Source organism: Eubalaena glacialis, chromosome 1 (assembly GCF_028564815.1).
Source record: "Eubalaena glacialis isolate mEubGla1 chromosome 1, mEubGla1.1.hap2.+ XY, whole genome shotgun sequence".
Taxonomy (NCBI): Eukaryota; Metazoa; Chordata; class Mammalia; order Artiodactyla; family Balaenidae; genus Eubalaena; species Eubalaena glacialis.
Window position 1 is genome coordinate 94,155,323 of NC_083716.1, and position 576,716 is coordinate 94,732,038.

Below are 576,716 nucleotides of genomic sequence, written 5' to 3' on the forward strand. Positions count from 1 at the left end.
GTTTTGATTTGCATTTCTCTAATGATTAATCATGTTGAGCATTCTTTCATGTGTTTGTTGGCAATCTGTATATCTTCTTTGGAGAAATGTCTATTTAGGTCTTCTGACCATTTTTGGATTGGGTTGTTTGTTTTTTGTTATTGAGCTGCATGAGCTGCTTGTAAATCTTGGAGATTAATCCTTTCTCAGTTGCTTCATTTGCAAATATTTTCTCCCATTCTGAGGGTTGTCTATTGGTCTTGTTTATGGTTTCCTTTGCTGTGCAAAAGCTTTTAAGTTTCATTAGGTCCCATTTGTTTATTTTTGTTTTTATTTCCATTTCTCTAGGAGCTGGGTCAAAAAGGATCTTGCTCTGATTTATGTCATAGGGTGTTCTGCCTATGTTTTCCTCTAAGAGTTTGATAGTGTCTGGTCTTACATTTAGGTCTTTAATCCATTTGGAGTTTATTTTTGTGTATGGTGTTAGGGAGTGTTCTAATTTCATACTTTTACATGTACCTGTCCAGTTTTCCCAGCACCACTTATTGAAGAGGCTGTCTTTTCTCCACTGTATATGCTTGCCTCCTTTATCAAAATAAGGTGACCATATGTGCGTGGGTTTATCTCTGGGCTTTCTATCCTGTTCCGTTGATCTCTATTTCTGTTTTTGTGCCAGTACCATACTGTCTTTATTACTGTAGCTTTGTAGTATATTCTGAAGTCAGGGAGCCTGATTCCTCCAGCTCCATTTTTCGTTCTCAAGATTGCTTTGGCTATTCGGGTCTTTTGTGTTTCCATACAAATTGTGAAATTTTTTTGTTCTAGTTCTGTGAAAAATGCCAGTGGTAGTTTGATAGGGATTGCATTGAATCTGTAGATTGCTTTGGGTAGTAGAGTCATTTTCACAATGTTGATTCTTCCAATCCAAGAACATGGTATATCTCTCCATCTATTTGTATCATCTTTAATTTCTTTCATCAGTTTCTTATAAATTTCTGCATACAGGTCTTTTGTCTCCTTAGGTAGGTTTATTCCTAGATATCTTATTCTTTTTGTTGCAATGGTAAATGGGAGTGTTTTCTTAATTTCACTTACAGATTTTTCATCATTAGTGTATAGGTATGCAAGAGATTTCTGTGCATTAATTTTGTATCCTGCTACTTTACCAAATTCATTGATTAGTTCTAGTAGTTTTCTGGTAGCATCTTCAGGATTCTCTATGTATAGTATCATGTCATCTGCAAACAGTGACAGATTTATTTCTTCTTTTCTGATTTGGATTCCTTTTATTTCTTTTTCTTCTCTGATTGATGTGGCTAAAACTTCCAAAACTATGTTGAATAATAATGGTGAGAGTGGGCAATCTTGTCTTGTTCCTGATCTTAGTGGAAATGGTTTCAGTTTTTCACCATTGAAGACAATGTTGGCTGTGGGTTTGTCATATATGGCCTTTATTATGCTGAGGAAACTTCCCTCAATGCCTACTTTCTGCAGGGCTTTTATCATAGGTGGGTGTTGAATTTTGTCAAAAGCTTTCTCTGCATCTATTGAGATGATCATATGGTTTTTCTTCTTCAATTTGTTAATATGATGTATCACGTTGATTGATTTGCGTATATTGAAGAATCCTCGCATTCGTGGAATAAACCCCACTTGATCATGGTGTATGATCCTTTTAATGTGCTGTTGGATTCTGTTTGCTAGTATTTTGTTGAGGATTTTTGCATCTATGTTCATCAGTGATATTGGCCTGTAGTTTTCTTTCTTTGTGACATCTTTGTCCGGTTTTGGTATCAGGGTGATGGTGACCTCGTAGAATGAGTTTGGGAGTGTTCCTCCCTCTGCAATATTTTGGAAGAGTTTGAGAAGGATAGGTGTTAGCTCTTCTCTAAATGTTTGATAGAATTCGCCCGTGAAGCCATCTGATCCTGGGCTTTTGTTTGTTGGAAGATATTTAATCACAGTTTCAATTTCAGTGCTTGTGATTGGTCTGTTCATATTTTCTATTTCTTCCTGGTTCAGTCTCGGTAGGTTGTGCATTTCTAAGAATTTGTCTGTTTCTTCCAGGTTGTCCATTTTATTGGCATAGAGTTGTTTGTAGTATTCTCTCATGATCGTTTGTATTTCTGCAGTGTCAGTTGTTACTTCTCCTTTTTCATTTCTAATTCTATTGATTTGAGTCTTCTCCTTTTTTTTCTTGATGAGTCTGGCTAATGGTTTATCAATTTTGTGTATCTTCTTAAAGAACCAGCTTTAATTTTATTGATCTTTGCTATCGTTTCCTTCATTTCTTTTTCATTTATTTCGAATATGATCTTTATGATTTCTTTCCTTCTGCTAACTGTGGGGTTTTTTTGTTCTTCTTTCTCTAATTGCTTTAGGTGCAAGGTTAGGTTGTTTATTCGAGATGTTTCCTGTTTCTTAAGGTAGGATTGTATTGCTATAAACTTCCCTCTTAGAACTGCTTTTGCTGCATCCCATAGGTTTTGGGTCGTCGTGTCTCCATTGTCATTTGTTTCCAGGTATTTTTTGATTTCCCCTTTGATTTCTTCAGTGATCACTTTGTTATTAAGTAGTGTATTGTGTAGCCTCCATGTGTTTGTATTTTTTACAGATCTTTTCCTGTAATTGATATCTAGTCTCATAGCGTTGTGGTCAGAAAAGATTCTTGATACGATTTCAATTTTCTTAAAATCAGCAAGGCTTGATTTCTGACCCAAGATATGATCTATCCTGGAGAATGTTCCATGAGCACTTGAGAAAAATGTGTATTCTGTTGTTTTTGGGTAGAATGTCCTATAAATATCAATTAAGTCCATTGTGTTTAATGTATCATTTAAAGCTTGTGTTTCCTTATTTATTTTCATTTTGGATGATCTGTCCATTGGTGAAAGTGGGGTGTTAAAGTCCCCTACTATGATTGTGTTGCTGTCGATTTCCTTTTTTATGGCTGTTAGTATTTGCCTTATGTATTGAGGTGCTCCTATGTTGGGTGCATAGATATTTACAATTGTTATATCTTCGTCTTGGATCTATCCCTTGATCATTATGTAATGTCATTCTTTGTCTCTTGTAATAGTCTTTATTTTAAAGTCTATATTGTCTGATATGAGAATTGCTACTCCAGCTTTCTTTTGATTTCCATGTGTATGGAATATCTTTTTCCATCCCCTCACTTTCAGTCTGTATATGCCCCTAGGTCTGAAGTGTGTCTCTTGTAGACAGCATATATATGGGTCTTGTTTTTGTATCCATTCAGCCAGTCTGTGTCTTTTGGTGGGAGCATGTAATCCATTTACATTTAAGGTAATTATCGATATGTATGTTCCTATTCCCATATTCTTAAATGTTTTGTGTTTGTTATTGTAGGTCTTTTCCTTCTCTTGTGTTTCCTGCCTAGAGAATTTCCTTTAACATTAGTTGTAAAGCTGGTTTGGTGGTGCTGAACTCTCTCAGATTTTGCTTGTCTCTAAAGTTTTTAATTTCTCCGTCAAATCTGAAAGAGATCCTTGCTGGGTAGAGTAGTCTTGGTTGTAAGTTTTTCTCCTTCATCACTTTAAATATGTCCTGCCACTCCCTTCTGGCTTGCAGAGTTTCTGATGAAAGATCAGCTGTTAACCTTATGGGGATTCCCTCGTGTGTTATTTGTTGTTTTTCCCTTGCTGCTTTTAATATGTTTTCTTTATATTTAATTTTTGATAGTTTGATTAATATGTGTCTAGGCGTGTTTCTCCTTGGATTTATCCTGTATGGGATCCTCTGTGCTTCCAGGGCTTGATTAACTATTTCCTTTTGTATATTAGGGAAATTTTCAACTATAATCTCTTCAAATATTTTCTCAGTCCCTTTCTTTTTCTCTTCTTCTTCTGGGACCCCTATAATTCGAATGTTGGTGTGTGTAATGTTGTCCCAGAGGTCTCTGAGACTGTCCTCAGTTCTTTTCATTCTTTTTTCTTTATTCTGCTCTGCAGTAGTTATTTCCATTATTTTATCTTCCAGGTCACTTTTCCGTTCTTCTGCCTCAGTTATTGTGCTATTGTTCCCTTCTAGAGTATTTTTATTTTTTGATTTTTAATTTTTTTTAAAGATTTTCCTTCTCTCTGTGTTAATTTTTTTTAAGTTTTATTTATTTATTTATTTATTTATTTATGGCCGTGTTGGGCTTTCGCTTCTGTGCAAGGGCTTTCTCCAGTTGCGGCAAGCGGGGGCCACTCTTCATCATGGTGCATTGCCCTCTCACTATTGCGGCTCTCCTGTTGCAGAGCACAGGCTTCAGATGCGCAGGCTCAGTAATTGTGGCTCACGGGCCCAGTTGCTCCACAGCATGTGGGATATTCCCAGACCAGGGCTCGAACCCGTGTCCCCTGCATTGGCAGGCAGACTCCCAACCACTGCACCACCAGGGAAGCACTAGAGTATTTTTAATTTCATTTATTTTGTTGTTCATCATTGCTTGGTTCTCCTTTAGTTCTTCTAGGTCCTTGTTAAATGTTTCTTGCATTTTGTCTATTCACTTCCAAGATTTTGGATCATCTTTACTATCATTATTCTGAATTCTTTTTCAGGTAGACTGCCTATTTCCTCTTCATTTGTTAGGTCTGGTGGGTTTTTACCTTGCTCCTTCATCTGCTGTGTGTTTTTCTGTCTTCTCATTTTCCTTATCTTACTGTATTTGGGGTCTCCTTTTCGCAGGCTGCAGGTTCGTAGTTCCCATTGTTTTTGGTGTCTATCCTCAGTGGTTAATGTAGGTTCAGTGGGTTGTGTAGGCTTCCTGGTGGAGGGGACTAGTGCCTGTGTTCTGGTGGATGAGGCTGGATCTTGTCTTTCTGGTGGGCTGGTGCACGTCTGGTGGTGTGTTTTGGGGTGTCTGTGGCCTTTATGATTTTAGGCAGTCTCTCTGCTAATGGATGTGGCTGTGTTCCTGTGTTGCTAGTTGTTTGGCATAGGGTGTCCAGCACTGTAGCTTGCTGGCCGTTGAGTGAAGCTGGGTCTTGGTGTTGAGATGGAGATCTCTGGGAGATTTTTGCCATTTGGTATTACGTGGAGCTGGGAGGTCTCTTGTGGACCAGTGTCCCGAAGTTGGCTCTCCCACCTCAGAGGGATAGCCCTGATGCCTGGCTGGAGCACCAGGAGCCTTTCATCCACACGACTCAGAATAAAAGGGAGAAAAAATAGAAAGAAAGAAAGAAAGAGGATAAAATAAAATTAAATAAAGTTATTAGAATAAAAAATAATTATTAAGAAAAAAAATTTTTTTAAGTAAAAAAAGAAAAAAAAAAACGGACGGACAGAACCCTAGGGCAAATGGTGAAAGCAAAGCTATACAGACAAAATCTCACACAGAAGCATACACATACACACTCACAAAATTGGAAAAGGGGAAAAAATAATATATCCTGCTCCCAAAGTCCACCTCCCCAATTTGGGATGATTCGTTGTCTATTCAGGTATTCCACAGATGCAGGGTACATCAAGTTGATTGTGGAGTTTTAATCCGCTGCTTCTGAGACTGCTGAGAGAAATTTCCCTTTCTCTTCTTTGTTCGCACAGCTCCCAGGGTTCAGCTTTGGATTTGGACCCGTCTCTGCGTGTAGGTCGCCTGAGGGCGTCTGTTCTTCGCTCACACAGGACGGGGTTAAAGGAGCAGCTGATTCAGGGACTCTGGCTCACTCAGGCCAGGGGGAGGGAGGGGTTCGGATGCGGGGTGATCCTGCAGTGGCAGAGGCCGGCATGATGTTGCAGCAGCCTGAGGCGCACCGTGCGTTCTCCCAGGGAAGTTGTCCCTGGATCATGGGACCCTGGCAGTGGCGGGCTGCACAGGCTCCCAGGAGGGGTGGTGTGGATAGTGACCTGTGCTCGCACGCAGGCTTCTTTGTGGTGGCAGCAGCAGCCTTAGCGTTTCATGCCCGTCTCTGGGGTCTGCGCTGATAGCCGCCGCTCGCGCCCGTCTCTGGAGCTCGTTTAGGCAGTGCTCTTAATCCCCTCTCCTCGAGCACCAGGAAACAAAGAGGGAAGAAAGAGGGAGCTGCCTGTTTGGCAGCTCCAGACCTTTTCCCGGACTCCCTCCAGGCTAGCTGTGGTGCACTAACCCCTTCAGGCTGTGTTCACGCCACCAACCCCAGTCCTCTCCCTGCGATCCGACCGAAGCCCGAGACTCAGCTCCCAGCCCCAGCCCGCCCCTTCGGGTGAGCAGACAAGTCTCTCGGGGTGGTGAATGCTGGTTGGCACCGATCTTCTGTGTGGGAATCTCTCCGCTTTGCCCTCCACACCCCTGTTGCTGTACTCTCCTCCATGGCTCTGAAGCTTCCCCCCTCTGCCACCCGCAGTCTCCGCCTGTGAAGGGGCTTCCTAGTGTGTGGAAACCTTTCCTCCTTCACAGCTGTCTCCCACTGGTGCAGGTCCTGTCCCTATTCTTTTTTTCTGTTTTTTCTTTTTTCTTTTGCCCTACCCAGGTAAGTGGAGAGCTTCTTGCCTTTTGGGAGGTTTGAGGTCTTCTGCCAGCATTCAGTTGGTGTTCTATAGGAGCAGTTCCATGTGTAGATGTATTTCTGATGTATCTGTGGGGAGGAAGGTGATGTCCGTGTCTTACTCTTCCACCATCTTCTCCTCCGACCAGGCAAGAACTTTTATCATGAGTGGGTGTTGAATTTTACCAAATGTTTTTTCTGCATCTATTGAGATGATCATGTGGTTTTTGTCTTTTCTTTTGTTGATGTGGTGTATCACATTGATCGATTTGTGCATATTGAACAATCCTCGTGATTGTTGGCCTGTAATTTTACAGGCCTGATCCTTGGCCTGAAATTTTCTGTTTTGGTGGTGTCTTTGTCTGGGTTTGGTATCAGGGTGATGGTGGCCCTATAGAATGACTTTGGGAGTGTTCCCTTCTCTTCGTTCTTTTGGAAGATTTGGAGAAGAATCAATATAAGTTCTTCTTTGTATGTTTGGTAGAATCCCCCAGTGGAGCCATCTGGTTCTGGACTTTTGTCTGCAGGGAGTTTCTTTTTAAGTACAGATTCTATTTCACTTCTAGTGATGGGTCTGTTCAAATTCTGTATTTCTTCTTGATTCAGTTTTGGTGGACCATATGTTTCTAGAAACTCGTTCATTTCTTCTAGGTTGTACAATTTGTTGGCATAGAATTGTTTACGGTATTCTCTCAGTTTTTTTTTTTTAATTTCTGAAGTCAATACCTCTAATTTTAATCAAAGATAAAGTTTGCATTTTTGCTCCTTGTTGCTTTGGATGATTTCTGAGAGGAGACCATTATAGAATATTAAATCTTTCCCTATTTTTTTTTCATGTTTTTAAACTTCTTTATTGGAGTATAATTGCTTTACAATGGTGTGTTAGTTTTTGCTTTATAACAAAGTGAATCAGTTATACATATACATATGTCCCCATATCTCCTCCCTCTTGTGTCTATCTCGGACTGAAATATCCCACCCCTCTAGGTGGTCACAAAGCACCGAGCTGATCTCCCTGTGCTATGCGGCTGCTTCCCAGTAGCTATCTATTTTACATTCCGTAGTATATATAAGTCCATGCCACTCTCTCACTTCATCCCAGCTTACCCTCCCCCCTCCCTCCATTCTCAACGTCTGCTTCTTTATTCCTGTCCTGCCCCTAGGTTTTCATACCTTTTTTTTTTTTAGATTCCATATATATGTGTTAGCATACAGTATTTGTTTTTCCCTTTCTGACGTACTTCACTCTCTATGACAGACTCTAGGTCCATCCACCTCACTACAAATAACTCAATTTCGTTTCTTTTTATGGCTGAGTAATATTCCATTGTATATATGTGCCACATCTTCTTTATCCATTCATATGTCAATGGACACTTAGGTTGCTTCCATGTCCTGGCTATTGTAAATAGAGCTGCAATGAACACTGTGGTACATGACTCTTTTTGAATTATGGTTTTCTCAGGGTATATGCCAAGCAGTGGGATTGCTGGGTCATATGGTAGTTCTATTTTTAGTTTTTTAAGGAACCTCCATACTGTTCTCCATAGTGGCTGTATCAATTTACATTCCCACCAACAGTGCAAGAGTGTTCTCTTTTCTCCACACCCTCTCCATATTTATTGTTTGTAGATTTTTTCATGAGGGCCATTCTGACTGGTGTGAGATGATATCTCATTGCAGTTTTGATTTGCATTTCTCTAATGATTAATCATGTTGAGCATTCTTTCATGTGTTTGTTGGTAACCTGTATATCATATTTGGAGAAATGTCTATTTAGGTCTTCTGCCCATTTTTGGATTGGGTTGTTTGTTTTTTTGATATTGAGCTGCATGAGCTGCTTGTAAATTTTGGAGATTAATCCTTCATCAGTTGCTTCATTTGAAAATATTCTCTCCCATTCTGAGGGTTCTCTTTTCATGCTGTTTATGGTTTCCCTTGCTGTGCAAAAGCATTTAAGTTTCATTAGGTCCCATTTGTTTATTTTTGTTTTTATTTCCATTTCTCTAGGAGCTGGGTCAAAAAGGATCTTGCTCTGATTTATGTCATAGTGTTCTGCCTATGTTTTCCTCTAAGAGTTTTATAGTGTCTGGCCTTACATTTAGGTCTTTAATATATTTGGAGTTTATTTTTGTGTAAGGTGTCAGGGAGTTTTCTAATTTCATTCTTTTACATGTAGCTGTCCAGTTTTCCCAGCACCACTTACTGAAGAGGCTGTCTTTTCTCCATTGTATATTCTTGCCTCCTTTATCAAAAATAAGGTGACCATATGTGCGTGGGTTTATCTCTGGGCTTTCTATCCTGTTCCAATGATCTATATTTCTGTTTTTGTGCCAGTACCGTACTGTAGCTTTGTAGTATAGTCTGAAGTCAGGGAGCCTGATTCCTCCAGCTCCATTTTTCTTTCTCAAGATTGCTCTGTTTAGTCAGGGTCTTTTTTGTTTCCATACAAATTGTGAATTTTTTTGTTCTACTTCTTTGAAAATTGCCATTGGTAGGTTGATAAGGATTGCATTGAATCTGTAGATTGCTTTGGGTAGTATAGTCATTTTCACAATGTTGATTCTTCCAATCCAAGAACATGGTATATCTCTCCATCTGTTTGTATCATCTTTAATTACTTTCATCAGTGTCTTATACTTTTCTGCATATAGGTCTTTTGTCTCCTTAGGTAGGTTTATTCCTAGGTATTTTCTTCTTTTTGTTGCAGTGGTAAATCAGAGTGTTTCCTTAATTTCTCTTTCAGATTTTTCATCATTAGTGTATAGGAATGCCAGAGATTTCCGTGCATTAATTTTGTATCCTGCTACTTGACCAAATTCATTGATTAGCTCTAGTAGTTTTCTGGTAGCATCTTTAGGATTCTCTATGTACAGTTTCATGTCATCTGCAAACAGTGACAGCTTTACTTCTTCTTTTCCGATTTGGATTCCTTTTATTAATTTTTTCTTCTCTGATTGCTGTGGCTAAAACTTCCAAAACTATGTCGAATAATAGTGGTGAGAGTGGACAGCCTTGTATTGTTCCTGATCTTAGAGGAAATGGTTTCAGTTTCTCACCGTTTAGAATGATGTTGGCTGTGCGTTTGTCATATATGGCCTTTCATATGTTAAGCTCCCTCTATGCGTACTTTCCAGAGGGTTTTTATCATAAATGGGTGTTGAATTTTGTGAACAGCATTTTCTGCATCTATTGAGATGATCCTATGTTTTTTTCCTTCATTTTGTTAATATGGTGTATCACGTTGATTGATTTCCGTATATTGAAGAATCCTTACATTCCTGGGATAAACCCCACTTGATCATGGTATATGATCCTTTTAATGTGCTGTTGGATTCTGTTTGCTAGTATTTTATTGAGGATTTTTGCATCTATGTTCATCAGTGATATTGGCCTGTAGTTTTCTTTCTTTGTGACATCTTTGTCTGGTTTTGGTATCAGGGTGATGGTGGCTTTGTAGAATTAGTTTGGGAGTGTTCCTCCCTCTGGTATATTTTGGAAGAGTTTGGGTAGTATAGGTGTTAGCTCTTCTCTAAATGTTTCATAGAATTTGCCTGTGAAGCCATCTCATCCTTTGCTTTTGTTTGTTGGAAGATTTTTAATCACAGTCTCAGTTTCAGTGCTGTGATTGGTCTGTTCATATTTTCTATTTCGTCCTGGTTCAGTCTCGGAAGGTTGTGCTTTTCTAAGAATTTGTCCATTTCTTCCAGGTTGTCCATTTTATTGCCATAGTGTTGCTTGTAGTAATTTCCCATGATCCTTTGTATTTCTGCAGTGTCAATTGTTACTTCTCCTATTTCATTTCTAATTCTATTGATTCGAGTCTTCTCCCTTTTTTTCTTGATGAGTCTGGCTAATGGTTTATCAATTTTGTTTATCTTCTCAAAGAACCAGCATTTAGTTTCATTGATCTTTGCTATTGTTTTCTTCATTTATTTTTCATTTATTTCTGATCTGATCTTTATGATTCCTTTCCTTCTGCTAACTTTGGGCTTTTTTTTGTTCTTCTTTCTCTAATTGGTTTAGGTGTAAGGTTAGGTTGTTTATTTGAGATATTTCTTTTTTCTTGTGGTAAGATTGTATTGCAATAAACTTCCCTCTTAGAACTGCTGTTGCTACATCTCATAGGTTATGGTTCGTCGTGTTTTCATGGTCATTTGTTTCCAGGTATTCTTTGATTTCCTCTTTGATTTCTTCTGGGATCTCTTGGTTATTAATAGTGTATTGTTTAGCCTCCATGTATTTGTATTTTTTACAGATTTTTTCCTCTAATTGATATCTAGTCTCATAGTGTTGTGGTCGGAAAAGATACTTGTTATGATTTCAATTTTCTTAACCTTACCAAGGCTTGATTTGTGACCCAAGATATGATCTGTCCTGGAGAATGTTCCATGAGCGCTTGAGAAGAAAGTGTATTCTGTTGCTTTTGGCTGGAATGTCCTATAAATATCAATTAAGTCCATCTTGTTTAATGTATCATTTAAAGCTTGTGTTTCCTTATTTATTTTCATTTTGGATGATCTGTCCATTGGTGAAAGTGGGGTGTTAAAGTCCCCTACTCTTATTTTGTTACTGTCACTTTCCCCTTTTATGGCTGTTAACGTTTGCCTTATGTATTGAGGTGCTCCTATGTTGGGTGCATAAATATTTACGATTGTTATATCTTCTTCTTGGATTGATCCCTTCATCATTATGTAGTGTCCTTCTGTGTTTGTTATAATAGTCTTTATTTTAAGTCTATTTTGTCTGATATGAGAATTGATACTCCAACTTTCTTTTGATTTCCATTTCCATGGAATATGTTTTTCCTTCCCTTCACTTTCAGCCTGTATGTGTCCTTAGGTCTGAAGTGGGTCTCTTGTAGACAACATATATATGGGTCTTGTTTTTGTATCCATTCAGCCAGTCTATGTCTTTTGGTTGGAGCATTTAATGCATTTACATTTAAGGTAGTTGTCGATATGTGTGTTCCTATTACCATTTTCTTAATTGTTTCAGGTTTGTTATTGTAGGTCTTTTCCTTCTCTTGTGTTTCCTGCCTAGAGAAGTTCCTTTAGCATTTGTTGTAGAGCTGGTTTGGTGGTGCTGAATTCTCTTAGCTTTTGCTTGTCTGTAAAGGTTTTACTTTCTCTGTCGAATCTGAATGAGATCTTGCTGGGTAGAGTAATCTTGGTTGTAGGTTTTTCCCTTTCATCACTTTAAATATTCCTGCCACTCCCTTCTGGCTTGCAGAATTCCTGCTGAAAGATCAGCTCTTAACCTTATGGGGATTCCCTTGTATGTTGTTTGTTTATTTCCCTTGCTGCTTTTAATAGCTTTTCTTTGTATTTAATTTTTTTAACATCTTTATTGGAGTATAATTGCTTTACAATGGTGTGTTAATTTCTGCTTTATAACAAAGTGAATCAGTTATACATATACATATGTTCCCATATCCCTTCCCTCTTGTGTCTCCCTGTATTTAATTTTTGATAATTTGATTAGTATGTGTTTTGGCATTTTTCTCCTTGGATTTGTCCTGTATGGAACTCTCTGTGCTTCCTTGACTTGATTATTTCCTCTCCCATATTAAGGAAGTTTTCAACTATAATCTCTTCAAATATTTTCTCAGTCTGTTTCTTTTTCTCTTGTTCTGCTACTCCTATAATTTGAATGTTGGTGTGTTTAATGTTGTCCCACAGGTCTCTGAGACTGTCCTCAATTCTTTTCATTCTTTTTTTCTGTATTCTGCTCTGCAGTAGTTATTTCCACTCTTTTATCTTCCAGGTCACTTATCCGTTCTTCTGCCTCAGTTATTCTGCTATTGATTCCTTCTATAGAATTTTTAATTTCATTTACTGTGTTGTTCATCATTGTTTGTTTGCTCTTTAGTTCTACGTCCTTGTTAAACGTTTCTTGTATTTTCTCTATTCTATTTCCAATATTTTGTATCATCTTTAGTATCATTACTCTGAATTCTTATTCAGGTAGATTGCCTGTTTCCTCCTCATTTGTTTGGTCTAGTGCATTTTTACCTTGCTTCTTCATCTGCTCTGTGTTTCTCTGTCTTCTCATTTTGCTTAACTTACTGTGTTTGGGGTCTCCTTTTCGCAGCCTGCAGGTTTGTAGTTCCCATTGTTTTTGGTGTCTGCCCCTAGTGGCTAAGGTTGGTTCAGTGGGTTGTGTAGGTTTCCTGGTGGAGGGGACTAGTGCCTGTGTTCTGGTGGATGAGGCTGAATCTTATCTTTCTGGTGAGCAGGACCACGTCTGATGGTTTGTTTTGGGGTGTCTGTGACCTTATTATGATTTTAGGCAGCCTCTCTGTTAATGGGTGGAGTTGTGTTCCTGTCTTGTTAGTTGTTTGGCATAGGGTGTCCAGCACTGTATCTTGCTGGTCGTTGAGTGGAGCTGGGTCTTAACATTGAGATGGAGATCTCTGGGAGAGCTTTCGCTGCTTGATATTACATGTAGCCAGGAGGTCTCTGGTGGACCAATGTCCTGAACTCTGCTCTCCCACCTCAGAGACACAGGCCTGACACCCAGCCAGAGCACCAAGACCCTGTCAGTCACATGGCTCAGAAGAAAAGGGAGAAAAAAAGGATGGAAGGAAGGGAGGGAGGGAGGAAGGAAGGAAGGAATAAAAGAAAATAAAGTTATTAAAATAAAAAATAATTTTGAAAAATTAAAAAAATTAAAAAGTAATTTAAAAAATGGACAGACAGAACCCTAGGACAAATGGTAAAAGCAAAGCTATACAGACAAATTCACACAAAGAAGCATACACATACACACTCACAAAAAGAGAAAAAGGAAAAAAAAATATATATCATTGCTCCCAAAGTCCACTGCCTCAATTTTCAGATTCGTTGTCTATTCAGGTATTCCACAGATGCAGGATACGTCAAGTTGATTGTGGAGATTTAATCCGCTGCTCCTGAGGCTGCTGAGAGAAATTTCCCTTTCTCTTCTTTGTTCGCACAGCTCCTGGGGTTCATCTTTGGATTTGGCCCTGCCTCTGTGTGTCGGTCGCCTGAGGGCGTCTGTTCTTCCCTCAGGCAAGACAGGGATAAAGGAGCAGCTGATTAGGGGGCTCTGGCTCATCAGGCCGGTGGGTGGGAGGGGTAGAGAATGGGGTGCGAGCCTGCTGCAGCAGAGGCTAATGTGACATTGCAACAGCCTGAGGCATGCTGTGTGTTCTCCTGGGGATGTTGTCCCTTTATCACAGGACCCTGGCAGTGGCAGGCTGCACAGGCTCCCGGGAGGGGAGATGTGGATAGTGACCTTTGCTTGCACAGAGGTTTTTTGTGGCTGCAGCAGCAGGCCTATCTTTTCATGCCCGTTTCTGGTGTCCGCGCTGATAGCCGTGGGTCACGCCTGTCTCTGGAGCTCATTTAACTGGTGCTCTGAATCCCCTCTCCTCACGCACCCTGAAATAATGGTCTCTTGCCTCTTAGGCAGGTCCAAAATTTTTTCCGGACTTCCTCCCATCTAGCTGTGGTGTACTAGCCCCCTTCAGGCTGTGGTCCCGCAGCCAACAGCAGTTCTCTCCCTGGGATCCGACCTCCGAAGCCCGAGCCTCAGCTCCCAGCTCCCGCCCATCCCGGCGGGTGAGCACACAAGCCTCTCAGGCTGGTGAGTGCTGGTTGGCACTGATCCTCTGTGTGGGAATCTCTCCGCTTTGCCCTCTGCACCCCTGTTGCTGAGCTCTCCTCCGTGCCTCTGAAGCTTTCCCCCCGCCGCCCCCTGTCTCTGCCACTGAAGGGGCTTCTTAGTGTGTGAAAACTTTTCCTACTTCACAGCTCCCTCCCACTGGTGCAGGTTCCATCCCTATTCTTTTGTTTCTGTGTTTTTTGTTTTTCTTTTGCCCTACCCTGGTACGTGGGGAGTTTCTTGCCTTTTGGGAAGTCTGAGGTCTTCTGCCAGCATTCAGGAGGTGTTCTGTAGGAGTTGTTCCACATGTAGATGTATTTCTGATGTATTTGTGGGGAGGAAGGTGATCTCCACGTCTTACACTTCCGCCATCTTGAAGGTCTCTTCCCTATTGATTTTGATTATATAATTGAAGGTATATTTCACAGGAAACAAAAAAACCCTTAAAGATACAGCCTTCAAAAGCCTGAGTCCACTAATTGTCTGGGAAGTGGAAATGATAATGACAAGCTGGTGTAACACCAGGAATAGTGGTATAAGAATTCCAGAGCTTGTTAATAACAATTTCTTTTCTTCCACAATCACTTATCTTTTTACCATACTTTTGTTTTTCTTACTTTTCTGGTTTTTAATTGAATTGATACAGTTTTTTCTACTCTCTACTTGCTTTTAATTATTTCTATTCTTTTAAAAAATACCCCTAAATTTTAACATATATTTAATTTCATACTTTTTTAAAATAAGTAAATCCACCCCAATCCTTTTTTTAAATATATTTATTTATTTATTTGGTGGCACCAGGTCTTGGTTGCAGCAGGCAGGCTCCTTAGTTGCAGCACATGGGCTCCTTAGTTGTGGCATGCGAACTGTTAGTTGCAGCATGCATGTGGCATGTAGTTCCCTGACCAGGGATCAAACCCGGGCCCCCTGCATTAGGAGCGCAGAATCTTAACCACTGCACCACCAGGGAAGTCCCCTTTAATTTCATATTTTTATAACAAAGCCTCAACATACTCAATTCATTGTTTTTTTTCATCACAGCACTGAAAGGTTACATAGCACATCTACATATGGTGATCAGTTTGTAGGAGGATTGTAGCATTTTATGGAGGTTTTCCTGGCATAATAGTACCAGCACCCCCTTGCACTCTCAAAAATGATTTGTCGGTCATCCTACTTAAATTATCATAGCCCCTGACATTATTTCACATAATTTTTTTGTTTGTTTGTTTACCCACTACAATGTAAGTTCCACGAAAATAGGCCATTTTTCTCTTTATGCATTATTTCCAAAGCCTACGACAGTTTCTGGCACATACTAACTACTCTATAAAGATTTTCTAAATTAAATGAATGACTAGACTAAGGCAAGACCCTTAACATGTTTGAATTACTCCCTGAATTTCTCCCACCCATCTTATTATCTAAAATTTTAGGTCCCTTTGTAAATGCAAGCATTAGTTATAGTTGTTATTGTTTATAATCTAGAGTTGATTTATTTCACCAGTTTCTATGCTGTCAGTGATCTCTTATATCCCAGTGCTTCACTTTGTCTTCATCTTGCTGAAATATGTCATTCAGCAGATCTTTCAATGAGGTTTTAGGGTAAACTCTTAGTTTTCATGTGTCTGAAAAAATGTATCTCCCCTTTCATGTGATTGAAGGGTATAATGGTTTTGAGTCATAGTTTTTCCTATACAATTTGAGGACACTGCTTACTTTTTGCTAACATGTATTTCTGCTGAAGACAAATCCACTTTCAGTGTAATTATCATCCTATTGTAGATGGTGTGTTCTTTCTGAATTTTGAAATTTTGTCTTTACTTGGTTGGAGATTCACTTTGATTTCTCTGGGTGCAAGTTTATTGATTTATCTTGCCTGGCACTTGTTACACATTTTCAAGCAGAGGGTTTGCATCTTTCTTCTATTCTAGATGTTCTCAGAAGCCATGTGATTCTCTACCATTTCCTTAGGTTTCTCCTCTGGGATGCCTCACAAATGGGAGTCTCACAGGTTGTCCTCTGTCTTTTTTAACTTCTCTTACACGTTTAAAAATATTTTCTCTCTCTGTAATATGATCTCAGTGAATTTCTTAGCACTATCTTCCAGATAACTAATGGTCTCTTAATTTGTGTCCATCTAGAATTATTCACTTATATGATTTTTTCTATTTCAGTGATTATATATTTCAAATTTTTTGTAGGTGCTAAACATAATTATTAAATCATTTATTTATTTTTTTAAACTTTATTTTATATTGGGTTATAGTTGATTAACAATGTTGTGATAGTTTCAGGTGTACAGCAAAGTGATTCAGTTATACATTTACATGTATCTATTCTTTTTTTTTTTTACATGTATCTATTCTTTTTCAAATTCTTTTCCCATTTACTTTGTTACATAATATTGAGCAGAGTTCCCTATGTTATACAGTAGGTCCTCGTTGGTTATCCATTTAAAATATAGCAGTGTGTATATGGCAATCCCAAACTCCCTAACTTTCCCTTCCCCTCACCCTTCCCCCCTGGTAACTATAAGTTAGTTCTCTAAGTCTCTCTGTTTCTGTTTTTTAAATAAGTTTACTTGTATCATTTCTTTTTAGATTCCACATATAAGCGATATCATACGATGTTTCTCTTTCTCTGTCTGACTTACTTCACTTAGTATGACAATCTCTAGGTCCATCCATGTTGCTGCAAATGGCATTATTTCATTCTTTTTAATGGCTGAGTAATATTCCATTGTATATATGTATATTCTTTTTAATGGCTGAGTAATATTACATTGTATGTATGTACATCTCCTTTATCCATACCTCTGTCGATGGACATTTAGGTTGCTTCCATGTCTTGGCTATTGTAAACAGTGCTGCTATGAACATAGGGGTGCATGTATCCTTTCAAACCATGGTTTTCTCCAGATATAAAAATGGACAGTTTTTATAAATTATTCAGTACCAGTTGGAAATACCCCAGCTTAGTGATTATCTATGCAACTTACCATATTCCATCAAATCAAAGGTGCCTGGACTGTAAGCTAACACCATTATCTTCAACACCGCTAAGAAAGGAAAAACACTGCCAGACAATGAACTTTGAGGTGCATGTATCCTTTCAGACCATGTTTTTCTCTGTATATATGCCCAGTGGTGAAGTTGCAGGATCATATGGTAGCTCTATTTTTAGTTTTTTAAGGAACCTCCATACTGTTCTCCATAGTGGCTGTACCAATTATACTCCTACTAAGAGTGTAAGAGGGTTCCCATTTCTCTGCAGGAATGGAGCCCTCTCTAGCCTTTATTGTTTGTGGGTTTTTTAATGATGGTTATTTTGACTGGTTTGAGGTCATATCTCATTGTAGTTTTGATTTACATTCTCTAATAATTAGTGATGTTGAACTTCTTTTCATGTGCCTCTTGACCATCTGTATGTCTTCTTTGTAGAAATGTCTATTTAGGTCTTCTGCCCATTTTTTGATTGGGTTGTTTGTTTTGATGATATTAAGCCGCATCAGGTGTTTGTAAATTTTGGAGACTAATCCCTTGTTGGTTGCATCATTTGCAAATATTTTCTCCCAATCTGTGGGTTGTCTTTTTGTTTTTGTTTATGGTTTCCTTTGTTGTGCAAAAGCTTTTGAGTTTAATTAGATCCCATTTGTTTGTTTTTGGTTTTATTTACATTACTCTGGGAGACAGCTCAAAAAAAATATTGCTTCAATTTATGTCAGAGTGTTCTGCCTATGTCTTCCTCTAAGAGTTTTATAGTGTCTGGTCTCACATTTAGGTCTTTAATCCATTGAGAGCTTATTTTTGTGTATGGTGTTAAAGAATGTTCTAATTTCATTTTTTTACATGTAGTTGTACAGTTTTCCCAGCACCATTTATTGAAGAGACTATCTTTCCTGCATTGTATAGTCTTGCCTCTTTTGTCATAGATTAACTGTAGGTTCGTGGGTTTATTTCTGAGCTCTCTATCCTGTTCTACTGATCTATATTTCTGTTTTTGTGCCAGTACCATACTGTTTTGATGACCATAGCTTTGTTGTATACTCTGAAGTCAGGGAGCCTGATTCCTCCAACTCCATTTTTCTTTCTCAAGATTGCTTTGGCTCTTTGGGGTCTTTTGACTCTCCATACAAATTTTAAGATTTTTTGTTCTAGTTCTGTGAAAAATGCCATTGGTAATTTGAGAGGGATTACATTGAATCTGTAGATTGCCTTTGGTACTATAGTCATTTTGACAGTATTGATTGTTCTAATCCAAGAACATGGTATATCTTTCCATCTGTTTGTGTCATCTTTGATTTCTTTCATCAGCATCGTATAGTTCTTGGTGTACAGGTCTTTTGTCTCCTTAGGTTTATCCCTAGGTATTTTATTCTTTTTGAGGCAATGGTATATGGGGTTGTTTCTTCAATTTCTCTTTCTGATCTTTCATTGTTAGTGTATAGAAATGCAACAGATTTCTGTGTATAAATTTTGTAACCTGCAACTTTACCAAATTCATTGATGAGCTCTCGTAGTTTTCTGGTAGCATCTTTAGGAGTTTTCATGTATAGTATCATGTCATCTGCAAAGAGTGACAGTTTTACTTCTTCGTTTCCAATTTGGATTCCTTTTATTTCCTTTTTTCCTCTGATTGCCGTAACTAGGACATCCTAAACTATTTTGAATAAAAGTGGTGAGAGTGGACATCCTTGTCTTGTTCCTGATCTTAGAGGAAATGCTTTCAGCTTTTCACTGTTGAGTATGATTATAGCTGGTGGTTTGTTGTATATGGCCTTTATTATGTTGATGTATTTTCCCTCTATGCCCACTTTCTGGAGTGTTTTTGTCATAAATGGGTGTTGAATTTTGTCAAAAGCTTTTTCTGCATTTATTGAGATGATCATATGGCTTTTATTTTTCAGTTTGTAGATGTGGTGTTTCACACTGAATGATTTGTTGATATTGCAAAATTCTTGCATCCCTGGGATAAATCCCACTTGGTCATGGTGTATGATCCTTTTAATGTATTGTTGGATTCGGATTACTAGTATTTTGTTGAGGATTTTTGCATCTATGTTCATCAGTGATGTTGGCCTGTAATTTTCTTTTTTTGTGGTATCTCTGTCTGGCTTTGGTATTAGGGTGATGTTGGTCTCATAGAATGAGTTTGGGAATTTTCCTTTCTCTGCAATTTTTTGGAACAGTTTCAGAAGGACAGGTTTTAGCTCTTCTCTGAATGTTTGATAGAATTCGCCTGTGAAGCCATCAGGACCTGGACATGTGTTTGTTGGGAGTTTTTTAATCACAGTTTCAATTTCAGTGTTTGTGACTGGACTATTCATTTTTTCTATTTCTTCCTGGTTCAGTCTCGGAAAGTTGTACCTTTCTAAGAATTTGTCCATTTCTTTCAGGTTGTCAATTTTTTGGCATATAGCTGTTTGTAGTAGTCTCTTATGATCCTTTGTATTTCTGTGCTGTCACTTGTAACTTTTTCTTTTTCATTACTAATTTTATTGATTTGAGTCCTCTCCCTTTTTTTTTCTTGTTGGGTCTGGCTAAAGGTTTATCAATTTTGTTTATCTTTTCAAAGAACCAGCTTTTAGTTTCATTGACCTTTGCTATTGTCTTGTCTCTATCTCATTTATTTCTACTATGGTCTTTATGATTTCTTTCCTTCTACTACCTTTAGGTTTTGTTTGTTCTTTCTCTGGTTGCTTTAAGTGTAAGGTTAGGTTGTTTATTTGAGATGTTTCTTGTTTCCTGAGTTAAGATTGTATGGCTATAAACTTTCCTCTTAGAACTGCTTTTGCTGCATCCCATAGGTTTTGGATCATTTGTCTCTAGGTATTTTTATTTCCTCTTTGATTTCTTCAGTGATCCATCGGTGGTTTAGTAACATATTGTTTAGCCTCCACGTGTTTGTTACAGTTTTTTTCTTGTAGTTTATTTCTAATCTCATAGCATTGTGGTCAGACAACATGCTTGATATGATTTCAGTTTTCTTAAATTTACCAAGGCTCACTTTGTGGTCCAGTGTGTGGTCAATCCTGAAGAATATTGTATGTGCACTTAGAAGAATGTGTATTCTGCTGCTTTTGGATGGAATGCTCTATAAATATCAAATAAGTCTATCTGGTCTAATGTGTCATTTAAGGCCTGTGTCTCCTTATTGATTTTCTGTCTGGATGATCTGTCCACTGGTGTAAGTGGGGTGTTAAAGTCCCCCACTATTATTGTGTTACTTTTGATTTCTCCTTTTATGGCTGTTAGTATTTGCCTCCTATATGGAGGTGCTCCTATGTTGGGCGCATCTATATTTACAATTGTTATATCTTCATCTTGGATTGATCCCTTGATCATTATGTGGTGTCCTTCTTTGTCTCTTATTACAGTCTTTATTTTAAAGTCTATTTTGTGTGATATGAGTATTGCTACTGCAGCTTTCTCTTGATTTCCATCTGCATGGAACACCTTCTTCCATCCCCTCACTTTCAGTCTGTATGTATTCCTAGGTCTGAAGTGGGTCTCTGTAGATAGCATATATATGGATCTTATTTTCATATCCATTCATCCAGTCTATGTCTTTTGGTTGGAGCATTTAATCCATTTACATTTAAGGTAATTATTTATATGTATGTTTCTGATGCCATTTTCTTAATTGTTTTGGGTTTGTTTTTGTAGGTGTTTTTTCTTCCCTTCCTCTTTTGTTCTCTTCTCTTGTGGTTTGATGACCATCATTAGTCTTGTGTTTGGGTGGCTTTTTCCTTTATGTGTGTCTATCTGTTGTAGTTTTCGTGTTTGCTGTTCCCATGAGGCTTTGATATAGCAGTCTTTATATGTACAAAGTTGTTTTAAGTTGCTGGTCTCTTTCTTGCTTAGAGGATTGCCTTTAGAATTTGTTGCAAAGCTGGTCTGAGAGTGCTGAATTCTCTTAGGTTTTTCTTGTCTGTAAACTTTTGGATTTCTCCATCAAATCTGAATGAGAGCCTTGCTGGGTAGAGTATTCTTGGTTGTAGGTATTTCACTTTCATCACTTAAAATATATTGTGCATGGAGGCGGAGTCAAGATGGTAGTGTGGGAAGATGCGGAGTTAGCATCTCCCCACAACTAAGCCACCTGCTGGCTGCTGGTGGAGAACTCTGACACCCAAGGAGTTGGGAGGAACCCCAGAGTGAACCAGTAAGACGTAGGGGGACTGAGGGGGGTGGAGGAGTGGGGGCCAGAAAGGATCAGTGCCCCTGAGGCCAGGGAGATCAGGATAGGAAGGTGGGAGGGACTCTCCAGGAAGAACGGGAGAGGAGCAGAGGGTGATTGCCTGGCCCACTAGGGCTGGGGAGCCAACTGAGCACCAAAGCTGGTTCCCTCCCCTCCAAAGCCCCATCCAGGCTACATGGGTCCTGGGGGCATAGGAGGGAGGCCGGAGAGACCAGGAGAGGCAGGCAGGAGGGGTCCTGCAAGAGGAGTGGAGAGTGTTTGCCCCACCCACTTGGGCACAGGGAGCCTGCTGAGCTCCCAGGCCGATCCCCTGCCCCTCAAGCCCCTCCAGGCTGCCTGAGTCCTTGGTGGCATAGGAGGGAGGCTGGGGAGATCCGAAGAGGCAGGTGGGAGGGACCCTCCCAGATCCCAGATGAGAGAAGCAGGAGAGTAGATGATGGCGTTTGCCCCGCCCACTCGAGCCCAGGAAGCCTGCTGGGCTCCCAGGTCAGGTCCCCTGCCCTCAGAGACCAGGGGTGGGTGGCACACCTGGGCCCCTTCTGTTCCTTGAGCCTAAGCCCCATCCCCCACACCCCCAGGGTCTTTTCCAGCCCTGTGGTCCTGAGCATTGGCCTCACCCACCGCCCAAACCTCACACTTGATTAGGCCACACTATCCACAGCCAAGCACTTTTCCCCCACCTTTTTTTTTTTCTTCCTTCCTTTCCCTCCTCCTCTTTTTCACTATTGTTGTACTGATGTACTTTCAGGTTGTTGATTCATCTATATTTTTATTTTTACATTCTTTCTGAAATATCTTTTACATTCCTAGTCTAATTTTATTTTTTATTTTGTTATTTCTCTCTCTCTTTTTTTTTTTGCCACCCACGCGGCTTGTGGGATCTTGGTTCAGGAGCCTGGCATCAGGTGGAAGCTCCTGTGGTGGGAGCTCTGAGTCCAAACCACTGGACTAACAGAGAACCTCAGACCCAGGGAATATTCATTGGAGTGAGGTCTCACAGAGGTCCTAATCTCAGCACAAAGACCCAGCTTTACCCAATAGCCTACAAACTACAGTGTTGGAAGCCTCAGGCCAAACAACCAGTAAAACAGAAACACAATCCCACTCATAAAAAAAAAAAATGAGACGGCAAAAACACATGTCACAGATGAAGGAGCAAGGGAAAAACCTACAGAACAAATAAACGAAGAGGAAATAGGCAATCTACCTGAAAAAGAATTCACAGTAATGATAGTAAAGATGATCCAGAATCTCGGAAATAGAATAGAAGCATGGATTGAGAAAATACAAGAAATATTTAACAAAGATCTAGAAGAACTAAAGAACAAACAGGGATGAACAACACAATAACTGAAATGAAAAATACACTGGAAGGAATCAATAACAGAATAACTGAGGCAGAAGAACGAATAAGTGAGCTGGAAGACAAAATGGTGGAAATAACTGCTGAGAAGGAGAATAAAGAAAAAAGAATGAAAAGAATTGAGGACAATCTCAGAGACCTCTGGGACAACACTAAAGTCACCAACATTCGAATTATAAGCGTCCCAGAAGAAGAAGACAAAAAGAAAGGGTCTGAGAAAATATGTGAAGAGATTATAGTGGAAAACTTTCCTAACATGGGAAAGGAAATTACCCAAGTCCAGGAAGCACAGAGTGTCCCATACAGGTTAAACCCTAGGAAAAACACAACAAGACACATATTAATCAAACTAACAAATATTAACTTCAAAGAAAAAATATTAAAAGCACCAAGGGAAAAACAAAAAAAACATACAAAGGATCCCCATAAGGTTATCAGCTGATTTTTCAGTGGAAACTCTGCAGGCTAGAAGGGAGTGGCAGGATATACTTAAAGTGATGAAAGAGAAAAACCTACAACCAAGTTTACTCTACCCAACAAGGAACTCATTCAGATTCGATAGAGCAGTCAAAAGCTTTTCAGACAAGCAAAAGCTAAGAGAATTCAGCACCACCAAACCAGCTTTACAACAAATGCTAAAGAAACTTCTCTAAGTGGGAAACACAAGAGAAGAAAAAGAGCCACAAAAACAAACCCAAACAGTTAAGAAAATGGTAATAGAAACATACATACCAATAATAACCTGAATGTAAAGGGGTTAAATGCCCCAACCAAAAGACACAGACTGACTGAATGGATACAAAAACAAGACCCATATATATGCTGTCTACAAGAGACCCACTTCAGATCTAGGGACACATATAGACTGAAAGTGAAGGGATGGAAAAAAATATTCCATGCAAATGGAAATCAAAAGAAAGCTGGAGTAGCAATACTCATATCAAATAAAATGACTTTAAAATAAAGTCTGTTACAAGAGACAAGGAGGGACACTACAGAATGATCAAAGAGTCAATCCAAGAAGATGTAACAATTATAAATGTTTATGCATTCAACATAGGAGCACCTCAATGCAGAAGGCAAATGCTAACAACCATGAAAGGAGAAATCAACAGTAACACAATAATAGTAGGGGACTTTAACACCCCACTTAAGCTGGTGGACAGATTATCCAAACAGAAAATCAATAAAGAAACACGACCTTTAAATGACACAAAGACCAGATAGAGCTAATTGATATTTATAGAACATTCAACCCAAAAGTGGCAGAATACACTTTCTTCTCAAGTGCATGCAGAACATTCTCCACGATAGATCACATTTTGGGTCACAAATCAAGTCTCAGAAAATTTAAGAGAATTGAACTTGTATCAAACATCTTTTCTGACCACAACACTATGAGATTGGAAATCAATTACAGGAAAAAAAACTGTAAAAAACACAAACACATGGAGGCTAAACAGTGTGCTACTAAATAACCAAGAGATCACTGAAGAAATCAAAGAAGAAATAAAAAAAAAAATACATAGAAACAAATGACAATGAAAACATGACGACCCAAAACCTATGGGATGCAGCAAAAGCAGTTCTAGGAGGGAAGTTTATAGCCACTCAGTCTCACCTCAGGAAACAAGAGAAACCTCAAATAAACAATCTAACCTACATTTAAAACAACTAGAGAAAGAAGAACAAAGAAAACCTAAAGTCAGTAGAAGGAAAGAAATCATAAAGATCAGAGCAGAAATAAATGAAATAGAAATGAAGAAAACAATAGCAAGGATCAATACAACTAAAAGTTGGTTCCTTGAGAAGATAAACAAAATTGATAAACCCTTAGCCAGACCCATCAAGAAAAAAAGGGAAAGGATGCAAATCAATAAAATTAGAAATGAAAAAGGAGAAATCACAACTGACACTGCAGAAATACAAAGGATTATAAGAGACTACTACAAAAAGCTATATGCCAATAAAATGGACAACTGCAAAGAAATGGAAAAATTCTTGGAAAAGTACAATTTTCCAAGATTGAACCAGGACGAATTAGAAAATATAAACAGACCTATCACAAGTAATGAAATTGAAACCATAATTTAAAATCTTCGAACGAACAAAAGTCCAGGACCAGAGGGCTTCACAGGCGAATTCTATCAAACATTTAGAGAAGAGCTAACACTGATCCTTCTCAAACTCTTCCAAAAAATTGCAGAGGGAGAAACACTCCCAAATTCATTCGATGAAGCCACCATCACCCTGATAAGTACCTTCAGCATCACCATCACCAAAACCAGAAAAAGATATCACAAGAAAAGAAAATTGTAGACCAATATCACTGATGAACACAAATGCAAAAATCCTGCACAAAATACTAGCAAACAGAATCCAACAGCACATTAAAAGGATCATACACAATGATCAAGTGGGATTTAATGCAGGGATGCAAGGATTCTTCAATATATGCAAATCAATCAATGTAATACACCACATTAACAAATTAAGGAATAAAAACCATATGATCATCTCAATAGATGCAGAAAAAGCTTTTGACAACATTCAACACGCATTCATGATAAAAACTCCAGAAAATGGGCATAGAGGAAACCTACCTCTACGTAATAAAGGCCATATATTACAAACCCACAGCAAGCATCATACTCAATGGTGAAAAACTGAAAGCATTTCCATTAAAATCAAGAATAAGACACGGATGTCCACTCTCGCCACTCTTATTCAACACAGTTTTGGAAATCCTAGCCCCGGTAATCAGAGAAGAAAAAGAAATAAAAGTAATACACATTGTAAAAGAAGTAAAACTGGCAGTTTGCCGATGACAAGATACTATACATAGAAAATCCTAAAGATGCCACCAGAAAACTATTAGATCTAATCAATGAATTTGGTAAGTTTGCAGTATACAAAATTAATGCACAGAAATTTCTGGCATTCCTATACAATGAAAAATCAGAAAGAGAAATTAAGGAAACACTCCCTTTTACCATTGCAGCAAAAAGAATAAAATACCTAGGAATAAACCTGCCTAAGGAGGCGAAAGACTCAGAAAACTATAAAACACTGATGAAAGAAATGAAAGATGGCATAAACAGATGGAGAAATATACCATGTTCTTGGATTGGAAGAATCAATATTGTGAAAATGACTATACTACCCAAAGCAATCTACAGATTCATTGCAATCCCTATCAAAGTACCAATGGCATTCTTCACAGAATTAGAACAAAAAAATCTTACAATTCGTATGGAAACACAAAAGACCCTGAATAGCCAAAGCAATCTTGAGAAAGAATAACAGAGTTGGAGGAATCAGGCTCCCAGACTTCAAACTATACCACAAAGCTACAGTAACCAAGACAGTATGGTAGTGGCACAAAAACAGAAATATAGATCAATGGTACAGGATAGAATGCCCAGAGATAAACGCACGCACATGTGGGCACCTAATTTACAACAAAGGAGGCAAGAGCATACAGTGGAGAAAAGACAGCCTCTTCAATAAATGGTGCTGGACAGCTACATGTAAAAGAATGAAATTAGAACACTACCTAACACCATACACAAAAATAAACTCCAAGTGGATTAAAGACTTCAGTGTAAGGCCAGGCACTATAAAATTTTTAGAGGAAAACATAGGAAAACCACTGTTTGACATAAACCACAGCAAGATCTTTTTTGACCCACCTCCTAGAGTAACAGAAATAAAAACAAAAATAAACAAATGGGACTTAATTAAACTTAAAAGCTTTTTGCATTGCAGAGGAAACCATAATCAAGACAAAAAGACAACCCTCAGAATGGGAGAAGACATTTGCCAATGAAACAACCGACAAAGGATTAATCTCCAAAATATACAAACAGCTTATGGAGCTCAATATCAAAAAAACAAACAATCCAGTTTAAAAATGGGTGGAAGACCTAAAAAGACATTTCACCAAGGAAGACATACAGATAGCCAAGAGGCATATGAAAAGATGCTCAACATCACTAATTAATAGAGAATTGCAAATCAAAACTACAATGAGGTATCACCTCACACCAGTCAGAATGGCCATTATCAAAAAGCTAGAAACAATAAATGCTGGAAAGGGTGTGATGAAAAGGGAACCCTCCTAAACTGTTTATGGGAATGTAAATTGATACAACTACTATGGAAAACAGTATGGAGGTTTCTTAAAAAACTAAAAATAGAACTACCATACGACCCAGCAATCCCACTACTGGGCATATACCCTGAGAAAACCATAATTCAAAAAGAGACATGCACCACAATGTTCACTGCAGCACTATTTACAATAGCCAGGGCATGGAACCAACCTAGATGTCCATCGACAGATGAATGGATAAAGAAGATGTGGCATATCTATACAATGGAATATTACTCAGTCATAAAAAGAAACGAAATTGAGTTATTTGTAGTGAGGTGGGTGGACCTAGAGTCTGTCATACAGAGTGAAGTAAGTCAGAAAGAGAAAAACAAATACCGTATGCTAATGCATATATGTGCAATCTAAAAAAAAGGAAAAAAAGGTACTGATGAACCTAGCTGCAGGACAGGGATAAAGAGGTAGACAGAGAGAATGGATTTGATGACATGGGGTGGGAGGGTGAAGCTGGGGCGAAGTGAGAGTAGCGTCAACATATATACACTACCAAATGTAAAGGAGTTAGCTGCTGGGAAGCAACAGCATTGCACAGGGAGATCAGCTCGGTGCTTTGAGATGACCTAGAGGGGTGGGATAGGAAGATGGGAGTGAGGCTCAAGAGGGAGGGGATATGGTGACATCTGTATGCATGTGGCTGATTTGCTTTGTTGTGCAACAGAAACTAACATGGTATTGTGAAGGAATTATACTCCATAAAAATCTATTTAAAAATGTATTGTGCCACTCCCTTCTATCCTGCAGAGTTTCTGCTGAGAAATCAGCTGATAACCTTATGGGAGTTCTCTTGTATGTTATTTGTCATTTTTCCCTAGTTGTTTTTAATAGTTTTTGTCTTTAATTCTTGTCAATTTGATTACTGTGTGTCTCGGCATGTTCCTCCTTGGCTTTATTCTGCCTGGGATTCTCTGCAATTCCTGGACTTGGGTGACTGTTTCTTTTCCCATGTTAGGGAAGTTCTCAGCTAGTATCTCTTCAAAAATTTTCTCAGGTTCTTTCTCTCTCTCTTCTCCTTCTGGGACCCCAATAATGCAAATGTTGGTGCATTTAATGTTGTCCCAGAGGTCTCTTAAGCTGTCTTCATTTCTATTCATTCTTTTTTCTTTATTCTGTTCCATGGCAGTGATTTCCACCATTCTGTCTTCCAGGTCACTTATCCATTCTTCTGCCTCAGTTATTCTGCTATTGATTCCTTCTAGTGTAGTTTTCATTTCAGTTATTATATTGTTCATCTCTGGTTTTTTGTTCTTTAGTTTTTCTAGGTCTTTGTTAAACATTTCTTGCATCTTCTCAATCCTTGCCTCCATTCTTTTCCGAGATCCTGGATCATCTTCACTATCATTATTTTGAATTCTTTTTCTGGAAGGTTGTCTATCTCTGCTTCACTTAGATATTTTTCTGGGGTTTTACTTGTTCCATCTTCTGGGACATAAACCTCTGCTGTTCCATTTTTTCTAAGTTTCTGTGATTGTGTTTTCCATTCTGCAGGCTGCAGGATTGCAGTTCTTCTTGCTTCTGCTGTCTGCCTTCTGGTGGATGAAGCTATCTAAGAGGTTTGTGAAAGCTTCCTGATGGGAGGGACTGGTGGTGGGTAGAGCTGGGTCTTGATCCTCTAGTGGGCAGGGCTGTGCTCAATAAAACCTTCATCCTCTTGTCTGATGATGGGTGGGGCTGTGTTCCCGCCCTATTGGTTGTTTGGCCTGAGCAACCCAGTACTGGAGCCTACAGGCTGTTTGGTGGAGCTGATGGCCTCCAGGAGGGTTCATGCCAAAGAGTACTTCCCAATTCCTGTATACTAATGATGAAAAATCTGAAAGTGAAATTAAGAAAACACTCCCGTTTACCATTGCAACAAAAAGAATAAAATACCTAGGAATAAACCTACCTAAGGAGACAAAAGACCTGTATGCAGAAAATTATAGGACACTGATGAAAGAAATTAAAGATGATACAAATAGATGGAGAGATATACCATGTTCTTGGATTGGAAGAATAAACATTGTGAAAATGACTCTGCTACCCAAAGCAATCTACAGATTCAATGCAATCCCTATCAAACTACCACTGGCATTTTTCACAGAACTAGAACAAAAAATTTCACAATTTGTATGGAAACACAAAAGACCCCGAATAGCCAAAGCAATCTTGAGAACGAAAAATGGAGCTGGAGGAATCAGGCTCCCTGACTTCAGACTATATTACAAAGCTACAGTAATCAAGACAGTTTGGTACTGGCACAAAAACAGAAATATAGATCAATGGAACAGGATAGAAAGCCCAGAGATAAGCCCACGCACCTATGGTCACCTTATCTTTGATAAAGGAGGCAAGCATATACAGTGGAGAAAAGACAGCCTCTTCAATAAGTGGTGCTGGGAAAACTGGACAGCTACATGTAAAAGTATGAAATTAGAACACTCCCTAACACCATACACAAAAATAAACTCAAAATGGATTAAAGACCTAAGTGTAAGGCCAGACACTATCAAACTCTTAGAGGAAAACATAGGCAGAACACTGTATGACATAAGTCACAGCAAGATCCTTTTTGACCCAGGTCCTAGAGAAATGGAAATAAAAACACAAATAAACAAATGGGACCTAATGAAACTTAAAAGCTTTTGCACAGCAAAGGAAACCATAAACAAGACCAAAAGACAACCCTCAGAATGGGAGAAAATATTTGCAAATGAAGCAACGGACAAAGGATTAATATCCAAGATTTACAAGCAGCTCATGCAGCTCAATAACAAAAAAACAAACAACCCAATCCAAAAATGGGCAGAAGACCTAAATAGACATTTCTCCAAAGAAGAGATACAGATTGCCAACAGACACATGAAAGAATGCTCAACATCATTAATCATTAGAGAAATGCAAATCAAAACTACAATGAGGTATCATCTCACACCGGTCAGAATGGCCATCATCAAAAAATCTAGAAACAATAAATGCTGGGGAGGGTGTGGAGAAAAGGGAACACTCTTGCACTGTTGGTGGGAATGTAAATTGATACAGCCACTATGGAGAACAGTATGGAGGTTCCTTAAAAAACTAAAAATAGAACTACCATATGACCCAGCAATCCCACTACTGGGCATATACCCTGAGAAAACCATAATTCAGAAAGAGTCATGTACCAAAATATTCATTGCAGCTCTGTTTACAATAGCCAGGACATGGAAGCAACCTAGGTGTCCATCATCGGATGAATGGATAAAGAAGATGTGGCACATATATACAATGGAATATTACTCAGCCATAAAAAGAAATGAAATGGAGGTGTTTGTAATGAGGTGGATGGAGTTAGAGTCTGTCATACAGAGTGAAGTAAGTCCGAAAGAGAAAAACAAATACAGTATGCTAACACATATATATGGAATCTAAGGGAAAAAAAAAAAAGAGGTCATGAAGAACCTAGTGGCAAGATGGGAATAAAGACACAGACCTACTAGAGAATGGACTTGAGGATATGGGGAGGGGGAGGGGTGAGATGTGACAGGGTGAGAGAGTGTCATGGACATATATACACTACCAAATGTAAAATAGATAACTAGTGGGAAGCAGCCGCATAGCACAGGGAGATCAGCTCGGTGCTTTGTGACCACCTAGAGGGGTGGGATAGGGAGGGTGGGAGGGAGGGAGATGCAAGAGGGAAGAGATATGGCAACATATGTATATGTGTAACTGATTCACTTTGTTGTAAAGCAGAAGCTAGCACACCATTGTAAAGCAATTATACTTCAATAAAGATGTTTAAAAAAAAAAAAAAAAAAAAAAAACAAAGAGTACTTCCCAGAACTGCTGCTGCCAGTGTCTTTGTCCCCACAGAGCTTCCACCCACCTTTGCAGGAGACCCTCCAGTACTAGCAGGCAGGTCTGGCCCAGTCTCTTATAGGGTCACTGCTTTTATCCCTTGGGTTCTGGTGTGCACAAGACTTTGTGTGTGCCCTCCAGGAATGGAGTTTCTGTTTCCCTCAGTCCTGTGTAAACCCTGCAGTCAAATCCCACTGGCCTTCAAAGGCAGATTCTCTGGGGACTCCTTCTCCCATTGCTGGACCCCCAGGCTGGAAGCCTGACGTGGGGCTCAGAACTTTCACTCCAGTGGGAGAACTTCTGTGGTATAGTTATTTTCCAGTTTGTGGGTTGCCCACCCGGCAGATGTGGGATTTGATTTTATCACGATTGTGCCCCTCCTACTGTCTTGTTGTGGCTCCTCCTTTGTCTTTGGATGTAGGGTATCTTTTGTGGTAGATTCTAGCATTTTTTTTTGTTGTTGATGGTTGTTTAGCAGTTAGTTGTGATTTTGATGTTCTCATAAGAAGGGGTGAGCACACATATTTCTACTCCACCATCTTGAGCTAATGGTTATTAAATCATTTAAATTTTACTGTAGTTTGCATTTTTGAAAGTGAATTCACTGCAATTTATCACGTCAATTTATTCTTTCTTATTGACAATTTTCCTCACGTGCTTTGGGAAGTGTTTGTAGACTTGTCTTGAGAGGGCGCTCACACTCCTTTTCCCCTGACCTCTCTGTATCTAGTCATTTCCACCCATTCTTAGTCCAGAACCAGCCTTTTTGGTGGCACTGGGCTCCTGTGTGGCAATGATTTGGAGAAACTGTAAGTGTGGACATGGGCCAACAAGCTTGCTGGTCCAGTTTACTCTGCTGAGCTCTCTGCTTTCTCCTGCTCTGACACACAGGCTGGCCGTATCCTGTGGCATACTCTGCAGCTATTTTAAGTTGACTCTCCCTGGTAGGTAACCCCACTCTTGTCACCCTTCTCTGGTACTGAGCATGGTTTGGTTTCCCTCCACCATTGGAGCATGGTTATTCCCCGTCACACTGTACAGATTCCTCCCTCACTCCTGCCCCCTTCACAAGCTCGGCTCTCTCCCCCTCCCACTCCCCCTCTCTCCCCTTACTGATTGGTTGTCTAGTTCTATTAGTTGGTAAGAAAAGAGTGTTAAAATCTCCAACTATGATTATGGAATTGTTTATTTCTTCCTTAAGTCTGTCGATTTTTACTTCATATATTCTAAATTTATTATTAATACATACGTATTTATACTATATCTATTTGAATTTTTCTAATTTAAGTGTTTTTTGGGAGGTGGAGTTAAGATGGCAGAGTAGGAAGACACAGAGTCTGCATCTCCTCATAACTAGGGTACCTGCTAGGCACTGGTGGGGGACCTCGGACACCTAAGGGGATGGGAAGAATCCCCACATGACTGGGTAAGACATGGGAGAAAAAGAGGGGGAAGAAAAGTGGAGGTGGGATGGGACCTGCACCCCTGTGTGGGGCTGTGGGAGGGGAGGGGTTTCCATGCTCAGAGGGGCCCACTCATGTTGAGGAGATCAGCAGGGATGGTGAGGGGGCTTTGGGGGATTGGAGAGGAACGTGGCCAGCATCTCCCCTGCCTACTCAGGCCCTGGCGAGACTGCTGGGGTCCCGGGCCTGAACCCCCACACCCAGGGGCCACCTCCATTCGCACAGGTCCCAGGTCTGAGCCCCTGCCCACCAAGGCCTCTTCTGGCTGCATGGGTCCCCGGGTCTGAGCATCCCCCACCACCAAGGCCTCTTCCAGCCATGCGAGTCCTGGACCTGAGCCTCACCTCCCACCAAAGCCTCTTCTGGTCACATGGGTCCTTGGCCCAAGCCCCCTCCCTGCCCGCCTAGGCCTCTCCCCACTGTGCTGGTCCTGTCAGACCTGAGTATGCCCCCCACAAAGCCTCCACGGGCCGCACGGGTCCCAACAGCCCGTGTGCTGCCCCAACAAAGCCTCTTCTGGCCAAGCGGGTCCTGGGCCTGAGCCCAACCTCTACCAAAGCCTCCTCTGGCCACACAGGTACTGGCAGCCCATATACAAAAACAAAACCCATATATATGTTGTCTACAAGAGACCCACTTCAGACCTAGAGACACATACAGACTGAAAGTGAGGGGATGGAAAAAGATATTCCATGCAAATGGAAATCAGAAGAAAGCTGGAGTAGCAATACTCATATCAGATAAACTAGGCTTTAAGATATAGACTGTTACAAGAGACAAGGAAGGACACTACATAATGATCAAGAGATCTACCCAAGAAGACATAACAATTATAAATGTTTACGCACCCAACATAGGAGCACCTCAATACATAAGGCAAATGCTAACAGTCATAAAAGGGGAAACTGACAGTAACACAATAATAGTGGGGGACTTTAACACCCCATTTACACCAATAAACAGATCATCCATTCAGAAAATCAATAAGGAAACATAAGCTTTAAATGACACAATAGAACAGATACACTTAATTGATATTTACAGGACATTCCATCCAAAAGCAGCAGAATACACTTTACTCAAGTACACATAGAACATTCTCCAGGATAGACCACGTATTGCATCACAAATCAAGCCTTGGTAAACTTAAGAAAATTGAAATTGTATCAAGCATCTTTTCCAGCCACAATGCTATGAGATTAGAAATCAATTACAGGAAAAAAAAATACTGTAAAAAACAAAAACACATGGAGGCTAAACAATACGTTAGTAAATAACCAAGAGATCACTGAAGAAATCAAAGAGGAAATAAAAATATATATAGAAACAAATGACAATGAAAACACAATGACCCAAAACCTATGGGATGCAGCAAAAGCATTTCTAAGAGTGAAGTTTATAGGAATACAATCCTACCTCAAGAAACAAGAAACACCTCAAATAAACAATGTAACCTTACAGCTAAAGCAACTAGAGAAAGAAGAACAAATAAAACCCAAAGTTAGTAAAAAGAAAGAAATCATAAAAATCAGAACAGAAATAAATGAAAAAGAAACAAAGAAAACAGTAGCAAAAATCAATGAAACCAAAAGCTGGTTCTTTGAGAATATATAGAAAAGTGATAAACTTTTAGCCAGACTCATCAAGAAAAAAAGAGAGGATTCAAATCAATAAAATTAGAAATGAAAAAGGAGAAATTACAACTGACACTGCAGAAATATAAAGAATCATAAGAGACTACTACAAGCAACTCTATGCCAATAAATTGGACAACCTGGAAGAAATGGACAAATTCTTAGGATGGTACAACCTTCTAAGACTGAACCAGGAAGAAATAGAAAATATAAACAGACCAATCACAAGTAATGAAATTGCAACTGCAATTAAAAATCTTCGAACAAACAAAAGCCCAGGACCAGATGGCTTCACAGGTGAATTCTATCAAACATTTAGAGAAGAGCTAACACCCATCTTTTTCAAACTCTTCCAAAAAATTGCAGATGAAGGAACACTCCCAAGCTCATTCTACAAGACCACCATCACCCTGAAACCAAAACCAGACAAAGGTATCACACACAAAAAATACCAACCAATATTACTGATGAACATATATGCAAAAATCCTCAACAAAATACTAGCAAACAGAATCCAGCAACACATTGAAAGGATCATACACCATGATCAAGTGAAATTTATCCCAGGGATGCAAGCATTCTTCAATATATGCAAATCAATCAATGTGATACACCATATTAACAGATTAAAGAATAAAAACCATATAATCATCTCAGTAGATACAGAAAAACTTTTGACAAAATTCAACACCCATTTATGATAAAAACTCTCCAGAAAGTGGGCATAGAGGGAACCTACCCCATTACAAACCCACAGCAAACATCATTCTCAATGGTGAAAAACTGAAAGCGTTTCTGCTAAGATCAGGAAGAAGACAAGAATGTCCACTCTTGCCACTATTATTCAGAGTAGTTTTGTAAATCCTAGCCACAGCAATCAGAGAAGCAAAAGAAGTAAAAGGAAGCCAAATTTAAAAAGAAGAAGTAAAACTGTCACTGTTTGCAGATGACATGATACTAAACATAGAAAATCCTAAAGATGCCACCAGAAAACTACAAGAGCTAATCAATGAATTGGGTAAAGTTGCAGGATACAAAATTAATGCACAGATATCTCTTGCATTCCTATACACTAACAACAAAAGATCAGAAAGAGAAATTCAAGAAACAATCAAATTTCACAGAATTAGAACAACCAAGGCAGGTCACTTAGACTTTTAATGAGTCTCAGCATCCTCACCTGTAACATGTGGCTTGTGATGCCTCCCTCATAGGATTACTGTAAGGACCATCCATCCTGTGTGTAACGTGTCAGGTACACAGTGTTGCTCCCAAGCAGTAAATCGGATTGTTGTCTACTTCACCACAGAGCACAGAGCCACCTTTGTGGGTGTCTTAATCCATTGAGCTGCTGTAACAGAATACCGTAGACCGGCATGTTTATGAACAACAGAAGTTTATTTCTCACAGTCCAAGAAGGTAGGCATCCAAGATCAAGCAACCAGCAGATTCAATAAATTCAATACCATTTAAATTCAAGATTCAAGAAATTCAATACCATTGCAACAAAAAGCATAAAATACCTAGGGATAAACCTACCTAAGGAGGTTACAGACCTGTACTCAGGAAACTATAAGACACTGATGAAAGAAATCAAAGATGACACACGGATGGATACATATACCATGTTTTGGATTGGAAGAATCGATATTGTGAAAATGACTATACTACCCAAAGCAACCTATAGATTCAGTGCTGTCCCTGTCAAATTACCAATACATTTTTCACAGAATTAGAGCAAAAAATTTTACAATTTGTATGGAAATACAAAAGGCCCCGAATAACCAAAGCAATCTTAAGAAAGAAAAGCAGAGCTGGAGAAATCAGGGTCCCTGACTTCAGACTATACTACAAAGCTACAGTAATCAAGAGAGTATGGTAATGGCACAAAAACAGAAGTATTGATCAATGGAACAGGATAGAAAGCCCAGAGAGAAACCCACGTACCTATGGTCAACTAATCTATGACAAAGGAGGCAAGAATATACAATGGAGAAAAGACAGTCTCTTCAATAAGTGGTGCTGGGAAAACTGGACAGCTACATGTAAAAGAATGAAATTAGAACACTCCCTAACACCATACACAAAAATAAACTCAAAATGGGTTAAAGACCTAAATGTAAGACCAGACACTATAAAACTCTTAGAGGAAAACATAGGAAGAACACTCTTTGACATAAATCACAGTAAGATCTTTTTTGATCCACCTCCTAGAGTGATGAAAATAAAAATAAACAAATGGGACCTAATGAAACTTAAAAGTTTTTGCACAGCAAAGATAACCATAAATGAGATGAAAAGACAGCCTTTAGGATGGGAGAGAATATTTTCAAATGAAGCACCTGAGAAGGCATTAATCTCCAAAATATTTAAACAGCTCACGTAGTTCAATATAAAAACAACAACAACAACAAACAACCCAGCAAAAAATGGGCATAAGACCTAAATAGACATTTCTCCAAAGAAGATACACAGATGGCCAAGAGGCGCATGAAAAGATGCTCAACATCACTAATTATTAGAGAACTGCAGATCGAAACTACAATGAGGTGTCACTTCTCACCAGTCAGAATGGCCATCATCAAAAAATCTATAAACAATAAATGCTGGAGAGGGTGTGGAGAAAGGGGAACCCTCTTGCACTGTTGGTGAGAACGTAGATTGATACAGCCACTATGGAGAACAGTATGGAGGTTCCTCAAAAAACTGAAAAAAGAAGTACCATATGACCCAGCAATCCCATTACTGGGCATATACCCTGAGAAAACCATAATTGAAAAAGACACATACACCCCAATGTTCATTGCAGCACTATTTACAGTACCCAGGACATGGAAGCAACCTAATGTCAATCAACAGATGAATGGATAAAGAAGATGTGGTATATATCTACAATGGAATATTACACAGCCATAAAAAGGAACGAAATTGGGTCTTTTGTAGAGACGTGGATGGACCTAGTGTCTGTCATACGGAGTGAAGTCAGAAAGAGAAAAACAAATATTGTATATTAATGCATATATGTGGAATCTAGAAACATGGTACAGATGAACCTATTTGCAGGGCAGGAATAGAGATGCAGATGTAGAGAACGGATGTGTGGACATGGCGCAGAGGTGGAAGTGGTGAATGCGATGAATTGGGAGATTGGGATTTACATATATACACTACCATGTGTAAAACACATAGCTAGTGGGAACCTGCTGTATAGCACAGGGAGCTCAGCTCCATGGTCTGTGGTGACCTAGATGGGTGGGATGGGGTGGGGGTGGGAGAGAGGTCCAAGATGGAGGGGATATATGTATACATATAGCTGATTCACTTCGTTGTAAAGCAACTATGCCTCAATTAAAAAACAACAACAAAAAAACACCTCTAAGGAAGATGTAGTAAAAGAAAAGAAATAAGAGGTAGAATCTGGAGACTATAACAAAAGAATAAAGAGACCTGGATAATTTTTTAAGTGTTTTTTTGTAGACAGTATAATGTTGTCTTTAAAAAAAGTACGGTTGATAACCTCTGCCTTTTATATAGTGTATCCAGTCCATTTACATGTAATTATTGATAAAATTATATTTAAGGCTGCCATCTTGCTGTTTGACCTATGCTCCTTCTAATTTTGTTGTCCCTGGGCCTTCTTTCCTGTCTTCTTTTGAATTATTCAAATATATTTTGAATCCCATTTTAATGCATCCATTGGCTTTTTAGCTATATTCCTTTCCAGTTCCTTTTATTAGCTGCACTGAGAGTAAACATGCTTAACTTTGCAGTCTATTTAGAGTTAACATTATACCGCTTCATCTAAAAATGTAGAAATCTTGTCATTTCTTCCCCCACCTTGTGCTATCCTTTATAATTGCCTTATATATTACATTTACATACTTTATAAACTCTTCAAGACATTTTATATTTTTCGTTTTAAACTGTCAGTGTTTAAAAGAAATGATCTCTTCCTATGTATTTACCATTTCCAAAGCTTGTTATTCCTTCCTGAAGATGCATGTTTTCCTTTGGTATCATTTCCCTTCAACTTGAAGAGCTTTCTTTCACGTTCTTGTAGTACAGGTCTGTTGCCGACAGACACTCACAAATGTCTTTATTTGACCTTAATTCTCTTTTTTTTTTGGCTGTGTTGCACAGCTTCCCTGACCAGGGTTTGAACCCAGACCACAGCAGTGAAAGTACCGAGTCCTAACCACTGGACCACCAGGGAATTCCCTCACTTTAATTCTTGAAGTAGATTTTCATGGGATATGGCATTCTGGCTGACAGGGTCTCCACTCCCCCAGGACTTTAAAGATGTCATCCCCCTGCCTTCTGGCTGGTTTGGGAGATGGCAGCTGTGAGTGCCACCCCACTACAGAATCCGCCCTCAGGCCCCAGGCCGCTCGAGTCTTCAACCCCATAGTCTGTCTCCCTTGTTTACTCTCCAGAGCCTCCAAGCGGTTGCTTTTACATTTTGTTCAGAGTTTACAGTTTCTGTCGGTGGGAGTGTTGGTCTCTTGGCTTACTCAGCAAGGCCAGGAATGGAACTCAAGAACTCATGTTTTAAATCTCTTTTCTGCACTGCTTCCCTAAAGCAGAGTTTAAAATGGAATATTGAATAAGTTGATTCAGTACACATACTTTATCGCATTTGGTAATTACAGTAGTGGTATATTTGAAGGGCAATAGAACGTGTCAATTTCTTTTTCAAGTGCCATTTACTTTGACTCTGCAATACTAATTCTTTGTGGTTCTCAGCTTTTAATTCCCTGATTAATCTTCCTGAGGTTCCTCTTGTGACCCCTCTATTTTTGTTTCTCTTTTAAATGCTGCTTCAACATGACCTCAGAGTTTTAAAAAAATCTATTCCTGATTCCCTAGGTAGTTTCATTAACCACCTGAATGCAAATGCTCCTCCATCAAATCCCCAGAGCTGAACCTCACGAGTTCCTGATCGGTACCCTCCATCTCCTAGAAACATCCAGCTGGTGTCCAGTGCACAGTATGGGTTTCTTATTTGCTTTTTGCTCCCAAACGTTCCCTTCTCTTTCTCTCATTTATTTACCCACTAAATCAATAACTCTTTATTGAGCGATATGTCCTGCTTTTCATGTTACAGATTTAGTGCTGAGGGAAATGTATATTTCTGGATTTGAATTTGAGCAAGTGACTGACTACATGCTAATAAGCATGTAACTGTATTACCAAGTCCAAGCTCATTCTGCTCACCACACAACAGGCCAATAAATCAGGAGATGAGTTGTTGGATCAAGGAATAATGACTTTAATCAGAAAGCTAGCTGACCGAGAAGATGGCAGACTAGCACCTCGAAAAACCATCTTCTGTCAGTCTGAATTTGGGGTCCTTTTATACAAAAGAGGGGGAGGGGCCAACTGTGGCACCAACGAATGGCTGAGTGGGGCCTCTATAGCTCGTGCCTGCCCCACCCCTGTTACAGACAGAGAGCCCAGAATTCAACCCATATGGAGGTGGTCAGTTCATTTATGAAAAGGGGCCAAGGACACACCAAGGGGAAGGACAGTCCCCACGATAAACGGGGCTGGGAAACCTGGGCACCACATACCACATGTCATCTACACCACACACAAAACTGACTAAAAACCCAGTTTTCCACATCAAGCCTTCTTGGGTCCTCTGAAGACGGAACTCCCCCTTCCCCACCCCAAGCAGTCAGTGGCACACAGAAAGCTACTCCCCACTTTTCCTCACTTCTCCTTCCTTTTTCCTCACCTTTTCCTCCTGGCGTCACCTGCATCCTCAGGAAACCAAGCTCCTGTCAGTGTGGATGCAGCCCTACTTTATCAGGAAGACTAAGCCCCGTTTGGTCTTGAAGAACCAGACTCCCATCAGTGTGGACACAGCCCAGTGTTGTCCTGAAGCCAAAACCCCAGTGAATCCTAAGGAGACTGAGCTCCTGTCTGCAGAGACACTGACCCGGTCATCCCTGCCGAAGCCCTGAAGGTGCCTGAGGAGACGGAACTCATTTCAGCTGCCTGAGGAGCCAAGTCCAAAGGTGGAACGCTCATGCGCGTTGGGTCAGAGAGGCGGGCTCGGCCCCCTGTGGGCAGTGAGGGCACTGCAGGCCCTGCCTTCCTCACAGCTCACTGGACGCTGGACTCCCTGACGGCAGAACTGCTGAATCTGTTCAACTTTGGGCAGTTGCTCTGAGATGGAGACTATATCCCGTAACTTTTCTAAAAATAGTTAAGGAACAGTTAATTGGAAACCATTCGGCGTGAAATCAATGCAGATGCAAAGTTTACAACTTGCACCAAATTCACTCAAAATTATTCATAGATACATTTTAAATACAAAATGAATCACAATTACAGGAGAAAACATAGAAGAAAATCAACACGAGCTTGTTTTTGGTCAGGTAGATCATGAGCTTTGAGCTTTAACACACCACACAGAAAAGCAATCCAGAAAGATAAACAAGGAATACGATGGACTTTATAAAGTTAAAGATTTCAACTCTGTGAAAGACCTTATTCAGAAAGTCAAAAGGCAAGTCACCAACTGGGAGAAAAACAGTTGCAAACACATATGTAGTAAAAATTTGTCTCAAAATAAAAAACAATAACACAAAAAAACCATTAAAAATAGATGTAAGTCTATTAAAAATAGATTATACATGACATGAAAATGCTATATTGAAAATGCTGAAGGTGACACCCAAAAACAAATAGAATTCACTGGGAAATTTAGTTAAGTTGCAGGATACAAAATTAACCTACAGAAGTCAGTTGAGGCCTCAGAGAGATGGAGAGGGAGGAAGGGGAAGAGGGCCAGTTATGCTTACACCTAACTCTCACCCTGACTACACTCGCCACTTCCATTCAACATGGTCTAGGAAGTCCTGACCATAATAATTAAGTGAAAAAAAAAAAGAGGAATCCGATGGCAGAGGAAAAAGTTAAACTGTCCCTCTTTGTAGATGCCCTGATACTCTGTATAGGAAATGCTGAAGGTGACACCTAAAAACAAATAGAACTCATCAGAAAACTCAGTTTAAGTTGCAGGATACAAAATTAATCTACAGAAATCGGTTGCATTTCTATACACTCACAAAAAAACTATCAGAATGAGAAATTAAGTAAGCAACCCCATTGACAATGACATTAACAAAAATGAAATACCTAGGGGTACATTTAACCCAGGAGGTAAAAGAGCCATACTCAGAAAACTGGAAGACATTGATGAAAGAACATGGAGATGACACAAACAAATGAAAGATATACTGTGCTCATGGATCGGAAGAATTTGTATTGGTAAAACGATTCCACACCCCCAAGGCAATCCAGAGATTCAATGCCATTCCTCTCAAAATATCAATGGATTTTTCGCAGAGGACTACAACAAAGAATTCCAAAATGTGTATGGAAACACAAAAGAACCTAAATAGTCAATACAATCTTGAGAAAGAAGGACAAACTTGGACATACCATGCTGCCTGATTTCAAAATATACTAGAAACCTAGACTCATCAAGACAGTATTACTTACTTTTATTCACACAAAAGTAAGTAATATAAATAGATCTATGGAACAAAACTGAGAGCCCAGAAAGAAACCCATGCTTATATGGTCAATTCATCTATGACAAAGGAAGTGAGAAGACACAATGGGGAAAAGATAGCCTCTTTAATAAATGGTGTTGGGAAAACCTGACAGCTACATGCACAAGAATCACACTGGATTCCTTTCTCATACCATCTACAAAAACAACCTTAAAATAAATCATATGCTTCAATGTAAAACCTGAAGCCATAAAACTCCTAGAAGAAAACATAGGCAGTATGCTCTTTGACATCAGTCTTAGCAATACTTTTTTATTGTTCTTCTCAAGCAAGGGAAAGAAAAGTAAAATAAACCAATGGGACTCCATCCAACTGAAAAGGTTTTCAACGGCAAAGGTAACCGTCCACAAAACAAAAAGGCAGCATACTGAATGTGAGAAAGTATTTGCAAACAATGTATCTGATAAGGGGTTCATATCCAAAATAGACCAAGAACTCATAGAACTCAACCTTCAAGAAACAAAAACCCTAACCCAAACCCTGACCCTTAACCCTAAACCAAACCCTGACTCTAACCCTAACTATATATATACATGCATACATTCATACACATACATACACACATGAGAGACAGAGAGACAGTGGAAGAGAGAGAGACAGAAACATAGAAAGGCAGCAAGAGAGCGAGAGAACACAGGAGAGAGGAAATGAGTAGAAGACACAGACTTTTCCTAAATCCATCTATAGGCTAGAACCAATCACAATGTCCATCCATTCTGGAGGGGTGGGGATTTATACAAGGTTATGTGACCAGGAGGCAAGACTGCCGGGAGCCATTGTAGGGGCAGCCTACCCCGGAATCAAAGAGGAGACACTTGAACCAGGAGGACCTGGAAGATTGTAAGCCAGAGGGGGCGATGTGTGAATTTTATTTACTTTCAATCCTCCCACAGGGGGACTGGGAAATAGGCAGGAAGGGGAATGACTTTCTCTAGATCCCAGAGCAGACCCAGGCCTGTTTCAGTTGTATTCTGTGCTACACCAGTCCTTTATGGAATCCTTCCTTTGTTCAGTCTGTGCATGAGCTCCATGTGATACCAGCCCATGGTTTTTACAGGCACTGTAAGTGTTTCTAGGTCTATACACCTCATGGCTTCCCTAGAAAGTTGCCAGAATGGCTGCCACTGTGCAGATGGGGAGACTAGGGGGGGACTGAGAGGCTCATGGCATTTGTCCAGGGCCACATCATGGGTGAAGAGGAAAAACTGGGTCTGAAACCAGCTGTGTCCACAGAGCTGGACCCTGGCCACACCCAAGCTGCCCCACGGCTGCAGGGCAGGCTAGGTTGATGTCAGTGTGTGGACATGGCATGGGGTGCAGAGGTGCCCTTAGGGAGCTTTGTATAAGGAAGAAGCCTGGGCAAGGGGACCCCAGGAAGTGACCTCACATGCCTGGCAATGGAGCCCAACAGAACGTGGAACCTGGGTAACCAGGCATCCACAACCTAGAGGAGCCCCATAACCAGCTCATGTGGTTGGAAACATGATCTGCTGTGTCCCAATATCCCAAGGCCGTGGCCTCGGAAAGGTCGCAGTGCCAGCGTCTTCCAACGCTGTCGACATTGGGTCAGGTCCCACCCCAGATGCCGTTGGCTCTTTGCCCAGAGGGACCCAAAGGTAAGCCAGGGAGGCCCCGAGCGGGCCACCCAAGCCAGGCCACAACTCTGATTCCACTCGGGAAGCCCTCTGTCCCTTCCCTGGATGTGTGGAGGTGGGGGCTTCTGTGGGGTGGGTCTGCCACAAGCAAGAACAGGCTGATGAGGGGTCAGAAGCCTGGTGGGCTGGTCATGTCCGCACCCCAGGTTCAAGCTGGCTGGACAGGATAGGAAGAGAGAGCCCAGGCAACGCCTTTCTGCCTGAGGGTTGTTCTAAGCCGTCTAGGTGGATCTCTTTCCTCCCGGGTAGATATGTGAGCAGACACAGGTCTGTGCCTGATCTGGGAGCAGAAGGTCGAGTGGGCAGAAGAAGCAGTGATAATGGTCAGGCGATGCCCTGATCCCTCCAGGCTGGGCTGGCTGCTGGTCACTGTCATTGCAAAGCCTCCCATAGGAGATCGGCAAGGAGCTCCAATTAGGACACCTGATCCATCTCCCCGAGTGAGGGGCTGAGGCGCACCACACTGTCAGTGAGGGCCCACACAGGCTCCAGGTGAGTGTGGCCGTGGAGGGTCCTCCAGAACCACGGCCCAGAGGTCAACGGAGAAGGGCTCCTGTCCAGACACCTCCCACAGTGTCCAGAAGCCCCAGGCTTCCACAGGGCTGGAGCACCGTGTCAACCTTCCCCTGAGTCAGCTGGAGGATCTGGAGCCCACCAAGGCAGAGCACAAAGGTGAGAAGGCCGGGGGTGGGTGCATGAGAATTCTGGGCCACACAGAGAGGAGTGTCCAGAGGCTGGTGTTTGGCCCAGAGCAAGGGCTGGTCTCAGACCACCCATCTGGTGGTGGACTGCAGTCAGAGAAGACCTCCTGTGTGAGTTCCTGGGCTGGGAATTCTCTGGAAATCTCTGGGAATTCTGTCCTTGGAAAGGCACATGGAAAGGCAGGCATGTGGGTAATCTTTACTTCTCTCACAGGTCCAGCTGGAGACCCAGGGCCAGATGATGATTTGCCAACTGGTCAGGGAAAACCTGTACCTGCTTTTGCAGGAGACTGAGATCCAGATGGTGGTTTACCACCTCTGTAGAGAGGAACTTCAACTGCTTTTGCAGGAGACCCAGAGCCTGGTCAAAATTCACCACCCCTGCAGAGCCTGCTCTGGTTCCTGCAGGAGACCCAGAGCTATTTCAGAAATCATCATCCCCACAAGCAAAGCCACCACCATTGCTGTCAGCTCCCAATCTACACCATCAACCTGCTCCCCCACCTGAAATTTACTTTCCTTCCCTGTATTTGTTTGTGTTTGGGTCTTTTTAAATTTTAATTTTATCTTTAGTTTTATCTATTCTTCCACATTTTTTACGGCATACTCTACTTAAGTGTAAAGTAATAAAATTTAAATATCAACATTTTCTATTTTCAGTTGCAGTTCAGGAGCATTAAGTACATTCACAATGCAGTATAACCATCGCCACTTTCTATTTGAAGACTGTTTCATTCCCCGAAGAAAAACCCTGTATCCCAAGCATGCACTCCCCATTCTTCCCTCCCGCAGCCTCTCACACCCCTAATCCTTTCTCTGCTTCTTTACTTCTTCTGGATGTTTCCTATAAATGAAACCATACAAAAGTTGGCTTTTTGTGTCTGTGCACTTATTTTAAGAGGGAACTGGTGAATATTTTTGTTTTTATTTGAAATAGCATTTTGTTTATTTGAGAGGGAAATCCAGGTGGAATAAAGAGAAGATGTACATAAATCACAGCAAGATCCTTTTTGACCCACCTCCTAGAGAAATGGAAATAAAAACACAAATAAACAAATGGGACCTAATGAAACTTAAAAGCTTTTGCACAGCAAAGGAAACCATAAACAAGACCAAAAGACAACCCTCAGAATGGGAGAAAATATTTGCAAATGAAGCAACTGACAAAGGATTAATCTCCAAGATTTACAAGCAGCTCATGCAGCTCAATAACAAAAAAACAAACAACCCAATCCAAAAATGGGCAGAAGACCTAAATAGACATTTCTCCAAAGAAGATATACAGATTGCCAACAGACACATGAAAGAATGCTCAACATCATTAATCATTAGAGAAATGCAAATCAAAACTACAATGAGGTATCACCTCACACCGGTCAGAATGGCCATCATCAAAAAATCTAGAAACAATAAATGCTGGAGAGGGTGTGGAGAAAAGGGAACACTCTTGCACTGTTGGTGGGAATGTAAATTGATACAGCCACTATGGAGAACAGTATGGAGGTTCCTTAAAAAACTAAAAATAGAACTACCATACGACCCAGCAATCCCACTACTGGGCATATACCCTGAGAAAACCATAATTCAGAAAGAGTCATGTACCAAAATATTCATTGCAGCTCTGTTTACAATAGCCAGGACATGGAAGCAACCTAGGTGTCCATCATCGGATGAATGGATAAAGAAGATGTGGCACATATATACAATGGAATATTACTCAGCCATAAAAAGAAATGAAATGGAGGTGTTTGTAATGAGGTGGATGGAGTTAGAGTCTGTCATACAGAGTGAAGTAAGTCAGAAAGAGAAAAAGAAATACAGTATGCTAACACATATATATGGAATCTAAGGAAAAAAAAAAAAAAGGTCATGAAGAACCTAGTGGCAAGACGGGAATAAAGACACAGACCTACTAGAGAATGGGACTTGAGGATATGGGGAGGGGGAGGGGTGAGATGTGACAGGGTGAGAGAGTGTCATGGACATATATACACTACCAAATGTAAAATAGATAGCTAGTGGGAAGCAGCCGCATAGCACAGGGAGATCAGCTCGGTGCTTTGTGACCACCTAGAGGGGTGGGATAGGGAGGGTGGGAGGGAGGGAGATGCAAGAGGGAAGAGATATGGGAACATATGTATATGTGTAACTGATTCACTTTGTTGTAAAGCAGAAGCTAGCACACCATTGTAAAGCAATTATACTTCAATAAAGATGTTTAAAAAAAAAAAAGAGAAGATGTACAGAACGAAGACATTTTAGTAAATATGTGCATAATCTCAGGGTAGACACTGCTAAGTGTGACACCAGAGCCAGAAGTCAGAAGGGAAATGCTTAGCTCTTCTTGTGGCAAAAACAAACCAAGAAAAACTGGAAAAGCATTCCTCATAACCCAAGGCCAGAGAAAGGCGGATAAGACTTGTACACTGAAAACAACAGTAGCTTGTTGAAAGAAATTAAGAAAGGCCTAAATTCATGGGAAATAATTCCATATTCATGGATCAGAAGGCTTAATTCCATGAGGATGGCAGTATTCCACAAATAGGTCTAAAGATGCAAAGAATCCCTACCCAAATCCCAGGTAGTGTTTTGCAGAAATTGACAACCAATCTAAACTTCATGTGGAAAATGCAAGGGGCTCGGAATGGATAGATCAAGGAATCTTGAAAAAGAAGAACAAAGTTGGAGGTATGGAGAGCCAGGCAGAACCCTAAGGTTGGTAGAAAGACAACTGAAGCTGAAGATACTTGAGATTCAACAGATGCAGAACAAAAGCCTTCTTGGAGTTCCCCTCATCTGAGTAAAAGCTGAAACTTCTGAGAAATGACCACAGCCAATATATTCCCTCTTCAGGGTGACTTCTATTCCAGGAGAAGGACCAAGAGTAACCCTACCATAAATCACTTCTGTGGGGTGTTATATGGTGCTGAAGAAGATACAAAGATCACTCATCCGTGGACAAACATTATAACAAACTTTCTTACATCTCATTGTTTTGCAAATAACCCGTTAGTCTTTCCTGAAGAAACCTATCTGTTCTTCCCATAGAAGCCAATTCTCCCCTCTCCTTTTCCCCTAGTAAGTTAGGTTGATAAGCCTTTAACTTTCACAATTTAACATGTGAGTGACTTTTTGGATTGGCTCCTGTGTACATAGAAATAAACCTTTTCTCTTGTTCATATTTTCTTTATTTATTTTGGCTGTTTTGGGGAGTGACACTGGATCATGGGGGATGCTCTTTTTTCACCTTCTTTAGTGACAACTTTTTGTCCATGGTTAAGCTATAAAAAGACTTCTTGGTTTTGAGTCATATTTGGAATAGGTATACCTTTGGAAACCCCCTGGCAGGAAGAAACATCTTCAGTACTGCCAGGAGAATTTACTGGTTGTCTTGACCAAACACCTGATAAGATGATATTTGCAAGGATTTTATTTTAAAGGCTTTCACCCTAGAACAAAGATCCTATTCAAACCTCTTTGATGATCAAACTGAAAGAAAGATGAAGGAGTATCATGGCTAGCCTAAGATCACTTCCTTAACAGAACAAGAGAATGGAAATCAGATTTAGAGCAAAAATGAAAATCCACCATCAACCCTCCCACCAATATATACACTGTGCTCATGCAGTCTTCCAGATGGCCCCCTGGAGAAAATCCTCACCAAGATCCCAAATGGACAGATCCTTGTCCAGAACCGCCTGCTAATTTTCAGAACTTGGCCCAGTTGGAGGCTGCTATTCCGGCCTGGGAGGAGTTATTTGTGAGTTCTCCTCTGCTAAGACCACCTGGCTAAAGTAGAACCACGCGCTCTGAGGGAGACAGAGCACACGGAGCCTTTGCAGAAAGATCCATGAAAACATCCAAAGGCACAGAGCTCTAAATCTGGACACAGGAATCTTCTGATTTACATCTTAGTTGGAAATCTTCCCCTTGATATAAAGAGTCAACTTCAAGATAGTGAAGTTGGATGGGCAGGTCAGCCTCTTGAATATGCAATTCCTTGAAAAATTATAAACAACCATCCCTGCTTTACTAATCTCGTCGATACAGAAACAGAAATGTGACTCTAGGGGGAATTCAAAGCCCACCCACCCTTCTCACCGATATCAAAGTCTCCACGTTCTTCTCAGGTCAAGGCATTGGGAAGAGAACTGTTCTGCACTCAAGAAAGAAGAAAAACTTAGATAGTAATTTCCCTACACCTCTGATAATAGGAAATATGCCCCAGAAGCTCTTTAAAGTGCTTACATCCTTCCTCAGGCCCTTCTGCCAGCAACAGCTGTGTCCTCCATGTCCTGAGAACCAAGTCTTTAAACGTGAACATGCAAAGAAATAATTCTAACTTGAGAGTGCCTTGCTACCTGAGACTGAAAAGAAAAATGCTGATTGTAGACAAATTGGATATTTTTATCCACTCAGATGGATTTTCAGAACTAACAAGATGGCCACAAGGTATTTCCAAAAATTCCTTTGACCAGAATTTAGTCCACAGCCTCCATAAGATTACATATCGGGGCAAATCTAAATCTGAAAAGTCTTCTCTGCAGATATTAGTAAAAATCTTTAGCTTTCACTAAGCAAGTAATCATTCTTGGTCCATCTTCCGGAAACACAATTCACAGCCTACTCTCTTATATAAACAGATGATTCTGGATTATGCAGTTTTACTGACTCATGGCTAAAATTTTGGAAAGAAGTTATATCTAGTGGCATTTGTTTGTATTATTATTCTTTATCTTTTATTACTAAGGATGGGGGTGGGGAGGCCTCAATCAAGAACCTGGGAGGGAAAGTTACTTTTCCCATATGCATACAATGGAATACTATTCAGAAATAGAAAGGAATTAACCATCAACCATGCAAAAAACATGGGTGAATCCCACATGTATATTGCTAAGTGAAAGAATTCAGTCTGAGGAGGCTTCACACTGTAGGGCTCCATTTCTATGACATTCTGGAACAGGTAAATCAGAGATGGTAAACAGGTTATGGGGTGGGGGTTGAAATATTCCATGTGATACTTAAGTGATGGATACCTGCCATGAGGCATTAGTCTAAACCCATGGATTTTTCCAACCCAACAAATCATAATATATTCAAATTTAGTTTATTGATTTTTTAGGATATGGGAGTGTCACAGGATGGAATAGAGAATGTGACAAAGAATCTAACTCATTTAGAAATGTATGAAAAAGACTCACTGTTGGGTGGTGGGGCAAAAGATATTTGACCTAATTAACTATGGAAAAGACTGGAATCTTGTAGAACAAAGGCAAATTGTGCCTTCCATAAATACTGGACTCTGTAAGTTCTTTCCCATGGTGGTAGGAGTTAACAATACTGAAACTACTATATCTGTAATCCAGAATGGAGTAAGCAGTGAATTCAATGGAGGATAAATGGTGGAAATCAGGTTTCTTACCGTTGGAGTGGGAGGTTACAGACAAGCAAAGGAAGGTTACGATACCCATGTAATAATGGATAGATTTTATTTCCTCAATTTTAAAAACTTTTGTGCATCAAAAGGTGCTATCCAGAAAGTGAAAACATAGCCTACAGAATGGAACAAAATATTTGTACATGATATATCTGACAAGAGCCTGTTCTTCAGAACACATCAAGAACTTTTACAAATTGTCAACAACAAGAAGACAACCTAATTGTTTGAATAGAAAAGGAGTTGAACATACTTTTCTCCAGAAAAGAAATGCAAATGGTCAGCAAGCACATAAAAAGATGTGCACAAGAAGAAAGGAAACCCACGAGGTGGAACTATGTCAGAGGAAAGCAAGAACCCATGGAAAGAGCTTTCAGTAGCCAAAGCAGGAGTGAACTGAACAACCAAATACTGTTCTGATGAATTGTAACCAAAAGCTTAGAATAATGATCTCGGTGGAGTGTCCACACTGTTAAAAATAAATGATTGTGTATATATATATACACTATATATATATATAGTGTATATATACATATAGTGTACATACATATAGTGTATATATACATATAGTGTATATATATATATACACTATATATATCTAGTGTATATATATATACACATATAGTGTATATATATATAGTGTATATATATACTATATATATACAGTGTATATATACATATAGTGTACATACATATAGTGTATATATACATATAGTGTATATATATATATATATATTGTGTGTGTGTGTGTGTGTGTGTGTGTGTGTGTGTGTTTTATGAGAACTGTTGAATGAACTGTGAGGAAGATCTCCAAATAGTTGATGTAGATACTCAGTCATTCATTAAGCGGGTGGGGCTATCTCCCCTGTCCTGAAGTGTGGGGGCTGCATAGTGACTTCATCTTAAAGGAGACACACAGTGCAGACTTAAGGAAAAAGTGACGTCACAGTGGGGAAAACCTTACAAACACTACCTAAGCCAGGAAGACAAAGTTAACATGAACAGTGATAAGTTGCTTTGATGTATGTTCCCGTGATATAAAGTCATGAGAAAGCACTTTGCCTCTGGGATCTGCTTCCTCAAAACCCATGACTCTATTCTAATCACAAGAAAAACAGCAAGTAGATCTCAGTGTGTGACAGTCTACAAAATACCTAACTGTCTCCTCCTGAACACTGTCTAGGTCACTGAGAGAAGGATAGTGTGAGAAAATGTCAAAGCCAAAGAGATCCGAAAGTGACATGATGACTCAATGCCATGTAATACCCTGGATGTGATCCTAGGGCAGAAAAACAGAGAATAAAATGAACCTGAATAAAATATGGGTTTTAGTTCATAGTAAGGTATCCATATTTGTTCATTGATTGTGACAGTTCTGTAGAAAACTAGAATGAGAGGTGAAATTAAAAGTTAAATAAGAACAAGCTACTGCATCAACCTGTAAATCTAGAATAAAAGGGTGATTTCCTCATAACACACAAACAAAATTAACCCTCAGATATGGAAAATACAAGCAGACCAATTAACCATCCTATGACCCTTTCTCCCCGATCATTTCCAAAGAAGATAAAATACTGAAGCATAAATTAATTAACACAATTTTTAATTTACCTACTCTTGGTCATTACTATAGAGAGTCTAATAATATTGGGGTCTGTTGAAAAACGTGTTTGCCACGTTGAAAAATTGTGCAATGAAGGATACATATGCCGGTATAATTATAAAATGGTGTATTCATAAATGTGCTAGTCTCCTTTGGAATGCTGACATATGGTGGTTCACAATCTCCTACTTCCTAAATTTCACTAGAAATTAAGGTTATAAAGGGTAAGAATTCTAATATATTTACATGAACTATTGGGAATAATAAGGGTGAAGTAAAAACTGTGTTCAAAATATGCAAAGAAAATAAATTGGTTTTTGGTAAGGAAAGGTAAACAAGGTATTATGGATGTGGTTTTGGTGAGGTGAAAGAAGGGGTTGTTTTTGCCCTAAAATAATTTAGAGGTTGTGTCATTGTTCCAGAATGCGTAAGAGGGAATTAGGGACAAAAGCCTGAATGGGAAAAGAAAGTTGTAACAGGTCTGTGGAAAAGAGAGAAACTTGTATGATCAAGCTGGCTAAGATTGAATAAACTTATTTATAAGGTTTGTTTGTTAGTTTGTTTTTAATAAGCCCAACAGTGTAGTGATGGAAAACTAGAATTTGCTTTATCTCTGTCAAAATGACAAAGTTTCTTGTATTATCAGTCTGTTTTAATGAGACTGGAAAAGATTTTTCTTTACCCTTTGAGTAATCTGCCTAGGAAACAACTATTTTGTGTCTTAACAAAGTAGTTTCCTGTACTTCCTGTTGTCTTTATCGTGTCTTTGGTTAGTCAAGAAAATCAAGACTTCTCTGTATTGAAAGAGTTATGGTTTTTGGTTTTTGTTCTTTTACAAACATATAACTTTTTCTTTGCCTTTGAAATATTTTATTGTCACTTTGGTTAAATAGATAAGAAGGATTGTTTCATAGTGATCTGTATTTCTATTTAATTAAATGTTCAAATATTTTGACATTTTGGACAACTTCCTGAATCAATTTCTAAATAAAGTTTTATTGACTTTGAACTGACTGAGATTTCCCAGAGGGCTCCTGGAAAATCTCAAAGGATTTGTTCTCACACCTTGTAAAAAGATAGATGTCAAACTAATTAGGTTTACTTGATATACTAAATTACACAGAAAGCACTGTCAAACAAGAAGTGGTGTTTATGAAGGAGGATGATGGAGGTGGAGGTGCACGTTACCTGGGAGGAAATTAAGAAGGAGCCAGAGAAGCCCATCAATAAAGAGAAGACATTCCCGCTGCTGCTGTGTGTCTTCACCACCAGTAACATCTCCCACCACGGAATGGACACGTTCTCCTGCAGAAATGTACAATCCAGTGAGCTACAGAGCTACACTTGTTTGAATCCAACCGTGAAAGAACTGACTAGTTTAGTAAAAGAAGTCTACCCAGGAGCTAGAAAGGGTACATAGATCAATTTTGTAATTGTTTTATGGAACTTAAAATATTCAGCTGTCAAATAAGGAGACTGGCAGCACCATGTCTAGGAGAAAGAAGACTGATGATTCTGTAACCCTGCAGTCTCAGCAGGTCCCTGTAGGAGATCACTTTGATATAACAATCTCCCCTCTAAATGGGGCACTTCCTCCTTCTGGCTATATGAAACCCTATTAAATTTTATTTACAATTTCTTGGGAAAAAAAGAAGCAATGTTTAATCTTCTTTAGTTTATATTTTTATGGATATATGCTATTAATATGTTTCCAAAATTGTATAAAGTTCCTAGAAATTTGTCAATGTCTTTGTTGTCCATGATATGTCCTGTTATAATGTAATTAGTCATAATTCCAGTTATTATCTTAAAATGTTATGTCACTGAAACAATCAAATTTCCTAGTCAGTTGCATTAAAGTGAACTCTCATCAGGTCTTTAATCCTGACCATCTTAAGCCTTTTGTCATTCATAGTTATCCTTTTACTCTGATGCTTTCTGAAAGCTTTTACAGTCAGTTACACACCAATGTGCTTCATCATCAACAAAAAAGGAAAGATTTCGTGGAGACGTTGATGTGTTCCTGAACTGCTGACCCCAAATCAAGCAAAGTAAGAGTGAAATTACATGTGACTGAATGAACTGATAAAGATGATTATAATTTTTCTAAACTTTTGTTTGAAACATGCTGGTTCTTTAATGACTTATCTTCCAGATTAAGAAACCATCTTGCCCTTTTTTTAACAAGCTATCTATAACTTGCAACAGTTTAATACATTAAGCCTTTGTAAATTAAAAAATATATATTTATCTTTTCTCTCTCCCTGATCCCTCTGGAATTTAACAACTCTTACTGAATACAGTTGACCCTTGAGTAACATGGGTTTGAACTGCATGGGTCCACTTATACGCAGATTTTTTTTCCCCTAGTAAATATTACAGTACCACACGACCTGGGGTTTGTTGAATCCAAAGGTTCAGAACTGCAGATATGTTTTCCTTTATTCATCCATCCATTTCCAAATATTTGTCAAGTGCTCACTAGAGATTGGCACTGAGCTTAGGCAGTGGAGATGCTGTAATGAAAAGAAGGAATGTGCTCATTGTCCTAAGGGAAAATGCATGGTGGGAAGCAGACATTAAACAAGTAATAACAGTAAGAACCATATACATCAAATGGGATAACTGCTATAATTGACTGACAGTTTCACACTAGCAAATAAAAAATAGACAAACAACAAGGACCTACTGTATAGCACAGGGAGCATAATGTATGTATAACTGAATCATTTTGCTGTACACCTGAAACACAACATTGTAAATCAACTAAACTTCAATTTTTTAAAGTGCAGGATGTTAAAAGGGCAGTCTTGAGTCACTCTTAGTGATTTAACCTCTTCGACATAACTCGTTGAATGGAAAGGAAGGAATCCAAGCCAGGTAGATCACTTAGAGTGTATGCTGGTCATTCTTCTTTTGCCTCTGCCCCATCTCTTATCTCCTTACCCTGCAATTCTGTTCCTTTTTTATCCTTCCCTGCCCTGCTCTGTGCCCAGGGGGCTGACCAGTATCAACTTACTGGGATTCCCTTGCCCTCTGGCTACCAGTGGGTCTGGAGTATGGAGCACAGAGGTCTAGATGTTACCTTGTTCTCTCTCTGCCTCATCACTGTGGATTTTACAGTGGATGGGTCTGTCTTTAACTACAGCTCTTTTGGGGAAACCTCATCCTCCAGTCTTTCCTCTTCTTGCTCCTTCTGACCTAGTGACGATAAAAACCTCCTCCTGTTGCTAGATCTTGGGTGCCTTAATCTCCATTACTGGTTCTTTAAATTTTTCCTCAATCACTCTCAAAACGTCCTTAATTAAATTCTGCTGAAAAATAACAGCCAAGTAAGCCTTCTGTTTTCTGTTGAGACTCTGATTGATACAGAGTGCTTCTCCATTAATTTGCAATTAGAAATAAGAGGATCAACTGTATTCTTCTTTTCATGGCAATGAAGTTATTTGCATAAATTCTATAACAATCTATTCTCCCTGTAACAGGACACAATTAGAAACATTGATTTATTACCAAGGCTTTGCCTGAAATGTCATATTTAGAAAGATGTAGATAGAACCAAACCATTTTCAGGAACTATGTTGATTTTGTGGGGTCAGTGCTTACAAAGTCCCTTGAAAATAACTGGTCTGGTACATGGCTTACAGGGTTCTCAGGCTTACCCTGGGAAGTGAGGAAGGAAGTTCACTTCCTGACAAACTCAGGAACCTTAGGCTATTTGGGGGACATTGAGAAGAGAGAAGTTCACCCAAATCGAGGTATTGCAGGGGAAATATGGTGGTGAGTCCATGGCTTGGCTTCCTAGCCTTGAGATGCTTTTAAAAATTGAATCTGATAAAAAGCCCAGAAATAAACCCAGGCACTGATGGTCAACTAATCTATGACAAAGGAGGCAAGAATATATAATGGAGAAAAGACAGTCTCTTCAATAAGTGGTGCTGGGAAAGCTGGACAGCTACATGGAAAAGAATGAAATCACAACATTCTCTCACACCATATACAAAAATAAACTCAAAATGGATTAAAGACCTAAATATAAGACTGGATACTATAAAACTCCTAGACAGAAACATAGGGAGAACACTTTTTGACATAAATCGCAGCAATATTTTTTTGAATCCACCTCCTAGAGTAATGGAAACAAAAGCAGAAAATAAACAAATAGGATCTAATAAAACTTAAAGGCTTTTGCACAGCAAAGGAAACCATAAACAAAACGAAAAACAAAATATGGAATAGGAAAAAATATTTGCAAATGATGCGACAAATGAGGGATTAGTTTCCAAAATATACAAACAGCTTAATATCAAAAAAACAAACAACTCAATCAGAAAATGCATGGGGGCTTCCCTGGTGGCACAGTGGTTAAGCATCCGTCTGCCAATGCAGGGGACACAGGTTCGAGCTCTGGTTCAGGAAGATCCCACATGCCGCAGAGCAACTAAGCCTGTGTGCCACAACTACTGAGCCTGCGCTCTGGAGCCCGCGAGCCACAACTACTGAAGCCCGCACGCCTAGAGCCAATGCTCCACAACAAGAGAAGCCACCGCAATGAGAAGCCCGCACACCGCAACGAAGAGTAGCCCCCACTCGCCACAATTAGAGAAAGTCCGTGCACAGCAACAAAGAACCAAAGCAGGCAAAAGTAAAATAAATAAAATAAATAAAATTTTAAAAAATGCGTGGGAGACCTAACTAGACATTTCTCCAAAGAAGACATAGAGATGGCCAACAGGCACATAAAAACATCACTAATTATTAGAGAAATGCAAATCAAAACTACAATGAGGTATCACGTCACACCAGTCAGAATGGCCATCATCAAAAAGTCTACAAATCATAAATTCTGGGGAGGGTGTGGAGAAAAGAGAACCCTCCTACAGTGTTGGTGGGATTGTAAATTGGTGCAGCCACTATGGAGAACAGTAAGGACTGGAGGTTCCTTAAAAAACTAAAAATAGAGTTATCATATGACCTGGCAATCCCACTCCTAGGCATATATCCTGAGAAAACTATAATTCAAAAAGGTACATGTACCCCAATGTTCACAGAAGAACTATTTACAATAGTCAGGATATGGAAGCAACCTAAATGTCCATCGACAGAGGAATAGATAAAAAAGATGTGGTACATATACACAATGGGATACTATTCAGCCATTAAAAAAAGAATGAAATGATGTCATTTGCAGTAACATGGATGGACCTAGAGATTATTATACTAAGTGAAGTAAGTCAGACAGAGAAGGACAAATATCATAAAATATCACTTATATGTGGAATCGAAAAAATGATACAAATGAGCTTATTTACAAAACAGAAATAGACTCACAGACATAGAAAAAAACTTATGGTTACCAAAGGGGAAAGGAGGGGGAGGGATAAATTAGGAGTTTGGGAATAAAGTATACACACTATATATAAAATAGATGTATAGCACAGGGAACTATACTCAATATCTTGTAATAACCTATAATGGAAGAAAATCCAAATATATATATTTATAAATATGTAATATTTACAAATACATAAATATTTATAACTTAATCACTTTGCTGTATACCTGAAACTAACACAACATTGTAAATCAACTATATTTCAATAAATTTTTAAAATAAATAAATAAAAATAAAAATTGAATCTGAGATTCCCTACTAACAGTTCCAGCAATAAAAACTGCTCTGCTCTGAGAAATACCACGACAGTGACACAAATGTACTTGCTGTCACTGAAGGCACTCAAGCTGCAAACACATTGATTGATTTGCAGATTTTTTTTAAAACAACAACAACCTTTTTTTTTTTTTTAGTTTTTAATTTTGGCTGTGCCAGGTCCTAGTTGTGGGATCTTCGTTGCAGCATGAGGGGTCTTTAGTTGCGGCATGCAGGCTCATAGTTGCAGCATGCGAACTCTTAGTTGTGACATGTATGCGGGATCTAGTTCCCCGACTAGGGATCAAACCCGGGCCCCCTGCATTGAGAGTGCAGAGTCTTACCCACTGGACAGCAGGGAAGTCCCGATTTGCAGATATAAATCATTCTTGCATCCCTAGAATAAATCCCACTTGATCATGGTGTATGATTCTTTTAATGTATTCTTGAATTTGGTTTGCTAATATTCTGTTGAGGATTTTTGCATCTATGTACATCAAGGTCCTTCTTGATATTCTTAAAATCCGAATTTAAAATGTTATCTCAGTGAAAAATTACAGGTAAATGCAAAAATATCAAGAAAGTGAAAGAGTCCTTAGAAATAAATGATAATAAGGCATAACAGATGCAAGGAACAAGGACTCAAAATAACTTACTTTCCATAAGAATTTTAGCTCTTCAGAGGAATTCTCAATAAAATAAATGTAAAAGGCAAGCTTTAGATTAAAATTTAAAACTTTTTTGGGCACTGTATTTCCATGGTGAAATGGAAACGTAATTTATGTGTAAGATATTAAGGAATACTGTTTTTAAAAACTTTTAATGACTTGGATAAGTACTAATATTAAGTGAAAAGGTAACTAGGAATATAGGATGATCCCATCTAATTTAGATGAAATATAGATATGCTGAGTGCTAGTTCTCAAATTTTAAAAAAGGTTTTAGTGTTAACACAATGGGAAGGATTCCATAAACATGCTTTGGTTTGATATTCTGTTTTCTTTCAACCAGACACACAGAGCTGCGATGCAGACCAGGTGTGACCAACATTTTCCCACCTCACCCCCTGTGGGTCCTGGGAGGCATTGACTTTCTGTCCTGGAGCCCAGTGCCTGACAGGGGCTCCATAAATGCTCCCTGATATACTGCACTTAGGAAGAAGCCTATTTTTCCATAGTGTGAAATAACAGGAAAATTACTTCTACTAGAAGATTCCCCCCCTAAACATTGAATCTTACAAATTTGGTTTTGATCTACCTGCAATCCTGTGAAGATATCTGAGTTTAGATGTGGCTTCTTTTGCAACAGAACCGGGGAACCCTGAGCACTCCTGTCATTTCTCATGTGACCACCGGAGGGCAGTGCGTGGCTGCTTGTGACAATCACACTGCCTCCCCCCCCCCCCCCCCCCCCCGTCAAACCTTTTACAAACAGTCTTCCTCAGAACATGTTTTATATCCTTAGAGCATTTCTCTGAGGATTATTTAATTTCCTTTTATTCTTCAAGCCTTTGGAATCTAATGAAAACTCCTTACAAATAACAACTAAAGGTAATGCACTGGATGGGAGATGCCCCTCCTTACACAGGCAGACACATGAAATTATGAGTGTCTGAATGAGATGGATCCTTGCCTAACATAAAATTTAAAAACTCATCCAAAATGGATCAAAGATCTAAATTTAGGAGCTAAATCTATAAACTTATAGAAGACAACATAGGAGCAAATCTTCATGACTTTGGATTTGGAGTCGGTTTCTTAAAGGTGACACCTTTCATAAAGGGTCACCAATATGACTGCTTTCCATTTGGCTCTTAGTGTGCCTCAGGCCCCAGGCAAGAAGTATACAGGTCATTTCTCCAGTAATTCTCCCAAAACCCATTAAGCAGTGCCAGTTATTTTCTCCATTTTAGAGATTGGGACACTGAGGCTCACAGCCTTGCTCAATCACCCAGCTAAGAAGAGGCTGAGCAGGGACCAAACTGCATTCTCTCTGCCCTTGGACCCTGTGCTCTTTCCACACTGCTCCTCCCTGGATTCCTCCAGATGTCGGATCCCCAGACCTTGAGAACTCACAGAGATCTGGGGCGGTGTCACCACTTATGCCTGGAGCTTGGTTTGTTGGCCAGGAATGGCCCACCCTGGCCACTGGGGGCCCTCCTGGTGCCAGGATCAGCTGATATCTGGGCAGAAGGAGGTCTCTCTATGGGCACCAAGAGTAAAGGTTCTTGTATTCTCAGAGCTGAGAAGTCCCCCTGCAGCATCTGGTTGCAGCCTGCTTGTCAGGTGGGCCCTGCAGGGGCCTACTGAACACTGGGTTCATATCCTGCCTTGGCCAGTCTGTGGGGCAGAAAAGGCAGAAGTTTCTTTCAGCTCCATTTCCTCATCAGTCAAACATGGACAGTGTTTCTACATTCTTCCTGGGGTTTTAAGAGTCAATGAGACGATTCATGTCTGGAAAAGAGACCCAGGTAAGGACTGGATCATCCTTAGCTGTACCTGCTGATATGACCTCCCTGCAAGCCCTCTGCTGCCCTGGGCTCCCCCCCTCTGCCCACTCTGTTCCCTCTGCTGAGGGCCCAACGCCCTCAGACTCAGATGATTCTCCAGAAAGCCCTTTTCACACTCCCATTGGGTGGGGTGTCCCTTGGCCGGCGGTGGGAAACAACACTGGGGCTCACGCCATCACCCCGGGCATCCCTGGAGCTGGACATGAGCCTGTGCCTGAGGACGATGAGGCTCTGAGTATGCAGGGCTGACCCTAGAGCGCCGTGCATAGTGCCATCTCCTCCTCGGACCACAGGCCGGGGCGCCCGGGAAAGGGGCTTCCTCCTTCCAAGCAGCCACAGTGAGCTGCGCTGAGCTCCCTGGGGCGCCTCCCAGCTCCCCTGTGCCTCGCCCCGAGACCGCATCTCAGGGTCCCGCAGCCACCGGGGGCAGGGGGCAGTGTCTTCTTGAGGGTCGATATTGAAAGTCAGTTTCTGGAGAAGAAGTTAGTCTTTAATGGAAACGACATTGGGAAGAATCCCGACCCCTTCGTACAAACCAACACCGAGCCTGCGCCCGTAACCGTGACGGCACTGCCCCTGCCGTGGGGACCCTGCCCCGTGGTCCTCACTGCTCTCCAGCCCAGTTCCATCAGGGCCGTCCCTCTCTTACCCTCAGGGGAGCCCTGAGTGTCCTCCCTATGAAGGTCTGTGTTCTGTGCGTGCGGACTCGTCTCTTGGCCGAGGAGAGAGAGGTCGCTGACCCGCAGCCGTAGATAGAGTGCCCTCTGTCCTTACCTTGAGGTAGGTGAGGGCTCCCCCCTTCTCCTCACCTGGGGTCTTGGGTGGGAAGCAGAACCCCACCCCACGCAGAAGCTGAATGTGAGGGGTGCCAGGGCTGGGGGCTGGCTCAGGACCGAGCCAGGGGTCACTGATGGGGGAGCCTGAGGGGTGCTCAGGGGCGGTGCCGCCTCCAGAGCACCCAGCCTGAAGCTCTGACCTTCCCGCAGCTCCCCAGGCGCCCACGTGCTTTGCTAAGGCCTCTCCTGCTCACACAGGCTGCAGCGGTTCTTGCTGTCGCGGCTCAGAGCTTCGTCTGGCCTGAGCACAGTCAAAGCCACGTCTGTAAGTCGCCCACCTGCTCTGAGAGGTGCTCTCTTGAGAAGAAGGAGCCCCGCCTTGGAGCGGGAGGGAGCGGCCCGGCCTGAAGCCTCCTCTGACCTGGAAGCAGGGCCTGCGTTCTCGGCTCGGAAGCGGAGTTAGGAGCCGAGGGTTGGGTGGCTCCCGGGTGGGGCTGGGCAGGGCTGGGTGTGTCACCGGACGGGCTGGGCTGAGATGAGCTCCGGGGAACGGGGCAGGGGGGTGGGGCGGGAAACCTGGGCCAGGGGACTAGGGTGGCCCCTCCCTGCTCCGCGGGTCACTCTTAGGCACCCTGAGGGCCTCCACTGCCGACTCGGCCATCTCCCTGCCTCAGGTGGAGCTCCGGCCTCTCGGGAGCCCCTGCTCTCCCAAACGAGGCGCAAACTTGATGAAGAGACGCAGATAGTGGAAACTGCAGCCAACAACTAAAAACACGTATGAATTGTGTTCCCCAAATTCCACTTATAGGGACCAGTCCTTAAAAAAAATAGAGACTGAAGGATGCAGATGTACAGTACAATTAGGAGAGCGAAAAACTGGGAATGGCCCAATTGTGCACAGCCGGGGCTGCTGAGTAACCTGTAATGTGTGGCCACCGATAAAGGACAAGGGATGCAGGACTGACCTGCATGTCCACCTGTGGGGACATCAGTTTACAGAAGAACACAGCCCTGGGGCATCACCACCCTTACCCTCTTGTGTGCACACACACACACACACACCCCACTGCACTGTCCAATGGAAAAGACTGGAAAAATGGAAACCACTTGTTAAGGACAATTATTTCTTTTTTTCAGAATTTCAGTTTATTTTCTCCCAGTTTTATTGAGATATAGAAACACAGCACTGTATAAATGTAAGGTATACAGCATACCGATTTGACTTACAATCATCATGAAGTTTAGTGACTATCCATCCTCTCATATAGACACAAAATAAAGGAAAACGAAAACATGTGTTTTCCCTTGTGAGGAGAACTCTTAGGATTTACTCTTAAGAACTTTCATATATAACACACAACAGTGGTAACTGTATTTATCATGTTGGACATCACATCCCTAGTACTCATTTATCTTTTTTTTTTTGAATTTTTGAATTTTATTTTATTTATTTTTTTATACAGCGGGTTCTTATTATTATATATTTTATACATATTAGTGAATACATGTCAATCCCAATCTCCCAATTCATCCCACCACCATCCCCTGCTGCTTTCCCCCCTTGGTGTCCATACGTTTGTTCTCTACATCTGTGTCTCTGTTTCTGCCCTGCAAACAGGTTCATCTGTACCATTTTTCTAGGTTCCACATATATGCGTTAATATATATTTGTTTTTCTCTTTCTGACTTACTTCACTCTGTATGACAGTCTCTAGATCCATGCAAGTCTCTACAAATGACCCAATTTCATTCCTTTTTATGGCTGAGTAATATTCCCTTGTATATATGTACCACATCTCCTAGTACTCATTTACCTTATAACTGGAAGTTTGTACCTTTTCAACCACCTTCATTCAGTTCCCCCTCCCATCACCCCCCACCTCTTGTAACCACAGATCTGGTCTCTTTTTCTATGAGTTTGTTTGTTTGTTTTTCAAAGTATATTTGACCTTGAACACTATGTTAGTTCCTGGCACACAGCACAGTGATATGTCTATACATTTCAAAATGATCATCGTGATTAGTCTAGTTACCATCTGTCCCCAGACAAAAATATTAAACTGTTATTGACCATATGCCCCACGAATACAGTACATTTCACTCCCGTGACTCATTTATTTGTAACTGGAAATCTGTACCTCTTCATCTCCCTCACCTATTTCTGGCATCCCCATACGACTCTTCCTTCTGACAACTACCTGTTTGTTCTCTGTATCTATGAGTCTGTTGCTATTTTGTTGTTCGTTCTTTCATTTGTTTTGATTTTTAGATTCCACACAGAAATAAAATAATATGATATTTGTCTTTCTCTGTCTGACTGATTTCACTAAGCATAAGGTCCATCCATGCTGTCACAAATGACAAGATTTCATTCTTTTTTGATAGCAGAGTAATAGTCCATTGTGCGAGTGTGTGTGTGTGTGTGTGTGTGTACCACATATTTTTTAACCTATTCATCTGTTTATGGGCACTTAGATTGCTTCCATATCTTGGTTATAGTAAATAATGCTGCTATGAACATTGGGGTGCATATATATCTCTTTGAATTAGTGTTTTTGTTTTCTTTCGATAAATACCTAAAAGTGGAATTGCTGGGTTGTATGGTAGTTCTACTTCTAGTTTATTTAGGAACCTCAATACTGTTTCCACAGTGGCTGCACCAATTTACATTCCCACAAACAGTATATAAGTGTTCCCTTTTCACCACATCCTCTCCAACATTTGTTATTTGTGTTCTTTTTGATGACAGCCATTCTGACAAGAATGAAGTGATATCTCATTGTGGTTTTGATTTGCATTTCTCTGATGATCGGTGATGTTGAGCATCTTTTCATGTGTCTGTTGGTCATCTGTATGTTCTTGGGGAAATGTCTGTTCAGGTCTTCTGCCCATTTGGGTTTTTGTTTTCTTGTTTTTTTGAGGTTGAGCTGAATGAGCTCTTTGTCTATTTTGGGTGTTAAGCCCTTATCAGAGACATTGTGTGCAAACATCTTCTCCCATTCAGTAGGCAGCCTTTTCCCTTTGTTGATAGTTTACTTCACTGTGCAAAAGATTTGAGTTTGATGGAATCCCAACTGTTTATTTTTGCTTTTGTTTTCCTGGCCTGAGGAACATATCCGAGAAAATATTGCTAAGACCACTATCAAAGTGCATACTGCCTATGTGTTCTTCTAGAAGTTTTATGGTGTCAGGTCTTACATTTAAGTCTTTAATCCATTTTGAGTTTATTTTGTATCTGGTTTGAAAAGGAAGACAATTATTTCTTGGTAGAAGGAATGTATCTTCTTTTCTTATTTTTATTTATTTATTTATTTTTAATTAATTTATTTTATATTTGGCTGCATTGGGTCTTTGTTGTTGCAATCGGGCTTTTCTCTAGTTGTGGCGAGCGGGGCCTACTCTTTGTTGCAGTGCACAGGCTTCTCTTTGTGGTGGCTTCTCTTGTTGTGGAGCACGGGCTCTAGGTTCGTGGGCTTCAGTAGTTGTAGCTCGTGGGCTCTAGAGCGCAGGCTCAGAACTTGTGGCGCAGGGGCTTAGTTGCTCCACGGCATGTAGGATCTTCCCAGACCAGGGCTCGAACCCATGTCTCCTGCATTGGCAGGTGGATTCTTAACCATTGCACCACCAGGGAAATCCTTCACAGGTCTTTTTTAATTTACAAAATTTTTAGTTTTTAAGGAAGTTTCTGGCGAAGATAAAATCAAGCAAAATCTGCTCTTCATAGCGTACCCTCCCCAAATTTGGGGCCAAAACATACATATGCAGGTATACATAGAATAAGTAAACACCTTGGAATTATTATAACTTGATAAAGAGCATAAAGAATTAAAGAACCTGCTCTAGACAGTGAACGTTTAGCATTTTCTGTTGTATTGTAAAGGGGGTGAAAACTATTAGAGGAACAATTTAAGCTCTGAAGCTCGGAGCTGCAAGTGTGGATATCCAGTGGCACTCACCCAGAGTAATTGTTGAAAAGATTCTGGGAAGGCACTGAGAACCTTACAAAATATCCATAGTAATAACACCTTCCCTTTATGTATTGAAGATAGTATTATCTGCTAGAAAATAGAAACTTCTCCTTGGAGTTAGATTACTATGATGTTCACACACAAAAACTAGATTGGAACATTCATTTTCATACAAGGAAAAATGTTTTTCAGACATTTATTAAGGTGATATTTTTATTTATTATTAAAGTGATATTTTTCCTGATCTATCACAGACCAAAAACTTCCAGTGTACAGAGCTTGCTAGCATGGATTAAATTTCTGTGATAATTATCCTGGAAATCATATTAGCAAGGACCAAAAATCTATGGGGCAACTGTGTGCAATTTTGCTCAAGACATCCCTCGTGGCGCAGTGGCAAAGAATCTGCCTGCCAATGCAGGGGACACAGATTCGAGCCCTGGTCCAGGAAGATCCCACATGCCACAGAGCAACTAAGCCCGTGAGCCACAACTACTGAGCCTGTGTGTCACAACTACTGAAGTCCGCATGCCTAGAGCCCGTGCTCTGCAACAAGAGAAGCCACCACAATGAGAAGCCTGCGTACCGCAACAAAGAGTAACCCCCGCTCACTGCAACTAGAGGAAGCCCACGCGCGGCAATGAAGACCCAACGCAGCCAAAAATAAATAAATAAAATAAATAAATTTACTAAAAAAAAAAAAAAAAAAGACAGTCAGTGTCCATTCTACTCACTCAAGTGACAAACAAACCTGGGTTTGAACACTGAAGGGCAGAAATGCCTCTTCAACGCCAGAGTTCTGGAAAATTCTCATACCTTTTTTGTAACATTCCAGGAATTGGCTAAGTGGCAATGTGAGTTATGAGACTGCAATGATACCATTGGAATTCAATGAATAACTTAAAAAAAAAAGCCTCACATACTTTCTTTTTCTTAAACAGCTTTATTGAGACATAATTTACAAATTATATAATTCACCCATTTAAAGTGTACAATTCAATGGGTTTTAGTATATATTCACAGAGTTGTGCAACTATCATCACAATCAATTTTAGAATATTTTCATCACATTCCCCCAAATCCATACCCATTAGCAGTCACTTCCCACTTCCCCCCAACCTCTCCCAGCCCCTGGCAACCACTGACCTGATTTCTGTCTCTATGGATTTGCCTGCTCTGTGCATTTTATATCAATGGGATCATATAAGATGTGGGAACTTTTTTATTTTTTTGAGGGAAGAGGTAGGGAAAGAGCAATGTTCTGCTTTTCTATTATTGTAAACTTCTTGTCATATAATATTTATAATCCTTCTGTCCCTAAATATTATCTTCCTAATTTCCATCCCAGCTGGTAATGGAAGGGAGGATGGTTCCTGGTTGGTTATGGCGTGGTGTTCTGCTGCACAAAGTGTGTGCTCCACTTGGACCCTGCGGGAAGGGGAGGGTGTGGCAGACGCCTCTGCTCTTGTCCCCAATGCTGCCCGTGGGCCCCCAGCCTCCTACATCACCTAACCAGGTAATAGGAGAAGCCAGATGTGTAAGGATAAGCTGGACGTCTGTGAGAAAGACTTGAGAGTCAAACACCAGAGATATTAGCTCAAACATCAAGTAGAAGGGACAACAGCAAGATTGGAGAGGTGATGCAGTGTGTAGTGTTTAGACAGAAATCAGATCAGATTAACAGCAGGTAAGAAACAAGCAATCAGTGTCCACAGTGTTCGCCCAGGTGCTCTGATAGACTTAGTCTAGAACACAGCTATTCCACTGGGAAACACTGAAGGGCCAATGGTCCTTTGTCACTGAGTTAAGTCTTTGTGTTCCGGGAGAATGGGTAGGCATCCTTGGTTGCCTTCAAAATAGTCATTTGCCCCATCCCCCCTCCACAACCCACATCCCCGCCTCCATTCTGCCTACGTATAGGTCTGACAATGCCAGATACTATATTCCCATTCCTCCTTCCAGGGAGAGTCAAGCATGAGATCCAAACGTGGCCAAGTGACCTGGTGGGAGACTGCTGGAAGACTTCTCAGAATAGATTTCCTCCCTAATAAAAAACAGATTCATGAAAAAAAAATACCAGTGGCAAATTTGGCAAGACATTGTCTTCATTTGATCCCTGGAAGTGTAATAACCACCTTGAGACCATGAAGGAGTAAGTCAGAGGATGGCAACTTGGGAATACAGAATCCATCAAGGCCTTGATGGCAATGCTGTACTTCTTTTTTTTTTTTTTTTTGGGTAAAAGTATAATTTTATTTATTTTTATTTTTTATTTTATTTTTAACATCTTTATTGGAGTATAATTGCTTTACAATGGTGTGTTAGCTTCTGCTTTATAACAAAGTGAATTGCTATACTCCTGATGTAGGTAATCCCACGGTGCCTTTCTCAGCTTTTTGTTATGTGAGTTTATCAACTTTTAATTGGGCTTTCTGATATTTTTTTATTTTACTTTTTTTTTAACATCTTTATTGGAGTATAATTGCTTTAAAACAAAGTTAATCAGCTATACATATACATATATCCCCATATCTCTTCCCTCTTTCATCTCCCTCCCTCCCACCCTCCCTATCCCACCCCTCTAGGTGGTCACAAAGCACAGATCTGATCTCCCTGTGCTTTGCGGATGCTTCTCACTAGCTAGCTATTTTACATTTGGTAGTGTATATATGTCCATGCCACTCTATCACTTTCTCCCAACTTACCCTTCCCCCTCCCTGTGTCCTCAAGTCCATTCTCTAGTAGGTCTGCGTCTTTATTCCCGTCTTGCCCCTAGGTTCTTCATGACCACTTTTTTTTTTTTTTTAGATTCCATATATATGTGTTAGCATACTGTATTTGTTTTTCTCTTTCTGACTTACTTCACTCTGTATGACAGACTCTAGATCCATCCACCTCACTACAAATAACTCAATTTCGTTTCTTTTTATGGCTGAGTAATATTCCATTGTATATATGTGCCACATCTTCTTTATCCATTCATCTGTCGATGGACACAGGTTGTTTCCATGTCCTGGCTTTGTAAATAGAGCTGCAATGAACATTGTGGTACATGACTCTTTTCGAATTATGGTTTTCTCAGGGTATATGCCAATAGTGGAATTGCTGGGTCGTATGTTACTTCTATTTTTAGTTTTTTAAGGAACCTCCATACTGTTCTACATAGTGGCTGTATCAATTTACATTCCGACCAAAAGTGAAAGAAGGGTCCCTTTTCTCCACACCCTCTCCAGCATTTAGTTTTTGTACATTTTTTGATAAAGGCCATTCTGACCGGTGTGAGATGATATCTCATTGTAGTTTTGATTTGCATTTCTCTAATGATTAATGATGTTGAACATTCTTTCATATGTTTGTTGCCAATCTGTATATCTTCTTTGGAGAAATGTCTATTTAGGTTTTATGCCCATTTTTGGATTGGGTTGTTTGTTTTTTGATATTGAACTGCATGAGCTGCTTGTAAATTTAGGAGACTAATCCTTTGTCAGTTGCTTCATTTGCAAATATTTTCTCCCATTCTGAGGGTTGTCTTTTCATCTTGTTTATGGTTTCCTTTGCTGTGCAAAAACTTTTAAGTTTCATTAGGTCCCATTTATTTATTTTTCTTTTTATTTCCATTTCTCTAGGAGGTGGGTCAGAAAGGATCTTGCTGTGATTTATGTCATAGAGTGTTCTGCCTATGTTTTCCTCTAAGAGTTTAATAGTGTCTGGCCTTACATTTAGGTCTTTAATCCATTTTGAGTTTATTTTTGTGTATGGTGTTAGGGAGTGCTATAATTTCATTCTTTTAGATGTAGCTGTCCAGTTTTCCCAGCACCACTTATTGAAGGGGCTGTCTTTTCTCCACTGTATATTCTTGCCTCCTTTATCAAAGATAAGGTGACCATATGTGCCTGGGTTTATCTCTGGGCTTTCTATCCTGTTCCATTGATCTATATTTCTGTTTTTGTGCCAGTATCATACTGTCTTGATTACTGTAGCTTTGTAGTATAGTCTGAAGTCAGGGAGGCTGATTCCTCCAGCTCCATTTTTCGTTCTCAAGATTGCTTTGGCTATTCGGGGTCTTCTGAGTCTCAATACATATTGTGAAATTTTTTGTTCTAGTTCTGTGAAAAATGCCAGTGGTAGTTTGATAGGGATTGCATTGAATCTGTAGATTGCTTTGGGTAGTATAGTCATTTTCACAATGTTGATTCTTCCAATCCAAGAACATGGTGTATCTCTCCATCTATTTATATCACCTTTAATTTCATTCATCAGTGTCATAGTTTTCTGCATACAGGTCTTTTGTCTCCTTAGGTAGGTTTATTCCTAGGTGTTTTATTATTTTTGTTGCAATGGTAAATGGGAGAGTTTTCTTAATTTCAATTTCAGATTTTTCATCACTAGTGTATATGAATGCAAGAGATTTCTGTGCATTAATTTTGTATCCTGCTACTTTACCAAATTCATTGATTAGCTCTAGTAGTTTTCTGGTAGCATCTTTAGGATTCTCTATGTATAGTATCATGTCATCTGCAAACAGTGACAGCTTTACTTCTTCTTTTCCAATTTGGATTCCTTTTATTTCTTTTTCTTCTCTGATTGCTGTGGCTAAAAGTTCCCAAACAGTGTTGAATAATAGTGGTGACAGTGGACAACCTTGTCTTGTTCCTGATCTTAGTGGAAATGGTTTCAGTTTTTCACCTTTGAGGACGATGTTGGCTTTGGGTTTGTCACATATGGCCTTTATTATGTCGAAGTAAGTTCCCTCTGTGCCTACTTTCTGGAGGGTTTTTAGCATAAACGGGTGTTGAATTTTGTTGAAAGCTTTCTCTGCATCTATTGAGATGATCATATGGTTTTTCTCCTTCAATTTGTTAATATGGTGTATCATGTTGATTGATTTGCGTATATTGAAGAATCTTTGCATTCCTGGAATAAACCCCACTTGATCATGGTGTATGATCCTTTTAATGTGCTGTTGGATTCTGTTTGCTAGTATTTTTTGAGGTTTTTTGCATCTATGTTCATCAGTGATATTGGCCTGTAGTATTCTTTCTTTGTGACATCTTTGTCTGGTTTGGTATCAGGGTGATGGTGCCTTCGTAGAATTAGTTTGGGAGTGTTCCTCCCTCTGCTATATCTTGGAACATTTTGAGAACGATAGGTGTTAACTCTTCTCTAAATGTTTGATAGAATTCGCCTGTGAAGCCATCTGGTCCTGGGCTTTTGTTTATTGAGACATTTTTAATCACAGTTTCAGTTTAAGTGATTGTTATTTGTCTATTCATATTTTCTATTTCTTCCTGGTTCAGTCTCGGAAGGTTGTGCATTTCTAGGAATTTGTCCGTTTCTTCCAGGTTGTCCATTTTATTGGCGTACAGTTGCTTGTAGTAATCTCTGATGATCCTTTGTATTTCTGCAGTGTCAGTTGTTACTTCTCCTTTTTCATTTCTAATTCTATTGATTTGAGTCTTCTTCCTTCTTTTCTTGATGTGTCTGGATAATGGTTTATCAGTTTTGTTTATCTTCTCAAAGAACTAGCTTTTAGTGTTATTGATCTTTGCTGTTGTTTCCATCATTTCTTTTTCATTTATTTCTGATCTGATCTTTATGATACCTTTCCTTCTGCTAACTTTGACGTTTTTCTGTTCTTTCTCTAATTGTATTAGGTGTAAGGTTAGGTTATTTGAGATGTTTCTTGTGTCTTAAGGTAGGATTGTATTGCTATAAACTCCCCTCCTAGAACTGCTTTTGCTGCATCCCATAAGTTTTGGGTCATCGTGTTTTCATTGTCATTTGTTTCTAGGTATTTTTTGATTTCCTCTTTGATTTCTTCAGTGATCTCTTGGTTATTAAGTAGTGTATTGTTTCGCATCCATGTGTTTGCAATTTTTACAGATTTTTCCTGTAACTGATATCTAGTCTCATAACGTTGTGGTCGGAAAAGATACTTGATACTATTTCAATTTTCTTAAATTTACCAAGGCTTGATTTGTGACCCAAGATATGATCTATCCTGGAGAATGTTCCATGAGCACTTGAGAAGGAAGTGTATTCTGTTGTTTTTGGATGGAATGTCCTGTAAATATCAATTAAGTCCATCTTGTTTAATGTATCTTTTAAAGCTTGTGTTTCCTTATTTATTTTCATTTTGAATGATCTGTCCATTGGTGAAAGTGGGGTGTTAAAGTCCTCTACAATGATTGTGTTACTGTCGATTTCCCTTTTTATGGCTGTTAGTATTTACCTTATGTATTGAGGTGCTCCTATGTTGGGTGCATAAATATTTACAATTGTTATATCTTCTTCTTGGGTTGATCACTTGATCATTATGTAGTGTCCTTCTTTGTCTCTTGTAATAGTCTTTACTTTAAAGTCTATTTTGTCTGACATGAGAATTGCTACTCCAGCTTTCTTTTGATTTCCATTTGCATGGAATATCTTTTTCCAACCCCTCACTTTCAGTCTGGATGTGTCCCTAGGTCTGAAGTGGGTCTCTTGTAGACAGCATATATAATGGTCTTGTTTTTGTATCCATTCAACCAATCTATGTCTTTTGGTTGGAGCATTTAATCCATTTACATTTAAGGTAATTATCAATATGTACGTTCCTATTACCATTTTCTTAATTGTTTTGGGTTTGTTATTGTAGGTCTTTTCGTTCTCTTGTGTTTCCGGCCAAGAGAAGTTCCTTTAGCATTTGTTGTAAAGCTGGTTTGGTGGTGCTGTATTCTCTTAGCTTCTGCTTGTTTGTAAATGGTTTAATTTCTCCGTCAAATCTGAATGAGATCCTTGCTGGATAGAGTAATCTTGGTTGTAGGTTTTTCCCTTTCATCACTTTAAATATGTCCTGCCACTCCCTTCGGGCTTGCAGAGTTTCTGATGAAAGATCAGCTGTTAACCTTATGGGGATTCCCTTGTATGTTATTTGTTGTTTTTCCCTTGCTGCTTTTAATATTTGTTCTTTGTCTTTAATTTTTGATAGTTTGATTAATATGTATCTTGGCGTGTTTCTCCTTGGATTTATGCTGTATGGGACTCTCTGTGCTTACTGGACTTGATTAACTATTTCCTTTCCTATATTAGGGAATTTTTCCACTATAATCTCTTCACATATTTTCTCAGTCCCTTTCTTTTTCTCTTCTTCTTCTGGGACCCCTTTAATTCGAATGTTGGTGTGTTTAATGTTGTCCCAGAGGTCTCTGAGACTGTCCTCAATTCTTTTCATTCTTTTTTCTTTATTCTGGTCTGCAGTAGTTATTTCCAGTATTTTATCTTCCAGGTCACTTATCCGTTATTCTGCCTCAGTTATTCTGCTACTGATCCCCTCTAGAGAGTTTTTAATTTCATTTATTGTGTTGTTCATCATTGCTTGTTTGCTCTTTTGTTCTTCTATGCCCTTGTTAAACGTTTCTTGTATTTTCTCCATGATATTTCCAAGATTTTGGATCATCTTTACTATCATTAATCTGAATTCTTTTTCAGGTCGACTGCCTATTTCCTCTTCATTTGTTAGGTCTGGTGGGTTTTTATCTTGCTCCTTCATCTGCTGTGTGTTTCTCTGTCTTTTTATTTTGCTTATTTTACTGTGTTTGGGGTCTCCTTTTCACAGGCTGCAGGTTCATAGTTCCCATTGTTTTTGGTGTCTGCCCCCAGTGGCTAAGTTTGGTTCAGTGGGTTGTGTAGGTTTCCTGGTGGAGGGGACTAGTGCCTGTGTTCTGATGGATGAGGATGGATCTTGTCTTTCTGGTGGGCAGGTCCACATCTGGTGGTGTGTTTGGGGGTGTCTGTGACCTTATTATGATTTTAGGCAGCCTCTCTGCTAATGGCTTGGGTGGTGTTCCTGTCTTGCTAGTTGTTTGGCATAGGGTGTCCAGCACTGTAACTTGCTGGTTGTTGAGTGGAGCTGGGTCTTCACGTTGACATGGAGATCTCTGGGAGATTTTCATCATTTGATATTACATGGAGCTGGGAGGTCTCTGGTGGACCCATGTCCTTAACTTGGCTCTCCCACCTCAGAGGCACAGCCCTGACATCTGGCTGGAGCACCAAGAGCCTGTTATCCACACGGCTCAGAATAAAAGGGAGGAGAAAAGATAGAAAGAAGGAAAAAGATAAAATAAAATAAAATGAAATAACAAAATAAAATAAAATAAAGTTATTAAAATAAAAAATAAAAATAATTTAAAACAATTTTTTAAATGTAATAAAAAGAAAGAAAGAAGAGAGCAACTAGATCAAAAAACAAGTCCACCAATGATAACAAGTGCTAAAAACTATACTAAAAAAAAGAAAAAAAAGGACCGACAGAACCCTAGGACAAATGGTAAAAGCAAAGCTATACAGACAAAATCACACACAGAGGCATACACATGCACACTCACAAAAAGAGAAAAGGGGGGAAAAAAATATATCGTCGCTCCCAAAGTCCACCTCCTCAATTTGGGATGATTCATTGTCTATTCAGGTATTCCACAGATGCAGGTTATATCAAATTGACTGTGGAGATTTAATCCGCTGCTCCTGAGGCTGCTGGGAGAGATTTCCCTTTCTCTTCTTTGTTCGCACAGCTCCCGGGGTTCAGCTTTGGATTTGGACCCGCCTCTTCATGTAGGTCCCCTGAAGGCATCTGTTCTTCGCTCAGACAGGACGGGGTTAAAGGAGCAGCTGATTCGGGGGCTCTGGCTCACTCAGCCCGGGGGAGGGAGGTGTATGGGGTGCGGGGCGAGCCTGTGGCTGCAGGGCCCGGCTTGACGTTGGCGTTGCAACAGCCTGAGGCGCGCCGTGTGTTCTCCCAGGGAAGTTGTCCCTGGATCACGGGACCCTGGCAGTGGCGGGCTGCACAGGCTCCCAGGAGGGGAGATGTGGAGAGTGATCTGTGCTTGCACACAGGCTTCTTGGTGGCTGCAGCAGCAGCCTTAGTGTCTCATGCCCATCTCTGGTGTCGGTGCTGTTAGCCGCGGCTCGCGCCCGTCTCTGGAGCTCCTTTAAGCGGTGCTCTGAATCCCCTCTCCTCGTGCACCAGGAAACAGAGGCAAGAAAAAGTCTCTTGCCTCTTCGGCAGCTCCAGACCTTTTCCCAGACTCCTTCCCAGCTAGCCGTGGCGCACTAGCCCCCTTCAGGCTGTGTTCACGCAGCCAACCCCAGTCCTCTCCCTGGGATCCGACCAAAGCCTGAGCCTCAGCTCCCAGCCCCCACCCCCACCGGAGGGTGAGCAGACAAGCCTCTCGGGCTGGTGAGTGCTGGTCAGCACTGATCCTCTGTGTGGGAATCTCTCCGCTGTGCCCTCCGCACCCCTGTGTCTGCGCTCTCCTCCGTGGCTCCAAAGCTACCCCATCTGCCACCCACTGTCTCTGCCCGTGAAGGGGCTTCCTAGTGTGTGGAAACCTTTCCTCATCCACAGCTCCCTCCCACTGGTGCAGGTCCCATCCCTATTCTTTTGCCTCTGTTTTTACTCTTTTCTTTTTCCCTACCCAGGTACGTGGGGAGTTCCTTGCCTTTTGGGAGGTCTGAGGTCTTCTGCCAGCGTTCAGTAGGTGTTCTGTAGGGGTTGTTCCACATGTAGATGTATTTTGAAGTATTTGTGGGGAGGAAGGTAATCTCCACATCTTAGTCTTCCACCATCTTGAATCCCCTCCCTCTGGGCTTTCTGATATTTTTTATAGGAATTATCCTAGAATGATATACTAGAATGAGTATGCTACTTTCTGAGGATAATTGGTTATAATCTTGTTTACAAGACAAGTATGCAGTTGTACTTCCTTTGTGATTTTTCCTTTGATTTCTCCTTGGAAAAATCCTCCCAGTGGATGCCATACTTGGTCAGTATTCCAACAACTGGAGTGTCTTTGTGGACTAGGAGATCCTAAGGACCAAGGGGAGACCTTATAGTTTTACATGGCAGTGAATGCCCCCTCAGAAACAGTGGGATCATGGAAACACCAAATTCAATGCCATAAATCAGCAGTATGTGGTGGAGTGTATCAGCCTCGTGAAGTTGGGGGTGGGTGTGAGAGCAGGTGGGGAGGCTGATTTTCTTTGTGATGTGGGTCCTAAACACCAGGTTTCCACAGGTAATGATTCAGATCAAATTATATCTGGGCCCACTGACCAGCGCCTTGTCAACAACATTTCAATTTTCCATGATACACCTCCGTAAAGATTTTTAAGGCAATTCTTGGCTGGAAACCAGAACATATCAATTTTTTTTCTTTTTTCTAAATTAATTTTTATTGGAGTATAGTTGATTTACAATGCTGTGTTAGTTTCAGGTGTACAGCAATGTGAATCAGTCATACATATACATATATCCAGTCTTTTTTAGATTCTTTTCCCATTTAGGTCATTACAGGGTATTGAGTAGAGTTCCCTGTGCTATACAGTATATATACAATGGAATATTACTCAGCCATGAAAAAGAGCGAAATAATGCTACTTGCAGAACATATCATTTTCACTAAGGTTTTAGATTTAGCAAAGGTCAAAAGCAGGGCCCAAACTCCCCAAGATCAACACACTGTGACACTGTCCAGAAGCAGTTCTGATAGTTCTTGAACCAGAAATTTATGTTCCTTTTTAAGTTGAAATGATACAGTGCTGCCTGGTGGTGCTACCCCTTCTGGAAAGTGACAGGCTCTTATGCCAAGCAACTCTGCTCTACCCCATCTTAATCCCCATCCCCACTAGGGAAAGTCAAGAACCAGAAAGTGTGTGCACACTCCCTTCAAGCAAGTACCTCCATCTTCAAGCAAGAGTGTGTTCTGCAAAAGCCTCTTTGGACCACCCCAGCTCAAGGTAGGGCTCCCCTGCCTGTGCCCAAAACAAACTTCTGTGCTGTCAGTGGTTGGATCCAGCTCTGCCTCTGCAAAACAAGTGAGACAACGGAAACACCACACTTTGAGGCTCCCACATAAATCATGGGCTCTGTGTGTTTATTTTTTAAAATGCACATACAAACAACATGAAACAAAAAACTAGGCATGGGTGGTTTGCTGGATTTCTTGTGAACTTTTGGTTGTGGAGAATAGGAATGAAATTGGGGTCTTACAGCATTTACGAACAGCAGTCACGAGGCTCAATCCAATTATCTAATAGGTCGAACAACACATTAGACTGCAGATATTAGGAATTTGTATTCTTTACTCTGTGCCATACATCCCAAGGTCAGGGACTGGTACATCACAACAGACTTATCCCTGTTGTCAAGGACACGTGGAAGGGTTCCTGAGCCAGCAAATTAGAGAGGAATGTCCGGTCCCCCTATCTTGGTAGGTCAAGCTAGCTGGACCAAAGTGCTCAGCTAACAGTGGTGCTTGCCTCAAACTTTCAGAGGAGGTGTTTCCTATCAGAGTTAATCTGGAGTGGAAGAAGCTACCTGGAAGTGGAAGAAAGCCAGATCCTGAGGTCAAAGAGGCAAATAACACAGTTCTGGGGGGTGCTATTGGGGCAGGCTGGGTAGATAAATAGCCAGATTACCACAAGGCAAGTTGCTATGTGCTGTAATAGAAGATCCAGCAGGAGAAAGTGAGGAACACTGGAGAGGATGGAAATGGGCTGATTCGAGAAGTCTTAGCTTAAGAAGTGATACTGGAATACTACTCAGCCATAAAAAATAATGAAATAACGCCATTTGCAGCAACACGGATGGACCTAGACATGATCATACTAAGTGAAGTCAGTAAGAGAAAGACAAATATATGATATCATGTGCACAAGGAATATAAAAAAAAATGATGCAAATGAAACTTATTTACGAAACAGAAATAGACTGACAGACATAGAAAACAAACTTATGCTTACCAAAGGGGAAAGGGGGGAGGGATAAATTAGGAGTTTGGGGTTAACAGATACAAACTACTATATGTAAAATCGATAGCCATCCGCACCCCCGGCCTGGGCCTCAACCTGGACATGGACGGGGCAGAGCCAGAGAAGGCCAGTCACCTCCCAGCGCTGCTTGTTCGAGGTTCTGCAGGCGCAGTGGGATGTGCCTTGGTCCAAATAACCAAACATGTATCTGGATCCTGAGACACAAAGGCCTGAAGGAGACCCACTTCACCAAGAACGTGAGGCAGTAGGACACCAAGCAAAGCAGGATTGTGCTGATCTGCGCCCAGCGGTCCCTGTGTGCAGCCTTCTCGGCCCAGACCTGTGGAGAAGGCTTGTGGGCCAGTGGCCTGAGGGTGGACAGCCAGAAGCAGAGGATCCATCTGGCGGTGTGTGTCCGTGTCTTCCGAGATCGTCTTCCTGTTGGAAGGCATTGAGTTGGGGGCGGATGGCAAGGTCGCGTCTTACGCCAAGTTCCTGTACCCTCCAACGCCCTGGTCAAGCTCAAGCCGGACCGCCCGGCCCAGCGGCCCCGCCCTCTGCTGGGGTCCAGATGTAACCCTGTCCCGCCCAGGGCGGCACCGGCGGGCTCGGGACCTTCAGGATGACTGGATTGCTGGCTAAGCAGTACTGTGGAGAAACCGTGTTTACTGTCGTGTAGGATTTGGTTCTGTGGGTCTTTCTTTGTTTCCTAAGGGAACAGAAACTGGTTAAACAGCGGCGTCTGCTGAAGTTGTGACTTGAACCACACTTGACCCTCCAGCAGGGCGGAGACTGACCACTTCATAGCCCTGCCTCCCCGCAAGGGTGAGGCAGCCTTCTTCCTCCCGGCAGGAAGTGGGAGCCGCCTGGGCTGGAGCGCCGCCACACTAAGCAGACCCCAAGGGCTGGTCGTTGTCCTTCTGGGCAGGTCTGTGCCCAGCACGCCAGCTTCCCCACGCACATGTGGCCCAGTTCCTCCGCTTGCTGCCCCACTGGAAACACTGAAGTCCGCGGGCTGGAGCTTCTTCACGGGTCAGCTGCTCTCAAAAAGGACCAGGTTGGCTGGGCCATTAAGCTGCTTCCGTACTGCTGTCCCATGAACCGTCACTAGAGGGGCTCCAGGACAGCCCCACCCTGCATCCTACCCGTGTGCACTGGTGCTTTTGCAGAAAGGAGACACCAGCCCTCATCAGCGTGCTCAACCACCAGCAACTCGGGGAGACCCCAGCAGGGAAGCAGGACTGCCGCTCCCACCCTGCTGGCTGCTGTGGCTTCTTCCTCATCACTCACTTGGGCTAAGGGGTGGGGCAACTGCAGGATGGAGCGCGAAGCCCAAGTCTGTACCCGGCCTTATTTATTGAGGAGTGCCTCTGCCCTGTCCTCCCCAAGACGACCCCCAAAGCCCACGTGCACCAAGGGGGGCTTGAAGGATGAAGCTGCTAGACCCTGGTAGCTCTTCTGGAAAGTGACCTGTCCTGCCACCACAGCGTCTCAAGGACACTCCTGTTGTAGGCACCGCAAGGGACCGACTTCCAAATGTACGTCCTGATTTACAACTAGCCTTGCGGAACACGTCTTCCTGGGAATTTCTATACAGATGTTAGAATGGCTGATACAGTAACTTAAGTTTGTGTGTTTATTAGTGAGAATTAGTCATTCACCAAACCCATCTGTAACCTTCCCTTTAGTGCACTGTGTCCTTTTTTTTTTCTTAACATCTTTATTGGAGTATAATTGCTTTACAATGGTGTGTTAGTTTCTGCTGTATAAAAAAGTGAATCAGCTATACATATACATATATCCCCATATCTCTTTATGTGTCCTTTTTAATAACATCAAGAGCTGCCACTGTGTGGTACTCAAGTGAAACCAGTATTTATGGCACTAAACTTCAGCCTGAACTGTCACCCCCTAGAACCAGCCCAGACATCTGTGTCCAAGGGCCTGGGGCCACTCCCTCATCACCTGTGAGGCCCTGTGGACTTAAACGTGAGCTATGTGGCTACCTGACCTCACTGTCTAGTTATGTGTCATAGATCTCTTTGCAAAAAGTAATGTATTTGTGGTTTAAGTAAAATTTAGTTTTGCAAAAAATAAAATAAAATCGATAAACGACAAGATCTACCATATAGCACAGAGAACTGTATTCAATATCTTGTAATAACCTATAATGGAAAAGAATATGAAAAACAATATATATGTTTGTATATGTAAATATATATATGTATATTGAATCACTTTGCTATACACCTGAAACATTGTAAATCAACTATACTTCAATTAAAAAAAAAGTATTAGAACTGATAGGAAAGTATGTAGAAAGTTGCCCTGGAGAATAGGGATATTGTAGAGAAAGCCGTTTGGGCAAGGTAAATCAGTAGCATGTGTACAATCATGAATATCAACATGTACACATTGTATTTAGGGCACAATGAGTATTTTAGATAGAGAATAATGTACTTTATATTCAGGGAAAGGGAGTAGTTGGAATGGAAAAAAGGGGAGCAGAGAAAGATAAATGGAGAAAGACGAGATGATAAGAAAGATGAAATGAAAGCACCATCCCTCGTAAAGAGTCTGGCAGCTCAGGAAAATGGCCTTGGAACTACTGAAGTTTCTAATCTGGTGACGCGACTAGAACCCCTCCACTGCAAGCTTCTCTAATTCACGTGCCTGCAGGGCCGGGCTTTTCATGTAAAGGATGAAGAAGCCATGTGAAGGTGGGGATGAACTACGCCATCTGAACGGGGCCATGCTCCCCAGCTCCAGGAGATTTTTATCATTTGAGACTATAGGCCAACGTCCTCAACTCGTTAGGAAAATGTTTATTGAAATATACTTGACATATATCATTGTGCAAATTTAAAGTGTACACATCAATTTAATACATTTCATATTGTAGTGTGACTGTCATTGTAGCGATAATTAGCACCTCTATCAGGTTACATAACTATCATTTCCTTTCAGTGGTTGGTATAATTAAGTTCTAGTCTCTTAGCAACTTTGATGACTATAATACTATTGTTGTCTATATTCACTATACTGTACATTAGATCAGTTCTTTAAAATTTTTAAAAGAAACCAGAAAGCCAGCTACAAGAAACTTCTAATTTTTCAATGTTGGCAACTAATTTAAAATCAAAGATTTCAACAGTTTGTTGGCCAAAAAAAGCATTTCTAAAGGTACATTTGTCTGGATCTGAGGGCATCTAGATTTTTACTCAGCACTAAGCAATGCTGCAAAGTACGTAAATTGCACATGTGTTATCTGTATTCATGGTTTACTCACATTGAATTTTTAAATCAGATTTGAAAACCCACAGTATCTAATGAGTCTATTAATGGCAACTCAGCTCAGGAGACAGGCTACACGTAAGGACTCTGAGATTAGAAGTCCAGCCCTAGGACTGAAACAGATTTATTCGGTGACCTGGAACAAGGTCATTAACCAGGAGTTCACATTAGCATCTGGGTCTGCTGTGAGAAGAGCTAACCGAAGGGATTTAAAATATTTAGCTCCCTCCCAATGAGTGCTTCGAGAATTCATGGTACTCTCCTTGTCTGTAAGTTTAAAGTCTGTCTCATTTGGACAGTTCCCATGAATTTTGCCAAAATTATCAGCATACTATGAAACCCCAAAATGAGAGTTATGCACTATCAGCTGAATGCAAACTTTCGCAACACTGTAAAAACAAAAACAGAAACAAAACAACCCCAGATATTCCTTTTACAAATCACACCATATATTTTCCAGGAAAGAATAGTTCTGTTTCAGTCAATTTTTTTTCAGTCCCTTAGGCTCTGCAACTAACTTCCTTATAAAGCACAGTAGAAAAATGAGAATATATTCAATATTTTAAGGCTCAGAAACAAATAAATTGGTGGAAGAAGCTAATATTTACTTCTCTGCTTATCCACTCGTATCTGTGTATGACCCTTGAGTCGAGGCTGTGAAAAGTTCTCATTTACACTGTTCCTTATTAGGAGAATGCATTCAGTCAAGTATAGTGGACTCTTTTTTACTTTGATGGTAAAGTATATTTAATATTCTTATGCTGTATTTTATAAACCTAGACGTGTACTGCACGGGTATGCACAATTATTATTTTAACAGGGTCAGTCCAATTAATAAATTTTATATACTCCAAAATTATTGTCTGGTACATGGAACCATACTTTCCCTATTCGTCAGTATGAAATTCTCTTTCACTTAGACATGGTTTGGTGTGGGTCTTTAGTAACGCCCCCAATCTCATCCAACCTATTAATGGCATTAAAAACTAATGCTCAGGGCTTCCCTGGTGGCGCAGTGGTTGAGAATCTACCTGCCAATGCAGGGGACACGGGTTCGAGCCCTGGTCTGGGAAGATCCCACATGCCGCGGAGCAACTAGGCCCGTGAGCTACAACTACTGAGCCTGCGTGTCTGGAGCCTGTGCTCCGCAACGAGAGGCCGCGATAGTGAGAGGCCCGTGCACCGCGATGAAGAGTGGCCCCCCGCTTGCTGCAACTAGAGAAAGCCCTTGCACAGAAACGAAGACCCAACACAGCCAAAAATAAATAAATAAATTAATTAATTAAAAAGAAAAATATTCCTTTAAAAAAAAAAACTAATGCTCATGTTTCTCATTTGTGAACTTTGTGGGTTTTCTTCAGCATTAAAAATGAGTTGGTCGCCCTTATGGAACCCCTATAGCTACTTTCTCTAAAGAACATACAGCACTGATCTTACGAAAACACTGCGCACGCTTCACTTTTGTGCATCGTCAGTATCGTGACGTGTTCCCTCCCTCATTCTCACTGTTCGCCTCTGCCCCTTCCTCTCCAGCCACACATCACCCGCTCCGACAGTTCTGCCCTTGTTTGCTACATTCCTATCTGCTGCCTTTTCTCAGCCTTCCCAGCTTCACGCAGACCTGACTCCTGTGGCATCTGTGTGCATTTCTGGCCCTCCAACCTCCTACACGTGGCTCATGCACTGCTCTGCCCAAGCCCATCCTCTGACTGCAGGCTTTGTCTCCCTCGCCCACTCCACAAAACCCACCCCTTGTGTTCTATTGCCCTTTATGTTCAGAACGGCCTCCCACGAACATTCATACACCTCCTTACTATGCTGCCCCAGATCATTTCTCCAGAAGGGCTTCCTAGTCTGCAAGCATCCCCGCTCCTGTGTCTGCAAGTCACACTCTCAGCTGTTCCTGCCCTATTTGTAGCTATTCCCTTTTGTCCCTGAAGGATTTTATTTGGAGCCTTAATTTTTTTCTAGATACTTTCTTTAGAGAAATAATCAGGGAAACTGTAGCAGTATATGTTAAATAAACATGTGTAATATTTACTTGTAAGTAAGTTATGCAAACACATGGGCAGGGGTACTTCTGTTACTTGATGGTCACATGGACCAGTGAGAGCAGAATCAAATTGCTTCTCACACGGGAGAAACTTACATCTTTGCTATATGGTATTTTAACAACCACTACTATCAGGAAATTTAAACTTTTCAATAAAAATGCCAGGTCAACATTTAGAATATTTGTTAAAATGTTTAATATTTGTTAAATTTTTTTTTAAACATCAACTTTTAAAAAAAAATATTTATCTCTTTATATAGTTGCACCAGGTCTATTTGCGGCTTGCCAGCTCCTTAGTTGCGGCATGCATGTGGGATCTAGTTCCCTGACAAGGGATCGAACCTGGGCCCCTTGCACTGGGTGCGTGGAGTCATCCACTGTGCCACCAGGGAAGTCCCTGTTAAAATTTAATGTTTGTTAAAAAGGCTTTTTAAAACTGCCTTTGTCATAGATGTAAGAATGCATGATTCTTAGAATCTTTGGATACTTTCACCCTGTATAGTATATAAGACTTGAATTGAATGAAAATGTGTGCCTTTAAATATCTTTGAAGGAAAACACTATCATTATGTCTTTTTCAACTACAGAAGTTTACTAAACTATCTTTTGGAGGAACCATTTGTCACCTCTTTGCTGCAATAAAACTCCATGCAGTTTCCAAAAACTGAAATTCTGTATCTGTCTATATTCCCTTGGACCAGATGTGAACTGATGCAAAACTAATAATAATCAATAGCAATTACAAGCTTTGAACTCACTGCACTAAGGTCGTATGGCAGGCTGCCCAGCCTCTCTTCATATGATAGCTCCCAGTCTCGGTAAAGATTCATGCTAAATAAATAGCTCACTGCCTTGCCCAAAGGCTCACAACTAGACAAGTCATGAAAAGAAAATGTGGAGATTCAGGGTCTTCATTTGGTCTCCTCCAAACAATCCATCATGGACGATTTCCCTTCTCTCAAAACTTCTGTTGCACTTTACACTCTGTGCACTTTAAAGTGCACTTTACACTTTACTCACTCTCACAGTAAACCATACTGTCTTCTCTTTCTCTGTGTGTTTGTTTTCCTGTCACTGTCTTCTGTGGAAATGCTAGCGGCAGAGACCATGACTCTATTCTGTGCTCCTCATTTCAGCATTGGTGCCATGCGAACGGGAGGAACATGAATTCATTCAACAAACATCTGCGGCATATCTACTATGCTCCAGCACTGTAACCAGAGATACAATGGTAAACAAGACAAGGTCCTGCCCCCAGAGAACTGAAATCTGGAGGGAGAGAGACAGGCAAGCAAACAGGCAATTACCCTCAAATGTGATGTGTGATCCTTGAAGCCAGCAGTGGGGCCATGAGAGCACATTTAGCGGGATTTGAGCTGGTTGTAAAGAGACCAGGAAGAGCTCTGGATGAAGTGACTTCTAACAAGCAATCTGGAGGTGAGTAGGACTCAGCACAGTGAACAAGGGTTGGGGGAGCAGAGGAGTTTTCCCCAGAGTTTAAATTGCATCCCAGAGGTGAGAAAGAGCAGAGCACTTTAAAGGACAAGAAATACTCCAGTAGACTTGGAGTTTACAGTGGTGGTGAGGATTGGAGACGGGGGATGAAGCTCTAAAAGTGAGCCGAGACCAAGAGACACAGGAGGATATTTGGTCTTGCATCTTCAGGGTAACGGAGGGTTGGGGAAAGTTCTGAGAAAGCGTGTGACTAATTGCGGCTGAGCTTCGGGAAGGACTTTCTGGCTGCGTTGCGGAGAGACGGCGGGAGGGGGGCTGCGGCGGGGATCCAGGTGAGGGCGGGGCTGCGCTGGACCACGGCGGGGGATGGGGAGGGGTGGTTGCACTCGCTTCCTATTTGCCGGTGGAGTAAATGGGAAAGACTAGGTGGTGATTGTTTTGGAGGCTGTGGGAGAAGGAGGAGGAGCAGGGGGATACCCGTGTTTCCAGGTCAGTCAACTGCACCTAGGCTAGTAATTCTAGAGCAGGACTGCGGTCCTCAGGGTGTGGGCCAGCAGCGTTTGCACCGCCTGGGAACTGATGAAAAATGCAAATTCCCCAGCTCCACTCCGGACCAAGTGAGTGAGAAATGTGTCCACGGAGGAGACCAGCAACCTGCGTTTTAACCACCTTCCAGGGATCCTGGTGCGTGCTTAGGCTTGAAAACCAATGTTTCAGCTCATGGTTCTTCAAACTGTTTTGCTCAGTACCCTTAAAAATGTTTGAAAAAATATGTACAATTCACACATTTTAAATTTGACATCCAAACATTTTCTTTTTAAGTGTAAACAGTTGCAAAGGATGTAATTTCTAGCATATTAAAAAATATTATGTCTTTTAAATACTGTCAATCAATTCAAAATACTCTAGCAATTTGGTATCCACCATCGCACATTGAGAAGATAAACACGCTAAAAAAAATAAACAAGCTCTTTTTAAAAACAGTTTAGCAATTTCAAAATGTACCTTCATTCCTTGAACATTCATATCCTTTTAATTTCCATAACTGAATTTTATACTATATTCTATTAACCTACCATATTTATCTGCAACAAAATATGAATGTAATAAAATATTCATCCTCAATTTAGATATAATTATTTTAGCACATAAGATAGTATAACTTTTTATAATTTTGATAATAACTATTAACATAAAAAGTAAAATATTATTGAAATATATCTCCTAATGAGATGAGTAGGGCCTTTAAAATTTAATTCATATACCTGTGGATAAATATTACATATTAATAAAATAAAACAAGCTTAGCATCAGTTCTATTCATATTTTTCTTTTTATAATGCAAATTTTAAAAAAATAACGAAACACCCTGTTTGTGTAATAAGTACATAGAAGGAGTGAAAGGAGTTTTATTATAGCAATTCTACCTAATTCTCTGAACTCCTTCTAGGATATATGCCAAAATATTACAGAATCACCTTTCATCAAATATGTCTGGTCGAGCTTCCCTAGTCGTCCAGTGGTTAAGACTCTGCGCTTCCACTGCAGGGGATGCGGGTTCAATCCCTGGTCAGGGAAGTTCCGCATGCCATGTGGTGCGGCATTTTCAAGCAAAAATGTCTGATAGACTGTAACTTCTCTGTGAAATGGGAGGCCAAGTCATCCCTTGAGAGTAAAGGTGAAATGTGGGGTGGGCACACAGAAGAGAAAGGATTTGTGGCGGGGGGGGAGGTGGGAGTGGGAGAGAGTGAGGACAAAGAACATAAGTGAATTGTTGGGCAGCCTTTAGGCCCTGAAACACTAAGGATACAAATGACTGAATCAACGAACTAATGAGAACATGTCATTGAGTTGCCGCTGTTTTGAAATAGATTTCTGATCAACTGAGCAAAGCTTAGTCACACGGAATCTGTTACAGACAAAACAATGACCCCTCAGAGATGCCATGCCCTAATCCCCCTGTGAATATGTTACTTTATACGACAAAAGGGACTTTTGTAGAAGTGATTAAAGTTTAAGAACTTGAGGTGGGAAGGGTATCCTGGGTTATCCGGTGGCCCACTGTCATCACAAAAGTCCTGTTAGTGAAAGAGGGAGGCCGGGGAGTCAGAGTCAGAGAGGAAGGTTGAAGCCAGAGGCAGTGGTCAGAGCGACGGGGGAAGGGGCCACGAGCCCAGGATGCAGGCGCCTCCAGGAGCTGGAAAGTCAAGGAGATGAACCTCCCCTGGAGCCCGAGAGGGACCCAGCCCTGCCCACACCTTGAGTTTAGGACTTCCGCCTCCAGAACTGTAAGTTCATACATTTTTCTTGTTTCAAGCAGTCGGTTTGTGATGATTCATTACAGCAGTGATAAGCAAGGAGCACACTCACCCCTTCATCCCTGTGTAGACAGTGCTTCTCAAGCTGTAACGTGCAGTCATCTGGGACCTTGTCAACACGCAGCCTCTGATTCGGTAGGGCTGGGGGGTGAGACTGCGATTCTGCACGTCCAACAAGCTCCGGGTGAGGCTGGTGCTGCTGGGCCACAGGCCACACTCTGAGTAGGAAGGACCTAGAAGGCAATGTCGAGACAGAGAGAGAAACAGTTCTTCTGAGCATATAGCATGAGTCTTGCATTTGTATAGTTGCCCTGAATTTATACATTATGATTGCAATTTTAAATAAATAAATTTCTTTATTTATTTATGGCTGCATTGGGTCTTTGTTGCTGCACGCGTGGTTTCTCTAGTTGCAGCGAGCGGGGGCTACTCTTTGTTGTGGTGCGCGGGCTTCTCATTGCGGTGGCTTCTTTTGTTGTGGAGCACGGGCTCTAGGGTGCACGAGCTTCAGTAATTGTGGCACGCGGGCTCAGTAGTTGTGGCTCACGGGCTCCAGAGCACAGGCTCAGTAGTTGTGGTGCACGGGCTTAGTTGCTCCACAGCATGTGGGATCTTCCTGGACCAGGGCTCGAACCCGTGTCCCCTGTATTGGCAGGAGGATTCTTAACCACTATGATTGCATTTTATAAACAGAGTTGCTACGAGGTAGATACTGATGTCATTTTCTTTTACTGACAAGAAAAGCGATACTCAGCAAGGGTAAGCAACTGACCCAGGCTGTATAGCTGCTCTGTTGTATTTGGCTTGTGACAGGATCAGGACTTGAGTGCAGGTTCCTTCTTTCCAAGTTCTTTTCACTACCGCAAAGTCAATGTTTTAAGTCAAGATCCAGAAACATTCAATGAATTCAGAAGCCTCAGTGTTACTCAAGGACAATATGCACAAAGTTAAAAGACCAACAACAATTCCTGTGGATTTAACTGACACAAGAATGGATGGGAAGTGAGATGAGCTATTACACAACTTTTTCCCTTTGAGATTTGATCAAAATGTTAATCATGCTTCAAGTCACCTCAGATACACTTGTACTGCTTTGGTACACGTATCTTGACAATGAATAAATGTAAATTTGAGTCATTTTGTCACACTCTGCCATCTTTTCCAGAACCTTTGTATTGTGTTCAGCATTTATTGAGCACTTACTGTGTACCAAAGCCTTATGCCAGACACTGCAGAATCAACTATAAATGAGACATTGTCCCTGTGCTCTGGAATTTCACTGCAGGATAGCAAAGAGATAAATACAGAAAACAAACAAAACAACAACAACCACAAAAAACACTCTAGGTACTTTCCTGGTGGTCCAGTGGTTGACTCCACGCTTCCAACGCAGGGGGCCCAAGTTAGATCCCTGGTTGGGGAACTAGATCCCACACACATGCTACAGCTAAGACGTAGCACAGCCAAATAAATAAATTAATTTAAAAAAAACTTTATTTTGATTGATACAATTATAGAAGTCTGAAAGATTAAAGGAAGGGTTGATTTACTCTGGATAAGTTAAATATGAGAAGTTTGTTTTGTTTTCCTCATAGGAAACTGTATCTATTTCAAAAAGTCTACTGAGATTTTTTAAATAAGTCACAGATTCAAAATCCTAGCTCTTCCCAAAGTTTTAAAGTTCGTATTACAATAATCTTATTTTTTTGAGCAATTATTAACTGTCACTTGTAGGGGAGCTGTTACTAATGCTTAGTCTGGCCTATTTACACATTTTATATTTTTAAATTGCATTTGCAAATTTAATACATCCCATTTCGTTTACAAATATTTTGACCTAATAAACAAAACCTAAGTATTATACAATTCTTATAAATGTAATAAACTGAACTTTTATAAATATAGTGAAGTTTAGTAAAGGTCACATAAATGTTCCAACTCAGGAAGATTTCAACTTAAAATTACAAGTCTAAATCAATTTCTTGATCTGACATTTTAGTTATAAAGCTAAAGTTCTAATATGAAAAATTATTTTATACATGAAAAATATGTAAGAAATTCATGCATGTTCCTTAACACAATGATATTATTGCTATGGTTTTGATTTTCCTAAACATTTAGAACCTTCCTGACACTAATAAGATGCTTACCCACTAGGAAAGACAAGCACACGTTGCAGTGCAGGGCAGGGTCCTCGACTGTAACAGAAGGACCACGGGGAGCAGGATGCCCATCGTGGGGGAAGCTGCATGTATTTGGACAAGTAGTATGTGGGAAAACTCTGTACTTTCTGCCCAATTTTGCTGTGAATCTAAATAGCTCTAAAAAATATAATCTATTAACTTATTAAAAAAATAAATAAAAAAGGGACTTCCCTGGTGGTCCAGTGGGTAAGGCTCTGTGCTCCCAGAGCAGGGGGCCCTAGTTCGATCCATGGTCGGGGAACTAGATCCCGCATGCATGCCACAACTAAGAGCCTGCATGCCGCAACTAAGACCCGGTGCAGCCAAAATAAATAAATAAATATTTTACAAAATTAAAGAAAGACAGTTACCATCTCTGTTAACGAGAGATTTTGGCTGGGATGCTACATTCTGGTCCACAGTCCTCAAGCCCGTGTCCCTGGATCCAGGTCCTACTCATCCCCTAACTCCTGAGGCTCTCCCAGAAATCTACAGCCCACGGATGTTGATCACTTGATTACATTTTGCATGGTTTTGGCTTTTAAGATATGTTAATGTTTCTTCTTTCCATGTAAAAATCTCTGAACCTTACTAAAAACCTGCATTATTTTTATTTTGTATATTTTACAGACCCACACAAAACAGGTATTAAAAGTGTATTTCTTTGAACCCTGAGTGTTTCACAAGGTTTTCACTGACTGGTGGTTGTAATTTGCAAAGTCATTTTAATAACAATGCTCCCCCAACTCTAAGAGCTTATAGAAGAGATGTAGCTAAATAACGATTCATATGATGCAATATTCAATTATAGAAGAAGCTCAGGTAAGAGAAGAGGATGAACTAACTGTTGGTGGAGAGAGGCATTATGTATGTGTTTTCAGAGCACTTGATGACTGGGGGAGCTTAGAATGTTAAATAGGCAAATGTTAGGCAACTAATGGAGAAAGAAATTCTAGTAAGGGAGGAAGTAAGTCCAAATGCATATAGAGTACTCTAGCCTAGGACATGCATAACATATTGTATAGTGCCCGATAATCACTTCTTGAGGAAATGATGAATGAATACAGCATAAAGTGCTCACAGACGACCTTAGTCCTAGAGTATAAAGTACAGGTAGGGTAATGGATTTTCACTTATAGTGAGAGAAAACCCATTCCTCCCCCTAAAAATCCCCTGTGTCCCTCCTATTTCTTCGTTCTTCTCCTCCCAGAAAGCCTGGCAACCACTGATCATTTTACTATCCATGTCGTTTTGTATTTTCCAGAATGGCCTCTTTTTGGACTAGGCAATACAGCTTTTCCACACGGGCTTCTTTCATCCTGCAATATTCACTTAAGAGTGCTCCATATCTTTTCACATGGCTTCTCTGTTACACTGAATCCATTCCATTGTCTGGATGCTTCACAGGCTGTTCATCCATACCCCTATGGAAGGACACCTTGGTTGCTTCCAGTTTAGGCAATTATAAGTTGGTATAGACAATTGTTTGCAGGATTTTGTGTGAATTTCGGTTTTCAAATAAATTGGATAAATAAGATATTGCATTAGCTTTGTAAGAGACAGCCAAGCTGTTTGCCCAAGGGCCTGTACCATTTGCATTCCCAGCCAGCATGAGGGAGACTGCCTGTCACTTTGCATGCTCACCAGCATTTGGTGTTACCAGTGTTTTGGATTTCAGCCATTCTGAGAGATGTGTATGGTATCTCACTGTTGTTTCATGAAATTCCCTATGACAAGTGACGATGAGCATCTTGACTTATTTGCTGTCTTCCTTAGTGAGGTGTCTGTTCAGATCTTTTGCCGATCTTTACTTTCTTTTATTATTTGAAATAAATGTATTTATTGTGCAATCTAAGGCATGCCTAGAATGCCTTCAGAGCAATAATAATACAGCTGATTATGGAGTACTCCCCACTGGTGGCCATTCCCCTAGCATTTTTTTTTTAACATCTTTATTGGAGTATAATTGCTTTATAATGGTGTGTTAGTTTCTGCTTTATAACAAAGTGAATCAGTTATACATATACATATATCCCCATATCTCTTCCCTCTTGCGTCTCCCTCCCACCCTCCCTATCCCATGCCTCTAGGTGGTCACAAAGTACCGAGCTGATCTCCCTGTGCTATGCGGCTGCTTCCCACTAGCTATCTATTTTACGTTTGGTAGTGTATATATGTCCGTGCCACTCTCTCACCTTGTCCCAGCTTACCCTTCCCCCTCCCCATGTCCTCAAGTCCATTCTCTAGTAGGTCTGCATCTTTATTCCCATCTTGCCCCTTGGTTCTTCATGACCATTTTTTTTTTTTTTTTTTTAGATTCCATATATGTGTGTTAGCATACGGTATATGTTTTTCTCTTTCTGACTTACTTCACTCTGTATGACAGTCTCTAGTTCCATCCACCTCACTACAAATAACTCAGTTTCGTTCCTTTTTATGGCTGAGCAATATTCCATTGTATATATGTGCCACATCTTCTTTATCCATTCATCTGTTGATGGACATTTTGGTTGCTTCCATGTCCTGACTATTGTAAATAGAGCTGCAATGAATATTTTGGTACATGACTCTTTTTGAATTATGGTTTTCTCAGGGTATATGCCAGGAAGTGGGATTGCTGGGTCGTATGGTAGCTCTAGTTTTAGTTTTTTAAAGAACCTCCATACTGTTCTCCATAGTGGCTATATCAATTTACATTCCCACTAACAGTGCAAGAGGATTCCCTTTTCTCCACACCCTCTCTAGCATTTATTGTTTCCAGATTTTTTGATGATGGCCATTCTGACCAGTGTGAGATGATATCTCATTGTAGTTTTGATTTGCATTTCTCTAATGATTAATGATGTTGAGCATTCTTTCTTGTGTCTGTTGGCAATCTGTATATCTTCTTTGGAGAAATGTCTATTTAGGTCTTCTGCCCATTTTTGGATTGGGTTGTTTGTTTTTTTGTTATTGAGCTGCATGAGCTGCTTGTAAATTTTGGAGATTAATCCTTTGTCACTTGCTTCATTTGCAAATATTTTCTCCCATTCTGAGGGTTGTCTGTTCGTCTTGTTTATGGTTTTCTTTGCTGTGCAAGAGCCTTTAAGTTTAATTAGGTCCCATTTGCTTATTTTTGTTTTTATTTCCATTTCGCTAGGAGGTGGGTCAAAAAGGATCTTGCTGTGATTTATGTCATAGAGTGTTCTGCCTATGTTTTCCTCTAAGAGTTTGATGGTGTCTGGTCTTACATTTAGGTCTTTAATCCATTTTGAGTTTATTTTTGTGTACGCTGTTAGGGAGTGTTCTAATATCATTGTTTTACAAGTAGCTGTCAAGTTTTCCCAGCACCACTTATTGAAGAGGCTTTCTTTTCTCCACTGTATATTCTTGCCTCCTTTATCAAAGATAAGGTGACCATATGTGTGTGAGTTTATCTCTGGGCTTTCTATCCTGTTCCATTGATCTATATTTCTGTTTCTGTGTCAGTACCATACTGTCTTGATTACTGTAGCTTTGTAGTATAGTCTGAAGGCAGGGAGCTTGATTCCTCCAGCTCCGTTTTTCTTTCTCAAGATTGCTTTGGCTATTCAGGGTCTTTTGTGTTTCCATACAAATTGTGAAATTTTTGTTGTAGTTCTGTGAAAAATGCCAGTGGTAGTTTGATAGGTATTGCATTGAATCTGTAGATTGCTTTGGGTAGTATAGTCATTTTCACAATGTTGATTCTTCCAATCCAAGAACATGGTATATCGCTCCATCTATTTGTATCATCTTTAACTTCTTTCCTCAGTGTCTTATAATTTTCTGCATACAGGTCTTTTGTCTCCTTAGGTAGGTTTATTCCTAGATATTTTATTCTTTTTGTTGCAATGGTAAATGGGAGTGTTTTCTTAATTTCACTTTCAGATTTTTCATCATTAGTGTATAGGAATGCAGGAGATTTCTGTGCATTAATTTTGTATCCTGCTACTTTACCAAATTCATTGATTAGCTCTAGTAGTTTTCTGGTAGCATCTTTAGGATTCTCTATGTATAGTATCATGTCTTCTGCAAACAGTGACAGCTTTACTTCTTCTTTTCCGATTTGGATTCCTTTTATTTCTTTTTCTTCTCTGATTGCTGTGGCTAACACTTCCAAAACTATGTTGAATAATAGTGGTGAGAGTGGGCAAACTTGTCTTGTTCCTGATCTTAGTGGAAGTGGTTTCAATTTTTCACCATTGAGGATGATGTTGGCTGTGAGTTTGTCATATATGGCCTTTATTATGGTGAGGAAAGTTCCCTCTATGCCTACTTTCTGGAGGGTTTTTATCATGAATTGGTGTTGAATTTTGTTGAAAGCTTTCTCTGCATCTATTGAGATGATCATATGGTTTTTCTCCTTCAATTTGTTAATATGGTGTATCACGTTGATTGATTTCTATATATTGAAGAATCCTTGCATTCCTGGGATAAACCCCACTTGACCACAGTGTATGATCCTTTTAATGTACTGTTGGATTCTGTTTGCTAGTATTTTGTTGAGGATTTTTGCATCTATGTTCATCAGTGATATTGGCCTGTAGTTTTCTTTCTTTGTGACCTCTTTGTCTGGTTTTGGTATCAGAGTGATGGTGGCCTCGTAGAATGAGTTTGGGAGTGCTCCTCCCTCTGCTATATTTTGGAATAGTTTGAGAAGGATAGGTGTTAGCTTTTCTCTAAATGTTTGATAGAATTCTCCTGTGAAGCCATCTGATCCTGGGCTTTTGTTTGTTGGAAGCTTTTTAATCACAGTTTCAATTTCAGTGCTTGTGATTGGTCTGTTCATATTTTCTATTTCTTCCTGTTTCAGTCTCGGAAGGTTGTGCATTTCTAAGAATTTGTCCATTTCTTCCAGGTTGTCCATTTTATTGGCATACAGTTGCTTGTAGTAATCTCTGATGATCCTTTGTATTTCTGCAGTGTCAGTTGTTACTTCTCCTTTTTCATTTCTAATTCTATTGATTTGAGTCTTCTCCCTTTTTTTCTTGATGAGTCTGGCTAATGGTTTATCAATTCTGTGTATCTTCTCAAAAAACCAGCTTTTAGTTTTATTGATCTTTGCAATCGTTTCCTTCATTTCTTTTTCATTTATTTCTGATCTGATCTTTATGATTTCTTTCCTTCTGCTAACTTTGGGGGTTTTTTTGTTCTTCTTTCTCTAATTGCTTTAGGTGTAAGGTTAGGTTGTTTATTTGAGATGTTTCTTGTTTCTTAAGGTAGGATTGTATTGCTATAAACTTCCCTCTTAGAACTGCTTGTGCTGTATCCCATAGGCTTTGGGTTGTTGTGTTTTCATTGTCATTTTTTCTAGGTATTTTTTGATTTCCTCTTTGATTTCTTCAGTGATCTCTTGGTTATTAAGTAGTGTGTTACTTAGCCTCCATGTGTTTGTATTTCTTACAGATATTTTCCTGTAATTGATATCTAGTCTCATAGCGTTGTGGTCGGAAAAGTTACGTGATATGATTTCAATTTTCTTAAATTTTCCAACACTTGATTTGTGACGCAAGATATGATCTATCCTGGAGAATGTTCCATGAGCACTTGAGAAGGAAGTGTATTCTGTTGTTTTTGGATGGAATGTCCTATAAATATCAATTAAGTCCATCTTGTTTAATGTATATTTAAAGCTTGTGTTTCCTTATGTATTTTCATTTTGGATGATCTGTCTATTGGTGAAAGTGGGGTGTTAAAGTCCCCTACTATGATTGTGTTACTGTCGATTTCCCCTTCTATGGCTGTTAGTATTTGCCTCATGTATTGAGGTGCTCCTATGTTGGGTGCATAAATATTTACAATTGTTATATTTTCTTCTTGGATTGATCCCTTCATCATTATGTAGTGTCCTTCTTTGTCTCTTGTAATAGTCTTTGCTTTAAAGTCTATTTTGTCTGATATGAGAATTGCTATTCCAGCTTTCTTTTGATTTCCATTTGCATGGAATATCTTTTTCCATCCCCTCACTTTCAGTCTGTATGTGTCCCTAGGTCTGAAGTGGGTCTCTTGTAGACAGCATATATACGGGTCTTGTTTTTGGATCTATTCAACCAGTCTATGTCTTTTGGTTGGAGCATTTAATCCATTTACATTTAAGGTAATTATCAATATGTATGGTCCTATTATAATTTTCTTAATTGTTTTGGGTTTATTATTGTAGGTCTTTTCTTTCTCTTGTGTTTCCTGCTTAGAGAAATTCCTTTAGCATTTGTTTTAAAGCTGGTTTGGTGGTGCTGTATTCTCTTAGCTTTTGCTTGTCTGTAAAGGTTTTAATTTCTCCATCAAATCTGAATGAGATCCTTGCTGGATAGAGTAATCTTAGTTGTAGGTTTTTATCCTTCATCACTTTAAATATGTTCTGCCACTCCCTTTGGGCTTGCAGAGTTTCTGATGAAAGATCAGCTGTTAACCTTATGGGGATTCCCTTGTATGTTATTTGTTGTTTTTCCCTTGCTGCTTTTAATATTTGTTCTTTGTATTTAATTTTTGATAGTTTGATTAATATGTCTTAGCATGTTTCTCCTTGGATTTATCCTGTATGGGACTCTCTGTGCTTCCTGGACTTGATTAACTATTTCCTTTCTTATATTAGGGAAGTTTTCAACTATATTCTCTTCAAATATTTTCTCAGTCCCTTTCTTTTTCTCTTTTTCTTCTGGGACCCATATAATTCGAATGTTGGTGTGTTTAATGTTGTCCCACAGGTCTCTGAGACTGTCCTCAATTCTTTTCATTCTTTTTTCTTTATTCTGCTCTGCAGTAGTTATTTTATCTTCCAGGTCACTTATCCATTCTTCTGCCTCAGTTATTCTGCTATTGATCCCCTCTAGAGAATTTTTAATTTCATTAGTGTGTTGTTTATCACTGTTTGGTTGCTCTTTAGTTTTTCTAGGTCCTTGTTAAACGTTTCTTGTATTTTCTCCATTCTATTTCCAAGATTTTGGATCATCTTTACTACCATTATTCTGAATTCTTTTTCAGGTAGACTGCCTATTTCCTCTTCATTTGTTAGGTCTGATGGGTTTTGCCTTGCTCCTTCATCTGCTGTGTGTTTCTTTGTCTTCTAATTTTGCTTAACTTACTGTGTTTAGGGTCTCCTTTTCACAGGCTGCAGGTTCGTACTTCCCGTTGTTTTTGGTGTCTGCCCCCAGTGGCTAAGATTGGTTCAGTGAGTTGTGTAGGCTTCCTGTTGGAAGGGACTAGTGCCTGTGTCCTGGTGGATAAGGCTGGATCTTGTCTTTCTGTTGAGCAGGTCCACATCTGGTGGTGTGTTTTGGAGTGTCTGTGGCTTTATTATGATTTTAGGCAGCCTCTGTTCTAATGGATGGGGTTTTGTTTCTGTCTTGCTAGTTGTTTGGCATAGGGTGTCTAGCACTGTAGCTTGCTGGTCGTTGAGTGGAGCTGGGTCTTGGCGTTGAGATGGAGATCTCTGGGAGATTTTTGCCATTTGATATTATGTGGAGCTGAGAGGTCTCTTGTGGACCAGTGTCCTGAACTTGGCTCTCCCACCTCAGAGGCACAGCCCTGACGCCTGGCTGGAGCACCAAGAACCTGTCCTTCACACAGCTCAGTATAAAAGGGAGGAAAAAAAGAAAGAAAGAAAGAAAGAAGAAGGTAAAATAAAATAAAGCAAAATAAAATAAAGTTATTAAAATAAAAAAATATTATTAAGAAAAAAAATATTTTAAGTAAAAAAAACAAAACAAAACATAAAAAAAAAAAACGGACAGACTGAACCCTAGGACAAATAGTAAAAGCAAAGCTCTACAGACAAAATCACACACAGAAGCATACACATACACACTCACAAAAAGAGAAAAATGGAAAAAAATATACATATCGTTGCTCCCAAAGTCCACCTCCTCAATTTGGGATGATTCTTTGCCTATTCAGGTATTCCACAGATGCAGGTATATCATGTTGATTGTGGAGATTTAATCCACTGCTCCTGAGGCTGCTGGGAGAGATTTCCCTTTGTCTTCTTTTTTCGCACAGCTCCTGGGGTTCAGCTTTGGATTTGGACACACCTCTGCGTGTAGGTCGCCTGAGGAAGTCTATTCTTCACTCAGACAGGACGGGTTAAAGTAGCAGCTGATTCGGGGGCCCTGGCTCATTCAAGCTGGGGGGAGGGAGGGGCACAGAGTGCGGGGCAGCGGCAGAGCGCGTCGTGACGTTGCAGCAGCCTGAGGCGCGCCGTGCGTTTTCCTGGGGAAGTTGTCCCTGGATCACAGGACCCTGGCAGTGGCGGGCTGCACAGGTTCCCGGGAGGGGAAGTGTGGAGAGCGACCCGTTCTTGCACACAGGCTTCTTGGTGGCCACAGCAGCAGCCTTAGCGTCTCATGCCCATCTCTGGGGTCCGCGCTGATAGCCGTGGCTCACGCCGTCTCTGGAGCTCCTTTAAGCGTCTCTCTTAATCCCCTCTCCTCGCGCACCAGGAAACAATGGTCTCTTGCATCTTAGGCAGGTCCAGACTTTTCCCCGGACTCCCTCCCGGCTAGCTGTGGCGCACTAGCCCCCTTCAGGCTGTGTTGAAGCCCGAGCCTCAGCTCCCAGCCCCCGCCCGCCCCGGCGGGTGAGCAGACAAGGCTCTCGGGCTGGTGAGTGCTGGTCGGCACCGATCCTCTGTGCGGGAATCTCTCTGCTTTGCCCTCCGCACCACTGTGGCTGCGCTCTCCTCCGTGGCTCCGAAGCTCCCCCCTCCTCCACCCGCAGTCTCCGCCCGCACAGGGCCTTCCTAGTGTGTGGAAACCTTCCCTCCTTCACAGCTCCCTCCCACTGGTGCAGGTCCCGTCCCTATTCTTTGTCTCTGTTTTTTTCTTTTGCCCTACCCAGGTACGTGGGGAGTTTCTTGCCTTTTGGGAGGTCTGAGGTCTTCTGCCAGCGTTCAGTAGGTGTTCTGTAGGAGTTGTTCCACATGTAGATGTATTTCTGATGTATTTGTGGAGAGGAAGGTGATCTTCGCATCTTACTCTTCTGCCATATTGAAGCTCTCTTCTTTTGCCCATTTTTAAGTGGGCTGTCTTTTTTCTTATCGTTGAGTTTTAAGAGTTCTTTGTATTTTTTGATGAAAGTCAAATGTAGTTTTTGCAAGCATTTTCTGGCTGTGGCATGTCTTTCAATTTCTTAACAGTCTTTCACAGACACAGAGTAGAGTTTTGAAAAATTTGAATTCAATTTGTTTGAACTAATAAAACCCCACAAAAACAGTTTACTCATTTCTCCCACCCTCCAACCCCACCTGTGGCAACCACAAATCTGTTCTCTGTATCTATGACCCTTTTTGTTTTTGTTTTTAGATTCCACATATAAGTGAGATCATATGGTATTTGTCTTTCTCTATCTGACTTATTTCGCTTAGCATAATGCCCTTGAGGTCCATCCATGTTTCATTATTTTTTATGAATGAATAATATTCCATTGTGTATATATATACACTACAGTTTCTTTATCCATTCATCCATTGATGGGTACTTAGGTTGTTTCCATATCTTGTCTATCACAAATTATGCTGTAATGAACATGGGGGTGCCTGCATCTTTTCCAGTTTTTAAAATTTCCTTCAGGTAAATACCCAGAAGTGGAATTGCTGGATCGTATGGTGCTTCCATCTTTAATTTTTTAGGAAACCTTCATACTGTTTTCCATAGTGGCTGTACCAATTTACATTCCCATCAACAGTGCAGAAGGGTTCCCTTTTTTTCACATTCTCGCCAACAGTTAGTTTCTAGTCTTTTTGATAATAACCATTCTAATAGGTGTGAGATGATATCTCATCATGGTTTTGATTTGCATTCCCCTGATGATTAATGATGTAGAGCATTTTTTCATGTACCTGTTGGCCATCTGTATGTTTTCTTTGGGAAAATGTCTATTCATATCTTCTGCTCATTTTTTAATCGAATTGTTTGGTTTTTTGCTATTGAGTTGTATGAATTCTTTATATATCTCAGATATTAGCACTGTACCAGATATTAGATTTGCAAATATTTCTCCCATTCAGTAGTTTGCTTTTTCATTTTGTTGATGGTTTCCTTCACTGTGCAGAATCTTTTTTCTTTGATGTAGTCCCACTTGTTTATTTTTGCTTTTGTTTGTTTTGCTTTTGGTGTCAGATTCAAAAAATCATTGCCAAGACCCATGTCAGGAGTTTACCACCTGTGTTTTCTTCTAGGAGTTTTATGGTTTCAGGTCTTGCGTTCAAGTCTTCAATCTATTTTGAGTTTTTTTGTTTGTTTGTTTTTTGTGTATGGTGTTAAATAGTGGTCCAGTTTCATTCTTTTGCATGTGGCTGTCCAATTTTTCCAACACCATTTATTAAACTATCCTTTCCCCATTGCATATTCTTGGTTCCTTAGTCCTAAATTAATTAAGAAGTTTTTAATTTTAATAAAATCTAATTTATCATTTTGTCTTTCATAAAATGTACTTTGGAGCTTATACCTAAAAACTAATGGCCAAATCCAAGTTCACACAAACTTCCTCCTATATTTTCTTATAGAAGTTTTATAGTATAGTGCTTCATATTTAGGTCTATAATTCTTAAATAATAGTATATATATCCCCCCAGTTTCTGGCACAGAGTTCCTGAGACCTTTGTAATCTCCTGGATGATAAGAACATCTTTTCTTCTGATGAGAGAACTCTTGGTGGGCTCCTGGGTGAGGAGGCTGATCACCAGGAAGCGTAAGTGGGATGAGAAGCTTGAACTTGCAGCCCACCCCCCTTCTCTGGAGACAGGAGAGAGGGGAGGACTGGAAATGAATGATGTATCATGCCTACATGATGAAGTCTCCAAAGAATCCCGAAAGTGTGAGGTTTGAAGATCTTCCAGGTCAGTGAACATATCCACATGCCTGGAGGGTGGTGCACCCCAATTCCAAGGGGACAAAAGCTTCTGTGTTCAGGACCCTTCGGGACCTCACCCCCATATCTCTTCCTGTGGCTATTCACCTGTGTCCTTTATTATGGAATAAACCTGTAAACATAAGTGTTTCCTCGAGTTCTCTGAGCTGTTCTAGAAAATGTTTGAACCTCAGGAGGGGGTTGTGGAAACTCTGGTTTATAGCCAGTAGGTCAGAAGCACAGGGGACATCTTGGACTTGGAGCTGGCATCTGACGCGGGGGCAGGCCACCTCATGGGGTCGGTGCTGGGTCTGGCTGGCGTCAGAATTGAATTGTAGGACATCTAGGAGGTGTCGGAGAATTGCCTGGTGTGGAAAACCCACACATGTGGTTGCAGAAGTATTCTGTGTGTGAGTAGAGGGAAACTTTTTTCTTTACAATAATCCATTTTGAGTTGATTTGTATAACTGGTGTAAGGTCTGTGTCTAGTTTTTTTTTTTTTTTTTACATATGGAATTTCAATTGTTCCAGCACCATTTGTTGAAAAGACTATTTTTTTCTCCATGGAATTTCCTTTGTTTCTTTTCTTTGTACAAGATCAGTTGCCTGTATTTAGGTGTATCTATTTCTGGACTCTGTTCGATTAATCCATGTCTTTTTTTTTTTTTTTTTTTTTTAACCAATACTACACTGTATTAATTGCCATAGTTTATAATAAGTCTTGCAATCTGGTAGTGTCAGTCTCCCAACTTTATTCTTTTTCAGCATTATGTTGGCTGTTTTGGATCTTTTGCCTTTTCACACAAACTTTGGAATTAGTTTGTTAATATCCACAAAATAGCTTGCTGGGTTTTGACTGGGATTTGTTGCATCTATAGATCAAGGTGGGAAGAATTGACATCTTAACAATATTTAGTCTTCCAATGCATGAACACAGGGTATCTAGCCATTTATATAAATCTCAATTTAAATATATTAAATAGTGAAAGGAATTTATTTACTGACATAATGGAAACATTTCAAGGTAACATAGCCCTCAGGCATAATTTCATGCAGAGGTTCATGATTTTATCCCAGGACTCATGTTTGCCCCACAGAGGCCATATTTGCTGCCTTCCTGGTGCTAAATTGACTTCTAGCATCCCCGGCCTCTGGTGCATCTAGTCTATTGTCCAGAGACTTTGTGCAAGAAATTCCAGCCATAGTCCCAGATCTACTCTCATGCAACTAGCAGAGGTCCTGTGCATATTCTAAAATAGTATTTCTGTATTAAGCCACATATTCCACTCCAGATACTAAATACCAAGCAGGGCAGGAGTCAGCTTCCCCAGAAGCCTGTGGATTTCCAGATGGAAACCGGGAGCTGCTCTAAGGTGTTGGGGTGGTGGTGGGGGAAGCAATCACATATACAACTCTAGCATGAAACTGAAGAGTTAGGGTCCAGATCATTTAGGGCCTTCAGTTAAAGCTGGTGAGTAAGGAGTGGGTTTTACTTAGAGGTGGTATATGATTAGATTTGCATGTTAGGATTTTTTTCTGTGGTCTGCTTGGAATGGATTGACCTTTACGTGCCTTCAGGTAGATGAGTGAGGAAGCAGTGAGAGTGGTCCTGGAGAGAGAGCCTGAGGGCTTAGAGCTGAACCATGGCTGGGGCAGGGGGGAGAGAAGATGTAAGGAATGTTTAGGAATTTAAAAAAATTAACCAGCATTTAGAGTGACTTTCTGGTTTCTTTAACTGACAACCTCATAAGTCAGGGACTAAAGGATGCTAGAGCGTGAGATGGGAGGTGGGGTGGGGTAGAGTTGGATTTGGAATGTCCGAGTCAACCTAGAGGAAATGTGAAGGAGGCGAGTGGATTTGGGGTGCGTTATAGTTAGGCTGAGGCCAGAGAGAGTTATCATCCTATAGGGGGAAACTGAAACCAAAGACAGCAGGATTAAAATATACTAAACTTTTAATAAAGAATGGGGAGCTAACTTTAACAAAGCCTATATATTAGTTAATCTCTAAGTTAATTTTTTAATTAATTTTTATTGCAGTATAGTTGATTTACAATGTTGTGTTAGTTTCTGCTGTACAGCAAAGTGAATCTGTTATACATACACATATAACCACTCTTTTTAGATTCTATTCCCACATAGGTCATTAGAGAGTACTGAGTAGAGTTCCCTGTGCTATACAGTAGGTTCTTATTAGTTATCTATTTTATACATAGTAGTGTGTATATGTCAATCCCAATCTCCCAATTTATCCTCCCCCCCCCACGTTTTAAGTTAATTGTTAAGTAAACTGAGGTTCTTATTCTTTAGTGTAGCTAAATCTGTCTTAATCAATCCTTATCATTTTAATGTCGCAAATTGATTTTGTATGACGTCTGAATCAGCTGTGCTCCAAATTAACAATTGCAGTCAAGATTCTGGCACCCAGCACAGGAAGACAACCGAAGCAGCACCTTTTCCTAATAGTCTTTTAATAAGGCTTCCCCCTGTATTCATAGAAATAAAATTTGCGAATGAGTAAGGCCTAAAGGCTAAATTTTAAGTCCTTCTGAGGATAATCCATGCAGTGTGGGAATTCATCTTTTAAACACTGCATCAGTTTGCTAATGCTGCTGTAACAAATTATCACAAATTTCGTGACTTAAAATAGCACCAGTGTATTGCCTTACAGTTCTAGAGATCAGAAGTCCTAAAACCAGTGTGTCAGCAGGGCCCCCCCCCGAAGGCTCTTGGAGAGAGTTCATCCCCTGGCCTCTCCCAGCTTCAGGACTTGGGAGCGTTCATCTCTGGAGCCACTGTGAGGCTCCTTTGGGCCTGAGTGGGGAGCTGAACTTGGGCACCCAGGCAGAGGCTGCAGAGCAATGGGACATAGGCCACTTCTTGTCTGGAAATTACGGCCTCCAAGCTGAGGCCCAAAGTGAGAACTACTCACTTTTCAAATTAATTTTTTATTAATGGTTTTGTGGAGGTGTCATTTACATACCATAAATTCACCTATTTTAATTCAATGATTCCTTAGTTTATTCACAGAATTGTGTAACCACCACCACAATCTCATTTTAAAACATTTACATCTGCCCCCCAAAATAAAACTCATGTCCATTTACAGTCGCTCCCCCTTCCTATCCCCAGCCCCAGGCAACCACTAATCTACTGTCTGTCTCTATAAATTTGCCTTTTCTGGACATTTCATATAAACGGGATTGTTAAAGATGTGGTCTTTTCGTCTGTCTCTTTCACTTAGTATAATATTTTTGAGGTTCATTCAAATGCTAACATGTATCAGTACTTCTTTACTTTTTACTGCCGAATTGTGTTCCATTGTATGGATAGACCACTTTTGTCTACCCGTTGATTAATGCTATTAATTTCTACTATTAGATCATGAAAATGTACTCTAGCTCAGAAAATGTATTCTGAGGAACCTCCCAGATGCAGTCAGACCTGGGGTACTGGGTAGATTCCTGTCTGGTTGGGAATTCTGTCCCTGAAGTGGACCCAAAGCTCGGCTCAGACAGCATCTTCTGGTCGGAGTCCTGGGTACCACTGACTCAGGGCTCAGGCTCTCCTAACCCAGCCTCTGAGGCTGTGGTGGATAAAATCCAGCATCTGGGGCAGGAAAACCCTGGGCCAATCAGAAAAACACTCAGCCCTTGGCACTCATCTGAGGGTGGCATAAGTGAAAGGTCTTTGTTGACAAGATGACGACAGCTCAGAACACCTAGCAACAGAACTTGAGAATGTCCAGCTTCTCATAACTGGCAGGCTTCCTCAGTCTTGGTGAATTAGCAATTCTGCCTTCTTGCGTTTCTAGGAGGCCTGGAAGAGGTCGTAAGACATCTGGACGTATTTGGACTACATAACTGACTCATTTCCTTTGTTCTACATTTATTGAGCACCGAATATATGTTAGGCCATTTGTATTCATTATCTAATTAAATCCTAGCAATGTTCTTATAAAATAGCTGCTGTTATATTAATTTTATAGATGGGGAAATATAACCTCAGAGAGATTATTTGTCCCATATTACTCAGGATAAATGGTAAAGTCAAGATTCAAACCCATTTTCTCTAAGGCCAATGCTCTCTACCGGCTGAAGCTACTTTGACCAAGTAGCTTTAAAAAAAGGAGGGGGGGTTAATTTATTATGGTAGAATAGTGAGGGTGGAAGTAGGAGATGGTTAAAATAGGTCTTTTCCAGTGGTTTTAGGGACAGAAAAAGGACAGAGGCTGGATACCTATCGGAATGGTGAGAGAGTCAGTTTGCAGGTGTCCCCAAGGTGGGTCCACTAATCTTTGCTCCCCCATTTCATATTGTCGCTTGCCTCATACCCTAGCGACATAAATAATTGCAAGTATCAGATGGTTCTTAAAAGGTATTAAATGATTTATACTCCATTCTGTTATACTGAAAACAGGTGGTATATGGAAATTAAAAATGTTCAGAGACGTCCCAGGAGCTCAGATGCCCTGAAAGTGGGGTCATAGACTCTGAGGCACGGAACCACCTCACCAGTTGCTGTTACCAGTAAACTGCGTGGCTTCCTCACCCTGATTCACACTCTTTCCTCTACCCGAATACTTTTCTCACACGTTTTGCCTGCCTGATCCTTCTCCAACTCCATCTCTCATGATGGGTCTCAGGCTCCTGGAGAGGCCTTCCCTGACCTCCCACTTTAAAGCAGGTTATTCCCATTCGCAGACAAAGCACCTGTTCCTAACCTCCAAGTCTGCAGGCATCACAATTTGTAATTAGGTAGTTTATTGGCTCGTTCGGTGTCTGTCTTGCCTCACCTGTTACACTGTAAGTTCCTCGAGCGCAGGGAGCAAGTCTGTTAAATCAGTAGTAAGACAGACAGGTCAGGCTTCAAGGAATGCCTTCGCCACCGCTCACAAGCTCCTTGAATATCGGAGGAGCTGCCGCTTTGCGGGGTTAATCCATTTTGGAGACCAGCAGGCTGGGGGTGCACGGGAGCCGAGCTGCACTCGGCCGACTTCCATCTCAGCTGAGCTTGGCTCAGGGGGACGAGCTCCATCCAACCGCCCTGAGGCCAGTAAAACTGTGGGCTATATGGGGACAAGCTCGCACACCCTGGCCTTTCTCCCCGGGCTCCTCAGATTCAACAACCCCACAGAGTCCCAAGAAGGGCCAGTGTAAATTGTGAAAGGAACCACTCAACTCTTCAAATGCTATTTGAATTTTTGTTGTCATTTTTAATCCTGTATATATGCATCCGCCTTAAACGAAGTCCCAGGAGTTTTTCTGGGGCTGAGGAAGAAATGCGTAAAAATGGTTCCCAGGCTAGGAAGTTTCTAGAAGACAAGAAGAGACACATGCATGGAAGAGCTCCGGCGGTCTTTAATATAGCATCGCGGGCAAGGAAAGGCAGACTTCCCAATCCCTTTTCTTTCCCTGCCTCTCTAATCCTTGAGGTAGGAAGGGTTTAGAGTGTTGAGATAGATACTCATAAATTAATTCCCACTAAGCTAGTAATGCAGTCACTTCGCCCTGAAACTCTGATGACAGTCATTTCTGGACTATTACAAGAAAAGCGAGGTATGTTGTCAAGGGTAAAAATTTCCCCTTCCCGTGAGAGCACCGTGAGGTCAAGTTTGTATAGCTAAGGCTCTAACACAGGTGAAAGGAATCAAATCTCACGCCAGCCTTCACCCGCTCCCCTGAGGAAAAGGAAGCTGATGCAAAGCTCCTGGAAGAAACCTCTACTTTGTGTTGAAAAAAAAAAAAGGCAAGTAGCCACATCCTAGTGAATGTAAATTACCTGACAGATGTCAGTTTCAAATGTGCTTTGGATTCATTTCTTTTCAGAACGAGTGCCCTGAGTTTCCGTGTGGAAGTGCAAAGTTTTGTAATGAGCAGGCAAGCCATTGCCCGGAAATGGAAACATTTTCTCTTTACTCTTTTTAGCTTTTTCCTATATTACGATAATTAACCAGATTGACTCAAATTCTGGGAGAAAATTCTGTCACTTAGAATTCAACGTAAAAACATCTTTAAAAGAATACATATATATATATATAAATAGTGAAGATTTTAGGGAGCGGTGTGATTTAAATCAACATTGAGCTCATCTTCTGGACTATGCACCAAGAAACTAATGTTTATTAGGGAAAAAACGTGTATGCATGCTATTTGTGGAGTCTTGAATTAATGAACATTCATGGTTTGGCCTAATTTTTGTGGGCAGCTCTTATTTTAGTAGTTAAGGCAGAGAAAAGATGATTAAAACTGGAGTGCTCTCTGGAATATTATTTCCTCTCTTGTCTGTTGACTGAAAAAAACGCACAACATGAGAACAGTGGGTTTCGGTTTTATTCGCGGGCCTTACTGAGGACTTGAGCCTGGGAGACGCCTCTCAGTAGCTCTGAGGAGCTGATCTGAAGAGGTGGGGAAGCGGCCAGTTTCGATACGAATTTTTTTGGTGAGGAAGTACATGTAGTCAAGCATTAGTAAAAGACTGGCTTGACTAATCACAAATATCTCAAGTTAATGATTTTAGTGCTTTTCTATGTATAGGAAGATGCGAGAATCTGGGACCATTGAAATTCTTCCTTGTACATGCATCTTCACTACCTAGGGGCCCATATATCCAAAAGCACAGGATGCTTCCTGTTTTTTCCATCCTGAATTCCCCTCAGGGCACACCGTCTGCCGTGCATTAGGACTTAACCCTTGTGAAAGGGGCTGATGAGCAACATTCTTTGTTCTGTTTGTTTCCATGTCCACATTTATACTGGAATCTCTTCCCACGGGCCTTCCTGTTCTATGAATGCTTTAGTGTCCTGATGGCTGTGTCCAGAGCAAGGACTTAACCGCTTTTAAATCCCTAATAAGCTGAATGGTTAAAAAAAGATGGTAAATTTTTTTCCTACAGTGTGTTAAATAAGAAATGTTATGCTTACATGTGAACACATTTAGAGCTTTAATACCTACAGGACAATTTAAGTCCATCCAAATACCTAATACTGTTCTGAACAACCAAGTAACACAGTTTGGATCAGCCTTCCCAGGTTCTCAGCGTTGCTCCAGAAGCTCTGAGAAATCAAAGGTAAGGCCTTATCCAGAAAGAGCAGCCATTCACTGCACGTGGCTGATGTACAAGTGAGTGCGTCTGGTCTGAACTGAGATGTGTCTGTTAGTGAAAAATTGATGCTGGGTCTTTTTTTTTTTTAAGTCAGCAAAAGAAAACCAAACCAAACATTATCAGGATTGGTGATTAATAGCACAGGGGTTTGAAAAAACTTGACTGCACCTGTGCTGCAGAAGCACCTCTGTTCTAAAATATGGTCTTGAACAAAAGCTATAAGGGCAGAGAATCAATGAATCTTCAAGCAGCAGCCAACACAATTTTACTAACAAGGTGTCAGTGTAAATCTCCACAAACATTTCAACTCACAAACTTGATTCTGTGGAAACTGCCAATGTCTTTTTTGCCTTCAAAGTGTCTTTCCTCACCCAGTGTCACTCAGGGAAGTACTTTCCTGCATAGGAAACAAAATGCCTCTCCCCTTGAGGGTTACAGATGCTGGCAGTCTTGGGGTCCAGGTTGGATCTTTCTTTAGATTCTAGAACTTTGAACCCTACACCAGATAAAGAATGTGGTCAAGCATTAATTTGCACCACTTGTCAGACACCGACATACTTAACAGTGAAAACTTCCAGATTATGGAATAAGTATAATACACAGAAAGGCAGTATTTTACCTCCCTTGGTTCACAGGATGAACAGGTCTTGGAAAGTTACTTTTGGAATGCCACTCCAGATTCTTATGATGAATTTACCCAATGGGCTATCCTGTTTAATTTTTGGCCCAGAAAGAAAATGCAATGTCTACTGGACACACATGGTTCATACCGGAGAGTTAGGCTGGATTTCATGAGAACAGAGATGGCAATAGAGGTAAGTGGTTATTTACTGCAATAGATCATTTGTAGTCCAGGTGGGAGCTTCCACAACGGCATCTAAGATATTAAAGGAAATGCATTCAAGGACACATGGAACATTCTCCAGGACAGAGCATATTTTGGGCCCTAAAACAAAGGATAGAAATACAAAAAGTATGTCCTCCAACCACAATGCAATTAAATTAGAAATCAATACATTTTGCAAAGCCAAATATCTGGACACACTCCCTAGAGGCCTTTCACATTAGGAATTCTCAGGCAATTTGCTCATTGCATCTTCATGGTGTTGTCGGGTTGGTACTGCCTGTAAAAGAAAAGCAGGCAGAGGGATGAGCACGTGGTCCTGGACAAAATGATACCAGAGTCAGATGTAGACCCGCCAAGTCCAGTCTCTAGGCTGTGCTTCAGGACTGGGGGTTTGCCTCAAATTGGAATTGATGCTGGGACTTAAAGACTTAGTGTGAAAAAAAGTATGTAAAATATCTCCTTAGTAATTTTTATTGATTTTTTTCCTGAACTATTTTGGATATTTTGTGTTAAATAAAATATATTATTAAAGTTAATTTCATCCATTTCTTTTTACCTTTCTTTTTTCTTTTTTTGGCCATGCCACACAGCTTGCGGGATCTTCGTTCCTGGAACATGGATTGAACCCAGGCCACACGCAGTGAAGGCGCTGAATCTTAAGCACTGGACCACCAGGGAAGTCTCTCTTTTTACCCTCTTAATGTGGCTACTAGAAAATTAAAGATTACCCATAAGGCGCGCATTATGTTTCTACTGAAGAATGCTACTCTAAGGCTAAGGATTGGCTTCCTCAACCTTAATTTCTCCTGGACTCTGTCTTTAAAATGCTTTTTGTCACTTCTTGCCCCTGAACTAGGAACACTGTGGGCTGAGACGCTCAGAGTGGGCTTTCTATAGTTCATTCTGAATGGTTGATGACAGCTTACTTAAGAGTCCCTGAATGATCCCTTTCAGGTAGAAAGGCCAATATCCTTTACAAACCTCTTTAGCTTCGTAGGAGATCCCTTATGACAGAAGAACAAAAGCAGTGTTTTCATTTCTACCAGTCCCTGGAAACATAAATTATGTGGTGTTGCTTGTTATAAAGAATTTGGGATCTAAATTTGTAGGTTCAAGTATTGCCTTTGCTTCTATGTGACCTAGGAAAAGTCTCATAGTCTGAGCTTGTTTATTAATTAAATTGGATTGAAAGTACCTACCTACCTACTGAGCACACTTGTGAGTTTCAAATAGGCCTTTGCATGTAATAGAGCTTTGTCATCTGTGACCTGCTACACAACCGTCATCTGTTGTTTCACATTCAAAGGATGTGAAAAAATCAGCAGTCTTCTCTCTCAATTTCCCTCTCTTTCTTCTTCCCTCTTTGCCTTCCTCTCTCCTTCTCTTTTTTTGTCTTCAGAACTTGTAGAACATATCTCGGAAAAAATAGTAAGGAAAGAAATAGTTCAGAATCAAAGATGTCTTGTTAAAGAAAAAGCAAAAATAAAGATCCATATACCTCAGTCCTCAGAGAAGCAGGAAATTCTTACAGCCTCAGGCAAATTGTGCCCTCTGAGAAGCCTGGATTCTGGGAGAGAGCAGTCTTGTGAAAGACCTGAAACAAAGGCTTTTCAAGTCCTCTGGAATTGCTCAGAGACTGGGACAGTACCCTGGCAAAGTTATTAGAGTTTATTTCTCAGAGTTATTTGCTCAAAAGGGTCACCTGAGGATAACTGACCACTTGTCCTGAAGTTATCATCTATTTTTAAGAGACTAATTAGAAAGAAGTTAGTAATTATTGCTGTGTGAAGCTTTTACATCTAAGAATTATAGGATCTTAAAAAAGTTTTTTTGATAAAATGGTTAAGGAGGGAGGTTTAAAATATTTGTTCACAATATGTAAAGGAACGTTTGCTTGTGGCATTTAAAATGCATCATGTAATATGTAGTACTTTTTCCTCCTTTGGGCTTACTTTAGAAATACTAACATGTTAGCTAGGTATACCTATTTTCAAAGTGATTAACAATTAGCTTCTAATTTAAATATTTGTAACATTATTGATTAATGCCATTTAACTCTTATTTTAATTTACTGCTTGGAGCTTCTTTAGATACCAATGATGTTTAAAAATCTCTTTTAAATATAGGTAACTAAATTTCCTAAGTAATTAAAATAATGATTTACAGTGAGGAAAATTTTTATATTAATATTGAAGCAGAATATTAAGAAACTCTGTAACAGTTATCAGGGAGGAAAAAGTTTTTCTCCACCCTTCTAGGTTCTTCTGGCTGTCTAAGAATTAAATTGACATGAGACAGATTAGCAGGAGAAAATCACACAAAAGTTTAGTAACATGTCTACATGGGAGAGACCCAGGAAAACAGAATCGTGGCCAAAATGGCCAAAGCCCTCACCTTAAATACTGTCTTCAGTTAAAGGCAACAGAGGATGTTGTGGGTAATGGTTTGGGACTTCAAAGGGGAGGAAGGCAATTCATATGGAGGTAGGAAAGGAACTGTTTTGTAAAGGAGCATTTGCTGGACCAGCGGAGACAAGGGACAGAGTGGATCAGATCTCTGGGCCCAGCGCTCTTTCCTGGCGGGTATCTCTGACGATAACTATTCAGCTCTAATATGTGAATTCTTTAGGCAGCTAAGTGGAAGTAAAAAGAAAGACTTCCTTAGTCTTCTGTTTCTTAAAAATAATCAGCCTAACTTAATCCTAATGCCAAAGAGACACATTTTGGGACAGCAAATTTTTCTCCCCCAGACAGTGAACTGTTGCAAACTTTTATAGTCAAGGCAAGGACAAAGTTTGTCTTGGGAGAGTGGTGGTTTTCTGCATAACATGTGATTTCTTGTGTTTGTGCCAAGGGTGTTTCTTTTTTGTCTTTTTCTTTTTTGTAGGCGGCAACAATAGGCACATGTTAAATATTGATGAGTTTGACCTCCTGGGAGTTAAAGTATATGCACCCTTTTTGAATATAAATGCTATTTGGTTTATATGGTAATAGCACAGAAATTTAGAGATTAGCATTTTAATGAAGTCTAATCTCAGTATTTTCTGATCCCCCCCCCACCTCGCCATTTTGTCAAAAAAAAAGTTTAAAAAATGAAATTTTGAGATGACCGCTGATGTTCTCTCATGGAGATGCAAGGTCTTCATGAACATAAAAGCAGCACTGTGTGTAGTAACCTTTCCTAAACCATATGTCAAGCACATTAACGGTGTTTAAGATGATCAGTTATTGAAGAAAAGACCAATCCATTCGACCAGTATTTATTAAAGAGCCATGCTTCTGCAGGCAGGTTGGAGGGGGTAGTGTATGTGGCCTTGAGATTACCGCACCTCTAAACTGGAATGTGGCTTTCCTTTTTCCCCTTTAAATTTTTTCTTTTTTTGTTCAGCGTGGATCTTCCTGCTGCCAAGCCCTTCAGCAGGGACCAGGCATTGGATTCCGGTGGCGGATACTGAGGTCCTCAGACCCAGGGGCGCTCCTGGCGCTTCAGCGGTGGGGGGCGGGGCCGAAGGGCCGGGGGCGGGAGGGGGCGGTGCTGAAAGCGGACAGGGGCGGGGCCTAGGGGCCGGTAGGGGCGGGGCCTTGTGCGTTCCGCGCGGCCATTGGCGGCGCTGCGTGAGCGCGTTCGGTCCCGCGCGGGCGGGCGCAGCCGCGGCGCGTTCTGCGAAGCGCGGCAGGTGCGCGGCCGGCCTCCCTCTTCTCAGCAGCTCGCTCGTCGCCCGAATCCTCGGGATCCCAGCGCGGCCGGGTCGAGGAGCTGGCATGGCCTGAGCGCCCGCGGCGACGGCGGCGGCGGCAGCAGCATGGGGAACCAGGACGCGAAGCCGAAGAGGAGTGCGGGCGATGCACCGCACGGAGGCGGCGGCGGCGGCAGCGGCAGCGAGGACGCCGCCGGGCCCCGCGAGGCCGAGGGCACAAAGAAGGCGGGCGGGGGCAAGAAGGCGCCGGGCCGGCACGGCAAGGGGGGCGGCGGTGGGGAGCCGGGCAGGAAGAAGAGCCGGTCGGATCCCAGGGCCTCGGTCTTTTCCAACCTGCGCATCCGGAAGACCCTGTCCAAGGGCAGAGGTGCTGGCGGCTCCCGTGAGGATGTGCTGGACCCCCAGGCCCTGCAAGCCGGCGAGCTGGACAGCGCCCACTCCCTGGTCACCAAAACCCCGGACCTCAGCCTCTCGGCCGACGAGACGGGCCTGTCCGATACGGAGTGTGCCGACCCTTCCGAGGTGACGCGGCCCCGGGGTCCTGGCTCCGCCGGGGTCGGGGGCCCGGCGGTGGCCGAGGATTCGGAGACTGCGGCGGGGGTGCAGGATGGACAAAGGACCAGCTCGGGCTCAGACACAGACCTCTACAGCTTTCACTCGGCCGCGGAGCAGGAGGACTTGCTCTCGGACATCCAGCAGGCGATCCGCCTCCAGCAGATGCAGCAGCAGCAGCAGTCCCCGAGCCCCGAGTCGCCCCCGGCGTCGCCCCCCTCCGCCGCCCCCCCGCCCGGGGCCCTGCCGGGCCTGGACCGACCCCTGCCGGGCCCAGGCGCCGAGGCGGCGCCGTCCGCGCGCCCCGACCAGCCCCCGGCTGCAGACCAGCCCGCGGCCGCCGCCTTGCCGTCTCCCGGGTCGGCTCCCGGCGAGCGAGGGGCCGCGGACACGGACGAGGAAGGCGAGGAGGACGCTTTCGAGGACGCGCCTCGAGGCTCTCCGGGGGCGGAGTGCGGCCCGGCGGCTGCAGAGGCCCCGCGCAGGCCGGGGGCGACGCGCGAGGAGGGCTCGCCGAGGCCCAGCGTCCCCGCGGCCGCCTCCCCGCCCTGCAGCCCGGCGCTCAGCCCGCGCTGCTCCCGGGCCCGCCCGCTCCTGGCGCCCTGCTACGTCAGGACCACCACCCGGCAGCTCAGCTCGCCCGGGCCCTCCCCGGCCCCGTCCCCCAGCCACAGCCCCCGGGTCCAGAGACGGCCGGAGTCCTCCCTGGACCGGGGGTCCGGAGCCGCCGCGGCCCCCGCCGCCGCCGCCGCCCCGGCCAGGAAGCCCCGCGCGGGCCGCAGCCGCTCGGCCGACTGGACCGCGGAGCTGGGCCGCGCGCCCGGGGCGGGGGTCTCGGCGCACCTGGCGCAGCGCGGGGCGGGCGGTCTTCAGGACGTGTTCGCAGGTGAGCGCCGGGCTCGGGGCCCAGGGCGCCTGCCCCTCGGAGACGTTTCCGTTTGCACACAGGGTCTTAAAGGGAGCAGCTTAGGTGCCTCTGTCCTAAGGCATCTGGAGCAAGGGCCGCTCTGTCCACTTCTCCAGAATATCCCGGGTCACGCCAGGCAGATCGGCTCCTTTTTGGCACCGTTTGCAAAGCCATCATTCTCTTTTCTTCCTCCTCCCACAGCATTAAAAATAACGAGATTGTTCACGGTCCTCTGACACATCATCTATTCTAGGACTGCTCTGATGTACATGCCCATGTGCACGCATGTGACACGTAGTTTCTCAGCGATCGGCGTGGACGCCGTAGTGAACTTAGGTGGTCACTCCTGGTTGCTGACGCAACCAAATCTGATGCATGCTTTCAGGAAATTAATGCGTAGTGATCTAGAATATTAGGCATCATTTACATGTGGTTTCATGGCCCAGCCTGGAGACAGTGATGGTCAGCAGGCCAAAAGCACCCGGGATGCTACTACTGGTACCTTTCCAGCGTCCGTATGGACTTGGCAAAGCCGGCTGAAGGGTCGGCTCACGGGGGAAAATGTGGAGCAGTGTGATGAGTTTATCCTTGCGTAGGTCCCACGCCATTCCTTAAGTGCCCGCTGGTAGAGTGTCAGCTTGTTTCATGTTTACTAACTTCTCTTAATTTTTAAATGAAATAATTGAGTGTAAGAATTTAAGGAGCAGGGGAAAATGAGAATTTATGCAAGTCCCGGTAGGTAGTGATAAGTATTTGAATGATTAAAAATTTCAAATGTAATTTGAAAAGCTTAAAATCTTAGGTTCTGTGGCTTTAATAAATAGGTTTTCTATGAAACAGTAGATGATGTTTCTCCAGAGCATGGATGCTTGTTAGTTAGCTAAATGCTGTTCATGTTTGGTACTTACTTGTATTGGCCACATTTTAAATTTCATCCATGGGCTATCTTTTATTTTACGTTTATAGATTCTTACACTTCAGAGTAGCTCTTTGATTCATTTTACATGCTTGCTGTCCCTCTTTTACTTCTCCCTTCCCGATATCGTGTAGGTTAAGTTAAAGGAATGTTTATAGTCTAATATCTGTTAGATAAATTGTAAATAAAACAAAACAAAACAAAAAAGAAACATAACGTCCAGAAGACTGATTTTGAAGGAAGAGGATCGGAAAGTTCTTTAGTTACCTTTTGTGAATTTAATGTTGTTGAGAAATTCAGTATTTCCTCCTTATCTAGGTAACACTCATTTTATATATTATTTTTCTAGAAATGAAAATATCACCAAAATTAAGATGATCATTCATTAATATTAATGGTTGTTCTTCTTTAGAATTTCAAATATATTCATTTCCTTCATTTAACAAATATATATATCTATGTATACCGGGCAGCCATGTTATGCCAGGCAGTGTGTTAGATGCTAGGTGATATAAAGATCATTAAATCATGTCTCTGCCTTTCCAAGGCTCACTGACAAGTGCACATAGAGATGTAGTACTCTGGGTGCATCAAGTGTGCAGTGACTTACCTCCTGGCAAGGGATGAGGAGAAAGGAATTCATAGGAGGATTGGTCAGAGTCCTGAAGATTGTAGGACCCTAAATAGGTTGAAGTTTTGTTTCCATTAAGGAAAAAAAAAAAAGGGTATTCTTGGAGCTAGCATTTTATTTAAATTTGCTAAGTATTTCCAAACTTGAAATTTGGGACTCTTACAGGATTCCTGTTCAAGAGGTACCTGGGTTTTTTTGTTGACTTCTCCAAGCAGGATTTTTTACTGTGCAGAGTTAGTTGCTTTAATATGGGCATCACCCACTTTATTTATTTATTTATATATATATTTTTATTGAAGTACAGTTGATTTTCAATGTTATGTTCATTTCTGCTGTACAGCAATGTGACTCAGTTATACACATATATACATTCTTTTTTTTAAATATTCTTTTCCATTATGGTTTATCACAGGATATTGAATAGAGGTCCCTGTGCTATACAGTAGGACCTTGTTATTTATCCATTTTATTTGTAATAGCTTACATCTGCTAACCCCAACCTCCAACTCCATCCCTCCCCCAACACCCTTCCCCATGGCAACCAGAGAACCATGTTCTCTATGTCTGTGAGTCTTTCTGTTTTGTAGATAAGTTCATTTGTGTCATATTTTGGATTCCACACATAAGTGATACATATGAGGCATCCCCTACTTTACATGTGATGCTTGGATATAGTTGGTCAGTGACCAGTGGATATTTGTGTAGCAGTTTCTATATATTTATCTCACTCACTCACTTTCTAAAAAAAAAAAAAAAAAAGGTAGGTTTAACTGAATCTTGTAACTGGTGGGCAAATGGAGGTAAACAAAGAGATGAAAGTTTTCCAAGGTCACACTGTGATTCATTCAGAGGCTGAGCCAAAAATAGGAGCTGAGTCTACTGATTTGAGTCTGACTGTTCTTGCTTATTCCTCATTTTTGGATGTTCAACACTGTAATACTTCATATGGAGTAAAAACTTTAAAAAATATTATAGAATTTAAGGCCTTCTTTTATGAGATTTCCCAGTTTCTGTTATTAATAAGGTGAATTCCTTTCATTGTTGAACGTGTGGCCTTCTTGGGCTGGATGCAGGGTGACTGTTGGTCAGAGTGAAGCAGGTTTTCTCCAGGCATCTCTCATGGAAGCTTTCCTGCGGTGGTCGAGTGAATCCAGGATGACGCAGGCCTCTGTTCCTCAGCTGTTGTCTGTTTTCTTGTCATTTGGCTTTACATTTGGTTCTTTACCATCCTCTCCTATTTTATGGGTGTCTTGGAAATTACTAGAGCCCTGGGGAGCCCTAGCATTGTCCTCAGGGAAGTTGTTTTCTGGCCTTAATTTGCATGTCTTTGGATCAATTAATTGCCAGCTGCCTTTGAAGCAGGTGATAGTTATATCTCTAAGCTTCCATGGACAGCTTTTATTTTTAAACCATAGAATGAGGGTTGTCAGCTCTGCAGGAAGGAACAGATGTTTTTTGCTTTTTACTGCCTTCCAAATGTAGGGAGAAAATTCGAGTGAAAAGAGATCTCCATGGCACATGTTTGTGTTTCTTTGGCAGATATAATAACATTTAGCAATAATGGGGACCAAGACTTTATCTTGTTTTAGCTGTTAAGGAGCTGACGATGTTTTAGGCCACTGCACTGAAATTTCACAGTTCATTTTCTTGAAAAATCATCTTTTTCAGTGTTTAGTGCAAAAATTGCTAAGAAATTTAAGAGATTTCTTTGCACATGCTTTCCTTACAGCAGAAGCTTGTGAATAGAATTTTGCAGTTAATTAAAGTGTAGACATGTGAAATGTTAAATTTGTGATGCTGAATCACTTTTGATAGAAATCTTTCCAAAGTCAATTATGCGCTTATCCGTCTTTTTCTTAAACACATGGCCTAAATGGTTCATCTGTTTTAACTGGCTTAATGTCATCTTTAGACCCATCATGGCTGCATCCCGTGAAAACACTGCTGTTGCCCTCAACTGCTGTTGAAGTGTAATAGGCTGGTGACTCCAGTTGGCTGTTGCTGAGGTTTTGTATCCGTGTGGTTTTCTTGACTTTTTCCTTCTCGTCAGCTATTGATTCTTAGAGCTGTCTTTGGTCTCTTCTCCACCCCCACCCCCATTACTTCTAATTTGATTTTTGTGATCAATTTGTTATTGGTTCATGAATCCTGTGATTATGATGTTAGCTATATTTATTGCACTTCTACTAAATGCCAGGCCCTGTGTTGGTGCATTACATAATTATCTCAAATCCTTACGATAGTCTTGAGGTATAACTATTTATCCTCGTTTTCCCAGGGAGCGAACCAGGGTCAGGCAGGTGAAGTAACTTGCCTCAGGGCATTAAGCAGCCAATGGCCCATCTAGGATCTGTACTTAGAAAACCAAATCTGTTGTTAATGTGAATAAAATAAAACGAAGTGTGTCAGTGAGCTTTTGGAGCACTAGCTAGTCAATAAAGGGCTTGGGCTTTAAAATTTCGATGGCGTGACTCTCATTTTGGCTTTTCTGAAGGTTATCTTGATTTTTATATCAAAATAGAAGAAGACCCACTGTAGGAGTACAGACTTTCTCATGCTGCTTGTGAAGTTGTTAGACTGTGAACTTTTTAGAGCCTGGAGCAGTCTTATATCCAGCAGTAGCATCTGACAGAGTGTAGACGTCCAGTTATTGACCAATAAATGAGTGAGGGTCAGAAATCACCCCTGTTGTGTGTAATGCATCAGTGTTACTATGACAGGAAAGGGAATTCCAAGAATGCCGTCTTTTCCCCTATATCTTGCGTTACTGGGCTTCATGTATTTGAATCAGATTTGGCAGCATAAGCTGGGACTGGGAGCACTGTTCTCAAATCATTTTAGTTTTGTCTAAAACATTCTTTCTCATGCTTCCTGTAAGGCTGTGGTTTGGATTGAAGTCATTTACCCCACTGGCCTGGCTTTTCATGCATTTAGGCATTTGGATACAAGCCATGTGTACATGAACTTGAGCAGGTGCATTTAGAGCAGTGTTTCCTTCTGATTCCATTAAAAAGGTGCTGAGCACACACCTTGGGTGATGCAACAGTGGTTCCTCTAACTACTGGTATTCCAGGTATATCTGCATCCTAGCTGGCTGTTCAGTTAGGTGACTCTTAAGTAATTTTTTCTCATATGTATGAAGGTGGAGGAATCATTTCAAATTAATAATACTATGATTAAATAGTGTATGTAAAGCCCCTACAACTCTGCCTGGTACATAGAAGGCACACAGTTGGTGCTATTTACTCATCTGTCCTGGTTTATTGCCTTAATGGACTACATCGTTCAAAGTGGTCCAAACCAAATTTGTCACATCAAAACAAAACAACTCTGAAATTGTGTATAAACACTGGGAAGGATGTAATCCGATGCTAGTTGAAAATTAATATTTCTAGTCAGTAGGGTTTTTTTGGGCAAATTGTTTATACATCAGTTTTTTTCTTTCTTGCATTTTCTATGATTGTAAGCCTTTTTGGCACTTTATCAGAAATTGTAGTTTTCTTGGGGGTTTGGATAAGGAAAGCATATGATGGAGGATGGGTGTGTGATTAGGGGGAGGTGGTGGTGTTTAAAGGCGGGGTGGGGTAGAGGAGGCACAGTATTTACCCGCCTGGCTTTGCAGCTTCACCTCCCATGGTTTCCTTCAGAAACTCTCTACTTTAGTCAAGTTAATCTGCTTACTGTTCTATGGACATGCATTTCATTCCCCTGACTTTGTGCCTTTGTCTAACGGTTTTCACTCTCCTGTAACACAATTTGTCTCTCTTGACTTAGCATCTGAAAAGGCTGATTGAATTCCCATTTCCTCTTTTGTATCTTTCCCAGCTGGACCTGACTGGTGGTCATCTCTGCATCTCTGTGCTTACTGTCTATATCATATCATGTATACTTCTTGGATTTGGGGATTCTTTAGGTCTTCCTTCTCACTTCCTTCTGCTTTTCCTTTCTCCTTGCCTGCTCACCCGATTCTGTCCATTCATCACCCACTCCTGTCTATCCTCCGCGAGTACCTACTCCGCGCCCGCTGTGGGCCAGTCAGTAAGGTGGACACTGAGCACGCTGAGGCCTTTATGAAACTTGTTCACCATTTTCTTCAAACAGGGGAGTTGATTATCTATTGTAACTAAAACTAGTTGAATTTACGTTGGAAGGTTACTAACATTTTTGGGTGGTGGAAATTAATTATTTTCATTGAGGTATGGTTGAATCAGTGGTGAAGGTAGAATGATACTTTGGTAGAATTTGTGTTGAGAGAACATCTATTCCGATTTTTGTGGATTGATTTTAACATAGCAGTGATAATGCAGTAACTCTAAGCTTCCAAATATAAATGTTGTTGGTAATGAAAGAAGAGGAAAATTTCATTATTCCCTTCATTCCTGCTTTTGCATTATAAGTAACAACCTGATGTTAATGAAATTTAGAATTAAGGGACCATTAGGAAGAAACAAATATGTACTGCCTTGTGACTTGATAGTTATTGGTTATGATTTTAGTGATTGAAAACTTTCTGAGGCTTTTTAAATATTAAATATATAAATACATGGAAAATAAAACTTCTAGTCAATTTGAGGTGGTAGTTAGTAAATCGAGGTATTGTAACATCAGAATGATAAGAACAAAAGATAACAGTTATTGGATGCTTAGAAGAGGATGCTGACCATGCCAGAGAAGTGTTGTCCTTTGATACCTGCTCCACTGTGGGAGAGAGAGAGGGAAACCTTTGTATCTTCGTCCCCTTCAAGGATGTACCTGGAGGCGTTGATTGGGTGGGAAAATTACTGCCATTCCTCTGTGCACCATATCTTGGACCCACTGGAGCCTTTATTATCTGTTATGCCAGAGCTGCAATGGGCCAAAAATAGTCCTTTTTATTTTCAGGGAGAATAGAATAATTTCTTGAGAAAATTAAGCCTTGTTGTGTTTTAAAATTATGCTTAAAAATGCTTAAACCCTACTCCTTCTTGTTTCTTTTTATTTTAAAAATTTTTATTATTAGTAGTATTTTTTTTGGCCATGCTGCACAGCTTGCGGGATGTTAGTTTCCTGACTAGGGATGGAACGTGGGCCCACAGCAGTGAAAGCCCCGTGTTGTGACCACTGGACCACCAGGAAATTCCCTGGGTCTCTTTTTATACGTCAGGCAGAAGGGTCCTTTGTGGTATTGGGTTGGCCAAAATGTTCATTCGGTTTTTTCCATAAGCTGGCTCTGGTAGCACTTAGTTGTCTCTAACTTCATTCGAAACAATTTTGTTAGATTGTATGTGACAGCTGTCGTATCAGCGTGCATTTAAAAAAAGAGTTATCAAAATTGGTGAATTTTTGTCTAGCCATCTTATTATTGAAAATGAAAGAAAAAACATTTTTGGCATATTATGCTTTGTTATTTCAAGAAAGGTAAAAATGCAATGGAGACACAAAAAAAGATTTGTGCAGTGTGTGGAGAAGGTGCTGTGACTGATGGAACGCGTTGAAAGTGGTTTGCAAAGTTTCGTGCTGGAGATTTCTCACTGGATGACGCTCCACGGTTGGGTAGACCAGTTGAAGTTGATAGTGATCAAATCGAGACATTAATTGAAAACAATCAATGTTATACCATGCGGGAGATAGCTGACATCCTCAAAATATCCAAATCGAGTGTTAAAAATCATTTGCACCAGCTTGGTTATCTTAATCACTTTGATGTTTGGGTTCCACAGAAGTTAAGTGGGAAAAATCCTTCACGACCGTATTTCCGCATGTGATTCTCTATTTAAACGTAATGAAAACGTTCTGTTTTTAAAATAAATTGTGATGGGCAATGAAAAGTGGATGCTGTACAACAATGTGGAATGGAGGAGATCGTGGGGCAAGCGAAATGAACCACCACCAACCACACCAAAGGCCAGTCTTCATCCAAAGAAGGTGATGTTGTGTATATGGTGGGATTGGAAGGGAGTCCTTTATTATGAGCTACTTCTGAACGCCGAACGATTAATTCCAACAAGTACTGCTCCCAATTAGACCAACTGAAAGCAGCGCTCGATGAAAAGCTTCTGGAATTTGAACAGAAAACGCGTAATCTTCCATCAGGATAACGCAAGACCGCATGTTTCTTTGATGACCAGGCAAACACTGTTACAGTCTGGCTGGGAAGTTCTGATTCATCTGCTGTATTCACGAGACACTGCACCTTCAGATTTCCATTTATTTCTTTAACAAGAATTTTTTACAAAATTCTCTTAATGGAAAAAAATTCAATTCCCTGGAAGACTGTAAAAGGCACCTGGAACGGTTCTTTGCTCAAAAAGATAAAATGTTTCGGGAAGGTGGAATTATGAAGTTGCCAGAAAAATGGCAGAAGGTAGTGGAACAAAAAGGTGAATACATCGTTCAATAAAGTTCTTGGTGAAAATGAAAAATGTGTCTTTTATTTTTACTTAAAAACCGAAGGCACGTTTTGGCCAGCACATGTGTGGAGAAGAATTCTGTGTCATTTAAATTGTGGCTTTATACACACAGAGCAGCACTGCAGCAGGAGTGCAGGCTGAAAAGTCTTTCCATCGGCCTCCCTTTTTAAGTATCCTACTGGTTTCCTGTAAAACGGGGCGATAATTTCTTACCTCCTCTTAGTGCCCTGGTTTCCCAGGTTGCAAAAGTGAGTGTAATCCTGGTGGGAAGCTGCTTCCTCCAAGTCTTATCCATCCCCGCAATTCTATAGGAGTGATGGTTCCAGGAGTTATCCTTTTCTCCAGATAATGATACTTTGCATATTTAGAACTTTACTGTTAGAGTGGAAAAAAATCCCTATGTAGGAGGATCCACTTTTACTGTGGAGTAAAGATGCTCTGGGCATCGGTACTAGCTGGTGGTAAGACCTTGTTGGTTTTGATCAGTTGTTAATTGATGCTAAAGGGGATTTGGGTTGGTTGGAAAGCTGTTATCTGATGTGCACTTGGGACCTTGTGTTTTTGTACACCAGGGTAGTGACTGCGGGTATGGTGGGTGGTGGACCTGTTTTATGGAATCTACAGAAGGGAAGGCTGTGTTGTTCAATGTTAACGACCCAAGGATTTAGAGTGTATGGAGTCTAAATACACTCCAAATTCTAATAGTGACACCACATCCATTGAGGAAATCCTTAGATTAATTATCTAAGGACAGTAAGAGTCTCCGATTCTTGAATGGGCTATAGGCTTTGCGTGTTTCCTTTTAGTTTAAACTTCTCAGTAAAAGTAGTAGTACTAATTCTTATAAATTATTTCAGTATACTTTAATATATTGGTTTTGTCCTCAATTTTCCATACTATTTTATACGCTTACTTAAATAACTTTTATGAGTGCATGGTATTTCATTTAGAAGTTTGCGTTGACATGAAATTTTCTGAAGAGACTAGACAGATAAAAGGTTTTGAGAGCTTTTAGGTATTTTACTTTTTTAAAAAAAAGTTTTATTGGCCTTAAAGTAGTGCAGCTTGTTCAAGCTCATTAAGAAGCAAATGGGCTAGAAAGGAACTATTTCAGGATTCCAAATAAATGCATTTGAATACTCTGTGGAAAGTTTTGGAAGCCATGAGTCTCTTCATTATTAACATACAAGTCTTATCTTTGAAAAGAGTAATAAAAACAATGGGGTCACAGTAGAGATGGTTTTTGCAAACATATACTTGTAGATAATTTCCCCCACCCAGCACGTTTCAAAGCTATAGACCAGCACTTGCTGCTTGGAGAGGTGAGGGATGTGGTTTCTCCTTGGGAGGTGTTACATTTTGCAGCTACCCAGGATGTTCAGCAATTATTTATCATTGTCCTTGCTGTGCTATTTTGGTTAAACGGCTTTGAGGGTGTAAAATGTTTGGATAGTATCCTGGCAGTTTACTTCAGGATATAGGGCTTGATGTGTCTTTATTTTGTTCTTGGAAAAATTAAAAATGTGTTAACTCCGTTGGATCCAATATATTGTTGGTGGGCGAATAAGGCTGAATAAGAACTGCAGTGATTTAGGTGGAGAGACATTTGTCTCTGGGCTGAAAATGTGATGTAAGTGAAGGGGTGATTCTGGAAGCCTTTTATCTCTGACTTGGATGATTTCTCTAAGGAGCCTCACTTGACTCTAAATTCACAGATCATTTTCACTACCATCTGCTTCGGGATAATAAAAGCTGAGCATGTAGCCTCTGGCTTCATTACCGCCTAGATCCAGTGGACGGCTGTCTGCACCTCTGGCCCCCTCCCTTCTGCATGAGGCTCGTCCTACTGAGCTGTCACAGGTCTAGGAGGGTCACTGTGTCTAATAGGTCACTGTACCTACTCTCTTCCCTCCCTCTAAATACCTGCCTCTTGGGATTCCCAACCGAGGCTTGGCTGTCCAGCCTTGCCACACTCGGTTTTTTCACCCTTCTCATACTTGAACTTGACCTCAATTAGTCCTTCCATTTTCTCTATTCTTAAATTTCTCTTTGATAAGTCTTCTAATTTCTATTTCCATTGCCTCTACATTTCCTAGAACAGATTATCCAACATTGAGATCCTAAATGTTCTCCCTGTCCTCAGTCTGGCTCTTTTCCAGTAATTCTCTACAAGGCAAGAGAGTCCACTATTTAAAATACAAATTTGAACTGGCCAGTCTCAGAGTAGAAACATTTCAGTGGTTCCCTCTTGCTCTGAGACTAAAGTTCATATACACTACACATATATATAAAAATACAACCTATGTATAAATGATTACATATTATATATATACTTAAATTTTTTTTAAAATTTTATTTATTTATTTAACCATTTTTTAATCGAACTATAGTTGATTTACAATGTTGTGTTAGTTTCAGGTGTACAGCAAAGTGATTCAGTCATATATATGTTTTCTTTTTCAGATTCTTTTCCATTATAGTTTATTATAAGATACTGAATATAGTTCCCTGTGCTATACAGTAGGTCTTTGTTTATCTATTTTATATATCATAGTATGCATCTGTTAATCTCAAACTCCTAATTTACACCTCCCCCTGCTATCGCCTTTGGTAACCATAAGTTTGTTTTCTACGTCTGTGAGTCTATTTCTGTTTTGGAAATAAGTTCATTTGTATCATTTTTTTTAGATTCCACATATAAGTGTTATTGTATGATATTTGTCTTTCTCTGTACTTTACTTAGTATAATCTCTAGATCCATTCCTGTTGCTGCAAATGGCATTATTTCATTCTTTTTAATGGTTGAGTAACACTCCATTGTGTATATGTACCACGTCTTCTTTATCCATTCATCTGTCAGTGGACACTTAGGTTGCTTCCATGTCTTGGCTGTTGTAAATAGTGCTGCTATGAACATTGGGGTGCATGTATCCTTTCGAACCACGGTTTTCTTGGGATGTATGCCCAGGAGTGGGATTGCTGGATCATATGGTAGTTGTATTTTTAGTTTTTTGAGGAACCTCCACAGTGGTTTTCCACAGTGGCTGCAAAATTTACATTCCCACTACCAGTGGAGGAGGGTTCCCTTTCCTCCACACCCTCTTAAATACACACTTTTATATATTATTATTTACTGTGCTGCAGTTTTTCTCCCCTTGCTTAGTCTCTGTCCCTCCCCTGTCTTGAATGTTCCGAGTCATTTTTCAGGTAGCCCGTGCTCTCCCTAGTAGTACTAGGTCTTACTGACACTCTCTCCCTGGTCTTGAGGATGGAAGTGCACGTTTATTGGTACCCTGAGGGCATCGTTAGTCCATGCAGAACTCTTCACTTTGTCCTTGGATTTATTTTCTGTATTTTCATTTCCTATTCTGACCTCCCTCATGGATGCAGGGAACTGCTTTTATGTGTTTGATTGATATCCTTAAAATTGTATGTATTTTTGTAAAGTGTGTAGTATTTCTGTGTGTATTTAATTTTCTGTTATACAAACAGTCTGAATTGTAGACTTCATTCTTTTGCTTTTTTTTTTTTTTAAACTCAGGAGCCTTTGGGAAAAAAATGTACAGATTTTTCCTGGTGAATGTTTATCAGGTGGGTTGTTTCTTACTGCTTTTTTCTGTTACAAAGAGTGAGAGTTCCTCTGGGTCGTCCAGCCCCAGGGGCACTGTTCATATCTGTTGTATGTGAGTCTCGACCCTGGAGGTGTGTATTGTGGCCATGGATGGTCCTTACCTTTGATTTCCGCATCCGCCAGGGTGGACGTCTAGATGCCACCACAGACAGCACTGTGATTAGTATTCCCACACGGGTCCTGTGTGAGAACTTCTCTGGAATGTCTATTCAGGAGTGAGATTGCTAGGTCAAAAAAATGAAAATTTACTTAATTTGTCTGGGTACTGCCAGTTTAGTTTTTAAAATGTTTCTCCCAGTTTATACTCGCTAGCACAGCAAATCAGCATTTATCTAATTTTTGAATTTTTACTAATCCAATGAGAAAGTGGTATGTCATTGTTTTACTTTTTACTTTGTATTTATCTGATGGCTAATGCCTTTGAGAAAAACTTTGTGTGTTTTTAGCTGTTTGGGTTTACCCTTCTGTGAATTGCCTGTTCATATCTTTGTACCTTTTCTATAGGGTTTCCTGATTTTTCTTGTTTGGTCACAGAGGTTCTCTGTGTATTCCAGATGCGACTCTATTACCAGTGTTGAGGATGTGATGGAGCATTGCTAAACCCCCTTCTGGTCTTCTTTCCTTACATTATAGGCTCTTGTAAAAGTGATGTTTCTCGGAGTCCCTTGTGGGTTGTGTTTAAGATGTGGTTTAGGTTGGATGAATTCGTGCCATGTCTGGAAGACCTCAACAAGGCCCAGGATTGACCTCTGCTGTTTGCTCTTTCAAGCCAAGCAGAGGCCTGGTGTCCGGGTACCAGTTCCCACAGGCCCTGGTGTGGCCCTGGCAGGCACAGCCCAGTTCTGGGCTGGCAGCAGGGGTGACCCAGCTGGGAGGCCTCCTGACCTGGGAGCCAAGTGTGCTCTTGGGACCCAGGCCTTAGATCAGAGAAGAGTGGCCACTGCTTTGGTGGCCTGGTTCTCAGTCATGGCTCGGTGAGTGGTCTCTACTTTTTCTTCAGCCCTTCCAAGACTCTGTAAGACAAGGAATACCCTGCCGTGAGTCTCTTGCTATTTAAACTATTTGGAGTGGACTCAGTTCTATGTAATTGTTGAAATTTTGACATATAGAATCAATTTTTAAAAAATAAATTTATTTATTTTATTTATTTATTTTTGGCTGCGTTGGGTCTTCGTTGCTATGCGCGGGGTTTTCATTGTCGTGGAGTCTCTTGTTGCGGAGCATGGGCTTTAGGTGCGTGGGCTTCCGTAGTTGTGGCACACAGGCTGTAGAGCGCAGGCTCAGTAGTTGTGGCGCACACAGGCTTAGTTGCTCCGTGGCATGTGGGATCTTCCCGGGCCAGGGATCGAACCCGTGTCTCCTGCATGGGCAGGTGGATTCTTAACCACTGCGCCACCAGGGAAGCCCTAGAATCAATTTTTGATATTATAAATATCTTCCCCTAGCATTTCATCCCTCTTTAAAATTTGTTGTGTCCTTTGTTGAACAGAAGTACTTAATCTTGACATAATCAGATCTATTTTTCATCTATGGTTTGTGCTATTTTCTTCTCATTTAAGAAATCCTTTCTTAGGCCGATGTCACCAATATTCTCTCCTCCCCAGCCTTCTATAGTGTTATCGATTCACCATCTACATTTAAACATCTTCTCTGTCCAGAGTCCTCTTGAGCATGTGGTGTGACACACATGGCAAAGCAAAGTTTTCAACATCGTCTACTAAACAGTTTTTACTCATGGATGTTTAATGCCGTCTTTATATCATTCCCATACTCTGTCTGAGGGTCTGTTCTCTTCCTTTCATGGGTGTTTTTCTGTCTTCAGTGGGTACCAAACAGCTCTCATAAATGTGCTTTGCAGTATGTCTCATTACCTGGAGAAGAAGTGTCCCCTTTTTCACAGTTTGAACATTATCAGGACTTAGCCGTTGATGGGCTTATAGTTTTCTATATAAATTTAAATTAAGTGGTTGAAGTTTTTAAAAAGTCCTGATGGTGTTCAATTTATTGAATTTGTAGATTATATTGAGGACTATTGTCATTTTAATAATGTCATCCAAGACTGTGGAAGACCTCTTCATTTATTCAGATCATCTTTTATGTCCTTTTAATAGAATTTTGGACTTTTTTAATGGGGGTTTGTGTTTTCTTTGCTGAGCTAATTTCTGGGTGCTTCATATGTTTCATTGCTAATGGGAACGGTATTTTACTTTTGAATTGTTTCTAGTTATTGTTGGGGTAAAGAAATGTTTTCATTGTCTTTCAGTTGTAAGTATTATGGGATCTCCCTTATGAATATTTTTTAAACCTAAAGGTTAGTTAGTCATATCTGTGGTTTATAGGTACGATTCTAACACTAACTCTGATGTGTGGGTTTTTTCCCCACATCACCAAGCAGTTCTCTGGGACACCAGCTGGGTGTCCTATAATTCAACTCAATTCTGACAACACTGCTTACCTGGAGATTGTGTCAGGTCCCTCAGACTAAGGGCTCAGTCCTACAAGGCTGCCCACTCTTCAGATGCCAGTCACAGGTCCAGGTTGTCACCTGGGCTTCTGACTGAGCAGCTTATAGGTTCCAGCAGCCCCCTCCTTGGGTTTAATTAATTCTCTACAGCAGCTTATAGAACTCAGAGAAGCATTTCACTCTCCAGATTACCAGTTTATTATAAAAGGATATAACTCAGGAAGAGTCAGATGGAAGAGATGCACAGGGCAAGGTATGGGGAAAGGGCACGGAGCACCTGGGTGCCACTCTCCCTGAATCTCCACCTGTTCGCTGACCCAGAAGTTCTCTGAACCCTGTCCCCTTTGGTTTTTATGGAGGCTTCTTTACACAGGCTTGATTGATTAAATTATTGGCCATTGGTGATTGAATCAGTCTCCAGCTCTGCTCCCCTTTCCTCCCTGAAGGTCAGAGGTGGGACTGAAGGTTCCAACTCTAATGACAGGGTTGGTTCCCCTGACAACCAGCCCCCATCCTTAGGTGCTTCCAGAAGTCACTGCATTAACGTAAACTCAGTGTAGTTGAAAGGGGCTTGTTATGAATATCAAGACACCTTTTTTTTTGCTCCAATCATTCAGGAAAGTCCAAGGGTTTTATTTTTTTTTGTTGTTCTATTTTTTTTTTTTTTTGAGCTAGAAGACATTTTCTATTTTTTATTAACTTTAATTTTCATGACTAAAAGCAGTTTCCTGTCTTGCCCCTTCTGATCCTTTGATTACTCCCTTTTCAACAGAGGCAACCATTCACAACTTGTGTAGCTGTTTTCTTTGGCATTTGCCTAATTATTTCTAAAATATCTCCATTTTAGATTTCCAACTCCCCATCACGATAGAAGGGGTTTTAGTTTTCTCACATCTACCTCTCATTACTTCCTGTGCCCCCAATTCCATAACAGAGATCACAGATTTTTATAAAATAAAAAGTTAATATTTAGATTCTTAGGACTATGCAAATAGTAGTCACTGCAAAGTCATATCGTGTACTATGTTCAAACGTCCTTTCTTATATCATGCTTTCTATTTCCTGGAGTTAACAATTATTATTATTTTTTTCATTTTCCTGCTTTTCTAGGAGAATTTTTCAGGTGCTTAAACATTTTTGACTTAAATCTCTCTTTAATATTCCCTATAAACTCTAAGAGATAAATTTATTTTTTCCCCTGGAGGCTGCCTTTCCAGAGGACTCAGGACCCCTGCTCCAATCTACATTGGTTGTTCTCTAATCTTGCTGATCACCTATCATTCCTGGACTTCCTTTCAGATCCTCTGTTTCCCCTGGACCCCTGTAAGTTTCTCTTTTTTGGTTTTCTCCCTGTTTGCTGAAGTATATCCTCTAGGACCTTAACTAGAGAAGGTGAATACACTGTGTTGAGCCCTTTTATATCTAAAAATGTCTTTATTTCACCTTCATAACTACTGGAAATTTGGATGTCTAATTATAGGCTAGAAATCATTCTAAGCTCAGATAGTTCTAAAGTAAATTTTATTGATGTATAGTTTATATACAACAACATGCACCATTTTCAGTGTACAGTTTAATAAATTTGGCAAATGTATAAACCCATACATAATCTTCCACCTCAATCAGAAAACAGAATATTTCTGTCACCTCCAAAAGTTCCCTCAAGCTCCTTGGCTGTCAGTCTTCCCTACTTTACCCCACCACTGGCAACCAATGATGTTGACTTTTTTCACTCATCATATTTTTGAGGAAATGCCAAGGGTTTTAGAAGCTCTGTGCCAGAAATTGGACAAAGACCAAATACATATTTCTTATTATAAATCAAAATATCGCAATAGTCTTATGGGATTTTAAAGGCAGTCCTTTTATCTTTGTTTACAGCAAAATAATTGAAACAATCATAGAACATAGTGTACATTGTGTGTATTGTTTTGAAATTACTGTGACTCTTTTTGTGCTTACATATTATCAGTCTTTGTGAATCTGTGCTCTTTTGGGGAGGGTATAATCCTAAAACCCAGAAATATCATTAATATTCTAATTTAGTAGGTTGTGTTTCACACTCAACATTAATAAAAATCTCTAATTAAAAAAAAAATGCTTCAAAAACATCATTTAAACCACTGTATATTTTATCCAAACAGAAAACCCCACATTCCTTGGTTTCCACTACCTGCTTCTCCTGGTTTGCCTCCTTCGTTTTGGGCTGGCTTTTGTTACCTTCTCCTGGTCCTCTTCTTCCACCGGACCTTGCTAAGTACATGCTGCTTCCCCTGGGCTTCATGCTTAGTCCATGTGAACATTCATCCTCGGGAACCCTTTCCCTGAATGTGGATGACTGCACGGTTCAGGTCTCTCTGTGAATTTCAGACGCAGATTTCCTGTTGCCTTGAAAAAATCTTGACATGGCTGTGGGAGGAGGTCCACGCTGAGCTTCTCTGTCCTCCAAAGCCATCCTGCTCCCTTGTTCATTGCCTGCCTGGTGGGTGGTAACAGCATCTGCGCAGCCCTCTACCCAGTCTCCTCAGCTAGAAGTCTGGGAGGTGTAAAGTTAGCAAGTTCCTCATATTTCCTCCTCAGACCCTCCAGTCACTAACCCCTGTTAAAATATACCTCCAAAATTAAAAAAAAACAACTCATCCCCTTCTTTCCAGGAGAGTTCTTAATGCTCTTCTCAGAATTATTCTATGGCTCTCCATTGATCAGGACAGATTTTAAGCCTGAGATTGATGTTGAAGAAGATCGAACGTGTCTGGGACAGAGGAGCTAGATTTGCTAACACTGTATGTGATTCACTCAGCAACAGGGAGGCGTCCCTCAAAGAGGGTCCAGCTTTGGAACCGCTGGTCTTGGGAGGGGCGATTTCACTATTTACTGGAGATGTTCAGAGGCTGGTTGAAGTTCTACTGATGTTACCACAACCCTGGAGAGGCTGAACTTGACCACTGACTTTCTTTCCAACTAGAAGAGTCAGTGATGTTTGACTTCAAAATCTCAGAGCAGCTGTGATGGTCTGTGTGTCTCGTTCCTTTTATTTGGGACTGCTTTAAATATGTAAAAAACTCTTCAGCCAGAGGTATTTTAAAGCTGCCATTTATTAGACTCACTTTTATGGATTTAACATAATAGACTGAAATTAATTTTTAAAACATTTTTCCTTTTGACATTTCTATAATTTTTTCCTTTGAAGTTTGATTTGTTTCACGATCTTTGAAGAAATTACCAGAGAAATCTGTAATCTAACATAGGTCCTGAAAAGGGGTTGGTTGTCACTGTCACATATGTCCCATGATATTACTTGGGTGATTTTATTAGATTCATTTGATTAAATTTCTCAGCTTGTTCTTGTCGTATTTCAATCCTTGATCAACTGAAGTTGCATAGTTTCTTTTTTCTCTTCCCCCCAAAAAAGCCTTGATGGATGCCAAAACTGAGCTTTAAATTTATATAAATTTGAGTAGACTGTGCAGTGACTGTCGTCAGAGCTCTCTACACCAAGCCACTTTTGAATGCTGTGTCTCTGTGTGATATTTCATTGTAGTTGATGCTGAGCATCAACTACATATTTTTTACTGCTATTCTCCATACTCTCAGTGTCAGGTAACCAAGATGCATCACACATGAGTCCCAGGTCACCACACAGAGCAGTCAACTTCTTCAAAACGGTTGTGAAGATGCATTACAGGCACTTACTGTTAAGGACTCAGATAGACCACCAGCAAATCTGTACCCAGTCTGTAGAATTTTATAAAGTTTAAAGTATCTTGTCTCCCTTCCTTCCCTGGAGTTCGGAGCCTGAGGACGGGCATCTTCCTGTGAGAGTGTCTGGACCAGCCCTGGCTGTGGGCTTGGTGGGCTCTGAGCCTGGGGTGCAGGGAGCTTGCGCCCGTGTGTGGAGCCCTTGGTGAGCTGTGGTGTCGTCTCTGGGGGTGGGCCCAGCTAGGTCCTTGCACCTCCTGTGACACATCCAGCCATTTGACCACATGCCGGCCTTCTTTCCTCGAGAAAGTTCTAGATGTTAATACTCCTGAGACCCCTTCACTCACTGTGAAACTTGTAGCCTTGTGGATCTGACACTAGACATGTTAATTTCCACTCGATTGTACTTGGCCGTGTCTCTATTTTCTTATTTATCCCGCAGAGGTCATCAGTATATGATGATCTGTACATAATATGTGATCTCTCTCTGCTCGCTCCATCATACACTTAAGCAATTATCATTAATGTCTAACTGTTGACTTGCTGGTCCACAACCTCATTTCCTCTTATTATTTCAACTGCTAGATAATATAGGATTTCAGGAGAAATTCAGTAGATATGTCTGAGCTATAAAGTCAGAAAAAAGTTTAACATAACGAGACTTCTGTTTAATTCTTATTTTGCATAAGATATGTGGCCTGTAGAAACAAAAACTTATGTTGATGACTTTCAGAATATAGCAATTACGTTGTTCATCCTTCAACCATTAAAGCCTATACAAAAGGAAAAAAAAATACCCATTATATGTTTCTAGGCTGTTAAAATATAAATTAAAAACAGATGATTATAAATTAGTGCTATTATGGGACATAGAATAACATAAAAACTCACACCTAGCCTTCCCCCGTGTATAACCTGGAATGTTACTCAAATATTTGGGCCTTGATTTCTTTTCAGGCAAAATTGGAGGATTGAGGCAAATAATCACTAAGGTTTCTTCTGGCTCCAAAATGCTGAAAATTAAGTGGTGGGTTGTCACTGAGTTATTTAATCCTAGTAATGACAAAAAATACAATAAAAACCGAAAAGTTACATGCATTATCCAGGCTAGGGGAAAAAAAGTCTCCTGCTGTCTCCACGTATTAAAAGTTTCTCTTCCTGTTTAGATACTTTATTTTCTCCAGTAGATGGAGAAGGGGCCAGAGGCTTTCTCTGCTCTGTGTTATCATGATTACTCTGTGTCTTTTCTGCAAGGGTGTCCTGCCTACATTGTCCTGTTTTATTGCTACTAAGGACAAGGAGCATGTTTTCCTCATGATGAAATTCTTGGGGGACCAGGACATTGTCTGGCAACTGATAGACTCCTAAGTGCTTGGTTGTATCTTGTCTTTGCTGCCAACAAACTCCGCCCCCTGCTGCCATTTCCACTGAGGATGTTTAGTTTAGAGAGCATGTTCTAAATAGAGTGCATGTAAAGTATTCCTTCTGGAGCTTTGGTCATTGTGACTAGCTCGTGAGCCCTTGCAGGGCACAGACCTCGTGGTCTCTGTCTTTTATATCTTAGCACAGAATGTTGGTCAGAAGCCTTTCCCAGAGTTGCTGGCCCACCCAGAAGTGGAAGACGCCTGGAATAAAAATTAGGAGGGCAGAGCATGCATCCAGTTCTGGCACTGCCACTTTCTGGTCTTAGGACATCAGGCAAATTCTAGAACCTTTTCGTTCTTCAGTTGGTTTCTTTGAAATCACGGGGATAAATCCTTGCTCTGCTTTTCAAAGCTGACAGTAGACATAGATGTGCCTTTTACATGGTATAGTTCCATCCAAGTAAAAGGTTTTCTGCTTTTTATAGTGTCACTGCTCACCCACCCGACAGAACTCCAGTGCAGAGACTGATGATTTTACTTCATTGCGCGAGAAGATTTGTTGTGATGGTAAATAGTCCTTTAGGACTGTCCCCTGGCTGTTGTTTCCACATTTATCTAGCCCTGTGATATTTGCTTAGCAATGCAAGAGGAGTATTTATAGCTACAGTCAGCTCTTTGTATCCACGCGTTCTCTGCATCCACCAATTCAACCAACTGCAGGTTGAAAATATTTTTTAAAAAAAAATTCCAGAATGTTCCAAAAAGCAAAACTTGAACTTGCTGGGCACCGGCAACTGTTTACATAGCATTTACATTGTATTTACAACTATTTACATGGCACGTGCATGGTGTTCGGTATTAATTAATATAGAGATGATTTAAAGGGAGAATGTGTGTAGGTTATATGCAAATACTAGGCCCTTTAATATAAGGGACTTGCGCATCTGCAGATTTTGGTACCGAGGGTGTCCTGGAACCAACCCCGCGGGGATACTGTAGTATGAGTGCAAAGCGGCTCCACGTGATGAAGTTTACTAAGTGTGTAAGGACATATGGGAGGAGGGAGAGGGGATTAGTTCAGAAATAATCAGAGCGTTTGTGGTTAGTAAGTTCCTTGACTGTCATTGGATGAATGTTATTTCATTCAGCAAGTCGGTTTTTGGCAAATTGATTTAGAGCTGCTTTGTATACAGTAAGAGCTCAGTAAATATCGTTGATTAAATAACAAATGAAAATACAAAGTAAAATGAAGTTTAAATAGCTGAGCCCTTAGAAAAGTTATGCTTATTCATATTCTAGGGCCAGTATTTTCATTTGTTGGTGTGGTCAACACATCCTGTCTAGAAACAGGTGCTGTGACCCAGGACAGAGTGAGGGGACCAGGAGTTGGGGGCACCCCAACTGTGTGTCACATGGGCTAGGAGGTGGGGTGGGGAGGGGGGTGCTGGAGGGACCCTGGAGCCTGTGTTTCCTGGTCACAGGAGCTGGTGTGTACAGTGAAGAAGGAAGGGTGGGTCCAGAAGCTTTAGGTCAGCCCGTTCTCCCCAGTTTAGGTACAAGGCCTCCGATGTCTGATGGGGCCAGTGTGTCCCAATTAAATCCCCAGCCATCAGTGCAAGAAGCAAAACAGAAGGTCGTGTCTCTGTCCGTTCCCCCCGCTCTGGTCAAATTACATCTGTTGGTCAGAAGGGGAGTTCAGTTCAGTCCAGCTGGTGTGCAGGTCGTAGAAAAAAACCAAAAACTTGTCATATTCCTACTGCAGCGATTTGACTCTTTAATAAATGAAGTCCTGTCTGCTATTTTTGCAGAATCAGGAGCGTACCTTGTTAAGCTGTGTAATCTTGAGTATTTCACATAATATTTTTGACATATTGTTCCATGTCATTAAACCTTTTTAATAACATGATTGAAGATATTAATTGTAAAATTTGGTCATACATAAAGCAGAGGTGTGATGAAGTCCCATGGGACCACCACCCACCTCCCATAATTATCAGCATTATTTACCCTGTAATAGCTTCATCACCTCCACCCCTCACCACCCTTTTTAAATGGACTAATTTGGACAAATTCCTGGCATCATGTCATGTGAATCTCAAATACTTAAGTCTGCATCTCAAAAATGTACTTTTTAATATGCCACAATGGCATCATTATATTGAAGGCACATAGAATTCATTGTTTAGGGCTAGTGTTAGGGTAGCCCTAACCCCAACAGACAACACTAGTCTGTTAACTAGACATTCACAGACGGTCTGAAACCCTGGGCGAGAATAAGTCCAGGCTGACATGGTGTGACCCATGCTCGGGCCTCTTTTCTCTCTTCCCGGAGGGACAGCATGGGAGCTTGTCGGGCAGTGCTGTGGACTTTACAGTCACCCCCCCACACACCCATCGAGGGGATTACCAGGTTTACCTGTCTCCTTGTGTTGACTCTGAATGACTTGTGGGTTTGTGGATGACAGCTTGATGTCTTCTTTGCAGATTTTTCAGTTGACCTTTTTATAATGGGTTTCCCATCTATTCATTAAGTGAACCATTAGGGATTGCAATTGTCTAATTTTGTCATTTCTTTGCATTTTTGGCTGGAATTTTCCTGTACTGAAAACTTTAATTACGAGGTATGATTATTAACCCAAAATCCAGTTCGTACTGGAAAGGCAGATTAAATGCTTTATTTATTTCCCATTAATTCTCTGTTATCAGTGGCGATTGGTGCACTAGCATTCTCCAGTGACATCTATTGATTTTACTTTTCTTATTCCTTTTCATATATTCAATGTGTTTAAATTAATTGAGTCATTATTCTTTCTATACTAACATGACTTCTGACAGCTGTATAGTAAGCTGTCATCTATATAAAGCTATCCTTTTTTATCTATGTCCTTACAGTTGGACATTTTAGTTTCTTTCTTTTTTTTTATTTTTACTAGTAACGATCCATTTATCATTGTAAAAGGAACTGTGCTGAGCACTTTATATGTGTTATCTCATCTAATCTTCACAATAATCCTGTGATGCATCACTCTGGATAGTGGCCTATGACATGTTTTCCAAAGTGGAGTTTTTGGGTCAAGGGGTGAATTTTTAAAGATTACTGACATGCATGGCCAAATTGCCCCCAAGAGCTTCCCCAGTCAATTCTGATACCCACTTCTGGGTTTCAGGCTTCCTTGAGTCCAGGTTGAGGGACCCTGGAGGAAAAATCCCTCAGTGCCTGGTTGGAGGTTCTTTGATTTCTCATCTTCTTCCCGAGGGGGATGCCTCTTCTCCGGTCCTCTGCTGGCTGATGCAATCACAGCGGCCTGCCTGGTTTTAAGGGGAGGAGCGTTTGCAGCTGCGGTGAGACCGTAGGAGAGAAAACAGGAAGAGTTGAGAGGAGGCCGTAGAATGAGCCTGAACACTCTGAGCAGAGCAGCCAGGAAAGGGGCCTGGAGAGAACGTGGCTGGTGAGGTGGAGAGAACAGAGGGAGCATTAGGAGGTGAGAGGAAAGTGTTCTAAGGAGTCAGAGTGAGTCGACAGTGAGAATTTCCGGAGGGATTAAGCGCAGAGAGGGCTGAGCCAGGAGGGAGGGGCCAGAGGTGGCAGGTGTAGCTAATTCTGGCTAGTAGGTTTCTTCTAATTGAAGTAGAGTCGATTTACAATGTGTTAGTTTCAGGTGTACAGCAAAGTGAGTATTTTTCAGGTTGTATTGCATTATAAGTTATAACAAGCTATTGGGTGTAATTCCTTATGCTATACAGTAAATCCTTGTTGTTTATTTTATATATAGTAGTTTGTGTCTCTTAATCCCATACTCATAATTTGTCCCTCCCCCCTCCTTGGTAACCATGAGTTTTCCTATGTCTGTGAGTTTGTTACTGTCTTGTAAATAAGTTCATTTGTATCATTTTATTTTATTTTTCTTTGAATTTTATTTTATTTATTTTTGTATACAGCAGGTTCTTATTAGTTATCCATTTTATACATATTAGGGTATATATGTCAATCCCAATCTCCCAATTCATCCCACCACCAGCCCTGTCACTTAACTCCCTTGGTTTCCATACGTTTGTTCTCTACATCTGTGTCTCAATTTCTGCCCTGAAAACCTGTTCATCTGTACCATTTTTCTAGGTTCCACATATATGCGTTAATATATGATATTTGTTTTTCTCTTTCTGACTTGCTTCACTCTGTATGACAGTCTCTAGATCCATCCACGTCTCTAAAAATGACACAATTTCGTTCCTTTTTATGGCTGAGTAATGTTCCATTGTATATATGTACCACATCTTCTTTATCCATTCATCTGTCAATGGGCATTTAGGCTGCTTCCATGTCCTGGCTATTGTAACTAGTACGGCAATGAACATTCGGGTGCATGTATCTTTTTGAATTATGGTTTTCTCTGGGTATATGCCCTGTAGTGGGATTGCTGGGTCATATGGTAATTCTATTTTTAGTTTCTCAAGGAACCTCCATACTGTTCTCCATAGTGGCTGTATCAATTTACATTCCCGCCAACAGTGCAAGAGGGTTCCCTTTTCTCCACACCTTCTCCAGCATTTGTTGTTTGTAGATTTTCTGATGATGCCCATTCTAACTGGTGTGAGGTGATACCTCATTGTGGTTTTGATTTGCATTTCTCTGATAATTAGTGATGTTGAGCAGCTGTTCATGTGCTTCTTGGCCATCTGTATGTCTTCTTTGGAGAAATGTCTATTTAGGTCTTCTGCCCATTTTTGGATTGGGTTGTTTGGTTTTTTAATATTGAGCTGCATGAGCTCTTTATATATTTTGGAGATTAATCTTTTGTCCGTTGATTCATTTGCAAATATGTTCTCCCATTCTGAGGGTCGTCTTTTCGTCTTGTTTGCACTTTCCTTTGCTGTGCAAAAGCTTTTAAGTTTCATTAGGTCCCATTTGTTTATTTTGGGTTTTATTTCCATTACTCTAGGAGGTGGATCAAAAAAGATCTTGCTGTGATTTATGTCAAAGAGTTTTCTTCTATGCTTTCCTCCAAGAGTTTTATAGTGTCCGGTCTTACATTTAGGTATCTAATTCATTTTGAGTTTATTTTTGTGTATGGTGTTAGGGAGTGTTCTAATTTCATTCTTTTACATGTAGCTGTCCAGTTTTCCCAGCACCACTTATTGAAGAGACTGTCTTTTCTCCATTGTATATCCTTGCCTCCTTTGTCATAGATTAGTTCACCATAGGTTCGTGGGTTTATCTCTGGGCTTTCTATCCTGTTCCATTCATCTGTATTTCTGTTTTTGTGCCCGTACCATATTGTCTTGATTACTGTAGATTTGTAGTATGGTCTGAAGTCAGGGAGTCTGATTCCTCCAGCTCCGTTTTCTTCCTTCAAGACTGCTTTGGCTCTTCGGGGTCTTTTGTTTCTCCATACTAATTTTAAGGTTTTTTGTCCTAGTTCTGTAAAAAAATGGCATTGGTAATTTGATAGGGATTGCACTGAATCTGTAGATTGCTTTGGGTAGTATAGTCATTTTCATAATATTGATTCTTCCAATCCAAAAACATGGTATATCTCTCCATTTGTTGGTATCATCTTTAATTTTTTCATCAGTGTCTTACAGTTTTCTGCATACAGGTCTTTTGTCTCCCTAGGTAGGTTTATTCCTAGGTATATTACTGTTTTTGTTGCAATGGTAAAGGGGAGTGTTTCCTTAATTTCTCTTTCAGATTTTTCATCATTAGTGTATAGGAATGCAAGAGATTTTTGTGCATTAATTTTGTATCCTGCAACTTTACCAAATTCATTGATTAGCTATAGGAATTTTCTGGTGCCATCTTTAGGATTCTCTATGTATAGTATCATGTCATCTGCAAACAGTGACAGTTTTACTTCTTCTTTTCCAATTTGTATTCCTTTTATTTCTTTTTCTTCTCTGATTGCCATGGCTAGGACTTCCAAAACTATGTTGAATAATAGTGGTGAGAGTGGACATCCTTGTCTTGTTCCTGATCTTAGAGGAAATGGTTTCAATTTTTCACCATTGAGGATGATGTTGGCTGTGGGTTTGTCATATATAGCCTTTATTATGTTGAGGTAGGTTCCCTCTATGCCCACTTCCTAGAGAGTTTTTATCATAAATGGGTGTTGAATTTTGTCAAAAGCTTTTTCTGCATCTATTGAGATGATCATATGGTTTTTCTTCTTCAATTTGTTAATATGGTGTATCACATTGATTGATTTGCATATATTGAAGAATCCTTGCATCCTTGCAATAAATCCCACTTGATCATGGTGTATGATCCTTTTCATGTGTTGTTGGATTCTGTTTGCTAGTATTCTGTTGAGGATTTTTGCATCTATATTCATCAGTGATATTGGTCTGTAATTTTCTTTTTTGTAGTATCTTTGTCTGGTTTTGGTATCAGGCTGATGGTGGCCTCATAGAATGAGTTTGAGAGTGTTCCTACTTCTGCTATTTTTTGGAAGAGTTTGAGAAGGATGGGTGTTAGCTCTTCTCTAAATGTTTGATAGAATTCACCTGTGAAGCCATCTGGTCCTGGACTTTTGTTTGTTGGAAGATTTTTAATCACAGTTTCAATTTCATTACCTGTGATTGGTCTGTTCATATTTTCGATTTCTTCCTGGTTCAGTCTTGCAAGGTTGTACCTTTCTAAGAGTTTGTCCATTTCTTCCAGGTTGTCCATCTTATTGGCATAGAGTTGCTTGTAGTAGTCTCTTAGGATGCTTTGTATTTCAGTGGTGTCTGTTGTAACTTCTCCTTTTTCATTTCTAATTTTATTGATTTGAGTCCTCTCCCTCTGTTTCTTGATGAATTTGGCTAATGGTTTATCAATTTTGTTTATCTTCTCAAAGAACCAGCCTTTAGTTTTATTGACCTTTGCTATTGTTTCCTTTGTTTCTATTCCATTTATTTCTGCTCTGATCTTTATGATTTCTTTCCTTCTGCTAACTTTGGGTTTTGTTTGGATCTTCTTTCTCTAGTTCCTTTAGGTGTAAGGTTAGATTATTTATTTGAGATTTTTCTTGTTTCTTTAGGTAGGCTTGTATAGCTATAAACTTCCCTCTTAGAACTGCTTTTGCTACATCCCAAACGTTTTGGATTGTCGTGTTTTCATTGTCATTTGTCTCTAGGTATTTTCTAAATTTCCTCTTTGATTTCTTCCGTGATCTCTTGGTTATTTAGTAATGTATTGTTTAGCCTCCACGTGTTTGTGTTTTTTATGTTTATTTCTTGTAATTGATTTCTAATCTCATAGTGTTGTGGTGAGAAAAGATGCTTGATATGATTTCAATTTTCTTAAATTTACTGAGGCTTGATTTGTGACCCAAGGTGTGATCTATCCTGGAGAATGTTCTGTGTGCACTTGAGAAGAAAGTGTAATTTGCTGTTTTTGGATGGAATGTTGTATAAATATCAATCAAATCTATCTGGTCTATTTTGTCATTTAAAGCTTGTGTTTCCTTATTAATTTTCTGTTTGGATGATCTGTCCGTTGGTGTAAGTAGGGTGTTAAAGTCCCGTATATTATTTTGTTACTGTCAATTTCCTCTTTATAGCTGTTAGCAGTTGCCTTATGAATTGAGGTGCTCCTATATTGGGTGCATATATATTTATAATTGTTATATCTTCTTCTTGGATTGATCCCTTGATCAATTATGTAGTGTCCTTCCTTGTCTCCTGTAATATTCTTTATTTAAAGTCTATTTTATCTGATATTTTGCTACTCCAGCTTTTACTGATTTCCATTTGCATGGAATATGTTTTTCCATCCCCTCACTTTCAGTCTGTATGTATCCCTAGGTCTGAAGTGGGTCTCATGTAACCAGCATATATATGGGTAATTTTTTTTTTTGTATCCATTCATCCAATCTATATCTTTTGGTTGGAGCATTTACTCCATTCACGTTTAAGGTAATTATCTATATGTATGTTCCTATTACCATTTTTTAAATTGTTTTGGGTTTGTTTTTGTAGGTCCTTTTGTTCTCTTGTGTTTCCCACTTAGAGAAGTTCATTTAGCATTTGTTTTAGAGCTGGTATGGTGGTACTGTATTCTCTTAGGTATTGCTTGTCTGTAAAGCTTTTGATTTCTCCCTGGAATCTGAATGAGATCCTTGCCGGTTAGAGTAATTTTGGTTGTAGGTTCCTCCCATTTATCACTTTAAATATGTCATGCCACTTCCTTCTGGCTTGTAGGGTTTCTGCTGAGAAATCAGATGTTAACCTTATGGGAGTTCCCTTGTATGTTATTTGTCATTTTTCCCTTGCTTCTTTCAATAATTTTTCTTTGTCTTTAATTTTTGCCAGTTTGATTAGTATGTGTCTCGGTGTGTTTCTCCTTGTGTTTATCCTGTATGGGACTCGCTGCACTTCCAGGACTTGGGTGACTATTTCCTTACCCACATTAGGGACATTTTCGACTATAATCTCTTCAAATATTTTCTTGGGTCCTTTCTCTCTCTTCTCCTTCTGGGACCCCTATAATGCGAACGTTGTTGCATTTAATGTTGTCCCAGAGGTCTCTTAGGCTGTCTTCATTTCTTTTCATTCTTTTTTCTTTATTCTGTTCTGCAGCAGTGAATTCCACCATTCTGTCTTCCAGGTCACTTATCTGTTCTTCTGCCTCAGTTATTCTGCTATTGATTCCTTCTAGTGTAGTTTTCATTTCAGTTATTGTATTGTTCATCTCTGTTTGTTTGTTCTTTAATTCTTCTAGTTCTTTGTTAAACATTTCTTGCATCTTCTCATTCTTTGCCTCTATTGTTTTTCCGAGGTCCTGGATCATCTTCACTATCATTATTCTGAATTTTTTTCTGGAAGGTTGCCTATCTCCACTTCATTTAGTTGTTTTTCTGGGGTTTTATCTTGTTCCTTCATCTGGTACATAGCCCTCTGCCTTTTCATCTTGTCTCCCTTTCTGTGAATGTGGTTTTTGTTCCACAGGGTGCAGGATTGTAGTTCTTCTTGCTTCTGCTCTCTGTACTCTGGTGATTGAGGCTCTCTAAGAGGCTTGGGCAGGTTTCCTGATGGGAGAGACTGGTGGTGGCTAGAGCTGTGTGTTGCTCTTTTGAGCAGAGCTCAGTAAAACTTTAATCCTCTTGACTGCTGATGGGTGGGTCTGGGTTCCCTCCCTGTCGGTTGTTTGGCCTGAGGCAACCCAACACTGGAGCCTACCTGGGCTCTTTGGTGGGGCTAATGGCAGACTCTGGGAGTGCTCACGCCAAGGAGTACTTCTCAGAACTTCTGCTTCCAGTGTCCTTGTCCCCATGGTGAGCCACAGCCACCCCCCACCTTTGCAGGAGACCCTCCAGCACTAGCAGGTATGTCTGGTTTAGTCTCCTATGGGGTCACTGCTCCTTCCTCTGGGTCCCAATGCATACACTACTTTGTGCCCTCCAACAGTGGAGTCTCTGTTTCCCCCAGTTATGTTGAAGTCCTGCAATCAAATCCCGCTAGCCTTCAAAGTCTGATTCTCTAGGAATTCCTCCTCCCATTGCCAGACCCCCAGGTTGGGAAGCCTGATGTGGGGCTTAGAATCTGCACTCCAGTGGGTGGACTTCTGTGGTATAAGTGTTCTCCAGTTTGTGAGTCACCCACCCAGCAGTTAGGTGCCCCTCCTACCATCTCATTGTGGCTTCTCCTTTGTCTTTGGATGTGGGGTATCTTTTTTGGTGAGTTCCAGTGTCTTCCTGTTGATGATTGTTCAGCAGTTAGTTGTGATTCCAGTGCTCTCACAAGAGGGAGTGAGAGCACGTCCTTCTACTCCGCCATCTTGAACCAAATCCCTTATATCGTATTTTAGATTCTACATGTAAGTGATATCATATGGTGTTTGTCTTTTTCTTTCTGACTTACTTCACTTAGTATGATAATCTGTGTCCATCCATGTAGCTTCAAATGTCATTATTTCATTCTTTATGGCAAAGTAATATTCCATTGTATATATGTACCACATCATCTTTATCTATTCATCTGTTGATGGACATTTAGGTTGCTTTCATATCTTCACTATTGTAGATAGTGCTACTATGAACATTGGGGTGCATGTATCTTTTTGAATCATTTTTTTGGATATATGCCCAGCAGTGGAATTGGTAAGTCATATGGTAGTTCTATTTTTAATTTTTTGAGAAACGTCCATAGTGTTTTTCGTTGTTACTGCACCGATTTACATTCCCACCCACAGAGTATGAAGGTTCCCTTTTCTCCACATCTTCTTCAACATTTGTTATTTGTACATTTTGTGATGATATACCTGGCAGTTTTGATGTGAAAGGAAACCAAGAAATGGGATAGTAACTGGCAGTGGGGAATGATGTGGGCTCATGGAGATTTTTTTACAGTTAAGCATGTATTTGTGATTCTGGAAACGTCCAGTCTAGAAGGGTGTGTTATGATTCAGAGAGAGAAAGAACAGTTAAAGAGTGAAGTTCCATGCATGCAACAAGGAATTAGATCCAAGATACAGAGGGAAGAACTTGCTTTTGTCTGGAGCAGGGTGTCCACCGTGAAGCGTAGACAGAGGAGGGTGCAGGTGTGGGTGTTCTGCGTATACAGTTTGTCCCAGATCCTTGCATTTTCTCAGTGAATTATTTGAGAGGGTCATCATCTCCTCATTGGAAAGAGTGGGATGAGGGGGGCGACTGGAAGCTGAGTTGAGAATGCAGAGTAGGGTTGGGCCTGATTGACGTTTATAGTCAAGATAGTAAAGTGAGGACAGGCAGCGTGTGTGTCTTTCTTCTGGGGTGTTGAGGTGCTCAGGTGCAGGCGGAGGGAAGGGTGGGCCAGGCTGGAGTGTGTGTGGGTTTCCAGGCTGACGTGACAGAGGGAGAGGGGGATGGGGGCCTGGTTGTGGTGTGGTGCTGGAGCCTGTGATTGACCAGCGAGTGTGGGAGTAACCATGTAACCGTGACTGATTCAAGGCCCATGTGGAGGCTGGAGGTTTAGCGGGGATTTTAGAGCCAGAGCCGAAAGAGTCATATCGGGGATTAGATGTCCATACACTGGTTTACTGGTGACCTGCTCTGGGCCAGGCCTTCCTTGAGGTTCTGGGTGAAAGTGGTGAACAGACACCAGCATCTGCTGAAATGGAGCTGACACTGCATGAGGAGGAGTGGTCCACGGGCTCGCAGGAGCTCAGGGCCCGGCTCTGGAGGCTGAAGGGAATAATGGGAAAGGGTGGTAGGTGCTGTTTTAGGGAGAGTGGGGGAAGTGGCAGTTGAGCAGAGATGTGGGTGAGTGAGAAAGGCTGGGTCATGCAGGCCCAGGGCAGAGTGCTGTGGTGCGGGAGCGCCGGGTGATGTCCAGGGAGCTGGAAGAGGCGGCAGGAGGTGGGTCTTGTGTCACGGCCTCAGCCCGAGGGGGACAGGGAGACCTGAGGGCTGAGTGAACTTGGACGCCTGCCTGGCACAGGCGGCCCAGCCGGGTGGTGGACGGGTCGGGTCCTGCGGGGTGAAGGCAGGACTCAAGGTCACGGGTGAGTTACCTCTGTGAGCGTCGGTGACGATGATGATGGGGTCGAGTGGAGACCAGGGTGGTGAGTGAGGAGGTGGAGGGCTTTGTGAGAGAAAGAAGGGCCAGAAGGAGTGGACGCTATAGGAAGAGGACAGGCGGGAATGTCAAGGGCGCTGAGGGTTTGGAGGAGTCACATCGTTTGAGAGTGCTTGTGGGATCAAGAAGTCACCCCCACTCCCCATCCCTAAGCGTGTGGGATTGGACGTGACATCTCTATCCAAGATTCCTGTGAGAGGAAGGCCTGGGGCACCCGGGCTGTTGTGAAGGCAGGGAGGTTAGGGCAGGGCTCCCAGCCCAGGGCAAGTTTGCCACCAGGGGGACACTCAGGGCTGTTAGAGCTGGAAGTGCTGCCCAGGGGGAGGTGCTGGGGGTGAAGGGTGTTTGCCCTCAGGGCACGAAGCTCTGGGGCTGTGCTTCCACGCCGCTCCCCATCCACTGCTCATAAGGTTTTGGCTTGATGAACACATACACATTCATTCACTCTGGGACACACACACACGAGATCCTGTCACCCTTGTTTTATGTCGTATACAAGATTGAGTTGTAGGAAAGAACTAATTAGCTGTCTGGCCATTTGCAGAGCTACTGTAAGATGGTCTGCATAAGATGGGTTTACTGTAATGACAATCACTTGAGAACTGAGGGATGTGGTTTCCTAGGTGTGTGGGTCCAGTTAGGTGCAGGCAAACTTAAGTTATGTAGGGGAAAAAGAGTTCAGTTTCCCCTCAGAAAGTGTCCTGGGAGACCTGCAAATGCTCTCTAGTGACCCACAGGAACGGAGAAAACAGAGAGCCTCTTTTGCCCTGCTTTGTCATTCTACGTATGAGAAGTAGATTTTGAATTTAGTTTTCTTTTACAAACAAACATAGGAAGAGGCATTAAAATTGCAGGGAAACCATCCTGCAGAACTGAACATGTATACATTTGAAATTTAGATGTGACTGATGTGTAGAGTGAGGCCTGGCCTTGCACAGCCCCAAGCTGAGAATGCTTTTTACATTTTTAAAGTTGTTCAAAATGAAGCCAAACCAAGCCAAACCAAGGAAGAATGTGTAGCAGAGACCTTAGTTGGCCCTTAAAACCTAAAATATTTTCTATTTGGTCCTTTGCAGCAAAAGTTTGCTGACCCCTGGTCTAGACCGATATTTCATTTCCAGTTCTGACCATGATGTGAATGAGTCTTTGTCACAGAATCATAGCACTGTATTCATTCAGAAATCCTGAAAGTATTCATTGGTTCTTCTTCTGTGTGAGTGGCCAGGTCTGCAGGATGTCTGCTGGCTGTCAGAGAGTTTATGTTATAGTGAGGGGGGTAACCATTAAACAAATAATTAACTAAAGTAATTAATGACACAGAGGAGCTCTGAAGGGAGCCGGAAGAGTGCAGAAGGGGGTCTCTGGGAGCTTTTCTGGATAAGAGACTTTAATCTAAATTTGAAGACTGAACCTGCTAGAGGGAGGGCTGGAGCAGCGGGAACTGAGTGACCCTGGAGACCTCCTGTTTCCTCCACCGTAGATGATTAGTGCGGAAGCCAGCAACACCACTCTCTGAAGGATAGGGAGTTGAGAGTCAGACAGATGAGGGGCTGGCCTGTGGCTCTCAGCTCTGGGTGACCAGTGAGAGCAGACGCCCATGTTCCCCCTTCATTGCTCTGCTCTCCCCGCGGCCGGGACGCAGAGCCAAGGGACCAGGTGGGCCCGGGCCGCAGCTAGTGCTCTCCTCTCCATGTGCCTCTCTTCTCTTGTCTCTCTTCAGGAAGTAATAGAAACCTCAAGTGTAGACCTACCCTAGAGTGATGTTTCTGCGGCTCATATGAGAAGATGTTGAGTTTCTGTCACTCTCCTCTTCATGGTGGTATTTTCTGCGGGCCAGTCCTGTCCCCTTCCAGTGGCTGGTGCCTGCCTCCCTGCCCATCCCGTTCCTGCCCCCCGACAGCCACCCCTCAGACTGTGAGGCAGCCACTGACATTTCTTAGCCCACATGGTGACTACTGGCTGCCTCCTCAGAGAGCCACCGGCCGGTTGGCAAGGAGTGGAAGGAGGATTTCCAGTGAAACCTGAAAGGCTGGGTCTTCTTCAGATGGAAGAGGATGTAGGGCCGATCACGTGTCCCATTCTCTTTGGAGGCGGGAGGTATTCTGGGGGATGGGAGAGGGACCCAGAGCTGCCCTTTCCCGTGTGGTACCCAGGTCCACCTGCAGAGTCTTCCCTGTGCACGGCAAAGCCTTGGCAACGGTGCTACCCCAGCTGTGTTTGTCGGCCTCTCCTCCGGGAGTCTGAGCCAAGGGACCCGCCAGTGCTCCCGCTTAACGACCGTGTCTCCCCTGCAGGGCGAACTCTGCTGGAGAAGCTGTTCAGCCAGCAGGAGAACGGGCCTCCAGAAGAAGCAGAGAAGTTCTGCTCGCGGATCATTGCCATGGGACTCCTTCTTCCGTTCAGTGACTGCTTCAGGGAGCCGTGTGGTCAGAATGCCCAGTCCAGCTCAGCTCCGTTTGATGTAAGTAGGAGAATTCACAGAACTCAATGGCTGTGAGGCAAATTGCAGTGGAAACAGCAGCTCTGATGTGTGTCAACCCATCGCCCTGTATTTAAAGACCCACATGGGATGCAGGCCCTCCTGCCCCTGCCACTCAACAGCTTAGCACATCCTTTTCCTTTCTGACTAGGGTATACTTAAGTATACTTGCCAAACCTCCTTTTCTTAACAGATGGCCACTCTTGGCAGTTTTCTAGCCTGCTTTAACCAGTGATGGTTTTTAAGTGGCTCTGAGTCGGTATTTCTGACTTAGCTGCTCATGTACATACCTTCAGAAGCAGCTCTGAGGGCAGGAGCTTTGTTCCCAGAAGGCAGCAGGTTTCTGCGGGCCCTGGAGCACTATTCCTGTGCGTTCATGGCTCATCCAGGTACTAACTGTTGACACGCTTCCTCCCCAGCTCCCACTCACCAAGAGGGTTAATACGTCGGAACAGTCATTCCCAAGCTGTTTGATAATTCATAACAAATGACAGCACAGCTGGGTTATCACTTCTAAACCAGAGTATTGCTCATCTTTCTCAGGTATGTGGTACATGAGCGACCCTGGGGGTTGTGATGAGCAGACTTTTTCATGAGGAAACTGGAGTCTGCTTGGCTCCCCGTGTGGAGCTCGGAGTGTATGAGGCAGGGTAAAGGTCTCATCCTTGTAGGTTGGTTACATCTGTGCCCTGCTTCTGACTGCACTCCTTCTCCTCTGTGTGTGCGCGACTGAGAGAGGGGTTTGGAGATGATGGAAATGAGCCCTGGCTGAGATCAAGAAGTGATAGTAAATAACAAAACGTCCATATGCGCCTGTTTTTCTTCTTCCTGTTCTTTAACCATCACAACTGTGGTCTCCCTTCAGTATTAGGAAAATAAACCACATAAAATATTGTGAGATCTTCTTGATACTTCTCATGTGAAAGAAGATTCCCTGGGATGTACTGTGACTTGTGAAGCTTCCTTCTTAAGATCAACTGATCTATCTATCTATCTATCTGTCTGTCTATCTATCTATCATCTATCTATCCATCCATCTATCAATCGTCTATCTGTCTGTCTGTCTGTCTGTCTATCTGTCTGTCTGTCCATCTATCCATTCATGACATTGCAGCTAACCACTGCTCGGTAGATCTTTTTCTTCTATGAGAAAAATTGGATAATTAAATTTTCCCTCCTTTTTCTTTTGTGAAAGGTGTGTTTTTACAGACACAGAACCTGGGGACTGTTGTGAGCTAAGAGCTTTATTGAGCTGTGTTCTAGGAGATACATCAGTTTGCAACTAGGAATTAGAATAATTATTGGACAGACAGAGGCAAACACTAGCTGTGCCTAACACTTGCTTTTTGATTAAAACTATTCCCAAGTTGATTGCATTTTCTTCCCTTAAAGCTCAGAAATAAAGTCTTATCAGTCAATAAATGTGGAATTGGAGTAAACTGAAAAGAATAGAATAACCCTATTCCTCCTTTTTTTTAAAGTTACTGAACTGGCTGTTTCTTACCTCCTACTTCCTCCATTCTTGTGTTAGAGAGACTAGTAGCCCCTCCCAGCCTTGTCATTTTCAGGGGCAGCCGGCTATGGCATAGAGAGTGAAAAGCAAAATAAATGCAGTCCCTTAATATGGTATGAAATGATTCTCTCAGAGTGGGGAATTTCTTTTGCAAATTTGTGTGGTTGCATTTTCTCACTTTATTCATTGGCTCTGTGCTACCTTTCTACTTCCATGCCAAACCTAACACAAAACAAGTAGGAAATATTCTTCCAGATACTTAAATGGCAGTTCAACAGCAGAAATGTGCATTTATTGTATGCATAATTGAGGATTTTCTTCAAAGCTCAGAAGAGCTAACAGTACAGGGAGTTATGCAAACTGAGACATTAGTGGGGGAAGGGGGAGGAATGCACTTTCTGTAGGGAGAGAAGTTTCTGATAATTAGCCTCTGCTGGTTTCCAGAAAGTTGCTGCTAGGAGGATTTCTCACCAACAGTTCTCTTGAGTACAGTTGCCCTATGAGACACAACAGGAATAAGCTCATGACAGGTCCTCTTCCCACCCCTAATTTTGCTCCCTTTCCTGAGAGCACTCCCCTTTATCTCCATCCACACAGAATTAGAGCACCGGAGTTTGATCTGGAGATCATTTTCATGCAGTTTATGGATTGGCCTACTTCAGTCAACCCTCTTGATTCAGTTCCATGTTATTTTATACATTTTTAGGGCCTAACATTTTGCTTTAGAGATGCTATAGAAAATGTGAAAGAATTTCACATTTTCTCTCACATTTTAACTTGGTTAAAACTTCAAGAATACTGAAAGGCAAATAGTTTTGAGTGATAATGTTCATTCATTCACAAATGTTTACTGACTGCATTCTTTATGCCAGGCAGTGTTCTAGGCTCCAGAGACGTATTAGTGAGCAAGAGAACTAAGATTTCTCTTCTCCTGATTTACATCCTCTTCACAGTGGGGTGAGACAGAGAAAACACAAACATGTAGTGTAGGTAATGGACTTACATCAGATTCTGATAAGTGCCGTGAAGGAAGTGAACCTGTGGAATATGGTCAGTGAAGGGGGGGGTGGAGAGAGTGTAGAAGGAAGCCCCGCATGTAATGTCAGGAGCCCTGAGGGGAGGTCAGAGGGAAGGTCCCCCCAGGAGCCCAGAGGCAAGTGCAAGTGCCCCGGGGGAGCGCAGACACGGCCTGAGGTCCTGTGTAGCGGCTGTTTCAGGAGGTGAGGACAGAAAGGACTACAGAGCCAGGACGTTCGGGGTCTTGAAAGCCATGGAAGGATAATGCGTTTTTTTAAGTGGGAGCTTTTAGAGGGTCTTGTGCAGGGGAAGAGCGTGTTTGTTCCGTGCCGCGCGTGGCTCATGGGCCCTGGCCTTGGGTGCTGTTCCAGGGGCTGAAGCAGGAGCTGGAACAGCAGGGGGGCTGCCACAGGAGCCTAGCAAGAGCCAGTGGAGGAGACAGAGGGGGCGGTGGGCGTGGGAGGGGTCCTGCCCTGCCGGTGGAGCTAATGGGACCTCCGGGGCTTAGACGAGGGGGCGATGGAAAAGGGAATCAAAGATACCTTCTTGGTGCTGGTTTTAAGTGGCTGGTGGGTGGTTGTGCTGTTTACCGAGGCCGAGAAGATAGGCCAGATTTAGGAGGAAAGTATTGTAAGGACAGAACCGGTGTGCCTTATGTACTTTTCTTGAATAAAATTCTGTTTATTTAGAAAACTAATAACCTAGCATATCACCTGACGAACAATAGGTTTTGCTTTCTGCTGAGTGGAACGTCTGTGACTTAATTAAGGCCGTGACACTTAACCTTTTTTCAGCCACAAAAGGGCTGACAGCCCTTTTCATAGCCACATTTTCTCAAATCAGAAAGAAAGATTGAACTCCTTTAATAGCCCAGTAGCATTGCCATTATCCTCACCTTTGCCTTTTGCTTTGTTTCTTTGTGTTTTATATTTCAAATAAAATTCTAATCTAGAGCAATTCTGAAGATAGGAAGGGAAAATATAGGAATAATCCTCCTGCCTGCAGCTTGGTAGCATGTGTTGCTGAGTTGTGGATTGTGTTCTTTGTGGTCTGAGGAAAGACTTTCTTCTTTTGGAACCTATTTCACTCATTTGTCAGGTGTGAGGGAAACTCTCTCTTGAAATATTTAACATGGTTTCTAAATCCTTAGAAATAACAAAGCATTCACTATTGTGACACACCATGTATTTGAAGTTTTGGGCCACTGCCCTGCTACCTGTGGACAAGGCATCTCAGCCTGCTGCCCACCATGGACCCTGGCTCATTGCCCGTTAGGTGTGGACGGAGGTCATTTTGCGAGAGTATGTTCAGGATATGGTCCCTTAAGACTCCTTCTCCTTAGAATGCCTTTATTCAAATTGAGACCCTTTTTCTGGGTCATACTCATCAGCAGCTGTTTTCAGCAAACCACAATTGTCTTATATAATTGTTGATTATCCATTAGCAAGCTCTTCTAGGATTTCTCCTTTCATAACTATGTCAGATATCACATAATCTCTTTACATGACAAAAAATAAAGCAAGTATACGTGGCCCAAGGGTTTTGGCAGGATTATATTGTTTTATCTACCTAATCCTTTAAAACAGATCTTAAGCATCTTTCTAGTAGAATATTTTTGGATGGGCTGATTTGGGTTTGGCAGATCTGCTGATTTTGGTAAATATGTAGTAATCCCCATGTTTTCCGCATGGGTGGAAGCCCCTTGGTGTGTGTATATGGGCATAGGTTTGGAGGAGTATATTCTTGAGGCTAGAATTACAGAGAAGGAAGACGTGAAAATCCAGGCCAGAAAGGAATAAGAGAAGCATGATCTTGAACCTGTTGAAAGACTTCATAAATCAACACCAAGAGCAGCCACTTCCAGAAACCGAATGAAATGCACTCTCCTCACTGTCATCAGTAGCCAGAATAGAGACTTCAGTGACAAATAGAAATGATCATTTGTATTTCAATTCATTTTTTTTTCAGAACAAGAAGAATACTTAGATGCTGTTTAGTCAAACCCACACGAATATTTTCCTGAGAAGCAGTAAAAGCTATGATACGTCTTTTAGCTCTGAGAGAACGTGTGTGTATATAAAGCTGTATTTTTACTTTTGAAACATTACATACAGTATTAACTCTCAGAAGTTGCTATATTTGAAATGTGGTATTAAAATTATACTTAATTTTTAGCCCAGCTTTTAAAATTATTTTAGCTGAAATATTTATTTTCCCTGCAGGCTTCTCTCTAATGTCAGCATAGAAGTCAGTAGTAAAATGGAAGATTTTATTTTCTGAAGTTCATTTAGAAGCCATGTTTTATATCTGTTCCATTACCTAGATGATCACTGCATAATCCATTATAAGCAGGGTAACAAGAGTAGATTGAAGCTGTAATGCTTTCTCGGTTTTACTCACACAGTTTTTTTTTTTCTTTTTTCTTTTTTCTTTTTGTTAATTTTAAGGACTTAGAAACGTCTAAAGCACCACCTTCCCCTGGTGAGGGGAGCAGCAGGGCTGGGAGACCAGCAGCGGCCCTGCCCCTCGCCTGCTGCCCACTTTCAGTCCCTCCCCGTGTGCTGCCCCCGCCCTTGTTTAGCTGGTGTTGATTTCTGGTGTTTTAGGCTTGCTGATGCAGTTATCCACATTACTGTCACTTTCTGGGTGTCCCCATTCCTCCCGGTGTGGTTCCCGTTGCTGTCCTAGTTCCCTGTGGTCATCGGCTTTGAACATGAAACAGTAAGCTTTCTGATGTGTCATCGTTCCACCAACTCCAGGTCCTGTCTCCGGCCACCCCGCCTGTTGTTAGCTCCTCTGCTGACCCCTCCAGCTGGTCCACGCTGGGACTGTGTCAGCTTCCAGCAGGTGCACTGTCATCCTTAGGGCATATTTTTATGGTTACTGTTTTATCTGTAAGTTTATTCTAAAAGTTGAAGAAGATAATGCATACTGTAAATATTGCCCAGCAGAGGCAGTTCTGTGCTCTGATTTCATTTCCTTCTCAATATCCCAATATCACAGTACCTAGGACACTCAAACCAGGATGTTCCTGGGGTCAAGTTCAAACGGATTCTGTTATTTCAGTAAACAGTCACTTGCTCAGAAGTATCCCATATTTAGTTTAGTTTTCATTTGTTTTATCCCTTTCTTATACAGGGAGCCCCCATCCAGTGCCACAAAGTTTTTTATTGTCTTTTTTCTTCTTCTCTGTTCTTTCTTGTTCTTTTCCTTTTGCTTTTCTTTCCTTCCCTTTCTTTTCTTTCCTATTGGGAGAAGACACATGTAACTTTCTTTGCTTTTTTCGTCTCTACTCTCAGTATCTTGGCGTTTGTACTTCATTCTTACTGTTTAATGACATTCATTTGCTACCGATCCCAAGCTCCTTCTGCTCCATGAAAGACAGACCAATAAGTCGGGAGACGAGTTGCTGGATCAAGGAATAATGACTTTAATCTCAAAGCTAGCCCAACGAGAAATTGGCAGATCAGCACCTCAGAAAGCCATCTTCCCTCCGTCCGATTGGGGCTCCTTTTATACAGAAGGGGGAGGGGCCCACTGTGGGGCAGCCAATGGCTGAGCGGGGCCGCTGTTACCCGGAGTAGGAAGGTGCGACGGCAGCCAGCGCCCGGGGCTGAAGAAGTACCGGCTGTCCCAGCAACGTCGTCCTCCAGCTCTTGGTGGAACTAGGCGCACAAGCGGGGAGACTGCAGTGGCCACGTGGAGGGGGTTGGCGCCCGTTACTGGGATCACTGTCTGAGGCGCTGGCACCTGGGTCTCAGCCCGCCACTGGCTTCACCGGTCAGTTCGTGACCGATGAGGTGACCCGGGAGCTGCTGTCCCCGGAGCGGAACTCCCTCCTGCCTGCTTGTGCAGTGGGTGGGCGCAGGCACGGGGCCAGGCTGATAGGCTAGGCCCTGCCCGAGCATGGAGAGGTGCGGTGGAGTGGCCCCTGCACCAACCACCCTGCCGGCGCCAGGGAAGGAGGAGGGAAGGGCCCATCACGCTTGGGGTTCGGGCTGGGGAGGCCGCTATGACACTTTCAGTTCTCCTTAAGACTACTGCTGTGGTCTGAATGTGTGTGTGCCCCAGATTCACATCCAGGGATCCTTAATGTGATGGTGTTAGGAGGTGGGGACTTTGAGAGGTGCTGAGGTCATTAGGTGGAGCCCCCATGATGGGTTAGCATCTTATGAAAGAGACCCCGTCACCCCTTCTACCATGTGAGGACTCAGGGAGAAGGCACCAGATGTGACGCAGGAAGATGCCATGGCCCGAACATGCTGGCACCTTGATCTTGGACTTCTAGTCTCCAGAACTGTGCAAAAGAAAGGTCTGTTGTTCTAAGGCACCCAAAGTGTGGTATTTTGTTATAGCAGCCCTGAATAATCTACGATAACTGCAGATTTCCTCTTCCTATTTATTTATTTTTTTATTGAGGTATAGTTGATGTACAGAATTATATAAATTTCAGGTGTAACAACATAGTGATTCACAATTTTTCAAGGTTATATTCCATTTATAGTTATTATAAAATATAGGCAATATTCCCTGTGTGGTACATTATATCCATGTATCTTATTTATTTTATACATAGATCCTCTTTTAATTTAGATCAGGGTCTTGATATGCAGTTATGATTTACATTTCTTTTCTTTCACCTCCTCCCCTTTCTCTTGCCCCACCTACCCCTAGTTACAAGGGACACACACATTAAAAGAAAACCTCTATTGTCAACTGACTTACATCGACTTAAATAAGACGTGAAAACAAATTATTGGAGTTTAGTGGTTGAAATGGGCTCTAGTCAGACTGTCCTGGATTTGAGCCCTGGATTTTCCACTTTACTGTGCAAACTAAGGTAAATGGCTTAATTTCTCAAAGTTTGTCACTTCTGTAAAATGAGGAGTGATATAGTCGTTTCTGCGTAAGAAGAAAGCATGAACACAAGTAAAACTTTTTGCACAGTATAAGGTGTACAGTGAGTGTTGGATGTGTGCAGTGTTATCGTATTTGGGGTCCCAGTGGAGACGTGCACAGTAGGAGGAGCAAACGAGGAGGGTTGACCGAGTCCCCTTGTAGTTCGGGAGGTAGTACTTGGGGAAGGACCTGAGGGTCCACGAGGAGTAGACTGCGGGGACCGGCTATAAAGGAGTGTGTGTGCTCGCCATGGAGATGCAAGTGACCATGGAGTGCAGGTGGTTCTGGATTGTAAACTGGGAGACTGATGGGTAGAAAGGAGGCCAGACGTGTAAACAAGGACATTTATGTCATCCTGGTGATGTTTTTAAATAATTTTGTTTAGTTAAACCATAAACAGATTGGCATTTATAAAAGAAAAATTATTCTGGTGGCAGAATGGAGAATGGATTGAAGAAATTTAAAATTTGTGTCTGGGTGGTGGGTAAAAGTGACTAAACTGAAACAGGGCAGTGGGGAAGGAAAGAGACAGATGTGGGGAATATTCAGGATTTACCGTTGTCAGGACTCGACGTTTGATTGAATGCTTTCCTTGGTTTCTGATTCAGACCTGTGGGTGGAGGGTGATTCTGAGAATGTGAAAGTGAGAACAGGTTTCAGGCAAGATGGTCATTTTCGTTTGGACATCTAGAATTCACGACTCCTTGGGACATGGTGGTGACAATTCTGGAGGACAGAGGAACTGGGGTTACTAGCATAGGCCATGAGTTATGTGCTAAAAAGGTAAGTGAATAAACCTCGTAAGTCAAGATACAGTGGAGAGAGGTACATTGGGATAAAACTCTTACGGACAGTGAGGAACAGGTGTAGAGAGACTAGAGGGAATGGATTCACGGGAGGCTTAGCTGGAGGATATCCTTTAAGACCTGAGGGGCGGAGCTTGTCTCCTGATTCCGAAGTACAGTCTGTGGAGTGATTAGACCTGAGGGCCTCAGGTGTTGGCTGAGACTTGATGCCTCCCAGGATGGTGGAGGACGTTCTGAGAATCAGGTGTGGGGTTGTGGGACAGGGAGAGGAAGGCGGGGCCATGAGAGGAAGGTGGGACCTTGGGAGGTAGGTGGGTCCGTGGGATGAAGGCGGGGCATCAAGAGGTAGGCGGGGCCTCGAGAGTTGGGCGGGGCCAAGGAGGCAGGCCAGGGTTCCCGCTGAGGGGGTCGATGATGACACTGCCAGGTGAAAGGGGCTTCAGAGGTGGAGAGGAGTTTGCACAGGGTGGGCCTGGAACATTCTCTAGATGATTCTGGAGGCCTAGGTTGTGCAGCCACGTTGTATGAGAGGAATCAGGAAAGTCACCTTTCAGCTCGGCTGTCACTTGCTTGGCTTTCTCATCCGCCTTGTCAGTTACCGTCTTGGGTCTTCAGTCCCGGCTCTTCGCTCCAGCCTGTGGTTCTCAGTTCAGGGCCACGGTCCTTCCAGCGTGGGATTGGCAATGTCTGAGGATATTTGGTCACCACAATGGGGAAGAGGTGCAGCTGGCATCTAATGGTGGAGGCCAGGGATGCTGCCCAGCACTTTACAGGACCCCTCCCCCATCAGAGAGTGTCCAGTACCAATGCCAGCAGTTGAGAAACCACGTGATGACATTTGACCGTATCATATTCCTACGTAAAGCCTTTTTAGTGGTTTTTCTGTCAGAATGAAGCCCAGATTCCTTGGACCTCCATGACCTGCCTGCTTCTCCAGCTCATGACCCACCTCCCTTTCTGTTTCTCCAAACCCTGTCCTTCACCTCCCGAGTGCTTCTCAGTTTCCCCGACTGTCTGTGGGGCTGGATGAGAGCTCCTGTTTCTGCTCCTGAGCTGTTACTTCCTAGTTCAGTTCACTCTGTGTCAGAGGATGCTCTTCAGAGTCAGATGTCACTCCTCAGACACCTTCCTTCACCACCAAAGTCTGCATTTTCTGTCTCAAAGGACCTTACCTGTGTCATAATAGGCTACACACTCTGCATGCCCCAATGCACATTAAAACTTCCATGGAGGTGCCTTCGTTATGGTGCAGTGCTGCATCCCCGTGCTTACTGTAGAAACACAGATGTACAATGAATGCAGGGATCTGGTGTTCCCAGAGTGGTCAGAGCAGACTCTAGTCCCAGACTGTGTATTCCGGTCCATCTCCTCCACTTACTGAAGAGGTTGGGACAGGTATCCAAGGTCATAGGCTAAAAATTTTCGTGTATAATAATAGTACCTACCTCTGGGGACAATCTTGAAGATTAAATGAGATTAACTGATAAAGCATTTACCGTAGCACCTGGCATGTAATAAGTGCCCAGTAAATACTAGCATTTACTATTTTTATTTTATTTCAAGTTTCTATCACAGAAGTCAGCAGAGCTGTTCAGTAAATATGCTTTGATTTCACAAGGCTGGAGGGAAAGCCACGGTGACTGAGGAAGGAAAGACCTGCAAGATCTATTAAGTGGATTGTTTTGAATGATCAGGAGTTACCTATATTTCATAATCATGTGAACTTGGACGGAAAGCAGGTGGAGGATGGATGGAGTGTGGATTTGCTCAGGAATTGCTTGGCTTGGGAACCGACTCTCTATTGGATCTCTGCTTCCAGGCTTATTGTCATTCTTCTTTCTTAATCTACTTGCTATTCTTGATTTTACTGGTGTAATTCCCACCTTCTTCCCACAGCCCTCCATCCCCACATCTTTCTGGAGAGAGTAGGAAAAGCTGTGGGTCAGACACTTGCCAGTTTGTGAAGGTGAGGCCATCATGCTCACTTAGTGGTGTGTTCATGGCCACTTCATAATGACCACATGCTTCACTGGGAAAGTGTCACATGCAAATATTGGCACATCACTTACTTACTTGTAGTGTCAACCTAAATAAAGGAGGTAAGCTGAGGCAAGCTCAAATGACCAGAAATTGAGTTTATTGGGGAAATAGCAGAGGACTTGTAATTCAGGAAGTCGGTTGAGAGTTCAGGGCAGCTCTATTTATGGGCAAGGAGTGAAAAGATGGGGTGTCCAGCCGGAGTTCAGGCAGTGAGTTCATTGGCTTGAAGATGGGGCGGGACTCTTGGCAGGTGTTCACTGGTCAGGAGACAGGTTTCCGTCTTCTGTAAACCAGGCACTAAGGGGAAATCAGTCTCTTGGTTCCTCAGTTTGTTTCCTGGGGGTGCGTGCGTCAGAGTCTCCATCCCCTCCTCCAGTTCCATTTCGGGCTGAAATCCTCTCATGGTCACTTTCACTCACTCTGTTGTGTGTGTGTCCAGCATACTTTGTAGATAATGTGTCCTGAATGAATGAGAGTACCGCTGTCTGCAAGGATGTCTGCTTTACTCAGAATTCCTGAGACAGAGGGACCCAAGGGCTAGAGGTTGGTTTATACCCAACATTGTTCTTTTCTCTCAGGGACTCTACCACGTGGAATACACTTAATTTTCTTGGCTGGATAATTCTTGTAGGATAAAATTATTGAAGGGAATAGTCAATAAATATAAACAGGAAGAAATCTGCTTACTATTCTTAGTTTTCTTCAAGGGGCATTTTTTCATCCAATTTTATTTTTAGTTAAAAAAAGATGATTTCCTAAATAATATAAGTGGATTGTGTCGAGAAGTTCCGAGTTGGTTTCTTTCTTTGCTGGCTGTACACTTGCATGGTTTTTAAATAGTTGTATTAGTAACCTTTCTTTAGCACAGGCTTGATTGTATTGTGGTCAGGTTACAACCCCTAGGATTGTAGTCATACGGTTCAGTGTGAAGGAGAAGGATTTTAATACATGGTTTGAAAATTATTTCTCTGCACTCCATCATTTTATGATTGTATGTAGTAATCAGTATCCAAGCTTTTATGCATATGAATTGAAGCACGTATATTTTGAGATTATTTTATTTTTTTGACCTGGTATGTGGTTTAGTAAATTTCTAACATGTGCTGCTTTCTGTGTATTTTATTTTAGAAGGCAAAAGAGCTGATTCCCCTACCACCTCCTCCCCCCATTATGATCAATTCCAGAGTATTGTTGCAAAAGTAGCGATGGTATGGTTATTATTACCTCACCACAGTGTTCTGAGCTTATAGGAAATGCTGCCAGGACTTTTATGGATTTCAGGATAATCCCCAGCCATGAAGGTCACTGACGTTCAGAAAAATCAACTTTCAAAATCTCATTTGTGGGACTTCCCTGGTGGCGCAGTGGTTAAGAATCGCCCACCAATGCAGGGGACACAGGTTTGAGCCCTGGTCCGGGAAGATCCCACATGCCACAGAGCAACTAAGTCCATATGCCGTCTATGCTCTAGAGCCTGCAAGCCATAACTACTGAACCGTGCGCCACAACTACTGAAGGCTGTGTGCTCTAGGGCCTGCGTGCTGCAACTACTGAAGCCCATGCTCTGCAACAGGAGAAGCCACGGCCATGAAAAGCCCACGTACCGCAACGAAGAGTAGCTCCCGCTCACTGCAACTAGAGAAAGCCCGTGCGTAGCAATGAAGATGTAACGCAGCCGAAAAATTAATAAATTTAAAAATAAATTTTAAAATGTCTTAAAAAATAATATTAAAAAGACCCCTCATTTGTGGCAGTCACACTTTTTAAGTTAACGATGCACTTTTTTCTCTGTGGTTTGTTTTTCCTCATTTAAGGGGCGTGCTATTCTGTATGCCCGTTTTGGCTTCACAAGTGGCGTTTTTATCACTCCTTTGGCAAACTGGGTGACGCAGAATTCATTTTGAGTTTATAAGATGGACTTTTATTAAAATGGGTGACTCAGCCCAACTTTTCTGTCGTGATTTTCTTGTCTTTCTCCTGGATGTGCACTGAATAGTAATCAGTTGTGTGGGTGTGACTCGCATTTTGGTGGCCTCCTTCTTCCATCTCAAGAGCCAGGAGGAGTGCAGAACCTGAAGGGCCTTTGGACCCAGAGGACACCAGCCAACCAGGAGCTTAGAGGGCTTTTCCTCCAGAGTTTTACTAGCCTTTGGAAATCTGAAAGATGATTTATTTCCTTTGTATTACTTTATTGTCTAGATGAGGGGTTGGCACAGTTTGTTTAAGTTGGCCAGAGGGAAGACATCTTAGGCTTTAGTAACTGTTTCACAGCCTCTGTCACAGTACCCAGCTCTGCTGTCATCCTGTGAGAGCCGCCATGGACAATGTGCAATGAATAAGCGTGACTGTTATTTCCTAACAAGACTTCATTTTCAAACACGGGCAGCAGCTGCAGTTTGCTGGCTCCTGGTCTATACTTAGGTAAAACGTAAAATGTAAATGTATTGTGTCAGTGTGACTTTTCTATCCGTCTCTAACCATGTGTGGTCACCAGCCAGTCACGTAATAGTTAGTGATTTTTTTTTCATGAAGAATGCAGCTCCTCTCCCTGTGCTGTCGCTCACTGTCCAAGGGGCTGCCAGGTGGGCAGGTGCAATGGCACAGTGTTTTGTGGGGACAGAAGAGTGGTCATTGTGGCTGGAGCACAGTGTCCAGTGTGAGGGGTGGGCATGGGGGGGCTCATCAGCAGAGAAGATTCTGGGTGATACCCAGAGCTCTTGATGGAGGCTTCTGGAAGACGGGTTTAGGAATTGGAACTCAATCCCGGGAACGGTGGGGAACACTGGAGGGTTTTACGAAGAGGTGTGTTTTGTTTGTTTATTTATTTATTTTTTTACCATGCAGAACACTAAACTTTATTCATTTTATATATTTAACAGTTCTAAAGTATTTACTTCTTGCTTTGACAAAAGAATGAAAAATACAGGAGCACTGAGCAACTCCTCTTTAGGAGAAAAGGGTTATATATACAGCTGCGGAGAGTTACGGTTCCTGCTTGACATATGATGAAAAACAGTAATAAAAAAGTGCTTCATTGATCAACAAAGGGCTAAGAGCTGCAAGCATTTATTCACATTCTACATCAGACCCAAGAAACCCGTATCGTAACCTCTGGCACCTGTCACGAGGACCTGCACAATCTTTAATTAGACTGACTGCTCCCTACCTGCAAGGCCAGACCACACAGAGTGCGGAGAACTTACACCCTATTTCACTAAATTCAAATTCTCTGCAACCTGCTGCCACTGGGAAGTCAGAGACACGCTCAGTTGCTCTTGGCTTTGCCTGGACTGACAGTTCCATGGAAGGCTTCTGGGCCACGTGTTAACTACACCCAGGCACACACAGGAGCCAGCTTCCTGAGCCACAACTTGCCCCTAGCCAGGGAACTGCTTCCAAAGGGTGAGGAGAGTTCCCAGGCCTCACCCCCACTGCCCACCACAATCCACCCTGTTAGCAGTTAGCAGCTGTTAGCAGAGCCAGGCATGGCCCTTCCCCCGAGAGGGAGGACAGGCACAAAACATGGATGCTGAGATCACAAAGAACAGACCTAAACTCAGCAGATGAGTGTTTTAGAGACACCTTTCTGGGTGCTTGTGGAGTCCGGATGGAGGGGTGTTCTGTGGGTCTGACTTGGAGGCTGGAAGATTCTGAGGAAGATGAAGTGGGAATCCAGGGGAACGGAGGTGCTGCCCTTAGCTATGGACATGGTGCTGGGGATGAAGAAGGGGCAGTTCTGATGATACTGGTAGATTAGTGGTTCTCCCAATGCGAGCAAGTGTTGAATCACCTGGAGGACTTGTGAGCACAATTGTTGGTCCCGCCCCAGAGATTCTGAGTCAGGAGGTCTGAGCTGGTTTCCCAGGTGATGCTGCTGCAGGTGGTCCGGGATTACACTCTGAGAAGCTCTGCCTTGGAAGGTCCAGATGACGAGCCTCAGGGATTTGACTGATGGTATAAAGGTGAGGGAGAGGGCAGGAATAAGGAGGGTATGTGCCCAGATTTCCGGCTTGGGTGACAGGGGAGAGGGTGGTGCTGTTTACTGTGTGAAGTACAGGAGGAGCGGGTTGGGAGAACAGTTAGTTCAGTTTAGGTCTTGCGGAATTTGGGGGATAATCTCCTGAAAGATACGCAAAAGTAACTGGTTATTTGTGTCTAGGTGTCAGGAGACAGAGCCTAGGGGGAGAGAGATGGAGGAATCTTCATCGCGTAGATGATCCCTGAAGCCGTTATGCATTGAAAAGTGCCTGCAGGGTGAGAATCAAGCAGGGCCTGACGTACAGATGAACATTTATGCAACGGGCAGGGGGAAAGCTGCATGGGGCAGGTAAAGAGCAGTCAGAGGTGGGGCAGAAAAAAAGATTAAAACAACAGACAGATTGGGTATTAAGTGATATAAAATGTTGCTAAGAGGTCAAGGAAGGGCAAGACTGGAAAGTAGTCATTGAATTTGCCAAAGTTATCGTCAATAACCTTGCAGATGTAGAGAGCAGTCTGGGTGGGGTGCGGGGGGCGACAGCCAGGTCTCCGCAGGCTGAGGCTGGACGGAGGGTCCGGGTGAGCTGGGGACATGGGAGAGGGTCAGCGCAGGTGTGTGATGAGAGCCAGCAGCTTTGTGTCAGGTGGGTTATGAGTGGGGAAGGGGAAGTACCTTTTTTAAAAAAAGCTTGGGAGTGTTTAGAGCCTGTGCAGATGCTGATGGGAGGGATCCGATAGAGAAGGCGAACAGATGGATAGCCTGTGGTCTTGCAAAGCAGAGGGAGGGCATGAGTAGCTCAGATTGGGGTTGGCCTGGGACACGGACAGGAACACCTGTGTGTTGAAACAGCCGTGGGAAGGGGGATGCAGTGCAGGTGGGCTTTCTAGGTGGCTCACGGGAAGGTGAGGGAGTGATGGCGGCTTCCGCATTCGCTGTGCATTAGGAGGCGTCCACATCTGCATTGGGTGAGTAGGGGTGTGCGAGGCCAGATGTTTGAAAATGGTGTGGAAACGGTTCATTTGGATGCCCCAGAACCGGGACTGAGCGCTGGCGGGAGGGATGGGGGTGCCCGTAGAGGCCGGCGGAGGTGCAGGCTGGTGGGTTAATGTCGGCTCTGCCCCAGCACTGGGTGTGGCAAAGGCAAAGCAGGGCACGGACCTCAGGCTGGCGCTGTGCCGGGTGATGCATCTGAAGGTGAGTGAGGATGGGAACTGGTAGTGGAAAGAGCTGACAGATGAGGTCACTCAAGCTCAGAAAGGGGGAGTGACTTACCTGTGACCGAAATACTTTGGGCAGAGCCAGAAATCTCAGTCTCCTGACACTCGGGCCAGTCACTTTTCCCCACACCACCCTGCCTCCGTGAGAGAAGGAAAAAGTTATTCCACTTGAAACAGGTTCTGACTTTCCCCATGTTTTTGGTGGTTAATGGTCCCAGCGCATTCATTAAGTGTGGTTGGGTAATGAGTATTTCTTTAACAAAGCAATTGTGTGACTTCCGGGACAGGTGAACATGCTGTAAGGAATCTTGGACATTTTTAGAGCTGTTTGAAAAAGATGTTGGGGTTCCATGTAAGTAAATACTGGGGATTCAAAGATGGAAGATGGACTAGGAAGAATGGAGCTAGTATTAGTAGCCTGAGAAATCTGTATGGAAAATGAGTTCCCGAAGATGTACTTTAAATACTGCCCTGAAAGGAGAACTTTAAAAACGAGAATTTTCCCATGACGTTCCATATGAAAACACTGGTGTCTCCAGTTCACTTGAAGCACCCGCCTGGGAGGAGGTCAGTTTTGTTCAGAGACTGAAGGGATGGGCCATGGGTGCAGCTCAGAACCGTGTTGGCGTGTCCTGATACCTGTGAGTCTGGAGAGACCACATGTGAGCCTGCAGGTTAGGAGTAAGGTGCCTGGGTGTTGTCCCTGTGGTTTTCTAAGGCCAAGCTTCTCGAGGTACCAGGTGGGCCATATTGAAGGTCTTACTGATCCCGTCAGGGGCATGAGAATAGGGTATCCTTGAAAACAAAGCATCTGATGCAAAGTCAAAATATAACTGAGGTTAGGGATTGGCATTAATGGAATCTGAATCTGAAAGTGGCCTCCTTTTGTAGTAAATATTGGTTGTATGTTGTCTATATATTTACTGAAGGTGGATGGGGAAGAGGACGTCTGGACACGTGGAGGTGGAGAAGGAGGACAGTTGTGTCCTGAGGAGGGTCACGGGATGCAGTGGAGAAGGCCTTTCTAGTTTTCTATTACAAATGCAACCAATGTTTACTACAATAGGAGGTGATCCTCAGATTCAAAATAGATGGCAGCAGAAGCCAAGGCAAGATCCGAGGAGAAATCCTACATTATGCACCTTAGAATGCTGATCTTGACTAATACTCTGCAACAAAGGCTCTGAGATTTGTGCAACAAGAGGATGAGGGTCTTTGAGGGGCCCCCGTTGGAGCATCCATCACTCCTCTTCCCGGGTGTCAGTTACAAAACCGAAAGACAGTGGTCTACATATGCTGACTTTCAAAGTACTTGAGAGAAGTACAATATATACTGAGTATATGGTATCTTGACAAAGCAGGAATTTCAGACTCACTGTGGACATAGGCAATGAAAACCAAAAGGTGGGCAATGCTTTCCTTAGTGTGAGGGGGAAAATGCGAGAGGGAGTGATTAGGTCCATGGCAAATGCAGGTTAAGTGAACCCAAGTGGGTCTGTTTGGTTCCCTCAGTCCAGGTGTGAGGAATGAGGAGAGTCAGAAAACTGGGACTTACATCTTGTTCTTGATGCCATGAGACACATACCGTAGATGATCTGTGGCTTTGAGGATCCTGGTAACAGAACTAAATTGTTTCTATACTTCAGCACTTCTCTGTTTTGCAAAAAAAGTAAATTCGTCAGCAGCAGTTATGGGGGAAAGTGAAAGTGGTCTTGGGGACCACATATTTGTCATCAGGGGAGCTTTTTTTCCCTTTCAAAAAAAGTATTTTCACAGTGCCTGGCCCAAAGTAGGTCTCAGTGTATGGTGTTTTTACAGCAGCATCATTTTACAACAAAACCCAGGAATAGCAGCCAGCATTTAGTCTAAGGGCTAAGCCCTGTGCTTACTGTTTACCATGGATCACTTAAATTGATTAATTTTAATTTAAACATTTATTTATTAACCCTACTTCCATCTTCTGGTGTGAAAACTGAGACTTAGAGAGTGTTACTTGCTAAGTCCCACAGTTCCGTAAGCAGCAGGGGCAGAATCCAAACCCAGGAAAGCTGACCCCATGTCTCCTGCCTTTTCTTCACCTCCTGTAGCTGATCTTTTGCCAAAGCGGTTGATTCAGAGATGCTGCTGCCCCTTGAACAGCACGGGGCTCAGGGCCTCTGAACCGCTGCAGTGGAGCATGCTCCCATAAGTGACGGGCGGCCCTCCACCTGCAGCCACGGTTCTCTCTGCAGAGCATGTGGTTCTGAAGTGTTTCCTCTTGAACAAAATCTGTGTGTAAGTGGACCCATGCCAATCAGACCCGTGTTGTTCAGGGGTCACCTGTCTAGAAACTCTGCCCTTGTTTCTCTTCTGTTGTCGTCACTCTGGTGCACATCATCCCTGTGCCTCCTACTTGTCCTCTGTGTCCCCTCCTGCCCCTCAGCTCCTTCCTCACAGACAAGCGATCCCGTCACCTGCTGGAGATGCTCACTGTCACCTGAAGCAGCCTCAGAGCCCTCACTCATGCCTGCAGGGCCCTCCCTCAGCGGGCTTCTGGCTGGGTCTGCAGCTCCTAAAATTCTAGTTTGGCCTCCACTTTTGGAAAGTCCGATTGGCTAGGCCTGAGGTTGAACTCAGGAAATGGGGTTTTGATCATCTAGGTTTGGGAAAGCCTTGCTCCAGAAAATGTGTTCTGTGAAAATTAGTTGCTGCTTTGTTGTGGAAACTGCTTTTTGCCTTTTTTCTTTAACTCCAAGGAGGCCCTACCTTTGAATTCTCAAGAGTTTGAGCACAGCTGATGAGGTCCACTGGGTGAGCACTAAGCTTATTGACCAAACATCTTCCCCGGATGGCTGTTTAAGGCTTTGGTTCACTTTCTGTGTGTAATTGAGAAGCAGCTAAGCTGAGAGAGATGGAGCTGGTCTCCAGGTGGTCGACAGACTCTTCAGTGGAGCTAAAGCCACCTCTAACTTCTTACGGGAACTTTCTCTGTTTAATTCTTTCCTGTTTTTGTCTGAAAAATGTTGAGATGTAAAATGCAGATATTCAGACGTGGAAGTGTAACTCTGAATAAATCCCTATCTTTAACAAAAAAGTTTGTTAAATTTAATCTTACTCAATATTTACTGTGGCCCCAGGCCTAATGCCAGGGATTTTTCTTCCTTTATATATTTATAAGCATGTTCTTCTGAATTTTACTTTTGAAGTATAAGGGGTTGTGGAACATTGAAGTTAGAGAATATTAAGACTGAGAATAATTATTTGTGAGTTTATCAAAGTATCCAACAATCCTAGAGAGAAAAATTTTAAAACTTTTCAATAATCTTGTCTACAGGGTATGTATTCTAGATTAAGAAGTTGTTATGGACTGCATATACAGATACAGATAAAGTTATTTTTTACAGATTAATTTTTACAGATATTTTTATCTCTACCATTATCACATATACCAAGTTATTTCTGATTTGATTTGTAAGCTATTTAATTGTTTCACATAAATGCATATGCATAAAACGAGCAAGGTACTATAAATGTTAGATTCGTCCATGTCTTTGTTCTGTTAATTGCCAAGCATTTCTACTGCATTTATTCTATTGCAGTGTTGAGTTTTACTCCCCTTTTTGTGCATAAGAGAAATTAGGTGGCCAATTCTTCTAGGCAAGTCTCTACGCTCAGCAAATATAGCAACTGAGGTGCTAAATTTCAGTCAAAAATAGAACTCGGCTTCATTTTGCAAGTTTCTTCTCATTTCATGCCCAGGGAATCCAAGTAGCACATGCTTAGCTCTGCCCTCTTCTGGTGATTTCAAATTATGGAAAGGGAATTCCCAGAACAGGATTACAGTTGACCCTTGAACAACGTGGGTTGAGGGCTACCCTCCGAGCAGTAGACAAGCTGCATGTAATTTATAGTGAGTTCTCCGTGTCTGCCGTTCAACCAGCTGGTTGGGCTTCAGTATTTACTATTGAGAAAATCCAAGTATAAGTGGACCTGTGCAGCTCAAACACTTGTTGTTCAAGGGTCAGCTGTAATTTCCAAGGTTACAGAGTTGCTGGAAGACGTTTTAAAATTTCAGCACCACAGAATATATTCACTGGAAAGTTAATTGTAGTACTTTTGATTTTTAAAATGTAAAATATTCTTTCATTTAGCAAATTTTTAAAATTGGAGAGAAATGTAAGCTGCTTTCTACATTGCTCAACAAAAGAGTCACTGTAGTTTTTTTTCTCTAAGAACAGATGAAAACAAATGTAGATATAGTTCAGGTTACAGTCATATTAGAGAAAATAATCCAATATTTTGAATGCTGATGTTGATGAAATTATTAGGATTTTTTGTACTCTTCCGACCCAGCACTTTTTGAGTTAAAGCTTGGGATAACTCCCTTCAGTTGAGTTTCTGGTTAAAACAACACACCTTCCCTTTTAGAGAAAACAATTTTCATTAAGTTGAATTTGCTAAGCCATTATCTTCTTTAGCTAAAGGATTAACTTGTATTGAAATATTCTTTCACTTTTAAAGATTTGTACAAAACTTTGTGAAGGAGCTTATATCAAGATATAAAGATCATGGGTGCTTACAGATGTGATGGGCTACAAATCAGACGTAGTGAACACAGAGTACTCATGGGAACTGGTTAACCTCTTCTGTACCCAGCAGTAAACTACCGTTGATTAAACGAGACACCAGGCCATCCCATGTTCTCCTTAGCTATGAGCAAGAAGCGGTGTCTTTGAGCATGAGCAAAGTTTCCACAAGGGAAGACCAAGCAAACACAATGAAGGCACCTCCTACTCAGGATCTTATTGGGTCATGACTTTAATTAAGATCACCCTGACATTTAATAATACTTTGAAATTAAAATCCAACTAAAGAGCACTGAGCTAAGGGATGAAAATTGATTTTGTTTCTAAGCTCTGTTACTAGTTGTGTTACCTCACTGGTAAAATGAAGGCCAGTTCCATGACCCTTCAAATAACAGTAACATTTGTGGAGCCGTTACTTTGCTAAGGATTTTACACATGTCATTTGATCTTACACACCTTATAACACCCTGGAGGTATTATTATTAGTGTCTATTTTAGAGAGAGGGAGACTGGGCATTGTACTTAGCAGGAAATGGTCCCCATCTAAGTCTGTAGAACTCTGACACGCCTCCTCTCGACGACTGTGTCTGTCATGCAGGCCGTTGAATCTCTTTTAGAATCAGTGCAGTCTATGGACACAAACATGTTAGCATCTCTTAAGTATGGTCTAAGGCAAATGCACAAGTTCTAACAGGAGGCTTCCTTTGTTAATAACCTCAGAAAATAAGTGATATGTAGTAAGATGAGGCTAATAAACTATCTTCCCTGGATAGCTTGTGGATACATGGGTCCTATCGATAAATTTGTTGATTCTAAGTCCCGATTGTGACATTACTATAAGTGCTTGGTCTTTAGAAATGGCTTGTCAAGGCCTCTGTTTTGTGTAGCTGTGTTTGCGCTCTGGAGAGTGGCTGGTCTCTGAATGAGGATGATCACAGCTGTAGCCATGATCAAATGTCTTTCCTTCTTCTCAGCAACCATCCAGCCACTGGTTCTGAGCTGGGACTCTTTCTCATTTTATTGGGAGGTTTGCAGTTTTACGTGACCTTCCTCAATTTCGTCTTATATGGACTAATTCTTCTTGCAAGACTTCTGGAAAACTTGCTTCTACTTTTCTACCACCGTTTCGTCCTTAACTATCCAATTTCCAGGCCCATCAACATATTTCAGATATTTATGAAAAGATGTCTGTTCCCTTAGTTTTGAGAATTCACTTTCCTTAACTTCTAGTAGGATTTGAGGTGGTTTTAGACAGTGTTTCTTGCAAACTCCGCTTGCTGCAAAGCACGATTTTTTCTCCTTTCTTCTTCCTGCTGCTAAAATGTAGAAAGTCAAGTCCTTGAGTTTCTCTCCCCTCCTTCCCCCTGTTCTTTGTCTTCACAAATGCATGTGCCCACGGACTGTCCTGCACGCAGACACCCAGCTCCAGTCACACCTGCAGCTCTGATTGTGGATCTGTCTGCCTGATGAAAGACTTGACCTCGGTGTTCCACTGGCATCTCAGATTCAACTTACCTGAAATCAGACTCCTTTGCAAAACATCATCAAGTGTTCCTCCTTTCTCAGGGGCATGACTGTGGCTTTCTTCCATGTGTAGAACATTGCCCTCCTCTGCACTGAGGCCCTGTGGTCCCCATCTGTGCCCCTCAGCTCCTGGGAAGTCTGTCTCTCAGCCCAGGGCCCCCACTATGTCTCTGCTCTGGGCCTCTTGCCTGGATCAGTCCCCGTACATCCCATCCCCTTCTCGTTGTGGCTTATTCTCACCAGGACCAGGTCTGCCTTATTTCCTGGTCATGTGGTGCACACCCTTGTGGTATCCATGCTCCCCCGCATTTGCCCTCCCCACTCTGACCATCCCCTGGTCCCCCGAGGACCCTGTGATTTTCTGTCCCTGATTTGCAGATTTCCCCCTTTTCCTGAATGCTCTCCAGACATAGTTTTTGGTTTCCAATAATAATTTTCATTTTTTTAATGTCAAATTTTATTTTTTTTAATACTTTTAAAAACCTTCCAGGAAGGTTTCCTGCTCACCTTAACCAGGGGGAATCTGGCTTCATTTTGAATCACCACCACACAGGTGCTGTTCCGGAGGTTCATGCCGGTCTTCTGTTTTATAGTATGTCTGCACTTTTTATATTGATAATAGCCCATGAGATTTTGACTGAAGTGTTTTGAGTTTAGACACACTGGAATTGAATCCTAGCTTGTTTACCCTGTAACTGTATGATTTGTGGCAAGTTATTTATTTGAGGCTCAGTTTTTTCATCCATAAAAGGAAAGTAAAAGGAATTTTGATGAGGATCAGATAAATTATCAGGTACTTAGGTAAGTGAAGTAATGTTCGGACCTTATGGTTAGATCACCAACTGGGCTTGGGTCTTGGCTTTACCGGCACTTACCCTGTGGCATCGGTCAGCTCCTGTGTCCTCCATGGGCCTTTGTTACTAGTTGGTTATATTGGGAGGTTGTTGACCACATGCTAGCACAGAGTGGGTGCCAGGGCTGTTTTATCTTTGTTATAGTTGATACATATATTCATGCCCGGATGTGTTCAGGCAGTGTTCATGTATCTTCTCATTTAATCTTCCTTAGTTCCCCCTCCCTCCCCCCCTCCCTCTCCATGAGCTGGTTGTGTTACTAGTTTACAGGTGAGGAAGTGCAAGGCTCCACAGCTAAGTTTCTAGAAGAAGACGGCGCTAGGACTTATGATTTAAACCCAGGAGTTGCCTGGCTTTAATTTCATATACTTTGTGTTAGATCATGATGAAGCTAACGTGCAGTAGAGGATTCAGTCAATGTTAGCATCCATACCCACCTAGGAATAGTACGTGGTTCATGTCTTAGGGGAGATCATGCTCTTGCAGGGGAGAGGGCAGCACACAGACAACACTCACACAGAGGAAATGCTGGTACAGATGCTAAACGTGCTGCGGGAACACAGACGATGATGCACTCAACTGCCTGGGGAAGGAAAGGGGGAGAAGCCCCCCATAGAGAGGGGGTATTCAAAGCGGCACTGGAAGGTTAAGTAGGAGTTTGCCAGGGGGAAAGCTGAGCTGTCTTTGAGAGGAGAACTCATTCTGCCCCAGAGCCTCTGATGGATCCTGGCATATCCAGGAAAAGGGAAGCTGTCCTGGGCAGCAGGAACAAAGGGGAACTTGAGAAGGACGAGAGGAGATGGGTGGGCAGATAGCCATCCATGAGGGCATAGTCACAGGCCAGACCAGGACCCGGAATTCCATCTCAGAATCACTGGAGATCTACGTTTTTCCTGGTGAGAGATGGGTGTGCTTGTCTTTGCTTTTGGTGAGGTCTCACCGCATGGTGGGAGGTGGATGCAGGAGACTGGCGACCAAGGAAGAGAGTATTGAAATCGTTCAAACTAGGTCCGAGAAGGAAAGTGGTTGGGGTGAATGAGAGTCTAATTCTAGAGGTCTGTCTGAGTTAGAGCTGATTGGTTTTGGCGACTGACTGGATTCAGGATGTGCAGGGTTGTCAAAAGCCAAGATTTCTAGTTTGGGAGACTGGATGGAAGATGTAATTTTTAATAATTCATACTCTCAAAAATTTTGAACAATTCACTGTTTGTTAGTTTACCAAAGGACTCCTTAGTTACATCATTTAACTGAATGCTGGCACATCAAAGCTAATTAGATGCCTTCCTTTAGTAGTGGCTAGAACTTGGGATTGTTATGAATGTGTGTCACTGAGAAGGCCCATGCAGAGGGAAGCATTCAGCTTGGTTTGAGGCAGGTCAGAAACATTTGTTTAAATTCCAACCCAGTCAGTGCTTTTGAAATTTCATTTTAGGATACTTCAGATTTGTTGATTACTTGCTCAAAAGACTTAAGTCTCTGCAGAGGAGTTTCTATTTAATTCATCTGTGTTGTGCATGCTGTGTTTTCAGAGGCATTTAGGGGAGGCCATGCTGCGTCAGGAACCTGGCTCCCTCCATGGTGATGGGGTGGGAGGTGGTGCCCGGCAGACTTGTCTCTGAAACAGGCCATGAACTTGCCTCAAAGGAGGGTTTTTTTTGTTTTGTTTTGTTTTGTTTCAAAACATTTCCAATATCTAAATTAGAGCAGGCCAGAGCTGACAGGCTGTTTGACCCTGGGATGGTAAGAGAAATCCACTTTTGTGGTGGAAAGGCCTCATGCAAAATAGAAAAGCTGTGTCGGGATCTGTCTCCCAAAAAGATAAAGCAAAATATTCTGACCACAAAGATGGAATTTGAGTATCTGCATGTTGGTAAGGGTCACCGAGGATGAACAGACACAGTTGTTAATCGTCTGAACAATAATACGTGGGAAAGACGAGAAGAAAGAAGGAAAAATAAGGTCTGAAAACAAACAAAAATTTATTTTGCTACTTGAGAAGGCTTTTGAAAGCTTTAGGAAGAGTGGAAGAACAGAATTCTCAATTTGAAGTTAATTTACTCTTAATTGTACTTCTGAAATCCAAAAAATGAAAGTTAAAGCTTTTTTTTTTTTGGTCATAGAAGGTGTGTAACTATGGACTTTATAAAACTATGGATTTACCTAACAGTTTGCTTTGTTCACTCTGACAGGTCCTTGTTCCCCCTGCAGTGCTGTGCTGTTAGCTAATACTTTATGGGGAGACCATCTTCTGAAGCTGTAGAAATGTAGATCACTTTACAGCATGTTCCAGTGTATCTGGAATAAAGTAGTTGCTCACAGTTAATTATTTCTGAGAACTGAAGTGTGTGTGTAGTGGTGGGAGATGTGTGGGCATGTGTGGCTTCACTAAAAGGGTGTTCTCTTAGTCATTGTTAGGTTAATGCTTTCCTGAGGTGTCAGTCACTGAGAGAAATAATAGCTTTGTCGTCTGGGTCATCTGAAGGTGAGAGTAGTAAATGATTACAATATTAACTATTATTAATAAATGCAGTTGGTACTATTTATCGAACATTTACCAGAGCTTGAAGCGCTGTGATTTGCAAATAATATCTCATACTATCCTCATTTTACCCAGGAAAAAGTGAGGTTCAGGGAGATTAAGTAATTTTTCAAAATTAAGACTATGAACCAAGGTTTAAATTAATGTTGTAAACTCTAAAAGTATCTTGCTAATTGCCACAGCATCCTACCTCTTCCATTAGTTTTTAAATTTCTTTCCACTGGGTAATACTAGAAGCTTTGTTACATATTTAATCCAGCCAGAATGTCAAGTTTGTATTCAGCTTGGATTTTTAAAAAAACATCATTTTTCAGGGTCTCAGAGTATAGGCTCTGTGTACTGCAGGAAAGCTTATCTGCTTAGTTGGATATAGGAAAACTTAATTTCTTTTTCTGGATTTGCAATGACCTTGGGTAAGTCCGTTGACCACCCTGGGGGTGTTCACAGCATTATTGCTGTTATATCATAAATGTATTCTTATTAGTGCCGCAAGTAAGGTCCGTGAGACACGTTTCCTCCCTAATATATGATTAGGAAAGAGACATTTAGGCTTGAGTGAATTTATTTCTTCATAATCAAACAGCAATTCAGATATTAAATTAAATAGAAATGGGCTTCTAAATATAGGTCAAATACTTCTAAAAAATTAAGGAACTCCATCTGCTTTCCCTTGCCCAAGTTTGATCCTCCTACTATAATAAAAGGATCTTCTGAGGTCCCGCCTACCTGCTTCGTCCCTCTTCTCAGTGCACTGCTGAGTAGCTCACCTGTCCAGTAACTGTGCCTGATTCATTATTAAGCAACTTTCTTCTGAACCTCAAATGCAGCCCCTCTTTTATCCAGATTCTCTTAAGGTCTCTATTTGAGAAAATGACAGGTGGAAGAATTGTAATTTAAGTGTTTAAATTCAGATGTGACATCTCTGAAGAACGGAGCATAATACCATGTTTGTATGTTCTGTAACGTATTTGTTATTCATTCTTTGGAATCTCAAGTCTTACTCTCGTCCTCATGTGAATACCCTCTACTCCCCAGCCACACACAACGTGTTACTGCTGACAACAGGGAGAACTCATGTGATGTTTTCTTTCCAACTGATTTCTTAAGTGTTTGGACTAACTGAGTCTGACCACCCACATCCTCTGTAAAATTAATCAGAAACAGGAGTTACATATTTCCAGTTCCCTGTCTTTACTTGCTGTGGGATTAGCTCAAGTGCTACAAAAGATTATACACACTATTTTATCTGGAGCCAACAAAAAAGGTTTAAGGAAAGTCATTATAAAAACTGTTGCCCCCTAACTTGACAGCTTTGTTTTGTTTCCTTTAATTCTGGGAATGTATGTAAATTATTTGCATTATGTTACTGTTGGTAGAATATTCTTGCGGCACAATAAAGTCGGAGGCTCAACAAGAAATTTTGAGAAGTTGGGCTGATTGTTCAACTTTTCATGTGGTTTTCTAAATATACCTTACGAAATTTCTCTTTACATCCATCTTCCATTCGATACACTTGAGTTGTGGTTGCTGTGAGTTGCTGTGGCCTCATTAGAAATGTATTATATTAGCATCTTCTAAATGACCTCTAGTCATTTGGAAGATACTCTCCATTTTTCCAGGCTCGACATGAATTTTCCCTGGCCCTTATTTCTAACTCCTTTGTCTTCTCTATTGGACAAACCTGAACCATCACATCTCTTTTTTTCTGGTCGTGAAGTTCAAATTGGTATTTCTCACCCTCTTAAAAGTCAGGTGTTACTCTGCCTTGACTGTGTGAGAAGTGGAAGACTAGTGAAACCAACTAATAGAATCTTCACAGTGATACATACTTTGCTGTAAACTCATAGCCAAGTAAGAAAGCCCCTCTACATCATCCCTACAGGCTCAGAACAGAGTGTGAGGAGATCCCCTTTAATTTATTGAGAGCTCTGACTGCTATTTGTTGGTTTTGTTTCTAGTTACAAATAATACATGCTCACTGAGAGAGGAAATTTATAAACGCCCAAGGTCATGGCAGTTTGGATATTTTTACTTTCTCTTGAGCTCTTACAAATTTTTCAAACCATCTCAGTGAATAAGAATTATTTGCATCCATGTATGTATACACATGCACAGCTGTTTTAGCATTGTTTTAAGTTTGCACTCCCTGTTCCTTTTTGAATTTTTTTTGTCATTAATAAAACAAGCTTGTTAGCAAAACAAAGAAAACCCTGGGTTGCCGTGGCTTCAATGGTGAATTTCCCCAAACCTTCAAAGAAGAAATAATACCAGTCCTACATAACCTCTTTCAAAAAATAGAGGAGAAGTGAATACCATTGTACTTACTTTATCAGAGTAAAATTGATACCAGTACCAAATAGAGTCACTAAGAAACTGTAGATGGTGTCCCTGATGAAAATAAACAGGAGATTCCTTAACAAAATATTTACAAATTTAATCCAGCAATATATAAAGAGGAATGCAGTGTTGGTTGAACATTTGAAAATCAGTCAAGGCATAAAGGAGAAAAGGGTATGATCATCTTAATAGATGCAGAGAAAGCCTTTGACAAAATTTAATGCCCATTTATAAACAAAACAAAACAAAACAGAAAAACACAAAAAACTTTTGGCAAACTAGAAGAGAAGGGAATAGCTTCACACTGATAGGTCATACCTAAGAAGAACCTACAGCTGACAGCAAGATTAATAGTGAAAGACTGAATGTCTTGGACCTAAGAAAGGGAACAGGCAAGGGTGCTCACTTCACTTGCTGTAGGAGTAGCTCACGTGCTACGTCACATTTATATACCTGCTCTTCTATTCAGCACTACTAGTTCAGAGGTTCTAGTCACTGAACTAAGGCAAGAGGAAGAAATACAAGGCATAAAGAATAGAGAGAGGGCTGGTGTGGTGGGCAAAACGGGTGAAGGTGGTCAAAAGGTACAAACTGAGTAATATTCCATTGTATATATGTGCCACATCTTCTTTATACATTTGTCTGTTGATGGACACTTAGGTTGCTTCCATGTCCTGGCTATTGTAAATAGAGCTGCAATGAACATTGTGATACATGACTCTTTTTGAATTATGGTTTTCTCAGGGTATATGCCCAGTAGTGGGATTGCTGGGTCGTATGGTAGTTCTATTTTTAGTTTTTTAAGGAACCTCCATACTGTTCTCCATAGCGGCTGTATCAATTTACATTCCCACCAACACCGCAGGAGGGTTCCCTTTCTCCACACTCTCTCCAGCATTTATTGTTTGTAGATTTTTTGATGATGGTCATTCTGACTGGTGTGAGGTGATGCCTCATTGTAGTTTTGATTTGCATTTCTGTAATGATTAATGATGTTGAACATCCTTTCATGTGTTTGTTGGCAATCTGTATATCTTCTTTGGAGAAATGTCTATTTAGGTCTTCTGCCCATTTTTGAATTGAGTTGTTTTTTTTTTTTTTGATATTGAGCTGCATGAGCTGCTTTTAAATTTTGGAGATTAATCCTTTGTCAGTTACTGCATTTGCAAATATTTTCTCTCATTCTGAGCGTGGCCTTTTCATCTTGTTTATGGTTTCCTTTTCTGTGCAAAAGCTTTTAAGTTTCATTAGTTCCCATTTGTTTATTTTTGTTTTTATTTCCATTTCTCTAGGAGGTGGGTCAAAAAGGATCTTTCTGTGATTTATGTCATAGAGTGTTCTGCCTATGTTTTCCTCTAAGAGTTTTATAGTGTCTGGCCTTACATTTAGCCATAAAAAGAAATGAAACTGAGTTATTTGCAGTGAGGTGGATGGACCTAGAGTCTGTCATACAGAGTGAAGTAAGTCAGAAAGAGAAAAACATATGTGTTATGCTAACACATATATATGGAATCTAAAAAACAAGTGTGCTAACACATATATATGGAATCTAAAAAAAAAAAAAAAAGGTTCTGAAGAACCTAGGGGCAGGACAAGAATAAAGACTCAGACGTAGAGAATGGACTTGAGGACACGGGGACGGGGAAGGGTAAGCTGGGACAAAGTGAGAGAGTGGCGTGGACATATATACATTACCAAATGTAAAATAAATAGTGGGAAGCAGCCACATAGCACAGGGAGATCAGCTCGGTGCTTTGTGACCACCTAGAGGGGTGGAATCAGGAGGGTGAGAGGGAGGGGATATGGGGATATATGTATACGTATAGCTGATTCACTTTGTTATAAAGCAGAAACTAACACACCATTGTAAAGCAAATATACTCCAATAAAGATGTTTAAAAAAAAAAGAACTTTTTAAAAAAAGACTAGAGAGAAGTAAAACTTTCTGTGCAGGTGACATGATTGTTTATGTAGAAAATTCCAATGACTGTATTAAATAGCCTTTAACACTAATATGTGAATTTAAACGATTCATGAGGCTAAGGTGAACTTATGAACATCAATTGTATTTCTATGTAGTAGCAACAAACAATTAGAAAATAGAAGTGAAAACAGTACTTTTAAAAATAGCATGAAAAACATGAAATATGTAGAGATAAATTTAATGGAATATATATAAGATCTGTAAAGAGCTAAGTAGATGGGGGTCCTGCCACCATACCATTAAAATGCCAGGAATTCAACACAATCCCAGTAAAAATCCCAGCAGGCATTTTGTAGACATTAACAGCTGATTCTAAAATATGTATTGAAGTGCAGAGGAACTAGAATAGATAACATAGTTCTGGACAAGACCAACAAAGCTGGTCGACTTACAAACACTACCTGATTACAAGACTGATGGTAAAGCTACGTTTATTAAGACAGTGTGGTACAGACATAAGGACAGACATGCAGATAGAGATAAGTGGAACAGAACAGGGTATCTAGAAAGAGACCCACATATATTTGGTCTTTTTAAACATACATGCCAATGTGATTCAACATTTTTTTTTTAGCCTTTATAATGGGAAATACAGTTTACATATAGAAAAGTACAGATGTATGGCTCAAGATTTAATACAGATTGATCACCTATGTAATTACTGCCCAGGTCAAGAAATAAAACATTCTACATTGGATCAATATATTATATTTAGGTGGTATCCCACTACTGGGTATATACCCTGAGAAAACCATAATTCAAAAAGAGTCATGTACCACAATGTTCATTGCAGCTCTATTTACAATAGCCAGGACATGGAAGCAACCTAAGTGTCCATCGACAGATGAATGGATAAAGAAGATGTGGCACATATATACAATGGACTATTACTCAGCCATAAAAGGGAACAAAATTGAGCTATTTGTAGTGAGGTGGATAGACCTAGAGTCTGTCATACAGAGTGAAGTAAGTCAGAAAGAGAAAAACAAATACCATATGCTAACACATATACACGGAATCTAAAAAAAAAAAAATGGTCATGAAGAACCTAGGGGCAAGACGGGAATAAAGATGCAGACCTACTAGAGAATGGACTTGAGGACATGGGGAAGAGGAAGGGTAACCTGGGACAAAGTGGGAGAGTGGTAGTGTATATATGGACATATATACACTACCAAATGTAAAATAGGTAGCTAGTGGGAAGCAGTCGCATAGCACAGGGAGATCAGCTCAGCGTTTTGTGACCAGCTAGAAGGGTGGGATAGGGAGGGTGGGAGGGAGGGAGACGCAAGAGGGAAGAGATATCGGGATATATGTATATGTATAACTGATTCACTTTGTTATAAAGCAGAAACTAACACACCATTGTAAAGCAATTATACTCCAATAAAAACGTTTAAAAAAAGGTAACTTACTTTAAATTATGAGGTTTACATCAAAACCAACATTTTGCAAATGCACTTTTAAGGCATAACAAGGGTCAGTATTGTAGGCAGTGAAAATGGTTTCTTGACACTGTAGTGCAAGTAATAGACAATCCAGAGATGTGGACTTTACTGATACAGGGGAATTACATTTCAATTTGAGGGCATTTTATATAAAGCACAACTACAGACCTAGTCATTTTGGCATATTAAGTTATCTTTAATATTTTTTCTAGAAAACAGGTGATGTTTATATCCATGATAAAAAATTTTTATACAAGATCTACTGCCTTAATCTAGCCCCACTGATGAAATTAACTTTTATTGTATTAATAACTCAAATTACTGTTAGCATCACTCCAAAAACTTGCTGATTTAACACTCCAGAAGTTTTTACTAAGGACTGTTTTTATAAAACTGTCATTGGGACTTCCCTGGTGGTCCAGTGGCTAAGACTCTGTGCTTCCAGTGCAGGGGGCCCTGGTTCGACCTCTGGTTGGGGAACTGGATCCCACATGCCGCTGCTAAACATCCCGCATGCTGCAATGAAGATCCCGCACGTGGCAACGAAGATCCCGTGTGGCACAGCCAAATAAATAAATATAAAAAAAAAGCAAAAAAAACTGTCATTGCTTCTAATTTAGAATTTTGCTTAAAAGGAAGAGAATATACAAAATTATATTGTCCCCACTGTGTCAAAAGAAAGTATTAAAAGTTAAGTGGGCATCTTTATAACTATGAGGTTCCTGAGGTCGGGATTTTCTGGTAAGTCAGTGAATCTAAGGAGGTCTGCGGCGTTAGGGGTTACTTTGTTCAACGTGTAGCCTGGGTCTATCCAGGATGGCTGTACCCAATTTTGACATAAAGTTATGGGTAGATATGCCCTGGAAAATAAACCGAAGAACCACAGTGTATCTTATACTTTTGTAAACGATGTTTTATGGATAAACTTTTCACTTTCTCAAAAGGCTGATATATTTCAATATTTTGAATACAACAGTGTAGGTAACCTAACCAACTATCATTATGTTTTCATACTAAGGGATCTAGCTTTTAATAAAGTTACTGAAATGCAAAATAAATAAGTAGATAAAACATTGACAGCATCACAGAAAACTCCTCTCATGCCCATTCCTTGCTGTCACAGGTAACTAATGTTGGCTTGTATGGGAACCACAACCAACTTTTCCTAATGATTTTACTACCCTAGTATCAGTCCTGAAACACTGTGGTTTAATTTTACCTGCTTCTGCAACTTTGATATAAATATCCTACAGTACGCATTCTTCTGTGTCTGCTGCTTCTGCTCACATTAAGTGAAGTTGTCGTTTGTTTTCATTTTTGTGTGGTTCCCCACTGTGTGAAGACTTCATCTTTTACCTAGCTGCTCTGCTGTTTATGAACATACCTGTTTTACTGTTGGAGTGATTTCAAATAATGCTGTTATGAACATTCTTGTACATTTCTGTTGGGTATATACCTAGGAGTAGGTATACATGTATCCAGCTTTATGAGATATGGCAAAATGGTTCTCATAAGTGGTTCTATCAATTTACAGTTCCATCAGCAGTATATGAGAATTCCCATTGTTCTACATTCTTGGCAACTTTGGTACTGTCACTCTTTTATTTTTTGTATGACTTTAACCATTCTGATGGAGGTGTAATGTTATGTCACTGTGGTTTTAGTTTACTTTTCTCTGATTATTAATGTGGTTGATAACTTTTTCTTATGTTTATATGTGTGTTCTCCTTTGAGGTGTCTTGCTCATTTTTCTATGGGTTGATTGTATTTTTCTTAGTGGCTGTAGTGTCTCTTAGTTATGGATTCAGACACTTGGTAAATTAAGCTTTTACTTTCTTCATGGTGTCTTCTGTTGATTACTTTTAATGTAGTCTCAATTATCCATCTTTTCCTCTATAGCTTGTGTGTTGGGTGTTCTGTTTAAAAGTCTTTGCCTACTCTGCAAGCAGCAAGATATCCTCTTCTGTTATCTTCAGAAGCTTTGTTGTTTTGTCTTTTCTACTTAGATCTGTAATCATCCTGGAAAGTATGTTTGTGAGGTAGAGTTCATATTTTATTATCTGTCTGTGTGGGTGAGAGTCTGCTATGTGGCTTTCTATTCCACTGTATATTTGTGTGTCCTTGTACAAATGTCAGAGTGCTTAATTATTGTTGCATTGTAATGTCTTCATATCTGGAATAGTAGCTCTTTCCACTTTGATTTTTTAAATATTATCTTGGCCATTTTAGATCCTTTGGAATGTATATTTTAGAATCAGTTTATCATATCCCAATAAAACGCACTTGCACACTTCAGATGTTGATTAGAATTTCATTAAATTTAACTATCAGTTTGGAGAAAAATGAAATAACAGATTTCAAATCCACAAACATGATAAATTTGTTTATATATACCTACATCATTTTTATTTTCTCTGAAGGTTTTTTAAAATTGAGTTTTAATTGACATATAATACATTATATTAGTTTTAGGTGTACAACATAATGCTTTGATATTTGTATATATTGTGAAATGATCACCACAATAAGTCTGCTTAACATCTGTCAGCATACATAGTTACAGATTTCTTTTTTTCTTGTGGTGAGAACTTTTAAGATCTGTTAACTGCAGTCACTTATTTTATAACTGGAAATTTGTACCTTTTGACCACCTTCACCCATTTTGTCCCCCCTTCACCCCCCACCTCTGGTACCTACCAATCTGTTCTCTGTATCTATGAGCTTGTTTTTTTTTTTAATTCCACATATAAGTGAGATAATATGGTATTTGTCCTTCTCTGCCTGACTTATTTCCTTAGCATAATGGTCCATCAGTGTTGTCTTAAATGGCAAGATTTTATTCTTTTTTTTTTTTTAATGGCTGAATATTCCATTGTATAAATAGATCACATCATCTTTATCCATTCATCCGTTGATGGACATTTAGGTTGTTTCCATATCTTGACTATGATTAAAAAAATGCTGCAGTGAATATGGGAGTACATATATCTTTTTGAATTAGTGTTTTCACTTTCTTCTAATAAATATCCAAAAGTGGAATTGCTGGATCATATGGTAGCTCTATTTTTAATTTTTTTGAGGAACCTCCATACTGTTCTCCATAGTGGCTGCACCAATTTACATTCCCACCAGCAGTGCAGGAGGGTTCCCTTTTCTCCACAGACTCTCCAACACTTATCTCTTCTTTAATGTTTTTTAAAGTTTTTAATTAAAAAAAATTTTTATTAGAGTATAGTTGATTTACAGTGTTGTGTTAGTATCTGCTGTACAGCGAAGTGAATCAGTTATACATACATATATCTACTCTTTTTTAGATTTTTTCCCATATAGGTCATTACAGAGTATTGACTAGGGTTCTCTGTTCTATACAGTAGGTCCTTATTAGTCATCTATTTTTATATACAGTAGTGTGTATATGTCAATACCAGTCTCCCAATGTATCCCTTCCCCCCTTTCCCCCTGGTAACCATAAGTTTGTTTTTTACATCTGTGACTCTATTTCTGTTTTGTAAATGTGTCCATTAACAGAGGAATGGATAAAGAGATGTGGTACATATATGCAATGGAATATTACTGAGCCATAAAAAAGAACGAAATAATGCCATCTGCAGCAACATGGATGGGCCTAGAGATTGTCATACTGAATGAAGTTAGTCAGACAGAGAAAGACAAATATCATATGATAACTATCACTTCTCTTTTGTTGGTCTTGGTGATCACCATTCTTACAGGTGTGAGGTGCTATCTCATTGTGGTTTTGAGTTGCATTTCCCTGATGATTAGTGATGTTGAACACCTTCTCATGTACCTTTGGCCATTTGGATGTCTTCTTTGGGAAAATGTGTGTTTAGCTCTTGTGTCCATTTTAAAAATTGGATTGTTTGGGTATTTTTTTTGTTGTTATTAAGTTGTATGAGTTCTTTATAAATTTTGGATATTAACCCCTTATCTGATACATGATTTGCAAAATTTTTCTCCCATTCTGTAGGTTGCCTTTTCATTTTGTTGATTGTATCTTTTGCTCTGCAAAAGCTTTTAAGTTTGATGTAGTCCCACTAGTTGAATTTTTTTTCATTTTTTGTTTGTGCTTTTGGTGTCATATCTATAGAAACATTGCCAAGACCGATGTTGAGGAGCTTCCTCCCTATGTTTTCTTGTAGGAGTTTTATGGTTTCAGGTCTTAATGTTTAAGTCTTTGATTCATTTTTTTTTTTAACATCTTTATTGGAGTATAATTGTTTTACAACGATGTGTTAGTTTCTGCTTTATAACAAAGTGAATCAGCTATACATATATATCTATCCCCATATCTCCTCTGATTCATTTTTGAGTTAATTTTTCTGAGTGGCATAAGATAGGGATGCAGTTTTATCTTCTGCATGTGTTTATCCAGTTTTCCCAGCACCATTTGTTGAAGAGACTATCATTTCTCCACTGCATGTTCCTAGCGTCCTAATGAAAATGTGAGTTGACTGTATATGTGGAGGTTTAATTCTGGGCTCTCTATTCGGTTCTGTTGGTCTGTGTGTCTATTTCTATGCCAGTATCATGAAAGTATCTTTAAAAGCATCTTTAACGGTTTATTTGTGTGTTTGTGGATGGAGAAAACAATTGATTTTTGTATGTTGATTTTGTATTCAGCAACCATGCAACATTAATATTTCTAATAGTTTATCTGTCCTTTTTAAAATTTTTATGTACACAATCATGTCATCATGAATAATGGCAGTTTTATTTCTTCCCCAATCTCTTATTTGTTTGTCTTGTTTGTTCAACAACTTCTAGACTGAATAGGAATAATTGTTAAATAGAAGGAGTGGTGATAGTGGCATTGTTTCCTCATTCCCCAATTTACAAGGACCAACATTTCTCCTTTTTCTCAGATTAAGCAAGTTGTCTTCTATAGTCAGCTCTCCATATCTGTGGGTTCTGCATCCACAGTTGGTTGAATCCATGGATCAAAAATATCAGTACTTGGAAAAAATTTCTGGAAAGTTACAAAAAGCAAAACTTGAATTTGCTGAATGCTAGCAAATATTTACATGGCATTTAAATTGTATTTACAGCTACTTACATAGCATTTATATTGTATCAGGTATTGTAAATAATCTAGAGATGATTTATGTATATGGGAGGATGTGCATAGGTTATATGCAAATCCTGCACTATTTTATGTAAGGGACTTGAGCATCTGCAGATTTTGGTATCTATGGGGTTCCTGGAACACAGGATGACTGTATTCCTAGTTTCCTGAGAGTTTCTGTCATAAATGAGCAATACCTTTTATCAAATGCTTTTCTTATTGTCTCTACTGAGAATACTTTTTTCTCCTTTATTTTATTAATATGGAATATTACATGGATTTAATTTTAAATGTTAAGCCTTCCTTATTTTCCTGGAATCAACCCAGATTGTGATATATCATTCTTTTAATGTTCCAAACTGAATTCTGCTTGCTATTATTATGTTTTAGATTTTTTTCATCCATGTTCAGAAAGGTGCTTGGTCTGTATTTTTCCTTTCTCATATTGTCCTTTTAGATTTTGCTAACTCTGTTTTGTTGGTCTAATAAGTTGGGGAGTGTTCTCTCTTTTTCTATTCTTTGGAAGAATTTGTGTAAGACTGATGTTATTTCTTCCTCAAGGGTATAGGCAGAATTTGTCCTTCTAGCCACCTGAATCTGGAGTGTTCCTTATGAGACAGTTTTTAAATTTTTGGTTTAATTTCAGTTATGGGATGATTCACATTATTCTATTTTGTTTCTCAATTTTGGTAAGTTGCATTTTTTAAAAGAACTTATTCATTTCATCTAATATTTTTAAATGTTTGGTATAAAGTTCTTTTAATATTTACTTAACAGTTTTTACTATCTGTAGGAATGTGGGTTTTTTTTCATTTCTAACATTGGTTAATTGTATTTTTCCTTGATAATACTTGTCAGAGGTTTTCAATTTTATTAGCTTTTTTAGAGCACTTCTTTTGGGGTTATTTTATTAGTACTTTTATCTATTTCCTTCCTTCTGTCTTTGGACTATATTGCTGAGAGTTTTTCCCTTCTAAATTCTTGAGATGGATATTTAACTTATTGATTTTTCAACCTTTTGCCTTTTTTATAAAAAATAAATTTATTTATTTATTTTTGGCTGCATTGGGTCTTCATTGCTGTGTGCAGGCTTTCTCTAGTTGTGGTGAGCGGGGGCTACTCTTCATTGCGGTGGGTGGGCTGCTCATTGTAGTGGCTTCTCTTTGTTGTGGAGCACAGGCTCTAGGTGCACGGGCTTCAGTAGTTGTGGCTCAAGGGCTCTAGAGCGCGGGCTCAGTAGTTGTGGTCCACAGGCTTAGCTGCTCTATGGCATGTGGGATCTTCCCGGACCAGGGTTCGAACCCGCGTTCCCTGCATTTTTCTTTTAATTTTCGTACTTGCTTTAAGTGGTTGATCCTCAGTTCTTACTATATATTTGCCTCTCCTAGTTGGAGTTTCCCTTTCCTGTAGATTCTTCCTTCTTTTCTACTTAGATAAGACACTATCTTTTTTTAAGAGTAGGTTTAATATTGATGAACTCTTAGTTTTTGCTTGTCTGAGTAATTCTTTCTCTCTCCTTCATGATAATCTTGCTACGTAGAGTATCCTAGGTTCCAGGTTTTTCCCTTTTAGCACTTGAAATGCATTATGCCACTCCCTTCTGGTCTGCAACATTTCTGCAGAGAAATCAGCTGATAGTCTTATGGGGTTCCCTTGTATGTGTTTCTGTTTTTCTCTTGTTGCCTTTAGAATTCTCTCTTTAATTTTTGCTGTTTTAATTATGATATGTCTTATTGTGGGTCTGTTTGGGTTCATTGTGTTTGGGACCCTCTGTGCTTCCTGTACCTGGACATCTGTTTCCTTGTTCAGATTTGGGAAGTTTTCAGCATAATTTCCTCAAATACATTTTTTAATCTCCTTTTCTCTCTTTCCTCCTTCTGGAACCTATATAATGTGAATATTGGTATTCTTATTGTTATCCCAGAAATCTCTTAAACTGTTTTCATTTTTTAAAATTTGCTTTTCTGATTGTTGTTGTGATTATGTGATTTCCATTATTTTATCTTCCGGATAACTTATGCATCCTTCTGTATCACCTAGTCTGCCTTTCATTCCTTCTAGTGTTTTTTAAAAAATTTCACCTGTTGAATTCTTTATTTCTGATTGAGTTTCTTTGATGTTTTCTAGCTCCTTGTTAAAGTTTTCACTGTGTTGATCTATTCTTTTCCCTAATTCAGTTAACATTTGTATTACCAATGCTTTGAATATTTTGTCTGGTAAATTGTTTATTTCTGTTTCATTATTTATTTTTTCAGGGGTTTTCTCTTGCTCATTCAGTTGAGAGCAGTTCCTCTGCCTTTTCATTTTGCTTAATCTCTGCCTCTATGAATTTAGATAAAACAGTTACCTGTTATCCTCTTGAAGGGATGTTCCCATGTGGGAATATCCCTGTACAGACTCCGTGTGACCCATGCCTTTGGAGGGAGAGCTGGATTTGACATGGATGCAAGCCAGGTCTTTCCTCAGGGTGTGCTGGCAGCTCTTACCTTGGTGTAGGGGGTGGGGCTGGAAATGGAGGCTCTAGAGCTGAAGCCGGGTGTATGCTGGGACTTCCTCTCTGCTCGACGGCCGTCACCACCCTATCGGGTGCAGGGTCTGATTCCAAGTTGCCAGAGCAGACCCCCTGAATGTTGGCCCCGAGCTGGCTGTTTCCTTTAAGTCTGTGTTTTTCCCTCTCCCAGCACCAGGACCCTTGCCCCGGAGCGGGGTGTGCGGAAGCAAGTGGGGCTCGTGCAGGCCCTCGGCTCCTAGCTCTTTGCAACGTGCTGCCTGTGCAGGCACCTGTATTTGTGTGCCCACTCCGCTCAGACGCTGCCTCGGGAGCAAGTCCCCTTTCCCCTCACAGCCGATCCCCGCCCCCAGCCTCTGCCGCCCCAACACTGGTGCGGAGCCACGTCGCAGGGCGGCTGGGCTAGTGTGGACTCTCAGAGTGTATTAGGGGGCGAGGTGTGATGAAGTGGCCGCCATCAGAATCTGGGCTGCTTCTGAGGCTCTGCTTGAGTAAGCTGCAACAGTGGTCACTGCTGCCCCACCCAGACTCTGTCCTGACACCGGGGTCCCTCTCTGTCCCATGTTAGCGTCCTTTCCACAGTCATGTCCACCCCGGATCCAGTCCTACAGTGTTACGTGGATTGAGCGGGGCTGGAGTGTTCCTTCAGCTGGGGCTGGGGAGCTCTGCTGGATGGTCAAGGGAAAACCAGCAGCCACTAGACAGACCTCTCTGCCTTGGGGGCGCACTTCCAGTGCTCGTGTTCCTCACAAGTGGAGTCCAGGCTTCCCTCAGCCCTCCTATTATAGTCCTGGCCGTCCTCCAACCAGCCAGGGGGGCTCACCTTCCCCGCATCAGATACCAGGACTGGGACCCCCAATCTGTGGCTTAAGCTGCTCACCCCCAGGGAAGATTTCTGCTCATATAATCTCCCTTCTCCTGAGTCCCCTCCCAGGCACGGGTCCCAACCCAATTGCTCTCCTTCCCTTCCTATACGATTGCATGTGTATCTTTTTTACAGCCTTGGTTGTACAGCGGTCCTTCTGCCAGTTTCCAGTTAGTTTTCAGTGAGATTTGTTCCACATGTAGATGTGTCTTTGATGTATTCATCAGGAGAGGTGGGTTCCACATCCTCTTTCTCCGCTACCTTGACTGATCCCCTGTTACAGCATTTTAAAAAGACCATTCTAGAATCTTATAGCTTCCAATGATACTGACTCCTTAACAAAAATAGTCCATTTACTGCTTTTTGTCATTAATCTATTTTTTTTGTGGCTGCTTTAAAAATTTTATTTTTACCGTTTTATCGAAAAGTTTTGTTATATGCACCTATGTGTGGTTGTCTTACATTTATTCTCTTAGGCTTCATAGGGTTTCTTAAATCAGTGACTTGAATGCCTTCTCTCATTTTATATTCATTTTTTAAAATATTTATTTATTTATTTAATTTTGGCTGCGTTGGGCCTTTGTTGCTGTGTGCAGGGTTTCTCTAGTTGTGGCGAGTGGGGGCTACTCTTCATTGCGGTGTGCAGGCTTCTCATTGCAATGGCTTCTCTTGTTGTGGAGCACAGGCTCTAGGCGTGCAGGCTTCAGTAGTTGCAGCACGCAGGCTCGGTAGTTTTGGCTCACAGGCTCTAGAGTGCAGGCTCCGTAGTTGAGGCACACGGGCTTAGTTGATCCACAGCATATGGGATCTTCCTGACCAGGGCTTGATCCCGTGTCCCCTGCATTGGCAGGCGGATTCTTAACCACTGAGCCACGAGGGAAGTCCTCTTCTCTCATTTTACAATGTCATCAGCCAGAACCTCTTTTCAAACGATACTTCAATGTTATTCTTTCTCTGTTTTCCATTTTTTCTGTCAGTCTATTTACACATATGTTATAGTTTTTCACTGTGTCCTTTGTCTCTTATTCTCTCTGCAGTATCAGCCATCCTCTTGACTCTGTTACATTCTAGATCGTTTCTTTTGATGTCTCTTCAAATGCACTAATTCTCTATTCAACTGTTTCTAATTTATCATCAAATACATCTGTTGTATAGTTTAATTTTGGTTATTTTATTGATCAGTTCTAGAATTTCTGTTTTTTATTGTTTACACTTTTGTATTGATATTCTGCATTTTGTCTTTTATCTTCTTGAGACTCAACATAATTATTTAACAGTATGTGTCTGATAATATCTGATGCACTTGTGTGTCTTTTTCTGTTGTCTATTTTTCTATTGATTTTCTTTTTTTTTGATTTGTGTCTCCATGTTTATAGTTATTTTTTATTTTATGCTGTGCAGATACCTAGATTGACATTATCTTTTTTGAGATAGGATTTGTGTTTGATTTTGCCAGGGACCTGGGACACTAGCACTCCAGGATCACCTGGAGTTACATTCAGGGATTTAGAAAATTGAAAGTTGAATTTCAGCCCTGAGAGGACTGTCTCCTTCTAGTTTACCTTTATTCCTAGTGTGATGGTGTTTTGGATCCTAACCTAAAGCAAGGGTGTCACTAGGAGCAAACCCTGCAGAGACACTAACTTCCAATCCTTTCCCTGATAACCTGCAGTCAAATTCTCACAGAAACCCTCAGGGAGTGTCTTCTCCCTAGGTGTTTGTCCTCCCCTGGATTCTTGCTTTTCAATTCTTCCTTAATTTAATGCCCCCTCCCCTTTATTTACATTTATATTTATTCTACTGAAAGGTATATAAATATGTGTATGGGTGTGTGTGTGCATGTGCACACACACACACAAAATGTCATTTTTTTATTCTCCAGCAGAAGGGTTGGTTCTAATGACCTCTTCTGTCATTACACTGGTTATTATTTTTATAATGCACATACAATTTATAGCCAGTTACTTTCACCTGTCAACATACGTCATGAAGGAAATGTTACAGAGCATTTGATGGGATAGGATTTTAACAACTCTTGCTTACTCTTACATACCATAATTTTCAATTCATAGTGCTACTTTTGGAAATTCTGCTTTTCTCTCTTTTTTAAACATAAATAACACTGAAATAAATATATTCTATTATATGAATATTTTTTACACATTACTGATTTATTTTCCCCTTAGGGAAAACTTCTATAAGTAGAATTGCTGGTTCCAAAGGGATGAATTTTTTTTTTTTTTTTTCCTTTGGCTGCGTTGGATCTTCATTTCTGTGCGAGAGCTTTCTCCAGTTGTGGCAAGTGGGGGTCACCCCTCATCGCGGTGTGCGGGCCTCTCACTACCGCGGCCTCTCTCGCTGCAGAGCACAGGCTCCAGACGCGCAGGCTCAGTAATTGTGGCTCACGGGCCCAGCCGCTCTGCGGCATGTGGGATCTTCCCAGACCAGGGCTCGAACCCGTGACCCCCGCATTGGCAGGCAGATTCTCAACCACCACGCCAACAGGGAAGCCCAAGGATAAATATTTTAATTTCTTAAAAATTAATGAATTTTTAATTGAAGTATAGTTGATTTAAAGTGTGTTAATTTCTAGTATACAGCAAAGTGTTTTATATATGCACATGTATATATTCTTCTTAAGATTCTTTTACATTACAGGTTATTACAGAATATTGAATTTGGGTCCCTGTGCTATACAGTATGTTCTTGTTGGTTATCTATTTTATATATAGTAGTGTGTATTACAGTAGTGTGTATCTGTTAACCCCCAAAATTTAATTTATCCCTTCCCCCGTGTAGTAACTGTAAGTCAGCCTTCTATGTCTGTGAGTCGTTTCTGTTTTGTAAATAAGTTCATTTTTATCATTTTTTTAGATTCCATATAAAAGTGACATCATATGATATTTGTCTTTCTCTTTCTGGCTTACTTCACTTAGTATGATAATCTGTAGGTTCATTGATGTTGCTGCAAACAACATTATTTCATTCCTTTTTATGGCTGAATAATATTCCATTGTGTATATTACCACATCTTCTTTATCCATTCATCTGTTGATGGACACTTAGTTTGCTTCCATTTCGTGGCTGTTGTAAATAGTGCTGCTCTGAACATAGGGGTGCATGTATCTTTTTGAAATAGAGTTTTCTCCGGACGTATGCTCAGGAGTGGGATTGCAGGATCATATGATAATTCTGTTTGTAGTTTTTTAAGGAACCTCCATACTGTTCTCCAAAGTGGCTGCACAACTTACATTCCCATCAAGAGTGCAGGAGGTTTCCCATTTCTCCACACCTTCTCCAGCATTTGTTATTTGCAGACTTTCTGATGATGGCCATTCTGATTGGTGTGAGGTGGTACCTCATTGTAGTTCTGATTTGCATTTCTCTAATAATTAGTGATGTGGAGCATCTTTTCATGTGCCCATTGGCCATCTGTATGTCTTCTTTGGAGAAATGTCTATTTAGGTCTTTGGCCCATTTTTTGATTGGGTTGTTTTTTTGTTGTTGTTGAGTTGTATGAGCTATTTGTATATTTTGGAAATTAAGCCCTTGTCAGTTGCATTGTTTGCAAATATTTTCTCCCAGTTCGTAAGTTGTCTTTTCACTTTGTTTATTGTTTCCTTTGCTGTGCAAAAGCTTTTAAGTTTAATTAGGTCTCATTTGTTTATTTTTATTTTTTTCCCGAGGTTTGAATAATAATGTATTTAAAGCACATACATTATTAGGCTAGAAATATCCTTAGCAATTCAAGCTTATAGAAAATTTAGCCATTAACCTGAGTTAGGGGGCACCTGCTCTCCCTACATGGGAGAATCTCATCAACACCGTGCACTTATCATCGGCCACTAAAGAGGCAGTGGCAGTATGGGTCTGTGCCTACCGCACAGGTTAATCAAACAGTCTCACGCATGAGCTTTTCCTATGCATCGGCTATATTTTGTATCTCAGCATTGGCACGTTTCACTCTCAGATATAAAATCAAAGCGTAAGGTTTGCCTTTGGTCCTATAAAAGATAAGCGCTTGCTCTAGGTCCGTGTCCTCCATTATCTTGGAACATGTTTGGCTTTTCACCAGTAACCCAGCTTCCTTTGGCAACAGTATTACCTGGGAGTAATCAGAGCATCTGCCCAGTTATTACCTTTAGATCATAGTGAGTGAGCAAGCCAGAACATGGCAGCTCACACAGATCAGTAGCTATACTTTCCAGGCTTGGAGATGGTATTTGAGGCATCCTCCCTATTCAGAATGGCTGTACTAGTGACTGACTTTCATATTTAGCATGCATGTCCAACAGCAGCACCTCCATATAGGATTGGGATGAGCATTATCCCATCCAGTTTCAGGATAGTTATGCTGGAAGGTTCTAGCAATGAAACCTTGGAAGAAGCTAGCCATAAAGAGACTACTGACCACCTATCCCCCCCCAAACCATATTTTGCTGCCAGCCCCACCCCAATTCAGTCACCAAGTCCTGTCTGTCCCTTCTGTCTTCTGAATCCTGTCTTCCATCCTCATGGTCCCGCCTCCAGCCTTCCACTGTAGCCTTGTGCCTAAACTACAGCTGGGCCAGAATACCTGTTCGCTCCAGGCTCATCTCCCATATAACACCTCCCAGCTTGCCTAACCTTTCCAAACTGGGTTTCCTAAATGCATGTTTGCTCTTTCCTGTGTTTAAGACCACTTTCCCATTGACTGATTCACACCAAGGTTAACTGACTTGTCTGCTCGGGTAATAATGGTTCACTTACATGCTGGTTACTAAGAGCTAAACACAAAAATTTAGTAAATGCTTTCCATTTTACTTAATCCACACAATCCTCAAGTAGGTACGTTCACCTAAATTTAAAGATGAGAAAACTGGACTAAGCCTAAGTCACACAGCTATTAGGTTTAGATATAAATTTCAAATCCGGCCTGAATCTTAAGACACTGTATTTACACATTTCTGTACCTTCAGTGTCTAGAAGGAATCAAAGCTTCCCTATTATAATAAGTCCTCCAAAAGACATTAAGGGAAAACCGATTTTTACCTTTCTCCACCAGTACCAACAGAAGATGTAAATGATCCAGTTATTCGCTTATCCAACTGAGTGCCTTCCTGACACCTTTAACTCTCCATTATACAAATCAATTACATTTCCTCCCCTGTGCTTCCTTACATTTGACCATCCCCAATATCTTCTGAAGGCTGTCATGACAAATTAGTCTCACAGAAAGTCATAGTTCCCAGTCCTTTTATGATCCTACAAAGCAATACAGAAACCACCCTCTACCAAACTAAACATGTAAGTAGAGTTTTAGTAGGCTTAAGTAAATGCCATCTTAACTATTCTTTGGTCAGGGTTCTAGCCTGCAAGTTCTATTATGGGTCAAAAAACTTTCAAAAGCTTGGAAAACTATAGAAAATTATAATTTACCAAGATCTAAGAGAGTCCTATCTACACACAAGCATTGCTCATCTTCTTGGTTTTGCAGGAGGTAACAAACCCTAGAAAACCTGATTCTGGTTTCTGGCCTTTAGCATTCCCCAAATTTCTCTATTAGATACATTTCACACTGGAAGGAAAATCATTAGCATTTCATGACGTTATTTCTTTGAACATTAAGACTCCTATGCACAGGGACACATAAATCCTGACAACTGCTTTCTAGAATCCAAACCACTCTGATGTGTAAAAGCCCTGGTGTGTTTAAAATTCAGCCTGTTGGGCCCCATTCCAACATTTTGATTATGACCAGAATGGTTTGGTCTGAGATGAGGAAGCCAGGTGGAAGAACCTTAGACTGAGGAAGTAAGTTCCAAAGAACCACTTCTATCCTACCACTGACCCATCTTTCTAACATGACTCATCAAAATCTTGTAAAGATCATGAGTTTTCCCCCCTTGAGCCCCATGGAACAATTAAGGGCACATTCTCCCACTCATTTATAAATTCAGAGCATACAATGCCAATAGGCCTTTCAATGATACGATATATACATTATCAACAGGTATCATTCTCACTTTGTAAGTGAGAAGCCTCAAATTAGGTAACCAGCCAAGGCCTTATTCTAAGCGTTGGTGCCATCTCTTCCATACTTTGAAAGGAGTTGGTAGCAGAGCCCAGGTCTTCACACCCTTACTCCTAGAACCTGTTAGGTGGGTTTCTGTACAGGTAGGGAGGTAGAAGTGCCAAAGAACCCTCACTCAGACCAGAAGAGAAAAGCACTTGTTATCATTTAATGAATCTCCCACCATGTGGCTTCAAGCTACCAGGGCACAAGCCCCACCGACACCCTTAATCTTCTCCTCAGCTCTTCTGCTGAAGAATTTGGCCTTCACGATGACAGGCTGCTTTGGGAGCTTTCTCTTCCCCTGAACTTTGTAGTAACCCGATCGCACCACATCAATGATAGGAGCAGCTCCAGTCTTGTTCTTGGCAGCATTTACCCGTGTCTGCTCACTGACCAAGGTCCACAATTTATCAAGGTTGACAGTTGGGAAGAAGCTCTGGTTCCTCTTTAAGTGGTAATGCCTCATACCAACTTTCCCAATGTATCCTGGGTGATATTTGTCGAAGTTGATCCTGTGGTGATGCACGCCACCAGCATTACCGCGGCCTCCCGGGTGCTTCCGGTGTTTGCCGATGCGGCCGTGGCCGTGGCTCACGTGGCCCCTAAGTTTCTGGGTCTTTCTTAGTCTGGATGGCTTGTCAGCGACCGAGATGAAAAAGCCCATTTGTTTATTTTTGCTTTTATTTCTATTGCCTTAGAGACTGACCTAAGAAAAAATTGGTACAATTTATGTCTGGGAATGTTTTCCCTTATGTTCTCTTGTAGGAGTTTTATGGTGTCATGTCTTATATTTAAGTCTTTAAGCCATTTTTAGTTTATTTTTGTGTATGGTGAGAAGGAGTGTTCTAACTTTATCAGTTTACATGCAGCTGTCCAGCTTTCCCAACACCACTTGCTGAAGAGCCTGTCTTTTCTCCATTGTATATTCTTTCCTCCTTTGGCGAGGATTAGTTGACCATAGGTGTGTGGGTTTATTTCTGAACTCCCTCTTCTGTTCCATTGACCTATATGCCTGTTTTTGTGCCAATGCCATGCTGTTTTGATTGCTGTAGATTATAATATTGTCTGAAGTCTCGGAGGTTTCTGCCTCTAGCTTTGTTCTTTTTCTTCAGGATTGCTTTGGCAATTTTGGGTCTTTTGTGGTTCCATATAAAGTTTAGGATTATTTGTTCTAGTTCTTTGGAAAATGTCATGAGTAATTTCACAGGGATTGCATTAAATCTGTAGATTGCTTTGGGTAGTATGGCCACTTTAACAATATTAATTTTTCCAATCCAAGAGCACAGGATAACTTTCCATTCTTTGAATCATCTTTAGTTTCCTTTATCAACATTTTACATTTCTCAGCGTATGTCTTTCACCTCCTTGGTTAAGTTTATTCCTAAGTATTTTTTTTTTTTGATGTGATTTTAAAAGGGATTTTCTTTTTACTTTCTCTTTCTGATATTTAATTGTTAGTGTAACGAAATGCTACAGCTTTCTGTAGATTGATTGTATATCCTGTCACCCTGCTGAATTCCTTTATCAGTTCTAGTATTTTTTGTATGGAGTCTTAACGGTTTTCTATACGTAGTATAATGTCATCTGCATATAATGACAGCTTTACCTCTTCCTTTCCAATTTGGATACCTTTTATTTCTTTTTCTTGCCTGACTGCTGTGGCTAGGACTTCCAATACAACGTTGAATAGAAGTAGTGAGAGTGGGCATACTTGCCTTGTTCCAGATTTTAGCAGGAAGACTTACAGCTTTTTCACTGTTGAGTATTATATTGGCTGTGGGTTTGTCATAAATGGCTTTTATTATGTTGAGATATGTTCCCTCTATACCCACTTTGGTAAAAAGTTTATCATGAATGGAAGTTGAATTGCATCAATATTTAAATTCTTTTGCTACTCAATTCCCGTTCAGAAAATTTGCACAAATTTGCAGTCTCAATGGTAGTAATCTCAGTGCTTGTTTTCAACATAGTTAAGAAAACACCCCTTTATATTATCCTGAAACATTTTCAGAGACCTCGGCTCATCTTTAAATTTAGTCTTCTTGGTGTTACTCTAATTATTCATTTTTTAAAACATCTTTATTGGAGTATAATTGCTTTACAGTGGTGTGTTAGTTTCTGCTTTACAACAAAGTGAATCAGCTATACATATACATATATCCCCATATCTCCTCCCTCTTGTGTCTCCCTCCCACACTCCCTATCCCACCCCTCTAGGTGGTCACAAAGCACTGAGCTAATCTCCCTGTGCTATGTGGCTGCTTCTCCCTAGCTATCTATTTTACATTTCGTGGTATATATAAGTGCATGCCACTCTCTTACTTTGTCCCAGTTTACCCTTCCCCTTCTCTGTGTCCTCAGTTCCATTCTCTAAGTCTGCGTCTTTATTTCTGTCCTGCCACTAGGTTCTTCAGAACTTTTTTTTTAATTTCCCTGTATATGTGTTAGCATACGGTAAGTATGTATTACTTATGTATTACTTATGCTAACACATATATATGTGTTAGCATATGGTAAGTCTTTCTGACTTACTTCACTCTGTATGGCAGTCTCTATGTCCAACCACCTCACTACAAATAACTCAATTTCATTTCTTTTTATGGCTGAGTAATATTCCATTGTATATATGTGCCACATCTTCTTTATCCATTCATCTGTCAATGGACACTTAGGTTGCTTCCATGTCCTGGCTATTGTAAATAGAGCTGCAGTGAACATTGTGGTACATGATTCTTTTTGTTTATTTATTTATTTATTTATTTATGGCTGTGTTGGGTCTTCATTTCTGTGTGAGGGCCTTCTCTAGTTGCGGCAAGTGGGGGCCACTCTTCATCGCGGTGCGTGGCCTCTTGTTGCGGAGCCAGGCCATCGCGGCCTCTTGTTGCGGAGCACAGGCTCCAGACGCGCAGGCTCAGCAATTGTGGCTCGCGGGCCTAGTCGCTCCGCGGCATGTGGGATCCTCCCAGACCAGGGCTCGAACCCATGTCCCCTGCATTGGCAGGCAGACTCTCAACCACTACACCACCAGGGAAGCCCCACTCTTTTTGAATTGTGGTTTTCTCAGGGTATACGCCCAGTAGTGGGATTGCCGGGTCGTATGGTAGTTCTATTTTTAGTTTTTTAAGGAACCTCCATACTGTTCTCCATAGTAGCAGTATCAATTTACATTGCCACCAACAGTGCAAGAGAGTTGCCTTTTCTCCACACTCTCTCCAGCATTTATTGTTTGTAGATTTTTTGATGATGGCCATTCTGACTGGTATGAGGTGATACCTCATTGTAGTTTTGATTTGCATTTCTCTAATGATTAGTGATGTTGAGCATCCTTTCATGTGTTTGTTGGCAATCTGTATGTCTTCTTTGGAGAAATGTCTATTTAGGTCTTTTTCCCATTTTTGGATTGGGTTGTTTGTTTTTTTGATATTGAGCTGCATGAGCTGCTTGTAAAGTTTAGAGATTAACCCATTGTCAGTTGCTTCATTTGCAAATATTTTCTCCCATTCTGAGGGTTGTCTTTTCATCTTGATTATGGTTTCCTTTGCTGTGCAAAAGCTTTTAAGTTTCATTAGTTCCCATTTGTTTATTTTTGTTTTTATTTCCATTTCTCTAGGAGGTGGGTCAAAAAGGATCTTGCTGTGATTTATATCATAGAGTGTTCTGCCTATGTTTTCCTCTAAGAGTTTTATAGTGTCTGACCTTACATTTAGGTCTTTAATCCATTTTGAGTTTATTTTTGTGTATGGTGTTAGGGAGTGTTCTAATTTCATTCTTTTAGAAGTAGCTGTCCAGTGTTCCCAGCACCACTTATTGAAGAGACTGTCTTTTCTCCATTGTATATTCTTGCCTCCTTTATCAAAAATAAGGTGACCATATGTGTGTGGGTTTATCTCTGGGCTTTCTATCCTGTTCCATTGATCTATACTTCTGTTTTTGTGCCAGTGCCATACTGTCTTGATTACTGTAGCTTTGTAGTATAATCTGAAGTCTGGGAGCCTGATTCCTCCAGCTCCAGATATCAAAAGAAATCTGGAGTAGCAATTCTCATATCAGACAAAATAGAATTTAAAATAAAGACTATTACAAAAGACAAAGAAGGACACTACATAATGATCAAGAGATCAATCCAAGAACATATAACAATTGTAAATATTTATGCACACCACATAGGAGCACCCCAATACATAAGGCAAATGCTTACAGCCATAAAATGGGAAATTGACAGTAACCCAGTCATAGTAAGGGACTTTAACACCTCACTTTCACCAATGGACAGATCATCCAAAATGAAAATAAAGAAGGAAACACAAGCTTTTTATGATACATTAAACAAGATGGACTTAATTGATATCTATAGGACATTCCATCCCAAAACAACCAAATACACTTTCTTCTCAAGTGCTCATGGAACATTCTCCAGGCTAGATCATATCTTGGGTCACAAATCAAGCCTTGGTAATTATTCATTTTTATGTACTCAGTTGACCCTTGAATAATGTAGGAGATAATCTCGCTGTACTTTAAAGTCGGCCCCATATCTGTGGTTCCTGTCCATCCACAGATTCAATCAGACACAGATTGTGGAGCATGGCAGTATTTATAACCCCGTGTAAGTGCCCCCTCTCAATTCAAACCCACATTGTTCAGGGGTCAGTGTCCTCTTCTAGGGTTGTAATTTCTTACTTAATTATGAACCAGGGGTGATTTGGGAAGTCACATTTACATGTTCTGTTAAGAGCTGATTAAATGGCTACAGTATAATATTAACTGTGTCATCATTGTGGCAAAAATGTAAATTATCAGTGTGAAAATGATGCAATAGTTTAAAAAAGTCTACACTATGTTATTATGGAATCATGTGCAGTATGATTACAGCTGTAGAATATATTAAAAGAAGGATTAGAAAATATTATACCCAGTGGATGCTGTTGTGTATAGTAGTGATTATTTATTGTTTTTTATCTCCCCTATTTCAAAGCGGCTCTATATAGTTGTGCTGTTGCTTTTTTAATGATTAAATATCAATGCAAATCAAAATATCGTGAGTACAATTCAGTCTACTCTCAGTGAATCTACCGTTTATCCTTCCAGTCATAAAAAGTTCAAGTGAGTTAAAGTAGATAAGTAAATGAATTTTCCATCATTTCCCTAATATTAATAATGTGTTCATCACCACCTTATTCCAAATAGTATTTACAATGATTAGTAAGAAAAGTAAGATATGGTAAAATAGTAAAATTCAGCCATGAGTGCACAAAAGAAAAAAAAGACAAAACTAAACTGCGGGGGGAACATAAATGGAGGTAGGAATGATGCTAATCAGAAGCATACATTCTGGAACTGGAAAACACGTGGCATGAGGGTCATATACCTATTTCAGATTTTCCAATAGCCAGAACAAAAAGCACATCACGTCCATGGCATTAACAAAGCACAAATAAGCTCAATACCATCCAGGTATTTAATTCTTCAAATGAAGATGTAAAGTTCCAAGATGAGACCTTTGATCCTCAGAACCCTTCTCCAGAGAGTGCTGTGGAAGGGGATGGACACACCCTCCGTGTACTCCCTGAGTGCCTGCTGTATTGTTCTTAGAGGTCACACACAGGCTCAGCTGGCTGGAGCAGATCTTGAGGCCAGTGTGACCAGGTGCAGGCTGAGAGCCGTCTGCTGGCCTGACACAGATTTTTCTCTGTACTCCAGGGATGGATAGCGTGCATGTAAAGAAATGGTCGTGTGCCGTACTTCGTGGCAATTTTTTACTTTTGTTGCCCTCAGTCAAACTTTCGATGTTTGTTAGGAGAATGCACTTGCCGGGATGTCTGGGATAAACGGACTGTATTTACCACTCAAATAGAGACCCTTTGGCCTTGAAAGACAGACAGTGGAGCCGAGGCAGTGCTGAGAGCTGAGGAGGTGAGGAGCCCAGACTAGGATTATTCCCACATGCATGGCAGCCCGTGTCCACGTGCTGACAAGTCCTAGGAGTGTCGATAGGAAGGGCGGCCACGCCTCTCAGGGAGTAATCTAGATCCTCCCCCATGCACAGACCGAAGGCACGGTTAACAGAAACGTTACCAAATATTATCGTGAGGTGACAACCAAACCCTCATCTTGACTACGGCAGTTTCAACAAAGCGCTCTTAGAATGCCTCACTTCAGTTGTTATAATTTTCTAGTGGGCCCTCTAAAATAAACTATTTGTGAATTGCAGCTCTGAGTTATTTGGGGGGTTATTATTTATAGGCCAGTTAAAAGATGGGGAAATATCTGCTAAAAGAAACTGTTTTCTTTTCTGGGATCACTAGCTTGTGGCCTGTTTATGCCACTTTCAGATTGTGATTTTAAATCTTCTGATCTGCCTAAGGTTGAAAGCATGTATTTGTTTTCTTTAATAGGAATAAATGATCCAGTTCAACAAAAATCAAAACAGACTTTAAGAATTTAAGGCGGTGGAGTAGTGTCAGGGAAAATTGTTCCTATTTTAACTCATATAAAACTATGGTGTAATTTGTTAAAAGACAATTTTATTGATCTTGACCCTTCCAATTCCTTAATACTCATTGTGTGTCTGTTATGTATACAGAATAAAACCGGCGGAAAACAAGGGGTATAGGAGGTGGTTGGTGACTGGTGGCAGGAAGCTTGCATATTCTACTTGGGAAAATAACACATACATTTCTGAAATGTTAAACAGAAATACAACAGAGAAAAAGACATGCGTGGATGGTTGAGGAAATGCCACAGGGTGGTTGTTAATTGAATTCAAAACTTAATGACAGCACAAATGCCAAGGGAACTTTGCCGACTACAGTTTGCTCACCTAGCTTCTCAAAATAAAGCAAAGATTTCGTGCTGGTTCGACAACCACATGGTGTTGTGAACATTTGATGACAATATTTAATTCCTCTAAAAAGGACTTTTTAAAATACAGGAAATGTGTGATTATTCTAATGAAACATAGATTTAAAAAAATCAAAACAAGTAGTAGTCGTGGTGCTTATACTTGAATCACACGATGTGGTTTTCATAGCTCTTTCCACATAGTGTTTGCACCCACCTCACTCCAGTCCTGCGAAAAAGACAAGAGCAGGCAGTTTTCCTGAATTACTGGTGAGAACACTGAGGCCTCATAGAGTTATGAGATTTGTCTGGGGTACAGCACTGATTATATCCTAGGAGTTTTATCTGCTCCATATGTTTCTTTATATGGTATAGTTGTGAATAGGTTTAGATATAATGGATCACTTGATACCTTTGTTTTCCATTTGATGCACACAAAGTACCCCTCTGGTACCTTGTTAATAAGCAAATGAAGAAAATGAGATCCCTAGCTCCAGCCACTGCTCATGTTGACAAACCATCTCTTTTGTATTTTCCTTTTATCTGACAAATTCATTAATTCAGTAGACATTAAGTGGCTCTTATGGAGTCGTCTTAATATTCTCAAGTGCTTGGGGAGATTTACAGGACTTGTGTACACACCTCATGTGCTGAAGGAGTTCAGGCAGTTGAGGGGTGACGAGCTACACTCAAGACTGTGTTCGGTCACCGATCTGGATCACGTGCTGGTAGCTGTCAACATAAGGGGTGGCCGGCGTCCTGTTGGCGCTGTGACTTGGGAGTGGGGAGGGGACACCCCAGCTAGACTTAATCATCGGTTAGATTCCATGGGTGGAGAGGCTAAGTGGGACCTTCTAGTGGAGTGGAGCTTGATTTAGGAAATGCGTGAAGATGAATCTGGGAGGATGAATGGGAGGAGTATAGAAAAACTTAAACGACAGGTCAAAGAGTTGACATCTGATTCTGTAGATGTTAAAGAGCCATGCAAGAGCTTTGTGTTTGCTTCTTCTCTGCTCGTGGAGGCACACGATGAAGGAGAGGTTTGGTCATCACAGATCTGTAATGTATTCCAGTCCTGGGGTGGGGCTGAAAGACTGCAGGACTGGCCGGGCTGTTCTGGCTTTTGCAGAGTGCTTGTAGCAAACTTCGTTTTTCAGTGAGTGATGAAATCCTGAGTGCAACCATTTGTGCCCCTAGCTGCTGGTGCTGCCTCTTTTATATGGAGCAGATGAAGTCCGAGGCTGAATGGGTTTACTATTAGGATGATGACGCTAAGTCAGAGTTCCCCTTTTAGGGAACATACATCTCGTTCCCCTGGCAGCGAGTGCTCGACTGCTCCTTAAGTGGAAGGTTCACGTGATGCGGACATGAGGACGTCAGGATTCTGTGCCGAGTGGTTGCCGACAGCCTGGGAGTTGCTTCCTAGACCAGCGCAGGATGCAGCACCGTCAGGGCATTGAGCCTTGACCTCGCCCCTTGCCCATGTCTTACCTTGTTCTTGTAAGAATGAGGATATTGTCTGATGTTTTTGCTGGTCCATATTCATTGAATTCCTTTATTTTACCAATGAGAGCTCATTTCTAATATGCTAATTAAACCACTCATTTTGCCAATGAAAAGCTACTTTTTTTTACTAAAGTATTGTTGATTTACAGTGTTGTGCCCATCTCTGCTGTACAGCAAAGTGAGTCAGTTATACACATATAGACATTTTTTTAAATATTATTTTCCATTATGGTTTATCACAGGATATTCAATATAGTTCCCTGTGCTATACAGTAGGACCTTGTTGTTTATCCATTCTAAATATAATAGTTTGCATCTACCAACCCCAAATTCCCCATCCATCCCTCCCCCACTCCCCTCCCCCTTGGCAACCACAAGTGTGTTCTCTTTGTCTATGAGTCTGTTTCTGTTTCATAGATAAGTTCATTTAGATTTAGATTCCACATATAAGTGATATATGATATTTGTCTTTCTCTTTCTGACTTACTTCACTTAGTATGATAATCTCTAGGTCTGTCCATGTTGCTGCAAATGGCATTATTTCGTTGCTTTTTATGGCTGAGTAATATTCCATTGTATATATGTATCACATCTTCTTTATCCATTCATCCATTGATGGACATTTAGGTTGTTTCCATGTTTTGGCTATTGTCAACAGTGCTGGAAAAGCTACTTTTAATATTCAGTAGGCCAAATAGCAAAGCCTCTGGTGTCAGTCAAGGTATGAATACTTGAAAGATGTGACTGGCTGAAATGCTGGCCAGGTCTGCATTGGGACCCTTCCGATTCAATACCACTGACCCAGGAATCTGAGTTCTCAGTTAAGGCCAGTGACTGTCCCTAAAGGTGAAGTTTAAACTAAATGATCTATACATTGTATTTTACTGTTGACACTGAAGAGTATTTTATGAAGTTCTTAAATTAACTTGTTAAACAAATTACGGAAATATCAGTGCCTCCCCATCCGTTCACTCAAGTTCACAATTTCAGCGTGGTGGTTACAGCATGTTTTTTGTTATTCTCTCTGCTTTACTTTTTATGTTGATCAAAAGGTTTAGGGAAATATACCTGTAAGGAAGGAAGACGTCCCGAAGAGAACCCAGGGCTTGTGTACATTGCGAGCCTGCGTCCTGAAGCAGCTGTCACCCTGAAATCCTAGCGGGCGGTTTCCCAAGGTGTTCACAGGCCTCGGTGTGGCCTCCTTTGTGAGGTTCCCACTTGGCTTCCTGGCACGAGGTGTAGTTACGAACCTGCTTCTCATTCTGTCTGGATTCTGTTGGTCTGCAGCTGGGAAGAGCTTTCTCTGCCAGATCACTGCCCAGTTCTTTTTTTCTTGGAAGGTTCATTTATTTATTTATTTTTCATAGTTTGTCTCCCAAACAGTCCTCAACCTGGATGCACAATAATCAGTTTCCTGGGCTTCCTGCTCTTGAAGGTGAAGAAGCTGTTATGGTCCTTCATGCCCAGCGCTGCCTGTCCTCTGACTTTGCCACAAGTGTTTAAACAGATTTCAAAGGGACATCGTATTCCAGTGCATTGAAGATGCCTCGTCAGGGGGCTCTGTGATTGAGTGGATTTTCTGACCTTGTAATTCCCTGTAGGCCCACATGGTCTCCTACCCACAAAGAAAGAGACTTAAATCTCACCATAGAATAGAAGTTGAAACACGTATGGTTATGAAAATGGAAAGACCGTGTGAAGGAATGTTTATGTGATGAATCTACATTGACTAGTATAAAATGCTGTTTAATGTTTTATGGATGTTTGCGTGTATATATATGCACACCACACGTATATTTATGATAGAAATGATGTTGCAAATATCAATCAAGAAGACTCCATGTTTTTCATGATTGAATTAAAATAGCTTAAATTTTTTTTTTTTTGAAATATAGCAAGATCAACTTTACACCTGGGCTGCAGTTAGTCAACCTACACACTCACTGGATTATATAGAAGGGCAGTTTCCCAGGAGAGTCCCAGCTGCTTGGCCACCATCTAAACCTCCTGACGAAGAACACAGGCCCAAGGATGCTGACACAGGTAGGCCCCCGGGAAGAGTGAATATTCTGAAAGTAACATCAAATAACTGTGCAGCACCTACTGGGTATTGAGTCTGGGTTTCTCTTCCAAGTATTTCTTAGATTATAATCTGCATATAACTCAAGCTCAATCACCGGGAAGCTTGTTAAATTGAAAATTCTTATGCCCCATCTTCAAGACTGCTGAGTTCTGGGGAATGGGACACTGGGTTGTCCAGTTACTACAGTGTATATAAAGTCTGAGGACCACTGCTTCGGGGTCCAGCTGTGGCCACCACCCGGGGGGAAGCGGCACACTCTGAATGGGCTGAGAGCTCGGAAAGGAACTTTCTGCTTGCTGGCTTCAAGGGCGGTGGCCACCATACCTCTTTCCCCTGTCTCTTCCCTTACTGCTTTCTTTGAACTTTTCTTCTTTGCCTTCAGAGATAACTGACAGAGGCAAAATAGAGAAACATGTTTTACTAAATCTAAATTTTAAGTAATTAAAAAAATTGTTCAGTGTTCAGATGTAATATTTTTCTAAAAAAATATTTCTTTTTGGTTGTTTTTTCTCTTTGTCCCTTGTGTCATCCTAAAGTATTTTGTGTTATCTTTGAAGTATTTTGAAGGTAACATGAGATTAATGTCAGCTTTATATGGGGCCTGAAGCTAGGAAAGCACTTTGTATTTATTGTATTGAATTAAGAATCCTATTTTTGTAACAATGTTTTTATGGAATTTGGTTGTTTATCATTATCTAACTCAGGAGTTCCCTTTAAAGCCAACAATGACCCACACTGTCAGGGACTTTATTCTAGGCTCCTGCCCAAAGGTCTGCAGAGGGGCCTAGTGCTTATAACCTCTTTTTTTCTCCCAGTCCTGGAGCAATGCATTTACCTGTTTCTTCTTTACACTGAGGCACTGAATGGGGGCCCACACCTAACGCTGCATGTCCCCCTTTTACTGTCTGATGCTTTTGAAACATTGCTTAGTGTTTACTTGGTGGACTATACTCCCTGAAATGAACCACATACGAGAGATGCAATGTAGGACACGTGTTCTGTGTAGGGCTCTGAGTTTCCTGTGGTGCAGAGAACAGTTGATCAAGGGCCAAGGTAGACCTTCAGAGATGAGGGGGTGCTGACATAATAACACCTGAAAAAAACAAGCACATAAAAGCATATTTAGTTTTAAAAGGAAAAGCATATAACTAAAAGTAATGATCCCATTAAATACACTATTTTATTTGTTTACATTAAAAATTACTTACTGGTTAGGAAATAACTAGGTGTAGATATAGTAGAATCGGTCAATTTCAACGAATTATTTTAACAGTTGTTCATATCTTGTGTTTTACATCATTGATTAGGATGATGTTTTCATTTTTTTCTTCCCTAGTGTGTCTACTTCTCTCAACTTTAACTGAAACATTTTATGTTACTGATTTTATTGTATACTGGAGGAACATTAGATGGAAAGTTAATTAGTGATCATCTGAATTTTAGTTTGGTAGGAGATGATAGTCGGAATCGATGTCAGGAAGTTTGTAACCTAGTTTTTTCTTCATTATTTGATGTAGCTTGCAAAATGCCAGAGCAGCAATTTTTAATATAACAACTTGTCTCCTTTTAAAATATGCCTTCTTGAAGAGGATGATGGAGGTAAGTAGAAAATAGTTTAATGTAGTGACTTGTTTTTCTTCAATTGATCTGTTTTAAACCCAACAGCCCAACAGCTGTTTTGTCCAAATTGTCTAATGGTCCTTCTAAACTTTTCCTGCTGTGATTCCATGGGGCATTCTCATTCTGGGGCATTCACCTTCCCTGTCATAGGCAAGCAGTCAGTTGTAAGAGTGAGAATGTAGATAATGTAGTAAAAACTGTGCATAGAGTCTACTGTTTAAAAAAAATAGGTATGAATTGTAGTCTTTGATAATGTGATTATTAACAGTGATAAGCTATTTCCAGTGCACTTGACTGTGATTGGTGCAAGGATGTCACGGCTAAAATCACTGTTTGCAGCATCTGGTCCCTTTCAGTTTTGACTTAAAGAGCTCAATGACTTTTTTTCTTTTTGAAGAAGAAAGACTTGTGGTTCCATCTTAAAAAATTGACAACTTGGTTTCTCTTTGCCTTTTTTTTTTTTTTTTTTTTCCTTTTTGGCTCTTCTCCACACTGGTTACTAATCCACATGTCCGGCTAATTCAGATTCATGGTGCTGCCTTTCTCGGGAACCTCACTTTTGTTTTTCCAAGATCTATTTTGTGAAACGGGTTTTTCTCCACCTTCATCTATTGATGTAGAAACGGACCCTCTGCTATGTGAGTGTGAGTACAGAGGCTGCAGTGAAACCTCAAGGGCTGTGGATTCCTGGGAATCTTCGGCTCCCAGCCTGTTCCCTGCAGCCTGTCTACGTTGCCTCCAGAGTGGAGCCTGACCATCTGAAGTCTGTAGAATGTCTCCTGGAAGGACAAGGCTGGAAGGGAAGTTAGGAAGCAATGTGCTTGCTCCAGAAGTTTGTGGCAGAAATAGTAATAAGAAGAAAACTTTTTAGTTACCTTGTTTTCTCTTTCTCTTTGTTCTCTTCATTTTCCTTTACTTATTTGATACAACCCACCTCCCCACCACGGTGGTTCTTTCTTCTGGAGCTCCATGGCATTTTATTCTTATCTCTATCATGTGGATTATTTAGATATGTAATTTATCTGTCTACATATCTGTCTTCTGTGTAGACTCCTGACATTTCAAGACCTTTGGACACATAGTATATACTTAAATATTTGAGTGACTAAATGAAGACCTTTTGTTGAAAATGATAAAAATAAATAAAATATCTACTCAGCATATGAATGCAAGTATCTGATGGAGTGCTGTGTGCTGAAACAGCTTGAGGACCATTTTAGGGGCTCACTACCAAGCTTCAAAAGTTATTCAATAGATTTACACAAAGAGAGAATTAACTTTAGTTTTGAATGTGTGGAGAACAGGGTCAAGATGTCTAGGTGTGAACAGAGACTTGATCATTCTTGGTGTGTCTTTGGAAAATCAAGGCCCTTGTCTTCCTTTAAAAATGTGAATGATCAAGAGAGTGAAAGGAGGACTGATTTTAGAAAGGCAGTTCTGGACACAAAAAATCCTGGAGGAAAATATGGAAGGAGAGCTGGTAGAAACATGACAAGCTTTTTGTGTAGAAATCCTAAAATATCTCTTTACATGCTGGCTGAAAGAATGGTAACCCACCTTGGCTCCAAAAAAAAGATCTGAGCAGCTTATGAATATGTGAGGTGCACAAAAGGATTACAAAGGAAAACAGATTAAACTGAAAGGAATTTAGGATGTGGCAATAAAATGAGGCTGGGGAACTAGCATGCTGAAGTGTATTTCAGAAGGACTTGCAGTTTTTAAAGGTAGTTGAAATTTATGCCTTGGGTTTAAGGTAGAAGGGAAGTGGAAACAAGTCTGTATCATGCCTTGTGTGTCTGTGAAATGAAAAGCAACAGTCCCAGAAGGACAACTTTGCTGTCCTCTAGTACCCAAAAGAAGGGTTTCTACTGGTTCTTAATAAAGGAGATTCTGTGGGATGAAATGCAAATAACAGCATCCTCACCCTATTTCCAGGTTTGTCCCAATGTTTTTAACACATGTTCACTTGAGGTAAAGCAGAGATTCTGTAAGGGGCCGGGGGATGTTTGATGGCATTCGTCTCTCAAGGAATAAAATGCTCTAGAACAGATCAACTGTGTCTCCTGGAAATGATTCTCCATGTTAAGTTTTTTTTTAATCAGCCCGCATTTCCCCCTTCTATATGCAAGCTAATGCCCATGTGTGGACAACCTTTGTTGGCAATGATGGGCAGATCCAGACTATTAAATAATCAAATATGCAGAATAGTGTTGACTCCTTTTAGGAAAATTACATGTTTAACCCCATCTTCATTTGTGGAAGGACAGGGTATACCAGAAGTAAAGACATCTACCATTTGTTAGGCCACTAATTGTAAGTCATGCTATTTAAATGAAATTTAATGAATTCTCTTTCAGTTAAATTGACTAGATTTGAATCAAATTGATGTATAGCATTAAAGAAGCGTAATTTAGTTATTTTATATAAGTGCATTTCTCACTAAAATGTAAAAGTTTTTAGAGACTTCTTAGTTCATTTTTCAGAAGGCATATTTTGTATATTTAAAGAGGTGATTTGATTTACTTTCCCTTCCTACCAGAGTGTCATGTCCCGCTTATTTTTCTTGCTGTCCCCTCTACAAATGTAAAACTCATCCACATATGTCTTGTTTTATAAGTCATAGGCTTATTTGTGATGATAGAGAGATCATTTCTAGAACATATTTGGAATTGTGGGGAGTCCAGAACTGTTTGTGAGGTAACTTTAAAAACATGGAACATTTGAAGTTTTGTCAGGGCGGTTCTTTCTCCTACTTTGCTTCACAGTAATGTTTTAAAACCAGTCTAGTTTCTTAATCCTTAGGGCGGGTGAGTGGATGAGTTGGCAGTTAAGATGTGTCCTTGAGAGCTTCCCTGGGTCACTCCGAAAGCAGCCGTCCTGTTGATGAAGGGGGCTGTCTGAACTGTCTGCGGATGCGGGGCTGAGGAGGAGGGGCTCCCGAAAGCTCCGGGCCCTGCGGGGAGGATGTTGGGGCGAGGGCCCGGGGGTTCGCACGAGGGGTCGTCGCTCTGAGGATGCTGGAACCCAGTGGGCTTCTTACCTGCCTGCCCACGGGCTCCCGACTCGGCCGGTGCTCAGAAGCAGCTCACTGGACGGAGCCCGGGCCTGTGGCTTCCTTCCCTCTACGGGCAGCGCTTTTTGCGATTTTTCATGCTTCTCTTTACTCTTTCTCTTTCCCTTCCTTCTTTTTTCTCTTTCTTACTTTTATTCTCCCCTGTTTTCTTTCTCCTTGACGTTTATTTTTCTTTCTTTCTTCTCTTGATTATTCTCATTCATTTTCCCCTTGCTTTGTAGTTATTCTATACATTTCTTTTACCTTAACATCTTGACCCTCTAGAACTCCTGTACTACAGCTTATGATTTTGAAGAGAATATTTTGACGTATAAATTTCTCCTAGATGTCATAACACACTGATTCAAGGAAGTAAGTGTAGTGAAAGAGGTGAGGGTGGGAGAATGAACTCAATTCAGGTAGCCGTTGAATTAGATAGAGAGAAACTCAAAGTTTGGGTGTAGGTGATCAAAAAATTGTAATATTGATAAGTCTTTCTAGTTCATTGTTCTGGTGGGGTGTACACATTGTTTTTACCATCAGAGCCAGAGGTTTGCTTTTTTGGGCAGGTCACAAGGTCTAGGGCTATAGAGAAAAGCTGGGAAACCCTGTATGCGTTTCTAAGGGAAAATACTGTTCGTGACCCCCCAGGAGACCCTGTGGGCTCTTCCTGCACCATCTACATAGAAAGACAGGAAGAGAAAATGTTCTAGTCTGTACAAAGCCCCAGGACCTTGTCTCAAGTCTCTTGTGTTTGGGAGGATTTGGAGGTGACTAAAACCAGCAGAAAACAAAAGCGTTCAAGAGTCTGGATTTGCTTTAATATTAACTGTCCTCACTTTGATGTTAAAGCTCTTTCTTCAAAACTGGCCAACTCTGGTGCTGTGTTCAGAGTAGAAATTTGTCAGTGTAAGAGACAAACGTTTTGATTAACTTAGTGAAATGGAGTATTTGGGAAAAGGCCTGCATTGTTAATATTCTGTTGCCACAGTGACACGTGTTGGTGAGTGATTACGTCATGCTGTTCTCAGTGATTTTGTTCTGAAAGATGTTCTCTGAGCTCAGGTTCAGGCCTAGTGATGGCCCAGCGCCCACTTTCCTGAGGCTGCTGCTTCGCTTCCATGGTTTCTTCATTCTTTGATCTCTCCTTTCATCCCCTCCCACAACTACTCAACACATATTTTAAACATCTGCGGTGCGCCGGGCACTGTTGTGGATGCTGGAGACTCATTAAGGAAGAATCTACAAAGTCTCTCTTACAGCGTCTGACTTAGTCGAGGGGAGAGCGAAGTCGGCAAACAAGTGAATTCTGCAGGCTTTCCTTAGAGAATCTGCGCTGTGGAGAGAGAGGGGGAACGGGGTGCTCCCGGGAGCGGGTGGGGGCGGGGCCACGGGGGTGCTCCCGCGAGCGGGTGGGGGCGGGGGCAGACATTCTTCCCCTGCCCCCGTGGGAGATCCTGTGGCCGGAGCAGGACTGGCGTGATACAGGGCGACAGGAAAGCCAGTGTGGCTGGAGCCCTGTGAGCGGGTGTGGAGCCAGAGAGGTAGGGGTGTGGGCAGATGGAAGGAGGTCCGTGGGTCCAGGTGGAGACTGTGCTTTAATCCAAGTGAAATGAGAACTTTCAATGTAGTTTAGCAATATGTTGTACGATTTAAACCACGACTGCCTTTTATTTTTTCTATACATTGTCACATACATGAACTAAAATGCTGCTGAATTGGGAAGGTCTGAAGTATCCCCCAGAGCGACAGCTGTGTGCTGTCAGGTGTCTGGTCTGCATGCCAGTCGGGGGCAGCGAGCAGCATGAAGGTCAGGAGACAGACTCGTCTTTGTCTCGCCACCAGCCGCTATGTCGGGGCCTCGGTTCCTCACTGCAGATGCCCAGGATGGGGAAGGGGAGTCGTTCTCAGACTCCCATCCACAGAGTGCTGGGGGTTCCTGGAGGCTCTCTTAGGTTTTTATGTAACTCCCGTGCAAGCTTCACCTAGAAGAAAGTATCCCCTAGCTTAATAAAGAAAAGAAAACATGGTCTTGGTTATCCCTTAGGTTTTCCAGCATGAAGAATTTTCAGTCCTGTAGGTTCTCAAATGACAATTACTCAGTGCCCCTTGGTGAGCACTCATTACCTCTCACTGAAAGTGGAAGGTCAGTTGTCAATAGGTAAGGCATCCAAGATCCCACCCTTCCATACTGGGGAGTTGGCTTCTGTCACTGTACAGACTTAAGTGAATAATACGAACAGTGAATGTCTTGGCAGATACTTCATGGCACAAAGTAGAAACTAGCAATTGACACAAATAATCATGGCTGATGTGTAAAGACAGGCATAGAGATAATCTAATTTAAAAAATACCTAATGACATGAGTGTGTCATTTTTTGTGTTACATGTACTCAAAAACAGTCATGCCCTCATAACACGGAGGTATAACCTGGGTATTTGGGTGCTTATTATGGCTGAAGGTATATTATAGTTAGTTTCATTTTGTGATCGGAGAAATGGGAAAATTTGCTCTTTAACATATTGCCTGTCTTCTTCCTTTTCAACCCAGAGTCTCAATCTGCTGTTTTAGAAACTCCGAAAAAAGGTTCAGATGCTGCTCAGCAGGTAAGAAGATTTAATTAGGTTGTCAGATCCCTTTCTCTCTTATTTGCCTCTGCTTTATCTTTCCATTTGCCCAGCCAGCTAGGTGGCCGTGTTTCTCAGCCTGCAGGGGACTCCAGTCAGGTGGGAGGGGGTTTTCTTCCATTCAGACTTTGTGAAGGAAATCAGCCTGGAAGTGGCACTGGGCACAAACTCCTCAGCATCCATGGTGTTCCATGTCCTGCAGGAGAGCTGGGCCCACAAGTGCTGGCTCCAGCAGGAAACAGCGGCTGCTCAGGTGTTGTATAGAGACGGGCCTGGTTGCACTAATAGTCACGTGGATATGATTTTTTATAAGATGTGCCAGGGCTTTTCTAAAACCAAGTAATATTCTTAAGTTGCTTTGGTGGATGAAACATTAGTTAGTGTCTGTTTAATTTCCACAGAAACTTTCTTATTCTGTTACTAAAGAAGACACATTTTATGCCTTTTTTTCTTGCACCAAAATGCACTCCCTGTAAAAATAGGAAACACTTATATGAAATAGTAATTGTGGTTAGCAGTTGCTCTTTTGGATATAAAACCATTTTTAAAATTTATTTATACATTCTCCCAACTCTACCTTTGAAAATAACTTAGTGTTAGAAATTACCACCAAGAAGTGTGTTTTCTGGAGTGGGGTCTGAGTAGAAAATGAGATGGCTGCTTCCTGAATTCCAGGCCCAGGTCAGTTTCTGGTCAGTTTGTGACAACATACTCAGGCTATCTGGGACATAGTGTTCTTCTCTGTAAAATCAAAGAATCTGATGATTTTTGAGAACTTTCCAAGTATAAAATGACTTCCCTTTTCATAAGAAGCAGCCCTGCATCATACATGGAAGTTTGCTCCTCCTGGAGGATAAATAAGGATATAAATTGGTTGAGAACTTTGTTTTATAAATTATCTGGTGCTTTTCAGAAATATAGCTATTCTGGTCACTTTCATAAGAGTAAAGATGCTCTTAAGGATAATGTCATAAAACAGGTTTTCCCAGCTTCTTCTTCTTTTTTTTTTTTTTTTAAGAGCAGAGACTTCCATCAGGCTGGGGCACTTGAAGGGCCCTGGTGGACTTAGCTGGTAGTTCATTAACTGTGTCATGATTAGCCAGTAGTGAATACAATGAAGAAAAATAAAAAGAGGTTAAGAGAAATAAAGTGAGAAATAATTAAGAAAAATTATTTCTCAAAATATCTTCTCATTATTTTTGCAATACTTTTTTTGGCATGACTAAGTTGTGATCTGGGATAATATGTTAGATCTTTCTAGTTCTTATTTCCAGGGCGTATATTACTGAATTCTCTGTTATATTGATAACGCCAAAGAAAACCTGGACAAAAGTATTCTATACTATCAACAGTGACCAAACACCAACAACATTGTTTTGTGTATTAAGATTCCAGTTGGAATAATTCAAGGTAGATATTCATGTGTGTAAAATTATAGTGATTTTCTATGTTTCTTGAGCTCTGAACCAATAATAAGTGGAAAACCTGATGAACTGGGTGATTTTAAAACACCTGATGTTACAGCTTGGAAACTCACGGGGGAAATAGATTGATTTAAATTTCACACCTTCTCATTTCCTTGTTGCCAGTGAAGTGTCTAGAAGCTAGAAAATATAATAAATTAATTGGGTGGTAAGATTGTTGGGAAGCAGTTGAAGCCTAGCCCTCAGTAATGACATCATGTACTCTTGGAATTGGTGACTCTTTATCATAAGTTTACTTAGGGACTCATTCGTTTCTGAGATGATGTGTGTCTCTTTCGTGAGAGCCTAAAGTAACCACCATAAAAGGGATTCAGGAAACTAGAATTAATTACCTATGTACTGTGCACCTGTTCTTTTACTGCATTATCTTATGTGATTCTTATAATAACCCTTTAAAGTAACTATTATAATTCATATTTAACTGATAAGAAAATGATGTTTATAGGAGTGAACTTGCTTCAGATCAAAAATTGATAAAGGGTGAGAGCCATGGTATGAACATAGGTCTGTTTGACTTTACACCTCCTGTTCTCTCCACTATGACAAAAATTAGACTTTTGCGCGTGTAATCAAACTGCAGCTGTTTAATACCATCTCATGCCAAAATCATCAAATGGATGAGGTGAGAAGTTTATTTTAAGTTATTCTATTGTATTTATACCATTTATAAGAGACTGATGTCAAGATATGTTTTAGAGGCATAGATTGAAGCTGATTAGATCACAGACACGTGTTTAACTTTGTGCTAAATTGTGTCAATTTTACTAACTTTAGTGCTTCACTACTCTTTTAAAAAACCCGTACAGTTCTGTTTTGTACATAGAGCGCCTTGCTTCTTAGTTACTAGAGGGCAGTCTGTCTGTCTGTGAGCTGCCCCTGCAGAAGAAGTGGGGCGCTTCCGGCGGGTTTGCTGTGTGACTGATGAAAGCGATGCGCTCAGAGAGTGGGGCCCTCCGCAGAGGTGAAGCGCATCCTGCACTCTAGGTTTTCTTTAGGTGTGCGTCCAGGCACCTGTTCTCTCCATCCAAGCGCACTGGAATTTAAGGAATTGGTTTTGTCTTTTGCTCTCTCCCTGTAATTAATAATTCTGAGAGCTCCATATCCCTAGACAAAACACATGATTCCTAAAGCCTTTTCTCAGCTGGAAGGAGTGGAAGGTGCGGGGATCCTCTGCGTCTGTGGAGGGAGACGCGCGGCCACCCCTGAGCATTGTCACCCATGGTCTCGAGGGATCAGGAAGTTGTAAAACAAAACTGCTTTCTTTAGACCTCACTTACTGATTAATTTCAAATAATATGCTCTGAAATCTGCTCTATCTCAACAGTTATTTCATAAAACGAAACAGGACTGTTCTCAATTCTGTTTTTTATTCTTTGGCATTTGAAATACTGTTTAAACTGTAAATCCTTTTGCATTCTACAATATATAAATAGCCAAATACCAATTACATCCTCTAGAAACATTTACTCCTATGTTAAAGATTAATATATGGTAGTTAAACTGGTTACCACCCAGTTTTAAACTTATTTTTAAATTATATAAATAATTTTAAATTAATAATAATTAATAATTTTGAAATTATATATAAAATGTGTGCTTCGAAGTATTTTCCTAAAACTCTCAACATCTTTCTGATGTAAATGGACTAGTTGAAAGGCAAATAGAATAGAATTTGATCTTTGAAAACGCTAGCTTTGGGTAGGAATTGGTACATCAAAGCAATTGAAAGTTGGGTCTTCCTACACATTACGGTATGGATTAATTGAGAACAGCCACATTTATTACAAAGTGTTGGATAATGAAAATAAATTAACCAAGATCAACACTCTCTTACCACATATGTTGTATGCAACTAAATTCTCAAAGGTCAGAAAAACGTGTATGATTTGAGGTGAGTGGCAAAATCCTATCTAAGTCCAGTTTTAACCTCCTTCGAAATTGGCTTAATTCTCTTCCCCCAGGATCCTGCTCTGATCAGTCCTCCCCAGTCCTCTCAGTGCCTAATTGGGTTACAAACTTAATTGAGGAATTGAGTATTCTTTTCTATTGGTCCTCCTTTTAGAGTATCTTTTCTAATGCACTTTATACAATGACCACTCACTACAATTTATTGTTAGTTTCAGAAACATATTTATTTAGGAGCAAATCAAGGAATGTGTATGAACGAGGTGGGGTGGCCTGGTTGATGGCACTTGAGGGTTACTCACCTGTGTCTTGGCAGAGGCAAGTTCAGAGAGTAAAACAGAATTGGTCAGATCAAAAGAAAGGTGTGGGGAACGTAATTCTGAAGGAATAGTGATGGAGACACAGAAACAAGCCACTTGAATTGCATGAGAATGGGTTAGACATATCAAAGGTTGGGGGACAAACGTATGTTCCTTCTGAACTCTAAGGCAAAAGTGATATGAACTCACATGTTAATTATAAACCCAGCACACAACAATTTCCAAGATGAGTGAACAACTAAAATATAGACCAGAGAGAGGCAGCTTCAAGATGGCAGAGGAGTGAGACATGGAGATTGCCTTCCTCCCCACAAATACGTCAGAAATACATCTACATGTGGAACAACTCCTACAGAACACCTACTGAATGCTAGCAGAAGACCGCAGACCTCTCAAAAGGCAAGGAACTCCCCACTTACCTGGGTAGGGCAAAAGAAAAAGGAAAAACAGAGACAAAAGAATAGGGATGGGACCTGCACCAGTGGGAGGGAGCTGTGAAGTAGGAAAAGTTTCCACACACTAGGAAGCCCCTTCACTGGCAGAGATGGGCGGGGGTCTGGAGGGGAAGCTTCGGAGCCACAGAGGAGAGCACAGCAACAGGGGTGCAGAGGGCAAAGCAGAGAGATTCCCGCACAGAGGATCGGTGCCGACCAGCACTCACCAGCCTGAGAGGCTTGTCTGCTCACCTGCCTGGCCACGTGGGGGCTGGGAGCTGAGGCTCTGGCTTCAGAGGTAAGATCCCAGGGAGAGGACTGGGGTTGGCTGTGTGAACACAGCCTGAAGGGGGCTAGTACACCACAGCTAGCTGGAAGGGAGTCCAGGAAAAAGTTGAGACTTGCCTAAGAGGCAAGAGACCATTGTTTCAGGGTGCACGAGGAGAGGGGATTCAGAGCACGGCCTAAACGAGCTCCAGAGATGGGTGTGAGCCGCGGCTATCAGTGCGGACACCAGAGATGAGCATGAGACACTAAGGCTGCTGCTGCAGCCACCAAGGAGCCTGTATGCAAGCACAGGTCACTATCCACACCTCCCCTCCCGGGAGCCTGTGCAGTCCGCCACTGCCAGGGTCCCGTGATCCAGGGACAACTTCCCCAGGAGAACACACGGCATGCCTCAGGCTGTTGCAACGTTACACTGACCTCTGCCGCCGCAGGCTCGCCCCGCACTCTGTACCTCTCCCTCTCCCCAGCCTGAGTGAGCCAGAGCTCCCTAATCAGCTGCTAGTTTAACCTCGTCCTGTCTGAGTGAAGAACAGACGCCCTCAGGCAACCTACAGGCAGAGATGGGGCCAAATCCAAAGCTGAACCCCAGGAGCTGTGCGAACAAAGAAGAGAAAGGGAAATATCTCCCAGCAGCCTCAGGAGCAGTGGATTAAATATCCACAATTAACATGATGTACCCTGCATCTGTGTAATACCTGAATAGACAACAAATTATCCCAAAATTGAGGTGGTGGACTTCAGGAGCAAGGCTATATATATATTTTTTTCCTTTTTCTCTTTTTGAGAGTGTGTATGTATATGCTTCTTTGTGTGATTTTGTATGTATAGCTTTGCTTTTACCATTTGTCCTAGGGTTCTGTGTGTCCTTTTTTTTTTTTTTAGTATAGTGTTTAGCACTTGTTATCATTGCTGGATTTGTTTTTTGGTTTAGTTGCTCTCTTCTTTCTTTCTTTTTTTCTTTTTTATTACTTTTTAATTTTTTTATAATTATTTTTTATTTTAATAACTTTGTTTATTTATTTATTTTCTTTCTTTCTTATTGTCTCCCTTTTCTTCTGTGCTGTGTGGCTGAAAGGGTCTTGGTGCTCCGGCCGGGTATCAGGCCTGTGCCTCTGAAGTGGGAGAGCCGAGTTCAGGACATTGGTCCACCAGAGTCCTCCTGGCTCCACATAATATCGAAAGACAAAAGCTCTCCCAGAGATCTCCATCTCAACGCTAAGACCCAGCTCCACTCAAGGACCAGCAAGCTACAGTGCTGGACACCCTATGCCAAACAACTAGCAAGACAGGAACACAACGCCACCCATGAGCGGAGAGGCTGCCTAAAATCATAATAAGTTCACAGACACCCCAAAACACACCACCAGACGTGGACGTGCCCACCAGAAAGACAAGATCCAACCTCATCCATCAGAACACAGGCACTAGTCCCCTCCACCAGGAAGCCTACACAACCCACTGAACCAACCTTAGTCACTGTGGGCAGACAGCAAAAAAATGGGAACTATGAATTGCAGCCTGCAAAAAGGAGACCCCAAACACAGTAAGTTAAACAAAATGAGAAGACAAAGAAACACACAGCAGATGAAGGAGCAAGGTAAAAACCCACCAGACCAAACAAATAAAGAGGAAATAGGCAGTCTACCTGAAAAAGAATTCAGAGTAATGATAGTAAAGATGATCCAAAATCTTAGAAATAGAATGGAAAAAATACAAGAAACGTTTAACAAAGACCCAGAGAACTAAAGAGCAAACAAACAATGATGAACAACACAATAAATGAAATTAAATATTCTCTAGAAGAAATCAATATCAGAATAACTGAGGCAGAAGAATGGATAAGTGACCTGGAAGATAAAATAGTGGAAATAACTACTGCAGAGCAGAGTAAAGAAAAAAGAATGAAAATAATTGATGACAGTCTCAGATACCTCTGGGACAATATTAAACGCACCAACATTCGAATTATAGTGGTCCCAGAAGAAGAAGAGAAAAAGAAAGGGACTGAGAAAATATTTGAAGAGATTATAGTGGAAAACTTCCCTAATATAGGAAAGGAAATAGTTAAGTCCAGGAAGCACAGAGAGTCCCATACAAGATAAATCCAAGGAGAAACATGCCAAGACACATATTAATTGAACTATCAAAAAATAAATACAAAGAAAAAGTATTAAAAGCAGCAAGGGAGTAACAACAAATAACATACAAGGGAATCCCCATAAGGTTAACAGCTGATCTTCCAGCAGAAACTCTGCAAGCCAGAAGGGAATGGCAGGATATATTTAAAGTGGTGAAGGGGAAAAACCTACAACCAAGATTACTCTGCCCAGCAAGGATCTCATTCAGATTCGACGGAGAAAATAAAACCTTTACAGACAAGCAAAAGCTAAGAGAATTCAGCACCACCAAACCAGCTTTGCCACAAATGCTAAAGGAACTTCTCTGGCAGGAAACACAAGAGAAGGAAAAGACCTACAGTAGCAAGCCCAAAACAATTAAGAAAATGGTAATAGGAACACACATATCGATAACTGCCTTAAATGTAAATGGATTGAATGCTCCAACCAAAAAACATAGACTGGCTGAATGGAGAGAAAAACAAGACCCCTATATTTGTTTTCTACAAGAGACCCACTTAAGACCTAGGGACACATACAGACTGAAAGTGAGGGAATGGAAAAAGATATTCCATGCAAATGAAAATCAAAAGAAAGCTGGAGTAGCAATTCTCATATCAGACAAAATAGACTTTAAAGTAAAGACTATTACAAGAGACAAAGAAGGACACTACATAATGATCAAGGGATCAACCCAAGAAGAAGATATAACAATTGTAAATATTTATGCACCTAACATACGAGCACCTCAATACATAAGGCAAATGCTAACAGCCATAAAGGGGGAAATTGGCAGTAACACAATTATAGTAGGGGACTTTAACATCCCACTTTCACCAATGGACAGATCATCCAAAATGAAAATAAATAAACACAAGCTTTAAATGATACATTAAACAAGATGGACTTAATTGATATTTATAGGACATTCAATCCAAAAACAACAGAATACACTTTCTTCTCAAGTGCTCATGGAATATTCCCCAGTGTAGATCATATCTTGGGTCACAAATCAAGCCTTGGTAAATTTTTAAAAATTGAAATCGTATCAAGTATCTTTTCCCACCACAACACTCTGAGACTAGATATCAGTTACAGGAAAAATCTGTAAAAAATATAAACTCATGGAGGCTAAACAATACACTACTTAATAACCAAGAGATTGCTGAAGAAGTCAAAGAGGAAATCAAGAAATACCTAGAAACAAATGACAGTGAAAACACGATGACCAAAACCTATGGGATGCTGCAAAAGCCGTTCTAAGAGGGAAATTTGTAACAATATAATCCTACCTCAAGAAACAAGAAACATCTCAAATAAAGAACATAACCTTATACCCAAAGCAATTAGAGAATGAAGAACAAAAAAACCCCAAAGTTAGCAGAAGGAAACAAATCATAAAGATCAGATCAGAAATAAATGAAAAAGAAAGGAAGGAAACAATAGCAAAGATCAACAAAACTAAAAGCTGGTTCTTTGAGAAGATAAACAAAATTGATAAACTATTAGCCAGACTCATGAAGAAAAAAAGGGAGAAGACTCAAATCAATAGAATTAGAAATGAAAAAGGAGAAATAACAACTGACACTGCAGAAATACAAAAGATCATGAGAGATTACTACAAGCAACTATATGCCAATAAAATGGACAACCTGGAAGAAATGGACAAATTCTTAGAAAAGCACAACCTTCCAAGATGAAACCAGGAAGAAATAGAAAATATAAACAGACCAATCAGAAGCACTGAAATTGAGACTGTGATTCAGAATCTTCCAACAAACAAAAGCCCAGGACCAGATGGCTTCACAGGCAAATTCTATCAAACATTTAGAGAAGAGCTAACACCTATCCTTCTCAAATTCTTCCAAAATATAGCAGAGGGAGGAACACTCCCCAACTCATTCTACAAGGCCACCATCACCCTGATACCAAAACCAGACAAAGATGTCACAAAGAAAGAAAACTAAAGACCAATGTCACTGATGAACATAGATGGAAATATCCTCAACAAAATACTAGCAAACAGAAAATGATCATACACCATGATGAAGTGGGGTTTATCCCAAGAATGCAAGGATTGTTCAATATACACAAATCAAACAATGTGATACACCATATTAACAAATTGAAGGATAAAAACCATATGATCATCTCAATAGATGCAGAAAAAACTTTTGACAAAATTCAACACTGATTTATGATAAAAACTCTCCAGAAAGTAGGCATAGAGGGAACTTACCTCAACATAATAAAGACCATATATGACAAACCCACAGCCAACATCATTCTCAGTGGTGAAAAACTGAAACCATTTCCTCTAAGATCAAGAACAAGACAAGGTTGTCCACTCTCACCACTATTATTCAACATAGTTTTGGAAGTTTTAGCCACAGCAATCAGAGAAGAAAAAGAAATGAAAGGAATACAAATAGGAAAAGAAGAAGTAAAGCTGTCCTGTTTGCAGATGACATGATACTATACATAGAAATGCTAAAGATGCTACCAGAAAACTACTAGAGCTAATCAATGAATCTGGTAAAGTAGCAGGATACAAAATTAATGCACACAAATCTCTTGCATTCCTATACACTAATTATGAAAAATCTGAAAGAAATTAAGGAAACACTCCCATTTACCATTGCAACAAAAAGAATAAAATACCTAGGAATAAACCCACCTAAGGAGACAAAAGACCTGTATGCAGAAAAGTATAAGACCCTGATGAAAGAAATTAAAGATGATACAAACGGATGGAGAGATATACCATGTTCTTGGATTGGAAGAATCAACATTGTGAAAATGACCCTACTACCAAAAGCAATCTACAGATTCAATGCAATCCCTATCAAACTACCAGTGCCATTTTTCACAGAACTGGAACTAAAACATTTCACTATATGTATGGAAACACAAAAGACCCCGAATAACCAAAGCAATCTTGAGAATGAAAAACGGAGCTGGAGGAATCAGACTCCCAGACTTCAGACTATACTACAAAGCTACAGTAATCAAGACAGTATGGTACTGGCACAAAAACAGAAACATAGATCAATGGAACAGGTTAGAAAGCCCAGAGATTAACCCACTCTCATATGGTCTCCTTATTTTTGATAAAAGAGGCAAGAATATACAATGGAGAAAAGACAGCCTCTTCAATAAGTGGTGCCGGGAAAACTGGACAGCTACATGTAAAAGAATGAAATTAGAACACTCCTTAACACCATACACAAAAATAAACTCAAAATGGATTAAAGAGCTAAATGTAAGGCCAGACACTATAAAACTCTTAGGGGAAAACATAGGCAGAACACTCTATGACATAAATCACAGCAAGATCCTTTTTGACCCACCTCCTAGTGAAATGAAAATAAAAACAAAAATAAACAAATGGGATCTAATGAAATTTAAAAGCTTTTGCACAGCAAAGGAAACTGTAAATAACATGAAAAGACAACCCTTAGAATGCGAGAAAATATTTGCAAACAAAGCAACTGACAAAGGGTTAATCTCCAAAATTTACAAGCATCTCATGCCGCTCAATATCAAAAAAACAAACAGCCCAATCAAAAAATTGGCAGAAGACCTAAACAGACATTTCTCCAAAGAAGATATACAGATTGCCAACAAACACATGAAAGAATGCTCAACATTATTAATCATTAGGAAATGCAAATCAAAACTACAATGAGATATCATCTCACACTGGTCAGAATGGCCATCATCAAAAAATCTACAAACAATAAATGCTGGAGAGGATGTGGAGAAAAGGGAACACTCTTTCACTGTTAGTGGGTATGTAAATTGATACATCCACTATGGAGAACAGTATGGAGGTTCCTTAAAAAACTAAAAATAGAACTACCATACAACTCAGCAATCCCACTACTGGGCATATACCCTGAGAAAACCATAATTCAAAAAGAGTCATGTACCACAATGTTCATTGCAGCTCTATTTACACTAGCCAGGACATGGAAGCAACCTAAGTGTCCATTAACTGATGAATGCATACAGAAGATGTGGCACATATATACAATGGAATATTACTCAGCCATAAAAAGAAACGAAATTGAGTTATTTGTAGTGAGGTGAATGGACCTAGAGTCTGTCATACAGAGTGAAGTAAATCAGAAAGAGAAAAACAAATACCATATGCTAACACATATATATGGAATCTAAGAAAAAAAAAAAAAGGTCATGAAGAACGTAGGGGCAGACGGGAATAAAGACACAGACCTAGTAGAGAATGGACTTGAGGACATGGGGAGGGAGAAGGGTAAGCTGTGACAAAGTGAGAGAGTGGCATGGACATGTATACACTACCAAACGTAAAATAGTTAGCTAGTGGCAAGCAGCTGCATAGCACATGGAGATCAGCTCGTTGCTTTGTGACCGCCTAGTGGGGTGGGATAGGGAGGGTGGGAGAGAGGGAGACGCAAGAGATAAGAGATATGGGAACATATGTACATGTATAACTGATTCACTTTGTTATAAAGCAGAAAGTAACACACCCTTGTAAAGCAATTATACTCCAATAAAGATGTTAAAAAAATGTAAAACAAACAAACAAAATAAAATCAAAGTCATATATTACAATGTGACCCAAGCAACAAGGAGGGGTGAGGATCTGATACCAACTAAGCACTTGACTCCCCAGGAAGAGGAGGTAAATTGTCTCTCTATGCATGAACGAATTGAAGGGAGGCACAAGGATATTAGATATTTTGCAGTATGGCCTAAAAGCTCCCATAGAAAGTGCTGCTGCAATCTGATCTCTTTTTCTTTCTTTTTTTATTAATAAAAGTGAAGTACTGGCTGGCTTCCTTGCTTAAATAAATAAATAAATAAATAAATAAATAAATAAATAAATAAATAAATAAATAAATACATGCATGCATGCTGGAGAGGGTATGGAGAAAAGGGAACCCTCTTGCACTGTTAGCCGGAATGTAAATTGATACAGGCACTATGAAGAACAGTATGGAGGTTCCTTAAAAAACTAAAAATAGAACTACCATACGACCCAGAAATTCCACTACTGGGCATATACCCTTAGAAAACCATAATTCAAAAAGAGTCATGTACCACAATGTTCATTGCAGCTCTATTTACACTAGCCAGGACATGGAAGCAACCTAAGTGTCCATTGAGAGATGAATGGATAAAGAAGATGTGGCACATATATACAATGGAATATTACTCAGCCATAAAAAGAAACGAAATTGAGTTGTTTGTTTTGAAGTGGTTGTACCTAGAGACTGTCATACAGAGTGAAGTAAGTCAGAAAGAGAAAAATAAATACTGTATGCTAACACATATATATGGAATCTAAAAAAAAAAAATGGTTCTGAAGAACCTAGGGGCAGGGCAGGCATAAAGATGCAGATGTAGAGAATGGACTTGACACGGGGTGCTGGAAGGGTAAGCTGGGACGAAATGAGAGAGTGGCATGGACTTATATATACTACCAAATGTAAAATAGATAGCTAGTGGGAAGCAGCCGCATAGCACAGGGAGATCAGTTCGGTGCTTTGTGACCACCTAGAGGGGTGGGATAGGGACGGTGAGAGGGAGACGCAAGAGGGAGGAGATATGGGGGTAAGTGTATATGTATAGCTGATTCACTTTGTTATAAAGCAGAAACCAACACACCATTGTGGAGCAATTATACTCCAACAAAGATGTTAAAAAAGAAAAAAGAAGGAAGGGACTAAATCTCTGTGTTTACTTTTTCATACCCAGTGCCTAGCTTAATATGTGTAGAAGGAATAAATAATAATGCCTGTTCACTTAAAAACTATATATATATAGACCAGAGTAAGAAAAAGGGGGATTAAAGGGGAGGGGGAAAGACGTGGTTGCGGTCCAAAATTACGGTTTAGTCTTCCTTGAAGTTTGCCTCAGACTCTGAACGTTCTTAGGTGCCATGGTAAACACTTTGGCACAGTTAAAGGGGCGTAGTCGGAAGTGGCGAGACACAGTGAAACGCCTGTGGAGGCACCGACTTGGAAAATGGTGACATTTTAGCAAGGTGTTCACCATGATGCATTACAGGGAAGACAGGGGTTTTCTGGAAAATATATATATATTTTTTAAAATTTTTATTTATTTATTTATTTATTTATTTATTTATGGCTGTGCTGGGCCTTCGTTTCTGTGCGAGGGCTTTCTCCAGTCGCGGCAAGTGGGGGCCACTCTTCATCGCGGTGCGCGGGCCTCTCACCGCCGCGGCCCCTCCCGTTGCAGAGCACAGGCTCCAGACGCGCAGGCTCAGCAATTGTGGCGCACAGGCCTAGCCGCTCCGCGGCACGTGGGATCTTCCCAGACCAGGGCTCGAACCCGTGTCCCCTGCACTGGCAGGCAGACTCTCAACTACTGTGTCACCAGGGAAGCCCCCTGGAAAATACATTTTCATTTTATGGAAACTCCACCTAGCTGGGAGGACAAAAATTAGACATTTTAATTTTAGAAATAAAGAAAAAAGAGAAATTGGTTTGTCAGTTTTTAGAGTGAAAACCAGCAGGCATCTGGAAAACAGTTACAGTTTGCGGTGAGAATGTCAGAAAAGCATTAGAGGTCACACGTTGTTTTTGCTTTTCTCTGGGGCAGTAGGACTTGCAGGTGAGATGAAGTTGTGTCTTTGTTCTACTGAGCTTTAGCGGGTGTAAAATCCCGTTGTGCTGGGCAACATGGTTGATGACCTGTGGAGAAGGGCAAACAGTTCAAGCAGCTGCTCAAAGGCAGCGTTACCCAACCTTTTTGGCACCAGGGACCGGTTTAGTGGAATACAGTTTTTCCTCGGGCGGGGTGGTGGTATTTAGGCAGTAATGTGAGTGATGGGGAGTGATGGGGAGTGGCAGATGAAGCTTCGCTCGCTCTCCCACCACTCACCTCCTGCTGTGTGACCCGGTTCCTAACAGACCGCAGACCGGTACAGGTCCACAGCCTGGGGGTTGGGGACACCTGCTCTAAAGGGATAGCTGAGCTGATAAAAGTTCATAGCTTATAAAGGTTGCTTCTTGGACGTGTACTGACATGACGTGTGCAAGGTAGTTGTAGGTTTTGAAGGAAATACAAAGAATTGTACAGTCTTGGGCCCGTCTGTGTATATGAAATGATCTGCAAGCTGTAATGTGATTCGGCCAAGGTATTTAGTGTATGTTGTATTACAGAATTTAAAAAATGGGAACATTCTTGAGAACTGTAATTAAGGACAGCTTCTTAGGAAAGGGGAAATTTAGAGCAAGTCCTCAAAGTGATCATTTTTGGACAGAGGAAGGGAGGAGAGAGAGCATTTCAGATGGAGGAGAGATTGAAGATCCAGATATAGAAATGAGCATGCATCGCGGTGGGAGGATATGGCAGGCGTGGGAGTCCTGATGACGTGAGGGGTCACACCCCGCATCCCTCCAGACTCACCGCAGCCCTGTTGGGTCCCTGCAGTGGTCTCCCAGCTGGTCTTGTCACTGCAGTCTCAGTCCCTTCTGATCTGCCCTCCACAGGCCTCCAGAGCTGTCCCTTTAGGAGCCAAAGGTACTCATGTCTGCTGTCTGCTCATGGCTTTTGAGAGAAGATTAAGACCCCCGGGTGATATGCAAGGCTTTCCCTTGCCATTCTCTGCCTTTAGCCTCATCACCCACTATTTCCTACGTGTTTGGCTTCTTACAGCCTTAAAATGACACCCTTGTTTTCTAGGCATTAGCATCCTTCATAACTGTTTTTGATATCTTTTCCTTCTCACTCCTACTGCCACCTTTTAATTCACTGAATTCCTATTTCTTAATCTAAACTCATGTCAAACTTCACTCCCTCTTAGACACGTCCCCAGAGAGGCCTCCATCTAGAGACCCCTTTTGATACCTCTGCTCTGGGACCGTATACTTACCTTGCATTTCCATAATTGTTGTGTTACACATGTCTCATAGACAGTTGACCTCCTTAAAGCTAAGACTCTCCTTATTCTACTTGTCCCTCCAATATCTAACATAGCACCTGACATTTTTGGGCAGATCAGAAAATGTTTGATGAATGAAGAAATATATCAGGGACCACACTGACTAGAGCAGAGGTGCTGATTGGGGAGTCATAGAAACTCTGCTTCTGTTCACCCCATAGTGACTGAGGATTGGGCTTTGGACCAGTTTTCCTGGGCACAAATCCCAGCTACCCCACTGTTACCTGAGGAACCTCAGCAATGGATTATATTCTCCATGCCTTAATTTCCTCTTCTATGAAATGGGGATAATGATAACTCTGGTCTCATAGGGTTTTGTGAGATTTAAATGCACTAATTTTTATAAAGTGCTTAGAAGAGCTCCTGGCACATAGTAAGGCACTGCAAATGTTAGCTGTTGCCTTGTCATTATTGTCGTTATGTCTGGGCAATACTTTGGCTTCCAAAGTCATTGTCTTGATGTAGTGTTGATCCTCATTATTTATAGATTCTGTGTTTGCAAACCTGACAACCAGCTAGAATTTATTTACAGCGCCCAGATCACTGCTTGCAGGGCTTTCCCTTCATTTGCAGACACGTGCATACACCCCTGAGCCACTCCACCAGAGTTGCTGTGAGCTCTGTTCTTTAGAAGTTTAATGACCTTAGAGGCTAGTTGCGTGTTGGCGCAGAGGGTGGTTAGAAGGTGAGACATTTATCCATGGATCATCACTGAAGGGAAACTGAGATAAGACTGTTTTCCTTCCTTGCACTAATTGGGAGAGTTGAGGAATATTTTGCTTTAGAGTTAGTGCAGGACCTTGCCGCGCCTCAGGTAACGAGAGAGAGCATTCAGAAGATGTGAGGGAACCAAAAAGGTTGTTTATTTCCATTTTTTCTGACCCCTTTCGCAGACGTGTTGTTTATTACTTCCACTCTGGTTAGTCACTAATGATGGTGACTGTACCTTCCCATCAATGAGATGATCAATCAGTGCCATAGACGTCAGAAGTTACACCGCCGATGATGATTTCTAGCTGAACTCTGCCCCCCCTGCACCCCATATTTCTCATCTATGCAATGAAGGGGTTGGAAGACACTTGTCATTTCCATTCCAGTTCAGAAATATTCCATTTTCAGTAATTCCTTATCTTTTTCATTGTAAGGATTGCAGAGATGCTATTTTAGCTCTCTGTGTGACACTCTTCTTTTCCATAATATGTTCTGCTTTAAGGAGCCCGAGGTGAGTTATTTAACAGTCACCATATGTTCTGATATTTCCTTATTTCTTGAAATTTCTTTTCAAACTTGAAATTCCGTTTCAAACTTGAAATCGATGGCACTTTACTTCTGTGCATAATATTATCGATTTAAAATCTGGGTTTCTTTTCCTATAACATTATGTACAGCATGTGTTGTCTTATTGTAAATCTGGAATCTCATTGGCTTTCTCCAAAGCCATAGAATGTTTTAGAATTTAGAGCATGAGACAGAGAATTTGTAGGCTTCTGTGAAGAGCAGAATTTAAAATTTACAGATGTCTAGAGGTATCCTAACTTGCCAATAATGTGGCCTTAGAATTTAGTAGAACTTGAAAATTTGAATATTGTAGAAAATGAATTGCATATCTCATATTAACATTTATAGAATAAACTCTCACGGTGTTAACTTACCAATAAGTGGTTTTATATTCTAGCCTCTGAAAGTATCTTGCTTACACAGTAAACATAATAAAGTTTCAAAGATGAGCAAATTAACTTTTCAGCAAAAGCTTTCCTTGGACATATCTTGGCTTTCTTTTTCACAGTTTTAGCCTTAATACAGTAATGTTTCTTTTTCTGCGAATAAGATAATCTTATATTTTGAAAAATACTTTTGTGAACATACTCTTTTTAATGACAACTTGTCTTTTGTGATATGTAAGTATTCAAACAATTTATAAGAACTAACCAACACCACCCACATATAAGATTATACAGAAATAGAAGAATTTTGGCTGACTTATAGTATATAATTGTTCGGCCAAAGAGGGTGGCAGACTCTACCACTTGTAACGATTTAGAGGTTTGAAGCAATATTTTAAAATATAAATAATCTCAAAATTGGTGGTATATAAAATATATTACTGTGTTGACTAAAATAGATTTGTTATCTTTCCTCCATTTATAAGGATTCACTCACAGATTCTGTACAGAATTGAAAACATCACTTTTTTCCTTTTCTCTTTTAATTTCTTTTTTTTTTTCTTCTTTTTGGCCATGCCATGCAGCATGTGGGATCACAGTTCCCTGACCAGGGATTGAACCCTTGCCTCCTTCAGTGGAACCGCGGAGTCCTGACCACTGGAATTCCCCCCTTCTCTCCCTTTAAAACTTTAATTTTTAGTGAGAACCTGATTTAGGATCAGTCTCTCCTCCTTTTTTTCTTCTTCCCCCTCTTCCTTTTCATGGCTTTTAAGTTTTATACATTCTTTTATTATACCTAAACCTATGATGAAAAATAGCTGGCTGAGATAATAGCATTTAAGAATTAAGTTTGGCAGACTCACAGACATAGAGAACAGACCTGGGGTTGCCAAGGCAGGGGTGGGGGAGAGATGGAGTGTGAGGTTGGGGTCAGCAGATGCAAACTATTACATGGAGAATTGATAAACAACAAGGACCAACTGTACAGCACAGGGAACTATATTCAATATCCTGTGATAAACTATAATGGAAAAGAACATAAAAAAGAATGTATATATATGTATAACTGAGTCACTTTGCTCTACAGCAGAATTAACACAACATTGTAAATCAACTATGGTTCAATTTAAAAAAAAAAAAGAAGTTTGAGAGAGAATGTATAAGATGGTAGAGTAGAAAGGGCCTAAGCTCACCTCCTCTCCCTGCAGTTCACCCTGCAGACATAGACACTGGTGGCAGCTGTTTGGGGAGCTTGTTCTACCACACGGACATGGACACTGGTGCTGGCAAGGGCCATTTTGGCTCCAGTGCTGGGACATCTCAGGCTAAGTAACTGACTGGGCATGGACAGAGCCCCATCCAACAGCAGACAGGCTGCCTTAAGAACCCTTGAGCCCATAGCTGCCTCTGGACCCAGTTCCACCCACCAGAGTGCAGACACCAGCTGTAAGAAAACCACAGCACTGCAGTCTGGACTGGCCATCCCACTAGAGAGGAGACCCTGCCCAGTAGCAGGCCAACACAAGTGTCAAGAAAACTCGGGACCCACAGAAATCTTTGTCAGGAACTGGCGCCATCCACCAGTGATCTGACACCTGCTCTAGGACCCCTGGTGCCCAGCAACCAGAACTCAGGACCTGGTTCTGCCCACCAGTAGGTTGGTACTTGCCCTAGAACTTGACTTCACCCACCAGTGGGTGGGCAACAGCCCTGGTATCACCTGGACCCTGAATCCGCCCACCAGAGAGCCAGCACTAGCCCCAGGCTTCCCTGGGGTTCTGCAGTCAGCTGCCTCGTGACCTACTTCTGCCAACCAGTGGCCAGCAGCCTCTGCACAAGCCACACCAGGTAACTAAATAGACTGGGAGCCACCAGGCCTACTGGACCACCCACATAGTCAGCCTGCCACAACAGAAAGACCCAGACAGACGTCATAGGGGGGACCCCTAGAGCATATGGCTCTGCTGACGAGAGGGTAGTGTGCTGCTGGAACTCTGTCTCTCGCAAAAAGCCCCTTCTTTAAGGTCAGGAAACATACCCACCAGACCCATAAAAATAAAAACAGCAAGTTAGGCAAAATGAGGTGACAGGGGAAAATGTTCCAGATGAAGGGACAAGATAAAACCTCAGAAGAAGAACTGAGTGAAGTGGAGATAGGAAATCTACCCAGGAAAGAGTTCTAGGTAATGACCGTAAAGATGATCAAAGAACTTGGGAGAAGAATGGATGCACAGAGTGAGAAGTTAGAAGTTTTTAACAAAGAGTCAGAAAATATAAAGAACAACTAAACAGATGCAGAATACAATAAGTGAAATGTAAAATATATTAGAAGGAATCAATAGTAAAGTAAATGATACAGAGGAATGGATCAGCAAGCTGGAAGACAGAGCAGTGGAAATTGCTGATGCTGAACAGAAAAAAGAAAAAGAATGAAAAGAAATGAGGACAGTTTAAGACACCTCTGGGACAACATCAAGCATACTAATATTTGCACTGTAGGGGTCCCAGAAGGAGAAGAGAGAAGAGAAAGGAGCTGAGAACATAACTGAAGTCATAATAGCTGAAAACTTCCCTAACCTAGGAAAAGGAACCAGTTGCCAAGTGCAGGAAGTGCAGAGTCCTATAGAGGACTAAGCCAAAGAGGAACACACCAAGGCATATTGTAATTAAATTGGCAAAAACAAAAGGCAAAGAGAGAATATTAAACTCAGCAAAGGGGAAAGTGAATCCTGTGGGAGCGGCCAAGATGGTGGAGTAAAAGAACCCTAAGCTCACCTCCTCTCATGAGGACACCAAAATCACTAAAATCTGCAGAACAACTATCATTGAAAAAGTCTGAAACCTACCAGAAAAGATCTCTACAACTAAAGACATAAAGAAGGAAGCACAACAAAACTGGTAGGAGGGTTGGAGTTGTGATATAATCAAATCTGACACTCTCTGGGTGGGTGACCCACAAACTGGGGAATAATTATATTACAGAGGTTTTCCCACAGGAGTGAGAGTTCTGAGCTCCATGTCAGGCCCCCCAGTGTGGGGGTCTGACACTGGGAAGAGAAGCCCCCAGAGCATTTGGCTTTGAAGCCCAGTGGGGCTTGGTCGCAGGAGTTCCACGGGACTGGGGAAAACAGAGACTTCACTCTTACAGGGCACCCACAAAATCTCACGCACACCAGGAACAAGGGCAAAAGCCACAATTTCATAGGAGCCTGGGACAGACCTACCTGCTGGTCTTGGAGGGTCTCCTGGGGAGGCAGGGGTGTCTCTGGCTCACTTTGGGGACAAGGACACTGGTGGTGGACATGTCAGGGAGCATTTACCTGTGCGAGCTCTCCTGGAGGCTGACATATTGTCATCAAGGCCTGGCCCCACCCAAGAGCCTGTAGGCGCCAGTGTTTGGACACCTCTGGCCGAACAAGTAACTGGGGGGAGGGACACAGCCCCACCCATAGGCAGGCAGGCTAGAGACACAGCCACCTCTAGACACATCCTAGGCATGACCCTGCCCACCAGAGGACCAAGACCCAGCTCCACCCACTGGTGGGCAGGCACCAGCCCCTCACACCACAAAGCCTGCACAAGCCTCTAGACCAGCCTCACCTACCAGGGGCAGACACCAGAAGCAAGAAAACTATGGTCCTGCAGCCTGCAGATAGAATCCACATATGCAGGCCAGACACTACCCTGGGACCAGCTGGCCCTTGGCCTTTGCGTGACGAGAGGAGAGTTGACTCCTGGGATGCATAGGGTGTCTCCTACAGAGGGTCACTTCTCCAAGGTCAAGAAATGTAAATGACCTACCACATACGTAAAAATACAAATAGCAATTTAGACACAATGAGGTGACAGAGGAATATGTTTCAGACGAAGGAACAAGATAAAACCCCAGAAGAAGAAATAAGTGACATGGAAATAGGCAATCCATCTGAGAAATTGTTCAGGGTAATGATTGTAAAGATGATCAAAGAACTCGGGAGGAGAATGGATGTACACAGTGAAAATTAGAAGTTTTTTTTTTTTAAACAAAGAATTAGAAAATATAAAAGCAGCAAGGGAAAAGGAACAAGTAACATACAAGGGAATTGCCATAACGCTATCAGTTGACTTTTCAGAAGAAACTGTGAAGGCCAGAAGTCAGGGCCATGATGTATTTAAAGTGATGAAGGGGAAGAGCCTACAACCAAGAATATTCTACCGATCAAGGTTCTCTTTCAGGTATTTGATTGAGAAATTGAAAGCATCACAGACAAGCAAGAGCTAAAAGAGTTCAGCACCACCAAAACACCTTTACAACAAATATTAAAGGAACTTCTCTAAGTGAGAAAGAAAAGACGACAACTAGAAATATGAAAATTATGAAAGGAAAAAGTTCATCAATAAAGGCAAACATATAGTAAAGATAGGAAGTCATCCACACAAACTAGTAGGAATGTTAGAAGACAAAAGTAGTAAAATCATTCATATCCACAATAAGCAGTTAAGTGATACACAAAACAATTAAATGTAAAATATATCAAAAACAGTAATCAGGAGGCTAGGAGAGTACAAATGCAGGGTTTGTATTTTTTATTTTATTTGTTTACTTACTTTTAAAAACGTATTTATTTATTTTTGGCTGTGTTGGGTCTTCGTTACTACATGCAGGCTTTCTCTAGTTGCGGTGGGTGGGGGCTACTCTTCATTGAGGTGCACAGGCTTCTCATTGTGGTGGCTTCTCTTGTTGCAGAGCATGGGCTCTAGGCCTGCAGGGTTCAGTAGTTGTGGCTCACAGGCTTAGTTGCTCTGTGGCATGTGGGATCTTCCCAGACCAGGGGTCGAACTCATGTCCCCTGCATTGGCAGATGGATTTGTAACCACTGCACCACCAGGGAAGCCCCAAATGCAGGGTTTTTAAAAGGTGCTTGAAATTAAGAGATCAGTAAACTTATAACAATCATATATATACAAATATATATATATAAATAGATATATATATAGACTTGTATATATGCCACCAATAAGAGACTCGCTTCAGATCTAAGGAGACATAGACTGAAAATGAGGGGATGGAAAAATGTATTCCATACAAATGGATTGAAAAGAAAGCCAGGGTAGCAATACTTATATCAGAAAAAAATAGACTTTACAATAAAGACTGTTAAAAGAGACAAAGAAGGATATTACATTATGATCAAGGGATCAATCCAAGAAGAAGATATAAGAATTGTAAATATATATGCACCCAACATAGGAGCACATAAATACATAATGCAAATATTAACAGACATGAAGGGAGAAATCAACAGTAACACAGTAATAAAGGCAGTTCTAAGAGAGATGTTTATAGCGATAGAAGTTTATTTCATCAAACAAGAAAAATCTTAGATAAAACACCTAACCTTATACCTTAAGGAGCTAGAAAAAGAAGAACAAACAAAACCCAAATTTAGTTGAAGGAAAGAAATCATAAAGATCAGAGCAGAAATAAATGAAAGAGAGAGTAAAAGAAGAATAGAAAAGATCAATGAAAAGAATAGCTGGTTCTTTGAAAAGATATTTTAAACATTGATAAAGCTTTGACCACACTCATCAAGAAACAAAGAGAGAGGGCCCAAATCAATAAAATCCAAAATGAAAAAGGAAAACTTACAGCTGACACCACAGAAATACAGAGGACCATAAGAGACTACTAAAAGCAACTATACACCAATAAAATGGACAACATATAAGAAATGGACAAATTCTTAGAAAGGTACAATCTGTCAAGTTGGAACTGGGAAGAAATAGAAGATATGAACAGACCAATTACCAATAATGAAATTGCATCAGTAATTAAAAAACAAAAACAAAAAAACAACTTCCAACAAACAAAAGACCAGATGGCTTTACATGTGGATTCTACCAAAGATTCACAGAAGAGTTAACACCTAACCTTTTCAAAATAGTCCAAAAAAAAATTGCAGAAGAAGCAATGCTTCTGAACTCATTCTACGAGGCCAGCATAACCCTGATACCAAAACCTGACAAAGATATCACAAAAAAAGAACATTACAGGCCAATATCACTGATGAACATGGATGCAAAAGTCCTCCTCAAAATATTAGCAAACTGAATCCAACAATACATCAAAAAGATCATACACCATGATCAAGTGGGATTTATTCCAGGGATGCAAGGATGGTTCAGTATCCTCAAATCAGTCAATGTGATATACCACACTAACAAATTGAAGAATAAAAACATATGATTGTCTAAAGAGATGTAGAAAAAGGTTTTGACAAAGTTCAACATCCATATATGACACAAACTCTCCAGAAAGTGGGTATAAAGTGAACATACCTCAATGAAATAAAAGCCTTATGTGAGAAGCCCACAGCTAACATCATACTCAGTGGTGGAAAGCTGAAAGTATTTCCTCTAAGATCAGGGACAAGACAAGGATGCCCACTCTCACCACTTTTATTCAACATACTATTGGAAGTCCTAGCCACAGCAATCAGACAAGAAAAAGAAATAAAAGGAATCCAGATTGGAAAGGAAGAAGTAAAACTCTCAGTGTTTGCAAATGATATGATACCATACATAGAAGATTCTAAAGACACTGCTGGAAAACTACTAGAGCTCATCAATAAATTTGGTAAAGTTGAAGGATATAAAATTCATATAAACAAATCTGTCACCTTTCTATACACCTCAATAAACTATCAGAAAGAGAAACTGAGGAAACATTCCCATTTACCATCAAATTAAAAATAATAAAATACCTAGGAATAAACCGACTTAAGGAGGTAAAAGGCCTGTACTTGGAAAACTATAAGACACTGGTGAACGAAATTGAAGATGACACAGACAGATGGAACGATATACTATGTTCATGAACTGGAAGGATTAACGTTTTTAAAATGACCATACTACCCAAGGCAATCCACAGATTCAATGCAATCCCTATCAAAATATCAAGGGTGTTTATCACAGAGCTAGAACAAATAATTTAAAAATTTTTATGGAAACACAAAAGACTCCAAATAGGCAAAACAATTTTGACAAAGAAGAACAGAACTAGAGGAATCAGGCTCCCTGACGTTAGACTATACTGCAAAGTTACAGTAATCAAAACAATATGGTACTCACAATGTTCATTGCAGCTCTATTTACAATAGCCAGGACATGGAAGCAACCTAAGTGTCTATCAACAGATGAATGGATAAAGAAGATGTGGCACATATGTACAATGGACTATTAGCCATAAAAAGAAACGAAATTGAGTTATTTGTAGTGAGGTGGATGGACCTAGAGTCTGTCATACAGAGTGAAGTAAGTCAGAAAGAGAAAAACAAATACCATATGCTAATACATACATATGGATCTAAAAAAAAAAAAAACGGTTCTGAAGAACCTAGGGGCAGGACAGGAATAAAGATGCAGACATAGAGAATGGACTTGAGGACACAGGGAGGGGTAAGGGTAAGCTGGGACAAAGTGAGAGAGTGGCATGGACTTATATATACTCCCAAATGTAAAATAGATAGCTAATAGGAAGAGCTGCATAGCACAGGGAGATCAGCTCAGTGCTCTGTGACCACCTAGAGGGGTGGGATAGGGAGGGTGGGAGGGAGGGAGATGCAAGAGATAAGAGATATGAGAACATATGTATATGTATAACTGATTCACTTTGTTATAAAGCAGAAACTAACACACCATTGTAAAGCAATTATACTCCAATAAAGATGTTAAAAAAACCCAAAAACAAACAAAACAAAACAATATGGTACTGACACAAAAACAGACACACAGATCCATGGAACAGAATAGAGAGTCCAGAAATAAACCTGAGCTTATACTGTCAAATTCATCTACAACAAAGGAGGCAAGAGTATACAATGGAGAAGACAGTTTCTTCAATAAGTGGTGCTGGGAAAACTGGACAACTACATGTAAAAGAATGAAATTAGAATATTCTCTAACACTGTACACAAAAATAAACTCAAAATGGATTAAAGGCCTGAATATTAATGTAAGACCAGAAACCATAAAACTCCTAGAAGAAAAGATAGGCAGAACACTCTTTGACACAAATGATAGCAATAGTTTTTTGGATCTGTCTCCTAAAGCAAAAGAAATAAAAACCAACATAAACAGATGGGACCTAATTAATCTGAAAAGCTTTTGCATGGCAAAGGAAACCATCGACAAAATGAAAAGACAACCTACTGAATGGGAGAAAATATTTGCAAATTATGTGACGGATAAGGGGCTAATATACAGAATACATAAATAGCTCATACAACTCAACATCAAAAAACAAACCCCCTGGGACTTCCCTGGTGGTCTAGTGACTAAGACTCTGTGCTCCCAGTGCAGGGGTCCTGGGATTGATCCCTGGTCAGGGAACTAGATCCCACATGCATGCTTCAACTAAAGATCCCACATGCCACAACGAAGGTCCTGCATGCTGCAACTAAGACCCACTGCAGCCTAAATAAATAAATAAACATTAAAAACAAAACAAAAACGCCAATTGAAAAATAGACAAAAGACCTGAATAGGCTTTCTTCTAAAGATGACCTACAGATGGCCAACAGGCCCATGAAAAGATACTCAACATCATTAGTCCTCAGAGAAATGAAAATCAAAACCACAATGAGACATCACCTCACACCTGTCAGAATGGCTGTCATCAAAAAGAACACAATGACAGAATATATATATGTATATATAACTGAGTCACTTTGCTGTGCAGAAGAAATTAACATGTTGTAAATAAGTATATTTCAATAAAATTTTTGAAAAAATAATAAAAAAAGAAAATGTAAAAAAGAAGGAACACAATAACAAATGTTGGTTAGAATGTGGATAAAACAGACCCCACATACACTGTTGGTGGGAATGTAAATTGGTGCAGACACTACAGAAAACAGTATGGAGGTTTCTCAAAAAAACTAAAACGTACCATGTGACCCAGCAATTTCACTCCTGGGTATTTATCTGAAGAAAAAGAAAAAAAGAAAACACTTAATTCGAAAAGATACATGCAGCCCAATGTTCGTAGCAGCATTATTTATAATTGCCAAGATATGGAAGCAACCTAGGTTTCCATCAAGAGAAGAATGGATAAAGAAGATGTGGTATATTTATACAATGCAATATTACTCAGCTATAAAAAAAAATGAAATTCCGGAAAAACCCGAATGAACTTTTTGGCCAACCCAGTAGTTTGTGTCGTCTTTGTATTAACATCTTAATTATTCCTCCACAGTAGATGAAGAGAGGGGAAGGTAGTAGGGGTCCATGCCGTGGATGGTGGCTCCTCATGTTGGCCTCTGTTGGGGTCATCTGTGAAAAGCCCTGGATGCTCTGGAGAAGCAGTTTGGAGCACAGGGACCCTGCCCCCTCCCCTCTCATTCCAGCCTTAAGGGAGCAGTTGAGCCTGTGTAAGCAGGTGTGTGATCCTGAGCTTTGGTCAGCTGGAGTCTGTACCCCCTTCTCTCCTACCTCCTGTCCCTGCTTTCCTCCTTTTTCTCTACCCATTCCTCTCTTGTCTTTTCTTCTTACTCACCTGTTATTGGTAATCAGTTTACCCAGAGGGCTTCCCCCTTTTCTATTCCCAAAACACTTTTTCCTGAAAGTGTCCCCTTGGGAGAGGAAGACACTGTGTGGGTGTGAGGGTGACCCACACAGGGGCACAGTTGCTCTCAGCCACCTTCATAAATTGTGGTGACCAAAGGCATCCCTTTCTGAAATGCCTTGGATAAAATATTTGAATTGTAGTAACGTGATGTAAGTTGTGTACATGCACTTAAGATATATGAATATGCCCATATGGATATCAGAAATATTTCCCATGATCTTACTGGGGACTCTTTTAGAGATTTTTTTAAAAAATTATTATTAACATCTTATATTAGGAAGTACCTTTGTCATTGAACCAATATCAATACATTATTATTACCTAAAGTCCATACTTGATTCAGATTCCCTTAGTTTTTTTTTTTTTGTAATAATAATAGCTAACATTTATTGGGTGTTCATAATACACTACCCACTGTGCTAAGTAACTTACAGGCTTTATCTCATTCATCACAACCATAGAGATAAGGCACCATTATTATCTCCACTTCAAGGAAGGGAGATTTGATATTGGAAGGTTATGTAATTCTTTTTTTTTCTTTTTTTTTATACAGCAGGTTCTTATTAGTCATCCATTTTATACACATCAGTGTATATATCTCAATCCCAAGCGCCCAATTCATCACACCCCCACCCCCACCCCCCTGCGGCTTTCCCCCCTTGGTGTCCATACGTTTGTTCTCTATATCTGTGTCTCAATTTCTGCCCTGAAAACTGGTTCATCTGTACCATTTTTCTAGGTTCCACATATATGCGTTAATATATGATACTTGTTTTTCTCTTTCTGACTTACTTCACTCTGTATGACAGTCTCTAGATCCATCCACGTCTCAACAAATGACCCAATTTCGTTCCTTTTTATGGCTGAGTAATATTCCATTGTATATATGTACCACATCTTCTTTATCCATTCATCTGTCGATGGGCTTTAGGTTGCTTCCATGACCTGGCTATTGTAAATACTGCTGCAACGAACATTGGGGTGCATGTGTCTTTTTGAATTGTGGTATTCTCTGGGTATATGCCCTGTAGTGGGATTGCTGGATCATATGGTAATTCTATTTTTAGTTTTGTAAGGAACCTCCATACTGTTCTCCATAGTGGCTGTATCAGTTTACATTCCCACCAACAGTGCAAGAGGGTTCCCTTTTCTCCACACCCTCTCCAACACTTGTTGTTTGTAGATTTTCTGATGAAGCCAATTCTAACTGGTGTGAGGTGATACCTCATTGTAGTTTTGATTTGCATTTCTCTAATAATTAGTGATGTTGAGCAGCTTTTCATGTACTTCTTGGCCATCTTTATGTCTTCCTTGGAGAAATGTCTATTTAGGTCTTCTGCCCATTTTTGGATTGGGTTGTTTGTTTTTTTTAAATCGAGGTGCATGAACTGTTTATATATTTTGGAGATTAATCCTTTGTCCGATGATTGGTTTGCAACTATTTTCTCCCATTCTGAGGATTTTCTTTTCGTCTTGTTTATGGTTTCCTTTGCTGTGCAAAAGCTTTTAAGTTTCATTAGGTCCCATTTGTTTATTTTGGTTTTTATTTCTATTACTCTAGGAAGTGGATCAAAAAATATCTTGCTGTGATTTATGTCAAGGAGTGTTCTTCCTATGTTTTCCTCTAAGAGTTTTACAGTGTCCGGTCTTACATTTAGGTCTCTAATCCATTTTGAGTTTATTTTTGTGTATGGTGTTAGGGAGTGTTCTAATTTCATTCTTTTACATGTAGCTGTCCAGTTTTCCCAGCACCACTTATTGAAGAGACTGTCTTTTCTCCATTGTATATCCTTGCCTCCTTTGTCATAGATTAGTTGACCATAGGTGCGTGGGTTTATCTCTGGGCTTTCTATCTTGTTCCACTGATCTATGTTTCTGTTTTTGTGCCAGTACCATATTGTCTTGATTATTGTAGCTTTGTAGTATAGTCTGAAGTCAGGGAGTCTGGTTCCTCCAGCGCCGTTTTTTTTCCTCAAGACTGCTTTGACTATTCGGGGTCTTTTGTGTCTCCATACAAATTTTAAGACTTTTTATTCTAGTTCCGTAAAAAATGTCATTGGTAATTTGATGGGGATTGCATTTAATCTGTAGATTGCTTTGGGTAGTATAGTCATTTTCACAATGTTGATTCTTCCAATCCAAGAACATGGTATATCTCTCCATCTGTTGGTATCATCTTTAATTTCTTTCATCAGTGTCTTATAGTTTTCTGCATACAGGTCTTTTGTCTCCCTAGGTAGGTTTATTCCTAGGTATTTTATTCTTTTTGTTGCAATGGTAAATGGGAGTGTTTCCTTAATTTCTCTTTCAGATATTTCATCATTAGTGTATAGGAATGCAAGAGATTTCTGTGCATTAATTTTGTATCCTGCAACTTTACCAAATTCATTGATTAGCTTTAGTAATTTTCTGGTGGCATCCTTAGGATCCTCTATATATAGTATCACATCATCTGCAAACAGTGAAAGTTTTACTTCTTCTTTTCCACTTTGTATTTCTTTTATTTCTTTTTCTTCTCTGATTGCCGTGACTAGGACTTCCAAAACTATGTTGAATAATAGTGGTGAGAGTGGACATCCTTGTCTTGTTCGTGATCCTAGAGGAAGTGCTTTCAGTTTTTCATCATTGAGAATGATGTTTGCTGTGGGTTTGTCATATATGGCCTTTATTATGTTGAGGTAGGTTCCCTCTATGCCGACTTTCTGGAGAGTTTTTATCAAAAATGGGTGTTGAATTTTGTCAAAAGCTTTTTCTGCATCTATTGAGATGATCATATGGTTTTTATTCTTCAGTTTGTCAATAGGGTGTATCACATTGATTGATTTGCATATATTGAAGAATCCTTGCATCCCTGGGATAAATCCCACTTGATCATGGTGTATGATCCTTTTAATGTGTTGTTGGATTCTGTTTGCTAGTATTTAGTTGAGGATTTTTGCATCTATATTCATCAGTGATATTTGTCTGTAATTTTCTTTTTTTGTAGTATCTTTGTCTGGTTTTGGTATCAGGCTGATGGTGGCCTCATAGAATGAGTTTGGGAGTGCTCCTTCCTCTGCAATTTTTTGGAAGAGTTTGAGAAGGATGGGTGTTAGCTCTTCTCTAAATGTTTGATAGAATTCACCTGTGAAGCCATCTGGTCCTGGACTTTTGTTTTCTGGAAGATTTTTAATCACAGTTTCAATTGCATTACTTGTGATTGGTCTGTTCATATTTTCTATTTCTTCCTGGTTCAGTCTTGGAAGGTTATCCCTTTCTAAGAATCTGTCCTTGTCTTCCAGGTTGTCCATTTTATTGGCATAGAGCTGCTTGTAGTAGTCTCTTAGGATGCTTTGTATTTCTGCGGTGTCTGTTGTAACTTCTCCTTTTTCATTTCTGATTTTATTGATTTGAGTCCTCTCCCTCTTTTTCTTGATGAGTCTGGCTACTGGTTTATCAATTTTGTTTATCTTTTCAAAGAACTAGCTTTTAGTTTTATTGATCTTTGCTATTGTTTTCTTTGTTTCTATTTCATTTATTTCTGCTCTGATCTTTATGATTTCCTTCCTTCTGCTAACTCTGGGTTTTGTTTGTTCTTCTTTCTCTAGTTCCTTTAGCTGTAAGGTTAGATGGTTTATTGGAGATTTTTCTTGTTTCTTTAGGTAGGCTTGTATAGCTATAAACTTCCCTCTCAGAACTGCTTTTGCCGCATCCCATAGGTTTTGGATCGTCGTGTTTTCATTGTCATTTGCCTCTTGGTATCTTTTGACTTCCTCTTTGATTTCTTCAGTGATCTCTTGATTAGTTAGTAACGTATTGTTCAGCTCCCATGTGTTTGTGTTTTTTACGTTTTTTTTCCCTGAAATTCATTTCTAATCTCATAGCATTGTGGTCAGAAAAGATGCTTCATATGATTTCAATTTTCTTAAATTTACTGAGGCTTCATTTGTGACCCAAGATGTGATCTATCCTGGAGAATGTTCCGTGCACACTTGAGAAGAACGTGTAATCTGCTGTTTTTGGATGGAATGTCCTGTAAATATCAATTAAATCTATCTGGTCTATTGTGTCATTTAAAGCTTCTGTTCCCTTATTTATTTTCATTTTGGATGATCTGTCGATCGGTGTAAATGAGGTGTTAAAGTCTCCCACTATTATTGGGTTACTGTCAATTTCCTCTTTTATAGCTGTTAGCAGTTACCTTATGTATTGAGGTGCTCCTATGTTGGGTGCATATATATTTATAATTGTTATATCTTCTTCTTGGATTGATCCCTTGATCATTATGTAGTGTCCTTCCTTGTCTCTTGTAACATTCTTTATTTTAAAGTCTATTTTATCTGATATGAGTATTGCTACTCCAGCTTTCTTTTCATTTCCATTTGCATGGAATATCTTTTTCCATCCCCTCACTTTCAGTCTGTATGTGTCTCTAGGTCTGAAGTGGGTCTCTTGTAGACAGCATATATATGGGTCTTGTTTTTGTATCCATTCAGCGAGCCTGTGTCTTTTGGTTGGAGCATTTAATCCATTCACGTTTAAGGTAATTATCAATATGTATGTTCCTATGACCATTTTCTTAATTGTTTTGGGTTTGTTTTTGTACGTCCTTTTCTTCTCTTGTGTTTCCCACTTAGAGAAGTTCCTTTAGCATTTGTTGTAGAGCTGGTTTGGTGGTGCTGAATTCTCTTAACTTTTGCTTGTCTGTAAAGCTTTTGATTTCTCCATCAAATCTGAATGAGATCCTTGCCGGGGAGCGTAATCTTGGTTATAGGTTCTTCCCTTTCATCACTTTAAGTATATCATGCCACTCCCTTCTGGCTTGTAGAGTTTCTGCTGAGAAATCAGCTGTTAACCTTGTGGGAGTCCCCTTGTATGTTATTTGTCATTTTTCCCTTGCTGCTTTCAATAATTTTTCTTTGTCTTTAATTTTTGCCAATTTGATTACTATGTGTCTCAGCATGTTCCTCCTTGGGTTTATCCTGTATGGGACTTGCTGCGCTTCCTGGACTTGGGTGGCTATTTCCTTTCCCATGTTAGGGAAGTTTTCGACTATACTCTCTTCAAATTTTTCTCAGGTCCTTTCTCTCTCTCTTCTCCTTCTGGGATCCCTATAATGCGAATGTTGTTGCGTTTAATGTTGTCCCAGGGGTCTCTTAGGCTGTCTTCATTTCTTTTCATTCTTTTTTCTTTATTCTGTTCTGCAGCAGTGAATTCCAGCATTCTGTCTTTCAGGTCACTTATCCATTCTTCTGCCTCAGTTATTCTGCTATTGATTCCTTCTAGTATAGTTTTCATTTCAGTTATTGTATTTTTCATCTCTGTTTGCTTGTTCTTTAATTCTTCTAGGTCTTTGTTAAACATTTCTTGCATCTTCTCTATCTTTGCCTCCATTGTTTTTCCGAGGTCCTGGATCATCTTCACTATCATTATTCTGAATTTTTTTCTGGAAGGTTTCCTATCTCCACTTCATTTAGTTGTTTTTCTGGGGTTTTATCTTGTTCCTTCATCTGGTACATAGCCCTCTGCCTTTTCATCTTGTCTATCTTTCTGTGAATGTGGTTTTTGTTCCACAGGCTGTATGATTGTAGTTCTTCTTGCTTCTGCTGTCTGTTCTCTGGTGGATGAGGCTCTCTAAGAGGCTTGTGCAGGTTTTCTGATGAGAGGGACTGGTGGTCGGTATAGCTGGGTGTTGCTCTGGTGGCAGAGCTCAGTAAAACTTTAATCCTCTTGACTGGTGATGGGTGGGTCTGGGTTCCCTCCCTGTTGGTTGTTTGGCCTAAGGCAACCCAACACTGGAGCCTACCTGAGCTTTTTGTTGGAGCTAATGGCACACTCTGGGAGGGCTCACGTCCAGGAGTACTTCCCAGAACTTCTGCTGCCAGTGTCCCCGTCCCCACGGTAAGCCACAGCCAGCCCCCGCCTCCGCAGGAGACCCTCCATCACCAGCAGGTAGGTCTGGTTCAGTCTCCTATGGGGTCACTGCTCCTTCCCCTGGGTCCCGATGCGCACACTACTTTGTGTGTGCCCTCCAAGAGTGGAGTCTCTGTTTCCCCCAGTCCTGTCAAAGTCCTGCAATCAAATCCCACTAGCCTTCAAAGTCTGATTCTCTATGAATTCCTCCTCCCATTGTCAGACCCCCATGTTGGGAAGCCTGACATGGGGCTCAGAACCTTCACTCCAGTGGGTGGACTTCTGTGTTATAAGTGTTCTCCAATCTGTGAGTCTCCCACCCAGCAGTTATGGGATTTGATTTTATTGTGATTGCACCCCTCCTACTGTCTCACTGCGGCTTCTCCTTTGTCTTTGCATGTGGGGTGTATTTTTTGGTGAGTTCCAGTGTCTTCCTGTTGATGATTGTCCAGCAGCTAGTTTTGATTCTGGTGTTCTCACAAGAGGGAGTGAAAGCACGTCCTTCTACTCTGCCATCTTGGTTCAGGCTCCCAAGTTCGCATTCCCTGCTCACATATTGTAGCTCTCTCTGGGACACTTTTCCACCCCTTAGAGATTACCTTTTAAAGGTTGTGATTAACTTTAAAACTCAGGATTTAAAATGTCTTTAGGCAACGTCCTAATAACAGATGTTACTGGACAGGAAGAGAGTAGCCTATGGTGGCATTAAGTGGGTCTGTCACTCAGCGTCTTCTTCCCTCTTCTCAGCGGTCTGCCAGTCTTCCATGATTTCATTTGAAGATTAGACAGGGGCCTTAGGACTTCATGGTCACGTGTGTAAACCAGTTTGAAATCCGAGGATGGAAAAGAAGGGACACGTGGAAGTGGTAATAGTGTCTTTCTATGGAGGGAGTGTTTAGAATTATTATAACAAGCAAATACATTTTGCTTAATTTTGTAAGACTAGTTTTTGGTATTTCGAGTATTCCTTATTTTATATTTAACTGTGATGTCTCTGTTACCCCTCAGGAAGTTTGTGACATGAAATCTGAGGGTCAGGCCACTGTCATTCAGCAGCTGGAGCAGACCATTGAGGATCTGAGGACCAAAATAGCTGAGCTAGAGAAGCAGTACCCAGCCACAGACATGGAGGCGGCCGCCTCCGGAGACGCGTGTCTGCGAGCTCTCAGGTTGGGAGAAAAGGATGTAGTGCCTCAAAGGATTTTACAGGCAAAGTCAATCCAGACGTCCCCGACAGAGGAGGGTGGGACGCTGACTCGTCCTCCCACGGGCGCCCTGCCTGAGGCCGCGAATGGAGACTCAACCGGGCCGTCCTCACCTCCCGGACCTCAGACCAAATTCTGTGCAGAGATTTCTTTGGTCGTGTCTCCAAGGCGAATATCAGTTCAGCTCGATGCACATCCATCCCTGCAGGCTCCACCACCCACGTCGCTGCCCTGGTCTGATGGTCAAGGACAGGCGAGCTCACAGCCTTCCCATCCTTCTTTTCACACGGAGTTTGAAACCAGCCACGAGCACTCTGCTTTCCCCTCCTCTGAAAACAGCCGTGACATCCCCACTGCGCTGCCTCTGTCTCCCACGTTCTCCCACCAGATGCCTGGTCTGGGTACCGTGGCTCCTCCACGGCCCCCGCCCCATGTCGCGCCTGAGCCTGCACTGCCCAGCCCACCGTGCCCCTCACCTCCTCCTCTGCCTGGTCCAGAGATGCTGCAACACCCTCCCCTACCTTTGCCTGGTGAGGGAATTCCTCCCGCCCCCCCTCTTCCCGCAGTGGGAATTCCTCCCGCCCCCCCTCTTCCTGGCGTGGGAATTCCTCCCGCCCCCCCTCTTCCCGCAGTGGGAATTCCTCCCGCCCCCCCTCTTCCCACAGTGGGAATTCCTCCCGCCCCCCCTCTTCCCACAGTGGGAATTCCTCCCGCCCCCCCTCTTCCCACAGTGGGAATTCCTCCCGCCCCCCCTCTTCCCACAGTAGGAATTCCTCCCGCCCCCCCTCTTCCTGGCGTGGGAATTCCTCCCGCCCCCCCTCTTCCCACGGTGGGAATTCCTCCCGCCCCCCCTCTTCCCGGGGTAGGAATTCCTCCCGCCCCACCTCTTCCCGGGGTGGGAATTCCTCCCACCCCCCCTCTTCCTGCAGTAGGAATTCCTCCCGCCCCTCCTCTTCCCGGCATGGGAATTCCTCCCGCCCCCGCTCTTCCCGGGGTAGGAATTCCTCCCGCCCCACCTCTTCCCGGGGTGGGAATTCCTCCCGCCCCACCTCTTCCCGGGGTGGGAATTCCTCCCGCCCCCCCTCTTCCCGGGGTGGGAATTCCTCCCGCCCCCCCTCTTCCCAGCGTGGGAATTCCTCCCGCCCCCCCTCTTCCCAGTGAAGGAATTCCTCCTGCTCCCCCTCTTCCCAGTGAAGGAATTCCTCCCGCTCCCCCTCTTCCCAGTGAAGGAATTCCTCCCGCCCCTCCTCCTCCTTTGCCAGGTGTGAGGGTTCCGCCTCCTCTAGCCCCTCCCCCTCCTCCCCCTCCTGGAACAGGTGTCCCCCCACCCCCCCCCACCCCCTCTGCTTCCTGGATCCGGCCTTCCTCTCCCACCACAAGCTGGGAGTACCACTTCACCAACACTGCAGGCATGTGGATTTCTTCCTCCACCGTTGCCAGCTGGCTTGTTTGGATTCGGGTTGAACCAGGACAGAGGCAGCAGGAAGCAGCCAATAGAGCCTTGTCGGCCGATGAAGCCTCTGTATTGGACGAGAATTCAACTGCACAGTAAAAGGTAACATGAACACGGGCTCATCTTTGCACAATATTGTCAATACGAGGGAAGCATTTTCCTTTAAAACTCAGGAGAAAAATGAGTAAAAATAAAATAAATAAAAATAAAACTTGCCTGTAGATGATTACATCAATATTTAGTGAAGCAATTTTAGACTTTTTTCCAGAAGTATCAAAGGGATAAAACAAATGACATGAATCAATGTACAGATTTCTGTCTATATAGTTTTTGATTGACTTTTATAGATAGAGGGATATATTTTTCTTAGCATACATGCTCTGTTGCCTCATTGCAGAACCTCGCTCTGATAAATAGCTTATAAAAGTAAATCAAATCGTTAGACAGACTGACTCTTGAGGATGTTTTCTGCATCCTTTTGAAGGCACGGTCTTGTTTTACTATTCAGAAATGTGCTACACAGAAATATACACATCCACACCCCATGTGTGAAATGATTTAGTTCTGAGCATTTCATGGCACTTCTGTAGATGATATGCAACACTGTGAGGTCATAAAATCACAAACTTATATGATTTTTATAAAAGATATGATATTTGTAAAAGAATGCCTCCCAGCAGGTACGCTGCTGGTGTATTACTTATCCATGGATGGTCCATAACCTGGTTCCCCAACCCCTGGGACGGTACTGGGACATGGCTGTGGAATGTGCCAGTGGGAGAAAAAACATGCCCTTTAAATTTCACTGGACTTCCTTGTCCCAAGTTCTCGTGACTCTTTGAATTTGTGTGTGTGTGTGTGTGTGTGTGTGTGTGTGTGTGTGTGTATGTGATGTGGCACAGATTTAGAAATAGGATATTTACCAGGTTCATTTTCATTTCTTATATTAATTTTCTCTTCACTGAATCATAGTGGGAGAAGAACCTATCTATTTTGACTACTTCTGACTTTGCAGCTCATGCTCTGAGTAATTTGCTGGGTTACTTCTATGTGCCAAGGCATCATTTCCAAATGTGCCCCAAACTCATTTTATCCATATGCAGTATATAAAGTTCTTTTTGTTTTGCTTTATTTGAATGGATATCCCCTTTTTAGGTGGTACTACATGACTCCACAGTCACTGAAGAGGCAGGTGACATGCAGTGATGGGCAGCGGTGGGGAGACGAAGGTGCCTCTGTGGGCATGAAGTGATTTATTTTCAACCCACAAATAACCCACAAAACTGATGGGTCAGGTTGGGTTTGTGAGATATCAGACATTTCCTGCCTTGAGAGCCATACAGAGAGGGGTTCTTCTTTTATGTTTTTATATAGCGACTTGATGACTGAGAATTTCTGGAAATGATTCTTTCCAGGCAAATGTCTCATTCTGTATTGATGCTGTTTCTCATCATGTTGATTAAGCAAATGGTGATTGTACAGAAAAGAGCATCGTCCCCCCTATCTCCCTCCATCCTCCACTGCCTGTCATCCTCTCCCTGTTCCTCTGATGCCTCTGTCCTCCTCGTCCCCATCTGTCCCTGCTCACTGTAATGTCCTGCAGTTTGGTTTGATGGCTCTCTCATGGGTCTTTTGCTTAACTTTAGAGACTCCAGTACTTCACTTATTTGGGAAAAAATTGAAGAGCCATCCATAGATTGTCATGAATTTGAGGAATTATTTTCTAAAACTACTGTAAAGGAAAGGAAGAAACCAATTTCTGACACCATCACAAAGACCAAGGCTAAACAAGTGAGTACTCATGTGTTTTCTGAAATTGGACAGTGTTTTGGGCATAAGTGTGAACTTTCATTAGAGAAAAACATTGACATTGTTTTCTGGGCTGTGTACCCTCCACAGTCTGTAAGCAGGTAGCAGAGGTTAGCATTTTAGAACATGAACTTAAGTAAGACTTTCCCAGATAGAACAACAAATAATTATCTCCACCAAGTAATCATGTTCTGACTACTTTATTTGTAGCTTCATGATACATATTTCCAAAATTTCAGCAATTGCTTGTTTACAGAATTAGTTGTCTAGAAACAAACTGTCACTTGATTGAAATCCATATTAGTGCTAGTATGGATGGAAAGAAAGGTAAGAGTGAGCAAAGGAAAGCAAGCAAGAAATCCAGTCCTTAGTAACCAATCATGTGTTTGGTATTTTGTTGCTATTGTAATACCTGAGTGGATGACCTGCAGAACCCAGCTAAATAGTCACCTTGCACTTGACACAGGGAAGAGACTCTTGCATCCAGTTCCAACATCTCCATTCTGTGTCAGCACCTTTGATCTATCCTGTGACACCTGAGTCCTAAAGAGAAGGAAGAGTGCATTTGGAGGAAAACGTCTTCGTGCAATGTTTTTCCACTGATCCACCCAGTGGCCTTGATCGTGAAATGATTTTGTAGATTTCTCAAGGTGGCCATTCAGGAAAGTGTAGTAAAGTCTTAGAACAATGAGCCCAGAAGGAAGGTATTGCTGTTGGTGCCCATCCTTCACCCTGAAGCGGGGGGAGGTTGGCCGCTCTGTCTTTTTGGGTGAAAGAAATAGAGAGAAATGAGGCCTGAAGCTGGCACAGCTTCCCCAGGCGAGTGGCAACTAAGGGGTGATGTGATTCTGTGAACTTTTGCTACTGACCTGGAAGTTGTAGCTAGAAGTCTGACCCAGAGATATTTCCATCCATATTTATTTCGAAGCAGACAGCTGCCCCCAGATGGGTGCTGAAGAATCCAGCCAGGAGGGGTGGGTTTGAATGGAACCTCTAGCTGAGCTGGGGGCAGCCTCACCACAGGCATCTCTATTAATCTGACGATGATGCAAACCCAAATGTGATGCAGTTGCATTTTTCAGAACCGTTTATGATGACACAGCTGGTTGCTGGTGACTTTATATCAGAAAAGGCACTGAATAAATATTTGTTTGACAAATAAGCCAGCTGGCTGGAGGAGGAGGGCTTTATACGTATCAGTGGCTATACCCAGTAGTGATTAAAAGCCAGAAAATAACTCATCTCATAATAAGCAATATCGCCAAGGTGACTTTGTCAATGGAATGAAGGTAAATGGAAAACCACGTTTTTCTGGCAGAGGTAAATGTTCTAAACGGCATGTTTGCATATAGTACATGTCGGCTGAGTCATCACACCTCTTCCCATGGACTGTATCAGAAATGGAAAAGCTGTCTGGTTGGGGAATATGGGTGGGGAGCGCAGAGGCCGGGTAGAGCGAGGCAGCGGGGTTGTCACATGATGAAGGGCAGGGGTGATGTGGACGTCACTAGTCTAGGGATGAAATTCTCCAAAACGCCAAGCACGCCCTCCATATCTCCTGTCACCACTTTTTTTCTGTTAAATGAACAGAGATGAGGAAACTGCCGCATGTTACCTGCAAGTATAGGATTTCATGATTTTTTTGACGTAGCGTTCAGTTTTTAAGCCTACTGAAATAAGATTTCTGTCCAAATCATGAAGACTTCAGACTCAGCTAGCTGGCATGAGATGGCCCCCTTGCACAGGACCATCGTGCAGCATCATGTCTGCACAGTGGTCTCACTCTGTCGTGAGCCCATCAGTAAACTGTGGGTATGAGCCTTTGCCAGTGCTGTCATTTGCACCCGTTGGTGGTGACACAGCTATTGACCTGCAGCTTAAAGAGGGTTTTTGGACCAGTCTCCATCCTGACTCCTGATGAGCTTGTCAGCATATCCTTGGCCAGGGTCTTGTACTCAGCTCTGCTATTCAGGTTTGTTTTGGGAGGGATAAAGTAATTTTTCCAGTATGTTGGTAAGAGAAAAATCTACTACAAAGTGTTAGATGGCTGAAGAAAGCCAGTTTTATTTAACTCTGTTGTATTTGGAAGAAAAATTTACCCATTCCAACTACTTGAGACATGTAAAATTTCGTTTAAGGAAAACGTATTTTCCATATGCATGCAAGCACACTGAGCCCTGAGCAACACGGACTTGGGGCACCAACCTCCGCGCAGTCCAAGATCTCTGTACAAATTATAATCAGCCTTTTGTATTCGGGGTCCCCCCATATCCGAGGTTCCACATCCATGGACAAAATCACCCTCAGCTCGTGTAGTGCTGCAGTATTTACTACTGAAAAGACTCTGTGTGTCAGCGGACCTGCACAGTCCAAACCATTGACCTGTGGTTGCCCTTGTTATAGGTGGACACTGATTTCCAGTGGGACTGATAGCCGTTGACCTGTGGCTGCCCTTGGTATATGTGGACCCTGATTTCCAGTGAGACTGATTGCCGTTGATGCTATAGCCTGTGTTTATGGAGGTTTTTCTAGCCACTCTTGTCACACACGGTGGAAGCCAAGAGCTCTGGTTTCTCCAAATACTTTAAAATAGCTGGATAATATTTCTGTGATCTGTCCTCTTCTTGAAAGTAAGTCTGCGGCTGGATGCACTGGCCTTTAGTAGCTCTCTCGGGAGATATGTCTTCTGTGTGACCACAGAGGTCCCCCACCTGGACAGCTTGCTCTGTGGCATAAAGAGAAGGGGCTGCTCTCTGGACTCTGGAGCGGCTGCAGTGAGGCATGTCTGGTGTCTCTCAGCCCTTTGTCCTCCGGGGAACCCAACACAGAGCTTTCCTTATTTTTTCATGGAACCTGTATTTAAGTTGTGTGCCTACATCTTAGCTCACTGGTCTTCATTGTGAGGTTATGAAAGCATAAGGAGATTCGCTGAGAAGGTATAGTTTTATCAGACTATGATTTTACGTAGTTCTCCTTTAGCAAATGAGCGTGATGCTTATAGGTCAGAATTAAATATCGAGCTGCTCACTCGGTGAAACAACAACCGTGTCGCCCAAGGAATCAAGAGGAAGATGAGGTCCCTGTTTGAAACATGACACACACACGCACCTGCCAATTTTTAAGGAACGTCCCAGAGCGAGTGCGTGGTGACCCATGTCCTGTGTCTCACAGGCGAGTTCAGTGCCTGTTAATGTTGAGAGTGACCCTAAGTCACCTCAGGATCTTCATGTCCAAGGAAAGATTAAATTAACCCAAGCTTATGAGCAGGAAGTGGGAGAATTTACACTGGAGTGATCTTGACAGTAGGAATTCCCTGACAAAGAGGTTTCTAGTTAATCCAGTGTCAGATGAGGTCCGAGCAGAGATACTTTGGGAAACAGCAGTAGCAGCAGCAGCTTCAGCAGTAGTACTAGTACCAGCGGGGATCATGGCAGCAGCCCCGGACGCCACGGAGCCTGCAGGCGCGTGGTCCTTGTCTGCGCAGCCCCAAGCTGGCTCATCCTACCCCCTAATCCCGTGAGGGAGACCCCGTACCCCTGGTGCACAGCACACAAAGCTGAGATGCAGGCACGATCTCACGCTCCCAGCGCAGTGAGGGGCAGAGCTCGGGTGCAGACCCAGCCGTTTGGCTGCAGAGCCTGTGTTCCTCCTCATTAGCCATAGGTGTGGATGTGAAATATTATAGATGAGGGCAAGTGTGGGATGGGATTTATAAGAAGACTAGAATAGATCCTTTTTGAAAAGAATCTGAATTTGTACTGATTTTCATATGTGTTCCATATTTAAATGACTAGTTACGTTTATAAAATTGTGTGTGGAGATACTTTTAAAGCCTTTTCTGTATTCTAACAGATTTTGATAAGTACATAAACTATGATACCACCAAATATGACATTTGCCCAATTAAATAAAAGTTTATCAGAGTGATGTGAGCCTTAGACACATAAGCTTTTGTAAGCAGTAAAAATGAGGGCCTTTTGCTTGTGTGGCAAATAAATAGTGGGTGGAGGTACAGCCACTGTGGTTAAACCCATCAAATGTTGAGTGGAGATAGTTTTGATTCCACAAAAAGGGACGTCTCTCTAAAATATGCCTTAAGTCAAAAATGTCTAATAATCCTTAAAAGGTGTGTAAAGGAACATGCTTCCCACAATATAAATTTGCACACAGAACTTAACAAGAGTGAATGAAAAGAATCTGTTTTGCTTTTTAAATACATAATTGCCATTTATATAACCATTTAATGCAACAAATGAATTTCTTCCTGGGTTTCTTCTGTTCTATTTATCAGATTAAAATGCTCTGCCCAAAGAATGGGGGAGAAAAAGAATTCATGACAGTTAAATATTTGTTTGGCTTCAGCTTCTGGAAATATGATTAGAAAAATAGATAGTTAAATCTGCTACTTATTATTAGGGGAGTTAATAAAAGACATTTGGTATTTTGTTCAATCTTGCCATTGTGCTTGCTGACCTAACTTCTAAAAAGCCTTTTTTGTGTATTGTAAAAGTTCATAATAACAATGGGAAAAGAAGCATTCATTACTTAAATGTTCCAATGTGGGAGTGGGTAATGTAACGCCTCCAAGTATTCTTAAGTGAAATAGTAATTGCCATTAAAAGGATTTTTCCTACTATGTTGGGGCGCTGGGAAAACGTGTGAGCTGTCCTTCAAATACTATTGTAAGATTTGTTGGTCGGAAAAGAAAAAAAGCGTATGTATTTTACCTGTGAATCTCTGCTTTACTTTTACTAAGTGCAAATATTTATCTTTAGATTAAAAAATATGTTTTATCATAATCAGTTGATATTTCAGTGTTCACAGGCTGATGGCCTGAATGATCATCTGAGAGGTGTAAGTCTAGTTGTCTGTATTGGTGTTAAGTTTTCCTGTCGTAGCTGGCAAGGGTGTGTTTTGATTGGATGGTTCTATTTGTCTCGTAGACGTAAAATAATGTTTGAAATACCAAATATCTTATAATAAGACAATTTAGATCTGTTTTGGGGAATACATCATAAACATTTTGTACTTTGTAATTTTTAACAGGATGTTTGTTTTTATCAATAATAGAATACATTTCTATTGCAAGCCTTAAAAGTGTATTTACGTAGAAAACCACATCAAAATACAAGGCTATATTTAGACGAACATACGTTTTGTGGATCCTAGATTTGTTTTAGATGTTGAAAGATTCATTATTTTTTTTGGAGATGCTTTTCCTATAATTATTTGTAGAGCATACCCAGTCAATTCAAAGAATGCAATAATAATAACCTCTTTTTTAAAAACTTTCTTTTGGTCAAAATATTATTTTTATACTTGTAAGTAAATGGCTACAAAACAAATAAGCAAAAAGCCTAATGACATAATAAAAAGGAAATATAATTAGGCTAATGATCCTTGACCTTGCTAGATGTATTAGGAAAATTATATCTGATTAATTGTACTTTGGAATTGCAACAATTTAATCATGATGCTGAAGTTTAATTCTTTTGGACTTCATATTTGCATACTATGATGATATTAAGATTTTGTTGGACTAGGTATATTAGAAAAGGGTATTAATTTTTAACGGCTGGGGTGTTCTGTTTATTATGATCCATCGACATTGAAAAAAGGGTTGTTTGGAAAATATACTTGAGATTCATTACATTTTATGATTATCTATGGAAACTAAAACTCATCCTTGCAAAAGTGAGGAAGGATTTTTGGTCAGATGAGGGGAGAGTGTTTTATCAGTACTGCTAGTGTGGAGAACCCGGAAAACTGGAGGGAAGTGGGGCACAAATTACGTTCACTGTTGCATCCCTTTCTTGATCCGATGGGAACAGGGTTTTTCCATTTCAGCCAGGAATGCAGCAAAGAAAAGCAGCAGCCATGCCAGGGAGAGCCAGCACTAACCACTCCGGTCACAGTGGGCGCTGCCCATGGTCAGGACTGAAATGGAGCGAGTTGGCTGGACTTAGGGTGAGGTTGTTGGAGGAGATGAGGCTTGAAGTGGGCCTTGAAGAATGTATTTCATTCAGACATGTACAGAGAAATAAGGGATGGATTTTGAAAATAACACCGCGAGCAGAGATTTCCCTGCATCTTGTTTAAAACCCTAGAAAATCAGCCAGTAGAGCAGCAGGCTTCTGTGTGTGGGGAGCTCCTGTCTGATGGTTTCAGGGATGTGGACGTGGGCTGTTGACAGCCATTTCCCTTCACTGAATATGTGTCCTTCTCATCCTCCAGCAAAAGTCTTTAGGTTTTTCTCATTAGACATAAGAGTGAGAATTGAATTTAGGTAAATTAGACCTGAAGTTAATTTTGATGTCTTGGTGCTACATAGTGGAATGTACTTTTCTATACCATGGACAGCGGCAGGATTCTGGACTATCCCAGAGCAAAGGAGAATTTTATTTCTCGTTTGACTTACACAGTTACCATTATGATAGCTCCTGCCTTTGCCCGTGGGAGGTGATGATGCTGACAGTAGACTGGTTGTTCCCACTGTACCTCCTGTGACCTAAGCTGAAAAATGTTCCCAGTTATTTGGGGACACGAATTTAAGACTTAGAAGAAAAATTAATGTTCTTATTTATATCTCTAGTTTTTTTATTTAAATCAAAATACAAGTAAATGTATGTTTCTTTTTCAAAACGATGTTCATAATGGAAGATTTCTAACATTTCTGCTTATTTTTTGGTTTTGTTAATAAGTGAATTTTAAAATTACTAAACTTGTAACTTGAAACTCCATCTGAAATATCACGTTAAAAATTTCTTTGGAGATGGACCTTCTAGACTGACAGACCAGCAGCTTGACAGGTCCTCTTCCCAGCAAAACAAAAATTTAACTGGTGAGAATTATAACAAAAATACTCATTTAAAGTCTCTGGTGATTCCCGCACAGAGGCTCGGCGCCGAGCAGCACTCACCAGCCCGAGAGGCTTGTCTGCTCACCCGCCGGGGCGGGCGGGGGCTGGGAGCTGAGGCGCGGGCTTCGGTCGGATCCCAGGGAGAGGACTGGGGTTGGCTGCGTGAACACAGCCTGAAGGGTCTAGCGCACCACAACTAGCCGGGAGGGTGCACGAGAAAAAGTCTGCAGCTGCCGAAGAGGCAGGAGACTTTTTCTTGCCTCTTTGTTTCGCGGCGTGCAAGGAGAGGGGATTCAGAGCGCCACTTAAACGAACTCCAGAGACGGGCGCGAGCCGCGGCTATCAGCGCGGACCCCAGAGACGGGCATGAGACGCTAAGGCTGCTGCTGCCGCCACCAAACAGCCTGTGGGCAAGCACAGGTCATTCTCCACACCGCCCCTCCCGGGAGCCTGTGCAGCCCGCCACGGCCAGGCTCCCGTAATCCGGGGACAACTTCCCCGGGAGAGCGCACGGCGCGCCTCAGGCTGCTGCAACGTCACGCCGGCTTCTGCCGCCGCAGGCTCGCCCCGCCTCCTCCGTACCGCTCCCTCCCCCCGGCCTGACTGAGCCAGAGCCCCCGAGTCAGCTGCTCCTTTAACCCCGTTCTGTCTGGGCGGGGAACAGACGCCCTCAGGGGACCTACATGCAGAGGCGGGTCCAAATCCAAAGCTGAACCCCGGGAGCTGTACGAACAAAGAAGAGAAAGGGAAATCTCTCCCAGCAGCCTCAGAAGCAGCGGATTAAAGCTCCACAAACAACTTGATGTGCCTGCATCTGTTGAATACCTGAATAGACAACGAATCATCCCAAATTTAGGAGATGGACTTTGGGAGCAGGATATATTAACTTTTCCCCTTTTCCTTTTTTTTGTGAGTGTAGATATGTATGCTTCTGGGTGAGATTTTGTCTGTATAGCTTTGCTCTCACCGTTAGTCCTAGGGTTAGGTCCGTCCGTTTTTTTTTTTTTGGCTTAAAAATTTTTTTTCTCCCTAATAAATGTTTTCTTAATAATTTTTTCCTTATTTTCTATTTTTAAAAAAATTTTTAATAAGTTTTTTCATATTTTTTATTTTAAAAAATTAAAAAAATTTTTTTCTTAATAAATTTTTTCTAAATAATTTTTTTCTTCTTTTTAGTATAAAAAATTAATAAATCTATCTTTAAAAATTAAAAAAAAATTTTTTTCTTAATAAATTTACTCTTAATAATTTTTTTTCTTATTTTTTATTATAATTGCTTTATTTTATTTTATTTTATCCTCTTTTTTTCTTTCTTTCCATTTTTTCTCCCTTTTATTCTGAGCCGTGTTGATGAAAGGCTCTTGGTGCTCCAGCCAGGCATCAGGGCTGTGCCTCTGAGGTGGGAGAGCCAACTTCAGGACACTGGTCCACAAGAGACCTCCCAGCTCCACGTAATACCAAACGGTGAAAATCTCTCACAGATCTCCATCTCAACATCAAGACCCAGCTTCACTCAACGACCAGCAAGCTACAGTGCTGGACACCCTATGCCAACCAACTAGCAAGAGAGGAACACAGCCCCATCCATTAACAGAGAGGCTGCCTAAAATCATAATAAGGCCACAGACACCCCAAAATACACCACCAGACGTGGACGAACCCACCAGAAAGACAACATCCAGCCTCATCCACCAGAACACAGGCACTAGTTCCCTCCACCAGGAAACCTACACAACCCACTGAACCAACCTTAGCCACTGGGGACAGATACCAAAAACAACGGGAACTACGAACCTGCAGCCTGTGAAAAGGAGACCCCAAACACAGTAAGATAAGCAAAATGAGAAGACAGAAAAACACACAGCAGATGAAGGAACAGGGTCAAAACACACCAGACCTAACAAATGAAGAGGAAATAGGTAGTCTACCTGAAAAAGAATTCAGAATAATGATAGTAAGGATGATCCAAAGTCTTGGAAATAGAATAGACAAAATGCAAGAAACATTTAACAAGGACGTAGAAGAACTAAAGAGGAACCAAGAAACGATGACAAGCACAATAAATGAAATTAAAAATACTCTAGATGGGATCAATAGCAGAATAACTGAGGCAGAAGAACGGATAAGTGACCTGGAAGATAAAATGGTGGAAATAACTACTGCAGACCAGAATAAAGAAAAAAGAATGAAAAGAACTGAGGACAGTCTCAGAGACCTCTGGGACAATATTAAACGCACCAACATTCGAATTATAGGGGTCCCAGAAGAAGAAGAGAAAAAGAAAGGGACTGAGAAAATATTTGAAGAGATTATAGTCGAAAACTTCCCTAATATGGGAAAGGAAATAGTTAATCAAGTCCTGGAAGCACAGAGAGTCCCATACAGGATAAATCCAAGGAGAAACACACCAAGACACATATTAATCAAACTATCAAAAATTAAATATAAAGAAAACATATTAAAAGCAGCAAGGGAAAAAAAACAGATAACACACAAGGGAATCCCCATAAGGTTAACAGCTGATCTTTCAGCAGAAACGCTGCAAGCCAGAAGGGAGTGGCAGGATATACTTAAAGTGATGAAGGAGAAAAACCTACAACCAAGATTACTCTAACCAGCAAGGATCTCATTCAGATTTGATGGAGAAATTAAAACCTTTACAGACAAGCAAAAGCTGAGAGAGTTCAGCACCACCAAACCAGCTTTACAACAAATGCTAAAGGAACTTCTCTAGGCAAGAAACACAAGAGAAGGAAAACACCTACAATAACAAACCCAAAACATTTAAGAAAATGGGAATAGGAACATACATATCGATAATTACCTTAAATGTAAATGGATTAAATGCTCCCACCAAAAGACACAGACTGGCTGAATGGATACAAAAACAAGACCCATATATATGCTGTCTACAAGAGACCCACTTCAGACCTAGAGACACATACAGACTGAAAGTGAGGGGATGGAAAAAGATATTCCATGCAAATGGAAATCAAAAGAAAGCTGGAGTAGCAATTCTCATATCAGACAAAATAGACTTTAAAATAAAGACAATTACAAGAGACAAAGACGGACACTATATAATGATCAAGGGATCGATCCAAGAGGAAGGTATAACAATTGTAAATATTTATGCACCCAACATAGGAGCACCTCAATACATAAGGCAAATACTAACAGCCATAAAAGGGGAAATCGACAGCAACACAATCATAGTAGGGGACTTTAACACCCCACTTTCACCAATGGACAGATCATCCAAAATGAAAATAAATAAGGAAACACAAGCTTTAAATGATACATTAAACAAGATGGACTTAATTGATATTTATAGGACATTCCACCCAAAAACAACAGAATACACATTTTTCTCAAGTGCTCATGGAACATTCTCCAGGATAGATCATATCTTGGGTCACAAATCAAGCCTTGGTAAATTTAAAAAAATTGAAATCGTATCAAGTATCTTTTCCGACCACAATGCTATGAGACTAGATATCAATTACAGGAAAAGATCTGTAAAAAATACAAACACATGGAGGCTACACAATACACTACTTAATAACGAAGTGATCACTGAAGAAATCAAAGGGGAAATCAAAAAATACCTAGAAACAAATGACAATGGAGACACGACGATCCAAAACCTATGGGATGCAGCAAAAGCAGTTCTAAGAGGGAAGTTTATAGCAATACAAGCCTACATCAAGAAACAGGAAACATCTCGAATAAACAACCTAACCTTGCACCTAAAGCAATTAGAGAAAGAAGAACAAAAAAACCCCAAAGCTAGCAGAAGGAAAGAAATCATAAAGATCAGATCAGAAATAAATGAAAAAGAAATGAAGGAAACAATAGCAAAAATCAATGAAACTAAAAGCTGGTTCTTTGAGAAGATAAACAAAATTGATAAACCATTAGCCAGACTCATCAAGAGAAAAAAGGAGAAGACTCAAATTAATAGAAATAGAAATGAAAAAGGAGAAGTAACCACTGACACTGCAGAAATACAAACGATCATAAGAGATTACTACAAGCAACTCTATGCTAATAAAATGGACAACCTGGAAGAAATGGACAGATTCTTAGAAATGCACAACCTGCCGAGACTGAACCAGGAAGAAATAGAAAATATGAACAGACCAATCACAAGCACTGAAATTGAAACTGTGATTAAAAATCTTCCAACACACAAAAGCCCAGGACCAGATGGCTTCACAGGCGAATTCTATCAAACATTTAGAGAAGAGCTAACACCTATCCTTCTCAAACTCTTCCAAAATATTGCAGAGGGAGGAACACTCCCCAACTCATTCTACGAGGCCACCATCACCCTGATACCAAAACCAGGCAAAGATGTCACAAAGAAAGAAAACTACAGGCCAATATCACTGATGAACATAGATGCAAAAATCCTCAACAAAATACTAGCAAACAGAATCCAACAGCACATTAAAAGGATCATACACCATGATCAAGTGGGGTTTATTCCAGGAATGCAAGGATTCTTCAATATACGCAAATCAATCAACGTGATACATCATATTAACAAATTGAAGGAGAAAAACCATATGATCATCTCAATAGATGCAGAGAAAGCTTTCGACAAAATTCAACACCCATTTATGATAAAAGTCCTGCAGAAAGTAGGCATAGAGGGAACTTTCCTCAACATAATAAAGGCCGTATATGACAAACCCACAGCCAACATTGTCCTCAATGGTGAAAAACTGAAACCATTTCCACTAAGATCAGGAACAAGACAAGGTTGCCCACTCTCACCACTATTATTCAACATAGTTTTGGAAGTGTTAGCCACAGCAATCAGAGACGAAAAAGAAATAAAAGGAATCCAAATCGGAAAAGAAGAAGTAAAGCTGTCACTGTTTGCAGATGACATGATACTATACATAGAGAATCCAAAAGATGCTACCAGAAAACTACTAGAGCTAATCAATGAATTTGGTAAAGTAGCAGGATACAAAATTAATGCACAGAAATCTCTTGCATTCCTGTATACTAATGATGAAAAATCTGAAAGTGAAATTAGGAAAACACTCCCGTTTACCATTGCAACAAAAAGAATAAAATACCTAGGAATAAACCTACCTAAGGAGACAAAAGACCTGTATGCAGAAAATTATAGGACACTGATGAAAGAAATTAAAGATGATACAAATAGATGGAGAGATATACCATGTTCTTGGATTGGAAGAATCAACATTGTGAAAATGACTCTGCTACCCAAAGCAATCTACAGATTCAATGCAATCCCTATCAAACTACCACTGGCATTTTTCACAGAACTAGAAAAAAAATTTCACAATATGTATGGAAACACAAAAGACCCCGAATAGCCAAAGCAATCTTGAGAACGAAAAATGGAGCTGGAGGAATCAGGCTCCCTGACTTCAGACTATATTACAAAGCTACAGTAATCAAGACAGTTTGGTACTGGCACAAAAACAGAAATATAGATCAATGGAACAGGATAGAAAGCCCAGAGATAAGCCCACGCACATATGGTCACCTTATCTTTGATAAAGGAGCTAAGCATATACAGTGGAGAAAAGACAGCCTCTTCAATAAGTGGTGCTGGGAAAATTGGACAGGTACATGTAAAAGTATGAAATTAGAACACTCCCTAACACCATACACAAAAATAAACTCAAAATGGATTAAAGACCTAAGTGTAAGGCCAGACACTATCAAACTCTTAGAGGAAAACATAGGCAGAACACTGTATGACATAAGTCACAGCAAGATCCTTTTTGACCCAGGTCCTAGAGAAATGGAAATAAAAACACAAATAAACAAATGGGACCTAATGAAACTTAAAAGCTTTTGCACAGCAAAGGAAACCATAAACAAGACCAAAAGACAACCCTCAGAATGGGAGAAAATATTTGCAAATGAAGCAACGGACAAAGGATTAATCTCCAAGATTTACAAGCAGCTCATGCAGCTCAATAACAAAAAAACAAACAACCCAATCCAAAAATGGGCAGAAGACCTAAATAGACATTTCTCCAAAGAAGAGATACAGATTGCCAACAGACACATGAAAGAATGCTCAACATCATTAATCATTAGAGAAATGCAAATCAAAACTACAATGAGGTATCATCTCACACCGGTCAGAATGGCCATCATCAAAAAATCTAGAAACAATAAATGCTGGAGAGGGTGTGGAGAAAAGGGAACACTCTTGCACTGTTGGTGGGAATGTAAATTGATACAGCCACTATGGAGAACAGTATGGAGGTTCCTTAAAAAACTAAAAATAGAACTACCATATGACCCAGCAATCCCACTACTGGGCATATACCCTGAGAAAACCATAATTCAGAAAGAGTCATGTACCAAAATATTCATTGCAGCTCTGTTTACAATAGCCAGGACATGGAAGCAACCTAGGTGTCCATCATCGGATGAATGGATAAAGAAGATGTGGCACATATATACAATGGAATATTACTCAGCCATAAAAAGAAATGAAATGGAGGTGTTTGTAATGAGGTGGATGGAGTTAGAGTCTGTCATACAGAGTGAAGTAAGTCAGAAAGAGAAAAACAAATACAGTATGCTAACACATATATATGGAATCTAAGGGGAAAAAAAAAAAAAAGAGGTCATGAAGAACCTAGTGGCAAGATGGGAATAAAGACACAGACCTACTAGAGAATGGACTTGAGGATATGGGGAGGGGGAGGGGTGAGATGTGACAGGGTGAGAGAGTGTCATGGACATATATACACTACCAAATGTAAAATAGATAACTAGTGGGAAGCAGCCGCATAGCACAGGGAGATCAGCTCGGTGCTTTGTGACCACCTAGAGGGGTGGGATAGGGAGGGTGGGAGGGAGGGAGATGCAAGAGGGAAGAGATATGGCAACATATGTATATGTGTAACTGATTCACTTTGTTGTAAAGCAGAAGCTAGCACACCATTGTAAAGCAATTATACTTCAATAAAGATGTTTAAAAAAAAAAAAATAAAGTCTCTGGAAATTGTCCTCAGGGCACAGAGGAAATGGAGAAACACCCACTCAAAAAGACCTCCTGAAACTCGGTTAGGACAGTGAGACCCACAGCGTCTGAGCCCTGAGATGCTCCGTTCCAGCCTCTGGTGTGTGCAGCCTGGACGGGCTCTGTCTGTGGCTGTGGCCCTACCTTGGGAGGGCAGGAAGCTGGCATCTCTACTCTAGTCAGTCCCCTGTTGCAGAAGCTCTGTTCCAGGCAACCACGGAGAACTAGGGAAACAGCTGAGAAGGGCCGTCCATGGATCACAGTCAGCCCTGGATGTCAGGAAGGCCGTGCACGTTGCCCCCACTCAGGAGCCATTAGGGCAGGACACGGGCACCAGGACAGTGTCCCTAAACCTCATCAGACTCATCAGAACTGAGTGGGATCTTCATTGTACTAGTGTCTTAAACACACCTTTGTGCAAATATTGACCTGGGGACAACTCCTAATCCAGGTTTAAAAATAAAGTCCCTCATGTCTGGCAACCTGAAGGCTGTGTGCATGCCCAAGACTGCAACTTTTCAGGAGCAATTAGAGAAAATCCAAGTTATTAGTTCCTGGCTCAGTGTGGGAAAAAAATTCTGTAAATGCCCTCTAAGGCAACAGGCCCCAACCTTTTTGGCACCAGGGACCAGTTTCGTGGAAGACAGTTTTTCCACGGACCGGGGTGGGGGGATGGTTTGGGGATGATTCAAGCGCATTACATTTATTGTGCACTTTATTTCTATTATTATTACATTGTAATATATAATGGAATAATTATACAACTCACCATAATGCAGAATAAGTGGGAGCCCTGATCTTGTTTTCCTGCAACTAGATGGTCCATCTGAGAGGGATGGGAGACAGTGACACCCGAGGTGTGTTCCTTATGCCCACTGTACTCCATAATCTCGTTTTGGTTGCTGTCACTGCAGAAAACCCTGCTTCACAAGGATAGGATGTTGGAAATGGAAGCAGGCTTTTCAGTGTTTCTGTGGCAATCTCAGGATATTCCGCCTTGACTTTAATCCAGAACGTATGGAGATGTGAAGTTGTCTTAAACATACTTTTAAGGTCACTGTCATTTGCGATCTCGAGCAGTTGATCCTCTTCTAGCACGGACAAAGTCGATTCACCTGGCTTATTCACAAATGGGTTGTGGTTCCATTCCTTCCCAGTTTGGGGGTCTTTTGTGGTTGGGAAGTAATGCTCAAACTCTTTTGAAAGCTGAGATAGGTGATCATGCACCAGCTGGGAGAAAGAAGGCCCTGGCTTAGTCTCTTTCAAAATCTCTGCTAATGTTTGAATCATGTCAAAAATCCCAATGTTCACTCGTTGGCCCCATAATTCCAGTTTGGCTTTGAATGCAGCCATTTTATCTGCCGACTTGAATACAGTTGTCGTTCTCCCCTGAAGTGACAGATTGAGTTCCTTGAGCAGGTTGAATATGTCACACAAATAAGCAAGTTTTGCCACCCATTCTGTGTCACTGAAATGTGCTGCCATTGGTGACTGTTTTTCTGAAAGAAATCTCTGGAGCAGCTCTCGTAACTCAGAAACTCTGGCCAGTGTTCTACCTTTAGAAAGCCATCTCACCTCTGTGTATAAGAGAAGACGTGTGTGCTCTGCGTCCATCTCTTCACAAAGCTGTATGAACAGACATGAGTTAAGGGCATGTTCTTTAATGTGGTTGATAATTTTAATCATATCCTGCAAAACGTTGTTAACAGGTGACATTTTTCAGCTAGCCAGCATTTCTCTATGGATGACACAGTGCGTAGGCTCACATTCAGAAGCGACCTCTTTGACCAGAGTAGTGAAACCAGAAAGCCATCCAGCCATGGCAGCCACTCCATCCATTCATATACCGACACAAAATGACCAATTCAGTTTTCCTGATAGTAATCAAAGACTGGAACTAGTTCTGCAGCTGTGGTGTTGGTTGGCAACAAAAGTGCACATAATATATCCTCAGGCACATCCTCCTGAAAAGCATGTTGCACAAAAACAAGCATTGTTGCCTTGTTGTCAACATCGGTAGACTCGTCAACCTGGATGGCATACCATGGAGACTCACTAATCCTCTCTAACAATTGTGCCTCAATATCCTCTGCTGTTTCATCAATTCATCTACTTATGGTGCTAGCCAAAAGAGGAACATGTGCCACCATTTGAACTGCAGCCTCTCCTAAAAGTTCATGCAAATGTCCTTAGCAGCAGGCAGGATCAACTCTTCTCCAGTAGTAAAGGGCTTCTTAGTTTTAGCAATGCGGTTAGCCACTAAGAATGATGCTGTCAGTGCAGATACATTTGATGAAGTGCTGGCCTTCAATAATCGCTTCTGTTCTTTGTGTTCACGTTTTTTTTTTCTTTTGAAAAAATCTGAAGCCTTGTCTTTTAATGCAGGGTGCTTGGTCTCCATGTGGCGAAGCCATTTTGAAGGTTTCATGGCTTTGATGGATAGCCAGTCACCACATATTATACAAAGCGGGCTTGGAGAATGTGAATCACCTGTTGCAATGAACCCATAATTTAAGTAGGCCTCTTGGTATTTTCTTTTAAATGCAGCTTTCTTTTTGTTGGCAGTCTTAGAGTCTTCTGTTGTCTCATCGTTGGGTCTTTCCCCCTTTTCAAAGAAGCTCTCTAGTGATGTTTATTTTTTACTCATTTCGGCTAGGGTTAGCTTGTGGGCTTATGAAAACTATGATTGAGCAAGTGCGCAGTGCAGGAAAGAGGCACGGACATAAGTGGTAAATAAAATAATGGGCGGGACACATGTGGACTAAAATAAGTGTCGGATTCTGACTTCAAGCTTTCCACCAAATGCAGCTGTACAATTGAAGTACATCAATTCACTTGCCACTATAAAGCCTACCACCAGATGCAGCTTAATTGTCACCTGCCACTCACTGATAGGGTTTTGATATGAATCTGCAAGCAATTGATTTATTATGGTCTCTGTGCAGTCAAACCTCTCTGCTAATGGTAATCTGTATTTGCAGCCACTCCCCAGTGCTAGCATCACTGCCTCAGCTCTACCTCAGATCATGCATCAGGCATTAGATTCTCATAAGGAGCACGCAACCTAGATGCCTTGCATGCATAATTCACAGTAGGGTTCGCACTCCTGTGAAAATCTAATGCCACCGCTGATCTGACAGGAGGCAGAGCTCAGGTGGTAATGCAAGCGATGGGGAGTGGCTGTAAATACAGATGAAGCCTCGCTTGCTCACCCGCCGCTCACGTCCTGCTGTGCAGCCCATTTCCAGGTGGGCCACGGACTGGTATGGGGGTTTAGGGATCCCTGCTCTAAGGCGTGCCCTGTATCTCACCCACAGAGTGGTTAAGGGTAAAGCTTTAAGTGGTTAAAGGAGCGGAAGCACACTCTTTAGCTTTCGCTTTAGATAAAAACATGGGGAAGCGTGTGTGCAGGAAGGTCAGGTAGCACACTGCAGCAGGAACAGACTTCCCTGGGCGGGTTTGACCACGTCACTGAGCAAATGAACAAGCAAACACAAACTCAATAAGCTCTGGGGCCGAGAAGGGAAAGTCCGTACCCAGAGCTGCTGTTATGTTATCTGAAATGTCCGGTTTTCAACAATAGTAAATGAGACATACAAGGAAGCAAAAAAAATGTGACCCATATACAGAGAAGCAAATGAACAGGCAACAGAAACTTTGTTCAAAGGGGCCCATGTGTTGTATTTAACAGAAATAGACTTCAAAGCACCATTCTAAATGTCTCCAAAGAACTGAAGAAAACAGTTTCTAAGAAATAAAGGAAGATATGATGATAATGTCTCATCAAATTGAGAACATCAGTAAAAAGAAATTATTTAAAAATTCTAGAGCTGAAAAATACAATAACTAAAATGAAAAAAGAAAAGCACTAAGTGGTTGAACAATGGTTTGTGACGGGTGGCAGAAAAAAACTATCAACAAACTTGAAGATAAATCAATAGAGACTATGTAGTCTGAAAAACAGAAAAAAGGAAGTTGAAACCTCAGAAAAATGTGGGATACCATTAAGTGACCGATGTACATGAAATGTGAGAATCAGAAGGAGAGGAGAGAGAAAAAGGTGCAGAAAATTATTAGAAGTTGTAATGGGTGAAAAGTTCCCAAATTTGATGAAAACACTCATATACACATCTAAGTTTTGTGAACTTCAAGTAGGCAAATACAAAGAGATCTTAGTTATATCTTAGTCAAAATGTGGAAAGCCAAAAGTAAAGGAAAAAGTCTTGAAAGCAGTGAGAGAGAAATAACTCATCACATACAAGGAAACTGCAGCAATGTTAGCAGCAGACTTAACAGAACTAGCGGAGACCAGAAAGCAGTGGGATGACATATTCAAATGCTGAAATGAAAGCGACCAACCAAGATCTTACATCTAGCAAAACAAGTGTTCATAAATGAAAGTGAAATAAAGGCATTCTCAGATAAACAAAAACTGCGAGAATTTCTTGCTACCAGACCTGCCTTCTAATACTAAAAGGGTGTTCTTCAGTCTGAAGGTAAATTACATCAGACCTGCATGCACGCGCACATACACAACCCACCGCTGGTAAACATAATTTTCATCTACACAAAATACTGTGTATTTCTTCTCCTTGATTCTTCTGACTGACTTAAAAACAACTGCAGAAAACAATTTGTATGTTTTTGAGCCTGTGACACCCAGAAATGAAATATATTTGAGAACAAAGGAAACTAGTAGAAACAAAAGCTGTGTTGTTACAGTCAGGAATTGACACCATGTGGCGTGTGAATCTACAGAAAACAGTGAAGAGAACAATAAAGGGTAAACAAGAAGGTGAATATAACAAGCTACATGAATATATCTGTCTCCTTCGCTCTCTCAACTTCTTTAAAAGACGTATAATTACATAAATTGATGATAACAGTTTGTACCATATATAAATCACAGACAGTATGTGTAACAGTAATAACATAAACAGGTGGTGAGTGAATGGACGTATAGAGGAGTGAAGTTTCTATGTTTCTGGAATTAAGTCAGTATAAATATGAAGTAGATTCTGGTAAATTAAGATAAATATTGTAAGACCTAGAGCAACCACTAAGAAGACTCAAATACTGTATAAAATGAAATCACTAAAGGAATTAAATATCCACTTAATCCATGTATCCATCCATTACAAAAGAAGGCAATAAAGGAAGAACAGAGGAACAAAAAAGACATGAGATATACAGAAAACAAAATGAAAAATAGCAGATATAAATTCAACCATATGGATAATAACTTTAACTGTGAATGTATTAAGTAATCCACTCAAAAGGCAGACATTGTCAGATTGGATAAAAAGAAATCTAAGTATATATTGTATTATAAGAGACATACTTCAGATTCAAAGATACAAATAGGTTGGAAGTAAAAAGAACAACTTTAAACAACCATAAAAGAGCTGGAGTAGCTATACTGATATCACACAACATAGACTTAAAAGAAATGTTAGCAGAGGTAAAGTGGACATTCCATAATAATGAAAGTGTCAATCTACCAGAAGATTTCTAAACAGGTAGGCATCTAACAACAGTGTCCCAAAATACATGAAGAAAAAACTGACAGAATTTAAGGGAGAAATGAATACTATGTGGACACTACAATAGCCCACTTTTAATAATGGATAGAAAGTTAAGCAGAAGATAAACAAGGAAATAGAATACTTGGACAACAGTATAAACAAACTAGATCTAAGAGACATGGAGCATTCCACTCAGCATCTGCAGAATCAGCAGAACACACATACTGCTCAAGCATTCGTAGAATGTTCTCCAGGATGGACCATATGCTAGGACACACACACAAAAAAGCCTTAAAAAATTTGAGGAGATCAAAGCCTTAATAAGTTTAAAACTATTGAAAAACAAAGTGTGGTTTCTGATCATAATGGAATTAAATTAGAAAAAAGCCTTAAAAAATTTGAGGAGATCAAAGCCTTAATAAGTTTAAAACTATTGAAAAACAAAGTGTGGTTTCTGATCATAATGGAATTAAATTAGAAAAAAAACTTAAAAAATTTGAGGAGATCAAAGCCTTAATAAGTTTAAAAGTATTGAAAAACAAAGTGTGGTTTCTGATCATAATGGAATTAAATTAGAAATCAATAAAAAATTTGGGGAATTTTCAGATCTGTAAATATTAAACCCTTGAATAACAAATGATTCAAAAAAGAAATCACAAGAAAAATTAGAAAATACTTTGAAATGAATATAGGTGAAATCACAATAAATTAAATTTTATATTGTATATAAATATATACATATTTTATATATAACATAATATATTAAATATATTTAGTACTATGCAAGTAGATCAGTGCTCAGAGAAATTTATAGTAAATATCTTATTAAAAAAGAAAAAATATCTGAAATCAATCTTACCTTCCACCTTAAAAAATAAAAAAGAAGAGCAAAGTAAGCCCTAAGCAAGTAGAAAGAAGGAAATAATAAACACTAGAGTGGAAATAAATGAAATAAATAATAGAAAAATAATAGAGAAAGTAAATGTAACTGAAAGTTGAATATCTGAGAAGATAACAAAATTGACAAACCTTTAGCTAGACCATGAAAAATAGGAAGATTCAAATTACTAAAATCAGGAATAAAAGAAAAGACATAACTACTGACCTTATACAAATAAAAAAGCATAAGGGGGTACTATGAACAATCATATGACAACACATTAGTTAACTTAGATGAAATGGACAAATTCTTAGAAAAACTGACTCAGGAAGAAATAGAAAATCTGAATAGAAAGTAGAGACTTAATCAGTAAAAGACAAACAAAACAACCCCAAGAAAACTACCCACAAGGAAAAACCCAGTCCCAGATGTCTTTACTGGTGAATTATATCAGACATTCGAAGAAGAATTACCACTGGTCATTCACAATCTCAAAAAATGAAATAGGAGGGAACACATCCCATCTCATTCTGTGAGGCCACTTTGCTATCAAAACCAGGCAAATTCACCACAAGAAAAAAAGGGTACAGGCCAATATCCTTTACAAATATAGACAGAAATTCTCGCCAAATGCTACCAAACTGAATCCAGCAAAACGTATAAAGGATTATACACCATGGCCAATGGGATTTATCCTAGGAATGCAAGGTTTCATCTATGAAAATCAATTACTGTAATACACAAAATAAAGGATCAAAGCCCTGTGAAAATCTCAATAGATGCAGAAAGAGCATTTGACAAAATCCTACAGCCTTTCATGATCGAAACATGAAGGAAACTGGGCATAGAAGGGAATTTCCTCAACCTGATAGAAAGTGTCTGTGAAAAACCCACAGTTCACAGGGAAGACTGAATGTTTTGCCCTGAGATCTGGAATGGGAGAAGGATGTACATTCTCACCAATTCTGTTTAACAATGTGCTAGAGGTTCTCATCAGGGCAGTTGGGCAAGAAAAGGAAATATGTAAATGGCATCTAGATTGGGATGTCTCTCTTTGTAGGTGACATGATCTTGTATATAAAAAACCTAAGGAATCCACTAAAAAACTATTCGAAATAATAAAGGAATTCAATGAGGTTGAACAAGATATAGAATCAGTGTACAAAAATCAATTCTATTTCTAGACACTAGCAATTAACACTGTGAAAATGTAATTAGGAAGACAATTTCCTTTATGATAGCATCAAAAAATAAAATACTTGGGTATGCATTTAACAAAAGAAGTCTAAGACTTATTATACACTGAAGACTAGAAGACCCTGAAGAAAGTTAAGGTGTATCCAGATAAACAGAATGACACACTGTATTTATAGATGGAAGGCACCACCAAATTGTTCCACAGATTCAACATGGTGTCTAGACAACATCCCAACTGCCTTTCCCCCTCAGAAATTGACAAGCCAATCTTGAAAATTCATATGAAAATGTAAGAGGTTCGGAATATTCAAAAAAATGTAGAAGGGCTTCCCTGGTGGCGCAGTGGTTGAGAATCTGCCTGCCAATGCAGGGGACTCGGGTTTGAGCCCTGGTCTGGGAAGATCCCACATGCCACAGAGCAGCTAAGCCCATGCACCACAACTACTGAGCCTGTGCTCTAGAACCCGTGAGCCACAACTACTGAGCCTGCGCGTCTGGAGCCTGTGCTCCGCAGCAAGAGAGGCCACGATAGTGAGAGGCCCGTGCACTGCGATGAAGAGTGGCCCCCGCTTGCTGCAATTAGAGAAAGCCCTCGCACAGAAACGAAGACCCAACACAGCCAAAAATAAATAAATAAATAAATAAAAATTAAAAAAAAACAATATAGAAGAATAAAGTTGGAGGAGTTATACTTCCTGATTACACAGTGATTACAGAGATACAGTAATTATGACAGTGTGGCACAGGCATATGGGTAGACGCATTGGTCAATGGGATAGAATTAAGAGCCCAGAAGTAAATAGTGTCATTTATGGTTTATTGATTTTTGACAATGGTACCAAGGCATTTCAAGGGCAAAGGATAAGTCTTTTCAACAAGTGGTGCTGAGACAACTGGACATTCACATGCAAAAAAATGAATTTGTACCTCTTAACTCCTACTGTGAACAAAAGTTAACTCAAAATGGATCATAAACATAAACATAAGAGCTAAAACTATAAAACTCAGAAGAAAACATAGGAGTAAATGTTTATGACCATGGGTTGGGCAGTGGTTTCTTGGATAGACTCCAAAAGCACATATGGCAAGAGAAAAAGATAGACCAGTTGGACAACATCAAGATGAACAATATCTGTCCTGCAAACAATATTATCAAGAAAATAAAAAAGATGACCCACAAAATGGGAGAAAGTGTTTGCAAATCGTATCTGATCAGGGGTTAATATGCTGAATATGTGTTGAACTCTTACAGCTCAATGAAATGACGACAACACAGCCTGACTGAAAGATGGGCAAAGATGTGAATAGAAATGAAACTCAAAACCACCATGTGACACACTTCACATGTACTAGGATGGCTGGAATTCAAAGGAAAGACAGTAACCAGTGTGCAGAGGGTGTGGGGAAGCTGCAGCTCTGGATTTCAGTGCGAATTCCCAGTCTTAATTTCCTATTCATGTAATTACCAGTAAAAATCTTATTTTATGAGAAAGTAAATATTTTTTCAGGTAGCTCCAGTTACCCATAGAATAATCATGCCAGACTATAATTTTCTGGGTAAATAATAACTTTTTCAAGCTTAAAAATCTTTTAAGGTAACCTCCACGAAAGTGTATTGTCAAAAGTATAAGCTTGTTTTTGACTTACAGAACAAAACAGTTTTATAGGCAAGAGTCCATTCACCTCTGAAGGAGAAATTTATGTCTTTTTTCTCTTGATGAAAATGCTAAAGCTATGGACTGATTTTTCTCTTTAGGAACATGGGCCCTGGGAACATAATGAAAACCCCTTTAGGAGACCCACTGGCCTTCCCGTGGACACTCCGGGACAGTGTTTATGAGGGTTACGTCCACTATTGGTTTAACTTTGATTATAAACTGGTTTACCACCTGTACCAGTGGAAGCTTCAGAGGAGTTTTCTTCCCTCAAGTCCTTATGTATGAAAGAGGATTGAAAGCAAAATTTAAGGCCCTCTGTGTTTTTAACTTGTGTGCTGAACAGACATGTGAGGCAGAGGAGATTTGCATTATTAAGCCTAAACCTCGGTTCATAAACTAAAATTGGCCATCCCGGCACCTTCAGCTCTACCCCCCCCCCCCCCCACGCCATGTGCAGGAATGTGATGTGTGAGGTCCCATGTGCTCTTGCCCCTGTGATCTCTTACCCTTTACACACATGAAGAGAGTGAATTCAGACCAAAAACTGTTAGTTAATGATGCCTCCAAAGAAGAAGCAGGACTTAATTTGCTGCTAATTATGGTACCATTGTAAACCATTGTTTACATATGTTTAACCTCAAAACCAAAAAAGTGACTGAAGTTTGGTGGTTGTATTGAATTGTTTTCTATGAGGTTGTATCAGGATTAGAAGTGAATGAAATGTCTATCCTTTCATAATTAACAAATTTTAACTAGGGTAGGAAAAGTGACTTCAAAAGAGCAAGTTTTACAAAATATTTTGAGAAACTAATATAAACCTTACCACCCAGAAGTTATGGGGAAATATACTGAGAGTGATGTCAGTGAACTTGAACGAGGGCAAAAGGAAGACTGAGCGTAGGCCGCAGTCAGTCACGGCTTTGCAGAGGTCAGGCACGTTTTCTTATTGCTTTTCCCTGTATAATCATAACAATCATTGTGTTTTGAGGAATGGAGGCAAAGTTTTTCTTTAATTGATCTGCATGGCCATCTTTATGGATGGTTTTGTGTTTTGTGTACTTCTCCACATGAATTCATTCTAATGTCATTAAAACTTTCCATAGAACATAAGCAGGTGATTCTTTATAACTTCTTAGCTCTAAGTATAGTACAAAGTATCTCTTTTTAGTACTTTTCTACTTAATGTTGGTGGCTTTACTTGCGGCCCCTTTTACTAAGGTTTTCTGTACTTTAATCAATTAGTGTTATAACTAAAGTTTTTCATATTAGGATGGAATGTCTCCTGCTTTGTTCTAGAAATGATCATGTATTTGAAGGAGCACTAGAAGCTGGAGTTTGAGGTGAGACACACTTGTTGAAGCCCAGATGGGCACAGGGCTTGATAGAAACTGAGCAAGTCTCCAGCCTCTAAGTGGGGAGAGAAGAAAAAGTAACATTTTGTTGCTGTTTTGAATGTTAGGTTTCAGTGTTACCCTGGCAATGCCAGACACACTTGGCTGTCTTCTGCTAAGTATGAACTTTCCTATTACAGTAATACCAGCTTGCTTTTGAATACTGCCGCATAGGAAGCAGGTAGATGGAGAGGACTCACATTCCAGAAACAAAACAGAAACTCATTAGACTGGCTTTTTGGATTCCAGATTAAGTCTTCCCCAAAATACAAAGCAGCCAAATATAAGACCAAACCAAATTTCCCCTTTTAAAAAGACAAGAAATATTTCCCCCTTTTTCTACCGAGTATGGCTAAAGCTTGTTTTAATTTCAAAGTCTGATCATTATAAAATGCACATGAAGAAAATAATCAAATGGCAACATGGTTTTAGTTTATTCTCAATGTTTTGGTGATGCAAAAAATGAAACAGGAAGGGAGGCGTTAGTGTAAAATGTACAGTTTAAAAGCAAATTATACTATTGGCGAAATTAGAATAGTGTATATAACTTGGAGGAAAAAACACAACTTCTGAATAGAGATTTGAAGGCCTGGAGATTTGAAACCCTGTGTTGTTTAACCTGGAGGAACGGCTGAGGGGCTTGGAGTGGTTCCAGGGATGACTTGAAATAATAAGTAGGTTTTCAACTGATTTGACAGTTTGTATTTTCAAATTTAAGGCATGGTTTATTGAGAGATTTTCCACCTAAACAGAGTAAAGCCCTGTGTGAGGTGATCCTCTTTGGTGTTATTTATCCAGCAGACGTCTTCAAGGGCCAGAAACAGTGGTTTGGAGTAAGTCCTCTTGTCAAATCTGCATCAGGTCTTTATCATCCTTCTGAGTTTCTCCTTGTGGGCAAAGCCCCTGTTCTCCGGAGCAGCCCCGGGCACTGCCTGATCTCACTTATGCTCACTGCGTGTTTTCTTCCTGGTAACACACTCCATACATTTTACCCACATTCTCAGGAAATGTCGTTACCCGTGTCCTGTGTTTACCACGAGTATCTGAACATCTGTGTTCCTGGGTCTCTTCCATTTGCTCATTCTTTTACCTCATTTGAAATCATAAAACACTATGGAATTAGAAGCCTACTTGCAAAATCTTTTTCATGTATTTATACACCTCTTTTTATCAGGGCCATGTGAGCTGCTGATGTGTCTAAGGCATGAGCATGGCTACCTTAACTGTACTTACAATTTCATGTTGTTGAAGAATCTGCACTCTTTCCTATATTCCATGTTGAGGTGAAATTAGCATTTCATGTATTGCAGCCAAAATACAAAATTATAGAAAAGGTATTTAACACTCAACTCATACCAAACAGTGATTTGTTGTTTGCTTCCAGTTTTCCCTCTGTTTATCTTGATTCAGCTTCATGAATCACGTTTGCCATCGTTGAGGTTACAGATTTCACCTCCCTGTTTTGAGAACCATCCCATTTCCCCTTGTTGCACAGCTACACCGGGTCACCCAGGACTATGTATATGGAATCTGTCATTGTTATCACCATCTTTCTTGCTTAACTTACTGCAGTCTTGCTGTTTTGCCCATATATTAATTTTATCTTTTCTGTGTGTTTACTTACACTGAAATTGAATTTAAAAAAATATAACCTGTTGTAAATTTTCAGAGGCTTATGTATTGCCCACACTTTTTTCATTCATTCAGCTTTTACAGGCACTTAATAAACTGAAGTTATTAGAAAACTACTGAGTATGGGTCTATCTTCTTTTTAAATTTTCTTCTCAAAGCATGTGAAACCATCTCTCTTGCTAAGATTATTGTTTTTTTTTAACTACACAGAAGTCATTTGAAAGGAATAACATATCTTTATGAAGACTCACCCCAAGTTTCACAGAAAAGTTTACATTTGAAAAGATATTACTTATTCTGAAAACTCAATAAAGTAATCTTAGAGGGAGTAAGACCCAGTCTCCCTTACTAATTAGGGGTAAAAGCAGACTTTTACATACCCCTCATTCTGTATTTTCATACAAAGAACGAGAAGGAAGGGGCAGATCTTCTCAAACATTGCACGTCCAATGATCTGGAACTTTGGAAATAGGTTCCTGACAACTATTGAGATAGCTGCTGGCCACAGTCTCTGTATTTCATAGTTTCTCTAAGGTCTGGGGTGTATGTCAGTCAGCCTTTCAAATGGATGAAAGAGATGTTGGTGGGGATGCGGTTGCTCCAGTACATGGATTCATTTCTTCCCTGGATCCTTTTCTTCGATAAGGTGGTTTTAAACTGATTGGTAGCTGTTATAATAGGTCCATTCTTTTTCATTTATCCCAGTCAGACTGTCCTTTACCCAGCGGGCCCCAACCTTTTTGGCACCAGGGGCCAGTTTCGTGGAAGACAATTTTTCCACGGACCGGGACAAGGGAGGATGGTTTCGGGATGATTCAAGCACATTACATTTATTGTGCACTTTATTTCTATTATTATTACATTGTAATGTACAATGAAATCATTATACAACTCACCATAATGCAGAATCAGTGGGAGGCCTGAGCTTGTTTTCACTTGCCGCTCACTCATAGGGTTTTGATATGAGTCTGCAAGCAATTGATTTATTATGGTCTTTGTGCAGTCAAACCTCTCCGCTAATGATGATCTGTATCTGCAGCCTCTCCCCAGTGCTAGCATCACCACCTCAGTTCCACCTCAGATCATCAGGCATTAGATTCTCATAAGGAGCGTGCCACCTAGATCCCTCGCATGTGCAGTTCACAGTAGGGTTCGCACTCCTGTGAGAATCTAATGCTGCTGCTGATCTGACAGGAGATGGAGCTCAGGTGGTAATGTGAGCGATGGGGAGCGGCTATGAATACAGATGAAGCTTTGCTCGCTCACCCACCCTTCACCTCCTGCTGTGCAGCCAGGTTCCTAACAGGTCACGGACTGGTACCAGTCTGTGGCTGGGGGGTTGGGAACCCCTGCTTTAGCCCATAGTGTCAGCTGTTTTTTCTAAGGGGACAAAGAAAAAAAAAAGGGCAGAAAAAATTCGTGCAAATTATTGAATTTTTTTGCATTAACAACCTCCTCAGGTGGCACTGAACCCCCTACCCTCGCCATGATCCTTAACCTTCTTCCCGATGACCCCTGAAAAGAGGAGGAAAAGGTGAGGAGGGCCAAAGACATTTTACACACTGGGCAGAACTTCTGTTGGAGAAGATACCAAGGGTGTAGAGAACTTCCAGAAAAGGGAAAACCCATTGTAGAAGAAAGGGAAAGAGGCCTTGGAAGGGTGAGTGCACTCGAGCATTATATGTGAAGATGCCAATTTGTGTCTCTTTGAGCTGAAATCCAGTCTGAGTTTGCATGTCTGTTTCTTTTCTACCACAAGGAGACATATGTCATGCTTATCATTATTGTGATGTTGGAGAATAATCAAGACTTCTGTTTTAGGAGGTGTGTAAAAACCTTCTCTCATTACCAAAAAGATATGTGTGTGTCAATCTCCCCATGGATGAGTTATAGTTAGAAACTCGTGTTGAATCAGACGAGGGTAACTCTTGTGTTCCCTGTGGTCCTTCTGAGAAAACAAGGAGTTACTCAGTCCTTTACTTCCTGACCTTAGTTCCCCAGTCGTGTTTTATCAAAGCAGTCATACAAACTCGAATCATTCTCTTTCCTGCCTGTACTTTAGTTACTGGTTTTTTGGCTTCCAGTTCAAAAATCGGAAAGGGAGAAGAAGAGGAAGCCTGAGATAATGCAGTGAGTCAGGAATGACGCCTTACTGTCCCGAGGTCCCTCTGCACACGAGCTGAGAACCTGAGCTCGGCTGTCATCCTGGCCTGATGAGATAGAGGAGCTTCTAGGTTGAGGCAGCAATCTGAGAAGACGTGAAAGAACATGTATTTGTAAAATGGCTCGTGTACTCATTTGCTTTTCTTTTTAAAGTGCCTTTTCATTTAGATGAGTTATTGATGTGTTAAGTACATAATCTTACATCAGTGAGCCTAAGGTTTTCCTGTCTTCAGGTGGTAGAAGTCAACTGTTCTCTCTAAGAATAAGGACCCATCTCTGCTCTCACACCCTCCCCAATGTCAGAAAGGAAAGAATGGGATGGCAGAAAGAATCATACCTGAAAGGCTGGTACCTTAATCATTACTAGCTCCTGATTATTCATATTTTCTCTTCTTAAGGTGTCTATATCTTAATTCTTCAGGTTACTCATGCTTGTTATGTCATGTGTGAGGTCCCTCCCTTTTCCCCTGGGAGGTTGTTTTTGGTGTAGAATCAGGCTGTGCTGGTAATGAGATGGGCATAAAGGATGTGGGGTCATGTCTGGAGCTCACACAGATTTAGCCCATGAGTGAGCCACTGTGGAAGTTAGGTGTGAGTTTCTGTTGAGAGTTAACGCCTTTTTTGCACGGCTTTAGTTCTTATGTCCACTTGGTTCCATTGGTAGAAGAAGAGTGATTTCCTTTCAGGTGATTACCTGAAAATGGACTTTTCTCTTCCCTCAGTGGCATCATCCATCCTCTTTAGAGAATCTTCAGAGGATCTAGCCAGGCCTTTAACTGATACTTCAGGCCCTAACGCAGTAAGACAATGGCCTGGGTCCATTACCAGCCTTAAAGTGATGTGTTTTCTAATTATTAGACTTTCTGAAAAGGCCATATGTATATTAAACTGTTTTAGAGGTTTCTTTCAGGGGTTTCATTTTCTTCTTGTTTGCTACTCTGGGCTTAGCTTTTCATGGAAGTGCCTTAGAAAGTTGAAAGTGACACTTCTTTCCATGTCTCCAGCAAATCAGTGTTGCTTCCATTAGGAGCAGCTGAGGTTGGAGAGATGTCATCTTATACACAAATGGGGCCAGTCTTAGGAGGGGCTGGGGTTTGGATCTTGGGTCTTGTCTCATAAAACAAAGAAGTGATTTGAGGGCTGGGGTAACCATTCTGTTTTCATAGGAGTTAATCCATTTGTTTGACTGCTGGTGGACTCTCTTGGTGCATGAGTCTTGCCACCAGCCTAGCAAATGTTCAGTGATGTTCATAAGAGCCACACAGGTCGTCTTGGCTCAGCTGTGCACATCGGCTGCTTGCGCCCCTGGCTCAGCCCTTTGTACAGACCATGGGCTTTCCTGCATCTGGATCTTTCCCTTTATCAGTTTCCTGCCCTGAGGTATTGTTGTTATGCTTTTGTTTACCACTCGGCATTTTCAATATCTTTCCTGTCTCTGGATTTTTTAGAAATAGACAAATGAAATACGGGCTGTAACCTATGGCTTCCCCTGAGGTGGAGTCATTGTGCAGTGATGTAGGGGATTTCATAGGAGCAGTAGGGTAACGAGACTCCACACGGCGTTAATTCACTCCATGGCTCTTTATTGAATACTGACTATCCGTGAAGCACTGAACTTTGTACTTTAGCTCCATAGGGTAGGATAAGGAGATAGGGAAATAAGCCTAGGGTTTATGAGAAGGTCGGAGTTGAGTTATACGTGTACAATTCCAAAGGCTACTTGAGTCTCTTTGCCTTCTCGCTGCCCAAAAGTCAAGAGAGTAACGCTGAGCTGGGAGAAACAAACCTTCATAATCCCAAATACCATCTGACTCTGAAATTGCTTTTATTTGGCTTCTAAATGAATTTTTTTTTAAAGATGATTATTTTGATCTGATTTAGTTTGTATTCTATGAACATATTACCCACAGATTGTAGGAGTGATGCAGAGTGAATTGGCTAGAAAAATCTAATCTAGAAGTAAACATTTGCCAATAGTACTTTCCAAGGATGCTGTATTCTTACAGATCACTCAAAATTACTTTTAATCAACATCTCTGTGCAGCTGACTGTAGTGCTGACATGATTTAGCTCTCCACTAGAAATGTATTCAGTAGTTTTATGGACACCTGAAATATGTCTGATACTGTATTTCTATATCCACTACTTCTAAATGCTCAACTAATGTTCTTGGGTAAAGAAATGAAAATTTATTTGGTGAATATCTAACTTAGTGTTGTGTGTCCTTCATGTGTGTGTTTCTGTGGACACCAGTGACATGAGTAATGCTTTCCAAAACACCTAATTGGTTTCGAGGTTCCTGGGTAATTTATTTAACCTTGTGATTTTGTTCTGAGATACTTAATTTTTTATCACATCTATGTTTGTATGAATACTATTGAAAAGTGTGAAGTTTTATTTGTTCATTTCATTAGTTAGTCTACTGAAGTTGCAAACAAGGACAACACAAATGGAAATCTATCTGGTAGTAAATCCTAAAGTTTAATATATATACAACATAACCCACTAGTGTTGCTTCTATGTGTGTTTATCCAAGAGAAATTAGTTCGCATTTCCGTGAAAAATCACTGCAGGGTATGGAGTGTCCATGCCTCTTGTGGTCTGCAGGACCTTGGGAGGCTGCTCCGATGCCCGGGAGGCTGGGGATCCTGCCCTGAGGCTTGACATTCATCAGAGAAGGAGGTGCTGTGAGTCAGAAGGGCAGCTCTCCCTGCCCGTGTGTGTGCACTAAGAACCTTGACCACCTGTTGCTCTGCTAAATCCCATATAAGCATCCTTCACTTTTGAGTGAAGATAAGTTCATTTTCTATATACTCTCGTGTATATGATGGGAGGAGAGTGCGCTTCTGATGACAGTAGGAAGAGGGTCCTAAGTCAGCCCTGAGACTGATGCCGGGACCGGTAGTAGTCAGGGTCAGTGCTGTTGACAGTGGAGAACAGAGCAGAAGGTAAGGGGCCATTCACTGTTTCTTAAGGAGGAATGACAAAAGGGCAGCATTTACAGGATGTGGGCTGGGGCCGGCCTGGTGTCCTGGAGGAGATAAGGACCTGCCCCAGAGGCTGGGCGAGAGAGGAAGGGAAGCTGAGGAAATACGGGAACCTTGATGTGTGACCGGATCTGGGACTGAGCCCGGGTCCGCACCAGTGACGGGGGTGATCTCCCCGAGCCGGCTGCTGAGGGCTGCTGAGTTTGCCCATCGTTTTGGCTGTGTGTGCAGGACGCCTTTGCTTGGTGGGCGTACGAGTTACAGTGTCGTTCTGACTGCCTCCACCATGACTTACAAGGGTGGAAAGTCAGTTTCCCTCTTTCAGGGGAAGTCTGCACAGGCGAGTGCCCGGGAGGTCGAGTGCTTCCATTCCACCGGCTTGTCCAGGGTTTCGTTTTCTAGCTCTTGCTGTCTCAACATCCCCAGGGTTTAGTACGCCGAGGGTGGCTCAGTTCCTTCATTCTGTCTTTGAGCCCAAGACAGCATTCCTTTCTGCCGCTGTGCTTCATTGCTCTCTGCACTCCGTTGCCCGTAACTTGGTGGCATGGCTACACCTCGGTGTAACGTAGGCCGTGGAAAATGCTGTGTTAGTGGCCAGACACATCCCCAGCTGAAATGCAGACGTTCTGTTGTTAAAAGCTGAAGAGGATTTTGCGGCATAAGCTCTTAAGCATGGGACCTGCCACAGAGTCCTTAGTTTTGTTGAATGAATGGGTTAGAATTGGGCCCTGTTGACTTGAAGGAGGAGGGAGGCCTCCCCCGAGGTGGGACCCCCAGGGGTTAGTGAAACACACAGAGAGGACTCAGAGCCGTGAGCTGCCCACACACTCAACATGAGGCCTTTCCAAAGGCTGTGGACGTCTGGGTAGAATGTAGAGAATAAAGCAGGAGCGAGGCTTGCAGAGACTGCTTATAGGTCAGGCCGTGGTTAGGGGGGAGAATCCTGAGAAATAATTGGAGGACTGATGTCTAAAGACCCCGAGAGATACTGTTTCCTGAGCGACAGTAGAAATGGATGAAATGATACTGGGGAAAGGATAAAGCATTAAAGAGGACAAAATAGGAGATGTAGGGTCCAAGGAGCGTGTCTGAGGGGAGAGAACTGACTGTTGCCAGTGTTAGGCTCCTTCCGAGCATCGGGTCAGATGAGGGCATATGCCCTGCTCCATAGGGGAACCCTCGGAACACGTCGTAGGGGCAGGTTCTGTGATGGGTGTGGAAGTGCATCCACTTAGCAGGAGGCGGTGCTTGTAGCTGAGACTTGATATTATAGCGAATTATCTACCTTCTACTATTTTGATGCTGAAATTGACACTTTAAAAAACATCAGGTATGATTTCTGTCAACAGTTAAAAAAAAAAGACATTATTTTAATTTCTCTAAGTAGCTTCATTTAGGTTAGGTTTTGTAATCAGCAAGTCTTGTGAACCACATCTGGTCAGTAGGAAAGTTCAAACCCAGTCTAAAAGGAAAGGATTTTGAATAGGTCGTTTTTCATTCTCTGGAGTCCTGTGTATGGTGGAAGGGACTTCCAGACTTCCCAGACTCACTCAGGGAGCTCGGATTCTGGCATCTGTGTTACATGGTCCCTCTGTGTTTACTTCTGACCTGTTACACTTACACTGTCTAATAGGGAACAAAGTGGCATGTAGTTTGGGTTTTTTTTTTTTTTTTTTTTTGAGGGAGGTTGTTTTTGTTTTTGTTTTTTACTGTCCAGGCTAAATGGGTTTAGCAGTATGTCTGGAGTTGTCAGATCTTCTTGATCAGTGTTGCCCAATAGAAATATAATGCAGTTCTAAATGTTTTAGTAGCCACATTAAAAATCCACAAATAGGTGAAATGAATGTCGATGGCAAATTTAATACAGTGCATCTAAAATACCGTCATCTGAACACGTAATAAATATAAAAATTACCAAGCTATTTTGCATTATTCTCCTTTCAAGTCTGTGCGTGTTCGAAGCACCCAGGCGGCCGCGTGTGCAGCTGTTCGGTGTTGAGCGTTCATTGTTCTGCTCATTTGAAATGTGGATGCTAGTCTGCTGCTTGCAGGTCTTCTATTAAGGACTCATTAAGAGTTTCTCCCTAATTTTAATTATGGGAGTTACACTGGCCACTAATTCTGATAGGCATGTTTAGTGAATTAGTGTTACATTGTTTTACTTTTTCACTGTTAGGCCCTAAAGCATGTGAGTGGGAACTAAGGGCCTATCTTTCCTTCCCAAAGCACTTGACTTTCAATGTGACCTGAGATTTCTCGATTATATTTAAAATTACTAGTGAGTGGGTTCATGAAGAGTGAAGTTTTTCTCACTCATTACATTTTCTTTCTCCAGTTGATGCGAGCTTCACTGTCCACTCTGTTGTGATGGCTTTGGGGCTGTCACGTGAGAAGAGGGGAGGAGTTATCATTTTCCTGCCAGGCTAGACTCAGATGCTCCTTTGAATAATTTAGACAGCCTTTATTTCACTTCATGGAGGTGCTTGGCTATCACCTTGTTGTTATTGTAATCAATTATCAAATCTAAAAAAAATTAACATATATTTCCGAAGAAGTAAGTAATAATAGTTTCTTTTAAGATTATTTTTATCCTTTAATTCTTTTTCCTATATCACTTATTCAGAGGTAAAAGGGATCACCTAAGATGATCAAATTACTGCTTTTGACTTGGTTTTCTTTAAGATAAAAAAAACTGTTAAATTATTCCTGACTGTGTTGTTCTACATGACCTCTCTTGCTTTCCTCACAATAATTTTTTTCTGACTTATTTTAGAAGAATAATCTGTGATTTAAAATGGCTTTAACATTGAACCTGAGGCTCCATGTAGGATGCTGAGGGCCCCTGGAACCCCGCGGCCTCACTGGGACCTGCTTCGGTCGTTAAGCCCTGCGGCTGTAGGGGAAGGAGTGGGGTGTTATGAGTAGACTTGGGGTCAGAGTCTTCATTATCATTCTGGTCTTGCTTCCCAAGTCCCTTAGTTTGTGCAGGCTGCTGTAACACAATACCCTAGACTTGGTGGCTTATGAACAACAGAGATTTGTTTCTCATGGTTCTAGAGGCCCGATGTCTAAGATCAAGACACCAGCAATTCAATGTCTGGTGAGGACCCTCTTCCTGGTTCATAGGCGGCTGTCCTTTTGCTGTGTCCTCACGTGGTTGAAGGGATGAGGGGTTTCTTTGGGTCTCTTTTATGGGCACTAATCCCATTCATTGGGGCTCCACCCTCATGACCTAATCCCCTCTCAAAGGTTCCAGCTCCAAGTACCATCACATTGGGCATTAGGTTTCAACATACTAATTTTGGGAGAAAAAACATTCAGTCTGTAGCATCTTGGTACTATCCTTTGTGCCTGGGGAAGTTCTTTGCCCAAGTGGCTCTCAAACTTAGTGAAGGGCCAGTCTTTCTTTAAATCCCCAACTCATTATGTCCTGACACTTTTGGAAAATACAATATGTATGAATTACTAGAAAAATGAAATTAGAAATTTTGTAGCAATTTGATAGAGGAATGTTTTACCTGTTGAAGATAGATTTCATGTCTCTCTTTGGGTTTTTGTAACACTTTCTCTCAATTTCTGTACATATTTATCCCTTAGGGGGACAGGTAACACACAGGACTGGCCGCAGCCTGTGACCACATTTTGAGCAGGTAGCACTGCTTTGTATCTTTGGTAATCCTTACATCACCCACTCTGTGATGTGTATCCTCCATTTTACAGGTCAGGACACAAGCATGTGAGTGATGTAATAAGATGCTCAAGGATATGACAGACCTGGAGCTGGAATTCTGACCCAGAATTGCTGCTAACCCACAGGGGTCTCTGGTGGAATTAGGAGCAGTGTCCCTACCCCAGGGCTGGCTGGCTTCCCACCTTCCCTCTGTGCTTGTGTTGGAGGATGGGACCCTGTTCCAATGTGCCCAGTCTCCCCTCCCCAAGATAGAAGGGGGGAAGGGGGCAGTGGGAAGACAGGGTAAGGGGCACCGAGACTTGTCTCTTTGTCATTTTATTGTGCTTTTTCACAGAATGGTGGTTGAAGTTGAAAAAGCAAAAAACGTTATTGAAAATTGCTGGCTATCAAGTTGTGTTCAACCTTAAGCTTTTGGAGTGCCTGTCAATTTAATTACTGTATATTGTCCTGGGACTCCAATTGTCCCCATATGTAGAATCTAATTTATTTATTTATTTATATATCTTTCTTGGAGTATAATTGCTTCACAATACCGTGTTAGTTTCTGTTGTACAATAAAGAGAATCAACCATATGCATACGTATATCCCCATATCCCCACCCTCTTGCGTCTCCCTGCCACCCTCCCTATCTCACCCCTCTTGGTGGTCACAAAGCACCAAGCTGATCTCCCTGTGCTATGTGGCTGCTTCCCACTAGCAATCTATTTTACATTTGGTAGTGTATATATGTCCATGCCACGCTCTCATTTCATCCCAGCTTACCCTTCCCCCTCTCCGTGTCCTCAAGTCTGTTCTCTACATCTGCATTTTTATTCTTGTCCTGTCCTGTCCCTAGGTTCTTCATAACCTTTTTATTTTTTTTAGATTCCATTTATATGTGTTAGCATATGGTATTTGTTTTTCTGACTTACTTCACTCTGTATGACAGACTCTAGGTCCATCCACCTCACTACAAATAACTCAGTTTCATTTCTTTTTATGGCTGAGTAATACTCCATTGTATATATGTGCCACATCTTCTTTATCCATTCATCTGTTGATGGACATTTAGGTTGCTTCCATGTCCTGGTTATTGGAAATAGTGTTGCAGTGAACATTCTGGTGCATGTCTCTTTTTGAATTATGGTTCCCTCAGGGTATATGCCCAGTAGTGGGATTGCTGGGTCTTAGGGTAATTCTATTTTTAGTTTCTTAAGGAACCTCCATACTGTTCTCCATAGTGGTTGTATCAATTTACATTCCCACCAACAGGGCAGGAGGGTTCCCTTTTCTCCACACTCTCTCCAGCATTTATTGTTTCCAGATTTTTTGATGATGGCCATTCTGACCAGTGTGAGGTGATATCTCATTGTAGTTTTGATTTGCATTTCTCTAATAATTAGTGACGCTGAGCATCTTTTCATGTGCCTCTTGGCCATCTGTATGTCTTCTTTGGTGAAATGTCTATTTAGGTCTTCTGCCCATGTTTTAATCAGGTTGTTTGTTTTTTGATATTGAGCTCCATGGACTGTTTGTATATTTTGGAGATTAATCCTTTGTCCATTGTTTCATTTGCAAATATTTTCTCCCATTCTGAGAGTTGTCTTTTCATCTTGTTTATGGTTTCCTTTGCCATGCAAAAGCTTTTAAGTTTAATTAGGTCCCATTTGTTTATTTTTGTTTTTATTTTCATTACTCTGGGAAGTGGGTCAAAAAAGATTTTGCTGTGGCTTACGTCAAAGAGTGTTTTTCCTATGTTTTTCTCTAAGAGTTTTATAGTGTCTGGTCTCACATTTAGGTCTTTAATCCATTTGGAGTTTATTATTGTGTATGGTGTTAGATAGTGTTCTGATTTCATTCTTTTACATGTAGCTGTCCAGTTTTCCCAGCACCACTTATTGAAGACACTGTCTTTTCTCCATTGTCTGTTCTTGCCTCCTTTGTTGTAAATTAGGTGACTATATGTGCGTGGGTTTATCTGGGCTTTCTATGCTGTACCATTGATCTATATTTCTGTTTTTGTGCTGGTACCATACTGTCTTGATTACTGTAGCTTTGTAGTATAGTCTGAAGGTGGGGGGCCTGATTCCTCCAGCTCCATTTTTCTTTCTCAAGACTGCTCTGGCTGTTCAGGGTCTTTTGTGTTTCCATACAAATTGTAAAAATTTTTTGTTCTAATTCTGTGAAGAATGCCATTGGTAGTTTAATAGGGTTTGCATTGAACCTGTAGATTGCTTTGGGTAGTATAGTCATTTTCACAATATTAATTCTACCAATCCAAGAACATGGTATATTTCTCCATCTGTTTATGTCATCTTTGATTTCTTTCATCAGTGTTTTATAGCTTTCTGATTACAAGTCTTTCACCTCCTTAGGTAGGTTTGTTCCTAGGTAATTTATTATTTTTGTTGTGATGGTAAATGGGAGTGTTTCCTTAATTTCTCTTTCTGATTTTTTGTTGTTAGTGTATAGGTATGCCAGAAATTTCTGTGCATTAATTTTGTATCCTGCAACCTTACCAAATTCATTGATTAGTTCTAGTAATTTTCTGGTGCCATCTTTAGGATTTTCTATGTATAGTATCATGCCATCTGCAAACAGTGACAGTTTTACTTCTTTTCCAATTATACAAATTGTATACAGATTATACAAATTATAAAAATTCCAATTATACAAATTCCTTTTATTTCTTTTTCTTTTCTGATTGCCGTGGCTAGGACTTCCAAAACTATGTTGAATAAGAGTGGCGAGAGTGGACATCCTTGTGTTGTTCCTCATCTTAGTGGAAATGCTTTCAGTTTTTCACCATTGACTATGATGTTTGCTGTGGTTTGTCATATGTGGCCTTTATTATGTTGAGGTAGGTTCCCTCTATGCCCATTTGCTGGAGAGTTTTTGTCATAAATGAGTGTTGAATTTTGCTTTTTCTACACCTATTGAGATGATTATATGGTTTTTATTCCTTAATTTGTTAATGTGGCGTATCACATTGATTGATATGCGTATATTGAAGAATCCTTGCATTCCTGGTATAAATTCCACTTTATCATGGTGTATGATCCTTTCAATATGCTGTTGGATTCTGTTTGCTAGTATTTTGTTGAGGATTTTTGCATCTATGTTCATCAGTGATATTGGTGTGTAATTTTCTTTTTTTGTGATATCTTTTTCTAGTTTTGATATTAGGGTGATTGTGGCTTTGTAGAATGATTTTGGGAGTGTTCCTCCCTCTACAATTTTTTGGAAGAATTTGAGCAGGATGGGTGTTAGCTCTTCTGCAAATGTTTGATAGAATTCGCCTGTGAATCCATCTGTTCCTGGACTTTTGTTTGTTGGAAGATTTTTAATTACAGTTTCAATTTCATTATTTGTGATAGATCTGTTTATATTTTCTAATTCTTCCTGGTTCAGTCTTGGAAAACTGTACCCTTCCAAGAGTTTGTCCATTTCTCCATGGTTGTCCTTTTTTTTTTTTTTAAACATCTTTATTGGAGTATAATTGCTTTACAATGGTGTGTTAGTTTCTGCTTTATAACAAAGTGCATCAGTTATACATATACATATGTTCCCATATCTTTTCCCTCTTGCATCTCCCTCCCTCCCACCCTCCCGATCTCACCCCTCTAGGTGGTCACAAAGCACCGAGCTGATCTCCCTGTGCTATGTGGCTGCTTCCCACTAGCTATCTATTTTACATTTGGTACTGTATATATGTCCATGACACTCTCTCACCCTGTCACATCTCACCCCTCCCCCTCCCCGTATCCTCAAGTCCATTCTCTAGTACGTCTGTGTCTTTATTCCCGTCTTGCCACTAGGTTCTTCATGACATTTTTTTTTTTCTTAGATTCCATATATATGTGTTAGCATACTGTATTTGTTTTTCTCTTTCTGACTTACTACACTCTGTATGACAGACTCTAACTCCATCCACCTCACTACAAATACCTCCATTTCATTTCTTTTTATGGCTGAGTAATATTCCATTGTATATATGTGCCACATCTTCTTTAACCATTCATCCGATGATGGACACTTAGGTTGCTTCCATGTCCTGGCTATTGTAAATAGAGCTGCAATGAACATTTTGGTACATGACTATTTTTGAATTATGGTTTTCTCAGGGTATATGCCCAGTAGTGGGATTGCTGGGTCATATGGTAGTTCTATTTTTAGTTTTTTAAGGAAACTCTATACTGTTCTCCATAGTAGCAGTATCAATTTATATTCCCACCAAAAGTGCAAGAGTGTTCCCTTTTCTCCACACTCTCTCCAGCATTTATTGTTTCTAGATTTTTTGATGATGGCCATTCTGACTGGTGTGAGATGATATCTCATTGTAGTTTTGATTTGCATTTCTCTAATGATTAATGATGTTGCGCATTCTTTCATGTGTCTGTTGGGAATCTGTATATCTTCTTTGGAGAAATGTCTATTTAGGTCTTCTGCCCAGTTTTGGATTGGGTTTTCTGTTTTTTTGTTACTGAGCTGCATGAGGTGCTTGTAAATTTCAGAGATTAATCCTTTGTCAATTGCTTCATTTGCAAATATTTTCTCCCAGTCTGAGGGGTGTCTTTTGGTCTTGTTTATGGTTTCCTTTGCTGTGCAAAAGCTTTTAAGTTTCATTAGGTCCCATTTGCTTATTTTTGTTTTTAATTCCATTTCTCTAGGAGCTGGGTCAAAAAGGATCTTGCTGTGATTTACGTCATAGAGTGTTCTGCCTATGTTTTCCTCTAAGAGTTTGATAGTGTCTGGCCTTACACTTAGGTCTTTCTTCCATTTTGAGTTTATTTTTGTGTATTGTGTCAGGGAGTGTTCTACTTTCATACTTTTACATGTACCTGTCCAATTTTCCCAGCACCACTTATTGAAGAGGCTGTCTTTTCTCCACTGTATATGCTTGCCTCCTTTATCAAAGATAAGGTGACCATAGGTGTGTGGGTTTATCTCTGGGCTTTCTATTGTGTTCCATTGATCTATATTGCTGTTTTTGTGCCAGTACCAAACTGTCTTGATTTCTGTAGCTTTGTAATATAGTCTGAAGTCAGGGAGCCTGATTCCTCCAGCTCCATTTTTCGTTCTCAAGATTGCTTTGGCTATTCGGGGTCTTTTGTGTTTCCATACATATTGTGAAATTTTTTTTCTAGTTCTGTGAAAAATGCCAGTGGTAGTTTGATAGGGATTGCATTGAATCTGTAGATTGCTTTGGGTAGCAGAGTCATTTTCACAATGTTGATTCTTCCAATCCAAGAACATGGTATATCTCTCCATCTATTTGTATCATCTTTAATTTCTTTCATCAGTGTCCTATAATTTTCTGCATACAGGTCTTTTGTCTCCTTAGGTAGGTTTATTCCTAGATATTTTATTCTTTTTGTTGCAATGGTAAACGGGAGTGTTTTCTTAATTTCACTTTCAGATTTTTCATCATTAGTATATAGGAATGCAAGAGATTTCTGTGCATTAATTTTGTACCCTGCTACTTTACCAAATTCATTGATTAGCTCTAGTAGTTTTCTGGTAGCATCTTTAGGATTCTCTATGTATAGTATCATGTCATCTGCAAACAGTGACAGCTTTACTTCTTCTTTTCCGATTTGGATTCCTTTTATTTCTTTTTTTTCTCTGATTGCTGTGCCTAACACTTCCAAAACTATGTTGAATAATACTGGTGAGAGTGGGCAGTCTTGTCTTGTTCCTGATCTTAGTGGAAATGGTTTCAGTTTTTCACCATTGAGGACAATGTTGGCTGTGGGTTTGTTATATATGGCCTTTATTATGTTGAGGAAACTTCCCTCTATGCCTACTTTCTGTAGGGCTTTTATCATAAATGGGTGTTGAATTTTGTTGAAAGCTTTCTCTGCATCTATTGAGATGATCATATGGTTTTTCTTCTTCAATTTGTTAATATGATGTATCACATTGATTGATTTGCGTATATTGAAGAATCCTTGCATTCCTGGAATAAACCCCACTTGATCATGGTGTATGATCCTTTTAATGTGCTGTTGGATTCTGTTTGCTAGTATTTTGTTGAGGATTTTTTCATCTGTGTTCATCAGTGATATTGGCCTGTAGTTTTCTTTCTTTGTGACATCGTTGTCTGGTTTTGGTATCAGGGTGATGGTGGCCTCGTAGAATGAGTTGGGGAGTGTTCCTCCCTCTGCAATATTTTGGAAGAGTTTGAGAAGGATAGGTGTTAGCTCTTCTCTAAATGTTTGATAGAACTCGCCTGTGAAGCCATCTGGTCCTGGGTTTTTGTTTGTTGGAAGATTTTTAATCACAGTTTCAATTTCAGTGCTTGTGATTGGTCTGTTCATATTTTCTATTTCTTCCTGGTTCAGTCTCGGCAGGTTGTGGATTTCTAAGAATCTGTCCATTTCTTCCAGGTTGTCCATTTTATTGGCATAGAGTTGCCTGTAGTAATCTCTCATGATCGTTTGTATTTCTGCAGTGTCAGTGGTTACTTCTCCTTTTTCATTTCTAATTCTATTGATTTGAGTCTTCTCCCTTTTTTTCTTGATCAGTCTGGCTAATGGTTTATCAATTTTGTTTATCTTCTCAAAGAACCAGGTTTTAGTTTTATTGATCTTTGCTATTTTTTCCTTCATTTCTTTTTCATTTATTTCTGTTCTGATCTTTGTGATTTCTTTCCTTCTGCTAGCTTTGGGGGTTTTTTGTTCTTCTTTCTCTAATTGCTTTAGGTGCAAGGTTAGGTTGTTTATTCGAGATGTTTCCTGTTTCTTGAGGTAGGCTTGTATTGCTATAAACTTCCCTCTTAGCACTGCTTTTGCTGCATCCCATAGGTTTTGGGTCATCGTGTCTCCATTGTCATTTGTTTCTAGGTATTTTTTGATTCCCCCTTTGATTTCTTCAGTGATCACTTCATTATTAAGTAGTGTATTGTGTAGCCTCCGTGTGTTTGTAATTTTTACAGATCTTTTCCTGTAATTGATATCTAGTCTCATAGCGTTGTGGTCGGAAAAGATACTTGATATGATTTCAATTTTCTTAAATTTACCAAGGCTTGATTTGTGACCCAAGATATGATCTATCCTGGAGAATGTTCCATGAGCACTTGAGAAAAATGTGTATTCTGTTGTTTTTGGGTGGAATGTCCTATAAATATCAATTAAGTCCATCTTGTTTAATGTATCATTTAAAGCTTGTGTTTCCTTATTTATTTTCATTTTGGATGATCTGTCCATTGGTGAAAGTGGGGTGTTAAAGTCCCCTACTATGATTGTGTTGCTGTCGATTTCCCCTTTTATGGCTGTTAGTATTTGCCTTATGTATTGAGGTGCTCCTATGTTGGGTGCATAAATATTTACAATTGTTATATTTTCTTGGATCAATCCCTTGATCATTATGTCGTGTCGTTCTTTGTCTCTTGTAATAGTCTTTTTTTTAAAGTCTATTTTGTCTGATATGAGAATTGCTACTCCAGCTTTCTTTTGATTTCCATTTGCATGGAATATCTTTTTCCATCCCCTCACTTTCAGTCTGTATGTGTCTCTAGGTCTGAAGTGGGTCTCTTGTAGACAGCATATATATGGGTCTTGTTTTTGTATCCATTCAGCCAGTCTGTGTCTTTTGGTGGGAGCATTTAATCCATTTACATTTAAGGTAATTATCGATATGTATGTTCCTATTCCCATTTTCTTAAATGTTTTGGGCTTGTTATTGTAGGTGTTTTCCTTCTCTTGTGTTTCTTGCCTAGAGAAGTTCCTTTAGCATTTGTTGTAAAGCTGGTTTGGTGGTGCTGAACTCTCTCAGCTTTTGCTTGTCTGTAAAGGTTTTAATTTCTCCATCCAATCTGAATGAGATCCTTGCTGGGTAGAGTAACCTTGGTTGTAGGTTTTTCTCCTTCATCACTTTAAGTATATCCTGCCACTCCCTTCTGGCTTGCAGAGTTTCTGCTGAAAGATCAGCTGTTAACCTTATGGGGATTCCCTTGTGTGTTATTTGTTGTTTTTCCCTTGCTGCTTTTAATATGTTTTCTTTATATTTAATTTTTGATAGTTTGATTAATATGTGTCTTGGCATGTTTCTCCTTGAATTTATTCTGTATGGGACTCTCTGTGCTTCCAGGACTTGATTAACTATTTCCTTTCCCATATTAGGGAAGTTTTCAACTATAATCTCTTCAAATATTTTCTCAGTCCCTTTCTTTTTCTCTTCTTCTTCTGGGACCCCTATACTTCAAATATTGGTGCATTTAATGTTGTCCCAGAGGTCTCTGAGACTGTCCTCAGTTCTTTTCATTCTTTTTTCTTTATTCTGCTCTGCAGTTGTTATTTCCACTATTTTATCTTCCAGGTCACTTATCCGTTCTTCTGCCTCAGTTATTCTGCTATTGATCCCGTCTAGAGTATTTTTAATTTCATTTATTGTGTTTTTCATCATTGCTTGGTTCCTCTTTAGTTCTTCTACGTCCTTGTTAAATGTTTCTTGCATTTTGTCTATTCTATTTCCAAGATTTTGGATCATCCTTACTATCATTATTCTGAATTCTTTTTCAGGTAGACTACCTGTTTCCTCTTCAGTTGTTAGGTCTGGTGTGTTTTGACCCTGTACCTTCACCTGCTGTGTGTTTTTTTGTCTTCTCATTTTGCTTATCTTACTGTGTTTGGGGTCTCCTTTTCACAGGCTGCAGGTTCGTAGTTCCCGTTGTTTTTGGTATCTGTCCCCAGTGGCTAAGGTTGGTTCAGTGGGTTGTGTAGGCTTCCTGTTGGAGGAGACTCATGCCTGTGTTCTGGAGGATGAGGCTGGATCTTGTGTTTCTGGTGGGCACGTCCACGTCTGGTGGTGTGTTTTGGGGTGTCTGTGGCCTTATTATGATTTTAGGCAGCCTCTCTGCTAATGGATGGGGCTGTGTTCCTGTCTTGCTAGTTGTTTGGCATAGGGTGTCCAGCACTGTAGCTTGCTGGTTGTTGAGTGAAGCTGGGTCTTGATGTTGAGATGGAGATCTCTGAGAGATTTTCGCCATTTGGTATTACGTGGAGCTGTGAGGTCTCCTGTGGACCAGTGTCCTGAAGTTGGCTCTCCCAACTCAGAGGCACAGCCCTGATACCTGGCTGGAGCACCAAGAGTCTTTCATCCACATGGCTCAGAATAAAAGGGAGAAAAAATAGAAAGAAAGAAAGAAAGAAAGAGGATAAAATAAAATAAAATAAAATAAAGCTATTATAATAAAAAATAAGAAAAATTATGAAGAATAAATTTATTAAGAAAAATTTTTTTATAATTTTTAAAAATAGATTTATTAATTTTGTATAATAAAAAATTTAAAAAAATTATTAAGAAAAAATTTATTAAGAAAAAATTTTTTAATTTTTTAAAATAAAAAATATGAAAAAACTTATTAAGAAAAAAAATTTTTTTAATTTTTAAAAATAGAAAATAAGGAAAAAGTTATTAAGAAAACAAATATTAAGAAAAAATAAATTTTTAAGTAAAAAAAAAACAACAAAAAGAAACACAACCACAAAAAACGGACGGACCGATCCCTAGGACTAATGGTGAAAGCAAAGCTATACTGACAAACTCTCACCCAGAAGCATACACATATACACTCACAAAAAAAGGAAAAGGGGAAAAATTACTATATCCTGCTCCCAAAGTCCACCTCCTGAATTTGGGATGATTCATTGTGTATTCAGGTATTCAACAGATGCAGGCACATCAAGTTGTTTGTGGAGATTTAATCCGCTGCTCCTGAGGCTCTGGGAGAGATTTCCCTTTCTCTTCTTTGTTCGTACAGCTCCCGGGGTTCAGCTTTGGATTTGGACCCGCCTCTGCGTGTAGGTCGCCTGAGGGCGTCTGTTCCCCGCCCAGACAGAATGGGGTTAAAGGAGCAGCTGCTTCTGGGGCTCTGGCTCTCTCAGGCCGGGGGGAGGGAGCGGTACGGAGGAGGCGGGGCGAGCCTGCGGTGGCAGAGGCGTCATGACGTTGCACCAGCCCGAGGCGCGCCGTGCGTTCTCCCGGGGAAGTTGTCCCCGGATCACGGGAGCCTGGCAGTGGCGGGCTGCACAGGCTCCCGGGAGGGGCGGTGTGGATAGTGACCTGTGCTCGCACACAGGCTTCTTGGTGGCGGCAGCAGCAGCCTTAGCGCGTCTCATGCCCGTCTCTGGGGTCCGCGCTGATAGCCGCGGCTCGCGCCCGTCTCTGGAGTTCGTTTAGGCGGTGCTGTGAATCCCCTCTCCTCGCGCACCAGGAAACAAAGAGGCAAGAAAAAGTCTCTTGCCTCTTTGGCAGCTGCAGACTTTTTCCTGGACTCCCTCCGGGCTAGCTGTGGCACACTAACCCCTTCAGGCTGTGTTCACGCCGCCAACCCCAGTCCTCTCCCTGCGATCCGACCGAAGCCCCAGCCTCAGCTCCCAGCCCCCGCCCGCCCCGGCGGCTGAGCAGACAAGCCTCTCGGGCTGGTGAGTGCTGCTCGGCACCGGTCCTCCGTGCGGGAATCTCTCTGCTTTGCCCTCCGCACCCCCGTGGCTGTGCTCTCCTCTGTGGCTTAGAAACCTCCCCCCTCTACCACCCGCCGTCTCCGCCCGCGAAGGGGCTTCCTAGTGTGTGGAAACCTTTCCTCCTTCACAGCTCCCTCCCACTGGTGCAGGTCCCATCCCTATTCTTTTGTCTCTGTTATTTCTTTTTTCTTTTGCCCTACCCAGGTGCGTGGGGAGTTTCTTGCCTTTTGGGAGGTCTGACGTCTTCTGCCAGTGTTCAGTGGGTGTTCTGTAGGAGCAGTTCCACGTGTAGATGTATTTCTGTGTATTTTATTGATCTTATTGATTTGTATCCTCTCCCTTTTTTTCTTGATGAGTCTGGCTAAGGGTTTATCAATTTTGCTTATCTTCTCAAAGAACCAGCTTTTAGTTATATTGATCTTTGTTATTGTTTTCTTCATTTCTATTTAATTTATCTCTGCTCTGATATTTATGATTTCTTTCCTTCTACTGACTGGGTTTTCCTGTTCTTCTTTCTCTAGTTGCTTTAGGTGTATGTAGGGTTAGATTGTTTATTTGAGATTTTTCTTATTTCGTGAAGTGAGATTAAATTGCTATGAACTTCCCTCTTGGAACTGCTTTTGCTTCATCCCATAGGTTTTGCATCATTGCGTTTTCATTGTCATTTGTTTCTATGTATTTTTAAATTTCTTGTTTGATTTCTTCAGTGATCTTTTGGTTATTTAGTAGTGCCCTGTTTAGCCTCCATGTATTTGTGTTTTTTACAGATTTTTTTCCTGTAATTGGTTTCCAATCTCATAGTGTTGTGGTCAGAAAAGACGCTTGATATGATTTCAATTTTCTTAAATTTTCCAAGGCTTGATTTGTGACCCAAGATGTGATCTACTCTGGAGAATGTTCCATGTGCACTTGAGAAGAAAGTGTATTCTGCCACTTTCAGGTGGAATGTTCTATAAATATCAATTAAGTCTATGTGATCAATTGTGTCATTTAAAGCTTGTGTTTCCTTATTTATTTTCTGTTTGGATGACCTGTCCATTGGTGTAAGTGGGGTGTTAAGGTCCCCTACTATTATTGTGTTGCTGTCGATTTCCCCTTTCATGGTTTTTAGCATTTGCCTTATGTATGGAGGTGCTCCTATGTTGGATTCATAAACATTTATAATTGTTATATTTTCTTGGATTGATCCATTGATCATTATGTCGTGTCCTTCCTTGTCTCTTGTAACAGTCTTTATTTTAAGTCTATTTTATATGATACAAGTATTGCTACTCCAGCTTTCTTTTGATTTCCATTTGTATGGAATATCTTTTTCCATCCCTTCACTTTCAGTCTGTATGTGTCCCTAGGTCTGCAGTGGGTCTCTTGTAGACAGCGTATATATGGGTCTTGTTTTTGTATCCATTCAGCCAGTCTGTGTCTTTTGGTTGGGGCATTTAATCCATTTATATTCAAGGTTATTATTGATATGTATGTTGCTATTACCGTTTTCTTAATTGTTTTGCGTTTGTTTTTGTGGGTCTTTTTCTTTTCTTTTGTTTCTCACCTAGAGAAGTTTCTTTAGCATTTGTTGTAAAGCTGGTTTGGTGGTGTTGAATTCTCTTAGCTTTTGCTTGTCTGAAAAGCTTTTGATTTCTCTGTTGAATCTGAGTGAGATCCTTGCTGGGTAGAGTAATCTTGTTGTAGGTTTTTCTCTTTCATCACTTTACGTATATCCTGCCACTCCCTGCTGGCCTGTGGAATTTCCGCTTAAAAATCAGCTGGTATCTTTATGGGGATTCCTTTGTATGTTATTTTTTGTTTTTCCCTTGCTGCTTTTAATATTTTTTCTTTGAATTTAATTTTTGTTACTTTGCTTAATATGTATCTTGGTGTGTTTCTTCTAGGGTTTATCCTGTGTGGGATACTCTGTGCTTCCTGGACTTGGGTGACTACTATTTCCTTTCCCATGTTAGGGACGTTTTCCACTATAATCTCTTCAAATATTTTCTCAGACCCTTTCTTTTTCTCTTCTTCTTCTGGGACCCCTATTTTTCGAATGTTGTTGCATTTAGTGTTGTCCCAGAGGTCTCTGAGACTGTCTTCAATTCTTTTCATTCTTTTCTCTTTGTTCTGCTCCTCAGCAGTTATTTCCACCATTTTGTCTTCCAACTCACTTATTCGTTCTTCTGCCTCAGTTATTCTGTTATTGATTCCTTCTAGTGTATTTTTCATTTCAGTTATTGTTTTGTTCATCTCTGTTTGTTTGTTCTTTAGTTCTTCTAGATCTCTGTTAAATATTTGTTGTATTTTCTCAATCCGTGCCTCCATTCTATTTCCGAGATTCTGGATCATCCTTACTATCATTACTCTGAATTCTTTTTCAGGTAGGTTGCCTATTTCCTCTTCATTTGTTTGGTCTTGTAGGTTTTTACCTTGCTCCTTCATCTGTGACATATATTTTTGCCATCTTATTATTATTATTATTTTTTAATGAGTGGGATTATGTTTCGGTTTTACTGGTTGTTTGGCCTGAGGCTTCCAACACTGGAATCTGTAGGCTGTTGGGTACAACTGGGTCTTGGTGCTGACATGAGGACCTCTATGACACCTCACTCCAATGAATATTCCCTGGGGTCTGAGGTTCTCTGTTAGTCCAGTGGTTCGGACTTGGAGCTCCCACTGCAGGAGCTTTGGCCCAACCCCCTGCTCATGAACCAAGACCCTACAAGCCGTGCAGGGTAATCAAAAATAAAGAGAACAGTAATGAAGAGTAAAAAATAAAATTAGACTAGGAAACTAACAGATATGTTAGAAAGAATATAAAAATAAAAATATAGATGAAACAACAACTGGAAGGTAAAACAGAACCAAAATAGTAAAAAAAGAGGAGAAGAAAGGAAAAAAAAAAAAGGGTGCAAAAGGCCTTGGCTGTGGAGAGCGAGCCTAAACAGGGGCAGGGTTTGGGTGGTGGGTGGGGCCTATGCTTAGGACTCACAGGGCTGGAAAAAGCCCTTGGGGATGGGTGGGGAGTGGGGCTTAGGCTCAATGGAACTGAAGAGGCCCAGGCGTGCCTCTGGTCTCAGAGGGTGAGGGATCCCACCTAGGAGCCCAGCAGTTTTTCTGTGCCAGAGTGAGTGGGCAATCACCCTCTGCTCCTCTCCTGCTCCTCGGGTCCTGGATGGCCTCTCCCACCTGCCTCTCCTGTTCTCCCCTGGCCTCCCTCCTATGCTCCCAAGTCCCACGCAGCCAGGAGGGTGCTTTTTTCTGTGGAATCTAATTTAAAAAAAAAACAACAAAAATGATACAAACGAACTTATTTACAAAACAGAAACAGACTCACAGATATCGAAAACAAATTTATAGTTACCAAAGGGGAAAGGCGGGAGGAGGGATACATTAAGAGGTTGGGAATAACATATACACACTAATATATAAAAAATAGATAACCAAAAAGTACCTACTGTATAGCACAGGAAACTCTATTCAATGTTCTGTAATAACCTAAATGGGAAAAGAATCTGAAAAAGAATAGATATGTGTATATGTTTAACTGAACAACTTTGCTAAACACCTGAAACTAACACAACATTGTAAATCAACTATACTCAATAAAATTTTTTTAAAATTAAAAAAATTTCTATGCAGGGACTTCCCTGGTGGTCCAGTGGTTAAGACTTTATGCTCCCAATGCAGGGGGCCCAGGTTCGATCCCTGGTTGAGGATCTAAGATCTCACATACTGCAACTAACTGTGCACCACAACTAGAGAAGCCTGCCCACTGCAACAAAGAGCCCATGTGTCACAACAAAGATCTAGCACAGCCAAAATAAATAAATAAAATTAAAAAAAAGTTTCCATGCACATTCAGCCAGGTAAAAAGTGTTCAAGATAACAGAGAAAATAAATTAATATTGAAAGATCTACAAAAATATTTATGAATAGATTCCCATTGTCCTAGCTGCTTCTATCACCATACTTCTACCATGAGTTCCCAGTACTGGCTCAGTTATAAATTACATGAAGAAATAAAGAAATGTATAGACAGTGGAAATAGACCAAAGATATCTCCTTGTTGCAGTAATTGTTCAGACCAAAAGTTAGTTAAAGTTAATTTTAAACACATTTCCAGTTATGCAGCCTAATTATATTAACTGTATTAGGGTCCTGAAAGTCTTGTCTGTGGTCACATATATGAACACTTTGGTTTTACTCTGTTCCAAGGCCTAAGATTGTTCCTGGTCTGGACAGATGTATCATTCATCATGTAGAATGCCAGGAAAGCAAATTTAAGTGGAGAAATCGTTTACAGTTATTGGAAAACTACTCAAAGCTAATTGGGGTCTGATTTTTTTTTTTTTTTTCTTTTTAGGAAATTACATGAGAGGAAAGAAAGATAATATTAATTATCTTGTGGAGTTAAATTCAGTAAAAAAAAAAAAGCCAAATATTTTATTTATGACAAAACATTTAAAATGCCTTCTTAAATATTTAACTTCTGTAGTTATCACTATTTGCTAGGACATTGCTAAGTTTCACAAGCATTATCATGTTGAATATCTGCTACAGCTTTTTGAAGTTGATGCTGTTGGTATTTTTTTAGATAAGGAAACTGAGATTTTAGGATGTTGGAGCAGCTTTTCCAGAAAGCATAAAAAGCAAACAGGATAGCCTTAGGCCCTTGTGATCCATGGGCCAGAAGCACTGGCATCACCTGGGAACTTGGGAGAACCTCAGCCCCACCCAGATCTAGGAACCAGTCTGCATTTTTATTTTTTAAAATTTATTTTATTGAAGTATAGTTGATTTACAATGTTGTGTTAATTTCTGCTGTATAGGAAAGTCATTCAGTTATGCATTTATATACATTCTTTTTCAGATTGTTTTCCATTATGGTTTATGGCAGGATATTGAGTATAGTTCCCTGTGCTATACAGTAGAATCTTGTTGTTTATCCATCCTATATATAATAGTTTGCATCTGCTAATACCAGCCTCCCAATCTATCCCTCCCCCAACCCTTCCCCACCGGTAACCATAAATTCGTTCTCTAAGTCTGTGAGTCTGTTTCTGTTGTGTAAATAAGTTCATTTGTACCATTTTTGTAGATTCCACATACGAGCGGTATCATATGATATTTATCTTTCTCTGTCTGACTTAATTTCACTTAGTATGATAATCTCTAGGTCTATCCATGTTGCTGCAAATGGCATTATTTCATTCCTTTTTATGGCTAAGTAATATTCTATTGTATATATGTACCACATCTTCTTTATCCATTCATCTGTTGATGGACATTTAGGTTGTTTCCATATCTTGGCTGTTATAAATAGTGCTACAATGACCTTGGGGTGCGTGTATCTTTTCGAATTATGGTTTTCCCTGGGTGTATGCCCAGGAGTGGGATTGCAGGGTCATATGGAAACTCTATTTTTAGTTTTTTAAGGAACATCCATACTGTTTTCCATAGTGGCTGCACAACTTACATTCCCAACAACAGGGTAGCAGGGTTCCCTTTTCTCCACATCCTCTCCAGCATTTGTTATTTGCAGACTTTTTAATGATGGCCATTCTGACTGGTGTGAGGTGGTACCTCATAGTTTTGATTTGCATGTCTCTAATAATTAGTGATGTTGAACATCTTTTCATGTACCTGTTGGAGAAATGTCTATTTAGGTCTTCTGCCCATTTTTTGATTGGGTTATTTATTTATTTATTTTTGTTATTGAGTTTTATGAGCTGTTTTTATATTTTGGAAATTAAACCCTTGTCAGTCACATCATTTGCAAATATTTTCTCTCAGTGTGTAGGTTGTTTTTTCATTTTGTTTATGGTTTCCTTTGCTGTGCAAAAGCTTGTAAGTTTGATTAGTTCCCATTTATTTATTTTTACTTTCATTTCTATTGCCTTGGAAGACTGACCTTAGAAAACAATTGTATGATTTATGTCAGAGAATGTTTTGCCTATGCTCTCTTCTAGCAGTTCTAAGGTATCATGTCTTATATTTAAGTCTTTAAGCCATTTTGAGTTTATTTTTGTGTATGATGTGAGGGAGTGTGCTAACTTCATTGATTTACATGCAGCTGTCCAGCTTTCCCAACTCCACTTGCTGAAGAGCAGAGTCTGCATTTTTAAAGGATCCCACATAATTTATGTGCATGTTGAAGTTTGAGAAATAATGCTTTATTTTACAGATTCCATGCTCTTAATTCCTACACAGTCTTTTGTCAAAGGGATGTCTAAGATAAAAACTTCATTAAGAATATTAACTGAATCTGATATGAATTTGGAGAGACTTAAAATAATCCCTTTTTTCTGGTTATATGTCCAAATTTTGTGGATTTCAAATAAATTTTTTCTTCCAGTTTTATTGAGCTGTAATTGACATACAGCACTTTATAAGTTTAAAGTGCACAGCATAATAATTTGACTCACGTACATCAAGGAACGATTACCACAATAAGTTTAGCAAACTTCCATCATCACTTAGAGAAAACATTAAAGGAAAAGAAAAAAATTAAAATCGACTTGGAATGGCTGAGATGATGCAGTAAGAAGACCTGACCTCACCTTCCCCCATGAGCACCTCAAAATTACAACTATTTACAGATCAACTGTCTATGAGAACAACCTGAGGACCAGCAGAAGAGATCGTCTACAACTAAAGGCATAAAGAAGGAGCCACAACAAGAGAGGTAGGAGGGGTGGATACGAGGTTTAGTCAAGACCCATGCCTGTGGGCAGGTGAACCACAAACAGGAGGATAATCACAGTTGCGGAGGTTCTCCCCAAGGAGCGAGGGCTCTGAGCCCCACTTCAGGCTCCCAGCCCTGGGGTCCTGCACTGGGAAGGTGAGCCCTGAGAATGTTTGGCTTTGAAGGCCAGCAAGCCTTGCTTTAGGGAGTCCCAGAGGGCTGTGGGAAAAGACACTTTGTCCTTAAAGGGCAGAGTCAGGAGGTTGAAAGGAGCCTGGGACAGACCCTTTTGCTGATGGTGGAGAGTCTCCAGACAGACCGAGGCAGCTGGGGCTCACCCTGGGGACAAGGACAGTGGCACAGCCTTTCGGGAGCTCTTTCTCCGCGTGGACACTGGAGCTGGTAGGCACCATTTTGGAGTCCTCCCTCTAGCCTATTAGTGCCGGTACCTGGGTCCCCCAACCAATGGTCAGCACCAGTCCTGGCATGCCCCAGCTAAGCAGCCAACTGGGCAGAGACTCAGACCCATCCACCAACGGCCACCGGCCCTCAGACCCCTCATCCCCTTGTTGCCCAGGACCTTTTTTTGACCAAAAGAGGGGGCGTGAATCAGCCCCACCCACCAGTGGGCCAGCATTAGCACTGGGACACCCAGGGCCCTGCAGCTAGATGTCAGGACCCAGACATGCCCATAAGTGGGCCGACACCAGATCCCTAAGTCTGGAATTCAAGACCCCAAGACCCAGCTCCACCCACCAGCTGGCTGACAGCAGCTACAGAACCCCCAGAATCCTGCAGAGAGAGATCCTGGGACACAGCTTTACCCACCAGTGGGCCAGCACTAGTCCTGGGACCCCCTGGGCCCTGGTGCTTCACAACAGATGGCTGACACCAGATTCAGAATCACCGGGCCCCACAGCCAGAGAGCCTGGTTCTTGGCTCTGCCCACTAGAGTGTCTGCACCAGCCCCAGGATGCCCTGGGCCTTGGTCCCACCCATCAGTGGGCTGACACCAGCTCCAAGAAACACTGGACACTTCAGCTAACTGCATCAGGAACTGCCCCCACACATCAGCGGGCCAAAACCAGACCTTGCATGCTCCCTCCACCCGACCCTCCACACGAGGTCCCAAGCTCACTCACAAGCAGGCTAACCCTAGCTCCAGGAAACCTTTAGCCCACAGCCATCCACCCCAGTACCTCCCCTGTCCACCACTGGGCCAGCACCAGGACCAGGACTCCCTGGGCCCTGCAGCAAGCTGTGCCTGGGCCCCGCCCTGATCAACAGCAGGTGCAGCCTCCACACTAGGCAGGGCCTGGCAATCAAATGGGCCAGGGTGCAACTTCACCTACCAGTGGCCCCACAGCAGTCAGTCCCCCACAACAAAAGCACCCACATGACCCACAGAGGGGGCACCCCTGGAGCATTTAGGGGAGTATGTTTCCTGCTTAAGGCCACTTCTCCAACATCGGGAAATGTATCCAACCACCAAATATATAGAAATGTAAAGAGAATTAGGAAAAATGAGGTGACAGAGGAACATGTTTCAAATGAAGGAACAAGATGTAACCCCAGAAGAAGGACTAAGTCGGGTGGAGATAAGCAACCTCCCTTCAAGATAATGAAGGTAAAGATGATCAAAGAACTCGGGAGAAGAATGAATGAAACCTGTAAAAAGTTAGAAGTTTCTAAGAAAGAGTTAGAAAGTATAACTAACCAAAGAGCTGAAGAATACAATAACTGCAATTAAAAATACAGTGGAAGGAATCCATAGTAGCTTAGATGATACAGAGGAATGGATCAGCAAACTGGGATACCAAATAGTGGAAATTGCTCAAACAGAATAGAAAAAAAAAAAATCTTTTAAAATGAGAGTTTAAGAGACTCCTGGAACAACACCAAGCATCCTGATTCTCACATTATAGGGGCCCCAGGAGGAGTAGAGAGGAATAAAGGGACAGAGAAGTTATTTGAAAACCTATTGGCTGAAAAGTTCCCTAACCTGGGAAAGAAAGGTGACATCCAGGTCCAGGAAACACAGAGAGTCCCAGATAAGATCAACCCAAAGATGTCTACACATTGTAATTAAAATGGCAAAAATTAAAATAAAGAGAGAATATTAAAAGCAGCAAGGGAAAAGCAACTAGTTCATACAAAGGGACTCCCATGAGGCTATCACCTGACTTTTTAGCTGAAACTGCAGGCCAGAGGAAGTGGCATGATATATTTAAAGCAATGTGAAGGAAAAACCTACAACCAAGCATACTGTACCAGGGAAAACTATCATTCAGATTCAAAGGAGATATAAAGAGTTTTGCAGACAAATGAAAGCTAAAACTGTTCAGCACCACCAAACCAGCTTTACAAGAAATGCTAAAGGGACTTTTCTAGAAAGGCCACAACTAGAAATACGAAAATTGCAAAAGGAAAATCTCACTGATAAAGGCAAATATACATTAAAGGTAATAGATCAAAGCTAGTAGAAAGGTTAAAAGACAGAAATAGTAAAATCATCTGCATCCACAATAAATAGTTACAGAAACATGTAAAATATGATGTCAAAAACAGTAAACTTGGTGGGGGGAGTAAAAATTCAGGATTGCTAAAAGATATTTGAATTAAGAGATCAGAAATGTAAAATAATCACTTATAACTAAAAAGCTACAGTAATCAAAACAGTATGGTATTGGCACAGAAACAGACACCTGGATAAATTGAACAGGATAGAAAGCCCAGTAATAAACCCATGCACTTCGGGTCAATTAATCTACAACAGGGCTTCCCTGGTGGTGCAGTGGTTGAGAATCTGCCTGCCAATGCAGGGGACACAGGTTCAAGCCCTGGTCTGGGAAGATCCCACATGCCGCGGAGCAGCTGGGCCCGTGAGCCACAATTACTGAGCCTGCGCGTCTGGAGCCTGTGCCCCGCAACAAGAGAGGCCACGATAGTGAGAGGCCCACGCACCGCGATGAAGAGTGGCCCACACTTGCCACAACTAGAGAAAGCCCTCGTACAGAAACGAAGACCGAACACAGCCATAAAAAAAAAAAAAAAAACTACAACAAAGGAGTTAAGAATACCTAATGGCGATAAGACAGTCTCTTCAATAAGTGGTGCTGGAAAACTGGACAACTACATGGAAAAGAATGAAATTAGAACATTCTCTAACACCATAGACAAAAATAAGCTCAAAATGGATAAAGACCTAAATGTAAGATTGGATATTCTAAAACTAGAGGAAAACATAGGCAGAACACTCTTTCACATTGGCCTTAGCAATATTGTTTTTGGATCTGTCTCCCAAAGCAAAGGAAATATAAGCAAACATAAACAGGTGGGACCTAATTAAACTTAAAACCTTTTGCACAGCAAAAGATTCCATCAACCAAACGAAAAGAGAACTTACTGAATGGGAGAAAATATTTGCAAATGATATGACCCATAAGAGATTAATATGCAATGTATATGAACAGCTCATACAGCTCAACATTAAAAAAACAAACAACCTGATTAAAGAATGGGCAGAAGACCTGAATAGATATTTTTCCAAATAAGGCCAACAGGCAGATTAAAAATGCTCAACATGGTTAATTATCAGAGAAATGCAAATCAAAACCACAGTGAGATATTACCTCACACCTGTCAGAAAGGTTATCATCAAAAGGAACACAAATAACAAATGTTGGCGAGGATGTGGAGAAAAGAGAACCCTTGTACACTGTTGGTGGGAATGTAAATTGGTGCAGCCACTGTGGAAAACAATATGGAGGCTTCTCAAAAAAACTAAAAATAGGACTACCATATGACCGAGCAGTTCCACTCCTGGGTATATATCCAAAGAAACCCAAATATGCTAATTTGAAAAGATACATGCTCTGCAGTGTTCATAGCAGCACTGTTTACAATAGCTAGGATATGGAAGCAACCTAAGTGCCCATCAACAGATGAATGGATAAAGAAGATGACATATATATATGTGTCACATTTCTAGATGTATCTCTCTCTCTCTCTCTTTCTCTCTCTCTCTCTCTCTCTCTCTCTATATATATATATATATATAAAATGGAATACTACTCAGCCATAAAAAAGAATGAAATAATGCCATTTGCAGCAACATGAATGGACTTGGAGGGCATTATGCTAGGTGAAATAAATCAGACAGAGAAAGACAAATACTGTATGATATCACTTATATGTGGAATCTAAGAAACACAAGAAACTAGTGTATATAATAAAAAAAGAAGCAGACTCACAGATATAGAGAACATACTAATGATTACCAGTGGGCAGAGGGAAGGGGAGAAGGTCAATAAAGGGGTAGGGGAGTAAGAGGTACAAACTATAGGTATAAAATAAGCTACAAGGATATATTATACAACATGGGGAATATAGCCAATATTTTATAGTGACTACAAATGGAGAATAACCTTTAAAAATTGGGAATCACTGTATTGTACACCTGTAAATTATATAATATTGAATAGCAACTATACTTCAATAAAAATAAATTTAAAAATAAAATAAACACACACATATACACATATATATGTGTATATATTTTATATATATAATCTATACAGAGAGGGAGAGAGAAATTGTTATTGTTGTATATAAACCTCATGGTTACCACAACCCAAAAATCTATAATAGATAACACACAAAAAATGAGAAAGGTATCCAAACATAAGATAGTCATCACATCACAAGGGAAGTGAACAAAAAAGAAAGGAACAAAAAAGAACTATAAAAACAATTAATAAGGGAGATTGGGATTGACATATACACTACTATGTATGAAATAGATAACTAATGAGAACCTACTGTATAGCACAGGGAACTCTACTCAATACTCTGTGGTGACCTAAATGGGAAGGAAATCCAAAAAAGAGGGGGTATATGTATACATATAGCTGATTCACTTTGCTGTATAGCAGAAACTAATACAACATTGTAAAGCAACTATAGTCCAATGAAAATTGATTAAAAAAACGATTAACAAAATGGCAGTAAGTACATATCTATCAATAATTACTTTAAATGTACCTGGACTAAGTGCTCCAATCAAAAGACATAGATTGGCTGAGTGGATACACAAACTGGACCCATATATATGTTACCTACAAGAGACTCACTTCAGATCTAAAGACACACACAGACTGAAAGTGAGGGGAGTAACAGGTATTCTGTACAAACAGAAATGAAAAGAAAGCTGGGGTACTAATACTTATATCAGACAAAATAGACTAAAATGAAGACTGTAACAATAGATAAAGAATGACATTAAATAGTGATCAAGGGATCAATCCAAGAAGATACAACAATTGTAAGTGTATATGCACCCAACGTAGGTCCATGTAAATACATGAAGAAAATATTAACAGACAAAAAGGGAGAAATTGACAGTAAATAACAGTAGCAGACTTTATAGCCATTGTGACAGGTGTGAGATGTTATCTTATTGTGGTTTTGATTTTCATTTCCCTAATGATTAGTGATGTTGAGCATTTTTCATGTGTCTGGGGGCCATCTGTATGTCTTCTTTGGAAAAATGTCTATTCTGGTCCTTTGCCCAAGTTTTAATCAGGTTGTTTGGTTGGTGTTTTTTTGTTTGTTTTGTTTTGTTTTTAAATACATTTATTTATTTATGTATTTTTGGCTGTGTTGGGTTTTCATTGCTGCGCACGGTCTTTCTCTAGTTGAGGCAGCTCTCTACTCTTCGTTGTGGTGCACGGGCTTCTCATTGCCGTGGCTTCTCCTGTTGCGGAGCATGGGCTGTAGGTGTGCAGGCTTCAGTAGCTGTGGCTCACGGGCTCAGTAGTTGTGGCTTGCGGGCTCTAAAGCTCAGGCTCAGTTGTTGTGGTGCACGGGCTTAGTGCTCTGTGGCATGTGGGATCTTCCCAGACCAGAGCTCGAACCCATGTTCCCTGCATTGGCAAGCAGATTCTTAACCACTGCGCCACCAGGGAAGTCCCTTGTTTTTTGTTTTTTATTGTTGAGTTGTATGAGTTCTTTGTATATTTTGGATATTAACTCCTTAGGCAGCCTTTTGTTGTTGTTGTTGTTCTTAGTTTCCTTCACTGTGAAAAAGGTTTTTAGTTTGATGTAGTCCCATTTGTTTAGTTTTGCTTTTGCTTTTCTTACCTGAGGTGACATATTCAAAAAAATATTGCTAAGACTGATGTCAAAGAGCATATTGCCTGTGTTTCCTTGTAGTTTTATGGTTTCCAGTCTTATATTTATGTCTTTATACATTTGAGTTCATTTTTGAATATGGTGTGAGAAAGTAGTCCACTTTGATTCTTTTACATGTAGCTGTTCAGTTTTCCCAACATCATTTATTGAAGAGACTGTCTTTTCTCCATTGTATATTTTTGCCTCCTTTGTTGTAGATGAATTTGACCATATAAGCTTGGGTTTATTTTTGGACTCTCTATTCTGTTCCATGGATCTATGTGTCTGTTTTTTTATTCCAGTACAATACTGTTTTGATTATAGTAGCTTTGTTGTGTAGTTTGAAATCAAGGAGTGTGATACCTCCAGCTTCGTTCTTTCTAAAGATGGTTTTGGCTATTTAGAATCTTTTGTGTTTCCATGCAGATTTAGGCTTATTTGTTCTATTTCTGTGAAAAATGCCTGTAGCATTTTGACACAGATTGCACTGAATCTGTAGATTGCCTTCTGGAACATTCAAATTTGCTAAATCTGTATTTTCTGCTTTTCATCTAAGCGTTTTAAGATCATTTTGTAAGAGTTAACTCCTTCATCTCCATTATATATATAGTCACTGGATTCTAAAAATGTTGTAGTTTGATAGCTTCAAGTTCTTGTTATTCAGTTTATTAAAGAGAGATTGGGAGAGAGAGAGAGAGAGAGAGAGAGAGAGAGAGAGGGAAGTGATGATGGTGGTTTCTTTATATTAGGTTGAATAACTCCAGGGAACTGTGGAATTGATCCTTTTAGACATGTGTTCTCTCCTGTAGGTATGCTTTTTGGAAGGTGATCAATAATTATTATTCCTATCTATAATCTTTGGCATTTAAATGTAACATACAGTTTATAGTCAAGTTCATTTCAATTATAAGAGGAAAAGCAAGTTTCAGGTATGAACTGTGAAACAGTCTGTGAAGAGGCTATGTGACCTATCCTTATTTATGAGCCTCTCAGGTTTAAAAGGCAAGGGAGTGACTTGCAAATAGTGGCACTTTTAGAGATGATACTGGAGAATGGACAGGAAGACATGAGAATCGTTGTTTATTCTATAATCACCTGGAAGGCTTCTTAAAATGCTGATTGAGTCTTTCTTTGCCTAGATCTTCTGACTAACAGCTTTCTGACAGAGATTTTGCATCTTTACTGAGTTCCCAGGTGATTATGGTGCCCCCTGTTGCAGGAAACACACCTTGGGAACCACTGGACTAGAACTGGGAAGTCTGGTTAGGATCCTTTGCATTGATCTCTGCAAGTTATAATACAGAAGTAAATGCTGACAGTAGAGTTAAGGAGGAAGGGGTGGATTTCAAGGATATAGCAGACTTACAACTGACAGGACTTGTCAGACCAGAACATGCAGGTGAAGGAGGGGGGTGGATCTAGAATGATTTCTGGATTTCTAACTTTGATGGTGGACTGAAAATGTTGGTGCATGATCTCAACATATGGAATAAAAGAGGAGAAGCTGAGTAGGTTTTTGGGGTGGGCTTGATGACAAGTTTGGTATTTGACATGTCAGATGGAGGTTTATGTGGGTAATTGATGTGGAGATATTTGTTAGGAAAATAGGATACTGCTGAGGTTAAGATGCTGTTAAAAGAACACAGTTATATAAGTGCAGGCATACATACTGATGGAAGAGAAAATATAGGTCATACATTGAAGAGAATATGGAGCTGAGAGCAAAACTCTGGGATATACCAATATTTAATGTGAAATCAGAATAGTTCACCTTAAAAAAGCCTGAGCCAGACTGGCAGGAACCCTGGAGTAGAGAGTGTCAACTTTAAAAATAAAATAGCCAGTTATCTCAGCAGCATGAGTTTATTTGGGAATAACCAGGGGAATCGTAGTTGTGGAAATAAATTCAAGCTTTTGGCCACAGGGAAATGCGGAGAACAAAGGACAGGAGCTTTTATAGAGAAAAGGGGCAGTGGGCGGGGCTGTCCTCTATAAAAGTTCCTTGGAGGAAAGTGGGAGTCCAGGTTTCTCATTGGCTGAGCTGTGACATTTTCCATTGGCTGAGCTTGTTGCTTGGCAGGAAGAACATCTCCCTTCCTCCTGCCGGGGAAGTAGACACCCCTTCCTGTTGGAGGTGCGAGGACCCTCTCTTCCTGTTTGGGTGATTGACCCCCAGTGGTAGGCGTGAGCGCTCCCTGTGCAGGCCTTCCAGACGCCAATTTTAATTGAGGGTTAGAAATTAATTTTCACCAGAGTTTTTGTAAGCGTGTAATAAACACGTCAGCACAGCAGGAAGGTCAGATGACATATGGATGCAGACGTGCCCATTGTAATTAGGAACCAGGGGGTGGGGAGAGATAGGAAACCTTAGGAAAAGCAGTTTTTTTCAGCGTAGCACAGATGAGACCCAGATTCTATTTATTTGAAGTTAGAAACATTTTTAGAACAGAATACATGCCTCTGCTTTTCTGAAATTAAGTTTCTATTTTTCCACATCGGAAGAGGAAATTGTTATTGATAAAAATAGTTTAGGTATGAATGGATTCAAATTCAAGTTCTAAGCTGAGTTAAATAAAATGTTTAAAGAGCAAACTGAGAATCAGTTTCTATGTCTTTCCTATTAGGAGGCACTGCTTCTTGTGGGGTGTTAATGTCCCTTTCCTCAAGAAGCTTTCAGAAATGACTGTGGGGTTTTTGCGGTTGGTTCTCCTGGAATGGATTTGTCATTTTCTCCACCCGTATCCCTGATAGGGAACCAAGAATGCTATTATTCCTGTTGAGAATATTATCTTACACTGTGATTTGTTTGACAGCTGGGCATGATTATTTTATTAGTTTCCTAATTGATCAACTTAGGGCAGCTGTCACTTCTGGAATTTGACCTTAACTTTTTTCTTTTCCTCCAGTGTTTTTCTAAGCAAATTTATAAAAAAATGCTGAGAGTAAGTAGAAATTGCTGCTCTACGTAAGATCAGTATCTGAGATAATAGTGTCATAAGGAGGATTTATCAGTGATGTGTTATTGTCTAGAAAACATAATTTAAACATGCCTACATCTGTGTTAGGAAACTTCTCATGGGTTGTGTGGACTGACTCTTCCGGACTCTCTGGAAAGATTTGAGATTGAGCTAACACAGCCCCTTGTATTTGATGATTGTATCACTACTAACTAGTTGGAACATTCCTCCCAAAATGTGGGCCAAATGCAAAACGAGAGCAAATGCCAGTAAAATAGTGAGGTTTCTAAAAATCCTTCATAAAAGCACATTTTCTATTTTGTGGTCAAACTAATCTGATCTAACAGATTCTCTGCGTACTTTTATTTTTCCCTTTACTTATTGGCCAGTGTTTCAAGGTTCTGCATTTAAAAACAAAGAACACTTTTTAAATCTCAGGCTGCAAATGATCAGGTGTGTAATTGTTATTTTACAGAGACCAAACTAACTTCCCAGATGGTTAGAAATTTCAGTGATGGCAGATCAGGCTCTTACAAGGCAGGTAAAGGGCCTGATGCTGAGGCTGCTGGTGAACAACAGGGCAAAGGTGGGGATTTTGAAGAGGGGAGATACAAAACCCAAAAGCTTGTTCACATCAGTTCTGGTACTTTAACTGTTCTAAGTTATTTGTTCTTCATTTAGGATAAAAATAACATGCTATTAAGCCTATCACTGAGTTCAAATAACATTTCTCCCTTTTCCTTTCTTTCTTGAACAGGTTGTCAAGTTACTAAGCAACAAAAGGTCACAAGCAGTTGGAATATTGATGTCTAGCCTTCACTTAGATATGAAAGATATACAACATGGTAAGTGAAAAATAAAAATTCAGCTTTTGAATACTCAAATTTGGGCCAAAGGATGTGCTGCTTAGTGGTAAAATTATTTCATACTTAGACTCTCTGTGTAGATTGAGGTGAGTATGTTTCCTGTAAGTGCTACCAAACTTTCTACCATGATTGTTTCTGGAAAGGTTGTGAGTAATTTGGCTTTTGTGTTATTTCTGTATCTTGCTAAGAGCATGACTCTCATGTGACATGTTTAGTGTGCATTAGCAAATATTTAATTTTTAACTCATGAGAAATACTAGTCCCACTGTGCTCTGTACCTGATTTGACTTCTCTGTGCCATGTCCAAAGAGGGACTGGTGAACACTGGTGAGATCCAGATGTGGGCTGTGCCTCAGCCCCTGACGATACCTGGGGAGGATGGTCCACAGGAGAGGACAATATGCTGAGAGTGAATCTCAGATGTTTGCTGAGCTAACATAAAGAAGAGGAAGTAAACCTAAGATTTTCTAATAGATCAGCTAAAACCAGAGTTACATGAAAGCTTGTTTTGATTGTTGTTGTTTTTAAAATTTCCTTATGATTAGAGACGTGGAAGAGTAGACTGGATTGCTGTGTATAGTGATTAAATGAAAACTCAAAACTGTTGAAGAGGCTGCATGACCACTTGTCTCAGATGCTTTTAAAGCATTGAGTAGGTGAAGGGACATATTCTCTTTGTCCTCCTGTTCCGAGAGGCTGTGAGATGCTGAAAGAATCACTCAAGCAGCTTTATTATGTGTAACTTTTTAGGCTGGACAACTGGTCCCTCTTTTTTCAGTTCCTTGGGCTGACTAGCCTGTAACCCCCAGGCTTCTCTCCACATACGGAGACCGAATTATTTTTCTAATAAGCATCAAAGATAGTTTCAAATTATTCTTACCCGTTTATGTTATTCTTGGTGATCCAGACCCATGGAAGCAGTAATAGCATGATATTTTGTTATTTTCTTATGGTGTTGTTTTAATTTATATCTTTAACCAGGCTTATAAAATATTTTCTATATTTGGAAATAAGGTGATTTTTACCATTTTTAAAATGGCTTTCATGTCAGTATTTTAATACTTTACTGTTGACAGGCATCCCTATGCTATATTGTCCTATCACATTTGTGCTGAAAGATATTGCCCGAAGGTGAATTGAGGAATTAAATTTATATTCAAAATGTCCCTTAAGCTGTTCAGAGCCTTAGAATAGATTTAAAGCAGATTAAATTATCCAATGGAATGCCAGTTTACCTGTTAACAAAATATGGTTTAAAAATCATGAAAACATTTACCTGGCTTTCCAGCTTACCCCTTTATGAATGTGGATTCTATTTGGTTGGCTTAAAATAATGTGTGGAATAATTCATAAATAGCACAAGCTTGTCCTGCCCTGTCAATCCATAAGTAGCACAATCACAATTTAAATTTTTATTAAGCTGTTTGGTGGTGAGGAGGCTTTCTCAAGTGGAAGCATTGGGGGTCATTGTCATAGAACAGGATGCCAAGGCCGGCAACAAGAAGTACTTGCTTTTCTAAAGCTGGCAGATGTAGCCCAGTCAAGCCATGGAATGAAATCTGAAATTAATGCTATGGTCCTTTCTTTCAATCGGATATTGCCTGGGTTGAGTTAGTAATGAGAACCTTCTGAGCAAAGGAGTCGCCTAACGTGTGTGTGTGTGTGTGTGTGTGTGTGTGTGTGTGTGAAGCCAGCCAGAGGTCATTGGAAGCCTCCCGGGTTAGCTCACAGGCCGGGTGTGGCTGGCAGCACTTGAAGGCTCCATAAGCTTCATCCTGTTAGGATGACAGGTGATTGCCTGGAGTCACTTTGAGACCCTGCCCACGGTTTTCTAAAGCAAGGCTGCCTTGCAGATCTGCAGGAGCGAGGGTGTGTCTTTCGGTGCCAGAAGCCCGGGTCTGCTGTGTGTTGTCGGGACCGCGGTGTCCGTGAGCAAATCACATGCGGCCTCCGTAGTAAAACTGACTTCTGTCAGGATGTGCCTCCGCTGAGAAGTCCACGGATGTGTAAACACCAATTGGTTTGGATGTGGAAGTGGCCACAGGATGTATCCAGACCTCCGGGGTGACCTTATACAAGAGCAAGCTAAGCTCTTTCAGTGGTTGTGTCTCTTGCTCAGTGTCACGCAGCTTGTTAATAGGATAGACTGACCTGCCCTCAGCCCTCCTCACTCACTGCTCCTCCTCTCCCATCCACACACGCTGCTCCTCGAAGATTGTGCTTTTCCTACCACCAGCACTGGCATCTCAAAGCAAAGCATGTGTAAGATGGTGAAAAACTGCAGGAATTTTCTGCTCTGTCTTCTTCCCTGTCAGAGAACTCTAGGAAAGCTTAGAGCTGAGTTTCCTTTGTAATGTTTCTATTGTAAAGTGCCGCATTGGAGTAATTAGGGTTTGGGTCATAGGTGCCAAAGGTCTGATCCTTCTCTTGTCACCGTATCCGTGTGTGTGTGCGCGTGTCTGTGTGTGTGTGTGGCACTTATAATGGAGGCCTGAGCTGCTGTGATGCAGTTGTGAACATGCCTTGTAAACTCTAAATTCTCCTGCATATTGTAACAATTTTTAGATGGGAGGAGTGAAAATGGTGTGCACCTCTGAAAACTCCCACTCCAAGGGTTTAGAATAATTTAAACTCTAGGATGAAGGTACTTTTCAGAGCAGATTTGCCCTAGTCTGTGCTGGGGGTCCGAGCAACTCTGGGTTTAGGATCTCCTTAAATCGGGGTCCAGAGGCCCCATCAGGCAGGGCTAACTGTCCATCACTGCAGGAGTCGATTTCCCTGTGTGTAGCCGTTCGAGTCCCAGTTTATTGTCAAGAGGGTCTACAACCTGTACTTTGGGTGGGCCTTGAGCTTTCGTATTTAGCCCCGGGCCCCAGAAACTGTCAGCACGAAGTTCAGATTTCTTGGGTCAGTCAGGGCAAAGGCAGGCTCTGAGCTGGCTCCTGTCTCAGGGCTCTCTCTTGCCTTTTGATTAGAATCCTAATTCCTATCTCGTCAGCTCTTCGAAGACTTTAAGATATTTTACAAATATATTTTATCCAGCATTTTTAATTGTTCTCAATGGGAGGATTCCTTTAAATAATCTAGTATTATTCCCAGAAATTGTTATTATGAGAGTATCTACAGATTTGTAGTTTAGTGAAAATAAATAGAATTTTCTGTATAACTTTTGGCCCATAAGGAGTCAGTGTGGTCTTCGCAACTCTTAGGTCCATTTTGGTAGATCATAGTAGCTGTAAAGGAATTCTGAATTTCATAAGGCTCAGCTTTCCCCCCCATCCCTAGTCTCACTACTGGGTAGAAGATCCACGTGGTTCATCATCCAGACTGGGATACTTTTGAGAGTGGAAGGGGTGCCATTAATAATACCGCCTGGACAGCAAGTGCTAAGTGGACATTTTGCAGGCACACAAGTAGTAAGGTGACCCTGCCACCAGATCAAACGAAGCAGTTTCTGATCTAATTCTCTCTCTTTTGGATATTTATTAAACCCTGGCCAGCAGGGTTACTGTAACCCTGAGGTTGTCTAGCTTTCTGTCTTTGGAGGTCCTCTCACCAATATCTTGTCTGAAAGGTTTGCTCTGCACCGATACAGACCCGTCACAGAGGGAGGGATCTTTTGCCCTCAGTCTGCTGGAGATGCTGGAAATACAGCGCAGCCAGGGCCGCAACCAGGGCTGTTCGGGACAAAGCCTTGGGTGGCCTCCTTAAGGACCCCAGCTGTAGACTCACTCCGCGGGGGTTTCTCGTGCTCAGCCTGTGGACGGAGGTGGCTGGGGCATGTCTAAGAGATTTCAGCTAATCCACAGGCCTTGTATACCCTTAGTTTCACATATTAGTGTACGAATGAGCAAGCCTCAGCTATCGGAGGGCTGAGGACCTTGCAGGAGCTGCCTCTGGAGTGTGGCCTTCTTACAGGCCACAGGGGCACCACCAGCCACCCTGAGGTGCAGGTGCCCCAAGCACTGAACCCTTAACTGGCTCACATACCCTGTTACATTCCCTTAGTACATGTATGTCAACATCGATGACAGATTCAGTAGCAAGGGACACCTAAGAAAGTGTTTGATGGCCCCGCCCATGGAAACAAGTGTCACTCTCCACCCAGGAGTAGCCACCCCAGGCTGTTAAGGCCCAGGTTCCTTCCCTCCTTTGAATGTCTGTCCTGTTTAAAGCCAGCTGGTATTGTGAGCCAAGGGCAGTGAATACTAAATTGTGTCCTTGTTGAAATTTCTATCCTGTTCAAACGTGATTTATCAAAATTATATGACTTGAAATTAAAGGCGATAATTATGTAAAACTAACTAGTATACTGTTAGAAATATAGTTGATAAGGTAAATGAAACCATGGTTGTTTTTATTTTTGGTCTCTAAGCCTAATGATTGCTTTTCAAGCACTTTTTAAAAAATTTTTAAAAAAATGTAGTTAAGGATACCTTACAAGGACAATAACATGTTTTAGATTTAAATCAGAAATTCCAGTGACGTCGGCCTGTCTCCACCCCTCGTTGGAACCACATCGTGTTGCTTATCTTTTGCTCTTCAGTCACTGGCTCAAAGGGGCTCAGAGCTGAGAAGCCTTGTCCTGATAACTGTATAGGAAGGAATTACGTAAGGCAGCAGGTGCTTAGAAAGATAATTGCTCTTGACAAGCAGGATACACATTCTGAAACCTTTCTATCAGGATCCAAAGAGACGGCACTCAGTATTGGTTTGAATTTTTCCCCCACCCCTCCCCCGATTATTACTGATAGTTGTGTAAAATGGTCCAGAGGAAGGGGGTTAATTTCCATTTTGCAGTGAAGGGAATTGAGGCTTATAGATCAAGTGTGTCCGTGACTTCCCCTTAATGAGGGCATCTGTCCCCCTGACTCCGAGTTCATGCTAGCTTGTTTCAGAGTGAGGACCTGTGTTATCTAATAATATGCAAAAACAGAACTGGCAGGAGTACATAATACTTTTTCCTACCAATATGGAGTTTTAAAACTTTGCACAATATAAATTTAGCAAATTTGGTTTCTTGCTTTAAGTGTCAGTTTATACAAATTCCCTTGTTTGCTTATTGACTCTCTTCCTTAGAGAAATGAAGTTGTGGGTTTTTTTTCACATCTGTGAATTAAGTGAGTAAAAATATTTTAAAGAAAATTATTAATTAGTGGAGTTGCTTGTTCTTGACTGAACCAAACAAAATATTTATAGAAAAAGCAATCTGGGCTAAGGTTATCAAATAACTGAAGCATACTGTGATTATTGTAAGTCTGGTGGTACATAGAGGTGGAAGTTTCTGTGCCTCTCTTTTAGGTACCAGTTGCTCAGAGAGTATGTAGGGAAATACAGGATATCCCCCTAGTGTGGTCCTTGGGGGTGCCTGCTTTCATTCAGACTCACTGTCTAAGCATATTATTTCTTCTCAGTGTCTTTGCTTCCCTGGGTTTCCCTCTACTTTCTAGTGTAGTCTAGCAACGATGAGGGCGTGAGTTCTGGGGCCAGACTCCCTGGATTCTGTTATGGACTGAATGTTCATAACACCCCACCCCACCCCCCATTCCTGCATTGAAGTCCTAACCTCAAATGTGATGGTGTTTAGTGGGGACTTTGGGACATAATCAGGTTTAGATGAGGTCAAGAGGGCAGAGCCTTCATGATGGGATTAGCATCCTAATAAGAAGAGGAGGAGAGACCAGGACTCTGTGAGCCAGGAAGAAAATCTGCCCCAGTTCCAGTCTCCAGAACTTTGAGACCCGAATTCCTGTTGTTTAAGCCACCCAGTCAAAGACAGATTTGGATCTCAGCCCTGCCACTGGTTAGGTAAGTAAACCTGGGCAAATTTCTTCATCTCTGTTCCTCACTTTCCTCACTAGTAAAAAGGGCTATTAAATGAGTTATTTCCTGTAAACACATGCATGCACGTTCACATGCAAACGTACACACACAGATACTCACACACATTCACACATGCGTGCACATGAGCACACACACACAATCAGTATTAGTTGTCCTCCCCTTCCTGGGATCCTTAGGGGATGAGGTGTGTTTTCAGGCTTTGGGAGTGCTTGAAACTCCAGATTGGCCACCCAGGGAGCTGGGAGGATATGAAGGTCTTTTTCCTCCTTCATGGCTCTGGGGGGTTCCACTACAAGCCTTGCCCAGGAGACAGCGGAGGGAGAAGAATGCAGGAGCTGTGCCCTGTGGTGGGATTCTCAAGTGAGAGGTAGGAGGGGAGAAATGGGGGCTCAGGTTCAGGGGGTAAGTAACCGTGGCAGATTCAATCGTTCTTAGCTTGGGTTTTCCATCAGTATTACTGAAATGCTGAGTTAGTACTGGGCTGTGTCCATTTCTCTTTTCTGAATGGAGACAAATATGAGAATTATGTGTAATAGCAGCTCTTAGAAGTTAAGTGTGGCTGCATCTTTGGCTGGTGCTTTATCTGCAAGGAGAGCAGTTTGTTTGGGTCTTTAAAGGCCAGGGTCTCCTGTAACCGTGTACTTTCTTATTATCTTCTCTGTGCTTTGTGTCACCCACATTCCACATGCGTTGCTGGTGGGTCCTGGTGGCAGGGAAGATGGCGGAGGGAAGGATTTAGGCTTTGGTGGTGAAATGAACCTTGGTGATGGACATGAGCAAATTCTAAGCACACAGACAGAAGCTTCTGTTTCCTGCTTTGACATACTATTTTCCTGAAAGGTGAACTAGTTTCTAGCTTTGAGTGTAAAGTATAAGAACACTTAAAAAACCTGGAAATACCCTTTCTGAACTGTTGGAACTTTGTAGAATGTTTTGTGGTAACTCTTTCCCCGAGTATTCTGGTAGCCTACTTGTGGAGCAGTTTTTTACCCCACTGCCTGCCACTGAATAATGGTTTTCTTATGAAATTTCTACCAAATAAGTTGTAGATTACAGACTCCAGGTTTCTTTTTTAATAGAATTTCTAATTTCTTTCTTGAAGATGCAAGCTTTTTCACTTGCCTATTAATTACCATAATGTCAACTGAAGAAAAATGCACAGCCTACAAGTTGCAAGTTAAGTTTCATTTGGGGACCTTACTGAGAACTAGAGCCTGGGAAACAGCCTCTCAGATGCTCTGAGGAACTGTCTGAAGAGGTAAGGCAGGAGCCAGGGCATATAGGAGATTTTGCTGGAAAAACAAAACAAAACACATGTAGTCAAACATGAAAATATTACTGCTAATCACAAAAAACAGACATCTCAAGTTAATGATTATAGTGCTTTTCTGTGTATGCGAAGATGCCAGATTCTGGGCTCATGGGAATCATTCCTTTGATGTGCTCCTCAGCTGTCTGGGCCAGTGTCCTGTTTTTCTCCACCTCGAGTACCCTGAGGTGCACCGCTGGGGGCAGCTGCAGTGGCTCATGGCCACATTCATTGTTGACTAAACTGGCTAGCAACATTTTCTGTCCACAATAAGAAAGGTTATTCATAATCCTTTGTTTATTTTTGTAATATTCTCAGAAGTTGGGTTCAGTGTGGCCAGTGTTGTTTTTTCCCAGTAGGTTTTCTAGTGCCTGGTTTCTTTATGAAACTCAAGTTTACAAGGTTCACTTGGAAATTGCTTCATGCTTCTTTTTTTTTTTTTTTAGCATTTAAGTGTTTTCTTCATATGGTGTATGGAATTTTAAGATCCATTTAGTATAGTTATCAAGACATTAAAAATGTAGTCAGTGCTGTTGGGTGGCTTAGTGAACAGTTTTCATTGAAATGAAGAGTCCCTAAGGGTCAGAAATTTGAGAAGAAAGTGGGCTCCACCCAGTGGGCTCCATGACTTTGTCATCGGTGTGACCTTGTCATTGATATTGCCTCATTGGGGAGAAAAGTGCATGTGAGATACAGACACTTTTATTGAAACCTACTTTCAGAAATTTAATGTCAGAACATGTTTTTAATTGAATTATTTTTAAAAGATTCAAATGATCTCCTTTATTTGCTTATTGGCAATAGAACTTTTTATTTTCTCTTTAGTGGTTGCTTTAGTGTTTATAGCAGTTGTCTTTTTTTCTGATAAACTTTGGTTTTCTTTAAGTTTTTATTGAAATATAGTTGATTTACAATGTTGTGTTAGTTTCAGCTGTACAGCAAAATGATTCAGTTATACATATATATACATTTTTAGGTTCTTTTCCCTTTTAGGTTATTATAAGGTACTGAGTATAGTTCCCTGTGCTATAGAGTAGGACCTTATTGTTTATCTATTTTATATACAGTGGTGTATATCTGCTAATCCCAAACTCCTAATTTATCCCTCCCCCCTTCCCCTTTGGTAACCATAAGTTTGTTTTCTATGTCTGTGAGTCTGTTTCTGTTTTGTAAGTAAGTTCATTTGTACCATTTTTTCAGATTCCACATATAAATGATATCATATGGTATTTGTCTTTCTCTGTCTGATTTACTTCACTTAGTATGATCATCTCCAGGTTCATCCATGTTGCTGAGAATATGTTTTAATTTAAAATATAAATTCATTACTTAGAGTTTCTTATAAAAAAAAGACCTCATCATTTTAAGTCACATGTAGATTATTAAATCAAGGTAAAATGAATTATAAGCCTTTCATTACAGGCCCAGCAAAAACCCTTAGGTTGCACTTAGCTTATATTTTCTGACGTTGTTCCACAACTGGTGGACTTCTGAATTATACTTTTGTAGGAAGGAGAAACACAGTACCTGGGGCTTTTCTGAAGCAATGAGCTTTGGGTGTGGGTCTTCCTTTCCTTCACTGCACGTACTGTCTGAATTACTATCAAGGCTTGTTTGTGTTTGTTTTTCCTGCCCCTCTGCCCCCAGATGTAAGCGCTGTGCGACCTGCAGTCCCCTCTGCAGCTCGCTCAGGCACCTCCCCTGTAACTCAAGTCTCTTCTTTACAATCATGGGTGCTGGTTGAAGGCACTGCTGGCCCAGGGCCGCGGGGCCCCCGCTGTGAGCACGTAATGAATCACAGCAGCTTTGTGATGGAGAGGTTCCATACGCTAGTCTTTTTGTTGTTGTTGTTGTTTTTGTGAAAATATATCTTTTGCATAATCCATGAGATGGGTGGGGATTTGGACTGTTATTTGGGGGCAAGGGAAAGCCCCTTGGATAACTGGAGTCATGTTTGTATTTTAAAACTGAATTCTATAAAGTCGTTTGTGTCTTGACTTGTGCTATTTTAGCCCAAAGAGATCGCTCTGCAGATGCTGTCTGGTCTTTATCCTTTGAGGTGAGTGAGGGTCTGAGAGTGCTGGGGTGAGCAGAGAAGGAGGATCGGCACTTCAGCCATTTATCATGACCTTGGGCTCATGGGTACCTGGGATTGCATTCCTAGAACCATCGGGTAATGGGGCATGTGGCTTCTTAAGGGAACAGTGAGGATTGTGATTGCAGCTGAGACTGAATTCTTAAGTGTTTAACAAAGTATTTTAGCCACCAGCACTCATTTCCCTATACAGACAGGTTCAGATGGACTCTGTCCCCTTGAAAGGAAGAAACAAACAGAAATGCATATAAACACTACCAAATGTAAAATAGCTAGCTAGTGGGAAGCAGAAGAATCTTTATGTGGGTTGTGAAATTCAAAGTCTGATTGCTTTTAATGGTTGAATTTTTCATGGAATTATTTATGTACAGAAGCAGGTAAGGAAAGGACTTTAGCAAATTTTTGTGATGGTTGGAAGAGGTCACTGGTCAGTGAGGCAGTAGGTGTGGATGTGGAGAAAGTTTCTAAATTTTAGTGTTATATTGAGAAGCAACTTTTTATTTATTAAAATCACATCAAAGAAATCCTAATGTTGGAAACTCCTCCCATGATTATCAGTTATTTTACTGACCCCTCATTTCTCTGAACAATGAAACACCAAACTAACCCTTACACACAAATTTATACATTGACAGAGAAAACAGAAAACCTTCATTAACTGAACAAATGACCAAATGTGATTTAACACACACATGAACCAGCCCCTCACATTTTGCACATATTAATTATGTGTTGAGTTAAGTAAACCCGAAATTATTCCAAGTGGATCATGATTAATATCATGTATGTTCCTTAGATTTTTCGTACATTTAAATATTTTAGAAAAGTAGTCCTGAGACCCAAGCTGTTAGTCAAAACCTTCTGTAATACAATGAAAGGAACGACCGTAACATGTCAAGTTCTGGTGTGTAAGCTCTAATCTTCTCAGGCATAGGTTACAAGTTCACAACTGAGTTTTTAAAATCCATTAATAGTTTATTATGTGGGATTAGGAAATAAGTTTGTATTATGACATTGCTTGGCATTTTTGTTGCGACTTAATAGTCAATATTCATAAATATTTCATGTGCCTTGAAAAGAAAGTGTATACTCTTTTATTAGAATACAAAGTTCAGTATGTAACTATACGATAAAACTCTTTTCTGTTTATATATTCTAAATCCTTAGTTGTATTTTTCTTCTTGATCCGTTTTGACCAGAGTGGTTTATTAAAGTTACCCATTGTTAGTGTGTCTGTCTGTCTGTCTCTCCTTGTCAATATTTTGTAGTTTCTTTCTTATGAAGGTTGCACCTGTGTTTTGGGGGACATAAATTCATATCTATTACAATTTCATTAGGAATTGTAGCTGTTAGCATTAAAAATATCTTTCTTCATTGTTTTGTTGTTCACATAATGTTCCTGGCCTGAGTCTTAAGTTGTCAAATATCAAGATCATAACCCTTGCATTTTTGATTTGCATGTGCTGGGAATAATTTCACTTCTCTTCATTTTTTAGCCTTTCTGAATTATTTAGTTATAAATATACATATATTTATTTTTTGATACATTTTTAATTTTCAGTGACTAAACTTCCCCTACCTTAACCTGTGTGCCAATATATAGTTGCTCATGTATAATATAGTAAGGAAGGTATTTAACTGTATGTTTAGGTGAATTATTTTTAAAAGGGAATTTTTTCTCTAAAATCATAATTATAATCACTGTGTTTGTAAATTCAATCTTTCTGTTCTGGGTTTCTTTCAAAGTCAGATGTATTTGTGTAAATTACACTGAAAAAAGTATGATTATCTGTGTGAAAGTTATTTTGGCGTAAGGAATTTTAAATTTCTGATATGTTCTCTACTTATGGAGCAATAGGTGTGCTTACATTCAAAGTAAAATTTTGCACTGTTGCTCTTTTAGAGCGTGTGTTAGAAAACAGTGGCAAATGTGATCCCAGAGTTAGGGTCCTAATCAAGGGAGACTCACTAAGCTCTATTTTATGAGTATAAATGTTTACCTAAGCTGGAAGGTGAAATCCATTTGGGGCAATAAAGGACCATGGGCAATAAAGGACGTTTTGCAGTGCTGGTTTATGGAAAACATTCAACAGACAGTGGCTGTTTTACACAAAGTGCCATGCATTGTTTGAAACTATTTGGTCATTTACACACTATGCTTAACATAAACGCTATCTGGGATGTGCCAGTCTTTTCTTCTTCCTCATTTATCCCACACCCTAGATTTTGTCACCTGCCAAAGTCAAGTAAATCTTTTTTTAAGTAAGTCTACTTTTTTCTTTTTCTTTTGGCCACACCATGTGGCATGTGGGATCTTAGTTCCCCAACCAGGGATCAAACCCACATTCTCTGCAGGAGAAGTGCAGAGTCTTAACCACTGGACCGCCAGGGAATTCCCCAAGTAAATCTTACCTAAATAGTTGAGATAAGCCCTGAGTCATACCAGCGTGGTCCAGTCAACACATCTCTCCAAAAACAGAAGTGAAATACAGTATCGCTAGATCAAAAGGTCTACAGTGGCAGTCATGTTTGCATTTAAAGATTTTATTCCAGAAGCATAGTCTTGATATTCATCTTCTTCCCCTGCCCATAAAAGCAGATGCCATACTGACTTAGGCAAAAACACTTGCTGACAGTTTAACTTATGCAGCTCTTGTCAGTGAGGCCCACTGACTTAGTCACTTAGGTTGTTAACCTTGTAGAAGCAGGTGTGTTTGAGATGCACCAGTGGTGGATTGGGTGTCAGATTAATTTTTTCCGATAGGAAAGCCTTTCTTTACGTAGCCTAAGTACAAAATCTATAGAATTCTGGCATTTTATTGTCTGCCACCTGGTTAAGCTGCCTGAAAAGAGAGGATAGTATAAATGAATACGATTCCTAAATTACAGGATGTTATAAAGCTACAATTTTCTTCCTTTCCAGGGTGTACAGCATTTTAATTGCTTGGTAATAAAGTGTAAACTCTTCAAGGACAAGAAACATGTCTGTCAGGGCTGAGAGGAGTGTCTGGTCCAGACTTAGGACTCTAAGAATATTTGTTCAATGAATGGATGAAAATGTTTTCAAGAAGATACTCTGTTTTCTTCATAGATGAATACAAATGTTTTGTATTGTTTAGGTAATCCAGAATTGCTTCAAGTATTTTTCAAGAGCTTGTGTGTTTCCCAAACCCTAACCCAATGTGTCTTCTGGCTAGTTTCCCGCTGAAGGGTGTGCCTGTGCACCTGTGACCAGGAGCTCAAGCGTGCTTGGTGCTGGGATGTGTAAGGAACGCAAATGTAGTGTTTCCTGTCATCTTATTGTTGTCGGACCCAAGTCCATGTGCCAAACAAACCAAACAAACCGAAACATTGGAGTTTGAGCAGAGAAAGTTTCGGTACAGGGTCAAGCAAGGAGAATGTGTGGCTCGTGCTCAAAAATCTCTGATGGTTTGGGGGGAAGAGTTTCTATAGGCAAAATCTGGGGGGAGGGCTGCCGGGTGTGTGATCCTCCTCTGATTGGTGGGGAGATAACCGGGTTGGGCTCCAGGAATCTCCATCATCAGCCTTGTGGTTCCAACCAGTCTGGGGTCCCTGTGCTTGTACTCAGCCTGAAGTCACCATCCTCCACCGGGTGGGCCCCCAGTCCCTGTAGAAGAGCTCAGAGATCCGTGTGTGTCAGATTGTTAAGTACATCCCTTGAGGAGGAACTGCGACCCTGCCCCGTCGCTGCACCAGCTGCACTCCTGTTTCCCGACTGCCTTTCCTTTGTTCTCTCACTTTCATTAGTAACTCAGGGAAGGTCTCGGAGGCTGAAGCCTTTCTCCTACAAACAAGAAACGGGGGACACGGAAAGGCTTTTGTACCGGGGAGGGCCCCGCAGGGTCCTGCTTGGTTTCACTTTCAAGTGTGAAATATTCAGATGAAGATGGTCCCAGGTGCCTTCCTCTGTCTGAAAAATGCTAGTTTTAATAAATTGTTGGATTTGTTCAGTTAAGCCAAGCAAAGCCAACACAATTTTAAAAGTTGCTTGACTGCATCTTTAGGAAAGTTTTGTTAAGTCATGCATTTGGACAGTTTTTAGAGTAACTCCTGGGTGAGCAGGTTTTCAGGCAGGTGTCAGCGCGTCGTGTTTCCGTATAAAGGGACGCTGCGTGTGACCCTTGGCTCCACTGCCGTCATGTGGTACAGCGGCATGCCCGCAGCCGACGTTTCTGTGCTTTACTGAGTTTCAAGTAAAAATTTAGAGATAACAGTTCTAGGCCTTTCTACCAAACTGGTGTTTTTTCTTTCTCTTTTCTTTTTATATCCCCTGGCAGGACAGTTAAAGACAGTACTAGAAACTCCTGAATGAGTAAACACTGACCATTTTCATCCCCCAAAGATTGCAGATGTGAAGCGGAAGAGGAGACCTCTCCCCCCAAGAAACAGCTTTCTCTTACCCTGTAGGACTCAGTGCCAGATTCCCTCATCATCACATGGGCCGTTACGCTTGTGGTACTGTGTAAGCAGCACTGCTACCCATGCTGGTATTTGCCTTTTGCTGTCTTGGGTGTTGCTGCCTCTGTGGATTTATGGAACCGATAATGCAAATACGTGGCTTCTAGTGACTCTTTCTTAAGCTTGGCTGTTATGTCTTCTCTCCGAAGGTTCAGTAATGACTTTTGGTTTTTGCACTGTAATCTTTTCAGTTTTCTACTATATGTGGAACACTCTGGCGTAAGCTGATAATACCTAAGACACATCCTTGCTATCACACTCTTCAAAATCTCCTTGGAGGGACAGAGCACATACTCACATACAAAAGAGGGAATATCTGAAATGTATCAGGTGACTTGTATTAAAGGGTAGACTCAAGAGGCTGGGAAGGTCAGGATGAGCTATGGAAGTTAGGGAGTGTTTCAGAGATTACTTAGGCTGGAGCTTTAAAACACTGTTTTCTTAGAGATAGCAGCTTGTCCACATTATCTACACTTTTCAGCTTCTCCTCAATTCTAGGTGATCATGGGAAACTACTCTAGCCAGAGAGACATAAGGAGACATCTGCTACGAATAGGCATTACACATGCCTTCTTGTTGCTTCCTTTCTTCCTTCTTCATTTTACCTGGAATGTGAGAGTGATCCGTGGAGCCATGGCTGCCATTTTTCCACTTGAGGAAAAGACCATTAAAAAAATGTTGGCTCTAACCTGTTTGTAGTCACTGAATCAGTACCAACCTATCTCAATTTTGTTTGTCATTATTTACTCAGACATCCTTTTTACAGCTGAAAGCAATTTTTAACCAGTACAGATATATTTAACACTTTTGCCATATGGTCAAGTGACTAGTTGTCAAAAATTGATTCATATTTTAAATATCTCATCACTACATTAAACAAATGGCTGACATCACTCTCTATATTAGCCTAAAATGAGCCAAACTTTTAAGCTGGTGGGGGGGAGGAGAAGGAGGGGAAGGACTAAGTTATAAACAAACATGAATGAATGATATTTCTCCTCATCTAGTCCCTGTGTCTTTCATTTCTCACGTGTGAAGCCAATTAAGGAAAAATTATGTGGTAAAGTAGTAGCAGTGTTGCTTTCCATTGAGATTTCCTGTGGATGGTTAAAAAATGACATTTCATGGATTAGGACTTTTTGAGGAATTGCTTAGGACCATGTGATATTTATAAAAATATTCTTTGGCACGTAACATTGCATGAGATAAAATATGAGAAACCTCAGTATATTTACAAGTAACATTTCATGTAGGGAAAACTTGGGGAAATAATACTATGTTTTAAAATAATAAAGTCAGAGGTTAATCATATCTTTTATGAGTTTTGACTTGAGCATGAATGATTTTATTGTGTTTCTTTTCCTTGTTCTGAAAATGAAACCTTGTGTTAAGTGGACGACTAGCATTTCCTCCATAGTTTCCCGTCGATCTCTCAGTGTATTTCCCAAGGAATATAGAAATACTGGATTATTAGCTAATGAATTCCAAAGTTAGAGAACTTTGGATTCACTCTAAGAGTCTCCTTAAGGGCTAGACTCTGCATGAATATAAAGATTTGTAATCTAAAAATGATAATTCCATGCGTGAAGATGCTATCTTTATTTTAGTTTTATGTATTTTGTTACATTATTTTTAGCCATATTACCTCTAGTGAAAATCATTTGTTAATCCCTTTTAATTAGCTTTTGAAATTTAGTCATAGTTGGGCTATGGTTTACTACTTTGAAACATTAAACAGTTTGTGGTATGTTTGCCTTATATGGTCTAAAGAGTAAAAAGTATTTGATTGCAAATCTTAATTCTTAGATTTAAACTTGAGACCTAATTTTTTTGGAGATTGAGATAGTGGAATATTATTAGGCTAGAAGTATTATATTCTAGTTGATATGATATTTTTTGGTGAGTCTGGACTCACTTCCCAGCTCCAGACAGAAATGCTAAATTATCTTGGTGAGATTTCTTATCCATCCTGTGTTTCAGTATCGAATTTGGCTTTCTTAATTCTTTCTTGGGATTTTGCCAGAGTCAACTAGAAAATGTGTCATGTACTTTAAGCTTTGAGGAAAAAAGCATTGTGAAATGCCACAATTATCAAAGTAAGTCTAACCACTTTTTGATTATCCACTCTGTGATTTTTCTCCCAGGAATCTTTAATCCCACAACAGCTTCAGTGACTACTTGGCACACATTTGATCAGAGCAAATTCACCTCATTTCCGGCTAATTTTTGCACAACTAATGCAAAATACTTTTGGTTAACCTACACCTAAATTAAGTAATAAAACACACCAATTCCAAAATTCAATACGTTTCCCAGGCCAAAAAATGCATTTAAGAACATATTTCCAGTTTTTGATTATCCATTCCACTTCTTCCTTGTATAAGCAGGGCAGTTTGTATATTAAAGATGGATTTTTAGGGGTGCATCTGTGCCAATCTCAATACCATAATCAAAGAATTATCCTTCGATTATAACAATTGAAAAAGTTGCAACAGGAAATGCACCTGCTGTTTCCATATTAGTCTACCAGTTTAGTGATTAGATTTAACCTTTGTCAAATGTCTTTACATAAATTGGCAGATATGTGCATTTATTGGCGTAAAACCAGGATGTGGCAGTAACATGAGTGATTTGCCTATTTTTCTGGTATTAAGCAGATTTTTCAAATTCATTCAGGTGAGTCATGAAAGAGACAGACTCACAGTTTCTCTGTGACCATTGGGCCCTCTTCCTGGGGTTTTGTATTTGTGGAGCGTGTGAAAGCTTTGACACTTGACACCTGACCCATTGAAATGCAGCTCAGCCTAGTGGGGGGCGCCCGACAGGAGGCTGCCGTGAAGGCAGAGCCCCCATCCTCTGCTTGCCGGGTATGAACTCACTTTGTGGACGGTCACTATTGTTTGAGGTGGTTGGAGCTTTTCACAGCTGGCTTATGGCAATTTATATTCTTTCTTTTGTCTTTTTTGCGCAGCTGTGGTGAACTTGGACAATTCTGTGGTTGACCTGGAGACCCTTCAAGCTCTCTATGAGAATGTGAGTAACAGGGAAATTTTATGTGTGAGGATGTAACAACATATACGTCCAGGTTCGTTGCTTCCATGTCCTCTGAGGAAATTTGTTACGGGGGCAATTAATTTACATAACTATGGGTTTGTAAAAATAATTTCTAGGAAAATATTGAATAAATGTGTGGTCTCATAGTTTTCAAAATTGTGATTCAAACCATGTTGTACATGAGGTCTTTCAGATTCCCTCTTTTGAAATATAATCAATACTTAGGCGGAGGCTAATTTGAGAGGAGTATAGTGTGACGCACTGATGCATTTAATCTTCACGTGGAAACTATCAGTAGCTGCTATTATTACCCATTTTACAGATGAGGAAACTTGGCATGGAGAGTCCACACGTCCTGCCCAAGGTCACAGAGGCCGTGTTGGTGCTGAGCCTGGGATTTAATTCATTCTGACTCTGTTTCTCTATCTGCCGGAGTTTCATTCACTGAGTGGCAGGACATCGTGTCTTTCTTCTAGTAGCACTTTCTCTTAAGAAGTTGGCAGGGAAGGGGAGTGAGGAGAATGACCAGGGCGTGGTGCTCTCAGAAGTGCAGTTTGGGCAGGGCTGCATGAAATGGCTGTAGCTGGGGCACAGCATTAAATGACATTGATTCACATAGTGAGAAAGAGATTCTCTTTTCAGTGTGCTGGATTGTATCTGGGAGAAAGTCTCCGTGTGCCCCTATTTTTTTCATTTTGTTTCTGTTCTTGCCTGTGGTCTGGCTGGTATTTAAACCTCTGTGCTCTTTGGGGCCTGGTCTTGGTTGGTCCTGGGCTTTTCTGTGCCCAGTCAAGTAATTTCTGGCTCTGGAGACACGTGTGGTGGGCAGGAGTCAGACCCCCGGCCCTGACCACCCCCTTGAGGAGAATGTGTTCCACCTGCTTGTCCATTCTTGGATTTGGTACTTTTAAAGCATGCGTCCATGCAGTGTCCCTTTGAGGCTGGGATTTCTCCTGGCGTGTCACCCAGTCTGTGGGTGATGTAGCGCTGGCGCCTGGGCCCCATCGTGGGTGCAGACACATGACTCGATCACGAGGTGGAGAGGGAGGGCATGAGTGTTTTGTTACCTGGTAGTCAGTACATGATGGAAACTGGAAAAAATGGTACCATTTGGAGGTACAGAGAGCTTTCATTTCCCTCGAGTGTTTCCTGCCAGCCCTCTCTCAACCAAGAACCAGGTGGAAGAAAGGAGGAAACACCAGGGAAAGTAATGCCTTCAACAGGTCTTAACGGTGTGACGTCGGTGTGCGTGTAAATGTGTATCTCGTGCACACATTCCATATACTATGTACATGCGTTTATGTAGATACATAATATACATGTCTGTATATTATATGAAGACACATGAACATTTTATTTTAAGCTGGTATATCCATGTGCAGAAACATATACAGAAAAAATAGAGAACATTGGGGACAGCTATATTTATGAGGGAAGTTTATTTTGCAGTGATTTAGAGTATTTTATTTGGGAGTTTTTAGCCTTTCAAAGTAAATTACTTTCACAAAATATAAATTTCTGACTCTGGACAAACCAGATAGCTACCCAGAATTTCTTACTGTCATACCCCGTGAAAGGAGAACCAGTACCGAATGGCACTGGTGACACTTGTGGTTTTCTTTATATTGTTGATGTCTTTAAATTTGATGGTTCAGACTTCCACTGTGTCAGGAAAACAATCACTTTTTGGTGGGAGTGGTTCACAGTGATACTAGTTTTGGTACGAATGGGCTGGATTGTTTTGATCACCATCTTCAGTAGAGGAACTTAAAGCACCCATTACGAATAACAGATAATTGTATATGCCTTGTATACAGACAGAACTCATGCTAATTCCTGAGTAACATCCATTAAAATACAGACCCAAAGAAGGCAGAACTATTTCTTTTGTCCACGACAACGTCCCCAGCACTTAGATTTAGGTAGTATTGGGCACTTAGGAAGTATTCAGTAAACATTAAATTATATATGAATTGATGAGTGGAATCTGCTGGTAGGCTTGGTTCTAAGACCTCTTTGGACTTTCTGTTATATGGTTTTCAAATACGTTTTGCCTCTTCAGACTGATTGATAGGATCGTGAGTAAGGTTCCATATTGAACATGTTTGTTCTATTTTTACTTCTTTGTGATAACAGGACTGCATGTGCAAAGTAATGAGTGATTCTTTTTAGGAGGGTGTGGTAGCTTACTGTAACCTGCTCTACACAAAAAGTGGTGAGAAGCGGAATGGTTGAAACTTTGAAAAGGGTAAATGAGAGTTTAAAATTTTTACGTATTTTTAGAATTCTGGGTCATTAAGGATAGACTCCCAGGGACCTATTGGCATATAAGGGTCTTCAGTTTTCTAGAGATGAAGACTGAGACATATCTGTTACTTTCTGACTGACAGACAACAGTGGTGGATGAAGGCTTCTCCAGTTAGGTGATGAATGTGCTTCTAGCAAACCAAGGAGCTCCCCCTAAATTAAGAGAAAATTGAGATACATATTCCCTAGTAGTGAAAAATGCATTTGTTCAAATCCCTTCATTCCAGTTGTTTAAGTTCCTAAAACAGCCATGATCATCTAAAAATCAGGGTATCTGATTTTTAGAATAGTAATAATTTAATGTTTATTATACAGCAAGCACTGATCTAAGTGCCTTATATTTAATCCTCCAAGTGCCTTACCCTCGACTTAGGAGGAAGAAGTATTATTGTTAGAAAAGAGGGAACTGACCCAGAGAGCTTGTCAGCTCAGCTCTGGGGGTGACCCTGGTCCCCTCCTGATGACTGTGCTCTGAGGCACAGAATTTCCTGACTCTCAGGGAGAACTGGACAGGACCTTCCAGTAGGAGCAAAGACACACTGTGTGATGGAGGGAACTCGGGTGAAAAGTCAGAGGAACATGGCCCAGGTTCCAGCACCACAAGCTCATGGACACCTCCAGTGACTTATTGATGCTTCTTCAGCTTCAGTTTCCTCATTTTTAAATAGGGTTTCTAATAATTCATAAGGAGAACATCAACTTTTTGTCACCATCAGATGGATTTAAAAAGAAGTTTCTAGGCCATTCAACACTACTATGATTTTTTTAAAATAAAAATAAATGTGGGCATAGAACTTAAAATATCTAAGATTGTCAAACAGCAAATAACTGTCTCTAAGGCTGGTAGGACTGAAGGTAAAAAAGGTTGTGCACAATGTAAATTAAATTAAAACTGGACCTTCCCCTCAAGGGTCTGAAGATTTTGCCGAACGAAGCAGAGTAAATACCCATGTGTTTATAGGCAACATGAATTAACAGGGAATACATTTTTAAAACTTCTGTCAAATTTAGATTGATACCACTTTATTTACAATCATCGTTTAAAAATTTGAATTTTTTTCTTTTAAAACAGTCTCAGAGGTACAATAAAGTTGCAGGTACACTGTGAAGAACAATTCTTCTTCTGTATCATTTGCAAATAAATTGTCAACATTATGCTTGATAGTCACTCAATACTTTAGTGTGTATTTCCTACAATGTAGCACACACTTAACCACAATGCAACCAGCACCACCATGAAATTGACATTGATATACTGCTGTCCTCTAACCCTCAGATCCCAGTGCTTTGCTGGTTGTTCCAATAATGTCCTTTGTAGGTAGGACATCTTTGGAGTCTTGTTGTGCTTTATATATTCTTTTCCTTGGGCACTTGCCTCTTTTTTTTTTTTTTTTTAAACATCTTTATTGAAGTATAATTGTCTTACAATGGTGTGTTAGCTTCTGCTTTATAACAAAGTGAATCAGTTATACATATACATATGTTCCCATATCTCCTCCCTCTTGCATCTCCCTCCCTCCCACCCTCCCTATCCCACCCCTCCAGGCGGTCACAAAGCACCGAGCTGATCTCCCTGTGCCATGCGGCTGCTTCCCACTAGCTATCCGTCTCACATTTGGTAGTGTATACATGTCCATGACCCTCCCTCACCCTGTCACATCTCACCCCTCCCCCTCCCCATATCCTCAAGTCCATTCTCTAGTAGGTCTGTGTCTTTATTCCCATCTTGCCACCAGGCTCCTCATGACATTTTTTTTTTTTCCTTAGATTCCATATATATGTGTTAGCATACTGTATTTCTTTTTCTCTTTCTGGCTTACTTCACTCTGTATGACAGACTCTAACTCCATCCACCTCATTACAAATACCTCCATTTCATTTCTTTTTATGGCTGAGTAATATTCCATTGTATATATGTGCCATATCTTCTTTATCCATTCATCCGATGATGGACACTTAGGTTGCTTCCATGTCCTGGCTATTGTAAATAGAGCTGCAATGAACATTGTGGTACATGACTCTTTTAGAACTATGGTTTTCTCAGGGTATATGCCCAGTAGTGGGATTGCTGTGTCGTATGGTAGTTCTATTTTAAGATTTTTTAAGGAACCTCCATACTGTTCTTCATAGTGGCTGTATCAATTTATATTCCCACCAACAGTGCAAGAGGGTTCCCTTTTCTCCACATCCTCTCCAGCATTTATTGTTTGTAGATTTTTTGATGATGACCATTCTGACTGGTGTGAGGTGATACCTCACTGTAGTTTTGATTTGCATTTCCCTAATGATTAGTGATGCTGAGCATCCTTTAATGTGTTTGCTGGCAATCTGTATATCTTCTTTGGAGAAATGTCTATTTAGGTCTTCTGCCCATTTTTGGATTGGGTTGTTTGTTTTTTTGATATTGAGCTGCATGAGCTGCTTGTAAATTTTAGAGGTTAATATTTTGTCAGTTGCTTCGTTTGTAAATATTTCTCCCATTCTGCGGGTTGTCTTTGCGTCTTCTTTATGGTCTCCTTTGCTGTGCAAAAGCTTTTAAGTTTCATTAGGTCCCATTTGTTTATTTTTGTTTTTATTTCCATATCTCTAGGAGGTGGGTCAAAAAGGATCGTGCTGTGATTTATGTCATGGAGTGTTCTGCCTATGTTTTCCTCTAAGAGTTTTATAGTGTCTGGCCTTACATTTAGGTCATTAATCCATTTTGAGTTTATATCTGTGTATGGTGTTAGGGAGTGTTCTAATTTCATTCTGTTACATGTAGCTGTCCAGTTTTCCCAGCACCATATATTGAAGAGGCTGTCTTTTCTCCGTTGTATATTCTTGCCTCCTTTATCAAAAATAAGGTGACCATATGTGCATGGGTTTATCTCTGGGCCTTCTATCCTGTTCTATTGATGTATATTTCTGTTTTTGTGCCAGTACCATACTGTCTTGATTACTGTAGTTTTGTAGTATAGTCTGAAGTCAGGGAGCCTGATTCCTCCAGCTTCATTTTTCTTTCTCAAGATTGCATTGGCTAATCGGGGTCTTTTGTGATTCTATACAAATTGTGAAATTTTTTGTTCTTGTTCTGTGAAAAATGCCAGTGGTAGTTTGATAGGGATTGCACTGAATCTGTAGATGATTGCTTTAGGTAGTATAGTCATTTTCACAATGTTGATTCTTCCAGTCAAAGAACATGGTATATCTCTCCATCTATTTGTATCATCTTTAATTTCTTTCATCAGTGTCTTATAGTTTTCTGCATACAGGTCTTTTGTCTCCTTAGGTAGGTATATTCCTAGGTATTTTATTCTTTTTGTTGCAGTGGTAAATGGGAGTGTTTCCTTAAATTCTCTTTCAGATTTTTCATCATTAGTGTATACAAATGGAAGAGATTTCTGTGCATTAATTTTGTATCCTGCTACTTTACCAAATTCGTTGATTAGCTCTAGTAGTTTTCTGGTAGCATCTTTAGGATTCTCTATGTATAGTATCATGTCATCTGTAAAGAGTGACAGCTTTACTTCTTCTTTTCTGATTTGGATTCCTCTTATTTCTTTTTCTTCTCTGATTGCCATGGCTAAAACTTCCAAAACTATGTTGAATAATAGTGGTGAGAGTGGGCAACCTTGTCTTGTTCCTGATCTTAGTGAAAATGGTTTCAGTTTCTCACCATTGAGAATGATGTTGGCTATGGGTTTGTCATATATGGCCTTTATTATGTTGAGGTAAGCTTCCTCTATGCCTACTTTCTGGAGGGTTTTTATCATAAATCGGTGTTGAATTTTGTCAAAAGCTTTTTCTGCATCTATTGAGATGATCATATGGTTTTTCTCCTTCAATTTGTTAATATGGTTTATCACATTGATTGATTTGTGTATATTGAAGAATCCTTGCATTCGTGGAATAAACCCCACTTGATCATGGTGTATGATCCTTTTAATGTGCTGTTGGATTCTATTTGCTAGTATTTTGTTGAGGATTTTTGCATCTATGTTCATCAGTGATATTGGCCTGTAGTTTTCTTTGATGGTGGCCTAGTAGAATGAGTTTGGGAGTGTTCCTCTCTCTGCTGTATTTTGGAAGAGTTTGGGAAGGATAGGTGTTAGCTCTTCTCTAAATGTTTGATAGAATTCACCTGTGAAGCCATCTGGTCCTGGACTTATTTTTGTTGGAAGATTTTTAATCACAGTCTCAATTTCAGTGCTTGTGCTTGGTCTGTTTATATTTTCTGTTTCTTCCTGGTTCCGTCTCAGAGGGTTGTGCTTTTCAAAGAATTTCTCCATTTCTTCCAGGTTGTCCTCTTTGTTGGCATATAGTTGCTTGTAGGAATCTCTCATGATCCTTTGTATTTCTGCAGTGTCCATTGTTACTTCTCCTTTTTCATTTCTAATTCTATTGATTTGAGTCTTCTCTCTTTTTTCTTGGTGAGTCTGGCTAATGGTTTGTCAATTTTGTTTATCTTCTCAAGGAACCAGCTTTTAGTTTTATTGATCTTTGCTATTGTTTCCTTAATTTCTTTTTCTTTTATTTCTTCTCTGATCTTTATGATTTCTTTCCTTCTGCTAACTTTGGGGATTTTTTGTTCTTCTTTCTCTAATTGCTTTAGGTGTAAGGTTAGGTTGTTTATTTGAGATGTTTCTTGTTTCTTGAGGTAGTATTGTATTGTTATAAACTTCCCTCTTATAACTGCTTTTGCTGCATCTCATAGGTTTTGGGTCGTCGTGTTTTCATTGTCATTTTTTTCTAGGTATTTTTTGATTTCCTCTTTGATTTCTTCAGTGATCTCTTGGTTATTTAGTTGTGTATTGTTTAACCTCCATGTGTTTGTATTTTTTACAGATATTTTCCTGTAATTGATATCTAGTCTAATAGCGTTGTGGTCAGAAAAGATACTTGATACGATTTCAATTTTCTTAAATTTACCAAGGCTTGATTTGTGATCCAAGATATGATCTATCCTGAAGAATGTTCCATGAGGACTTGAGAAGAAAGTGTATTCTGTTGTTTTTGGATGGAATGTCCTATAAACATCAATTAAGTCCATCTTGTTTAATGTATCATTTACAGCTTGTGTTTCCTTATTTATTTTCATTTTGGATGATCTGTCCATTGGTGAAATTGAGGTGTCAAAGTCACCTACTATGATTATGTTAGTGCTGATTTCTCCTTTTATGGCTGTTAGCATTTGCCTTATGTATTGAGGTGCTCCTATGTTGGGTGCATAAATATTTACAATTGTTATAAATTGTATATATTTATAAAATTTATAAATATTGCTCCCTTGATCATTATGTAGTGTCCTTCTTTGTCTCTTGTAATAGTCTTTATTTTAAAGTCTATTTTTTCTGATATGAGAATTGCTACTCCAGCTCTCTTTTGATTTCCATTTGCATGGAATATCTTTTTCCAGCCCCTCACTTTCAGTCTGTATGTGTCTGTAAGTCTGAAGTGGTTCTCTTTTAGACAGGATATATACTGGTCTTGTTTTTGTATCCATTCAACCAGTCTCTGTCTTTTGGTTGGAGCATTTAATCCATTTACATTTAAGGTAGTTATTGATATGTATATTCCTTTTACCATTTTCTTAATTGTTTTGGGCTTGTTATTGTAGGTCTTTTCCTTCTCTTGTGTTTCCTGCTAGAGAAGTTCCTTTAACATTGTTGTAAAGCTGGTTTGGTGGTGCTGAATTCTCTTAACTTTTGCTTGTCTGTAAAGGTTTTAATTGTTCCATCAAATCTGAATGAGATCTTTGCTGGGTAATCTTGGTTGTAGGTTTTTCCCTTTCATTTCTTTAAATATATCCTGCCACTCCCTTCTGGCTTGCAGAGTTTCTGCTGAAGATCAGCTGTTAACCTTATGGGGATTCCCTTGTATGTTATTTGTTGTTTTTCCCTTCCTGCTTTTAATATTTTTTCTTTGTATTTAATATTTGATAGTTTAGTATGTGTCTTGGCGTTTTTCTCCTTGGATTTATCCTGTATGTGACTCTCTGTGTTTTCTGGACTTGATTAACTATCTTCTTTCCCATATTAGGGAAGTTTTCAACTATAATCTCTTCAAGTATTTTCTCAGTCCCTTTCTATTTCTTTTCTTCTTCTGGGACCCCTATAATTCGAATGTTGGTGCATTTAATATTGTCCCAAAGATCTCTGAGACTGTCCTCAATTCTTTTCATTCTTTTTTCTTTATTCTGCTCTGCAGTAGTTATTTCTACTATTTTATCTTCCAGGTCACGTGTCCATTCTTCTGCCTCAGTTATTCTGCTATTGATTCCTTGTAGAGAATTTTTAATTTCATTTATTGTGTTGTTCTTCATTGTTTGTTTGGTTTTTAGTTCTTCTACGTCCTTGTTAAACGTTTCTTGAATTTTCTCCATTCTATTTCCAAGATTTTGGATCATCTTTACTCTCATTACTCTTCATTCTTTTTCAGGTAGACTGCCTATTTCATCTTCATTTGTTTGGCCTGGTGGGTTTTTACCTTGCTCCTTCATCTGGTGTGTATTTCTCTGTTTGCTTAACTTACTGTGTTTGGGATCTCCGTTTTGCAGGCTGCAGGTTCATAGTTCCCGTTGTTTTTGGTGTCTGCTCCCAGTGGCTAAGGTTGGTTCAGTCGGTTGTGTAGGCTTCCTGGTGGAGGGGACTGGTGCCTGTGTTCTGGTGGTCTGGATACAGACTGTGAGAAAGAGGAATGAAGGGGGATCCCAAGGAATTTGGCCTGGGCAATAGAGTTGCCATTCAGGGATACATCGAAGTGGTTTGGTGAAGGATGGGAAATAAAAATCATGTCTTGGTCCTGTTAGGTTTGAGTTGTCTACTCATTCATTCAAATGGATATAGAAGTTAGTTGCTTCAGGGCAGAAAGTGGGTTGTCAGGCCCTGGGGTTGGCCGTGCTACCAGTGGGGGTCCAATCAGGGGATAGAAGCCTCAGGGTAAAGTAAACAAGGAAACTTATTATAATGAATGATTAACCTGTACTTGGAGAGTAGAAGGATGTGAAGATGGCTCTAGGACCCAAGCCAGGAGAGACTTGGAGAGAGACCTTCTCCCTGGACTAGGTGTGTCTGCAGCACCCTGGTTTGCCCAGACCACACCTTGTCCCCATTCTCTGGACGAGTGGAAAACAAACTTAGGGCAGCAGGTGAGCCACAGCTTGTGGCCAGGCATGCCGGCATCAGGATGCCCCATGGGCAGAGCCCAGAGCCTGCCGTGTCCATGCTGAGAGAGCCCAGGAAACAGAGCTCAGGGCCCAGGTGAGCCGTGGCTGGTGCATGTGCGCAGTGCCTCATGTCCACATAGGGAGTGAAGAGGTCACGGGGCCTCGGCCAGGACTGCAAAGCTCCATGGGGCTCTATGTGCTCTGGTTTATGGCTGCAGTCATGGCCGGCCAGAGGACCCCCAACCCATGTCCTCATACCCCCACACAGTGGATCACCTGTGCAGCGGGCGGGGAGGAAAAGGCCAACACCACACACCAGAAGCCCCCTTTCCTCCTGCCGTGTGCCTCCAGCACCCCCTACTGATAAAGCGTAACGTTGTGTTCACCACGGTGAAGGGCACAGTGCTGAGGCCCGTCCACTATGTCAACGGGGTCAGTGGGGTAAGCTGAGGGCCCAGAGCCAATAGCTGGTGTGGACAGTAGGGAGGTTTGTTCTTATTTGGCATGTAATTCCCAGATCACGTGTCACTCCATAGGACATGAGTCTTGCTCATATGAAAGTGCCTCTGGAAGGAAAAACTGATGTGTGCACTTGGGTCTGGCTTGGGGCCTCCTTGGAAACCTTTCAAACCTTTATTGTGTTGATATAACTGTAATTACTCATTTCAGGTCTGAAATCTTGTTTGAAAGGTATCTAAATAGAGTCTTAATTTTGCCTTAATAGTTTAGTAAAGGTATTCAAAGGGATATTTAAGTTTTATCAAGAAAAAATAGACTACTGTCTATTTAATTAATAACAAAATATATTAAATATATGAGGAGTAAACTTTTTATTACCAATTACTTTACTTTTTATTTTTTTCCTTTTTGTTTTTTATTGATGTATAGTTGAGATATTTGTTTCAGGTGTACAAAGGAACACTCTTACTTGGCATTCCACTGCTTATCCTTGAGAACAGTAAACATAGGCAGCCTGAATCCTTTGCTATAAATACATGCTTGCTTTTTCCAGATGCTTCTGTGTCGTTGGACCGTGTAACCTCTGTGAAAGAGATGGACGCTCTTGTTACATGGCCTTATTTAGAATATAATCTTTGTTCTCCCTGGTGGCATATGGTTGGCAGGGAGCTTTCTCTTCCAGATGTCAATGAATTTGGGGCAGTCTCCAAATCTAACCACAACATAAATTCAAAACCCACAAACCTGGGCTTCCCTGGTGACGCAGTGGTTAAGAATCTGCCTGCCAATGCAGGGGACACGGGTTCGAGCCCTGGTACAGGACGATCCCATATGCTGTGAAACAACTAAGCCCATGCACCACAACTATGGAGCCTACGCTCTAGAGCCGGTGAGCCACAACTCCTGAGCCCATGTTCCTAGAGCCTATGCTCGGTAACAAGAGAAGCCACCGCAATGAGAAGCCTGCACACTACAACAAGGAGTAGCCCCCGCTCGCTGCATCTAGAGAAAGCCCATGTGCAGCAAAGAAGACCCAACACAGCCAAAAATAAATGTAAATAAAATAAATAAATTTATTTAAAAAAACAAAAAAAAAAAACCAAAAAAGCAATCCTGATGGCGCAATACCTGTTTCCTGAGGAATTAAAACCTAGTGAATCAAGACAGCCTCTTCAATAAGTGGTGCTGGGAAAACTGGACAGCTACATGTAAAAGAATGAAATTAGGACACTCGCTAACATCATACACATAAATAAACTCATAATGGATTAAAGACCGAAATGTTAGACCACACACTATAAAGCTCTCAGAGGAAAACATAGGCAGAACACTCTATGACATAAATTACAGCAAGATCCTTTTTAACCCACCTCCTAGAAAAATGGAAATATAAACGAAAATAAACAAATGGGACCTAATGAAACTTAAAAGCTTTTGCACAGCAAAGGAAACCAAAAACAGAACGAAAAGACAACCCTCAGAATGGGAGAAAATATTTGCAAATGAAGCAACAGACAAAGGATTAATCTCCAAAATATACAAGCAACTCATGCAGCTCAATATCAAATAAACAAACCCAATCCAAAAATGAGCAGAAGACCTAAATAGACATTTCTCCAAAGAAGATATTCAGATTGCCAACAAACACATGAAAGAAAGCTCAACATCACTAATCATTAGAGAAATGCAAATCAAAATTACAATGAGGTATCACCTGACACCAGTCAGAATGGCCATCATCAAAAAATCTACAAACAATAAATGCTGGAGAGGGTGTGGAGAAAAGGGAACCCTCTTGCACTGTTGGTGAGAATATAAATTGATACTGCTACTATGGAGAACAGTATAGAGTTTCCTTAAAAAACTAAAAATAGAACTACCATATGACCCAGCCATCCCACTACTGGGCATATACCCTGAGAAAACCGTAATTCAAAGAGAGTCATGTACCACAATATTCATTGCAGCTCTATTTACAATAGCCAGGACATGGAAGCATCCTAAGTGTCCATTGACAGATGAATGGATAAAGAAGAGGTGGCACATGTATACAATGGAATATTACTCAGCCATAAAAAGAAATGAAATTGAGTTATTTATAATGAGGTGGATGGACCTCGAGTCTGTCATACAGAGTGAAGTAAGTCAGAAAGAGAAAAACAAATACTGTATGCTAACACATATATATGGAATCTAAAAAAAAAAAAAAAAAGGTTCTGAAGAACCTAAGGGCAGGACAGGAGTAAAAATGCAGATGTAGAGAATGGACTTGAGGACACGGGGAGGAGGAAGGGTAAGCTGGGATGAAGTGAGAGAGTGGCACGGACATATATACATTACCAAATGTAAAATAGATAGCTAGTGGGAAGCAGCCGCATAGCACAGGGAGATCAGCTTGGTGCTTTGTGGCCCCCTGGAGGGGTAGAATAGGGAGGGTGGGAGGGAGACGCAAGAAGGAGGAGATATGGGGATATATGTATACGTATAGCTGATTCACTTAGTTATAAAGCAGAAACTAATACACCTTTGTAAAGCAATTATACTCCAATAAAGATGTTAAAAAAAACCCAAAACATCTAGTGAATCCACAGAGATACTAAATGCAGTATATCCCATTGAGTTTTTAAAAGCAAAAATCTTTACAGTTAACTTTGGTTTTTTTACTACCATTGAGTTCTGAGGGTAAAATATCTTCAAAAGCAGTATGTAATATTTACAGTTGGTTAAATGTATCTGTTGATTCTGATTCCTAGTGAACACTCCTCAGATGGCCCGGAGAGAAGTGATGGATGGGGATTGTGGGGATGGAGGAGAAGTTGTGGTAGATTCCTTATTTTTTCTTTAGTGAATCAAATATTTAATATCAATTCAGAAATGTGTCCATAAAAATGTCCTTGTATAACTATCAGTTGAATTGTTTTTTTAAGATTCAGTTCCCTTTATCTCATAGTCAAGAAAAAAAAAATCTTAAATAGTAAGACAAAACCAAACCTTAGAAGTGAATCTTATTAGAAGTTCAGTCCAAGAAAAAATATTAAAAAGAAGGAGAAAAAAAATCCCCATCCATTTGTAATTAAACAGCTCTAATCCAATTAGAAGGAGAAAAAAAAGCAGGCAAGATAGCAAGAATTAGAGGTTTAACTTTACACTTCTGGGGATTGGATTTCACGGGCATAGTGGTAGTGATCTTTACTTACTGTCCTGGTTGACAGACCACAAACTTCAATCTGGAAAAGTAAGCGGCACACTTTACAGGATGGAGCATCCTCAGAGGTATGCACTCTGTTATCTTAGCAAAAATGAACTGGATTAACTGCCTGTTCCTGTCACTTCCTAGAGGTCTTACTGGATTCATGTTTTTAGCAGCATTTAATCATTAGTTTCTTCAAACAAATGTGAGAGGATTACTGACTTTCCTCACGGAGCTGTTTGAAAACCATACTCTCATATTTCATTGCTTCTTGGGGTTGGTTCCTGGAATCCCTGTAGCTCATTTTCAACTATAAACGTGCTTAAGGTGAATTTCAGAATTAAAAAAGAAAAGCTTTAAGTCTTGAAACACTTACAGATTGATGCTATGGACTTCATAAAATCCAGAAATTATGTTTCTTTCCTGTTCATCTGGAATGTGACATTGCCTGCCACATCATAAAAATATCGACTGAGTTTTTGATAACTGTGCTTCTCTTAGATAAACTGTCTCCAGTGAATTCCTGGGAAATGAAAGTTAGAATGATTAACACAACTTCACTGGAAATGAACGACACGGGAATGCTCACATACATTTTCCACCTTACTTTAAGATTAGATTTTAATTTGATTGCTGAAATCCAAGGGTGGACTCATTAGAGAACAGCTCTCCCAGCTGTTTGCCCTCCAGCCACTTGGCCTCTGCTTCTCAAAACCTCCTGGTCCCACCGCTAGAACAAGCACTGACAAAGCCGCCTTCAGATGGGAAACTTCTACTCACCATCTCGTCCTAGTGAACATCACTGAACCTTTGTTCTCATCCCCTCCTTCCCCCTCTGTCATTCTTCCGGGTCACAAACCCTCCTGTTATAAACGCAGAGCGAACTCGCCTATGTAGCACTTAGCCTGGATGTTCCACACACATTCCCAGGATTTACTCTCATCCCCTCCATGGAACATCGTGGAACTTCTGTGTCTGCTTTTTTCCCTTAGTATCATATTCCCTTGGAACCCACTAAGCACTACAAAGCACTACAAAAATATTTACCAAATGAATGCATTTATTTATGGTGAACATAACACTAGCTTTGACACGTTCTCTTAAACAGAATGTTTTTAAAAACATTGAGGTCTTAATCATTACTTAAATGATGGCATATATTTTAAGGAGGAAGAGGAACTGTGATCAGATGTTCCACAAAGTTAATTTGGGGTCAGTTTTTACTTTTACATTTGAAATAAAGACTCTTGCTTTCTCGTTATCGGGACAGAAATCCAGGTCTCTGGAGCCACATCACAGAATCCGCTCCCCCACGTAAAGCACAGGAGGGGAGCTGCTTGGGTCGACCTCGCCAGCAGCGTCAAGGTCACTGGCTTCCTTGTGTATCTGTGAGGGGACTTAGAGAGATTGTGCTCATGACTCTGTGGTGCTTCTTTCTTCTCCTGACCTCCTTTTCCCCACACACCCTCTCTTGTTTCAAATTACTAGACCCACTACTGATGTCAAGAAGTAATCCCTTGACATTTACTGCGTCACTGCACGTTGCGACATTTGCTCTTCAGGCTCCGGTGTTACCTCTTTCCTTTCCTTTCCTTTTGAGTCTCTTTATTTAGGGAGCTTCCTGCAGAAGGATGAGTCATCCCGGATGGGTACCCCTTAGACCAGGCTGTTAATTCTCAATCCTATCCATTCAGTGCTTCCTTTTCCTAACAAATATTTATGTTTCTGTTGACTGAAAAATATGCACAATCTAAAGGTTGAGAATTATGTTTTATTCGGCAGACTTACTGAGGACTTAAGCCTGGGATGCAGCCTCTCAGAAAACTCTGAGGGACTATTCCAAAGAGCTAAGGGAAGAGTCAAGATATACAGGAGAAAAAAACATGTAGTCGAACTTCAAAAGATTATTGCTAATCACAAAGACAGACATCTCAAGTTAACGACCTCAGCACTATTCTGTGTATGGGCAGATGCAAGAGTCTGGGCTCATGGAAATCATTCCTTTGATGTGTACCTTAACTACCTAGGGCCAGTGTCCTGCTTTACTCCATCCTGAGTCCCCTCAGGGAGCACACGTGGGGATGGCTTGATGGCTGCAACATCCTTTGTTTACTGAAATGACAACGATGTTCTTTGTCCACATTTCCTTTACCATCCTGAGAAGAAATTCATGGATAAAAATTTTTCTACATATATAACTTTAAAGATCTAGTGTCTACACTCTAAAGTAGAAATAACAAAGTAATCTATAATATTGTATGATGCTTATAAATTATTGAACCAGAAGATATGATAGAGACCAATATTTGTCCTTTTATTTATAATCGCCTTGAATATAGCAGCTAAAATTACTTTTATCACCACTAATAGGATTTTCCAAAATGGTGAGCACTTGCTAAAGTTGAAGTAAGGTTTTTCTTAGACATGACTGGTAGCTCCATTTCTGGAAAGCTATGTATATTGTGCCTATTAAAATATAGTATTGAATATTTAATTACATGTTTAAAATAATGTATATAGAAATAATAGTGTATATTAATACCTTGAAAAATAATTTATGCTTACACATTTTCTTTTCCAATTTATGCTCTTGTCTATAGTATGCTTCTAGGAAATGTGCTAGGTACCTATTGCTGCTCAGCCTCCCGCAGCAAGGAGGATATACTTTTGCGGGGTAGGTACAATATGCATAAATTTTTAATAATCATAAAGTAATTCAAGTGTTAACATTCAACGAAATAATAGTTTAACACAATATATATCATAAGGCACTTTAAGTCCTATCTCCTAAAAAAGAGTAGACTATGAAGGCTGTTGGGTTTGGGGAGGGGAGATGTGGTATGTCTGTAGCTGGGAGCACAGGTACTGCTTGAAAGACAAGAATAGAGGGATGATTGCTGTGTTATGCCTTTGCCAGAGTTCACACTTCCTGGAGAAATTCTGGTCCAATTACAGACTATTCAGCTCTCCTGGGGAGAAGTCTCTCCTGACACACATACATTAAACCTTTCCCAGCAATTTTCCGTGATAGCAGGCAGGCATTAGAGAAATGGTGCCGTTGGCTAGCAACCACGATGAATGTTTGTGCCAACCTGGTGCCGTAAATCTTTGCTGTACTTTCTTTTATTATATATATATAATTTATTTACTTGTAAGTATATATGATTTTATTTTTTTATTTTTTTAACATCTTTATTGGAGGATAATTGCTTTACAATGGTGTGTTAGTTTCTGCTTTATAACAAAGTGAATCAGTCATACGTATACATATATCCCCATATCCCCTCCCTCTTGCATCTCCATCCCACTCTCCCTATCCCACCCCTCTAGGTGGTCACAAAGCACTGAGCTGATCTCCCTGTGCTATGCGGCTGCTTCCCACTAGCTATCTATTTTACATTTGGTAGTGTATATATGTCCATGCCACTCTCTCACTTCGTCCCAGCTTCCCCTTCCCCGTGTCCTCAAGTTCATTCTCTAGTAGGTCTGCATCTTTATTCCCGTCCTGCCCCTAGGTTATTCATGACTTTTTTTTTTTTTTTTTTTTAGATTCCATATATATGTGTTAGCATATGGTATTTGTTTTTCTCTTTCTGACTTACTTCACTCTGTATGACAGACTCTAGGTCCATCCACCTCACTACAAATAACTCAATTTCGTTTCTTTTTATGGCTGAGTAATATTCCATTGTATATACGTGCCACATCTTCTTTATCCATTCATCTGTCAGTGGACACTTAGGTTGCTTCCATGTCCTGGCTATTGTAAATAGAGCTGCAATGAACATTGTGGTACATGACTCTTTTTGAATTATGGTTTTCTCAGGGGCTATACCTTCTTTAAATCCCTTTATTCTGCTGATGGTAGAGGAGTGTACTTAGACTAGGAATGTAATAGCTTTTGTAGAAGAGTTGCAGGTTTGACCTGTGAATGGTCATATAAGGTAGAGATATTTCAGTGGTAGCAAATGTTGATTGTTGTAGGTACCTGCTAAGAGCCTTGGTTACTCCAAAGCAGAGAACTGACTTGAAATTATTCATGAACAGGAATACCATTGGATGGTTTTGACATTCTGCTTGGGTGCATCATCTTTCCCTCCTTGTTGCCCATGATTGCAATAACTAACATTTAGCTCAGCGATTAATCAGTTAAAGGAGTAGTCAAATCTTTTCATAAGGATGTAAAATTCCTATCATTTTCCTTCACTGAACTTTGGAAAAAAAAATGTCTCCTGCCATTCCAGTAAGCAAAGAATGTTGCCCATCGTCAAGCCATCAGCCACTGTGGCTGCCCCCGACATTAAGGGTGGAGAAAAATAGGACACTGGCCCCAGATGGCTGAGGTGCACATCAAAGGAATAATTTCAATGGGCCTAGATTCTGGCATCTTCCCATACACAGAAAAGCACTAACATCATTAACTTGAGATGTTTGTTTTTTCTGATTAGCAGTAATGTTTTGATGTTCAACTACATGTTTTTTTGTTTGTTTTTTCAGCAAAAAGCCCCTTACTTCTTTGCAACAGTTCCTCAGAGTATCTGAGAGGCTATATCCTGGGCTAGAGTCCTCAGTAAGGTCCCTGAATAAAACATAATCCTCAACTTTTAGGATGTGTGGGGTTTTTTTTCAGCTGACATTTAGGAAGTTGAATGATTCTAGATATATATTTGGCTCTGAAATCTTTGTTTACTTACCAATATATGGTGATTTGCCAATATATGGTTAAGTGTTATCTCAGGTCCCCTGAAGAGCCATTCAGCCCTTGACATACAATTTGAGATTGCTATGTGTCTATGACCACCATTGCTATGTGTCCTTGACCATCATTTTGCAAATTCCCCTCAGCCCTTGACATTTCACGAAATTCCAGTTGTTTGTTTTACCTGGGAGGAAAGATCTGTTGGACTGTAGTATGTTAGTCTGTGGACTATGTAAAGTATATCTCTTGAAAAGCTACTTTTCACGATTAGAGGAAATACAAGTCAACAAATAGTATAGAGACCACCCATAAAGTCTTGAATGTGTAATGTGTAAAAAGTATATTTTAAGTGGTCGTTTAATAATACAGAAGCATTTCCCCTTGAAATTGCTGAGATGTCCCCAGTCCAACACAGAAAAGGATATTTCATTTATAATGTACCTAACATGCATGTTTTTTATTCAAATAAAATAAGAGGAACTAACCATCAGATGGATGGTTGCCAAATCAGACGTTGGGGGTCAGGTACGTAACTAAATAGTTACAGGCTAAGGTGACAAGTGCTGGGATAGAGTTCTGTGGAAAGAACAGGACAGTTGCTGAAGAGGTGACAGTTACTTGATTTGGGGAACCCTGGGTAATCTTCGTAGAGAGGCAAGGTTTGGGGCTGTTTGCAGATGTTCTTATAAGCTTGAGAGTAGACATGAGGACTTTCCCAGCAGGTGGAGCAGAGTGATCTGGGGTGAGGAATTTTGTGTTGGAGGAAGGTAGCCCACAGGAGAGTTGGAATTGGAATTGGGAGGGGCTGAGACTGACAGGGATGGATGTGACGTTGAGATGGGAGAGGGGGAAGTCAGTTCCTGAGGTTTTTTCAGGGCTGATGAGCTAGGAAGTGTTGCCTAACTGGACGAGGGAGGGGAGAGACCGAAGTCGGCTTCTTTCCTGGGTGTCTGGGCCAAGATTGGATATTCAAAGGAGGAACGTATTTGGGGACATAAAAGAACAGATGAGCAGTGGGCTGTGTTGATTTTTTCTTTAATATTTTATTTTGAAATAATTGCAGATTCACAGGACACAACATACATAGTACACAGAGGTCCTGTGTATCCTTCACCCAGTTTTCCCCAGTGATAACATCTTACAAAAGTGTAGTACAGTGTTAAAATCTGGAAATTGACATTGGTATGACCCATAGACCTTTTTTCGATTTTGCTGGTTCCTCATGCACTCCTATGTGTGTGTGTGCGTGCGTGCGTGCACATGCCTCTATGTGTGTGTAGTTCTGTACAGTTTTATCACGTGTTGATTTGTGTAACCATTACTACAATCAAGATACAAAATTGTTGGGAATCCCCTGATGGCCCAGTGGTTGGGAGTCGACACTTTCACTGCCAGGGCCCAGGTTTGGTCCCTGGTTGGGGAACTAAGATCCCATAAGCCCTGCGGCACAGCCAAAAAAAGATACAGAATTGTTCCACCTCTGCAAAGACCCCTTTCCCCATTCCTAATCCCTGGCAGTCACTATTCTGTTTTCCATCTCTGTAATTTTGTCATTTTGAGTGTTATATAAATGGAATCATATAGGATGTAACCTGTAACCTTTTGATATTGGCTTATTTTCACTCAGTATAATTCCCTTGAGATCCATCCAAGTGTTGAGTGTATCAAAAGCTTATTTTTTTCCATTGCTGAATAGTATTCCATGGTGTGAACACTCCAACATTTGTTTCCTACATTGAGGGACATTTGGGTTTTCAGGTTTTGGCTATTACAAATAAAACTCCTATGAATATTCATATACATTAAGTTTTTGGTGTGCATATAAGCTTTCTCATCTTTGTGATAAATGCCCGGCATATGTTAAATGTATATTTAGAATGTATTTTTAGGAAGCTGCCAAACTATTTTCCAGAACGTCCTCAGAAGCAATATGGGAGAGATCTAATTTTGCTGCATCCTTGGTACTGTCACCATCTTTTAAATTTTAGCTGTTGTAATAGATAGGTGTATTGTAATATCTCACTGTGATTTTAATTTGCATTTTCCTAATGGCAAATGATCGTCTTTTCATGTGTTTGTCTTCTGTGTGTTCTCTTTGGTGAGGTCCACGTCTTTTGCCCATTTTCCAGTTAGATTGTAGGCTCACTGTCACCCCTCTGAGCCACTTCATTGTGCCTCGTTGCTGCCGGGGGTGGGAGAAGTACCAGCTGCCCCCCAGGCACCGGGGCGGAGGTCGGGGAAGAGGGTCACTGAGTAGCATTGCCTCCTGCCAACCAACTTTACCGCATTGCTGCCAGGTCGGGGGACGTTCGCTTCTTCACTCGGCCACACTGATTCCGCGAGGGGTCAGTTTTTCTCTTGGTTTTTGGCTCGAGTAGGACAAGTATTAAGAATGAGGGTTTTTTCTGCCAGACCTCCTTTGTCTAGAGTTGGTCCTGCATCCAGGCCTCTCCAGCACCCCACTGGGGATGAAGGAGGAAAGAAAACCCCGGGAGCTTACGGCTTTCCTCAGGTTGTGAGGTTCCCGGCCAGTCAGCCTTCCCTGCATTTTTCATAGCATTCCTATGTTTGTTTGTGGTCTTAGTTCCAGGACTTTTAGTTGCACGAAGGACTGGCAAGGAATGGGGTGTCCTCATCTTGGCCCCATGTTGGTCTTCAAGGCCCTGGGCCCCTTCAGTAGGCAGCCTGGGGCTCAGTAGCACTTCTGTAAAAAAGACATCTGTGTCAGCCCCTTGACATCAGGAGACGATAGGTGAAGGCTTGGACCTTGGCACCCGTGCTTACTAGTTGAGACCTAAGACTCAGCGTTCTCATCATACGATGGGGGTGATGCTCTTGGTGATAACAATGCCTGTCAGGGCTCTGTGAGGGCTACATGACATTGTACATGGAGAACACTTTGCAGGGTGCCTGACTGTTATTAAGGGCTCAATAAATAGGAGCTCTTGTTTTATCTACAGGTAAAAGAGACTCTTGGCTCTAAGATCATTTTTGAGCTTAGTGAGAGAACAAAAGCCAGATCGTGGGGATTCAAAAACCAAGCCCAAGATGAGAGAAGTTGGTTTGCCTCCGAGATTCTGAGCTGGAGAAGGAGAGGGAGGGCTGTGAAGGGCTCAGGGAGTGATGGGTGGGGAAGGGAGTTTGAGGCTCAAGTAGGAAAGAAAGGGCTGAGGGGAAGGGTGAGCAGAGAGAGGGAGAGATAAGCAGGTCAGTTACAGGAAGAGAAATGTTGCTGCTGAGGCTGGATCAATAGCACAGGAATAAAGAAAAGAAAACTCCTGGAAACCAGGCACAGTCTCCCCTCAACCACCATCCAGCACAGAACCAGCTGCCTGGCTGCTGTCATTGACGTCACCAGACATTGTGACCTTGACTTCTCCAAAGTCAGACACCCACTGTTTCAAGGCCTGGTAGTTACTGTTTCTATTGCAGAAAGGAGAGAAAAGATGAGATTGAATGAGGAGATAGGACGTTAGGAAGAAATGAGTGACTTTGGAGTAATTTATATATAATAAACTCCATGCGTTTGTGATTATTTCATCAGATATTTATTAAACGTCTGCTTTATTTCAGGCATGTGCTCTGGTTGCAATGATGAAAACATTGACATTATCCTTGGGCTTATGGAGCTGTCTTTGTACTCTGGGAGCCACGCCTCCCAGACTCATTTCCAGTGGTGATGCCCAATGGGACTGTGTCCCCAGGAGGACCCAGGCTGGTGAGGAGGTGAAGGGCAGCCTCCCCAGAGCAGAGAAGCAGGGGTGCTGAGGGGTGAGACGTGTGGGGAATGTTCCAGACACAAGGCGCAGCGTCGGTGTAAGAGGAGTGGGATCCACTTGAGGAACTGGAGGAAAGCCAGTGGGGACAGAAGCGCTCAGCAGGTGCGGGCATGACACAAGATGGGGGCGGGTGGTGGGCCACGGGGGATTCGCGGGCACCCGGGGTCTGTGTGCTGATCTAAGAGTGAGGGTCAGCCGAGACACAGGCTTGAGGAGTGGCGTGGAGCACAGGCTCCGGTCCACATCTTTACAGAGTGACACTGCGTGCCGTGTAGGGCGGGTGTCACAGCTGGGGACGGTGACGGGGGCCAGGCAGAACGGGCGGGAGGGTGGTGGCCCGGGCAGGACGATGGCATTTGGAGTGGCGGGGGAGAGTGGCTCTGAGGCTTGGTGACTCATCGGCGTCCGGCTGGGTGACTCGTTTCCACTTTGCTGTCATTAGGACCGCTGAGTGTTTTGGGGAAGAAAACATGAGTTTGTTTTTAGACTTTTTTGTCCAAGGTGCTTCTGAGCTATGCAGGCAAAAATGTTGGGGAAGCAGTTGCTCGTGTGGACATACGCAGGGGAAAGCGGGCTGTCTCGGAAACGCGGGCTGAAGACTTTTGTCGTGTGTGGGCTGGTGGGAGCGCGGGCCTGGCGGTGGGGACTGAGGAGGGCTGTTGGGGGTCCAGGGACAGGGGGTGTGATGCTGTGACCAGCGGGAGCCCATCCGGAGGCAGACATGAGGGCGAGGGCTTAAGCAAAGATTTAGCGATGAGACGTAGAATAAAAACACTGAGAAAATGGTAGAAACCGAACGGGGGCTGGTGAGAGTCTGGCCTGCACCTTGTTCCCACCTACATCCCTTGGAACACCGGCTCCTTGGGAGTGTTTCTATCCTGTTCCCTCTGTTTCCCTCTCACACACACACGTTTTATGATCAATTAGTTATGAGGATCGCTGTTAAAATGAAATAGTTTTTTCAACAACATAACTTCTGAGAGTATTTATTTAGCGTGTACCATACAGCAATATAATATATATATATATATATATATATATATATTTGGCTGTACTGCACAGCATGTGGGATCCCAGTTCCCCAACTAGGGGTTGAACCCCACCCACGCCCCCTGCAGTGGAAGCGCGGAGTCCTAACCACTGGACCGCCGGGGAAAGTCCTCACACAGCAATGCTTAATGAATCTCAGGACCCAAGTCAGTGTTCCCTAGAACCCTGCTTGAGAAACACTGGCTGAATGCCAGCAATAGACTCGGCATCAGGAAAGTACATCATCCCTCTCCACAGCCTCCTCTGCCCCTGCACCCCCTGCTCCCCAGCCCCGTCCTCTCTGGGAGCTACGGTTTTTCTCAGGAGTTGAAAGAACAGCCTTCAGTTGCAGGGCATGTGGGTTTAGGGCCATGGAGGTCAAAATACCTGGTGAAATCCGGGGCTGGCAGCCAGGAATCCAGGTCGGTTCTGGCCAGCGGTTGAGTGAGGAGTGTGTCTGGGTTCTGGGTACCATGAATCTTTGGTAACTGGTGAAAGCCTCCAACTTAGCAGCAATAGATCTATTTCATTTCTAGGCAAACAGGACCTCTTGAGAAAAGGAAATCCTGGTACAAACCTGCAGGTAATCAGGGTGGGAGTGGGAAGGGGGAGTGTGCAGTAAGTAAAGGAAGGTAGTAACCAAAAGACAGTCCCTGTGCTGGAGACTGAAATGATCTAGTCTTGTGAGACTGGGAGAGGGAAGGCTTGCTACTTGAATGTTTGGAACTTGGAAATTCATTTATGTTGTTCATTGGTGTGTGAGTGTGTAGTTACTTTGCCCGTGTGTCTTTGGCCATAAGGAAAAATGAACCTATTTCGATAGATAACTCTCATCACCACTGGTATGGTAGTGTGGTCACTAGCATCCCCTTCTTATAGAGGGTTATATATAGTTTTAAAAAGCAGTGGAAGGTTGCTGTAGCAGGGTTGAGCAAATAAGAGTGGTGTTATGAGCAACATGATGTGTTGTGTGGTGGGATTTTCCTTGAATCTGAAGCCCAGCATATATATTTTTATCTCCAGTGTCTGGTGTAGTGCCTGGTAAACAGTGGGTCTTTGATTGAATTGGTGGATGAATAAATCCTTAAAATTCATCCTTTTTAAAGCCCAACCCTGATGATTACTCCAAACTCATGGACCAGAGAAGAACCCTTGAGACTAACTTCATTTTGGGGGTCAAACAAAGCCAGAATTATCGAGGTGACCTCTAGGTTCTGGTACAGATTTGTAGTCACTAGTTTGACATAGTTGATGGTTGCTGATAAGAGTAAGAATTTGGGGCCTTAACAGATAGAAAATAACTGACTTTTGCTTGATCCCACATGTTTTGCAAGGAGAAAGCCAAGGTGATGGGCAAGAAGAAGCAGTTGGTCTTGGTGTACTGATGAATGGCAGAATTTGTAGATTTGATTAATATTGCTTAAAAACCTATGATGTTTTAGTCCTACTTCTTGTACCTTTACACACATAAGTATTCCTGCATAAGAGATGAATGATGGGTACCCAAAAGAGTTGTGTGGAATGGATGTACAGATGAGTGAAGTCATATGTACTTTTGCTGGGCATAGCTTTCTTATTTCTTTATCTACCTATTTGTGTCCTAGCATTTGAAATGACTAATTCTGTCTCATGCAGGCATAGGTATCTATTTTGGACTCAAATTACCTCATAAGGATTCTCATTGTACTCACAGGATGATGCTGAACAGTTGGCATTGTATCATCATGTCCTCAGTAGTTCTTATTTCAAGTGTCCTGTCATTATATTTCGTCCTTTTACCTCCCTCTTCTCCCCAGAATTGGAGGCCTTCTTTTTTCATATTCAATTACTGTTTTAATTTTTCAATGTTTTAAAAAAATTACTGACTGCTAACTGCACAGTCACCCCTCGGTATCTGCGGGGGCTTGGTACCAAAATCCGCAGACGCTCAAGTCCCTTAAATGAAGTTATGCAGTACTTACATATAACCCCACACACCCTCCTGTATGCTTTAAATCACTTGATTACTTATGATGCTGTGTAAGTGCTGTGTAAAATGTTGCTGCAGCACAGTGAATCCAAGTTTGCTGTTTGGAACTTTATGGAATTTTCCCCACATGTTTTGGATCTGCATTTGGTTGAATCCACAAATGCGGAACCCACGATACTGAGGGCTGACCATACAGTAGTGAACCATACCAGTCACTAGGACCATAGTGAGACACGGCCTTCCTCCTCCAGAAGCTTGTAGGCATGTGTGTGCATCACCAGTGAGACACTGTGGTACGTGTAGCACAACACAGAGCGAACACAAGGTTCCGTGCTGTTCTAGAGAGAGACTGGTTATAATGGGGTCGAGGTGGGCAAGGCAGGCTTTGCAGTGGATGTTGTACCTTTACTTCTCAGTATCCTTTTGTCACATTACATTCCGGAAGCAAAATTGATCAAACCTTCAGAAGATCTACCAATCTGTCATCAAATCTTTCCATGCTAAAAGAAGCTTCCTTGGAGAAACTAGTCTTTGCTAGTTAATCCCATCAATAGAAAAACCTGCATTTCAGAACAATCAGTGAATTCAAAACAGAACATGCTTTGTTTAGAGGAAATCTGTAGTCTCTAGAAATTGGTCAGGTTCTGTCATCTACAGCAGTTTATGGCTGAGCTGCTTTTCTGTGTAAACAACAAATAATGGTTGAAGGGATTTTAATATCTGAGGGCTAGACTCAAACCCAAGACAGGGTGGTCTACTCAAACTTCTTGATGCACTTAGACAATGTAGTATTTTGGCTGCTTTGAAACAGCTTTGTGAATTACAGAGACAAGACTGAAAATAAAATCATCCATATTCTCCATAAAGAGTAAGTTTGTGTTTCTTGAAGCCTATAAGATCTTCTACCTTATGTTAAAATGCACAGGATCCTCTCCTATAAAGAAACAAATTTTGAACAACAAATTTTTAGCTTGAGATTTTAATTCTATTTATTTATTTATTTATTTATGGCTGTGTTGTGTCTTAGTCTCTGTGGAGGGCTTTCTCTAGTTGCGGCAAGTGGGGGCCACTCTTCATCGCGGTGCGCGGGCCTCTCACTATCGTGGCCTCTCTTGTTGCGGAGCACAGGCTCCAGACGTGCAGGCTCAGTAGTTGTGGCTCACGGGCCTAGTTGCTCAGCGGCATGTGGGATCTTCCCAGACCAGGGCTCGAACCCGTGTCCCCTGCATTAGCAGGCAGATTCTCAACAACTGCGCCACCAGGGAAGCCCAGCTTGAGATTTTAAAAGGTGAAAGAAGACACCTAGGAAGAAAAGCCTAGACCCATTTTTGAAACAAAAAGAAAATTCAGAAGAATCAAAATCTTTTATTTTTGTTCCATGACTTAATAATTCAATTGTACTGTTCTTTCCCCAAAACAAATAGATATAAACAATGATTGCAGTAGTTAAATAGGTACTTCTCCCTTTAAAAATCTTTAACAGCTTTAGGATCAAATTGCTTCCAAATTTAACTTGATTAATTTCTGAATAAGAAATGACACTTTAAAATGAATTTCTTGCATTCTAAAGAGTATTATAAACCACTAAAAAACAAGAGAGGGAAACTGCGTTGTTTTAAAGCATGCTGGAATAAATATTTTGCATGTCACTAACAGACAATAACATTTGGAAGATTTGGAGATGATCTCTATTTCAAACAGATACTAAGAAATATGAAAATATATAGAGTTTTGCTGTATTTAAGATCATCATTATCTAAAAACCACTTGGCTTTTGTTGTTCCAGAGAGCACAGTCAGATGAACTGGAAAAAATTGAAAAACACGGCCGGTCCTCCAAAGACAAGGAAAACACCAAGTCTCTGGACAAACCTGAGCAGTAAGCAGGGCTTCGGCCCCGCGGGCGGCGTCCAGGCCACGGGGGGCTCTTTCCATTCAGAAAATGAAGTATCTTCTGTGCATCAGTATCATGAATGATGTGAGGATGAACGTGTTTATGTGCATCATCTTTTTCCTCTTAACTTGGCTTTATTTCCTTAGGTTCCTTTATGAACTGTCACTAATCCCCAACTTTTCAGAGCGAGTCTTTTGCATCCTGTTTCAGTCCACATTTTCAGAAAGCATTTGCTCAATTCGGCGCAAACTGGAGCTGCTACAGAAGTTGTGTGAGGTGGGTGTTGGTCCATCGGGGGCTGACGCTTGGGTTCTGATATTTAATTGTGTTCAGTCATGTTCGTATTTCAAACAAGTTGTCTTTTATTTACCATAAGTACTCATAAAATTTGAAGGATAGCAGTCCCACCAAAGAGAATGTATGATGACTGAGCATCAAGGTCAAAGCAAACGTGCAGGAGGGCGAGTGGACCCGGGACAGCGCTGCTGGGGCACGGTCACTGGGCGTCCACCCCCGCAGGCTTCTGTCCCCCTGCTTTCGCCAAAACACAATCTTCCCTTGTCACGGGCCTCTCCTCCATCAGACTGCCAGCCAAAAGCCACGTGAAGGCGTTTTCTTTATTTTCCTCCATTTTGGGGAGGGCCCCTCAACAAATTGTTAGTGATTCAAACCAAATGCTTCAGGAACAGCTGTATGACTCGACAGAAGATAAATATTCTTCTGAAAACAAAGAATAAATGCTTGGCAGAAATTACCAATATTAACATTTAAAACAATTTGTCAAAAAAGCACCATTCTTCCTGGCTATGGTAAATCATTTCGAAAAGTAGTAAGATGTCATGAAAGACGCATTTTCAGAGGAAGTGATGTACAAATTCAACTTAAACTGTGTGTTTTGGAAGAAGTGAGTGTGAACCTTTCAGGGATAAATCTAAATTTGGAAATTAAACTTTATAACTACGTTTTGGTAGTTACACCTTATGCCAAAAATTTGCGTTGCACAGAGGCAGATACAGTTAGGCCGATGGCAGTGATATTATTTTGTGGTGGTTCTCATATCACAGCCATATTTGTTTTCCATGCAGTTGCATCACAGAAATGACCTAGGCTGGTACATCTCAGCTACAGAAGCACAACCTGCATGCTTGTGGGTGGTGCAACTTTTTCTAAGTTATCTTTGGAGACACTGCTCTTAAATATACTAAAATGAGCACTGAAGAAGTTTGGTTATGACCCCAAATTATTAGTATAATATGAATATCTGCCACTGACTTAAGATAATTCAGACAATACTGTGAGTGAGAGATTCTTCTTTATCCTGTTTTACAGACATTAAAAAATGGCTCAGGGGTCATGCAGGTTTTGGGTTTGGTTCTTGCCTTTGGCAACTACATGAATGGTGGAAATAAGACTCGGGGACAGGCAGACGGTTTCGGGTTGGACATCCTCCCAAAGCTGAAAGACGTCAAAAGCAGTGTAAGTATTTCGGGTGAGTGAATGTGGCACACTGGGGACTGGACATCTTGTTGAGTAATAAGTTTGACTGTAAACCAGTGTGATAAATATTTACGTCCCAAGGTCAAAATTTCCTTTGTGTTCTGAGCTAGATAAAAGTAGTGGCCACCATATATTTGTGATCTAGAGAAGAAGAATGTTTCCTAAAGTGAGTAATTTTGAATCCTTTGTCTAATGAATAATTGAGAAGACAATATTTTAAAATAAAAATAATTATTTTTTACTATCTTCCCCATGTCTGCTAATATTTATCTTTTTGCATCTGAGGACTAGTTGATTTCTATAAATTAGACAGTGTATCCATCACTTTCTTCTTCTCTCCATGTTAAGCAATGGAGGCCAACAGGCCCATGTTTTAAAAACAAAACGAAGATGAGTGAAAGTAGTTCATAAATAAAATTTAAAAGATGATCCTCTTTTTCTCTATATCATCCTCTCCTTGATACTGGTATATATGGGAACATCTAAGCCCTTTTGCAAACCTAATTATTATTTTTTTATTCTACTTTTGTAGTTGTGTTTGTTTAAAATTAACATCTAAGAGATTATGAGAGTGTCAGTAGAAATATAACATCAGGGAAACCACCACAGTGGTCAGAGTTAAAGTCTGACATTGTAAACTTAGAAAATAATAGAATTCTGTTTCTCTGATAAAAGAATCTTCACAAAGAACTATATGATGAGGGAAATTATGAAGGAAATGTTTTTAAAATATTGAGTTTAAGTGAACAATTGGCCTATAAAAATGAAAGTACAGAGAATTGGCCCTCCTAGATAAGGCAATAATCTCCCTGATAGGAGGGAGATACTTTTTTTGCTTTTCTCTGCCAGTCAACAACTCACTGGTTTATTCACTCATATCCACTGATATGTTCATTGAACATTCCTTCATCTGGCTTCTATGAAATGCCAGACAGTGTGCTTTTCCATAATTGGGAAAAACATAGTCCTTGCTTGGAACACCAACAGCATATAATTTTTGTGATTTTTATGGTTATATTTCTTCAAATGCTGTTTTATTTGTATGACATACATTTTCATAGGAACCTCCAATATGTCAACATGATAAATCATTTATTCAAAAACAAAAGCTTTTTTCTAAACACATAGTAGTTTTTGAATAGTTCTTACAGCTGATTGTTGGATTGAAACAAGTAGTTTTTGCAAATAACATTGGAATACAAATAGCATCAATATAATGTTACTTATCAAAACACATTGGAATACAAATAGCATCAATATAATGTTACTTATCAAAATGAATCTGAAATAGATTCTGATGATCATAATTATATATGAATAAGGGATTTTTTGTATTGATTGATATATCTTATTCAATCCTCCTATAAGTTAAATTTCATTAATTTAAATAATTAAGGAATAATCTGGAAAAAATAATCAAGAAGCAAGTTTTTAAAAATAATTTCACTTGCATTCTCACAAGAGCTATATGCAAAGTCTATTTGGTTCTTTCTGTATAAAATAAAGATAACTATATCTATATAGTTATATAGACCTGCATGGATGGAGCTGTTTCTTGGATCAGTCAGAATTAACTTCTGCTCAGCATGGCTGTCAGCAGGCATTTAATAAGTGTTTTGTTAATTGATTCAGGTATTGCTGATCATTTCACTGATTTGCAAGTTAGGAAAGACAAAGGAAGTCAGTTGCTTAAATCATTTTACAAGCAATCCTGTTTCTAAGAAATGTATTACTTTTATTATTATAGCTATATATTTCCTTGTAATATATGTATATAGAAGTATATATGGGGAGTCGAATAGAAATATTATCATGTCATGTCAAACTTGATTATAAAGGGATGTTGCTCTTTTATTATCAATGGGGGAAAAATCATGATTAGATTGAACATTCCAGGAAACAAAGTTTGTATTATAGGGTGTGTTTTAAAAATATGTATTTGGTTTCACACATTCAGATTATCTAATACTAATTTTGAGCAATGAAAAAAATTAAAAATTAATTCCTCTAAATATGCCAGAAAGAAGGTGGAAAGCTCTTCTTTGAAGATTGTTAGATATGAAACATTTTTTTTCTTTTGAACTACATACATTACATTATTTATAGCTGCATGGATATTAATTCCTAAATCTCAGTTGCTAACATAATTTATAATATGCATTTGCATTTTTAAAGCTCCAGCTTACTTGAAATAATACTTAACTTAAATTTTCTTAATCTACATACTAACAAGCCTCAATCAAACTTCCTGTTGGAGTGGTCCTTGTTGGTCCAGCCATGCAGAAATGCTGGTGATATTTAGTCATTTCAGTTTAGATAGTAGTTATACCTTTCAATAATAAAACATAAAATTAATGAACTAATTGTCTGGTCGAGGAGGGTGAAAACAGAAAGGTGTATACATCTGAGACCCTACCCTGAAACAGCTGTGCTTCCACATGGGGCTTAGGTGGGAACAGTGGGGAAAACAAGACCGTCTGGACCGTTAAAGTAAGAAGAAACAGAGAACTTCACCTTTCATTCCAAATATTCTCATCTACATGTGTGGATTTACTGGAGTGAATTTAATTTAACATTGTATATTTAATAATTTAAAAAATATATTTCTACTCACTTTGGTCTCTCTGCCTAGGACAATAGCAGAAGCCTTTTGTCATATATCGTGTCCTATTATCTTCGCAATTTCGATGAGGTGAGACAGTTTTTACATAGAGTCACGTATTGTTATTCCTCATTGTTGAGCGATTTGGCCGTGTTTGTCTTCATTTTGTCATTGCTGCTGTTGTTCAGTCCTCATTCATTTAAGCGTTCTGTGCTTCCTGCTGATTAGGATGCTGGGAAGGAACAGTGTGTGTTTCCACTGCCGGAACCCCAGGACCTCTTTCAGGCCTCGCAGATGAAGTTTGAAGATTTTCAAAAAGACCTCAGAAAACTCAAGAAAGACCTGAGAGGTAACCTACAATGTTAAAGAAACTCATGGTTTTTATTTATGCTTTTTTAATGAGGACAGACTTTTCAGTGTTTTTAAAGAAAGTAAAATCTTTTACATCCATGTAAACATTTGTGTGTGTGTGTGTGTGGCAAAAGAAAAATTTTACCAATAATCTTATTCTTTTGTTGTTTAAAAAGTTATGTGTATTAGAAATTTAGTTATTAAATAGCATCTTGGTTATTTGAATAGCGCCTCTTTCATCAGGGGCAAATTTGACTGTCTTGCTTTTACTTTATAGCCAAGAACATTTGTACATTTGTCATGTCGTTGTTAAAAGATACATATTCCCTCCCACCCACCCTTGCTATACTTGTCCGAGATTTTGTGGCATGTAAACTTTCCTGGGAAGAAAACATCTTTTTTCACATATTTGGTCAAAAAACGTGTGCATGTGTCATGCTTTTTTGTTAGTTGAGAAGCCTTATATCAAATCATTTTGAAGAGAGTTTGAAATTCTTCAAAATGGTAAATTTAAAGAAAAGCACAAAAGCAAGTAGTTTACAGTTTTTTTTATTTTTGTAGATAAAATCACTTTCATCCCCTTCCCCTGTTTTTTTTAATGAAGTACAATTGGCTTACAATATTATATTAGTTTCAGGTGTACAACAATATATCTTCATCTATTATGTACCGAAGTTATTACAGTATTATTGACTTTATTCCCTATGCTGTACCTTACATCCTTGTGACTTATTTATAACTGCCAGTTTGTACCCCTTAATCCCCTTCACCTATTTCACTCATCCCTTTTACCGTCTTTTCACGAGGTTTCTTCTTGCTGTGAAGTTGAGAACACCTCAGCTGTCGATTTAAGCATCTTTCTAACTCTTTAAGCACAGACAGGGATGGAGTAAGTTTATGTGAGATTTTCATTTCATGTTGTATCACTATATGAGAAGAGGCTTGGTTACCCCAGAAACCAAAAAGATGATAAAACTTTTTAAGAGATTCTATCCCAGCATTGAAATGTTTATCTAAAGATACTGATCTGTAATCAAATTTATGGAGTTGTTATGTTCTGGTCACAGATGCGTTTATATGGATTTAAATCAACATAGTAACGTTATATAATTTGCCCGTAGTTCCTAAATACTTAACATTTATTATGGGCCTGATGCATGAAAGGCCTTTGCTAGGTGCTGTGGGTACCAGAGATACAATCGTCACTGTCAAGGAGGGGTGAAGTCCTGCCGTTTAGATGCTCCCCTGAGAGCATCAAATATGGGTGCTCATGGATAGAGCCCAAGAATTACTGCCTGTTTTTAAATAAATAACAATTAAAACTATGTTACAATTGTGTAATGCTACATTACTGTGTATTTAAGTATGATATCTTAAAGGAATACAAAACCCAAACCATTCATGTGTAATATTTATCATACTTCAAAATACCAGGTATACTTCAAGATACCAGGTATCTTGGTTTGCTTATGAAATTCTCCTTCTTCTTCTTCTTTTTTTCTCCTTCTCCTTCTTCTTCTTCTTGTTCTTGTTCTTGTTCTTCTTCTTTCTTCTTCTCCTTCTTCTTCTTCTTCTTCTTTTCTCTCTCTCTCTCTCTCTCTCTCTCATGTGGTGCTGGGCATTTCTGGGGTTTCTGGAAAATACTTAACATTTTGATCACTTCAGTCTTGCAAAGCAGGATTTCATAGTTTACACATGATTTTATAAACAGGTGGAATGGTGATCTCATGAACAGGGGATTTATGTTGACTTTGGTTGGTGCTTCCCTTTGGAATGTTTTCTCATTCAGTTTTCATATCTACATGCTTTCTCACTATAGTTACATGAGGTCATGAAAATGACAGATTCTCACAAGACACAGAGCTAAAAAGAGAAATTTTTTTGAGAAGTATTATTTTGGATATAATTACCTTAAAATAATGTTCACTTTGATAAATGTAGCCGAATAATGATTCCTTTCAAGTGATCAAATTAGGTAATTCATTTCAGAAGATTCAAATAGCCTGTCCACTTTTTTTTCAGAAGCAAGATTTTTTAAGAAAACTTAGAAAATGATATAATATATGTAAAGAGTTTTCACAATATTTTCCATATAATAAGTATCCAAAAATATTAGCTATTTATAATAAGGAAAAAATAGAATAAACAGTGTGACTAGTTTGATAAAGACAGATAAGCTATAACCATTCAGTCACTCATCTTCTGGCTCTGTCACTGTTTCTGCCTCTGCTTCTAGACTTAATTTTCATTTCAAAAGAAAGACCAAGAAATAATACGTTATGGCTCAGACAACTGAACCTCATTTTAGCATTTTGTAAGAGCACCCGCTGTGTTTGGTGTCTGTACTTGTTCCCAAGATTCCTGCAGCTCCTTGGAGCTCCCCTGCCTGTCCAAGCTCAGTGACAGGTAGCTTTTGTTCTCTCCTGGCCGTTAGCAGCTTCTCTCTTTTTTTTTTTTTTTTAACATTTGAGACAGTTTTTATTAAATATACAAAAGCAAAATAAAGCAAGCAAGCTCTAAGAAGGCAGGACGACATAAGGGCATTGTCTTTGGATGGTGTACAGCACGATTAAGGTTAACTTAGATTTTAACAAACCATGAGCACAGATGGCTCACTACATTTTGTTTCCCTTAGTAGTTTTAAGATCTACCTAGTCATGAATTTATTATTTAAGAAATTTTTCTTCTCCAGAATATAAGAACATGATAACCAAAGAAATTTATTTAGGAAAGCACTGTACGATAAAATTTAACTTATTCATTCTTTTCCATGTCAAGATGTTCTCCACATCTTCTACAATGTGCATAGTCTGTCGTACAGAGTGAAGTAAGTCAGAAAGAGAAAAACAAATACAGTATGCTAGCACATATATATGGAATCTAAGGAAAAAAAAAAAAGAAAGTCATGAAGAACCTAGTGGCAAGACAGGAATAAAGACACAGACCTACTAGAGAATGGACTTGAGGATATGGGGAGGGGGAAGGGTAAGATGTGACAAAGTGAGAGAGTGGCATGGACATATATACACTACCAAAAGTAAAATAGATAGCTAGTGGGAAGCAACCGCATAGCACAGGGAGATCAGCTCTGTGCTTTGTGACCACATAGGGAGGTGGGATAGGGAGGGTGGGAGGGAGGGAGATGCAAGAGGGAAGAGATATGGGAACATATGTATATGTATAACTGATTCACTTTGTTATAAAGCAGAAACTAACACACCATTGTAAAGCAATTATACTCCAATAAAGATGTTAAAAAAAATAAAAATAAAAAAAATAAAACTAATGTAGGGTAAAACCTTCACTCCAATCCCACAGATCACCTTATGTGGTTAATACTATTTTCCAAAAACAAGCAGAACAAGCAGCAGAGTTGTTTACTCCTTTTAGACATTTAGCTTTAAAACAATTAATTTTAATCAAAGTAAAATTGTTCTAAGAAAGCTATTCAACATATCCAGAAATAGAACCCCATTTTCTCTCTTAGCATCGCCCCAGAGTATTAGTTCAGAAACATCTGCTAAGCTATAATACTAGTGCCAGAGACTCATTAGCTACTGGTCTCACCACAGGTCAATTGCTGGTTTGAGCAAAAGAGCTTAAATTATTTGAGATTAACATTATTAGTAGTCTCCCAAAAGGATGACTACGAATACTTTCATTCACAATGCTAGACAAGGCATAGATATTTCTATCTTTCCCCTTTGAAAAGAGTATTGTTTTAAAATATTTTGGCTGTCAAAACTTGTAGCAGCTTCTCTGGATGCCAAGTGATGGCTTCTGTTCCATTTCCTTTCTTGGGTCGAAACAGTTCCACTCGCCACATGACACAACTCCGCATGCACTGAGCATAGAGTAATTAAGTTCCTGGAACTGGGCAAGAATGTTCTCATGCACATTCCTCCCTGTATCTTCTACCCTCCCCTACCTTCAGTATCTGACTTGAAAGTGTTTAAAATTCATTACCTATATCTTTCACAGACGTTGAAATAATGTCTCTGTCCAGACATATTTAGGAAAAATCAGTCCTTAAACTTGTTTGTATTGATTTATATTTGTTTGTAACAATTGTATTTATCATTGTAAATTTCTGATTTTATTTATTTTTGTTCAAGGAAAGAAAAAATGATGTTATAAACTCAATTCAAATGCAACCAATAGCTTTTTAAAAATAATCTTTTTATTATGATTTTAAAATGAATATCAGTTCAGCATGGAACATCAGAACACTGAAAATGCAAACAGGAAAATACATTTATGTATGTCAGTGTAAATAAGCAATAAACAATTTACAATAGGAACAGAAAACAATTTTATTTGAGCCAAACTGAGGGCTATAGCCTGGGAGACAAAAAGTCAAGAAGCACTTCAACTGTGTTTTGCTGGACTACAAAATGGGGAACTGCAAAATTATGTAATTTGTTTGTCAAGAATTAGGATTGGAGGTGCAAGAAATAAGGGTGATTGTTAAGCAAGGATCCATGGGGTCCGAAACGGTTGCTTAGTTACAAGGGGAAACCTTGAGACCATAAGGTTGGCAGCTGTCAGCAGATACTATTTTGAGAATGACTGCTGGTGTCCTTGAGTTTGATACAGTGCAGAAAATTCAAGTTCTTGGGATTTCCCTGGTGGCGCAGTGGTTAAGAATCCGCCTGCCAATGCAGGGGACATGGGTTCGAGCCCTGGTGTGGGAAGATCCCATGTGCCGCGGAGCAATTAAGCCCATGTGCTACAACTACTGAGCCTATGCTCTAGAGCCCATGAACCACAACTACTGTGCCCACGTGCCACAACTGCTGAAGCCTGTGTGCCTAGAGCCTGTGCTCTGCAACAAGAGAAGCCACCACAGTGAGAAGCCTTCACACTGCAGTGAAAGGTAGCCCCAGCTCACCACAACTAGAGAAAGCCCGCCCACAGCAACGAAGACCCAACACAGCCAAAAATAGATAAATAAGTGAATTAATTAATTAACTTAAAAAAAGAAAATTCAAGTTCTCAGTAATACAGGAACATGTCTGAAACCATACCTACAATGACACTAATGAAAGAAATTGAAGACAACACAAACAGGTGGAAAGATATACCAGATTCTTGGATTGGAAGAATTAACATTGTTAAAATGACCATACTATTCAAGTCAATCTACAGATTCAATGTAATCCCTATCAAAATACCAAGGGCATTTTTCACAGAACTAGGGCAAATAATTTTAAAATTTGTATGGAAACACAAAAGACCCCAAATAGCCAAAACAATCTTGAGAAAGAAGAACGGAGCTGGAGGAATCATGCTCCCTGACTTCAGACTATACTACAAAGCTACGGTATTCAAATCAGGATGGTACTGGCACAAAATCAGAAATATAGATCAATGGCACAGGATAGAAAGTCCAGAAATAAACCCATGCACGTATGGTCAATTAATCTACAACAAAGGAGGAAAGAATATACAATAGAGAAAAGACAGTCTCTTCAATAACTGGTGCTGGGAAAACTAGACAGCTACATATAAAAGAATGAAATTAGAGCATTCTCTAACACCATCTACAGAAATAAACTCAAAATCAGTTAAAGGCCTATATGTAAGACCAGAAACCATAACACTCCTAGAGGAAAACATAGGCAGAACACTCTGACATAAATTGTAGCAATATTTATTTTTGGATCTGTCTCCTAAAGCAAAGGAAATAAAAGCAAAAATAAACAAATGGGACCTAATTAGACTTAAAAGCTTTTGCACAACAAAGGAAACTATCAATAAAATGAAAAGACATCTTACGGTATGGGAGAAAATATTTGCAAATGATATGACCAGTAAGGGGTTAATAACCAAATTATATTAACAGGGACTTCCCTGGTTGTACAGTGGTTAAGAATCCACCTGCCAATGCAGGGGACACGGGTTCAAACCCTAGTCCAGGAAGATCCCACATGCCACAGAGCAACTAAGCCTGTGCGCCACAACTACTGAGCCTGCACTCTAGATCCCAGGAGCCACAACTACTGAGCTCGCATGCCGCAACTACTGAAACCTGTGTGCCTAGAGCCTGTGCTCTACAACAAGAGAAGCCACCGCAATGAGAAGCCCATGCACTGCAATGAAGAGTAACCCCTGCTCGCCACAACTAGAGAAAGCCTGCACACAACAACGAAGACCCAACACAGCCAAAAATAAATAAATAAATAAATAAATAAATAAATTTATTTTTTAAAAATTATATAAAAAGCTCATACAACTCAACATCAAAGAAAACAAACCACCTGATTAAAAAGTGGGCAGAAGACCTGGACAGACATTTTTCCAAAGAGGACATACAGATGGCCAACAGGCACATGAAAAGATGCTCAACATCGTTAATCATCAGGGAAATACAAATCAAAACCACAATGAGATGCCATCTCACACCTGTCAGAATGGCTGTCGTCAAAAAGAACACAAACAACAGATATTGGCAAGAATGTGGAGAAAAGGGAACTCTCATTCACTGTTGGTGGGAATGTAAATTGGTGCAGACACTGTGGAAAACAGTATAGAGGTTTCTCAAAAAACTAAAACTAGAACTACCATAGGATCCAGCAATTCCACTCCTGGGTATATATCTGAAAAAAAGAAAACAAAAACACAAATTTGAAAAGATACATGCTCACCAATATTCATAGCAACATTATCTACAATTATCAAGATATGGAAGCAACCTAAATGTCCATCAACAGATGAATGAATAAAGAAGATGAGTGGAATCCTACTCAGCCATAAGAAAGAATGAAATTTTTCCATTTGCAACAACATGGATGGAATTGGGGGGTATTATGCAGAGTGAAAAAAAGTCATACAGAAAGACAAATAGTGTATGATATCACTTATATGTGGAAACTATAAAATACTATAAACCAGTGAATATAATTTAAAAACAGGGACTTCCCTGGTGGTGCAGTGGTAAAGAATCCACCTGCCAATGCAGGGGACATGGGTTCAATCCCTGGTCCAGGAAAATCCCACATGATGCAGAGCAACTAAGCCTGTGTGCCACAACTACTGAGCCTGCACTCTAGAGCCCGCAAGCCACAACTACTGAGCCCGCATGCTGCAAGTACTGAAGCCCACATGCCTAGAGCCCGTGCTCCACAACAAGAGAAGCCAGTGCACCACAACAAAGAGTAGCCCCCACTCGCTGCAACTAGAGAAAGCCCGCGCGCAGCAACAAAGACTCAACACAGCCAAAAATAAATAAATAAATAGAAGATATTTAAAAAAAAAAAAAAGGAGACTCACAGTTATAGAAACAAACTAGTGGTTACCAGTGAGAAGAGGGAAGGGGGAGGGGCAGAATAAGGGTGGGCGAGTGGTTGGTACAAACTATTATGTATAAAATAAGCTACAAGATAGCTATAAATAGCTATAAAATAAGCTATTTTATAAATAGCTATAAATAGCTATAAAATAAGCTATTTTATAACACAGAGAATATAGCCAATATTTTATAGTAACTATAAATGGACTATAACCTTTAAAAATTGTTTATCACCATATTGTACACCTGTAACTTACATAATTTGTACATCAACTATACTTCAATAAAGAAAAGGTTATCTAACCTAACCTGTTGAATTAGGTTTTGACTCTTCAAAATCCTTTTGAAAAACATGCTTCAGGTACGCACTGTTATGTGACCAGAATTGGTATTTGAAATGAAACTTGCTGCCCTAGTGCCAGCCTCCCTCTTTTTTTGTACCAGAGAACAGTAAGGTGAGGATGTGATGTGAGAGGCAAGCAAAATTCAGTTCTAAATGAAGGACGGTGTCAAGATGAGCAGTGAGAGAGCAGAGAGTCCGACCTCAGTAATACTGGGCCCTTGGTCACTAGAAATGTCCTCATGCATCCCCAAAACCTGGGGCTGTAAATACCTGCGTGGCACTTAAATCTTCATGACTTCATGTCTTATGAATGTTACGACACTTTCAGTGTATTCAAGGTTGAAGCTAAAAGAATCCACACCAGTGTCTGCTCCTAAATCCTGCAGAGTACAAACTTGTGGAGTTTTATTACATAAAATTATGCTGTTTGCATAGATACTGTGCATGTCAAATAAGTAATTTAGAATTATTTTAGTTTTACTTTGGACTGCCCTTACTAACAGAGCAAATCCATTTAAATGATCTAAGTGAACTCTATGGTGTTGCTCATGATAATAAATAAATGTTGACTTTTCATGTTTCCTGAGGCCAAATGTGAGAAGAAGGCCCATTGCCAACAATGTATACTCCCCCTTTGTTGAGTGTTTATGCTTAGACCCACCAGTAAACAACTTGGAGGATTCCTCACATCAGATGGGGATTCCTACCTTCGCTGCCTGTGCAGTTATGGCCCCTCCTGTCTCTGAGCACATAGATGCGTTGAGGGGCAAAGGGACCAGGAGGGTTGTCTAGTCCAAGTGTGTCACCCACAGTATCCACACATATTGTGTGATACGTCAAAATTAGTGATGACCAGTAAGGAATATGTTTGAAAAAAAGATAACGTCCTAGTTTGTCCCTATAAATGTCATTCCCATTGGGCTTCCCTGGTGGTGCAGTGGTTAAGAATCCACCTGCCAGTGAAGGGGACATGGGTTTGAGCCCTGGTCCAGGAAGATCCCACATGCCGCGGGGCAACTAAGCCCGTGCGTCACAGCTACTGAGCCTGCACTGTAGAGCCCATGAGCCACAACTACCGAAGCCTGCATGCCTAGAGCCTGTGCTCCACAACAAGAAAAACCACCGCAATGAGAAGCCCACACACCACAATGAAGAGTAAACCCCACTCCCCGCAACTAGAGAAAGCCCGCGCACAGCAACGAAGATGCAACGCAGCCAAAAATAAAATAATTAATTAATTAATTAATTTTAAAAAATGTCATTCCCACAATCTGAAGCATTGCCTCAGTGCTTCCTGAGACTGAAGAGGTGGGAGTTCTGTGTTCTTGTTGTGTGTTAGTAGCTGCACCTCTGGTGGTGTCTGGTGGTGGTAATTGTGCAGTCACAGTAATTGTAGAAAACATGATAGTTCTCTTACTGTGTATCCAGCAGTCCTCTGTGTATTTTACCTACGTAAAATCCTTTGATCTTCACAGTGAAGTAGACACTGTTATTAACTCCGTGTTACAGATGAAGAGACTGAGGTACAGAGGGGGTACCTACTTCACCAAAGACACACAGCTCGTAAGTGGAAGAGACAGGATGCAAACCCAGTCTCCAAAACCCATACTCTTAGCTCTTGGGCATCCTGCTTTTTTGTCTGCTACTGTTGCTGATAAAACTAAAGATAACAATAACAACAATGATGGTGAAAACTTACACGGACCTTAGCATGTACCAGGCCCAGTTCTAAGTGCTCTATGTGTATTAACTGACTTATTCTTTGTAACAACACCAGGAGGCAGGTTCTGTTGCTATTTGTGTATTACAGGTAAAGAGCCTGAGGCACAGAAAGGCTGACTACATTTTGAAAGTTACAGGTGTTATGTTTTATCTTTTTGTAGCCTGTACATTTTATCCTTTTGTATCCTGTACACTGGATTTGTCCATGGAAGTGCATCACTTGTGTATGGAGAGTGACAAAAAAAATTGAGAATTCCTCTCATTGGAATGATTATTTAAGGAGCAAAACCATTCATTTCAGTTTAAAACAGTGTTCACTTTCAAAATTCTTGTTGAAGAGTACACATGTGAAACATCTGTTTGTTTTGGCATTTAAAGTGGTGAGCTCAGTGAACGTAACTTATTCCACTGGTCGTAATGCTAAGTCTGCCACACCCAAACTAAGGTATTGTGGGGTTTGTGTGTGTGGTATCTCTGCCGCTTTCACTACTTTTAGGTGATAAGGAACTATTTTGGCATTAATCTATGGATATTTAATTGTTAGGGATAGATTTTTCTGAAATCCATCTTTAGGATAGAATGATGCATGTGAATTATACACTTCTCTTAACATGCAGCTGGATCTGCTTGCCCACTGTTGGCAAGACTAGGATATTTGGAGCATTTTCCAGAAGCTGTAAAGGGTTTGTGTTCATTTGTCCCTCGTTCTTCCCATAGCCCACACCTTGCCTTTGCTGGACACTTGTTCTGGAACACGTGTGCTCACTGACCAAGATAGTAACAGATTCCTGGTCCACTTCCATGGTCTCTGACTTCCCATTCCGTCCTCACACTGTTACAGCTTTGTCCCTGGCACTGCTGAAACTGTTGCCACAATTTGCCAAATTGAGGGGGCGTTTTACTTCCACCTTTGTATTGTTTGCTGTCTCTGTTCCCTTCGACTCACTAACCCCACTCACTTCTGATTCTCCTTATAATATCTGACATTTCCTTCTAAGTCTTTTTTCTTCATGGCCTTCTCTTCCTCTGCTTCTTCATTAAAGTTGGCATTGCTCAGGCGTTCAACCTTGGCCCCCTCTTTTTCTCACTGGATATGCTGTTCTCAGGTGGTCTTACTCAGAGTTTTCCTGTATCACTCTGATCTGCAAACTCATAAATCCAACTGCTTGCTGAAACTACACTTGGATATTCCATTGTCATCTTAAAACCCAGCAAGTTCAAAAGCAAATTAATTTTCTTTCCTTTGAAAAATGCTCTTCCTCCTGTGTTCTTCATCCCCAAGCCACTCAAGCTATGAACCCAGTCAGCCTCCTTCCTACCCTTCCCTCCTTCACACATTAATGCACATTAGAATCACTGTTTTAATCTTTTTTGAGTCTTGTCCTTGGAGATTACTTTTCAAAATAGCTTGGATGCGAGACTTGGCAGGTAGACTCTGAAAATCCTCCCCAGTTAACAAACTGAAGAATAAAAATCATATGATCTTCTCAATAGATGTAGAAAAAGCTTTTGACAGAATTCAACATCTATTTATAAGAACTCTCCACAAAGTGGGTATGAGGGACTATACATCAACATAACAAAGTCCATGTAGGATAAGTCCACAGCAAACATCATTCTCAATGGTGAAAAGCTGAAAGCATTTCCTCTAAGGTCAGGAACAAGACAAGGATGCCCGCTCTCACCACTTTTATTCATCATAGTATTGGAAGTCCTAGCCATAGCAATCAGACAAGAAAAAGAAATAAAAGGAATCCAAATTGGAAAGGAAGAAGTAAAACTGTCACTGTTTGCAGATGACATGACACTATATATAAAAAATACTAAAGACACAACCAAAAAACTATTAGAACTAATAAATGAATTAGTAAAGTTAAAAGGTACAAAATTAATACAGTAAGTCCCCTACATATGAACCTTCAAGTTGTGAACTTTCAAAGATGTGAACATGCATTCACATGTCCAATCACATTAGTTAGTTCATGTGACTGGGGTACATTGTCACGTGTGTGCATCCTCTACAAGTGGTTGTACTTTTGTGTACTTTACAGTGCTGTATAGAGTACAGTAGTATAGTATCTTTATTTAAAGCCCAGGATGTCCAGAGCAAGTGTAAAAGCAGTGGTATATAGCTGATTGTGTTAGTTGGGTACCTAGGCTAACTTTGTTGGACTTAAGAACAAATTGGACTGAACGAACGTGCTCTCAGAACAGAACTGTTGCAATCCCAATTGCATCAAGAAAAAAATACCTAGGAATAAATTTAACCAAGGAGGTGAAAGACCTGAACTCTGAAAACTCTAAGATGTTGATGAAAGAAATTGAAGCCAAGACAAATAAATGGAAAGATATACCATGCTTATGGATTGGAAGAATCAATATTGTTAAAATGTCCATACTTCCCAAGGTAATCTACAGATTCAATGTAGTCCCTATCAAAATACCAGTGGCATTTTTCATAGGACTAGAATAATCCTAAAATTTGTATGGAACCACAAAAGACCCCAAAAGCCAAAGCAATCTTGAGAAAGAACAAAGCTGAAGATACCACACTCCCTGACTTCAGACTATAGTACAAAGCTATAGTAATCAAAACAGTAGGAGGGACTTCCCTGGTGGTGCTGTGGTTAAGAATCTGCCTGCCAATGCAGGGGACACAGGTTTGAGCCCTGGTCCGGGAAGATCCCACATGCTGTGGAGCAACTAAGCCCACGCGCCACAACTCCTGAAGCCTGTGCACCTAGAGCCTGTGCTCCACAACAAGAGAAGCCACCACAATGAGAGGCCTGCACACCACAACAAAGAGTAACCCCCACTCGCCACAACTAGAGAAAGCCCGTGTGCAGCAACAAAGACCTAACACAGCCAAAAATAAATAAATAAATATATTTTTTTTTAAAAAAAGTATTAACTTTCATGAAACTTAAAAAAAAAAAAACAACAACAGTATGGTACTGGCAGGAAAACAGACTCATATATCACTGGAACAGATTAGAGAGCCCAGAAATACATCCATACTTACATGGTCAATTAATCTACATCAAAGGAGTCAGTAATATACAATGGGGAAAAGACAGCCCCTTCAATAAATGCTTTTGGGAAAACTGGACAGCCACAAGCAAAAGAATGAAACTGGACTATTTTCCTACACTATGTATAAGAATAAAGTCAAAATGGTTAAAAACTCAAATATAAGACCTGAAAGCACAAAACACCTACAAGAAAACATAACACTATGTTCTTTGACATCAGTCCTAGGGATGATTTTTTAGATATGTCTCCTCAGGCAGGGATAAGAAAAACAAAAATAAACAAATGGGACTACATCAAACAAAAAAGCTTTTGCACAGCAAAGGAAACCATCAACAAAACGAAAGGACAGCCTACTGTATGGGAGAAGATATTTGCAAATAATACATTTTATAAAAGGCTTATATCCCAATTATATAAAGAAATCATACAACTTAATATAAAAAAAGAACAAACAATCCAATTAAAAATTGTGCAGAGGACCTGCATAGACATTTCTCCAAAGGACAAAAAGATAGCCAACAAACCCATGAAAAGATGCTCAGCACCACTAATCATCAGGAAAATGCAAATCAAACCCACAGTGAGATACCACCTCACACCTGTTAGAATAGCTATTATCAAAAAGACAAGAAATAACAAGTATTGACGAGGAGGATGTGGAGAAAAGGGAACCCTCGTGCACTGTTGCTGGGAGTGAAAATTCATGCTGCTACTGTGGGAAACAGTATGGAGATTCCTCAAAAAAATTGAAAATAGAACTACCATATGTTCCAGCAATTCCACTTCTGGGTATTTATACCAATAAAACAAAAATACTGATTGAAAATGATATATACACCCTTATGTTCATTGAAGCATTGTTTGTAATAGCCAAGATTTGGAAGCAACCTAAGTAGTATCCACCAATAGATGGATGGATAAAGAAGACATGTTTCACATACACATAATATATATGTGTGTGTATACATGTTTCATATATATACATATGTGTGTGTGTATATATATGCCCACATATTTCACCTACCCACACAGTGGAATGCTACTCAACCATGAAAAATAAAGCTTTCCATTTGCACAAAGGCAGCATGAATGGACCTCAAGGGTATGCCAAGTGGAATATGTCAGACAGAGAAAGACCAATGTTGTATTACTTCACTTACATGTGGAATCCAAAAAGCAAAACAGATGACCAAACCAAACAGAAAGATGCTTATAGATACAGAGAATAAACCCACAGTTGCTGGGGTGGGGGTGAGGGCATGGTTGAAACAGGTGAAGTGGATAAGAGGTATAATCTTACATTTAATATAAAATATTAAATGAGTAATGGGGTTTAATATACAGCATAAGGAATATAGTCAATAATATTGTAATAACTGTACAGTCACAGATGGTTAGTAGACTTATCGTGGTGATCAATTTCATAATGTATTTAAATATCGAATCACTATGTTGTACACCGGAATCTAACATAATATTGTATATCAACTATACTTTAATTTTTTTAAGTTTATTTTTACAATCCCCTAAAGTGAAACCTTTTGTCAGCATTGGATATTTCTAAATATGTGTAGATGCATATGTCAGTTATCGTGGTTAGCAGGATTTTCTAACACTAGTTAATATATATTTTTAAATGTTTTAATGCAGTGTTAGCAGTGTGACATTCTGAACAATGTCTCTTTCTAATTTCAGCCTGTGAGGTTGAAGCGGGGAAAGTGTACCAGGTGTCCTCAAAAGAGCACATCCAGCCATTCAAAGAAAACATGGAACAATTTATTATTCAAGGTAAATTCGGAAGAGATATGTTGCATTTCCCTCCCTGTTCAGCAGAAAGGTAGAAGGCATTTTGAAAAATATGCATTGGTTTAAAAGGGATTATTTTGACATCACAGAAAAATAAATGATGTTTAATCACGAATCACACAGTTGTGACAGACAAGCAATTGGCTAAACATGCTGTTTTGTGAATAATACTCATTATTGCTGTTTTTCTAATGACAGCAAATACAATAGTTATTAGTTAAAATAGCATATATATTTTTTTTTATAAAATAGCATATATTTTTAAAGGCATTAAAATTTTTATCTTTTTGTGATAGAAAGTTAGATATTCTTTTAAGTTTTATCTACACTTATGACTTCAGTTCAACCTGGTATTTATTTGCTTTGTCAAAACATTGTGCTCAAAACAAGGTATATTGATGATTTTCTGATCATCAAAACATTATATTCTATCTTTTATAGGATATATACATACCCCTGGATATTTAACACATTTTTTCTGGGGACCTTAAAAACTTTGTAAATGTTATCTTATTGATTCTTCCTATATTCCTATGAAATAAGCAGTGATGGGAAATTTCAGACACTATTAAAGAAACAAAAAAAATTTAATAAAAAATTCTATTAATCTATTGCTGTTTGAAATCCTTGAAACATATCAAAACGTTCACTGCTCCAAACATTTCTGCTTTGGAAAGTTATATACATATCTTCTGAAGATCAGATTTATATCAGGCCATGCTCTGGGAAGGTTCTTGCTCTTTTAGGAATTCTCCAGAGACTGACATGGCCTGAGACTGAGGCCAAATAGTGCTCTGAAGACTGGCTCCATCCTCTGTGGTTTTTATAGGTTGCTCAAGTGTCTTTAATGATGATATACAGTGAATGAGTTATGCTGGAATTTGATACAGCATTAAGCACAGCTCTTTTTTAGATGGGAAAATACCATTTAATCATTTAAGATAATCATGACAATAGAAACAGAAATTTGGTCCGTCACATATCAGAGTGATTGTCATTTCCATTTCCTCAGGTCCTCGTAACTTAGAGTGGAAAATCTACCCGTGGATTCTTAAATAGTACTTGACTGAAATCAGTGTCCTGTAATTACAAATTAGATGGGCCTGACAGCTCACTCAGCTCTTAATGATGAATGAAATGAGTTTTGGTTTTTCCATGCAGTGGACTTTTAGGATCAAGAAACTGTAATTTTATGGAATATTCTTTTTTGCTTATGGGTAGAAAGGAGTCCTTAATTCTATAACTCATTAAAAGAGAAGTCAAACAATTTGCTAGATTTCACATCCTAAAACGTTAATGAGTGTGTCACTCATATAGTTGTTCACATATGTGATTATATTATATAATATTTTTTATTTTTTTCACATCTTTATTGGAGTATAATTGTTTACAATGGTGTGTTAGTTTCTGCTGTATAACAAAGTAAATCAGCTATACGTATACATATATCTCCATATCTCCTCCCTCTTGCGTCTCCCTCCCACCCTCTCTATCCCACCCCTCTAGGTGGAAACAAAGCACTGAGCTGATCTCCCTGTGCGATGCACCTGCTTCCCACTAGCTATCTGTTTTACATTTGGTGGTGTATATATGCACATGCCATGCTCTCACTTCGTCCCACCTTCCCCTTCCCCTTCCCGGTGTCCTCAAGTCCATTCTCTATGTCTACATGTTAATTCCTGTCCTGCTCCTAGGTTCTTCAGAACCTTTTTTTTTTTTTTAATAGATTCCACACGTATGTGTCAGCATATGGTATTGTTTTTCTCTTTCTGACTTACATCACTCTGTATGACAGACTCTAGGTCCATCCACCTCACTACAAATAACTCAATTTCATTTCTTTTTATGGCTGAGTAATATTCCATTGTATATATGTGCCACATCTTCTTTATCCATTCATCTGTCAGTGGACACTTAGGTTGCTTCCATGTCCTGGCTATTGTAAATAGAGCTGCAATGAACATTGTGGTACATGACTCTTTTTGAATTATGGTTTTCTCAAGGTATATGCCCAGTAGTGGGATTGCTGGGTTGTATGGTAGTTCTAGTTTTAGTTTTGTGAGGAACCTCCATACTGTTCTCCATAGTGGCTGTATCAATTTACATTCCCACCAACAGGGCAGGAGGGTTCCCTTTTCTCCACACCCTCTCCAGCATTTATTGTTTGTAGATATTTTGATGATGGCCATTCTGACTGGTGTGAGGTGATACCTCATTGTAGTTTTGATTTACATTTCTCTAATGATTAGTGATGTTGAGCATCCTTTCATGTGTTTGTTGGCAATCTGTATATCTTCTTTGGAGAAATGTCTATTTAGGCCTTCTGCCCATTTTTGGATTGGGTTGTGTGTGTGTGTTTTTTTTTTAAGGTTTTGTTCTTTTTTTTAAATTTTTTTATTTATGGCTGTGTTGGGTCTTCATTTCTGTGCGATGGCTTTCTCTAGTTGGGGCGAGCGGGGGCCACTCTTCATCGCGGTGCGCGGGCCTCTCACTATCGCGGCCTCTCTTGTTGTGGAGCACAGGCTCCAGATGCGCAGGCTCAGTAGTTGTGGCTCACGGGCCCGGTTGCTCCGCGGCATGTGGGATCTTCCCAGACCAGGGCTCGAACCCGTGTCCCCTGCATTGGCAGGCAGATTCTCAACCACTGCGCCACCAGGGAAGCCCCTGGGTTGTGTTTTTGATATTGAGCTGCTTATATATTTTGGAGATTAATCCTTTGTCAGTTGCTTCATTTGCAAATACTTACTCCCATTCTGAGGGTTGTCTTTTCATCTTGTTATGATTTCCTTTGCTGTGCAAAAGCTTTTAAGTTTCATTAGGTCCCATTTGTTTATTTTTGTTTATATTTCCATTTCTCTAGGAGGTGGGTCAACAAGGATCTTGCTGTGATTTACGTCATGGAGTGTTCTGCCTATGTTTTCGTCTAAGAGTTCAATAGTGTCTGGCCTTACATTTAGGTCTTTAATCCATTTTGAGTTTATATCTGTGTATGGTGTTAGGGAGTGTTCTAATTTAATTCTTTTACATGTAGCTCTCCAGTTTTCCCAGCACCACTTATTGAAGAGGCTGTCTTTTCTCCATTGTATATTCTTGCCTCCTTTATCAAAGATAAGGTGACCATAGGTGCGTGGGGTTATCTCTGGGCTTTCTATCCTCTTCCATTGATCTATATTTCTGTTTTTGTGGCAGTACCATACTGTCTTGATTACTGTAGCTTTGTAGTATAGTCTGAAGTCAGGGAGCCTGATTCCTCCAGCTCCGTTTTTCTTTCTCAAGATTGCTTTGGCTATTCAGGGTCTTCTGTATTTCCATACAAATTGTGAAATTTTTTTGTTCTAGTTCTGTGTAAAATGCCATTGGTAGTTTGATAGGGGTTGCATTGAATCTGTAGATTGCTTTGGGTAGTATAGTCATTTTCACAATGTTGATGCTTCCAATCCAAGAACATGGTATATCTCTCCATCTGTTGTATCATCTTTAATTTCTTTCATCAGTGTCTTATAGTTTTCTGCATACAGATCTTTTGTCTCCTCATGTAGGTTTAGTCCTAGGTATTTTATTCTTTTTGTTGCAGTTGTAAATGGGAGTGTTTCTTTAATTTCTCTTTCAGATTTTTCATCATTAGTGTATAGGACGGCAAGAGATTTTTGTGCATTAATTTTGTATCCTGCTGCTTTACCAAATTCATTGATTAGCTCCAGGAGTTTTCTGGTAGCATCTTTAGCATTCTCTCTGTATAGTATCATGTCATCTGCAAACAGTGATAGTTTTACTTCTTCTTTTCCGATTTGGATTCCCATTATTTCTTTTTCTTCTCTGATTGTTCTGCCTACAACTTCCAAAACTATGTTGAATAATAGTGGTGAGAGTGGGCAACCTTGTCTTGTTCCTGATCCTTGTGGAAATGATTTCAGTTTTTCACCATTGAGAATTATGTTGGCTGTGGGTTTGTCATATATGGCCTGTATCATGTTGAGGTAAGTTCCCTCTATGCCTACTTTCTGGAGTCTTTTTGTCATAAATGGGTGTGCAAAGATCAGTAAGACTAAAAGCTGGTTCTTTTAGAAGATAAACAAAATTGATAAACCATTAGCCAGACTCATCAAGAAAAAAAGGGAGAAGACTCAAATCAATAGAATTAGAAATTAAAAAGGAGAGGTAACAACTGACACTGGAGAAATACAAAGGATCATGAGAGATTACTACAAGCAACTATATGACAATAAAATGGACAACCTGGAAGAAATGGACAAATTCTTAGAAAAGCGCAACCTTCCGAGATTGAACCAGGAATAAATAGAAAATATAAACAGATGAATCACAAGCACTGAAATTGAAACTGTGGTTAAAATCTTCCAACAAACAAAAGCCTAGGACCAGATGGCTTCACAGGTGAATTCTATCAAACATTTAGAGAATATCTAATGCCTATCCTTCTCAAACTCTTCCAAAATATAGCAGAGGGAGGAACACTCTCAAATTCATTCTATGAGATCACCATCACACTGATACCAAATCCAGACAAATATGCCACCAAAAAGGAAAACTACAAGCTAATAACACTGATGAACATAGATGCAAAACTCCTCAAGAAAATACTAGCAAACAGAATCCAACAGCACATTAAAAGGATCACACACCATGATCAAGTGGAGTTTATCCCAGGAATGCAAGGATTCTTCAATATATGCAAATCAATCAATGTGATAAACCATATTAACAAACTGAAGGAGAAAGTCCATTTGATCATCTCAGTAGATGCAGAAAAAGCTTTTGACAAAATTCACCACCCATATATAATGCTTTGAATCTGTATTTCATAGACCAGGTATTGAAATTTTCTTTTGAATCCATCTTAAGTCATTTTTTTGAATGAATAACAAAATTATGTTTTGCACCCCAGGTGGAATTACGAATTGTGCTCACAAACCACACATGATCAGCTATATCTGATATCTTTTGATATCATTATAATGATTCCCAGGGTGGGTAGAGACCTTCAGAATTTGTCTGGCATTCACTTGCATGGGAGACTGTATCCTGACACACTAAATTGATAAGTGTCTATTCATATTTCACCAGTCTTCCATGAAGACGTTTATCCCCTTTAGTATGAAATTCAGGCATTAGTAATTCTTATACTTATCTATGATAAATGAAACCATAACTCTTATAAGGATAGTAACCTGTGTGTTCTTACAGGTGTGAAATGCTTCACCTTTTTACCATTAGATTAACCATAATTATGTGAGTCTTTCTTCACGTCTCCACCTCCAGCACTTTCAGTTACCCTTTTATTTCTTCTCTGGTCCTCTTCAAATGTTGTATGGTTGAAATATTTTTTGAATGCCTCCTATCCGCCCAGACATTCTTTGGGGTACTGAGTCACAGCAGTGAAGAAGAAAATGTATGTGTCTTATAGGACCTTACATTGTACATTATCTGGAAGACAGAGAGTGACAACAGCAAATCCTTTGGAAAAACTTATGTAGATCAAATGTGTCTAAAATGTGGAAGAAAAACAGGTCCGGCTTTAACATGGTTGCTCATGAGCCTGTGTTCAGTGACATATAGTGAAAACAGTGGATTTCAAAATACACTTCTCTAAGAATATGGCCAATTTTTTGTGCCATATTTTTTCTAGTTATCAGGACAAAATTCTAAAATTAAATTTATACACTAAAAAATGCATTCCAACTTAGTACAAATAATATATATCAAATCTTTGTTTATAATTAGGCCTTCCTCAGTTATAATAGTGTTTTCTTACATTAACCTTTGTGCTCAGATTACCTTACACAGATATATTCAAGTTTTTTAATATCCCATCAAAGTCTTTTCAATGTGTTTCATTTTCTAAAGCTAAAGTCTCTCTCAGACAATCCAAGAGACTATACCCAATGCTGGCCAAACATTTTAATTGCATTAGCTCTCACAATATAATAGAGACTTCTCTTATTCTTGTGATTCAGCCATTTAGTCTCTGAATCACACTCTAAGAGCTTCTGATTTCATCTGGCCCAGTTATCCATCGATCCACCCCCTTTTGCACTCCCATCTTTCCAATTCTGCTCAAGACAAGATTTTATGGCCTCTGCTTAAACACCTCTTTGGGAATGTCCCTCACCTCTGCCCTAAAATAGGCAGATTTAGAGTTGAGTCCTACCACTGTAAGGCAGTTACTGATTGTAATGGTGCCAGCTGAGTGCCATCGTTGGGAGAATTGAGAATATAGTGTGAATAAATAATGTTCTCACCACCCCTTGCCAGTTTTATATTCTTTGTAACATTTAACATTCTCTGTGATTGCATTAGTTATTCGTCCCTAAACAATGTAAGGTCCATTAAGAGAGCAGCTTTGCTTTTCTTTTTGCTGTATCCCTACACCTGGAAAAATGCCTGCACATAGTATACACTGTCCTGCTCACCAGGCGAAAGCCCAACAACCCTCATTAAGCCCATATTTGTACCAGAGCAGCTCGACATTGTTTTCTTGGCAGGGTGGTGGTCCTTACACAACACTGACTGCTGTCACCTTAAGTCATGACGGACACCTGCTGCTGGAACTCACTTCTCCTCAGCAGTGCTGTAACATTTCCCTTGTAAATTTAGTTTTCTCAATTTCTGAGATTTGTTTCTGTCTTATTCTCTTGAACCTCCACAATCTTCCTGTTCCACTTACCTGTTGCTCTAATGATAATCTCTCCTCATACTCTGGTGAGAAATTGTACAGATGCTCCCACACCCACCCACCACTGCATCTGCAAGCCTGGCCGAGGAACTTGGGCTTTACCCTGAATCTGCGTGAGCAGAGATTTGAAGGTTTAAGAGAGGGTACACTAGCAGCCATGGAGAGGGGCTAAGTGGAGGCGGCCCAGACTTGTAGGCAGGAGGCCTCTTCCAAGATTGTTGGGTCATGCTGTTAGAGAAAGGAAGGGCCTGTTCTGGGGGAGTAGTAGCAGTGCTGGAGAGAGGATAGATCTAGGGATATTAATAACACAGCACGGAAATTATGTGGTGACCAAATGAGCATAGAGGTGATGGATGGTGTCCCGATTTCAGGTCTGAGTGCCCGGGTGAGTGGTGGTATGAATCACTGGAGTAGAGAAGATAGATCTTGGGAAAGATTGGAATGGCTAGCATGATCACCTTAGGTGGACACGCAGGTGAATATTCCAAGTGAGCATGTGTATGTATGCAGTAGACATGGGCGCGGAACCGAGATGGAGGATTGGCCATCACCAGCAAGGTGATTGTTTAGTGCATGTGATCACCTAGGAAGATAAGAAAATAGACTCCGGGATAGAATTCTAGAGGAGAATACGTTTCTGGGGTGAACAGAGGAAGAGAAGCCCCCACAGGTGTTAGTAATTAGATAAGTAGAAGCAGCACCGAGAGAGGCAGTTGTGGGGGACCCAGAGTGAGGGGTAGTTTCAGAAAGCAGGGATGATCATAGTGGTACATGTTCCTGGATGGAACATTTTTCTTGGATTGGCATGGGCAGAAACCAGTTTTCTGAGCTTTTGACATTGAAGGCAAGTGAGAAAGTAGAGTACAACTCTGCAATGATTTTAAAAGTTATTGTGGGACAAGTGTAAGTGATGTATAAGCGTTTGACTTCACTGTTTAATTGAAGTTGCTATAATTAGCTTATCTCTAATTTATGCCAATGTATGTGATGATTTTATTTTTGTGCATTGTTATGAAGAAAACTAACTGGTAATCTCCAGATGGTTATGCAGCATTTATTTATTTTAAATTTATTTATGCAGTTTTTGTTAAATTTTCTTTTGTGCCGCCTTTTTTTTTTTAAGAAGTAGGCAACAAGAGGTAAGAAAATGAGATAAGTGAGATCACTGGGGAACTTCATGCTTAGCTAGAATTTCTCCCAGAACACAGCACACTCTTTTCCTTTTAATTTTTTTTCTTTCTTTTTGAATCCAAGTTGTATTTTGGACAAAGTGTGCATATGATAACCGAATTTCTGGGCTGTAAAGGACCTTAGTTGAAGTGGATTGCCATTACATGTCTGTGCGTGTTGAGGTTGCTGGGAAAGAAATAGGAGCCTAGGTCCCTCTTGCTGGCCTTCACAGCCTTTTTACTCCTATAATTATATTTTGATAAAGGTATATTTTAAAACTTAAGCACAGCTGTTTTTTGGGTGAATGGCAAAATTTTTTAAAAGTAGTTCCCTTCCATGGTATTAAATGAAGTTAAGGCCCTTATGACTTTTATAAATCAGAAATAGCTAATGAGATTTTTCATTAGACTCACTCTCAGTACCTCCACCCCCTCTTCTCCCAAACATTTCTTCCTTACTCAAAGCATCATAAATTGTAGCTGAGCTAGAGAAATAGAACAAAGAAAAAAATGCATAAATCTGTAATCACATGTTTATAACTAAAAGGGTGTTGAAACCTCAACTTTAAATATATAATTTTTTAAAAACAAAATTCAACTGAGTAAATTTGAAGATCTAATTGACTTTATTAAACAATCCATGAATCAGGCAGCATCTCATCTGGCAAGCAAAGAGATACTCTATTACAAATGAAAGTTATACAAAATGGAAGGTTTTTATAGAAAGGAAGGTGGGACAAGGAAGTCATCAGCAAGAGAAAAGTGAAAGTTCATTTCAGGAAAGTGAGAATTCAGGGTGATGACAGCTTCTCATTGGCCTAGCTTGTTGCTGGGCAGGAAGAACATCTCCTTTCCACCTGCCCAGAAAGTAGAGGCCCCTTCCCGTTGGAGGTGTGAGGACCCTCTCTTCCTGTTTGGGTGATTGACCCCCAGTGGTAGGCATGAGAGCTCCCTGTGCACGCCTTCCAGACTCCAATTTTAGTCGAGGTTTCCTTTATTAATTTTCACATTTACCCCTTTTGAACAAGATCTTTCTTTAAAGCATTACTGATCAGGAGTCAGGGTCTCCACATCTAGTGGTTTGTCCCTCAGTCCCAGGAAGGACCTTTCCTGGGTGTGCTGTCTCACATAGAAGGGAAAGTTTGTGGACAGAAATTGCTTGAGGTCACATTTGTGTAACAAGGTAGGGTAGTAAGGAGAACTCTCGGCCATTTCTTATCCAAAGTCTAGATTTTATTAAAGTCATAAGCATTGGAAGTCATCTCGAAGTGTTGAGCTAACATCACCTTATGAGGCACATCATTTTTAGGGATGGCTGCATTTATTTGTTCAGGCCAAGGGTTAGTCAGGTTTTTTGCACATGCGGGAAGAGAATCTCCTAGCTTAAAATAAAAAGTTATCCTAAAGTTGGGGGTTGCTTTTGAGATTTCTTAGAGATTTCTTACTGAGTGAGGACAAATCTGAAGGGAGGTCATTATCTTTCGAGGCCAATGTCAGAATAAAGGAAAGAAAGAAAAGAAGAATAAAAGGTTTCATTTTTAGATAAAGTTTGAAGTCTTGATCTGGCATCTTGGGTGGAAGTAATCTGCATGATGTCAGCTACTTCTCTTCATCAATTTGTCTTGGAAGTCTCCAGTGTCTGTACCGGACCAGATGTCAGGTGGAGCCTTCTTTAGCTGTGTTCTCAAGACTCAGTGCCTTCTAGTTTTGCAGCAGTGTCAGTGGTCAGGAGCACATGGTAAGGTCCCTTCCAGCAGGGCTTAGGGCTGCCTTCCTCTGATGATGTTTCCAGAATACTCAGTCACTGGGCTCCAGACTGTGACCAACAGGATTCTTTGAACTGGGATCCAGGAAAGCTTCTTTGACCTGTTGATGACAGGCTTGAGCATGAGACATTAATGACTTACAGTAGTTGGTCATACTAGTATGAGACACCGAGGGCTCAGCAGAAGGTCATATGCCAATAGACATTGGTCAGCTGGTGACTGTCTCATGTGGATGGAGTTTATGGATCCCAAAGTGGGTACTGCAAAGAGTCAGCAAGACCAAAGGCAATACCTTAGGTGAGGGGAGTCCAGTAATTTCGGCAAGTTTATAAATTTTGAGTTTCAGGATCATATTAGCTCTCTCAACTTTATCTGATGATTGAGGATGATAGGGACAGTGATAATTCCAAGAAGTTTACAAGGTTTTCATTAAGGTTTGTATAATTTGCCCATGGAAGTGGGTGTACCAATCACTGGAGATCGTGGAAGGTGTATCCCAAGTGGGAAACATTCTCTAACAGTTTATTTGCCACTGTGAGGGAATCAACCCATCCAGAAAACATACATACAAGAACAAGAACAAGGACATGTTGATAACTCTTGTTAAATGGCAGTTGAATGACGTCTAGCTGTAGGTGTTCAAAGGGTCCAGAAGGAGAAGGTCTGAGGCCTCTGGGGACAAAATGCTTTTCCAAGGCTATGGCACTGGAAGGTCAGATAGACATTGCTGGTAGACTGTTTTTGCCATTTTGTGGAAGTCTTCCCACCAATGTCACTTCATAACTTGTATTATCTTAAATGCACTATGGTGGAGAAAGAAATGCAAAAACTGAAAAATGGGGTTTGCCAAGGAGCTGGGAAGAATCTAGTGGCCATCTTGGATTTCACATCACTCTGGCTGTTCATTCCATTGACAGCCACTGGGGAAGGAGAACACTGCTAAAAAGGAGAAAAGGAAGTGGAAAGGGCTACAGAAGATAATGACTCCATGGCTTTTCATTGGCTGAGTCTTTGCCAGGAATGAAGTGGAGTCTTTCTTCTTTCTGTTGGGCTCTGCTATCGTCACAGGGCATGAGAACTCCTCCTTCTGGTCTCCCAATTCTATTTAATTGAGGTTTCTGTTTATTACATTCCCCCCTTTTGATCAAGATCTTCCTCTGAAAACATCGCTGATCAGGAGTCAGGTTTTCCAGTTTCAGTGGCTTTTTGCTCCTCAATGTCAGTAAGGGCCTTTCCTGAGTGTAGTGTCCCATGTTGCAGGGAAAGTGCACAGACTGGAAACCAACTGAGGTCACATATAGTAACAAGAAAGGATGGAGAACTCTCAGACACTTTTTTTTTTTTTTTTTTAAACATCTTTATTGAAGTATAATTGCTTTACAATGGTGTGTTAGCTTCTGCTTTATAACAAAGTGAATCAGTTATACATATACATATGTTCCCATATCTCATCCCTCTTGCATCTCCCTCCCTCCCACCCTCCCTATCCCACCCCTCTAGGTGGTCACAAAGCACCGAGCTGATCTCCCTGTGCTATGCGGCTGCTTCCCACTAGCTATCTATTTCACATTTGGTAGTGTATATATGTCCATGACACTCTCTCACCCTGTCACATCTCACCCCTCCCCCTCCCCATATCCTCAAGTCCATTCTCTAGTAGGTCTCAGACACTTTTTATCTAAAGCTCATGTTATCGAAACCAAGGACATTGGAGATCATTTGCTGGCGTTACGTCATCATCAAAGGTTTGGAAACAAACTTCCAACAGACCTGGTCTGGATCTTGGGAAAACTGTCTCATCGGATGTCATTTGCTCCAATTCTGGGAAATCTTTACTTTCAGGTCACAGTATGATGTGCAGGTCCATTCAGGATTCGGGGTTTTCTTTAGTTGTGTCACGTGAATCCAAGAGTCTCTTCCTAGGTTTGGTTAGCAGTACTTGATAGGGGCCTTTTCATTGAAGTTGAGGAGAGTCCTTCTGGAGGAATTGTTTCCAATAGATGAAATCTCCAGCTTGAAATAGATGAAATCTCCAGGTTGCAAGGTGATGCTCAAGGTCTTTGTCTCCTGAGGACACACTGTGAAAAAGTTGCTGTACCAAAACATGGTTGTTTTTAATAGAAGCAATCAGGCCTTTGCAATATTGGACTATCTCCCCTTTTATGGGTTGTGGGTCAAAACAAGCAGGAACCAAGTGCATTTGGCATCCTCTGCCTACCTCAAAGTATGAGTTTATGAATTCCAGAGGGGGTGGATCTGAGATTTAGAGGGACTAGCAGCAGTGCTTTTGGCCAAGGTATTTGGAGGGCCTCTAGAAATTTTGTCAGTTGAGTCTTGATAATGTCTTTAGTGCATTGGACTAAACCAGAGGACTGAGGTGGTAAGTGCAGTGAAAGCTGTAAAACCGGCAAAACAGCACAGGCTTATCAAAGCACCTCATCAGTAAAATGGATTCCTCCATCACTCTGACATTTGAGGGGAGTTTCCCAGGTAGGGATAATCTTTTCCAAAAGGACTTTGGCCACAAGAAGAGGCAGTAGCCTGTCTGCTAGGGAAGACTTCAGTCCAGTGTGAAAACATACAGACCATGACTAAAATGAATTTATATCCGTGAGATAAAGGGAGTTGTATGAAATCCATTTGCCAGACTTTGAATGGTCCATTAGGCAGTTTAAAATGTCTGAGGCAAGTTGCACCCCAAAAAATCTACTAGGATTTTTACACAATTACATAGAGTCTATAGATCAGCTTAGGGAGAACTGACATCTTACAATATTGAGGCTTTCTATCTATGAATATGATAAAGACTGGTGTTTATGCCTCTTTTAAAGTCTGTATAAAAAGTTTTACAATTTTCTATAAGGTCTTCATGTAGTTTTTATAGTTATATTCCTAAAGACCTTATTTTTACTATAATACATTTTGTGAATCACATTTATTGTTACTACTACTTATATGAAGACAAAAAATCAAATAACTATTGTATAAAGTTGTTACATGCTAGAAACTTACTGAACTCTTATTAATATAGTAATTTGTGTATTAAAAATTTTTTTCTCTGTAGACATCACTGCAAATAATGACTTTTTTTTTTAAATTTTTTTTTAGCTTCTTTTTTCTAGCTGTATTGTACTGGCTGGTACCTTTAGTGGGTAGGAAGTGTGGAAATGCCCTATTGCAAAGGGGTGTGATTAGAGGAATGGAAAAAATTATTTTGGCCATCTTTGTAAACAAATTACCACAAATTGATTGAAGGTTTTCTTCTCATTCAATATTTCCTCTCTACTACTTTGCAACTTATATTCTGAACCTTTATTCTTTTAATATATACCTTTGATATTTTACCATAATTCTTTAACAAAATCTAAAGTTTAAAATAATACAAGTCCTGGGACCTCCCTGGTGGCTCAGTGGTTAAGAATCCGCCTGCCAAAGCAGGGGACACTGGTTCAATCCCTGGTCCAGAAAGATCCTGCAGAGCAACTAAGCCCGTGCACCACAACTACTGAGCCTGTGCTCTAGAGCCTGTGAGCCACAACTACTGAGTCCACATGCCACAACTACTGAGCCCGTGTGCCTAGAGCCTGTGCTCCCAACAAGAGAAGCCACCACAATGAGAAGCCCATGCACCACAACAAAGAGTAGCCCCTGCTCGCCACAACTAGAGAAAGCCCACGCACAGCAACAAAGACCCAACGCAGCCAAAAAATAAGTTTAAAAAAATACTTTATACAAAAATAATAATAATACAAGTCCTTAGAATGCTTAAACTCACCCATTTATACTTTATGCCATTCTTTTCCAGTGTTTTAGTATCATCTTATGTTTTTATAACCAATACCATCTTCTTTGCTCAGACCTTCATACTATGCCTTCCTTCTAAGGTGATATTTTTCCCTTCTTTCTGAAGTACATGCTTTAAAAGTTACTTTAATGAGACACTGGATTGTAAACGCTCTGTTTTTGTCTGTGGAAATAAATATACATCCCACTTGTTTTTGAGAGAGAGGTTTGATCATTATAGAATTCTGGGCTGAAAGTAAATGCCTTTCCAGCGTCTGGGTGCCTCTGACTCTTCCCTCCCCTCGTTGCTTTGGCAGCTCTGCTTCGGTTCAATTTTTGTGTCTTTGTTTCTAATCTAAGTTTTCTCTCAGGAGCTTTTATGTTTTTCTATTTCTCTTTGTGTCAGTTTTGGTGAATCATCAGGCGCACTACCAACCGAGGACGATTTTAACACAAATGGTTGCCCACTGGGACCGAGGCCCAGTGCAGGACGATTGCCTATCTGCGATTATGGCTTCCATGTGAGGGGTTCCCCTGACAGACCTGCGGGCCAGTCGGTCACACTCCTCCACGTCTGCTGTAGTGGGGTCATGCTCTTCCATCCCCTCTTCACTGAGGGAGGGTCTCTTTGGACACCACGGAGGATTCTAGGACTGTTCGAAATTTTCCTGGATGGCCTTTCAGACCACAGCTCTGGGTTGCTGGGTTAGTCGTATCCCCAAGATTTTGCAGTCTTGCTCCTGTTCGTTTTTTATGGCCTCAGAGAATGTTCTTTAATTCCTAGCTAACTCGGCCATGCATTAAGTTTTGTTTTAATCCAGCATCTTTGTGTGCTTTGTTATGAAACTTTTTGATATTGAATCCTTAGTATGGTTGAAAAGAGAAGCTTATTTGGGATTTTTTTTTTCAATTAAAATACCTTTGAGATAACTTTGTATCAGTACATTCTTCTTAATGACTTCATAGTATTACATTGTGAAAATGTGCCAAAACATTTTTGCTCATTTCTTTACTTATAAACCTCTTTCCACAACATTGCTTTTAAAGGAAAAAAATCACAGAGATGAATGTGTACATTTCACATAGTGCATACTTGTGCAATACATTCCTAAATGTTGACCTGCTGGGTCAAAAGCAGTATTGCCTTATTCTTGACATCTCCTTTTCCTATATACTCCTCCCTTTGTGTCTCTCATCTAATCCTTTCTAAATCCTGCAGATTTGCCAAAACATGTCAGCTTCCCTCTAATCCCATTGTATTCGCCATATCCTAGCTAAAAATCATTGCTTGCTTTTATGATGCTAATCCTCTCCTAACAGGTCTCATTTTTCCTTGTTACTATCATTCTGTTATAGTACAATCACCAGTGAACCTCATAACAACCTGAAGTCTTCTGGAAAAGCTTGAATTATGTTCATTATCATGATTATTAAAGTATATGAATGCTTATTATAATTTAGTGATATTTACATTATAGGTAATATATTTTAAAATATGTCAAATACCTGAACTATATTTTAAAAATATTTCCTACTTGCCCTCCATGTTAGATAATAAACTATTAACTGCATTTTTTTTATGATTAAGCCTCAGCTTTCCTTCCTTATATCCTAGACACTCAGTTAGGAGCCACCATGAGGATGAATCCTGACCACATTTTTATGTTCTTCTTTGTTTTTGTTTTTTAATTTTTATTTATTTATTTAGGCCACCACGTGGCTTGTGGGATCTTAGTTCCCCAACTAGGAATTGAACCCCAGGCCCTCGGCAGTGAAAGCACGAAGTCCTAACCACTGGACCACCAGGGAATTCCCTCTTATGTTCTGCTTTGTATATTTGGTAGCATTCGCCTGTGAAGCCATCTGGTCCTGGACTTTTGTTTGTAGGGAGTGTTTTTTTGTTTGTTTTTTTTTAAATTACAGATTCTATTTCACTTCTAGTGATCGGTCTGTTCAGATTATCTATTTCTTCTTGATTCAGTTTTGGTGGGCTGTATGTTTCTAGAAAGTTGTCCATTTCTTCTAGGTTGGCAAATTTGTTGGCATATAATTGTTTACGGTATTCTCTTAAGGTTTTTTGTATTTCTGCAGTATTGGTTGATATTTCTCCATTTTCATTTCTTATTTTGTTTACTTGGGTTCTCTTTTCTTTTTGGTGAGTCTGGCCAGAGGTTTGTCAATTTTGTTTACCCTTACAAAGAATCAGCTCTTGGTTTTATTCATTGTTTTCTATTGTTTTTTTTAAATCTCTATTTATTTCCTCTCTGATCTTTGTTAGTTCCTTCTGCTGACTTTAGGTTTTGTTCATTCTTTTTCTAATACTCATAGGTGGTAGGTTAGATTGTTTATTTGAGATTTTTCTTGTTTTCTGAGGAAGGCCTATATTGCTATGAACTTCCGTCTAAGAACTGTTTCTGCTGCGTCCCATAGATTTGTATGGTTGACATGGGACCTTCTTGCATCTTCAAAGTCAGCAGTGGCTGATAGAGCTTTTCTGGTGGTTACTTTGACACTGACTTGCTTGCCTCCATCTCTCACTTTTAAGGACCCTCTGACTACTTTGGGCCCTCCTAGATAATACAGGGTGACCTTCTCATCACAATATCGACTGGTTAGCAACATTAATTCCATCTGCAACCTTAATTCCCCTGTGTCATGTAACATAACATTCATAGATTCTGAGGATTAGGATGCAAGCATACTCGGAAGGCCGTTATTCTGTCTGCCACAAAGGCTTCGGTAATTTTTATTTGTGTTTCTTGTCAGAAAGTGTGTTTTCTCCTATCTCTGGCTGTTTTTTTAAATTTGTCTTTATTACTGAGTTTTAGGACTTTGATTATAATGTACATTGGTGTATGCGTATACATGTGTATTTATCTTGCTAGGAGTTAATTGACCTCTTGGATCTGGGAATGTATAGTTTTTATCAGACTTGGAGAACGTTTGGCCATTATTTCTTCAGTTATTTTTCTGCCCTAGCTCTCTCCTTTTCTTCTAGTACTCCAGTTACACATATGCTGGACTGTTTGCTGTTGCCCCGAGGTTTTTTGAGTCTCTTCTTCTATATGCTTCAGTTGGAATAGATCCTGTTGTTGTCTTCAAGTTCATTGTTCTTTGCTTCTGAAATTTCTAATCTCATGTTATTTGCATTTTTAAGTGAATTTTCATTTTTGATTTAAGAGAATTTTTCATTTCAGATACTGCATTTTTCATCTCTACAAGTTCCACTTGGTTCTTTCTTTTGTATTTCATTGTTATATACTGCAGGTTTGTGTCCCCCAAAATTCATATGTTGAAACCCTCACCCACAATGTTGGTATTAGGAGGTGGGCTTTGAGGGGTGATGAGGTCATGAGGGTGGAGCCCTCATAAATGGGATTAGTGCCCTTACAGGAAGAAACATCAGAGAGCTTGCCTCTTTCTCTGCTCTTTACCATGTGAGGACAACAACAAAAAGTTGGCAGTCTGCAAACCAGTACGAAGGCTCTCCAGAACCCTACCGTGCTGACACTTCACAGTTGTGACAAATGAATGTTTGTTGCTTAAACCATACAGTCTTCAGTATTTTGTTACAGCAGACTGAGCAGACGAAGACATCCATTTTTCTCCTGTGTTCATGTTTTTCTTCAGTATTTATTAATGTATAATTAATATTCAAGCATAGTCATAATAGCTGCTTTAGTTTTATTTACTAGTTTATCTCTTGTCATTCCTGGGTCTGTTTCTATTGACTCATTTATCTTCTGGTAATTGATTACATTTTCCTGTTGCTTGGTTGGTCTAGTAATATTTTATTAAATGCCAGGCACTCTGATTGTTACATCATTGAATGCATGGATTTTGTGTATTATTCTAAAAAATACTTGGCTTTGTTTGAGTAGAGAGTTTGCATTACTTGTGGCTCAGTTTGATCCTTTAAGACTTGTTTTTAAGCTTTGCTGGGGTGAGTCTAGAGTACCCTTCACACCAGTGCCAGTTGAGTCCTGCTCATAAAGTACCACCTCTGTACATCTCCAGTAACTACGTTGTTCCAGGTGTTCAACAACTGCTTTCCACCCTACCTCTTCGGACTTCAGGCATCTCTTGGCCCTGCATGAGCTCTGGGAATTGTTCAATTGATAGCTTCTTGGTTCCTTGCTTTGACTTAGAGTTTCATTCTGTTTCTGTGCCCTAATACTCAGCAGAAACTAAAAGAGACCTCAATGCAGATTTCTGGCCATTCCCTTCTGCAAGGCTTCTTCCTCTCTGGGATTCTGCCTTCACTTTCATCCACTTCAGACCCCAAAACTCCTCTCTGTTTCTTCAGCTCAGCAAGACTAGTTGGCTTATTGGGTTCTGCTTCCCAGGACCCACAATCTGGAACTTACCTCCACATGGAAATCCAGGAAAACTGTGGTGCTCAGCTCGTTTGTTGACCTTCTTTCAGAGGTCAGGGTCCTGTGCTGCTTGCTATCCAGTTTCATAGATTTTACCCAGTTTTCTGGTGGTTACAGCAGGATGGTAAGTTTGGTTTTTCTTAATCAGACCCAGAGAGGCCATCTCTGTCCATTGGTTTAAAATGAATGCAGTTCAGCCTCCTCTGCTTTGCTTGTTCTCACACCTGTCTCTGTCCACACTGTACACGGCTCTGTGACCAACTATTTTCCATTATATTTCCCATCTTGTCTTCATTATATTCTTCCTTCTTGGCATCCTGGACTTTTTGCATTTTGAAAGCAACATATCCCAGCCCTTTCTTAGAGTCATGGTGATGTGCAGAGGAGAGAAAAGACAAAAAAGATTATGACTATGTAGCAGGTGGTTTATACATCATTTAATCAAGCAATTCAATGAAAAAGAAATCACTACCTTGTTTTAGTGATAAAGAAAAGTTGCTATATCAAAGTGATTATCAAAGTTATTAACATCTCACACAGTTTAGTGGCTAATCTAGTAGTCATACCAAAGTCTGCCTGACTCTAAATCTCATGTTCTAACCCCAGACACTGACCCTGGTGGGATCTGAAAGTGAGAGGCAGAGTGGTAAGAGCACCTTGCCAAGGAGGTGGCTCTTTAACGCAAGGTGTGGGAGATGCGGTAGTTCCCAGAGACCTGAGGACAGGGAGCCACATGGATGCCTCTGTGGAAGGCGGGCAAGGATTCCTGAGAGCTTCTGGTGATGGGCTGACAAGTGAGGGTCACTACCAACCACGCTTGTCCCTGTTGGTCTATTTATTTTCCAGTTTTATTGAGATATAATTAACATACAGCACTGTGTAAGTTTAAGGTGTAGAGCACAGTGATTTGACTTATATACGACATGAATTTTTTTTTAGTTGTCTTTTTTTTTTAACATCTTTATTGGAGTATAATTACTTTACAGTGATGTGTTAGTTTCTGTTTTATAACAAAGTGAATCAGTTATACATATACATATATCCCCATATCTCTTCCCTCTTTCATCTCCCTCCCTCCCACCCTCCCTATCCCACCCCTCTAGGTGGTCACAAATCACCCACCTGATCTCCCTGTGCTTTGCGGCTGCTTCCCACTAGCTATCTATTTTACATTTGGTAGTGTATATATGTCCATGCCACTCTCTCACTTTGTCCCAGCTTACCCTTCCCCCTCCCTGTGTCCTCAAGACCATTCTCTAGTAGGTCTGTGTCTTTATTCCCGTCTTGCCTCTAGGTTCTTCAGGACCACATTTTTTTTCTTAGATTCTATATATATGTGTTACCATATGGTATTTGTTTTTCTCTTTCTGACTTACTTCACTCTGTATGACAGAATCTAGGTCCATCAGCCTCACTACAAATAACTCTATTTTGTTTCATTTTATGGCTGGGTAATATTCCATTGTATATATGTGCCATATCTTCTTTATCCATTCATCTGTTGATGGACACTTAGGTTGCTTCCATGTCCTGGCAATTGTAAATAGAGCTGCAGTGAAAATTCTGGTACATGACTCTTCTTGAATTATGGTTTTCTCAGTATATATTCCCAGTAGTGGGATTGCTGGGTCATATGGTAGTTCTATTTTTAGTTTTTCAAGGAACCTCCATACTGTTCTCCATAGTGGTTGTATCAATTTACATTCCCACCAACACTGCAAGAGGGTTCCTTTTTCTCCATGCCCTCTCCAGCATTTATTGTTTGTAGATTTTCTGATGATGGCTATTCTACCCAGTGTGAGATGATATCTCATTGTAGTTTTGATTTGCATTTCTCTAATGATTAATGATGTTGAGCATTCTTTCCTGTGTTTGTTGGCAATCTTTATATCTTCTTTGGAGAAATGTCTATTTAGGTCTTCTGCCCACTTTTAGATTGGGTTGTTTGTTTTTTTGATATGGAGCTGCCTGAGCTGGTTGTAAATTTTGGAGATTAAACCTTTGCCAGTTGCTTCATTTGCAAATACTTACTCCCATTCTGAGGGTTGTCTTTTCACCTTGTTTATGATTTCCTTTGCTGTGCAAGAGCTTTTAAGTTTCATTAGGTCCCATTTGTTCATTTTTGTTTTTATTTCCATTTCTCTAGCAGATGGGTCAAAAAGGTTCTTGCTGTGATTTATGTCATGGAGTGTTCTGCCTATGTTTTCCTCTAAGAGTTTAACAGTGTCTGGCCTTACATTTAGATCTTTAACCCATTTTGAGTTTATTTTTGTGTATGGTGTTAGGGAGTGTTCTAATTTAATTCTTTTACATGTAGCTGTCCAGTTTTCCCAGCACCACTTATTGAAGAGGCTGTCTTTTCTCCATTGTATATTCTTGCCTCTTTTATCAAAGATAAGGTGACCATAGGTGCGTGGGGTTATCTCTGGGCTTTCTATCCTGCTCCATTGATCTATGTTTCTGCTTTTGTGGCAGTACCATACTGTCTTGATTACTGTAGCTTTGTAGTGTAGTCTGAAGTCAGGGAGCCTGATTCTTACAGCTCCGTCTTTCTTTCTCAAGATTGCTTTGGCTATTCAGGGTCTTTTGTGTTTCCATACAAATTGTGAGATTTTCTGTTCTAGTTCTGTGAAAAATGCCAGTGGTAGTTTGATAGGGATTGCATTGAATCTGTAGATTGCTTTGGGTAATATAGTCATTTTCACAATGTTGATGCTTCCAATCCAAGAACATGGTATATCTCTCCATCTATTTGTATCACCTTTAATTTCTTTCATCAGTGTCTTATAATTTTCTGCATACAGGTCTTTTGTCTCCTTAGGTAGGTTTATTCCTAGATATTATATATTTTTTGTTGCAATGGTAAATGAGAGTATTTTCTTAATTTCACTTCCAGATTTTTCATCATTAGTGTATAGGAATGCCAGAGATTTCTGTGCATTAATTTTGTATCCTGCTACTTTACCAAATTCATTGATTAGCGCTAGTAGTTTTCTGGTAGCATCTTTAGGATTCTCTATGTATAGTATCATGTCATCTGCAAACAGTGACAGCTTTACTTCTTCTTTTCCGATTTAGATTCCTTTTATTTATTTTTCTTCTCTGATTGCCGTGGCTAAAACTTCCAAAACTATGTTGAATAATAGTGGGAGAGTGGGCAACCTTGTCTACTTCCTGATCTCAGTGGAAATGGTTTCAGTTTTTCACCATTGAGGACGATGTTGGCTGTGGGTTTGTCATATGGCCTTTCTTATGTTGAGGTAAGTTCCCTCTATGACTACTTTCTGGAGGGTTTTTATCATAAATTGGTGTTGAATTTTGTTGAAATCTTTCTCTGCATCTATTGAGATGATCATATGGTTTTTCTCCTTCAGTTTGTTCATATGGTGTATGACATTGATTGATTTGTGTATACTGAAGAATCCTTGCATTCCTGTGATAAACCCCACTGGATCATGGTGTATGATCCTCCTCATGTGCTGTTGGATTCTGTTTGCCAGTACTTTGTTGAGGATTTTTGCATCTACCTCCATTAGTGATATTGGCCTGTAGTTTTTTTTCTTTGTGACATCTTTGTCTTGTTTTGGTATCAGGGTGATGGTGGCCTCGTAGAATGAGTTTGGGAGTATTCCTCCCCCTGCTATATTTTGGAAGAGTATGAGAAGGATAAGTGTTAGCTCTTCTCTAAATGTTTGATAGAATTCGCCTGCGGAGCCATCTGGTCCCAGGCTTTGGTTTGTTGGAAGATTTTTAATCACAGATTCAGTGTCAGTGCTTGTGATTGATCTGTTAATATTTTCTATTTCTTCCTGGTGTAGTCTCAGAAGGTTGTGCTTTTCTACGAATTTGTCCCTTTCTTCCAGGTGGTCCATTTTGTTGGCATATAGTTGCTTGTAGTAATCTCTCATGATCCTTTGTATTTCTGCAGTGTCAGTTGTTACTTCTCCATTTTCATTCCTAATTCTATTGATTTGAGTCTTCTCCCTTTTTTTCTTGTTGAGTCTGGCTAATGGTTTATCAATTTTGTTTATCTTCTCAAAGAACCAGGTTTTAGTTTTATTGATCTTTGCTATACTTTCCTTCCTTTCTTTTTCATTTATTTCTGATCTGATCTTTATGATTTCTTTCTTTCTGCTAACTTTGGGGGTTTTTTGTTCTTCTTTCTCTAATTGCTTTAGGTGTAAGATTAGGTTGTTTATTTGAGATGTTTCTTGTTTCTTAAGGTATGATTGTATTGCTATAAATTTCCCTCTTAGAACTGCTTTTGCTGCATCCCTTAGGTTTTGGATTGTTGTGTTTTCATTGTCATTTGTGTCTAGGTATTTTTTGATTTCCTCTTTGATTTCTTCAGTGATCTCTTGGTTATTAAGTAGTGTATTGTTTAGCCTCTATGTGTTTGTATTTTTTACAGATTTTTTCCTGTAATTGATGTCTAGTCTCATAGCGTTGTGGTCAGAAAAGATACTTGATATGATTTCAATTTTCTTAAATTTACCAAGGCTTGATTTGTGACCCAAGATATGATCTATCCTCGAGAATGTTCCATGAGCACTTGAGAAGGAAGTGTATTCTGTTGTTTTTGGATGGAATGTCCTATAAATATCAATTAAGTCCATCTTGTTTAATGTATCATTTAAAGCTTGTGTGTCCTTATTTATTTTCATTTTGGATGATCTGTCCATTGGTGAAAGTGGGGTGTTAAAGTCCCCTACTATGATTGTGTTACTGTTGATTTCCCCTTTTATGGCTGTTAGCATTTGCCTCATGTATTGAGGTGCTCGTATGTTGGGTGCATAAATATTTACAATTCTTATATCTTCTTCTTGGGTTGATCCCTTGATTATTGTGTAGTTTCCTTCTTTGTCTCCTGTAATAGTCTTTGTTTTAAAGTCTGTTTTGTCTGATATGAGAATTGGTACTCCAGCTTTCTTTTGATTTCCATTTGCATGGAATATCTTTTTCCATCCTCTCACTTCCAGTCTGTATGTGTCCCTAGGTCTGAAGTGGGTCTCTTGTAGACCACATATATACGGGCCTTCTTTTTGTATCCATTCAGCTAGTCTATGTCTTTTGGTTGGAGCATTTAATCCATTTACATTTAAGGTAATTATCAATATGTATGTTCCTATTACCATTTTCTTAATTGTTTTGGGCTTGTTATTGTAGGTCTTTTCCTTCTCTTGTGTTTCCTGCCTAGAGAAGTTCCTTTAGCATTTGTTGTAAAGCTGGTTTGGTGGTGCTGAATTTTCTTAGCTTTTGCTTGTCTGTGAAGTTTTTAATTAGTCTGTCAAATCTGAATGAGGTCCTTGCTGGGTAGAGTAATCTTGGTTGTAGTTTTTTCCCCTTCATCACTTTAAATATGTCCTGCAACTGCCTTCTGGCTTGGAGAGTTTCTGCTGAAAGGTCAGCTGTTAACCTTATGGGGATTTCCTTGTATGTTATTTGTTGTTTTTCCCTTGCTGCTTTTAATATTTTTTCTTTGTATTTAATTTTTGATAGTTTGATTAATATGTGTCTTGGCGTGTTTCTCCTTGGATTTATCCTGTATGGGACTCTCTGTGCTTCCTGGACTGTTTAACTATTTCCTTTCCCATATTAGGGAAGTTTTCAACTATAATCTTTTCAAATATTTTCTCAGTTCCTTTCATTTTCTCTTCTTCTGGGACCCCTATAATTTGAATGTTAGTGCATTTAATGTTGTCTCATAGGTCTCTGAGGCTCTCCTCTATTCTTTTCATTTTTTTTCCCTTTATTCTGCTCTGCAGTAGTCATTTCCACTATTTTATCTTCCAGGTCACTTATCCGTTTTTCTGCCTCAGTTATTCTGCTATTGATCCCTTCTAGAGAATTTTTAATTTCATTTATTGTGTTGTTCATCACTGTTTGTTTGCTGTTTAGTTCTTGTAGGTCCTTGTTAAACATTGCTTGTAATTTCTCCTTTCTATTTCCAAGATTTTGGATCATCTTTACCATCATTATTCTGAATTCTTTTTAAGGTAGACTGCCTATTTCCTCTTCACTTGCTAGGTGTGGTGGGTTTTTACCTTGCCCTTTCATCTGCTGTGTGTTTCTCTGTCTTTTCATTTTGCTTAACTTACTCTGTTTGGGGTCTCCTTATTGCATGCTGCAAGTTTGTAGTTCCCGTTGTTTTTGGTGTCTGTCCGCAGTGGCTAAGGCTGGTTCAGTGGGTTGTGTAGGCTTCCTGGTGGAGGGGACTAGTGCCTGTGTTCTGGTGGATGAAGCTGGATCTTGACTTTCTGGTGGACAGGTCCACGTCTGGTGATGTGTTTTGGGGTGTCTGTGGCCTTATTATGATTTTAGGCAGCCTCTCTGCTAATAGGTGGGGTTGTGTTCCTGTCTTGCTAGTTGTTTGACATAGGGTGTCCAGCACTGGAGCTCGCTGGTCGTTGAGTGGAGCTGAGTCTTGGCGTTGAGATGGAGATCTCTGGGAGATTTACCCCGTTTGATATTATGTGGACCTGGGAGGTCTCTTGTGGACCAATGTCCTGAACTGGCTCTCCCACCTCTGAGGCATAGCCCTGACCCCTGGCTGGAACACCAAAAGCCTGTCGTCCACACGACTCAGAATAAAAGGGAGAAAAAAAAAAGAAAGAAAGAGAGAGAGAAAGAGAGAAAGAAAAGGAAAAAATAAAAAAAATAAAGATACTACAAAAAATAATTATTAAGAAAAATTTTTTTAAGTAAGTAAAAAAAAAAAAAAGGAATGAAAGAAAGAAGAGAGCAACCAAACCAAAAAACAAATCCACCAATGATAACAAGTGCTAAAAACTATGCTAAAAAAAAAAAGTATAGACAGAACCCTAGGACAAATGGTAAAAACAAAGCTATACAGACAAAGTCACACACAGAAGCATACACATACACGCTCACAAAAAAAGTAAAAGGGAAAAAAATATATATATCATTGCTCCTAAAGTCCACCTCCTCAATATGGGATGATTCATTGTCTATTCAGATATTCCACAGATGCAGGGTACATCAAGATGATTGTGGAGATTTAATCCGCTGCTCCTGAGGCTGCTGGGAGAGATTTCCCTTTCTCTTCTTTGTTCGCACAGTTCTCGGGGTTCAGCTTTGGATTTGGCCCCACCTCTGCATGTAGGTCGCCTGAGGGCATCTGTTCTTTGCTCAGATAGGACGGGGTTAGAGGAGCAGCTGCTTCGGGGACTCTGGCTCACTCAGGCCGGGGGGAGGGAGGGGTACGGATGCGGGGCGAGCCTGTGGTGGCAGAGGCCGGCATGACGTTGCACCAGCCTGAGGCGCGCCATGCGTTCTCCCGGGGAAGTTGTCCCTGGATCACGGGACCCTGGCAGTGGTGGGCTGCACAGGCTCTGGGGAAGGGAGGTGTGGGTAGTGACCTATGCTTGCACACAGGCTTCTTGGTGGTGGCAGCAGCAGCCTTAGTGTTTCATGCCTGTCTCTGGGGTTCACGCTGATAGCTGCCACTCGCGCCCATCTCTGGAGCTCCTTTAAGTGGCGCTCTGAATCCCCTCTCCTCGTGCAGCAGGAAACAAAGAGGCAAGAAAAAGTCTCTTGCTTCTTCGGCAGCTCCAGACTTTTTCCCGGACTCCCTCCCAGCTAGCTGTGGCACACTAGCCCCCTTCAGGCTGTGTTCACGCAGCCAACCCCAGTCTTCTCCCTGGGGTCTGACCTCTGAAGCTCAAGCCTCAGCTCCCACCGGGTGGGCAGAGAAGCCTCTCAGGCTGGTGAGTGCTGGTCGGCACTGATCCTCTGTGCAGGAATCTCTCCGCTTTGTCCTCTGCCCCCCTGTTGCTGTGCTTTCCTCTGTGGCTCTGAAGCTTTCTCCCTCCGCCTCCCACAGTCTCTGCCCGAGAAGGGGCTTCCTAGTGTGTGGAAACCTTTCCTCCTTCACAGCTCCCTCCCACTGATGCAGGTCTCATCCCTATTCTTTTGTCTCTGTTTTTCCTTTTTTCTTTTGCCCTACCCAGGTACGTGGGGAGTTTCCTGCCTTTTGGGAGGTCTGCGGTCTTCTGCCGGCGTTCAGTAGGTGTTCTGTAGGAGTTGTTCCACATGTAGATACATTTCTGATGTATTTGTGGGGAGGAAGGTGATCTCAGTGTCTTACTCTTCTGCCATCTTGAAGCTCCTCCCCTGTTGGCCTATTTTAAATGCTTTTTTAGATTTCCTACAGTTAGCAATTGTCATGAACAAACTAGAAGGCTCTTATCCCCATTTGAAATGTCAAAAAAGAAATGATCTGTGTGCTATAAAGAAAGGGAAAATCAATCTTACTTGAAGTAGTAATTTGCATATTTTGATATAATAAACTTTATCAATAGAAGATTATAAATATGTAGGAAAATGCTGCTAAAAGTAACACTGGCTTTCAAAACTAGTCACAAAGCCCTCTGTGCCATTAGAAATTAACTGAAAGTAACTTTTATGTTTCTGAAAAAATAGGTCAGAGAATGAAATAATTAGCAATTGGAAGTTTGCATGTTTTATAGGAAATAACTTTATTTATATGTCATGTTCAATATTTACTTGGAAACCTGAACATCACTTTAGGAATTTCAAGAGCTTGAGATCCAACATTTTCAAAGAACATTTATTTAGTCCCTGATAACTTTTGGGGGCACTATGCTAAATATGTTATGTATGTTAACAGATTAGTCTATTTACCTAAGATTACAAAGCTAATTTCAGTGGCAGAATCAGGAATAGAACACAGATCTCTGGAATCTCAATTTAGGGTGTTTTAAATTTCATGTCATTTATTTGATGGTTCTAAAATAGTCCAGAAATTTTCTTCCTTTCTCAGTCTTAATCTCTATATTTTACAAAAGAAAAAAAAAGACACACCGGCAGTTGGGAGAATGTCCTTCCTGAAAATGGTAATCATTGTGGTGCTTTGTTATTTTCCCCTAAACAAACTTTCTGCGGTTCTAGAATTACTTATGGAAGCAAACCATTTTCATGCTAAGCAGCCCAGAGCAGGTTTTGTAAGAAAATATATTAACGTTGGAGACTTTTCAAAGTGAAGTCATGGAACATTTATTCTGTTTCTTAATATGACTAATGATTGACCTGTAGATTTATGTAAACACTCTAAAGAACAAAAGGGGAAAGGGGGAAAAATCTCTGCTGCCAGCTCCAAGGATCCCTGTTAAATTCAGACAGTCATGGATGTAGAAAACAAACTTATGGTTACTAGGGTGTAAGGGAGGGAGGGGTAAATTGGGAGATTGGGGTTGACATATACACACTATTATATATAAAATAGGTAACTAATAAGGACCTACTGTACAGCACAGGGAACTCTACTCAGTACTCCATAATGACCTATAAGGGAAGAGAATCTAGAAAAGAGTGGATACAGGTATGTGTATAACTGACTCACTTTGCTGTATAGCAGAAACTAACACAACATTGTAAGTCAACTATACTCCAATAAAAATTAAAAAAAAAAAAAAATTGGCACAGTCCTGCAGAGAGGGGCCACACAACACTCCACAGTGGCTGTGCAGACGTTGTGCAGACCTTCAAACACACGGTAACCAGCCCAAGCTGATGACTCTTTAAGTCGTGATGGAGACACTGACAGTTCCAAGGGACCAGGGGTTTGCTTCCATTCACAGCTCCAATTTTTAGAATCAGTTTGCTCTGCTCCTCTACGTCTTCTAATTTCTCCAAATGGCCGTGAGTATGACCCAAAGGGGAATGGTTATGCGAAGACAACTTCTTTCATTAGCTCCAGAGTTTTTTCATTGATTTTTAAACTTTTTGTCCAGCAGCTCAGTGATTTTCAAACTGATCATTAGTGAAGCATGAAATCAACTTAGTGCCTACATTTTGAGATCTAATGGAATAGGCTAAAAATATTAGCATTGTGAGAAGTAGGAGTATTTTTGAAGCTTTCATGTCAAATACATGTGTATGTGTGTAAACTAATACGTAAATTCCTAGAATGTTTACTGGTCAAAAGATGTGAAGGTCACTGCCATACATATTTTATATGATGGAAGTTTCTGTGTTATTTTAAATAATTTTTAAATAGTGGTGTAATCTCTTTCCCAAATTTGATCTTTGGGTTTGTGTGCGGCTACCATTCTTTAGTTTTAGACAAATCTAATAGCAAATAAATGCATGCACTGTCATCTCATCACTTGGAATTAGTAGAAAGCGTTAGCATTTTATCTTACATCTGCATGGAAATAATCTCTGGATCTGTTCACTTGTGATCTGGTGTGGAGAGCACTGGTGGAAAAGGTCACAAACCATTTTTATTTAGGTTTTTTTACTTGGTTTTTGTACCTTTGCTTGAGAGAATTATTTTCAACCAATTATTGACATTTAAATCCTTGACAAACAAATTTGATGTGAATATCAAGTTTTCTAGTGTTTTGCTTTCTCAGGTTAATGTGACTGATCTAAAGAAATTACTTAGAAAGTAGTATTAGCTTAATGAAATTTAAATATAACCTATCCAATCATATCTCTTCATAGATTTGAAATAAACTTCTGGCTGGAGTACCTTAGCATTAATAATGTATTAAAATATATTTCATATTATTTGGATCTGTTTTGTTTGAGATGGTTATAACCATTTATCATTTATCTCATCTCGGTTTCTTTTCTTGCATTTTCAGCTAAAATTGACCAAGAAGCGGAGGAGAACTCACTGACAGAGACTCATAAATGGTGAGCAATTGTTTTCTTTCAATGTTTGTTCTCAGAGTCAACTTAGAAAGTGCTTAGTGTTCAAGTGCTTCAGTTCAAGGAGTCAATCATTAGCTCAATTTTTATTCTCAAGCATAAAAGAGAAAGAAACTAATTCAATATGCACTTTGATGATACATTGGATTTCTGGCTTTTATTTTATAACTCTGGTTGACATATAAATCTGTTAAGTATCCAATTATTGTGACTAGCTTAGCATCTTCTCTGTAGAATAGGATTTAACGCTGTAGAAATATAAGAGAAAGGAAGACAGCAGGAACCTATCTCAAGAAAAAAGGGTGAAGCGTTTGGTTATAGGACACTATTGAGTTTCCACAGCTGGGCCGGCACCCTGAGTTCCCCTTGCATAACCCTTACTTCCAGAATGGAGGTTTGCAATCATGGGTGAGCGTAGAAAAGTATCTCAGAAATCTCTCTGCTTCTCTGCATCAATCTTCTCCACTTCTTCCTCTCTGTGCTAGTCAGGCTTCTCCAGAAAACAGAGCCCATAGGTGTGTGTGTGTCTGTGTGTGTTGTGTGTGTGTGTCTGTGGTGTGTGTGGTGTGTGCGGGGTGTGTGTGTGTCTGTGTGTGTGTGGTGTGTGGCGTGTGTGTGTGTGTGGTGTGTCTGTGTGTGTGGTGTGTGTATGTCTGTGTGTGTGGGGGTGTGTCTGTGTGTGTGGGGGGTGTGTGTGTGCACACCTACAGAGAGAGAGACATTGATTTTAAGGAATTGGCTCACAGCAGGCTGGAAATTCTGCATGTTGTTGATGTTACAATCTTGAGTCGGGAAACATTCTGGAGACAGAATTCCTTCCTATTTGGGTAACCAGTCTTTTTTTCTTAATTCCCTTAACTAGATTGGATGAGGCCCATCCTCATTATGGAGGGTCATCTGCTTTTCTCAAAGTCTACTGATTTAAACGTTAATCACATCTAAAAAATAACTTCACAACAACATCTACACTGGTGTTTGACCCCAGACCAGTTACCACAGCCCAACCAAGCTGACACGTCAAATTAACCATCACAGTCGCTAAAGAAATTTGATTACTCTTGAGGGGAAAATGTTGATAAAAGAGGTTCTTTGCTATTACTTTATGAGGCAAGATCCTGTATGTCTGTGAACAGATACCACATACATAATAGTTGTATTGCAGGCAAATTGGTAATCAGAATTGACCAGTTTCTATCAAAGCTAAAACCGAGGTGAAGACCTTAAATTATAACAAGCAGGAATTTCAGTTAATTGTATGAAAGGAATTCTGGCTAAGGACAAAGTTGTTAATAAAAGAGTCATCTTTATAATTTAAATAATTAACTCTGAAATTCAAAAATAAAAGTAAGAATTATGGATCCTGTGAAACATTTCTAAAAGAACTAAGTCTCTGTACCATTTCTGTAGCAATGCTGCATGATCTGGACAGCAGTCAGTAGTAATTCTCTGCAGGAGGCGGTGTGGCCCTGGCCTGTCGTGTGTGATGGCTGTGCCTTGGGGTCCAAACCCTAACCCTGGGACAGCAGTGACTACTTGGTGAGGGAGAGGTGTCAGGGAAGAAGACGTTATCCTCTACCCTTCTAGGTTCTTCTGGCTGGTCTAAGAATTAAACTGACATGAGACACATTAACAGGAGAAAATCACAGAAAAGTGTAATAACTAGTATACGTGGGAGAGACCCAGGAAAACTTAAATACCACCTTCAGCTAAAGACAAAAGAGGATGTTGTGGTGGTACTGGTTTAGGACTTCAGAGGGGAGGAAGGCAATTCACAAGGAGACAGAAAAGCAGACGCTTGCTAAACCAGTGTTTGCTGGGCCAACAGAGATGACGGGCACAGAGTGGACTGATGTGCAGGCCCTGCCAAGAGCCCCCCCCACCTCATGTTCTTGCAGATACCTCTGCTGAAAGCTCTATTCCAGAAGCAAACCCTCTATCTATGTTCTTTAGGCAGTTAGGGGCAAGGTCAGAGTTTCTTCCTGAGTCTTTTGGTCCTTGATTGTTTTCAGCTCGAAATAATCCACAGGCCCAAGAGACATTCTGGGGTGGCCCCTGCAAAATTAAGTCAGATAGTGTTTGCCAGATACTGAGCACTTAGTAAGTGACTAATAGATGTTAATTGCTATGCTATTTTCACATTATTATCATAATCAGAGATTACAAAATGTTGGGTGGTGGAAGCAGAAAGCAGAGTCAGATTTCAGAATCAGGCGTGTGTTTATGTGTGCGTTCTGTGTTCCTCACTGTCTCTGCTGAATCTGGGATTGGGCCGCCTGGCAGCATTATTAGAGCATAGATTTTGGTGTCAGATCTGTGTATCTGCACCTGCTCCAAACTGCTGGAACTGTGGCTCCAAGGATTTACCATAACTTTTGAATCCGTGTCCTTATCTGTGAAATAAACAATACACACATGGTGAGTGTGTAGAGATCAGCTCAGGATAATTAAATTTTCCGAGTTAAATATATGTGTAGGAACCTGCCTCCTACGGGTTTTTCAAAATCCCCTTCTTTTGGATTCACCCAAACACTTAAGCTTCGGAGACTGATTTCCAGAGTGAACTCTCTTCCCAACTAACAACCATTTCACTGGAGAAAAGGATATAAAACAACCACTTAACATTTCTAAAACACGTTCTCAGGGCTTCCAGCAAATGGGAAATCATTCATTCAAGAAAATCTGCTACATTTTGGTGAGAACAGCGGGTGGTGGCATCTGAGCCACGGCCGTGGATGCGCCTCGGGCCTCCGGGCAGGCTGTCCTCCCCCGGCTGGGCCCAGCCCTCCAGCCGCTGTGTGCTGAGAAGTCCTGCTCTAGACAAGCGTGTGCAGAGGATGGGGCTCCCTTCCTCAGTTCACCCCCGGCTGACGGGGTGAGGCCCTCCCTCCTCCGGGAAGGGGGCTCCTGCTGAGCGGCATGGGGTCCCCGCTGGGGCACGTAGGCCAGCGCCCTCCTCCGGCTTCAGCTCCCGTGCGGAGCCCAGGGATCCTGTCCACAGCGTTGCAGCTCCGTCTGAGGGGACCGACTCTATTGGAACAGAGGAGAATTCCATGCAGGAGGCCTCGTGGAAAGCAGTGGAGGTCTCGGTGGAGGACAGTTAGGAGGACCCACAGCTCCGAGATGCAGAGAGTGACCACGGGGTGGCCCAGCGAGCAGGCAGCCGAGAAGGAGCCTCCGGGGGCTGGGCAGGGTGGGCGAGGCGGCCCTCACTTACGGGCCATCAGACCAGGGTGTGGAGAGGACTCGAAAACGTTCCCCAAGCTGTGTCCACATCCATCGGCAGATGCAGGAAGCCCCCTGACCGGGGTCTCCCGCACAACCTCTGACCAGCCACGGGCTGCACAGTGCGCTGCTCTGACCCAGGGCCAACTCCTAGGAAGCCAGGCTCAAAACTCAGATCAGGCGCCTGTCTGCAGTCTGTCTAGTAGCCACAGAAGAAGCACACATTGTTCGCTGAGGTCATGCTGCTCCCAGGACCATGGGGACGAGCAGTGGACGCCCTCCCTCCTGCCGCGCTGAGGTCTGTCACTCGGCCAGGCTGGGGGGCTTGTCCCAGGCTCCAGAGTCTCAGGTCTCCTTCCCAGGGGTGAGGCCCACTCCCACCCCCCACGCTGGGTCACTAAATGCTCTCTCCACCTACATAAATTTTGGAACATAAAGCCTCGGGCTTTGGACTTCCTCTTTGTGCTCTCTTTGTGCAAAAATACTTCTACCCACCACTCACCCCCAGCCCCACCTCTCAAAAAAGTTTTAAGTGAAGCACACACACTCTCACTCTTTATTTGATCTCTAGATATTTGAGCTGCCTCAGCAAGGCCCTGAGGGAGGGGAGACCAGGCTCGCATATCTTCTCAGCCTTCCATCCCTTCTTTTATTTTTACTTTATTAGAGGTTATTATGTTCAGTGTGTCATACTATTAAGTCAGCTGAAATCCATTTGGGGGTAAGATGGTATATAATCATTCTACCTGGTCTGCATATTTAAGTCACTGCTGTTAACCAAAATTTCAGAACAGAGACCTGATTGAAATAAAAAGGTGTTTATTTGGGGTTTGTTAGGACTGCATCCCGGGAGACACAGATTCAAAAATAATTTGAATTGTGTTCCACCGGACTACAAAATGAGGGAAGCTTATAAAGGCAGAAAACCTGCAAGGTTACATAAATTGTCAAGAATTAGAATTGGAGCTGGTGAGAAGTAAGGGTGCTTGTTAACTAAGGACACGTGGGATCTGAAATGGTTGCGTAGTTACAAGGGGAGAGCTTGAGACCTTAAGGGTGCAGCTGGCAAGTGCTATTCTGAATACGGCTGGTGGTGTCCTTGGACTTGGTGCAGTTCATAGAAAGTTCAGGTTCTCAGTACGGCAGAGACCTGTCTGAGACCTGGTCCTCAGTGGCCACCTGACTCCATTTCATGAACCTCAACTGTTATCCCTCCAATCGTGATTTCAGTTTGTCATCACAGCAGAGCTGGCCTTCCTCATTCTCCTGCCTCTGTTGGCCCTTCATTGGGGCAGTGATGTTATTACAACTGAAGACGATTACTTTTACTTTGCACCTCACAAGATACCAAGTGACAAATTGGTGGCAGATGTATGTGCTTTAATTTCTAGAACGGGTTGAGAGTCATTTACAGATAATTGTGATCACTGAGTTGGACTATAAATGTCCTGGGGATATTTTCGATACCAAAATAGAAGTTCCCCAATGGTTTTGAGGCCATTTGGTGTTACGTATTCCCACCAAGGTCGCTGTGAAAGAAGGTGGCCAGTGTGGTGGCTGGGCCCTGATGGTCCACCCCGAATGGCACCTGGAAAACCACGCCAAGTGTGGTTGGAAGCCTGGCTTCCTCAGCCTCCTCCCACCATCCATCAGGTTGTAGGGATGGAATACCTTGCTTTTTACAATATGCAGAGTTTCCTCAAGTGTGGATAGTAAGAGGTCTTACTAGAAAAGCATATTTGTGTGAAAATCTGCTGTAAACTGCACAAACTAGTTATCGTCATGCTTTGAAGGGAATTTTATACTCATTTGTCTTTATGTTTGCATACTTAGAAAACAAAAAGTCTTGACTTTTAGTCATTTTAAAATGGATAGTGAACTCTTATCAAGAAATTAATTAGGATTCTTTTCTGTGGTGGAATATTATGTGTTTTTCAGGTCATTTTATGATTCCCTAACTAAAGAAAAATATTCAAAAGAAACAATGGTTAGTAAACTTTTAAAGCAAATCCAATCTTTTTTATATTCCATTTGATAGCATAATAGTTTTATGTGCTAATTTGTCTGTTTATTCATGCAATTTTGCTATTAATCTGAGAAGTGGGACTTTAAGTTCCTATTTCACATGAACAAAAATATGTAGCTTTTAGATAAATAGTTTGACCAAGCTCTTCAGTTCTCCCAGAAAATAAGGTGACTGAGCAGATGAGTCTTGAACCACACACCCCAAACCCAAATCCACATCGGACAAGTGTGTTCTCATCTTCAGATGATTTCCTGGGTGAGCCAGATGGATGTCTTACAGGGTGGGCTTCACCAGAATCCTGTTCTGTCAGCTGCATCCCCACTGAATGTGTTTATTTCAGACTCTGCTTTTATTTTCTTTTTAATTAGCATCCATAGCTTTCTTCAGTTGTGGGAAAGTATCACCAGACCAAATATGATGGTTTTTATTTTCCCACAAAATTAGTCAGTGTCTGTATCGGCTCACAGGCAGAAAATATAGCAATTCCAGATTTGTCTAATAAATGGCCATTCCTTTATATCTAAATTTAAAGAATAATGAGACTGGGAGTTATAAAATTGACTTCTCACACTCAGCGGTTCTTATTTATAAATACAGCTAACTTCAAAATTTTCTTAGAATTTCTTCTTCTTTTTTTTTATTCCATAGGTACAAACCATATTTTATGGTGAAAATGATTTTGAAATAGAAAAAGAGCAGATTTTCTTTTCCTTTGTTTCTTTTTCTTTTTAAATTGAAGTATAGGATTTACAGTGTTGTGTTAGTTTCAGGTGTACAGCAAGGTGATTCAGTTATACATACCTATATATTTTTTCAGATTCTTTTACCTTATAGGTTATTACAAAATGTTGAGTATAGTTCCCTGTGCTATACAGTAGGTCCTTGTTATTTATCTATTGTATATATATTAGTGTGTATATGTTAATTCCAAACTCCTAATTTATCTCTCCCCCTCACTTTCCCCTTTGGCAACTATAAGTTTGTTTTCTATGTCTGTGTGTCTATTTCTGTTTTGAATATAAGTTCATTTGTATTGTTTTTTTTTAGATTGCACATATAAGTGATATCATATTATATTTGTCTTTCTCTGTCTGGCTTGTGTCACTTAGTATGATAATCTTTAGGTCCATCCCTGTTGCTGCAAATGGCATTATTTCATTCTTTTTTATGGCTGAGTAATAGTCCATCATATATATGTACCACATCTTCTTTATCCATTCATCCATCAATGGACATTTAGGTTGCTTCCATCTCCTGACTATTATAAACATCGCTGCCATGAATATTGAGGTGCATATATCTTTTCAAATTATGGTTTTCTCTGTATATATGCCCAGGAGTGGGATTGCACGATCATATAGTAGCTCTATTTTTAGTTTTTTAAGGAACCCTCGTACTCTTTTCCATAGTGGCTGCACCAATTTACATTCCCATCAAGAGTGTAGGAGGGTTCCCTTTTCTCCACACCCTCTCCAGCATTTATTGTTTGTAGATTTTCTGATGATGGCCATTCTGACCAGTGTGAGGTGGTGCCTCATTGTAGTTTTGATTTGCATTTCTCTAATAATTAGAGATGAGGAGTATCTTTTCATGTGCCTTTTGGCCACCTTTATGTCATCTTTAGGGAAATATCTATTTAGAACTTCTGCCCATTTTTTGATTGGGTTCTTTGTTTTTTTGATATTGAGCTGTATGAGCTGTTTGTATATTTTGAAGATTAATCCCTTGTCAGTGTATCATTTGCAAATATTTTATCCCATTCTGTAGGCTGTCTTTTTGTTTTGTTTACCATTTCCTTTGCTGTGCAAAAGCTTTTAAGTTTAATTAGATCCCACTTGTTTATTTTTGCTTTTATTTCCTTTGCTTTAGGAGACAGATCCAAAAAGATATTGCACAGTTTATGTCAAAGAGTGGTCTGCCTGTGTTTTCCTCTAGAAGTATAATGGTTTCTGGTATTACATTTAGGCCTTTAATTGATATTGAGTTTATTTTTGTGTGTGGTGTAAGAGAATGTTGTAATTTCATTCTTTTACATGTAGCTGTCCAGTTTTCTCAGCACCACTTATTGAAGAGACTGTCTTTTCTCCATAGTATATTCTTGCCTCCTTTGTCATAGATTAATTGACCATAAGCACATGGGCTTATTTCTGGGCTCTCTATTCTGTCCCATTGATGTACTTGTCTGTTTTGTGCCAGTACCATACCGTTTAGATTACTGTAGCTTTGTAGTATAGTCTGAAGTCAGGGTGTCTGATTCCTCCAGCTCCGTTTTTCTTAAGATTGCTTTGGCTTCTTGGAGTCTTTGTGTTTCCATACAAATTTAAACATTTTTTGTTCTAGTTCTGTGAAAAATGCCCTTGGTAATTTGATAGGGATTGCATTGATTGGTCTGTGTTTATGTGGCTTAGGCTGGCATACCAGGCAGGCTGCAGCCTGGTATTAAAACTGAAGTGATAGGGAATATCTTTGTAAAACCCCCAAACAATTACATCATTCTATTAACAATATTGTAAAGTAAAGCAAAGTTGGAGTTTGTATTTTCCAATTTGGATTTTTTTGTTAATTACTTGAAATCCTGCCAGGAGGGTCACCATTTGGAGGCCTGCAGGAGGAAGGCTTCCAGGGGAAATTGGAGAAAACTGTCTCACACCTTCCACTCTTAGGCCTTGGTGTGCATTTTAGGTACAGCACTTTTCTTTGTACAAAGGGGTTTTCTTCTGTAGCTACATTATTCAACTTTTTATAAAACCCACTGACTTTCAACAGTATGGGGCCCTCTGACACCCTGTGTAGATTTGCTGGCCTTTGTCAGTTATAAAAAACATTCTGAGGTGGTAGTCTCTACTGAATTTTTTTATGTTTTAGCTTTTATGCATTCTGAATAGAACGACTTCAGGACCTTCTGCTTTAGAGAATTTGGTATGTTTCCTTTCCTTTTTGGTTTGTAATTATAAAGGGGGAAATGCATCAAATAATTTCTGCCCTTTTGCAAAGTTTTGTTTTAAAAATGGAAAATTTCCTATTGTATAGGGTTGATAAAATCTTCCCCACTCCAATATTTTAAAATATATTTGGGCCTAGTCTAGGCTAAAGTGTTTCCAGAAGCTAAGTTCTCCAACTTAAAAGAGGTTAGAACTCCTAAAATTTTGTCCTCTATAAGCAAGAAGAAGAGGAGTGAAGTCGCCACATTTTTATTAAAGATTCTTATCCCTGTGTTCTTGCAGGGTGTAGGGAGGATGAAGACCCAAGACAGTACACACAGTTTTGCCCACTGTTTTGTACTTTAGAGAAGAGAAAGTAGTAGAAAAGCTAAGGGATAATAATTTAAGATAACAGATGTATTCAAACATATTGTGATTCAAATCTATTAGGGTTGTACATTTTGAGAAACTATGCTTCTAGCATAGTAGATGTTCTAGAAAAAAAAAACAGTTGAATAAAAGTAGTCACTTTCTGATTGAAGGAAAAGATTTTTCTGGGTAGAATGAAATTAAGAGAAAAATGAAACAGTTATAGGTGACTTTATCTATAGACATATTTCATAAGGCAAATTAGAAATCTTCTTTAGAAGATTGTCGTTAGAGGGGAAAATTTGGTTACAATTTACAGAGAACCACCTTAAATTAAGTAAAACCCCAAAAGGATTTCTCAGAGGCCTCCAGAATCCAAGGAAAAGGGAAATAGCCTCAGGGGGATGGGAACCAGGCAGGGGTGAGCGCAGGGCCCAGTCCCTGACCAGGTTAGAGTCGAGTGGTTAGCAAATCCTGGTTCCACTTTTTTTTAAGTTATCTGATTTGGGGAAATTTATTGAAACTCTGTACCTCCATTTCCTCATTTCTAAAATGATAAGAATAATAGAATAGTACCTGGCACAATGTAATTACCTGATATTCTTCTCACTTCATGATTTTTACCATGCGAACCTGCCACTAATGACCCAAGTCTGAATATTCTCTGTAGCTATTATTGCAGATTCTCAAAAGGGTGGATCTGATTGACTTCCAGACAGGTGGCACGGGCTCGAGAAGTCCAGCTCGGGCTATGAGTACAGCAAGTCTTCTAAAGCTAAGAAACAATGGCACGTTGACTTGGAGGTGTGGGTAGTGTACCAATAAGGGTTAAAAAGAGATAATTTTGTGACTAGTGAACGACTGTTTATAGGTTGACTTCTTTTTCTTTGTGGGAACTTTTATATCATAAAGCACATCATCTCACTTTGTGACTACAGTTGCATACATCAGATGTGAGTAAACTTATACGAAAAGCAGCATGAAGAATTGTTTTGCATGGTTTGCTCACCATTTGTCCTGAGAGGCAACATAGTTATGGACTTAGACCAGTGGAATTTATAGCTGCATTTACCGGGCAGACTTTGCGTCAGAGTTGGAGGGAAACCACTGCCTAGATTCTGGCCCCACTGAAGTTGTGCGTCTGCAGGAAGCATCCAGGAGGAAGATAACAACACTCCTAGGCCAACCGCAGGCTCATCTGTCTTTCTGATCTCGGTTTTCTTCACTTGTGTGGGAGGACAAAGCGGTCAAGTAGATACTGTATTTAACACAGTAGCTAAACATGCAGTAGATATACAACACACACAGCTTTTCCCCCAGAGAGTACGCATTTGTTTACTTTTCAAACAGTACTTTCTTTCAAAGGTCCAAGGTTTTCCCAGGTCCTCTCCTCCCCACTCCTTCCCCAAGCGATATCAGCCCGCCCAGGTAAGACCACACGCCCTGCTCCTGGCCACAGAGACTCCTAAGGAGAAACACTAGCATATTTGCAATGAAAATACATTTTAATCCCTCTGGTAATACTGTGGTGTGGAAATTTGCATCTATACTGATTTTTGAAGGAGTAAGAGTATTATTGGCACATCAGTCCCTAGATTAGCATGAATGATACAGGTTGCTTCCCGAAAGTTGCCTAACCTTAGTGTGTATTCTTTAACCCACTAAAACATTTCCCCATGTGACTGGGGGTTATTTTTAAAGTTATGAAAATATATCTTCATAAAATAATTCATAAAGTCTTTTTGGTTTTGTTTGTAGTCTTTACATTTTTAGCAATAAAATCATTAGTACTTCTGGGAAAAAAATCATGAATTGATGAAAATTCTTTGGTTTAATGATATTGAATTCAATTTTTAAAAATGAGAATATTTGACATTGGTTTTCAAAATTGGTCTAAAAAACCTGTAAGAAAGTAGGCCAGAAGATTCTTGACTTTGAGTTACTCACCATCAAGAATCCACCAGAAAGAGAGCAAGGAGAGATAAAAAGGGCAACAGGAGATTGGAAAATAATTTCCATAAATAGAAAAAAAAGGGGAAACTAGAAATAGGACGTGATAAAGACACTTCACTAAACATAAAGCACATCATCTCACTTTGTGACTACATAAAACATATTTTTTTCTTGTTTTATTCTAGGGTGTGGTGAGTCAATATCTAGTAGAGTGTCTTATCCCATGTTCTTTTTTTATGACCTGAAACTTAGACCTTACTCTTTTGAAATTGATTTCATTTCAAGCATTCGGTGACAACTGAAAGCGTGGTTGCATATTGGTAACACAGGTACTCTGTAGTCATTTATTTAGAGAACTTGAAATATAGGCCCATTAAGAAATAACCAGAAAATTATTGCTTCTGATATTTCAAACTGTGAATCAACGTGCTCCTATAACCAAAAGATCAAAGCCCCTTTGTACCTCCAAGTCTACCCTTTAAAACGGAGATTGTTTTTCTTCACTTGAAGATCCTCAGATGCTCCAATGATGTCTTAAGAGAAACAGTGCCTTACAGGTTGACATACATATTTTTAAAATCTGTGTTAAGAACCTTTTAATTCCTGTCCTTACTCATGAATATAAAAATACAAATCTCATCTTTTTCAAAACTCATGCAGCTTATCTTTCCTTTTTCCCTTTGGTTACATTCCACACGTTCCTGGTTAGATAAGGATAAATAAAGATAATACTTCAAACCTATCAACTTTATCTGAAATATGTGTTTTATCAACTCTGCTATTTAAGTGGCTGAGCCATGTTCTCAGATACAGACTATCAGAATTTGGACCTCATGTTAAACGCAGCCTCTACAGTTAGAGTATATATTTGCATAGGACATTTTACATTTTCATGCTGTTAAAAGTGCTTTCCTTACACGGTACCTGTAGAAAAATGTGAGGTTCTATTTTAATGGATTATGAGATCTAATTTCCTCATATAAATCCCTGGGGGGAGGGGAGAATCTCTTCCCTAACCTCCCCAATAAATTGCACACACACAGTTATTCAGCATTATAATATTTGTGTAAACTCTGTGAATTATCTTGTATTGTAGCATTTTAATAGAAATGACCAGATAATAAGGAAAACAATTAGCAAGAGGTTAAAATAGTCATAACTGTCCTTATTGCTTTGCCAAATCTGCAGTTGTTAAATATTACTATGTTGATTTAAGACGATAGCATTTTTTTCATAACCTATTATACATTTCAAGGTCAAAATGTACTAGGAATATAAGGGGATGCATATCTAAGTAATTTTTTATGTTAAAACATTTTTTAAAATCAGTAACCACAAATAACTACCCACTCTAGTACTATTTTGATAAAAAAAATTTAAAAGAAAACTAAATGTCAAAATCCAGAACTTGGTAGCTTATTTCAAGTATAATGTTTATCATTTGATGCAGAATAAATATAATGATGTTAATTGTAAGATTTATAGAACAATGAGTGAAGGATGGGACATCATGTCTCCCAGATAATAATTCATAAATTAGAAAAAAAGAGAAGGTTTTCTGCTAGCTGATACACAACATATAAGCATAAGTATAAAAGGATACTGGCATTTAAAAAATTGTTATTTCTTAATTCCATCCCAAAAAAGACATATTTAGGTGCCAGCTCAGAAGCAAAACACTGCCTTTAAGGTTTTCTGTTTGCAGTTTCTCACTGGCTAAATCTAGGAATCTGAAAAATTGACAGTCAGTGACAGAGCAGCAAAATGAAGGTATTTTGAAATAGTGAACAAGGTGTTAGCATTCAGAAGGGGAAAATCAAACTTAGGATAGTGAGATTCTGCCAGAAGTAGATCTAGATTTCTAGATTTCTGCCTCAGGCCATTAACCAAATAAATTGCAAAAGGATTAAGGAAATAAACATTAAAATTGAAACTTTAACCAGAAGAAAATAATGGGAAATACTTATAGGGTTTAAATTGGGGGAAGCTTTCCAAGCATGGTAGCCACAGGATATCAATGTTTATTTCTATTTTTGTTACTATTTCTAAGTTATCTATTGTTTGTTGGTGTTCTTCTAAGTAACAAATTGCAGAGGATAGGTAGTCAAGTTAGTTTAGGAAAGTTTTTTCAGCTTGTTTGTTATTCTCATATTTTCCAGGCATACATTGCTTCTCTGGTTCATTTCACTTTTGATCAATTTTCATTTCTCCAATGTAGACGGAGTTGAAAAAGTCAATTAGGACCACCAGACTTGTAACAAAAAGCAGCCACCTCCTGCCCCACCCTTCCTTACATCCATTTACCTTTCTCTTAGCTGTTTCCCCTCGTATTTTCTGCCATATTTCTCAATAATAGCCTTGTATGACTACTTCATTATTTATTTATTTAGCCATTATCTATTAATTTATCATAAAGATAGGTGAAGTTTTAACTCACTTTGTTACCATACCAAGCTTGTGTCAGCTCACCAATGCACAGTAAAGTCAATCTACTGACACCGGGTTGTGATGAAGGAAAGTAGAGCATTTATTGCAGGTGCCAAGAAAGGAGAACAGGCAGGTCATGCTCAAAGGACCTGAACTCCCTGATGGCTTTCAAGGCAGGGTTTAAAAGCCACATTAGGGGTAACAATCGCAGGGTACGTGATCATGTCGTGGACATTCTACTGACTGACTGGTGATGAGGTAACAGGATGATGTTTTGAGAATCTCCATCATCAGTCTTCTGGCGCCAGTCAGTATGGGGTCTACAGGCTTGTGGTCAGCATGTAGTTACCATCCTCCACTGGGTGGGATCTTAGTTCCTACAGAACAACTGGAGGATATACATCAAGATGTTCTGTATAGCCCCCTGAGGAGGCACTAAGGGTCCTGTGACTCTGAGTTATGGCTGAACTGCTGTTCATGCTATTACTTTTCTTGCTTGACTGCTTTTCCTTTGTTTCTGCATTTTCTCACTTCTCTAATCATTCACTACTTGAGTCTCCTCCTTGCAACTCAGTTATTGAATTCTTCATTTCGGTTTGGTTCTTTATATTTTCTAACTCTCTGTTGAAAACTAACTTCTCACTCTGTTCATCCAGTCTTCTCCCAAGTTCTTTGGTCATTACTTTCATTACGTTGAACTCTTTATCAAGTAGGTTGTCTATCTCCACTTCACTTAGTTCTTCTGGGGTTTTATTTTTTCCTTCGTTTGGAACATGCTCCTCTGTCGCCTCATTTTGCCTAATTTGCTGTTTTTACTTCTATGTATCTGGTAGGTTGGTTACATTTCCTGACTGGGAGAAATGGCCTTTTGTAGGAAATATCCTGTGGGTCCCATCAGCACACTCCCCTCTGGATACCAGAGCTATATGCTCTAGGGTGTCCCTATTGGGCTGCATTGGTCCTTCTGTTGTGGCAGGCTGACTATTGTGGGTGGTCTCATAGGCGTGGCTGGACCCTGGTCCTTTTGATTGCCAGGCCCTGCCTTCTGCTGAGGCTGCTGGCTCATTGATGGGCGGGGCTCTGGCCTAGGGACTTCTGGTGTGTGTGGGCCCCCCTCTAGTGCAGGTGGCCATGACAAAGCTGTAGATGTCTGCTCAGATCCTGTGTCCCATACCTCTTGAAATGTCTGGACATTTCCCTTTATCCCTGAACAGTAGCTGCAGAGCCCTTTGGAAAAGGACTGAGGGCATCAGTACAGTACATGCTCCCCACAGTGTTTCAGGGTCATCTCTTTTGTCAGTGGGTTCTGGATCTGAAGTCAGCACAATTCCAGGAACTGAGCAAGAGATCTTGAAAATTTATTAAAGCAACTGCCCTTATCCTCCTGTTCCTTTATTCTTGCCCTTTTCTTTGGTTGTAGATGTTAAGCAATGTCTTTTTTTTTTTTTTTTACCTCTAAGGATACCATGATCTAGTAACCATCTCCACACTCCCTATAGGGAAGACCCCCTGTCAGTCACGATGATTACTGTGGTCCCCAGGCTTCTGGCCACTGGGCTTCACCATTGGCCCCTGTACTTCCGGGCTCCATCATCCCCATGGATTTGAATGGGCTCAGCTGTGATCTCTCCTACTGGCTTCCCTGGCCCACAGCACAGAGCAACCTCAGCGCCTCTGTTGCCAGTGTGTTCTTGATAGCCTTGATGTGTGGTGGGCCCTCTGGGACCTCCCATGGAGTACTCCTTTGCTCAGTGTTCTGGACTCGTGTGATACACACAGGCATGCCCACTGCTCTCAGCCTCTTCACTCCTTGCTCTGCCATTGTCCAGGACAGCTGGACAGAGTCCAGCTGGACAGAGTCATGCCTGCTCTCCTCTGCCTTGGCCATTGCTTACTCTAGGCCTGTAAGAGCTGCCCCCAACTCCTGCCACTACACGTGGCTAAATCTTGCAGCAACTTGGGTGTATAATCTCTTTTCCTACATCAGGTCTAGCACTTCCCTAGCTGAGGTGTTCACCTTTACTAGAGAAGAGTGGGGCCCCTCTACAAACTCTTGACAGTTTTAGGGATCTGTAGGGGTGACTGTCAGTTATCTTCATCGCTTGTTTTGGGATCCCAGGTTTTCCCAGCCAGGGTCTGACTTTAGCTTAGCAGACCTGCTTGGCTGTGCATCTAAATGCCTCTGGAACTCTTCAGCCTGGCTGTTAGATCTTCTTTTTGTTGTGCAGCTGTTTCTGTTCTCTCACTACAGGTGACAACTGCCTCTTTCCAAACCACCAAGTTGCCCCTAGTCTTTAACTGTCTGTTAAGCCCAGGGCCTCTCATTATCCCTCTGCAGGGTGTCAATCCAACCTAGCCATAGTCAGCCAATTCCACTGTCTATGTGGCATTGTTCTCACCATGTCTTCAGTAGCCTGAATCATCACACCTGTGAGGACATTCCCACACAAGGATATTTTTGTAGGCACCTCGGTGATATCTTTAGCAGTTCATAGCCTCCAATGTGCCAGGGTCCACCCCACGTGCCATCCAGGACAGTGGGGTGGTGACTGAATCTGTTCCAGACCTCAACTTACTGCTTGTTTTCTCAGGCTCCATGTGGCTCCACTTATGTTATTTCAGGTTCTCCAAGAAGCAGGTGCCAAGACTGGATTTATTGGGAAAAACAGGAAGGGATCCAGAGGACGGTAGGGCAGCTGTTAGACCTGGATGCAGGTCCAGCTCCCATGGAGGAGAGGGAAGGAAGGAAGACTGGATAGCAAAAGTCTCAGACTGCAGTGCAGTGACCAGAAAGTTTTGGCAAAGCCGATTGGAAGTCCTTCAGCCAAGTTCGCCTTTGAGAGGAGCCTTGTGTCCCCTAGGGTGGCACCAGCACCAGTACCCTGCTGTGTTCACTCACTGGCTGGGGGCAACCCTGGGCCTCTGTGTAAGTGAAATGGCTGACCCCAGAGCACAGCAGCCGAAGCCCTCAGTCACTTTCCTTTTCCTCAGTTGGAACCTAGGAGATCTGAAAGATGTGTACTCCTGGCTGCCATAGACATGATACATTTTATTTCTCCTATTTTTAATACCTTTAAATTAAAAAAATATTTAATATTTTTGTCCCTTCCCAAAATAATATAACACCTTCAAATTATTTAACTTTTCTCACCACCACAAGTTGTTGATCAGTATTTTAGGTCTGTGTGTGTGTGTGTGTGTGTGTGTGTGTGTGTGTGTAAGATGTGACGTCTGTGTTTAGGTTCCTTTTGTTTGTTTTTTGCATATAAACGGCCAGCTGTTCCAGCACCATTTGTTGAAAAGACTGTCATTTCTCCATTGAGTTGCCTTTTTTCCTTTTTAAAAGATCAGTCAACTATATTTGTAAGCCTACTTCTGGACACTCTATTCTGTTTCATTGAGTACATGTCTACTCTTTCTCTAATAATACCACACTGTCCCGCTTTATAGTGAGTCTTAAAATTGGGTAATGTGAGGGCTTCAACTTCTTTTTTTCTTCTTCAGTATTGTGATGGCTATTCCAGGTCTTTTTCCTCTTCCATATCAACTTTAGAATCAGTTTGTCAATATCCACAAAATAACTTGTTAGGATTTTTATTGGAATTACATGAATCAAATTAAGTTGGGAAGAACTAGCATCTTTACAATATTGACTATTCCTACGCATGTTCATAGACTAGGTCTCCATTTATTTAGATCTTATTTGATTTTTTTTATCAGAGTTTTGTAATTTTCCTCATAGATCTTATATCTGTAGTTAGATTTATACCTTAGTATTCCATGTTTTTTGTGCTATAGTAAATTATATATTTTTTAATTTCAAAACTTAATTGTTCAGTGCTGGTGTATAAGAAAGCAATTGACTTTTGTATATTGACCTGTATCCTTCAACCTTCCTATATATGTTTATAGGTTCCAGGAATTATTTTGTAGATTCTTTGGCATTTCTATATAAACATATTCATCTGCAAATAAAGACAGTTTTATTTCTCCCCTCCCAATCTGTATACCTTTTATTTACTTTTCTTGTCTTATTGCATTAGCTAAGACTTCCAGTATAGTACAAATAGAAGTGAAAGAGAGGGCACCCTAGCCTTATTACCATTCTTAGGAGGAAAGCATTCAGTCTCTTACTATTCAGTATGGTGTTAGCTCTAGTGTTTTTTGTAGATGTTCCTCCTCAAGTCAAGGAAGTTCTCTATTCCTAGTTTGCTGAGAGTTTTTATCATGGTGTTAGATTTTGTGAAATGTTTTTCCTGCATCAGTTGATATCATTACATGATTTTTTTTCCTTTAGCTTGTTGATGTGGTAGATTACATTTTTTAATTTGAATATTGAACCCATCTTGCATAACTAGAATAAACATCACTTGTCATGGTGTAAAACTCTTTTTATTCATGTTTAATTCTATTTGCTAGTATTTTGTTGAGAATTTTTGTATCTATGCTCAAGAGACATATTGGCCTGTACTTTTTTTCTTGTAATGTCTTTATCTTGTTTTGATATTAGACAATTCCTGGCCATATAGAATGAGTTAGGAAATCTTTCTTCTGCTTCTAATTTCTGGAAGAGATTTATCTTTTCTATAAAGATTTGGTAGAAAACTCACTAGAGAAACAACCTAGGTCTTATGGTTTCTTTTTGGAAGGTTATTAATTATTGACTTAATTTCTTTAATAGATGGAAATGTCTGAAGAAAGTTTTAGTAGCTGATGTCTTTCAAAGAATTGATTCATTTTATCTAAGTTATCAAAATTGTTGGCAAAGAATTATTCATAGCATTCCTTTAAATGTCCATGGGACTAATAGTGATAACCCTTCTTTCATTATTTACATTACTAATTTGTGCTTTTTTCTCTTATTTCTTTAGTTAACCTGACTAGAGGTTAATCAATTTTATTGATCTTTTCCAAAAATCAGCTTTTTCTTTTGCTGATTTTTCTCCATTGTTTTTCTTTTTTTCAATTTCATTTATATCTTCTCTAATTTTTATTTCTTTTCTTCTGCTTCCTTTGAGCTTAAATTGTATTTTTTACTCTAGTTCTCTAAGGTGGAATCTTATTGATCTTAGAAGTTTCTTCTTTTCTAAAAACATTTTATGCTATAAATTTTCACCTGAATTCTGCTTTAACTACATCCTACAAATTTTGATACGTTGTACTTACAGTTCAAAACATTTTCTAATTTCCCTTGAGACATTTTCTTTGACCTGTGAATTGTTTAGAAATGATTTGGAGGCTTTGGAATCTGGGTAAGATGGCAGATGGCAGAGTAGGAAGACACTGAGCTTACTTCCTGCCATGGGCACACCAAAATTACAGCTATTTACAGAACATCTACTGATGCGAAAAACTGGAAGATGAGGAGCAAAGAGCTTCTACAACTAAAGATATAAAGAGGGAGCCACAACAAGGCAGGTAGGAGGGGCAGAGATGCGGTATAGTCAAGACCCATACCCCCGAGTGGGTGACCCCAAACAGGAGAATAATTACAATGGCAGAGGTTTTCCCCAAAGAGTGAGGAGACCAAGCCCCATCCTGGGTTCCCCAGCCTGGGGCTCCTGCACTGATAAGACAAGCCCCCAAAATGTTTGGCTTTGACAACCAGTGAGACTTACTTTCAGGAGACCCAGAAGGCTGTGGGAAATAGAACAGTAATTTGAAAGAAGCCAAGGTCAGACCCACCTGCTGATCTTGGAGAGCTTCCTGGAGAGGCAGGAGGCAACTGGAGCTGACCCTGGGGACATAGACAAAATGAGTCAAATGGAGAAAGAAAAATATCGTATGATTTCACTTACATGTGGAATTTTAAAAACAAAACAAATGAACAACATAACAAAGAGAAGCAGAGTCATAGATACAGAGAAAAAATGGGTGGTTGCCAGAGGGGAAAGGTTGGGGGAAGAGAGAAATAGGTGAGGGAGATTAAGAGGTACAAACTTCCAGTTGAAAAATAAATGAGTCACAGGTATGAAATGTACAGTGTGGGGAATATAGTCAATAACTATATCAATGACTCTGTAATATATTTCTATGTAACTAGACTTATGGTGGTGATCATTTTGGTATGTACAGAAATACTGAATCACTGTGTCATGTAATAAGAACTAACATAGTGTTGTCAATCGATTATACTGCAAACAAACAAACAAACAAACTCAGAAAAAGAGAACCAATTTGTGGTTACCAAAGGCAGGGGGTGGGGGGATGGGAATTGGATGAGGTTAATTAAAAGGTACAAATTCGGGCTTCCCTAGTGGCGCAGTGGTTGAGAATCTGCCTGCCAATGCAGGAGACACGGGTTCGAGCCCTGGTCTGGGAAGATCCCACATGCCATGGAGCAACTGGGCCCGTGAGCCACAATTACTGAGCCTGCGCGTCTGGAGCCTTGCTCCGCAACAGGAGAGGCCGCCACAGTGAGAGGCTCGCGCACGGCGATGAAGAGTGGCCCCCGCTCGCCGCAACTAGAGAAAGCCCTCGCACAGAAACGAAGACCCAACACAGCCAAAAATAAACATAAATAAATAAAAAAATTTTTAAAAAGGTACAAATTCTAGGGAAGTAATGTACCACATGATAAATATAATTAACACTGCTGTATTCTAAGCATTCTCATGACAAGGAAAAAATTTTATAATATTTCTTTAATTTTGTATCTACATGAGATGGTGGGTGTTCACTATACTTACTGTGGTGTCTCACTTCATGATGTTTGTAAATCAAATCACTGTGCTGTACACCTTAAACAGATACAATGCTGTGTGTCAATTATATCTCAATAAAACTAGAAGACAGGATAGAGAAATGATTTGGACAGTTAATTTTACTGTTATTGACTTCTAATTTAATTCCATGGTGGTCAGAGTGCATACTTTGTATGATTTCAGTTCCTTTCCCTCATTCCCTCACCCCACATAATTATGAGACAACACAGGACCTTTATATAACTTAAAACTGATGTCAGTATATCAGTCTCGGAGAGGGATCAAAATGACAGAGTAGGAGGACATGGAGCTCACCTCCCCACACAAACACATCCAAAATACATCTACAAGTGGAACAATTCTCATGCAAAACTAACTGGAAACTGGCAGAAGAACTCCTATACAACCAAAGCTGCAAGAAAGATCTCCACATAACTGAGTAGGATGGGAAAAAAAGGCATTGGAACAGGATCTGCACCCCTGTGAGGGATCTGTAAGGAGGAGAAGGTCCACGTGGATGGACCCTTGCCCCGGAGAGCATGCAGGTTGAGCCGCAGTCTGGACATCCTGATCCTGGTGTCATACACAGAGAAGGCAAGCCTGCTTGCCTGCTGGGAAATCTGCTGAGACAGATACAGGGCTGGAGAAGCCTAGACTCCAGTCACGAGCTGGCGTGCTAACAATCAGGGCGGAGAGAGCCCTGCACTGGTGGCTGCCACCTTGCCGCACTTCCCAGTCCAGAGGGGTGGACACCCAGGGTCCACTCAGTAGCTACACAGAGACAGACTGGGGCACCGGGGGTGTGATCTGGGCAGAACCGCAGGGGCTTTTGTCATTGCATGCATGGGGTTGGTGGGTCAAACTGGGCAGGCATTGTCAGCACGCACACAGGGCAACGCCACAGGAGTGCACAGCAGCTAGGTGCTGAATCTCTGGCAGACAGGCCATGGGAGAGGACTTGTCTAGCTATGCAGAGACAGTCTGGGGGACCTGGTCTGTGATCTGGGTGGGGCAGAGACCCCCACTGTCAGCGAGTTCAGGAATACATAGTGAGAGAGCATCCTGGCTCCATCCACTACACAGTGCAGCCTAGCACTAGATCTGGGATGAACACAACAGAGAAAGGGATGCGACCTTGGGCTGCTTCTAAGCAGAAACACAGAAGCCATCACAGACAGAACATGGGTCCTCTGTGACTGCACAGGTCTCCCATGCTTCAGGAATCAGCTCCTTTGGGGCAGGGCACACACTCAAGACAACAGAGCCTGATCTAACCCAACGCTCAGGGCTCCTACCCCAACAACTGGGGAGCAGACCCCCTGCCTCACATCCAGCACAGACTCTGAACACCACAACACCAATCCCCCCCCCAGCCCCCCACTTTCAAGGGGATAATGGTCAGCACACTCTGAGGAAAGATGTGGCTGGCATCCATGCTGAAACCAGCTGTTGCACCAAAAATATTGGACACACACAGTCTACACAGGGACATTCCCACATAAAAACACCTTTTCAAGACCACAGTAGGTAACTGTTTCTCCTTAATTCAGAGAGACAGTGAAAGTTAAGTAAAATGAAAAGGCAGAGAAACCACTCCCAATAAAAAGAACAAGAGAAATCCCTTGAAAGAACAAATAGTGAAACAGACCTCACCACTCTAACTGATCCCAAGTTCAAAAGGAGGTAATAAAAATGCTAAATAAATTAAGAAATATTAGTGCAGATCACTGTAACAGGGGTATAGAAGCTATAAAGGTGAACCAATAAAAATAATTCAATTGCCAAGATAAAAGCCAATCTAGGAGCAATGAATAACAGGCTAAGTGACACAGAAGAATGAATAAGTTATCTGGAAGATAGAATAATGGAAATCATCCAATCAGAGCAGCAGAGAGAAAGATAAATGAAAAAAATGAAAGCAACTTACAAAATCTATGGGATAATATAAAACACACAAACCTACACATAATAGAGATTCCAGAAGGAGAAGAGAGAGAGAATGAGATCAAAAATGTATTTGAGAAATTATGACTGAAAATTTCCCAAAACTAAAGAAACAAACAGATATCCAGGTACAGGAAGCACAGACGGTCCCAAACAAGATGAACCCAAACAGACCCATGCAAGACATATCATTATAAAAATAGCAACAGTTAAAGATAAAGAGAGAATTCTAAAGGCAGCAAGAGAAAAACAAAGAGTTAATTATAAGGGAACCCCCAAAAGAATGTATATATATGTAAAACTGAGTCACTTTGCTGTACAGCAGAGATTGGACAACATTGTAAATCAACTATACTTCAATTAAAAAAAAAAATAACCCCCATAAGGTTATCAGCTAATTTCTCTGCAAAAACTTTACAGGCCAGAAGAGAGTGGCATGATATATTCAAAGTCCTGAAAGGGAAAAACCTACAATCTAGGATACTCTAACCAGCAAGATTATTATTTAGAATTGAAGGAGAAATACAGGATTTCTCAGACAAGCAAAAACTAAAAAATTTAGCAATACTAAACCTATCCTAAAAAAAAAAAAAAAAAAAAAAAAAAGGGTGTTCTCTAAGTAGAAAAGAAGCAAGGATCTATAGAAAAGGGAAAATCACAATAAGAAAGTCAAATGTATAAAAGGAAAGAAGATCACTTAAATAAGCCAATACATAGATTAAAAAACAATTTAAAAAGTAAAAGTGATTATAACTACAATAAACAGTAAAATGATAAGCATGAAGATGTAACCTAAGACATCAAAATCACGAAATATGGGGGAGGGGAAGAATAAAAATGTAGATCTTTTATAATGTGTTTAAATGTGAATGACTATCAGTTTAAAGCAAGTAGATATACTTATGGGTCAGCATACTTGAACTCCATGGTAACAACAAATTAAAAACATGCAGTAGATTCACAAAAACCAAAAAGAAAGGAACTCAAGCATACTACAAAAGAAAATCATCCAGCCACAAAAGGAAAAGAAAAAGAAGAAATGAACATAGAAGAATTACAGAAACAACTGGAAATCAAGGATTAAAATGGCAATAAGTACATACTTTCAATAGTTACTTTAAATGTCAGTGGACTAAATGCTCCTATCAAAAGACACAGAGTGGCAGACTGGATTTAGAAAAACAAGAACCTACACTATCCAGCCTACAAGAGAGTCACTTTGTGGCAAAAGACACACACAGACTGAAAGTGAGGGGACAGAAAAAGATAATTCATGCAAATGGAAACGACAAGAAAGCAGGGACAGCAATATTTGTATCAGACAAAATAGACATTCAAACAAAAGCCATAAAAAAAAGAAGGGCATTAAATAATGATAACAGGATCAATACAAGAAGCTATTACTCTTTAACATATATGCACTCAACATAGAAGCACCTAAATATATAAAACAAATACTAACAGACATAAGGGAAGAAATTGACAATGATACAATAATAATAGGAGACTTTAACACCCCACTGACATCAATGAACAGATCATCCAGACAGAAAATCAATGAGGCAATAGAGGTCCTAAATGATATAATATACCAGCTGTACTTAATGTACATCTGCAGAACTCTACATCCAAAAAAACCACAAAAAAACAAAAACAGAACACACATTCTTTTCAAGCACACAGGGAACATTCTCTATAATAGACCATGTACTAGGTCACAAAACAAGCCTCAACAAACTTAAGAGGATAGAAATTATTTCAAGCATCTTTTCTGACTACGATTGTATGAAGCTAGAAATCAGCCACAGAAAGAGAAATAGCAAAGGAATGAACACATGGAGACTAAAAAGCATGCTATTAAAAAAACAATGGGTCAATGATGAAATCAAAGAAGAATTCAGAAAATACCTGGATACAAACAAAAATGAAAACACAACCTTACAAAATCTATGGGATGCAGCAAAAGCAGTTATAAGAGGCAGTTTCATAGCAATACAGGACTTCTTCAAGAAGAAAAAAACCTTAAATAAACAACCTATCCTGCCACTTAAAAGAGTTAGAAAAAAAAAGAACAAAGAAAGTCCAAAATCAGCAGAAGGAAGGAAATGATAAAGATCAGAGAGGAAATAAATAAAATAGAGATCAAAAATAGAAAAAAATCAGTATAACCAAGAGCTGGTTTTTTGAAAAGATAAACAAAATCAACAAACCTCTATCCAGGCTCACCAAGAAGAAAAGAGAGATAACCCAAATAAACATAATAAATGAAAGGGGAGAAATAGCAATACCAAAGATACAAAAATCATAAGAGAATACTATGAACAATTATGTGCCAACAAATCAGACAACATAAATGAAATGGACAGGTTTCAAGAAATATACAGTTTGCCAAGACTGAGTCAAGAAGAAAGAGAGAATTTGAACAGACCGATCACTAGAAATGAAATAGAATCTGTAATTTTAAAAAAACTCCCTGCAAACAAAAGTCCAGGACCAGACAGCTTCAATGGGGAATTCTACCAAACATATAAAAAAGAACTAATACTTATCCTCAAACTATTCCAAAAAATTGAAGAGGAGGAAACAAATTCATTCTTTGAGGCCACCATGATCCTGACACCAAAACCAGACAAAGACACTACAAAAAAAGAAAATTACAGGCCAATATCTTTGATGAATACAGATGCAAAAAGCCTCAATGAAATATTAGGAAACCAAATCCAACAATACATAAGAAGGATTATACACCATGATCAAATTGGATTCATTCCAGGGTCGCAAGGACGGTTCAGCATTCACAAATCAATTAATGTGATAACCACGTTAACGAAACGAAAGTCAAAAACCACATGATCATCTCAATAGATGCAGAAAAGACATTTGACAAAATTCGACATCCATTCTTGATAAAAACTCTCACCAAAGTGGGTATAGAAGGAACAAATCTCAACATAGTAAAAGCCATTTACAACAGACCCACAACCAACATGATACTCAATGGTGAAAAGCTGAAAGCTGTCCTGCTAAAATTCAGGAACAAGACAAGGATGCTCACTCTCACAACTTCTATTCAACATAGCGCCGGAAGACCTAGCCCCAGCAATCAGACAAGAAAAAGAAGTGAAATGTATCCAAATTGGAAGGGAAGAGGTAAAACTGTCACTATTTGCAGATGGCATGATATTCTATATAGAGAACCCAGAGAACCCTAAAGTCTCCACTCAGAAAGTATTAGAACTGATAAATGAATTCAGCAAGGTAGCAGAATATAAGATTAATATATAGAAATCTACTGTATTTCTTTACACTAATATTGAAATATCAGAAAGAGAAAGTAAAAAAAAAATCCCATTTAAAATCATGTCAAAATAAATAAAACATGTAGGAGTAAACTTAACCAAGGAAGTGAAAGACTTATACTCTAAAAACTAAAAACTATTGATAAAGGAAATTGAAGATGATTCAAAGAAATGGAAAGATACCCCATTCTCTTGAATTGGAAGAAATAATATTGTTAAAATGGCCATACTGCCCAAGGCAATCTATAGATTTAATGTGGTCTCTATCAAAACACCCATGACATTTTCACAGAACTAGAATAAATAATCCTATAAATTATATGGTAACACAAAAGGCCCCAAATTGCCAAACCAATCCTGAGGGAAAAGAACAAAGCTGAAAGCATAACCCTTCCAGAATTAGGAATCAGCATAGTATGGCACAAAAACAGACATATAGACAAAAGGAACAGAATAGAGAGCCCAGAAATAATCTCACACTCTTATGGTCAATTAATCTACAATTAGGATGCAAGAATATACAGTAGAGGGACATCCCTGGTGGTGCAGTGGATAAGACTCCATGCTCCCAATGCAGGGGGCCTAGGTTTGATCCCTGGTCTAGGAACTAGATCCCACATGCCTGCTGCAACTGAGAGTTTGCATGCCACAATTAAAGACCCCGTATGATGCAATTAAGGAGCTGGCAAACTGAAACTAAGGAGCCCTGGAGCTGCAACTAAGGAGCCTGCGAGCTGCAACTAAGGATGCCGCCTGCCGCAACTAAGACCCCACACAACCAAATAAATAAAAATAAATAAATATTTGTTTAAAAAAAAAGAATATACAGTAGAGAAAAGACAGTCTCTTCAGCTAGTGGTATTGGGAAAGCTTGAAAGCTACATGTAAATCAATGAAATTAGAACACTCCCTCACACCATATACAAAAATAAACTCAAAATTATTTAAAGACCGAAATATAAGACATGACACCATAAAACTCCTAGAAGAGAACATAGGTAAAACATTCTTAGACATAAATCATAGCAACATTTTCTTAGATCAGTCTTCCAAGGCAAAAGAAGTAAAAGCAAAAATAAACAAGTAAGACCTAATCAAACTTAAAAGCTTTTGCACAGCAAAGAAAACCATCAACAAAATGAAAAGGCAGCCTACAGAATGGGAGAAAATATCTGCAAACAGTGCAACCAACAAGGGGTTAAAATGCAAAATATACAAATAGCTTACATAACTCAGTATTGAAAAAACAAACAACTCAATCAAAAAATGGGCAGAAGACCTAAATAGACAATTCTCCAAAGAAGACATACAGATGACCAAGAGACACATGAAAAATGCTCAGTATCGCTAATTATTAGAGAAATGTAAATGAAAACTACAATGAGGAATCACCTCGCACCTGTCAGAATGGCCATCATTAAAAAGTCTACAAATCATAAATGCTAGAGAGGATGTGGAGAAAAGGGAACCCTTCTACACTGTTGGTGGGAATGTGAATTGTGCAGCTTCTATGGAAAACATTATGGTGGGTCCTTAAAAAACTAAAAATAGAGTTACTATATGATCCAGCAATCTCACTCCTGGGTATATATCTGGAAAAGAGAAAAACTCTAATTCGAAAAGATACATGCACCCCAATGTTCATAGAAGTGCTATTTACAGTAGCCAAGACAAAGAAACAACTGAAGTGTCCATCAACAGACGACTGGCTTAAGAAGATGTGATGTGTGTATATGTGTGTGTGTGTGTGTATACACACACACAGATAATGGAATATCACTCAGTCATAAAAAAAGAATGAAGTATTGCCATTTGCAGCAAAATGGGTGGACCTAGAAAATATTATACTTAGTGAAATCAGTCAGACAGAGATAGGCAAATACTATATGATATTACTTATATTACTTATATTACTTATATCACTTATATTACTTATATCTAAAAAATAATACAGATGAGCTTATTTACAAAACAGAAACAGACTCAAAGACATAGAAAAGAAACTTATGGTTACCAAAGTGGGGGATAGAGGGAGGGACAAATTAGGAGTATGGGATTAACAGATACAAACTACTATACATAAAATAGATTAGCAACAAGGACCTATAAGTTCCCAGTATAACACTGGGAACTATATTCAATATTTTATAATAATCTATAATGGAAAAGAATCTGAAAAAAATAACTGAATCACTGTGATGTAAGCCTGAAGCTAGCACAATACTACACTTCAACTATACTTCAATTAAATATATATATACACACACACACGTGTATATGTGTGTGTGTGTGTGTCTTGGGGCCAGCAGGCAGCACCACAGTGGGGTGAACACCCTTACCCGTCGTCCCTACTCATCGACACAGTTTCTCTTACTTTACTCAGAAGGCAGTTTGCAGTAGCTCCTGCCAAGAGAGTTCCTCTCACTTTCAATGTTAAGCGTACTGTGTCTGGGTAAGATGTTAATATTAGGAGAAGGTGAGTGGAGGCCATACTTGAACTCTATATTATCTTTTCAACTTTTCTGTAAATCTGAAGTTAATACAAAGTAAGGCCATGAAATAGGTGATCATTACCTCAGCTGTCTCCTATAATTTAGAGTTTCATAAAGGGAAAATGGAAATAATACATTTAATTCAGTTTGCATCAGTTTAACCTAAAGGCATAAAAGAAAAGCTCTGTTAATAATTTCTAATTTCTAATTTTTCTAATTTTCTAATTTTTCTAATAATTTCTAGTTTCTAATTTCTAATTAAGTTCAAGTAAACAGGACAGTAATGGTTCCATTATTTTAGGACATGAGAATGAAAATTGCTAAAAGTTGTAGGTTTAGATCAGAGACTCTTGCAAGAAAGTAGTGAAGGTGGCCTATGAAGCCAGATTTCAAAACAAGTGAGGACACAGGAGCATTGAATTATAAAGCAACTGTATATAAATAATGGTGTCTTTCAGTGAGTCTGCATGGATGAGAGAATATTTATAGATGCAGAAATCTTCATATGCTCTTAGGATCAGAAGGAAAACCTAGTAATAAGAGATTTTGGATGCTGGAAATAGGAGACAATGGATTTGATACTTTCCTAAAGGAGGTAGGGGTAGGTAGATGAAAGACCATGCAGGTGAGGAACTTGGCTGTGATTTAGAGATGGTAAACAAAATGTACAGTGATCATCATGCACTCATCACCCAGCAGTTCCTGACTTGGTTTCATCTACACCCCTGCCCACTTGCCCCCTCCCATATTGTTTGTGAAGCAAATCCTCAGCAGGTATAATTTCATCCATATATATTTTAGTATGTATCGCTAAAAAATCCCCTTTAAAAAATAACCAGCACCAGTTTCACCCCTAAAAATAATAATAATCCCTAATGTCACCAAATACCCAGTCTCTGTTTGAAAGTCCAATTAATTCATATATGTGAGAAATGATTTTATTTTCTTACAGTTTGTTTGAAGCAATATATAAAGAAATTCAAACCATTATAATCAGACAATATCTCTTAAGTCTTTATAATAGACCTTTTTTCCCTTGACATTTATGTATTGAAGAATCTAGATCATTTGTCCTTGACTTAGTCAGTTCTGGCTGTTATAAGAAAATACCATAGACTGGGTGGCTTAAACAGTGAACATTTACTTCTCACAGTTCTGGAGGCTGGAAGGTCCAAGTCAAGGTGCAGCATAAATCTACCACTTACTAGTTGTATGTTCTTTGTCAAATAACCCTTTGAAACCCTTCTGAGTGTCGTGTAGTTGTAATATGAAGCAGCCTCGATGGCACCTTCTGGATATGGGCACTGCTACCCACTGTCACAATGCTGGCTGCCCTGCTGGTACCCACTCATTGGTGCTGCCATGATCTCCAGTGGGAGCCTTTGTCAGCATCTCCCAGGGCTGTTGCTTTTTTTTTCCCACCAGCAATGTAGGAAGCCCATAGTATAGAAGCAGTATAATACACATATAGAGACATATTAGTTTGGGGACAAAGAGCTGATATTTCATTTGTTTAGAGTCTAGAAGGAAAGTATAGACCCACCACTTCCCTTATGTCCCAACTTGATTACAGGTTCATTTCTGAAATAGGTTGGACACATAGTGATTAATTTTCAAAATGGTTGGACCAGGGGTAGTTATCAGTATATGGAGGACTATTGTCAGCTGCTAACATCTGTGTCCAAAAACCCTACCATGAAACCTTAAGAGAACTACTGTTGGTGCCTGAGGAGTTGAGTCCTCTCGGTAATAATAACTGCATGAATGAAATCAGCATTTGGATGGGGAAAGAATATCCCATATTGGAAAGTAATCATAGCTTTTATACTTGTGTGTGTGTGTTTGTGTGTGTGTGTGTGCGTGTGTGCTTTGACAGCTTTTTGGAGACTACAGCCTATTTCTTCATGAGACCAAAAATTGGAGAGAAGGAGGTGTCCCCAAATGTTTTCTTCAGTATCTGGCATGAATTCAGCTCCGACTTTAAAGACTTTTGGAAGAAAGAAAACAAACTTATTCTACAAGAGAGGTAGGTGATTTTCATTTATACAGTGGCATTTTGAAACTGGTGTTTTCTCGGGTGTGGCCAATTAGGACTTGCCAACTTTTATAGCCTGAGTGAAAAATTAGGTCCTAAGCCTGGGTGTCCAGTCTGAGAGGGTGCTGAGATCGGACAGTATTTGCAGCCTGAGTAAGAGAAGTCAGCACAATGGCTGTGATGCTACAAAGGACAGCCAGGGTGATGGTTTGCCAGGACCACCTTCTGGTAAAACAGCTTCTGTGATGAGGAGGCCACACAGAAGCAAACAAGGTAAGAACAGGAGTGAAAGAACCCTGCCAAGATGACAAACCCACTCGCTTCAAAAGACCATAAGGTAAGATGAATCAGTTTGGTTTTATTTTTGCTCAATTCATTAGATACTGTCAAAATTTCACCACTCGTATCAAAATTTCTCCCAGGTGTCACCAAGAAACTGATGATCAATATTTTTAAAAAGATTTTTCAAGAATCTTATCAGATCACATCGCGTTTCCTTAAGTAAATTCTTTCAGGAATGAAGGGAAGTTTCTGTTCTTAAGTACATGAAATAGAGTCTCTGTCACTTGATTATGAAGGTCACAGAGGTGTCCTGTTACCAAGTCAGGAAGCAGGCTGGCCCACGCACTGCAGCATCCCCAAGTAGCTGGGTCTGGAGGGAGAAGGAAAAGGAAACCAAACCCTAATCCTGAACCATTTAGTGTGCTTTCCAACATCCTGGCCCTAACAAGGACTTTGCTTTAGAAAACTTACCTCCTAAGGGACTTTATTCATCAGAGCACAAAATTCCCCAGTTTTCTGCTTATCATCTTCATTTTGGTCTTGCTTACATACAAAACCACGCTCGCCTGCCTAGTCTTCATCTGTAAGTAGATTCTCATCCATCCTTAAATCAGGTGAAGTTAATTGCGGACACGTCCTGAGCGTGTGGACTGTGCCTGGCTTGTGCTCACTCACAGTTATCTACCTAGAACCCAGGCTCCATCAGAGAAGGGAGTCTGCTTCAGCGAACAACGGATGCAAAAAGAGAGCAGTCTGAGTAGAAGGAAAACACTGAGCTTATTCTACCTCGAGGAGTTAACATAAAAGATGAGATGTTAGTCAGAAGTCCATGCAGGTGAGACAGGAGGGAGAATCGTGTAAACACGGACACATTTGGACCACCGTTCACTTCTTTCAGACATAGCTGTATGTTTCCAGTTTTTCACCCAGCAAGGCTTGCTCAGTTTGGACAACAGTGAGGAGGAAACTGGTTTTAACGTCAGCATGTCACAGACAACCTCCCTTCCTGATGCCCGCTACTCCCCACGTGCCTCCTTCAGCTCTGATCTAAGCCTGGGCCCCTAGGAAGGGCCTGGGGCTCGTTCATACTCGGGAACAAAATGGAAAGATCACTGTTTCACTTTGCGAGGGAGCTGAAACGATCCTGATGAGAGTGGACATGGTGGGATATAGGCATGGACAGGGCAGGAGTGAGGAGACCATGGTTGGGGGGCAGCTGCCCTGAGGACACATGGTGAGCAAGTGAATTGCAGCAGAGGCCGCAGGCCCTGTGGAGGTGGCTCTGGAGGTCCTGGTGTGAGATGGCAGGGGGACTGTCATCTGAGCTCCCATTACTGCGTGGCCTGTAGGGAAGCTGCTGAGAGGCCCCCGTGGAGGTGATGTCAGGAAGGACCAGCCATTTGCAGCCTGTGCTCTCTGAGATAGAGTTGTGTTTCCAGGTAACGCTACGGTTAACAGTCCACTATTTATGATAGTTTATGCATTGGACATGCCCACTGAATATCTCATAAAATCAACCCAATCCTTTTTTTATACTTCATCCTTTGCTAAAAAAATACGATGGGCTTGTTGAGTCACCCTTGGTGACTTCACTTTCGACTTGGCAGTGCTGTGAACTGACATGTGACAGGTGCTCTCCACTGCACACTTCCCATTTTCCTAAATCATTTGCTTTTAATGAAAGGCTAAGGAAGAACATGTGGCAGGTGAGAGAGCTTCTTTGCCCTCTGACTCCCAAACTATATTACGTCTCTTGGCAAAGAGACTGGTTTGAAAAGTAAGACTGTTGGTCTGAATTGTTTGTAGCAAAGTTTTGTCCCTTTCCTTAGTGGAAAACCAGCCACACAATTTCCAGGAAACAGTGTGAAATAGAAACGGCGGGCCCCTTATTGAAAAAGTATTAACAATTTCAAGACAGCAAACGGTTAAACCAAGTGCAGAACCCTGAGAGGGGGCCCTGTGTGCTGCACAAACGCCCACCCTTGAAGGTGGCCTTGCCCTGGTGTAAGCTTGCTGGCACGTGCTCTATGGTTAGGTGAAAGGGTGTTCCAGGAATGCTCTGATGCCCCCAGACGTGTACAGGACATGGGGTGCAGCCAGTGGAGGGGTTAAACCCCTGACACACCGATGTCAGTGTGAGCAAGGCTTCAAGTGACATGTGCTTCAGGTGGGATGCTCTCCCCAACCTGAGCGTTCCCTCCTCTTCTGTGATATGTACTGGCTGCATATTTTCATAGTCCGGTGCTGCTCTTACTTTATACCATGACTTCTTCCATGTTTGCATTTGTCTTTGTTTCCCGGACATGGTGTTTTGTGTCTTCTTTTTCAGTGTCGCTCTCAGGGCTTCTAGGCCGCAGTGCCCCCTTTTGGTGTTTCCATACATATTTGCTGATTTGACTTGTTACATTGTATTTGACGCAGACACGGAAATAAGAACTTAGCCTAGTAAAGCAATGAATGTGTTTTCTTAGGTAATTTAAGTTTGCCACTGGAGGTAATAAAAACCCCACTCCAAACACTGGAAGCAAAGAGGGAGACTTTGTTTAGACGGTCAAACCACAGAAGAGCAGGATGGAAGGTGCCTGTGGATGCCTGAGTACGGAAATCCTAACCAACCACAGCTGTGCAGGGCAGGGTAGGGGGGCTGTTAGTCAGGTGTGTCTGTACCTGCCGCCCTCCACCTGTCTTTTAAATGCCCTCTCCTCCTCCTCTCTTCCCTCTCCTCCTCTCTTTCTCTCTCTCATCTTCACTCTCTCACCCTCTCTCACCTTCTAACGCCCTCCCTCCCACCTGCTCTGTGCTCCAGCCTAACTTCCAGGCCAGGCTGTTTCTTTATGGGTGGACCCCTGGCCATCAGTCCAGCCATGGCTCACGTTCTCCCAACCCAGGAGGAGAGGGCATTCTCCACCCTGTAGAAGAATCCCAGGGAGGAACTCCAGAGGAGTCGTGTTCATCTTTGGATCAGCCACAGTGACCAAAGGCATGGATACCGTGGTTGGTTCAGCAGTTCACAGACCCAGTCCAGCAGCCAGAGAGGAGTGTTGCCATGGTCGACAGTCTCCTTCTCAGCACTGTCACTGGAGTTAGGGAGAGCAGTTGCCCAAAGAAAGTAAATAATAATCTACTAGCCCTAATTTATTAAGATTTTAAAGATAACCTGTGTAATTAGCAGAATGTCTTAGCATGGTAGAAATAACCCAAAAGATGGTTTAATGGTGTGGTTGAAATTTTCTTTTCTGATCAAGTTTTCCTTGCTCATATTTGGAATGTATACATTGAATAATATGTTTAAGGTTGTAAATACTCTATAAAATGTCCTCATCCCATTCCTTCTAATTGGTGTTTGAGTACGGAGTGGTAGTAACGTATTTTCTGGCTTTTCCTAATGACTCGCATGAGTTAGTAGATGTATTTCTTGAAATGGTGAACTTATAGTCTATGATGAAAAGGTCTGCTGTCCTTCTCATTGATGTGGTGTGGAAAACATGAGCATTTGAGTTAGCTCTCCCTCTTGCCCACTTGAGTCCTAGGCAGGCATGCTTTCTATTTTTTTTAAAGATTTTTTTGATATGGACCGTTTTTAAATTCTTTATTGAATTTGTTACAATATTGCTTCTGTTTTGTGTTTTGGATTTTGGCCGCGAGGCATGTGGGAAGCTTAGTTCCCCCACCAGGGATGGAACACACAACCCCTGCATTGGAAGGTGAAGTCTTAACCACTGGACTGCCAAGGAAGTCCCAAGGCATGGTTTCAAAGTCAGCAAAATGGAGACAGTAATACCTGTTCTGCAGTGAGACTGTGTAACTAAATGAGGTTATATATTAGAGTATAGTGTAACACAGTGTCTCCAAGCTAGATGCTCAGTGGATGTTTCTCCATGATTTAATATAAATGACGTCCTGATCATGACAACCCACAAGGTCATGTGACATTCTGGTAAGGCGTGTTAAGAACACATCTGTATGAGCCCTGAACCAAGATGGTGGAGTAGAAGGACGTGCTCTCACTCCCTCTTGTGAGAACACCATAATCACAACTAGCTGCTGGACAATCACCGACAGGAAGACACTGGAACTCACGAAAAAAGATACCCCACATCCAAAGATAAAGGAGAAGCCACAATGAGACAGTAGGAGGGACACAATCACAGTAAAATCAAATCCCATAACTGCTGGGTGGGGACTCAGAGACTGGAGAACACTTATACCACAGAAGTCCACCCACTGGAGTAAAGGTTCTGAGCCCCACATCAGGCTTTGCAACCTGGGAGTCCGGCAACGGGAGGAGGAATTTCTAGAGAATCAGACTTTGAAGGCTAGTGGGATTTGATTACAGGACTTTGACAGGACTGGGGGAAAGAGAGACTCCACCCTTTGGGGGCACACACAAAGTAGTGTGCGCATCGAGACCCAGGGGAAGGAGCAGTGACCCCAGGGGACACTGAACCAGACCTACCTGCTGGTGTTGGAGGGTCTCCTGCAGAAGCGGGGGGTGGATGTGTCTCACCGTGGGGACAAAGACACTGGCAGCAGAAGTTCTGGGAAGAACTCCTTGGTGTGAGCCCTCCCAGAGTCTGCATTAGCCCCACCAAAGAGCCCAGGTAGGCTTCAGTGTTGGGTAGCCTCAGGCCAAATAACCAACAGGGAGGGAACCCAGCCCCAACCATCAGCAGTCAAGCAGATTAAAGTTTTACTGAGCTCTGCCCATCAAAGCAACAGTCAGCTCTACCCTCCAGCAGTCCCTCCCATCAGGAAACTTGCACAAGCCTCTTAGATAGCCTCATCCACCAGAGGGCAGACAGCAGAAGCAAGAAGAACTACAATCCTGCAGCCTGTGGAACAAAAACCACATTCACAGAAAGATAGACAAGATGAAAAGGCAGAGGGCTATGTACCAGATGAAGGAACAAGATAAAACCCCAGAAAAACAACTAAATGAAGTGGAGATAGGCAACCTTCCAGAAAAAGAATTCAGAATAATGATAGTGAAGATGATCCAGAATCTCAGAAAAAGAATAGAGGCAAAGATCGAGAAGATGCAAGAAATGTATAACAAAGACCTAGAAGAATTAAAGAACAAACAAACAGAGATGAACAATACAATAACTGAAATGAAAACTGCACAAGAAGGAATCAATAGCAGAATAACTGAGGCAGAAGAACGGATAAGTGACCTGGAAGAGAGAATGCTGGAATTCACTGCTGCAGAACAGAATAAAGAAAAAAGAATGAAAAGAAATGAAGACAGCCTAAGAGACCTCTGGGACAACATTAAATGCAACAACATTCACATTATAGGGGCCCTGGAAGGAGAAGAGAGAGAGAAAGGACCCAAGAAAATATTTGAAGAGATTATAGTTGAAAACTTCCCTAACATGGGAAAGGAAATAGCCACCCAAGTCCAGGAAGCGCAGCAAGTCCCATACAGGATAAACCCAAGGAGGAACATGCTGAGACACATAGTAATCAAATTGGCAAAAATTAAAGACAAAGAAAAATTATTGAAAGCAGCAAGGGAAAAATGACAAATAACATACAAGGGGACTCCCACAAGGTTAACAGCTGATTTCTCAGCAGAAACTCTACAAGCCAGAAGGGAGTGGCATGATATACTTAAAGTGATGAAAGGGAAGAACCTATAACCAAGATTACGCTCCCCGGCAAGGATCTCATTCAGATTTGATGGAGAAATCAAAAGCTTTACAGACAAGCAAAAGTTAAGAGAATTCAGCACCACCAAACCAGCTCTACAACAAATGCTAAAGGAACTTCTCTAAGTGGGAAACACAAGAGAAGAAAAGGACGTACAAAAACAAACCCAAAACAATTAAGAAAATGGTCATAGGAACATACATATTGATAATTACCTTAAACGTGAATGGATTAAATGCTCCAACCAAAAGACACAGGCTCGCTGAATGGATACAAAAACAAGACCCATATATATGCTGTCTACAAGAGACCCACTTCAGACCTAGAGACACATACAGACTGAAAGTGAGGGGATGGAAAAAGATATTCCATGCAAATGGAAATGAAAAGAAAGCTGGAGTAGCAATACTCATATCAGATAAAATAGACTTTAAAATAAAGAATGTTACAAGAGACAAGGAAGGACACTACATAATGATCAAGGGATCAATCCAAGAAGAAGATATAACAATTATAAATATATATGCACCCAACATAGGAGCACCTCAATACATAAGGTAACTGCTAACAGCTATAAAAGAGGAAATTGACAGTAACCCAATAATAGTGGGAGACTTTAACACCTCATTTACACCGATCGACAGATCATCCAAAATGAAAATAAATAAGGAAACAGAAGCTTTAAATGACACAATAGACCAGATAGATTTAATTGATATTTACAGGACATTCCATCCAAAAACAGCAGATTACACGTTCTTCTCAAGTGCGCACGGAACATTCTCCAGGATAGATCACATCTTGGGTCACAAATGAAGCCTCAGTAAATTTAAGAAAATTGAAATCATATGAAGCATCTTTTCTGACCACAATGCTATGAGATTAGAAATGAATTTCAGGGAAAAAAAACGTAAAAAACACAAACACATGGGAGCTGAACAATACGTTACTAACTAATCAAGAGATCACTGAAGAAATCAAAGAGGAAGTCAAAAGATACCAAGAGGCAAATGACAATGAAAACACGACGATCCAAAACCTATGGGATGCGGCAAAAGCAGTTCTGAGAGGGAAGTTTATAGCTATACGAGCCTACCTAAAGAAACAAGAAAAATCTCAAGTAAACAATCTAACCTTACACCTAAAGAAACTAGAGAAAGAAGAACAAACAAAACCCAGAGTTAGCAGAAGGAAGGAAATCATAAAGATCAGAGCAGAAATAAATGAAATAGAAACAAAGAAAACAATAGCAAAGATCAATAAAACTAAAAGCTAGTTCTTTGAAAAGATAAACAAAATTGATAAACCAGTAGCCAGACTCATCAAGAAAAAGAGGGAGAGGACTCAAATCAATAAAATCAGAAATGAAAAAGGAGAAGTTACAACAGACACCGCAGAAATACAAAGCATCCTAAGAGACTACTACAAGCAGCTCTATGCCAATAAAATGGACAACCTGGAAGACATGGACAGATTCTTAGAAAGGGATAACCTTCCAAGACTGAACCAGGAAGAAATAGAAAATATGAACAGACCAATCACAAGTAATGCAATTGAAACTGTGATTAAAAATCTTCCAGAAAACAAAAGTCCAGGACCAGATGGCTTCACAGGTGAATTCTATCAAACATTTAGAGAAGAGCTAACACCCATCCTTCTCAAACTCTTCCAAAAAATTGCAGAGGAAGGAGCACTCCCAAACTCATTCTATGAGGCCACCATCAGCCTGATACCAAAACCAGACAAAGATACTACAAAAAAAGAAAATTACTGACCAATTGCACTGATGAATATAGATGCAAAAATCCTCAACAAAATACTAGCAAACAGAATCCAACAACACATTAAAAGGATCATTCACCATGATCAAGTGGGATTTATTGCAGGGATGCAAGGATTCTTCAATATACGCAAATAAATCAATGTGATACACCATATTACCAAATTGAAGAAAAAAAACCATATGATCATCTCAATAGATGCAGAAAAAGCTTTTGACAACATTCAACACCCATTTATGATAAAAACTCTCCAGAAATTGGACATAGAGGGAACCTACCTCAACATAATAAAGGCCATATACGAGAAACAAACAGCAAACATCATTCTCAATGGTGAAAAACTGAAAGCATTTCCCCTAAGATCAGGAACAAGAGAAGGATGTCCACTCTCACCACTATTATTCAACATAATTTTGGAAGGCTCAGCCACAGCAGTCAGAGAAGAAAAAGAAATAAAAGGAATACAAAGTGGAAAAGAAGAAATAGAAGTGTCACTGTTTGCAGACGACATGATACTATACACAGAGAATCCTAAAAATGCCACCAGAAAACTACTAGAGCTAATCAATGAATTTGGTAAAGTTGAAGGACACAAAATTAATGCACAGAAGTCTTTGCATCCCTATACACTAATGATGCAAAATCTGAAAGAAAAATTAAGGAAACACTCCCATTTACCATTGCAACAAAAAGAATAAAATACTTAGGAATAAACCTACCTAGGGAGACAAAAGACCTGTATGCAGAAAACTATAAGACACTGATGAAAGAAATTAAAGATGATAGCAACAGATGGAGAGATATACCATGTTCTTGGATTGGAAGAATCAATATTGTGAAAATGACTATACTACCCAAAGCAATCTACAGATTCAGTGCAATCCCTATCAAATTACCAATGACATTTTTTATGGAACTAGAACAAAGAGTCTTAAAATTTGTATAGAGACACAAAAGACCCCAAATAGCCAAAGCAGTCTTGAGGGAAAAAAACGGAGCTGGAGGAATCAGACTCCCTGATTTTAGACTATACTACAAAGCTACAGTAATCAAGACAGTATGGTACTAGCACAAAAACAGAAACATAGATCAATGGAACAAGATAGAAAGCCCAGAGATAAACCCACACACCTATGGTCAACTAATCTATAACAAAGGAGGCAAGGATATACAATGGAGAAAAGACAGCCTCTTCAATAACTGGTGCTGGGAAAACTGGACAGCTACATGTAAAAGAATGAAATTGGAACACTCCCTAACACCATACACAAAAATGAACTCAAAATGTGTTAGAGACCTAAATGTAAGACTGGACACTATAAAACTCTTAGAGGAAAACATAGGAAGCACACTGTTTGACATAAATCACAGCAAGATCTTTTTTGATACACCTCCTAGAGTAATGGAAATAAAAACGAAAATAAACAACTGGGACCTAATGAAACTTAAAAGCTTTTGCACAGCAAAGGAAACCTTAAACAAGACGAAAATACAACACTCAGAATGGGAGAAAATATTTGCAAACGAATCAACAGACAAAGGATTAATCTCCAAAATATATAAACAGCTCTTGCAGCTCGATTTTAAAAAAACAAACAACCCAATCCAAAAATGGGCAGAAGACCTAAACAGACATTTCTCCAATGAAGACATACAGATGGCCAAGAAGCACATGAAGAGATGCTCAACATCACTAATTATTAGAGAAATGCAAATCAAAACTACACTGAGATATCACCTCACACCAGTCAGAATGGCCATCATCACAAAATCTACAAAAAACAAATGCTGGAGAGGGAGTGGAAGAAAGGGAACCCTCTCGCACTGTTGGTGGGAATGTAAATTGATACAGCCGCTATGGAGAACAGTATGGAGGTTCCTTAAAAAACTAAAAATAGAATTACCATATGACCCAGCAATCCCACTACTGGGCATATACCCAGAGAAAACCATAATTCAAGAAGACACATGCACCCCAATGTTCATTGCAGCACTATTTACAATAGCCAGCTCATGGAAGCAACCTAAATGACCATCGACAGACAAATGGATAAAGAAGATGTGGTAAATATATACAATGGAATCTTACTCAGCCATAAAAAGGAACGAAATTGGGTCATTTGTTGAGACGTGGATGGATCTAGAGACTGTCATACAGAGTGAAGTAAGGCCCAAAGAGAAAAACAAATATCGTATATTAACGCATTTATGTGGAACCTAGAAAAACGGTACAGATGAACCGGTTTGCAGGGCAGAAGTTAGAGACACAGAGGTAGAGAACAAACATATGGACACCAAGGGGGGAAAGCTGCAGGGGGTTGGTGGTGGTGGTGTGATGAATTGGGCCATTGGGATTGACATGTATACACTGATGTGTATAAAATAGATGACTAAAAAAATATATATATAAATAACACATCTGTAAATACAAGGCATTCTTGTGACTCAGTTGCTTTCTTCGTTGGTAAAATGTCTTGATTCTGAGTCTACGGATGAACTTTTGTTTGACAATGTTCATGTGACCTATCCCTTCTTATTTACATTATGCTCTACTCCTGTTTTGATGCTTTAGACAGCTGACCCATTGGTTTTGTCGTGAGTCAGAAAAAATATTTCTTCATATACTTGCAACTAGGCTTGTACACTTGTTAATAAGAAATTCTTCTTCAAAGAAATCTGGACTAGTTATTACTGAGCAACACAAAACATATGAAAAATAACTTTAAAAATGTCAGCTCGACTGTGTCCAGAATATGGGGACAAACTGATGTGAACGGTGCCCAGCCTCTCCCCAAGGCCTCACAGAGCGCAGTGTCCATGCGTGAGGTCCCAGGTGACCCGTGTCTTATCTACAGGAAGCCGTCAGCATCACCGAACCACTTGGGGGCCCAGGGAAGGTCAGACGACTTAGCACAGGGTACTAGGCACACTTGTGCTTTTCCACCATGATGGAGGGACTGTGGTCCTGGGGGAGACAGTTTCACTGCCCGCTTTTGCTCTGTTGTAGCCAGACTCAGATTCAGGCAGAGTCCAGCTTGTGATGTGTGGTCATCCTCTCGTTCCATGTTAAGTGTCCAGGCACAGGAGACCCTCGGTCATTTGATGAAAGCCTTGTCTCCCTGGAGCTGACAGCCTAGCCTTGGTGAGGTGTCACAGGCGGGGGAAGTAAGAGGAGGCATCAGTGCCTCCAGAATTATTCTTTTGACACAGATCTGAATCGAGTAGGCGCTTCCCAGACGGTCCTGGGAGGTGGGGACGTCCTAAACTAGGAAATTGGGCTCTGGCAGCCGGGCCTCAAGCCCCATCGTGTGCAGTGCAGCCTATCACCCTTTCACTTGTAGTCCGCTTAAGACTTTTTAAAAAATATTTATTTATTTATTTGGCTGTGCCAGGTCTTAGTTGCAGCATGTGGGATCTTGTTCCCTGACCAAGGATGGAATCCAGGCCCCCTGCATTAGCAGCACAGAGTCTTAACCACTGGACCACCAGGGGAGTCCCAGCTTAAGACATTTTGATTTCATAAATCAGTGGTGACATTAGTAAGAGTTGTGTTTAAAGTGCTGTCTAACTTAATTTGCTGGTTCACTTTATTCTGAGGCAGGTGGTCTTTGAGGAACCAGGAGAAAGGGCAGCTACTCCTCCAGCTGCACGAGCGTGTGGTAGTCAGGTCTGGTCTCTGCCCAGCTGGTCTGTGGTTAGAGGGAAAGCGTCTGAGGGTCTGGCCTTAGGAGGGTACACGTTAGACCAGAGGCACCTCATACACTGAGCTGTGTGTTGAGGTTGAAGTATGATGTCATCAGAGTAGAAGGAAGCAACCACTTTCAAAGCAACTGAAAATAAACCTGAGCTAAGGAAAGAGGCTTATTATTCTGTAGTCATGTGTTTGTTGGACACATAAGTGGAACTGCCTCTTGGACCTCTGCTCAGCGCTGTCACATTGGAGCAGTACGTGAAGTTGGCCAACCACTTACCCCTTTAATTCAGGCATCAGTTTCTACAGGAACGACCCATAAAGAAACCCTCTTCCTAGTTCTGACCCTGTAGTGGAAGCCTTGGCAGGAAATTGACAAACAAGACAGGACAGTGCAAATGGTGCCTGAGAATATGTAGGGAATGTGACCTATGCTCATTAAAGGAGTAATTAATATGCATTAAGATGTAGTAGGAAATTAAATTCATGAATTTATTAATTCAACAATTATTTATGCCTTACTCTGTGCTCGGCAAATTCCCTGGCCTTGTGGATCTTACCCTCTAGTAAGAGATGCAGACAATAAAAAAGTAAACACGCACATTTTAAAATTATAGGTTGAAATTAGCACTATGAGGACTGTAAACAGTGAACCATTTTTGCACAATAAAAAGCAGAAGAGTTTCATTTAGAAAGTTTGGTCAGAGGAGGTCTTTCTGAAGAGGCAACATTTAAGTTGACACCTAAAGAATTTGAGGCTGGTATAGGGGTACGGTGGTGAGCCTGGCAGGTAGAGGTGTGGGAAAGTCACAGCAGCCTGGCAGAAAAGACTGACTGCCCTCCAGGTCATGAGGTGAATCTGAGAAAACAGGCAGGGGCCTGACCATTCCGACCCTTGCAGTCATGGTAAGAGGCTGACTTTTATCGTGGGTGCAGTAGAAGGCCATCACAGGGTTTTTGAAAGAGGACAACCTGATATGATTCATGCAGAGAAGAGATGGTTGGCTCAATGGGTAGAAAATTGGACGGTGGTATTGAGAAGCAAGTTAGGAGTTACTGAGGTAACTCCTCAGTAACCTGAGGTGGCCCGGGCGAAAGATGTGATATTCTGGACTAGGAGAGGCAGCAGAGGAGACGGGAAGAGGGTGCTGGGACCCTACACACGCATGTTATCATGGGTTCCTGGCTGGGACAGCTCTGGAGGTCAGAAAAGTCTAGTCTCAGCTCCATGACTGATGAGCTTATGTTAACCAGACCTTAGAGATCAAGAAAGTGAGCTTCCCCCTTTCTTCTCCTAAAATGATTTACAAGGTCTGACACCCTGGGTATCAGGAAATTTACTTTCTAAAACAGTTCTCCAAAAATGATGTAAAATCCTAAGGTGAAGGTTAGATGGAAAAAATCTATGCATTTGCTTCATCTTTCCATGTTCCAAGAGATCTTTTTAAATTTTGGAAAATCCTGTCTCAAAGCCTCATGTTCAAAAATGGAAGAAAGTCACCCTTAAAGGTTGTGGTTCCAACTCCCAACAGACAGCTGGGGCCAAGAGTCAAGAAAATAGCTTGTCCACAGACTTTTTTGCTTTAAAAGGATTTAAACATTGTTGTACCTTCTGCTGAGTTTGCAGAGGCTTGTAAAGGTATCTGAGCAATTAATAATTTCCCTTCAGCATTTGCTAAAAATATTTTTTGGTGTCTTAGCAAAGTTTGTCATAAAACTGTCTTGGCTAAAAATATGCTTCATGGAGTAAAGATATTTAAGATTACCTGTTAAAAATAACATCATGCAGCTTATATGAGCTGCAACTAGCTCCTAGAACAAGCTATATCTTTACCAGCAAGCCGTTATTTGGGGGTCATTTTCAATTTCTTTAGGAGCCTCTCAAACAATTTGATGGTTATAACCTGCCAGAGGAGGGGGCCAGACCTGTTAGATTTGTCCAATGCCGAATTCTTAGGTTTGTGTGGACTTCTGCTGGAGCCTGGATTTTTTAGGTAGTGACAAATGCCCCCGCAGCCACCCCCCTGTGACGTCTTCCTGGCTGACTCGGAGCCCCCGGTAGAGGAGCCCACTGGCCAGACACCCTTCCTCCTGTCCGCCTCGGGACTCCTCCCTCAGACACGGGGGGCGCGGGTAGTGCAGAGAAATAGAAGGTGTTCCTTCTACATTTAAAAATTTGGGATTGTGGGGTCAGTAATGAGTACTCAAAGCTAGTCGTGAGAGGTGGGGATGGGCGAGATCATCCCCAAGATGTAGGTGTTGTTCTCTACAGCAGGTTTGCAGCTGATGGCAACATTAGACCCAGACATTGCAGCATCATTTTATTGGACAAAGAGCAGTCAACTCACTGGTTTTGCCTGCTAAAATCTGGTTAACATTTAAGAAGCAACTGTGATAAGGCGTGAAACTCAATTTTGAGTGTATGGGACGTTCATGTGCTGGGGGTACTGTGAGCAGTGAAGCCACTTTGGAAAACAGGCCTTTCCTCAAGGGGGGCAGACTAGGGACTTCCCTGGCAGTCCAGTGGTTAGGACTCCGCACTTCCACTGCATGGGGCACAGGTTCCATCCCTGGTCGGGGAGCTAAGATCCCACAAGCCACAGGGAAAATTAAAAAAAAAAAAAAAAAAAGGGAGCCTAGAGCTGCCATGGGGCCCACAGCTCCCGCCACGGGTCTGCGGAAGAGGCCTGTGGACACGCAGCAGTGTCACTCATGGCACCTGAACAACTCGGAGGTCTGTCTACTGACGAGTGCATAAATAAAGCACGGCATATCCTTACAGTGGAATAGCATTACGTGATAAAAAGAAATGAAGCACTGATACAGGCTGTAACATGGGTGCTAAGTGAAAGAAGATGGTCATGGAAGAAGACTATGTGGTGTGTTTTGATTTATATGAAACACCCAGAATTAGCAAGTATATAGGATCTGGAAGTAGATTAGCCCTTGTTGGGGGCTGGGGACAGAGAGGAATGGAAAGTGACTGCTGATGAGATTTCTTTGCGGGGTGGAATGTTCTAAAACTAGATGGCTGCATAGCCCTGTGGGTTAGGGTTTTGTTTTGTTTTGTTTTGTTTTTTCCATTTTTTGTTTGTTTGTTTTCTGGCTGCACCATGTGTCTTATGGGATCTTACTTCCCCGACCCCTCCCCGGCCCTCGGCAGTGAAAGTGAGGAGTCCTAACCAGGAGACCACCAGGAAATTCCCTGTTGGGCCCTGTGAATTGTCCACTTTAAATGGGTGAATTTAGTAGTATGCTAATGATATCTCAATAAAGCTTTTTTTTTTTTTTTGAAGAAAGTAAATAGAATTCTCACATTAACCACTAAGCCTAAAAGTGGACCAGGATTGAACGTCCCACCCTCAGTGGTCTGTTCAGGTTGGTCACAGTTTTGAAATCTTACATCGGTTACTTTTCTTCCTGCCTGGTCCACTCCTGGTCATTTCCCCTGTGCCCAGGGGACGTACTCAAGGAAAGCAAATCTTTTAACTACTAACATGAATAAATGAGCTAAATCAAAATTTCAGAGACAAATCTGCTGGCAAAAATTGTAAAAAATCACACAGTTAATTCCAAGATCAAAAAGATCTCCATCTATTTAAGTACTTAGTGATTTATAATAGCTTGACTCTGTAGTGATGAAATGACTAGTGCTTTCCCTGTGTAAACTTCAGACTCAGGAAACCTTAATTCATGTTAAAAATACACATACATACAGTACGTGTGTCTATTCTGAAATTACTCATCTATTCTAAATAAACTTTTTTCAAATCTAATCTCCATTGGGGGAGTCAGATTGTCCAAGTTTTCTTAAACTGTATTTCTAATGGAGAAGAGATAAATACTTAGGGGGAAAAAAGTGTATATAATAATGGTGAAAATAAATAAAAAGGGGAAGAAGTTTGTCTGCGTTTGCTATGGGGTAAAGCTCTATCTCTCACTTGTGTTTCATGAGGTCTCCACCCTCTCACCAGAATGTTTCCCTACTCCTGCCCGCCGGCCCTTACCTGGCGTCTGAGTTCTCACTCGGGGCCCTCCCCACGGGCCTCTGACCAGGTCGCTGTTTCTGCTTGTTATAAACAGTTAGGCTTAGAAACGTGAACCATGGGCAGCTGCTAGGTCAGGAGAGGAATTTTGAGTCCATGTGAAGAAAGCAGACATTTTTTGAGGCAGGGACAGACTGTTTATACGGTGCTTCCTAGCCAGTGGGCCCTCAGTGAGGACTGGCCGTGCTGGTGCTGCAGAACTGGCCATGGAAGTACAGCGTGGTCTGGACACGGGCATTTCTAGTCAATTCAGGTGTCCACCATTGAACAGCTATCATAGCAAATAAGTTTCCCCCATCCTGGGTTCCTTGGTTTACGTGGAAAACTCTTGTTTATGATTTGTTCCTCCTTAGAAGGACCTTTAGGTCATTGTCACCGTGGTCATCATCATCATTTAAGTTATTATACATGCATGATATTTCTTATATGCATATTATAATTTCATATCAAACTCAAATTCTAATGCTCTTGGAGTTTTAGGAGCTATGATTTGCAATTTTTAAGAGTGATAATATTGCAGAACCAAAAAAATGAAAATCATATCATACCTAATATGGTTCCTAAAATGATGTAAGACTTCTTTTTTCAATTTAGGCTCTCTAATGATAATATGATATTATTAGCATATGGATACACCAGAGGTTTGTCAGCTTGCTCTTTTTTCTTTAACTGAAGTATAGTTGATTTACAATGTTGTGTTAATTTCTGCTGTATAGCAAGTGATTCAGTTTTACATATATACATTTTTTTGATATTCTTTTACATTATGGTTTATCACAAAATATTGAATATAGTTCCCTGTGCTATACAGTACGCCATTGTTGATTATCCATTCTCTACATAATAGTTTTCATCTGCTAATCCCCACTTCCCAATTCTTCCCTCCCCTCCCCACCCCCTTGGCAACCAGAAGTCTGTCCTCTATGTCTGTGAGTCTGTTTCTGTTTCATAGAAAAGTTCATTTGTCATATGTTAGATTCCACATGTAAGTGATATCATATGGTATTTGTCTTTCTGACTTATTTCACTTAGTATGATAATCTCTAGGTCCATCCTTGTTGCTGCAAATGGCATTATTTCATTCTTTTTTATGGCTGAGTAATATTCCATTGTATATATATACCACATCTTTATCCATTCATCTGTTGATGGACATTTAGGTTGTTTCCATGTCTTGGCTATTGTAAATAGTGCTGCTATGAACATAAGGGTGCATGCATCTTTTTGAATTATAGTTTTGTCCAGATATATGCCCAGGAGTAGGATTGCTAGATCATATAGTAACTCTATTTTTAATTTTTTGAGGACCCTCCATACTGTTTTACATAGTGGCTGCACCAACTTATGCTTGCTCTTTTTGAATGTTGTCTTATATGAAGCCCAGGAGCATTTTATTTTACTTTATTTCATTCCATTTTGATTTATTTTGCTTTTGTTTCCTGAGTAAGATCGGTAATAAAACGCTTAAGATCCCTGATACCTTGAATGTCTTTCTAAGTTTCAAAACTTTAATCAGCTTCATCTGTCATTTTATCTTGTTGAGGGATGTTGACATTCTCTGGATAATCCTTCAGCTTTCTCCCCATCGTCCCCCACAGCCCTGGCCATGCTCCACCCCCAGCTGATTACAAAGGTCGCCCCTTCCTTTAGGAACAGCGGTTATGCTGTCACCTGCGTGTCACACTCTGTTCTAGATAAAGTGTTCCTGCTCTCACGTCCCCAATCTCATTGATCTCTCTGGAGGAAGGCTGATATGTCTCCTTATAAACCCCTCTCTTGAATGATTTAAAGCTGATGCTGAGCTGTACAGAGTCCTGTTTGGGTAGCCGTGCCTCAGAGAAGATGTGGCCACTCTGCATTTACTCAAAGGGCATGTGGTCCTCCCAGCGTGAGCTGCACCTGCCTTGTGTTGTCCAGAGTTCTCTGAAGGTGCCCTGTGCCACTGTTCAGTCAGGCGGGAGGCCCGCTCTGTCCTCTGGGGACTTTGGGCAGAGGGAAAAGAGGGCTGGAAGAGGTGCTAGTGGTGCATGTAAGCCTGCCGGGCAGTGCTCTCTGAGAAGCGACTGATAAGCCGGGACTTGAAGGAAGTGATGGAAGAAACCAGGGGATTTCGAGACGGAACATTCCAGACAGAGCGGCAAGTGCACAGCCCTGGGGGGAGGCTGCAATGGCTGGAACAGAGTGAAGCAGGAGGAGAAAGGTAGAAGACGGCTGGGCTGTAGAGAGGGGTGCTGGGGCAGATTGTGGAGCCTGGTGGACCAGGTCAGTGAGACTTCCAGAAGGAGACCATAAAGCAAAGCTGCTGGTGCTTGCGGGAGCGGGAGGAGAATAGACCTTTGGATTTGGGAACTTGGGGGAAGCGGCGACATCACAAGAGCAGGCGCCATCAGGTGGTCCGTGACAGACGCCTGGTTAGATGGGCACAGAGGACGTGGAGAAGGGGATGATGGGCAGCTCTCTGGAGGGACCAGTACCTGTAAAGGGTGGCAGAGAAGGAAGGTCTCGCTGGAGGGGGCGGGGGATGAGAGGTATTTTTTATTTGATGGGGGGATGAACAGAATATTTTTAGCTTGATAAGAATCATCCAGTAGAGGAAAAAATTACGTGTTTTTGTTCTCCCTTAATATATGTGTTTCCTTGATGCATTCCTGTGTTGTATCGCCCACATCTCTCTCTCTCGCAAGATTCTAAACCATTATGATATTAATAGCTCTGTTGTACTCTTTTTTGAGTTCTATGGGGAAGAAACGTGATAAACTCGCTATAAACTAATCCCTATGTCTAATAGCCCTTGAGTTCCTGCCCCATCAAAAAAAGGTTTTTCTAAAAGAATAGGATCCAGGTTATTCACCCACATCCTCCTTGGTATTGAATTGTCAAAACAAAAACCATAGTGTGAGTACCAACAGAACTTAAATTTGTATCTCACTAGCTATAATCAGACGCTTTTCTGAACCATATGCAAAAGAAAAAAAAAAGGAATTGCTGAAATTAAGAAAATATCTTAACACAGGTGGAAATAGTAAAAAGGATGTTTGCACAAAAAATGTCAAATGTAGTAAACAACACTGGTCTCCTGTAATAAAAGAGGTAGTTTGCTGTCAAATGTGATTTTATAATAGTTTTGGCCATCATGTATGACAGAAGTTCATTTTATTTACTATCATAAATTTGTGAGACCAGGAACTGTCATTTTAACCATTTTATTGAGGAAATGTAAAACATCCTCAATACCTACAGAAAGAACATGGTCATTGTTACGGGACTTAGATAAAGGGCACAACAGCTGAGCTACTTTTGTAAATTCCATGTAAATCTGGGTCTAATATAGAATTAAAATAGTCTCTACTACAAGAGCCATGAGAAAAAGAAACCCTTTTTTTTAATGCATATTTTCATGCACACATTCATGCAAATATTATATAGCCAATAGTCTTTTTTAAAAAATTATTAGCACCTTTAATTATATTTATTTATTTTTTTGGCTGTGTTGGGTCTTCGTTTCTGTGCGAGGGCTTCCTCTAGCTGCGGCAAGCGGGGGCCACTCTTCATTGCGGTGGGCAGGCCTCTCACTATCGCGGCCTCTCTTGTTGAGGAGCACAGGCTCCAGACGCGCAGGCTCAGTAGTTGTGGCTCATGGGCCTAGTTGCTCCGCGGCATGTGGGATCTTCCCAGACCAGGGCTCGAACCCGTGTCCCCTGCATTAGCAGACTCTCAACCACTGCGCCACCAGGGAAGCCCCAGAAACCCTTTTTTTTAAATGAGAGATTTTAAATTAACAGTGAAAACTATGTTATCAGAGCTTTAAAATCCTAACATGTTTATGAATACAAATATTACTATTTTCAGTAACTGTTAAAAGCTTATCATCTAAGCATTTTTAAACGTTCTAAATGGCACCTTCCAGATTTCTCAACTTTTTCTGATACCACGGTAAATTCCTTGTGGAAGAACAGGAGAAAATGATACTCTGGTTTGACAGAATATAATTCATGGTCTTTATTTACACAGTGGAGTGTGAACCTTACTGTTTAATCATCTAGTCCCTAAGGTAAATGCATCTCCCGTCTTCAGCAGCACAGAGTGTCAGCATTTCCGACATTTGTCAGAGACTCTAACCACCTACTGACTGCTGTTCAGTTGAGACCATTGGGATCTGAGATAGTGGGGAAATGTGCTCACTGTCGTTCTGGGTTTCTCAGAGTTGTAGCCCTCTATCAGGTTAGATCACCAAAAAGCAAGGGCACAACGCACTCCAAGTGTGTGCCGACTCCCCTGTCCTCAGAAACGCCTTCATTGAGTTAAAGCTTAAAATTTAGTTGCTGTTTATACTGAGGATTTGTGTTTAAAAAGAGAAAAGCCATTGGAAAAGTTTCTCTGTCTTCTGTATTTTTAGATTTTTACTGACTACAGTTCACATCCCTTATGTAGAGAGCCACCATCAAGAATTCCTCCTAGAAATTAGAATCAAGAAAATGTGGTGGTAGTTTTTCTCCGGATGATCTTGCATGCTTTCCTTTTTCAAAGACGAACACTACAGCTCACTGTGTTTCCATTAATACTTTTCCTTGAATAGGGTTCAGAATTTGTCCAGTTAGAGTGTGTCTCCCCAGGAGCTAGTAAAACACATGCACAGACTTTCCTAAATAGTTTCTCTTTCAAAAACCATTTTAACCTGTCACGTTTTATATGTTCAGAGTTTTAGAAAATTCAGTCTTTTAAAATTAAATGCTGCTAAATAAACAGAAATAAAAATAAATATAAATTAATATAATGTATGTAAATATATAAATACATGATAAGTGTAAATACATAAATGTAAATAACTATGTACATATAAATAACTAGAGGAAGATTTTGGTGGCCGTGTTTTTCGTCATCCCGTGCCTTTGCCTTGTGAGGAGGCCACACAGAGCGATGCCTATTACAGCTAGAGCTGAGGAGGTGTTGTCTGTGTCTGTCTGGATCTGCCACGTTGGTTTCTGACCCTGAGTGAGTAATGTGACCATTTTAAGTTTCAGTTTCTTCACCGTAAAAGTTGGGTAACAGCAGTACCCACCTCATGCAGTTATTCTGAGATGTGTGTGTGTGATTTTTTGTTTTGTTTGCCTTGAAGTGAGAACCCAGCCAGAGAACCCAGCCGTGTCCTCCGGACCCATCTTTCCTCACCTACAGCCTTTCCAAACCTAGGGGGAAACATTTCTTCCTATGGTAACTCATCCATGAGTTACAATGTCCTACATTTGTAGAACATTAGACAGTTATCAAAGAGATGCCGACTGTAAGGAATCCATTTGACTGCTTGAATGTGTTTTCTTATGAATGAATAATTCCTCTCTTTTGACCACCTCTACTCCGAGGTGTGGTCCAGCGGCGGGGGTCCCCAGGCTGGTCCCCGAGACGTGGTCTCCAGGCGGGGGTCCCACAGGCGCGGTCCCCGGGCTGGGGTCCCCAGGCCAGTCTCTGGGGCACCGTCCCCTGGCGAGGTTCCCCAGGCCGGTCCCCGGGCAGGGGTCGTGTAAAGCGTGGCCGCCTTGAGTCGCTGCAGCCGTGCGCTCGCTGGTTCTAACTGCGCCGTCAGCCCTGGAGGCGCGGAGGCGGTTTTCTCTGAAAGAGTCAGAGAGTATCAGCGATGAAATTCAGAAATTAGACTCAAATTCAGAAATACGTGCCTGACGAAACTTCAGTTCTTTTCCCTTGCAGTGATAAGGAGCGTTGTGGTTGATTGTTTCCACTATATTTTCAGGGGGTTTGGGGTGGTGGTGGTGAGCATGGCGGTCATAAAGGAGGGCAGGCCGAGACGGAGTCGAGTCCACAGGGCGTCTACACCTGCTTCCGTCTCTACTGGAGCCGCACGCCGGCTCCCACCCAGCCTCCGTCCAGAGCCCCCTCCCCTCTCTTTTGGATTAGAATGGTTTCCCTGGGCTTAGTAGGCAGCCGTGGGGACTCCGCTGAGCTGGGCGGGGGAGTGGTCTGCTCTCAGGGGGTGGGTGGAGACCCATCTCCGCGAGGGAACCCCGCGCGCCTGCCCCGGCGGGCAGTGAACCCGGCCGCCCGACACTCACTTAGACCAGATTGTTACTGCTCAGTGGCAGGATTGGCTCCCTTCTCATTCCATTGAATGAGGATAGCATATCTGTTTTCTTAATGAGGGTGAGGCTGCCGGGTGTTTGCTCTACAAAGTAGATAAAGATTACTCGGCCTGCGGGCCACAGGGACGTGTGGTTTCTCTTCTCTGTGTCTGTGTCACTGTAGCATCTCACAAACTGTCTTTACACTGAATCACATTGAACTTTTTGTATGTTTGCCTTACAATAAATGGGTATGGGGCTTGGGAAGGAAAGTGCAGAGAAATATACATTTTTATTAGGAGAGAAATCAGAAACCACTCTCTCTGTTTAGAATAACCTTTAGTATAAATGTATCCAATTGTATTAAGGACAAAATTATTATTGGAATTTAAACTAGTTTCTTTTTTTTAATTGAAGTATAGTTGACTTACATTATATTAGTTTCAGGTGTACAACATAGTGATTCAGTATTTTTATAGATTATGCTGTTTCAAGAAATTCTATGATAAAAAAATATTTTTCATTCTGTCACCTACCTTTGTCTTCTCTGTGATATAAACCTTAAAAATATTCTCAGTCTCCTGGACTCAAATTTTCTATGCTTAATAACTTCTAAGCTTAATATCTTAAAGCCAAATGAAGCTGTTACAACTGAAAATTTTTGCATGTAGGGAATAAAAATCTATATAGATGTATTGAAGTTTATTTAGCTTCTTTTTAGATTACATTTACAACTTTATTTTTTAGAAGATAAATTTAGTATAAGAGTTTTCTTGAAATTTTAAGCTTTAACACATAGAGGTGTTATGTTTTCCTCCGGTCATTTTTGCCCAGACAACAGTTTCAACGGAGGACTCATTTCCTAGTCACATTGCTCACAAAATGCTCACTCCTTATCCTGTATTCTCTGTAGCATCACAAAATCTGTCATTACCGACTAATGGTGTCACACTTCTCTACCTTGATAAGCTTGAATTTCAGGTTTCACATTCATTCCAGCCTTACTTGACATCTTCCCAAACAAGCTGCTGAATGGGCAGGTCGGGTGGTGTGGTATCTTAGGATCTTCTCACCAGAGATGCTGAGCGCTGAACGCTGTCCTGTCCTGCCTGACTGTGAGTCAGACTCCTGGCCGCCCTAACCTTCCAGACCCAGCTGTGGGAGGTGGAGGGTGGTGTGTGGGGGAGAAGCCCTGGCAGCTGACAGGACTGCCTCCAGGCCCAGGAGCTGTATCTGTGTAGCTGGGACTGAACTCAGAGCATTATTGCTCTAAGTTGTGGCTCATTTAACTGAGCTTAGTTGTCTGGTTTTCCCCTCTAGAGAAGACAGGAATTTTTTAAAGAAGAAAGAGGCTCTATGTAAGGCAGATATGCTGGCACCCCGAGGCGTGATCACAACGTGCCATGTTAGGAACAGACAGAGGATTTAAAACTGGCTGTGAGGTTAAGTCCAACAGAGCACAGTGTGGTGTCAGAGTGGGTGAGCTGCTGTCTATGCCTTCGGGGCCTTGAGGGAGGCCTGAGTCCACACATCACAACAGTGATGAAGGTGGTATCAAGTAAAGGTTAAATATTTCCATTTATTTAAGAAAGAAAAGTTTCATTTTTTCAAAAAGTCTATTCAAAATTGGTTATACAAAGACTGGTCCTTGTAGGGAGTGAGTTACCACTTACTGGGAATCACCCATTCATTTATCTAACTCCTTCTGACCCATTGCCAGGACAAAAGTTAAGAACAAAAAATATTTTCTCAAATTCGTCACCTACTCTGTTTGCCAAACCTGATTCCATCTGTTTTTTGGTTTTTTCCCATGATTAAATTCTCCCTTAAAAGATCAAGGAGTGCCTCATATTCTTTTATTACTTTTGGTCCTTCATTTGAGGGATAAGTGCATGCTTTTGAAAAGTATTCAGCACATTGTTGTGTCTGAAGTTTTATGGACAATAAAAGATATTACACCAAAATTTAACATAAACATCAAATTTCATGGCCATGATATACTGTTTGTATCCTTCTGTTCTGTCTACCTTTCCTGTTTTCTAGTCTCTGCTTTCTGTGTTGTTGTTTTTCCAAAACCACTAAAATTGATGAGAGAAGAGTTTTCCTTATCATATCATTTGTTTTTGTTCATATTTTCTTTGTTCTCTAGATTTCTGGTTAGAAGTTGCAGTTGTTAGAATTAGCCTACCAAAGATGTCATCTGAAAAAATTTTACTTCCCTTTTTAGTTTTCTAATAAGGTAAAATCTTTTTTTTTTTTAGTTTATTTTATTGAAGTATAGTTGACTTACAATGTTAATTTCTGCTGTACAGCAAAGTGATTCAGTTATACATGCATATATATTTTTATATTCTTTTCCATTATAGTTTATCATAGGATATTGAATATTGTTCCCTGTACTATACAGTGGGACCTTGTTGTTTACCCATCCTATATATAATAGTTTGCATCTGCTAATCCTAAACTCCTAAGCCATCCCTCCCTCAGCCCCCTCCCACTTGGCAACCACAAGTCTGTTCTCTATGTCTGTGAGTCTGTTTCTGTTTTGTAGATAAGTTCATTTGTGTCATATGTTAGATTCCACATATAAGTGATATCATATGGTATTTGTCTTTCTCTTTCTGACTTTGCTTAGTATGATAATCTCTAGGTCCATCCATGTTGCTGCAAATGGCATTATTTCATTCTTTTTATGGCTGAGTAATACTCCATTGCATATATATATAACATCTTCTTTATCCATTCATCTGTTGATAGACGTTTAGGTTGTTTCCATGTCTTGGCTATTGTGAATAGTGCTGCTATGAACATAGGGGTGTATGTATCTTTTTGAATTATAGTTTTGTCTGGATACATGCCCATGAGTGGGATTGCTGGATCATACAGTAACTCTATTTTTAGTTTTTTGAGGAACCTCCAGACTGTTTCCCATAGTGACTGCCCCAATTTACATTCCCACCAACAGTGAGAGGGTTCCCTTTTCTCCACACCTTCACCAGCATTTGTTATTTGTAGACTTTTTGATGATGGCCATTCTGAATGGTATGAGGTGGTACCTCATTGTAGTTTTGATTTGCATTTCTCTAATAATTAGCAATGTTGATCATCTTTTCATGTGCCTATTGGCCATCTGTATGTCTTCTTTGAAGAAATGTCTTGATCTTCTGCCCAGTTTTCAGTTGGGTTGTTTGGTTTTTTATTACTGAGTTGTGTGAGCTGTTTGTATATTGGAAATTAAGCCCTTGTCAGTTGCATCATTTGCAAATATTTTCTCCCAGCCAGTAGGTTGTCTTTTCATTTTGTTTATGGTTTCCTTTGCAGTACAAAAGTTTGTAAGTTTGATCAGGTCCCATTATTTTTGTTTTTATTTCTGTTGCCTTGGGAGACTGACTAATAGAGTAAAATCTTGATTAACGAACGCCCTTTTGTGTGAATGCAGCCACATCAAAAAGAAATCATCTTCGTGAATCATGCACAAGAGCTATGAATCCATATGCCAACCACAGACCCCTCCTAACTGGAGGTTAAACTCAAGTGCAGGCCAAGGACTGTCCCCTTCAGCCAAGCCCTGACTTCCTCCTTCCTCATGTGACTGCTTTCTCTTTATAAACGAAGTACTATCCTTCTTTTCACTCCCCTCCTCCTTTCCAAATCAGACGTGTAGGTCATTTTTGTTATTTGAAAAGTTATCACCACTGTGCCTTTTCACTTAATATCTAGTTTTGAAATGAACATCTTTTTCCTACTCAGTTTAGGAAATTTGAGCGCTCATTGAATGAGGGGCGAGGCAGGAGGGAAGAGGGTTACTCAAGAGGCCTGCACTTGGAGCGGAGAACTCCTCCTGGCCCCCAGAGGGAGGCCCAAGTAGGAGGGCACTGGGGTGCCCTCTCCCTTCCGGCTTCCCTCATTATTTTTCCTCTTTTCTCTGCCAACTCTGGCGGCAAGCTCACCTCCACGGACACGTTCTTTTTTCCTGCCCAAAGTGTGGGGAAAATGTTTTGTTGTCAGAGTTTTGTTGAAATACAATTGGCCTTTGGAAGAAGCAGCATTTGCTAGGAGACTTAGGATGGGTGGGCCCCAAGGGGACTGCAGGGAGCCCATTCCTGCGGTTTGGGGTCGTGACCCGGGGGTTCACGGCGTTGCCTCGAGGGGGCGGGAGCGCCGGGGTCCCGGGGCGCGGCGTGGGGAACCGCCGCCGCGGTTCCGGGACGCAGCTTCTCCCGGTGTCGCCCACGGGCGCCCACATCAGATCAGACTCTCCCAGTGCTGCTTCCGAGCGCGTCCTGGCGCGGGAGGGGGGCGGCTACGGTGGGGGAACAGAGACACCTGACCCAGAACAGGCACGCGGGGGCCCGGGAGCTGCGTTTCATCTGATTCTCCGTGATTCCTCTGCTCCTGACTTTGAGCGACCGCTCGGGAGCCATGTGCGCGGCCGGGGTCTGGGGACGCAGGGACCACTCGCCCCGGTTGGACAGGGAAGCAGCGGGGCGGGGGAGCGCTGGTCTCGGTGGCGGGTCCCAGGCAGCAGGGTCCCCGCGGCACCCCCAGGTTACTCTGTACAAGCCCTCTCCCCTCACCCTCAGCCCCATTTCCCCTTCCAAGAAAAGTATGGAAAATTAAGATTTCTCTTTGAAACGAAGCTCAGCTGTCGACCTGCCTCCGAAGGATTTCAGGAACCCCACCCGCCAACCCCAGAGTCCCCTCGGAGCACAGCCCCCGAACCCGGCGCTGGGCTCCGAGCTCCCCAGCCTCTGTGGGCACGGGCCTCTCCCCTGACAGACGCCGGGCTTAAGTGTCCTTAGCCCGGTGCCCAGTCACTGCGAGGGCTCCCTGACCACTCTCTCTAGCTCTCCTTGTGTCTGCTGTGGGAATGGTTGGACTTGTTTTTGTGTAAAATTTAATATGTTTGTATTAGACTCAGCTTCCTGTGGTACTTAGAAAAAACTGTTTTAAGAACAAAATAAGTAAGATAGTGAGAAAATTAAGATGCTTTGGTAAAAAAAAAAAAAAAAGATGCTTTGGTGATTATAAACTTGTGAAGTAGATTTTTTAAAATGTCACAAAACGCTTTAAAGAGCTCCAAGTAAATTTAAAAGGGGATCTACTGGATTTTTTCTAACTGCTAAAAAAAAAAAAAGTTTTCCTTAATTTCTTGTCCAAATATTTCAACTTATATTAACTGGTAGTTATTTCAGAGGAAGATGGGAACTCTGCAATCCTTAGTTTGTTATAATGTATTTGTATTCAAATGTTTGGAGAAAAGATTAAAGGCAAATTTATGGCTTGGGAAGAAAGTAGTAGAAGTGGTAACAATGGATTGTCTTCTAAACTGTCATCATTTTCTGGAATTACTGACATTAGCGACTCAGCAGGCATTTTACGTCCAAAAGGAGTTACTTTGATCTGCCACACTTTACTGTGAGCTGCAACAGTAACCTCATAGCTGCTGTACTCCATGATTTGTTTCCTTCTGTTGTTTAAAAACAGGGGTTCTTTCAACTGCATAAGAGATGAATTCTATCATTAGAACTTTTACTATCAGGCTCAAGAAATATATTTAAAACTCATTTCTTCCAGGAAACAGGTTTCAAGATCTAAGTCTTTTATTAAGATAAGTCACGGCCTTTTCAGTTTCTCCAGAAATACTCTATTTTTAATTCCCAAGGAAAACCACAGTAATAAAAACAAATTAACCTAATAGGTTATTTTCTTTCTTATGGCACCTATTTTTATGAATAGAATTCCAGTTTACAGATTTCTTACTATTTGTTTAGTTAAAGCAATCATTCGTAACATTTTAGAGTATTTTATAAAGAACTTTTTTTATATATAAATATGTCTGTTTATAAAGTCATGGACTGATTTTTTTTTTTTTTCTTAACATCCTTATAGGAGTATAATTGCGTTACTATAAAGAACTTTTAAAGTAAAACTTTTTGGACCTTTGCAGCAGCTCTGTGTGATCTTCTTAGTGATGCTGTTCTGCATTATCGAGCCCTTGTCCTTCCTGAGGGACACGGAGGGCAGAGCGAGCAGACGTTACCCAGCGTCAGACAGCAGAGCCAGACTTGCTGCACAACCTCCCTCCCCACGACGTCCTCTTTTAACTGTTCCTCTGGTAAACTCAACACTGTTTTCCCTTGGAGCGTGTGTTTAAAAAGAAATCCTAGACGCGTTCAAACATTACTGCTCACTCTCTATTTTCTGCTTTCGAATGACTCGTTCCAATGCTTGATGAAGCTCAATTTTTAAAAAACCGCCCCAAGTATTCATTGCACAGACTTCCCTGCCTGGGGAAACGCAATGTGGAAACTGAACCTGAGACCGTTTTAAATAAACATATCAGTTTTTATATGGTACTGCTTATTTAGTTATTTAATGCTTCTGATTTATGTAATAGTGCCAGCCCCATTTATGTAATGGAGCCACGCTCAGCACCCTCACCTGAAAATGAAGGATATTTCTTTTTTTTTTAATTAATTAATTAATTTATTTTTTATATTTATTTTTGGCTGTGTTGGGTCTTCGTTTCTGTGCGAGGGCTTTCTCTAGTTGCAGCAAGTGGGGGCCACTCTTCATCGCGGTGCGCGGGCCTCTCACTATCGCGGCCTCTCCTGTTGCGGAGCACAGGCTCCAGACGCGCAGGCTCAGTAGTTGTGGCTCACGGGCCTAGTTGCTCCGCGGCATGTGGGATCTTCCCAGACCAGGGCTCGAACCCGTGTCCCCTGCATTGGCAGGCAGATTCTCAACCACTGCGCCACCAGGGAAGCCCCAAGGATATTTCTTTACTTTCCTCCTGAATGTAAGACTCTGTTAGTATAGGATAAAGTGTAGCCTAAAAATATAAATGTGCTGTATTCTATTCCATTCCACATCCTTTGATTCCAAGTTAAGAACCACTAGGTGAATTCGCCTCTAGCTCTAACATTCTGTTTTTAAATCAAATAGCGGGTGACATTGTGGTATGTGGTATTATTTTTCTCTAATAAATCACCTGCTATAGGTGGATTGTAGTGAGCTTTCTAAATCTTTGTTTAAATTGTGTGTTTTCTCCCCCACCCAGAGTAAAAGAAGCTGAAGAGGTGTGTAGGCAGAAAAAGGGAAAATCACTTTATAAAATAAAACCAAGACATGACTCTGGAATTGTAAGTATTTATTCTGTTTTCTTAACTTGTGATTTTCTTTGGCTTTTAAGCACTCCTTTTTCAATATATACAAATTCATCTAATAATATTTTAATTATTTTCCTCTTAAGTTTGAACAAATAATGAGCCTCTGACTTAAAGAATCTCCTTTTCCTTCTGCCTTTAATCAGGCCCCAAAGGCTAAAAGAATCTCAGTGTTCAGCGTTCAAAGACTAACAATTAAGATAAATCCACTGAGGGGTTGCACGTATGTGTGTGGGGTTGCTGGCAGAGCTGGGGGCCATCGTTCACTTTCCTCATCACACACGGGTCACAGCACAGCTGTTGTAATTGGATGAGCACCCTTGGGATCTAACACATGAAATGCCAGGTGCAGTGTTGTCCTTTGCCGGGACCAGGGCTCAGGCTCTGCGGAGTCGGCTGCCCAGCAGCTGTCAGCCCACAGCCCGAGTGTAACAAGCCAAGGTGTTCCCTCTTTGTCCGCTCTCCTCTTCAAAATAAAATGCCAAGTTGTGCCCCCAGAGAGGAAAGGGTGGTGGAAATGACGAGTTTTCCCTTGTGATACTGTCAATGTTTTGTTGAGTGTTCGAGGGGTTGTCATTTGACCCCACAGAGTAAGTAAATGATGATGTTTTAGGCCTTAAAATAGGAGCAGTTTGAATTGAGTTAGTCTAATATAGTCTAAATGGAAGATATTCAAATAACCCAAATTGGAATATGATTAAACAGCTTTATTTAGAAAAAGTTAGAAATTATATCTTCATTTAAAAGATATTTTCCTTTCAGTTTCTCTGTATAAAAATCTTATGTAACAACAAGTATTATATTATGGTTTGGTTTATGTTCTGTCTTTTTGATGAAAGTACAATCTTGAAGTGCGTGTATAGAATGAGCAGGAAGAGTTATTTATTAACCACAATTATGGTATTATAAGGATAGAAGAGAATTAAATCACATTAACCGTGAGATGAAGCCTTGATTCAATTTTCACATTTATGTATTTGCACACATAAATATGAGAAAATGAGAAAGGTGAGCTGGTATTCTTTCATGTCAATTAGAAGCTAAATTTTCAAAACTTTTTTTTCTCAAAAACATTCAGTGATTTGTCTTAGTGAAAATTCTAAAAGATAAAATAGATTCTACTTCTATTTTTTTTTTCCTTTATGACCTTGTGGATCTTTAACCTTTTTTCAAAGAATTTGATCCAAATGAAAAGACCTTGTTTGGGCTATTCTAAATGCCATACATTTTTTAAAGTTCTTCCTTCTAACTATAACTCTTCCCTGGTGCATTTATTTTCAGAAAGCGAAAATAAGCATGAAAACCTGAACAACGAAAAGCAGAACGAAAATGAGTCCCTGCAGCCACTTCCACAGAATTCAGCCGACCTGAGGGCAGGAAGGAAACTCATCATTTTGATCACTTTTCTTCTTGGCCTCTTGCATAATCTCTGTGTTTTCCAGACAGTTCACTGATTGTTGAATTCTACTGTATATTAAAAAAAAAAAAAAAAGCAAAAGCAGTAGGCCAGTGGAGAATGTGACACCTTTTCTTTTTGTAAAAGTTTATGGTATTTTACCGATAGACCAAAACAGCATGTGTAAGAGGCAGTATCTGCATTAATTCTGAACATGCTAAACAGTAACCTCCAATTTACTGATGTGCAAATAGCCCTGTCACAGTGAAATACGTTCCTTTCTACTGATGACCAGTACTCCACGTCACTGCATTTAGAGTTATGGTTAAAATGTTATTTCTAGTGAATTGTTTGTATCAGTTTCACGTCTACATATAAATTTTCTATTTTGAAATCGAAGTACCATTTATATATGTCATAGTCAAGGCTTTCCCAGCTCTTGGGTTGGTCTCTGTAACTATATATTTGTGAAAGAAGATTATCATTTTTTTTTTTACTCATCAGATAATGAATAGAAAAGAATATAGCAAAAGGAAAACCCTTCCTATAAATCATTTAAAATAAGCAGGAATCAGAGATGAGGGTGTTTATCAACTATGTCCTTTGGGACATTACATAAAGCCAATCTGCAGCAAAGGTCAATTAAACCAAAGTTGTGCCTCTCTGTACTTTTACCATTGCCCTTCACGAAGAAAATGACACAATACTTTTAAGGAATTTAAATAAATGATGCTCATAAAATTGTCAAACATGACTAACTGTTGGCAAAAAAAGAGTAACTTTTAGATGGATTGGCATCTACCTAGAACTTGTTAATGAAACCCAGCTGCCTGAGTATTGTGACCTGATTGGGGTTGCCTTTATGTGTTATGGCAGTTGATTAAAAACTATGAAATGAGTATGCAAGGATTTATGATCTAAAGGAGCCTAGGAAAAGATTTTATTTTAGTTTGAGAGGCAAAAAGTAAATCTTCCACTCTCTCTGAAAGTATTTTAAAGTCAACTCCTGATGTGTTGTGATGGTTTTGTCTAACATTAATAGATATTTTTAAAAATTCTTTTAATGATATGTTTTGGGGTACAGCTGTGAATAAAGGGGAGAATGTGTTGCTAATGCAAACCAATTATGGAATCAACTTAAAAAGAAACTCTGAATCATAACTATGTTTGTATTTATGTAGAGTACGGTCCTTAGCTTTCAGTCTGTAGTCGACATGCACAGACACAGTAGTGGCTCTCGGGTTGCTGTTCTGCTGTTCTCCTGTCTCCTTCGGCCCCTCCATGTGTACATGACTTTCTTCAATGATATAATAGGGCATTTAACAGAGATCGCTATGTGCAATACTGTATTTAGTGTTTCTATTTTAATTTTTCTAGGATGTTAATTTATATGAAAATAAAATGAATAATAAAAGAGTTCTGTGCCTATTGTGTATGTATCACCTAAAGATACTTGCAAAATACTTACCATGGGGGCGGAATTAAGTTAGATCGTCTATGTCTGAAGATCTTTTATTATTATTATTAATTTTTAAAAAATAAATCTATTTTATTTATTTTTATTTTTGGCTGCGTTGGGTCTTCGTTGCTGCGCGCGGGCTTTCTCTAGTTGCGGCGAGCGGGGTTACTCTTCGTTGTGGTGCACAGGCTTCCCATTGTGGTGGCTTCTCTTGTTGCAGAACATGGGCTCTAGGCGCACGGGCTTCAGTAGTTGTGGCACATGGGCTCAGTAGTTGTGGCTCGCAGGCTCTAGAGCACAGACTCAGTAGTTGTGGCACACAGGCTTAGTTGCTCCATGGCATGTGGGATATTCCCAGGCCAGGGCTCATGTTTCCTGCATTGGCAGGCGGATTCTTAACCACTACGCCACCAGGGAAGCCCCCTATTATTAATTTTTATTGGAGTATGGTTGCTTTACAATGTTGTGTTAGCCTCCACTGCACAAAAACAAATGAATCAGCCATACACATAAAGATATCCCCTCCCTTTTGGACTTCCCTCCCATTTAAGTTACCACAGTGCATTAGGTAGAGTTCCCTGTGTTATACAGTATGTTCCCATCAGTTGTCTATTTTATGCGTACTATCAATAATGTGTATGTGTCAATCCCAGTCTCCCAACTCTTCCCACCCCACCCCTTTCCCCCTTGGTATCCATGCATTTGTTCTCTACATCTGTGTCTCTATTTCTGCTTTGCAAATAAAATCATCTATACCATTTTTCTAGATTCCACATATATGCATTATTATACGATATTTGCTTTTCTCTTTCTGACATACTTCACTCTGTATGACATTCTCTAGGTCCATCCACGTCTCTGCAAATGACCCAACTTCATTCCTTTTAATGGCTGAGTAATATTCCATTGTATGTATGTACTACATCTTCTTTATTCATTACTCTGTTGATGGACATTTAGGTTGCTTCCATGACCTGGCTATTGTAAATAGTGCTGCTATGAACATTGGGGTGCATGTGCTTTTTTGAATTATGGTTTTCTCTGGGTATATGCCCAACAGTGGGATTGTTGGGTCATATGGTAGTTCTATTTTTAGTTTTTTAAGCAACCTCCATACTGTTCTCCATAGTGGCTGTATCAATTTACATTTCCACCAACAGTGCAGGAGGGTTCCCTTTTCTACACACCCTCTCCAACATTTATCGTTTCTAGATTTTTTGTTGATGGCCATACTGACTGGTGTGAGATGATACCTCATTGTAGTTTTGATTTGCATTTCTCTAATAATTAGTGATGTTGAGCATCTTTTCATGTGTTTGTTGGCCATCTGTATGTCTTCTTTGGAGAAATGTCTACTTAGGTCTTGAAGATCTTTTTTGTTGTTCTTTGTTTTTTATTGTTGTTTTTTTAATATACATCTTTATTGGCATATAATTGCTTTATAATATTGTGTTAGTTTCTGCTGTATAACAAAGTGAATCAGCTATAGGTATGCATATATCCCCATATCCCCTCCCTCTTGAGCCTCCCTCCCACCCTTCCTATCCCACCCCTCTAGGTCATCACAAAGCACCGAGGTGATCTCCCTGTGTTAAGCAGCGCTTCCCACTAGCTATCTATTTTACATTTGGCAATATGTATATGTCAGTGTTACTCTCTCACTTCATCCCAGCCTCCCCTTCCCGCCCTGTGTCCTCAAGTCCATTCTCAACATCTGCATCTTCATTCTTGCCCTACCACTAGGTTCATCAGTACCAATTTTCTAGATTCCATATATATGTGTTAGCATATGGTATTTGTTTTTCTCTTTCTGACTTACTTCACTCTGTAGGACAGACTCTAGGTCCATCCACCTCACTACAAATAACTCAATTTCGTTTCTGTTTATGGCTGAGTAATATTCCATTGTATATATGTGCCACATCTTCTTTATACATTTGTCTGTTGATGGACATTTAGGTTATTTCCATGTCCTGGCTATTGTAAATAGTGCTGCAGTGAACATTGCATGTATTTTGTTGAATTATGGTTTTCTCAGGGTCTATGCCCAGTAGTGGGATAGCTGGGTCATATGGTAGTTCTATTTTTAGTTTTTTAAGGAACCTCCATACTGTTCTCCATAGTGGCTGTATCAATTTACATCCCCACCAACAGTGCAAGAGGGTTCCTTTTTCTCCACACCCTCTCCAGCATTTATTATTTGTAGATTTTTTGATGATGGCTATTCTGACAGGTGGGAGGTGATACCTCATTGTGGTTTTGATTTGCATTTCTTTAATGATTAGTGGTGCTGAGCATCTTTTCATGTGTTTGTTGGCTATCTATCTGTATGTCTTCTTTGGAGAAATGTCTATTTAGGTCTTGAAGATCTTTAACGTTTCTTATTTCAGGCTTATCAGTTGTTAGTAGTGAAGTATTTAATGAATGTTGGTTTTTAGAGATAAAATAATCATTGTGCTACAGCAAAACATTTAAAAAAAATTTCCTTATGCAATTTTAAGGAAGAAGTATTTCCCACTTATGGACACCAGTGTATTAATATCTGAGAAGTCTTTTTTTCTAAAAGTTAGAAATTATATGCAAAAATTCATGTGATACAGATTAAGTGGTGACGGGTTATTGGAAGACGATAAGGCAGAGGACATTCTGGTGCAAAGAGATGGATGTGGACAGGGAAATAGAAGGAATAGAAAGGAAGCATTATGCTAATGGAAAAGCATGAAAAGACTTTCTTTATAAATAATCTTTGCATTTAGGTCTGATCTAATTTTTCATCACCTGTACACTGGCTTGTCATCTCCTTTGTGCCAAGGCCTGGTGCTAACTAATAACCGACATTTTAAAAGGAAAATGTGGAGGGAGGGTGAAATGGGTAAAATGCCAACTGTATGATGGTGGACAGAATCTAAACTTTTGGCGTTGAGCAGGCTGTAGTGTGTACAGAAGTCGACATACAGTGTACACGTGAGAGTTATGTAATATTATAAATCAGTGTTAGCACAATAAAAAATAATTTCAAAAACTAAAAAGGAAAGGAACTAAATGTCAAGTTGGGGGATAAACGTGTAAAGCAACAATTAAAACTCATTGTAATGCCCAGTTCAAAGAGTGCAGAGTGCTAAATGCAGAGGGATGAGGAAGAGGTGAGTGCAGGGGAGAAGAGGAGGCCCTGTAGGCACCGGGAGCCTCACTTCTCTCAGGACCTGCAACCAGGCGAGACTGAGGGGAAAGGACGGCCAGAGATGTCGCCTGAGCCGCAGAAAGGGACTTTGTGGTGGGAGCTAAGGTAAGTTTATTACGGCTCGGGGGCTGGATGCCCGGGGTCCCGGGCGGGGCGGGCAGCGGCGCTGACGTCACCCGGTAGCCGTTTTCAAGGGGGGTCTTAAACGTTCCAAATGGGAGTTTGGCGGACGTGAGGAGACGTTTCTAAGGAAGGGAAGGGCTGAGGAAAAAGCGTGGAACACGGAGCCCGAAGTGCCCGCCACCGCGTGGAAGAGTCGGCCCCGCAGAGAACAGGAGGCGGCGAGAGGCCGAGGCCGAAGGCTTCCATCACGGTGGCGTCGCGCAGCGGAGCCAGGGAACCAGCCTGCCCTGGCGACCGGGCCCGGTTCCGGTGACCCGGCCCTCCCTGCGCCAGCGTGGGGGCGCGGCGGAAACCGGCGTGCAGAAAGGCGCGGGGAGGCCTGAGACGCGCCTCCGTGCGGGCCGGGAACCGGGGCGGGTCACGGGGACAGGCCGGCCTCCGGGCTGTTACTCGACAGCCTGGCTCCGAGCATCAGTGAGGCGGCACGGGAACGGCGACCCTCAGGTTCCTGCAGAACGGCCTCTGCCGCACCCCGCAAGAAAAGCAGCTGGGGGTCTTTACCCCTTGACCGGCTTCCTTTCTTCTCAGCGCCTATCACCGCCTGACTGACGTCATGCAGTTGTAGTGGGGGCGGGGCAGGCGCGAGCCGTAGCCATTGGCCGGCGCCGCGGGCCCCGTCCCTCCCCCTTCTGTATAGAAGGAGCCCCAGCTGGGACTGAGGGGAGATGGTTTTCTGAGGTGCTGATCGGCCATCTTCTCGGTGGGCTAGCTTTCCGATTAAAGTCGTTATTCCTTCTTCCAGCAACTCGTCTCGGGGCGTATTGGCCCTTCATGCGGAAGCAGAGGGAGCTTGGGCTCGGTAACGTCCTGTTCCTCTGGTCTGTGCACCTGCTTTCTTGGCCAGTTCTACACTGTTTTGGTGACCGTTGCTTGGCAATATTGTCTGAAGTAAGAGTGTGAGATGCCTCCAGCCTGTTCTCCTTTCTGAGGATCACTGTGGCTATTTGGGGTCCTTTGTGTTTCACACAAATATTAAGAGGATTTGCTCTATTTTTATGAAAAATACGGTTGGAAGTTAGGCAGAGATTGCATTCACAGTATACATTGCTTTGGGAAGAATGGACATTTTAAAAATACGAGTTCTTCCATTCCATGAGCATGGGATATCTTTCCATTTATTTGTGTCTTCTTCATTTTCTTCATCAACGTCTGGAAGTGTTCAGTGTGCAGGTCTTTCAACTCCTTGGTTAAATGTATTCCTTGGTATTTTGTTCTTTTTGATGCTGTTGTCAATTGGATTGTTTTCGTTCTCTTTCTGATGGTTTGTTTTTTGTGTTTAGAAGTGAAATTGATTTTTGTGTATTGATTTTGTAACGTTACTGAGTTCATGTACTAGACTAATGGTGTTTTGATGGAATGATGTAGAAAATTGGGACTCCTCGAAAATCCCACTGTTTCTGTCACATCCAGGTCATCCGTAACATGGAAGACATAGTGGCTCCTACTAGCATCTAGCAGAGTGCCTGTCAATTCCTTGTGGGCTTATACAGGGGCGATTAGGTTCACGGCTTTGTGTGAAGTGGATCTGGGTAACAAGGCTTGGCCTCTACAAGGAAGTGTGACATTTTCTCTGCTTTTCTAGTGTGGGATTGACACGGTGTTTTGGAAAGTGATTTACTATCCAGTAATTTCAAACATACAGAAAACTTGCAATAGCAGAACAAAGTCCTGTATATCTGCATGCTTAGATTTCCCAGCTGTCCTTGCTTTACTGCACTTGCCACTTCACACAAAATACTCCAGGGCATTTTACCCAAAACAGGGCCACTCTTCCAGGGAACCAGCATGTAACCTCCAAATGAGGAAATTATGATGGTTTCCATGTTACAGTCCAATCCACAGGCCCACTTCAAATTTCACCAGCTGCTCCAACTCTAGGGAAATATCTTTTCCCATTCTGATCCAGTTTTATTTTCCTGGAACTAGGGCTGATACTTTCCCTCATTTTCACAACCTTGATGGATTTAAAGCACACAAGATGAGTATGATCTGAGCGACCTTTTCTGTATTGTAACGTGTATCAATACTTCATTCATTGTGTGCATGTATGTGTGTGTGATTAATTGTACAGATCATTTACCATTTAAGCCATTTTAAGTACACCGTTCTATAGTATTAACCACACTCACATTGTTGTACAAATATCTTCCCCATCCATATTCAGAACTTTTCTATTTTCACCAGTGAATCTGTGTACCCATTAAGGACGAATTCCCCTCAGTCCCTGGCAAACACATTCTACTTTCTCCCTTTGAATTTGACTTCTACGGGTACTTCATATAAGTGGAATTATGTCATTTTGTTCTGTTTGTGACAGGGTTTTTCTCTTATTATAATGACTTCAAGATTCATGTATGTTGTAGCACGTGTCCGAATGTCCTTCGTTTTTCAGCCTGAATTCCATTCGTCTGTGTGTATACAACCACATTTAGTTTATCCACTCATCCATCAATGGACAGTTGGGTTGCTTGCACCTTTTGCTATTGTGATGAATGCTGATCTGAAGATGGGTATACCCATATCTGTTCCAGTCCCTGCTTTCAATCTTTTAGGTGTATACACTGATGTGGAATTGGTGGATCATAGGTTAATTCTATGTTGAAGTTTTTGAGGAACAGGAACACTGTTTTCCATAGAGGCTGCACCATTTCACTTGATTCCTTTTATGGCAGAATAATAGGGCAGTTTATGGATCAACCCTATGTTGTTTATCCATTTACCCATCGGTGGGTATTTGCACCATTTCTACCTTTTGTCTCTTGTGAACAGCACAGCTATCAATATACGTGTACACCTGTTTTCAATTCTTTGGGGTATATATCTAGGAGTGGATTTGTTGAGCTGTATTGTAATTGTATATTCACATCGTAAACATAGGTTGCATCCTTTTCAATTTCCACAAGTAGTGTTTAAAGTTTCCAACTTCTCTGCATTGTTGTCAACATTTGTTATTTTTGTACTTTTTTTTTATTAATTAATTTTATTTTTGGCTCCATTGGATCTTTGATGCTGCATGCAGGCCCTCTCCAGTTGTGGTGAGCGGGGGCCACTCTTCATTGTGGTGCGCGAGCCTCTCACTGCGGTGGTTTCTCTTGTTGCAGAGCACAGGCTCCAGGCACACGGGCTTCAGTAGTTGTGGCATGTGGGCTTCAGCAGTTGTGGCTCGCGGGCTCTAGAGCGCAGGCTCAGTAGTTGTGGTGAACGGGCTTAGTTGCTCCGCGGCATGTGGGGTCTTCCCAGACCAGGAATCGACCCCGTGTCCCCTGCATTGGCAGGCGGATGCTTAACCACGGCGCCACCAGGGAAGTCCCAACATTTGTTATTTTTAAATTTTCTTGATAATAACCATTTTAAAGTGTGTGAGGAGTTATTGCATTGTGGTTTTAATTTGCATTTCCCTCCTATCTTGTCATCTGCTTGGTGACCATTTGCATGTCTTGTGTGGAGAAGAGTTGAGTCCTTTATCCATATCTAAAATTGGGTTGTCAGTCTGTATTGATGAGTTGTAAAAGTTCTTGATATATACTAAATAAAGACTCATCAGATATATAATGTGGACATATTTTCTTCCATTCTGTGGGCTGTCTTTTCACTTTCTGTATTGCATCTTTTGATGCGCAAAGATTTTTAATTTTGAGGAAATCCAATTTTTTTTTTTTTCATTTTGTTGCTTGTGCCTTGCTGTCAGATCTAAGGAACAATTGCTAAAGCCAAGGTTAGGAAGGTTTATCCCCATGTTTTATTGGAGAGTTTATACAGTTGTGTCTCGGTGTCTGTAGGGGACTGGTTCCAGGACACCACACAGATACCAAAATTCACAGATGCTCAAGTCTCTTATAATAAATGGTATGGTATTTGCAAATAACTTAGGCACATCTTGCTGTATACTTTAAATCATCTCTAGATTACTTATAATAACTAATACAATATAAATGCTGTATAAATGTTGTAAATACAATATAAATGCTATGTAAATAGCTGCTGGTTTGTGGCAAATTCAAGTTTTTCTTTTTGAAACACTTTCAAACTTTTTTTCTTATATTTTTGATCTGGAGTTGGTTGAATCCATGGATGTGGAACCCGTGGATACAAGGGGCTGACTGAAATTTTACTTTTTACAGTTAAGCCTTTTATGTATTTTGAGATACTTTTTAGTATGTGGCATGAGGTAAGGGTCCAGTTTCATTCTGCTGCATGTGGATAGCCAATTGCCTAGCAGCACCATTTGTTGAAAACACCATTTCCCCCAATTTGGTGCTGTGGACTGTGGTGTAAAGTCAGTTCATCATAGATGGATGGTGTATTTCTGGGATCTCCATTCAATTCCATCTGTCTGTATGTTTTTATTTGTTGTTGTTGATGTATTGGCCGTGCCACGCAGCTTGTAGGATCTTAGTTCCCGGACCAGGGATTGAACCCATGCCCTTGCAGTGGAAGCGCGGAGTCTTAACCACTGGATCACCAGTGAAGTCCGCATCCGTCTATATATATATCTTAATGCCAGCGTCACAGTGTGTTCCCACACAGTGGGGAAGTGTGCACCTCCAACTTTGATTTCCTTTCCAAAAATTGTCTTGGCTCTTTGGGGTCTCTTGAAATCCCATATTTTGGGGTGTCCTATTCTGCTCCCCTTCACACGGGTGTACCCCAATTTGCTTATGCATTCATCTGAAGACATCCTGATTCCTTTAAGGTTTAGACATTATGAGTAGAGTTCCGTGCATAATAGCGTCCTTGTTTCTGTTTGGATATAGTTTAGCAGTGCCATTGTGTGAAAACTGGAGGCATGATGGGTGGATCTTAAGGTGTGAAAATTGTTTGGCTTGGAAAATACTGCCAAACTGTATCTCAAGAGGCCGTGTGTGCGTTCCATCAGCAATGGAGAGTTGCTGTTGTTCCTCACCCTCCAGTGATCTCTATCGTCATTGTGTGAGGAGCTTAGCAGTTCTAATTGGGGTGTAGAGCTGTCTTTGTTGTTTTACTTTGTGATTCCCTGATGGTATACGGTGCTGATCCTATTTTTGTCCACTTATTATCTGTATATCTTCTCTGACCAGGTGTCTGTTTCAATCTTTACCCAGTTTTTTATGCAGCTGTTTGTTTTATAGTTCTTTGTGTAATGTGAGCACAAATTCTTTATCAGATATGTGTTTTGTAAATATTTCTCTCTCAGGTTTTTTGCTTGTCTTTTGGTTTTCTGAATATTTTACTGAGTAGAAATTTTTTAAAATTTTATGAAGTACATGTTACTAATTTTTTTCCTTTTGTGTGTGGGCTGTGCGTGTTGTGTGTTAAAAGTCAAACGTCATGATCTTTGTGACCAAACCCATGGCCGTGTATGTTTTCTTCTATGTTATTTTTTTATATTGTTTGTAGTTTTCTATTTTAAATTTGTCTGTGGACAATGTTGAATGACTTTTGGTGTAAGTTGTAAAGTTTGTGTCTACATTCAGTTCATTGCATATGGTTTCTAACTGTTCTATAACTATTTTTCTAGAAGTCTGGGATCTTTGCCTGCATCTGTTTGGATTTCCAAAATGTAGTTATTTCAGCAGGATGGCCAGCAGGGATCTAGGCCTCCACTGAACTGTGGGCAGGTGCAGCCTGCATTTCACAGTTAGCAGCCAGAGGGCGACAAGCCCGACTCTCTTTCCAGGGCAGTGCCTGTCTGTTCTGCCCGCAGTCTTGGCTCTATGCACAGCTGACAGGAGCCTGGTCTCCTCAGGACCCACTGGGGTTTGGCCTTGGGACAACTTGGGGCTGCGTTCACACTGAGAGGAGCTCATTTTCCTCAGGACCAGCTGGGAGGGGCCGCCATGGGAAGAAAAGATGAGGAAAAAGTGGGGAGAAGTTTCTTGTGTGTGGCTGACTGCTGGGAGGGTGTCCGTCTTCAGAGGAAAATTGTAGGTTTTAGTGAGTTTTGTGTGCAGTGTTGATGGTGTCCAGTGTCCTTCTTTGGCTTGTGGTGTTCTGTTTTCCAGATGATTTATTGAGGGGACTGTCCTTTCCCTGGTGTATGTCCTTTGCAGCTTTGTCATCAGCTAACTCACCACATATATGTGGGCTTACTCCTGCATTCTGTCTTCTATTCCTCTGGCCCATGTGCCTCTTTTTGTGCCACTTCAACATAGTTTGCTTATGTAGCTTCGTAATATGGTTTAAGTCATGCAATGAGTTTCCTCTAGCTGCTGTTCTCCTTTCTCAGGATCCCCTTGGCTGTTTGGGGTCCTACGTGGTTCCATACAAATGTCAGGATTGTTTGTTCAGTTTCTGTGAAAAATGCCATTGGAATTTTGGTTGTAATTGCATTGAATGCATGTACTGTTTTGGGTAGAATGAACATTTCATCACTACCACTTCTTTGCATCCATGAGCACAGGATCTCTTTCCATTTATCCGAGTCTTCAATTTCCTCATCAATGTCTCAACGATTTCAGTGTGCAGATATTTCACATCTTTGGATACATTTATTCCTAGGTGTTTTGTTCTTTTGATGTTATTGTAAATGGGATTGTCTTCTTAACTTCTCTCTCTGGTGGTTCATTATTAGTGTATAGGAACACGACTGAAGTTTGTGTGTTGATTTTGTATCCTGCAGCTTTACTGAATTCATTTATTAGTTCTAAGAGCTTTTTGGTGCTTTGATGTGGAAAACAGGAACTAGAAATTCTTCTGTTTCTACCACATCCAGGTCATCCATAACACCCAAGACATGGTGGCTCCTAATAGAATCTTCCCACAGTTTCCCTTAAAAACAGGTGAAACCCTACAAGAGTGACTTGCATCATCACTTTGGGTGAGAAGGATCTGGGTAGGGCTTGGCCTCTGTAACCAAGTTTGATGTCTTCTCAACTTCTCTGTTCTTGTGCTGACATGGTTGTTTTGAGAAGTAATTTATTTTCCAGTCATTTCAAACGTACAGAAAATTTTCAATAGCAGTACTCAAAGTACTCACATTTGCCCCTTCACACAAAATACTCCAGTGTGTTTTACCCCAAACAAGGACACTCTCCCAGGGAGCCAGCACATAACCCCCAAATGAGGATCACTACAGTTTTTTATAATAAATCCAATCTACAAGTCCACTTCAACTTTCACCAGCTGCCCCAACTCTATGGAAGTGTCTTTTTCCATTCTGACTTAGTTTTCCTTCTTTCTTTCTTTTTCTTTCTTTCTTTCTTTCTTTCTTTCTCTTTCTTTCTTTCTTTCTTTCTTTCTTTCTTTCTTTCTTTCTTTCTTTCTTTCTTTCTTTCTTTCTTTCTTTCTTCCTTCCTTCCTTCCTTCCTTCCTTCCTTCCTTCCTTCCTTCCTTCCTTCCTTCCTTCCTTCCCTCCCTCCCTCCCTCCCTCCCTCCCTCCCTCCCTCCCTCCCTCTCTCTTCCTCTATCTCTCTCTCTGTGTCTCTCTTTCTTTCTCTCTCTTCCTCTCTCTCTTCTCTCTCTTCCTCTTCCTGTCTCTTCCTCTCCCTTCCTCTGTCTCTCTCTCCCTCTCTCTTTCTTTCTTTCTTTCTTTCTTTCTTTCTTTCTTTCTTTCTTTCTTTCTTTCTTTCTTTCTTTCTTTCTTTCTTTCTTTCTTTCTTTCTTTCTTTCTTTCTTTCTTTTTTTCTAGAACTCTGACTGAGACTCTCCCTTATATTCAAAAGCTTGATGGATTTAAAGCACAAGATAAGCATGTGATCTGGGTGGCATTTCCTGTGTGGTTTCTTTCACTTAGGACATTGTCAGTGTTCATCCATGTTGTAGCATGAATTAATCCTTCAGTTTTTTCATTGTGAATAAAAACACATAATGTAACACTTACCAGTCAAACCGTGGCTTTAACTACACCTGCATTGTTATCAAAATATCCTCCCTATCCCTCTCCCGGACTTTTTCATTTTCCCAAGTGAAACTGTATCCATTAACCACTGAGTCCCCACAGCTCCTCACAACCGCATTCTTCCTGTCTATGCATGTGACTCATTTGGCTACCATATGTAAGTGGAATCATTGAATTTGTTCTTCTCTGACCAACTTATTTCACTTAGCATAGTAAATTCAAGGTTCAACCACATTGTAGCATGTGTCAGAATGTCCTTAGTTACCAAGGCTAAATAATATCTTCTTGTGTATGTACCACATTCTGTTTATCCATGTATCTGTCTGTGGACACTTGGGGGATTTTCCAGCCTTTGTTATTGTTGATGATACTGGTATGAATATGAGTATACATATATCTGTTCCAGTCCCTGCTTTCAAATGTTTTGAGTAAATACCCTGAAGTGGAATTGACAGATCATATGTTAACTCTGTGTTTAACTTTTTGAGGAGCTGCCATACTGTTTTCCACAGTGGCTGCACCATTTTACTTTATTGGTGTACATGGCAGACTAATATGTCAGTTCATGGATGTGCTGCATTTTGTTTATATACACACCTGTTGATGGGCCTTTTAACTATTTTGACCTTGTGGCTATTGTGAACAGTGCTGCTGTGAATATTCGTGTACAAGTTTTTGTTTGAACACCTGTTTTCAATCCTCGAGGGTCTAACACCAGGAGTGGAATTGCTGAACCAAATTGTACTGTACATTTATATTTTTGAGGAAATGTCAAAGTATTGTACACATAGGCTACACCATTTTCCATTTCCACAAGCAATGTTTAAACATTCCATTTGCTCCACATTGTTGCCAATATTTGGTATTTTGAATTTTTCTTTTCTTTAAATGTTACTAAAGATTTTTAATAACAAAAAAACCTGGCAAACAAGTTTTCAAATCATATAGAAAGTGTTGAACAAACCAGAAGGAAGATTAATAAATAGAAACTCTATAAAAATCTAGGACAAAAATGCCATCTTCAGACAGCTTTGATACTATTACTGCTGTAACCATGGATACATGCCTACTCAGACTCTTTTAATATATTACTTAGAAAGCAATTTTATTTTATTTATTTTTTAAATCTTTATTGGAGTATAATTGCTTTACAATGGTGTGTTAGTTTCTGGTTTATAACAAAGTGAATCAGTCATACGTATACATATATCCCCATATCCCCTCCCTCTTGCGTCTCCATCCCACTCTCCCTATCCCACCCCTCTAGGTGGTCAAAAAGCACCGAGCTGATCTCCCTGAGCTATGCGGCTGCACCCCACTAGCTATCTATTTTACATTTGGTAGTATATATAAGTCCATGCCACTCTCTCACTTCGTCCCAGTTTACACTTCCCCCTCCCAGTGTCCTCATGTCCATTCTCTATGTCTGCGTCTTTATTCCTGTCCTGCCCCTAGGTTCTTCAGAACCTTTTTTATTTTTCTTTTTAGATTCCATATATATGTGTTAGCATACGGTATTTGTTTTTCTCTTTATGACTTACTTCACTCTGTATGACAGTCTCTAGTTACATCCACCTTATTACAAATAACTCAATTTCATTTCTTTTTATGGCTGAATAATATTCCATTGTATATATGTGGAATATTATCCATTCATCTGTCGATGGACACTTAGGTTGGTTCCATGTCCTGGCTACTGTAAATAGAGCTGCAATGAAAACTGTGGTACATGACTCTTTTTGAATTACGGTTTTCTCAGGGTATATGGCCAGTAGTGGGATGGCTGGGTCGTATGGTAGTTCTATTTTTAGCTTTTTAAGGAACTGCCATACTGTTCTCCATAATTGCTGTATCAATTTACATTCCCACCAACAGTGCAAGAGGGTTCCCTTTTCTCCACACCCACTCCAGCATTTATTGTTTGTAGATTTCTTAATGGTGGCCATTCTGACTGGTGTGAGGAGATACTTCATTGTAGTTTTGACTTGCATTTCTCTAATGATTAGGGATGTTGAGCATCCTTTCATGTGTTTGTTGGCAATCTGTATATCTTCTTTGGAGAAAAGTCTATTTAGGTCTTCTGCTCATTTTTGGATTGGGTAGCTTGTTTTCTGATATTGAGCTTCATGAGATGCTTGTAAATTTTGGAGATTAATCCTTTGTCAGTTGCTTCATTTGCAAATATTTTCTCCCATTCTGAGGGCTGTCTTTTCATCTTGTTTATGGTTTCCTTTGCTGTGCAAAAGATTTTACGTTTCATTAGGTATCATTTGTTTATTTTTGTTTTCATTTCCGTTTCTCTAGGAGGTGGGTCACAAAGGATCTTGCTGTGATTTATGTCAGAGTGTTCTGCGTCTGTTTTCCACTAAGAGTTTTACAGTGTCTGGCCTTACGTTTAGGTCTTTAATCCATTTTGAGTTTATTTTTGTGTATGGTGTTAGGGAGTGTTCTAGTTTCATTCTTTTACATGTAGCTGTCCAGTTTTCCCAGCACCACTTATTGAAGGGGCTGTCTTTTCTCCATTGTATAGTCTTGCCTCTTTTATCAAAAATAAGGTGACCATAGGTGCGTGGGTTTATCTCTGGGCTTTCTGTCCTATTCCGTTGATCTATATTTCTGTTTTTGTGCCAGTACCATACCATCTTGGTTACTGTAGCTTCGTAGTAGAGTCTGAAGGCCGGGAGCCTGATTCCTCCAGCTCTGGTTTTCTTTCTCAAGATTGTTTTGGCTATTCGGGGTCTTTTGTGTTTCCATACACATTGTGAAATTTTTTGTTCTAGTTCTGTGAAAAATGCCAGTGGTAGTTTGATAGGGATTGCATTTAATCTGTAGATTGCTTTGGGTAGTAGAGTCATTTTCACAATGTTGATTCTTCCAATCCAAGAACATGGTATATCTCTCCATCTATTTGTATCATCTTTAATTTCTTTCATCAGTGCCTTATAATTTTCTGCATACACGTCTTTTGTCTCCTTAGGTAGGTTTATTCCAGGTATCTTATTCTTTTTGCTTCAGTGGTAAATGGGAGTGTTTCCTTAGTTTCTCTTTCAGATTTTTCATCATTAGTGTATAGGAATGGAAGAGATTTCTGTGCACTAATTTTGTCTCCTGCTACCAGTAGTTTTCTGGTAGCATCTTTAGGATTCTCTATGTATAGTATCATGTCATTTGCAGTGACAGTTTTACTTCTTCTTTTCCGATTTGGATTCCTTTTATTGCTTTTTCTTCTCTGATTGCTGTGGCTGAAACTTCCAAAACTATTTTGAATAATAGTGGTGAGAGTGGACAACCTTGTCTTGTTCTTGATCTTAGAGGAAATGGTTTCAGTTTTTCACCATTGAGAAAGATGTTGTCTGTGGTTTGTCATATATGACCATTATTATGTTGAGGTAAGCTCCCTCTATGCCTACTTTCTGGAGGGTTTTTAGCATAAATGGGTGTTGAATTTTGTCAAAAGCTTTTTCTGCATCTATTGAGATGATCATATAGTTTTTTCTCCTTCAGTTTGTTAATATGGTTTATCACATTGATGGATTTGCGTATATTGAAAAATCCTTGCATTCCTGGGATAAACCCCACTTGATCATGTTGCATGATCCTTTTAATGTGCTGTTGGATTCTGTTTGCTAGTATTTTGTTGAGAATTTTTGCATCTATGTTCATCAGTGATATTGGCCTGTAGTTTTCTTTCTTTCTGACATCTTTTTCTGGTTTGGTATCAGGGTGATGGTGGCCCATAGAATGAGTTTGGGAGTGTTCCTCCCTCTGCTCTATTTTGGAGGAGTTTGAAAAGGATAGGTGTTAGCTCTTCTCTAAATGTTTGATAGAATTCACCTATGAAACCATCTTTTCCTGGGCTTTTGTTTGTTGGAAGAGTTTTAATCACAGTCTCAATTACAGTGCTTGTGATTGGTCGGTTTCTATTTTCTATTTCTTCCTGGTTCAGTCTTGGAAGGTTCTGCTTTTCTAAGAATCTGTCCATTTCTTCCAGGTTGTCCATTTTATTGGCATATAGTTGCTTGTAGTAATCCCTCATGATCCTTTCTATTTCTGCAGTGTCAGTTGTTACTTCTCCTTTTTCATTTCTAATTCTATTGATTTGAGTCTTCTCCCTTTTTTTCTTGATCAGTCTGGCTAATGGTTTATCAATTTTGTTTATCTTCACAAAGAACCAGCTTTTAGTTTTATTGATCTTTGCTATTGTTTCCTTCATTTCTTTTTCATTTATTTCTGATCTCATCTTTATGATTTCTTTCCTTCTGCTAACTTTGGGGGTTTTTTTGTTCATCATTTTCTAATTGCTTTCGGTGTAAGTTTAGGTTGTTTATTTGAGATTTTTCTTGTTTTTAGATGTAGGGTTGTATTGCTATAAACTTCCCTCTTAGAACTGCTTTTGCTGTATCCCATAGGTTTTGGGTCGTTGTTTTTACATTGTCACTTGTTTCTAGGTATTTTTTCATTTCCTCTTTGATATCTTCAGTGATCTCTTGGTTATTTAGTACTGTATTGTTTAGCCTCCATGTGTTTGTATTTTTTAAAAATTTTTTCCTGTAATTGATATCTAGTCTCATAGCTTTGTTGTTGGAAAAGATGCTTGATATGATTTCAATTTTCTTAAATTTACCAAGGCTTGATTTGTGACCCAGGATATGATCTATCCTGGAGAATATTCCATGAGCACTTGAGAAGAAATTATATTCTGTTGTTTTGGGATGGAATGTCCTATAAATATCAATTAATTCCATTTTGTATAATGTATCATTTAAAGCTTGTGTTTCCTTATTTTTTTAGTTTTGGATGATCTGTCCATTGGTGAAAATGGGGTGTTAATGTCTCCTACTCTGATTGTGTTACTGTCAATTTCCCCTTTTATGGCTATTAACATTTGCCTTATGTATTGAGGTGCTCCTATATTAGGTGCATAAATATTTACAATTGTTATATCTTCTTCTTGGATTGATCCCTTGATCATTATTTAGTGTCCTTCTTTGTCTCTTGTAATAGTCTTTGTTTTAAAGTCTATTTTGTCTGATATGAGAATTGCTACTCCAGCTTTCTTTTGATTTCCATTTGCTTGGAATATCTTTTCCCATCCCCTCACTTTCAGTCCTTATGTGTCCCTAGGTCTGAAGTGGATCTCTTGTAGACAGCATATATTTGGATCTTGTTTTTGTATCCATTCAGCCAGTCTATGTCTTTTGGTTGGAGCATTTAATCCATACATTTAAGGGAGTTATCGATATGTATGTTCCTATTACCATTTTCTTAATTGTTTTGGGTTTATTATTGTATATCTTTTCCTTCTCTTGTGTTTCCTGCCTAGAGAAGTTCCTTTAGCATTTGTTGTAAAGCTGGTTTGGTGGTGCTGAATTCTTTTAACTTTTGCTTGTCTGTAAAGGTTTTAATTTCTCCATCGAATCTGAATGAGATCCTTTCTGGGTAGAGTAATCTTTGCTGTAGGTTTTTCCCTTTCATCACTTTAAATATGTCCTGCCACTGCCTTCTGGTTTGTGGAGTTTCTGATGAAAGATCAGCTGTTAACCTTATTGGGATTCCCTTTTATGTTATTTGTTGTTTTTCCCTTGCTTCTTTTAATATTTTTTCTCTGTATTTAGTTTTTGATAGTTTGACTAATATGTGTCCTGGCGTGTTTTTCCTTGGATTTATCCTGTATGGGACTCTCTGCCCTTCCTGGAGTTGATTAACAATTTTATTTCCCATATTAGTGAAGTTTTCAACTGTAATCCCTTCAAATATATTCTCAATCCCTTTCTTTTTCTCTTCTTCTTCTGGGACCCCTATAATTCGAATGTTGGTGCATTTAATGCTGTCCCAGAGGTCTCTGAGACTGTCCTCAATTCCTTTCATTCTTTTTTCTTTATTCTGCTCTGTGGTAGTTATTTCCACTATTTTACCTTCCAGGTCAATTATCCGTTCCTCTGCCTCAGAATAGGCTTCCTCTGCCTATTCTGCTATTGATTCCTCTAGAAAATTTTTAATTTCATTAATTTTGTTGTTCATCATTGTTTGTTTGCTCTTTAGTTCTTCTAGGTCCTTGTTAAACGTTTCTTGTATTTTCTCCACTCTATTTCCAAGATTTTGGATCATCTTTACTATCATTACTGTGAATTCTTTTTCAGGTAGGCTGCCTATTTTCACTTCATTTGTTTAGTCTTGTGGGTTTTTATGTTGCTCGTTCATCTATTGTGTGTTTCTCTGTCTTCTCATTTTGCTTAACTTACTGTGTTTGTGCTCTCCTTTTTGCAGGCTGCAGGTTTGTAGTTCCTGTTGTTTTTGGTGTCTGCCTGCAGTGGCTAAGGTTGGTTCAGTGGGTTGTTTAGGCTTCCAGGCGGAGGGAACTGGTACCTGTGTTCTGGTGGATGAGGCTTGATCCTGTTTTCTGGTGGGCAGGATCATGTCTTGTGGTGTGTTTTGGGGTGTGTGACCTTATTATGATTTTAGGCAGCCTCTCTTCTAATGGGTGGGGTTGTGTTCCTGTCTTGCTAGTTGTTTGGCATACGGTGTCCAGCACTGTCACTTGCTTCTCATTGAGTGGAGCTGGGTCTTAGCGTTGAGATGGAGATCTCTGGGAGAGCTTTCACCATTTGATATTACATGGAGCTGGGAGGTCTCTGGTGGACCAATGTCCTGAGCTTTGCTCTCCCACCTCACAGGCTCAGGCTTGACACGCGGCCAGAGCACCCAGACCCTGTCAGCCACATGGTTCAGACTAAAAGGGAGAAAAAAAGAAAGAAAGAAAGAAAAAATAAAGTAAAATACAGTTATTAAAATAAAAGATGAAAAAATTATTAAAAATTTTAAAAATTAAGTAATAAATAGAAAAAAAAGAAAGAAAGAAGAGAGCAACCAATCCAAAAAACAAATCCACCAATGATAGCAAGCACTAAAAACTATACTAAAAAAAAGAAAAGAAAAAAGAAAAACGGGCAGACAGAACCCTAGGACAAATGGTAAAAGCAATGCTATACAAACAAAATCACACAAAGAAGCATACATATACACACTCACAAAAAGAGAAAAAGGAAGAAAATTATATATCTTTTGGGAAGTCTGAGATCTTCTGCCAGCGTCAGTAGGTGTTCTGTAGGAATTGTTCCACATGTAGATGTATTTCTGATGTATTTGTGGGGAGGAAGGTGATATCCACGTCTTACTCCCCCACCATCTTGAAGGTCTCTCCTAATTTTTCTTGACTATAAGAATTCTAGTGTGTTTGAAAGGGTAGTGCATTACGGTACTAGTTTGCATTTCCATCAGCACTACTGATGTTTTACACCTTTTCATGTCCTTGTTGACCATTTTTATGTCTTGCCTGAAGAAGAGTCTGGTCATGCCCTTTGTGCATCTAAGAAATTGAGTTCTTGGAATTCTCTGGTGGTCCAGTGGTTAGGACTCCACACTTCCATTGCAGGGGGCGCATGTTTAATCCCTGGTTGGGGAACTTGGATCCTGCATGCTGCATGGCCCAGCCAATAAAAATAAAATAAAGGAAAAAAATTGAGTTCTTTATGGTTTTGTTGATGAGTTTCCTGATATGTTCTGGATAACAGACTCTTACTAGATGTATAGTGTGAAAATACTTTCTTCCATTCTGTGGGCTGTCTTTTCACTTTCCAGATAGCATTTTTGATGTGATAAAGTTTTTAACTTTGAGGAAATACTGTGTATCAACTTTTTCTTTAATGCTTGTTCTTTGGTGTCAGATTTAAGAATCGACTGCTAAATGCAAGGTCTTGAAAACTTATTCCCTTGTTTTATTTGAGGGATTATAGAGTCTTCCCTTGGTATCCACTTTGCTCGGGTTTCAGTCTGTGGTTAGAGCCACTGTCAGGGTTTAGGGTTATAGTCAGGGTTATGGTTCAGCATTGGAGAGTCAGGGGAGAGGGTGATGGTTTAAGGGTCAGGGTCAGGGATTAGAGCTGGGGTGTCGGGATGGAAGGTCTAGATTCCCAGGTTAAGATTGTTAGGTGTAGGGTTATAAGTTAGGAAATGATGGTTATAGGTTAGGGTTAGGGTTACAGTTAGGTTTAAGTGTAACCTGCCCTCATTCTCCTTCTCCCTTCTCCATCTCCCTGAGGCCTCCAGGATGGACGGGATTCTCCCAGGGTCACACCTGAGTCAGGTAGGTGAGCTGTATCATTGTTTTCCTGCCCCGCCATCCCCTCCCTGTCCTGGGCTCTAAAAGAAGAATGAAATGTGTGTCCTTGTCTCTGACTGTTTCAAATACAACTCAACCTCAGTCGAGGGTTGTGGAGGGCATCTGAAGTCACACAGTGTTTCCCTCTGCCCTTCCTCCCACCTGAAAAGGGTGGTGCTGCCCCCACTCTGCCTGGGCAGTCCCAGGTTCCAGCACAGTTCTGACACGAGGGCACTCAGAAGACATGTGTGTATTTATACAAGACTATGTGCAGTGAACAGCTGGCCCTCAGGTGCTGCCTTCTTGAGGGCAGCTGGGCCCTCCTGGGACTTGATAGATCCTTTGTCCCATTTGAGCAGGCATCAAAAGAAAATGAAATCTCAGACAGGATAACCCTTGACCTCTGACCATCAAGCTAGGCACCCGTTGTTTCTCCAGTTCAGGCAGCCTAAGCCCTGTCAAACCCCCATGACCAATTACACACAAGCTGCATAGACAGCCCCTAGGGATGTTTCCATTACCAACATCCCTGTTGTTGAGAAAAGTGTCTCCTCCCTCAGAGCCTCTTAGCCTGCCAAGACAGGTAATGACCCTCAAAATGTTGAGTGTGGTCCTGCAACAAGAACCATGTAACAGATCATGGCCCTGCAATCCTTTGGTCTTCTAGTCGTTATAAACTTTTGACATTTATACTTATTAAGCATCAAAGATATGGGGGCAACCGGGCCTCCCAACTGGTGGTTTCCCAGGGGCTGTGTGGCATTGGAGAGCCAAGTGCACCCAGGTGGACTTTTAAAAGTCTGTCGACTATGAATTCTGTGGTATTGAATAATCCTTGAGCCTCCCAGTTCTTCGCTGAGCAAGAGTTTCCTTACCTCCCTAGCCTTTGGTCTCTGCTCTTTGTACAGGAGAGAGAAGAGACTGGAAAATGAGCAATGTTGTTCTTCGAGGATGGTGAGTAACGTGGCCAGGGAGCAGGCATGCATCCTGGGCCACCACCTCCCAGGAACAAGAATGAGGTCCGGAAAAAAAAAAAAAAAAAAAAAGAATGAGGTCCGTGTGGCTTCCTAGGGCACATGTGCTATTCTGGGCCAGTGTCTGAGATGCAAGGACCCGACAACCAAGGCAGGATCCTTGAGTTTACCACCGTCCTCAACCTTGCTTTTCAGCAAATGAAAGAACTTCTTGCTCTCGTGGGAGGACAGCAAGAGCCTCGGGTGGGTGGCTGCAGCCCTGACCCTACGTGAATGCTTTCCTTCCTTGTGCTTCAGATTCTGTGCTGTGCATCAGGCCATCACTGATATGGAATCTGCTGCTTTCACTGAGGCAGCATCTGTCCTCATGTCCAAGTGCAACACATCAGCTTTCCTGTGGGAACTACATCTCACCTGCTTCCAGTCCAAACAGTTTCAGAGGGCTGACCCCACATTCAACCCACCTGGAAGATGGGTGGATGATCGAAGTCTAGCCAATCCCATTTTCTGTCCTCTGCTTGCTGTGATGGGTTCAAGGATGAGAATGTGACCCAAGCCAGGCCAAAGGCATTCCAAATCATGGATTTTCATGGAGTCCTAGGAAAGGCAAAACCCTTCCCAGTAGAATGGACGTGGAGTGGGTGCCCGCCTGGAGTTGCTGGAGGCCCTGGATGCAGTGAGGGAGACTGTGCCTGTGCATGGATGGCTCAGGTACTCAGCAGGATGGACAGTTGGAGAGGGACCAGGTCACTAGGAGAACATGAGCCCTTGGGCCTGACACCTCCAACCCAACTTTTCAGCTTGTCTCTTGTAAGTATTAATTTATTTCTATCATTTATAATAATATTAATTTACTTGACATGAGTAAGCATTTCTAGTCCCTTGTAATCAAAAAAGTCCTGACACATCAGGACCAATTGGGCGGGCGTGTCTTGGGGAGATGAAGCCACTGGGTGGGGTCAGATCTTAGGGGAGCTGCCAAACAGCTCTGTGCCTGTTTCGTCTATGTCCCAGGAGAGGGAAACCCTAGAATAGCGAGAGAAGAACTAGCCCGGAGAAAGGGTCATAGGATGGTTCATTGGTGTGCTTGTATTTTCCGTATTTTAGGGTTCGTTTTGTGTGTTATTAGGAAATCATCTTTTTATTCTAGATTTACAGGGCGATGTAATAGCTTGCTCTTATTTGATTTTCAATTTCACCTCTCATCCTAGTTTTCTACAGAATTGTCACAGTCAATGAACAAATATAGATACCTTATTATGAACTAAAATCCATACTTTATTCTGGTTCCTTTAATTCTACTTTTTATGCCATTGGATCCCATCCAAGGTATCATATGGCATTGAGTCATCATGTCACTTTAGGATCTTTTTGGCTTTGACATTTTCTCACAGTATCCTTCTCTCAGTGACCTAGGCAGTGTTCAGGAGGACTAGTCAGGTATTTTGTAGACTGTATCACTTAGTAAATAACTTCGTGTTTCTCTTGTGTTTAGAATGGGGTTTTGCATTTTGAGGAAGTATATTGCATGACTTTTTATCATGGGAACGTACTTCAAGGCAGCTTATCACTGTTCATGTTAACTTGGCCTTCCTGGCTCAGGTAGTGTTTGTCAGATTTTCCCCACTGTGACATTACTTTTTCCCCAAGTCTGTACTGTGTGTTTTCTTTAGGATGAAGTCACTATGCAGAACCCACACGTCAGGAGATGGAAGTTAGCCCTATCTTCTTAATAAGTGACTGAGTACAAACATCAACTATTTGGAATTCTTCCACATAGGAGATTTATATTAAACATAACTCATAAACACACACACACACACACACACACACACACACACACACACACACACACACTGTTTAATCATTTATTTTTTTACAATTGTGGACACTCCACCCAGATTTTTATTTTAAGCTTTTGGTTATATATCAGCAGAACAGTATTTGGTTGTTCAATTCACTCCTGCTTTGCCTACTGAGAGTTCTTTCCATGGACTCCTGCTTTTTTCGGACACAGTTCCATCTTGTGGGTTTCCTTTCTTCTTGGTACAAATCTTTTTATGTGCTTATTGACCGTTTGCATTTCTCTTCTAGAGAAGGGTCTGTTCAAGTCCTTTTCTATTCAGACAATTGGGTTGTCTTTTTGTTTTTGATGATTTGTAAAGGCTCTGGATGTATTCTGAAGAACAGACTTCTCATTCTTTCATAGAGACATACAAGCAAGCAGGCATGATTTCTTTTTTTTTTTTTAAACATCTTTATTGGCGTATAATTGCTTTACAATGGTGTGTTAGTTTCTGCTTTATTACAAAGTGAATCAGTTATACATATATATATGTGCCCATATCTCTTCTCTCTTCCGTCTCCCTCCCTCCCACCCTCCCTATCCCACCCCTCTAGGTGGTCACAAAGCACCGAGCTGATCTCCCTGTGCTATGCGGCTGCTTCCCACTAGCTATCTATTTTACATTTGGTAGTGTATATATGTCCATGCAACTCTCTCACCGGGAGGGGGAGGGGTAAGATGTGACAGGGTCAGGCATGATTTCTAAATAGAGAGGCACTAGGCCAGGAATTTGTAGACTTAACATATTCTGCTCCCTGGTGGCCAATGTGCAGGGCATATTTTGGAGGGGTCACAGAGGTCATGGTGTGGTTGTGACAGTCATTCTTAACTTTGAGGATAAAAATCTGCAGTTCTACCTGGGGTCTTGGGATCCATCAAGGAGATTTTTCTGAATCACCCTGAACACGAAGAGAATCAAGAGCCACGAGAAAATCTGGGCCGTTGGTTGAGTTGAGGGATGTGCTCAAACATGTGTATGTGTGTGCTGTTAAAGAAAAAAACAGTCACTGATACTTATTAAACATAGTAAGCAGACTTTATTCAGGACCGTTAAGATAGGGATACAGACCACTGCCATAGGATTTTACACTGCGGGAGAGAAATTGCATTCAACTCTGAACACAGCATGGGCAAGTGGGAACTTATAGCCAAGGAGGAGGGGAGGCAGGTGTCACTGGATGGAAAGTTTCTAAGAGGCGACAGCAGGGATAATTAAGGGAGACTCTGGCTAAGCTGACCTGACAGGATTCCAACTGAAGACAAAGGTGGTCAGATATCATCTGAGGGATGGTGAGGATGAGAAGTCAAGTCAGATATGTATAATCCTTAAATAAATTCATCCATATGAGAAATGTAGAACTTTGCCCACAATATGTTAGTCTTTTTTTTTTAAACATCTTTATTGAAGTATACTTGTTTATAATGGTGTGTTAGTTTCTGCTTTATTACCAAGTGAACCAGCTATACATATACATATATCCCTATATCTCTTCCCTATTGCGTGTCCCTCTTTCCCACTCTCCCTATCCCATGCATCTAGGTGATCGCAAAGCACCGAGCTGATCTCCTTGTGCTATGGGGTAGCTGTTTCCCACTAGCTATCTATTTTACATGTGGTAGTGTATATATGTCCATACCACTCTCTCACTTTGTCCCAGCTTACCCTTCCCCCTCCCCATGTCCTCAAGTCCATTCTCTAGTAGGTCTGCATCTTTATTCCTGTCTTGCCCCTAGGTTCTTCATGAACTTTTTTTTTTTTTACATTCCATATAATGTGTTAGCATACGGTATTTGTTTTTCTCTTTCTGACTTACTTCACTCTGTATGACAGATTCTAACTCCATCCACCTCACTACAAATAACTCCATTTCATTTCTTTTTATGGCTGAGTAATATTCCATTGTATATATGTGCCATATCTTCTTTATCCATTCATCCGATGATGGACACTTAGGTTGCTTCCATGTCCTGGCTATTGTAAATAGAGCTGCAATGAATATTGTGGTACATGACTAGTTTTGAATTATGGATTGCTCAGGGTATATGCCCAGTAGTGGGATTGCTGGGTCATATGGTACTTCTATTTTTAGTTTTTTAAGGAACCTCCATACTCTTCTCCATAGTGGCTGTATCAATTTATATTCCCACCAAAAATGAAAGAGGGTTCCCTTTTCTCTACATCCTCTCCAGCATTTATTGTTTGTAGATTTTTTGATGATGGCCATTCTGACCGGTGTGAGATGATATCTCATTGTAGTTTCGATTTGCATTTCTCTAATGATTAATGATGATGAGCATTCTTTCATGTGTTTGTTGGCAATCTGTATGTCTTCTTTGGAGAAATGTCTATTTAGGTTTTCTGCCCATTGTTGGATAGGGTTTTTTATTTTTTTGACATTGAGCTACATGAGCTGCTTGTAAATTTTGGAGATTAAACCTTTGTCAGTTGCTTCATTTGTAAATATTCTCTCCCATTCTGAGGGTTGTCTTTTTGTCTTGTTTATGGTTTCCTCTGCTGTGCAAAAGCTTTTAAGTTTCATTAGATCCCATTTGTTTATTTTTGTTTTTATTTTCATTTCACTAGGAGGTGGGTCAAAAAGGATCTTGCTTGGATTTATGTCATAGAGTGTTCTGCCTATGTTTTCCTCTAAGAGTTTGATAATGTCTGGCCTTACATTTAGGTCTTTAATCCATTTTGAGTTTATTTTTGTGTATGGTGTTAGGGAGTGTTCTAATTTCATTGTTTTAAATGTAGCTGTCCAGTTTTCCCAGCACCACTTATTGAAGAGGCTGTCTTTTCTCCATTGTATATTCTTGCATCCTTTATCAAAGATAAGGTGACCATATGTGCATGGGGTTATTTCTGGGCTTTCTATCCTGCTCCATTGATATATATTTCCATTTTTGTGCCAGTACCATACGGTCTTGATTACCATAGCTTTGTAGTATAGTCTGAAGTCAGGGAGACTGATTCCTCCAGCTCCGTTTTTCTTCTTCAAGATTGCTTTGGCTATTCGGGGTCTTTTGTGTTTCCATACAAATTGCGAAAATTTTTGTTCTTGTTCTGTGAAAAATGCCAGTGGTAGTTTGATAGGAATTGCATTGAATCTGTAGATTGCATTGGGTACTATAGTCATTTTCACAATATTGATTCTTCCAATCCAGAAACATGGTATATCTCTCCACCTATTTGTATCATCTTTAATTTCTTTCATCAGTGTCTTATAGTTTTCTGCATACAGGTCTTTTTCTCCTTACGTAGGTTTATTTCTAGGTATTTTATTCTTTTTGTTGCAGTGGTAAACGGGAGTGTTTTCTTAATTTCACTTTCAGATTTTTCATCATTAGTGTATAGGAATGCAACAGATTTCTGTGCATTAATTTTTTATCCTGCTACTTTACCAAATTCATTGATTAGCTCTAGTAGTTTTCTGGAAGAGTCTTTAGGATTCTCTATGTATAGTATCATATCATCTGCAAACAGTGACAGCTTTACTTCTTCCTTTCCGATTTGGATTCCTTTTATTTCTTTTTCTTCTCTGATTGCTATGGCTAAAACTTCCAAAACAATGTTGAATAATACTGGTGAGAGTGGGCAACCTTGTCTTGTTCCTCATCTTAGTGGAAATTGTTTCAGTATTTCACCATTGAGAATGACGTTGGCTGTGGGGTTTTCATATATGGCCTTTATTATGTTGAGGTAAGTTCACTCTATGCCCACTTTCTGGAGGGTTTTTAGCATAAATGGGTGTTGAATTTTGTCAAAAGCTTTCCCTGAATCTATTGAGATGATCATATGGTTTTTATTCTTCAACTTGTTAATATAGTGTATCACATTGATTGATTTGCGTATATTGAAGAATCCTTGCATTCCTGGGATAAACCCCACTTGATCATGGTGTATGATCCTTTTAACGTGCTGTTGCATTCAGTTTGCTAGTATTTTCTTGAGGAGTTTTGCATGTATGTTCATCAGTGATATTGGCTTGTAGTTTTCTTTCTTTGTGACATCTTTGTTTGGTTTTGGTATCAGGGGGATGGTGGCCTCGTAGAATGTGTTTGGGAGTGTTCCCCCCTCTGCTATATTGTAGAAGAGTTTGAGAATGATAGGTGTTAGCTCTTCTCTAAATGTTTGATAGAATTCACCTGTGAAGCCATCTGATCCTGGGCTTTGGTTTGTTAGAAGCTTTTTAATCACAGTTTCAATTTCAGTGCTTGTGATTGGTCTGTTCATATTTTCTATTTCTTCCTGGTTAAGTGTTGGAAGGTTGTGCTTTTCTAAGAATTTGTCCATTTCTTCCAGGTTGTCCATTTTATTGGCATAGAGTTGCTTGTAGTAATCTCTCATGATCCTTCGTATTTCTGCAAGGTCAGTTGTTACTTCTCCTTTTTCATTTCTAATTCTATTGATTTGAGTCTTCTCCTTTTTTTTCTTGATGAGTCTGGCTAATGGTTTATAAATTTTGTTTATCTTCTCAAAGAACCAGGTTTCAGTTTTATTGATCTTTGCTATACTTTCCTTCCTTTCTTTTTCATTTATTTCTGATCTGATCTTTATGATTTCTTTCCTTCTGCTAACTTTGGGGTTTTTTTGTTCTTCTTTCTTTAATTGCTTTAGGTGTAGGTTAGGTTGTTTATTTGAGATGTTTCTTGTTTCTTAAGGCAGGATTGTATTGCTATAAACATCCCTCTTCGAACTGCTTTTGCTGCATCCCATAGGTTTTGGGTCATCGTGTTTTCATTGTCATTTGTGTCTAGGTATTTTTTGATTTCCTCTTTGATTTCATCAGTGATCTCTTGTTTATTACATAGTGTATTGTTTAGCCTCCATGTGTTTGCATTTTTACAGATTTTTTTCCTGTAATTGATATCTAGTCTCATAGCGTTGTGGTCAGAAAAGATACTTGATATGATTTCAATTTTCTTAAATTTACCAAGGCTTGATTTGTCACCCAAGATATGATCTATCCTGGAGAATGTTACATGAGCACTTGAGAGGAAAGTGTATTCTGTTGTTTTGGGATGGAATGTCCTATAAATATCAAGTCCATCTTGTTTAATGTATCATTTAAAGCTTGTGTTTCCTTATTTTTTTACATTTTGGATGATCTGTTCATTGGTGAAAGTGGGGTGTTAAAGTCCCCTACTATGATTGTGTTACTGTCGATTTCCCCTTTTATGGCTGTTAGTATTTGCCTTATGTATTGAGGTGCTCCTATGTTGGGTGCATAAATATTTACAATTGTTATATCTTCTTCTTTTATTGATCCCTTGATCATTATTTAGTGTCCTTCTTTGTCTCTTATAATAGTCTTTGTTTTAAAGTCTATTTTGTCTGATATGAGAATTGCTACTCCAGCTTTCTTTTGATTTCCATTTGCATGGAATATCTTTTTCCATCCCCTCACTTCCAGTCTGTATGTGTCCCTAGGTCTGAAGTGGGTCTCTTGTAGACAGCATATATATGGGTCTTGTTTTTGTATCCATTCAGCCAGTCTATGTCTTTTGGGTGCAGCATTTAATCCATTTACATTTAAGGTAATTATCAATATGTATGTTCCTATTACCATTTTCTTAATTGTTTTGGGTTTGTTATTGTAGGTCTTTTCCTTCTTTTGTGTTTCCTGTCTAGAGAAGTTCCTTTAGCATTAGTTGTAAAGCTGGTTTTGTGGTGCTGAATTCTCTTAGCTTTTGCTTGTCTGTAAAGGTTTTAATATCTCTGTCAAATCTGAATGAGATCCTTGCTGGGTAGAGTAATCTTGGTTGTAGATTTTTCTCCTTCATCACTTTAAATACGTCCTGCAACTCCCTTCTGACTTGCATAGCTTCTGCTGAAAGATCAGCCCCTTGTGCTGGGGCTGTGGCCTTAGAAAAGGTCAAAGTCAAGGTTTCCTCCTGTTCTGTCGACATTGGGTGAGGTCTCACCCGAGAGACTTGGGCCATTTACCCAGAGGACTGCACAGGTAAGCCAGGGAGCCCCAGGCCAGGCCACCACCCTGATGCCAACCTTGTAGCCCTCTGTACCTTGCCTGGATGTGTGGAGTGCGTTTGGGGGCTGGATGTTCCTGTCTTGGGGGGTAGGTCTGCCTCCGTCATGGGCAGGCTGATGAGGGGTGAGAAGCCCGGTGGGCTGGACACGCCCACAGCCCTGTCCCAAGCTGGCCAGTCAGTATGGAGTGAGTCCAGGCAGTGATCTTCAGCCCGAAGTTTATGCCAAAGACTCGACGTCTAGGTCGGATCTCAGGTCCCAGATGGATATGTGATCCAACCTAGGTTTGTGCCTGATCTGGGAACAGAAGATCGAGTGGGCAGAAAAAGCAGTGATAATGGCTGGGCAGGGCCCTGATCCCTTCGGGCTGGGCCTGCCCATCTGCTGGTCACTGTCATGGCAGAGGCACAGGTTGGAGATCGGCAAGAATCTCATTGATGGGGACAACCAATGCATCTCCACGAGTGTATGGACACGTTGCCCCAGCCCGCACCCTGCCCCAACTGCCCATGAGGGCCAGTACTGGCTATGGGTAGTTTGGCCATGAGGGTTATCTGGATCCTGGGCACAGGGGACTATGGTTCCCAATTCTGGGCTACGAATTGAGCTCAGCACAGCTGGCTCTGACCAGGAGCACCACGCCATGCTTCCCCCCAAGTCAGTTGCAGGACCCAGAGCTCTCCAAGGAGGAGTACAAAGGTGAGTAGGCCAGAGCTGAATGTTGGGCCCCACAGGGTGAGACCCCAGGTGCTGGTCTTGGGCCTGGACCAGAGGCTGGCCTCAGATGACCCGTCTGGTGGACTGCAATTTGCCCACATATCGCAAACAGAGGATTGGTCTCAAAGGAGGGAAAGATCTGAAGCCACCCACACCTCCCAAACCCCACCTCCAGCCACAGAAGGGTCACAGATGGTAGAGCAAATTATGCACGGGATGGAGGGGCAGACAAACAGCCATCTAGTGCACCAAGCTGAGACCTATGGGGCCTTGGTCATGTCCTGCCATTCCTGGAGGTCCCAAAGAGATGGAAAGGGAGGAAGGAGAAGAGGACTAGTTATTACATATGCCTAACTCTAACCCTGGCATACTGGCTGCTTTCATTCACCAAGGCAGAGGAAATCATCACCATAATAAGTGCATGGGAAGAAGAATGAAGACGTATCCGACAACAGAGGAAAGACTCGATTTGACCCAACTCGAGTTGACCCGATTCCCTGCACAGAAAATGCTGAAGGCAACCCCCCACCCCCGCAAATGTAAAACAAAACAAAACAGAACAGAACTCTGGAAACTCAGTTTGAATGCAGGGTAGAAACTTCATCAACATTACAGAAATCGGTTGCCTTTCTGTACACTCACAACAATCTATCTGAATGAGGAAGAAGACAACCCCATTGAAAGTGATGGTAAAACACAGAGAAAATACCTATGAGTCCATCTAACCTCTGACCTACAAGACCCGCAATTCAGAAACGGGACGAGAGACATATTGATAAAAGAAAATGAAGATGACACACATGTAACATGGAAAGTTAGGCAGTGCTCATGCATCGGAAGAGTCTGTCTTGTGCAATTGATTCCACACCCCTGAGGCAATCCAGAGAGTCATTGCCATTCCTCTCAAAATACCCACAGATTTTCTCAGACAAGTACAACCTAGAATACTGAAATGGGCCTGGAAACTCCAAAGAACCCAGAGAGTGTCCGTACGCTCTTCAGAAAGAAGTACAGACTTCAAACGTCCAACGCTGCTTGATTTCCAACTAGACTACAAACCTAGCATCATCAAGACAGCATGGTATTGGCACACAAGACATCCACATAGATCCAAGCAAGAGAACGGAGAGCCCCGAAAAAAGCTGCACTTGTGCGGTCAAAGGAGGTGAGAAGGTCCCATGGGGACAAGATAGCCTGTACAATGAATGGTGCTGGGGAAACTGGACCGCTCCATGCACAAGCATCGCACTGGTTTCCTTTCTCATACCACCTACAACAAGAAGGTTACATCAAATCGACTACCGCAACTTAAATCCTGAAGCCAGGCCAGCCATAGAAGAAACCCATAGGCAGTACGTTCTTAGACCTCAGCCTTAGAAGCATGTCTGAGGATCAGTCTTCTCAGGCAAGGGAAACAGAAGCACAATAAAGGCAGTTGGGGCTCCAAGCGACTGAAAAGTGTTTTAGGTGGCACAGAGAAAGCATCCACACTACGAAAAGGCAGCGGAGCGAACGTGAGAAAACATTGATTGGCAAACGATGGAAATGAAGAGGGGATCATCTGGATAACAGACCGAGAAGTCTCACAATGCACACCATCGAGACCCAAAAACACTAACTGAGGCTGAACCCTAACAATGTGTGTGTGTGTAGGTATGTGCACCTGTAGGTATTCTATACATAATATACCTAGATTATATATAATAAACATATTCTATATCATGAATTTATTATATAGAATAAGCTTAGGATACATAATATATATATATATTATAGACAATATGTATTATATATATTATGTATCATAAATTTCTCTACACAATATATATATACTGCATATATATATATTTTTTCACACACACTGTATTTTATTTTTACAAGAGATAAATAGACTGACACCAAGCATTGTACATGGATGACCACAACAAAAGCAACAATGATTGCAATTACCAAACATGAAACACACTCATACTATGTCATAATATTGACATTCAGTCCAGTAATCCTCCACTGTAACAGCTCCTTTACTTTGCAGTGAAAATTGATTTGTATATTCTTTGCCTCTGAGTCCTTGTGGGATTTTTTCTTTTTTAAAATTCAAACAGAAAGTCACAAAAATTATACTCATCCTCATCAGTTCACTCAGTCCCATGTAATTAATTTTTTTTTTCATCTTGATCTTTTGTTAGCACTTTTATGAGCTCATCAGTTTTTCATTAGAGTTCTGAAAATGCTTATTCATTCAGTTCAGCAGTACAGTCAGGTACCAGAAACCTGTACTTGTCAGAGTCTTTTCCATGAATTTCCTGAAGATGAAACCCTTTTATAGGAACATATTTACAAAAGCATCAGAGTACACCCAGAACTGTCTGTAAATGACAAAAGACTTAAAAATGACCACGGTTAAAGATTTGATGAAAGTTCATAATAATGCAGTTGACAAGAAAATTAGTTATTTCTGAGATATACATTTTAAAGTAATAACTAGGATTATGACTTATAACATTATACCAGAACATATAAGATTTTTAGAAATTTCATGTAATGTCTGAAACATTTATATTAACATATTTCCGTACAAATAACCCAACGAAAGTTTAGTATTAGTTGTTTTGTTTGTTTGTTTATACTGCAGGTTCTTATTAGTCATCAATTTTATACACATCAGTGTATACATGTCAATCCCAATCGCCGAATTCAGCACACCACCATCCCCACCCTACCGCGGTTTTCCCCCCTTGGTGTCCATATGTCTGTTCTCTACATCTGTGTCTCAACTTCTGCCCTGCAAACCGGCTCATCTATACCATTTTTCTAGGTTCCACATACATGCGTTAATATACGATATTTGTTTTTCTCTTTCTCACTTACTTCACTCTGTATGACAGTCTCTAGATCCATCCACGTCTCAACAAATGACTCAATTTCGTTCCTTTTTATGGCTGAGTAATATTCCATTGTATATATGTACCGCAACTTCTTTATCCATTCGTCTGTTGATGGGCATTTAGGTTGCTTTCATGACCTGGCTATTGTAAATAGTGCTGCAATGAACATTCGGGTGCATGTGTCTTTTTGAATTCCGGTTTTCTCTGGGTATATGCCCAGTAGTGGGATTGCTGGGTCATATGGTAATTCTATTTTTAGTTTTTTAAGGAACCTCCATATTGTTCTCCATAGTGGCTGTATCAATTTACATTCCCACCAACAGTGCAAGAGGGTTCCCTTTTCTCCACACCCTCTCCAGCATTTGTTGTTTGTAGATTTTCTGATGATGCCCATTCTAACTGGTGTGAGGTGATACCTCATTGTAGTATTGATTTGCATTTCTCTAATAATTAGTGATGTTGAGCATCTTTTCATGTGCTTCATGGCCGTCTGTATGTCTTCTTTGGAGAAATGTCTATTTAGGTCTTCTGCCCATTTTTGGATTGGGGTGTTTGTTTCTTTAATATTGAGCTGAATGAGCTGTTTATATATTTTGGAGATTAATCCTTTGTCCGTTGATTCGTTTGCAAATATTTTCTCCCATTCTGAGAGTTGTCTTTTCGTCTTGTTTATGGTTTCCTTTGCTGTGCAAAAGCTTTGAAGTTTCATTAGGTCCCATTTGTTTATTTTTGTTTTTATTTCCATTACTCTAGGAGGTGGATCAAAAAAGATCTTGCTGTGATTTATGTCAAAGAGTGTTCTTCCTATGTTTTCCTCTAAGAGTTTTATAGTGTCCAGTCTTACATTTAGGTCTCTAATCCATTTTGAGTTTATTTTTGTGTATGGTGTTAGGGAGTATTCTAATTTCATTCTTTTACATGTAGCTGTCCAGTTTTCCCAGCACCACTTATTGAAGAGACTGTCTTTTCTCCATTGTCTATCTTTGCCTCCTTTGTCATAGATTAGTTGACCATAGGTGCGTGGGTTTATCTCTGGGCTTTCTATCTTGTTCCATTGATCTATGTTTCTGTTTTTGTGCCAGTACCATATTGTCTTGATTACTGTAGCTTTGTAGTATAGTCTGAAGTCAGGGAATCTGATTCCTCCAGCTCCGTTTTTTTCCCTCAAGACTGCTTTGGCTATTCGGGGTCTTTTGTGTCTCCATACAAATTTTAAGATGATTTGTTCTAGCTCCGTAAAAAATGCCATTGGTAATTTGATAGGGATTGCATTGAATCTGTAGATTGCTTTGGGTAGTATAGTCATTTTCACAATGTTGATTCTTCCAATCCAAGAACATGGTATATCTCTCCATCTGTTGGTATCATCTTTAATTTCTTTCATCAGTGTCTTACAGTTTTCTGCATACAGGTCTTTTGTCTCCCTAGGTAGGTTTATTCCTAGGTATTTTATTCTTTTTGTTGCAATGGTAAATGGGAGTGTTTCCATAATTTCTCTTTCAGATTTTTCATCATTAGTGTATAGGAATGCAAGAGATTTCTGTGCATTAATTTTGTATCCTGCAACTTTACCATATTCATTAATTAGCTCTAGCAGTTTTCTGGTGGCAGTTTTAGGATTCTCTATGTATAGTATCATGTCATCTGCAAACAGTGACAGTTTTACTTCTTCTTTTCCAATTTGTATTCCTTTTATTTCTTTTTCTTCTCTGATTGCCGTGGCTAGGACTTCCAGAACTATGTTGAATAATAGTGGTGAGAGTGGACATCCTTGTCTCATTCCTGATCTTAGAGGAAATGCTTTCAGTTTTTCACCGTTGAGAATGATGTTTGCTGTGGGTTTGTCATATATGGCCTTTATTATGTTGAGGTAGGTTCCCTCTATGCCCACTTTCTGGAGAGTTTTTATCATAAATAGGTGTTGAATTTTGTCAAAAGCTTTTTCTGCATCTATTGAGATGATCATATGGTTTTTATTCTTCAATTTGTTAATATGGTGTATCACATTGATTGATTTGCGTATATTGAAGAATCCTTGCATCCCTGGGATAAATCCCACTTGATCGTGGTGTATGATCCTTTTAATGTGTTGTTGGATTCTGTTTGCTAGTATTTTGTTGAGGATTTTTGCATCTATATTCATCAGTGATATTGGTCTGTAATTTTCTTTTTTTGTAGTGTCTTTGTCTGGTTTTGGTATCAGGCTGATGGTGGCCTCATAGAATGAGTTTGGGAGTGTTCCTTCCTCTGCAATTTTTTGGAAGAGTTTGAGAAGGATAGGTGTTAGCTCTCCTCTAAATGTTTGATAGAATTCACCTGTGAAGCCTTCTGGTCCTGGACTTTTGTTTGTTGGAAGATTTTTAATCACAGTTTCAATTTCATTACTTGTGATTGGTCTGTTCATATTTTCTGCTTTTTCCTGGTTCAGTCTTGGAAGGTTATACCTTTCTAAGAATTTGTCCATTTCTTCCAGGTTGTCCATTTTATTGGCATAGAGTTGCTTGTAGTAGTCTCTTAGGATGCTTTGTATTTCTGCGGTGTCTGTTGTAACTTCTCCTTTTTCATTTCTGATTTTATTGATTTGAGTCCTCTCCCTCTTTTTCTTGATGAGTCTGGCTAATGGCTTATCAATTTTGTTTATCTTCTCAAAGAACCAGCTTTTAGTTTTATTGATCTTTGCTATTGTTTTCTTTGTTTCTATTTCATTTATTTCCGCTCTGATCTTTATGATTTCTTTTCTTCTGCTAACTTTGGGTTTTGTTTGTTCTTCTTTCTCTAGTTTCTTTAGGTGTAAGGTTAGATTGTTTACTTGAGATTTTTCTTGTTTCTTGAGGTAGGCTTGTATAGCTATAAACTTCCCTCTTAGAACTGCTTTTGCTGCATCCCATAGGTTTTGGGTTGTCGTGTTTTCATTGTCATTTGTCTCTAGGTATTTTTTGATTTCCTCTTTGATTTCTTCAGTGATCTCTTGCTTATTTAGTAACGTATTGTTTAGCCTCCATGTGTTTGTGTTTTTTACGTTTTTCCCCCCGTAATTCATTTCTAATCTCATAGCGTTGTGGTCAGAAAAGATGCTTGATATGATTTCAATTTTCTTAAATTTACTGAGGCTTGATTTGTGACCCAAGATGTGATCTATCCTGCAGAATGTTCCGTGCACACTTGAGAAGAACGTGTAATCTGCTGTTTTTGGATGGAATGTCCTATAAATATCAATTAAATCTATCTGGTCTATTGTGTCATTTAAAGCTTCTGTTTCCTTATTTATTTTCATTTTGGATGATCTGTCCATTGGTGTAAGTGAGGTGTTAAAGTCCCCCACTATTATTGTGTTACTGTCAATTTCCTCTTTTATAGCTGTTAGCAGTTGCCTTATGTAATGAGGTGCTCCTATGTTGGGTGCATATATATTTATAATTGTTATATCTTCTTCTTGGATTGATCCCTTGATCATTATGTAGTGTCCTTCCTTGTCTCTTGTAACATTCTTTATTTTAAAGTCTATTTTATCTGATATGAGTATAGCTACTCCAGCTTTCTTTTGATTTCCATTTGCATGGAATATCTTTTTCCATCCCCTCACTTTAAGTCTGTATGTGTCCCTAGGTCTAAAGTGGGTCTCTTGTAGACAACATATATATGGGTCTTGTTTTTGTATCCATTCAGCAAGCCTGTGTCTTTTGGCTGGAGCATTTAATCCATTCACGTTTAAGGTAATTATCGATATGTATGTTCCTATGACCATTTTCTTAATTGTTTTGGGTTTGTTTTTGTAGGTCCTTTTCTTCTCTTGTGTTTCCCACTTAGAGAAGTTCCTTTAACATTTGTTGTAGAGCTGGTTTGGTGGTGCTGAATTCTCTTAGCTTTTGCTTGTCTGTAAAGCTTTTGATTTCTCCATCAAATCTAAATGAGATCCTTGCCGGGTAGAGTAATCTTGGTTGTAGGTTCTTCCCTTTCATCACTTTAAGTATATCATGCCACTCCCTTCTGGCTTGTAGAGTTTCTGCTGAGAAATCAGCTGTTAACCTTATGGGAGTTCCCTTGTATGTTATTTGTCATTTTTCCCTTGCTGCTTTCAACAATTTTTCTTTGTCTTTAATTTTTGCCACTTTGATTACTATGTGTCTCGGCGTGCTTCTCCTTGGGTTTATCCTGTATGGGACTCTCTGTGCTTCCTGGACTTGGGTGGCTATTTCCTTTCCCATGTTAGGGAAGTTTTCGACTATAATCTCTTCAAATATTTTCTCGGGTCCTTTCTCTCTCTCTTCTCCTTCTGGGACCCCTATAATGCGAATGTTGTTGCATTTAATGTTGTCCCAGAGGTCTCTTAGGCTGTCTTCATTTCTTTTCATTCTTTTTTCTTTATTCTGTTCCGCAGCCGTGAATTCCACCATTCTGTCTTCCAGGTCACTTATCCGTTCTTCTGTCTCAGTTATTCTACTATTGATTCCTTCTAGTGTAGTTTTCATTTCAGTTATTGTATTGGTCATCTCTGTTTGTTTGTTCTTTAATTCTTCTAGGTCTTTGTTAATCATTTCTTGCATCTTCTCAATCTTTGCCTCCATTCTTATTCCAAGGTCCTGGATCATCTTCACTATCATTATTCTGAATGCTTTTTCTGGAAGGTTGCCTATCTCCACTTCATTTAGTTGTTTTTCTGGGGTTTTTTCTTGTTCCTTCATCTGGTATATAGCCCTCTGCCTTTTCATCTTGTCTATCTTTCTGTAAATGTGGTTTCTGTTCCACAGGCTGCAGGACTGTAGTTTTTCTTGCTTCTGCTGTCTGCCCTCTGGTGGTTGAGGCTATCTAAGAGGCTTGATGGGAGGCTCTGGAGGTGGGTAGAGCTGACTGTTGCTGTGGCGGTCAGAGCTCCGTAAAACTTTAATCCACTTGACTGTTGATGGGTGGGGCTGGGTTCCCTCCCTGTTGGTTGTTTTGCCTGAGGCAACCCAACACTGGAGCCTACCTGGGCTCTTTGGTGGGGCTAATGGCAGACTCTGGGAGTGCTCACGCCAAGGAGTACTTCCCAGAACCTCTGCTGCCAGTGTCCTTGTCCCCACCGTGAAACAGAGCCAGCCCCCGCCTCTGCAGGAGACCCCCCAACACCAGCAGTTATGTCTGGTTCAGTCTCCCCCAGGGTCACTGCTCCTTCCCCTGGGTCCCGATGCACACACTATTTTGTGTACGGCCTCCAAGAGTGGGGTCTCTGTTTCCCCCAGTCCTGTCAAAGTCCTGCAATCAATTCCTACTAGGCTTCAAAGTCTGATTCTCTATGAATTCCTCCTCCCGTTGCCAGACCCCCAGGTTGGGAAGCCTGACGTGGGGCTCAGAACGTTCACTCCAATGGGTGGACTTCTGTGGTATAAGTGCTCGCCAGTCTGTGAGTCACCCACCCAGCAGTTATGGGATTTGATTTTACTCTGATTGCGCCCCTCCTACCATCTCACTGTGGCTTCTCCTCTGTCCTTGGACGTGGGGTATCCTCCTTGGTGAAGTCCAGTGTCTTCCTGTCGATGATTGTCCAGCAGCCAGTTGTGATTCTGGTGCTCTCGCAAGAGGGAGTGAGAGCACGTCCTTCTACTCCGCCATCTTGGTTAATCCCAAGAACTTACATTTCTAACAAACTCTTGGCGGAAGTTGATGCTTGTGACCCAGGAACCGCACTTTGAGAATACTGCATATATATTATGTATCATACTTAAAGATACAAATACTTGTGTGCTCATGCACACACACATGCACAAGCCACACGATCACAGGGCAGAGGAATTGAGTAGAAGTCACAGACTTTTCCTATGTCCTTCTATAGGCAAGGACCAAATCACAATGTCCATCCATTGTGGATGGGTGGGGATTGCCACAAGGATATGTGACCTGGAGGCAAGACTGCCAGGAGCCAATGCAGGGGCCGCCCACCCCAGAGGCCGAGGAGACATGTGGACCTGAATCTACTTGCAACAGGAGGGGCAGGAAGGTTGTAAGCCAGAGAGGGCGATGTGTGAAATTTCTTGACCTTCAGCCCTCCCACGGCAGGAGTGGGATATAGGCTGGAGAACGAGCTATTCTCTGGAGATCCCAGAGCAGACCCAGGCTTGCTTCAGATGGATTCTGCACTAGGCCAGCCCGTGATGCCTTCCTTCCTATGTGCAGTTTGTGCCTGCGTCCATGTGATACCAGCCCTCCATTTGATACCAGCCTATGAGTTTGACAGGCACTGTAGGTGCTTCTAGGTCTATCCACCTAATGGCTTCCCTAGGAAGTTGATATGAGAATGAGCACCACTGTGCAGATGGGGAGACTGGGGAGGAGAGGCCCATGGCTTGTACAGGGCCACATCACTGATGACACGGAGGAGAGTCACCAGGTCTTGAAAGCAGCTCTGTCCACAGAGATGGCACCCTGGCTCTGCCCCAGCCATGTTGGTGTCACTGGTCTGGGCCAGGGGACAGGAGGACTTGACCTCACTTCCCTGGTGATAGAGCCCAATGCAACCTGGAACTTGAGGAACGAGGCATCCACATCCTAGAGGAGTCCTCACCCCCGGTCATGGGGCTGCAATCATGGTTCTGCTGTGTCCCAATGTGTTGCAGCTGTGACTTCAGGAGAGGTCACAGTCAAGGTGTATTACATGGCAGTCAACCTTGGGTCAAGTCTCACCTGAGCTGTCTTGGGCCATTGGACCGGGGGACCCCAAATATAAACCAGGGAGCACCAGGCCAGGCCACAACCCTGATGCCAGCCGGGTAGCCCTCAGTCCCTTGCCTGGAGGCGTGGAGTGGGTTTGGGGGTGGGTGTTCCTGTCTTGTGTGGTGGGTCTGCCTCCAGCTTGGGCAGGCTGATTAGGGGTGAGAAGCCTGGTGGGCTGGACACATCCACAGCCCTGTCACAAGCTGGCCAGTCAGTATGGAGTGAGTCCAGGCAGCGATCTTCGGCCCGAAGTTTATGCCAAAGACTCAAGGTCGATCTCTTTGATCCCAGGTGGATATGTGATCTGACCTAGGTTTGTGCCTGATCTGGGAGCAGAAGGTCGAGTGGGCAGAAAAAGCAGCGATAATGGCCAGGCGGGGCCATGATCCCTTCAGGCCGGGCCTGCCCGTCTTCTGGTCACTCTCATGTCAGAGCCCCAGGTTGGAGATTGGTGAGGAGCTCATTGATGGGGACAACCAATGAATCTCCAAGAGCATGGAGACAGGTTGCTCTACTCCGCACCCTGCACCAACTGCACACGAGGGCCAGGACTGGCTCCGGGGAGTGGGGTCATGGAGGTTTCTCTGGATCCTGGGCACAGGGGACTACAGTTCCCAATCCTGGGCTATGAAGAGAGCTCAGCACAGCTGGCTCTGACTAGGAGCACCATGCCATGCTTCCCCCCAAGTCAGTTGCAGGACCCAGAGCTCTCCAAGGAGGAGTACAAAGGTGAGTAGGCCAGAGCTGAATGTTGGGCCCCACAGGGTGAGACCCCAGGTGCTGGTCTTGGGCCTGGACCAAAGGCTGGCCTCAGACCACCAGTCTGGTGGATGCCAATTTGCCAACACATATGAACAGAGGATTAGTCTCAAAGGAGGGAAAGGTCTGAAGGCACCCACAACCCCCAAGCCCCAATCCCCAGCCACAGAAGGGTCACAGATGGTAGACCAAAGTACGTACGGGAAGGAGGGGCAGACGAACAGCTGTCGAGCTCACTGAGCTGAGTCCTATGGGGCCTGGGCCATGTCCTGCCATTCCTTGAAGACCCAGAGAGATGGTGAGGGAGGAAGGAGAAGAGGGCCAGTTATTACATACACCTAACTCTAACCCTGGCACACAGTCTGCTTTCATTTACCAAGGCAGAGTACATCATCGCCATAATAACAGCATGGTAAGAAGAAAGAAGTATCTGACGGCAGAGGAAAGACTCCAGTTGACCTTATTCTCTGCATAGAAAATGCTGCCGGCAACCCCAGCTCCCCCACAAAAAATAAAACAAAACAAAACAGAACAGAACTCTGGAAACTCAGTTCGATTGTAGGGTAGAAACTTCATTGATGCTACAGAAATCGGTTGTGTTTCTGTACACTAACAACAATCTATCTGAATGAGGAAGAAGACAACTCCATTGACAATTATGGTAAAACACAAAGAAAATACCTATGAGTCCATCTAACCCACGACCTACAAGACCTGTAACTCAGAAAACTGGATGAGAGACATACTGATGAAAGAAAATGAAGATGACACACATGCAATATGGAAAGATAGGCGGTGCTCATGTATCGAAAGCGTCCATCTTGTGCAAATCATTCCACACACCCGAGGCAATCCAGAGAGTTGATGCCATTGCTCTCAAAATACCCACAGATTTTCTCAGACAAGTACAACCTAGAATACCGAAATGGGTCTGGAAACCCAAATGAACGTAGAGAGTGTCCATATGCTCTTCAGAAAGTAGTGCAGACTTCGGACATCAAACACTGCCTGATTTCCAAATAGACTGCAAACCTAGCATCATCAAGACAGCATGGTATTGGCACAGAAGACAACCACATAGATCCAAGCAAGGGAATGGAGAGCCCCGAAAAAAGCCATGCTTAAGCTATCAAAGGAGGTGAGAGGGTCCATGGGGAAAAGATAGCCTGTGAATTGAATGGTGCTGGGAAAACTGGACTGCTCCATGCACAAGCATCACATTGAATTCCTTTCTTGTGCCATGTACAACAAGAACCTCACACCAAATCGACTACCACATCGTAAAACCTTAAGCCAGGCCAGCCCTAGAAGAAACCCATAGGCAGTACGTTATTGCACCTCAGCCTTAGAAGCATGTCTGTGGATCGTTCTCCTCAGGCAAGGGAAACAGAAGCACAATAAAGGCAGTTGGGGTTCCAGGCGACTGAAAAGTATTTTAAACGTCACAGGAAAACTGTCCTCACAATGAAAAGGCAGCTAAGTGAACGTGAGAAAACATTGATTTGCCAACGATGGAACTGACAAGGGGATCAGCTCCAATACAGACTAAGTCGCACAATGCAAGCCTTTCAGACACAAAAACCCTAATTCGAAACTGAACCCTAACAAGGTGTGTTTGTGTACGTATGTGCACCTGTAGGTATTCTATACATAATATACCTAGATTATATATAATAAACATATTCTATATCATGAATTGATTATATAGAACAAGTTTAGGTTACATACTTTATATATTATAGGCAATATGTGTAATATATATATTATGTATCATAAATTTTTCTACATAAAACGTATATAATACATACATATTGGGGAAAGCTGGGAATCCAGAATCCACAAAAGACGTTCTCCATCCTGTCCCAGCCACTGAGTGACCTGGGCCCTTTGGCTGAGAGGGTCTTCATTGTCTTGCCGGGTGTCAGGCCTGTGCCTCTGAGGTGGGAGAAACAAGTTCAGGACACTGGTCCACCAGAGACCTCCTAGATCCATGTAATATCAAACGGAGAATGCTCTCCCAGAGATTTCCTTCTGAATACTAAGACACAGCTCCATTCAACAACCAGCAAACTACAGTGCTGGACACCCTATGACAAACAACTAGCAAGAGAGGAACACAACACCATCCATTAGCACAGAGACTGCCTAAAATCATAATAAGGTCACAGACACCCCAACACACACCACTGGATGCCATCCTGCCACAAGAAAGACAGGATCCAGCCTCATCCACTGGAACACAGGCACCAGTCTCTTCCACCAGGAAGCCTACACAACCCACTTAACTAACCTTAGCCACTGGGGGCAGACACCAAAAACAATAGGCACCATGCACCTGCAGCATGCGAAAAGGAGACCCCAAACACAGTAAGTTAAGAAAATGAGAAGACAAAGAAACACACAGCAGATGAAGCAGCAAGTTAAAAACCCCCAGACAAAACAAATGAAGAGAAAAGAGGCAGTCTACCTGAAAAAGAATTCAGAGTAATGATAGCAAACTTGATCCAAAATCTTGGAAATAGAATGGAGAAAATACAAGAAGTGTTTAACAAGGACCTAGAAGAACTAAAGAGCAAGCAAACAATGATAAACAACACAATAAATGAAATTTAAAATTCTCTAGAAGGGATCAATAGCAGAATAACTGAGGCAGAAGAATGGATAAGTGACCTGGAAGATAAAATAGTAGAAATAACCACTGCAGAGCAGAATAAAGAAAAAAGAATGAAAAGAATTGAGGACAGTTTCAGAGACCTCTGGGACAACATTAAATGCAACAACATTTGAATTATAGGGGTCCCAGAAGAAGAAGAGAAAAAGAAAGGGACTGAGAAAATATTTGAAGAGATTATAGTTGAAAACTTCCCTAATATGGGAAAGGAAATAGTCAATCAAGTCCAGGAAGCACAGAGATTCCCATACAGGATAAATTCGAGTAGAAACACGCCAAGACACATATTAATCAAACTATCAAAAATTAAATACAAGGAAAATATATTAAAAGCAGCAAGGGAAGAACAACAAATAATATACAAGGGTATCCCCATAAGGTTAATGGCTGATCTTTCAGCAGAAACTCTGCTAGCCTGAAGGGAGAGGCAGGACATATTTAAAGTGATGAAAGGAAAACACCTACAACCAAGATTACGCTACCCAACAAGGATCTCATTCAGATTCGACAGAGAAATTAAAACCTTTACAGACAAGCAAAAGCTAGGAGAATTCAGCACCACCAAAGCAACTTTACAACAAATTCTAAAGGAACTTCTCTAGGCAGGAAACACAAGAGAAGAAAAGACCTACAATAACAAACCCAAAACAATTAAGAAAATGGTAATAGGAAATACATATCGATAACCACCTTAAATATAAATGGATTAAATGTTCCAACCAAAAGAGATAGACTGGCAGAATGGATACAAAAACAAGACTCATATAAACACTGTCTACAAGAGACCCGCTTCAGACCTAGGGACACATACAGACGGATAGGGAGGGGATGGAAAAAGATATTCCATGCAAATGGAAATCAGAATAAAGCTGGAGTACCAATTCTCATATCAGACAAAATGACTTTAAAATAAAGACTATTGAAAGAGACAAAGAAGGACACTACATAATGATCAAGGGATCAATCCAAGAAGAAGATATAACAATTGTAAATATTTATGTACCCAACATAGGAGCACCTTAATACATAAGACAAATGCTAACAGCCATACAAGGGGAAAATGACAGTAACACAATCATAGTAGGGGACATTAACACACCACTTCCACCAATGGACAGATCATCCAAAATGTAAATAAATAAGGAAACACAAGCTTAAATGGTACATTATACAAGATGACAATTGACATTTATAGGACATTCCATCAAAAACAACAGAATACCCTTTCTACTCAAGTGTTAATGGGATATACTCCAGAATAAATCATATCTTGGGTCACAAATCAAGCCTTGGGTAAATTTAAGAAAATTGAAGTTGTATCAAGTATCTTTTCTGACCACAACACTATGAGACTAGATATTAATTACAGAAAAAAATCTGTAAAATATGCAAACACATGGATGCGAAACAATACACTACTTAATAACCAAGAGATCACTGAAGAAATCAAAGAGGAAATCAAAAAATACCTAGAAACAAATGACAATGAAAACACGAGGACCCAAAACCTATGGGATGCAGCAAAAGCAATTCGAAGAAGGAAGTTTATAGCAATACAATCCTACCTCAAGAAATAAGAAACATCTCTAATAAACAACTTAACGTTACACCTAAAGCAATTAGAGAAAGAAGAACAAAAAAACCCCAAGGTTAGCCGAAGGAAAGAAATCATAAAGATCAGATCAGAAATAAATGAAAAAGAAAGGAAGGAAAGTATAGCAAAGATCAATAAAACTAAAAGCTGGTTCTTTGAGAAGATAAACAAAGTTGATAAACCATTAGCCAGACTCATCAAGAAAAAAAGGGAGAAGACTCAAATCAATAGAATTAGAAATGAAAAAGGAGAAGTTAACAACGGACACTGGAGAAATACAAAGGATCATGAGAGATTACTACAAGCAACTATATGCCAACAAAATGGACAACCTGGAAGAAATGGACACATTCTTAGAAAAGCACAACCTCCCGAGACTGAACCAGGAAGAAATAGAAAATACTAACAGACCAATCACAAGCACTGTAATTGAGACTGTGATTAAAACTCTTCCAACAAACAAAAGCCCAGGAAAAGATGGTTTCATAGGTGAATTCTATCAAACATTTAGAGAAGAGCTAACACTTATCCTTCTCAAAATCTTCCAAAATATAGCAAAAGGAGGAACACTCCCAAACTCATTTTACGAGGTCACAGTCACCCTGATACCAAAAGCAGACAAAGATGTCACAAAGAAAAAAACTACGGGCCAATATCACTGATGATCATAGATGCAATAATGTTCAACAAAATACTAGCAAACAGAATCCAACAGCACATTTAAAGCATCATACACCATGATCACATGGGGTTTATCCCAGGAATGAAAGGATTCTTCAATACACACAAATCAATCAGTGTGATACGACATATTAACAAATTGAAAGATAAAAACCAGATGATCATCTGAATAGATGCAGAAAAAGCTTTTGACAAAATTCCACACCCATTTATGATAAAAACCCTCCAGAAGGTAGGCATAGAAGGAATTTACCTCAACATAATAAATGCCATATATGACAAACGCACAGCCAACATCGTTCTCAATGGTGAACAATTGAAAACATTTCCTCTAAGATCAGGAAGAAGACAAGGTTGTCCACTCTAACCACTATTATTCAACATAGTTTTGGAAATTTTAGCAACAGCAATCAGAGAAGGAAAAAAAAATAAAAGGAATCCAAATCGGAAAAGAAGTAAATCTGTCACTGTTTGCAGATGACATGATATTATACAGAGAGAATCCTAAAGATGCTACCAGACAACTACTAGAGCTAATCAATGAATTTGGTAAAGTAGAGGGATACAAAATTAATGCACAGAAATCTCTTGCATTCCTATATACTAATGATGAAAAATCTGAACGATAAATTAAGGAAACCCTCCCATTTACCATTGCAACAAAAAGAAAAAGACACCTAGGAATAAACCTACCTGAGATGATAAAAGACCTGTATGCAGAAACTATAAGACACTGAGATTGGAAGAATCAACATTGTGAAAATGACTATACTACCCAAAGCAATCTACAGATTCAATGTAATTCCTATCAAACTACCACTGACATTTTTCACAGAACTAGAACAAAAATTTTCGCAATTTGTATGGAAACACAAAGACCCCTAATAGCAAAAGAAATCTTGAGAAAGAAAAACGGAGCTGGAGGAATCAGGCTCCTGGACTTCAGTCTATACTACAAAGCTACAGTAATCGAGACAGTATGGCACTGGCAACAGAACAGAAATATAGATCAATGGAACAGGCTAGAAAGCCCAGAGATAAACCCACGCACTTATGGTCAACTTATTTTTATAAAGATTGCAAGAATATACAATGGAGAAAAGGCAACCTCTTCAATAAGTGGTGCTGGGAAAACTAGACAGCTACATGTAAATGAATGAAATTAGAACACTCCCTAACAACATACACAAAAATAAACTCAAAATGGATTAAAGACCTAAATGTAAGGCCAGACACTATAAAACTCTTAGTGCACAACCCATTCAGAACACTCTATGACATAAATCACAGCAAGATCCTTTTTGCCTCACCTGCCAGTGAAATGGAAATATACACAAAAATAAACAAATCAGACCTAGTGAAACTTAAAAGCTTTTGCACAGCAAAGGAAACCATAAAGAAGACGAAAAGACAACCCTCAGAATGGGAGAAAATATTTGCAAATGAAGCAACTGACAAAGGATTAATCTCTGAAATTTTCAAGCAGCTCATGCAACTCAGTATCAAAAAAGCAAACAACCCAATCCAAAAATGGGCAGAAGACATAAATAGACATTTTTCCAAAGAAGATATACAGATTACCAATAAACATATGAAAGGATGCTCAACATCAGTAATCACTAGAGAAATGCAAGTCAAAACTACAAAGAGGTATCATCTCACACCGGTCAGAATGGCAATCATCAAGAAATCCACAAACAATAAATGCTGGAGAGGATGTCGAGAAAAGGGAACCCTCTTGCACTGTTGGTGGGAATGTCAATTGATACAGCCACTATGGAGAACAGTATGGATGTTCCTCAAAAAACTAAAATTGGAACTACCAAACGACCCAGCAATCCCACTGCTGGGCATATATCCTGAGAAAACCATAATTCATAAAGAGTCATGTATCACAATGTTCATTGCAGCTCTACTTACAATAGCCAAGACATGGAAGCAACCCAAGTGTCCATCGACAGATGAATGGATAACGAAGATGTGACACATATATACAATGGAATATTACTCAACCATATAAAGAAACGAAACTGAGTTATTTGTACTGAGGTGAATGGAGCTAGAGTCTGTCCTACAGAGTGAGGTAAGTCAGAAAGTGAAAAACAAATACCATATGCTAACATATATATATGGATTAAAAAAAAAAAGGTTCTTAAGATCCTAGTGGCAGGAAAGGAACAAAGATGCAGATGTAGAGAATGGACTTGAGGACATGGGGAGTGGGAAGGGTAAGTTGGGAAGTGATAGATTGGCATGGACATATATACACTACCAAATATAAAATAGCTAGTGGGAAGCGGCCACATAGCACAGGGAGATCAGCTCGGTGCTTTTTGACCACCTAGAGGGGGGGGATAGGGAGAGTGGGAAAGAGGGACATGCAAGAGGGAAGAGATACGGGGATATATGTATATGTATAGCTGATTCACTTGGTAATAAAGCAGAAACTAACACACCATTATAAACAAGTATATTTTGGTGGCCTCCTCTCCCATCTCAAGAGCCAGGAGGAGTGCAGAACTTGAAGGGCCCTTGAACACAGAGGACACCAGATAACCAGGAGCTTAGAGGGCTTTTCCTCCAGAGTTTTACTAGCCTTTGGAAATCTGAAAGATGATTTATTTCCTTTGTATTACATTATTGTCTAGATGAGGGGTTGGCACAGTTTCTTAAAACTGGCCAGAGGGAAGATATCTTAGGCTTTAGTAACTGTTTTACAGCCTCTGTCACAGAACCCAGCTCTGCTTTCATCCTGTGAGAGCCACCATGGAAAACATGCAGTGAATAAGCGTGGCTGTTATTTCCTAGCAAGACTTCATTTACAAACACGGGTAGCAGCTGCAGTTTGCTGGCCCCTGGTCTATACTTAGGTAAAACGTAAAATGTAAATGTATTGTGTCAGTGTGACTTTCTTTCTGCCTGTAATCATATGTGGTCACCAGCCAGTCACATAATAGTTACTGACTTTTTTTTTCATGAAGAATGCAGCTCCTCTCCCTGTGCTATGTCGCTCACTGTCCAAAGGCCTGCCAGGTGGGAAGATGCAATGGCACAGTGTTTCGTGGTGACAGAAGACTTGAGTTCCAAGTCATCACTGTGGCTGGAGCACAGTGTCCAGTGTGAGGGGCGGGCGTGGGGGGGGTCATCTGCAGAGAAGATTCTGCTTGGTACCCAGAACCCTTGGTGGAGGCTACTGGAAGACGGGTTTAGGAATTGGAACTCAATCCTGGGAGTGGTGGGGAACCACTGACGAGTTTTACACAGAGGAATGTTTTGTTTATTTATTTATTACCATGCAGAACACTAAACTTTATTCACTTTATTTATATATTTAACAGTTCTAAAGTATTTACTTCTTGCTTTGACAAAAAATGAAAAAAATACAGGAGCACTGAGCAACTCCTCTTTAGGAGAAAAGTGTTATATATACAGCTGTGGAGAGTTACGGTTCCTCCTTGACATATGATGAAAAACAGTGATAAAAAAGTGCTTCATTGATCAACAAAGGTCTAAGAGCTGCAAGCATTTATTCACACTATACAACAGACACAAGAAACACGTATCGTAACCTCTGGCACATGTCACGAGGACCTGCACAATATTTAATTAGACTGACTTCTCCCTTCCTGCAAGGCCAGACCACACAGAGTGTGGAAAACTTACACCCTGTTTCACTAAATTCAAATTCTGAGCAACCTGCTGTCACTGGGAAGTCAGAGACACGCTCAGATGCTCTTGGATCTGCCTGGACTGACAGTTCCATGGAAGGCTTCTGGGCCATGGCTTAACTACACCCAGGAGCCACCTTCTTGAGCCACAACTTGCCCCTAGCCAGGGAACTGCTTCCAAAGGGTGAGGAGAGTTCCCAGGCCTCACCCCCACTACCCACCACAATCCACCCTGTTAGCAGTTAGCATCTGTTAGCAGAGACAGGCATGGCCCTTCTCCCGAGAGGGAGGGCAGGCACAAGACATGGATGCTGAGATGAAAAAGCACAGACCTAAACTCAGCAGATGAGTGTTTTAGAGGCACCTTTCTGGGTGCTTGTGGAGTCTGGACCGAAGGGTGTTCTGTGAGTCTGACTTGGAGGCTGGAAGATTTTGAGTAAATGATGTGGGGATCCAGGGGAGCAGAGATGCTGCCCATAGCTATGGACGTGGTGCTCAGGATGCAGAAGGGGCAGTTCTGATGATACTGGTAGATTAGTGGTTCTCCCAAAGTGAGCAAGTATTGAATCACCTGGAGGACACGTGAGCAAAATTGCTGGGCCCACCCGAGAGGTTCTGAGTCAGGAGGTCTGAGCTGGGTTCTCAGGTGATGCTGCTGCTGGTGGTCCGAGACCACCTTCTGAGAAGCTCTGCCTTGGAAGGTCCAGATGATGAGCCTCAGAGATTTGGCTGATGGTATAAAGGGGAGAGAGAGGGCAGGAATAAGGAGGGTATGTGACCAGATTTCCAGCTTGGGCGACAGGGGAGAGGGTGGTGCTGTTTACTGTGTGAAGTACAGGAGGAGCAGTTTGGGAGAACAGTTAATTCAGTTTAGGTCTTACTGAATTTACGGATAATCTCCTGAAAGATACTCAAATGTAACTGGTTATTTGTGTCTAGGCATCAGGAAACAGAGCCTAGAGAGAGAGAGATGGAGGAATCTTCATCTCGTAGATGATCCCTGAAGATGTTATTCATTGAAAAGTGCCTTCAGGGTGAGAATAAAGCAGGGCCTGACATACAGATGAACATGTATGCAATGGGCAGGTGGAAAGCCCCATGGGGTAGATAAAGTGCAGTCAGAGGTGGGGCAGAAATTAAGATTAAGAAAACAGATTGTGTATTAAGTGATGTAAAATATTGCTTAGAAGTCAAGGAAGAGCAAGACTGAAAAGTAGTCATTGAATTTGCCAAAGTAATCGTCAATATACTTGCAGATGTAGAGAGCAGTCTGGGTGGGGTGCAGGGTCGCTGGCCAGGCCTCTGCAGGCTGAGGCTGGACGGAGAGTCAGGGTTAGATAGGGAGATCAGAGGGGGTCAGCGCAGGTGTGTGATGAGAGCCAGCGGCTTTGTGTCAGGTGGGTTATGAGTGGGGAAAGAGAAGTACCTTTTTTTAAAAAAGCTTGGGAGTGTTTAGAGCCTGTGCAGATGCTAATGGGAGGGATCCGATAGAGAAGGCGAACTGATGGATAGCCTGTGGTCCTGGAAAGCAGAGGGAGGGCATGTGTAGCTCAGGTGAGGGTTGGCCTGGGACACAGACAGGAACACGTGTGTGAAAACAGCCATGAGAAGGGGGACGCAGTGCAGGTGGGCTTTCTAGGTGATTCACAGGAAGGTGAGGGAGTGCTGGCACCTTCCGTTTTCACTGTGCATTAGGTGACGTCCACATCTGCATTGGGTGAGTAGGGGTGTTTGAGGCCAGATGTTTGAAAATGGTGTGTAAACGGTTCATTTTGATGTCCCAGAACTGGGACTGAGGGCTGGTGGTAGGGATGGGGGTGCGGTGGAGGCCGGCGGAGGTTCAGGGTGGTGGGTTAATGTTGGCTCTGCCACAGCACTAGGTGTGGCGAAGGCAAAGCAAGCCATGGAACTCAGGCTGGCGCTGTGCCGGGTGATGCATCTGAAGGTGAGTGAGGATGGGAGTTGGGAGTGGAAAGAGCTGAGAGATGAGGTCACTCCAGCTTAGAAAGGGGAAATGACTTACCTGTGGCCAAAATACTTTGGGCAGAGCCAGAAATCTCAGTCTCCTGACACTCAGGTCAGTCACTTTCCCGCACACCACCCTGCCTCTGTGAGAGAAGGAAAAACTTCTTCCACTAGAAACAGATTCTAACTTTCCCCATGTTCTTGGTGGCTAATGGTACCATCGCATTCCTTAACTGTGGTTGGTAATGAGTATTTCTTTAATAAAGCAATTGTGTGACTTCTGGGTCAGGTGAATGTGCTGTAAAGAATCCTGGATTTTTTTTTTAATTAATTAATTAGTTTATTTATTTATTTTTGGCTGTGTTGGGTCCTCGTTTCTGTGCGAGGGCTTTCTCCAGTTGCGGCAAGCGGGGGCCACTCTTCATCGAGGTTCACGGGCCTTTCACTGTCGCGGCCTCTCTTGTTGCAGAGCACAGGCTGCAGATGCGCAGGCTCAGTAGTTGTGGCTCACGGGCCCAGTTGCTCCGCGGCATGTGAGATCTTCCCAGACCAGGGCTCGAACCCGTGTCCCCTGCATTGGCAGGCAGACTCTCAACCACTGCACCACCAGGGAAGCCCTGGATATTTTTAAAGCTGTTTGAAAAAGATTTTGGGTCTCCTTGTAAGTAAATACTGGGGTTTCAAAGATGGAACATGGCCTAGGAAGAATGGAGCTAGTATTAGTAGCCTGAGAAATCTGCATGGAAAATCAGTACCTGAAGATGTACTTTAAATACTGCCCGGAAAGGAGAACTTTAAAAACGAGAATTTTCCCACAGTGTTCCATATGAAAACCTCCGTGTCACAAGTTCACTTGGAGCAGCCGCCTGGGAGGAGGTCAGTTTTGTTCAGAGACTGAAGGGATGGGCCATGGGTGCAGCTCAGAAACGTGTTGGCGTGTCCTGATACCTGTGAGTCTACAGAGACAACATGTGAGCCTGCAGGTTAGGAGTAAGGCTCCTGGTTGTTTTCACCATGGTTTTTTAAGACCAAGCTTCTCGAGATACCAGATGGGCCGTAGTGAAGGTCTTACTGATCCCGTCAGGGGCATTAGAATAGGGTATCCTTGAAAACAAAGCATCTGATGCAAAGTCAAAATATAACTGAGGTTAGGGATTGACATTAATGGAATCTGAATCTGCAAGTGGCCTCCTTTTGTAGTAAATATTGGTTGTATGTTTTCTATATATTTACTGAAGGTGGACGGGGAAGAGGACATCTGGGCACGTGGAGGTGGAGAAGGAGGACAGTTGTGTCCTGAGGAGGGTCACGGGATGCTGTGGAGAAGGCCTTTCCAGTTTTCTATTACAAATGCAACCAATGTTTACTGCAGTATGAGGTGATTTTCAGATTCAAAATAGATGGCAGCGGAAGCCAAGGCAAGATCTGAGGAGAAATCCTGCATTATGCAACTTAGAATGCTGATCTTGATTAATGTTCTGCAACACAGGCTCTGAGATTCGTGCAACAAGAGGCAGAGGGTCTCTGAGGGGCCCCCATTGATGCATCCATCACTCCTGTTCCCAGGTGTCAGTTACGGAACTGAAAGACAGTGGTCTACATATGCTGACTCCCATAGTACTTGGGAGAAGTACAATATATACTGAGGAGTATAACGTCTTTTTTGCTGTCTAATAAGAAAAATTTACACTCATACAGGATATATTGAGTTGATATTTAAGAAGTTGCCCCTGATTTATTGGGCACCAATCTGATAGCAGTATTGTGTCCATTCAGTTGACAACTGCTATAGGCTCATTCTTTAAAATGGTATCTTGACAAAGCAGGAATTTCAGACTCACTGTGGACACAGGCAATGAAAACCTAAAGGTGGGGGATGCTTTCATTAGTGTGAGTGGGAAAATGCAAGAGGGAGTGATTAGGTCCAAGGTAAATGCAGGTTAAGTGAACCCACGTGGGTCTGTTTTGTTCCCTCAGTCCAGGTGTTAGGAATGAGGAGAGTCAGAAAACTGGGGCTAATTTCTTGTTCTTGATGCCATGAGACACATATTGTAGATGATCTGTGGCCTTGAGGATCCTGGTAACAGAACTAACTTGTTTCCATACTTCAGCACTTCTCTGTTTTGCAAAAGAATAAATAGGTCTGCAGGCATTATGGGGGAAACTGTAAGTGGTCTTGGGGAGCACACATTTGTCATCAGGGGAGCTATTTTTCCCTTTCAAAAAAGTCTTTATTTTCACAGTGCCTGGCCCAAAGTAGGTCTCAACGAATGATATTTTTACAGCAGCATCATTAACAACAAAACCAATGAATATCAGCCAACATTTAGTCTAAGGGCCAAGACCTGTGCTTAGTATTTAACATAGATCACTTAAATTGATTAATTTTAATTTAAACATTTATGTACTTAACCCTACTTCCATTTCCTGGTGTGAAAACTGAGACTTAGAAAGCGTTACTTGCTAAGTCGCACAGTTCTGTAAGTGGCAGAGGCTGAATCCACACCCAGGAAAGCTGCCCCCATGTCTCCTGCCTTTTCTTCACCTCCTGTAGCTGATCTGTTGCCAAAGCTGTTGATTCAGAGATGCTGCTACCCCTTGAACAGCACAGGGGTCAGGCCTCCGAACCCCCGCAATGGAGCATCCCCCCGTAAGTTACGGGCGGCCCTCCAACTGCAGCCGCGATTCTCTCTGCAGACCGTGTGGTTCTGAAGTGTTTCCTCTTGAACAAAATACGCATATAAGTGGACCCGTGCCAATCAGTCCCTTGTTGTTCAGGGGTCACCTGTCTATCTATAAACTCTGCCCTTGTTTCTCTTCTGTTGTCGTCACTCTGGTGCACATCACCTCTGTGCCTTCTACTTGGCCTCCGTGTCCCCACTTGTGCCTCAGCTCCTTCTCCACCGACGAGTGATCCCGTCACCTGCTGGAGATGCTCACTCTGACCTGAGGCAGCCTCAGAGCCCTCATTCATGCCTGCAGAGCCCTCCCTCAGCGGGCTCCTGGCTGGGTCTGCAGCTCCTAAAATTCTTGTTTGGCCTCCAGTTTTGGAATGTCCGACTGGCTAAGCCTGAGTTTGGACTCTGGAAATAGGAGTTTTGATCAGCCAGGTTTAGGAAAGCCTTGCTCCAGAAAATGTGTTCTGTAAAAATTAGTTGTTGCTTTGCTGTCGATGCTGCTTTTTGCCTATTTCCTTTAACTCCAAGGAAGTCCTACCTTTGAATTCTCAAGAGTTTTTGCTCAAGTGATGAGATCCGCTGGGTGAGCCCGAAGCTTATTGACAGAACATCTTCCCCAGACGGCTGGTTAATGCTTTGGTCCACTTTCTGTGTGTAATTGAGAAGCTGCTCAGCTGAGAGAGATGGAGCTGGTCTCCAGGTGGTTGACAGACTTTTCAGTGGAGATAATAGCACGTCTAATTTCTTAGAGGAACTTTCTCTGTTTAATTCTTTAATTGTTTTTATTTGAAAAATGTTGAGATGTTAAAATGCAGATATTCAGACCTGGAAATGTAACTCTGAATAAATCTCTATCTTTAACAAAAAAGTTTATTAAATTTAATCTTATTCAATATTTACTGTGGCCCCAGGCATAATCCCTGGGATTTTTTTCCTTTATATATTTATAAGCATGTTCTTCTGAATTTTACTTTTGAAGTATAAGGGGTTGTGGAACATGGAAGTTAGAGAATATTAAGACTGAGAATAATTATTTTTGAGTTTATCAAACTATCAAACAATTCTATAGAGAAAAAATTTTAAGCTTTTCAATAAACTTGTCTACAGGGTAAGTAGTCTACATTAAGATGTTTTTACCTACTGCATATACAGATACAGATAAAGTTATTTTTTACAGATTAATTTTTACAGATATTTTAATGTCTACCATTATCACATATACCAGGTTATTTCTGATTTGATTTGTAAGCTATTTAATTGTTTCACATAAATGCATATGCATAAAACGAGCAAGGTACTATAAATGTTAGATTCTTCCATGTCTTTGTTCTGTTAATTGTCAAGAATTTCTACTGCATTTATTCTATTGCAGTGTTGATTTTTATCCCCCTGTTTGTGCGTAAGAGAAATTAGGTGGCCATTTCTTCTAGGCAAGTCTCTATGCTCAGCAAAAAGAGCAAGTGAGGTGTTAATTTCAGTGAAAAGTAGAACTCAGCTTCATTTTGAAAGTTTCTTTACGTTCATGCCCCAGGAATCCAAGTATCACATATTTACCTCTGCCCTCTTGATGATTTCAAATTATGAAAAGGCAATTCCCAGAACAGGATTACAGTTGACCCTTGAACAAACAACCTGGGGTGAGGGCTACTCTCCGAGCAGTCTACAGGCTGCCTATAATTTATAGTGAGCTCTCCATGTCTACCATTCAAGGAGCTGGTCGGGCTGCACTATTTACTATTGAGAAAATCCGAGTATAAGTGGACCTGTGCAGCTCAAACCCTTGTTGTTCAAGGGTCAGCTGCAATTTCCAAGGCTACAGAGTTGCTGGAAGATGTTTTCAAACTTCAGCACCACAGAATATATTCACTGGGAAGTTAATTTTAGTACTTTTGATTTTTAAAATGTAAAATATTTGTTCATTTGGCAAATTTTTAAAATTGGAGCGAAATGTAAGCTGCTTTCTACATTGCTCAAGAAAAGAGTCATTGTAGTTTTCTTTCTCTAAGAACAGATGAAAACAAATATAGATATAGTTCTGGTTACAGTCATATTAGAGAAAATAATCCAATATTTTGAATGCTGATGTTGATGAAGTTATAGGATATTTTGTACTCTTCCGACCCAGCACTTTTTCAGTTAAAGCTTGGGATAACTCCCTTCAGTTGAGTTTTTGGTTAAAACAACACACCTTCCCCTTTAGAGAAAACAATTTTCATTAAGTTGAATTTGCTAAGCCATTATCTTCTTTAGCTATGGGATTAACTTGTATTGAAATATTCTTTCACTTTTAAAGATTTGTACAAAACTTTGTGAAGGAGCTTATATCAAGATATAAAGATCATGGATGCTTACAGATATGATGGGCTACAAATCAGACGTAGTGAACACAGAGTACTCATGGGAACCGGTTAACCTCTTCTGTACCCAGCAGTAAACTACCGTTGATTAAACGAGACACCAGGCCATCCCATGTTCTCCTTAGCTATGAGCAAGAAGCGGTGTCTTTGAGCATGAGCAAAGTTCCCACAAGGGAAGACCAAGCAAACACAATGAAGGCACCTCCTACTCAGGTTCTTTTTGGGTCATGACTTTAATTAAGATCACCCTGACATTTAATAATACTTTGAAATTAAAATCCAACTAAAGAGCACAGAGCTAAGGGATGAAAATTGATTTTGTTTCTAAGCTCTGTTACTAGTTGTGTTACCTCACTGGTAAGATGAAGGCCAGTTCCATGACGCTTCAAATAACAGTAACATTTGTGGAGCCGTTACTTTGCTAAGGATTTTACACATGTCATTTGATCTTACACACCTTATAACACCCTGGAGGTATTATTATTAACGTCTATTTTAGAGAGAGGGAGACTGGGCATTGTAAATAGCAAGAAATGGTCCCCATCTATGTCCGTAGAACTCTGACACGCCTCCTCTTGACGACTGTGTCTGTCATGCAGAGGCCGTTGAAATTCTTTCAGAATCAGTACAGTCTATGGACACAAACATGTTAGCATCTCTTAAGTATGGTCTAAGGCAAATGCACAAGTTCTAACAGGAGGCTTCCTTGGTTAATAACTTCAGAAAATAAGTGATATGTAGTAAGATGAAGCTAATAAACTATCTTTCCTGGATACCTTGTGGATACATGGGTCCTATCGATAAATTTGTTGATTCTAAGTCCCGATTGTGACGTTACTATAAGTGCTTGGTCTTTGGAAATGGCTTGTCAAGGCCTCTGTTTTGTGTAGTTGTGTTTGCACTCTGGAGAGTGGCTGGTCTCTGAATGAGGATGATCACAGCTGTAGCCATGATCAAATGTCTTTCCTTCTTCTCAGCAACCGTCCAGCCACTGGTTCTGAGCTGGGACTCTTTCTCATTTTATTGGGAGGTTTGCAGTTTTATGTGACCTTCCTCAATTTCATCTTATATGGACTAATTCTTCTTGCAAGACTTCTGGAAAACTTGCTTCTACTTTTCTACCACCGTTTCATCCTTAACTATCCAATTTCCAGGCCCATCAACATATTTCAGATATTTATGAAAATATGTCTGTTCCCTTAGTTTTGAGAATTCACTTTCCTTAACTTCTAGTAGGATTTGAGGCAGTTTTAGACAACGCTTCTTGCAAACTCCGCTTGCTGCATAGCACGATTTCTTCTCCTTTCTTCTTCCTGCTGCTAAAATGTAGAAAGTCAAGTCCTTGAGTTTCTCTCCCCTCCCTCCCCCCATTCTTTGTCTTCACACATGCATGTGCCCATGGACTGGCCTGCATGCAGACACCCAGCTCCAGTCACACCTGCACCTCTGATTGTGGATCTGTCTGCCTGATGAAAAACTTGACCTCGGTGTTCCACTGGCATCTCAGATTCAACTTACCTGAAATCAGACTCCTTTGCAGAACGTCATCAAGTGGTCCTCCTTTCTCAAGGGCATGACTGTGGCTTTCTTCCATGTGTAAAACCTTGCCCACCTCTGCACTGAAACCCTGTGACCCTCACCTGTGTCCCTCAGCTCCTGGGAAGTCTGCCTCTCCGCCCAGGGCTCCCACCATATCTCTGCTCTGGGCCTCCTGCCTGGATCAGTCCCCGTACATCCCATCCCCTTCTCTTTGTGGCTTATTCTCACCAGGACCGGGTCTACCTTATTTCCTGCTCATGTGGTGCACACCCTTGTTGGATCCCCACTCCCCGCATTTGCCCTCCCCACTCTGACCCTCCCCTGGTCCCCTGAGGACACTGTGCTTCTCTGTCCCTGATTTGCAGATTTCTCCCTTATCCTGAATGCTCTCTAGCCATATTTTTGTTTCCAATAATAATTTTCATTTTTTAAATGTCAAATTTTATTTTTTTTAATACTTTTAGAAACCTTCCAGGAAAGTTTCCTGATCACCTTAACCAGGGGGAATCTGGCTTCATTTTGAATCACTGCCACACAGGTGATGTTCCAGAGGTTCATGCCAGTCTTCTGTTTTATAGTATGTCTGCTCATTTTATATTGATAATAGCCCATGGGATTTTGACTGAAATGTTTTGAGTTTAGGCACACTGGAATTGAATCCTAGCTTGTTTACCCTGTAACTGTATGTATGATTTGTGGCAAGTTATTTATTTGAGGCTCAGTTTTTTCATCCATAAAATGAGGAAGGTAAAAGGAACTTTGATGAGGATCAGATAAATTATCAGGTACTTATGTAAGTAAAGGAATTTTCGGAGCTTATGGTTAGATCCCCAACTGGCTTTGAGTCTTGGCTTGCTGGCACTTACCCTGTAGGATCGGTCAGTTCCTGTGTCGTCCATGGGCCTTTGTCACTAGTTGGTTAGATGGGGACGTTGTTAACCTCATGATAGCACAGAGTGGGTGCCAGGGCCGTTTTATCTTTGTTATCATTGATACATTTATTCATGCCCAAACGTTTCCAGGTAGTGGTCGTATCGTCTCACTTAATCTTCCATAGTTCTCCCTCCCTCCCTCCCTCTCCCCCTGCCTCCCCACGAGCTGGATGTGTTACTAGTTTACAGGTGAGGAAGTGCAAGGCTCCACAGCTAAGTTTCTAGAAGAAGACGGTGCTAGGATTTATGATTTAAACCCAGGAGTTGCCTGGCTTTAATTTCATGTACTTTGTGTTACATCATGATGAAGCTAACATGCAGTAGAGGATTCAGTCATTGTTAGCATTCATACTAGACTAGGAATAGTACGTGGTTCATGTCTTTGGGGAGCTCATGCTCTCGCAGGGGAGAGGGCAGCACACAGACAACACTCGCACAGAGGAAATGCTGATACAGATGCTAAACGTGCTGCTAAATCACAGACGATCATGCACTCACTGCCTGGAGAAGGAAAGAGGAAGAAGCCCCCCATAGAGAGGAGGCATTCAAAGCGGCACTGGAAGTTTAAGTAGGAGTTTTCCTGGCGGAAAGCTGAGCTGTCTTTGAGAGAAGAAGTCATTCTGCACCAGAGGTTCTGATGGATCCTGGCACATCCAGGAAATGAGGAGGCATCCTGGGCAGCAGGAACAAAGGGGGACTTCAGAAGGACGAGAGGAGACAGGTAGGCAGATGGCCATCTGTGAGGGCATCGTCAGAGGCCATGCCAGGACCTGGAATGCCATCTAAGAATCACTGTAGATCTACAAGGTTTTTCCTGGCAAGAGATTTGCATGCTTATCGTTTGCTTTTGGTGAGGTCTTACTGCATGGTGTGAGGTGGATGCAGGAGACTGGCGACCAAGGAAGAGAATATTGAAATCGTTCAAACTAGGTCCGAGAGTGAAAGCAGTTGGGGTGAATGAGAGTCTAATACTAGAGGCCTGTCTGCGTTAGAGATGATTGGTTTTGGCAACTGACTGGATTTAGGATGTGCAGGGTTGTCAAAAGCCAAGGTTTCTAGTTTGGGAGACTGGATGGAAGATGTAATTTTTGACTAATTTTTAATAATTCATACTCTCAAAAATTTTGAACAATTCACAGTTTGTTAGTTTACCAAAGGACTCCTTAGTTACATCATTTAATTGAATGCTGGCACATCAAACTCATGAGATTCCTTTGTTTAATAGTGGCTAGAACTTGGGATTGTTATGAATGTGTGTCACTGAGAAGAAGGCCCATGCAGAAGGAAATATTCAGCTTGGTTTGTGACACATCAAAAGCATTTGTTTAAATTCCAACCCAGTCAGTTCTTATGAAATTTCATTTTAGGATACTTCAGATTTATTGATTACTTGCTCAAAAGACTTAAATCTCTGCAGAGGAGTTTCTATTTAATTCATCTGTGTTGTGCATGCTGTGTTTTCAGAGGCATTCTGGGGAGGCCACGCTGCATCAGGAACCTGGCTCTCTCCATCGTGATGTGGTGGGAGGTGGTGGCCAGCAGGCTTGTCTCTGAAACAGGCCATGCACTTGCCTCCAAGGAGGTTTTTTTTTTTTTCTTTTCTTTTTTTTTTAAATGCTTCCAACCTCTGAACTAGAGCAGGCCAGAGCTGACAGGCTGTTTGACCCTGGGATGTTAAGAAAAATCCAATTTTGTGGTGGAAAGGCCTCATGCAAAATAGAAAAGCTGTCGGGACCTGTCTCCCAAAAAGATAAAGCAAAATGTTGTGACCACCAAGATGGAATTTGAGCATCTGCATGTTCGTAAGCGTCACCGAGGATGAACAGACACAGTTGCTAATTGTCTGAGCAATAACACGTGGGAAAGATGAGAAGAAAGAATCAAAAATAAGGTCTAGAAACATATAAAAATTTATTTTGCTACTTGAGAAGGCTTTTGAAAGATTCAGGAAGAGTGGAAGAACAGAATTTTCAATTTGAAGTTCATTTACCCTTAATTGTACTTCTGAAATCCAGAAAATGAAAGTTAAACTTTTTTTTTTTTTTGGTCATAGAAGGTGTGTAAATATAGACTTTATAAAACTATGGATTTAGCTAACAGTTTGCTTTGTTCACTCTGACAGGTTATTGTTCCCCCTGCAGTGCTGTGCTGCTAGGTAATACTTTATGGGAAGACCATCTTCTGAAGCTGTAGAAATGTAGATCAGTTTACAGAATTTACAGTGTATCTGGAATAAAATAGTTGCTCACAGTTAATTATTTCCAAGAACTGAAGTGTGTGTTTAGTTGTGGGAGATGTGTGGGCGTGCATGGCTTCACTAAAATGGTGTTCTCTAGGTCACTGTTATATTAGGTTAGTGCTTTCCTTGAGGTGTCAGTCACTGGGAGAAATAATAACTTTGTTGTCTGGGTCATCTGAAGGTGAGAGTACTAAGTGATTACAATATTAACTATTATTAATAAATGCAATTGGTACCATTTATCGAGCATTTACCAGAGCTTGAGGCACTGTGATTTGCAAAAATTATCTCATACTATCCTTATTGTATCCAGGAAATTGTGAGGTTCAGGGAGATTAAGTAACTTTTTCAAAATTAAGACTATGAACCAAGGTTTAAATTAATGTTTGTAAACTCTAAAAGTACCTTGCTAATTGTCAGAGAATCCTACCACTTTCTTTTTTTTTTAAATTTCTTTCCACTGAATAATACTGGAAGCTCTGTTATATACATAATCCAGCCAGAATGTCAAGTTGTATTCAGCTTGGATTTTTTTTTAAAACAACATCATTTTTTGGGTCTCAGAGTATAGGCTCTGTGTACTGCAGGAAGGAGCTTATCTGCTTAGTTGGATGTAGGAAAGCTTACTTTCTTTTTCTGGATTTGCAATGACCTTGGGTAAGTCAGCTGACCTCCCTGGGTGATGTTCACAGCATTATTGCTGTTATATCATAAATGTATTCTTATCAGTGCCCCAAGTGAGGTCTCTGAGACACGTTTCCTCTGTTATATATGATTAAGAAAGAGATATTTATGCTTGAGTGAATTTTTTTCTTCATAGTCAAACAACAATTCAGATATTAAGTTAAATAGTAATGGATTTCTAAATATAGGTCAAATACTTCTAAAAAATCAGAGAACTCCATCTGCTTTCCCTTGCCCAACTTTGATCCTCCTACTATAATAAAAGGCTCTTCCAATGTCTCACATACCTGCCTTGTCCCTCTTGTCAGTGCACTGCTGACCAGCTCACCTGTCCTGTAAATGTGCATGATTCATTATCAAGCAACTTTCTTTTGAACCTCAAATGCAGCTCCTGTTTTATCCAGATTCTCTTAAGATCTATATTTGAGAAAATGACAGGTTGAAGATTTGTAATTTAAGTGTTTAAATTCAGATATGACATCTCTGAAAAATGGACCATAACACCGTATTGTATGTTCAATATCATAATTGTTATTCATTCTTTGGAATCTCAAGTCATATTCTCGTCATCATGTGAATACCCTCTACTCCCCAACCACACACCATGTTACTGTGCCAACAAGTAGAACTCATGTGATGTTTTCTATCCAACTCATTTCTTAAGTATTTGGACTAACTGAGTCTGACCACCCACATCCTCTGTAAATTAAACCAGAAACAGGAGTTACACTATTTCCAGTTCCCTGAATATACATGCTGTGGGATTAGCTCAAATGTTGCAAAAGATATATGGACAGTGATATACAGTGAGGCTGAGAGCCATAGATGCTTTGCTTGCCTATTTATATGTGGACAGTGATTTCCAAAGGGACTGATAGATGATGATGCTGTGGCTGCACTTGTTGTATGTGGACACTGATTTCCAGTGAGACAGATAGCCATTGATGCTCTGGTTGTGCTTGTTATATGTGGATACTGTTTTACAGTGAGACCAATAGCCATTGAACTGTGGCAGCCCTTGGTATATTGAACTGTGGCAGCCCTGATATCCAGTGACTGATAGCCGTTGATGTTGTGGTTGCACTTTGTATAGGTGGACACTTATTTCCAGTGAGATTGATGGCCGTGGAGGCTGTGGTTGCCATTGTGATATGTGGACACTGATTTTACAGTGAAACTCTTAGCCGTTGATGCTGTAGTAGACCTTGTTATATGTGAACACTGATTTCTGGTTGGACTGATAGCCACTGAACTTTGGTTGACCTTGTTGTATGTGGACAGAGATTTCCAGTTAGACTGATAGCCGTTGATGCTCTGGTTGCACTTTTTATATGTGGGCACTGATTTCCAGGGGGACTGATAGCTGTTGATGGTGTGACTGCCCTTGTTATATGTGGATTGACTTGCAGTGAGACAAATATTTGTTGATCTGTGATTGCCATTGTGATATGTGGACACTGATTTCAAGTGAATTGATTTTCGTTGACATATGGTTGCCCTTGTTATACGTGGACCCTGAATTCCAGTGAGACTGATAACCTTTGATGCTGTGGTTGCCCTTGTTATATGTAGACACTGATTTCCATTAGGTCTGATAGCTCTTGACACTGTGATTTCACTTGTTGTACATGGAATCTTACTTGGAATGAGACGGATAGCCGTTGACCTGTGGCTGCCCTTGGTACGTGTGGACACTGTTTCAGGTAAGATTGATAGCAGTTGATGTTGTGGTTGCCCTTGTTATATGTGGACACTGATTTCCGGTGAAACATAGCCGTTGACCTGTGGTTCCCCTTGTTATATGGGTACACTGATTTCCAGTGAGACTCATAGGCGTTTACCTATGTTTGAACTTGATATATCTAGACACTGATTTCCAGTGAGACTGATAGCTCTTGAGTTGTTGTTGCCCTTGTTATTTGTGCACATATATTTACAGTGAGTTGATAGCCGTTGATTCTGTGGGTACACTTGTTAATTGTGTTCACTGATTTCCAGTGGGACTGACAGCTGTTGAAGCTGTGGCTGCTCATCTTATATATGGACCATGATTTTCTGTAAGACTGATATCCGTTGATGCTGTGGCTGCCATTGTTATATGTGGACCCTGATTTCCAGTGGGACAGATAGCTGTTGATGCTGTGGCTGCCCCTTTTATATGTGGACAAAGATTAACATTGAGACTGATAACCTTTGATGCTGTGGTTGCCCTTGTTATATTTGGACACTGATTTTGAGTAGACTGATAGCTGTTGACCTCTGGTTGCCCTTGTTATACGGGGACACTGATTTTCAGTGAGACTGAGAGCCATTGACCTGTGTTTGTCCTAGTTATATGTGGACACTGATTTCCAGTGAGACTCGTAACCTTAGACCTGTGTTTGCTCTTGATATATTTGGACACTGATTTCCATTGATACTGATAGCTCTTGATACGGTGATTGCCCTTGTTATACATGTCCCAGGTCACTTACCCGTTCTTCTGCCTCAGTTATTCTGCTATTGATCCCTTCTAGAGTATTTTTAATTTCATTTATTGTGTTTTTCATCATTGCTTGGTTCCTCTTTAGTTCTTCTACGTCCTTGTTAAATGTTTCTTGCATTTTGTCTATTCTATTTCCAAGATTTTGGATCATCTTTACTATCATTATTCTGAATTCTTTTTCAGGTAGACTGCTTATTTCCTCTTCATTTGTTAGGTCTGGTGTGTTTTTACCTTGCTCCTTCATCTGCTGTGTGTTTTTCTGTCTTCTCATTTTGCTTATCTTACTGTGTTTGGGGTCTCCTTTTTGCAGGCTGCAGGTTCGTAGTTCCCGTTGTTTTTGGTGTCTGTCCCCAGTGGCTAAGGTTGGTTCAGTGGGTTTTGTAGGCTTCCTGGTGGAGGGGACTAGTGCCTGTGTTCTGGTGGATGAGGCTGGATCTTGCCTTTCTGGTGGGCACGTCCACGTCTGGTGGTGTGTTTTGGGGTGTCTGTGGCCTTATTATGATTTTAGGCAGCCTCTCTGCTAATGGATGGGGCTGTGTTCCTGTCTTGCTAGTTGTTTGGCATAGGGTGTCCAGCACTGTAGCTTGCTGGTCGTTGAGTGAAGCTGGGTCTTGGTGTTGAGATGGAGATCTCTGGGAGATTTTTACCATTTGGTATTACGTGGAGCTGGGAGGTCTCTTGTGGACCAGTGTCCTGAAGTTGGCTCTCCCACCTCAGAGGCACAGCCCTGATACCTGGCTGGAGCACCAAGAACCTTTCATCCACATGGCTCAGAATAAAAGGGAGAAAAAATAGAAAGAAAGAAAGAGGATAAAATAAAATAAAATAAAGTAAGATAAAATAAAATAAAGTTATTAAAATAAAAAATAATTATTAAGAAAAAAAAATTTTTAAGTAAAAAAAAACAACAAAAAAAAGACGGACGGACCGAACCCTAGGACAAATGGTGAAAGCAAAGCTATACAGACAAAATCTCACACAGAAGCATACACATACACACTCACAAAAAGAGGAAAAGGGGAAAAAATAATATATCCTGCTCCCAAAGTCCACCTCCTCAATTTGGGATGATTTGTTGTCTATTCAGGTATTCAACAGATGCAGGTACATCAAGTTGATTGTGGAGTTTTAATCCGCTGCTTCTGAGGCTGCTGGGAGAAATTTCCCTTTCTCTTCTTTGTTTGTACAGCTCCCGGGGTTCAGCTTTGGATTTGGACCCGCCTCTGCGTGTAGGTCGCCTGAGGGCGTCTGTTCTTCGCTCACACAGGACGGGGTTAAAGGAGCAGCTGCTTCGGGGGCTCTGGCTCACTCAGGCCGGGGGGAGGGAGGGATACGGATGCGGGGCGAGCCTGCAGCAGCAGAGACCGGCGTGACGTTGCAGCAGCCTGAGGCGCACCGTGCGTTCTCCCGGGGAAGTTGTCCCTGGATCAAGGGACCCTGGCAGTGGCGGGCTGCACAGGCTCCCGGGAGGGGCAGTGTGGAGAGTGACCTGTACTTGCACACAGGCTTCTTGGTGGCGGCAGCAGCAGCCTTAGCGTCTCATGCCCATCTCTGGGGTCCATGCTGTTAGCCGCGGCTCGCGCCCATCTCTGGAACTCGTTTAGGCGGTGCTCTGAATCCCCTCTCCTTTTGGGAGGTCTGACGTCTTCTGCCAGAGTTCAGTGGGTGTTCTATAGGAGCAGTTCCACGTGTAGATGTATTTCTGATGTATCTGTGGGGAGGAAAGTGATCTCCGTATCTTACTTTCCGCCATCTTCTCCTCTCTCCACCCTTGTTATACATGGACACTAGTTTCCTTTAAGACTGATAGCCATTAACCTGTCATTGCATTTGTTATATTTTGAAACGGATTTGTGGTGAGACTGATAGCCGTTAAGCTGTGGTTACACTTGTTATATGTGGATACTGATTTCCAGTGAGACTGATAGCTGTTGATGCTGTGGTAACCCTTGTTATATGTGGACAATGATTTCCAGTGAGGCTGACAGCCACTGATGCTGTGGTTGCTCTTATTATAGGTGGACACTGATTTCCAGTAAGACAGATAACCGTTGAGCTGTGCTTGATTGATTACATTTGTACACAGTTTTCCAGTGAGACTGATAGTCGTTTATGATCTGGTTGCTCTAGTTATATGCGGACACTGATTTTCAGTGAGACTGATAGCCGTTGACCTGTATTTCCCCTTGTTAGATGTGGACACTGATTTCCAGTGAGGCTGATAGACGTTGATGCTTTGGTTGCCCTTATTATATGTGGACCCTGATTTCCATAGAGACAAATAGCTGTTGAGCTGTGCTTGCCCTTGGTAAATGTGGACACTGTTTTCCAGTGAGAGCTTTAGCCGCTGATGCTCTGGTTGCGCTTGTTATATGCGGACACTGATTCCCAGTGTGACTGATAGACGTTGAACTGTAGTTCCAATTGTTATATGTAGACACTGATTTCCAGTTAGATTGATAGCCACTGACCTGTGGCTGCCTTGTTATATGTGGACACTGATTTCCATTGTGACTCTAAGCCGTTGATGCTATGCTCTCCCTATTTATATGTGGACACAGATTTCCATTGAGATTGATACCATTGAAATTTGCTTGCCCTTGTGAAATGTGGATACTGTTTTCCAGTGAGTCTGATAGTCTTTGATGTTGTCCTTGCCCTTAATATATGTGGACACTGATTTCCAGTGAGACTGTGAGCCGTTGAGCTGTGCTTGACTCATTAAATGTGGACACTGTTTTCCATTGAGACAAATAATCGTTGATGATCTGCTTGCCCTTGTTGTATGTGGATAGTGATTTCCAGTGTGACTGATAGACGTTGATGCTCTGCTTGCCCTTGTCCTATGTGAACACTGATCTCCAAAGAGACTGATAGCCATTGTTTCTGAGGTTGCCCTCGCTATATGTGGACAGCGATTTCCAGTGAGACAAATAGCTGTTGAACTGTGCTTTCCCTTGTTTAATATGGACAATATTTTCCAGTGAGACTGATAATCATTGATGCTCTGGTTGCGCTTGCACTCGATATATGCGGACACTGAATTCCAGTGTGACTGATAGACATTGATGCTCTGCTTTCCCTTGTCCTATGTGGACACTGATTTCAAGTGATACTGATAAATCTTGACCTGTAGTTCCCCTTGTTATATGTAGACACCGATTGCCAGTGAGACTGATAGCTGTTGACGTGTGGCTGCCTTATTATATGTGGAACATGGTTTCCAGTGAGACTGATAGCCATTGATGCTGAGGTTGCCCTTGTTATAGGTGGACACTGATTACCAGTGAGACTGATAGGCATTAACCTGTTCTTTCCCTTTTTAAACGTTAACACAGATTTCCAGGGAGACTGATAGCCGTTGAACTGTGGCTTCACTTATTATATGTGGACAGTGATTTCCAGTGAGGCTGATAGCAGTTGACTTGTGGCTGCTCTTGTTATATGTGGACCCTGAATTCCAGTGAGACTGATAAACTTTTTGCTGTGGTTGTCCTTGTTATATGTGGACACTGATATCAAGTGATAGGTATAGCCATTGATGATGTGGTTGCCATTGTTATATGTGGACCCAATTCAAGTGACATTTATAGCTGTTGATGCTGTGGTTGCCCTTGTGTTATGTGGACTCTTAGTTCCAGTGAGATGGATAGAGATTGACCTGTGGCTGCCCTTGGTACATGTGGACACTGTTTCCAGTGAGACTGATAGCGGTTGATGCTGTGGTTGCCCTTGTTATATGTGGACAATGATTTCCAGCGAGACATAGCCATAGGTCTGTGGTACCACTTGTTATATTGGTACACTGATTTCCAGTGAGACGCATAGATGTCGACCTGTGTTTGCACTTGATATATCTGGATATCGATTTTCTGTGTGACTGATAGCTGTTGAGTTGTTGTTGCCCATGTTATATGTGGACAAGTATTTACAGTGACTTGATAGCCGTTGATATGTGGGTACACATTTTAATATTGTTCACTGATTCCCAGTGGGACTGATAGCTGTTGTGGCTCTGACTGCTCTTGTTATATGTGGACCATGATTTCCTCTAAGGCTGATATCATTTGATTCTGTGGCTGCCCTTGATATATGTGGACCTTGATTCCAGAGGGACAGATAGCTGTTGATGCTGTGGCTGCCCTTTTTATATGTGGACACTGATTAACATTGAGACTGATAACCGTTGATGCTATAGTTGCCCTTGGTATATGAGGACACTGATTTCCAGTGAGACTGATACCATTGATGCTGTGGTATCTTTATTATAGGTGTACACTGATTTCCAGTGAGCCTGATACTCTTTGAGCTTTGCTTGAGTTTTTAAATGTGGACACTGTTTGCCAGTGAGACTGATAGTCTTTGATGATCTGGTTGCCCTTGTTATATGCAGACACTGATTTACAGTTAGACTGATAGCCATTGACCTGTAGTTCCCCTTGTTATATGTAGACACTGATTTCCAGAGAGACCGATAGCCGTTGAGGCTGAGGTTGCTTTTTTTATATTTGGACAGTGATTTGCAGTGAGACTGATAGCCATTAAGCTGTGGTTGCCCTTATTATATGTGGACACTGATTTCCAGTGGGGTTGCCAGCTGATGATGCTGTGGGTGCCTTTGTAATATGTGGACTCTGATTTCCAGTGGACTAATAGATGTTGACGTTCGGTTGCCCTTGTTATATGTGGACACTGATATACAGTGTGACTGATAGTTGGTGACCTGTGGTTTACCTTGATATATCTGGACACTGATTTTCAGTGGACATGATAGAAGTTGACCTGTGGTTGCCGTTGTGTTATGTGGACCCTCATTACCAGTGAAACTGATAGCCCTTGATGCTGTGGTTGCCACTGTTATATGTGGACACTGATTTCCTGTGTGAGTGGTAGCCGTTGATGCTGTGGTTGCCCATGATATATGGGGAAACTGATTACCATGAGAAGAATCCCCGTTGATGTTGTGGATGCCCGTGTTATTTGTGGACACTGATTTGCAGTGAGACTGATAGCAGTTGACCTGTGGTTTCACTTTTTGTAGGTGGGCAATGATTTAATTGGGACTGATAGCAGTTTTTATGTAGTTGCCCTTGTTATATGTGGACACTGATTTTCAATGAGACTGATATCCACTGATCCTGTGGTTGCCCTTATTATATGTTGACACTGGTTTCCAGTGGGATTGATAGCTTTTGACCTGTGGTTGCCCTTGATATACGTGGACAGTGATTTCCAGTGGGACTCAGAGCTGTTGATACTGAGGTTGCCCTTGTTATATGTGGCCACTGATTTCCAGTGAGACTGATATCCTTTGATTCTGTGGTTGCCCTTTTTATATATGGACACTGATCTCCAGTGAGAATGATAGCTGTTGACCTGTGGTTGCCATGATATACGTGGACACTGATATCCACTGGGACTTATAGCCATTGATACTGCTGGTGCCCCTGTTATATGTGGACACTGATTTCCAGTGAGACTGATAGCCGTTGATGCTGTGATTTCCCTTATTATATGTGGACAATTATTTCTAGTGAGACTGATAGCCATTGTTCTTTGCATGCCCTTGTTAAATGTGGATACTGTTTTCCAGTGAGACTGATAGCAGTTGATGCCATGGTTGCCCATGTTATATGTGGACGCAAATTTCCATTGAGACTAATATTTTTTGACCTGTGGTTGCACTTGTTATATATGGACACTGATTTCCAGTGAGACTGATAGCCATTGAACTTTGCTTGCCCTTTTTAAATGTGGATACTGTTTTCCAGTGAGTCTGATAGCTGTTGATGCTCTGGTTGCCCTTGTTATATGTGGGCACTGATTTCCAGTGAGAATAATAACCATTGACCTGTGCTTGCAGTTGATATACTTGGGCAGTGATTTCCTGTGGGACTGATAGCCGTTGTTTCTGTGGTTGCCTTTATTATACACAGAAACTGAATTTACAGAGAGGCTGCTAGCTCTTGATTCTGTGGTTGCCCTTGTTATATGTTGACATTTATTTCCAGTGGACAGATAGCAGTTGACCTGTGGTTGCCCTTGTTGTATGGGGACACTGATTTCCAGTGTGAATGATAGCCGTTCACCTGTGTTTTCCCTTCTTATATGTGGACACAGAAATTCCATAGGACTGATAGCAGTTGAACTGTGGTTGCCCTTGTTTTATGTGCGCAATGATTTCCAGTGAGATTGATAGCCATTGATGCTGTGGCTGCCCTAGTTATACAAGACACTGATTTCCAGTGAGACTGATATCTCTTGATGCTGGGGTTGCACTTGTTATAAGTGTACACTGATTTTCCGTGAGACTGATTGACGTTGATTCTGTTCATGCCCTTGTTATATATGGACACTGATTTCCTGTGACACTGATGGCAGTGGACCTGTGGTTGCCCTTGTTATATGTGAAATCTGATTTACAGTGAGACTGATAGCATTTGATGCAGCGGTAACCCTTCTTATATGTGGACACTGATTTCCAGTGAGATTGATAGCAGTTGAACTGTGATTGCCCTTTTTAAATGTGGACACTGTTTTCCAGTGAGACTGATAGATCTTGATATGTGCTTGCCCCTGTTATATATGGACACTGATTTCCGGTGAGACTGATAGCCGTTTACCTGTACTTGCCCTTGTTATACGTGGACACTAATTTCCAGTGAGACTGATAGCCGTTGCTGTGTGCTTGCCTTTGTTACATGAGAAATCTGCTTTCCAGTGAGACTGGTAGCAATTGAGATGTGGTTGCTATTGTTATCTGTGGACACTGATTTCCAGTGAGGCTGATAGCTGTTGATTCTCTGGTTGCCCTTGTTATATATGGACAATTATTTCCAGTGGACTGATAGCAGTTGACCTGTGGTTGCCCTTGTTTTATGTGGACAATGATTTCCAGTGTGATTGATATCCATTGATGTGGTGGCTCCCCTAGTTATATGTGGACACAGATTTCCAGTGAGACTGATAGCCGTTGCCCTGTGGTTGCCATTGTTATATGTGGACAATGATTTCCCATGTGACTCTTAGCAGTTGTACTGTCGTTGCACTTGTTATACGTGAATAAAGATTTCCAGTGTGATTGATAGTCGTTGATTCTGTGGTTGCACTGGTTACATGTGGACGCTCTTTTCCAGTGAGACTGATAGCCTTCATGCTGTGGTAGACTTTGTTATATCTGGACACTGATTTCCCGTTGGACGGATTATGGTTGAACTTTGGTTGCACTTGTTGTATGTGGACAGTGATTTCCAGTTAGACTGATAGCTGTTGATGCTCTGGATGCACTTTTTACACGTGGACTCAGATTTCCAGTGGGAGTGATAGCTTGACTGTGTGACTGCCCCTTTTATATGTGGACACTGATTTCAAGTGTACTGACAGTCGTTGACCTGTGGTTATCCTTGTTATATGTGTACCCTAATATCCAGTGAGAATGATAACCATTGATGCTGAGGTTGTCCTTGTTATATGTGGACACGGATTTCCAGTGATACGTATAGCCATTGATGATGTGGTTGCCATTGTTTTTTGTGGACCCAATTCCAGTGACACTTATACCTGTTGATGCTGTGGTTGCCCTTGTTATATGTGGACTCTGATATCCAGTGGGACTGATCGCTCTTGATGCTGTGGCTGCCCTTGTTGTATGTGGTCTCTTATTTCCTGTGAGATGGATAGCCTTTGACCTGTTGCTGCCCTTGGTACGTGTGGACACTGTTTCCAGTGACACTGATAGTCGTTGATTCTGTGGTTGCCCCTGTCATATGTGGACACTGATTTCCAGTGAGACATAGCTGTAGATCTGTGGTTCCCCTTGTTATATGGGTACACTGATTTCCAGTGAGACACATAGCCGTTGACCTGTGTTTGCACTGGTTATATGTAGACACTGATTTCCAGTGAGACTGGTAGCTGTTGAGACCTGTTTGCCGTTGTTACATTTGGACACTGATTTCCAGTGAGACTGATAGCCATTGATTCTGTGGTTGCCCTTGATATATGTGGAGCTGGATTTCCAATGAGACAAAGAGCTGTTGATTCTGTGGTTGCTCTTGTTAATGTGTACACAGATTTCAAGTGAGACTGATGGCCTTGATGCTGTGGTTTCCCTTGTTATATTTGGACACTGATTTCCAGTGAGACTAAAATACTTTGATGCTGTGGTTGCCTTTGTAATATATAGACACTGATTTCCAGTGAGACTGATAGCCTTTTATGCTGTGGCTGCCCTTGTTATATGTGGACACAGATTTCCAGTAACAGTGATTGCTCTTAATCTATGCTTGCCCTTCATATACTTTGTTAGAGATTTCCAGTGAGACTGTTAGCCTTTGATGCTGTGGTAGCCCTTGTTATATGTGGACAAGGATTTCCAATGAGTATGATAGTTTTTGTCCTGATTTTACCTTGTTATATGTGGGCAATGATTTCCAGTGAGACTGATAGCTCTTGATGGTTCATTGGACTTGTTATATGTGGACACTGATTTCGATTGAGACTGATTGCTTTGATGCTCTTGTTGCCCTTGTTATATGTGGACACTGATAACCAGTGAGACTGATTGCCGTTGTTGCTCTGGTTGCCTTGTTATATGTGGACACTGATTTCCAGTGAGACTCTTTGCCATAGACTTGTGCTTTCCCTAGTTATATGTGAACACTGATTTCCAGTGAGACTGATTGCCATTGACCTGTGGTTTCCCTTGTTATATGTGGACACTAATTTCCAGTGAGCGTGACAGCCGTTGATGCTATGGTTAGTCTTGATATACATAGACATTGATTTCCACTGGGAATAATAGCCATTGATGCTCTGGTTGCCCTTTCATATGTGCACACTTATATCCAGTGAGACTCATTCTTTGATGCTGTGTTTGGATTAGGTATATGTGGACACTGATTTCCAGTGAGATTGATTGCCGTTTATGCTTAGATTCCTTTGTTATATGTGGACACTGATTTCCATTGAGACTAATTGCCACTGATGTTGTAGTTCCCCTTGTTATATGTGGACACTGATTTCCAGTGAGAATGATAGCCGTTGAACTGTGCTTGCCCTTGTTGTATGTGGAAAGTGATATGCAGTGAGAAATAGCCGTTGACCCCTGGTTCACCTTTTTATATGTGGACACTGATCCAGTGAGACTCATAGCTGTTGAACGGTGTTTGCACTTGATATATCTGGACACTGATTTCCAATGAGAATGATAGCCGTTGATGCTGTTGATACCCTTTTTATATGTGGACACTGATTACCCATGAGACTGATAGCCTTGGATGCTGTGGTTGGGTTTGTTTTATGTGGACACTAATTTCCAGTGAGACTGATTGCCGCTGTTGCTCTGGTTGTCCTTGTTATATGTGGACAATGATTTCCAATGAGACTGATATCCGTTGATGCAGTGGCTGCCCTTGTTATATGTGGGCAATGAATTCCACTGAGACTGATAGCCTTTGATGATGTGGTTGAAATTTTTATATGTGGACACTTATTTCCAGTTACACTGATTGCCGTTGAGGTTGTGGTTGCACTTGTTATATGTGGATTCTGAATTCTAGTGAGACTGATAGCCCTTGATGCTGTGGTAGCCCTTGATATATGTGGACAGTGATTTCAAGTGAGACTGATAGCCGTTGTCCTGTAGTGACCTGTGTTATATGTGTACACTCATTTTCAGGGGGATTGATAGCTCTTGATGCTGTGCTGGTCCTTGGTATATGTGGACACTGATTTTGATTGGGACTGAATGCAGTTGACATGTGGTTGCCCTTGTTATATGTGGACATGATTTCCAGTGAGAATAATTTTCCTAGATGCTGTGGTAGTCCTTGATATATGAGGAGAGTGATTTCAGTGATATTGATAACCATTGTCCTTTAGTTGCCTGTGTTATATGTGGACACTTATTTCCATTGGGAATGACAACTATTGTTGCTCTGCCTGCCCTTGTTATTTTTGGACACTGAATACCAGTGAAACTGGTAGTCATTGATGATGTGGTTGCTCTTGTTATATGTGGATCCTGATTTCCAGTGAGTCTGATAGCCGTTGATCCGTAATTGCCCTTGTTATATGTGGAAAGTGATATTCAGTGAGACATTGCCGTTGACCTGTGGTTTCTCTAGTTATATGTGGACACTGACTTCCAGTGAGACTGATAGCCCTTGATGCTGTGGTAGCCCTTGTTATATGTGGACACTTATTTCCAGTGAGATGGTGAGCTGTTGATTGGTGGTTTCCCTAGATATAAGTGGACAATGATTTCCAGTGAGACTGATTGATAGTCACTGATGCTTTGGTTGCCTTTATTATATGTGGACACTTACTTGCATTTAGACAGATAGAGGTTGACCTGTGGTATCCCTTGCTATAGTGGACACTAATTTACAGTGAGTCTGATAGCTGATGATGCTGTAATTGCCCCTGATATACGTGGACACTGATTTCCAATGGGTCTGATAGCAGCTGATTCTATGGGTTTCCTTTTAATATGTGTACACTGATTTCCAGTGAGACTCATAGCCTTTGATGTTGTAGTTGGACTTGTTAAGTGTGAGCACAGATATCCATAGAGACTGATAGCCGCTGATGCTGTGGTCGTACTTCTTATATGTGGACACTGAATTCCAGTGAGACTGATAGCACTTGATGCTGTGGTAGCCCTTGTTTTATGTGGGCACTTATTTCCAGTGAGACTGATAGCCTTGGAGGCTGTGGTTGGAGTTATTTTATGTCAACACTAGTTTCCAGTGATGATACTGATTGCTGTTGTTGCACTGGTTGTCCTTGTTATATGTGAACACGGATTACCAGTGTGACTTATAGCCGTTGATCCAGTGGCTGCCCTTCTTATATGTTGACACTGATTTCCCGTGAGACTGATTGCCATTGTTGCTCTGTTTGCCCTCTTTATATGTGTACACTGATTTCCAGTGAGACTTTTAACTGTTGACCTGTGGTTTCCCTAGTTATATGTGGACACAGATATCCAGTGAGATGGATAGCAGTTGATGCTGGTGTTGCTTTTGTTATATATGGACACATATGTCCAGTGAGACTGATAGCATTTGAACTGTGGTTGCTGTTGTTATATGTGGACAGAGTTTTGCAATGTGATTGATAGCTGTTGACCTGTGGTTGACCTTGATATATGTGGACACTAATTTCCAGTGAGACTGTCAGCCGTTGAAGCTGTGGTTGCCCTTCATATACACTGACACTGATTACCAGGGTGACTGATAGCCATTGATGCTGTGGGTACCCTTTTAAAGGTGGACACTGATTTCCAGTGAGACTCATAGCCGTTGAACTGTGTTTGCCCTTGATGTATCTGGACACTGATTTCAAGTGAGAATTATAGCAGTTGATGCTCTTGGTACACTAGTTATATTTGGACACTGATTACCAGTGAGACTGATAGCCTTGGATGCTGTGGTTGGACTTGTTATATGTGGACACTCTTTTCCAGTGAGACTGACAGCCGTTGATACTATGGTTGCACTTGTTATATGTGGAAACTTATTTTCTTTGAGATTGGTAGCTGTTGACCTGTGGAAGCCCTTGTTTAATGTGGATACCGATTTCCAGTCAGATTGATAGCCGTTGACCTGTGGCAGACCTCGTTATGTGTCGACCATAATTTCCAGTGAGACTGATAGACTTTGATGCTGGGGCTGCCTTTGTTATATGTGGAAAATGATTTCCAGTGAGACTGATAGCCATTGATGCTGTGGTTGCCCTTGTTATATGTGAACACTGATTTCCAGTGTGACTGATATCCATTGAAGCTATGGTTACCCTTGTTATATGTGGACAGTTATTTCCAGTGAGACTGATAGCCATTGATGCCTTGGAACCAGGAACCAAAAGTCTATGGGCCAAATCCTGGGATACGAATAGAGCTCATCACAGCAGGCTCTGACCTGGAGAACTGTGCCAAGCTTCCTCCCGAGTCAGGTGCAGGACCCAGAGCACACCAATGTGGAGAACAAGTCTGAGCAGGCTGGGGATGGATAACCTGCTCCACAGGGTAAGCCTACAGAAGCTGGTCTTAGGTCTGGACCAAAGGCTGGCCACAGACCCCCATCTGTCTCACTGCAATTTGCCAACACATAACGAACAGACGAATGGTCTCAAAGGGGGGATGGGTCTGAAGGTACACCCACCCCCTCAACCCCCACTCCCAGCCTGAGAATGGTTAAAGATTGTAGAGCAAATTATGGCTGGGACAGAGGGACAGACGAACAGTGGTCCATCTCACTGAACTCAGCCCTATGGGGCCATGGCCTAGTACTGCCATTCCTGGAGGACTTAGATGGAGAGGGAGGACGGAGAAGAGGGCCGGTTATTGATTATGCCTAACTCTATCACTAGCATGCTGTCTGCTTTCATTCACCAAGGTGGAGGAAGTCCTCACCATAATAACGGAATGGAAAGAAGAAACAAGAAGTACCCTTGGCTGAGGAAAAACTCAAATTGACCCGATTCTCTGCATAGATGATGCTGAAGACGATCGCAGGGTACAAACTTCATCGATGCTAGATAAATAGGTTGCCTTTCTGTACACTCAAAACAAACTAATAGAATGAGAAAGCAGGAAGACAATCCCGTGGACAATGACGGTAACAACACAAAGAAAATACCTAGGAGACCATCTAACCCACGACCTACAAGACCCGCAACTCAAAAAATGGGACGAGTGACACATTGATGAAAGAAAATGAAGACAACACACACCTAACATGGAATGATAGGTGGTGCTCATTGATCGGAAGAGTCCGTCTTATGCAAATGATTCCACACCCTTGAGGAAATCCAGAGAGTCGATGCCATTTCTCTAAAAATACCCACCGATTTTCTCAGACAAGTAACCAAGAATTCCCAAATGTGTCTGGAAACCCAAAGAACCTCGAGAGTGTCCATACACTGTTCAGAAGGAAGTGCAGAATACGGAGGTCCCACACTGCCTGATTTGCAACTACACGGAAAACCCACAATCAACAAGACAACATGGTATTGGCACACAAGATATCCACATAGATCCAAGGAAGAGAACAGTGAGCTCCAAAAGAAAGCCAAGCTTGTGCAGTCAAAGGAGGTGTAAAGGTACTGTGGGGACAAGACAGCCTGTGCAATGAATGGTCCTGGGGAACCTGGACTGCTCCATGCACAAGCATCACACTGGATTCCTTTCTTATGCCACCTACAACAAGAACCTCACACCAAATCAACTACTGCAATGTCAAAGCTGAAGACAGGTCAGACCTAGAAGAAACCCATAAGCAGTACATTCTTGGACCTCAGCCTTAGAAGCATGTCTGTGGATCGGTCTTCTCAGGCAAGAGATACAGAAGCAAATAAAGGCAGTTGGGGCTTCAAGCGACTGAAAAGTGTTTTTGACGGCACAGTCAAAGCCTCCACATGATGAAAAGGCAGCAGAGCAAACGTGAGAAAACACTGATTTGCAAACGATGGAACTGACGAAGGGTATCATCTGGAAAACAGACCGAGAAGTCACACAATGCAAGCCTTTGAGACACAAAAACCTTAACCCGAAGCTGAACCCTAACAATGTGTGTGTGTGTACTTATGTGCACCTGTACATATTCTATACATAATATACCTACATTATATATAATAAACATATTCTATATCATGAATTTCTATATAAAATAAGTTTAGGATACATAATATATATTATAGGCAATATGTATAATATATATATTATGATCATAAATTTTTCTACATAATATGTATATAATACATACATATTATGTATCATACATAGAGATACAAATACGTGTGCACTCACGGGTGCACACACGCACAAGCCACATGATCACAGGAGAGAGGAATTGAGTAGAAGTCACAGCATTTTCCTAAGTCTGTCTACAGGCAAGGACCAAACCCCAATGTCCATCCTTTCTGGAGGGTTGAGCATTTCCACAAGGATATGTGACTTGGAGGCAAGACTGCCAGGGGCCAATGCAGGGGCAGCCTAAAAGAGGAGGTCAAAATGAGACACATGGACGTGAATCTATCTGCAACTCGATGACGTGGAAGGTTGTATGTCAGAGGGGGCGATGTCTGAAATTTCTTGACTCTAAGCCCTCCCTTGGCTGGACTGGGATGTAGGCTGGAAGACGGTTGATTTTCCCGAGATCCCAGAGCAGACTCCAGCCTGTTTCATCTGGATTCTATGCTAGGCCAGCCCCTGAGGCAACCCTTCTTTCATGCAGTGTGTTTCTGTGCTCCATGTGATACCAGCCCTCCCTATGATACCAGTCTGCACTTTGACAGGCACTGTAGGTGTTTCTAGGTCTATCTACCTAATGGCTTCCCTAGGAAGTTGATGCCAGAATGGGGCAACTTTGCAGATGGGGAGACTGCTGAGGAGAGGCCCATGTTATGTACAGGGTCACATCCCTGATGACACAGATGAGAGCAGCTGGGTCTGAAAGAAGCTGTGTCCAAAGAGCTGGGGCCCTGTCTCTGCCCATGCCATGTTGGTGTCACTGGTCTGGGCCACGGAACCTCAAGAGGTGACCTCACTTCCCCAGCAATAAAGCCCAACAGAACCTGGAACCTGGGGAACGAGGCATCCACATTATAGTAGAGCCCCATCCCCAGCTCATGTGGCTGTAAACATGGATCTGCTGTGTACCCAAGTGCTGGGACTGTGGCCTCAGGAAACGTCACAGTCAGGGTGAGCCTCCAGGGCTGTTGACATTGGGTCAGGTTTCACGAGAGTGGCCTTAAGTTATTGTCCTGGAGGACCCAAAGGCAAGCTTGGTAGCCCCAGGCCAGGACACCACCCTGATGCCAGAAGGGTAACACTCTTTCCCTTGCCTGGGTTGTGCAGTGGTGCTGGGGGTGGGTTTTCCTGTCTTGTGGAGTGGATCTGCTCCAGCATGGGCAAGCTGATGAGGGGTGAGAAACCTGGTGGGCCGGACACATCCACAGCCATTTCCCAAGCTGGCAGGTTAGGATGGAGCAAGCCTGGGCAGCACACGTTGGCCTGAAGTTTAGCCCAAATCCTCTGGCTGGTTCTCTTTGTCCCGGGTGGATATGTGATCCAACCTAGGTCAGTGCATGATCTGGGAGCAGAAGGTCGAGTGGGCAGAAGAAGCAATGATAATGGCCTGGTCGGGCCCTGATCCCTCAGGGCCGGGCTGGCCCGTCTGCAGGTCACTGTCATATCAGAACCCCACTTTGGAAATCGGCAAGGAGCTCAACGATGTGGACACACAACACATCTCCCTGAGTGTGGGGCCAAGTCGCGGCACCCCGAACCATGCCCCCACTGCCCACAGGGACCAGTGACAGATCTGGAGAGTGTGGCCATGGAGGGTTCTCAGGAAACAGGGTCCAGGTGTCTACGGAACCCAAACCTGTTCAAAGAAAAGAGCTCAGCACAGCCAGCCTGACCTGGAACACTGTGCAAAGTTTACCCCTGAGTGAGCTACAGGACTTAGAGCACACCAAGACGGAGCACACCAAGGTGGAGCACAAAGGTAAGAAGGCCGGGGTTGAATGCTGGGCCACACAGCATGATCCTACAGGGCTGGTCTTGGGCACGGACCAAAGCCTGGCCTTAGAACACCAGTCTGGTGGACTGCAATTTGCCAACACATAAAGAACAGAGGACTGGTCTTAATGGAGGGAAATTTCTGATGGAAACCACACCCCCCACAACTCCACACACACAGCAACAGAAGGATAACAGATGGTGGAGCAAATTACGCCTGGTACCGAGGGGAAGATGAACAGAAGTTTGCTCACCAAGCTGAGCCCTATGGGGCCCTGCCCTAGTACTGACCTTCCTGGAGGACTCAGAGGTATGGAGAGGGAGGAAGGAGAAGGCAGCCAGTTATTGAATACACCTAAGTCTAACACTAGTATGCTGGCTACATACATTCACTCAGGTGGAGAAAGTCCTCACCATAATAACGACATGGAAAGAAGAAAGAAGAATTATCTGACAGCAGAGGAAAGACTCCAATTGACCCGATTCTCTGCACTGAAAATGCTGAAGGTGAACCTCCCCCAAGAGAAAACAAAGCAAAACAGAACAGAACTTAGGAAACACAGTTCGTTTGCAGGGTACAAACTTCATTGATGCTACAGAAATTGGTTGCCTTTTTGTACACACAGAACACTATCCAAATGAGAAAGGAAGGAGACAACCCCGTGGACAATGATGGTAACAACACAAAGAAAATACCTAGGAGTCCATCTAACCCACTACCTATAAGACCCATAACTCAGAAAACGGGAAGAGAGACATATTGATGAAAGAAAATGAAGACTACACACACCCAACATGGAAAGATAGGTTGTGCTTATGGATCGGAATAGACCGTCTTGTGCAAATGATTCCACACCCTCAAGGAAATCCAGAGAATCGATGCCATTCCTCTCAAAATACCCACGGATTTTCTCACAAAGTACAACCAAGAATTCCCAAATGTGTCTGGAAACTCAAAAGAACCTCGAGAGTTTCCATACACTCTTCAGAAAGAAATGCAGATTTCGGGCGTCACATGCTGCCTGATTTCCAACAAGACTGCAAACCTACCATCATCAACACAGCATGGTATTGGTACACAAGACATCCACACAGATGCAAGGAAGAGAACAGAGAGCCCCAAAAGAATGTTCAAAGGAGGTGTGAAGGTCCCATGGGGACAAGATAGCCTGTGCAATGAATGGTCCTGGGACACTTGGACTGCTCCTTGCACAAGCATCACACTGGATTCCTTTCTCATGCCACCTACAACAAGAACCTCACACCAAATCAACTACTGCAATGTCAAAGCTGAAGACAGGCCAGGCCTAGAAGAAACCCATAGGCAGTACAGTCTTGGACCTCAGCCTTAGAAGCATGTATGTCAACTGGTCTCCTAAGGCAAAGGAAACACGGCACAATAAAGGCAGTTGGGGCTCCAACTGAAGCTTCTGCACGACAAAATATCCACCCGGGACCATATGGAAATCTTCTGCATGACAAAAAGGCAATGGGGCGAAAGTGAGAAGACACTGATTTGCAAATGATGGAACTGATGTGGGCCATCATCTGGAAAACAGATGGAGAAGTTGCACAATGCAAGACTTCAAGACACAAAATCCCTAACCCCAAGCTAAATCCTAACAATGTGTGTGTGTGTACCTATGTGCACCTGTAAGTATTCTATACATAATTTGCCTATATTTTATATAATAAATATATTCTATATCATGACTTTATTATATAGTATAAGTTTAGGATACATATATATATTAAGGGCAGTATGTACAATATATATATTATGTATCATAAATTTTTCTATTTCATATCTATATTATACATACATATTATGAATCATACGTAGAGATACAAATACACGTGTGCTCACGTGCACACCCACACAAAAGCCACATGATCACAGGAGAGAGCAATTGAGTAGAAGTCACAGACTTTTCCTAAGTCCTTCTGTAGACGACGACCAAATCACAAAGATCAACCATTCTGAACGGGTGGGGATTTCTATAAGGATATGTGACCTGGAGGCAAGACGGCCATGAGCCAATGAAGGGGCAGCCTGCCCCAGAGGCCAAGAGGAGACACGTGGATGTGAATCTACCTGCAACAGGATGCCCTGGAAGGATGTATGCTGGAGGGGGTCAATGTCTGAAATTTCTTGACTTCCAGCACTCCCTCAGTGGAAGTGGAATGTAAGCCAGAGGACGAGTGACTGTTCTGAGATCCCAGAGCAGACCCAAGACTATTTCAGCTGGATTCTCTGCTAGGCCAGCCCCTGAGACAATCCTTACTTCATGCAGTGTGCACATGTGCTCCATGTGATACCAGCCCTCCCTGTGATACCAGCCTACAGGTTTGACAGGCACTTTAGGTGCTTCTAGATCTATCCACCTAATGGCTTCCCTAGGAAGTCGATGCCAGAAAAAGCATCAATTTACAGATGGGTAGAATGGGGAGGAGAGTCCAATGGTTTGTACAGTGCCACACCCCTGGTAATGCAGAGGAGAGCCGCTGGGTCTGAAAACAGTGTTGTCCACAGAGCTGGGGTCCTGATTCTGCCCATGCCGTGTTAGTGTCACTGGTATGGGCCAGGGGACCCCAGGAGGTGACCTCATTTTCTTGACAATAGAGCCCAAGAGACCCTGGAGGCCTGGGAACGAGGCATCCACATCCTAGAGGAGCCCCCTCCCAGACTCACGTGGATGAAAACATGGTTCTGCTGTGTCCCCACGTGCTGGAGCTGTGCCCTCAGGAAACTTAACAGTCACAGTGTTCCTCCATGGTTGTTGACGTTGGATCAGGTCTCACATGAGTGACCTTGGGCCATTGTCTGGGAGGACCCCAAAGGCAAGACTAGGAGCCCCAGGACAGCCAACCACCCTGATGCCAGGCTGGCAGCAATCGGTCCCTTGCCTGGATGTGTGGATTGTTGTTTGGGGTGAGTGTTCCTGACCTGTGGGGTGTGTCTGCCTCCAGCATGGGCAAGCTCAGGAGGGGTGAGAAGCCTGGTGGGACGGACACATCCACATCCATGTCCCAAGCTGGCTGGTCGGGATGGAGCAAGCCAAGGCAGAGCCCTTATTGTGAGGCTTATGCCAAAAACTCAAGGTGGTTCTCTTTGGTCCCGGGTGGATATGTGATCTGACCTAGGTCTGTGCCTTATCTGGGAGCAGAATGTCGAGTGGGCAGAAGAAGCAATGATAATGAGCAGGTGAGGACTTGATCTCTCTGGTCCTGGCCGGCCCTTCTGCTGGTCACTGTCATGGCAGAGCTCCACAATGGGGATCAGTGAGGAGCTCAACGATGTGGTCACCCAATTCATCTCCCCGAGTGTGGGGCTGAGTCATGCCACCTGCACCCCACCCCAATGCCCACAAGGGCCAGTGTAGGCTCTGGAGAGTGTGGCCATGGAGGGTCTCAGGAACCAAGGCCCAGGGGTCAATGGGGCCCAAACCTGGGCTACGAAAGGAGCTCAGCACATCAGGAACTGACTTGGAGCATCGTGCTAAGCTTCCACCTGAGTCAGCTAGAGGACCTGGAGCACACCAAGCCAGAGCACAAAGCTGAGCAGTCCAGGAATGAGTCCTGGGCCCAACAGGGTGAGCCCCCATAGCCTGGTCTTGGGCACATACCAAAGGCTGGCCTCAGACCACCCATCTGGTGGACTGCAATTTGCCAACATATAATAAACAGAGGATTGGTCTCAATGGAGGGAAAGATCTGATGGAACCTGCACCCCCCAACCGCCATATCCAGCCAAAGAAGGTTCACAGATGGTAGACCAAATTACGCCAGGAACAGAGGGGCAGACAAACAGCAGTCCAGCTCACTAAGCTGAAAAATATGGGGCCCTGGCCTAGTCCTGCCCTTCCTGGAGGACTCAGATAGTTGGAGAAGGAGGAAGGAGAAGACGGCCAGTTGTTGCATACACCTAAGTCTAACACTGGTACACTGGATACATTCATTCACCCAGGTGGATGAATTCCTCGCCATAATAACGACATTGAAAGAAGGAAGAAGAATTATCTGACAACAGAGAAAAGACTCCAATTGACCCAATTCTCTGCACAGAAAATGATGAAGGTGACCCTCTCCCACGAGAAAACAAAACAAAACAGAACAGAACTCAGGAAACTCAGTTCGATAGGAAGGTACAAACTTCACTGATGCTACAGAAATTGGTTGTCTTTCTGTAACCACACAACACTATCCAAATGAGAAAGGAAGGAGACAACCCCGTGAACAATGACGGTAACAACACAAAGAAAATACCTAGGAGTCCATGTAATCCACCACATGCAAGACCCATAACTCAGAAAATGGGACGAGAGATATATTGATGAAAGAAAATGAAAACGATACACACCCAACATGGAAAGATAGGTTGTACTCATGAATAGGAATAGACAGTTTTGTGCAAATGATTCCACACCCTCAAGGAAATCCAGAGAATCAATGCCATTCCTCTCTAAATACCCACAGATTTTCTCAGCCAAGTACAACCAAGAATTCCCAAATGTGTCTGGAAACCCAAAAGAACCTCGAGACTTTCCATACACTCTTCAGAAAGAAGTGCAGATTTCAGGCGTCCCATGCTGCCTGATTTCCAACAAGACTGCAAAGCTACCATCATGAACACAGCATAGTATTGGCACACAAGACATCCACATAGATACAAGGAAGAGAACGGAGAGCCCCAAAAGAAAGCCAAGCTTGTGCAGTCAATGGAGGTGAGAAAGTCTGATGGGGACAAGATAGCCTGTGCAATGAATGGTCCTGGGGAACCTGGACTGCTCCATGTATAAGAATCACACTGGATTCCTTCCTCGTGCCACCAACAACAAGAACCTCACACCAAATCGACAACCGCAATGTCAAATCTGAAGTCAGACCAGGCCTAGAAAAAACCCATAAGCTGTATATTCTTGGACCTCAGCCTTAGAAGTATGTCTGTGGATCGGTCTCCACTGAAAAGGGAAACACCAGCACAATAAAGGCAGTTGGGGATCCAGGCTCCAGAAAAGGGTTTTTGACAGAAGAGGCAAAGCGTCCACACGATGCAAAGGCAGGGGAGCAAACATGTGAAAACATTGATTTGCAAACAATGGAACTGATGAGGGGGTATCAGCTGGAAAACAGATGGCGAATTCACACAATGCAAGCCTTCGAGACACAAAAACCCTACCCTGAAGCTAAACCCTAACAATATGTGTGTGGATATGTATGTGCACCTGTAGGTATTCTACACATAATATTCTTAGATTATATATAATAAACATATTCTATATCATGAATTTATTATATAGAATAAGTTTAGGATACATAATATATATATTAAGGGCAATATGTATAATATATATCATGTATCATAAAACTTTCTACTTAATACATATATAATACATAAATGTTATAATCATACGTAGAGATACAAATATGTGTGCGCTCACACGTGCACACAAGCACACGCCACACGATCACAGGAGAGAGGAATTGAGTAGAATTCACAGACCTTTCCTAAGTCTGTCTGTATGTGAGGACAAAATCAAAATGTCCATACATTCTGGAGTGGTGTGGATAACCACAAGGATATATGAACTGGAAGCAAGACTGCCAGGAGCCAATGGAGAGGCATCCTATGCCGCAGGCCAAGAGGAGGCATGTTGACGTGAATCTACCTGCAACAGGAGGAACTGGAAAGTTTTATGCCAGAGGGGTCAATGTCTGAATTTTCATGACTTTCAGCTCTCCTTCGGTGGGAGTGGGATGTAGGCCAGAGGACGGGTGACTCTCCCGAGATCCCAGAGCAGGTCCAAGCCTGTTTCAGCTACATTCTTTGTTAGGCCAGCCCCTGAGGTACTCCTTCCTTTCTGCAGTGTGTGCCTGTGCTCCGTGTGATACCAGCCCTCCCTATGATACCAGTCTGCACTTTGACAGGCACTGTAGGAGCTTCCAGGTCTATCCTCCTAATGACTTCCCTAAGAAGTCAATGCCAGAACGAGCGCCACTTTGCAGACATGGAAACCTGGGAGGAGAGACCCATGGTTTGTACAGGGTCACATCCCTGATGACACGGAGGAGAGAGGCCGGGTCTGAAAGCAGCTGTGTCCACAGAGCCAGGGCCATTACTCTGCCCATGCCGTGTTGGTTTCACTCACGTGGGCCAAGGGGCCCCAGGATGTGACCTCGTTTCCCTGGCAATAGAGCCCAGCAGAACCTGGAACCTGGGGAATGCGGCATCCACATCCTAGTGGAGCCCCTGCCCAGCTCACTTGGCTGCAAACATGGTTCTGTTGTATCCCCATGTGCTGGGGCTGTGGCCTCAGGAAACGTCACAGTCAGGATGATCCTCCAGGGCTGTTTAAGTTGGGTCAGGTCTCACGCGAGTTGCCTTGGGCGACTGTCCGGGAGGACCCCAAATGTAAGCCTGGGAGCCACAGGCCAGAACATTACACTGATGTCAGGCTGGTAGCAATCTGTCCCTTGCCTGGATGTGTGAAGTGTTGTTGGGGGTGGGTGTTCCTGTCCTTTGGATGGGTCTGCCTCCAGCATGGGCAGGCTCATGTGGGTTAAGAAGTCTGGTTGGCCGGACACATCCACAGCCTTGTCCCAAACTGGCTGGTTGGGATAGAGTGAGCCCAGGCAGCACCCTTTAGCCCGAGGTTTATGCCAAAAACTCCAAATAGTTCTCTTTGTTCCCATTTGGATGTGATCCCACCAGGTCTGTACCTGTCTGGGATCAGAAGTTTGAGCGGGCAGAAGAAGCGATGGTAATGGCGGGGTGGTGCCCTGATACCTCCGGGCCGTACCTGACCTTCTTCTGGTCACTGTCATGGCAGTGCCTCACGTTGGAGATTGGTGAGGAGCTCAACAATGTGGAAACTAAATGCATCTCCCTGAGTGTGGGACTGAGTCCTGCTCCCCCCCCGCCCCCACTACCCACAATGGCCAGTGCTGGCTCCAGAGCTTGTGGCCATGGATGCTTCTCCAGAACCAGGGCCCATGGACCTACGGGGTCCAATCCTTGGCTACAAAGAGAGTTCAGCACTGCCGTTTATGACTTGTAGCACTGTGCCAAGCTTCCCCCTTAGTCAGCTACAGGACCCAGAGCACACCAAGGCAGAGAACAAAGGTTAGCACACGGGGGTTAAATGCTGAGCCCCACAAGGTGAGCCCCTAGAGGCTGGTCTTGGGCACAGACCAAAGGCTGGCCGCAGACCACCCAACTGTTGGACTGCAATTTGCCAAAACCTAAGGAACAGAGGATTGGTCTCAAAGGAATGAAAGTTCTGAAGGGCCCCCAACACGCCCAACCCACCACCACCAGCCACAGAAGGGTCACAGATGGTAGAGCAAATAACGCCTGGGACAGAGTGGCAGATGAACAGCGGTCCAGCTGACCAAGCTGAGCCCTATGGGGCCCTGGCCTTGTCCTACGCTTCCTGGAGACCTCAGAGAGATGGAGAGGGTGGAAGGAGAAGAGGGTCAGTTATTGCATATGCAAACTCTCACCGTGGCATGCTGGCTGCTTTCATTCACCAAGGCGGAGTAAGTCCTCACCATAATAACGGCATAGAAAGAAGAAAGAAGAAGTATCTGACGCCAGAGAAAAGACTCAAATGGACCCAATTCTCTGCACAGAAAATCCTGAAGGCAACCCGTCCCCCCCCCCCACAAAGAAAAATAAAACAAACCAGAACAGTACTCAGGAAATTCAGTTCGATTGCAGGGTACAAACTTCATCAACACTATGGAAATCGGTTGCATTTGTGTACACTCACAACAAACTATCCGAATGAGAAAACAAGGAGACACCTACGTGGACAATGACGGTAACAACACAGAGAAAATACCTCGGAGTCCATCCTACACACGACCTACAAGACCATAACTCAGAAAATGTGTGAGAGACATATTGATGAAAGAAAATGAAGACAACACACACCCAACTAGGAAAGATAGGTGGTGCTCATGGATCAGAATAGTCCATCTTGTGCAAATGATTCCAAACCCCGAGGCAATCCAGAGAGTCGATGCCATTCCTCTCAAAATACCCATGGATTGTCTCAGACAAGTACAACCCAGAATTCCCAAATGTGTATGGAAACCCAAAGAACATAGAGAGTGTCCATACATTCTTCAGAAAGAAGTGCAGACTTCGGACATACCATGCTGCCTGATTTCCAAATAGACTGCAAAACTACCATCATCAAGACAGCATGATATTGGCACACAACACATCCAATAGATCCAAGGAAGAGAACGGAGACCTCCGAAAGAAAGCCACACTTGTGCCGTCAGAGGAGGTGAGTAGGTCCCATGGGGACAAGATAACTTTGCAATGAATGCTGCTGGGGAAACAGGACCACTCCATGCACAAGCATTAAAACCCAGCCATCAGTGCAAGAAGCAAAACAGAAGGTCGTGTTTCTGTCTGTTCCCCCCTCTGTGGTCAAATTACATCCTGCTGGTCATAAGAGGTGTTCTGTTCAGTCCAGCTGGTGTGCAGGTCATCAAAAAAAAATTGTCATATTCCTACTGCAGTGATTTGACTCTTTTTAAGCGAAGTCATTTCTGCTATTTTTCAGAATCAGGAGTATACCTTGTTAAACTGTGTAATCTTGAGGATCTCACATATTATTTTTGACATATTGTTCTATGTCATTAAACTTTTTAATAGCATGATTGAAGATTTTAATTGTGAAAGTTTGGTCCTACATAAAAGCAGAGGTGTGATGAAGTTCCATGGGCCCACCACCCACTTCCCATAATTATCAGCATTATTTACCCTGTAATAACTTCATCACCTCCACCCCTCACCACCCTTTTTTTTATGGACTTATTTGGACAACTTCTTGGCATCATGTTATGTGTATCTCAAATACTTAAGTCTGCATCTCAAAAATGCACTTTTTAATATACCACAATTGCATCATTATATTGAAAGCACATAGAAATCATTGTTTAGGGCTAGTGTTAGGGTAGCCCTAACCTCAACAGACATCACTAGTCTGTTAACTAGGCATTCACAGAGTGTCTGAAACCCTGGGTGAGAATAGGTCCAGGCTGACATGGTGTGACCCATGCTCAGGCCTCTTCTGTCTCTTCCCACAGGGACAGCTTGGGTGCTTGGTGGGCAGTGCTGTGGACTTTACAGTTCCCCCATTTAGGGGCTTACCAGGTTTACCTGTCTCCTTGTGTTGACTCTGAATGACTTGTAGGTTTGTGGATGACAGCTTGATGTCTTCTTTGCAGATTTTTCAGTTGACCATTTTATAATGTGTTTTCCATCTATTCATTAAGTGAACCATTAGGGATTGCAGTTCTCTCATTTTGTCATTTCTTTGCATTTTTAGGTGGAATTTTCCTGTACTGAAAAATTTAATCACTAGGTATGATTGTTAACCCAAAATCCAGTTCGTACTGGAAAGGCAGATTAAATGCTTTATTTATTTCCCATTATTTTTCTGTTATCAGTGGCAATTGGTGCACTAGCATTCTCCAGTGACATCTATTTAGTTTTACTTTTCTTATTCCTTTTCATATATTCAATGTGTTTAAATTAATTGAGTCATTAATCTTTCTATACTAACATGACTTCTGACGGCTGTATAGTAAGCTCTCATCTATATAAACTGTCATTTTTTTAAACATGTCTTTACAGTTGGACATTTTAGTTTCTTTCTTTTTTTTTTTTTTTTACTAATAACGGTCCATTTATTATTGTACCAGGAACTGTTCTGAGCACGTTACATGTATTATCTCATCTAATCTTCACAGTAATCCTGTGATGCATCACTCTGGGATAGTTTCATATAACATGTTTTCCAAAGTGGAATTTTTGGGTCAAGAGGTGAAATTTTAAAGATTACTGACCCACATGGCCGAATTGCCCCTGAGAGCTTCCCCAGTCAATTCTGATACCCACTTCTGGGTTTCAGGGTTCCTTGAGTCCGGGTTGAAAGACCCTGGAGGAAAAAACTCTCAGTGTCTAGTTTGAGGTTTTGATTTCTCATCTTCTTCCTGAGAGGGATGTCACTTCTCCTATCCTCTGCTGGCTGATGCAGTAACAGGAGTCTGCCTGTTTGAAGGGGAGGAGTATTTGCAGCTGGAGTGAGTCCATAGGCATGAAAACAGGAAGAGTTGAGAGGAGGACATCGAATGAGCCTGAACACGCTGAGCAGAGCAGCCAGGAAAGGCGTCTAGAGAGACCGTGCCTTGCGAGGTGGAGAGAACAGACGGAGCATCAGGGGGTGAGAGGAAAGTGTTCTAAGGAGTCAGAGTGAGTCCGCAGTGAGAATTTCCAGAGAGATTAAATGCAGAGTGGGCTGAGCCAGGAGGGAGGGGTCAGAGGTGGCAGGTGTAGCTAATTCTGGCTACTAGGTTTCTTCTAATTGAAGTAGGGTCGATTTACATTGTTGTGTTAGTTTCAGGTGTACAGCAAAGTGAGTATTCTTGAGGTTGAATACCATTATAAGTTATAACAAGATATTGGGTATAATTCCTTATGCTATACTGTAAATCCTTGTTCTTTATCTGTTTTATATATAGTAGTTTGTGTCTCTTGATCCCATACTCCGTATATGTCCCTCCCCTCTCGTTGGTAACCATGAGTTTTTCTATGTTTGTGAGTCTGTTTCTATTTTGTAAATAAGTTCATTTGTATCATATTTTAGATTCTACATATAAGTGATATCATATGGTATTTGTCTTTTTCTTTCTGACTTACTTCGCTTTGTATGATAATCTCTGTGTTCATCCATGTAGCTGCAAATAGCATGATTTCATTCTTTATGTCAAATTAATATTCCATTTTATATATGTACCACATCATCTTTAACTATTCATCTGTTGATGGACACTTAGGTTGCTTTCATATCTTTGCTATTGTAAAGAGTGCTGCTATGAAAATTGGGGTGCATGTGTCTTTTTAAATCATTTTTTTTGGATATATACCCAGCAGTGGAATTGCTAAGTCATATGGTAGTTCTAATTTTAGTTTTTTGAGAAACCTCCATAGTGTTTTTCGTTGTTACTGCACCAATTTACATTCCCACCAACAGAGTATGAAAGTTCCCTATTCTCCACATCCTCTTCAACATTTGTTATTTGTATATATTTTGATGATATAGCTACCTGTTCTGATGTGAAAGGAAACAAAGAAATGGGACAGTAGCTGGTGGTGGGGAATGATGTGGGCTCAGGGAGAGTTTTTATGGTTAAGCTTGTGTTTGTGATTCTGGTAATGTCCAATCAAGAAGAGTGTGCTCATGATTCAGAGAGAGAAGTCACAGTTAAAGAGTGAAGTTCCATGCATGCAACAAGGAATTAGATAGAGAACACAGATACACACATATCTTGACAAAGCAGGAATTTCAGACTCACTGTGGATATAGGCAATAAAAACCTAAATGTGGGCAATGCTTTCCTTAGTGTGAGCAGGAAATCATGAGAGGGAGTGATTAGGTCCACGGCAGATGCAGGTTAAGTGAACCCAAGTGGGTCTGTTTGGTTCCCTCAGTCCAGGTGTTAGGAATGAGGAGAGTCAGAAAACTGGGATTTATTTCTTTTTCTTGTTGCCATGAGGTACATACTGTAGATGATCTGTGGCTTTGAGGATCCTGGTAACAGAACTAGATTGTTTCCATACTTCACCACTTCTCTGTTTTGCAAAAAAAAAAAAAAAAAAAAAAAAAATGTCAGCAGCAATTATGGGGGAAACTGAAAGTGGTCTTAGGAACCACACATTTGTCATCAGGGGAGCTTTTTTTCCGTTTCCAAAAAAGTCTTTATATTCACAATGCCTGGCCCAAAGTAGGTCTCAACGAATGATGTTTTTACAGCAGCATCATTAACAAAACCCATGACTAGCAGCGAACATTTAGTCTAAGGGCCAAGCCCTGTGCTAGGTGTTTAACATGGATCACTTAAACTGATTAATTTTAATTTAAACATTTATTTATTTAACCTTACTTCCATTTCCTGGTGTGAAAACTGAGCCTTAAAGAGTGTTACTTGCTAAGTCCCACATTTCTGTAAGTGGCAGAGATGGAATCCACACCCAGGAAAGCTGACCCCATGTCTCCCGCCTTTTCTTCACCACCGGTAACTGATCTGTTGCCAAAGCTGTTGATTCAGAGATGCTGCTACCCCTTGAACAGCGCGGGGGCCAGGGCCTCCGAACTCCCACAGTGGAGTATCCTCCCATAAGTTACAGGCGGCCCTCCAACTGCAGCCGTGGTTATCTCTGTGGAGCGTGTGGTTCTGAAGTGTTTCCTCTTGAACAAAATCCACGTGTAAGTGGACATGCACCCATCAGACCCGTGTTGTTCAGGGGTCACCTGTCTATCTATAAACTCTGGCCTTGTTTCTCTTCTGTTGTCATCACTCTGGTGCACATCACCTCTGTGCCTTCTACTTGGCCTCCATGTCCCCTCTTGCCCCTCAGCTCCTTCTCCACCGACAAGCGATCCCGTCACCTGCTGGAGATGCTCACTGTCACCTGAGGCAACCTCAGAGCCCTCATTCATGCCTGCAGAGCCCTCCCTCAGCGGGCTCCTGGCTGGGTCTGCAGCTCCTAAAATTCTAGTTTGGCCTCCAATTCTGGAAAGTCCGACTGGCTAAGCCTGAGGTTGGACTCTGGAAATAGGGGTTTTGATCAGTTAGTTTTGGGAAAGCCTTGCTCCAGAAAATGTGTTCTGTGAAAATTAGTTGCTGCTTTGCTGTGGAAGCTGTTTTTTGCCTTTGTTCTTCAACTGCAAGGAGGTCTTACCTTTGAATTCTCTAGAGTTTGAGCTCAGCTGATGAGGTCCACTGGGTGAGCACTAAGCTTATTGACCAAACATCTTCCCCGGACAGCTGGTTAAGGCTTTGGTTCACTTTCTGTGTGCAATTGAGAAGCTGCTAAGCTGAGAGAGATGGAGCTGGTCTCCAGGTTGTTGACAGACTCTTCAGTGGAGATAATGCCTGCCACCTCTAATTTCTTATGGGAACTTTCTCTGTTTAATTCTTTCATTGTTTTTATTTGAAGAATGTTGAGATGTTAAAATGAAGATATTCAGACCTGGAATTGTAACTCTGAAGAAATCCCTACCTTTAACAAAAAAAATTATTAAATTTAATCTTATTCAATATTTACTCTGGCCCCAGGCATAATCGCTGGGATTTTTTTTCCTTTATATATTTATAAGCATGTTTTTCTGAATTTTACTTTGAAGTGAAAGAGGTGGAACATTGTAGTTACAGAATATTAAGACTGAGAATAATTATCTGTGAGTTTATCAAAGTATCAAACCATCCTAGAGAGAAAAAATTTTTAACTTTTCAATAATCTTCTCTATAGCGTATGTATTATAGATTAAGAAGTTGTTATGGACTGCATATATAGATACAGATAAAGTTATTTTTTACAGATTCATTTTTACAGATATTTTTATCTGTACCATTATCACATATACCAAGTTATTTCTGATTTGATTTGTAAGCTGTTTAATTGTTTCACATAAATGCGTTAGATTCCTCCATGTCTTTGTTCTGTTAATTGTCAAGCATTTCTACTGCATTTATTCTATTGCAGTGTTGATTTATATTCCCCTGTTTGTGCATAAGAGAAATTAGGTGGCCATTTCTTCTAGGTAAGTCTCTACACTCAGCAAATATTGTAACTTAGGTACTAAATTTCATTCAAAATTAGAACTCAGCTTCATTTTGAAAGTTTCTTCTCATTCATGCCCAGGGAATCCAAGTATCACATATTTAGCTCTGCACTCTTCTGGTGATTTCAAATTATGGAAAGCGAATTCCCAGAACAGGATTACAGTTGACCTTTGAACAAACAAGCTGGGGTGAGGGCTACTCTCCGAGCAGTCTATGGGCTGCATATAATTTATAGTGAGCTCTCCATGTCTGCCATTCAACCAGCTGGTCGGGCTGCACTATTTACTATTGAGAAAATCTGAGTATAAGTGGACTGCGCAGCTCAAACCCTTGTTGTTCAAGGGTCAGCTGTAATTTCCAAGGTTACACAGTTGCTGGAAGACGTTTTAAAACTTCAGCACCACAGAATATATTCACTGGAAAGTTAACTGTAGTCCTTTTGATTTTTAAAATTTAAAATATACGTTCATTTAGCAAATTTTTAAAATTGGAGAGAAATGTAAGCTGCTCTCTACATTGCTCAGGAAAAGAGTCATTGTAGTTTTCTTTCTCTAAGAACAGATGAAAACAAATATAGATATAGTTCTGGTTACAGTCATATTAGAGAAAATAATCTAATATTTTGAATGCTGATGTTGATGAGGTTACAGGAATTTTTGTACTCTTCTGACCCAGCACTTTTTGAGTTAAGTTTGGGATAACTCCTTTCAGTTGAGTTTTTGGTTAAAACAACACACCTTCCCTTTTAGAGAAATCAAATTTCATTAAGATGAATTTGCTAAGCCATTATGTTCATTAGCTAAAGGATTAACTTGTATTGAAATATTCTTTCACTTTTAAAGATTTGTGCAAAATGTTGTGAAGGAGCTTTTATCAAGCTAACACATATATATGGAATCTAAGGGGGAAAAAAAAAGGTCATGAAGAACCTAGTGGCAAGACGGGAATAAAGACACAGACCTACTAGAGAATGGACTTGAGGATATGGGGAGGGGGAAGGGTAAGCTGTGACAAAGTGAGAGAGTGGCATGGACATATATACACTACCAAACGTAAAATAGATAGCTACTGGGAAGCAATCGCATAGCACAGGGAGATCAGCTCGGTGCTGTGTGACCACCTAGAGGGGTGGGATAGGGAGGGTGGAAGGGAGGGAGATGCAAGAGGGAAGAGATATCAGAACATATGTATATGTATATATGATTCACTTTGTTATAAAGCAGAAACTAACACACCATTATAAAGCAATTATACTCCAATAAAGATGTTAAAAAAAATCCTAAGAAAATATCAGCACATCTAATCAATAAAAAAAAAAGATATAAAGATCATGGATGCTTACAGATATGAGGGGCTACAAATTAGACGTAGTGAACACAGAGTACTGATGGGAACATTTTAACCTCTTCTGTACCAAGCAGTAAACTACCGTTGATTAAACAAGACACCAGGTCACCCCATGTTCTCCTTAGCTATGAGCAAGAAGCAGTGTCTTTGAGCATGAGCAATGTTTCCACAAGATAAGACCAAGCAAACACAACTAAGGCACCTCCTGCTCAGGATCTTGTTGGGTCATGGCTTTAATTAAGATCACACTGACATTTAATAATAATTTGAGATTAAAATCCAACTGAAGAGCACTGAGCTAGGGGATGAAAATTGATTTTGTCTCTAAGCTCTGTTAGTAGTTGTGTTACCTCACTTGTAAAAGGAAGTCTAACTCCATGACCCTTCAAATAACAGTAACATTTGTGGAGCCGTTACTTTGCTAAGGATTTTACACATGTCATTTGATCTTGCATACCTTATAACACCCTGGAGGTATTATTATTAATGTCTATTTTAGAGAGAGGGAGACTGGGCATTGCAATTAGCAGGAAATGGTCCCCATCAAAGTCTGTAGAACTCTGACACACCTCCTCTTGACGACTGTGTCTGTCATGCAGAGGCCGTTGAATCTCTTTTAGAATCAGTGCAGTCGATGGACACAAACATGTTAGCATCTCTTAAGTATGGTCTAAGGCAAATGCACAAGTTCTAACAGGAGGCTTCCTTTGTTAATAACTTCAGAAAATAAGTGATATGTTCTAAAATGAAACTAATAAACTATCTTCCCTGGATAGCCTGTGGATACATGGCTCATATCGATAAATTTGTTTGTTCTAAGTCCCGATTGTGACATTAGTATAAGTGCTTGGTCTTGGGAAGTGGCTTGTCAAGGCCTCTGTTTTGTGTAGCTGTGTTTGCGCTCTGGAGAGTGGCTGGTCTCTGAATGAGGATGATCACAGCTCTAGCCGTGAGCAAATGTCTTTCCTTCTTCTCAGCAACCTTCCAGCCACTCGTATGTTCTGAGCTGGGACTCGTTCTCATTTTATTGGGAGGTTTGCAGTTTTATGTGACATTCCTAAATTTCGTCTCATATGGACTAATTTTTCTTGCAAGATTTCTGGAAAACTTGCTTCTACTTTTCTACCACTGTTTCATCATAACTATCCAATTTCCAGGCCCATCAGCATATTTCAGATATTTATGAAAAGATGTCTGTTCCCTTGGTTTTGAGAATTCACTTTCCTTAACTTCTAGTAGGATTTGAGGCGGTTTTAGAAAATGTTTCCTGTAAACTCCTCTTCGCTTGCTGCAAAGCACGATTTTTCCTCCTTTCTTCTTCCTGCTCCTAAAATGTAGAAAGTCAAGTCCTTGAGTTTCTCTCTCCTCCTTCCCCCCCTTCTTTGTCTTCACACACGCATGTGCACATGGATTGACCTGTATGCAGACACCCAGCTTCAGTCACATTTGCAAACTCTGACTATGCCTCTGTCTGGCTGCTGAGAGACTTGACCCCGGTGTTCCACTGGCATCTCAGATTCAACTTACCTGAAATCAGACTCTTTGCAAAATGACGTCATGTGGTCCTCCTATCTCAAGGGCATGACTGTGGCTTTCTTCCAGGTGTAAAGCCTTGCCCTCCCCTGTACTGAGGCCCTGTGGCCCCCACCTGTGCCCCTCAGCTCCTGGGAAGTCTGTCTCTCAGCCCAGGGACCCCACCATATCTCTGCTCTGGACCTCTTGCCTGGATCAGTCACCGTATAGCCCATCCCCTTCTCGTTGTGGCTTATTCTCACCAAGACCACGTCTGCCTTATTTCCTGCTCATGCGGTGCACACCTTTGTGGTATCCACACACCCTGGCATTTGCCCTGCCCGTTCTGACCCTCTCTTGGTCTCCTAGGACCCTGTGATACTCTGTCCCTGATTTGCAGATTTCCCTCTTTTCCTGAATGCTCTCCAGCCGTATTTTTTGGTTGCCAATAATAATTTTCATTTTTTTAATGTCAAATTTTATTTTTTTAATACTTTTTAAAACCTTCCAGGAAGGTTTCCTGATCACCTTAACCAGGGGGAATCTGGCTTCATTTTGAATCACCACCACACAGGTGCTGTTCCTGAGGTTCATGCCGGTCTTCTGTTTTATAGTATGTCTGCACCTTTTATATTGATAGTAACCTATGCAATTTTGACTGAAGTGTTTTGAGTTTAGGCACACTGGATTTGAATCCTAGCTTGTTTACCCTGTAACTGTAAGAATGATTTGCGGCAAGTTATTTATTTGAGGCTCAGTTTTTTCATCCATAAAATGATGAAAGTAAAAGGAATTTTAATGAGGATCAGATAAATTATCGGGTACTTAGGTAAGTGAAGTAATGTTCGGAGCTTATGGTTAGATCCCCAACTGGCCTTGAGTCTTTGCTTTGCTGGCACTTACACTGTGGCATTGGTCAGCTCCTGTGTCCTCCATGGGCCTTGGTTACTAGTTGGTTAGATGGGGAGGTTGTTGACCTCATGCCAGCACAGAGTGGGTGCCAGGGCCGTTTTACCTTTGTTATCATTGATACATTTATTCATGCCCAGATGTTTCCAGGCAGTGGTTATGTATCATCTCATTTAATCTTCCATAGTTTTCCTTCCCTCCCTCCCTCCCTCCCCCACCCTCTCCATGAGCTGGTTGTGTTAGTAGTTTACGGGTGAGGAAGCACAAGGCTCCTCAGCTAAGTTTCTAGAAGACGATGCCAGGATTTATGATTTAAACCCAGGAGTTGCCTGGCTTTAATTTCATGTACTTTGTGTTACATCATGATGAAGCTAACATGCAGTAGAGGAGTCAGTAAATGTTAGCATTCATACCAGCCTAGGAATAGTACGTGGTTCATGTCTTATGGGAACTCATGCTCTTGCTGGGGACAGGGCAGCACACAGACAACACTCACACAGAGGAAATGCTGACACAGATGCTAAACGTGCTGCAGAAACACACGATGATGTACTCAACAGCCTGGGGAAAGAAAAGGAGGAGAAGCCCCCCATAAAGAGGAGGCATTCAAAGTGGCACTGGAAGGTTAAGTAGGAGTTTACCAGGCGTAAAGCTGAGCTGTGTTTGAGAGAAGAGCTCATTCTGCCCCAGAGGCTCTGATGGGTCCTGTCACATACAAGAAATAGGGAGGCATCCTGGGCGGCAGGAACAAAGGGGGACTTGAGAAGGAAAAGAGGAGATGGGTTGGCAGGTGGTCATCCATGAGGGAATCATCACAGGCCAGACCAGGACCCGGGATTCCATCTCAGAATCACTGGAGATCTACAAGGTTTTTCCTGGCAAAGATGGGCGTGCTTATCTTTGCTTTTGGTGAGGTCTTACTGCATGTTGAGAGGTGGATGCAAGAGACTTGTGACCAAGGAAGAGAGTATTGAAATCGTTCAAACTATGTCCGAGAATGAAAGTGGTTGGGGTGAATGAGAGTCTAATTCTAGAGGCCTGTCTGAGTTAGAGATTATTGGTTTTGGCGACTGACTGGATTTAGGACGTGCAGGGTTGTCAAAAGCCGTTTCTAGTTTGGGAGACTGGATGGAGGATGTAATTTTTTACTAATTTTTAATAATTCATACTGTCAAAATTTTTGAACAATTCACAGTTTGTTAGTTTACAAAAGGACTCCATAGTTACCTCATTTAACTGAAAGTTGGCACATCAAAATTAATTAGATGCCTTTTTTTAATAGTGGCTAGAACTTGGGATTGTTATGAATGTGTGTCACTGAGAAGAAGGCCCATGCAGAGGGAAACATTCAGCTTGGTTTGAGGCAGATCAAAAGCCTTTATTTAAATTCCAACCCAGTCAGTTCTTATGAAATTTCATTTTAGGATACTTCATATTTATTGATTAGTTGCTCAAAACTCTTAAATCTCTGCAGAGGAGTTTCTGTTTAATGCATTTCTGCTGTGCATGCTTTGTTTTCACAGGCTTTCTGGGGAGGCCACGCTGCATCAGGAACCTGGTTTCCTCCATGGTGATGGGGTGGCAGGTGGTGCCCGGCAGGCTTGTCTCTCAAACCGGCCATGCACTTGCCTCCAAGGAGGATTTTTTTTTTTTTAACGCTTCCAACCTCTGAATTAGAGCAGGCCAGAGCTGACAGGCTGTTGGACCCTAGGATGGTAAGAGAAATCCACTTTTGTGGTGGGAAGGCCTCATGCAAAATAAAAGAGCTGTGTCAGGACTTGTCTCTCGAAAAAGTAAAGCAAAATGTTCTGACCACGAACATGGAATTTGAGCATCTGCATGTTGGTCAGGGTCACCGAGGATGAACAGACACAGTTGTTAATCGTCTGAGCAATAATACGTGGGAAAGACGAGAAGAAAGAAGGAAAAATATGGTCTAGAAACAAACAAATATTTATTTTGCCACTTCAGAAGGCTTTTGAAAGCTTTAGGAAGAGTGGAAGAACAGAATTTTCAATTTGAAGTTCATTTACCCTTAATTGTACTTCTGAAATCCAGAAAATGAAAGTTAAAGATTTTTTTTTTTTTTTTGGTTTTAGACGGTGTGTAACTAAGGACTTTATCAAACTATGGATTTACCTAACAGTTTTCTTTGTTCATTCTGACAGGTCATTTTTCCCCCTGCAGTGTTGTGCTGTTAGCTAATACTTTATGGGGTGACCATCTTCTAAAGCTGTAGAAATGTAGATCACTTTACAGCATTTACAGTGTATCTGGAATAAAGTAGTTGCTCACAGTTAATTATTTCCGAGAACTGAAATGTGTGTGTAGTGGTGGGAGATGTGTGGGCATGTGTGGCTTCACTAAAATAGTGTTCTCTTAGTCATTGTTATATTAGGTTAATGCTTTCCTTGAGGTGTCAGTCACTGAGAGAAATAATAGCTTTATTTTCTGGGTCATCGGAAGGTGAGAGTAGTAAATTATTACAGTATTAACTATTATTAATAAATACAGTTGGTACTATTTATCAAGTATTTACCAGAGCTTGAAGCACTGTGATTTGCAAAAATTAACTCATACTATCCTCACTGTACCCAGGAAAATTGGAAGTTCAAGGAGATTAAGTAACTTTTTCAAAATTAATACTATGAACCAAGGTTTAAATTAATGTTTGTAAACTATAAATGTACCTTGCTAATTGCCAGAACATCTTACCACTTCCATTCGTTTTTTATTTCTTTCCGTTGGGTAATACTAGAAGCTCTGTTACATATTTAATCCAACCAGAATATCAAGTTGTATTCAGCTTGGATTTTTTAAAAAACCATCATTTTTCAGGGTCTCAGTGTATAGGCTCTGTGTACTGCAGGAAAGCTTATCTGCTTAGTTGGAGGTAGGAAAATTTACTTTCTTTTTCTGGATATGCAATGACCTTGGGTAAGTTAGCTGACTTCCCTGGGTGACGTTCACAACATTATTGCTGTTATATCATAAATGTATTCTTATCAGTGCTGCAAGTAAGGTCCGTGAAACACGTTTCCTCCCTAATATATGATTAGGAAAGAGACATTTAGGCTTGAGTGAATTTTTTTTCTTCCTAGTCAAACAACAAATCAGATATTATGTTACATAGAAATGGATTTCTAAATATAGGTCAAATGCTTCTAAAAAATCAGAGAACTCCATCTGCTTTCCCTTGCCCAACTTTGATCTTCCTACTATAATAAAAAGATCTTCCGAGATCCCACATACCTTCCTTGTCCCTCTTGCCAGTGCACTGCTGACCAGCTCACCTGTCCAGTAACTGTGTATGACTCATTATCAAGCAACATTTTTTTGAACGTCAAATGCAGCCCCTGTTTTATCCAGATTCTCTTAAGATATATATTTGAGAAAGTGACAGGTTGGAGATTTGTAATTTAAGTGTTTAAATTCAGATGAGACATCTTTGAAGAATGGACCATAACACCTTATTTGTATGTTCTATATCGTATTTGTTATTCATTCTTTGGAATGTCAAGTCTTCCTCTCGTCATCATGTGAATACCCTCTGCTCGCCAGGCACACATCGTGTTACTGTGCCAACAAGTAGAACTCAGGTGATGATTTCTTTCCAACTGATTTCCTAATTATTTGGACTAACTGAGTCTGACCACCCAAATCCTCTGTAAATTAAATCAGAAACAGGAGTTACACTATTTCCAGTTCCCTGACTTTACTTGCTGTGTGATTAGCTCAAGTGCTACAAAAGATATGAGGAGAGTGATTTCCAGTGAGGCTGACAGCCATTAATTGCTGCGCTTGCCCTTTTATATGTGGACATTGATTTCCAGTGGCACTAATAGTGGTTGATGCTGTGGCTGCCCTTCTTGTATCTGGACACTGATTTCCAATGAGACAGCTAGCCATTGAACTGTGGCTGCCCTTGGTATATGTGGATCTTATTTCCAGTGAGACTTAGAGTCACTGATGCTGTAGTTGCCCTTGCTATAGGAGGACACTGATTTCCAGTGAGTGTTAGCAGTTGATGCTGTGGTTGCCGTTGATATATATGGACACAGAAACCAGTGAGAATGATATCCGTTGACCTGTGGTTACCCTTGATATACGTGGACACTGATTTACTGTGTGACTGATAGCCATTAATACTGTGGTTGCCCTTGGCATTTGTGGCCACTGATTTCCAGTGAGACTGATAACCGTTGATTCTGTCAGTGCCCTTATTATATGTGAATACTGATTTCCAGTGTGCATGATAGTCAATGATTCTGTGGTTGCACTGGTTATATGTGGACACTGATTTCCAGAGAGACTGTTAGCAGTTGAGGCTGTCGTTGACCTTGTTATATGTGGATACTGCTTTCCATTGAGACAGATAGCCATTGATGCTGTAATAGACCTTGTTATATGTGGACACTGATTTCCCGTTGGACGGATATCCGTTGAATTTAGGTTGCACTTGTTGTATGTGGAAAGTGATTTCCAGTTAGACTGATAGCCGTTGATGCTCTGGATGCACTTTTTAAATTAGGACTCTGATTTCCACTGGGAGTGATAGCTGTTGATGGTGTGACTGCCCTAGTTATATATGAACACTGACTTCCAGTGAGACAAATATATGTTGACCAGCAGTTGCCCTTGTTATATGTGGACACTGATTTCAAGTGGACTGATTGTCGTTGATCTGTGGTTTCCCCTGTTATATGTAGACCCTGAATTCCAATGAGACTGATAACCTTTGATGCTGTGGATGTCCTTCTTATATGTGGACATTGATTTCCAGTGATACGTATAGCCGGTGAAGGTGTGGTTGCCATTGTTATATGTGAACTCAATTCCAGTGACACTTATAGCTGTTGATGCTGTGTTTGCCCTTGCTATATGTGGACACTGATTTCCAGTGGGACTGAAAGCTCTTGATGCTGTGGCTTGATGAATGTGGACTCTTATTTCCAGTGAGATGGATAGCCTTTGACCAGTGGCTGGCCTTAGTACATGTGGACCCTGTTTCCAGAGAGACTGATAGCCATTGATGCTGTGGTTGCCGTTGTTATATGTGGAGAGTGATTTCCAATTAGACAGAGTCGTAGATCTGTGGTTCTCCTTGTTATATTGGTACAGTGATTTCCAGTGAGACGCATAGAGGTTGACCTGTGTTTGCACTTGATATATCTGGACACTGATTTACAGTGAGACTGACAGCTGTTTAGTTGTTGTTGCCCTTGTTATATTTGGAAAAATATTTACAGGGTGTTGATAGCCATTGATTTTGTGGGGACACATTTTAATTGTGTTCACAGATTTCCAGTGGGACTGATAACTGTTGAGGCTGTGGAGGCTCTGGTTATATATGGACTATGATTTCCTGTAAGACTGATATCATTTGATGCTCTGGCTGTCCTTGTTATATGTGTATCCTGATTCCAGAGGGACAAATAGCTGTTGATGCTGTGGTTGCCCTTTGTATACATGGACACTGATTTCCAGTGAGACTGATAGCCGTTGATGCTGAGGTTGCCCTTGTTATATGCGGACACTGATTTTCTGTGAGACTGGTAACCTTTGACCTGTAGTTCCCCTTGTTATATGTAGACACTGATTTCCAGAGAGACAGATAGCAATTGATGCTGAGGTTGCCCTTTTTATATGTGGACATTGATTTCCATTGATACTGATAGCTGTTAAACTGTGGTTGCCCTTGTAATAGTTGGACAGTGTTTTCCAGTGAAGCTGATAGTTGTTGATGCTTTCATTGCCCTTATTATAGGTGGACACTGATTTCCAGTGAGACTGATACCCGATGAACTGTGGCTGCCCTCGTTACATGTGGACCAAGACTTTCAGTGAGAGTGATATCCACTGATGCAGTGGCTGCCCTTGTTATATGTGGGCAAAAATTTCCAGTGAGACTCATAGCTTTCGATTCTGTCATTGCACTTTTTATATGTGGACACTGATTTCTAGTGAGAATGAATGCCGTTGATGCTCTTGTTGCACTTGTTTTATGTGGAGACTGATTTGCCGTGAGACTGACATCCGTTGATGCTGTGGTTGCTCTTGATATATGTGGAAACTGATTTCCATGGAGACTGATTGCCTTTGTTGCTCTGCTTTCCCTAGTTATATGTGTACACTGATTTCCTGTGAGACTGATAGCCATTGATGCTATGGTTTCCCTTGTGATATTTGGACTCAAATATCCAATCAAACTGATAGCTGTTGCCCTGTGGTTTCCCTTGTTATATGTGGACACTCTTTACCAGTGAGACTGATAACCCATGATGCTGCGGTTGCCCTTGTTATATGTGGACAATGATTTCCAGTGAGACTGATAGCCGTTGACCTGTGTTTGCATGTGACATATGTGGACTCTGATTTCCAGTGAGAATGAAACCCGGTGGTGCTGTGGTTGCCTTTGTTATATGTGGACATTTGTTTCCAGTGTGGCTGATATCCGTTGACCTGTGGTGTCCCATGTTATATGTGGAGAGTGATTTTCAGTGAGACAGATAGCAGTTGAACTGTGGTTGACCTTGTTATATGTGGAAAATGATTTCCAGTCAGACTGATAGTCCTTGATGCTGTGGATGAACTTGTTATATGTGGACACTCATTTCCAGTGAGACTGACATCCATTGATGCTGTTTTTCCCTTGTTGTAGTTGGACACTGATTTCCAGTGCAACTGATATCCGTTGACCTGTGGTGCTCTTGTTATATGTGTACAAAGATTTCCAGTGAGACTCTTAGATGGGGATCTGTGCTTCCCCTTATTATATGTAGACACTGAGTTCCAGGGCGGCTGATAGCTGTTGATGCAGTGGCTGCCCTTGTTATATATGGACACAGATTACAAGTGATACTGATAACCATTGATGCTGTGATTGCCCTTGTTTTATATGGGGACACTGATTTCCAGTGACACTGATAGCCGTTGATGCTGTGGAACCAGGAACCAAAAGTCTATGGGGCCCAATCCTAGGCTATGGAAAGAGCTCATCACAGCATGCTCTGACATGGAGAACTGTGCCAAGCTTCCTCCCGAGTCAGGTGCAGGACCCAGAGCACACCAATGTGGAGCAAAAAGGTGAGCAGGGCGGGTATGAATGCCCTGCCCCACAGGGTAAGCACACAGAGGCTTGTCTTATTTCTGGATCAAAAGCTGGCCTCTGGCCTACATCTGTTTGTCTGCATTTTGCCAACACATAAGGAAAAGATGATTGGTCTCAAAGCGGGATGGATCTGACGGCACAGCCACCCACTCCATCCCCCACTCCCAGCCAGAGAATGATCACAGATTGTAGAGAAAATTGCTGCCAGGATGCTGGGCAGATGAACAGTGTTCCAGCTCACCGATCTGAGCCCTATGGGGCCCTGACCTAGCCGTGCCCTTCCTGGAGGCCTTAGAAAAATGGAGAGGGAGGCTGGAGAAGATTGCTAATTATTGCATACACCTAACTCTGAGTTCCAAGTAGACTGTAAACCTACCATCATCAAGACAGCATGCTATTTGCACACAAGACATCCATATAGATGCAAGGAAGAGAATGGAGAGCCCTGAAAGAAAGCCAAGCTTGAACAGCCAAAGGAGGTGAGAAGGTCCGATGGGGACACCATAGCCTGTGCTGGGGAAACTGGACCACTCCATGCACAAACATCACACTGGATTCCTTTCTCATGCGACATACAACAAGAACCTCACACCAAATCGACTACTGCAATGTCAAACCTGAAATCAGTCCAGGCCTAGAAGAAACCCATAGGAAGTATATCTTGAACCTCAGCCTTAGAAGCATGTCTGTGGATTAGTATCCTAAGGAAAGGGAAGCAGAGGCACAATAAACGCAGTTGGGGCTCCAGGCTACTGAAAAGTGCTTTTGAGGGCACAGGAAAAGCGTCCTAACAAAGAAAAGGCAGCGGAGCCAACGTGAGAAAACATTGATTTGCAAAAGATGAAACTGACGAGGGGGAACATCTGGAAAGCAGACAGAGAAGTCACAAAAAGTAAGCCTTCGAGACACAAAAACCCTAACCGGAGCTGAACACTAACAATGTGTGTGTGTGTATATATGGGCACCTCTATGTATACCATACATAATATACCTAGATTATATATAATTAATATATTCTATATCAATAATTTATTATAAAGAATAAGCTTAGGATACATAATATGTATATTAATGGTTATATGTATAATATATATATTATGTATCATGAATTTTTCTGCTTAATAACTATATAATACATACATATTATGAATCATACATAGAGATACAAATACGCATGCACTCACGGGCACACACACGCACAAACCACACGATCACAGTAGAGAATCAAGTAGAAGTCATAGAGTTTTCCCAAGTCCGTCTGTAGGTGAGGACCAAATCACAATGTTCATCCATTCTGCAGGGGTGGCGATATCCACAAGGATATGTGACCTGGAGGCAAGATTACCGGGAGCCAAAGCAGGGGCAACACACCACGGAGGCCAAGAGGAGACATGTGGACGTGAATGTAACTGCAACAGGAGGACCTGGAATGTTGTATGCCAGAGGGGTCGATGTCTGAAGTTTCTTAACGTTCAGCCCTCCCTTGGCGGGACTGGGATGTATACGGGAGGATGAGTGACTCTCCCGAGATCCCAGAGCAGAACAAAGCTTGTTTCAGCTGGATTCTGTTCTAGGCCAGCCCCTGAGGCAATCCTTCCTTTGTGCAGTGTGCACCTGCGCTCCATGTGATACCAGTCCTCAATGTGATACCAGCCTACAGGTATGACAGTGACTGTAGGGGCTTCTAGGTCTATCGGCCTAATGGTTTCCCTAGGAAGTCGATGACAGAATGAGCACCACTTTGCAGATGGGGAGACTGGGGAGGAGAGGCCCATGGTTTGTACAGGGCCACATCCCTGATGACATGGAGGAGAGAAGCCGGGACTGAAAGCAGCTGTGTCCACAGAGCTGGGGCCATGGTCCTGCCCATGCCGTGTTGGGTCAACAGTCTGGGCAAGGGAACCCCAGGAGGTGATCTCACTTCCCTGGCAATAAAGCCCAAAATAAACTGGAACCTGGGGAATGATGCATCTGCATTCTAGAGGAGCCCTTCCCCAGCTCATGTGGCTGTAACCTGGTTCTGCTGTGTCCCCATGTGCATTGGCTGTGGCCTCAGGAAATGTCACAGTCAGGGTGATCCTCAAGTGCTGTTGACGTTGGGTCAGGTCTCACGGGAGTTGCTTTGGACCATTGTTGGGAGGACCCCAAAAGCCACCTGGGAGCCCCATGGCAGGCCACCATCGTAATGCCAACCTGGTAGCAATCTCTCCCTTGTCTGGATGTGTGGATGGTTGCCAGGGGTGGTTGTTCCTGTCCTGTGGGGTGGTTCTGCCTCCAGCATTTGCAGGCTCATGGGGGGTGAGAAGCCTGGTGGGCCAGACATATCCACAGCCATGTTCCAAGCTGGATGGTTGGGGTGGAATGAGGCCAAGCAGCATCCTTTAGCCCAAGGTTTATGCCAAAACTCTAGGTGGTTTTCTTAGGTGCCAGGTGGATATGTGATCCGACATAGGTCTGTGCCTGATCTGGGAGCAGAAGGTGGAGTGGCAGAGTAAGCAATGATAATGGCCGAGTGGGGCCCTGATCCCTCCAGTCTGGGCCGGCCCTTCTGCTGGTCACTGTCATGGCAGAGCCCCACGTTGCAGATTGGCTAGGAGCTCACTGATGTGGACACCCAATGCATCTCCCCGAGTGTGGGGCAGAGTCACACAACCCTGCACCCCGCCCCCACTTCCAAAGAGGAACAGCGCCATCTCCAGAGAGTGTGGCCATGTAGGGTTCTCTGGAACCAGGGCCCAGGGGTTTACAGGGCCCAATCCTGGGCTATGAAAAGAGCTCAGCGCAACCAGTTCTGACCTGGAGCATCATGCTAAGCTTCCCCCAGAGCCATCTACAGGACCCGGAACACACCAAGTCAGAGCACAAAGGTGAGCAGGCTGGGGATGAATCCTGGGCCCCACATGATCAGCCCCAAGAACCTGGTATTGGGCATGTACAAAAGGCTGGCCTCAGGACACCCATTTGGTGAACACATATCGAACAGAGGATTGGTTTCAATGGAGGGAAAGGTCTGATGGAACTTCCACCCCTCCACCCCCCCACCCCCAGCCACAGAAGGTTCAAAGATGGTAGAGCAAATTACACCTGGGAGGGAGGGGCAGGCGAACAGCAGTTCACTTCACTGAGCAGAACCCTACGGGGCCCTGGTCTAGTCCTGCACTTCCTGGAGGACTCAGAGAGATGCAGAGGGAGGAAGGAGAAGACAGCCAGTTATTGCATACACCTACCTCTAACACTGGTACACTGTGTACATTCATTCACCCAGGAGGAGGAAGTCCTCGCCATAATAACAGCATGGAAAGAAGAAAGAAGAATTATCCGACAGCAGAGGAAAGACTCCAATTGACCCGAATCACTGCACAGAAAATGCTGGAGGTGACTCTCCCCAAGAGAAAGCAAAACAAGATAGAACAGAACTCAGGAAACTCAGTTCGATAGCAGGGTACAAACTTCACTGGTGCTACAGAAATTGGTTGCCATTTTTACACACACAACATGATCCAAATGACAAAGGAAGGAGACAGCCCCATGGACAATGATGGTAACACAAAGAAAATACCAAGGAGACCATCTAACCCATGACTTACAAGACCCGTAACTCAGAAAACGGGACGAGAGACACATTGATGAAAGAAAATGAAGATGAAACACACCCAACATGGAATGATATGTAGTGCTCAGGGATTGGAAGAGTCCGTCTTGTGCAAATGATTCCAAACTCTCAAGGAAATCCAGAGAGTTGATGCCATTCCTCTCACAATACCCACGGATTTTCTCAGACAAAGTACAACGAAGAATTCCCAAATGTGTCTGGAAACGCAAAAGATCCTTGGGAGTGTCCATACACTCTTCAGAAAGAAGTGCAGATTTCGGACGTCCCACGCTGCCTGTTTTCCAAACAGGCAAACCTAGACTGCAAACCTACCATCATCAAGACAGCATGGTAATTGCAAACAAGTCTTACACATATATGCAAGGAAGAGAATGGAGAGGCCCAAAACAAAGACAAGCTTGTGCAGTCAAAGGCAGTGAGAAGGTCCGATTGGGACAAGATAGTCTGTGCATTGAATGGTTCTGGGGGTACTGGACCACTCCATGCACAAGCATCACACTGTATTCCTTTCTCTTCCCACCTACAACAAGAACCTCAAAACAAATAACCTACCACAATGTCAAAGCTGAAGTCAGGCCAGGCCTAGAAGTAACCCATAGACAGTACATACTTGGACCTCAGCCTTAGAAGCATGTCTGTGATACGGCCTCCTCGGGCAAGGGAAACAGAAGCACAATAATGGAGTTGGGGCTCCAGGCGACAGAAAAGGTTTTGCGACGGAACAGGCAAAGCATCCAAACGACGAAAAGACAGCAGATCGAATGTGAGAAAACATCGATTTGCAAACGATGGAACTGACGAGAGGGATCATCTGGAAAGCAGACTGAGAATTCGCAAAACGCAAGCTTTCGAGACACAAAATCCCTAAACAAAGATGAACCATAACATTGAGATTGTGTGTATGTATGTGCACCTGTAGGTATTCTATACATAATATACCTAGATTATATATAATAAACATATTGTATATCAAGAAATTATTATAGAGAATAAGTTTAGGATACATAATATATATAAGAAGGGCAATATGTATAATATATATTATGTATCATAATTTTTTCTACTTAATACCTATATAATACATACATATTATGAATCATACTTAGAGATACAATTAAGTGAGCCCTGACTCGCACACACACACACAAACTACATGATCACAGGAGAAAATTGAATAGAAGTCACAGACTTTTCCCAGGTCAGTCTGTAGGCGAGGACCAAATCACTAAGTCCATCCATTCTGGAGAGGTGGGGATTTCCACAATGATATGAGACCTCGAGGCAAGCCTGCTGTGAGCAAATGCAGGGGCAACTCACTCTGGAGAGCAAGAGAGACATGTGGAAGTGAATCTACCTGAAACTGGAGGACCTAGAAGGTTTTATGACAGAGGGGTCAATGTCTGAAATTTCTTGACTTTCAGGCCTCCCTTGGGGGGACTGGGATGTAGGCCAGAAGATGAGTGACTCACCCGAGATCACAGAGGAGACCCAAGCCTGTGTCAGCTGGATTTTGTGCTAGGCCAGCCACTGAGGCAATCCTTCCTTTGTGCCGTGTGCACCTGCACTCCATGTGATACCAACCCTCCATGCGACACTAACCTACAGGTTTGATAGGCACCGTAGGTGCTTCTAGGTCTGTCAACCTAATGGCTTCCCTAGGAAGTCGATACCAAAATGAGTGCCACTTTGCAGATGGGGAGATTCAGGAGGAGGGGCCCATGGTTTTTACAGGGCCACATCCCTCATGACACATGGATGAGAGCAGACTGGTCTGAAAGCAGCTGTGTCCACAGTCCCAGGGCCATGACTTTGCCCATTCCATGTTGGTGTCACTGGTCTGGGCTAGGGGACCCCTGGAGGTGACCGCACTTCCCTGGCAATACAGCCCAACAGAACCGGGAACCTGGGGAATGAGGCATCCACATCCTAATGGAGCCACTTCCCCAGCTCACTTGGCTGCTGGGATCCCCATGTTCTGGGGCTGAGGCCTCAGGAAACGTCACAATCAGGGTGATCCTCCAGGGTTTTTGAAGTTGGGTCAGGTCTCACGTGAGTTGCCTTGGGCCACTATCCGTGAGGACCGCAAAGGCAAGACTTGGAGCCCCAGGTTGGGACACAACACTAATGTCAGTCTGGTAGCAATCTGTCCCTTCCCTGGATGTGTGGAGTGTTGTTGGGGGTGGGTGTTCCTGTCCTGTGGTGTGGGTCTGCCTCCAGCATGGGCAGGCTGGTGAGGGGTGAGAAGTTCAGTGGGCCGGACACATCCACAACCATGTCACAATCTGGCTGGTTGGAAAGTAGCAAGTCCAGGCAGCACCTTTTAGCCCGAGGTTTATGCCAAATCCTCTGGTGCTTCACTTTGGTCCCAGTTGGATATGTGATCCGACCTTGGTCTCTGCTTGATCTGGGATCAGAAAGTCGAGTGGGTAGAAGAAACAATGATAATGGCCACGTGGGGCCTTGATCCCTCCGAGTGAGGCTGAACCTTCTGTTGGTCACTGACATGGCAGAGTCACACATTGGAGATCCATGAGGAGCTCAACGATGTGGACACCCAATGCATCTCCTCTAGTGTGGGGCTGAGTCACGCCACCCCACTCCCCGCCTCCAGTGCCCACGAGGGCCAGCACCACATCCAGAGAGAGTGGTCATGTAGGGTTCTCTGGAACCAGGGCCCAGGATTATATGGGGCCCAATCCTGGGCCACCAAGAGTGCTCAGCCCAGCCAGATCAGACCTGGAGCATTGTGCTACTCTTCCCCCGAGCCAGGTACAGGACCCAGAGCACACCAATGCAGAGCACAAATGTGAGCAGGTCGGGGATGAATCCTGGGTCACAAAGGGTGAGCCCCCAGAGCCTGGTCTTGGGCACGTACCAAAGGCTAGCCTCAGACCACCCATCTGGTGAACTGCAATTTGCCAACACATAACGAACAGAGGATTGGTCTCAATGGAGGGAAAGGTATGATGGAACCACTACGCCCCTCCCCCAATGCCACACCACCAGCCACAGTAAGTTCACAGATGGTAAATCAAATTTCGTGGGGGACGGAGTGCCAGACGAACAGCATTCAACCTCAGTGAGCTGAGCCCTATGGGGCCCTGGCATAGTTGTGCCCTTCCTGGAGGACCCAGAGAGATGGACAGGGAGAAGGGGAAGACAGCCAGTTTTTGCATACGTCTAACACTAACACTGGTACGCTGGCTACATTCATTCACCAGGGCGGAGGAAATCCTCGCCATAATAATGGCATGGAAAGTAGAAATAAGAATTATCCAATGGCAGAGGAAAGTCTCCAATTGACCCGATTCTCTGCACAGAAAATGCTGAAGGCAATCCTTCCCCAGGAGAAATCAAAACAAAACAGAACAGAACACAGGAAACTCAGTTCGATAGCGGGGTAAAAACTTCAGACACTAGAGAAATTGGTAGCCTTTCTGTACACACACAACAAACTATCCTAAAGAGAAAAGAAGGACACAACTCCACGGACAATGATGGTAACAAACAAAGAAAATACATAGGAGTCCATCTACCCAGGACCTACAAGACCTGTAACTCAGAAAACAGTACGAGAGACACATTGATGAAAGAAAATGAAGACGACATACACCCAACATGGAATGATAGGTAGTGCTCATGGATCAGAAGAGTCCATCTTGTACAAATGATTCCACAGTCTCGAGGAAATCCAGAAAGTCGATGCCATTCCTCTAAAAATACCCACGGATTTTCTCAGATAAGTACTACCAAGAATTCCCAAATGTATCTAGAAATGTAAAAGATACTTGAGAGTGTCCATACACTCTTCAGCAAGAAGTGCAGATTTCGGATATCCCACGCTGCCTAATTTCTAACTAGATGGCAAACCTACCATCAGGAAGACAGCAGGGTATTGGCACACAAGACACCCACATAGATGCAAAGAGGAGAACAGAGAGCCCCATAGGAAAGCCAAGCTTGTGTGGTCGAAGGAAGTGAGAAGGTCCAATGGGGAAAAGATAGCCTCTGCAATGAATGGTCCTGGGGAAACTGGACCATTCCTTGCAAAAGCATCACACTAGATTTCTTTCCCGTGTCACCTAGAAAAAGAACCTCACACCAAATCGACTACCGCGATGTCAAACCTGAATTCAGGCCAGGCCTGGAAGTAACCCATAGGCAGTACATTCTTGGAACTCAGTCTTAGAAGCATGTCTGTGGACCGGTCTCCTCAGGCAAGGGAAACAATAGCACAATAAAGGCAGTTGGGCCTCCTGGTGACTGAAAAGTGTTTTCAATGGAAAAGGCAAAGCGTCCCCACGAAGAAAAGGCAGCGGAGAGAATGTGCAAAAACACTGATTTGCAAATGATGGAACTGAGGAGGGTGGTCATCTGGAAAGCAGTCTGAGAAGTCGAAAATGTAAGGCTTCAAGACACAAATCCCTAACGGAAGCTGACCCCTAACAATGTGTGTGTGTGTCTATGTATGGGCAACTGTAGGATTTCTATACATAGGATACCTAGATTATATATAATAAACATATTTTATATCAAGAATATATTATATAGAATAGGTTTATGATTCATAATATATATATATTAAGGGCAATATGTTTAATATATATATTATGTATCATAAATTTTTGTATTAATACCTATATAATACATACATATTATGAATCATATGTAGAGATACAAATACGCCTGTGCTCATGTGAACACACACACAAAAACCACAGGATCACAGGAGAGAATTGAGTAGAAGTCACAGACATTTCCCAAGTCCATCTGTAGGCGAGGACCAAATCACAATGTCCATCCATTCTTGGGAGGTGGGGATTTCCACAAAGATATGTGACCTGGAGGCAAGACTGCCAGGAACCAACGCAGGGGCAACCCACACTGGAGGCCAAGAGGACACATGTGGACGTGAATCTACCTGCAACAGGAGGACCTGGAAAGTTGTATGCCAGAGGGTTCGATGTCTGAAATTTCTTGATGTTCAGCCTTCCCTCGGTGGGACTGGGATGCAGACTGGAGGACAAGTGACTCTCCCGAGATCCCAGAGGAGACCCAAGCCAGTTTCAGCTGGATTCTGTGCTAGGACCGCTCCTGAGGCAATCCTTCCTTTGTGCAGTGTGCACCTGCACTCCATGTGATACCAGCCATCGATTTGACACTAGCCTGCAGGTTTGACAGGCACTGTAGGTGCTTCTAGGTCTATCAACCTAATGGCTGCCCTAAGAAGTCAGTGCGAGAATGAGCACAACTTTGCAGATGGGGAGACTGGGGAGGAGAGACCCATGGTTTGTACAGGGCCACATCCCTGACGACACAGAGGAGAGCAGCCGGGTCTGAAAGCAGCAGTGTCCACAGAGCCGGGGCCATGACTCTGCCCATGTCATGTTGGTGTCACTGGTCTTGACCAGAGGACCCCAGTAGGTGACCTCACATCCCTGGCAATAGAGACCAACAGAACCTGGAACCTGGGGAACGAGGCATCCACATCCTATTGGAGCCCCCTTCCCAGCTCACATGGCTGAAAACATGGTTCTGCTGTGTCCCCATGTGCTGGGGCTGTGGCATCAGGAAACTTCACAGTCAGGGTGATCCTCCAGGCCTATTGACATTGGGTCGGGTCTCACACGAATTGACTTGGGCCACTGTCTGGGAGGACCCCAAATGCAAGCCTGGGAGCCCCAGGCCAGGACACCACACTCATGCCAGGGTGGTAGTAATCGGTCTCTTGCTTGGATTGTGGAGTGCTGTTGGTGGTGGGTGTTCCTGTCCTGTGTGATTGGTCTGCCTCCAGAATGGGCAGGCTCATGATGGGTGAGAAGCCCACTTGCCCAGACACATCCACAGCTGTGTCCCAATATGGCTGGTTGGGATGGAGCGAGCCCAGGCAGAGCCTTTTATCCCAAGGTTTATGACAAAAACTCTAAATGGTTCTCTTTGGTCCCAGTTGGATATGTGATCAGACCTAGGTCTGTGCCTGATCTGGGATCAGAAGGTCGAGGGGGCAGAAGAAGCAATGATAATGGCCAGGTGGGACCCTGATCCTACGGGGCTGGGCCGGCCCTTCTGCTGGTCATGGTCATTGCAGAGCCCCACAGTGAAGATCGGTGAGGAGCTCAACTATGTGGACATCCAAAGCATCTCCTCTAGTCTCGGGCCAAGTCATGCCATCCAGCACCAGCCCCCACTGCCCATGTGTGCCAGCACCAGGTCCAGAGAGTGTGGCCATGGAGGGTTCTCCAGAACCAGGGCCCAGGTTTCTACGGGTCCCAATCCTGGGCTACCAAGAGAGGTCAGCCAGCCGGATCTGACCTGGAGAATTGTGCTACGCTTCCCCCCGAGCCAGCTACAGGATCCGAAGCACACCAAGGCAGAGCACAAATGTGAGCAGGCCTGGGATGAATCCCGGGCCTCACAGAATGAGCCTCGAGAGCCTGGTATTGGGCACATACCAAAGGCTAGCTTAAGACCACTTATCTGGTGGACTGCAATTTGCCAACACATAACAAACAGAGGATTGGTCTCAATGGAGGGAAAATTTTGATGAAACCTGTCGCCACCCAAACCCTGCACCCCCAGCCACAAAAAGTTCACAGATGGTAAGTCAAATTATGCCTGGGAGGGAGTGCCAAGTGAACAGCATTCCAGCTCATCGAGCTGAGACCTATGGGTCCCTGACCTAGTACTGCCCTTCCTGGAGGACTCAGAGAGATGGAGAGGGAGGAAGGAGAAGACAGCCAATTATTGCATACACCTAACAATAACACTGGTATGCTGGCTACATTCATTCACCAAGGTGGAGGAAATCCTCGCCATAATAACGGCATGGAAAGAAGAAAGAATTATCTGACAGCAGAGGAAAGACTCCAATTGACCCGATTCTCTGCACTGAAAATGCTGAAGGCGAGCCTCCCCCAGGAGAAAACAAAACAAATCAGAACAGACCTCAGGAAACTCATTTCCATAGCAGGGTACAAGCTTCACTGACGCTACAGAAATTGATTGCCTTTCTGTACACACAAAACAAATTATCCTAATGAGAAAGAAAGCGACAAACTAGTGGACAATGAAGGGAACACACATAGAAAATAACTAGAAGTCCATCTAGTCCATCTACGTATGATTCATTATATGTATGTATTATGTAGGTATTAAGTAGAAAAATTTATGATACATAATACATATATATTATACATATTGCCATTAATATATATATTATGTATCCTAAACTTATTCTGTATAATAAATTCTTGACATACAATATGTTTATTAAATATAAACTACCTATATTATGTATAGAATACCTACAAATGCACATACATACACACACACACATTGTTAGGCTTCACTCGGTTAGGGTTTTTGTGTCTCGAAACCTTGCGTTTTGTGACTTCTCGGTCTGCGGTCCCGACGATCCCCCTTGACAGTTCCATCGTTTGCAAATCAATGTTTTCTCACGTTCGCTCCACTGCCTTTTCGTCGTGTGGATGCATTGCCTTTTCCGTCAGTACCGCTTTTCAATCGCCTGGAGCCCCAACTACCATTATTGTGCTTCTGTTCCCCTTGCCTGAGAAGACCAATCCACAGACATGCTTCTAAGTCTGAGATCCAAGTACGTACTGCCTATGGCTTTCTTCTAGGCCTCGTCTGACTTCATATTTGACATTGCGGTTGTCAATTTGCTGTGAGTTTCTTGTTGTTGGTGTCACGATGAAGGAATCCAGTGTGATGCATATGCATGGAGAGGTCCAGTTTCCCCAGGACCATACACTGCACAGGCTACCTTGTCCCCATCAGACTTTCTCATCTCCTTTTACCGCACAAGCTTGGCTTTGTTTCGGGGCTCTCCATTCTCATCGTTGCAAATATGTGGATGTCTTGTGTGCCAATACCATGCTGTCTTGATGATGGTAGGTTGGCATTCTATTTGGAAATCAGGCAGCTTGTGACATATGAAATCTGCACTTCTTGTTGAAGAGTGTATGGACACTCTCGAGGATATTTTGTGTTTCCAGACACATTTGGGAATTCTTGGTTGTACTTGCCTGAGACAATCCGTGGGTATTTTGAGAGGAATGACATCGACTCTCTGGATTTCCTTGAGAGTGCGGAACCATTTGCACAAGATGGACTCTTCCGGTCCATGATCACTACCTATCATTCCATATTGGGTGTGTGTCATCTTCATTTTCTTTCATCGTTGTGTCTCTCATCCCGTTTTCATAGTTACGTGTCTTTTATGTCATGGGTTAGATGGTCTCCTAGGCATTTTCTTTGTGTTGATACCATCATTGTCCACAGTGTTGTCTCCTTCCTATCTCATTCGGATAGTGTTGTGTGTGTACAGAAAGGCAAGTAATTTTTGTAGCATCAGTGAAGTTTGTACCCCGCTATCGAACTGAGTTTCCTATATTCTGTCCTGTTTTTTGTTGTTGTTGTTGTTGTTGTGGGAAGGTTGCCTTCAGCATTTTCTGTGCGGAGAGTCTGGTCAATTGGAGTATTTCATCTGCTGTCAGATAACTCTTCTTTCTTCTTTCCATGGCGTTATTATGGCGAAGACTTCCTCTGCCTGGGTGAATGAATGTAGCCAGTGTACCAGTGTTAGAGGTAGGTGTATGCAATAACTGGATGTCTCCTCCTTCCTCCCTCTCCATCTCTCTGAGTCATCCAGGAAGGGGAGGACTAGGCCATGGTCCCATTGGTCTCAGCTCTGTGAGCTGTACCTCTGTTCATCTGCCCCTCCCTCCAGGCATAATTTATTCACCATCGGTGAACATTCTGGGGCTGGGGTTGTGAGAATGTGGATTCCATCAGACCTTTCCCTCCATTGAGACCAATCGTCAGTTCGTTATATGTTGGCAAATTGCTGTAAACCTGATGGTTGGTCTAAGGTCAGCATTTCGTATGTGTCAAAGACCGGGCTCTGGAAACTCACCCTGTGGGGCCCAGGATTCATCCCCGGCCTGCTTACCTTTGTGCTCTGCCTTCGTTTGCTCTGGTCCTGTAGCTGAATCGGGGCTAAGCTTATCATGATGCTCCAGGGCATATCCAGCTGTGCTGAGGTCTCTTCTAAGAGCAGGATTGGGCCCCGTAGACCCCTGGTTCCTGGTTACAGAAAACTCTCCATTGCCACAATTTCTGGAGCCGGCGCTCACCCTTTTTGGCAGTGGGGTGGGGTGCAGGGTAGCGTGACTCAGCCCCACACTCCGGGAGAGGCATTGGGTGTCCACATTGTTGAGCTCCTCGACGATCTCCAACGTGGGGCTATACCATAGAGTGACCAGCAGAAGGGCCCTCCAAGACTGGAGGGATCAGTGCCCCACCCGGCCATTATCATTGCTTCTTCTGCCCACTCAACCTCCTGCTCTCAGTTGAGGCACAGTCCTAGGCAGGATCACATATCCACCCGAGACCAAAGAGAACTACCTAGAGTTTTGGGCATAAACCTTGAGTTAAAAGTGTGGCTGGGCTCTCTCCATCCCGAACAGCTGCTTGGGATATCGCTGTTGATGTGTCTGGCCCACCGGACTTCTCACCCCTTATGAGCCCACCCATTCTGCAGTCAGACCCACCCCACAGGACAGGAACACCCTGCCCCAATATCACTCCACACACCAAGGCAAGGGACCGATTGCTACCAAGGTGGTATCAGATTGGTGCACTGGCCTGGGACTCCCAGGCTTGTTTTTGGTGTCCTCCCAGACAATGGCCAAAGGCAACTCACGTGAAACCTGACCCCACGTCCACAGCCCTGGAGGCTCACCCTGATTGTGATACTTCCTGAGGGCACAGCCCCAGCAAAAGTGGACCTTGCAGAGCCATGTTTCCAGCCACGTGAGCTGGGGAGTGGGCTCCCCTAGGATGTTGATGTCTCATTACCCAGGTTCAGGTTTCTGTTGGGCTCTATTGCAGGGAAGTCAGGTCACCTCCTGGAGTCCCTGGCCCAGAGCAATGACACAAACACGACATGGGAAGAGGCATGGCACCGGCTCTGTGGACATAGCTGCTTTCAGAACCGGCTACTCTCCTCTATGTCATCACGGATGTGGCCCTGTAAAAACCATGGACCCCTCCTCCCTAATCACCCCATCTGCAAAATGGCGTTCACTCTGGCATCAACTTCCTAGGGAAGACATTAAGCAGATAGACCTACAAGCACCTACAGTGCCTGTCAAACCTGTAGGCTGGTATCACATGGAGGGCTGGTATCACATGGAGCACAGGTGCACACTGAACGAAGGAAGGATTGCCTCAGTTGCTGGCTTAGCAGAGAATCCAGCTGAAACTGGCTTAGGACAGCTCTGCGATTTGGGGGGTGTCGCTCGTCCTCCAGCCTATATCCCAGTCCTGCCGAGCGAGGGCTGAAAGTGAAGAAACTACATATATTGACCCCTCTGGCATACAATCTTCCAGGTCCTGCTAATGCAGATAGATTCACGTCCACATGTCTCCCCTTGGTCTCCGTGGTGGGTGACTAATTTATGGCTCCCAGCAATCTGGCCCCCAGGTCACATATCCTTATGTATATCCCCAACCCTCCAGAATGAATGGACATTGTGATTTGGTACTCACCTACAGATGGACTTGGGAAAAGTCTGTGTCTTCTACTCAGTTCTCTCCTCTGAGCTTGTGGTTTATACGTTATTTCTGCACATGAGCGCATGCATATTTGTATCTCTACATATGATTCGTTATATGTATGTATTATGTACGTATTAAGTAGATAAATTTATGATACATAGTATATATATATTTTTTACATATTGTCCTTAATATATATATTATGTATCCTAAACTTATTCTACATAAAAAATTCTTGCTATAGAATATGTTTATTATATATAATCTAGGGATACTACACACATACATACACACACACACATTGTGAGGGTTCAGCTTCATTTACAGTTTTTGTGTCTCAAAGGCTTGCGTTTTGTGACTTCTCTGTCTTCTCTCCAGATGATTCCCCTCGCCAGTTTCATAGTTTGCAAATCAATGTTTTCTCATGTTCACTCCACTGCCTTTTCCTCCTATGGATGCCTTGCCTTTGTCTTTGAAATCTCTTTTCAGTCGCCTGTAGCTCCAACTGCCTTTATTGTGCTTCTGTTTCCCTTGCCTGAGGAGACCAATCCACAGACACGCTTCTAAGGCTGAGGTCCAAGCATGTACTGCCTATGGGTTTCTTCTAGGCCAGGCCTGACTTCAGATTTGACATTGCCGTGGTCGATTTGGGGTGAGGTTCTTGTTGTTGGTGGCCCGAGAAAGGAATCCAGTGCGATGCTTATGCAGGGAGAGGTCCAGTTTCCCCAGGACCATTCATTGCACAGTCTGTCTTGTCCCCATTGGACTTTCTCAACTCCTTTGACCAAACAAGCTTGACTTTCTTTTGGGGCTCTCCATTCTCTTCCCTGCATCTATGTGGATGCCTTGTGTGACAATACCATGCTGTTTTGATGATGGTACATTCGCGGTCTAGTTGGAAATCAGGCAGCTTGGGACTGAAATCTGCCCTTCTTGCTGAAGAATGTATGGACACTCTTTTGGATCTTTTGCATTTCCAGACACATTTGGGAATTCTTGGTTGTACTTGTCTGAGATAATCTGTGGGTATTTTGAGAGTAATGGCATCGACTGTCTGGATTTCCTCGAGAGTGTGGAATCAGTTGCACAACACGGACTCTTACAGTCCATGAGCACTACCTAACATTCCATGTTGGGTATGGGTCGTGTTCATTTTCTGTCATCAATGTGTCTCTCGTCCCATTTTCTGAGTTACGTGTCTTGCAGATCATGGGTTAGATGGTTTCCTAGGCATTTTCTTTGTGTTGTTACCATCATTGTCCCCGGGGTTGTGTCCCTCCTTTCTCATTCAGATAGTGTTGTGTGTGTAGAGAAAGGCTAGCAATTTCTCCAGCGTCAGTTAAGTTTGTACCTTGTTATCGAACTGAGTTTCCTGAGTTTCATTCTGTTTTCTTTTGTTTTCTCATGGGGGAGTGTCGCCTTCAGCATTTTCTGTGCAGAGAATCGGATTAATTGGAGTCTTTCCCCTGCTGTCGGATAATTCTTCTTTCTTCTTTCCATGCTGTTATTATGGGAAGACTTCCTCTGCCTTGGTGAATGTAGCCAGTGTACCAGTGTTAGAGGTAGGTGTATTCAATACCTAGCCATCTCCTCTTTCCTTCCTCTCCATCTCTCTGCATCATACAGGAAGGGTTGTTGTATGCCATGGCCCCATGTGCCTCAGCTCAGTGAGCTGCACCTCTGTTCGTCTGCCCTTCCATCCCGGGCATAATTTGCCACATTTGTGAACCTTCTATGGTTGGGGTTGGTGGAGTGGGGTTCCATCAGAAGTTAACCTCCTTTTAGACCAATCCTCTGCTCGTTATGTGTTGGCAAATTGCAATCCACCAGATGGGTGGTCTGAGGCCAGCCTTTGGTATGTGCTCAAGACCAGGCTCTAGGAGCTCACCCTGTGGGGCCCAGGATTCATTCCCTGCCTGCTCACCTTTGTGCTCTACCTTGGTGTGCTCTGGGCCCTGTAGATGACTCATGGGGAAGCTTAGCATGGTGTTCCAGGTCAGACCCCATTCGGCTGAGGTCTCATCATAACCCAGACTTGGTCCCCATAGACCCCTGGGCCCTGGTTACAGAGAACCCTCCATGGCTACACTTTCTGGAGCCGGTGCTAGCTCTTGTGGGAAGTGGGGTTGGGGTGCGGGATGGCATGACTCATCCCCACACTTGGGGAGAAGCATTGGGTTTCCACATCAGTGAGCTCTTCGCGGATCTCCGTCATGGGGCACTACCATGACAGTGGCGAGGAGAAGGTTCAGCCAACACCAGAGCGATCAGGCACCACACGGCCAATATAATTGCTTCTTCTGCCCACTTAACTGTCTGCTCCCTGGTCAGGAACAGTCCTACGTTGTATCCCATATCACCCGGGACCAATGAGAACCACCTAGAAGTTTTGGCATAAACCTGAGCTTAAAGGTGATGCCTGGGCTCTCTCCATGCCGACCAGCCAGGTTGGGACATGGCTGTGGATGTGTCTGGCCCAGAGGGCTTCTCACCTGCATGAGCCTGCCCATACTGGAGGCAGACCCACCCCACAGGACAGGAACACCCAGCCAGAATATCACTCCACACAGCCAGGGAAGGGACAGATTTGTACCAGAGTGGTGTCAGGGTGGTGGACTGGCCTGGGGCTCCGAGGTTTCTGTTTTGGTTCCTCCCAGACAATGGCCCAAGGCAACTCATCTGAGACCAGGCCCAACGTCAACAGCCCTGGAGATTCACCCTGATTGTGACATTTCCTAGGCCAAGCCCCAGCACATGGGAACACAGCAGAACCATGTTTACAGCCATGTGAGATATGGAGTGGGCTCCTCCAGGATGTCGATGCCTTGTTCCCTGGGTTCCAGTTTCTGTCAGGCTCTATTGCCAGTGAAGTTAGGTCACTTCCTGGGGTCCCTGGCCCAGAACAGTGACACAAACACGACATGGTAAGAGCCATCGCCCCGGATCTGTGGACACAGCTGTTTTCAGATCCGGCTGCTCTAATCCATATCATCAAGGATGTAGCCATGTAGGAACCATGTGCCCCTCCTCCCAAATCTCCATATCTGCAAAGTGGTGCTCGTTCTCGCATCGACATCCTAGGGAAGGCATTAGGCAGATAGACCTAGAAGCAGTTACAGTGCCTGTCAAAATTGTAGGCCTGTATCACATGGAGTGCTGGTATCACATGGAGCAGAGGTGCACACTGAACCATGGAAGGCTTGTCTCAGGGGCTGGCTTAGCAGAGAATCCAGCTGAAATATGCTTGTGACTGCTCTGGGATATGTGGAGTGTCACATGTCCTATGGCCTATATCCCAGTCCTGCCGAGTGAGAGCTGAACTTCAAGAAACTACAGATATCAACCTCTCTGGCATACAACCTTCCAAGTCCTACATTGCAGGTAGATTCACGTCCACATGTCTCCTCTTGACCTCAGGGCTGGGTGGCTCATGCATTGGCTCCCAGCAGTCTTGCCTCCTGGTCACATATCCTTG

At 41.1% G+C, this 576,716-nt stretch overlaps 2 protein-coding genes and 1 pseudogene across 2 annotated transcripts; 2 read left to right on the plus strand and 1 right to left on the minus strand.

Annotated features, from left to right (window-relative positions):
- The first annotated feature begins 51,869 nt into the window (after positions 1 to 51,869).
- Positions 51,870 to 52,329, plus strand: LOC133096936 (histone deacetylase complex subunit SAP18-like; annotated as a pseudogene).
- A 56,837-nt stretch (positions 52,330 to 109,166) lies between these two features.
- Positions 109,167 to 454,963, plus strand: LOC133091320 (formin-2-like). Its single transcript, XM_061190473.1, is given in 19 exon segments — positions 109,167 to 110,634; positions 143,579 to 143,745; positions 199,239 to 199,386; positions 206,650 to 206,705; positions 239,400 to 240,927; positions 240,929 to 241,151; positions 242,696 to 242,840; positions 304,876 to 304,963; positions 321,683 to 321,744; positions 348,128 to 348,219; positions 348,381 to 348,510; positions 349,564 to 349,710; positions 352,364 to 352,423; positions 352,562 to 352,682; positions 366,769 to 366,861; positions 395,296 to 395,347; positions 424,596 to 424,745; positions 453,341 to 453,422; positions 454,728 to 454,963. Coding segments are annotated over 19 exon segments (4,704 nt in total). The 5' UTR covers positions 109,167 to 109,301; the 3' UTR covers positions 454,755 to 454,963.
- On the minus strand, positions 189,162 to 189,661 carry LOC133095637 (large ribosomal subunit protein uL15-like). The gene has a single exon (XM_061197520.1). It carries the CDS (start codon positions 189,659 to 189,661, stop codon positions 189,188 to 189,190), a length of 474 nt encoding a protein of 157 aa, XP_061053503.1. The 3' UTR covers positions 189,162 to 189,187.
- Positions 454,964 to 576,716: the final 121,753 nt, after the last annotated feature.

Excerpts from the sequence above, each read along its gene's own strand:
- LOC133095637 (XM_061197520.1), bottom strand. The coding sequence starts at position 189,661 with ATGGGCTTTTTCATCTCGGTCGCTGACAAGCCATCCAGACTAAGAAAG.